General features: G+C 44.3%; 3 protein-coding genes and 1 long non-coding RNA gene across 7 annotated transcripts; 1 reads left to right on the top strand and 3 right to left on the bottom strand.

The window, feature by feature from the left end:
• Window positions 1-77947: 77947 nt before the first annotated feature.
• Window positions 77948-213890, bottom strand: LOC115090815 (uncharacterized protein C16orf45 homolog). 2 transcript variants are annotated; one of them, XM_029600337.1, is made up of 7 exons: window positions 213557-213890; window positions 149918-150038; window positions 94137-94210; window positions 83980-84094; window positions 82887-82960; window positions 82557-82715; window positions 77948-79406 (listed from the first exon to the last, which is right to left on the bottom strand). In XM_029600337.1, exons 1-6 carry the CDS (start codon window positions 213633-213635, stop codon window positions 82597-82599), a joined length of 582 nt encoding a protein of 193 aa, XP_029456197.1. In that variant the 5' UTR covers window positions 213636-213890; the 3' UTR covers window positions 77948-79406; window positions 82557-82596. The 2 variants fall into 2 exon arrangements, with proteins under 2 accessions (XP_029456197.1, XP_029456199.1); XM_029600339.1 differs by having other exon boundaries at window positions 77948-79403.
• Window positions 213891-243262: 29372 nt separating this feature from the next.
• Window positions 243263-264510, bottom strand: MFSD6L (major facilitator superfamily domain containing 6 like). 3 transcript variants are annotated; one of them, XM_029600336.1, is made up of 2 exons: window positions 264385-264510; window positions 243263-248103 (listed from the first exon to the last, which is right to left on the bottom strand). In XM_029600336.1, exon 2 carries the CDS (start codon window positions 248077-248079, stop codon window positions 246148-246150), a length of 1932 nt encoding a protein of 643 aa, XP_029456196.1. In that variant the 5' UTR covers window positions 248080-248103; window positions 264385-264510; the 3' UTR covers window positions 243263-246147. The 3 variants fall into 3 exon arrangements, with proteins under 3 accessions (XP_029456196.1, XP_029456195.1, XP_029456194.1); XM_029600335.1 differs by lacking the exon at window positions 264385-264510 and adding an exon at window positions 264104-264374 and having other exon boundaries at window positions 243263-248100; XM_029600334.1 differs by lacking the exon at window positions 264385-264510 and adding an exon at window positions 264104-264373.
• A 34977-nt stretch (window positions 264511-299487) lies between these two features.
• Window positions 299488-575562, bottom strand: PIK3R6 (phosphoinositide-3-kinase regulatory subunit 6). The gene is given in 22 exon segments (XM_029600333.1): window positions 299488-303059; window positions 305431-305549; window positions 309358-309428; window positions 315260-315350; window positions 341251-341321; window positions 342577-342667; window positions 346924-347034; window positions 363441-363563; window positions 378120-378219; window positions 387336-387738; window positions 394011-394097; window positions 409223-409370; window positions 413559-413742; window positions 436001-436073; window positions 436225-436246; window positions 436248-436358; window positions 448206-448274; window positions 468024-468115; window positions 470317-470400; window positions 472840-472966; window positions 539376-539452; window positions 575418-575562. Coding segments are annotated over 20 exon segments (2220 nt in total). The 5' UTR covers window positions 472853-472966; window positions 539376-539452; window positions 575418-575562; the 3' UTR covers window positions 299488-302902.
• LOC115090812 lies at window positions 381623-382784 on the top strand. The gene is made up of 3 exons (XR_003856514.1): window positions 381623-381783; window positions 382172-382373; window positions 382467-382784. It is a non-coding gene; the product is annotated as an uncharacterized LOC115090812 (long non-coding RNA).
• Window positions 575563-576716: the final 1154 nt, after the last annotated feature.

Raw genomic sequence — 576716 nt, 5'->3', positions numbered from 1 at the left:
GGAGGCCTAACCTGGCAGCTTTTAGATATATGGCAGAATAAGTTGCAAATGATGTGGCCTGGTGTGGCAGCCTCTATGTCAAGTGTGCAGGATATGTTTTACACAGAGAAGAGTAAGAAGATCACTGTCTCGAAAAAGGGATCCTCTAATAGTGCTGGCAGGCCTCAGGCCCCCACACATCCCAAAACAACTAACCCTCCCTGGCAGATGTAGCTTTTGGAACCATCCATACGCCCAACAACAGCATAATTAGGTCCACTCCAGGTACTAGGTAGAAGGCCTCAGGGTTGGGGGTGGTTGTGGAAGATGTACACTACAGGCAGATATTTAGTCATTCATGTGACATACCATATCTGAGGTCTGATGCTGGCAAGATTCACAAACGCCCCCTCTCGACACAAGGAATAAATTGTGTGAGCTCTAGGTGGAAGGTTATTTGACTATGTGTCAGGCCATTTTCTCCTCATCCGATACAATAATACCTTTGAGGCACCCCTTGTAAAGAGTGGGAGCACAGGATCGCTGGTGTTCAAAGGCAGTGTGTGTAAAATGGATGCACACACACTGCGTGCGCTGGGGTATGCTTAGGTGTGGTAATGGAGGAGTAATGAGGCCAACATCACCCCCAGACACAGATCTAACAGAGGTTAACTCAGCACATCACTCACACACATATCTGTTGGCCCATAGTTGGGTACAGACTACCTCCTACACTTTGTGCACCTACACAAGGCTAATGTGTAGCTTCCTGCCCTGTTCCTAATCAACCATCCTTGATGTCTGTTGCAGCGTGGTCTATAACTGCTAATGAGGAAGTCAGAGCCCTAACTACGCACAGAAGATTATCTACACCTGCCAGCATGACACACATCTGTGAGAAGCATATATGATAAGCACTTTGTCAGAGGTACTGACATGGGCCTCTCAAGCCCTCAGGTGCCACTAAATGCTTTTCTTGAAAGAGACCAATACAGAAAGCGCCTAAGCCATCATGCCAAAGACATGAGACCTCTGGGAGCAGTTGTCCTATACAATCAGCACAGTGACAGGTTTCAGTATGAGGCAGCATGTAGGCTCCTCAGGTCATTAGCTAACAACACCTTCTGTAGCCTTTATGCTATACACAGAGCTGATGATTAAGAGTCTCTCAGCACACCAGCTATGGGATAAGGCTGTAAAATGGGAACTCTGTGATTGATACTTTAAACTGTCAACCTGTAGCTTTAGGCTGTGCCTTTAAGCTTCAGAGCTACTTGCGATTTATAGGATTTCTAGAGCTGTTGTTCTCCATGTTCAAGGTCCATCTGGAGTCCCATCACACCTATGGCATTATTTCACCCACATGTGATGACTAGGACAGGATCCTAGGGGTAGGCCTGACAATCAAAATGTTGCAAGCTAGGCCAAACTATGTACACTGTATTGGCAGTCCTACACAAACACTATTGTGACACATGCCTCTCTTATACTCACTATCAGTCAGAAAACAGAAAACATTAGGTCAGCCACATGTATTTGGTGTTACCTTTAATTTAACTACAATTTTTCAACTATAGACTACTGCTCCATTGTCAAGATGAAACGAAACTAAGCATACGTGGTTTCTGTTACACACTGACACAGGCAGAGGAGTAGTGAGTCAAACAAAGATGACAGAGAGAAGAGCAGCTGCAAACACTCTACTGGCCTCCCTTTCATGGAAGGGGAAGGGGTAGTTGAGGCCTAACAGGCAAAGTAGCATTCTATGAGGCTTTGCCGAAGCTGGCTGCTACTCAACGTGGTGTCCTTGGCTTGTGCGGGTGCACATGGGGGATCTGGGGGTAAATCCGGATGTATATCCATGGGTATCCTATGGCGCAGAGTGAAATTATGGAAAATACAGCAGATGAACACTATATCTGCTACTCTGGGTGGGGCACACATTAAAGCTCCACCCATTTTGTACAAACAGCAAAATCTACTTTTGAGAATCTGAAGGTGCGTTCTATGACACAGCGGCTACAACATAAGGCCTTATTGTACCTTGTCTCTACCAGCGTGTTGGGAATAGCAATGGGGTTGAGAAGCCAGGTTCTGCAACCATATCCTGAATCTCCTGCAGCAAAGACAGAATGGGGGCATCATTCACACCACCGTCACTTTGAGATATGGATGCCAACCCACAGCATGCTATAAGACAGTAGCTTTGCATGAGCCTTAAAAGCCTATTTCCCTACCCTAAGTCCATGCCACTTTTTTCTGTGACACTATGTGAACACTATAGCACTAGTTGAATCTGGGTCAGATCTTCCAGATGTGGAAACTGCATCTGGGGATTCCACCAAATGTTAAGGCTACTCATTCGTAGCAGTCATCAAACCCTGAAGCAGTACATCAGAACTGCCATACCTGTCCTAGCACAAAAACCTCTACCTCGTGATCTGAATGTGCAAATTCCTGGCTGCTCTGCAGTATGTCCTCCAGAGGTACAAATTTGTCTGCCCTGACAGAGAGAATATGCTAGGCCAAAAATGCACCGGTCACTGCTTCTGGTTTACCTGTGTGATGGGCAAGACAAACCGTGTCTGACATCTTGGCTGACCCATCACTAACAAGGCACACTTGATCTGCGAGTACCAGCAGTGTGGACACTTAAAGGATGTGATTAACCAGTGAGATTTCAACTGCCCCAAATGGGAGGATTGGAAAAGGCCAATGTTTAAAGTGAACCTGTAAAAAGTGTGTAGTATCTGCTCACACGCAAAGCTTTATGGCAAATGCATTGTTTGCCCTCACAAGATTAGTAGGCCTCACGAGCATGGGGAAAGAAAGCAAGGCCCTGGCGCAATGGCGTGCACTTGTCATGTCAGCAATACTTTTACATCCCCACGGCCCCTCCCCCATATCTGTGTTTTTTGCTGCAAACACATAGCCACAGAGGGAAGAGAGAAAGAAGCACCTCTCTTACCTACAAGCCAACCATTACCGTAGAGGCCATCCAAATTTTTAAAGAGGGCTGATTGCCTAAGTATAAAGGAATCATGTGTGTCTCCCGGGTACCTGGCCATCATGTCGAGGATGCGCAGTTGAGCGGCACAGACCACTTGTACATTGAGGGAGTGGAAGAGCTTTCTGTTGCAGAAGATCTCCTCCCTGTCACGGGGTGGGATGATGGCTACAAGAGTTCAGTCGATAGCTCCCAGAACATTGGGAAAGTGAGTTATGGCATAAAAGCCTCTCTTCAATTGCATCAAGTACTGCCTGTCCTGAGTAAATGCTATGTAGCAGTTCATGCGGTCAGATACAGCTGTACAGCTGTTATGACCTGTTGCGTTCGTGCCTATTCTCGCCCTCACTCCACCCTCTCTACCTCGTGGCGACTCCCTTCGGCTCTGAGGGACAGATGTGGCCGCAGCTTCTCTTTGCCATTTTCTTCCAGGAATCCCCTGACTGGCATGACGCTATGGATCCGCCATGTTCCTGATGACGTAAGGGCGCGCGCGCGCTCCAGACTGTACCAGCAAGGGCATGAACCTTGGGGGTGTCCCCCTGTAGTGATGTCATCCGCTTCCAACATAAAAGGTCTTTGATTGCTAATTCAAATTGAGTTAGCAAGGACAAGGGTAGGAACCCCTTCCTCGCAACTCTCGTGGAATCCTTTCTCCACTGCTCTGCCTTTACAGACTCACCTAGGGGTACCCGCTCCTCGGGGGCCCCACTCTCTCTCTTCGTGATTTCAGATTGTTGGAAGGGATCCGGTACTCACTCCTCAAGGGCCTATGTTCCCGAATACTCAGAAGACTCCTATTGCCTGGAGGTGATCGCAGACGTGAACACAGTGAGTTCTATTTCAGACAGGAACCGGTACTCGCTCCACGAAGGCCCATGTTCCTAATCTCTAAGACTCCCTTCAGTCTAAGACTTTATCGCAGGTACAGAGATCGTGAGTTACCATTGTAGATTGCAGATAGGAACCGGTACTCGCTCCATGAGGGCCTATGTTCCTAATACCTTTCTCAGACTCTCTTCTTCCTCAGAAGATATCGCATACCTATATCTTATGGATTACTATTACAGATTTACAGATAGGAACCGGCACCCGCTCCACAAGAGCCTATGTTCCTAAATCTCTCCTAGCCTCTCTTTCATTCCAAAAGCCATCCCATAAACAGTTATTGTGAGTTCTATTTCAGACTGCCTCCAGGAACCAGTATTCGCCTGCGGCTCATGTTCCTGAATACTGAAGACTCTCTGTTGCATAAGAAGACATTACAGATATCTACAAGTGTGAGTGTATCATCTACCACTGGTTATATGTTCAGTATACCCTGTCTACTCACTACCTATAGTCTCTCCTTACAGCTCAGCAACTCAGAATTCGTAATTCCAGTATCTGAGGGACTTCAGCCCTGCTGGGCACATCAGCTCACTTCTGCCACCTCTGGTGGTTCTACTTCCAGTCTAATAAAGAACTATCTGTGTTTGTCTCAATACTCCAGCCTAGCTGGTGGTCCCTCTCAGGATCTCCACTTGAGGGTGCTGTCATCTGCCATCGGCCCAGGGATTCACTATTTCTACTAAGTGTTACTCCTTACACTAATAGAGCAGTATCATCATCTGCCACTCTGTGGGAGCCAACCCACATCAGACCATATCAGATAGCCTACTCCCTGTGAGGATCATACAGGTTGCTGGCTCCTCTTTCTACAGGAACAAAGCATAACACTTTGCCAACTCCTCCCTTCTGGGGGAGCAGAGCACTAACAGATTGCTAACCTCTCCTCCTACAGGAGCCCAGCCTATCAGATTGCCAACTCCTCCCCTTGGGAGGAGCTGATCGCTATCAGATCGCTCACTCCGCCCTTCTGGCGGGGTGAGCGCTAACAGATTGCTAACTCCGCCCCCCTGGCAGGGTGAACACTAACAGATTGCTAACTCCGCCCTCCTGGCGGGGTGAGTGCTAACATGACCTAGCCCAGACAGTGGGAAAAAGTAATTTGGGACATTCCCCCGATGACCCCTACTGTCATCTGGAAGGAGCCAGATGCCAGGAAATGCAGGGTGGCCAATAGTTTGGTGAGCCCCAGTATAGAATGGGATCTTTCCATGACCGGATCCAGATCCCCTCAGATTTCTTCATATAATTCCAGGATAGTCTGAGAGCTGAGGTGATGCCTGCTAACCACGTATTCTTCTGGCATGCCCAGGAATGAGGCTCGTGGAGGAAAGATGTAGGTATGTATCTCCTCCACCTTGGCCACCTACGTGCCAAGCACTGCCATGGGTCACAACCCTCTCCCTGCGGGGCCAATGGCTCAGCCTCCAGTGCAGGGAATTCCCTAGGAGGGGTTGGAACTTCCCTTGCCTGTTCTTCTGGTTGTTGTTGTTCTTGTTCTTCGTTTTGTCTGCAACGAGCATCCTGAAGCAGCCAGTATCCCCCAACAAGTAAACCTGCCACAAACATAATAGGTTTAGGATGACAGCCCAGGTAAGAAAAGGTGTTTTTATTGGCCCAGGAAGGCATGGTAGGTGTGTCTGATAGAAGGCCTGATTTTATCACATACGATAATAATAGCCACAATCCGCGATAATGACCGCGGGCACCTGAGAATGACCACAGGCGCGCGATAAAAACATTTTTCCTTTGTGCCGCAAAAAAAAAAAAAAGATGTAGTTATTTCTGATGTTAAATTTCATGCGGTAATCTATTGCAGATTGTGGGACACCTTAATCTGCATTAACTCCTCCCACTTGCATACTAAAATTAAAATTTGCATGCTAGCTTGCATTGCACTATTTATCCCATACGCAAAGCATTAGACCCCATTTAACACGTGTTAGGCCCTAACGCATTTTGATGAATGACCCAGCCAGACAGAATTGCTGCCTTGTTCAAACTTTTTATTGTGGAGGATCCCTTTAAATAATTTTCGGGTCTCAGCTCATGGTATATTAGCATTATCAGTAAGTTGTAGATATAATAATATATGCATAAAAAGTGTTATTTTTGAATCTAAAAATAAAGAATGAAATTTACTTCTTTAATGTGAAACCTGTGCTTGTTTGCTGCTGCACAAATAATTAATTCTGTGTTGAACTTAAGCACACACTGATTTCATCTTCACCTGAAATAAGATGCTTTCTGTCCTTATTCTTGATGCTTGTTAAACAAGAAAACACTTTGCTCACACATGTAAGAAGCTGAGAACTGCAGCAATATATTCATTGCTTCTCTGTGAATGGCAGGATGGTGCACAAAGTTAAAAAAACAATGTTTATTTTTTCTCAGTCATAATCTCTCGTGGAACCCCTAGTGACCTCTCGAGGAACCCTGATTGACAAAGGCTGCCCTAGTGGAATATGATACAGTGAGTCTTCATTTTATTCTATTCTATTTTGCACTTCTCAGTTCAAAAGAGCTGCCCAAAGTGGATTTCAAAACACATTTGCATTTACCCAGCATTGCTCCCTCATTTTGAACCTCCTTTGCCATGCAGTCCAGCAATCGCAGCAATAGTCTTCAAACAGGGGCCACAGCTAGTGGCCCCTTCAAAACTTCCTATGCATGCACACTTAGGGGATTATTTTCTAAAGCTAGCGCAGGCGAAAAGGGACGTTTCGCACGCGAAAAGTCCCTTTTCGTGTGCGATAGCTAAAAAGGGGCGGAGTCGGGGCGGCATCTGCCCCGGAAGAGGAGGAGTTGGGGCGGACGCCGCGAAGACAGTGTGGACGGCGAAAAGGTAAGGAGCCTTTTCGCTTCCAATTTCGCGCCCAATAGCGCCACCTTTTACGATGGCGCTATTGGGTGCAAAAGCGGCAGAGATTGCACTGGGAGATGTGATCGCTGCCAGCTATCGCAGGCCCGCCCCCCCCGCTTCGCCCCCCCCCGCCCCCTGTACCGCACGATTCATGACGCCATGGTACGTTAGTAAATCTAGGCCATAGTCTGGTCAATAGGTGCTGCTGTTGAGTAATAGTATGAGCTTCTTCCCCACAGGGGCAGTAGAATAAACACATTTTCATAAGTGCAATGGTTGTAGAGCATTCTGAGATCCTTATTACATGTGCTATAAAAAGGCTAATTATTATTATTGCTTAAAAAAAAAAGCCTGCTTCCATGTAAATAAGTTCTTGCAATGCAAAAAGCTCATTGATGCTTTCTGAGTGTTTTTCTGACTGAGATTCTGCATTAAACACATTTGTCTGGATCACAAATTTAATTACAAATTCAGAACTATTAAAATGGAATTCAAGTGCAGAGGGCTCACGAACACCATTTGTGTATGAAACCAGGCTTATTAACCATGACAGAGAATATTTTAAAAAGGGAATTAAGGCTGACACTTGCAGCACATTGAAAGGCATGAATTGACTGGGTAAATTACAAGGGCCATGTTGCGTCACTACACTAGGAGGTGACCCTCAAGGCCTCAGCTTAATTCATCACCAGTGCTGTATAAGTGCATGGAACCTTTGGTTTTCCTTACCATAAGAGCGTAATAACTGGTTTGGGATAGTTCAGAGAGATTAGAGAGCATGTGGGAGCATCAGATGCTGTACTCTAGCACTATGTAGACCCCACCATCATCATAGGGTATGGATATTGGGTTGGATTTTGGATGTGTTCTTTAAGTTTCTCTGCTGTGGGTCTGCCCTGCTTGTGCAGTCCTCTCTTTTATTTTTCCAGGGAATAAGGACTCTGCAGGATTGTCTTCCCAGAAGCCTGACTGCATTGACCTTATGTTTTTGGTCCCCATTTTCTGAGATTTTAGTTTGTGAGAAGGAAGTTTCTCCACCCTTCCTGTCTCTTATTGTGTTTTTGAGTAATATTTTGTCTGTCTTTGTTGACAGAGAACCCTAGGGCCCAGGGTTTCAGAATTCTTTTGGATCCAGAGGAATATGTTCTTTCACCCATACAGACCCTGAAGAGTATCATCTTATCTTCGAGGAGGAATGGATTCTCATCCATTACATGAGAGAAGAAGAATAGACCATTTTTCTGAGACTTTCTAATATGATCCCATGTGAGACATACTGGGAAAAAAAGGAGTATATCAGTTCCCACTTGGTTCTGCCAGAAGGAGATCTTTGAGGATAGAGAAAACTTGAGAAGAGGTATGAGTATTGGGGCTTTACATTCTGTTAAGTAATTGGGACTATTAATCTGACCATTAATCTGACCATTCTACAATGGGAAGAATTTTTCTTCAGCTGGATTTAGTGAAAAGATAAAGGAACTAAAGTAATAAGGAACTGAATACTGCAAATTCTAAAGATTTTTGCTGCAAGAGTAAGATCACAAATTTATTCATTTTCACTTGTACAGAAATAAGATTTTAACATCAAAGAGCTGTAAACAACATTCTCATTCATTTAATCAACTATCAGTAAATGAAGTTGGAAACCAGTCAATTTTTTCAGCATATTTATTGCAACCTGAGACTTTAGAGATTATCAGTGCTGTGTGTCAAGGGGCTAAAAGGGGTCATGTATATGTCATTGATGCAAAGAGCCTTGAAACTAAGCTTCCCCCAACAGGGAGCCCTGGACCTCCTCAGAAGTAAGAGCTATCTTGGAGAACTGTTACAAGTAGGGTTAAATCTTTGATCTGTGTGCCATTGGGTCTAGTATCTGTGTGCCATTGGGTCTAGTATCTGGGTTAGAGTGTTCAAAATTAGATTGTAAGTCCTATGGGCAGGGCCGGTGCAAGGGGATTTGGCGCCCTAGGCGAGCCTTCTTCCTTGCGCCCCCCCCCCCCGGTCTCGGCCCCGACTCCTACCTCATTCTCAATCACGCCCGCTGACTGGGGTTTTCTGGGTCGCGAGCAGATTGGGCACTGCTTGCGGCCCGCCAAATCTCCACTCCTCTTTGCCACCACTTGCGGCCCCATATGGCTCGCACCCAGTGGCGCACCAAGGGTCTCCAGCGCCCAGGGGCCAATGCATTTGTGTGCCACAGAAAATCAGTGGCATCTTTAGACAGAAGAATTTGTTTTGGGTGGGGGGGGAGCCAAAATGACATTTCTTCATCACACCCACCTCTATAGCATGGATCCTGCTTTAAAATTGGTTATAAAAAAAAGTGTTGTTAAAAAAAGTCCAAAGGGTCCTCTGCATTATTTTAAAAAGCTGGCCAGTTTCACACTTCTAGTAAAACTACTATAAAATTATTTGATAGCCTCATTCAACTAATTCTATATGATTATGAGAATGAAGTCTGGAATATATAGGAAGGGACAGAATGTCAATACAAATCCTGCACCTCCAGTTCTGTATCTCTGTGCATCCACTGAAATTCCCCCAAACAATGGAGCTTGGATGTTTCCCTTACAGCTCATCATACTAAAAGATATTTTCAAATTCTGGTGTCACCTCACAGTAACAGCAGCACAAACACCTTCCACTGCCAGACACATTGTGAACTAACATAAAGCACCGCAAAAGAGACACCCAAAATCTATACTGCAATCCCATCATAACATAACTGTAATAACACCAAGGATTCAAACAATAATAACCCTACCTGTGAAAAAGCAAGGGTAAATATTACACTGGGTCCTGGGATAACAATACACCACCTACTGAGGAAACAAAACAAACCCGATTGCTATAGATCCCTATACAGACACTACATGCTAGCAGAATCTCTCATCGTGGTCACACACACAGAGCAGAGACAGACCCTCACCAAATACAGAATACAAAATAAAGGAGCACAAATTAGACAAAAACTGGAATGGAAACCCCAAGAAGCCAGACTCTGTGTATTAATAATGGAAAAACAGAACCACCATTCCTCATAAAACAAATAAAATCAAGAAACAAAGCATCAGTTATAATAGTAAAACCATACTAATAAAATATTTTAAAACTACTGATAAATAGAATTTCTATTAATTAAAATCATATACATTTTTTACAATTTCCCAAACACCAATAAAATATTTCAAAACAGTACATATATCAAATAACACACAATAATTAAAATTAATAAGGATTTTAAAAAGCCCCTGCTGTCCATACATGGGAGCTCTTGATTTCCAGTCACCCTGATATTGTCGAGGATTAGGAGGCTATCCTCTCTCTCTCACACATACTCACATGTCCATTCTCTCTCACACATACACTGTCACATACATACACATTCATGCTCTTATACCCAACCATAACCTCTCGCTCTCACAGACACTGACACACTCAGGCTCTAAGGCACTCTCTCCCCCTCCACACACACCCCCACACAAACTCTTACTCCCCTGGATTTTCTCATACACACTCATGCTCTCACTCTCACTGGCTCCCTCACATACACACAAACACACACTCCCAGGCAAGCTCCCACTCGTTCTCACACACACACACACACAGGCAAGCTCCTAGTCATTCTCACACTGAACCCCAGGCAGGCTCCCATTCATTTTCACACCACTCCCTCCCCATCCCCCAGGCATGCACACATTCATTCTCACACACACAGACCCCCAGGCAGGCACCAATTTATTCTCACACACACCCATACACCACAAACAGGCAGGCACCTATTCTCACACATACAAACCCCAGGAAGACACCCATACATTCTCATTCACAGACACACCCTCAGGCAGGCACCCATGCATTCACACACATACACCCCCAGGCAGACTCCCATTCATACACATGCACACACTAAAGGCAGAGACCCCCTCTCTTTCTTTTGCCAGCAACCTCAGAGCCTCTCTCATTCTTCTGCTGCCACTGTCACTGCCGCTGTATGGCTATTGCGGAGGTGCTGATTGCTGCTATTGGCACTGAAGCCCATTCTGCTGCCTCCTCTGTGCAGGCCCCATGGGCTTCCAGTTCCTCTATGCTGATCTCGTACATTGTGAGATCCGCATAGAGAAAGTGCTACTCTTGCACATTCCCAAAGATTACATGTTCCAATCAGTAAAAAGTAATTTATTTCTTTTTACATTTGCTGTCTGATCTTAGTTTTCTAATCGGTTGGTCACAGGCTTTTTTTTTCCACCTTCCCTTTCTTATTTTTTTGCCAATTCCTTTTATAACATATTTATTTTCTCTCCATCTGTCTGCTTCCCTCAAACACACGGTCAGGTTCTCATTCTCACATGCTTTCTCTCTCTCACATACACAGGCACTCATTCTCACATGCTGTCCCTCATACAATCATTTATACACAGTCTCTCTCTTGCACATGCTGTCTAACTCTCACTCCCACATGCTGTCTTGCTCAAGCACAGGTTCTCACTGTCACATGCTCTCTCTCATACAATCATTCCTACACACAGGCTCTCACTGTCACATGCTGACTCACACACACAGGCTCTCTCTCACTCCCACATGCTGTCCTGCTCAAGCACAGGCTCTCACTGTCACATGCTCTCTCTCATACAATCATTCCTACACACGGGCTCTCACTGTCACATGCTGACTCACACACACACACACACACACACAGGCTCTCTCTCACTCCCACATGCTGTCTTGCTCAAGCACAGGCTCTCACTACCACATGCTGTCTCTCACACACACAAAGGCTCTCCCATGCTGTCTCTGCAAACATTCAGGTCTTCACTCCCACACACACACACAGTCTCTCAACTCATCTCATACACGCACACATACACACTGTACAAACCCTCAGTCTCTCTCTCTCACCTCTGGGCCTCCTCTTCACGGGCCACTGCAGGATGGGCTCTGCAGCGGCCCCGGTCTTCTCGAGCCGCGCTGATCCTCTTCTGAACGTGGCAGATGCTCCTCCTCCTTCCGGCACGCGGCTGATGCTCCTCCTCTTTCCTGCCCGCGCGGCTCCGGCAACATTTTTCTTCCGGGGCCGCGCGGGCAGGAAGGAGGAGAAGTTCCTGCATTGGCTGATGCTCCTCCTCCTCCTTCCTGCCCGCGCGGCTCCGGCAACATTTTTCTTCCGGGGCCGCGCGGGCAGGAAGGAGGAGGAGCACCAGCATGTTTAGACGCGACTACCCGGCCCTGCGATCTTCTTGCTGTGTGTATCTGCCATTGGGATGACGTCCACCGGCGGCCATTGGCCGTCAGCGGCTGGCGCCCCCTAATGCTCAGCGCCCTAGGCGATCGCCTAGTTCGCCTAGTGCTTCCGCCGGCCCTGCCTATGGGGATAAGGAAATACCTATAGTACCTGAACGTAATCCGCTCTGATGTACACTTTGAAGTGCCGAAAAGCAGAATATAAAAGTCTAAATGAATACTTAGAGTGCCTCAGGGCAGACATAGAACTTAGAGAAAAATCCTCCATTCTCTGCTTGCCTCAGATACTGACCATTAAATGATATACATACCTAATGCCATCCATATACAGCACCTGTGCTTCTTACTGGTTCAGCCACCCTCATCAATGCATTGTCAGTGCTTTCATCTGCTGATTCTGACATAGGGTACCACATGGGTTGAATAAAAATCTGTTTTTGCACATATGCCTTCATTTTGACTTGATTTGGTGTGTGGAGTTCACTGAACTTGTATACAGCAGGAAGAAGAAGAGAATACAAGAGAAGAACAGAGAAACAGTGATGATTGGAAGATGGGGACTCAGAAGTGTTGGAGATGATGCAGTGTAGTAGCTACAACCATATTGTAAGTGTCCCAGCAAACTGGTCACCTTCATTTTGAGGCATGCATGACACACTGTTACAGTAAGCAAGACCATTCAGGTCATCAGAGGCAGTAAGTATATTGTTTATTGATGTGGTACTCTTATATATTAATACACAATCTTAAAGAAGGTAACCATTAGTTGCAGATAATCTGCAAACATTTTTGTTTAATTCTTTATGTATATTTCTTTTTAGATTTATTTCAAATTTTATTGCAAATATGTAAAAGCAGATACTTAATGTTTTGTTTGAAAAACTTCCTCCTGCCTAGTCACTCCCATCGTATAAATCCCAGTAAATCAGTCTGCTGCTAGGCTGACCTTTCTCTAGCGATGAACTGATCCTGGTTTGGTGATTCATAAAGATCTGGCCCAGTTTGGATCGCTGATCCAGGCACGGTTCACAATCACGGCAAAAATCATGGAGGGTAAAACTGACCAGCAAAGTGACCTGGTGATCAGTTTTAATGCAATTGTACCAGATTCCAGGATGATAGGAGGGTCGGAATTTTTTAAAAATTGGGCTCATCTTTGATCTGTCTGAACTCCATGCAGGTATCGGCACACAGATGCATGGAAAACCGAAATATAACATGAAACTCTGATGAGTGGAGGTTAGGAGGAAAAAGAGAGGGATGTCCTGCAGAGAATAAAAAGTTGCATGCTTTTGAGGTCAAAATAAAAGTACAAATATATTTTTAAAAAAGGTATATTAGTGTGAAAAAAAGGGATTCCAACTGTGATTATTGGTGAAACCCCACATAAAATACAGATAGAGAAAACACTGTTTTAAAAACATTTGGCTATTCTTCAACCATTTTGCAGAGAGACAATATGAATATATCTCCATTTCTCTAAAATGCCTTGTTAGCTCTTGTTTTTGGCATTGCCTAGAAAGGGGAAACATTCAATAAATGCATCTAGACCTAGGTCCAATACAGCTCTTGGTTAGTTCTTCTGAATTCCCACAGAGCTAATCGAACCAGACAGAACCAAACCCAAATTACAGCTTCTGACATCAAATTTAAGGAAAAAAATGTGAAATCTTAGGCCTAGATTTACTAAGCCGCGACAAGGCTATATCATGAGTCAAACAGTATGTAACGCTCATTAAACGCTGTTCATCACGTGATTATGGTGATATTGTGGCATTATTGTGTGATATCGCATGATATAACAAAATATTTCCTCCCTCTATAAAAATAAGCTGCTTTACATGCATTTGCATACATAAAATTGCCTAATACATTCAAAGCAGCTTATGCATAGGCAATACAATGCTATTAAAATAATGTGCCTGACTTTGACAAAGTAAACCCCATTATCGCATTTGAGGGAGGTGTAGTTATTTTCCAGGGGGAGCATTGGAGTGCTAATGCATGTCCCCGATGCTTCTGCAGGAAATTTAAAGAGCCAAGGTGCCTGATACACCAAAGGCAAAAAAAAAAAAATCACCCCAGGGGTTAATGTTGACTCCCCTCCTCCACTGCGTACCAAGGTGACACTGGCTCCCTCCTCCCTAAATGACAAATAAAGAAATGCCACGCATGCAGCAACAGCCCTTTCCTTCCCCCCTCCCCTTCAAGGCCCAAAAGCCCCATTGACACAAGATAGTCCCCCCCCTCACTAATCCCTACTCCTCCTCGCAAATATAATACAATCCCTGGTGTCTAGTGTATCTCACCTCAAAAAAAAGTACCCTAGAAATGTTGGGGGCGGGGGGGTGGGGGGGAGATCCCCTAATCCCCACTACCTTGAATAAGTATCTTTGATAGCCAGCTGGTTGGCGCCATTTTTCAAAATAACTCCCCTATCATGTGACAAGGGCAAGGTCCAGGGATTGGATCTAGGCCATGTGGGGAAGGGAAAGGGCTGTTGTCCTGCATGTGGCATTTCTTTATTTTTCATTTCGGGGCGAAGGAGGAAGATTATTTATTTATATTCCGTTTTTTGGCACTTTAAAGCGGATTACATTCAGATACTATAAACATTTCTCGATCTCCAGAGGGTTTACAATCTAAGGGTCTGATTCACTAAGATTGCTTTTCAAGAATGAGAAAAAAAGCCTTACGGGCGGATTTTAAATGCCCTGCTCGCGTAAATCTGCCCAGATTACGCGAGCAGGGCCCTCGCACGCCGGCGCGCCTATTTTGCATAGGCCGCCGGCGCGCGCAGAGCCCCGGGATGCGCGTAAGTCCCGGGTTTTTTTAAGGGGGCGTGTCGGGGGTTGGGCCGAATGACGCGGCGTTTCGGGGGCGGGACGCGGCGTTTCGGGGGCAGGACTGAGGGCATGGCGCCGGCCCGGGGGCGTGGTCGAGGCCTCCGGACCACGCCCCCGGGCCGGCGCCTGCTTCTAGCAGGCATAAATCGAGGGACAAAGGTAAGGGGGGGGGGGGTTTTAGATAGGGCCGGGGGGGTGGGTTAGGTAGGGGAAGGGAGGGGAAGGTGAGGGGAGGGCGAAAGAAAGTTCCCTCCGAGGCCGCTCTGATTTCAGAGCGGCCTCAGAGGGAATGGAGGCAGGCTGTGCGGCTCGGCGTGCGCAGGCTGCCCAAAATCGGCAGCCTTGCACGCGCCGATCCAGGATTTTATAAGATACGCGTGGCTATGCGCGTATCTTATAAAATCCAGCGTACTTTTGTTTGCGCCTGCTGCGCGAACAAAAGTACGCGATCGCGCTCTTTTTTAAAATCTACCCCTTAATGAATCAGGCCCTAAGTTTGTACCTGAGGCAACAGAGGGTAAAGTGACTTGCCCAAGGTGACAAGGAGCAGCACTGGGATTTGAGCCCTGGTTTGTAGACTGCTGTTCTAACTACTAAACTGTTCCTTCACTCCAGTGCTGCCTCAGGAGGTGGTGGTGGGGGGTCTACATTGACCTCTGGGGTGATTTTATTTTGCCTTTGGGGGAGGGCCTTTTTTCGGGCTGCTGGCCTTTTAAGCCAGTAGCGTAGCCACAGGTGGCCTGAATGGGCTATGGCCCATCCAACCGGAAGAGGCCTGCTGGAGCAATGCCGTCTTGGGATCCCATCTATGTAATGGCGAAGAGGAGCCCTCAGAAGAAGTAAAGCCACTGCGGGATCCCATTCCTGCGACAGTGAACTGAGTGAAAAGAAGGGCCGGAGCTGCAAAGCTGTTTTGGGATCCCATCCCCGAGACGGCGAAGAGGAGGGCCAGAGCTGCAGTGCCTCTACGGGATCCTTTCTCATCCCCGCAGGTGTGGAAGTAAGACTTTGGCTGTGCCTAATGCAAAGGCCTTGAGTGTGTGTGGGTGAGAATGGGAGTTTGAATGTGTATATGTGGATGAGAGAATGAGAGCTTGAATGTGTGTATCTGGGTGAGAATAGGAGCCTGAATGTGTGTTTGTGAATCAAAATGGGAGCCTGGATGTGCGTCTGTATGTGCATAAGAATGGGAGCCTTTGGGGGGGGGGGGGTGAGAGAATGAGAGCTTGTGTGTGTGTGTGAATGATAGCTTGTATGTGTGTGTGTGTTTGTGTGTAGAGAATGTGAGCTTGTGGGGTGGATAGCATATGAGAGTGAGAGCTTGTGTGTGTGAAGGAGTCTGTGAGAGAAAGTGTGTGTGTGTGAGGGAGGAAGGGAAGAAGACAGTAGGAGAAGAGAGAGGCACCGAAGAGTAATTAGGAAATGAGCAACAACGGAAAAATGGGACAAAAGAGACCATGACCAATGATTAGAAAAATTCAAAGATCAGACAACAGAAGTGGGTTAGAAATAATAGAAATATAATCCTCCTTCTCTTGTAAACTTTTCCTGATTGATTATTGTTTAAGGTAGCTCCCTTTATTGGATAAGTTGTGCTAAATTTAATTTATCATTATGTTTTATTTTGGTTTTGGATTCATTATGATGTGCACAATTTATTTACTTTATTTAAAGTTTGGAAAAATTTAGCACTTGATGTGTGATTTGAAAATTAATAAAGTCTAAATTATAAAAAAAAGATCAGACAACAAAGGAAAAAAAATTATTTTGAGATTTTAGCAATTGGAATATGCATTTCTTGTATTTTTCTTTTTGTTCTTTCAGAGTCTAGTTTCTCAGGCTTTCTATTTCGGTATTGTTTGCATGTTTCTTTTTCTAATTTGTAGTCTCTTATTTCTATATTAGGTAAGGGTCGGTCTCTGTTTTGCCTGTGTGTGTGTGTGACTGAAGTGCAGTTTCTCTATAGCAGTCCAGCTTGTCTGTTACTCCAGTAGGTGATATATTAATGTTCTAGGGCCTGGTGTAGTATGTGCATTGCTGCTTTTTCGTAAGGTTGCTGGAACTTGAGTCCTAAGAGTCAGTGCTCTGACTATATGGTATGGCAAGGTTCTAGATGCCTCTTTCTTTGTAGGATTTTGTGTTATTTCACAAAATAGCAGTGGAGGGATATTTTTTGTTGAGGTAACACCAGAATTTGAATTTTTTTTTTTTCATGTTGGTTGTAATGTGAATTGTCCTAGCTCTGCTCTGCACTTGTTCTGATGATTAATGCTATTTTATTTTAGTTATGATGATTTCTGGCTTTCTGCAAAGAAGATTCATGAAATAATATATAGATTTTTGTTTTATTACATGATGGATTGCATCTGCTTGTTTTCTTTGCTTTTTACATGATGTACTTGTGCATTTATAAACTTCAAAAATATATAATAAATTAATAAATTAATCATTCTGGTAAGTGCTTGAAATAATTGAGGTAAAATGTTTTAAAGTTTCACGTGTGATGTATAATGGCTGTTGCAAATTACTTAGAAAGCCATTGTAGGGTGCAGTATATGGCATTGTTTATCAATAAGAATACAACTAGTAGGTCTCAGACCTGCATGCCTACAGCCCACCTATGTTAAACTTGTGCCAAAAGATCAGTTCTGGCTATGCCACTGCTTTAAGCAATGGCAGCCCAAGCAAGGTGTGTCGCCATCACGCGGAAAGGACCTGTACCGCAGTGTGAATTTTTGTTGTAATAAGAATTTGTGGATCCAAGATGGCGAGCTAGAGGCAGGATGCACGCCGACTCTCTCCTCTTACCTTATAATTTTTCCTTACCATGCCGCACTCTGGTAGGAAGCGGAGGGCCCGCGAGAGGCTGAATTTGGAAGCCTCAACGCCGGGTCCATATTGAGGGCCGATGGACGCCCATGTTCTCAGAGGGACAGTTGAACCGGGAGTGGAGTCGCTGGAAGCTGGTCGAGGAGACGCGCTAACATCCGACAGCTTCCCTGACTCGTTGACATCTTTGTCCCCGGTGGAACGGACGGCCCCCGAAAACCCGGCAATTGGAAGGACAACGACCGTGGCCCTGACGGAGAGGACCCCGGAAGGTGCCTGGGACGAGCCTGCACGGCATACTGAGGGAATCCCGGATGTAGCGCGGAGCATGGGAGTTGTCGGGTCAGAAGGGGAAGGAGTCCTGCGAGGAGAAGAACAAATGCTAGACCAACTTTTGGAATAGCAATCCGAAGAAGAACTATCTATCCAGGAGAAGCTGTGTGAATTACAGCAGCTGGTAAGACCGGAGCAGTTTACTTTAGAAGCTATTTGGACTGCAATAGAAATTCTTAATAAAAATTTGACTATTCAGCTGGATGATGTTGCTAGTAAAATGGGTCAAATGAATGTTCAGATTAAGAAAATAAAAGGAAAGCAAATGGAAACAAAAAAGGAAATGAAATCTGTTAAGAATGATGTAGATTGTTTGAAAAATCAATACCAAGAAATGGTGAAAGATCATCTATATCTTGTTAGAAAAATAGAAAACCTGGAAAACCAACAGAGGGGGAAAAATCTTAGATTAATTAACTTTCCTAAAAAATTGACACCTCCGACTGAATTATGAAATCAGTATGCAGTGGAAAATTTGAAGATTGTAAAAGAAATTTTACAGCCTATTTCATGAATATATTATTTACCTGTAAGAAAGAAAACATCTAGTGAAAATGTTGGAATGCAACAGCTTTCTCCAGTAAATTTGAATTTAACAGAGTTTCTTGAGACATCTTCAGAGGAAAAACCACAATCTGCAACCTTGATCATAACTTTTCTCTTGGATTCGGACAGAGACTGGGTTTTAAAAGCATTTTTTCGTAGTCAGCGGGAACCCTTTTTAGGGTTCAGAGTTCAGGTCTTCCCGGATTTGGCGAGGGAAACACAATTGAAAAGAAAGGAGTTTCTAGATTTGAAGCCCAGAGTTCTGAAAATGGGAGCACAATTTTTTTATTAAATTTCCTTGCAAGTGTATTATAAAAATTAGAGATGTTACATATACTTTCTTTTTGCCCTCTCAATTAAGGCAATTTCTAAATGATAAGGAAGTAGAAAATGCAGTTGTTAAAGTTTAATCTGGTTTTTGTTTGGACCTCATATTAGGAATTAGTCCGTCTTAAGTAGTGAGAATGTCCCTCTTTAAGCGAATTACGTTTAATTTTATTGCCTTTATATAAGAAAGTCGTCTTCTTTGTTGGATCTCCCCCACTAGTAGAGGGCTAGTAATGAGCATATATAATGTTAAAGTTATAACTTAACATGTGTGACATTTTCTGTAATATGCTATATTTTTTCCATTCAATGTATGTAATTATCATTGAAAAATTAATAAATAGTAAATTGAAAAAAAAAAAATTTGTGCCATGGTAGTAATGCCATGATAATTTGTCAGGGAGAGGCCACATATCATGGGAATGCCCTCTGCATTCCAAATATACCAGAGGCAAGACTTCTAACTTAATCCTAAATAAGCAGACGTTTACACAGAAATTATTTACACTAATAATCTACAATGTCGACAAGATGCATGTTAAGGGGGCAATAAATATGAATTAACAGCCCCTTGATTCTTGAAGTGAATATACATTTTAGATATTCAATACATAGAAACATATATGCATATGTGGGGGGACCCCTGATTGTGCCCTGTTTTCAATTAGTAGAATAAGTATTTTGGATGGGGGAGACCCCAGTATTTGTCATTGTTTGAAATGTTATGAAACATATTTGAGCCTGCAGTCTTGCTAAGTGTTCTCTGAATGGCATTTGGGTTGATATGGGATCAGTGGGATATGGTTTCTGGCAACGTAGGTTAAGGGTTTTTGATGAGGTTGTCTCCTTAAGAATAATGGGAGGACAAGATAGGTGGGGACATAGCCCAAGAAGCTATAAATTCTGGGTAAAATTGATGGGAGTTTCCCTTTCTAGGCTAAAGCATGGAAAGAGAGGGACCTCTAGGTGGTAGAGTCATGGAGTAGCCAGCCTGTGGGCTGGTGGGGCCTGGACACCCCTCCAGTATGGAGTGAGATCTACAGGGGCTTTTCCCCACAAGGGAAAAATCCCAAGGTCAAGGAATGGAAAGTGGGCAATCCCCCCCCCCCCCCCCCCGAGGAAAACAGCCTGAAGAAGAAAGTGCATGAGTAACCCACAAGGAGGAGGACCGGCATGTGGAGGAAACCTGCTCATTGCTGGAGGGAGAGGCCCAGGACGGAGAGAGAGAGAGAGAGAGATGCATGAGGTTGTAAGTAGCTCATGAGATCAGGTATGAGTGGCCTCAGGAGGTAATTGGGGATCTGAGTTTCATGTGCCCCCAGAAAGCAAGATACTTGGAGGGTGGAAAGGGGGTGTCTGTGATAAGGAGGGTGGATTGACAGATCTATTGTAAATTCTGTTCAAGCATGGACTGGGAGTTTGGCATTCCGAATCTTGGAAATACTAAATAGTTTGATATAGGTATGGTTTACTGTCTCCGACTGCATATCCCATGAACTCTGAGTATTCAGTACTGACCGTTTAGTTTACCCTTTGCTAAAATGTACCTAGTTGCTGGCTAGAAAATCCGGAAGAATAAAGTTAGGAGTTTGGTTAAGTCTGTGAGTGGTGTGATTTTGTTTGTGAAACTCCATGTCAGTCAGATGCCAGAAGGAGCGCAGTATGTGGCCCCTGGCCAAAGTCTGTCACTGCGATGGCGGGGCTAAGTTTTGGGGGGAAGGAGGGGATATAAAACAGGGGGGGGGGTAACAAATTATGAACAAACACTCCTGGTGCTGGATCTCAACAGAGACTGTTTCCAGTGGAGCTGGAAGCCTGGAGGAGCAGGAGGAAACTGCTGGGCCAGTCAACCCTTCTCCCCCATTCTTCATATTTACACCATGATATCGGAGCACGATGTATGTTAATTAGGGAAGTGCACTGATTTCTTTGTGTGTGTCATTTTCATTTCAGGTTGTTATCTGTTCAATTTCGTTTTTAAAACAGTTCGGGAGGTGTTTATTTCGGGTTTCCCCTAATTTCGGAGTTAGTACGCACTAACTGAAAATGTTACCAATCAAAGTGTCAGTTTGGTAGCACCTTGCTGGCTAGAGCTATGGTTCTGCATTCCTTAGTTTTGTGTTGCTCTGATTGCAAGGTGGGGTTTGTGGGAGTTACAAGCGATGTAATTTTATAGCATCAAGTTCTAGTCAGCAAAAACATGTAATGCAAATGCATATTTAGAATTCACCAATCCTTTTGTATTTTAGGAAAGGTGCCCTGGCTTTTTGGGATATGCATACTTTGAATTCCCCTGGTGTGAGTCTGTGCGTTTGGGTGGGGGGTGACTGGTAAGAGGGGGAGTGACTTGGATGAATGTATGGGGTGACAAGTGGGAGAGAGTCTGGTTGGGATGGTGACTGGAGAGAGAGAGAGGCAGCCTGGTGTGTGTGTGGAGGTAACCTGTCATGCCATACAGTTACCGCAGTCACCTTCCCCCCCCCCCCCCCCCCCCCACATTCACACCAGGCTGCCTCTCTTTCCCACATGTCAACCCATACAGTCACTCCAGTCACTTCCCCTCTCACTAGTCCCACCCCAATACACAACAGGCTGTCTCTCTCTCTCACCAGTCACTACCCCAAAAAGTCTCTCTCTCACCTATCACCCCCATATAGTCACCCCAGTTACTCCCCCTCTCGCTAGTCATCCCCCACATACCAGGTTGCATCTCTCGCAACAGTCACCATCTCAACCAGTTTCTCTCCCCCACCTATCACCCCAGTCACCCCAGTTACTCCCCCTCTCACTAGTCCATACCAGGCTGCCTCTCTCTCACCGGTCACCACCTCAACCAGTCTTTCTCCCCACCTGACTCACCATACAGTCACCCCCAGTCACTCTTCTTCTCTCTCCAGTCATACCCCACATACCAGGCTATCTCTCTCTCACCAGTCACCATCCCAACCATTTTCTCTCTCCATCTGTCACCCCATTCACCCCCTCTCACCACTCACCTCTCCAATCAGTCTCTCTCCCACATGTCACCCCCCCAGTCATTCCCCCTCTAACCAGTCACCTCCACCCACACCAGGCTGCCTCTCTCTCACCAGTCACCACCCCAACCATTCTCTCTCCCCATCTGTCACCCCATTCACTCCCTCTCACCACTCACTTCTCCAGTCTCTCTCCCACATGTCACCCCCCCAGTCACTCCCCCTCTAACCAGTAACCTCCACCCACACCAGGCTGCCTCTCTCTCACCAGTCACCATCCCAACCAGACTCTCCCACCTGCCACCCCATACATTCAACCTATTCACTTCCACTCTCACCAGTTGCCACCCCTCCACCCAAACAAACAGACATATACTAGGGGAATTAAGTATGCATGTACCAAAATGCCAGGGCCCCTTTCCTAAAATACAAAGGGATAAGCAAATTCAAAATATGCATTTGCATTACATGCTTTTGCATTTGCTGACTAGAACTTAATGATATTAAATATATATTATATCAATTGTTTGTTTCCGTTTGCTACCAGGCACTGGCCATCCCCCCACAAATACCACCTTGCAACCTTGGCAACACAAATAAGTAACTATGGGAATGCATAACCATAACTAGCTAACAAACTGCTCCCCCAATTGACACTTTTTATCTGATTGCTTACTGATTGCTAACATCCGGTCAGTGCTCACTAACAGGCCGATTCAGTAAAGTCCGCGGGAGAGTGGGCGAATGCCCGCTCTCCCGGCGCGCACACAGGCCACTAGCGCGTCCCTAGCGCCTCTTTTTTGACAGGAGCGGCGGCTGTCAGCGGGTTTGACAGCCGAAGCTCAATTTTGCTGGCGTCGGTTCTCGAGCCCGCTGACAGCCACAGGCTCGGAAACTGGACGCCGGCAAAATTGAGCGTCCGGTTTTCGACCCGACAGCCGCCGGCCGACTTCAAATTTTTTTTCTTTTTTTTACTCTTCGGGACCTCCGACTTAATATCGCCATGATATTAAGTCGGAGGGTGCACAGAAAAGCAGTTTTTACTGCTTTTCTGTGCACTTTCCCGGTGCCCAAAGAAATTAGCACCTACCTCTGGGTAGGTGCTAATTTCTGAAAGTAAAATGTGCGGCTTGGCTGTACATTTTACTTTCTGAATCGCGCGCAAATACCTAATAGGGCCATCAACATGCATTTGCATGTTGAGGGCGCTACTAGGTTCGGCGGGTTGGACGCGCATTTTCCGCCCCTTACTGAATAAGGGGTAAGGGAAAACGCGCGTCCAGTGGCAGGTTAACAGTGCGCTCCATACTGTATCGGCCCGTAAGTCCCATTAGTGTGCACTAACACGAAATACTAATTTTTACAAAATTTTGTCTTTTTTTTTCATTTCGTGGTGCTTCCGAAAAGAGGCAAAATAGACACTTTCGTTCCATTATCTGTTTCATCTAAAACAAATGCACATCTCTAATGTTAATATCTTATGGATTGATATCTTACTTTGATATTGTTCTGCTTCTTTCAGTCTTATGTTTAGACATCAGTCATATGATCCAAGCATGAAAAAGAAAATTCTCTATGTGATTCCTAGAAGTAAAGGTCAGTGAACAAGGTGTAAGTAAGACCTTTATATTGGATTAACTTAATGCACTTATAACCAGCACTTCAATGTAATAAGGTAATCCAATAGAAAAGTCTCACCTATAACTTGCCTGTTGACCTTTATTTCTGCATATTCAAGTGGACTAACACCGTGACCACACTATCTTACTTCAGTGATTCTGAAATAACTACTCACGGGAGAATTTTGTGCAACAGTGCAATGCAGAATTTGTTCAGAGCTGCTTGATTTTTGTGCTGAATTCACCACTGCAGGTCAATGGGAGGGCCACAAAGAAAGGAGAGCTGCCTTCTACCATGCACTTAGCGCGAAGGAATGCAGTGTCAACATCAGTTTTAAGTCATGCAGGCCAGAAAGAGGAAGTTCAATGTTGGCACAAGCGGGCAAGAAGGAAGTGCCATCAGTATCTAACCCTGAAGCAGGAAGGAGAGAAGCTGCATGAGCATCTGCTAGAAAGAAGCAGACAGCTTTAGCCCACATTAGCATGAAGGAGACTGGTGTGGTTTAGTTGGGGAGAAGAGAAGAGAAAGGAGGAGCAGAGGGGTCAAGCTGGGGGAAGGGAGAGACAGGGAGAGGAGGAGTTCGGGAGAGAAGAGAGAATGGAGGAAAGTCTGAAGGGGAGATTAAGAAAGAAAGCATGAGTTGAAGGGACCTGGGGAGATCAAGTATGAGAGTAGAAGGGCCCATGAGAGAGAGAGTGAGAGGAGAGGGTCTAGAAAAAGAATGAGGGGGTTTGAGAAGGCGAGAGAAAGAGAGAGAGGGCGTGAGTTGAGGGGATCAGAGAGAGAGAGTGGGTGAGTATGGAGGTCTAAGAAAGAGCAGGTGGAAGGGTCTGGGAGAGAGAGAGTGAGAAAGTAGTGGGTTTGGGAGTAAGAAAGAGTAAGTGGATGGGGTCTGGGAAAGAGAGTGAGTGAGTGAGTGAGTGGAGGCGACATGGAGAAAGAGAGAATGAGTGGAGGAATCTGGGAGAAATAGAGTAAGTGAAGGGGATCTGGGGGATAAAGTGTGAGTGGAAAACATCTGCAAGAGAGTGACTGTACAAGGTCTGGGAGAGGGTGAGTGGATGAAAGGGGTATGGGAGAGACAGTGTCAGAGAGAATGAGCGAGTGAGTGGAGACAGTCTGGAGGACAGATAGAATGAGTTTTGGAGAGTATGAGTGGAGGGATTCAGGTGGGGAGAGAGAGTGTGAGTGGAGGAGTTCTGGGGAGAAAGAAAGTGGAAATGGAGGAAGTCTGTGGGGGAGAGAGAGAAGAAAAGTGGTCAGGCCTGTGGTGCAATGGGAAACTGGGGAGTGGGATGGTCTTGGAAGAGAGTGGAGGGATTTAGGCCTAGTGAATGGGAAGAGAGTTGAAGGGGCATCCCTATGATCTGCTCTTAGAGTGTACTAGGGGAATTCTGCACAACAATATTACAAATTCTGCATCTCTATATAAAAATCATTTTCTGTATTGCAATTTAAATTAATTGTTCAGACAGTTTCTAATATTGTGTTATTGTACAAATACAAAGCATGCAGAATTTAGAAGAATTGTAATATACTGTGTGCGGAATTTTAATTTTTTGCTCAGAAGTCCTTCAGGAGTAAATAATGACTCTTCTCTAGAGCAGCTACTTGGATATTTTATTAACCATATACATCATGGTGGGAAGTGAGAGATATAATATATAGGTTTTACCCTCTCTACTTCACAAGTTGCCTCTGCCTTCAGTGGTGAGCAGTTAGGATAAAAGACACGCTCCATGGTCTGTGAGGACTTTAGTGCTCATTGTAGCTTTCCACAATATCTATAGTTATAAAACGCTTGTGTTGGTCACACTATCGCGTTTGTCAGGTGGCACCCTGAACATAGGAAGGTGCACTGTGCAAAGACATTATGCTCTGTCTGTTAAGCCATATCCCTAAGGCTCTCTCACACAAATCCCCATTTACATACACACAATAACATACACATATACATGCAGGCTCCCAATCATATACACAAACACACATACTCCCACTCATACACACACCACCCACACAGGCTTCCACTGACACACCCACTCACTTCCATACACAAACACACACTGGCTTCCACTCACTGGCACATACATACATATGCAAAAATGAGACACACATAGACACATACACATTCAGACTCCCACACTCTCTCTCTCTCTCTCTCTCACACACACACACATACAATCACACATACATATGATACACAGGCACACAGACACACACAGGTTCCCATTCACAAATGTACACACACACACACATACACACACAGGATCCCACTCCCACATGCATGCACATGCACTAGCACACACACAATATCTGTAGCTATAAAAGGCACAGACAGGCTCCCATTGACCCACATACAGGTTACAACTTATACACACACATGCACACATCCATAGGCTCCCATTCATGCACACACACACATACAAGCTCTCATTCACACACATAGACATAGACACACATGCCTCCCACTCCCACACATATGCACATGTACACACACAGGGCCTCTTCTCCAGCAACCTCCAGACCATACGGGATGGGGTCTGTGATGTCCTCTCCTTCTTTGACTGCCATGGCATAGGATCCGAGGTAGCCATATTGCAAATCTCTTCAGCAGCTGCAGGGTAGAGTCCCATGGTGACCAGCAACAGGAGATGCCTAATATACTGTCAATTTATTTTATACAGAGGTTCTCTAGTTGTCTATATGCTTTCTGTTAATTACTTAATAAAAAAAACCAATATATATTCTTTTCACTTTTCTTTGATTTTAAATGTGCATCTGTTACCAACCAGACAGCCTGAGCAATGCCAGGCAGTTTTCACTAGTTTCTTAGGAGCATAAGAGGTGCCACGCTGGGACAGACCAATGGTCCATTGAGCTCAGCATCCTGTCTCTGATAGGGGCCAATCTGAGTCACTTAGAAGAATCTGGCAGATCCTAATATGAAAGTCCATTCCCCATTGCTTCTAAAGAGACCCCTTAGGTTTCCACTAGGTGGCCATAGCTCCCAGCCCTTAGATTAGCTAGCAGTAGAGGGATGAACCATTCTAAACAGCACCTCCCCAGAGGCTTGTGGAATGAAGAGCTTCTGGTGCCCAAGGAGAAGAGGGGGGGGGGAGTATGTGGTAGTCTGGAGTTTGAGTTCTGAGGTTGAGGGGTGTCTTGGTGTGCTCTCCCAGTTTTAGGTCCCAGCCTAGAGCAGGAGGGAGAAATACTGCCTTGCCAGCTACCTGTTAGGGCTGGAAGGGAAGCTGATAGAGGATGAGGTCTTTTCCCTTGAGTTTGTAAATCTTTTTTCATTTGAAGACCTGTGTCTTTCTGGAAGGTTGTTTCCCCTGTCCAGGGAGGCAAGGAGGAAGCTGTATACTTTTCATCCCATCCAAGAGGGGGCTGCAGTGACCATCAAGATGAAGAGAGAGGTTTTTCCTGTTTTGTCTGCCTGAGTTTGGGAAGGAAGTTTTTTTTTCTGCCACCCTTCCTTACCCTACATCCGGGAAGCACTAAGAACTTTTCCCGTAGTAAAGGTGTTTCACTCAGGAAGGTCTGAGGAGATTGGGTTGAAGAAGAATGTGGACATCTGGAGACCCCCACAATGGACCCTATCAGGTGTGATGATCAGGTGTACCCTTGGACTTCAGGTACTCTGGAGAGGGGATCTATACACATCTAAGACACCAAAGACACTTTGGGACCCTTATTCCATCCCATGGAGCATAAGCCAGTCTCAGGACTCTACGTTGAGGGATTCCTCCACAAAAGTATAGAGACCTTAACTCTGTACTCCCAGGCAACAGAAAACCCTGGATGTAACTGGACATCATTTTCTTTATGCATCTTAATTGTTTGGCAATCAATCACATTAAACGTTTATTTGAACATCCATCCAATGAGTCCAGCTTGTTTTGACAGTGTACCTGCCCCAAAGAGCCACATGGAAGAGATTTCACCCATACCCTGGGCCTTGAAGGATATACTTCCCCCAAACACTTTTTTTTTTATAGAACTCTTAATTTATTGATTAATTTTTCCAGGCATACAACAATTAAGGTGGGAGGATTCTCCCATCAACATTTTTAGCTCCAGTAAGCCCCTAACAGAAAAACATATAAAAGAAGAAAAATACAATAGACCACAAAAGAATAATAACATTGGTTGTCAAAGAGTACAAAGGATTACAAAGCATAAAGGCATCACCACAATATCGTCAAATATTCAAGGTAGGGGGCTCTAAATACGAACATATTTAGCATGTTCATTTTTGAGGTCGTGACGCAGGTTCAAAAATATTTTTTGAAAAATCCTTTTGAAAAAAGTATAGGACCTTCAAAGAGCGGCACCTGTTTTACACCACTTATTGTCACTTATTATCATGCCGCTAACAACTCTCATCATCAGTCCAATGTCCTTTTTTTTTTTAAACTAATTCTGTGCATTTAAAATCACTGCTTATTAAATCCCCAAATCCCAAAGTCACCAGAGGTGTAGCCAGGGTCTCCGGTGCCTCTACTGTGCGTCACCTCCCCTCCACCCTCCCCCATCTCTGTAAAAATCCTTAAGGCAAAATAGTCACACTAACACAAAGCCCAGAAAAGAAATGAACTGACAGACTGTTGGGAGCAGTCTATGGGGCAAACGCTTCCCTGCCTGCAGACAGGCTGCCAACATCGTCCCGTTCCATCCGTGACAGTGCAAGCAAGCAAAAACATTCTCTGGCAAAGAATAAGACCAAGAGTAAAGGACTGTGATGCAAAATTTTCAATTTTTCCACTTCTGGCCATCAGGAGAAGAAAACAGAAAAATAATTCTCAATTTGTCCTTTTTTTCCAGACCTGCTTATATCACTGCAGCCTCCTTAGAGCACACTGCCTGTCCCTCACCAGATGCAGAAAGAGAAACACGGAGGCAAAAGCTGAACTGGAACCCCCGAAAGCCAGACGCGGCCTGCAATATAACACCAGAGAAATAAAAACAAATGCATTATCCCTGTATTGTAAAAATATAGAAATTAGGGAATTCCCATGAGTAGAAAGTTGTTTGAAAGAAAAGAAATATTTCATCAACTTTTTAAAAAAAACAACAAGATAAGTATGTATTGAACTCTTATTTTTTTCGGTTGCTGGAACGTTACAGATTCTATTTGGGAAGACACAAGTGAAAAGTTTGGCACCTAGTATATTTTGGATCAAGATTATTATGAAAGCTGAAAAAAATTGTGGGACATTGAGGGCACACGATGATGGTCAGGAGGCTAAGTCAAACATTTGAAGGGGGTTCTCTTGACTGGTCCGTTTGTTACCCTTTCATTTCATTTTCTGAAAAATTCTAAGTGCAAAACAGAGAAATATTCTGATGCAGATTTCCCAAAAATGACACAGAGAAAATCAAATGTTTCCCACTTCCTATCTGAGAGAAAAAGAAACAATAGCAGCCTCACTCTCCTACCTTCCCAAGCCGCAGTAGTGTTGCTCCCCAGCCCCCATCCAAGACCTCCCAGTACCTAGCAGTCATTCTCCCCAGCCTCTCTCCCTTCCCAGACCTCTCAGCCAGACTCATATGCAGTAGAATAATGCATAAACTGAAACACTACCATTTCTCATAAAATAAAATCAAGAAATATAAATCCATCATAGTAGTAAACCATACTAATAAAAAAACAATATTTCAAAACAGATGATGAATAGACCAGTTAATAAATTATAAGGATAAAATCAACTTTAAACATTTCTCACAAATATTTCAAAACAGCAGACATATCAAATAACACCCAATAATTAAAATTAATAAGGATCACAATGTTTCCCTCTCTTTAGCTGGAACTTTTATTTTCCATTCACCCTGAGCTTGTCCTGGATTGGTGGAGAGGAGATGGGGGTTGGGCCACGAGAGGAGGGAACACACAAACTTTCTCCTCATTCTCTCTCTCATACAGTATAAACACACTTTCATTCACACACACACTCTCTTCTACACTGTCCTTCTCACTCACCTCTTCCACTTCCTTACTCCCTCTTCATCCCCTTCCCCCTTCTCCCCCTTCCCCCCTTCGCCCTTCCCCTCATTCCTTCCCTTTCACTCACCTCTCGGTCATGGTCCCCGCCTCTTCCTTCTAAGTCACTCAACACCCTTTCCCTCACTCTTCCCTCCCCTCTCTCTCATATCCCTTCTTATCCCTCTCCGTCACAACCCACCAGCAGGACATCATTTGTCCTCTCATACATACAGGCTCTCACATACACACAAGCTTTCATACACATAGGCTCTTGCACACATACACAAGCTCCCTCTCTCTCATACACACATCACAGGCTCCCTTCTCTCATATATATATGCTTAAACAAACACTCCCTCTCTCTCATACGCACAGACTTTCACACACATATATACAAGCTCCCTTCCTCTCATACACATGCTTTCTCTCTCCCATACACATACACTCCTCCCTCTCACCCAGTCCTCTGCCTCTCTTGGAATCTGAGGGGGAAGAGGGAGGCAGCCTCCTTCTCCTAACTCAGGCCACCGGTAGATTGGTGTGTGCCAGTGGTCGTGCGGCCTCTTAATTTCAGCAATGGCTGCCGGCGAGATGTGTGGACTGCAGCATTCTTTTATTTCAGCCAACTGGTGGGTGGCTTAGAGTGCACTGATGGCTCAACAGACCTCTTCTTCAGCCGCCAAGAGATAGGGTCTGCAGCAGCCTCAATGGACTTTTCTTCTTCATGGACCCATAGTCACCTGAGGCCCCATGCACACAGAGCTAAGGACGCCCCTATTCTGCTTCCATAATCATGCGGCCCCGTGACGCTTTCATTGGACCTGCTTCTGCAGCAGGGCCTGTAGTTTTCAGGAAAGCTTCCAGTATACGTTAAAAAAAATACAAAAAAAGGTTCCCAGGCAATGTTCCCTCTAAGGATTGGGCTGTTGAGTGCAAAACGTTTTGCTAGTGAGGAAAAGTTTTTGGTTTTATTATTCTGTGAGTACTACTTTCTATGATGCAAAAAGTCTATCAATTTATATTCACAGCAACCCAGTCCTTAGAGGGAACATTGATTATACATATTCCAAAAGATAGCATATGCCAATCACTAAAAGTTCAAAATAATGTTATTTTTACCTTTGATCTTATTTTTCTAATCAGTTGGTCCCAGCCTTTTCCATGTTCCCTTTCTTAGTCTTTTCCAGATTCCTTTTACAGGGACTCTTTTTTTCTGTTTTTTTTCTTCACCTGTCTTCTTCCCTTCCTCCTTCAAACACTTGGGCTCTCATTCTCACTCTCTGTCTCTCTGTCTCACACACACACACACACACACACATTCTCACATGCTCTCTCAAACACGCACAGGCCCTCAGTCTAGCACAAACACACATGCTCTCACACACATAGCTCTCACTTTCTCATGCTGCCTCTCTCTCTTTCATACCAGCTCTCTATCACATGCTGTCTCACTCTCATAAAACACACATGGTCTCACACATGCTGTCACAAACACATAGGCTCTCACTCTTACATTCTTTCTCTCGCACACACACACACACACACACACACACACACACATGCTCTCACATGCTGTCTGTCTCTCAAACACACAGGTTCTTACTGTCACATGCTCTCTCTCAAACACACACACACACACAGGCTCTCACTCTCACATGCTGTCTGTCACACACAGTCTCTCAACTCACTCTCACACTCACATACATGCACACGCATTCTACATGGCTTCAACTTCCCTCTTGCCTCTGGGCCTCCTCTTCTTGAGCTGCCATGAGATGGGATCTGTGGTGGCCTTGCCACAGGTAGGCATCAGCTGCTCCTCTTCTGCACATGGGCCAATGCTGCTCCTCCTTCCTTCCCACATGGTTACAGCAACTTTTTTCTTCCAGGCAGGAAGGAGGAGGAGCACCCGGAGTTTTGGGAGGTTGGCCCAGTGAGTTTCTAGGTATGCCACCACCGCCAGTCTCTTCCTGCTTCGGACCACGGTGGGATGAGTTCCACCACAGCCCCATCGGTCTTGCTGTGGGGGGTATGCACAGCTTGGAGGGATTCCCCTGGGTGCCTTCTATAGCCTGGCATCCATGGGCTTTGCCCCCCTCCCCCCCGCTCCCCTCACAATGCCACTGAAAGTCACTCATCTTATTAATCTTCTCTTGCAGCCCCAGAGAGCTTTTCATAAAACCCTTTTCTTGAAGTCTCAAATAGCTTTTCATAAATCCCAACACTGGCTATGTTTCGGAGAGAGCCCTGCTTCAGGTAGGAGTGATTCCCAGTTACTCCTGCCCTGCCAGGTTCCATTTTTAAAAATGGCTCTGGCAAGCTCCAAGGCCGGTGCCATTTTGTTGTACAGGATCACTCCTACCTCAGTCTGACTTTGGAGACCCCCAAAGAAGATGTAAGAGGAATCTCAGGATATAAAGATAGGGGAAAGCATGGTGGGGGGGAGGAGGAATTCAGTTTTTTACTGGTAGCGGAGTGGACAGTGCTTCCTTTCCTGTTGTTTTTTTTTTTTTTTCTAACAAAACAAAATGAAACAAAATTTTTCATTTCATTAGAAAATGAATGCATATCCCTAGCTGTTGTCCTTAAAGTGTGTAACACTACCAGGTATTTTGGTAGCCAACATGTAGGATATTATGTATTCTTCTACTTAGCTCTGTTGCTTTTAAAGATAGGCACAACAGTTGTTGCCCATTCAATCTAACACCTAATTTTAAATATAACAAATCATAAACAGATCATAAAAAAAATCTAAAATTCATATTTTATTTTGTATCTCTTAAGTTGGTGGTAAGGCATGGGGATGGGATATGGGTTAGTTGGATTATGATTGGGATCTTGTATGCTCATCTAACCTGGACAGACAAAAACCAAGGAGGAAGCTGACTTAGATAAGGAGTAATATCCCACAACTGCTCAAGTTTCTGTGGCTGACAGCTGAGACATATCCTTACCAGTTTGATCAAGAATAACTGGGCAGACTGGATGGGTCAATTGGTCTTTATCTGCCTCCATCCACTGTGTTTCTATGTTACTCCTGTTGTGACCCCCTTGAGACCATCACAGACCACAAAGGGCAGTACTGAAGGAAGCTTTTCATATAACTACAGAGTCCGAGAAAACGTAATTAAAAAAAACAACCCTTCCCTTTTCCAAGTCTTAGCAGTTGCCAGAGCTGCTCTGTTACATTATCGCTGTGGCATATCCATTTATCACTTGGAAGATGAAAAAAAGCCAATCTCCTTCGGCACCAGTGCCATTGACCTGTAGTTGCATGAGTCATCGCTGGGAAATTTAATGCCCTGCATCTGTGCCTCTTATCAGACCAGTCCCGAGTCCTGTCAAGCCAGCGACATTTCTGAGGGGAGACATGGGCATTTGCATTCAGAGAGCAGGCGAGTCTGGCTCAGATCCTCTGACTCATAGCTTCCCAATTGCACAGTGGTCGATTGCAAGTAATAATAGAGGAGAAAAGGCTTCACGCAAATTTAACTTCCAGACAGCAGCAGTGCAGAATTGTACAGCTAAATAACCCTGAAATAAGTTAATGCTTCTGGATGGGTCATCTTTAGTGTGAGGGTTATTGAAATGATTTCTTAAAGCCATACAGTGAGTAGAATTTGACGTTGCGTTCTGGGGACAGGAGGAAAGGAATGGGAACATGATGCATACACACCAGTATTTGAAAGTTTTGAAGAGGGGATGGGGAGAAGGGCAGGAGAAATCTCATGCTCCCTCTAAAAGGGCTGCAGGAAAATACGTCCTCTAATGGAGAAAAATGAAAAGATGCCAAAAACGCGCCGGTTTAAGTCGGAGGTGGTCTCCCAACTGAAACAGGAAAGTTGGTTCGACGGAAAACTTAAAATGTGCAACATGCAGGCAGGCGATAGCAAATTTGGAAGGCCTTATCCATGTCAGCCTATATGTAAAACAGATGAAAATGTATTAAACTTTTAAAGCTTATTTGCATTTAATTTCTGAAAGCTTGTGTTAAAAGCTGAGGCATTTTGGAAAACAGAAGGAAGTGTTAATTAAAATGTGCAACGGGGACTGCTTTCGGCAATTGATTCCACAACTGACCTGGATAAGGAACAATGCTAGAGCCTGCAATAGCTGCACAAGTTTATATACAGATGCTGAACTCTGGACTGGGTCATGGGGTTCCCCACCCCCAACCCCAGGCCTGGAAGGAGTCAAGTTAGAGGAATAGTCTCCAAGAGAACATCCACTTAAGGATGTTTTGGGAGGTAGAGATTCTCAGCAGAAACCTCAGGATTATGAAAGTAAAGATAAAAGGCCAAGAAGCCCTCTCAGCATGTGCCCTGCCCTGCATGCTTCTTGGTGACCATTACTGTCAGTGGGCAAATCAATGAAGTATTTGGATTAAACGCCCATTAAATGTACTGCATGTAAAATTATTTCAGTTGAAGGAGTTTATTTTCAGTAAAGCCTGCTCTCTGGAACAACACATTCTGTGTGGCGTATGTTGTTTGGATGAGGAATGATCGGGATTCTGGATCCAGAGCTCTAAGCCCTGGAGGCAGAGTAGAGCTATGTTCCAGAGCTGGAGCAGAATTGAAGGCAGAACTGTTGGAGCCGGAGCCAGGCTGGAATCAGGATGGAGCTTGGAGCTGGAGCTGAGGTTCTGGAGCTGCTCCACTCTCTGCTACTTTAAAATACGGCTTAAAATTTACCGAAAGCAACAAAACGCAGTTTGCATGCAGTTCATTTCATAAGAGTAAAACAATCAAGCCTGATTCCAACTGTTTGGGAGAGAACATTTTTATTAATGTAAAATAATAACATGCATCTGCAAGGATCTCTGACCCCTCTGCTTGCAGTCCTACATACGACAGCATAGAAGGTTTCTCTTCCCTCTCTGAACAATCAGCTGAAGGTGCATCGTGCAAAGAAGCGGGAGCCTCTTCATTCCTGCCCTTTAGCTTTTTGGAAAACAGGCAAAGATTCACTGCCATTGTTGGCACAACTGTCTCATTGTTTTGTTTGTGTGCCAGCAACATCTGCAGAAAGTGAAAGACTTCCTAATCACAGATCAAAACTGAGTTCTGCCAATATTGAGAAAATCATTTTGATAAACCATAACCTATCCATGAGTATGGGATAATGGAAAAAAAAGCAGTTTAACGAGGGACAAAAAAAACTTGGCAACAAATCTTTGTTTAGGAAGTTTAGTTCAGTAGACAATTAATGTCATCCAAATGTAGTTTCTGTGCCAGTTAATTGTTTGTTTACAAGAGAAATATTTCACTTTCTCAGCCCTATTCATTATGTCATAATTGCTGACTTCTTAATATACAAATAAAATAATCCAAATTTATTAAACAGCTTTTTAAGTATCATCATTTTTCACTCAAATTTATAATTATCTTGGAATATTTATCATCCAGTAGCATCAGTGTTGCATGTGTGTGGACCCCTGAGCCGAGACGAGGTTGACGCTGCCACCAGGGAAAGGCTCCTAGTGGTCCTCATCGTTGGGAGGCGGTGCAGGTTGAAAAGACCCAACTGGAGCTTCACCTTTACCAGCCCACGTTCCCTGCAGGTTGAGCCCTTGGGTGCCGGGGTCGGCAGGACTTAGGTGCGGGTCTCTCATGTCGAGGAATCCAAAGGAGAAGGCTAAGCGGCGTTGGGCAGGCAGAAGTCAAGGCAGGCTGACAGACATAACCAGGAGCAGGCCAAAGGTCAGGACGGGCAGCAGACAGGCAAAGACGAGGAAGCAGGCTGGAGGTCAGGGTAGGTGGAGGTCAAGCGAAGTCAGAGTACCAGGCATGGGTCACGCAGTGTTGTTATTTGTGGTAGTTGTGGGTGGATCCTTGGGCTGGTGGCAGATGACCACGCCCCAGGGGAAGATCCCGAGAGGGACCACCGGTTAGGCTCAGAATATGGAGACAGACACACACTACTTCTTTTATTAAACAGTACATTGAACCACCAGAGGTGGCAGTAGTGAGTTGGAAGTGCCCGGCAGGCTGAGGGGACTCTTCAAGTCTTCCACTAGTCGTCTGAGAAGGAAGTTGCCTCCTGCCCTAAGTTCACCATGGCAGGAGTCTGAACCGTGACCGGTCTGTAGGTCAGGGAGTCTAGCAGAGAGAGCGGAGGAGAAGTTACAGTATGGTCTAAGAACAGTCCTCTTGCAGGACTTAGGCCCATCTGTTTTCCAGACGAATAGAGCACGTAGAGACATCATGGCCGGGCTGACCACAGTATATGCAAAGGCTGCGCTTCTTCCGAAATCTCCTCTCTTTGGAGGTCAAACGTCCATGACCAAGTTGCATTGGTTCATCTTTATCAGCAGCAGGGCTTACTGGAACCATCCGAGGTGCAAAGGTAGCACTGGCCTGTTTCAACCCAAGTAACACCTTAGGCCGGAGTTCCTTCACCTTGTCCCAGAGCAGGTGATCAATCTGAGTGGCCAAGGCTATTAATTCGTCCAGCAAGTCAGGTGTTTGATGAGTAGCCATTTCATCCTTTAAACGGTTATCCAGGCCTCTGCAAAAGAGGGTCTTGAGACATTTGGGGTCCCAGTGGAGTTCTGCCGCCAGAGTTTTGAACTCTATGGCAAATTCAGCCAGTGATCTGTTGCCTTGCTTCAATTCAACCAAAGCACAACCGGCTACAGAAGTTTGAGCAGGGTCATCGAAAATGGATTTAAACAAGACCATAAATCCTTCTATGTCCTGCAAAATAGGGTTCATGTGTTCCCACAAGGTGGATGCCCAAGACAAGGCTCTACCATCCAGATAGGAAAGGATGTAGGTAGTCTTGGAGAGACCCATAGGAAATAAAGATGGCTGTAAGGCAGTGGTTCTCAATAGGGATGTGAATCGTTTTAGGACGATTAAAATTATCGTCCGATAATTTTAATATCGTCTTAAACCGTTATGGAACACAATACAATACAGATTCTAACGATTTATCGTTATAAATCGTTAGAATCGTGAGCCGGCACACTAAAACCCCCTAAAACCCACCCCCGACCCTTTAAATTAAATCCCCCACCCTCCCGAACCCCCCCCAAATAACTTAAATAACCTGCGGGTCCAGCGGCGGTCCGGAACGGCAGCGGTCCGGAACGGGCTCCTGCTCTGAATCTTGTCGTCTTCAGCCGGCGCCATTTTCCAAAATGGCGCCGAAAAATGGCGGCGGCCATAGACGAAAAAGATTGGACGGCAGGAGGTCCTTCCGGACCCCCGCTGGACTTTTGGCAAGTCTCGTGGGGGTCAGGAGGCCCCCCACAAGCTGGCCAAAAGTTCCTGGAGGTCCAGCGGGGGTCAGGGAGCGATTTCCCGCCGCGAATCGTTTTCGTACGGAAAATGGCGCCGGCAGGAGATCGACTGCAGGAGGTCGTTCAGCGAGGGTTCCGGCGCCTCGCTGAACGACCTCCTGCAGTCGATCTCCTGCCGGCGCCATTTTCCGTACGAAAACGATTCGCGGCGGGAAATCGCTCCCTGACCCCCGCTGGACCTCCAGGAACTTTTGGCCAGCTTGTGGGGGGCCTCCTGACCCCCACGAGACTTGCCAAAAGTCCAGCGGGGGTCCGGAAGGACCTCCTGCCGTCCAATCTTTTTCGTCTATGGCCGCCGCCATTTTTCGGCGCCATTTTGGAAAATGGCGCCGGCTGAAGACGACAAGATTCAGAGCAGGAGCCCGTTCCGGACCGCTGCCGTTCCGGACCGCCGCTGGACCCGCAGGTTATTTAAGTTATTTGGGGGGGGGTTCGGGAGGGTGGGGGATTTAATTTAAAGGGTCGGGGGTGGGTTTTAGGGGGTTTTAATGTGCCGGTTTTTCGATTTTTCGATTTTTAACGATTTTTAACGATTTTTCACGATATTTTACCCCCCCAAACGGCAACAATACGATTCCCTCCCCCTCTCAGCCGAAATCGATCGTTAAGACGATCGAGGACACGATTCACATCCCTAGTTCTCAACCCTGTCCTGGGGACCACCCCCCCCCAGCCAGTCGGGTTTTCAGGATATCCACAATGAATATGCATGAGAGAAAATTTGCATACACTGCCTCCATAACATGCAAATTCTCTCTCATGCATATTCATTGTGGATATCCTGAAAACTCGACTGGCTGGGGGGGTGTCCCCAGGACATGGTTGAGAACCACTGCTGTAAGGCAAAATGCATGCAGCACTGGTTTAAAAAGCCCCAGGTCTTCTGGATTTCTCCGGAGAAGTGGATAGGAGCCGCCAGTGGTACAGCAGTCTTTAAGGTTACCTCCTGTAACTGACCTTCATGGTTGGAAGCTGTGCCTTGAACTTTCTGTGTGTATAGTTGATTAAATGCTTAAGTAAGTTTCTCCAAGGTGTCTTGCTGCTCCATAATGCGCTGGGCCAGGCCCGGTATGGCCTGCAAGGCATTAAGTTGTGCTGAATCTATGGAGTTAGCAATCTGTGGTAGTTGTGGGTGGATCCTTGGGCCGGTGGCAGATGACCACGCCCCCGGGAGAAGAACCCAAGAGGGACCACCAGTTAGGCTCAGAGTATGGAGACAGACACACACTACTTCTTTTATTAAACAGTACATTGAACCACCAGAGGTGGCAGTAGTGAGTTGGAAGTGCCCGGCAGGGCTGTAGTCCCTCAGGTACTGGATCAGTGATCCTGGATAACTGAGCTGTAGAGAAACTGAATATAGTGAGTAGGCAGGGTATACAGAGTTCAGGAACAGACCCTTGATGGTAACCCTCACACAATAGTCTCTAGAAGTAGTCCAGGTGTTGGAATGAGTTAGGCCCTTGAGGAGAGAGTACCTGGTTCCAGGGAAAGCTCTGAGAGAGAGATGGTAACTCACTGGTGTAGTAGGCAGCGATGACTTCCAGGCAGAATAAGTATTCAGCAACAAGTCCAGGAACATAGGCCCTCGAGGAGCGAGTACCAGTTCCAGACCGACCTGAAAAACAAAGAGAGGAGGCAGAGTAGCGTAGTAACTCGATTAGTTAGTGATTACTGAGACCTTAAATATCTGGAGCGGATGACGTCATCTCAGGTGGACACCCCTGAGGCTCGCGCCACTGCTGGTACTTCAGTCAGGGCCACGCTACACGTGCGCCCTTAGGCTCTTAAGAATCATGGTGGAATGCAAGGTCGAGCCATTCCTGGGACGCCAGAGGGAGACGGCAGAATGACACTGCGGCAGCCAACCTTCCACTTGAGCAAGAGGGAGTCACTGAGGAGGTAAGGAAGGCGGAGTGGAGAATTCGGGCAGCGACGGTCGCAACACGCAGGCAGAGAACAAGCTGAGACGAAATACCAGGCAGAGGTCCAAAACCGGGGAGTCAGTCCAAGGGCAGGAGCAGGAACAGGGACCGGAACGCAGGATCAGGAGTCAGGGCTGTAACACAGGATCAGAAGGCAAAGCTGGAATACAGGATCAGGAACAAAGCAGACTACGCACTCTAGATCAGAGCAGGACCCGTTGCTGAAGCAAAGTGCTCAAGTCAGGGCCGGGTTTAAATATCCGGCCTGGGTGACATCATCTCCCGGGACTGCTACGAAGTTTCCCACCTCTGGCCCTTTAAATGAGCGAGGACGGCACCGCGCGTGCACGCCTAGAGGGATGGGCACCGAGGCCAAGCCTGCGGCATGTCACGCAGCGTGGCCTCAGCAGGGTTCGGGGTCTGGCCACCTTGTGCGGCGGAGGAGAGAGCCGGGACTGGCCGCCTCCGGAGCAGGTAAGGGGGCCGAATCCTAACAATCAATAAGGAAATGTTAAGCAGACTGGAGCTGGAGCTGAGGGTCGCCTGGCTCTGGAGCCAGTCTGGAGCGGGAACTCGTCTACTGGAGTCACTCTGGAGCAGGAGCTGGCAAAATCAGATTATTGCCAGCCCTAGTTTGGACACTGGAAACCAAGAAGCCAAAAGGCCCCTAAATTGTACTTTCTCTGTTTCAGTTCCAAAGCCCCTTCCCAACTCTCTGTTGGTTTTGCTAATAATGATTTGCTATTGCACCATCCCTGCCCCCATAGGTAGATTTGTGTTGCTTTCTGAAAGGGTTTTAAAAAGCAGATTGTAGTCTGAATAATGAGACCTATTAACAAACAGGACTCATGCATTCATGGGTAAAGGCAGTGAGAGCTGAAATACTTGATTTTATATTCAGGCTATGCTTTTCTTATCTAATGAATAATTATGTGTTTTAATGATTTCCCTTTCTCCTCCTTAAGCAGCTTTAGTGCTTTTCAGTAGAATTAAAGGTTTGTTAAGTCATCAGAATAAATCTCCAGCTTGTTTGGTTCCTCTGATGCTAAAGAAAAAAAAGCATTAATGCCGTATAAAACTTTGTTGCATAAGTGTGCAGTTACTTAAACATAAAAATTATTCAGCAAATATAAGTTTAGCTTTTGAAAGTTCTAATTACCGTAAATGTAACTATCATAAATCTGCTTCCTGCAGCAATAATGCAGGCCATTGAGAATATTCAGTAAACCGTAATCCCCAATAAATCAGACATGTACTAGCAATTCATGTCACATTTTTGGAGAATTTGAAAACCTGAGATGAAGCTAAAGACTTTTAAGCTAGACAAGGCATTAAATTAGCTGGCAATTATTTTATTTTCTCCCTTTCAGGGGGGTTTTGCTACTGGATCTAGTGCACCTGACTACTCTCCATCCCCTGCCGAGCCTGTCAGAAAACCACTACAGAAGCATGCAGCTCTCTGGCAGGCTCCAGAGAGGCTTTACAGCATCACCGAAGTTGGGAAGAGTGGTAGGCCTTATGATGGAGACAAATACTTTTTTTTTTTCATCTGGTCATTTTCTCTTGCTTCTTTGGGCTTCCAGTTTATTCAAAGCTGACCTCTGCTGGGCTAGAGCACCATGGGCCTTCATTTGAAACTACTCGGGCACCTTGAATCCAGCCACTAGGTGTCATTGTTGTACGAAGGCCCGGACTCCTACGAGGAGTTGTGAGCTCTGCTTCCACAGCATCCCCAGCTAAGTCAGGAAGTAAGATCCAGGCCCAAGAATCAAACCTGGGTTTCCCACAGAAAATCATTTCTAATGAACAAGGTTTTTGGTTTTTTTTTTCCTTTTGGGATTTATTGCACAGCATTTTACCACTGTCCACACATTGGCCTATTTTAACCAATCTGACTTTATGAGTAAAGCTATAATGAAATGCCCACCCCCATCCCAACTGATGAGAGTCCAACAATCCTATTAGAGCCTTTTCCTGTGCATCAGACCTTTCTTTTCATTACTCTATCCTACAAGAGAAAAAATATTTCTGTACACTATTGGGCGACATTCTTTCTGTGGAGAAATCATTGTGATGGCATCATTTGGAGCCTTTCATTTTTTCCATTAGATAATGCCATTCTGCTGAAATTTGGCAACAAATGTGTGCACGTCATATTTCTTTAAATTTAAATTTACCCTGACAGATCGGACTCTTTGTCATCCAGCTTTCAACAGACAGTCATCCCAGATGCCCCCCCCCCCCCTGTGCTATTCCTTTTAATTCCATCACACCCACTTCCATGTGCTTTGCTGGCCAAGACCTCTTGTGCTCAGTAGAGATGGTTTATGTTTTTCCTAACATCACTTTCAGTACAGTTTTGGATATCAAGATCTTGGTGCAACACCTTTTCTTGCTTCTGCCTCTCTCCCCGAGGCTAGCTTTAGAACAGCTTTGTAATTAAAGGAGCATTAAAACGTATGATATACCATGTTGGGTCAGAGCAAAGGACCATCGAGCCCAGTGTCCTGTCTCTGACAGTGGCCCATCTGAGTCATTAGGAAGTAACTGGCAAATCCCAAAGAGTAAATATAAATCCTGGTTGCTCATTCCAAAGATAATAAGTGGTTTTCCCCAGATCAACCTAGCTAATAGCAGTTTATGGACATTTCCTCCAGGAACTTGTCCAAACCCTTTTAAACCTAGCTAAGTTAGATGCCTTGACCACATCCTCCGGCAACAAGTTCCATAGCTTAATTGTGTGTTGAGTGAAACAAATACTTTCTCTAGTTTGTTTTTGTTGTAAACCGTTACAATGGGTCCTTAGTAACAGTATATAAAAACCTAATAAATCTAAATCTATTACCTGCTAGTATCAGAGTGTCTCCTAGTCCTAGTACTATTTTAAAGTGTAAATAACCATTCCCTACTCACTTGTCCCACCCTTCTCATGATTTTATAAACCTCTATCAAAGCCCCTCTCAAATCAGTTTTTCTCCAAGATGGAAAGCCCTAAACTGTTTAGCCTTTCTTCATAAGGGAGCCATTCCATCTCCTTTACCTTTTTTTTGCCCTTCTTCATATCTTTTCTAGTTCCACTATATCTTTCTTGAGATGATCCAATGGTTGACCCTTAAAGTTTATCCTGTTGAAAAGCATTTCCAAGCATGCACAGCATTGAAAATGAGTGCTGTACATTCTTCCAATGAGAAAATAATTCCAGAAAAAGGATATGTTTGCTGTTATTTTTTTAGGCTAAAGTGCACCTACAATTCCCTATGATTTCCCTGATGGCACACTCTCCCCTGCTGGGCCTACCAAATACCACACTCTTCCTGAGCAGCTCTCCAATAGATCATAGCCAAAATAGGACTATCAGCTGCTTCTATTATTTTGCCCCATTGCATTTTCATTGAGTCAACCTGTCCTGAAAAAAAATGGAGAACTCTAAGCCAAGGGCAAAAGTTTAGCTGGACAAAGAAATCTAGAATTGATTCTATAAATTATGCTATAATGAACTTTTCTTTAAAGATGGGTTATGTGAAGTTTGAGTGGATTCCCAGGGTATCTCTCTTGCTGGCTGACATATATCACAAATGCCTACTTATCCCAGATCTATTTTTACTCCTAACTGTCAGGCCAATACAGTAAAGTGCGACCGCAGTTACCCTGCTTCTAACCCGCTTTCTACTCACAATTTGGCCGCGTTAGTCCAACCCGCGATTCACTATCCCCTTTAACCCATCCTTACCGCCTCTTTAAATCAACGGGTAACCCTTTCCGCCCGCGGCATGTATATGAGATGTAAACGATCGGATTAGCTATTCCCTCCCATACAGTAACGCGCGCCCCGATTATCGCTTTTTAAACCTGCAGTTTTGCCGCGCGTTTAACCTGCTAAATTACCACCTACCCCTACCCCTGCGTTAGTGTGGAGCGTCAGGCAAGCCGAGATGAAATTTCACGGGCCACGGAGCAGCCCCAGCCAGCCCCGCTTCACTGCCTGACCCCCTAACTCCCCAGGACAAGACCAAAGTGAATCGGGCAAACTTTCCGCCAGCCCCCGCTCACCTGCCCTGGCCGCGTCCATGGGTGCTGATCTCCCGCACTGACAGCTCCGGAGCAGCCCCAGGGGCTGACTGACCCCCTAATTCTTCCCCCTCCAGGACTCCTTCCTCTCAACAGGCCAGGCCATCCTCTCCCTGAGCCCCAGCCACCCCCTGACTCCCCCCCTAACTCCCCCCAAATTTTCCGCCTGCCCCCGCTCACCTGCCCTGGCCACATCCATGGTGCCGATCTCCCGCGCTGACAGCTCCGGAGCAGCCCCAGTCCTCTCTCCCCTCCTCCCGGGGGCAGCCGGCGGCAAGAGCGGCTTCAGCAGCCCGGGGCCGATCGGGCGCTCCCCATGGCTCCCAGGATTCCTATTCTCTAAAACAGGGGTCAGGAACCTATGGCTCGGGAGCCAGATATGGCTCTTTTGATGGCTGCATCTGGCTCTCAGACAAATCTTTAATAAAAAAGTAAAAATCTAACAAAATCCCCCACCCTCCTGACACCCCTCAAGACCTGCCAAAAGTCCCTGGTGGTCCAGCGGGGGTCCAGGAGCGATCTCCTGGACTTGGGCTGTCGGCTGCCAGTAGTCAAAATGGCGCCGACGGCCCTTTGCCCTCACTATGTCACTGGGGTCGACCAATGGCGGTGGTAGCCCCTGTGACATAGTAAGGGCAAAGGGCCGTCGGCTGCCAGTAATCAAAATGCATCGACGGCCCTTTGCCCTTACTATATCACAGGGGCTACCGCCGCCATTGGTCGACCACAGTGACATAGTGAGGGCAAAGGGCCGTCGGCGCCATTTTGACTACTGGCAGCCGACAGCCCAAGTCCAGGAGATCGCTCCCGGACCCCCACTGGACCACCAGGGACTTTTGGCAGGTCTTGGGGGGGGGTTGTAGTAAATTAATTTTGGAGGTCTTGAGGGGCATCAGGAGGGTGGGGGGTTTTGTTAGATTTTTTACTTTTTTATTAAAGATTTGTCTGCGAGCCCTGGACCCCCGCTGGATCACCAGGGACGTTTGGCAGGTCTTGGGGGGGAGGGGGGTTAGGAGGATGGGGGGTTGTAGTAAATTAATTTGGCAGGTCTTGGGGGCATCAGGAGAGTAGGGGGTTGTAGTAAATTAATTTGGTAGGTCTTGGGAGAGTCAGGAGGGTGGGGGGTTGTAGTTAGTATGGCTCTCACACAATTACATTTTAAAATATGTGGCGTTCATGGTTCTCTCAGCCAAAAAGGTTCCCGACCCCTGCTCTAAAAGATAATGAGCGCACGCCATGACCTCGGACGTCCAGCTGGGCGCTCAGGTCACGGCGTGCGACGTCCGAAGTCACGGCGTGCGCTCATTACCTTTTAGAGAATAGGGAGCCATGGGGAGCGTCCGATCCGCCCCGGGCTGCCGAAGCCGCTGTGGCCGCCGCCGGCTGCCCCCGGGAGGAGGGGGGAGAGAGGACTGGGGCTGCTCCGGAGCTGTCAGCGCGGGAGATGGACGCAGCCAGGGCAGGTGAGCGGGGGCTGGTGGAAAGTTTGGGGGGAGTTAAGGGGGGAGTCAGGGGGTGGCTGGGGCTCAGGGGGAGGATGGCCTGGCCTGTTGAGAGGAAGGAGTCCTGGAGGGGGAGGAGTTAGGGGGTCAGTCAGCCCTTCTCCTGTATCCACTTCCTGGTACCTGTCATTTCAAATGTAATTTGAAATGACAGGTACCAGCGCACCCAGGATACTGTACAGGCGTATAGCGCCTATACAGTAAAATGGATTGCGCTTCATGGATGCGCATTGGACGCGCGTTGGACACGGCTAGTATTTGCATGCAATTTTAATACAGTATCGAGCGGTAGGTGATCCTGACTGTGCGTGCGGCAAACGTGGGTGCGCCCGGCACTAACACACCTCTTTCTACCGCTCCTTACTGTATCGGCCTGTGTGAATGAAGCTTTGCTTTTTTTTATGTGGCACCCTTATGTGTTGGCCACTAGATGTCACTAGGTTCCTATAGATGATAACCAGCTAGAGGAAATACCATTTGGAGCTCCTCCTCTAGAGGCAGTTAAGTGGCAGGACTCTGCTTATAACTAGGGATTAGGGCTAGATTCAGTGTGGCATTTGAGTTAAGAGTTTTGAGGAGAGAGGAGAGAGGAGCTCTTTCTTTTGAGTGGGTTCTTTTGGGTGAGGCCCACTGCCCTCACTCAGTATATTTTGGGGGATACTCCTTCCTGTGTACTCCCTACTAGGTTGAATATTCCTCTAGTTGTAGAAAGGAACTTGTTAGGATTTTTGACTATTTTAAAGATAACTAAACTGGGTTACAGCCTGGTGTTCCTGGTAAAGGTCACCGCCTGGATCCAGAGGCCAGGTCACTGAAGATTTATCATTATCCTTCAGAGCCAGAGAAGAGCTGCAATGACAGTGACATCCCAGATGGTTTTGGACATCTTAATGAAGTATTCTCTTTTGGTTGAGAGGAGGTCTTTTTGTCAACCCTCTTCTCATTTGGAGATTGGGCAGTGTAGTTAGTCTTTGTCCTTCACGACCCTTCCTTCAGAGAGGTCCAATAAAGTAACTAAGGAGAAAGAGCAGAAGTGAAGATCCCCCACGGGATCTTCCCCCAGGGACACAGGTGCAGGCTGGGTAACTGTTCAAAATTGCTGGAACTCAGGTAGGACTGTGAAAACCTTTAAGGGGATTCCCTTCCCTGGACAGGATCCCTCTAGAGTAGGGGACCATGAAGCTCTTGTACCCAGAGAGTTAGGAATCCCCAGGAACCTGAGACACCAGCACTTACACAGAGAGGGAAAGGACACTGATCTGTAACATTATTTATTTCACCTGGACATTGATTATCTTTTTTGATGAAATCAGTAAACTTTATTGTTTTGAACACCCAGACCTGTGTCCTACATCTTTTATCCCCTCCAAGAATGAACACCACCCTCCACAGCTGCACACAGAAAAGAGATTCACCTCACCACCTGGGCCACAAGCACTTGCTTTCCCCCATAAACAGGACTTACCCCTGGGGTCATAGTATCAGAGAGGCAGAGGAAGATGGCCTGAGAAACAGAAATTCTTTTGTGCACCCTTGGAGATAATGCCCCTCTGAAGAAAAGGGTTATATTACAATAGGTAGTATTGTTTATGTTTTTTTCTTTCTGAGAGACAATATAGCACTGCTAGCATGTTCAATATTTTTTAACTTAGCAGCAATATCTAGAGCAGGGGTCCCCAAACTTGGTCCTCAAGGGCCACAACCCAGTCGGGTTTTCACAATGAATATGGATGAGATCTATTTGCATGCATTGCCGCCATTGTATGCAAATAGGCCTCAAAAATATTCATTGTGGAATATTAATTTTCCTTGTTTATCTCTAACAACCCACCTCCTCTTTTTTTTCCCTCCCCTACATTTCCTTCATACGTACAACCGGCTAACTTTAGGACAGCCCTTTGGCCTGACCAGAGTTGGCTGGATAAATCAGCAGGCCAACACTGAATATCGAGTTAGTCGGTTCATTTATCCGGCCAACTTGACTCCTCTTTGATCCACCCAATCCTTGCTCTTGTCTTGTCCAGCTAAAAATTTAGCCAGCTAAGTCACGTAGTCGGCTAATTGGTGCCTGCTGATTGTAGCCACTCAGTGGCGCTAATCTGGCTAAGTGCCATTTTTAATATCAGGCTCATAAATACTTCAAATTTTATAATATTTGGTCATTTCAATGTACATATAGATGATAAACATTTGCAATATGCTAAAGATTTTATTGATTTAATGAATGATAGCAGATAATACATCAATTGACACATAAGATTGGACATGATTTAGATTTAGTTTTTTGTTAGGAATCTTGTTAGCAACAACATGTTTTAACAGTAGAGGATATTTTTTAATTTATTTTTCTGACCATTTAGTTATTATTTATTTTTATTTATTTATCGAGTTTTATATACCGTCGTTCGGTTTCGCCATCACAACTGTTTACAAAGTTTCGATGTTTAAGATAACTATGTTAACAAGCATAAATTCGATGTTTAAGATAACTATGTTAACAAGCATAAATTCTTATGCTTGTTAACATAGTTATCTTAGTCGTTCTAAACATAGTTTGGTTGTTAAATTGTACAGGTTAACTTACGTGCTTTGGGTTGGTTCTGTATGTTTATATGGGCCGGTAGGGAGGGAAGTTGTAGCATAGATTCTTAGGGTGTTTTGGTAGGCTTTGGTAGTTCTTTTTTGAAGGTATTTAAATTTTGTTGTGTTCTCAGTTTGGTTGGGAGGGAGTTCCATAGTTCGGGGCTTCCTAGGGATATGGCTCTCTTCTGAGTTGAGTTAAGTTTGTGACGAGCAGGTGGAATTTTTAATAGACCTTTGTTAGCTGAACGGAGATTTCGATTTGGTGAGAGGAGTTTTATGAATGCACTTAGCCAATTTATTTGTTTTTCATATATTATTTTGTGTATTATAGATAGTATTTTGTATTCTATCCTGTATTTTATTGGGAGCCAGTGTAGTGAGATGAAAGTTGGAGTAATGTGATCGTATTTTTTCGTTCCTATGAGTATTCTGGCAGCTGTATTTTGAAGGATTTGGAGAGGTCGGATGGTGGTGAGAGGTAAGTTGAATAGCAGGGCGTTGCAGTAATCCAGGTTGGAGAAAATGAATAGTTGAAGGACTGTTCTGAAGTCGTTGGGGGAAAGGAAAGGTTTTAGGTGTTGTAGGGTTAGGAGTTTGTGATATCCGCCTTTGATTTTTGTGGAAATGTGGTTCTTGAATGATAGTTCCTTGTCAATTATGATTCCTAGGTTGCGGGCATGGGTGACAGGGGAGATTGCCATCTTTTGATTTATTATGTTGAGTGGTGGTATGTGCGTAGGGTTGTTCTTCCTATCCAGCATGATTATTTCTGTCTTATCAATGTTTAGGATAAGTCTCATGTTGGTTAGTAGTTGCTTTATTTTGGTGAGGTAGTTGGCTGTTTTTTTGTAGGTATCTTCTAGAGAGTTGTGTATTGGGATAAGTATTTGGATGTCATCAGCATATATGAAGTGAGTCAGTTTAAGGTTTGAGAGGAAGTGGCATATCGAGAGAAGATAAATGTTGAAGAGTGTTGCCAATAGTCCTTTCAGAAACCTAATTTTATTGATACTGTTGGTAAGAAAAATAGAGTAATATGAAATAAACTTGACCCTGAGAAAGTTTATGAGAAGTGGCTAGTAGAGGTAGGAACAATTGATACCAGCTCTGCAAGTTGTTCCAAATTAATAGATGTTGACATAATTCTTTAAGTAAAGTTTATGATTATGTAGCATCTGAAAAGGTGATTTAAGTACAAAAAAAAGGAACAAGGTTATCCCCTGGTTCACAAAATACGTTAATTGATGTTTGAGCAGAGGTTTGGAGGGAAGAAAGAAGATGGAGATTAAAAACTGATGAGGCAAAGGGGATGTATGCAGAATGCTTGGCTATGTACAGGCAAAATGTTTTTGAACTCCAGAGAGATTATTACACCCGGAGATTAAATTTTTCTTTGAGTAAGTCTAAATTATTTTTACTACAGTGCATAAGCTTTTGGAGGATCCAAAGAAAGTACATGATAAGATGCCCAAGGCAGAGAATTTGGCCTCATATTTGTAAGAAGATAATTTTAGGCAAGCTAGCTTGATCCCCGGAAGACTTTGTACTGCGAATAGAGAGCTATGGATCAGAACAGGTTCTAATGATTGATGTGGATCAATATATTGTATATAATTTAAGTACAAAGATTGTATAAAGGCATGACACTATCACCATTTGTTCCCTTCATTCCTGCGACATTCTGGCAAAAATGAGCTGGTAAAGAGCTGGGATGGCCCCAAGGAACATCCGGTATCTCTGGGGAGATCAAAGGCTAAGACATTTGGTATCTTTTAACACCTGGAAAGATCAAATGCTAAAGACTAGTACTGATACCAATAAGCTGATAATGAGTTAAAACATTTGGTTTCTTTTACCAAATGGGAGATCAAAAGACTAGTACTGATATACCTTCCTGGATAAAGTGCAAATTGAAACTCCTAACTTGCAGAGGGATTATATAAGGCATAGCATTTGCTTATTTTAGTGGGATGAGCTGATAGGACCAGAAAGTGTATCTTTTCAGGACCCCCAAGCTCATAAAAGTCTCCCCGGTTTCTATGAACACTGGCTTATATACAAGGAGGATGTATAAGGGAGGTGTTCTTTTTTGTTCTTTGATGTCCTTTGATTAATGTTCTATCTTTATTTCTGTCTGTCTCCTCTTTACCTGTATTGATTTATGTACAGTATACTGTGATAGTGTATTCAGTGTTGATTTTACTTTGCTGATTTATTATCTATATGTTTAGAACATTTAGGGCCTCATTCACTAAGACATTTCTCCCATTCTGTGTCTATGGGAATAAAGCTTAGCGAATCAGGCTCTTAGTAAACTAAGTTTTGCTTTACCAGATTGTGGGTAGAGTGTTCTATGACATAATATAAAATATATCCCCACACAGCCACTGCACACAATATTATATTCAAAAGATTTCTGATTTTCATTCCTCATTAGGAACACTAACACCTATGGTTACAAATCGGGTATCTATTGAGATGGTGGAAGAATGATCTGAAGTTTCTCTCCTCATACTTGCTAAATTGGGAGAAGCTGTCTCACAACTGAGAGAAAAACTTCCATTTCTGTTGTTCCTTGCCCCTTTTCAATAATACAAAAGTATCAAAAAGAAGAAATGTGCAATATGCTGTCACATATGGAAAATGACTCATTAAGTGAAGGGTGATTTCCAAATGCAGTGAAGAGGGCAATTATTTATCCTGTCAAAAAGAATTTGTTGTTATCATCTTTGGAAATCACCAACTATTGTCCAAGTTTAAGTCTTTCAATTGTGGCTACAAATTATAGAGAAATGGGTATCAAACCAATTGTTTGATTTCCTTGAAGAGAAAGATATATTGAAAGTCTGCCAGTTCAATGTTTCAGAACTGAAACTTGCTTACGGTCCCTTTTAGATTTGATATTTAAAGAGATTGATGGGGGTGAGCCAGTTTTATTGGTTCAGCTTGACATTAGTTCAACATTTGAGACTGTCGATCATAAAATTGTATGAAGACGCTTAGTGTTTATAGGTATAGGATCTACAGTACTGAGCTGGTTTGAGTCATTTTTTAGAGCACAGCAGGTGAGATTTGAGGAAGATGCATCCTCCTGGAGAGTTTTGTCTGCAGGGGTACCACAGGGTTCTGATTTATCAGCAGTTTTATTTAATATCTATTTACAATTTTTAACTACAGTTTTAAGATTTCTAGGTATTAAATTTTATATTTATACTATTGACATTCAGCTTTTATTTCTCTGAGGTACAGATGTAAAATTGCCTGAAGATACTTCCTGAAATACGTTTTATTCATGGATGATGATGAATAGATCAGTGTTAAACACATCAAAGACAAAAATTCTTTGGCTGGAGGAAAAAGGTATTTCCCTGGCTGCCTTGTTCCTTCAACTTGAAAATGTTAATAATACCTATTGAGAGGGAGGCTCATAATCTGGGTATTACATTAGACTCTCCCCTTACTTTACAGACTCAGATAAAGCAAGTTAAAAAAAGTTCATTTTTTCATTGGAAAATGGTTAGATTGTTAAAAATTATATTGACAAGAATGTTCTGCAGAATGTTATTATACCTTGGTATACCAAAGAAGTGGTTAAGGAGCTTTAGATATAGTGCCAAATGCTGGCTACAGGGAATACAAGCCTTATTTGCAGCAGTTACATTGGCTCCCCATTCAGCAACAAATTCATTTTAAAGTGTTGAAGTTAGTCCATAAAGTGCTGTATGGTGAAGCCCCAGATGGACTTACTGATCTTTAAGTTTCTTACAGTATGTCACATATATTACGATCTGCTAATTGCAATGTTCATGCAGTTCCATATTTTAATATTTTCAAATTACAGACTACTCAAAACATGCTTTTTGCTTTTGCTGGTCCATAGCTGTGGAACTTATTGCCTGATGTTCCAAGGAGGAAAAGAGATTATTTAGCTTTTCAAAAGAAATTGAAGGCATTTTTATTCAAGAAAGTGTATTGTTAAATGATTGTATTATTGTTTTTATTTGTTTTATTAATAACTTTATGTAGTTTGTTTCAATAGTGGATGTGTTTATTGTACTCTGCATTGGACAGGATTCTCTTGGAAAGCAGGGACAATACATTTTTAAAAATAAAATCAATTAAATAAATAAGGCCTAGATTCATCATTTTGCTATAAATTTCGCATAAATAACACCCGTGATAAAAAAAAAAAGCAGCATGGTAATTTTTGAGTTACCACACCACATGCTATGAGAGAGAGAAAAAGATATACCGTATATATATATAGAGAGGAGAGACCATAAGGCTCTCATATTAGTCATCTATTTATACCACTACAGGAGGGTCATCTAGTAACTCAAGGTGAGGTTTGGGACCTATTGGTGGTGGTCTAGTGTTTGGGGGGCAGTTTTGCATGCACAGTCAGACTTATGAACAGCACAGTACACATCAGCAACGATTTGAAGTGATTTGGAAAGAGGAAAGATGCACAAAGATGAGATTTCTACAACGTACTTTCGCCCTAGCTTGATGCACTCTCTACCTGGGCGATTTGGGGATATGTGGAAGGCAGTGGTAGATAAATGGTTAAAAGGTCAGGTAGAAGAAATGACTGGAGAAAGAAGGTGGTATTGGGTTGTAAATGGGAATTTCTATGCTTATCTACCTAAAGCAGAAGACTCTGAAGTGGCCAGACTGGATGGGCCATTTTGATCTTTATCTGCTGTCATTCATCATGTTACTTTTGCACGTGGTTCTGAATAGGATCAGCACACACATTGCCACCTTCCCAGTTTGTATTTTTATTTATATTCCACTTTTTTCAGGCACTTCAAAGCAAATTACATTCAGGTACTTTAGGTATTTCCCTAACCCCAGTGAGTTCACAATTTAAGGGCTTCATTCACAAAGCATTTTTCCCATAGACACTGAACGGGAGAAAAGCCTTTAGTAAACCAGGCTCTAAGTTTTTACCAGATGAAATGGAGAGGGGAAGTGACTTGCCCAAGGGCTCAAGGCGCAGCAGCAGGTGTTGAATCCTGGTTCGCAGGTCCACTGCTTTAACCAATAGGCTACTCCTCCAGTGAGACTGGATATATGGAAGTTTTTCAAAATCTTTACTCATTCCTTTTTAAGTGAGAAACAAAAATCTGAATGAGATGGGTCATTTTGGTGATTATTTAGTGTTCATGCAAGATACTAGTTTTGCAGCACTGTAAACCAAAGTTCTCTTACAGATTTAAGATTATGGTGCCCGTAGGCAGTATACTGGGGGTAAGGGGGTTTCCCTCCTAATGTTACGCCCGTTGGTCGCAGATGGCTGCGACCACTAATGCTCACCTTCTTTGCTGCACTAACAACATTGGGGAAAGTGGCGGCCTCCGCCAGCTAGCACCGACCTGCCTGGTGTCCCCGGGATGGCGTGGGCGCTGCCGACCACCATCTTGCCTTTGGGATCACTTAGGAGCGCGCATGCGCGCACGGGCCAGTCTTAAGCACGTCATGGCGGGAACCTCGGGTGCGTCCCCTCCGGATGACGTCTTCACTCCACGATACTTAAGCCGGCTGGCCCTGCCTATTGACGACTTGGCAATGAGTTCCCTACGGACTTCCCGTTCCTGCACATTGGGCGTGAGACGCTCTGGGTACCCACTGCTCGGGGGCTCTTCCTCCTCTCTGGCTATCCGTTCTTCGGAGGGCCTTCTCGCCTTGGACTACTGCCTATCCCCGTTCCCCGGGGCTTCTGCTGGATTATTCATTACTGTGAGTATCTTGACTCTTCGGACCACTAATGTACCATCTCTAGTGTGGAATTCTCTCCAGTGTACCCCGTGCTGCAGGCCACTACCGTACCATCTTGAGTAGGAGACCCCTTCGGTGTACCTTGCGCTGTGGACCTCTACTGTACCATCTCTAGTGGGAAAGCCTCTCCAGTGTACCCCATGCTGTGGGCCACTACCATATCATTTTCAACTGAGGAATCCCTTCGATGTACTCTGTGCTGCAGGCCATTACCGAATTATTACTACAGAGGAACCTCATCGGTGTACCCCGCTATGCGGACCGTTGCCGATCTCCTCTACTGAGGTATTCTTTCTGGGTATACCCCACCACACAGACTTTGTGACTTTTCCTGCACTCCCTGCTCCTCAGGCAGTGCCTTTCTATCTCTCTAATAAAGACTCTATTCCACAGCTGTGTCTAATGTCCGCTGAGACCTCGCCTCCCAACGGTGAGGCTCACAGGGCTGCTCCCTGTGGGCGGAACCATCGCTCACCTCGGCCCAGGGCCCACATACCTACAAATCCTAGCACCTGAAAATCAAAGAGCAGCAAGTGGATTCCCAGTTTCAGGGTGCCATCAGAATTTGACACCCTAGATGCATGTTTATGTTGCCTATGCCTAAATTTGATTCCTGAGAACAGGCATATCATGAGTAGCAGCAGTGCAAGCTTCCCCCACATTGCCCTGGGATCCTGTCACACTGTCACTGCCCTTGCTCCGGAGGGACCAGCTCCATGGGTGCAAAGATAGCTTAATCACCATGCCCATGCAATCTTTGGCCTCTCTGAACCAGTTAACAAGGTGCCCAGTTGTGATTTAGTAACCTGCGATGATGGTTTTAGTGATTATGGATACCTGCCCTCTGGGTAATGAATAGAGACCATGAGGTCAATATTCAGCCACTCTCCTGCTGATCAAGTTAATTGAGTAAACTTATCCAGATAACTTGGCTGAGGTATTGAGTGGCATGGCCACTGAACTCTGTTATCTTATAGTCAGCTGGATAAGTTTTCCAGCTAACTATAGGACAGCCAAAGAGATGTCCTAGACTTATCCTGCTAACTTACCCCCTAGATTGATCAAAATGCATGGATAATGCTGACAGAAAGAGCCAGTGAGACAGAGAGAGACCAACTATCTACAAAGCCTTCATAGTAGTGAAGTATTTATATCTCTATAAGAGGGCCATCTAATAGGTCAAAGTGAGGTGTTGGTGGTGCTTTAAGGTTTGGGGCAAGTTTCTCATGTAGACGTACAAACAGCACAGTACACCCTGGTGAAGATTTAACGTCATTTGAAGTGAGGAAAGTCTTACAAAGATGCCATTTCTACTATGTTCTCTAACCCTAGCTTGATGGACTGGTACCATCAAGCTAGGGCGAAATAGCATAGTACAAAATTTCATCTTTGTGAGATTTTCCTCACTCCAAATGACTTCAAATCTTCACCAAGGTGTACTGTGCTGTTCATAGGTCTCACCCTACATGAGAAACTTGCCCCAAACCCTAAAGCACCACCAACACCTCACTTTGACCTATTAGATGGCCCTCTTATAGAGATATAGTTGCACACTGTGAGGGCCTTCCCAGAGAGAGTCTCTCTCTCTCTCTCTCTCACACCTCCCCTTCCCAAGCCCAGAAATGGCCAAAATACAATTCTAAAAATTTAGCGTGAATTGCATTATGGGCATATCGCACCGCTCAACCCTAGGAAAAAAGGTATAGTTAAAACTGTGCGATAGTATGCATTATGCTATCGCACGGTGTGATATTGCCCCTCATTTTCATAAATCCTGCCCAAACTCCTCCCTGATCCCACCCCTTCCAAAAATTAGCATTCACACCATGCGCTAGCATTATTATCACATGCATTAACACATTAACACGTAACGCATTTTGATGAATGACCCGGTAAGCTGGATATGGCTGAAAATCAACACTTACCTGGCTAAATTAGCCTGATAAGTCTTTCTTCTCTGGAATGCCCCCATCCTACCCCTCACTTATCCGGCTAACAGCTAAGTCAAAATTTAGCCAGCTAAGCAGCTCTGAATATCAAGCTCCATGAACTTGTATCACATACAATATCTTTGTAAGCCTCTATTGAACTGATTGTGGCTTTGAACTGGCAAACAAATAGTGACAGGTTCTATTGCACTGTGCTAATCCCCTGAGCCATCCAGCTTATGACTTTGTTTGTTTTAATTGCCAAAAAATATTTTCTGACATTGCTGCTGTTCAATTTGTGCTGTTCAATTCACTATGCTGTAATGGCACCGTTCTGCAAATCTTCTGTCTGAATGGGATAAGATATATGTAAGAATTCTATACCATTTGCACCCAAAAAGAAAGGCTGGAAATACCTTGGTATTCACAGTTTACATTTATTATTGAATCACTGCACATAATAGACCACGCTTCTGCTGTAAGCATGTTATAAAGACATAAAAAGGTCACATCAGTAAGCCACAATGAGAAGACAGCAGTCATAATATAGCAGCATGGTGACATCTGATCTATCCTTATCAGGAGCTACAGCTACTGATCAGAACTAAAAGACAGCCCCATAATTACTTTTTCATCAGCAGGCAGCTGGTTCATATGCTAAATCCTGACTTTTCAATCAGCACTCATTTCCTTTCTTGGGAGTGTCATGGGTGGGGGGATGTTGGGACCCTACACTGTCCTTCATTCTAAATCTGCCGGTATATTCTTTGCCAGCTTCATATTATCCAGGTCACTCTTTTTTGTTTCCAGTTGTGCATTGAAGTATGAAATTAAGGCTACGAAAAGCATTATTTCTTTCTCTGACAGAAATTTCTTTCATACATTTTTGTTTCTTTTATTAGTTTATTTGACCAATAATAGCTACATGATTAGCTCACAGTGCATCCCTTCAGTGGTTAAAAAACAAAACAAAACACTGTGATGTTAAAAATGCAATCTTTGGTTTGCCTTTGTATGTCTGCTCTAGGGTTTGCTCTTGGCTCCCTTGCTCATCTTTCACTTTTTCAGGAAATTCCGTGTCCAGCTTTTGACATTTGTGGCCTCAGGAGTATAAGTTGTATTGTCCCCTCCACTTGACAGCTTGGCAGAATTGGCAAAAAACAGCTGTCAAGCTAACAGAAAAGAAGAGGCACTCCCCAGAAATTTGAAAGGCACAAGCCATCACTTAGAGCATGAAAAGAAGCAGCAGGAAACTATTTTCTAGGAAAAATTTCAGCATGATATTTATTACCTTTCTGGTCTCATGTAGATAAATCTGTTGGCTATGGTGGACAGCTGTTCCACCGCAATGGTAGCAAATTCAGCCACTGGCCAGCTTGCAAAGTGACTGAATTTTGAGTTATCCGGCTAACTTTGGTGGGACATTCAGTGGCAGCCCCAGGATTTAATATACCCACTTATCTTAAAGATGGCCAAATAACTTTATTTGGCAAACTTTAGGACTATTCTGTGGCATGAACAGCTAGCTGGATAAGTTAGCTGGCAAACGCTGAATATCAAAATTAGCTGGTTTACCTATCTGGCTAACTTAACACCACCCTGGAATGCCCCTATGTTGCCTGGCTAATTTTTAGCCAGATAATGAGTTATTTGGCTAAAATGTAGCTGGTTAAGTGCCCAAAATATTCAAAGGTCTGACATTTAGCTGAATAACTCACAAGTTGTCCAGCTCGGTGTCTTTGAATATGGACCCCCGTGTGTTCTCCTCCCCAGCATGAAGTTTTGTCATGATGTCAAGAGCAGGAAGTGTAGCATCCTCACTTGAGAGGCCTACGCAGAAAGCATTTTAACCATAGACATGACTCGGGAAGACCTTTTGAGTATATTTGGCCTTTAACACCTAATGATGCTCACGAGCAAGAGACGTAATACCTTTGTAAAACACTTGACAGTATTCTGAGCAGAAGCTGTAACATCCCCACACACTGCAGTCTGATGATGTTGTAAGGATTATTGCATCATCACACACTCCAGGATGACGCTGAGAACAAAAGAGGACAGTTGGTGCGGTTGTAATAAGTGCAAGAAGCAAACAATATTTTTTGTACATTTAAACGTGCATGTCAGTGATATAATAAGATGGAAAGAAACCAAGCAATGGTTACCCATAACTGTACTTACAAAAAGATTTGGTAGTTTGTCACACTCGGTCTAGTCTGCTTTGGGTGGAAAAGGGTCCCAGAGGAAGTTCATGGTGGCTTCCCTAGACTGAGCACAATTGCACTGGATAAGCCCCGAGTAGTCAAATGTCATTTCTGCTTTGCTTAGCTTTCGAATAGTAAACTCTCAACGAGGGGCCCCCAGGTTCCAGAAGGGTCTCTCCAGTTCTCTCACGTGGCCCTACTTTTATTTATTTATTTATTTTTTGAAGATATGGGGGAAATGGCAGCGAGAGTTCTTCCCTCAAAAAGAAAAAAAAGGAGATTTATGAGATTTAGCCCGAAAAGAAAGGTTCTGGACACTGTAAATGGGGCGAGGAGCTGTTACTCGGTAAGCGAGTCCTGGAGGAAAGTGGATCCTGTGACGGTTGTGCTCCGTTCTGCCAGCCCAACCTAAGAATTATCCAACAGATGTTTCTTCTGCTTGAGTCCTTTGGCACCGCAGTGTGTGGACGTGCTGTCATTTGCAAACACCAGTGAAACTTCCTGCGTTGTTTTGCGCCATTTTCCTCCCCTGAACTAAACGTGCCCTTCCTCCCTCCAAGAATGCTTCCTCTCAAGGCAGCTCAAAGTAGAAACAACACTCTGCGGGGGGGGATGGGACGATTATTCGGACAACTGATTTACGCGGATAAAACACTTTTTACCCACTGAAATTGCTTTGAAAATTGCCCCCATGACTTGGGGAAAATTAAAAACAAATAAGTGCAATATATTTAAAGCAAGCCTAAAGACTGATTAACAGCTTCAGAAAAGAGAGCGCAGCAATTGTTCCCTAAACGTGACCTGTCAGCTTGCTCCTCACGGACTACCTTTCCTTGTTTCAGTCATTGCTATAGTAACCAGACACCATTAGCAGGAAACGGTATTGGAAACAAATCTGAAAAATGATCTTTAAATATGTTTTCATTCATTTTATTAAATATGCTAAGATCTAGGGCTGGGAGAGAGAGAATTGGAAGGATAAAATATTAATTTCTCTCTCTGTAAATTAATAACAGATTAACACCATGTTTGCCCTAACCTACCCATACCATAGTACTGATTATGAGAGATGGTATACAGAGTTGGGTTAATAGTGGTGGAGATTTTGTTTGCTCTCCCTCTTGAGCAAAACTCCTGCCTGGAGACAACTGCCAGACAGAAGAAGTGGCAAAATAGGAGGCCAGAGGAAGAAAATATCGAAGATTTTACACATCATACCAGGGATGTAGCCAGAACTGATTTCACAAGGGGGCCCAAGCAGGGCCAGTGCGTCCCGTTAGGCGAACTAGGCAGTCATCTTGGGCACCAACCATTAGGGGGTGCTGAAGGGCAGCCGTGTAGGGCTGCGAGCGGAGCCTATCCCACTTGCGGCAAAGAGGAGCAAAGCACGGGGCAAAATGATAAAAGGAGATAGGAGACTGCTACTGCAAGTCCCACACAGCCCAAGACAGGAGGCCGCCACCTCTGCAGGGCCCTCTCAACTCAAGACAGGAAGCTGCTGCATCTGCACAGCTGAAGATAGCAGGCTGCTGCTGTTGCCTGCATGGCTCAAGAGAGGAGGCTGCTGCTGTCTGCACTCTGCAGTTCTTAGAAAGAGAAAGAGACAGTGTATATATGTTTGAGAGCATAGAGAGCGATAAAGAGATAGAGCATGTGTGTGTGTATGTGTGTGTGTGTGTGTGTGTGTGAGCATGTGTGGAAGATGCTGTGCAGTCCCAAGGAGGATGATTCTACTTCCTGCATATTCTGTGGAGAAAGAGAGGGGAGGGGGGAGGGGAGAGAGTGAGCATATGTGTGTGAGCATGTAAAAGAGTATGTGTATTTGTGAGAGATAGAGCGAACATCTGTGTGTGAGAGATGCTGTGTGGGCCCAAGGATAGAGTATGTGTGAGAGAAAGAGAGCATGGATGTGTGTATATGAGAGAAGAGAAAGTTTGTGTGTCCCCCTCCACTAATCCATGATAATCTCAGGGTGACTGGAGCTCAAACTTTCCCAGATATGGAGAGCAGGGAATTTTTAATCCTTTTTTTTTTGTTTTAATTATTGTGTGTTATTTGATTTGTCTGTTGTTTTGAAATATTTTATTGGTGTTTGGGAAATTTAAAAAAATTGTATGGTTTTTAAATTATTGGATAGTATCTTTATTCTGACTCTTAAGGATTAACATTAGCTAACTGTGTCTTAGGCCCAGCTGCTTTGGAAGTTGTATCAAGCCTATCTTGAGTGCTGATATCCTGCTGAGTAACATAGTAATGATGGCAGAAAAAGCCCAAAATGGTCCATCTAGTCTGCCCAGGAAGCTTCCCAAGGTAGTAATTGCCGCTCCGTGCAGGTTACCCCCATGTTTCTCTTAAGGGTAGTAACTGCCGCTCCGTGCAGGTTACCCCCATGTTTCTCTTAAGGGTAGTAACTGCCGCTCCGTGCAGGTTACCCCCATGTTTCTCCTAAGGGTAGTAACTGCCGCTCCGTGCAGGTTACCCCCATGTTTCTCTTATACTGCTGCTGACCCCCAGTAATGGTGTAACCTTGCCAACGTTTGAATCAACTAGTTCAAAATGCTGCATTAACATAGAGAACACAGGAGAAGCTGGAGGTAAAACAAATACAAGGCATTTACAAGCAGGTAAAAAGAAATAGACAAGGCATCAAAACATTTTTAAAAATATAAAGTTCAAAGGAGTAAAATGGACAAAAGGTGGACCTTCACCTACACAATGCAAGCAATAGGCAGTCATTAATGACATAGACAGTACCCCTTTTTACAATACAGAACATTGTATCAAAATAAATAATTAATTTTACATAAACAAGAGCATGCACAAGGCCAGCTCTAGGGCAAATGGCACCCTGCTACAGCAATGCCAGAAACCTGTTTTGGCCGCGGTGGGATGGGATCTGCTGTAGCCATGTTGCCATGGAATGGGTGATGCTCATACCTGGGAACTCTGCATCTCACCCAGAGATTCTGTTACTCTAATGAAACTGCTAGGGATCCGGGCCAACACCTGAATTTGAAGCAGCCTGTATGCCTGCAGTAACCAATCGGAAGCCTCCTCCCTGCCTCCACGGCCCATTCGGAAACCTCTTCCCTTTTACCTGCTCCGTGGGCCAATACAAAGCCTCCTGCCTTCTACCTGCCCCCATGGACCAATCAGAAGCCTCCTTCCAATTTCCTGCCCCCCCCGCGGGCCAATCGGAACCTCCTTCCTTCTTCCTGCCAGTAGGCATTCCATAGCCCACAGCAGAAGTAGAAGAGGAAGAGGGCACGGCCTGAAGAAGATGGGAGGAGGAGTTTCATGGCTTTGGGGGTGCCCAAAGGAGATTGCTGCCACTGGTAGGGAGAGGGTGTGCATGTATGGAAGAATGAAAGGAATGTGAACAAGCAGGTCTGTGAAAATGAGCACGAAAGTGAACATGCAAGTGTGTTAACAGTGAGTGTGCATGAAAGGAGAAAGCTTGTGTGCATACCTCATAGCTTATTTCCCCCCCCCCCCCCCTCAACTAATGGATGAAATCTCAGGGTGACTGTAAATCAAAAGTTCCCAAGTATGGTGATGCGTCTGCCCAGTTCTCCCTTCCCAAACGCTGGCTCTGAGCATGTATAATGCATTAAGGTTCTATAATAAAACATCTTTATTCAATAAGCATCCATTTTAGGGTGATCTGTTATTTAATGGACACTTTCCAGGGTGCTGTACAGTACATATTCATTTTAACAGCTCTGTAGTTTTCCTCTAACAGTTCAGTTTTTTATAGGGGTGTGCATGAAAAAAAATATTTCGTTTTTGTTTTCTCCTTTTATCATGTTAGCACAAATTAAAAACAATTATATGCACTAAATCATTAAATTGCTTTACTACATGCTAAATCACTTTAACAGACACTAAAATGTATTTTGTGCTTTGGACTGGAACTGACAGTATGAGCCTACACATTTTGTTGATGTCTTTGTGCCATACAAAAGTAACGGCACATCCCTACATTTCCTTTGGCTTATCTTGTAATGCACTGACAGTGTCTGTCATTCATGGGTTAATTACTTTAACATATATGTGAATACAGCTAGTTAGTGTGTACAAATCAGAAAGTACATTTTGTTTTTGCTTCAAATATTAATTTAGCAGTTTTCGTGAACTCTTTTACCATGGGGTTGAACAACAAATGTCTCAAAGTGAAGAGTCAAAGCCTGGCGAAAAGCTTCACACAAAGCTGAAAGGGAAAGAATTCTAGGAGAAATAATGTGAAATTGATGATGAATTCTTGCCAAAAAAAACATAACCCCCCCCCCCCCAAGAAAATGTGAAACCAGTAAAAGTAACTGGTAATATCCAAAGAAGGTTTCTTCAAGCTTCACATCCTGAAGAAACTCAGACCCCTCCTCCACTATCATGACTTCCGCACCGTCATCCAAGCCACCCTTTCCTCAAAGCTGGACTACTGTAATGCCCTCTTCCTTGGCCTACCCTCCTCCACCACCAAGCCCTTACAAATGCTCCAGAATGCCATCGCCAGGGTCATCACCAACTCAAGGAAAGCTGATCACATTACCCCAATACTCAAAGAACTCCACTGGCTCCTCATCGCATCCCGAATTCTCTTCAAAATTCTAACCATAGTGCACAAGTCCATCCACTCGCACAATTCCAATTGGTTGGATGAACCCTTTCGTCCTATACGCACTGAACGACCCACTCGCACTGTCAACAAAGGCACCCTCTCCATTCCCCCTTTGAAAAAAGCCCACCTCTCCTCTACTAGGGACCGTGCACTATCCATTGCAGGCCCTAAACAATGGAACGCCCTCCCTACCACTCTCAGGCTAGAGCCATGTTACGCCAAGTTCAGAAAAAAACTTAAAACATGGCTCTTCCGACAAGCCTACCCTGATTAAGTACACCGACTTCTGCAAGTATCTTGCCTACGCCTTGTATATTCCTGTAAATAGTCCGTTGCAGTTTTTATTTATTGCTTTAATTCCTCCACCTCCTGCTCTTTGTATACTCCTCCTTGTTCGCCCTCCCTGTTCATTGTAATTTCTACCTTTAAAGTTACATTGTAAACCGGTATGATGTATGCATACTAATACCGGTATATAAAAGTTTTTAAATAAATAAATAAAAATAAATAAATATTCTCTTGTGAATTTTGTGGCACAGAAACAAAGCAAAAAGTTGCATTTTTCATAAATAATTGCAATGGTGTGAACTCCACTTTTTGTAGTTGCTGCTTCGAGTGCAAACATTTTTCAACATCTCTGCGCAGGGCACAATGCAAACGTAAAGCAGCCATGGCATTCAGATTAAAAATAATGACACTAATCTCGGTAGTTGCCTTGTTTTTGAACTGGGTCCCAATGTACTTTACTTAAATAACAGCTCAGAAAGAGGCAAATTCACTGTGGGGGTGAATAACATGGAATGCATGACAACCTCAAAGCAGAGAGAAGAGGAAAGGAACATTATTACCAATCTTGAAGACAAATTTCAAAGCCATTACAATGGCTTGGCTAAAAATTGCTTTCAGTGCCCACTGCCCAGCTATATGTCTGTGCTGACTTCCTGACAGCGTTTAGCCAGGCTATAAAGAGGTTAGATTGGGGAAGGAAAACTGCACATGCGCTTAGCATTTTCATAAGTTTGTATTATTTAGAGGACAGCTTTCAAACAACTGTGCACGGTGGCATCTACACATGTACCCATCCGCACACAGATCTTTGATAGTATTTTATAAAATGGGCATATCTCTTCCTTGCAACGTACAGGCGTATGTATGCTTATGTGCAAAGACATGCAATGCATTAAAAGCGAGTATTTCAATGAAAGCGAGCACACACACGTTCCTACCTATTTTCAAAAAATATACGCATGAAAATAAAGTAGGATTCACTCACGCAAAACCCGATTTACACAAATGAAGTCAGCGTATTTTAAAACATGTGCGCGTAAATAAAATTAATCAGTTTTACCAATTCCTCCACCAGTTCGCCCAGTCCTCCAAGTCATCAAGACCCTCCTGGTTCTTCAGCCTGAACCCCCCCTCCCAGTTCACCCAGACCTCCCACCCAACCCTCACTACACAATAAACACATTGGCTATCACTTACATCAGATAATTAACAGGAATAAAATTATGCAAGTAAGTTGCCAAAGTTACATGCATAAGTTTCTTTAATATTGTAACCTACATGCACAACTGTAGGCCCCATCCCAGAATACATCTAAACCGTCCCTTTTTAATGCATATACATTTGCACATGAAACATAATGTGCATGCATACGTTTGATGTTTATAAAATATGGAGTATATAAGTACATGCTAATTATGTGTGTGCATGCTAATTTTTACATTACATTTTAAAAATTCACCCCTTTGCCTCTGCTCCACTGTCCACAAAATGGCACACACAAAGGATGCAGACGCTTTTAGTTGGAAGGTGACAGAGCACAGCAGGCAAAGAATTGGTTTCTATAGCCCCTTGATCTAATTGGCATGCCAAGGGTTGATGCGGAAGTAATAACGAACAGAAATTAAACAGTACGAGACAAAGTGGGAACGATCTGCAATAGGACCTGGTGGCAAAAATGGAGTTTTCAGAACTTGTGCTAAATATTTTTTGCATGCATGTATTAAAGATTTAGCATGTATGAGACTTGCTAAATCTACTTAATGGGCAATGCACTGAATATTTGCATGTTTCCGCAAAAATATTTTCCCGCAGCACACACAGACTATTAGTGTGCATGCTAACCAAGAGTGTAGTGCTCACTTGCTAGATCTGGTCCAAAGAAAAAGGGCCCATGGTGAATTTCACCCATCCCCCTGATGATAGTTCCCCTTCCCATCTCCTGGGCACTGCCATCTAGGGGCTGGAATGCCCTGATATAACCTCACCAAAATTACGATTAAGAGGTCGGCATGCCCTGATGTAGTACTTCTGAAATAAAAACAAGGTGGCCACAGTGATAATCCCTCCCACACCACTCACACATATCACCCCCCTAGGACTGGAAGGAATGTTGGGGGCAGGAAATAGTACCACAGCCTCTTGCCCTTCTACTGATGACTTCTAAAATAGCATTAGTTAATCTCACAGAGTTTAGCCCCACACATAAAATGCATGGCTCTTCATTTTTGTATTCAATTTTAATTGGCAAACTATTAATCACACTCAAGTGCTTAGAACACACTTCATTTTTTCTACTCTATTTGAAGTGTTCATCCTGTAGCAGGTCTTTGTATAATCTTCAAAAAGACACACCTTCCCTACCAGGTCTTCTGCAATATCACTTATAAAAATATAGATCAGAAGTTGACCCCGGACTGATTCCTGAGGCACTCCATTGATAACCCCCTTTCTTTGGAATAAGTTCCATGCATCGCTACCCTCTGTTGCCTGTCACTCAACCAGTTTCTACCCCATTTTAGCACCTTGGGACTATCCCTCCTGCTGTTGAACCTATTTATGAACCCTTGTATGGAAGAGCATCAAAAGCCTTACTGCCAACCTTTTAAATAGCAGAACTGGAAATGATATTGTTTTAATGTATGCCAGACTAGACCTTTCAAATATCGCTGCTATATTGATAACATTTTTATGATTTGGACTAAAAGACTCAGTTTTACAATTCTTTTCATTCATCCCATCCTTAAATCAGCTTCAAAACAGACTATGCCATGGAAAGGTCTTACTTTTTTTGATATCACAATCTCAATCAACAATGAGCATCTACGAACATCTGCACACAGAAAACCAGCTGATAGATGCAGCTGTTTTCACAGTCACTGCTTCTGGAGGATGAATCACACTGAAAGAAATATTCCTTGTTTCTCTGACAGTCTTCCAGCGGCCATCAATCTTGACACAAAAATTAAAAAGAAGCAAGCTTCAAATACAAACTCTGAAAGAAGAAAATGAAACAAAACCGTGCAAGTCACCACATTGCAAACCTATCTGGCAGATTTTAAAAGCGCTACATGCGCCAAAGCCTGGAGGTACGCGTGTGACTTGGCCTAGTGTGCGCCACGCAGATTTTAAAAACCACACCATTATGCACTTATTTCCGCGTACGCGCACAAATCAAAAGGTTCAAAAAAAGGGGTAAGGCGAGGGCAAGTATGGGAGGGGCATGGGTGTGGTGTGGGCAGGCCGAGTCTGTAAGGTGCACAAGAACGCGCCGGGGTCCACTACCACGTAACTTTACTTCTGCTATCGTTGGCATGAAAGTAATAAAATAACAAAAACTAGGTTAGTCTGCGGGGTTTTAAGGGTTGGGGCCAACAGAGTAAAAGGGAAGCAATTTAGCTAGGGGGTTTAGGAAGTCCTCTGGGAAAGAAGTGGGAAAACAGGTAATTGTGTCAGTGCACATATCGAGGCGGCAATTGCGTGCACATTCGTGTGTCAATATAAAGTCGCACATGTACACGCGTATAGCCGACTTTATAACAGATGCACGTATGTTATAAAATAGCCGTGTCCAGGTGCACGAGTCGGAAAACGTGAGCACGTGTGCACACGTGCGGGGGTGTTAAAATTCACCTCTATGTGAGCACCTATTTAAAGGGCACCACCATTACCCACATGGGAAAGTCATTCAGCATAAGGGGACCCTATTCATGCTCCTTCTCTAATGTAGTCTACTGTATATTATTCAATGCAGAAAATGACGAGGGATGCAAAAGATGAGAATAAGCTTACAGAGAGACAAAATTAAATCCTAACAGAGAAATGCAAGGCAACACCTCCATGGGGGAGCTTTTTGCTGTCATTTATATTGTTTCAATTTAGTGCACTTTTGTACAATATTCAATGATATACAATGATTCAACGGCAGGGGAGAAGAAAAACCGATACTTCACACATCCAGCAGAGCTCTCTGCTTCAACGGCAGGGGAGAAAATGAGGGTTCGCACTCACAAAACGGGGAGTAGCTGGCTTGTTACGGCGGTTACTACCCCAAACCAAATGTGCCTGATACTTCACTTTCGATGCACATCCAGCATGGCTCTCTGCTTCAACAGCATGGGAGAAGACTGATACTTCACGCGTATCCAGCATAGCTCCCTGCTTCAACGGCAGGGGAGAAGAAAAACAACCAATAAGGGCTGTATAACATAGGCTGGGTAAAACAAATAAGCATGGGTGTAGCTTGCTTATTGCGGCGGCTACTACCCTGAACTAATCAAGCTAGATATTTCACTTGGATGCAGCTCCATCACTGCTCTCTACATTAAAACTGGGGGTGGAAGGGAAATAGAACCAAGAGCTAAGAGAAACAGATAAGTATGAGAGAAAAAATGTGTGAAGCTTGCTGGGCAGACTGGATGGGCCATTTGGTCTTCTTCTGCCGTCATTTCTAAGTTTCTATGTTTCTATGTAAAACAAAAGTGTAACTAAAATCCAATGGCATGATGACATGAATTAAAAAAAACAAAACATTTTTTTGCGCTGCACACCCCCTAGACCAAACTATTGCATCAATGACCTTATGATCAGGATACTAAAAGGGGAATTCAAAACTATCCAGGAACGTAAGATATTTGAAATTAAAATGAAAAAAACCACTTTAAAGCTAAGGTAAAAGGACTCGATAGAGACTTGGATTTTTAAAGGAAACTACAAGAAATAGTACCGTAATCTGTCATTTTCTGATAATACATCAAACCCCCATTCCTTCCTTCGTCCCACTTCTCCCTTCTTATTCACACCACAAAAGTAACATAATTGATTATTCACTTGTATGTTCAGGCAATGTCATCTATGGCTCTGGCCTGATGATATACGAATATATTGTTTATGTATTAATTATGATTTATTAACTGCTTTTTGAAGAGATTTATCCAAGGCAGTGTAGAACAATGTGAGCAGGTTTGCTTACCATTAATGGTATTTTCTGGAGAGAGCAGGATGAATTAGCCATTATATGTTGGTGATGTCAGCCAGCAGCACCAAACGAACTTCTCTCTCCAAGCTAGTAGAACTTTGAGTTCTATTAAGCTTGTGCAGGAATTCCCATGTGGGCATTGTCTCATGAGCCTCCTCAGTCTATACCAGAGCTAATCTAGTTATGTAATTGGCTCTCTAAAGAGTTGGGCAGTTATTCCATGGCTAATTCATCCTGATATCCATGGAAAACACCATTTACAGTAAGCAAACTTGTTTTTTCTGTTGATAAGCAGGCTGAATTAGCCATTAAATGTGGGGAGTCTCAAGTTGAGGGCTGCAGCAGAGTGTTTACTTAATAAGCAACCCACCCACACATGGAGAGCGAACTACAATGAGAACAGATTTCACAAAACTGCTTGTTCAAATTTACTGTTAAGTCTACGAGAGGTTATCAAGACAGTAGTGGGATGTAAAGATATGAATGGAAGACCAAGTTTCAGCTTTGTACATATCTTCAATAGGTATTTCTTGAAGATGAACAATGGAAGCAGCCATGGCTCTCACTTGATGAGCTTTCACAAAGTCTGAGACATGCAGTACGGCTAAGGCATAGCAGTGGAGAATGTACTCAGTCAGTTAGACAAGGTTTACTTGACTGCCAGCATTTCCTTTCAGCTACATGTGTGCATGCCCTTGCACAACTTTTCCTACTGACATGCACAGCTTTTCTCTCTCAGTGCAGGAAGGCCAGTGGGGTCACAGTTTAGCCCAACCTGCTGTGGCCCAAAGATAACTGGAAGCTCATCCCACTTCAGCTCGTAAATAACTGGAAGGCTAGTGGGGTTGCAGTGAAGCCCATCCCACCAAAGCCCGAAAATGACTGGAAGTCCTGGTGGGGCCACAGAGAAGCTCATACTGCTGCAGCACAAAGATAATAGGAAGGCCCGTAGGACCACGGTGGAACTCATCCTGCCACAGACGAAGATGACTGGAAGACTGGTTGGGCCACTGTGAAGCCCATCTCACTGAGGCCTGAAGATGATGAGGGCCTGGTGTGGTCACGGTGGAGCTCATCTTGCCACAGCACGAGGATAACAGGAAGGCCAGCAGGGCTGTGATGGAGCTCATCCCATCCTATCAAAGATGACTGGAAGGCCAGCAGGGCCACAGTAGAGCACATCCCACTGCAGCCCAAAGATGCCGAGAATGCTAAGTGGGGCCATGGTGGAGCCCATCCCACCACGGCCTGAAGATGATGAGAAGGCCTGCCGGGGCACAGTGGAGCCCATCCTGCCATGCCTGAAGAAAGGATGAGGCCCTGAGAGAGAGTGTGTATGTGTGTGTGGGTAAGACAGCCTGTGTGCATGTGTGTGTGTGTGTGTGTGTGTGTGTGTGTGTGTGTGTGCACATAAGAGAGCACCTGCATATATGTGTGTGTATGTGTGAGCCTGGGAGAGTTTAAATGTGACTCATAGGCTCTCTCTCTCTCACACACACACACACATACACACACAAAAACGCCCACAATGTGGTAACAGTGGAAAAGTGTATATGAGGTTTTGTCTTCAGTCAAGGAGAAAAACATTTTGAGCTAGTCTGTGATTGTTTGGCAGAACTGAGAAAAACTGATTTAGTTTTGTGTTCTGTAATGATGCAAATAGGTCCATTGATGGTAGATCCCATAAGCTGAAGAATTTGTCAGTCACTGATTGCTGTAGAGACTACTTATGTGGTTGAAACACTCTGCTGGGATGATCTGCCAGCGTTTTGGAGATGCCCATATTTTTAGGGCTTTTTGGCAGAGAGGCCATGATCCCATTTCTTTTTGCTTATTTATGTAAAACATGGCAATCTGGCTGTCAGTATGAATCAGAATTCTCTTTCCCTGAAGAAGATGTGCAAAAGTTGATAGAGCATATTTGATTGCTCTCAGTTCTAGAAGATTGATTTGATAGCAGCTCTCTTGAAGAGTCCAGATGCTTGTGTTCAAACAGTTCCAGTGTGTGCTCCCCTCTCATTGGTGAAGGCATCCATCACTAGTTCCACTTGATAAGGGAGCTGATGAAAAGAGGCTCCTTCCTTCAGAATTCAGGGGCCCAGCCACCACTGCAACTCCCATTTCATAGCTACTATGATTTGCACTGGAAATGAAAGCAGTTGACTTATTTGATCCCACTGGGTACATAGACCCCATTGGAGATAGCGGATATAGAAACATAGAAACATAGAAATGACGGCAGAAGAAGACCAAACGGCCCATCCAGTCTGCCCAGCAAGCTTCACATATTTTTTCTCTCATACTTATCTGTTTCTCTTAGCTCTTGGTTCTATTTCCCTTCCACCCCCACCATTGAAATATCTAGCTTGATTAGTTAGGGGTAGTAGGGGTAGTAACCGCCGCAATAAGCAAGCTACACCCATGCTTATTTGTTTTACCCAGACTATGTTATACAGTCCTTATTGGTTGTTTTTCTTCTCCCCTGCTGTTGAAGCAGGGAGCTATGCTGGAAATGCGTGATGTATCAGTCTTCTCCCATGCCGTTGAAGCAGAGAGCCATGCTGGATATGCATCGAAAGTGAAGTATCAGACACATTTGGTTTGGGGTAGTAACCGCCGTAACAAGCCAGCTACTCCCCGCTTTGTGAGTGCGAACCCTTTTTTCTTCTCCCCTGCCGTTGAAGCAGAGAACTATGCTGTATATGCATTGAAGGTGAAGTATCAGGATTATTTGGTTTGGGGTAGTAACCGCCGTAACAAGCCAGTTACTCCCCTCTTTGCGAGTGTAAATCCATTTTTCCACATTTCCTCTTGCTGTTGAAGCTTAGAGCGATGTTGGAGTCACAGTAAGCATGTGTATGTTTATTGAATAAGGGTATTATCTCCAGGCAGTAGCTGTCATTCTGGCGAGTCACCCACTCTTCATTGGCGGCCTCTTGACTTTATGGATCCACAGTGTTTATCCCACGCCCCTTTGAAGTCCTTCACAGTTCTGGTCTTCACCACATCCTCCGGAAGGGCATTCCAGGCGTCCACCACCCTCTCCGTGAAGAAATACTTCCTGACATTGGTTCTGAATCTTCCTCCCTGGAGCTTCAAATCTTGACCCCTGGTTCTGCTGATTTTTTTCCTACGGAACAGGTTTGTCGTTGTCTTTGGATCATTAAAACCTTTCAAGTATCTGAAAGTCTGTATCATATCACCTCTGCTCCTCCTTTCCTCCAGGGTGTACATATTTAGATTCTTCAATCTCTCCTCGTACGTCATGCGATGAAGATCCTCCACCTTCCTGGTCGCCCTTCTCTGTACCGCTTCCATCTTGTCTTTGTCTTTTTGTAGATACGGTCTCCAGAACTGAACACAGTACTCCAGGTGAGGCCTCACCAAGGACCTGTACAAGGGAATAATCACTTCCCTTTTCTTACTCGATATTCTTCTCTCTATGCAGCCCAGCATTCTTCTGGCTTTTGCTATCGCCTTGTCGCTTTGTTTCGCAGACATGAAGGCAAACATGGAAAATAGAGAAATCTGTAGATGAATGACATCATAGAGGCCAATATTCAAAAGCCATTTAGATGTCTGGGGGAAGGTCAAGTTGGCGGTATTTTGGAAAATGGTGCCAACCAGGCTGGATGTGAGGGTGCACCTGGCTTTGACGCGGGATCCATTTGAAGGTTTGGAAAGGTGCGGTAAGGGGATGGTGGGTGGAGGCCTGCCTCCTAATTGTTGTATTTTCTGGCTTCCAGAGGGGAGAAGGGAAGGGGGGATGGGTAGATGGGGCTGGGAAACTATCTTTGACATGGGGGTGGGGCAGAGAGGGAGGGGGCTGGGACACTCTTGGTCTCTTGGGGGGGCCTGAGATGGGGGAGCCAGAACCCAAAGCGTATTTTTTTTTTGCATGGATGGGGAGGCGGGGTCATCACCGTGCGGGCTTTTTTTATCGATTTTTTAATACTTTTTGGGGGTGTTGGAGCCTCCTCGACTGGCCACCGCTGGTTGAGAGGGGGGTCAGAACTGATCCCTGCTGAACCACGACTTTGATTTTTCAAGCCAGCGGCCCTTTAAGGCAATGGCAGTCCCGTGAGGTTGGGGGTCACCATTGTGTTAAAGGGCCACTTGCCGCGAGACAAATGAACGCGCCATACAGCTGCAATGCTTTATTCAGTGGATGATCCCCACTCAGTGACATCTCCCCCCGCAATAGTGAGACCCCCTCCTGCGATAAACATCACGGCTTAGTGCATCCAAGGGTTAGCCGGAATTAAACTATAACCAGCTAAGTTAGCTGAATAACTTTAGACCTGCTTCAGAGCAAGCCTAAAGTTAACCATCCTTATGTGGCTGGATCACTGTTTTCTTACAAGAAATTAAGAAAAAGGCCTCTTCCCCTAAATGCACAACTATGGTCCTGGGGCTTATAGTGCAGTCCCTCCCCCACACGTCCCCTGTTCCTTTCCAAAAATAATAATCTTGCTGCCCCCCCTCCACAACAACCTGCCAACCCTATATACAATTTGGCCTCCCCAGACCCCTCCCCAATACCTTATGAGTCTCTGCCAGGAGTGAGGTACACAGTTCCCTGGTCCCGGCATTTCCAGCTCTGCTCTCCTGGAAGCTTAAGTTACCCTATAGCTGACACTTCCAACACAGCTTCTGCTCTGTAAGAAGCCCTGACTAATTTGTCTCTGAATGGGCTCTATTCTTGATTTCTCGAAGTTGACCAGAAAACCTAAGCGGTATAGAAGACCTATCCTCAAGCTCAGGAAGGGGAGCACTTTCTCTCGTAATTTGCTGTGATGAGCCAATCATCCAGGTGCAGAAAGACCTGTACTCCCTGGTGAGTTGCCACTACTGCAAAGCCTTTTGAAAAGACCTGTGGGGAAGATGAGAGGCCAAATGGGAATACATTATACTGGTAGTGGGAAGTATTCATCTGGACACAGTGGTAGCACCAGTTCAAAGAGTAGATGGGTATGTGAGCATAGGCATCCTTCAGATCCAAGGCACACATCCATTCGTCCTTCTATATTTAAGGAAGGATCATATTGAGGGAGTTCATTTTGAATTTTTTTTGGAGCATATGTTTGTTCAGGTGTCTCAAGTCCAGAATGGGCCACAATCCCCCCATTTTCTTGAGGATAAGAAAATATTAGGAACAGAAACTTCCTGTATGTTGAATCACTGGGATTAGCTCTATCACTTGTTGTTGGAGAAGTGAGTAGACTTCCAGACGGAGCTCCAAACAATGTGGAAGGGATTGTGGCCAGGAGAAATGCAACTAGCACCCAGACTGCACAATTTGGAGGGCTCAGGGGTCCTTGGTGATCTGACGCATTCTAAAAAAAGCTAGATTCTTCTCCCTACTGGGAGAGTTGGGAATGGATTGTTCAAAGGGATCAAAAACTAGGCTCTGGTTTGGTCCGGGCGTGTTATGTGGTTTTTGGCTGATCGCATTCTCTTTGTTGAGGCCTGGCTGGAAGTGGCTGTTAACACTGGAATGGAAGGGGCAGCAGACGGTACTGTTGAAAAGACCAGAAAGACCTCTTGTAGAAGTATGATTGTTTGTAAAGGGAGAAGTGATATAGCACAATGGAGGGCTGTTCAGGAACCGTTAAGAGCAATTGCACTGCCACATTTTGGTCCTTTATCTGAGCAACTGTCTTCAGAGCTTTTTACCAAAAAGATTGTTCCCCAAGCAGGGGAGATCCTCTAGTTTTTCATGGACATCCTCGCAGATGCTACTTGCTCAAAGTCATGCCACACATATAGCCCCCATGGAGGCTGAAGAGGTACATGAAACCAAATCAAAAGGATTTATAGACTCATCAAAGTAGGTGGTGAATGCCCTCTTCCGCATCTGGGAGTGGTTGTGGATAGTAGTTGCCTTGCTCAGTAGCAGGTAGGAAAGGTTCAATTTTTTAATGCACTCATGAATATACTGCATCATATAGAATTGGTGGCTAATAATGCAAGCAGATAGCATTGCATTTTGAAAAAGTTTCTTACAAAAATTATCTAGAAGTTTGTGGTATTTCTATAGAGGAAAATTTGAGTGAATCCATGTCTTCTTCGTTTTCATGGCAGACTCAACCACTACAGACTGGTGAGGCAGCTGGGCAATACCAAAGTCCAGTGATTGCTAAACTCCTTATTTAATTTCCAGTTTTCTGGCTGTAGGAGTGACCAAATGGGATTTTTCCATATTCTCATCTGTAGAACACTGAGGATGTTGTGGACTAGAAAGGCTGCTGGTTCAGCTGGAATATCCAGTATTTAAAGAAGGCCAAGGAGATCAGAACAGGGGTCTTTGTCTTTGTGGACATAGAGGCCCAGTGCTCTCCCCATCTTTTCCACAAACAGAATAGGAAAGAATCCTCTAGAGGTGAGGTATGGTCTGGAGGATCCAGAAGTGGGTTGGAGAGTATGCCGGTAGAGTCTTCATTTGAGCCTAGAGGTACTGGCTAACTTATCCAGGACTCTGATGAAGAGGGCAAACTGGGAGAGGCTTCTAGTTCACTCTGAGGAGGAGTGGCCAGGTCTAGAACCTCTGACCACTGGAATCCACTGTGATAGATGATAAAGAACCCCTAATTAAAGTTTCTGATGATGAGTTCACCCCTATAGGCAAGATTGGGACTCCAGTCTGTGGTATTGCCATAATGATAGTGGAAAGGAGAGGCTGGAACATTCCTTCTGTCTCCTTGGTCAGAGAGGTAAAGAAACTCTTCCGTGAATCTGTGATTTAGTTTCATGATGATGTGTCTTCTACCTGGCATAGGTGGTAGGAAGTCCTCTTCCAAGACCAGAATAAGCTCCTGCATGAGAAGAAAGTGTACTATAGAGGATATCAGTTCTGCAATCTTCAGGCAAAGTCCTAGTTATTGGAGGGGGTATGGTCAACCTTACTTCTTCGCCTGCAAATCTTCTCCTGCAAATCTAAGATGGGCTGTGTAGAGCTGTGTTGGCAAAGCAGCCTGATAAGTTGATGTATTGGTAGGTTTGATGGGTAGAGTGTTTGGATGCCTTGGATGTCTTGGAATTTTTTTACCGTCTTTGGAGACGCACGTTGAGGAATCCAGTGCAAATTGGCAATATTACGTCAGTTGCCTCGGAAATGCACTATGCATCCTTGCGCTGTACACCGCAGGATATTGTTGTATAGGATCCTGGGTGCCATGTAAGTGAAGAGTAACTGCATCAGTGTGCATCAGTGAATCAAGTGCATTGGAGCATCTGTGTGTCATGCATCAAGTGCTTTGATAACCATGTGGAAGATGCGTCAGGCAAGTTAATGCATCATGCATTAGGGATGTGCATTCATTTCATTTGTTTAATTCGTTTCATACGTTTCCCATTACATGTCAATTAGATGTGCATTCGTTTCATCCGTTTCATATTACATGCTTGTATAGGAAACATATGAAATGGATGAAACGAATGCACATCCCTATCATGCATTAGGAATGCCAATACTGCTTGCACTCACAGTGCCAATGCACCTTGCTTAAAGTGTTTATGCTTCTTTGATACAGGCAGTGATTGATATTGCTTTGTCTGCGATACAGGGTGGCTAGTGGAACTCAACCCATGGCTTCAGCCTGAGCAGATGGGGAAGTTTTAGAGGAGCTTCTGCTCAACTCCTTTCCTGATAAAACAGATGAGGCTACACTGCCAAACGAGGATCTACTGAGACTCTGAAGAGATTTGCACAGCTCCTCGATGTGACGAGCCCTAGAATATTGTACATGTGGGGACATCCATCCTCAGGCATAGCAATTATTCTGGTAATGTTCTAGACTAAGGCACACTTTTTGCCTGTCAGTGAGGGACATAATATTTCCACAGATACAACTTTTAAAACTGCTCACCATTATTGACTTCTTCTGGCTGGGCATGATGGAAAAGAAAGTCATGTTTGTTTTGGGGTTTTTGGGGGGGGTTTTTTAGCACTGAAAAGTGCTCTTGTGGGGCTGCAGAGGCAGTGAGGCAACGTAATAAGAACAGAATGTAGAAAAAATATGAAATTTAAAAGGTTTTAAGGATATTTAGAGAAAAATTATTAGGAGAGACTGAATTTGCATCTATGCTATGCATGGACAAAAAATGACTGAGGACGCTCATGAAGCAACACCTGCGCGGGAACTCCGACACATGCTCAGTAGAGCTCAAAGCTCTACTAGTTTGGAATGAGGAGTCTATTCAGTGCCACAGGATGACAACACCCACATGTAATGGCTATTTCAGCCTAACGATGGAAAAAATTTGAAACAGGCATATTAAAAAGGTATCACCCTATAATGTTTTATTTTTTAAAACCTTACTGAAATCTAAGGGGTACATTTTAAAATAAAACGCGAGCACGTACTTTTGTTCGCGCACCAGGCGCGAACAAAAGTACGTCGGATTTCAATAGATACGCGCGTAGTCACGCGTATCTTTTAAAATCCGGGGTCAGCGCCACGAAGGGGGTGCACATTTGTGCACCTTGCGTGCGCCGAGCCCTGCGCGTGCTGCCCGTTCCCCCCTCAGCCCTATCTAACCCCCCTACCCTTATCGCAAAAGTTACGCCTGCCCGACGCAGGTGTAACTCGTGCGCGCCTGTGGCACGCCATCACCCGACCCAGGGGCTGGTCCGGAGGCCTCGGCCATGCCCCCGGAACGCTCCCCGGAACTCCCCAAACGTCGCACTGCCGCCGACACGTCCCCCTAGCAAAGCCCCGGGACTTATGCGTGGCCTGGGGCTTGCGCGCGCCGCCGAGCCTATGCAAAATAGGCTCAGCGCGCGCGGGGGGTTTTTTAAGGGTTATGCGCGTAACTTATGCGTGTAACCCTTTTAAAATCTGCCCCTAAGTATATTAGATCCAAGCACTTGCCCCAATCTAATACATTGATCACCCAATCCAAGAAATGGATAGGATTTGTTTGAAATGATCTTTCTCTGGTAAAACCACACTACCTTGGATTCTGTAACCTCATGGATTCAAAATATTCCATCATTGCTTCGTTTGGTGGTGGCTCTGATTTCTGTGTTGGGTAAATTAGCAGAGCCACCACTTATAGTTACCAGCTTACTCCTTATATCCACTTCCATGAAGACGGATAATGTCTGCCCAGCTCGAGATCTCTAGAACCATTGTCAAGAAATTGTTGAATAGGACTATCACTTCCAAGAAACTCTTCAAGCTCCTTTAATATTCTGGGCTGTATCTTTTCTAGCCTTATCACTTAGTCTTCTTTCAGTTTTGCTAGTTTTATGAAAACCCTCCATTCTATAAATGGAGTGGTACATTATCTCCCCTCTACCATTTGTACTTCTGCCGTCTATCTGTGAGTCTTCTCCAACCTCTTCTTTGGTATACACTGAACAAAAATGTTTTCTTTTTTTTTTTCTTTGTCACCCTCTGTACATCTCTTCTTTTCACCTATAAATCTTGCCATCTCACCTGTGTTTCTTCCTTTTACTAACATCTCTAAAAAAAAAAAAAAGTAGTCATCTTTCTTTATTGCTTTAGCTATTTTTAATTCTGTTTATGCCTTTGCTACTCTACCTTCCCTGCTTCTCTCAGCTTTTTCAGCTATTCTTTCCATCCTTCTCTTTCTGAGATCCCTTATACCTTTTTAATATTATATGTATATGTAATCTTTTAGCCGTATCTTTTCAGCTACCTGTTCTACCGACACAGTGCATGTATAGGTTTCTTTCTTACACTGCTACCCTGTGTCATTTTATGATATTGCTTAGCTTAGAGCCTTCAGGGTGTAGCGCTCCTTTACCTGATTGGTTATTGTTTGAATGTTTCTGAGTTTCCTACTGGGTTTGTTCCTATTTGTGCTCTCTCTCTCTCTCTCTCTCTTTCTTTCTCTACCTTTTTCCTCTTCCTATTGGTCCCTTGACCCTAGGAATGCCTGGGATAGTTTACTTCCTGTTGAGACTTTCAGTTGGAAGAAAGTTCTGGGTAGGCTTGTTTTCATTCTCTTTTGAGCTCCGAGAAGCATCATTCATTCACCTCGCATTCATTACCACATAATTACTGTCAGCTTTCAGCGAAAACTTATTACAGCTGTATCAGTCTCTCCTATCTGTGCAACTACTCTTGGGACCTTCTTATCCACAAGGAGTATTGAATTGTTCTTCATTCAAATACATGTTTTTGGTAATCAAGAACTGAGTTTATTTAATATCTGCAGCTGGAGAAGAGGTTTAACAGACTGGGAGCTCAATCTAGAAGTCGAGTGCCGAGGGCAGTACACACCAGTAGGGATGTGAATCGTGTCCTCAATCGTCTTAACGATCGATTTCGGCTGGGAGGGGGAGGGAATCGTATTGTTGCCGTTTGGGGGGGTAAAATATCGTGAAAAATCGTGAAAAATCATGAAAAATCAAAAAAACGTAAAATTGCAAAACCGGCACATTAAAACCCCCTAAAACCCACCCCCGACCCTTTAAATTAAATCCCCCACCCTCCCGAACCCCCCCCCCCAAATGACTTAAATAACCTGCGGGTCCAGCGGCGGTCCGGAACGGCAGCGGTCCGGAACGGGCTCCTGCTACTGAATCTTGTTGTCTTCAGCCGGCGCCATTTTCCAAAATGGCGCCGAAAAATGGCGGCGGCCATAGACGAACACGATTGGACGGCAGGAGGTCCTTCCGGACCCCCGCTGGACTTTTGGCAAGTCTTGTGGGGGTCAGGAGGCCCCCCCCAAGCTGGCCAAAAGTTCCTGGAGGTCCAGCGGGGGTCAGGGAGCGATTTCCCGCCGCGAATCGTTTTCGTACGGAAAATGGCGCCGGCAGGAGATCGACTGCAGGAGGTCGTTCAGCGAGGCGCCGGAACCCTCGCTGAACGACCTCCTGCAGTCGATCTCCTGCCGGCGCCATTTTCCGTACGAAAACGATTCGCGGCGGGAAATCGCTCCCTGACCCCCGCTGGACCTCCAGGAACTTTTGGCCAGCTTGGGGGGGGCCTACTGACCCCCACAAGACTTGCCAAAAGTCCAGCGGGGGTCCGGAAGGACCTCCTGCCGTCCAATCGTGTTCGTCTATGGCCGCCGCCATTTTTCGGCGCCATTTTGGAAAATGGCGCCGGCTGAAGACAACAAGATTCAGTAGCAGGAGCCCGTTCCGGACCGCTGCCGTTCCAGACCGCCGCTGGACCCGCAGGTTATTTAAGTCATTGGGGGGGGGGGTTCGGGAGGGGGGGGGGAGTTAATTTAAAGGGTCGGGGGTGGGTTTTAGGGGGTTTTAGTGTGCCGGCTCACGATTCTAACGATTTATAACGATAAATCATTAGAATCTCTATTGTATTGTGTTCCATAACGGTTTAAGACGATATTAAAATTATCGGACGATAATTTTAATCGTCCTAAAACGATTCACATCCCTACACACCAGTACTCCCTTCTTTGGTGTTGGCTTTGGCACAGCGCCCTTCTGGGCCTTGTGCTGGCAAGACTTGGCTGTCCCCAAAATGTTGGGCCTCTAAGCGACTGTTAGTTTGCCTAATGGAAGCACCAGCCCTGGTTCCCCTCTCAGTCAATTGGAAGCCATCACTATTACATAATCTTCAGTTTCCCCAAGGAATTCCCGACCCTCATCTTTACAGCACCTCTTTGGCTAAGTAATGAACGTTTTCCCACACATATAAAGTTACATTGGCCCTTCCAGTGAAAGCAATCATTGTGACATAAAGCAAAATTGTAGAAATCATTTCAGAAGCTAGCGTCAGGCACAGCATGTTATCATCTAATGACATCAACTCATGCAATAAACATCCGACTTTCTAATACATCAAATACGCTGTAACTAAATGTATGTAAAAAAGTGAATTTTAACTACCAAACTAAGTAATAATGTCATAAAAATCATTGAACAGCCACACGCAGGCAACCCAAAGGTCTCGCTGCTTATTTTTTAATAGAGTGACATATACAGAGGGAAATCATTATTTTAAAGAGGGATAGACTGATATTCAGACACTTAGCAGATGAGAAGGAATTACTGTGTACGGGGTAAAATCCGCATTGATTGAGGTGACAGAAGCCATTGAGAGCTGACAGTTTGCTCTCCTCTGTGCACAAACATTAACAGACAGGCTGTCTGGCTGCTCTGCTTTTATTCCCAGTTTACCTGTGGCCATCTCCACAATAGCCACCGTTTTGGGAGTGTTTCTGGCAATACCCAAGTCTCATGATAGCAAGTAGAAGTGCACTAAGAACAACTTAAAGTGCTTTCCCTCCCACTCCCAGCTAACAAATGAATTGTAAAATCCATCTCCACTAGCATTTTAACCATGTTCCTTTTCTCAAGTAAATATTCTTCCGTCCATTGGGAACTAATGACATGACATGCACACATAGAAGCAAGTATGAAGAGGATGAAATGAAATATCCATGGCGGCAGAATCTGAGCACAGCAAGAAGGTCGATACATGCAGAAATGTGGTTGACTTAATTTGCAAAGTCTTTGTGCTGCAGGTTTTGACAGATCAAAAAAAGCAAAGCAAGCGAACCTTGGAGACTTTGAACTGTTCTGAAACGGTGAGCTGCTGTTGTAAGACTACAAGTCCCTTGGAGGAAGCTAGGGCTGGTGCAGGTGAAAGGAGATGCTGTGAAGGTTACCATTCCAGGTTGTGCTAGGGAGACAAAAGATAGGATCCCGGTTTTCCATGGACACCTGCGAAGTCATGTAGTTTTGTTGTTGTTGTTGTTGTTTGCACTGGGTAAAACACGAGCGTGATTGAAGTCAGAACTATCCGAAAACCTGGGCCCCTGCCTGACGTGGAGATCTGCTGGGGGTGGGGGGGGGGGGCAGGGGGGAAATAAAGACAAAAACAGACAGAGGGAATAAAAAGTCAGCTGAGAGGCACATAAAGAAATATATGGATTATGACCCACAAGGGAGTTTTGCAAAATGTAAAACTATAGTCCTAATCTCGATAAGCCAACCAGCAACATTTCCAAGCTCTAGTCTAGAAAGATCAAGAGACTCATAGGCAAATTTCTAGAGGCCATGCTTGGGAATGATACACCCACTGCAGCCTCTCGTTTTAAAAAGATTACTACTTCACATATTGCTGATGCATGGTTCATGATTTTCTCCACTAATCATAGGAAGGTCCATATTCAAATGGTTTGTCCGCCTAAGCTCTGGACTAAGTTTCTGGACCAACCACGAGTTTTAAAAATCCTTCCGGTTTCACCACCACAACTCCAGAGAAGAAATTAGCTGGCTAACTACTTAGCTGGATAAATCATTGGCATTCTGGAGAGGAGCAAAGTTAGCCGGCTAACATTAGGGCTGCCTCAGAACAGTCAGATTAGCTGCATAAACTTATCTGACTTTCAGAGAGCCAGGTACATTCAGTGGTATTAGTTAGCTGGATACGTTTATTTGGCTAACTTAGTCAGATGTCCCATGGCTGATTATTGCCCCCATGATATTTTACACACATCTTAAATTGTATTGGAGAGTTATAGTAACTATGGAGGTAATTTTCAAAGGAGTGACGTGCGTAAATGTAACATACTATTGTAGAAATTTTCAAAAGTCATTTACTCAAGTAGCATGCACTTACATGAGTAAATCCTATGGACAATTCAATGGCATACAGTATATTGTAGCAATTTTCAAAAGCCCAAGTACTTGAGTAAAGTGCATTTACACGTATAAAATCCCATTTTAAGCAAGTAAATGCTTTCACAAAATCAGGCCCATAGTGAATAATGGAAGAAAAAAGTCCATTGAGGCTATCCAGTCTGCCCAGTTATCCTGTCCCTACTGCTAAGGATAAATCCCAGCTGCCAGCCACAGTGTGAAGGACTTCAAAGGGGCGTGGGATAAATACTGTGGATCCATAAAGTCTAAAGGAGGTGAATGATGAGAAGAGGCATGGGGGTAGTTTGCGGGAATTACGGCTACTACCTGGAGATTAATACCCTTATTCAATAAACATACTCACTGTCAATGCAACTCCAGCATTGCTCTATGCTTCAACGGCAAAAGGAAATGTGGAAAAAAAGGATTTGCATTCACAAAAAAACCAGGGAGAAGCTTGCTTGTTGTGGCGGTTACTACCCCAAACCAAATAAGTCTGATACTTCACCTTCAGTGCATATCCAGCATAGCTCTCAACAGCAGGGGGAAAGAGGAAAAGAGGATTTTATTCAGGCAACAACCAACAAGGAATGAATTACATAGTCTGGGTAAACAAATAATTATGGGAGAAGCTTGCTTGTTACGGCGTTTACTACCCTGAATCAATTAAGCCTGATACTTCACTGGGAATACATATCCAGCGCAACGCACTGCTTCAATGGCGGGGGGAATAAAGAAAAGAGGAATTATATTCAGACAACAACTAACAAGGACTGAGTGGCACAGGCTGGGTAAACAAACAAGCGTGGGAGTAACTTGCTTATTGCAGCAGTTGCTACCCCTGACCAATTGAGCTGGATGCTTTGCTTGGATGCAGCTCCAGCGCCGCTCTCTACATCGTTGGTGGGGGTGGAGGGAAACTGGAACCAGGGGGTTGCTGATGGGGGCCAAGAGTAACAGATAAGTATGAGGGGAAAAAAAAATGTGAAAGCTTGCTGGGCAGACTGGAATGGCCGTTTGGTCTTCTTCTGCCGTCATTTCTATGTTTCTATGTGTGACTATCTGCAAGATTTCTCCTATTCCAAGACAGTCTTATTTTTTTTTTTGTTGGTCTTCCTCTTTGTATTCCTCCATCTTGGGTAAGGAGCATACAAGATCCCCACTTGCACCCCAACTTTCCCATGCCTAACCCCAAGGCTCTGTGACAATCTAACTAGCTCACAGTTCTAGCCATGATCACTGCCCAAACATGTGGTCTCCCTGGTCCCTTGTGTAGCCTGCCAGACAGACCCAGTTACATGAGCGCCTACATTTCTGCTAGAACTCCTAGTTATTTCCGGCACTGGCAGCCTGCCAGACACACCCAACAGCTAACTGAATTCTGTCATCACAAAAATACGGCTACCATTACTTGCAAGCCTCCCAGGACCTTTGTGTGCTGCCTGCCATACAGACCTGGACAGGTGAGCGCTTGGATTTCCACCAGACTCAGCCGCTGGCCAAGTCTTCCATCATGCTCTGTCAGACAACCCAGCCTTATAGATCCTGTGTCACTACCAGGACCGCTAGCATTTCATATTGACCTGCCTTAAATCTAATCTGTTAGATTTCGGCCAGCTAGATTTATATTTACATTCTCAAAGGTGTAAATAGCACTCGAGAAGCAAATCTTTCTCAGAGGAAAGAATGTTTTAGAAGAAGCGATCATGGTAGGTAGACTCCAAGGAGGCAGACTCAAGAATCAACATCAGAAAATGTTTCTTTATGGAAGGGCAGTGGGTGCATGGAACGGCCTCCCAAGGGCGGCTGGTGGAAACAGAAATGGTAACTGAGTTCAGGAAAAAACCAGGGATAAGTGCAGAAGGAAAGGGAAGGGAAAGCGAGAAATCAGTTGGGGTCTACGGCACTGCATCAGGAATGAAATTGGGCAGACTAGATGTGGTTTGACGGCCCTCATGTGCTGTCATTTTCTAGGTTTCTGTGTAAGCCAGCCAGCTAAGCTGCGGCTTAAAACGAGCTTAATTTAGCCCGGGTAAGTTGGGTGTGCAGCGCCCTTTGGTGAAGGTAGCCTTTACGTCTCCAAACAGACTTTCTCTTCTTAACCATGCTCGCCATGCAGCCTCCTTGCCGCTTTTTCCGTTTGAAGATACACGTGGAGAGCAATTTTCAAAGTCATTTACCCAGGTAAAACAGTGATTTACCTGGGTAAATGAGCCTGAATGAAAATTTCCCTCCTTTGCCCAGCCAGGAGTACCTACGGGGCTTTCACAGCGCGCGTACTTTTGGCCTGCTTATAACGATGCATTTCTGGGGAGGGGGGGGGCAGGGGTAGGGGGGGAATTACCCGGAAGCTGGCTGTGCGCAGAGAAGGGCTGAGCCTCCCTCTACATGATGGAGCAGGTGAATCCACAGCATTCCTTTAGCAGGGTGAGGCCCGTTTTTGTCACAAACGGGGTGGAGGTTTGCTGCCCTCTGGAAGTCATCTTCCTGTCTTTGGTGGACGCTAGGAAAGAAGACGTTTGTTATTTGTCTTTAAAACGGTGACAAGCTGGAACAGAGATGAAAGAGGCCTGTAAGTCAGCCATTCCCATCAGAAACAAAGAAGATGTGATTTAAAAAACAAAAAAACCAAAAACACCATATATGCACTAAACAATCATCCGGAGACACATACTTGTTTTCTTGCGGCTGCTTTTAGACAGTTTGGTCTGTAGGAACGCGGCCATTTCTTTGTCTTCTTCTTTCTCCCTGTTAGAGAATGGAATTATTCATCAGTGTTTCTCCGGTCATTTCTGCCGTGCCTTGCAAATGTACTCTGAAGGGCAAACATGGGCCCTTAGCATGGAATGATGTTTACCTAATTATTTTAATAAGCAACTAAAACATTATCTTAGAGAACTCTACAATGCAGTGGCATGCATGGGAAAAAATTTGTTTTGTTCCTCATTTCATTTTCTATTTCTTTCTTTCCTTCCTGCCATTTTAGTATGCGCTAACTTCGTTTTAGTGCACGCTCATTCGTTTTAGTGTGCATTCAATCATTTTATCATACACAGAAATCATTAAGCCCATACTGAAACGACGGAAATGAAATAAAATGAAAATGAAAAAACAAAACCTCACATAAATAGAAAACAAAATGAGAAATGAAAGTTTTTCCCATGCACACCCCTATATTTTAGGGTGCACGGGCACTTTCACCTTGAGAAATGGTGCAAAGTCTGTGGGTAAAAGATACGAGTGGTCTTTGTTCCAATGTAGTTTGAAAATTTCACCGAAAATTAAAAAAAACAAAAAAAAACCAATGCTGTAAATATTTTTTCTAAATTTTAATTTTGCATATTTAAAGTGAATTTGGTATATGTTTTGAAAATGAGACTTACCAATTACTTGGAGTTCTAGGTTACAAGAAAGACCACAAATTGTTAGCACTGAGGAGCACGTGAGATGGCAGCACATTTAAACAGTCACAATACCAAAGGAAACAGAAGCGAGAGCATGCAGCCGGTACTCCCAAAAGCAAACATTAAAAGCAATCATTTGCACAATAGCCATTTCATTTCTAAATGTCAGAGGAGAGTTTTTGGTGTGCAAAAAATTATTATGGCATGATTTTTTATCAAGTTCAGTCAAGACTTCTGCAGAATATACTGTAAAGTTTAATAAATTCAAATTCAAGACGTACAGAACTAGTGAATGATACTGCTGAACGCTCTAGTCTGTGAAATTTTAAAAGACGCTTGCATTGCGGCTTTACTTTTCTTTACCTCAGTCTTTCAAATTCAACATCATCCACCAGAAAGTCCCGGGTCTCCACCAGCTTGTGGATCTGTTGCAATAATTCCTCCTCCTTCTGCGTGTCTTCCTTGGATTTGTCTTTCTCTGCATTTTGGAGGGTAGAAGACTTTGATGGGTTATTTAATATTTTCCACAAGGGCCTGCATTAGTACTGGGATGGAGAAACAAAAGAGAGATTGGCCTAATGCCTCCTGCTCTCAATTACTATAGTCTGGGAAGCCACTCACTTTGCATGTTTGATGTCTAAAATCTGCTCGGGGGCACTCTGTAAGCACCAGGGCCAGCCTTATAGCTAGAATGGGGAGATGGCTTGACATTCGGGGGAGGGGAGAGAGTCCCCTCCAGGCTTTGCTCTTTGGATCTATGGAGAGGGCCCCCTCCCTGCCACACAGTGTACCACCAGGGCCAAATAAGCACTGCGATAACACTGCTGATGTGCTGCCAATTTCTTTCCCATAGGATCTCTAGAGCTCTGCTCTGTGCAGCGAGACACTTTTTTGTGTCAGGAAACAGTTTAACAGGAGCCTCTTCCGACCCATCAGTGATTGACACACTTTTACGTGTCTGGGGTTAATTTGATTTTTGAACATCAAAATTCTTGCTGGGGATCTCAAAAGAGAGTTACGACATACAGATACAGAACATCTTGCCTAATGCAACTTCTGTTCACTAAGGATGCCTGATTATAAAGGAGGTGAATGCTGGACCTAGTGATATGGCCATTTGCATGTGTCATTATGACATCTCTGTGTTTGTGGAATGTGTAGAATGTATCAAAATAATAGAAAAAACATCTTTGTTACAAAAGTAACTATTCGGCCGCAAACGGCACGCCGGGCCTTAATCTTCGCCGCAAACAGAACGCATCCCGTGTGCCGTGGGACGCGCTCCGTTCACGGCATGCTGGGTTCTCCTCTGCTATTTTCTGTGCAGAATTTGGCAATTCTGCGCAAATTCTGCGTTCCGCAGTAGCGCAGAATTCCCCCAGGAGTAATATATTCTTATACAACTGCACCACAAGTATTAAACCTTGCCCTTCCCCACCTCCCAGCCATTCTGCCCACAATGTATCCACTTTACTGTGCATGACGGTCATTGATTACATTTTTACCTATTCTAAACCAGCAGTGGCACGGAAAGACCAGGCAGTAGCTAGAGAATAGCAGTCAGTCCTAGGACTCTAATTAATGACCGGCAGACTGGGGACTGCAGTGTGACCGGGTTTCCAGTGGGCTCACTGGCATCCAGTTTGCAGACTTGCCCTAGGAAAAGTTCCCGTCTTGGAACTGTTTACTGTGTGGATCTGATTGCATGCTCCTTAAGCAAGTTCTCTGAACCAAAGAACGTAGCTTGCCAAAGGCATCTGACATCCTCGGGATAAAGAGCCCTCTCTCGTTTTGCATGGTACTACATGTATCATATTGCACGACTGTGACGATTTGAGAGATTGCAGTAAGCATTGCAATGACATATGACAATCTGACTTTGTATTACTGAATATACTAGATGCTTTATGCATACGAAGTAAAATCATTTAGATATTATCAGGTCTCAAACTGAGGGCCTAGCTGTCTAGGAGAATGATATTTTGCCATCTGAGCCAGTGGAACTCATTGTGCAGAGTAAGCTAATACATAGGCAGAAACCTTGTAGTGACTGTTATGGGAGAACCAGTGATCCTGCCCCAGGAAACCGTGTTGGTCCTCAGGACTAGAAAATGGGGTTACCAGAAATAGAGAAGATGTGGCAGTTTAGCTGAGCTTCTGGGCCCAGAGACTGAGCTCCTTGATGCATGATGCAACGTATGGGATACTTGGATTTGTTTGAGAGTACTGGAATTGAACTTGTTTGTCATTGCCTGAAATTGTAATCCTTGGAGCTGGACCTAGTTGTGAGCACTGACTTGCTGATGTGAATTACCTAAGACTAGAACTGAAGATACCTGGAACTTGTCCGTATTATAACCTATGCTCGAGGAGAGCTTGCATTTGAGTTGCTGAAAACTTGAGGTGAGGTGAACCTGTGTATTTGAGTTATTTCTGTGTTTAAATAAAGTTTTGCTTACAATTTGAAGGAGACTGGGGTTTCAATATACTTAGGCTGAGAACCTGACATACTCTATTTATGGACCTAGTTTCACATGACTAGAGTCATGACACTGGTCGATTCATTGCCATTTCATGTCATCAGAAGATGGTCTTAAGTGTCTTGGCAGCATTTTGTAGAAATGTCATGCAAAATAAAAATCTATAGTATCACATACTCTTTTCTGAAAAAGAGGTAACTGTTCAAGACCCTACTGCAGTCTATATAAGAATCCAAATCCAAAACTGGGTTGAGTACTTTGCTATATACAATACTTGATGATTTCCTTCTGGAGAGTGACATTAAAATTTTGTGGCTGTAGTTCTTGATTTTCTCTGTTATTTGTTTCACACTCATTGGGCCCGATATTCAGCCATATCTAGCTAAGTAACTTTGCCAGATATAATATATTTGGCTAAGTTACAAGGGGTATTCAGTGGCATGGCTAGGCCACTAAATATCTGTTCACAAATCACTACTTAGCTGGATAAGTGATATCCAGATAAATTAGACCAGCTCTATGTTTGGTCTAACTTATCCAATTAACTTAACCGAATAATAGTGAATTTCACTACTTATCCAGTTAAATTAACTGGATAAGTAGCATCTCCCTGATCCGCCCACTGCCCGCCTACTTTTTATGTGGCTGAAAGATAGCCGGTTAAGTCACTTATCCGGCTATCTAATAGCTGCTGAATATACCCGGATATTCGGTGGCCTGCTAGATAGTCAGATAAGTTCTAATTAACCAGCTATTGATTGCTGAACATGCTTTGAAATACCACCTATCATTTATATAATTGTGATTGTCCCCCCAAAATTGGAATATACACTGAAAGAGACTTTGGATGAGGGAGTTCTAAAGGTGTCCAAAATTAGGGATGTGCAGAAGAAAAAAAATTATTTTGGTTCGTTCATTCGCTTCATTGGGATCCATATTTGTTTCATTAGATTCAATACAAAAAAAATGTGTTTATTCATTAGTTTTATTTGTTTTCCATTAAAACTTATAGGGCAGAGCTTTCCAAGATTGCCAGCGACTGAGCAAATTTGTTGTAGGTTCGCCTGGCCTATTCTTAAGGAAAAAAAAGTACTTCACTGCAGATCCCGTGGTGACACGGCTCTGGCACAGGACCAGCCCTCCTTCTTTGTTAATGAATGAAGGTGAGGGCCGGTCTTGCGCCAGAGCCGCGGCTCCACAAGGTCTGCACAGTCTCACGGGGGGGACCACAGGAGCGGTCATGGTGTCTGCTTTCCAGTTTTGCACCACGCTCGCCCCCTGCCTAATTGTGGAAATCGCCAGGGCCGGTGGAAGCACTAGGGCGGCGAACTAGGCCTGGGCCTAGGCCACCGAGCATTAGGGGGCGCTGAGCAGTGGTATACTGAGGGGAGGTCAGGGGGAGCCAATGCGGCCACCGGTGGACCTCATCCCACTGGCGGCTGAGCAGTAAACTACCGCTGTGCTGTGCTGCGTGCCGGACACACACAGCAGGAAGATTGGCAGGGCCGTGGTGGAGCTCATGTCACCACGGCCCGAAGAAAAAGGTCGTGTCCAAACCTGCAGGTGCTCCTCGTCCTTCCTGCCCGCGCGGCCCCGGAAGAAAACGTTGCCGGAGCCGCGCGGGCAAGAAGGAGGAGGAGCATCAGCCGCATGCAGAAGAGGAGCAGCGTTTATAGTGATCCGCGAATCTCAAGTCGCAGCGGGCTGAGAAGAAGAGGAGGCCCGGTAGCAGGGCCGCCGCCATGGATCCCACATTGCGGGCGGCCTGAGAAGATCAGGGCTGCTGCAGAGCCCATCCTGTGGCGACCCGTGACGAGGAGGCCCAGAGGCAAGAGAGAGGCTGAGGGCCTGTAGAGTGTGTGTGTGTGTGTGTGTGAATGAGATGAATTGAGAGATTGTGTGTGTGTGTGTGTGTGTGTGTGTGTGTGTGTGTGAGAATGAGTTGAGAGACTGTGTGTGAATGTTTGCAGAGACACCATATGAGAGCCTCTGTGTGTGTGAGAGAGACAGCATGTGACAGTGAGAGCCTGTGCTTGAGCAAGACAGCATGTGGGAGTGAGAGAGAGCCTGTGTGTGTGAGAGTCAGAAAGCATGTGCCAGTGAGACTGTGTGTATGAATGATTGTATGAGAGAGAGCATGTGACAGTGAGAGCCTGTGTGTGTGTGTGAGAGAGAGAAAGCATGTGAGAATGAGAACCTGACTGTGTGTTTGAGGGAAGAAGATAGATGGAGAGAAAAGAAATAGAAAAAAAGACAATATAAAAGGAATTGGCAGCAGGATTGGTCAAACCCCAGTGTTGTTGTTGGGGACGTGACAGGAGGCAGCAGGATGTGAAAGGACCCAGTTTTGTTAAAGGGGAGAAGTCAGGGGACAGCAGAGTGCGACAGACCCTAATTTTGTTGATGGGGACATCATGAGACAGCAGAGTGTAACTGTTGCGTTCGTGCCTCGTCTCGCCCCTCGCTCCACCCTCTTTACTTTGGAAGCGACTCCCTTCGGCTCTGACGAACAGTTGCAGCCGCGGCTTCTCCCTGCCTCTTGGTCCCGGTGTCCCCGGGCTGGCTTGACGCTACGGATCCACCATGTTCCTGATGACGTAAGGGTGTGTGTGCGTGCTCCAGACTTGTACCAGCAAGGGCACGAACCTCGGGGGCGTCCCCCCCATAGTGACGTCATCCATTTCCACTTTAAAAGATCTTTGTTTGCTAACCTCTAACGAGTTAGCAAGGAACTCCAATGGGACTTGCTTCGGCAGTCCATGATACTTGCAACAACGAGCCGAGTCAGCCGGGGAATCCATCCCCACTGTTCGGCCTTTTCAAATTTACCAGGAGTACCCGCTCCACTGGGGCTAAGAACATAAGAACATAAGAACATGCCATACTGGGTCAGATCAAGGGTCCATCAAGCCCAGCATCCTGTTTCCAACAGTGGCCAATCCAGGCCATAAAAACCTGGCAAGTACCCAAAAACTCAGTCTATTTCATGTTATCGTTGCTAGTAATAGCAGTGGCTATTTTCTAAGTCAACTTAATTAATAGCAGGTAATGGACTTCTCCTCCAAGAACTTATCCAATCCTTTTTTAAACACAGCTATACTAACTGCACTAACCACATCCTCTGGCAACAAATTCCAGAGTTTAATTGTGTGTCGAGTAAAAAAGAACTTTCTCCGATTAGTTTTAAATGTGCCACATGCTAACTTCATGGAGTGCCCCCTAGTCTTTCTATTATCCGAAAGAGTAAACAACTGATTCACATCTACCCGTTCTAGACCTCTCATGGGGCTCCGCTCTCTATTCTTGATTTCAGATTGCCAGAATACTCAGAAGACTCCTCATTGCCTGGAAGCGATCGCGGACGTGAACACAGTGAGTTCTATTGTACATAGGAATCGGTACTCGCTCCATGAGGGCCTACATTCCTATAGCTCTGAAAACTCCTTTCCTCCAAGACGCTATCGCAGGTACGGAGATCGAGAGTTAGATTGGCAAGATTGAAGATAGGAACTGGTACTCGCTCCACGAGGGCCCATGTTCCAAGAATCTTTTACAGACTCTCTTCTACTCTAGAAGCCATTTCATATACAGCTATTGTGAGTTCTTATTACAGACTGTTTAGAGGAACCAGTGCTCGCCTACGGCTCCTGTTCCTGAATATACTGAAGACTCTGTGGCATAGAGACCATTACAGACATCTATTATTGTGAGTGTACCATCTTGTATCCAGTATACCTTGTCTACTCACTCCTTCTAGTCTCTCTCTATAGCTCAGCGACCCAGAGATTATATTCCAGTATCAGAAGGACTTCAGCCCTACCAGACACCTCAACTCACTACTGCCACCTCTGGTGGTCCAGCTTCCAGCTTAATAAAGAACTATTGTGTTTACTTCATATTCTAGCCTAGCCGGTGGTTCCTCTCAGGATCTCCTCCTGAGGGTGCTGTCATCTGCCACCGGCCCAGGTTTTCACCATTTCCTCCTAGTGGTCATTCCTTACACTACTATCACTCTGTGGGAGCCAACCACACAGACCACTAACACCGCTCACGGAAGTATTATATAGATAGCTACCTTCTCTTTCTATGGGACTTGCAAGCAGCCTATATATATAACAGATTGCTACTCTGTAGTGGAGGCATGATAGATTGCTATCTCAGTAGCGAAGTACAATATCCTATTGTTAGCTCCTCTCCTCTGAAGAGTATCATAGAACAGATTGCCAACTCCTCTTCCCTGGAGAGTTGGCCCATAACAGCTTGCAACCTCCTTTCCTTACAGGAGCATCTAACAACAGTTCGCTACAGATTACTAACTCTGCCTTCCTGGCAGGGTCAGCACCACAGATAGCTAACTCCTCCCTTCTGGAGGAGCAGATCGTGACAGATTGCTACTCCTCCTCCTTTCAAGAGAAAAGCAGAACAGTTTGCTAACTCCGCCCTCCTGGCAGGGTGAGTGACAGCAGATTGCTGACTCCTCCCCTCTGGAGGAGGAGAGCATAACAGTAACTGGTCAAAGTTGTCTTGATGGGGACAAGTCAGGAGGTGGCAAGATTAGTCAGACCACTGTGTTTTCATTGGGGATATGACAGGAGACAGCAGGATTGGTCAGACCCTCATGTTGTTGTTGGGGATGTGACAGAGCCGGTAGGTGTTGCAAACGAAGTGACCCCCTCTTGCCATGGCACAATTGGTGCAACCTCGTTGGCCAGGCCCTAGGGTTTACATCAACAGTGGTTGAGAAAGTCATAGCATGGGCCAGGCCATTTCATGACAGAGTTCAACAGGCTATGGTAGAAACTGAAGACTGAAGCAGGCTGAAGACTTGGAGGGGAACGGAGCTGAAGACTGAAGGCTTGAAGCAGAGTGGAGCTGAAGACTGATGCAGGTTGAAGGCTTAGAGGAGTGGAGCTGAAGTCAGAAGCAGGCTGAAGGCTAGGAGTGGAGCAAAGCTGAGCTGCAGACTGAAACAGGCTGCAGGCTTGGAATGGAGCAGAACTGAAAACTGGAGCATGCTGACAGTTTAAACAAGACTGCAGACTGGATTCAGACTGAGGACAAAGAACCAGGCGACTTTGCTGAGGCAACACTGTGTTGCTTGGCCAGGGTTTAAATACCCAGCCATGTGACATCATCGGGGAGTGCAATGACTGAGGATTCCTGCAGCAGGGGCCTCATAAGTCGGCATGTGTGCCTAGAGGCAGAAGAGGAGGAGCGGTGGCTTTCCCCTGTTGTGAAGAGTGGCAGTGACTGGCCAGCGTTGAGGTGAATGAAGCATGTGAGCGTAACAGCAGGAAGTGATAGGCCCGAGTTGTCTTGATGGGGGCAAGTTATGAGGTAGCTGGGTGTGACATGCTCCAGGTATTTTTATGGGGACATGTGAGGCGGAAGCAGGCTAAGTCAGACCTCAGTGTTGTCGTTGGAGTCATGACAGAAGGCAGCAGGATTGGTCAAACCCCAGTGTTGTTGTTCTAGATGTGGCATGAGGCAGCAGGATGTGACAGGCCCCAGTTTTGTTGACAGGTTCAAGCCAGGATGCAGCAGGGTATAACAGGCCCCAGTGTTGTCTTTGGGGACATAATAGAAGGAAGCAGGATTGGTCAGACCCCAGTGTTGTCATTGGGGACGTGACAGGAGGCAGCAGGATGTGACATGCCCCAGTGTTGGTAAACACAGCAAGGCAGACAGAAAGTTCAAGGCCCCAGTGAAGTTGCTAAGGGCTAGGCAGACAGAAGGTGTCAGTTCATGTTGGCCCCAGTGATGTTACTAAGGACTAGGCAGGCAGAGAGTGTCAGTGCATGTTGGCCCCATTGATGTTGCTAAGGGCTAGGCAAGCAGAAGGTGTCAGTGAATGCTGGCCCAGTGATGCTTTTGGAGACATGTCAGGAGGTAGCAGGATGTGTGTGACCCAACTGACGGTGTTGGGGACACAGCAGGATTCAGTTTTAAGTTTGGTGCGGTCCTCGATCTGGCATCTCGGGCTTGGGCGGCAGTAGCAGTGTGATTGCAGATGTGTGGCCCCACTGTCGGTGTTGGAGATGCAACAGGACTCAGTATTGCATGTGTTCCAGCCCTGGCACCTTCCCAAACCCTTTATTATCACTCCTGGCAGCTTCCAGTGTTGATTTGATAGAAACTTGGAAACCATAAGCTAACAGTGTTACTGTCAGAATGCTACTCTGACTGCAATACTGGTAGCTTATGCTTCCAACACTGCTGTCAGAGCAATGCCAGAAGCCACTAGGAGCAGCAGTAAGGGATTTGGGAGGATTAGAGTTGGTCTTGGGGGAGGGGGGATGAGGAGGAGCTGTAGGTATTTTATCGAATAAGTATGGCAGGGAAGGGGGACCAAGGGAGGCTTGATGATCAGTTCCATAGCCCTTTACCTTTCTGGCAATGTTTGGAGGAGGGGGGGGGGGGGGGTGGTGTCAGATTGGCAGGCCCCATTTGTATGACATTGAAGTGGTGGTTGGGGAATCAGGCCACCAGGCCTGTAAGGCAGATTTTTTTTTTTTTAATACCAAATTGCCACTTAACTGGCTATATTCGTTTGAACATATCCAGTTAAACTTAAAGTTATCTGGAAACATGCTTCTGGATAACTTTAGACCTGCTGATGGCAATGTCTAGAGTTAGATGAAAAACTTATTTGGTTAACTTCAAATATCTGAGTTAGTTGGATAAATTACCCAACTAACTCATTCCTGCGCTGGAACATCTCCAAAATGCACCTTAGTTATCTGGCTAAATGTTTTCTAAACAATGACTTAGCTGGATAAACTTTAGCCAGATAAATGCCAGTGATATTCAAAAGTCGATATTTATCCAGATAAATGCCTTTGAATATTGACCTCTTAGTCTCTAGATTTTTCCTGTTACACCAAGAAATGAATGGCAAGTGATAACATTTCTTTTTAACTATTTCTTTGTAGCTTATATTAGAACTCAATGTGAGAGAAAACAATGGGTTTTTTATAAAAAAATTCCCATTTCGCCTCATTATGTCTCCGTCTACTGCTTTGCTATATTAAGGTTGCATGTGGAAATGTTTTGTTTTCTTTCATTTTTTCATTTCATTTGGGGGTTTTTTTCTATTTGTTTTTTGTTTTGTTTGCTATTTATTTTCATTCTGTTTGTTTATTTGAAATAAACAACAAAGGAAATATACAAAAAAAAAAAAAAGGAAAAAAAGGAGCTGGGTTCCTTGTTTTTCCATTGTTAAGTCACCTGATCCAGCACCACTGGAATAAAACAATTCCCCCCAACCTCGGGCCTTCCCCTATTACTCCACCCTTTTCGGACCCTTCTGGGTTGCCAGAAGTAGAAATGGGGCAGGAGTGATCCCTAGCTGCTCCTACTCCTCTGGATCCCATTTTCAAAATCGTTGCCCGATACTATTTTGAAAATGGCACCCGAAGGGGGGCAGGCGAGACTGGGGATCACTGCTGCCCCTTTTTCAACTTTATGTGACCCACAGATGGGGTAAGATGGATCAGGGACGGGAGGGGAGTTGGATGGGGAAAGGCCTGAAGAGGGGGGTGAACTTTTTTTTTTTATTTTGGCAGCACTGGGAGGGGGGTTTGGTGGCTGTGGCAGTGGAGACAGGGCCCAAGCTGCATTTCAAAATGAAAATGGGCTTTTCTTTTTGTTCTGTTTAGAAGAGACGGGTAACAAAATAGGGTTTCATTGCATTTTTCATATTGTTTCAAAACAAATATACATCCTGTGCTGAATTATATAAACAAAACTGATTCGTAGATGAAGAGGTCAGGTATCAATTATAGGCTCCCGAGATGAACTGAGTTTCCACTGAACTCTTACAATAGGGGATCCGCTGGTTCTTGCTAGAATATTGCACTCTACTGTAGGTAAAAGGCAACAGAAATTGGGAACATTTTCAAAGTATTCTTTCATGATCTTTTCACCAAAGCTATTTGAGTGCTATTTGAGCTTTCTACAGCAAAAGCAACCTTAAGCTTTTGATTGAACTGAACAAGACTAGCCTGAAACCTTTGGACAACATCATTATCTCTGAATTACCTGGAATGGAAACAAGTTTCTGCAGCTCCTTCTTCAGTCTTGTGATTTCTTTACAGAGCTGGATATCATCCATCCTGTGTAAACATATATAGAACAAGGTTGTTAATGGGGTCTTGTATGAAATGAATTGATGGTTTGGATCCACTTTCCAATGAACTGGTTTGTGGTGTTCATAACAGGGAATTACTAGAGATATGCACAAAAAAAACAACAACCCTGCTTTGTAGTTTCTATTCTAATATGTGGGTGTTTTGATTTTTATTTTATTTTATTTTATTTTATTTTGTGTGATAATTCTGTTCATTTCATTTATTTGACATGAAATAGACATCAAAAGGAATAGGAAAGAAATGGGGAAAAAAAATCAAACAACAAAAGGATCTCCCCCTCCTAACACCACACCAAAACTGAGCGGTGCTGAAATTTAAAAACTGAACCTCTCCCCAGGCTTTCCCTTGTGTCCCCCACCCCCAGATGTCTCATATCCCTGTCACAGGGTCTCTGAGGTCCAAACAAGACAGGAGCAATCTCAGTTGCTCCAGCTCCTCTGGGTCCTCATTTGAAAATGGCACCAGCCACCCTCAGGCTGACTCCATTATGTTGTACTACTGTATGGCACCGACTCAGGGTTGTCAGGTCCATTTTCAAATTGAGACCTGACTGGGGACTGCTCCTGATCCATTTGGTCTTTGGAGATTCTACGGAAGGGGTAAGAAGCATCGGGGGGGGGGGGGGGGGGGGGGAGGGGCATAAGGGAAGGCCTAAGGGATAGGAAAATGATGTTTCAACTTTCAGTGGTGCTGAGATTTCACAGACCAGGCTGGCTACGGGTGCCAGCTATTTTTTTTAATTAAATGGAAAAAAAAAACAGCAATTTTTGTTGGGGTTTTGGTTTCAGTTTGTTTTGAAACTACCTTTAATGTCGTTTCAACATGAATACACATCCCTAGAAACTACCAGAACAACTGACAGCAATCACCTAAGGGGAGAGAGATAGGCTTCTTGTATTCTTCACCAATGGCAAAAATCTTTAACTTTCAAAACTGCTCTCATGTGCCATATACGCGTGATTATGGGCGCAGGTTATAAAATACAAGTACATATGCGCACACATATGCTGACGTATCTAAAGTCAAGTTCACAAGCTCATAAACGCTGATTTATTCAATTTAAGTAGTGATATGTAGCTGGATAAGTCCGAAAAGAGCTATTAGATGGTCAAGTAACACTTTTCAGACTTAACTGGCTATGTAGGCCTCTGCTACTTAACCGGATAAAAATTGGAATGTAGCCTGATAAATGCTGCTACCTATATGAATAAATTCAAATTTGTCCATCTAATTAGCAGGAAAGGTGCTACTGTTAGGGAATGTCAGTTTAGTGGACCCTTGGGCCGACCTGCAGGAGACTGGGAAAGGTATTCAAAGGTCTCTAGTATACCACAGGCCGGGAGGCAGATGTTCAGGCAGGACGTAGAGGTGCTCTTCACCCTGGAAGCTGGTACTCCCCCGGGAGGAGCCCGTAGGAGCCCAACCGCTGGGACTTAGCTGGCTTCACCCTTGGAAGCCAAAGCCCACCCGGGAGGAGCCCGTAGGGGCCCGGCCGCTGGGACTTAGGCGGTAGTGGATCAAGACTGGGAACTGGATCCAGACTAGGACAGTAGATCAGTACTGTAGCAAGACTCGGGTACTGGAACCAGGCAGGAACTGTAGCAAGACTCGGGTACTGGAACCAGGCGGGAACTGTAGCAGGACTCGGGTACTGGAACCAGGCAGGAACTGTAGCAAGTAAACAGGAACCAGGCAGGTACTGTAGCAAGACTCGGGTACTGGAACCAGGCAGGAACTGTAGCAAGTAAACAGGAACCAGGCAGGTACTGTAGCAAGACTCGGGTACTGGAACCAGGCAGGAACTGTAGCAGGTACCGTAGCAGGCAGGCAGGAACGGAGAGAATAGCAAGCAGGACGCTCCGGGGCACAGTGCAAAAGGGATCCGGTAGGTAAGCCCGTTGCAAAGCAAAGACTGGGTGGCCGCGACCGGCTTATCAAGGCCGCGGCGTCTGACGTCAGAATTTGGGCGGAGTCACCACTGGCAGGAAACGACCTAGAAAAGCGCCCAAGTGGCGCGCGCCTAGAGACAGGGCGTCCATAGAAGGCTTCCCGGCAGCGCGGCCCTGTCCGGGGCGCGGCCGAACAAGACAGGAACTAGGCCGGTGAAAGCGAGAACAGGTCCAGAAACACGGAGGTAAGGGTCTGGTCGCGGGGCTCGCGGCCAGAACCGCAACAGCTACTTAGCTGAGTCAGTTGGAAATTAGCCAGATTAGTGTGTAAAACTCATATATCTGTGTGTTTGTTTTCCAAGGATATCCGTGTAGGTTTTAATCACATTAATTTGATGCTTTTTCCCCTCGTAAGTCGGCTTTTACACACGTTAAGTCAGGGTATTTCACAACATGCTCGTGGCAATGAAATAACCAGTTTTACCAATTAGTCTATCAGTTCACCCAGTCCATCTCCAGCCAGATCCTCTAGCCTGTCATTTTTTTCACTTTTATGACGTTTACGATCACTTACACCTGATTTTGAACAGAAGTAAATACACGCAAGTAAAAGACGCATGTCATTTTGTCTGGTTTTAAAATATCAATTTATACACAGACATGGTGGCCCCTCCCCAGAATGCCCCTGGCCCGCCCTTTTTTTGTATGTGCAATTTTACTCACAGTCTCTGATGTACATGTGTATGTTGCTGGGTTTTTTTATAATAGCGTATACTCATGTGCGTGCTATTTTACATGCACACGGCATTTTTGCAGACGCATCTCTTGAAAATTTACTTCTGCTCTTAGTTGCTAGTTTCAGTACTGGCGAAGCAGTGAAGGGCTTAGATGCCAGCTAGTTGAATGTTATGAAAGTAATACTTTTTGGGGGGAGGGAGTTATTTATTTTTCCCTCCAGAAGGCAAATTATACAGCGCAGTTCAACCAAATCAGGACATTTCGACAGCCGCCGTTTGATTGGCCATGTGGAAATGTTGATTTAGATGGATGCATACAGATGGGCCTTGATTGCTATACATGCATTAATTCATAACATTAAAGCAAAATAAAATGTCGGCATTGTTTTTGATATTTTGATCACTCAGTTGCTTGCCAGGAGATAAGGATTAGAGTTTAGGCCATTTCAGAGCAGGAAGCAATGCAGTCCATCATGTAGGAGAGCAGATGGGATTTTCAGTAGTTGCCTTGCTTTATTACTTGTTTGCAGTGAGAAAGAAGGCTTTAATACAAACATATATCATAGTGACACTGCATGCCACTTGATCTTGAAGAATGTGTATTTATGTGGACAGTGCACTTTTTCTGGTTTGCTTCCCAGTGTCATTTTTTGGGAACAAAGTGAGTTTACTGTTGCTGATACGGTGTGAATCAGTCAGCCATTGCTGTGCACAGATTTGCAGGGCCGGTGCAAGGGCGCCTATCAACCTTGCGTTCCCCAACTCTTCCCCGGCCTTGCCCTCCCCACAGACAATTAAAAATCATGCATTTATAACGTTTCCTAGCCAGTATGCCTTCCAACCTGATCGGGCGTATCATGGAAAAGTCCACACAGTCTGATTCTCAGGTCCAAGCAAGGATCTGGGCGCTGCTCTTAGTGTTGCGTCCGTCGATGCTAGACAGCTTTGCCCCGTTTGCCTCACCTTATTCACGGCTCCTCCCGCTTACTTAGGAAAGATGGCTACCGCAGCGTCTACTAGGGGTGTGCATTCGTATTGAACATAAATGTAAAACGCTACTTTTTTTTTTTTAACTTAAAAAAGTGATGAGACATAAACGATCGGATTTCCAACTTATTCAACATAGCTATGTTGAATAAGTTGGAAATCGCGATTGTTGATCCAAAATAAAAATTTAAACCCCTCACCTTCCTTAATCCCCCCCAAAGACTTACCACAACTCCCTGGTGATCCAGCGAGGAGTGAGGACGCCATTTCTGAAAGCCTTTCCGAGGAGCACGTGACGTCGGCGCCACGTCGGAGTGACGCGGCGTCACGTGATTCCCCGCAGGTTCGCGCCGGAACGCTCGTTCGGCCCAAAAGGAACTTTTGGCCAGCTTGGGGGGGTCAGGAGGCCCCCCCAAGCTGGCCAAAAGTTCCTTTTGGGCCGAACGAGGGTGCCGGAGGGAACTCGCGGGGAATCACGTGACGCGGCGTCACGCCGACGTCACGTGATTCCCCGCGGGGTCGCTTCCGGGATCCTCGTTTGGCCCAAAAGGAACGAGGATCCCGGAAGCGACCCCGCGGGGAATCACGTGACGTCGGCGCCACGTCGCAGTGACGCGGCGTCACGTGATTCCCCGCGAGTTCCCTCCGGCACCCTCGTTCGGCCCAAAAGGAACTTTTGGCCAGCTTGGGGGTGTCAGGAGGCCCCCCCAAGCTGGCCAAAAGTTCCTTTTGGGCCGAACGAGCGTTCCGGCGCGAACCCGCGGGGAATCACGTGACGCCGCGTCACTCCGACGTGACGCCGACGTCACGTGCTCCTTGCAAAGTTGGTCAGAAATGGCGTCCTGACCCCGCTGGACCACCAGGGAGTTGTGGTAAGTCTTGGGGGGGGGGGGGGGATTAAGGAGGGTGAGGGGTTTACATTTTATTTGCACATATGGACATATACTCAACTCATTGAATTCTGTTTATGTCCATATTGACCGCAAATGGGACCCCCTTTGGACATATGGACATATGAACTTAAACTTTTGCTCTGCACATCCCTAGTGTCTACAAGCCGACCTCTCCAGCGTCCCCGGAATGGCTATGGTGCAGCCTCCTGCCATTGCTCCTCCCAGGTATCTACTAGGGTGCACGTGCGTGCGCAACCCATGTCTTTATACCACCCTTGGTGCGAACCTCGAGGGCATTCCCTCATGCTGACATCACGCCATCCGGGTATATTACCTTCACTAGTTTGCTAGCTCATTGAGTTAGCAAGGACTCGAATTCGTTCTTGTTTACGCTACTCTGCCGCTTCCGTGCTGCCGCTGGAAGCTCTCTCTCTGCCCTTCGGGGTAACTGCTAACCTGGGTACCTGCTCCTCGGGGGCCCTCTGCTTTATTTCAGGTGCCTTACAGGGAACAGGTATTCGCTGCTCGAGGGCCTGCTCTCCCTGCCTCGGTGCCTGTACTTTCTTCAACATACCTGGTGGAATCGAATACCAACAGCAAACACCTAGTGAGTACTCTAACTCTCAGTCTATCTCATCCACAGTATCTCCTAGCTGGGAAACCTGCTGTGGAACCTCCTGATGTCACTAAGGAGAGAAGGGCTCCCTCTGCCGAGGTCCCTGAGACTGCAACCACTAGACTGCCTCACTCCTGCCACCTCTGGTGGCTCTCTTCAAGCTGTTCAATAAAGAACTAACTGTGTTTTGTGCATTACGAGTCTAGCCCAGTGCTGTGGCTCCTCACGGGGCACCTCCCCATGGGAGTGGGCATCTCCCACAGCATCCAAGGATCCACCAAAACACACTTAACCATAACACTTAGCACCTCTCAGCAATACGAGATGCCAGCAGAGGGTCTTAAATGTATAGGAGCTCCTTTTTAAGAACATGTGTAATCATGCATGTCTTTTCTTCCTAGCTACTGCATAAGCCTCCAGAGTGTGGGAATTAACGACATAGTATGGATAGCCAGAACCCCCTTTGCACAGCACACACGGTAACATAGTAATATAGTAAATGACGGCAGGTAAGACCAAATGGTCCATCCAGTCTGCCCAGCAAGTTGCTCTTGATAGGACCTAATGCTCCGTGCAGCATACCCCCATGCCTACTGTTAAAGGTGGTAGTGACTGCACACAGCACCTCCTCATCTCCCCCCTCCTGAAGTTCCTTTTTTGAGTACTTTCATCCTCTAACTTATCACCAGGCTGAATGAGACAGGAAATGCATGCACTGATCACTAGATAAAGCTCATTCTGATTGTTGGGAGCAGCAGTAGTGGAGGAGCTCTAGCAGCCACAGATAAAATAACTAATCAAGCTGGCTGCCCACATCACACTGACTTCTGAGCTTGTATAGAGAGGGAATTGCTGTGATGGGTTCATGTGTGTCACCACCCCCTCTCTTCCTTTGTTTAAATTTGGAATAGAGATTGGTAAGGCTTTAGGTGCTTCTTTTGACCATATGAGACCTCTCCATGGGGGTCATTTATCAAAATGCAATAAGGTGTTTTTGCATGCGAAACACCCTGTTAATGCATGAGATAGCACCATATTGTATGGTGTGACGCAAATTCAGAAAATAGGAGGAGTGGAGAGTGGGCTGGGTTAGCCTGTCTGCAAAGAGCTATTGCACAGCTGATTTTAATAACACCTTTTTGGGTTGTGTTAGCTGCTGTGACTGTGCAGTAAGGTATCATTGCCTTTTGTGATGTCTCCTGTGGGGCCTATTTGGGGGGGAGAGGGAGGGAGGGAGAGAGGGAGGGAGGGAGGGAGAGAGAGAGAGAGAGAGAGAGACTGGCCATAATGTCATCCCCTTAGGTAGGTATTTGTATCCCTATGGTAGGCCCACCAAGTAACTCGAGGTGGGGTTTAGGTATGAATGTAGGGGGTTAGGGGCCACTTTGACATTCAAAGTGAGACGTACGAACAGAACAGTGGTCTCTTGTGAAGATTTGATGGCCTTCAGAGTGAGGATAGCATTTGGGGGGGGGGGGGATTCTTTTGGGGAGCGATCCCTATCCAGCTCAGCCATTCTACACATGCATCTTGCCTCCTGGTCCAGTATCACTACCCCATCTACTTGATCCAACTCTTTTTGAACCCTACCAAGAGAATAGCACTTGGCTCATCCAGGTGCCAGACCATCTCACATTTTGTATGCCCCATTCAAATGGAGTTACACATGAAAAAGAACATTCAAAGTACAGTTTTATGAGGTAAAAATACCACTTATAGCAACAACATGCATATATTATATTTATGTGCACTGCTGTGGTGCCAACCAGAAAATCCTGCAAAAAAGCAAAAAAAAAGACAAATGGAACCCAAATGGTAGTTGGCCTATTGTATCACATGTTGGGTGTGAGCTTGAATTCAGAAAGCCATGAGTAAACTGAATTATTACAATTATAATATAGTAAATCTCCCATACCAAAACTGTTGCGCTCCCGACCACCTCCCCCTCGGTCAGGCTCGGGGCCGCTTACCTTCTTCCAGACCGCGGTAAGGAACGCAGCTGCCCTGGCTCGGTAGGCCGCATGGTCTCGGCGTCTCCTCGTGAGGACGCCGCCGAAAGCCCCGCTAAACTTCGCCCACCACATCTGCCACGCGCGCGCGTAAGCAGGGCAGTTAAGGTCCCACACCCGGAAGTCCCGGACCGTCCTCGGAGTGACGTCAGACGCCAGCAGAGTATATTACCTGGCGTCTGGCTCCTTTGATTCACCTTGCAACGAGGTTCCTTCTGCGAATTAGTTGCGTTCCTGTTCTGCTGCTGCCGATACCTGGTTCCTGACTCCGGTTTGTTCCTGATACTCTTGATCGCTGCCTGCCACGACCTCGGACCTGCTCTTGACTTCTCTTGCCTCAGCCCTCCAGTCCTGCTGCTGATACCTGGTTCCTGACTCCGGGTTGTTCCTAAGACTCTTGAACTCTGTCTGCCCCAGCTCCAGTAGCCACCGGCGCCCCGGCCTCTGGTAGTAGTCCCCGCGGCCCAGTCCCTACGGGCTCCTCTTGGGGGGACCCTGGGTCCGCGAGGGTGAAGACCTCGCCTCTCCAGCTCCAGCTCCTCCTCCCGGCCTTCCTAGTAAAGATTCTCTCCTTCCAGGCCGGCCCAAGGGTCCACTGCTCTCCCGAGTACAACAAAAACAGCACTATCAATCAGCAGTCACAGTAACAACCCTACCTATGAAAAGGCAACACTGCAATGCATATATTATACCAAGCCCTAAAATACCAATACACCTACTATTAGAAAAACAGAACAAGCCAAGCTGCTACAGATTCCTACACAAACACTAGCAGAATAACTAACCTTGGTCACACATGCAGAACACAGACAGATCCTTACCAAATACAAAATAAAGAGACCATAAAGTATAAAAGAAATTAGCACACAAAAACTGAACTGCAAACCGCAACAAGCCAGACTTTGTATGCAGTGCAACAATGGAAAAACAGAACCATCACCATTCCTCATAAAATATAAAATCAAGAAAGATAAAACATCAATCATAATAATATAACCATACTAAAAAAATGAATATTTCAAATAAGTTGATGAATAGAATAACATCAAATAATTAAAAACTCATATAAACATTTTCTAAACTCCAATAAAATCTTTCAAAACAGCAAACACATCAAACATGTTGCAGATGTGGACCCTTGGCCTGAGGTGGGTTAGTGCTACCTGTGAGGGAAGACCCTCCACAGGTCCCCACCATCGGGAGGCGAGGTCGGATGGGAAGCAGAGGCAAACAGGAACTTCGCCAATACCAGCCAATACCACAGGTTGAGCCCTTGGGTGCCGAGGCCACCTGGTCTTAGGTTGGCCTTTGCGTGGATAATCCCGGGGATGGCCAGGCATGCAGCGAGACAAGGAACAGCGAGGACCCAGTCCAGGGGCTACAGCAGGCAACAAGAGAAGTCAGGTCCGGTCCAGGGATCAGAGGGAGGTGGCAAACCTGTAGTTGGGTCCGGTCCAAGGGTCAGAGGTGGATGGCAAACTCATAGTCGGGTCTGGTCCAGGGGTCAAACCAAAGTCAGTCCAATGAGCAGGGCGAAGGAACAAAGGCAGAGCAGGAACGGAGACTGGAACAGGATCAGGAACACGACAACTCAGGAACTACACTAAGGCAAGCTCTGACTGGCAGAACTTGCCTTAAATACTCTGAGCCACTCATGTCATCAGTAGGAGCTTTTCCCGCCACAGCCCCTTTAAATCTTGGCGTGCGGTGCGCTTGCTTGCACCTAGAAGGACGCTGAGGAAGGCGGTGGCATGGGCCACGTGGCAGCAGGCGCTGCCAGAGGAGAGAAAATGTGGGCCAGCGGAGGGAGACCCCTTGCCACGCCGGAGGGACCGGGACGCACGGCAGCAGTACGGCCGTGAAGAGGGCTGCCTACCACCACAACAGCAGGAGGGACTGAGCTCGGGGCCCGGCATCAGAAGGTAGGAGGTCCTGGCCTAAGGCCTCCTTGGCCTGAAATTGTAACAAAACAACACCCAATAATTAAAACCAATAAGGATTGAAAAAAAACCCTGCTCTCTATACCTGAGAACATTTGATTTCCAGATGTCCTGAGATTATCATGGATTAGCAAAGGGAGGAGTTGTGCAAAACTGTCTCCTCTTTCTCTCTCTCACACAGACACACACACACACACACACACACACACTCTCTCTCTCTCTCTCTCTCACACACACACACACATATCCTTATTCACACACTCCCTCATGATCACTCATTTGGATCTCACACATATACTCCCCTCTCACTCTCACATACACTCCTTCACTCACACATGTTTTCTCTCTCTCTCTCACACACACACACACACACACAAATCCTTATTCACACCCTCCCTCATGATCACTCATTTGGATCTCACACATACACTCCCCCTCTCACTCTCACACACCCTCCTTCACTCACACATGCTTTCTCTCTTACTCACACACATGCTCAGTCACACACACATGCTTTCTCTCTCACTCTCACACACACTCCTTCACTCACACATGCTTTCTCTCTCATTCACACACATGCTCAATCACACACAACTGCTCTTTCTCTTGTGCACAGTTCTTCCACTCTAGCAACTCCAGAGGGGAAGTGTCATACAGCTGAGCCCAAGATATACAATCCAGTTTATCGCAGCTCCTGCAAACTCCCTCTTCCCCTGCAGCCTGACACTGCTACTACCAAATTTCCTCTTCCCCTCCAAGGACCTGCCACTGCTGAGTTCTCTCCCCCCCTTGTGGCCCCACTGTTGCCACTGAAATTCCTCTTCCCCTGGCCCAATGCTATTGTTCCTGGACCCCTTCCCCCCACAGCCTATCGCAGTGGCTGCTGCCACTGAGCTTCGGTCCACTGCCGCTGCCACTGCACTCTCTCTTGCTGGTGGTCTTTCTGTCTGGGCCCTGTGGCCCACCACCACTGCAGGCATGCTTCCTCTTCCTGTTATGAGCCACCAGATTTGGTCAACTCACAGCATGAGACTGGCCCTGTGCGGGAAGGAAGCAGACACACTATATTAAGTGCTGCTTCTCCTGCCAGCTGATGAGGATCGAAAGAGTTGGCTTCCTGCACAGGGGATAGGAGGAGAAAGTAAAAGATTGTGAGGGAAGCAGAGTGAGAACTTTGGATGGAGGAGAAGGGGCTCAGGCTGAGAGTTTTGGGGAGAGTGAGGCTTTTTTTAGAAGGGGGGAGAGGAATAAGGTGAGAGCTTTGAGTGTAGGAAGAGGGAACAGGTTAAGAGTGTTCGGAAGAGGGGAGAAGAGGGAACAGGATAAGAGTGTTTGGGAGGAAGAGGGAATAGGGTTAGAGCATTTGGGGGAACATGGAACAGGTGAGTGTTTGGGGGAAAGAGTGAACAAGGTGAGTGTTCTGGGGGAAGGGAGGAAAGAGGGGAAAACAGTGAGAGTGTTTGAAGACAGGATAGGGTAAGGGTGTGGGATGTATGGGAAAACTTTCTGGGGCTCAGGTAGAGGGAAGACCAAACGGGATGGGAGGACCTATTTTTTTTTTTTTTACTTCTTATCTTTTTAATCTTTTAACTTTGTACTATTTTTATTGATTCTACTGATTTTTTGAAATCTTTGTCTGGCATCTATTTGATTATTGTTTGTTTATGTTTTGAATTATGTATGATGTGTTCTGTACATCGCTTAGTGCATTTGCATTTAAGTGATTAAGAAATCTTAATAAACGTAAAAGATAAAGGACCTGGGAAGGGAAAGAGATGCAAGGAGGAGATACAGAGGATAAAAAACTAAGGAATAGTGAACTGGGGTCAGGGGACAGAGAGATCAGGGGATGGGGTGGGGGCCAGGGCAGAGGGTTGACCTGGAAATATGGGGGGGGGGGGGGGGACGACAGGTGGCAACATGGCAGGGATGATCAGGGAAGGGGAGGCCAGACTATACCAGTGATCCATTGTCAGGTTCAACTTTCAAGGGAATGATGGAGATAGGGGAGAGCTTTTCAGGGCTGGGAAATTTAAGAAGAGGGAGTCAAGGAAGGGAGGCCTCACCTAGGATGGGAGACAGAGTTAGAGAGAGGTCAGGGGAGGCAGAAGGACAGAGGACCCAGGATGAGGCGGTAGAAAGGAAGGAAGGGGTGCAAGAAGGAGGAGATAGAGGACAAGAGATTGAGAGAGGGAGAGTGCACTGGGGCTGGGGGAGTGAGAGAGAAGACTAGGGACTGAGGAAGGGAGAGATTAGAGGACATGTTACAGGCTGGAGGGAGAGGGTGAGGGAGGAAAAAAACCGATGGGGAGGGAAATCGGAAGAGAAACAAGCCCGAGGATAGATGGGGAGGGAGAGAGACAAATTCAAGAAAATAATGTGAGAAGAAGGGGATGAGTCATGGAAGAGAAAGAGAAAAGAAAGGAGGAGGAATGGGGAAAGAGGAGATGAAGAAAAGAAGTGAGAAGGAAGAGAGTATTAAAATATTCATTCTGAAGGAAAGAGACAAGAGGGAGAAAGAATTAAAACAGAAAAGAAAAAAGACCACCAGAGCGAGAGAGAGAAGACAACAACAAACAAAAAGAAACACAGACAAAACCAGGGAATGCGAAAAAATTTAATGTGGTGCCACAATGGCACCCAATGTGGCCAATTTGTACATGGGCTGTTTTGAAGAGAAATGGCTTCTTGTGAATCCTTTTCGTCATCACATTCAATTATGGAAACGCTACATTGATGATATTTTGTTCATATGGGATGGGTGTGAAGATGATTTCTTGTCCTTTATGCAATGGTTGGGAAATTGTGATTGCAATTTGAGCTTCTCTTCTGCGTTTAGTTCTCATGGATTACCATATTAGATATTTTTATTTCGACTAATACAAATGGTTTTCAGTTTACGATTCATCGTAAATCAACAGGAATACTCTTTTGTGATATGACAACTGTCATCCTCAATATTTTAGATCTAATCTGCCTTTTGGACAACTTTTGTGCCTACGTAGATTATATTCTAACATCTATAACTATAAAGCTAAGGAAATGATCCGTCTTTTTTCACAGCATGGCTATCCCTTATCAATTTTTAAAAAAGCTTATAAGAGGGCGAGTTGGGTGAATCGCGATTTGTTGTTTATACTTTCTAAAAACAATGAGGACTCTAGAGTAGTCTGTGTTTTACCTTACTCTTCAGTTATCCATCATGTTCAACATAGCATTAAAAAACATTGGTATGTTTTGGGTTTACATAAGGGTTTTTCAACAAGTCCTATATTAGCATTAAGACATGGCAGAAATATTAGAGATGTTTTGGTCCACTCCAATTTCGATGATCAGTGTTGTGGCTCTTTTAGGGCTCCTGCTTTTTGAGATGGGCATTATCCATGTAATAGGTGTTCGGTATGTCCACAATCTTTTTCAGGAGATGTGTTTCCTTTTTCTAAAAAGGGTAATTTTCAGCTTGGTACTCTGACCGATTGTTCATCCATGGGGGTGGTGTATAGTCTTTGGTGCCCTTGCCCATTGTTGTATATACGAAAAACTAAATGTGTTCTGCGCACGTGATTAATCGAACATCGCAATGCAATCACAAGTTTACATGTAGAGGCACCTATAGTCCAACGCTGCTTGTTAAATGGATACAACTTTTTTTTTTTACTCTTTATTTCTTGATTTTCTCATTTCAAATATACAGAAACTTTCAAACTTCAGAAATAAATTTGAAAACCAGTTATATCATACATTGTATATCATACATTGTATATCTGAAAATAAAAAATAGGATAATTATCCAAAACAGGAATAACATTAGAGGCTAAAAAGGAAATACAATTTTTATAGGAGATCACTAAACAGGAAAATTAATTATACTTGTATGGCTTTACATAGTTTCAAACTGGTTTCTTTTAACAATAGCCTTATGTCACTGGATCATTACTCTGTAACATCTCTTCAGATGGTATATTATTAAGCAAAGGTGTAGATGTAATGGGGAGTTGAGCCTCTACAAACTGTTTAAGTTGTTCAATTTGGAAAAATACATACTCATAATCCCCTTTTTTTATCTCGCATCTACAAGGGTAGCGCAAAAAAAAAGAAAAACCCATTGAAATAATTTTTTGTCTAAACATAAGAAACTCTTTGCGCTTTACTCTTGTTATGGGAGCCAAATCCGGGTATAATTTAACAATTTGACCATGAAAGGAAGTAGGAAATTTTTGAAAATACTTTTTCATTAGGTTACTTATATCTTTAGGTGTGATAAAAGAAACAAGTAAGGTGTTTCTATGGATCACATCAAGAGACGAATCTTCCAGGAAATTTGTCAAGTTAGATGGTATTGGAGACTTTTTAAGGAAAAAATGGCATGTATTAATAGAGGGAATATCCTCTTCGGAAAAAGACAATACCTCTTTAAGAAATCTTTTAAAGGATATATATGGCAACTCACCTAAAACCTGGGGAAAATTTATAACTCTAATATTTAAGTGACGAGCTCTATTTTCAAGTAGTTCTAATCGATGAGATAAGGATAATTGGTCTTTAATGACCATTAAGTTAAGCTTTTGCATAGAGGATATAGATTTCTCATTTTCATTAACCTTTCTAGAAATCTCATCATATTTAATCTGGTTAGAACTTACATTCCCTTGATAGTCAGACGACATTAAGTCCACTTTCTTTTCCAGTCTTTTTACTAGGGATGTGAATCGTTTTAGGACGATTAAAATTATCGTCCGATAATTTTAATATCGTCTTAAACCGTTATGGAACACAATACAATAGAGATTCTAACGATTTATCGTTATAAATCGTTAGAATCGTGAGCCGGCACACTAAAACCCCCTAAAACCCACCCCCGACACTTTAAATTAAATCCCCCACCCTCCCGAACCCCCCCAAATGAGTTAAATAACCTGCGGGTCCAGCGGCGGTCCGGAACGGCAGCGGTCCGGAACGGGCTCCTGCTCCTCAATCTTGTTGTCTTCAGCCGGCGCCATTTTCCAAAATGGCGGCGAAAAATGGCGGCGGCCATAGACGAACACGATTGGACGGCAGGAGGTCCTTCCGGACCCCCGCTGGACTTTTGGCAAGTCTCGTGGGGGTCAGGAGGCCCCCCACAAGCTGGCCAAAAGTTCCTGGAGGTCCAGCGGGGGTCAGGGAGCGATTTCCCGCTGCGAATCGTTTTCGTACGGAAAATGGCGCCGGCAGGAGATCGACTGCAGGAGGTCGTTCAGCGAGGCGCCGGAACCCTCGCTGAACGACCTCCTGCAGTCGATCTCCTGCCGGCGCCATTTTCCGTACGAAAACGATTCGCGGCGGGAAATCGCTCCCTGACCCCCGCTGGACCTCCAGGAACTTTTGGCCAGCTTGTGGGGGGCCTCCTGACCCCCACGAGACTTGCCAAAAGTCCAGCGGGGGTCCGGAAGGACCTCCTGCCGTCCAATCGTGTTCGTCTATGGCCGCCGCCATTTTTCGCCGCCATTTTGGAAAATGGCGCCGGCTGAAGACAACAAGATTGAGGAGCAGGAGCCCGTTCCGGACTGCTGCCGTTCCGGACCGCCGCTGGACCCGCAGGTTATTTAAGTCATTTGGGGGGGGTTCGGGAGGGTGGGGGATTTAATTTAAAGGGTCAGGGGTGGGTTTTAGGGGGTTTTAATGTGCCGATTTTTTGATTTTTCGATTTTTCACGATTTTTCACGATATTTTACCCCCCCAAACGGCAACAATACGATTCCCTCCCCCTCCCAGCCGAAATCGATCGTTAAGACGATCGAGGACACGATTCACATCCCTACTTTTTACAGCATTACTCATGCTCTTCACCGCATCCCAAATTGCTTCGAGAGTTACCTTTTCAGGTCTTGTTGTCATTTGCTCCAGCTCTTCTAAATTCAAGGATAAGGCACCCTCCTGTTCAGCTTTCTGTTCCTTGTTAAGGATAGATAGTTGAACTGCCTGTTCCTCGTTGGTGCTTTGGACCGGGGGAGATCTAGTGTCAGGGCTAAGGGATACCTCTTCCGGGGGGCTTCTTGTATCTCCTACCAAGATAGCTCCATCGGTTTCATCAGTTCCCTTTTTTCCCAGTTGAGTCAAAAATTTTTGAATTTCCAACTGCGTTGAGGTAGAGGGCACAGGCTCTGGAGGGAAAACCCGAATTTTCCCCTTCCTCTTTGCAGGCATGTTGGTCTAGGGAAATTCAACCAAATTCTTGCACTATGTCGCTTATTCCTTTATTTCCGAATTAAAAGAGAAACAATACTCACTTCCGTCGACCGGTCGAAACCTTCAAACTTTCGAACTCTTCCGAACTCGGGTGAAGTCGGGCAAAGCCGCGTGCGCCCAAGGGGCGCGCGCGGCTTCAGCGACGCGCCAGTTCGGCGACATGCCGTAAGGAAAGCGCTATTTATGCAAAGTTCTTCCGGCGCCTCCTTATGACGTCGGGTGGAGCCCGGCGTCCGACTCTCCCAGGGCAAGAAAATACAGGAAAAACACGACTTCTCAGCGGGTGCAAGAAGCTTCTCACCAACTGCAGGTAAATTTCAAATAGCCTCTGAGGGTCTCAAAGGGAAAGCGCTATTTATGCAAAGTTCTTCCGGCACCTCCTTATGACGTCGGGTGGAGCCCGGCGTCCGACTCTCCCAGGGCAAGAAAATACAGGAAAAACACGACTTCTCAGTGGGTGCAAGAAGCTTCTCACCAACTGCAGGTAAATTTCAGATAGCCTCTTAAATGGATACAACTTTAATGATCTTACTTTTTCAGTCATTGAATAGCCCAAGCGTTCATCATGTGGTGGCGACTTTGACAGATATCTGACTCAGCAGGAACAGAGGTGGATTTACATTTTTGACACTGTTGCACCAAAAGGTTTGAATAAGGAAATAGATTGGTCTGTTTTTAGGATTTTGGTGAACTTGCGTGTGATTGACATTTCTACTCTTTGTATTAGCGACACTTCCATTTGACCATTTAAATAGAGGAAGAGGTTTTGGGCTCATTTGAATTGGCGGTTACATTGATGTGGTTGTTACGTTCAGTAGAGGTACTGAGTGTCTGTAGTCTTTGTGGAGTTTGTGGTGTGTGAGTTCTTTTAATGGTGTTTTAGTTGTGATTTTTTATTTTAGGATTTTCTCCTTCATCATATGAGAGGCATCTGTTCGAAAAAGATTTTTTGAAGTTCAACCCCTGATGATGGCAGTAGTGCCGAAACATGATCCATGTCGGGTGGACAATGAATGCCATGTGGACAGTGAATACCAATAGAACGTATGGCGGAGTTGAAAGCCCTTGAGATGGATCGTTGTTTGAGTAAAGATTGATCGCTGTTTGAGTTAAGTATTTCTTACTGTAATGTGATAACAATAATTTTTTTATTAAAAAGTTTATTTGTTAGGAAATTAATAAAAAAAAAATATATATATATATATATATATTCTTTCAGGTTAGGAACTGTTGAGTGTGATGGTAAATGATTGATTTAAGAATGCTATGAATGCTGATTCTGCCTGAGGCCCATTGAGGGCGAGAGATAGTGGATTACATTTTTGGCACAATTATTTCTGATACTGTCCCTCTCTCAGATTTTGTTATTGAATATATAAATGTGGTTTTGTGTATAAGTTTGTTCCTTCTCTTTTTTTTTTTTTGTGCTTTTTGGAGAGGTGGTGCTCTGTTTTTTGTAAAGCACATAGGAAAAAATAATCCCAGCTACAGGTACATGATGCTGGATTCTGTATTGGGAGTTACTACCCAGAAAAAGGACCTTGGAGTCCTTGTGGACAATATGTTGAGATGGCGTCAAACAAGCAAAGAGAATATTAGGAATGATCCAATAAAAAGAGGAGAATAAAACCAAAATATATTGTATTGTTTCTGTATCAAGTCATTATGCGACTGCACTTGAGTATCGTATGCAATTCTGGTTACCCCATCTCAAGAAAGATATTGCGGAATTAGAAAAGGTGCAGAGGAGGGGAACAAAAATGATGAAGGGGATGTAATATCTCTCATGTGATGAGAGGCTACACAGCCTAGGGCTCTTCAGCTTGAAAAAGAGACTGCTAAGAGGGGACAAGATAAAAGTTTATAAAATCATGTATGGGGTGGAACAGGTAAATAAAGGGCAATTATTTACCCTTACAAATAATACTAAAACAAGGGGACCCCTCCATGAAACTAAACACCAGTAGATTCAAAACAAATTGTAGAAAGTACTTTTTCACTCAAGCTGTGGAATCAGTTGCCAGAAGACGTGATCAAGGTTTGAATAGCATAGCAGGATTTAAAAGAGGTTCGAACAAGTTCCTGGATGAAAAATCCATAACACACTATTATCCAAATAGACTAAAGAAAGCTATTGATATCCATGGGAGCAAATATTAGGAATTAGATCTACTTTATGGGTTCTGCCAGATACTTCCAACCTGGATTGGCCACTATCAGAGACAGGATGTTGGGCTCGAAGGACATTGGTCTAACTCAGCATGGAAATTCTTATGTTCTTTCTTATATGTGAAAGGTCAAGAAGCAGGAAATACTTATGTATAGATAAAGATACAACTTAGCAACACAGAAAAAGAGGAACTGGAATCTTAAGCTAAACTTGTATGCCACCATTGTCACAAGGGGATCAGTCTTGCATTTATATATCAAAATAAAAATGTTCTATGTACCCCCAGACTGTACTTTCGGCTATCTATACAGCTCCATCTGTTTTTCGACTGGCAGGACCTGGGAATTTCACCAGCATTGCTGCTCTCTTTGCCGATGACTCCTGTGTTTCTGTTTTCTTCATGTCCACCTGCCCACTAGTTCCATCTTCGACATTAGTTCCACAGACAGATGGACAAATACATAGATAAACCTATAACATATGCAATTTTTAAATAAAATGCGCTGAAAAATCAGCAGCATGAGAGCACCTGGATAAGAAATTGATAGACTGATGAAGCAGGAGGGTAGGTTGTCTAAGAACGCCGTTGGGGCAATAATATAGATTAGACACCGAAATAGTCCAAAATGTAAACTTTTATTTGAGTGGAGACATATATTCATACAGGTGCCCGACTCTGGCCGAGTTTCGCCCCTCTTGGGGCTGCCTCAGGGGCTGTATGGAGAGGTTCTCTTTTTCTATGTCACAACAATGCGCTTACGATTCTAATTTTGGTTTAAACTAGAGCGGAGACTATGCGTGTCAGTACTTCTATCGAAATTATTAGATAATTGAAGTATTAATCGTAAGCGCATTGTTGTGACATAGAAAAAGAGAACCTCTCCATACAGCCCCTGAAGCAGCCCCAAGAGGGGCGAAACTCGGCCAGTCGGGCACCTGTATGAATATATGTCTCCACTCAAATAAAAGTTTACATTTTGGACTATTTCGGTGTCTAATCTATATTATTGCCCTAAGAAATTGATAGCACATATATCTGAAATGCAAATGGAAGGCATCTCAGGCTCATTTCAGGAAATGGAAAATAAAGCCTTACAGTATATTGTTGCTTAAGCCTTTTTATTGCATACATAATAGCAATAATTTTTATAGTCCAATGGGGATATTTAAGATAATCCCTGAAAAACAGAAGTCTTATATTTCAGCAGAGTAATCTATTCCTAGTAGTCATATAGGGGTAAATTTCATATTTTTAATGTATTTTTTTAAATGTATATTCTGCCTTTCGTGACTGGTCAGCCACCTCAAAGCAGATTAAATTCAGGTACTGTAGTATTCCTCTGTTCCAGAGGGTTCAGAATCTAAGGGGGTCATTTACCAAGTTGTGGTTTTCACCCCTGAGTGGGAAAATAGAATGGGATTTACTAAACTGTAGGACCAAGTATCGCAAGTTAGTAAACTCTACCGTATTTTCCCCCACAGGAAAATATCGAGGGGAAAAATACCACAGGTTAGTAGGCCCAAAAATTGCCCTGTAGCCCATCTTCTTAACGGGCCCCAGTGGCCTGAATATCTCTTCCTAGTATTACCAAAACACCCAGGGGTCTCTCCAGACCCCCTGCCCTTCCCCCTCGTAATGAAATAAGTAAAAACAGATTTATTTCTTTATTATTATTTCTTTATTTGTTTTTATATACCAAAGTTCATGGAAGACATCACATCGGTTAAAGTTAGGCCCTGGATGCAAGCCTCACCCAAAACCTATTTGTTTATTTAAAATTATTTGTATACCGCTTATACAATGGGTGTTAGGTCTAAGCAGTTTACATATTAAAAAACATACATAACTGATTACCTACCCAAAACCCTCCACTTTTGTTTAACTCCCTCCCAGAATTCTTCTGCCCAACTCTTGACACCCCCCCCCCCCCCTGTCCTTACCAAAATCTCTCTGGTGACCCAGGAGGGCCCAGAGTGCTCCCATGACTCTGGGCCTAGCACTGCCATTTTACAAAATAGTGCCGACCAGCCAAGGTCCTACCATTGCCCTTATCACTTACCAAAACCTGGAGGCCCAGTGGGTGCCCAGAGCACCCCCTATGCTCCTAGCCTGGTGCCATCATTTTTCAAGATGGCACTGAACAGTTGAAATCCTACCATTGCCCCAATCACATGATAGGGTGGGCTGGGGTGGAATCATGTGGGTGGGCTAGGGTGGGGGCCAGGGATACAAGCTTTGGGAGGGTTGAAACAAAAGGGAGGGGGTTGGAGGAGGGGGGTCAGTTCTGCACCCAGTGCCTTACTTTGTTTTAAAACTGTTTTTGCTTACTTCAGCCTCCTCATGGGCGTCTCAAAAGATCCTTGGAGGTTTGGCCAATGCTGGGGGGGGGGAGGGGGGGTGTTATTTAAGTCATTAGGGACCTTTAAATGACTGTCCCAGGAGCATGAGGATATGCATTAGTATCCTGTTGCTCCCAGTGAGCATTAACCACAACTTCAAAGTTGTAGCCAACTTTCTAGAAAATAACATGGCTTGTGATTTTTCAGGCAAGCTGCATTATTTTATTTACATGATATTGCTTGCCTTTCCTCATTACAACACTTGAGTTATTGAGAGATGGCGCAAATATGTTTAACACATTTACCTTGTGGTAAATGCCTAACACTGCCAAGCAAATGAACCCCTAAGTTTGTACCTGAGGAAATGGAGGGTGAAGTGATGCTCCTAAGATGACAAGGAGCATCAGCAGAATTTGAATCCTGGCTTCCCTGATGTAATGTTTGGCTGCCTGCAGGACACCCTCGCTTTCCAATGCCACAAGCCTGCCAGAGTCAAGGATGCCGCCTTGCTGCTTTTCCCCAGTGCTTCTCCCAGGCCCCGCAGCGGGAAACCTGCTGCGTCGTGCTGTGATGATGACAGTGCCAGCTGCCTATTTAAACCCTAGCCCTGCTTCCAGCCGGCACCTCAACAATAGGTCCTCCTGCATTGCAATACATGTTGCTAGTGTTCTCTGTGCTTTTCTTTATCTTGTCTTGCCTCCTTGCTCTGCCTTGTCCTGCTAGTCCTTACCGTGCCTTGGTTCCCTCACTTTGTCCTTGTCTTGTCTGTCTGTCTCTGACTGATTCCTGGTTTTGACCCTGGCCTCTGAACATGACCTTAGCTTGGATCTCGACACTGCCTGCTCTGACCTCAGCCTGGACCGATTACTGCCTGTTTGCCACCTGCCCCAACCTTGGCCTGGACCTTGACACCATTTGCTCGCCACCTGCCCTGACCTCTACCTGCTATTTGACTTCCTCTGACCTCCTTACAGGACTCCTTACAGGACTCTCGCCTAAGCCCTGCCAGCCCCCCGGAACCCAAGGCCTCAACCTGCGGGAAACAGGGCTGGTATATGTGAAGCCCTAGAACCAGTCCTAGAAAGGGCAAGTCCACCTGCTGTCAACATGGGCTTAGTAGGTTTGCCTGCTAGGCTACATCAACCACGCCACGGCCCAAGGGCTCACATCCATGACACCTGGTTTGCAGCCTACTGCTCTAACCACTAAACTTTTCTCCCATTCCTACTCTGTCAGGGCAAGATTAGCAAGCCAGAGAGTGAACGCAATGCCCTCAGCTATTTTCTGCCTCTGTGCACTCACTTTTTGAGGTATAGTCAATGCTGTAGATAAAAAAATGACCTTGTTTTTTGGAAAGCTTAATTTTTTTTCCACGCTCTACTTCTTGAATACTTTCATGTCCAAGCTGAAAACAAGATCTGCAAATTACTGAAGAGCCCCAATTGAAATATTCCTAAAAGGGAATGGGAGCAAACTCTTTCCCACTGAAAAGCAGTTCCCATATATGTGCACTAACACCATAAGCACCATGGCGGAAAGACAAGTTGTGAATCAAACACAACTAACAATAAACATGTCTGCTACTATCAGAGATTTTAGAAGCCCGTGCGTCACATAAGCAGCACTAAAGGCTGTTGACATTTTAGGCTCATTGAAGCTATAATAATATAAATGACAAACGAGGCCTGTATATAAACCATTTTAATAGGTTAATTGTGTGCTGCAGCATTTCCCTGTCTTTAGCTCACTTTAGAGCATGGGTTGCTAAGCTCCTTTCTATCGCTCAGAAGAAGCATCTGCCGTCACGGGGCTGAGTCATCCTTTGCCCCCTTCTAGCTGACTCACATCTGAATGGAACTGCCCAGTGCTGCTATCTCATTTCATAAACTGAAGGCAAGAAAACATTAATTGAAAAGCAAATCGCACACTAGAAGAGAGATTAATCGGTATTGCATGTCAAGGAGGAGAGAAAGAGTTTGCACCAGCAGAAGAAAAGAACGTTTTGTTTCCTGGCCCCCAAAAAAATATCGAAAATGAAGATGTTATAATCCACTTAAAGTTCTAAATAGTTCCTCTGAGAATCTTTAGTACTGTGCTAGTGAGGCATGCTTCATAAACCTAGTAGAAATGGTTTTATTTTTTTAATCTATGACAAGATTGCATAAAAAGTTTGATGTGTTAATAACAGAGGTAAAAAAAATATGCATTTGTTTATTTATTTATTTATTTAAAATTCTTAGATTCTGCACTTAAAAAGCAGTGTTATTTGCAGTGGTTTATGATTATTTGTGATCCACTGTTCAAGGCGGATCACAAATAACACTCATAAAATAATAGAACATTCACCTCATGCACAATCTAAAATACCTAAAAATTTAAAATATTCCAAATTGTAAAAATAATTTAAAAACAGACATTACATAATACAATAAGCAGCTCTAAAATACAATGCCTTTAATCTTTTCCTGAAGCATTTCAGATCTCGTTACCCCCTTAACTTCACAGGGACAGCATTCCACAGTACAGAGCCTACATGCCCTTGCAAGTGGTGCATCGCATCTTGTACCCACAAAGTGAAGCCATGACAAGCAAATTTATAGCCGATGATCTAAGCAAATGAACTGAATTATACAGCTGTACTTTGCTACCAACAGTATCAGTTAAATCTGAATATAGGTTCTTATGTATAATGGTCAACACCTTAAACTTGAATGCGCCATGCTATAGGCAACCAATGTAACTTAATCAAAGTAGGTGTAATATGATCACTTAGTGCCAGTCCATCAATAAGTCTATCTGTCGCAGTCACAGTAATACTCATAATAAAGAAAATAAACAGTGAGACAATATCCTCCTCTACTACTCTACTCTACAATATCCTCCTCTACTACTCTATTCTTGCTGCTAATGCATGTATGCAGCACAGGATAGATACACAGAAGAGAGAGCCCCTGCTCCGGGGAGCTTACGGCAGTAGAAGAGGATCAGAAGGCTCATCTGCACACTGCTCCCAGCATCCCCCAGGAGAGGAGTCTAGAGGTCACCGCAAGTGATCCAGGGATTGAATTCCACAGCCCCAGCTTCCAGAGGCCCCGCACCCTTTGCAGTAGAAGAGGACTGGAAGGCTCATCTGCATACTGCTCCCAGCATCCCCCAGGAGAGGAGTCCAGAGGTCACCACAAACGATCAAGGGATTGAATTCCACAGCCCCAGCTTCAATTAATTGAGTGAAGATCAATTTAATGGTGGTTAAAGAGGATTGGTAAGTATAGCTTTGGGAAACCTTTGGCCTTTTAAAAGTTTGGTGAAAGGTAAAGTAGACGGATATATTCTTTAGAGTTTGTGTATGTGTGAGATAATAAACAAGCCAGAGATAGTTAATTCTAGTGTCTGTCTTTCCCACCCACTCAACCCTTGATTTTTAGGTAAGAGATACTTTCTCATTAAAAATCAATCAGGGTCTTATCTAAATCAAACTATTGTACCAGCCCTTATTGAAAGTTTAATCATCCCCTTGTAGGATACTAGCTGATTAATTAGTAAATTCACCTGTAAATTTAAAGTATCTAATTCCAATTCCCTTAATATCCTAAACTTAAATAGCAGATTAATTAGTAAATACTCCTGTAAATTTAAAGTACTCTAATTCCAACTCCCTTAGTATCCTAAACTTAACTAGGAACACAATAAAACTAAGATGAAGGCAGCAGTCCAGCAGCAAGAGGGGGTCTTTCCAGTCTTTTGCAATGAGTGTCACACGTATGATTTTTTACCCGCCGGTGAGAGATTATATGTGTACACTCGGTGCAAAGAGCTCTTGGCTCTCAGGGAATGATCTCTGGAGGCTAGAGTAGCAGATTTGGAGGAGCTGAGGCAGACAGAGAGGTACATTGGTGAGACCTTCAGGGACATAGTAGCCAAGTCCCAAATCCAGTCTGGCAGCCCCAGTGCTGCCTTGGATCAGAAAGGTCTCCCAGTAGGAGAACATCACCCTGGTGTAGCAGGAAGTGATCCTGTAACAAGGACCTGCTCTCCAGGTGATGTATTGTCCTCTCGTACTGAGGACAACTCTCCCAGGGCTACTGCCCAGGAGGGAAGGGTTAGGCCGGCCATCATAGTTGGTGATTCAATTATTAGAAATGTAGATAGCAGGGTGGCTGGTGGATGTGAGGACCGCCTAATAACTTGCCTGCCTGGTGCGAAGGTGGCAGACCTCACGCGTCACCTAGATAGGATTATAGACAGTGCTGGGGAGGAGCCGGCTGTCATGGTACTTGTGGTCACAAACGACATAGGTTCTGGAAGCCAAATTTAGGATTTTAGGTAGAAAGTCGAAATCCAGAACCTCCACGGTGGCATTCTCTGAAATGCTTCCTGTTCCACGTGCAGGTCCCCAGAGGCAGGCAAAGCTCCAGAGTTTCAATGCGTGGATGAGACGATGGTGCAGGGAAGAGGGATTCAGTTTTGTAAGGAACTGGGGAATCTTTTGGGGAAGGGGAGACTTTTCTGAAAGGATGGGCTCCACCTTAACCAGAGTGGAACCAAGCTGCTGGCGCAAACTTTCAAAAAGGAGATACAGCAGCTTTTAAACTAGAACAAGGGAGAAAGCCAACAGTCAGTCAGCAGTGCATGGTTTGGAGAAATGTATCCTTGAAGGATACTAATGAAACAGGAGAGTTAGGGCATCCCAACAGAGAGGTTCCAATAAAAGCAAATGTACCTATATGCCTATATGTACATGTGCCTATATGTAAAAAATCACTGAAGCTAATGATTTCCAAATTATCCCTAACAACTGAAAAGCAGGTTGTTAATACAAACAAATAACACACTTTGAAATGTCTGTATGCCAATGCCAGAAGTTTAAGAAGTAAGATGGGAGAGTTAGAGTGTATAGCAGTAAATGATGAGATTGACATAATTGGCATCACAGAGACTTGGTGGAAGGAGGATAACCAATGGGACAGTGTACAAATTATATCAAAATGATAGGGAGAATCAACTTGGTGGGGGTGTGACACTTTATGTCCAGGAGGGTAGAAATCCCATGTGTGTTGGGTAAGAGTATAGTAATAGGAGTATACTACGTTCACCTGGACAAAATGGTCAGACAGATGAGGAAATGCTAAGGGAAATCAGGAAAGCTAACCAATTTGGCAGTGTAATAATAATGGGAGATTTCAATTACCATAATATTGACTGGGTAAATGTAACATCAGAACTTGCTAGAGACATGTAGTTCCTGGATATAATAAATGACTGCTTCATGGAACTCAAAAATGAAATTTCTGATCTATTAGTTAAAATTTGTAACCTAACATTAAAATCATCCATTGTACCTGAAGACTGGAGGGTGGCCAATATAACCCCAATATTTAAAAAGGGCTCCAGGGGTGATCCGGGTAACTATAGACCAGTAAGTCTGACTTCAGTGCTGGGAAAAATAGTGGAAGCTATTCTAAAGATCAAAATCGTAGAGCATATAGAAAGACATGGTTTAATGGAACATTGTCAACATGGATTTACCCAAGGGAAGTCTTGCCTAACAAATCTGCTTCATTTTTTTTGAAGGGGTTAATAAACATATGGATAAAGGTGAACCAGTAGATGTAGTGTATTTGGATTTTCAGAAGGCGTTTGACAAAGTCCCTCATGAGAGGCTTCTAAGAAAACTAAAAAGTCATGGGATAGGAGGCGATGTCTTTTCGTGGACTACAAATTAGTTAAAAGACAGGAAACAGAGAGTAGGATTACATGGTTAATTTTCTCAGTGGAAAGGGGTAAATAGTGAAGTGCTTCAGGGATCTGTACTTGGACCGGTGCTTTTCAATATATATATAAATGATCTGGAAAGGAATACGACGAGTGAGGTTATCAAATTTGCAGATGATACAAAATTATTCAGAGTAGTTAAATCAGAAGCGGATTGTGATACATTACAGCAGGATCTTGCAAGACTGGAAGATTGGGCATCGAAATGGCAGATGAAATTTAATGTGGACAAGTACAAGGTGTTGCATATAGGGAAAAATAACCCTTGCTGTAGTTACATGATGTTAGGTTCCATATTAGGAACTACCACCCAGGAAAAAGATCTAGGCATCATAGTGGGTAATACTTTAAAATCATCGGCTCAGTGTGCTGCAGCAGTCAAAAAAGCAAACAGAATGTTAGGAATTATTAAGAAGGGAATGGTTAATAAAACAGAAAATGTCATAATGCCTCTCTATTGCTCCATGGTGAGACCACACCTTGAATACTGTGTACAATTCTGGTCACCGCAACTCAAAAAAGATATCGTTGCGATGAAGAAGGTACAGAGAAGGGTGACCAAAATGATAAAGGGAATGGAACAGCTCCCCTATGAGAAAAGGCGGAAGAGGTTAGGGCTGTTCAGCTTGGAGAAGAGACGGCTGAGGGGGGATATGATAGAGATCTTTAAGATTATGAGAGGTCTTGAACGAGTAGATGTGAATTGGTTATTTACACTTTCGGATAATAGAAGGACTAGGGGGCATTCCATGAACTTAGCAAGTAGCACATTTAAGACTAATCGGAGAAAGTTCTTTTTCACTCAACACACAATTAAGCTCTGGAATTTGTTGCCAGAGGATGTGGTTAGTGCAGTTAGTATAGCTGGGTTCAAAAAAGGTTTGGATAAGTTCATTAACTGCTATTATTTATTTATTTAGTATTTTTATATACCAACATTTGATCTCAATTGAGATATCACACTGGTTTACATTCAGGTACTGTAGGTATTTCTCTATCCCCAGAGGGCTTACAATCTAAGTTTTTGTACCTAAGGCAATGGAGGGTAAAGTGACTTGCCCAAGGTCACAAGGAGCGACAGCAGGACTTGAACCCCGGTCTCGTGGTTCATAGTCCACTGCTCTAACCATTAGGCTAATTCTCCTCCCTTAATCAAGTTTACTTAGGGAATAGCCACTGCTATTAATTGCATCAGTAGCATGGGATCTTCTTAGTGTTTGGGTAATTGCCAGGTTCTTGTGGCCTGGTTTGGCCTCTGTTGGAAACAGGATGCTGGGCTTGATGGACCCTTGGTCTGACCCATTATGGCATTTTCTTATGTTCTTATGTTGGCGAAGCCAGACAGATGACAAAAAGGTCATTTCAGGAAACGGGTTTGGATTTAATTACTTGTCTTTCCAACCTCCAGGTCAAGGTGAGTACAGTAGGTATTTCCCTGCCCAAGAGGGTTTACAGTCCAAGTTTTGCATTTATGACAGTGAATATTGTTAAAATCAACAAAGCGATGAATATGCAGAGCCAGGCTTTACGATCTAAAATAACCTAAAAAAAAATGTGGTTTTAGGTGGGACTTAAAAATGGCCATGGAGGGTGCATGACGCAGCACCCCAAGAAGGCTGTTCCAGGCATATGTTGCAGCGAGGTGGAAACCAGAAAGTGCCGAGTCGGGAGCTAAGTCTATGGAGATGAAGTTGGTAGACTGGGCAGGAAGATGATTAAAGTTGGAGAGAGTTGGACCCTGTGATGTACTAAAGGAGCTCTAAATTATGTTCTGAAAACTCACAGCCCTACCTTTTGAGAAGAAATTGGTAGCAGGTCACCAGTGTATCATGTCTTAATAAAGCCTTGCTAGGGTAGCGTCCAGCTCCTGAGAAACCCTTGTGACCGGTACCAAAGCCTGAGGACTTTTCAACCTTTTCAGCTCATTCTGAAACTCCTCCTTGAGGGCGTATAGCACTAAAGCACTCATACATTTGAATTCATGAAAAAGGTCATTGAAAAATGATGTCTACTTTTGAAGTAGAATAGCACTATACTGTAACGTTATACACTATTATAAGGGACATTGCAAACCAGCTGATACTTTGGGTTAACCCAATTTGATAACCTGATGAATTCTTCAGGAAGGCTCCAATCGATGCGGGACCTTTCAGAATACAGGACTTTTCAGCATCTCACCGGTCAGTGACAGCAGAACATTTCCACATGCTGACTAGGATTCTATTTGCCCACTCTTATTAATGCAGTGCTAAAGAGTGTCAGTTGTTTCAGTGAGGACAAATTCTATTATCATTTACTGCATTCTCTGACGCTGTGTGAAAGGGCGGAAAGCAAAGGGCTGAGAGCATAATGAGATTAAAAAAAAAACAAAAAACCTTCATCCTTTCCATGGAGATCATAACGGAACCGCTCCCGTGGATATTATAATTGGTAATCTAAAATTCAATTTCTAAAACAGCGAGGAAGATTAAAAAAAAAAAAAAATCTACCTGGTTCATAAATGTCAATCAGGAACGTCCCATTGTATTATTTCAGAAATACGGTACTGTGACTGTTTCATCAGCCATGCATTAGATTTTCTGACATTATCAGATTAGTGGGATTATCGGAGCTTCACTGTTAATTTTAATTGTCATTTGTTATGGGCGGTGTGCTTGCTGTGCTGTGCCACCTTGTAATAAAATGCTTCTTTGCATGACTCTTGCTTCCATAATGCAGAGTAATAGCTTCCTACCTTTTTTTAATCTGCAAGACAGTGAGACTCCAGTGTAGCAAACACAAATGCGTGATGCCGATACCTCGTACACGAGCACCGCATGTAACCGAGCGCCTTGTAGTGGTCATCCCCCCTCCCTTTCTGTTTACCTTCTGCCGTGGAGTGGGGGGGGGGGAGGGTTGGGCAGGGAACTCCCCAGCGGTCTGCTGTGCCTGCAGCCCTAGCGTGTTGGCATCATCTTCCTGGCCGTCGTGGGTGATGTCATCAAACCACAACTGGCAACCTCGCAAGGGTGGAGGCCGATAGGAGTGCTGTGAACAGCAGCCAACATGCCCCCCCCCCCCCCCAGCACTCCATGGGATTGTTCCCCCACCTCTTTCTTCTCTGAGGAGGGGGCATTACTGCTCATTGGTGGGCACACACCTGGGGGCAGGGGTCCAGGAGGGAGGATAAAAGGCACAGCCTGGCCTCTTTCTCCTCGCTCGCGGGGATCAGGCTGAGCTGCTGATCATTTCAGACAAAGACCTGCTCACATGCTTAAAAAAAAAAAAAAGAAGAAGAGATAGAAACTGAATCCATCTTTATTCTGTGTCTGGATTCCTGGCATAACAACAAAGAAAGATCATTTATTTTGTTTTTCAGCAACAGCACCAGCTTCTCAGTGCCCAGCGATGCTCCTCTCTCACTCCACCTGTAGCTCTGCTGTGCATGAGCAGAGAAATCTCACCACCTGACTGTATTAGCCCTAGGGGGCCACAGGGCAGAGAATGCCCCATTGCTCTGACTTGGTAGCTCCAATCTGCTGTGTATTACATAGAAAGATTGTTGTGGCCCAGCTAACCAAGTGGAAGCTGTAGCAGAGGACTGGGAGTACTCTTCAGCACCATGCATGGAATTCAGCATGGTGAGCACGTAGAGTGGGGCTATGGGCATCTGTGAAGAAGGTAGGGCAGGCTCTGGGGTTATCCAACAAGGAGGATGGGGCTCTGGCTAGAGCAGAGCTGGATCCAGGGTTCAGGGCAACTGAGAGGCTGTGGCTCGCCCAGGGAGGAAGGAATAGAGCACCATGGGATGGCTGAAAAAAGAGACAGCGGTAGGGGAATATTGTACAGTTGTGGCACTGTCATCTCCTTGGCTGGCCCATCAGTTGGGCGTCATTTGATGCCTAATGGGCAAGGGCAGTTGTGGAGTCCTTAAGAATATAAGAAGTTGCCATACTGGGTCAGACCAAAGGTTCATCAAGCCCATCATCCTGTTTCCAACAGTGGCCAATCCAGGTTACAAAGAACATAAGAAATTGCCATGCTGGGTCAGACCAAGGGTCCATCAAGCCCAGCATCCTGTTTCCAACAGAGGCCAAACCAGGCCACAAGAACCTGGCAATTATCCAAACACTAAGAAGATCCCAAGCTACTGATGCAATTAATAGCAGTGGCTATTCCCTAAGTCAACTTGATTAATAGCAGTAAATGGACTTCTTCTCCAGGAATTTATCCAAACCATTTTTTAAACCCAGCTACATCCTCTGGCAACAATTCCAGGGCTTAATTGTATGTTGAGTGAAAAAGAATTTTCTCTGATTTGTTTTAAAAATGCTACTTGCTAACTTCACGGAGTGCCCCCTACTTCTTCTATTGTCCAAAAGAGTAAATAACCGATTCACATTTACCTGTTCTAGACCTCTCATGATTTTACAGACTTCTATCATATACCCCATCAGCCATCCCTTCTGCAAGCTGAACAGCCCTAACCTCTTTAGCCTTTCCTCAAAGGGGAGCCATTCCATCCCCTTTATCATTTTGGTCATCTTTCTCTGTATCTTCTCCAGTGCAACTATCTTTTTTTGAGTTGCAGCAACCAGAATTGTACACACTACTCAAGGTGAAGTCTCACCAAGGTCCGATACAGCGGCATTATGACATTTTCCGTATTATTCACCATTCCCTTTCTAATAATTCCTAACATTCTGTTTGCTTTTTTGACTGCCGCAGCACATTGAGCCAACGATTTCAATGTATTATCCACTATGGCACCTAGATCTTTTTCTTGGGTGGTAGCCACTAGCTTGTAATATGGAACCTAACATTCTGTAAGTATTTCATGGGTTATTTTTCCCTATATGCATCACCTTCCACTTGTCCACTTTAAATTTCATCTCCCATTTGGTATGCAATCTTCCAGTCTTGCAAGGTTCTCCTTCAATTTATCACAATCCGCTTGTGATTTAACTACTCAGAAAAATGTTGTGTCACCTGCAAATTTGATCACCTCACTCGTTGTATCCCTTTCCAGATCATTTATAAACATATTGAAAAGCATCAGGCCAAGTGCTTCTGTATGAGGAGGAATCAGAAGCTGGGTCTGATCCCTGGACATCTTGTGTTGCAGTACATTCTTTTTACTAAATGTTCAGGGGGTCTTCAGAGTAATACTTCAGTCACACTTGGCAGGTTTGGTCTAACCCTGACCGGAGCTGTGCCTTTGAAAGAGTAATGGCTGAGTGGGCTAAAGAGATGCACTTAAGCCTGGATACTCATAGACCTGTCATTTACAAGTGCCTGTGTAACAGAGGCAGTCCTCCGGCCACTCTTTGAGCTTTTGAGACTGGTCAGAAGTGGACATGTGAACCCTTGAGACTGGTGCCAGGAGGAGAAGGTCCAGTCTGTGAATAGACTGACCTCAGTCAGCTGCCACGTGATGGGCTATGACCAGGCCAGAGGGGGTGAAATCCTAAGAACAGGCAGGGGATGAGGCAGGAGGCAGTCAATAGGGAAGGCAAGGTCCGATAGCAGTCTGAGGTCAAGGCAGGCGATAAGCCAGGCAACAATCCAAAGTTCAAGAACTCAGGACACACAGGTATAGAACCTGTTGCTCAGGTATCACCCAGCAGAATGCGCCAGCTTATATGCAAGAAGAATGATGACATCATCAGGGAGAGTCACAGGAAGTCCAGGGTATTGGGCCTGTGAAACCAGGAAGCGAAAAGAGCCTAAAGACAACCAGAAAGCAAACAAGGAGCTGATGCCAGAGATTATGGCAGAACTTCCATAGGTTCCAGAAGTCAACACTGGAGCCAGGTGCCCTTCTGGGAGCAGAGGATGTGGCTGAAGGTATGTTACAGCCTGTTGGCCATTTAGCATCTTCAGAATCTGAAACAGCCCTATTTAGAGATACCTTTTCATTAGCATTTTTTGCTGCCATGCAGGTTGGGGACCTGGTGGCAGTATCATGCAGCAGAGATGACAAATGTGGCTTCTTAATGGAAAACATCTCACTGATAAAGGACAAGCTAGCTAGCACTGTTCGTACAATGGTCAAAAATGGACCAGTTGGGCAAGGGGCAAGTCATCAAATTGTCGGAAGTATCAGGCCTAGTCACCTGCCTGGCATCCAAAGTAAGGAACTATCTGTCATGGTTCACCCCAAGCAGATTTTTTCCTTCCCCTGCATAGTTTAGTACCATCTGTTTGAGGGGAGACTCCCCAAATATTAGGCATCTTTCTTGGTTTCTAGAGGCACAAGTTGTTCTAGGTTGGGGAAACATCGTATTATCAGGTTTGACTTGATCGGTAAATGTTGTATATGTTGCTACTGTAGTTCTAACAAATGACCACTAGATGGCATTTTTAGACATGTGAGCATTGCAGTTATGATAATGTGGTTTGTGTAAAAGGGGTGTGTTCCCGTCAGAGTGTGGGGATCTCAAATTGGGTAACAAAGGTTTAGCAGGAGGTATAAATGTGGGAAGCTTTTGGCAAGTTTTGCCCTTTCTGTTCCTGCCCTTATTTATTTTATTTATTTAGAGTTTTTCCATACCAGCATTCATGATAAAATCACATCATGCTGGTTTACAATTAACAAGGGGTGTAGAAGAACATGAACATGGAACGAGTGAAAAGAAACCATGAAGTTACAATAAAACAAGGCTGTTCAAAACTGGGAAAAGAAGAAGAAGAAGCTAGAGAAATTTAACAGAACGAGGAGAAATTATTTACCCTTCTCAGGGTGAGGTTGGTGAGAGGGACCTTCAGGGATATAGCTGCCTGAAGTAGCCAGCCTTGTGGAGTAGTGGGCCCAGGGACCCTCCCAGTGGCTCTCTCCCCCTCAAGGGAAGAGACCTGAGGTCGTGGAGATGTTTCTTCCTTTTCCTGAAGAACTGACCAAAACCGGCATGAAGTGGCAGCTGTTCCTCCCCTTGAGGAATAAGACCAGGATAGGAGTCTGGGGTGATTCTGAAATGAAGAGTGCCCCAAGAGATCTATTGTGTGGGGGATGCCAGGGAAAGCCTACATGCTATGGGTTTGGAGAGGTATGGAATTTGAATAGGAGATCAGAGTCCAAGACGTTTTGTGTAGTTCTGAGAACATAAATTTCACTGTTCCCTTTGGATGTGAAAATTAATAGGAGTTGTCTTAGGTGGTTCAAAGGAGTGAACCCCATTCCTTTATAAGAGTGTTGGGACTGAGGTAACCTTGAAGAGGAATCTTTCAGGATAAAATGAATACCTATGGGATTGATAATGAAAAACTGTAAACTGAGGAATGTAACCATTATGTTCTGAAGAGTTAATAGGCAAGGAGATCTAAAATAATTTCACATGAAAGCTGAGAAGCTGCCCCTGAATGCCTCATAAGTACCATGTTTGTGGGGATAAGATGTGATTCTAACTGTTTATTCCCATGAATTATGATGTATTCATTATAGGCAATTTTTACCCTCTGCAAATCAATATATACAGATGATGGCTGGGACACCCATAAACAAATTTAACAGTTGAAGTTTGAAAGTGGTGTTTGCTGCACTTTATTTTAGCCAGCACTAGTGGGCAGTATGGGGCTGGATTTTATGGAAGGGAGATAAGGTGAGCCCTCCCTTTCCAGTCAGTAAAGAGAGTGTAATTTTCTACCAACCGTGCTGCTGCTATATAGGTCCAATTCATCATCTGCATGACCTAATTTAAGTGCCCATGAAATAAATTTGGGGAAGATGGCTCAATGGGGAAATCTTTTCCATCATTTTATATACCCCAACAAGGGATTACATATAATTGGTACTCGAACAGGGACTACTGAGGCAATGTGGACAGAGGAGTAGTGTGCTAGAGGAAATCTGGAGATATTTGGAGTTTTGAGTTTGGGCGTTATTTTGTGCAATGTGAAAGGGAGGCAAGATGGCGGACCAGGGTTTGGAATGCTGAAGACTTTCACACCAAAAAAGGATTCAAAAGTCTGCGCAGATCCAAAGCTACTGAAAGGAAGTGAAGGAGAAGCTTCCTGGTTGTGTGGCAGAAGACATAAGAAGGGTGCAGCACAATGTAGGTGTTGATGTCCAATCCCATTAATGATTCAGAAGCACAAGAATCGGAATTATAAAAGGAGGGAGTGCTGTCTTGTCCTCATAGAGCTCAGCGTTGGAGAGTGTACAGCGAGCAGTGTCAGTGACTGGAGCAGAGGGTGCCCACTGTGATAGAGGACAGTCAAGTGGAGTTTTTCGCAATGTGACAAGGCAGTAGCTAAAGCCATAAAGATGCTGGGTTGCATTGAGAGAGAGGTATAACCAGCAGGACAAGGAAAGTGATAATACCCTTGTACAGATCCTTGGTGAGGTCTCACCTGGAGTACTGTGTTCAGTTCTGAAGACCGTATCTCAAAAAGGATAGAGACAGGATAGAAGTGGTCCAGAGGAAGGAAACTAAAATTGTGGAGTGTCTCTGTCAGAAAACCTATGAGGAGAGGCTGAAGGATCTGAATATGTATACCCTGGAGGAAAGGAAGTGCAGGGGAGATATGATACAGACCTTCAGATACCTGACAGGTATTAAGGATGCCATTGGAAAGGAATCAGTAGAACTAGGGGTCACAAAATGAAACTCCAGGGGGGACGACTCAGAACCAAAATCAGGAAATATTTCTTCATGGGGAAGGTGGTAGATGCCTGAAATGCCATTCCAGAGGAGCTGGTGAAGACAAAAACAGTCAAAGAATTCAAAGGGGCATGGGATAAACATTGAGGTCCATATTCAAAAGCCATTTGGATAGATAACTCAAAAGTTATCCATCTAAATGGCACAATTGGCATAGTCAGCCACTTATCTGGCTATAATTTACCAGATAAAAAAGGGGCATTTTAGGGGCATTCGGAAGGGATTGAGTTATCCATCTAACTTAGCCGCATATACGGGCTAAGTTAGCTGGATAATGTTAGACCTGCTGCAGAGCAGATCTAAAGTTGTCTGGCATTGTGTGGCTGGATAACTTCACACTTAACCAACTATATTCAAAAGAAAAAGCTGGTTAAGTTACGTTCCCATTGTAAAAAAAAAACCCAAAAAAAACAAACATATCGCGGGCCTACAGGCCCAAACCTGACTCTACCTCCCTCCCACCCGAGTTCCAAAGGCCCTACAGCGGCAAACTTGTTACCTCCAAACCAAAACAGCCCATTTCAATGTTTAAAAAGAATTAATTTGGCTGGAGTCCCTCTCACTCACTCTTTCACAAACGCGCACACAATCTCTCACCTCACTTTCAAAACACATACACTCTACAGGGCCTCCGTGGGTCGCAGCAGGTTGGGCTTTGCGGCGGGCCTCTTCTTATCAGGCTGCCAGGAGGTGAGATCCGCAGCGGCCCTGCCACAGACGCTGCTCCTTTTCTACATGCGGGCAGGTGCTCCTTCTCGCCCACGCGGCTCCGGCAATATTTTTCTTCCAGGACCACGGAGACAGAAAGGAGAAGGAGCACCTGGAGATTTGGAGGTTTCTTCAGGCTTTAAGGGGGCACCCCAACAATCTTCCTGCTGTGTGCTGCACGCATATGCGCAGCTTAGTGGGAAACTGTGGCAGGTACACAGGATAGAAAGGGCACACTTCTTTGCTCTGCCGCCGGTGGGATGAGGTCCACCAGCGGCCGCACGGCTTATCTTCCTGTTGATGGGATCCACCGGCATCCCCTATGGCCCTGCCCTATGGCATTGCCCCCTCCCCACCCGCCCTCCCCCAGGGGTGCATGGTATGCACACCCAGTCACGCCGGGCCTGGTTACGCTACAGCAGAATATAGCCAGTTAAGTGTGAAGTTATCCGACTAATCATAGCCGAATAACTTTGTACATAACTGGCAATATTAAAAAAGTATTTTGTTATGTTTAAAGTTATTCAGCTATGATTATTTGGATAACCTTCATCGAGGATATTCAGTGGGACATTTATCCACTTTAGCCGGATTACTTGCCCACTAAAAGGCCAACTGAATATTGGCCTCTGTGGATCCCTAAAGGCTAGAGGATGGAAATGAAGAAAAGGGTGCATGGGGGTAACTTGCTGGTGCAGCGGTTACTACCCTTAACCAATAAGCCTAGAAGCTTTTGAAACAACTGCAAAATTGCTCTCCGCCTTGACGGAATTGAAAGGGAATTGAATTCAGACGACAACAAAACAGACTCTGACTTTTACGGTCTGGGGTATTGATACGCAGACATAAGGGGAAAAGCACAGGACTGCTTCTAGGGCCAAGTGCAAAAGCAAGCACGTCAAGCAGCACAGTCTGAAATTTCAAGAAAGCTCATCCATCATCCAGTAAAAATGCTGCTAGCAGTACATTTTTATGGGTTATCATAAGGCCTGGGGGTAACCTGCACGGAACGGCAGCAGTTATTACCATAAGAAGCTTGCTGGGCAGACTGGATGGCCCATTTGGTCCTTTTCTGCCATCATTACTATGTTACTGTGTAACACTTGCCGGGGAATATTACCAGTGAGAAGTTATATTCATTAATGCAGAATAAACAAAACTAAAATAAAACTGATACCCCGGTTGTTGGGGTCCCGGTCGCAACCGGGGCCTCTTCCCCCCCGGTCCCGGCGGCGCAAACATCGACGGCGTCCCCGCAGAGGCCGCCGCGGGAACGCCCTTTCTCTAGGCGCGTGCGCACGCGGGAGGGGCACTGAAATAGCCCGCTTCCCGCCGCGCGACGCTCCGCCCCTTCTGCTGACGTCAGATGCCGGGGGGAGGGGGGGGATTTAACCCCGGTGTCTGCACTTACTCAGGGCCTTGCAGCCGGGTCCCTCCTAGGTCCCTAGTTGCTCCTGGCCCCGAGGTGTGCCTGCTACAGAATCTGCCTTCCAGCTTCAGAGTCTCCCTGCTTGCCTGCCACTGTACCTGCCTGCTTGCCTGCTACGTTGCCCGCTTGCTCCAGTGGCCGGGCCCCTACGGGCTCCTCCCAGGGAGGGGCTCCGGTCTCTGCTCCAGTTCCGAGTCTTGCCACAGTTCCTGCCTGGCTCCAGTTCCGAGTCTTGCCTCAGTTCCTGCCTGGCTCCAGTTCTGAGTCTTGCCACAGTTCCTGCCTGGCTCCAGTTCCGAGTCTTGCCTCAGTTCGTGCCTGGTTCCAGTTCCGAGTCTTGCCACAGTTCCTGCCTGGTTCCAGTTCCGAGTCTTGCCACAGTTCTGTCTGGTTCCAGCTCCAGCCCGCTTCAGTTCCTGCCTGAGTCCGGATCCCTGCCTGCCTGCTCCAGTTCCAGCTTCCGTGATCTCCTAAGTCCCAGCGGCTGGGCTCCTACGGGCTCCTCCTGGGGGAGTACCGGCTTCCAGGGTGAAGCTCACGTCCAGCTCCTGCCTGGTATCCACCTCCCGACCTGTCACTCACCAGAGACTGTAGTACACCTCTCCCCAGTCTCTCACAGGTCGGCCCAAGGGTCCACTAAACAGCTCATTCACAACACCGGTTACTCTGGTTTTGCGTTGACACTGGTTTATAGACTATTTATACTTCATAAATACTTGGACTCTAATTCAGATATGCTTTTGTTTTAATTCGGTTTCACTCAGATTGGTCTGAATTTACACAAAAGCATGAAAAAGCATGCAGATCTTGGAATATTTTAAAAGTGCTTGCAAATCTGGGAATATTTCGCATTGAAACCAGATTAAAAAGATCCAGAGAGGATGAATGTGGAGACTGTAATTATCTCCTCTTGCTCAGATTTACAGGAGTCAGTTCTTGGTTTCCTATACTGTGCATAAACTGTGCTATACAATTGTGTTATATAAAAATAACTAAACATTTAGAGGTTGATATTCAAAGGCTTTGTCCTAGTAATATTTCAAATTACCTGGCCTTTTTTGTTTTCCCCTTCTTTTAAAACTGAAATCCCTCCCCCCCTTTTTTTTTTTTATTTAAGCTGAATGGTAGTCACGTCAGATCAGAGGTGCTGTGTAAATGTTGTTTAATCTAGCTCTTTTTTTGGGGGGGGGGGTAAACCTTCATTTATGGATTAGACAGCAGGTGCACAACGAGCTCCTGCAAAACAAATGAAAAAAAAATACCATCTGAAAAAAATTTAAAAAGTATCCAAGTCCTTAATCATCTGTTACCAGTCACTTGCATAGTGTCTGAGGCATCATCTATTCACTTTTTTTAAATCCCATTTTGAGTACTGAGTCAACATGAAGCTTGTTAATTGCAGCAGTTCCTTAGGGTCCAGTTGGCTTGCATACTGAGCTGTTGGGACAGATCTAGGTTTTATTGCCAGATGAGGCTCCTGTTGCCTGCTTGTGGCGGTAGCTAAGGATATTCTGCAGCCTCCAGCATATTCCATATTGTTCCACATCCCTTTAGTGGGTATGGACTGTACTGGGCCGTGAAGTGCTGAGCCAAGTACCACCTGGAGTAACAGCTGCGGGTCAGTCGAAGGAGGCCGCAGCAGCAGCTGTTTGTTAGTTCATACCATCAAATCCCATGTTGTTGACTGTGGTAATGTGTTACCAGTGTCAGTAAACCAAGGGTAGTGCACATGAATTGCCACTGCTAGGGACAAAATTAAAAAAAAAGGAGGATGCATTATTGATTTTGTATTGCAATGAGTCCTTAGATCCAATGACACTGGCAGATGCAATAACCTGCACACAATGCACAGTTCCTTAACGGACAGGTAACATTTTGTTTTAACTCCTTATGCTAATGGTGTGCCGATGCATCGGGAGTTTTTAAAAAAAAAAAACGCGCGCTTACTGGAAAGTGCGTGCATACGCCTGAGTTAGCAAGTGGGCTCAGCACAGACTGAATGCACATTGTGAACACGGGGGGAGTGGGGAAGGCTCTCAGCCTGTGATTTATGCGCACAAAACATGATTTGTGTGCATCAAAAAGGCTTGTGTAACCCCATCCCACTGATGGGGGCCATAAAAAAATGCGTTGTCTCTTTTGAGGCTGAATCTCACAATGTTAGCTCCCTGCACAAGCCTCTGACCCCGGAGATTGTTGGTGGAGGCCTAGAGTGACTGTCGTTTTCCCTCTTTGAGTGCTGGTCAGGGCCCAAGGACCACACCAGAGACTTTTGGCTGAGTGTTCAAAATTAATTCTTTACTGCTGGGTGATCAGGTGGATGAACGGCACAACAAATCCAGTTCCCACCACCACAGATGGTCTTTCTGTTTGTACATTTCTTCCCTCTGTCTGTGTAAGGGCCTCTTACCACCCAGACCGGGGAAGCGCTACCCCCTCAGGGCTTGGCTAGGAAAGGTCCTCAAATGGATAAGGCATCCTTAGGAGGGAGGAGGAATAGCCTAGTGGTTAGTAGAGATGTGAATCGGAACCAGAATCGGTTCGGATTTCAGTTCCGATTCACATCTCTATAGATGTGAATCGGAACCAGAATCGGTTCCGATTTCACTCCCGATTCACATCTCTAGTGGTTAGAGCAGTGGACTATAAACCAGAAGACCAGTGTTCGAGTCCTGCTGTCACTCCTTGTGACCTTGGGCAAGTCACTTTACCCTCCATTGCCTCAGGTACAAAAACTTAGATTGTAAGTCCTCTGGGGATAGGGAAATACCTACAGTACCTGAATGTAAACCAGTGTGATATCTGAATTGAGATCAAATGTTGGTATATAAAAATAATAAATAAATAGGTGGGCAGGAAAACCATTCCAACTCTGGTAAAAGACAAAAAAATAGTTACTCACACTGGGGCAGATTTTAAAAGGGATACGTGCGTAACCCTTTTAAACCCGCTCCTGCACGCACCAAGCCTACTTTGCATAGGCTCGGCGACTCGCACAAGCCCTGGGATGCGCGTATGTCCTGGGGCTTGAAAAAAGGGGCGGGGCGGGGTGATCCGGGGGCAGGGGCGGAACCGAAGCCTCCGGCACAGCGGCCATGCCATGGGATCGTGCGCCGGCACTTGGCCGGTGCGCGCAACCTACGCCTGCCCAAAGGCAGGCGTAAATAAAAAAAATAAAGGTGGGGGGGGATTTAGATAGGGCTGGGGGGTGGGTTAGAAAGGGGAAGGTGAGGGGGGTGGAAGGAAAGTTCCCTCCGAGGTCGCTCCAATTTCGGAGCAGCCTCAGAGGGAACAGGGAAAGCCAATGGGGCTTTATAACATGCGCGTGGCTGCGCGCGCATGTTATAAAATCGGGCGTAGATTTGTGCGCGCCGGGTTGCATGCACAAATCTACGCCCGCTCCTAATTCTTAAAATCCGGCCCACTCTGTGCACAGAGAGTCAAAATCCTCTCCCTTCAAGGCTTGAAGACTCCAATTTGGGGGTCCTCAACTAGGTTTCCTGATGGTTTTACTCACAGTTAGATGTCTCTCTAATTTCTCACACTTCTTCTCTTGTTTTGAATCCCAAGTTTGAAGGGATCCCCTCAGGAACACCCAGCTCGTGATGTTCCTCTACAGGTAGGAAGGGGGCAGCAAAACTCTTCCTCCTGGTCCTTCTAACAAAAATCTGTTTCCTAAAACTTAGTCCAAAAATACCAGAATGTCCTCACATCATGTCACACCATACTTCTGGTCCCTGGATAAGGTTGCAGAGGGGCAGGTCTTCCTCATCCTGGGGCCCCAGGGAAGGATTCCCCATGCCCCTTCCCCAGGCAACATCCAGGAGTCTCGCAAGGCTTCCTAACACGCAAAATTGTCCAAAAACCCAACACAACCCAGATTGCAACCCTAGCAGGCAGTGAGTGGTCTGGTTGAGCAGACCCCTGACTTTGCTCAGGACCACCAGGCAGGATTTCCCAGGCTCCTCCGAGCAGGCCCCAAAAAACAAACAAGAAAAACCTCCTCTCCTCCTCTAATCTCCAAAACTCAGGCTGCTCTGCCCCAGTCTCTTAAGCGGAAAGCTGTTTATAAATCCTCTCAAGGGGACGGCCATCCCAGCTCCTTCAATGGCTGCACAGAATGATGCCTCCCCATTTTCCTAATTTATACTGCACTAGCTAACAAGGGGTTCCCAAGGGCCATAACGCTAATGAGCCCAGAGGGCCATTACATTTATGTGCACAAAAATGTTTCCAGCACAGAAAACGTTTTTGGTGCACAGAAATCATATTTGTGAGAATGTAACCACCACCTTCCAAGGGATCACCTTCCTAACCCTGAGGAGCATTGGGGAAGCTCTGCCAGGATGGGGTATCATACAATATTTCAGGACAATGTGGGCTGGGGTAGAATCATCAAACCAGGCTGAAGACACTCTCAGGCCTAGCGCGACCTGGTGTGCATATTGTACATTTGCGTTGGGCGGCATACCCAAGGGGGCGTCGGGCCAGCGACAACAGGAGAGGCCGCGGAGCCACCAGTGGAGTTCAATCTGTCAGCGGCCTGCGGCTGAAGAATGAGAGAGGCTACCGGCGGAGCTCAACCCACCGGCAGCTGAAGAGCCTATATATGACACACAGGCTCTCACAGGTACACAGCCACCAGTGGAGTTCAATCTGTCAGCTGAAGGAGAGGTCCGTGTTTATGTGCGCATGCACCCATGCATAACTTCCACTCACGCCCCCCAAGCAGGAAGGCTGTTAGGCTGTGGTGAAGCTCATCCAACCAAGGCCCGATGACAATAGGAGGCAAGGTATGTATTTGAGTGAGCTTGTATGTGTGTGTGTGTGAGTGAGAGCCTGTGTGTGTCTGTGAGAGTATGTGTGTATGTGTCTGTGTGAGAGCATCTGTCGTGTGTCTGTGTGAGAGCCTATGTGTGTGTTTGTGTCTGTCTGTGTGAGCACATATGTGTGTGTGTGACAGCCTATGTGTCTGTGTGAGCACATATGTGTGTATGAGAGCCTATGTGTGTGTGTGGCTATATAATAGCCTATGTGTGTATGTGTCTGTGTGAGAGCCTTTGTGTTTCTGTGAGCACATATGTGTGTGAGAGAGCTGCGCGCGTATGTTATAAAATTGGGCGTAGATCTGTGCGTGCCAGGTTGCGCGCACAAATCTACGCCTGTGCGTAGGTTACAAAATCTGGCCCTATGTGTGTACGTGTATCTGTGTGACAGCCTATGTGTCTATGTGAGCACATATGTGTCTGTGAGAGCCGGTGTACTTGTGTGTTTTTATTTGTGAATGACTGTGTACCTGTGAGCGCCTGTGTGTCATATATAGGCTCTCACAGGTACACACACACACAGGTCCTGTGAAGCCTTCCTCAACTCCCTTGATGCCATTGGCTTCACGCAAATCATCTCTTCCCCTACCCACAAAGCAGGGCACACCCTTGATCTCATTTTCATTAACTCCAGTATCCACTCCTCCACCAATCCTTCATGTACACCCGTCCCATGGTCTGACCATTCCATTATCAAAACCTCCCTATCTATAAAGATAAACAGCTCATGCAACCCCCCCCCCCCCCACACACACACACACCCGTACAGCTATTGTCTTTAGAAAATCCTGCCCCAGCGAGGATCTAATCACAGCCTTTACCGGTTTCCCATCCAAACTCGACTGCTCTTCTCCTGTGGCTGCCCTCGACTCTTGGGGCAATGCCACCTTAGACATCGCTAACAAATTGTGCCCTATCACCACACGTGAGGTGAACCCCTCTGCAAAGAATCAAAAACCATGGTACTCAGTCGACAAGACAAATGAAAAATGACCTCAGACAAAAGGAAAGAGCTTGGTGTAAAGACCCCACCCCTAAAAAAGTATCCATCTTCAAATCCTCCCTTCACCTTTACAGAGTATCCACACTTAAGGCTAAGCGTGACTTCTATGCCTCAAGAATACATGACTACAAATTTAATCCAAAAGCCCTCTTCACCTATGTATCCAATCTCACCAAGCCCACCCCTCCTGCTATCCCAGATAATGAAGCCATCAACAAATGTGAAGAGCTGGCTTGTTACTTTCATAATAAAATTGCAAACATCCTCCTTAGACTCCCACCCCCTCCCTGCAGGCACTGGATTGTCCTCTGTCACCCTCAATTCCCTCGACCTTGTATCGTCCACCGAAATCGTTTCCATCCTCAAAAAGATTAAACCTGCAACTCACCCATCAGACACTATACCCACCAAAGCCCTCCTCATGATACCTGACGCTATTGCCAAACCTATTGATGTCATCAATTGCTCCCTCTCCGCTGGCATCGTTCCCGATCCCCTCAAGCATGCAGTGGTTAAACTGCTGCTCATGAAACCATCCTTAGACCTTAACGACCCCTCCAACTTCCGCCCCATCTCCAATCTCCCTTTCATTGCAAAAATTATGGAAAAGGTCATCAACTCCCAGCTAACAGACTACCTTGAAATGAACAACATACTTCATTCCTCCCAATTTGGCTTCCGTAAATATCTCAACACTGAGACCCTTCTCCTCTCCTTAACAGATTACCTCATCAGAGGCATGGACCAAGGACACTGTTACATTCTTGCCCTGCTGGATATTTCGGCTGCTTTTGATACTATAAACCATAATCACCTCCTCTCCCGCCTTTCTGATATTGAATCTCTGGCGCTGCACTTAAGTGGTTCACATCCTATCTCGCCAACAGACAATTCTCAGTTAAGATAGGCAAGGCTGAATCCACTCATTACGCTCTCTCCCAGGGAGTCCCGCAAGGTTCCTCCCTATCCTCCACCCTATTCAATATCTATCTCACCCCCCTATGCCTGCTCTTATCAGACCTTGGCCTCAAATTCTACCTTTATGCTGATGACATGCAAATCGTCATACCTGTTCAAGACTCACTATCTAAAGCCCTTGAATTCTGGGGAAATTGCCTAGTAGCCATCAACACCCTACTCACAAACCTCCATCTGGCTCTAAACACATCCAAAACTGAACTGCTCCTCATCTCACCTCCCTATTAAACCCTCCCTTGCTAATGATCCTGCATACAAAACACTCCACTCACAGCACTGCGCCTGAAACCTTGATGTTGTGAGTGAAGTGTTTAGTGGACCCTATGGCCGACCTGTGAGAGACTGGGGAGAGGTGTACTATAGTCTCTGGAGTGTGACAGGTCGGGAGGCGGATACCAGGCAGGAGCAGAAGGTGAGGTTCACCCTAGAAGCCGGTACTCCCCCGTGAGGAGCCCGTAGGAGCCTGGCCACTGGGACTTAGACGATCACTGAAGCTGGAGCTGAAGCAGGCAGGCAGGGCTCTGGTGACAGGCAGGAACTGAAGCAGGCTTGGACTGAAGCAAGCAGGAACTGGAGCAGAACTGGCTACTGGAACCAGACAGGAGCTGAAGCAGGACTGGCTACTGGAACCAGACAGGAACTGAAGCAGAACTGGCTACTGGAACCAGACAGGAACTGAAGCAGAACTGGCTACTGGAACCTGGAACCAAGCTGGAACTGAAGCAGAACAGGTTACTGCAGGCAAGCCAGACAAAAGCAAGACTTGAGCACGGAGAGAACACAAGTCTCAGGCAGGAACGGAGTCGCTAATGCAATAGCGCACTCCGGGGCACGGAGCAACTGAGAACCGCAAGGAACCCCATTGCAAGGCCAAGTCCTGGGATCCGTGGTGGCCTTACATAGGCCGCGGCGTCTGACATCATCGGTGGGGCGGAACTTCCAGTGGCGGGAAACGGACTTCATATGCGCGGACTGCGCGCGTGCGACTAGGGAGAAGGCGTCCAGGCAGGGCTTCTTGGCGGCGTCCCCCCCCGCGGGGATGCCGCAAAACAGGCCGCAGACCCTCGGAGACGGACCAGGGCCAAAGGAGGTAAGGGCCCAGTTGTGGCTGCCGTGACTGGGATCGCAACACTTGGGGTTCAGATTGACCAGCAACTGAACCTAAAAAAAACACATCAACTCAATCCTCAAGGATGGTTTCTTCAAACAATATCATGAAAAAATTGAAGCCCCTACTTCATGCCAACGACTTCCGTACAGTCATTCAGGCCACACTCGCATCCAAAATGGATTACTGTAACTCCCTCCTCCTTGGATTACCTCACTCCTCCATTAAACCCCTTCAAATGCTGCAGAATGCAGTGGCCAGAACTCCAATGCACGTAAATACGACCACATCACCCCCATCTTGAAAGACCTTCATTGGCTCCCCATCCCATCCCTTATCCTCTATAAAAACCCTCACCACTATTCACAAAGCCATTTATACACACAGCTCCTACTGGCTTGACGATCCTTTCCGTCTTATGTGCCCCACTCGGCCCACCAGAAACTCCAAAAAAGTGACCCTCCATGTTCCATTTCTAAAAAAGGCGCACCTCACCTCCACGAGAGAGCGGGCCCTCTCCATTGCTGGACCCATGCTCTGGAACTCTCTACCGACCAACATCAGACTAGAGTCTTGCACTTCAAAATTCAGATCCCTATTAAAAACGTGGCTGTTCAAACAAGCCTTTCCCCAAAACCCTTAGCAGTCCCTGCCTAATCGCCTCCTCCTATTTACTCCATTATCTCCCCTACCCTCTACATAGTTATTCTAGCACTGCTAGCACCATATTTAGTTAGGTCAGCATTGTTCATGCTCGTGCGTTACCTGTTACCGTATTTTGCCCGTTGCGATTTCGTCCCTTTCTTTGCTTTCATTGGTTTATGTATCCTCCCTCTCCCCACTACCTGTTTTTTGTAATTTCTATTCTTTAGTTTCGCTGTAAACCGATATGATGTACCCACGAATATTGGTATAAAAGACTCTCTAAACAAATAAACAAACAAATAAATAAATAATGTTGCTGTGAGGGAGAAGGAGCCTGTGTATGTGAGAGAGAGAATGTGTGAAAGAATGAATGTGTTATTGTGCGTGTGTGTGAGGGAAGATAAAATTTGTACAGCCCTACCTCCCACAATCCACGATGATCTCAGGGTGACTGGAAATCAAAAGATCCCAGTATGGAGAGCGGAAGATTTTAAAATCCTTATTAGTTTTAATTATTGGGTGTAATTTGATGTTTCTGCTCTTTTGAAATATTTAATTTTGGGGAGTAAATAGAACATTTTTTAATTATTGGATTTTTTATTCATCAGATGTTTTGAAATATTTTATTGGTGGTTGGGAGATTTTGGATACTCTTAATCATTAACTGGTTTGAAATATTTATTCTTTTTACGAATATGATTTTACTATTATGATTGTTTTATATTTCTTGATTTTTTTATTTAAAGTTTTTATGAAGAATGGTAATGCTCCTGTTTTTCCATTGTTGCTCTGCATGTAGAGACTGGCTTGTTTTGGGTTCCAGGTCAGTTCACGTTTCTGTTTATACTTTCTGATCTCTTCATTCTGTATGTGGTGGGGGTCTGTCTTTGTTCTGCATATGTGACGGAGGTGAGGGGGCGGGGACGTGTCAGTTTTTAAAAATATAGATTGCAGGAGGGAGCTGGGCTTTATTTGACGGGCCTGGGACAGAGGCTGAATGACTTGGGGGGGGGGGGGGGGTACGACAGCACAGTCATTGTTCGCACAGGGCAGCAAAAAACCTAGCATTGGCCTTGGACACTCTCACATACAGTCCAAAAACCCCAATTTCTACTCTCTACTTGTGCTCCAAAAATTAGCACATATACTTGAAAACACACAAAAAAACATCAGCAGGAAAAACACCGGGTTCATATCACAGTCCATCCATGGGGCAGTCTCTTTCACTTCTCCCACCCCAAAGTGTGAGAGAAGTGAGAGAGACTTTTGATTTCTTGTCACCCTGAGATTGTTGTAGATTTTCAGGGAGGGGAAGAGGGGGAGAAGAGATGCAGCAGCAGTAGCACATGAACAATGTTTTCACACACACACACACACACACATTCACCTCATGCTTTTTTATAAAAATACAGTTCATTCTCACTCCTCTTATTCTTCCATACACACACACACTCACGCACACATGACCACTCACTCGCTTCTCTCCCTTTCACACCCATACCATACTCCCCCTCTTCCCACATCCACCCTCACTCACTCGCTTTCATTCTCCTCATCCCAAATCTACCAAAGACAGCAGCTTCCTCTTTCAGATTGCTCAGATCCACAACTTCTTCCCCTACACGAGCCCCAGTGGATCTGCTCCTCTTTCCGTCTGTCAGGGGGGGGCCTTATGCTCTCCCTCTTTGCAGCTGCGGAGCCCATGAATTCCTTCCTTGTTCAGGGATGGGGCACGCTCCTCCTTCTCCTGGATGCGTGTCGGTTCCAAGATGAGATTTGGGCAATGTTCTCTCAACTTAGCTTGATGGACTAGTCTCTACCTGGGTAATATCAAGCTAGGTTGAGAGAACATTGCCCAAATCTCATCTTGGAGTGAGTTTCCTCACTCCGAGGTTCATCAAATGTTCACAAGAGACCACTGTTCTGTTCGTACATCTAACATTGAATGTCAAAGGGGCCTCTAACCCCCTACACGGATACCTAACCCTCACCTGGAGTTACTAGGTGGGCCTACCATAGGGATACAAATACCTTTCTAGGGAGAGGACATTATGGCCAGTCTCTCTCTCTCTCTCACTCACTCTCATCCAAATAGGTCTTGCAGGAGACATCACACAAGGCAATAAAACCCTGCACAATAGCTCTTCACAGACTCTGCTCCTATTTTCCTTGTTTGCATAACACCATACGATATGGTGCTATCGCATGCATTAAACATATTTTTGCATGCGCTAAGCCCTTAATGCATGCAAAAAAGCCTTAGCGCATTTTGATAAATGACCCCCATAGTTTGCTGACCATTTTATTCCTTCCTACTTATGATTTCCTGAATATCAGACCAGTTCTGTAGCTATTATTATTATTAGTTGCTTTCTCTGAGTAAGAATAGCTACAAGCATTTATATTTATGTGGCAGTAGGATTACCAAATGGTTTCAGGTCAACACAATAAAATCAACAGCCAAGAACACTGCAATAGTAAAGGCATGCTCAACTATTTATTGATGCATAAATAGAAAAAAATGTTTAACTCCTAACCTATCCAGGAATTTTGTGTGTGTGTGTGTGTATTTTTAAACATTTTATATTCCGCACATCATAAACTAAGTGGATGACAATTTACATTCATAAAATGAAATATTAAAACATTATCATGACTAAGACCTCATAAAACTCTGCATAAAACAAAACAAAGAACAAATTGATACAAAGAATAGTTTTCTTTTCTACATTTGTGTTTCCAGCTCGCTGAGAACTGGTTTCTTTGTGGGCTACGGCAACAATAGGCTTTCATTTGCTACTACTCGGGAATTTTTAATAGTATCTTATATTTCCCCCCCCCCCTCCCCCCAACCTCACTTAGTCCTGTCATAGCAGTAAGATTTCTCAACCAAGGGCCATGCACCAGAGTTTCTTCTGGAGCCCTCTAATCATGGTCCCCAAATCCAGTCACTAGGTGTGTGATACCCTCTGCAGTATCCCCAGCCCCAATCGACATGAATAGAAGACCTGAACTGGGAATTGAACCCAAGTTTTCTGCATGGCGGTCCACAGTGCTGTATCTGAACCACTAGGTTGGCTTCCTATCCTGGACTCTCAGGGCTGGTGCAAGGGGAATAGGTGCCCTAGGCACCTTCTGCCTCATGCTGCCCCCCTCCCCCACATTGTGCCACCACTCCTCCCCGGTTGCACCGCCACCCCAATTAGGGGGGGTGCCGCAGCTCCACTCCTCTTTGGTGCCGCTGCTCACAGCCCCACATGGCTCGCGTCCCCTAATGATCGGCGCCCTAGGTCCAGACCTAGTTCTCCTACTGGTTCCGCCGGCCCTGAGGACTCTTGGCTACTCTAGAACAGTATTTCACAACCCTCTCCTGGGAGCACCCCTATCTAGTCTGGTATTCAGGATTGCCACAATGAATATGCATGAGATATATTTGCATAGACAGGTGTATGCAAATCGATTTCATGCATATTTATTTATTTTATTTATTTAAAATCTTTTCTATACCGTCGCTAAGTTACATACCATCGCAACGGTTTACATATAGGCACATAAGTAAGTTTGGAGTAAGCGTACTATAGTACATTCTAACAGGTGCCATTACGTTTCGGTTACATTAAATCATAAAAATACGTACAAATGTTTAGTGATGTAGGTTCTACTTCCTAATCTAACCCCCAAATTCCTCAATTTGGGGGTTAGATCAAGAGGTAGGGAAGATTCCAAACGGTGACCTGCTGCAAAGGAGTTCTACTTTTTTGCCCTTTTTGTGAAGATTTTTTCTGAGTTCTCAGGAGGACGTTTGTGGCCATCCTTCCTGCCTGAAGAGAGAACATCTGGAGGGAGCTTCTGTGTTCCCTGCTACTGGACTTTTCCCTAAGAAAAATCCCATTGAGACAACTGAAGAAGAGACCTGTGAGTATGACCTAAAATTCTATTCTGAGAACACCCAATTGGAGTCTTCATCCTGAGAAGGAGATGCACTTTGAGGAGACTGTGAAAAGACTGTAATTCCTTTTGCCATCAGTATTTTTGGAAGGGGTTTTCCGTCCCAGTTAAGAATGACCTACCCATCTCTCAGTATCAGGCAGGGTGAGAGTTTCCCTGCCCGATACTGAGAGACGCTTGCATAGGTAAATTGGAGAACTGTAAATTTCATTTTTTCAAGCCAAGACTATGTGAACACTGCCAAAGTGCTATTTGTTAGGGTTTTGTATGTTTGTTGGCCCCTGGGCCGACGGGAGCGATGGTACTACCCACAGGCAGGAGCCCTGTGAGTCTCTCCACCGGGAGGCGAGGTCTCGGCAGGCTTTCAGACACAGCTGTGGAACAGAGTCTTTATTAGAGAGAGGGACTGCCTGAGAAGCGGGCAGTGCAGAGACAAGCACAATGTTCATGTGATGGGGCATACACAGAGGGAATACCTCCTAGTAGCAATCTGGTAATGGTCCGCAGAGCAGGGTACACTGATAAGGTCCTCTCGTAGAGATGGCTTGGTAGTGGCCTGCAGCGCGGGGTACACCAGCAGGGTTTCTCACGTAGATCAGGAAAGGTGGTGGCGCTGTGGGCCACCACCTTTCCTGATCTACGTGAGGAAGATGCCAGAGGATTCCCACAGATGATGGTATGAAGGAGGTCCACAGAATGAGGTGCTCATAGGAGGTCCTATGCAGGTGAATACAGTAGTGGCCCGCAGCGCGGGGTACACAGAGAAAGGAAGTAATCCAAGGATTAAGAGTACTCACAGCAAAGAGCGTTCCAGCAGTAGTCCTAGGATGCAGGATAGAGCGATAGCTGAAGGCAGAAGGCCCTCCGAGGAGTGGATAGTCAGAGACAAGGAAGGGCCCCCGAGGAGTGGGTACCCAGAGGGTGTCTCGCCAGAGAAGAGCTGGAACGGAAGTCCATAATGTGAGGTGCGGAATCAGCAATGAGGGAACTCGTTGCCAAGTCGTCAGTGGTCAGGATCGGTCGGCTTAAGTATCCAGGAGTGGAGATGCCCCTGAGGTTCCCGCCAAGCAGTGCTTAACCTGACCTGTGCGTGCACGCCTATGGGATCCCGGAGTTAAGATAGCGGTCGGCAGCGCCCACACCATCCTGGGAACGCAAGGTGGGTCGGCGGTAGCTGGCGGAGGCCGCCACTCTCCCCAATGGAGTCACTGAAGAGAAGAGAGAGGTGAGCAGAAGCGGTCGCAGCCGCCTGTGACCGACGGGCGTAACACTATTTAAGAACTCTGACAGTAAAGATTTGTTTTGGGACACTCAACCCGAACTTCCAGAGCCTTCTCTGGCACTCACATCCTTTCAAGTTGCTAGAGACCTATTAGCCTCTCAGGGCAACCAATCGAGAGTCACCCCAGCCATCTTGGGCCTTGGAGGATTTAGTCCTCCCCCTATTGGAAAGTTCCCCTGTCCTGGGGCCCTTGGACTGTGCCGGAGTGGAAGAAAGTTAAAGGATTGGGCCCGGGATCTTTGTGTGCCCCTGCCCTCCTGGCCCCTAAACCAGAGAGGAGGATGCATCACAAAAGGCCTTTCTTTCCTCCCAACCCCCGACTTCTGCCAAATTGAATTGCACAAGACTAAGAGCCTTCAGCTGTTAATGCTCCCAAGATCTGGAATAAGCTTCATTTATCCATCTGCCAGGAACCACTCTACCTCACTTTCTGGGAAAAAAAAAAAAGGCATGGCTATTCAGCCAGGTCTTTTCCCAGCAGGCTCATTAGGAATATTAAAGTGTTTCCCACACTTGGTCCTTATGTTGGCACTCAGTGTTAACTACATTTAACCATGTTATACTTTTCTAAGTCTTAATTTCTGACATCAGTTTTGAGACCAAACCTGGCAAAAAGCGGAATCTCAAATGCTTGCCAATAAATAAAAGTTGTAATTGCTTATTAATAAAACTGTGATCGGGGCCAGCAGTGAAGGAATTTCATTTGGGCATTACTTTAGCAGTTTCAGGTTTATGGGAAGGATGTGGGGGTCTGTCTAGGTATACGCAGCTGCTGAGCCCAAGGAATAAGTTTGCCCAGGTTCATTTTGTTGGGCAAGGGCACCCTTGATACAGAGGTAAACGTAGTGAGGATATGTGAAATATTGTCCTCATCCTTCGATCTGGCCATAGTTATAAATTAACATTACGATGCCTTTCTACTCATTCGTGATATAAACATTTTCAACACTGGCTGAAAGATCTTTCACAGAGATCAAAGAATGCAGCCAGAAGCTGTTATGAGGCCAGCGCTTCAGTACAGAGAAGATTACTAAACACTGTTGGCTTAGCTGAGGGCAGAAGGAAGAAATCAGCAGGTGGTCTTGTTGTAACCAATTGTACTCAAGCCCATAGGCATGCCTGCTATTAACTTACCACTGTTGGATGGTTTCCAATAAACCTCTGTTTTTCCTTCAGTTGGGTCTGTAGGACATCTCTCTTTTCAGATTATCGGTTAGCTTTCACTGCACCCTTGGTACTTTATGCTAAGCGAATGAGTTGGTCTGACAGTAATGGGCTATCTCGTAAAATTGTCAATTGACAGCTTGAAACCTCTTTTTTTTTTTCAGCAACGTCAAAGATCCCTTGTGCTGTTTTAAAAAAATTCTGACTTGAATTGCAACCATTTTGCTAGTATTAACTTTGGATTGCTCTCCAGTATGACCAACAATGAGGCCTCCACTGGTTCATCATTTTGCTTTTAGAAAACAAAGCTCCTTTAATTGTCAGCCCACTCCCATGAATCTATTTGGATCTGAACATTTTGCCGGGAAATAAATGCAGTTGTCTCTATGTGAGAGTGCCAATAATACAACGTACGTATTTAAGATGCTTTACAACCAGCCTGTGAGAATATGCTACTCCTCTGAGCATGAGACTTTAATGCCAGAACACTAATTTAATGAGAAGCTGAGACATCCTACACTAGTCAAAGGGGCTGACATATTTATTACATTGATATAAAACAGCAGCAGTGTTTATTTATACTGATAATGTCAAGCTGACTGGTTCTTGGCTCTTTTACATGCCTATTGCTTTTATTCTTGGCTCTTATGTTTATTCCAAACTGTATTCTTACTCCGTGGCCTGTTGGTTACTGTGAAGGACTGGGTGAGATCCAAGCTCAAAAGTGATCTTGCAGCTCCCAAGGTTTGGACTTGCAAGGTTGTGGAGGTGACACCTAGCTTCAAGCAAAGAGCAGCTTGGACTGCTCATAGAGTACAGTGCAATCTTGGACTGGGTTTTCATTCCTTACAGGTAATTATAGAGGTCTCAGTAGGCCGTAGGTGTGCAACCACAGTGGGAGCAGTGAAATCGCTGCAGATTTCCCAAATTCCTCGCTCTTTCAAGCCAGGGAAAAAAAATGTATTCCTGGAGAGCCAGAGGGTGATCCATATGTGTTTAGGAAACAGGTTAATAACTGTGAAGTATTTTTAGTGCAAAGATACAATGTGCAATAGCTTCAGAAGGGACAAGACAAAAAGGAATAATATTTGCCGTAGAGCAGTATTAGCTTGCAGAGCTAAGAATGAACTATTCAACTTCACAGATTCAGAAAGACGAGGGATTTCCAAACTGTGAGTTTTAAAAAGCACAACATTGTGAATGTTTGATCCATTGCTTTTGCTGGTTTTGTAATGTCAGCTTCCTTGTAGGGCAGTCTGACATGCTCAGAATTCTTCCTATAGTGTGATATCGGGATGTTCTCACTACTGGGTGCCGAAATCAGCACATGCTGTTACATTCAGGCATTTGAGATCAGCTAGTACAAAACCCAAATCTATGTCTTAGACAGAAAAGATCTGATTGTTTCCGAGTCAAATATTTCAAAATCAGGACAAGGAATTGTTGCTTTTTATGGTGACCTCAAACTCTCTCCAGCTTGTGAGACAGAACTAAGCAAAATTATGAACCAGTTTCTGATATCTGTTCGTCTTGTACAGAGATTTGACTCAGAACTTGTATGTTTTGACACTAAACACTGGACTAAACTGAAAAATCAGGATGGTGGGCCTGGGCCAAGAGAGAAGACATGAATTGAAAATGTTGTATTGCAGATCTACAACAATACTTCAGATCCACACTCAAAGGAACAGTAAGCAAACAAGAACAGATGGAACACAGAATACTGAAGTGCCCAACGTGTCAAGGTGGTGCAGTGTGCAAGAATATGAAACTAAAGAATAAAAGCAAGACATCTTTTGTGCTGGAGAAAACAGACATGCTAGTTTTCTCAGAGTAATTGATTTCATATATCTAGTGGCTTGGTTTGAACAATTCAGTGGAGTGTGTCAATGTCAATATCATCCTGCATTACTGTCTTTGCGACTCATAGTTATGACATTTTAACCTAAAGCACTTAAAACTGCATTAAAAAAAAACAAAACTCAGCCAGGACCACCCAGAGGCTCAGAAGCAAGTACTGCTTAGTGCCATATGCAGGACCTGTGTTTGATTCCTGAGTGAAATCTTCTGCTTTCCTAGCCATCCTGGGCTGGGAATGCTGCAAAAGCAGCATTTGCAGCCCTTGCCGGGGAGGGAGTCCTAGCCCTTATGCAATGATGACACCTAGTGGCTGAATTTAGGTGCTATTGTTACCGTGTCTGACGGACAAGCTATTAGCAGAGGGCACTCGGTCAGCAGCTGAGTACTCTTGCTGCAATGACTGGACTAATTGAGTTGGGAGGAAATATAAAACAATGGAGAAGCTCCAGGAAATTGCAAATGAAGACTTGTGGCATTGTAGCTGAACAGATTCCAATTCTGGTTGAGCTGGAACATCAAAGCAGCAGGAGGAAACTGCTGGGCCTTTAAAAAGTCAACCCCTAGCATTCAGCCTTCACAAACAGCTGGAGATTGGCTGGAAACATATCATTGGTCAGCTTCAGTCCGATTCATTTCTTCATTCAGCGTGCAGTGATCTTTTCTTGGCTGATGATATAAGGCTTCTTACTCCTGCACTAATAATCTGTTACTCTTTGATAGGATTGTATGGATATAGTCAATGGAGAGGGAGCAATTGACTCAAGATATTTATGGTCAGTTCTGTTTTTTAGCAACCTCCTCTGAAAGCCCTAGGAAATTTGAAATCCTGCCTTCTCCAGTAAGACAACACAGAAAAGTGGATGCATGGGAACAAGAGCTGAAATTTTGATAAGACCCTTACTATTAACAATGTTCAAACGTGTGCTACGGTAATTCAACCAACTTTCTACAGAAACACTCTTGCAACTTCCAAATTCTACAGGACAAGAGATAAATTAAGAGAATTTGGGGAAAAAAAGTATCTCGTTGATGGAGTCAGCAGGTCGTTTGCCATTGCCCATCCTCACCCTGCCCATGACCTGTCCATGCTTATGAATTGAACATTTCAATGTCTTTCTACTCTTTCATGATATAAACATCTTGAATACTGGATGCAACATTTATTTATTTAACATATTTACATTCCATAAATATCAATATTATGTACTCAGCATATTACAAAGATAAAAATTAAATATTAGCATAAAAAAACTCATAAATTATTAAAAACACAATTTTAAAATACAATGCATAATTTTAACCCCAATAAGCAATGTACACATTTAATCTATCAAACCTGATAAAAAGCCTGCTGAAACACAAAAGCTTTTAGTTGCTTTTTGAATACCTTAATATCATCTAGGAGATGCAGGCATTCATGCAGACTATTCCACAGAACGTGGCCTATAGCAAAGAATGCACAATGCTGAGTGCATTGTAAATGAGCAGGTTTTGTTGAAGGGACATTAAGAAACAATGTATCCTGAGACCTTAATGTATGGGCTAGGTTATATATATATAGAAATTCAGCTAGATAATTTGGACCACTTTGATTTAATATTTTAAATATTAAAACGAACATTTTACATTCAATACACTGACGTCCTGGCGAGCAGTGAAGAGGCTGCAACAAAGGTATTTTGCAAAGATGAAAGGATGCAGCAGGGTCAGGCTTTCACTGAGGGTCTGTGTTACAGTGGAAACCAGACCTCGCTATCATACCTTCAGGGCATCTACGGGAAACAGCCATGAACATCTCTGGATGTCACTTTTTCCTCATACCTTAATGTCATGAGACTGGGCAGACTAAATGGGTCAACTAGTCTTCATCATCCCTCATCTACTATGAAACAATAAGCCAAAACTGGGTTCTTCTGGAAGCCAACAGGAAATATGCCAACTGGGTGCCATGAAGTCACCCCTCTAATACAGAATTTTGGATTGTTCATGGTTTTTCTGAAGCAGTATATTGTGGTCTCTGCACAATTAATCTTTGATGGGTGCCGGATGGCAAAGAGAAGAAGGAGAATGGTCTGGTAGGGAAGGATAACCTGAAAAAAAAAAGTCAAGGCAGCTGCAAATCCTTCTTTTTAATAGTGAGGCCATTGGACTGCACAGTATTATTTGATTTTCAGAGAGTGACATAGTGCTGCTTGCACAAGTACTGCACATCGGCATCGGCAGTGGGGAAATTGTACACATATCGTAAACCCCCCCTCCACCATGCAACGTTTATTATATTATAGAATGCGAAGGAGGCTATTGCAGCACCAATTATGAATATGTAGATAGAAGGCCTCAGGATGCAACTGAGCATAAGTTTGACACTCCCTGTATGAATCCAAAGACAATGTGATGCAAGAGAGAGAGAGAGAAAGGAAGGAAACATGACAGTAGTCTGCAATATGTCCATAAAGTACTGACCAGGCCTAAATGATGTCCTCAGGAATATGCAGTTACTTACATATATCTCAGTTCTGATTCCCGCCTCACCAGGGCTTCCCTTATCCTCTCAATTTTGAAAAGTTCATCTTCAATATCATCTACTGTGGTTGTAGAATCAGCCATTGAAACAATTTCATCATCTGCAAATTAAGATTTAAAAAGAACTTGGTTTATGAAGTAATAAGAAAAAGTAAGATATAGTCACAGTCATTGTGCCTGGAGAATAAAGATCTAAAGCTCATACTACCCCGAAGTCATCAGCAGTAATGGAAGCTGTGCAGTCTTATTAACAGCCTACATGTCTGTAGTTGGAAAGATTTAGGCTCCATGGTACTATCTAAAAATTCTTACCATGTGTGAAGAATTTTGTCTTTTTTTGTCTTTTTACCTTTTCTCACACTATCTTCAAAACCACTCCCCCACACCCAGCTTTTCAGACATCATGCCCTGCCGAATCTGGGGCACCCTCACTGGCTCCCCTCCGTGGCGCAGCCTCAGAGCCACTTGGCTGGCAGGGGCTGCCGTAATAGTTGTAGCCATCTTCCCCGCCTCCCTGGGCCTGAGTGCACCTCCTACAGTACACCTCGGACCAACCAGCCTTGACGGACACGGTTTTTGAGATCCAGATCCCCCACCCCCCCCCCACACACACACACCCATGCTGCACAGGGCTATAGCCTTACACCCAAAATGTGAGTTTCTTAATGCTGGTTCTTAAAAAGTACTGTGAGCTGTGAACTTGTTAATTTTCATTTCGTTTATGGTTAATGTGTCGAATTCTATGTCCTTAAAAGTAGCTGAATTACTATTGTAAAAATGGAGGTACGGCTGTAATTACCAACATAGCTGTAATACAGTGGTACTAGCATGGCTGTAACATAGTAGCAACCAGCTAAGTATTGCAACAGCAGATGCCTTATCTACAGCAGAGGTCATTGAGTGCTGGCTTAATCAGACCACTTTGGAGTAGGTATAAACTGTTTGCGCTGATGATCATGTGGCTTTTTGCTGATGGCTACAGAAAAAAAAATAAATCCTGCTCTGGAGAGATGCCGAATAAGACAGAGGATGTTATAAAACGCAGTGCAAGCCCCCAGCTGAGTTTCAGCAGGTAATCCCCTTGTTCTAGTCATCTATTTCATCATTTTGCTATGTATTGCCAATCTCCTAGTGCCTGATTCGCTAGGGTTTCCCCTCTGCGTCGCCTACCCCTCTCCCCCCCCCACCCATTCTGTTACCATGAGGAAAAAAAGCTAAGTGAATCAGGCCTTTAGTGTCTTCAGAAGGTCAATTATTCTGAAATGATCTGAGATCTTGGGACATCCAGCAAAGATGGAGAGTAGTAGTTGGCATCGGTTTCCTCTAAAATGCCAGAATTTCTGCAGCTGTTCATGTGTGATACTCTCCCTCTGGGTTTGGTTTTTTTTAAAGCCAGATATAGAGAAAGTACTGTTTGAAGCCATAAAAGATGGAGGCTGGCATGGGATCTGGGTTAAATGATTAATACTTATGAAGGAACCTCAGTGCCCATGGCACTGTCCACAAGGAAGAGTTTCAGTAAGAAAGAAGTGATGCAAAATAAACAAAACAAAAAAATAAAAGATTAGGAATAACATTTTTAAAATTGTCATCTGGCATCTGCACTGACCTGGCCTGCTCCTAAATCTTGTATTTATTATCTAATTTGCAAAAGTATCCTTATAGTGATTTATAAAGAAAAATAGGTATGCATATTGACAGGGGCGACTCAAGGCAATCTGCTGCCTGAGGTGAAGGATAAAATGCCCCCCCATGGCCCAGTACAGGTGAAATCACTGAGAGCCAGGGCAGGGGGAAGGCAATGGAGGGTGAAGTGACTTGTCCAAGGTCACAAGGAATGACAATAGGATTTGAAGCCTGGCTTCCCTTGTTTGCAGCCCACTGCTCTAGCCACTCAGTTTTTGGGCCTATTATTTTTTTGTTTGCAGTCTTCGGTGTCTGCACTAGGGAGAAATGTTTACTGGGGCAGGGTGGCCTTTGGCCGCCCCATCTCCTGGGTCTAGAAATAGAACTCCTCCATTCCCTATTGCCTGCCTCCCACCCTTCTCCATGAGGGTGTGAGAAGTTGGTGAATGGTGGGAGTCTGTGTGTGTGTGAGACACATTCATCTCTTAGGGCTGATACAAGGGTATTAGATGCACTAGACCAGTGGTTCTCAACTTTTTCCCCATCAGTACACACCTGACAGGCCACGCTCACATGTGTGACACACTGCTCATTACAATTCACGGCAGAAATAAAAAGTAAAGGTCCGGTAATTATTTTTATTGTTTAAAATGACACAAGGAAAAGATACGTATTCTGTCTGAACAGAAATTGCATAAATAGTAAACATCCCACACCAAAACAGTACCAATTTCCAGCACTTAAACAGTAACCACCTTACCTAAGAAAAGGCAACACTGAAAATATTATACCAGGCCTTAAGACACCAATACATCTCCTATTAGGAAAATGGACCAAGTCAGGCTGCTATAGAGCCCTACACAGAAACTACACACCAGCAGAAAACCTCACCTAAATCACATGTGCTGACCCTCACCTAACAAAGAATAAAGAGACCAAAACGCATAACTAGAAGCATGCAGACAGAAACTGAATTGGAAACTGCAACAAGCCGAGTCTCTGTATGCAGTGTAATAAAGGAAAAAAGAAACATCACCCATCCTTATAAAACAAATCAAGAAATATAAAATCAGTAGCAGTAAAACCATACTAACAAAAAGAACAGATTATTTCAAAACAGCTGATGAGTCGAATATCCAATAATTAAAAACTCATATAAAAACTTTCTAGATACCAATAAAATATTTCAAAATAGCAGACACAAAGACCCAGTAATGAAAAATAAGGATTCAAAATTTTTTTCGCTCCGCATACCTGGGAACATTTGATATCCAGGTGCCCTGAGATTGTTTTGAATTAGCAGGAGGAGGGGTGGTTTGCTTGGAACTTTCTCCTCTCTCTCAGTCACATACCAGTGCTCTCTCTCACACTGGCTCTCAATTACACACCTATACACACATGCTCTCAGTCACTCACATATACACATGCTTTTTCTCTCACTTATATAGGCTCTTAATTACACATTTACACACATGCTGTCTATCTTTTCACGCTTACACACACAGGCTTTCAATCACACACATACATGCTGTCTTTTTCTCTCACACACAGACTCTCGTTCACAGGCTTACAAACATGCTCTCTCTCTTTCTCTCATTTACACACAGGCTCTCAATCACATACTCACATGCTCCCTCATCTAAACCAGTTCTCAATCACACACAGACACACATGCTCTCTCTTTCTCACATTTACATACAGGCTCTCAATCACATACTCAGATGCTCCCTCACCTAAACCAGCTTTCAATCACAGACACACATGCTCTCTCTTTCTCTCATTTACACACAGGCTCTCAATCACATACTCAGATGCTCCCTCACCTAAACCAGCTTTCAATCAGACACAGACACACATGCTCTGTCTCTTACTTATACACACAGGCTCTTAATCATACATACACATGATCTCTCTCACACACAAATACTCTTTCACACAAACATGTTTTCAATCACAAACTTACACATACAGGTTCCCAATCGTAAACTTACATTCATGCTCTCTCTCTCTCACAGGCAGGCTTTCAATCACAGACATATACTTTCTTTCACATATACAGGCTCTCAATCATTCACATACATGCTATCTCACTCACTCACACACACAGGATCTCAAACACACATGCTTGTTTGCTCATTCACTCTCTCTCCCCCCCCCCACCCTCCCCAGAACTAGCGGCAGCAACAGCAGCCTCCTCTCAACCCTAACCTCCTTCATTTTCAGCCCTCGCGGAGAAAGGAGGCCCATCAGCCGTGGGGGGTGACGTTGTTCTTCATTTTTCTGCGAGCCGCGCTGCTCATTCCTCAGGCCGCGCCTCTCTTCTGTTCTTCAGGTCGACGCTGACCACACTAGCATGGTCTCTTCCTCCCGCGCCAGAACTGCAAAAGCAGGTTTTTAAGAAAAATAAAAAGGGGCTGCAGTCTTGCACAAAATAAATATGTGTGAAAGACGAACTCTGATATCTCACAAAAGAGACAGGATGGTGAGGAATCTATGAAACAGGCTAAAAACTCACCCGTGCTGAGAGCACCATGCAAAATTCTCAAGCTCAGGTCCCCGGTGGGGCTTAGAATATGCTGGGACTAGAAGAATGCCCACCAGGGCTTCTTGCCCTCAGTTGACAGAAGAACATCCCAACAGATTGTGTCTGGATGGGAGATGAGGGCAATAAAGTGCATGATGTTCAGCACGAGTGAGTAGATCTTACACCTCGGCATGGTGCAGAAACATGCCGGGATGAAGGCAGACAACTTGGATGGGTTGTCTGGGTGGGGAGGCTGGGGGGGTTGTGGGGCATGGAACTGATAAGCAGATCCAGACACATGGGGCTCTAAGTCTGGTGGGGATGTCCAATCTGCAGAACCCCTTCGAGGAAGGAGTGCTGGTCGGGTGTTATTGTGTTCCTGATCTCCTAGAGCAGGCTATGGACTACCCAAAGAGTTGCAAGACCCATGAAATGTGCTAGGGTCTCTGGGTTACCCTCTCATGTCTATCATAGTCCAGGAAATCTCCAACCTTTGTGATCCTGGCCAGCATTAGCTGATGGAGAACCACAGGGGACTCAAGCATGCTCGCTCCCAGGCATAGGTTGAAGAGCAGAGCCTTGGCCAGAAACTCCACATCCACAGCCGCCAGGGCTTCTCTGGTCACTGAGATCAAGTTGTGGGCTTCAATCAGATCTTGACAGAAGACTGGGAGCCTCGAGAGGTTCCTACTAAAACATCTCAGATGAGTTCAAAAAAGCTGCCAGTCATATTGTAGGTTGCACAATTGGCGAAGATAGAAACAGGCCAACAATCGCCACTGTGGAAGTGGGTCTGCATAAAGGAGCCTCTGCAGGGTCTGGAGGTGGAAAGTTCAGACCTGGCTTTGGATACATACCAGGCCCTGCCTGACCTCTCCTAGTGAAAGGCTCAGAATACCTGCATGGACCAAGTGCTTCCCAGCCCAGAAGGAATCTAGCAACCTCCTCTGGGTCCGGGCCAGGAACTCAGGGGTCAGAGCCAGGGCAATCAATCAGTGCCAGATCATGCTTGCCACTAGCTGGTTGATTACCAAGGCCCTTCCCCTGAGGGATAGCAACTTCAGCAGATCCATCTATGACTTCAGGCGAACGATTACTTTGTCTTCCAGCTCGCACCAGTTGACAGGGGCCGTGGTCTCCTTAGTCGACAGGTGGACTCCTAGGTATTGCAACATCTCCCCACTCCAAGCTAGATGATGAAAACCTTCAGGAAGTGTATCCACCTGTCATCCTACTAAAAGCCCAGAACATTTGGCCCAGTTGATCTACGCTGAGGATGTGGCAGAGTACACTTGATGACACTCCTGCGTCCTCACTAGATCAACCAGGTCTCAGGCCACGAGGAGTACATTGTTGGCATATGCCAAAAGAGTCACCCATATCGCGAGTTCCTGCAGCACCAGCCTGGTGAGCCTCCTGCATAGGAGGTGCAGGAAAGGCTCGATGACCAGTGCATACACCCCTGGCGCACTTCTCGCCTGAATGCCAGAGGTGCAGTTAAAGACCAATTGACTTTCACAAGGCACTCTGCAGAGTTGTACAGGAGTTGAAGAAGACCCACGAAGAGTGGGCCAAAACCAAATGCCTGCAGAGTTTCTCTGAGGTATCCATGATCCACCCTGTCAAACGCCTTCTCTTGGTCTAGAGCGAGAAGGGCAATCAGCAGACCAGTCCCGTCAGCGAGATGGATCAGATCCCGGACCAAATAGATTTTATCAAATATGGTCCAGCCCAGGATCATGTAGGACTGATTAGGGTGAATCACATCAGCTAGCAAAGACTTAAGCCACAGCAAGATGGCTTTGGCTATGATTTTATAGTCTGTGCTGAGCAGCAAGACCAGGCGCCAGTTCTTCACGCTACATAGGTCCCCCTTCTTAGGTATCAGAGTTAACTCTATGTGGTGGCATGACAGTGGTAACTGCTCAGTCTCGAGGGCTTCATCTAGGACCCGCAGGAGGTTGGGCCCTAGCTCACTCAAGAAGGGATGATAGAACTCCACGGTCAGCCCATCGATGTCCAGAGATTTATTGTAGGGCATCAGATCTAGGGCTTCAGAGAGCTCGGCAAGACCAAGAGGTGTGTCCAGCATCCCTGTCACCATGACTGACAGTGGAAAGTCCCTCCCATAAAACCCTGCAGGCGTCTGGGTCAGTAGGATCTAGAGAGAAGAGCATCAAGTAGAATTCTCTAGCTCTGGATTGAATACTCTCCGGATTGTTAAGGAGAGACCTGTCCATAGACAGCAGACCTGCTATTTGCTTCTTGGTCCCCCTTCTTTTCTCCAATCCATAGAAGAAGTGTGAGCCATGATCCATATCCCAAAGGATTTGGATGTGTGACCTGATATAAGCCCCCCTGGTTCCAATGCTTGACTAGGTCCCAGAGGGTTCGCTTCTTCTCAATGTACAGGCTCTGCAAACCTTGGTCCCCAAGTACAAACAGGCACTTCTCAAGATCAAGCACTTCCCCCTCTATCTGCTCAGTCCCAGCATCATGCCTCCTGCTGGCGCCTCTAGCATACTCCTGACAGAAGATCTTGAGAAGGACCTTCCCCATGTCCCACCACCGACTCATAGGCTGATGCAATACAATGCACTCAGCCGAACGCACTGTTTAACCCGTGGTTAGATGCGCATTCACAACTCCTTATGTTATAAGGGGTTTAGTGTGTCTACAATGCTTGTCCAACACCCCTCAAAGCTAATAACGCTTATAACATGCAAATGCATGTTGATGAGGTATTAGCATTCTCCCCCAATTAAAAAAAAATGTGCATCTGATGCACCCATTTTAACCTACAAAAATTAATGTCTGCGGAGCAGGGGTAGTTGCCTCATTCTCATCTGAGGCAATCCCCTGCAAGTTAGAATTTGCAGGGATGACTGCCACAAACTCATAGGGGGCAGTCCCTTTTGAGGTGGATTCTGCAGGGGTGGCTGCCTCATTCTCATCCATCGAGGCTTGATGTTCCTAGGCACTGGCCCTTAGATTGTAAGCCCTCTGGGGATAGGGAAATACCTACAGTACCTGAATGTATATCTCAGATCGAATGTCGGTATATAAAATAATAATAATAATAATAAACCAAAAGATAATAATAATAATAATAATAATAAACCAAAAGATAATAAACCAAAAGTGGAAAAGTACTGCAATCGATCTTTAGCAACTTTGACTAATAACCACATCAATTTAGTTGACCCCTGGAAAAAAAGCACAGGACATCACGGAGGAGCACTAGAATGTAAGGCGGGCAATGCCAGTGCACAAGGAGCAGAAGACAAGATGGAAGCACTGGGAAAGCACATACTGGGAACAGCACAGAGGAGTGCTGAACTGGAGGGCAAGCAGTGCAAGCACAGAGAAGAACCTTTCGGAGGCAAGCATAAGAACACATGAGTGATTCTGGCACTATTGGCACACAAGGAAGAGAAGACAGAGAAACTGGGAAAGCACTTACCAGGAACAGCATGGAGGAGTGCTGGGATGGAGGGTGGATGGGCAGCGTGAGCCAATCATTTGGAGTACCAAGGTATAATAGTACTTTTCAGGACATTAGTTAGTTCTATAATTGAGCTGGTCAGAATGGTCTGCAGGATGGCCACGTTTTGCCTATGGCAAATATAGTCTCCTTTTGAATCTTTTGCAGTTCCTTCTGCACATTGTGTTAGTGAAATGTGTTTGTTTTGAATGACTGAAAAAAATGCAAAGAATGAGGCCATTTTGGTTCATACAAATGATACAAAAGGAAAATAGGCCTCAGACGAAATGGCACAAACATTTTCATGTATATTTAGATTCATTTGCTAAAAAAATAAAAAATAAAAAAATACGGGTCTCAGCCTAGTCTCAAAGCCGGGGCCGAGCAGGGCTGTATGCCTAGGCGCAGAGCGCAGGCCAAGGACAGAACCCAATTACCAAGACCTAGGCCTAAGTTACTGAAGCATTCCCTTAGAGTAAAGGATGTCATTTTAAATCACCAGATCAAGAAAAGAAGACATCAAAAGGCCTATTCCTGGGCCTCTGAGCCTAGGTTTCAGTGAACAGGACCCGGCCTTGGGCCGAGCGCTGTTGTTGGACCCAGACCTAGGAGTTAAGCCTAGGCCACGATGACAGGGACCAGCCTTGACCAGGCCCTGGCACTGGACCAAGGCCTAGGCCTCCGCTCTAGGTGACCAGGACCTGGCTTCAGCAACTAGGTTGTGCTCTGGGGTCAAAATGGGCCTCTGTGATGGGATCTGGCCTGTTCCCTGGCCCGTTTTTTGTTTTACAATGAAGTCAATGGGGGCCTTTCCCCATTGACTTTAATGTAAAATAAAAAAAAAATGGAACAAATAACACTTTTTTTTCATTCAAAACTAATTAAACAAACTGAGGGTCCTAAGAAATGAACCAATACAAATTTTTGGAAGCTGCACATCCCTGTGCCATGCCATACCTCGGCCACAGGCTTGTCATGATGATCCTGCCTGATTGATCGCTGAGATCTTCCAGACCAGTCGAATAAATGTCCAGCTCTGCTTCAACAGGCCCAATGTCTGGATAATCTTTAGGCATTTCCAGAACTGGTACAATCTGAGTCATCTGCTCAGTTCTCTCACCAGTGACACATGTGACCAGCAATTGTGGTTCTTCTTGCAATGTAATGGTGAGGTCAACTGGCTGGCTGTCCCTACCATCCATGGGCTTGTCACTGGGAAGCTGTTGACCATTTGAAGGGAAGACAAAATTGTGCATGGAAAGAGTTTCTTTGCTTTCTTTCATGACTTCAGGGTCCATTTCTGCAGCCATCTCCTCCCAAGGCACATTTTTTTGATGATTCAGAAATACACAAAAGTTGCTGGCCCACAGTTCCTAGCCTTTAATTTGCCATCTCTTCCATTCCCCACCCCAGGGAAATATTCAACCTTTATTCCTTTATTGCACTCACCTGGGTTCTCTGCACAATTAAAGATCCCTTGCATGTCTCCAATTGCCTCAAGACGAATCGTGGCCTCTATCAGCTACTCCAAGGGGGTCAACTCAAAGGTGAATGGTGGACTGCCCCCTGTCTTTTACTTTGCCATTGCTATTTTGCAGTCAATGATGCTGTATCTGCTTTATGGTCTAGGTTAGTGGTTTCCAAACCTGTCCTGGACGACTCCCAGCCAGATGAGTTTTCAGGATATCCACAATGAATATACATGAGATAAATTTGCATGCACTGTTTTCAGAGCATGCAAATTTTATCTCATACATATTCATTGTCTCCAGAACTGAACACAGTACTCCAGGTGAAGCCTCAGGAAAGAACTGTACAAGGGCATTATCACCTCCTTTTTTCCTTCTAGTTTTTCCTCTCTCTATGCAGCCCAGTATCTCTCTGGCTTTAGCCACCACCTTGTCACATTGCTTCATTGCCTTCAGATTATCAGACACTATCACCCCAAGGTCCCGTTTCTTGCACATTAGTCTTTCACCCTCCATCGCATACAGGTCTTTTAGATTACTGTGCCCCAAATCCACGACTCTTCACTTCTTGGGTTGAATCTCAACTGCCAAACCTTCAACTAGCTTTCTTAAATCACCTTTCATTCTCTCTAGTCCTTCAGGTGTGTCCACTCTGTTGCAGATCTTAGTATCATCCACAAAAAGACAAATTTTTCCTTCTATTCCTTCTGCAATATCGCTCACGAAGATATCGAAGAGAATGATCTTAAAACTAATCCATGAGCAACTCCACTTAACACCGTTCTCTCTTCACAGTAGTTCTATTTACTATAACATGCAAGCTCCCATCAGTCAACCAATTTGTAATCCATTCCACCACGTTGGCACCCACTCCCAGGCATTTCATTTTATTCATGAGCTTCCTATGTAGGACCATATTAAAAGCTTTGCTGAAATCCAAGTAAATCACATTATGTGTTCTTTCTTGATCTAATTCTCTGTTCTTTCGCCTTTATTTTTTCAGCCACCATCTTAGAGATCAGTTTATTTTTCCTCTTTCTTTTGTTTAATTTTTTTTACAAGAAGATTTGTTGCCTTTGCAATAGCCCCTTTCAATTTGGCCTACTGTTGTTCACCCATCTTTTCTCATTCTTTTAGTTCCTCTTCAAGGTATGTCACTATTTGAAATCCAAAACTTGGATCTTAGTGTGACTTCTCTCCATCTCAGCTGCTCTATCAAACCATACCGTCTAATGATCACTGCTGATCAGATGAGCACCTACCCAGACATTAGAGACATTACCCCCATTTGTGAGTGTAGAGAATCTAAAGGATCTCTACATAAAGGATTGTTCCATTGTTCTCAGGGAAACAGGACAAGTAATATTGTGGTTTGTAGCTCCCCCATATGGTTGAGTCCCAAAAGTGTATAAACCCATGCCAGCATTTTAGGATATGGACTTTTTAGTTATCCCTTGTAGGGGCAACCTGTCACCATACTTGCTCCTGTTTTGTTTAGTTTTCTTTTTTTTAGGAAAAGACTCCTAGGCCTCTGGGTATGGAAAAGTAGACAGGGTGCTTTTGCCTAACTTTAACATGTCTTTTGAGAACCTTCTGTTTTCCGGAGAGAGAAGTTTTTCCACCCGTCCTTTCTCTAGTTATGGTTTCCTTTTTAGCTAAGGTTTATTCTTACTACTTGCCCTGGGGCTCAGTGTGGTTCAGCTAAGTGGATTATCGTAAGTCCTGATCGAGGAATGGATCTGGGTTCGTTGCTGATGAGAAAAGAGAGGTTGAATAAGATCCATGGTACCTATTTATTTATTTATTTGCTTTTATATACTGACATTCGATCGAGCTATCACATCGGTTTACATATAACTTGAGAGAATAGGGCAAGGTTTGCCTATTTTACATTGAAACATGGTAATTTGTCTAAGATCTAACGAGATGAATATATATTGTAACATTTATCATATATTAATGCGGTAACATTTATAATAACATTTAAGGTAACATTTAAAATAACATTTATAATAACATTTATAATATATTAGTATAATAAGATATTACATTGTAATGAGGCAGTTTGTAAAATTATAACTTTTTATATTGTAACGAGGTAATTTATATTAGGGCTGGAGAGAAGCATTTCTAGTATGATATTACAACATTGCTTGGGAAGGTAGGATTGGCTGAGGAATTAGGTAGGGGCTTAGGGGGTTAGCTGGGGGGGATTCTGGAGGGTGGTGGTGGTGTTAACCACATCCACACCATCAAGATGTTGAAGAGAGGAATATGGAGGTACTCTCCAGGTACCAACAAGGGAAGTAAGGAGACTGAAAGACTGAACAAACGAGATAAAGGTATGTGAAATGGGACTTTGAATAAGTACATTTAAATTGGGATACCATCTTGTCCACCAAGCTGGTGGACAAGATGGTATCCCAATTTGCCAAGATGGCAGGAAGCTTAAAAACCACCCCATTAATTAGGATGGAATAGAGTGAAGAAAACTATTTGACATCAATAACAGAATTCAGTAACTGGAAGCTGAAAGTCACAAATGTATTAGAAGATGTGAAGTTGTAAAATGGATTGTAAATAACCTTGGAATTTAAAGTTTTCATCAACTTTTCTGTCTTTAATCAGTAAAAGTTAAGTTGGAAACCATCAATTGCTCCCAGAATGATTTATTAGGGCAGTAGCACAGGCGACATATAAATAAACTTAAACCTAAACCTAGTGCTGTTTATAAGAGACTGTAATGTTGGATTGACTATTGATCAATACTTGGGGCCTGGAAGATAATTTCCCCCCTGATAGAGATTCTGTTACACCCGTCGGTCACAGAAGGCTGCAACTGCTGTTGCTCACCTCTTGCCTCACTGCACTGACTCCGTGGGGTAGACTTGCGGCCTCCGCCAGCTATCGCCGGCCTGCCTGCCCCTGTTCCCTGGAAGGCATGGATGCTGCCGACCTCCATCTTGCCCTCGGCCCAGTCTTAAGCACGTCATGGCGGGAACCTCAGGGGCATCTCCCCAGATGGTGTCATTCATTGTGGACTCTTAAGCCGGCTGGCCCTGTCTAGTTACGACTTGGCAACGAGTTCCCTCATTGCTGAATCCGCTTTGCTCACCTCGGACTTCCCATTCCAGCTCCTGCTTCCTCGGCATGAGACATCTCGGGTACCCGCTCCTTTGTGGCCCTTTCCTCGTCTCTGGCTATCTGCTCCTCGGAGGGCCTTGCGCCTAGGACCGCTGCCTGCCCCGTTCCCTGGGGCTTCCTCTGGAACCATCACTACTTCTACAGTGAGTTCTCTGCTTGCGGACCTCTCCCTTACATCTCTACTGAGGAACCCTCATCGATGTACCCCGCTCTGTGGACCACTGCCGTATCATCTCTACTGAGGAATCCTCATCAGTGTACCCCGCTCTACGGACCATTGCCGTATCATCTCTACTGAGGAACCCTCATTGGTGTACCCCACTCTATGGACCATTGCCATATCATCTCTACAGAAGAATCCTCTTTGGGTGTACCCCACTTCACAGACCCATGTCACCTCTGTGTCTGTTTTACTTTCCTGATACACTCCCAGCTCCACGGGCAGTGTTGCTCTACTTCTCACTGCTCTCTCTCCAGTACCTGCTGTTCTACACACCCAGCAGCTGAGACCTCGCCTCCCGACGGTGAGGCTCAGGGGGCTCCTCCCCGTGGGCGGTACCATCTCTCACCTCTGCCCAGGGCCCACAAACCTAACAGATTCTTAGACTTTCAGAGAGGCTTAACATCAGGAAGAGAAAATTATACATGTAAGCCCTTATTGAGGTGTGGTCTTTGTGGTCCTGTGAAGGGATGATAGCCCAGGGGTTACATGAGCACTAGGTCGAGTATCACTTCCTTCGTGGGTTCCATCACCATTTGTTTGAGTAGAGCCCTGTCAAAAGGCATCCACTATCTCTACTTACAGATTCTCCAGTAGGGATGCTCCAGTCTACATCCAGCAGATTAAAATTTCCAACGAGCAACAATTTTCACTTCTTTCCCACCGTTTGGATGTCTAAAACCAGATCTCTATTCAGTTCTTCTGTTTGAGTTGGAGGCTTGTAGACCTCTCCAGTGTAAACAGAAGCACCATCTTCTGTTTTTAGAACAGCCCATAGCACTTCTTCCATACCCATGTCCCTTTCATTTCAGTTGCTTGGATATTGCTTTTGATATAGCTACTCTTCTCCCTTTTCTGTCTGTGATTGAAGTCCCTTCTAGTTATTTGTTTATTCCTTCCCCTGAATATCCAGTGTGCCCAGAAGAAGCACTCCTGATCACAGATATTTTCTGCATATACAGCAATGCACCCGCAGTGACTGGCTAAACAAGCTTTATTATTTCTATCTTTTTTGATGCATTGACATGCTCTGCATGCTGATCAATCTTCAAATTCTATACAATTCCAGAACTGCAGTAGTAAATGAATTAAACAAAGCTAAGAGAATAAAAAAGAGCATTTATTATTTGAAAGATTGTGAAAGCAATTTGGAGTTTCTTACTGTGAAAAGACAGGTAAATGGGCAAGATTTTGGCATTAATAAATGCTATATTTTAAGACCCTTCTAGATGTCGGTTCATTCACCCATTACCTGCTCCTTGTTGTTGTACCATGATATAATGCAGATGGGAGTTATGCTGTTCTGTGTTTATTTATTAATATTTTTTCTATATCACTTTTACAATCAAAAATGAAAATTCAAAGTGGTATACAAAGTAAAACACAAATAAAATAATGCAAAAATAAAAATAACATACACAACTAAAATCAATTAAAACAATCGCACAAATGCCAGTAAGAATTACCAACAGCATAGCAGGAGCTACAATAAATCAACAGAATACTCATAGTATAATATCCCCAGCATAGCAGAAGCCCCAAATAAATCAGCACCAGGGATAAAATGCCATCTTTGCAAATACATCATTTACAGTTTACACAGGTCTAGTCCTAACTTATATAAAGGTGAAATTTAAAAGCCCGGCTCGGGCATCAGTCGGGGATGTGAGAATAATTCGGGCTTATGCCCGAATTATTCTCACATCCCCGACTGATGCCTGGGGGGGGGGGAGTCATGGTCATCACTCAAGAGGTGACATCTAATGGCCATGACTACACATGACTACAGGGTCCTGGAAGAAGACCTGGTGCATGGTCCCTGGCCTAAAAAGTGCCCACATACATGCCTAAATGCAGTGGCGTGCTCATCCCCGACATGCCTGGGGGGGGAGTCATGGTCATCACTCAAGAGGTGACATCTAATGGCCATGACTACACATGACTACAGGGTCCTGGAAGAAGACCTGGTGCATGGTCCCTGGCCTAAAAAGTGCCCACATACATGCCTAAATGCAGTGGCGTGCTCAAACATTTTCAAAAAGGCATGGGGCATGGGCATGGTCTGGGTGGGGTGTGGACATTGGGCCTGACCAAGAGATGTACTCGTAAATACTTATGTGCCCTGGCGAATGCCAAGATCCCTTACTGTGTAACTTTACTTCTGCTATGGATGAAGTTTCAGTTAAAGTATAAAAGGACTGAGCCATTTCTGAGAGGTTTAAAGCGTCTGGGCAGAGTGTAGGCTATAAAACCAGGGGGGTTGGAGAACCTAGCTGTTAACTGGGTGAACTGGTAGATGAACTGGTAAACTGGGTTTGGCATGGGCCAGTGCCCTTTTTGAAATTCTCTGACTTACGCGGTAGAAGTGGGATTTATGAGCCCATACATGCTCCCAATTAAAATTTGGCGCACCTGTGTGCCCAGCCAGCCTATTTTATAACATGTGCTCCTATACTTGCACAAGTTATAAAATAGCCATGTTCCTGGATGCGGACCAATGCAAGCGCAAAAATGTGCACCTGGCATCTGGTTTGAAAGTTACTGTCTAAAGGCCAAATTTTAAAAGCCTGGTGCGTGCACAAAATCGGGAGATATGCGTGTGGCCGGGCCGTGCGAGCACTGAGCGCATTTTAAAAATGGCCCAGACACGCGCGTATCTCCTGATACGCGCAGAAGTACCGGGCTCTGTCAAAGGGGCGGGCCAGGGGTAGGGTCTGGGAGAGGCCCGGGCGGGGCGGGGGCCAACTGGGCCAGTGGCCATTAGGCCCTGTCCCAGGGAAGCCTGCACTGGCAGCTGGCCGGCACGCAGAACCTACTGCTGCTCGAAGGGGCAGGCAAGTTTGAAAATAAAACAAAAGAGGTTAGTTAGGGTAGGTTTAGGAGCTGGGGAGGAGAGGAGGAAAAGGAGGAAGGTAAGGTAGGGGGATAGGAAAGTTCCCTCCCAGTCTGCTCCTTAACTGGAGCAGACTGGGAGGGAACTGGTGTAGGCCCGATCGCATCTGCGCGCGGGAATCGTATTTTATAATATGCGGGCGTGTTATAAAATCGCTGCGCCCATGTGCGTGTGCCGGGAACTGCATGCACGTGGACGCAGATGCACGGCTTTTAAAATCTACCTCTTAGTGTGTAATTACACCACAGCATGACCTCCCAGCACAACATGTAGTGTACAATATTTTAAATAAATAATAAATAAATTATTAAAATACCAGCAGATTCTAACCACAATCAATAAAAGCATGACTTGGGGCTGGCCTGGTGCCTCAGTGGCAGTGATAAGCAATGCCATATGAAAGGATCCCAGATCAGATGGTAGTGTCAGTGTTCATTGCCTGGGGGGGGGGGGGAGTCATGGTCATCACTCAAGAGGTGACATCTAATGGCCATGACTACACATGACTACAGGGTCCTGGAAGAAGACCTGGTGCATGGTCCCTGGCCTAGCACCATTATTGCAATGACCAGATTAGGACCATGAGCTGCCGAGCTGGAAGTAATATAATAGGGGGGAAAATCTCTGAGCAGTTGTGAATGAATGCTGAGGGAAGCCCAAGAGGGAGCAGGAGGAAATTACAAGGCCGAAAAACCATGGCATAAAGATGATTGAAACAAAGACTTTTGTGTTGTGTCTACCACATTAGTCCACTTGGATATGCACATACAAAGGTATCACCTACAGCTTGTTTCCTGACCTTTAACTTTACATGGGTGGAAAGCATGGGTTTACACATGCTTAGCACAAAGGACCCAGTGTCTTTCTAATGTCAGGCAAGGTAACTTGTTCAGCCTACTAGAGATTTAGGAAGACAGCATTCTGAGCTGAAACATTAACCATACAAGACCAATCTACTGTATATATTATTTTAAGAGGCCTCTAAATTGGTTTTAGTTACCTATTTGGAGCAAAGGCTAAGGGAACAGTGGAAATCCATTAAGAACATTCCCCTTTAAATCACATTTTTTTTATATCAGAGTGTAGGATCAGAAAAAAATGTGAATCAATATTTCATTAAACCTCATCTTATGCAATATAAGAATTGGTTCTCTTAAGTAACTGGGACACCCACCATAATTCCACCTTCTGTGTACAGCTAAAAGCATTCATGTAAAAAAGAAGAATCAAATGGAAAACCAAGGTCAGGCTCATTATGGCAAAGCTTCTAATTCCACTTCATCAAGATCACAATAAAATACTTGTAGGCAGGTAGTATATAGTACACATCTCATTCTAAATATATGAAGTTGATCTCTTAAATAAATGAATATCCACAGAGTTCTTTTAGTCTCACATAAATCCATTTTTAGTTCATAACTAAGGACCTTCGTTTTTAGTTATTTTATTTTTTCCTAGGAATTTCAATGTTATAACAAAAAAAAAAATCAGTGGAAAATGACTTTGTTATAACACACAGGAGAAAAATCTGTGGCAAAATCATTTTTCCACAGATTTTTGTTATAACATTGAAATTCCCAGGAAAAATAAAATAAAAACTGAAAAACAAAGATCCCTACAAATAGCTCAAAACAGTTGTGTAAAAAGGAATAGTATATAATGGAAACCCAAAGCTAAATCTCAGAACATGTGAATCTCATGGCAGTTTCGTATCTAAATGCACTTGAACAAAAGCGTGACACTAATAGGCAGGAGGAATGTGGTGCATCATTTAAAAAAAAAATAAATTCACATAAACGCATGTTCACTTCTACCATCTTAACAAGCTTCAGGTATAATCAGCTCTAGGCCAGGTAGGGCGTCAAATTTCCCATGGACCACACCAGTGTCAGGGTTCCCAACTGTAAGCTTGGCTTCCTCTAATATGAGATGGGTGCAGCAGTTCTTGCCCATTGAGAGGAAGGAGGGAGAGAATATTCCCCAAGACCACCCAGTGGGAGAACACACACACACACCAGGAGTCTTCAGCGAGCTTAGCCTCCAGGCTTGCCAAGATCATCATTACTGCTTGTACCACACCCAAGTTCCAGCCCTATGTCACCCAGCCCTGCCATTGTATCCTTGCCTTCTCATGGAGTCACCCTTGGCTCTTTGACCTGGCCGCTATTCTTTGCCTTGCCTTGCCTTGTGGCTTCCATGCCTTCTTGCTCCTTGCCTTGCCTTTTGTGGCCTCTGGCCCTTCTTGTTCCTTGCCTTGTAGCCTATCCAGTCCTTGACTTGCATTGTAGCCTCTGGACCTCCTTGCTCTCTGCTCCTTGCCTTGTGGTCCTCGGAGCTTCTGCTACCTTTCACTTTGCCCTGTGACCTGCTGCCCTGCTTTCACTTCTTACCCTGCTTTGTGGTCTAACATAGGCCTTGCCTTGCCCTGTGGCCTTCGTCCTGATTTTACCTTGCGTCTCACTCTGTGCCCTCCCTAGCCCTCTCCTTGCTTACTGGCCTCTGGGCCTTATACCTAGTGGCCTATGGTCCTTCTGTGTCACTGCCTTGGAGCCTCTGTGTTCTTTGTTCTGTCATGTCTTGTCTAGAATTTGAATGGTCCTGTCTTTTTCTGCCTTTTCTAGTCTTGCCCTGCCCTGTCAGTCCTATCCTTAGTATCCCTGCCCTGTCTTGTTTTACATACCTTCCTCCGAGTATCTGGAATTCTCTTCCTTTAAGCTTACGGCTTGAAATTGATTATTTGAAGTTTAGGAAATCCCTTAAAAGCTTTTTATTTGCACATGAATTTCAAGGGTCTCTTTAATATTGTACTTAGTTTCTTTATTTTATGTTAAGATTTATTTACTTTTTTTGCTCCATTTAATATTATGGTTTTATTATCTATAACATACTGCTAATTCATGTTTTATTATATATGACATGCTGTTTATGTTTTATTGACTATTATTGACTATTATTATGTTTTAATTTAAGGTTTATTGTAAATTGCCTTGATTTACTGTAGTAAGAAATAGCGATCAATCAAATCTAATAAATAATAATAATAGAGAGAGAGGGAGACAGATAAAGGGAAGTGGATGGGTGATATGAAGTGATGAGAGCCTGGGAATGAAAAATGGTAGAAAAGATGGAGAGGTAAGGAGAGAAGATAAAGAGACATAGAGAGATGGAGGATTGGGGGAGACAGAGAAAGAGATAGGTGGAAAAGGGGGATATGGAAGGGTGAAAGACCAGTAGGGAAAGAGTCATAGAAAAATGGAAACTAAGACAGTGAAGGAGAGATGAAGGTAACAGAGGTGGATGGTCAGAAAGGAAGTTGAGACGAGACAGACAAGCTTGGAAAAAGGAAAGGATTGGAGGAGGGGATAGAAGAGGCAAAAGGACATGGAAGGGTGGGAGATGAAGATAGCAAAAATCTTACTCCATGGCAATTCAATCCCTTGAAAACTCTAGGATTCTACTTTTCATCCCAGAGAACAGGTGGCCATTGGAAAGAGGTCTGGTTTTGTGGATAGAGCAAAGCACTGGCAATTACTATTCCTGAAAAATAATTTTAGATTTGTCCCTGTGATCTTGAGCAAGTTACTTTACTATCAACTGTATGTAAAGAGGGCTTTGCCTCTTTACTAAATATTATTCCCTCTGACCTGCTTTGGGAGGACTTTTGCATTTTTTCACTCCCCCGCTGCTATGCCTACGCCCCTTTTTGGGATGGGTCTTGCTCCCTATCTATTCTTAGGTGAGCATGCTCAGATTCAGAGGTAAGGCGAGGTTACAGAAGCCTAGAGGATAGGAAGACCTTTTTTAGGTTGGAGAAGATTGAGATGGAGATTTGTTTATGAGAGGAGATTTTTGGTGGATCTCTGCTCCCCTGCGGAGTGTTATTGAGAGTTTTTTTGAGAGTTTGGAGTTTTTCTACAGTTATGATCAGTTCCTGACATAAGGGCCAGTCTTCCCCCTTGTTGGAAGAGCTGGAGGTTGCTGATGTTTGCTTGCCTACAGCCAGTCATCAGTAGGTGGAAACTGCTGGAAGTTCCTATTTTGGAAAGAGACTTTGTGCCATCTGATGAGAAAGGGATTTTTTTTTAAAATTTTGTTCCCTTCTAGCAAATGCTAGAGGAAGAAGAACATTTTCCCACTCTTCTTGGGGAGGATTTTTGCCTGGACACTGGTTCAGAGGAAGGTAGGGGAGTTATTAGACCATGCACCATGGATAAAGAGACTGTGACTTTTGTGATCATGATTTTTCTGATGTTGTTTTTTTATTTTTTCGTACTGAAATCAAATCATGTTTGTATTACGGTTCTGGCTGCTGTGCGGAACCATAAACAAACATGATTCCAACATACTTTGCAAGCAGAGGGCCTCATTTACTAAGCATTTTTCCCATGGACACAGAAAGATAGAAAATCAGATTGCCATAAAAATTGACATTTGGGTCAGATGACCAGAAAGTGGAGTTCATCTTTTCCAGAATAACTCATAAAATGCAGAGATGGGAAAAGAAACATTGGTATTATTAATTACATGTAACCCCCCTCTTGGTTTGGGGCCACACTCGACAGGCTGGCCGAGCTCTTCCCCCCTGCCTGCACCATATTCAGACTCCAGCCCTACTTAATCCTGTCTGTCCCTTACTTCAATGCTTCTGCATTGAGTCTCCTTTGGCTCCCTACTCTAGCCACTATTGCCTTGCGGCCTTCTCAGGCCTATCCTTGCTTTGCCTCCAGGCCTTCTAATCCCAGCTCTGCTTTGCCCTTTCTTTGTGGCCTCTGGGCCTTCTGACCACAGCCTTGACTTGCCTTGAGGCCATTTGGCCTTCTGTTCCCAGCCTTGTCTTGCCTTGCAGCCTAAGGGCCTTCATGTGCTTATCTTGTTCTGTGGCCTACCTAGGCCTTCCACTGTCTTGCTCCTCAGGGCCTTCCTTACCTATGCTGCCTTCAGACTTTCATGTTCAATGTTCTCTGTTGTCTTTGTCTTGCCCTGTCTTGGCCTGTCCTAGTTTGTGTTCCAGTGTTCCTGAGTTCCTCTCTTACCTGCACTCTGTTCCAGGGCTCCAGTCTTACCTGCACTCAGTTCCAGAGTTCCTCAGTTCCAGCCTTGCCTGCACACTGTTCCAAACTTCCAGCCTTACCTCCACGCCACTCCAGTCCAAGTCCTGGTTCCAGCATTACCCGCACTCTGCTCCGGTCCAAGCCTTGACTCCAGCTTTACCTCCAGACACATTCCAGCACCAGCCTTGCTCCAGCCTCGCCCGCTGCACCACTCTGGAGGTGGTGTCCCCCACGCTCTGCCTGGACCAGAGCCACAACAGTTTGTATTTGTGTCGCTGTGTAAATTATCGTTCTTCTGCCAGACAATTTCACCACTTGTTCATGTGATTACGTGATCTTTTTTTCTCCTTCTCTCTGTCTTTCATGCTCCCACTGTTCCGGCCTCTCGTTTCTGTTGCCCTAGATTCTACCACCTTTCTCTGTGTAAACAGATACTACAATGCACAAAAGAAGACAGGCGCCAAATATATCAAAACCTTTCCGTTTGTTTCTTCCTCAGTTTAACAAAGACATTTTATTTCTTTATTTACAATTTTATTTGGTGCCCTATCCCAGGGCAATTTACAAAAAGAGATATAAAATACTTCTAGTATAAGCACTGTGGGGTCTATTTGTGCTATTTATAAATAATTATCTCAGCAGTATTTGGGTGCAAATGGTGAAACTGGTCCATCAGCTTGGCACTTTTGACTGTTTCTGGTGAATAGTGCTGGAAAGGAGAACAAGGCAAATACCAAGACCTCTTTAGGAACAGGTGAATACTTCGTACTCTATTCTTATCTGTGTTGATAACTTTACATTTGACAAATCAACAAGAAGTTACAGATCATAGCCTGAGAAAACATTTTTTTTTCCAATCTAGAATTTGAAAGTGGTTTGAAAGGAAACCATCTCCACGCCAAAGGCAGCCTGGGCTTTCAGAAGACTAAGTTCTGCAATATATACCTGAACTCTGCTATGGCGTTTAAAGTTACTATTCTGTTCTTGACAAAAATGTGTTTTTTTAAAGTTCAGAAAACAGGGGTTAGAACTGATTAACACCAGACACAGTTCAAGCAGGCACTGAGAAAATTGTGCCATTTGACTCTATTAATGCACCTGAGTCACGACTGAAATGATCTCTGTATGTCTGGACAGGTGGCTCTGTGGCAGTGTTGTTAGGTGGAGGGACCTGGGTTCGATTCCTGGCTCACATTTTCCATTCTCTAGGTCAGCCAGGGCTGTGGATGCTGTGGAGGCAGCACTCACAGCCATCTGGGGGAGGGGATTTAACCATTGCTCACTGGCAATATCTAGTGGCCAGATTTAGGGCTCACTATTGCATTACTAGAGCTCAGTAGCATGGGCTGATCCTGTTCTTTATAAGATTTTGTGTGCTGTATCACAAAGAAAGATTAAAAAAAAAAAAAGTTACAAAAGTGATCCAATCCCTGTAAAAACCTGTGAATTACACATTAAATGAGTGTGCCTTTTCTGAGAGAGAAAAAGGAGCTTATACCATGTGTAACAGATACTCAGTTCTGTCACCAGTTAAGTCCTGGATTTTTCTGTTTTAGTAAAGATCAGGGCAGGTTAGTGACTGAGGGGAGGATCCATTCTGATGCAGCCCCTGCCTTTGAGGGATCTGGGATGGCCATTCCCTTTGCAAGGTTGCACTGCTGCTCTCCACCGCTTGTTTTTTGAAGGTTTAGGTGTCTAGAGGTTTTTCCTAAGTCTGGATTTTCGGGCCTGCTCTAAGAGCTCTAGCAAACCCTGCTGGCAGTGTGAGTTGGGTCCGCGATCTGCTTTTTCCTGTCTACTCCCTGTGGGGAACAGCGACTTCCTGGGAATATTTTGGGATTAAAGCCATTTTACTTGGTAGGAAGCCTGGAGAGACCCTGGACACCACCTGGACTCAGGGGTCTGGGGAACCCTGTTTTTTTTTTGGGGGGGGGGGTGCGCTGTGTAGGTCAGGGAAGACCTGCTCCTCTACACCCTCCATAAGGACGGAAGAGGTGGTGACCCGAGGCCAGAACCTCCTGTTGTCTGCATCATTTTTGGGAAAAGGCTTTCTGTTTTGGAAAGGGGAGGAAGGTTCGGCTTCCCCTCTTCCTACCCATCCAAAGGATGTTTTGAGCTGTTAAGCCAGCCTGGATCCTTCAAATCAGGGAGCCTGAGATCAAGGAAAACTTGAGGGAACCGTGAGTAAAATATTATTCAAGATTACTGAGGACACCACACAGGAGTCCTCATGCTCTGGGGGGAGAGAGGGCAATTGGGCTGTCTGTGCCGAGACAGGGATTTCTTTTACCTTTTTTTACCAGTTTGGAAGGGGTTTCCCGTCCAACTCAGGGATTCCTTGCCCACCTGGGAACTCTAGTTTTCTCCAAGCCCTGGAGGCTAGAAATTTCCTTGTCCTGGTTATAAGAAATTCCCGCACAGATAAGGGAAAGAGACTGTGAAATAATTTAAGCTGAGAAAGTACTGAGGTGTTCGGGAATGAGTTCTGTGCCATATTCCAATGGATATTGAAACAGTAGAAATAATTGCATTTTGGCCACTAACAACTCATCTCCAGTGTGGTTTTGGCGCCTGCAACACACGTTTAACAAAAAGATTATAGAGAAAGGCACTCCTAGCACTCTGGGCTCTGAAAAGATCCCCCCCCAGCCAACCGAGAATCTAAACCTTGGGGGAAAGAGACTGTGTTTTAAGAGATAGCCAGGGTTCCAGCCCCAAAGTGGTATTAAATATCTTTTATGGCCTGCTCCCAGAGGTCGGGGTTACACATACACACATCTTTGCTTGAATCTCTTGCTTTACTGGTCCATTTTGTCAGACCAGTTCCTGATCAGCTGCCATGGAGCCTTTAGTTCCTTCCATTTGTCTGCCTTTGCTGCTTCACTGTGATAGGAAAAAAAGAACAGTCTGTCTCAATTTTACCAGCACCAATTGAACTCCTTTAAGGTATAAAAATAAAAAAAAGTGAGAGCCATATAATGGAACACCGCTATCAAAGGTGCCCGGTGTCTACAAGGATTGGTGTCATAAAAGGTGCTGATGGCTTCCTAACTGTAAAGCTTGCCAAACTGGAAGATGGGTAACATTTTAAACCTGCTATGCTCTAGCTTTAATCATATACCAAGTCAATATGTCTTTTTTTATACTAAGATTTTCTTTGCTATTAAAATGCCAGTCTAGAGTGAAAATCATTCAGTGTGGAGGTAAATGTGACGGGGGCTATACCCATCACTCTTTCAGTCCCCACCAGTTTTTTCCAGCTATGGGCAGTGGGTACGGGGTTTGCATTTTTGGACCGTCCCTTGCACTAATCCCATATTTTTCTGGGAGGCTTGTGTGGGATACAGATATCTCCAGGAGCATGCTCAGAGTCAGAGAGCAGGCGATATTGGGTGTGGAGCTCATAGAGATCCCTGTTCCGGTCCCTCAGGCCTGGAGAAGAGAGGGAGAGGAATTTTGTGGTCATAGCCTCACTCCCTTGGGGTTTTGATCGTAAGAGAAGGAGTCTGCGTTAGATTTGAAGAAGATTTTTGGGCTTTCAGTTGACTAGTCTGGAAGGTAGGGTTCCCCCCCCCCCCCTGTATCTGGAAAGGCTGAGTCGCTGATCTTTAAGCCCACGCTGTAATGCAAAAGCAAGGGCAAGGAGATTCATAGAGATTCTAATAATTGTGGATTCTAATCTTGGATTTGGTACTTCCTATTTTCCTAGTTTATGCTAGACCTGCCCAGTACCCTACTCTCCAGTGGGAAGGGATCTTAAAGCCTGGATGGTGGTGCAACTGGGACAAATAAACCAAAGCTGTGACTATTATGATTTCTATGCAGTTTGAGGGTTCCATACTGGTTGGGACTTTATTTTTCTGCAAGTAAACTTTTTCTTTGAATGCCAGCCTTTTTATTTTTGCTTCTGGCTCCTGCTTTTGATCAGTGGTTATTGTGGTTATCCCTGCATCTGTTACCCCACATATACACTCTCATTCTGATTGGTTGCCTACTTTACAAAACTACCTAATACTGAGATGCTGTAAACAATTGATAGGTAAGTTTGCCTTTTTCTTCCCTCTATAAAATAGTGATCCCCATATAACTTGTTTAAAGGTACTGAGACCACAGTCCATTTTAACTGAGTATGCCTTAGCTAATGTCCATGTTAAGACTACATATAAGTTGTATTAATCACATTTGTAATATATTTTTATTCATTTGTAGTTTCTTCAAATGTAAGGTCCCTGAAGTAGGCACAGACTGTGCTAAACCACTGTGAGTGGTGATCTCCACAGTGTGAAGCTCGCTTTCAACAGTTTCGGGTTGATCTCTGGATGAAGCTGGTCCTTGTTAGCATCTATTGATGTTATATCAATGCTGCTTTTTTTGAGAGCCAGGTTGTGATGAGTGAGGTGGAAGTGAGTCCTTGATGCTGTGGCATAGTCGATGCTGCCTCATAGGCAAACCTACAAGGCCTATGCTGACAGTTGGTGAATGTGCCCTAAAACGGGACAGGCTGGAGCTTGACCTATACCAGCCGCTTCCCCTGCAGGTTGAGCCCTTGAGTTCTGGTGGCCAGCAGGGCTTAGGTGGGTACCTAGGGCGGTCAATAGAACAAAAGTCTGAGGGAAAGCCGGGGTCAAGACAGGCAACAGTCTGCAGAAGCCAGAGAGGCCAAACCGGGGCCAAACCGGGGATAGGCAGCAGGTAAGTATGGTCAAGCCTAAGGCAAGTGGTCAGGTCCAGGGCAAGAGGTCAGTGCCAGAAGGTCAGGCCAGAGAGGGATGAAGACATGCAGGGGACACTGGACGAGACTGGGACAAGCAACAAGCCGGACGAGATAGACTGGGCAAAGCAAGGTTGCACAAGATAGGTTAGGCAAAGCAGGCTGGGCAAGGCAAGGCTGGAACAGAAACATAGGAGCAAGCTGGAAGCTGGAACGCAGGACAATCAGGAACACAGGAGCAACATGCACTGCTCGTAGCAGGAGACCCATTGCTGAGGCATCTGTAGCTCCTCAGAGGGAGCCTTTTTTATTGGAGGGTCCATGATGTTATCAAAGGGTGCCTGGGCTGAGTCCCTGCTTGGGCCCTTTAAGTGGATGATCGCTGGGCACGCATGCCTAGGAGGGGGCAAGAGGAGAGGCAATGTGGCGGTTTCCTAGAAGCTGGCAGAGTTCCAGCCACGAAGACCCACTGGCAGCCTTGGTTTGAGTGAGGTGGCTTGCCGCTCTGTCTTGTGAGCCACCGAATGTAACACAAGTTTTATATAGCTTCACTTCAATATTTCTGTTCTTATACACCTCCACTAGCCACACTGTGAAGTAGATATTCAGAGAATAACCAGCTAAGTAAGCTGGATAAATATATCCAGCTAATTTAGCCAGGATATTCAGTGGCATGGTCACACTGCTGAATCTACCCAGATAAGTTTGAGTTATTTTTATTTGCTTTTTGTATACCGACATTCGATCGAGATATCACATCGGTTCACATATAAACTGAACAGAAAATAAGGCATGGGCAGCTTATTTTTACAGTATAACTTACAGTATGACTTAGAATGGATAACATTTTACAATATGATTTGGAACATTTAACTATTTACAGTTTAATCTGGAACATATAGAACAGTTAACAGGGAACTAAATGTTACACGTGTGCCAAGGAAGACGGGTGGCTTGCGTGTAGGGAACAAGGCTTAGATGGGAGAAACGTTCATGGAGTGGGGCTGTTGTGGAAAGGGCAGCTTGGAAGAAAGAGGGTTCACTTACAGGCAATGGGCGGGCCTGGGCAAGGATTCTTGGAATAGAAGGGGAGAGGGGGTTAAGCTAGATAAGTTTATCCAGCTAACTTTAGATGTTCTCAATAGCAGGTTTAACTTATCCAACTAACTTGGCTGGATAAGTTTGACTATGCCCACTAGAAGATTCTCTCCAGAATGTCCTGCCTTGCCTAAACACTTAGGCGGATAAATAGTTATCTAAGTGGTGGTTACTGAACACAGCCAGATATTAAAATGCTGCCAATTAGACAGCTAAGTCCCAACTTCTCCAGCTAAGTGGTGCTGAATGATTATCACTTATTGGTATTTTAATTGCAAAGAAAACTTGAACTAAAAAAGATATATTGACTTGGTATATAATTATAACTAGTGCATAGTGGGTTCTAATTGTTTTGTGTCCCAATTTGGCGAGCTTTATAGTTTGTACATCATCAGCAACTTTTATGATACTAACCTTTATGGACATCATGTACCTTTGATAGAGGTGTTTTTTCCGATTAAATAATAGCATTTAGAGTGAGTGCTTGTTCAGCTTCCCATTTTCGATTAGTAGGCACTTCTTTAAGGTTGTCATGTACTGCATGTAGCACTAGAGATGGGCTAGCCAAAATATTCAGTGTTAGAGTCCTTACAACATGCATCGCTTGTGTAACATTTTTACCAGCTACAGAATGTCTCGCAACCAGCCGCACCCACCCCAGAACGTCACCAATGCAACAGGCACGCCGCCATGCTGCCTCTCCCTCAGTTCCCCATAGGTGTGCGCACATGCAGCGCGAAGCTCTTGAGAGACCCATGGCGAGAAACTGGCCTGCCGGCATCCGGTGATGATGTTATTTAAACCCCAGTCGCATTCCATACCTTGCCTCTGCAACAAGTCCTCCTGCATTGCAAAGTGTGTTGCCACTTGTCTCTGTGCCTTTTGCCTTGTCTTGCCTCCTTGTTGTCCTGGCTTGCTGTTAATAGTCCTGCCTCACTGTTACCTTGCCTGCCTCATCCTGCTGGTCCCTGCCGTGCCTTGGTCCCCCCCCAGTGTGTTGTCCTTGTCTTGTCTGTCCATCTTTGACTGATCCCTGGTTTTGACCCTGGCCTCGGACCTTGACTATTCTGCTGGATTGCCACCTGCCTTGACCTTAGCCTGGACCTCGATACCTCATGATCGCTGCCTGCCCCAATCTCAGTCTGGACCTCCATACTGCCTGATCACCGCCTGCACCGACCGAGACCTCACTGCCTGCTCTGACTTCTGCCTGCTATTCAACTTCCTCTGACTCTCTCCGAAGCCCTGCCAGTCCCTGGAACCCAAAGACTCAACCTGTGGGGAATGCGGCTGGAATAGGTGAAGCCCTATTCCAGCCCCATTCTAGTAAGAGCAAGTCCACCTGCTGTCAGTGTGGGCCTGATGGGTTTGCCTGCTACGTTGCGTCAGCCATGCCACAGCCCAAGGGCTCACAACAGTGATTTGGTTCTAAAAGCGAAAAGTAAACTGAGTCAGAGGGACATTTTGATGCTCACAGTTCTGTCAGATGGCCAAACTGCAATACCACAGGCCTCATTGCAGCTTTCCCATGCCTTTCAAAAGTGTTTGACAGCTGTGTTGTGTCACAAGAGCTAAATTTTAGCCAGTAGCAAATACTTCAATATATTTATAAATGATCTGGAAGAAATACGACAAGTGAGGTAATCAAATTTGCAGATGATACAAAATTGTTCAGATTAGTTAAATCACAAGCAGATTGTGATAAATTGCAGGAAGACCTTGTGAGGCTGGAAAATTGGGCATCAAAATGGCAGATGAAATTTTATGTGGACAAGTGCAAGGTGATGCATATAGGAAAAAATAACCCATGCTATAGTTACACAATGTTAGGTTCCATATTAGGTGCTACTACCCAAGAAAGAGATCTAGGCATCATACTGGATAACACATTGAAATCGTCGGTTCAGTGTGCTGCAGCAGTCAAAAAAGCAAACAGAATGTTGGGAATTATTAGAAAGGGAATGGTGAATAAAACAGAAAATGTCATAATGCCTCTGTATGGCTCCATGGTAAGAACGCACCTTGAATACTGTGTACAATTCTGGTCGCCGCATCTCAAAAAAGATATAATTGCGATGGAGAAGGTACAGAGAAGGGCTACCAAAATGATAAGGGGAATGGAACAGCTCCCCTATGAGGAAAGACTAAAGAGGTTAGGACTTTTCAGCTTGGAGAAGAGACGGCTGAGGGGGGATATGATAGAGGTGTTTAAAATCATGAGGTCTAGAACGGTAGATGTGAATCAATTTTTTACTCTTTCGGATAATAGAAAGACTAGGGGGCACTCCATGAAGTTAGCATGTGGCACATTTAAAACTAAATCGGAGAAAGTTCTTTTTCACTCAACGCACAATTAAACTCTGGAATTTGTTGCCAGAAGATGTGGTTAGTGCAGTTAGTATAGCTGTGTTTAAAAAAGGATTGGATAAGTTCTTGGAGGAGAAGTCCATTGCCTGCTATTAATTAAGTTGACTTAGTTTTTGGGTTCTTGCCAGGTTCTTATAGCCTGGATTGGCCACTGTTGGAAACAGGATGCTGGGCTTGATGGACCCTTGGTCTGACCCAGTATGGCATGTTCTTATGTTCTTATGTTCTATAAGGGTTCAATTTTGTTTCAGCTTGACTTTCACTTTATGGACAAAGACCAAAACTAGAACAAAGGTCTGACTTGTCTACCTCTGTTATTAGTGTTGCCAGAAGGAAGGAAAGGCATGGAAGTTGTCTGCTTAATTAAATTACTTATAATTCATCATGCAGTGCGATCAAGTGATCTAGGTCATAAGGACAAGCTGAACATGTTCTTTTTATAAATCACTATTTGAATCCATTGTGAGACTTTACAAGTCAATTTTTTAATAAGGAAAACAGGAACTGAAAATGCTAAAATGTAATGGGGTGGGAATCAAAACACTTAACAGCACATTTTTTTATATATTCCATTAAAAATTAGATATGCTGATGGTCTCAGTCTAGAATCAAAAACAGGGCAGTCCCCATTACTAAACCCATAAAAACTTGCATGAACTGATTTTTTTTTTATCAGATTCTTCAAAGGAACAACGACCCATTGACCACCTAAAGCTAATGTCTTCCCTCTTCTTGTACCTCCCCCCCTCAGGTCACATTGAATTCCCTGAACATGTTTCCTCCTGTACATATCCTCATTATACCCCTTCTACATGGTTAATGTTCCCCTGTTTTTTTTTTACTTGACTTTTATCCTGTTGCCTCATTCTGTTACTTGTTCATTGTAAAGCCTTTTGCTGCCTTAAGTTACCTGTAAACTGAGGTGATGTTCCCAACGTAACTCGGTATATAAAAATGCTTAAATAAATAAATATTGTCAGATCAGTTCAGTGCAAACTTGCACTGTTTGTGCCTTGTATGTTCCAGGGGTAAAGAAAAGATTTGCAATTCTAGTATTTAGCAAAATAAAATGATATATACATATCTAAATTTCTAGAAAATGTAAACAATATTGAACAAATGATCTCCTTCCAAAGTGGATTATTTCATCAGAATCCATACAGTCTTTAGACCAAATGTGCTGTTTTGTGCCTCTCCTGACAGTATCTTAAGCTGTCACCATGGGGACAGGATCAGAAAAGTTCACCCAATGCACAAAAGAATCTTTGCTTAATTTGACTTGTGAATTGGCATAGGGATTAATAGCTTAGTATGAAATGTTAGCCACATTCTGTTGATCCCAGCTATGGAAAGGACATTTTTTTAATTCACTTGGTATATGCAAATTTTTCCATATTTTCCCAAAACTCATCAATTGATTTTAGCTTGAAACAGATGGCTATAGGGCTTCCACATGGTAAAGGTATGGTTGTCGACTTTTAAAAAACAGAAGCACTGCCCAGGGTTCTGAAACTATCTCATGTCTTCCACCTCACCCTCCTCTTCCGCCCTGAGACCTCTTATGACAAAGAAACCAGTCCTGAGCCAAACAGTAGCAGCAACATAGGTCCCATGGGGGCTCCATCCCCCTCCAAGCTTCCATATAGGCCTGTCTGGGCTCCCTCACTAAATTTATTTATTTATTTATTTAAGGCTTTTTTATACTGATAACCGTTTGCTCATCGTATCGGTTTACATGGAACATTAAGATAGGAACATTTACATGGAACGGTGTGTAACAAGGACCAGGCCTGGCTTTATGAAAGGGTGGCCCACGGGGGAGGGCCATATCTGTGCTTGGGAGACCAGTGACTGGTAGAATACTGACAATTACATTAAAGGTCCTGCTGGCTCTGACCTCCTCGAATAAGAAAAAAAATGGTCAGGCTGGCCACATACCAGCCGGCTGGCAACCTTAGATAAAGGTGGGACGGCAATGGAAGTTTGAGAATCTAACATAAGAGTTGCCAGCCACAACTCTGGCCTTCTTCTTGTTTGAACCAATACTGTTAATCTCAGCAACAGGGAGAGCGTAGAAAGTGACGTGAATTTCTCTGAGCAGCAGAAGCAAACACTATTCATGTGAGCTGTAGAAATGAAACAGTGCCTCGTGCATACAAAAGGCACAATCAACAGTCAACCCTCTGCATTCCATACAGAGAAAAGGAGTAAGGGCTTCTGGTTACATAACAATGGTCAGACCGACATGCAAATGTAGTGGTTCCACTGCTCTAGCTAGAAGACTTGCCAACATCCTAATTTTGGCCTGTAAGAGTTACTAACATTTGAGAACCAGTGAAAATAAGGCTACCACCAGGCCACTAGGACAGGGTAAGTCAGTCCTGGATTTGCTTCAAGGAATGCCAGGACTTGCACTGATTCCCCCAGGAAAACAAAACTAAAAGTCCCAGCATGCATCAGAGCAAAACCAGAATTGACTCAGCCTGTCTGGATGACCTGGAATCTCCTGATAAATGGCTTGTCTCATCCCATTCTATCCGTCTCTCACTCATTATACCACGTGACACCCTCTTTCACTCATTTTTTTTCCATACAAGGAAATACAAGAGCAACACATCACAAAATTCAATAGTGGTACCAAGACAAACGTACTCCTACAGATATTTTCTATCCCATTTCCTGTCATTTTTTTTTTTTACCATCCTGCCCTCTCTTCCTTCTCTGCTACAGAGAGTTCTCCCTGCCCATAACACTACACTACCATAATGAACATCTTAGCTGGAGGCTACAGCAGAGCAAGGATCCAGTATCCAGACACTTGGATGTCAATATTCAGCTGTGGGCTGTCCAGGTGTATTATCTGGATTGCTTAAACTGGATATTTAGTGGCACAGCAGAGCTACAATGCTGAATATAGCCTGTTAAGACCAAATTATCCAGAAAAACGTTAGGAACTGCTCTGAGGCAAAATGAGACTTATCTGGATAACTAAACGCTGAATACGTGTGTTGTCCAGCTAAGCTGTCCAGATAAGTGGGCCCCAACCCAGAATGCCTCTGATTTATCCAGTTAAGTTTTATCCAGCTAAAAGCACATTCAGATAAATTGCTGGAAGCAGAAGGTCACATAATTATTAAGAACTCTGAATGTAAATCAATTATACCATAAACATCAATTAGCTGTAAACAACTTTTCATTCTATCTTAACAACCATCATTAAAATTAAATTGGAAACCATCTAGCTTTGTGATTATTGCTGCTGTTTACTGCTATGAGATTATCTATACTGTTTACACAAGACTAAAGGGGCAGTTTAAGATCTAAGCAATGCAAAAGGGCCTAGAAGTTTATCTTCCCTCCCCCACCCACCCACATGGAATCCAGGACTACCAGAGTTGACACTTTTGAGAACTGAACTCAGGGGTAGATTTTAAGACCTGCGCGCGCTACCCGGTGTGCACACACATGTATCCGTGATTTTATAACTTGCATGCCTGGAAGGGCCTGGAAGGGAACTTCCCTTCCTCCTGAGCTAACCTTCCCACCCCTTTCCCCTAACCTTCCCCCCCCCCCCCCCAAATTGTTATCAAACCTTTTGCTCCTGCCTGGAGGCAGACACAGGTTGCGCGCATCGGCAACCTGCCGGCACGCGATCCTCCGACACAGCGGCAAATGGCCGTTCTGTCGGAGGCCCCTGGCCCCGCCCCTTCCCTACCCCACCCCCAGACAGCCCCTTTTTGCAAGCCCCGGGATTTAGACGCATCCCGGGGCTTTGCACGCGCCGCCAGGTCTTTATAAAATAGGCCCGGTGCACGTAAGGCACTCTACGCGCGTAAATCCACTGGATTTACGCGCGTAGAGCTTTTAAAATCCGGCCCTTAATATCTGAACTGAGATGTGAGCCCTTGGGTCCATGATCCATATTTTCCCACCCAGGGGTTAAACATGCATCAGCAGAAGGGGGGGGGGGGAGAATATGATGGAGGCCATGAGGCTGAACACAGTTTGCTTTTAGCTGCCATTGGCGGCTCAGATTTTCCTTATTGCAGTGCCGTGGCTGGCAGGCGTTCTCCGGCAACAATGCATAACATTTTTTTATAGTTGCCATGCCCTGGAAATCCTAGGAGCTCTGCTAGGAATCTGAAGTTCAAGTTCAAACTGAGAGAATTCCCAGCGGTGGAGAGGCTTACTGACTCCATGCTATATGTATGACTTGAGACAGTTCAGGTTTTTAACTCTTCTCACATCTTCCTGGGAATTATAGTCCTGCTTTTCCTATTGTGACAGCATGGCTACGAATCACATTATAGCTTGGGAGAGAAGCTGAAATACAGAACCAGGTCAAGCTATGATATGTGAAGGTAACTAGAGTGATGCTGTCATCTGTCAATTTGAAGGAAATTGATAGGCCATTTGACCTCAGGTTGTATCCCTCTGTCCAATTCAGCTTACAATAGCAGATCAATACTTTCTAAAGTCACTCACTACCAGACTGATTGTAAAAATGTTTATGAGAACAGAGACTAGAAGGCCATAAGAAGGAGCCTAAGTCAAGGTTTTCAAGATTAGTCAAGAATGTGTGTTCTTATCAGTAACAAGATGTGCTGTGCCACTTTGCAGAAATAACCGAAATCAAGGTTTGAGGCATATTTGCATACCCACACCTCTGGCATACTGCCTCCTTTGTGTAGAAACAGTATTTAATTCTTGCTGAATGTAATGGATTTCAGAATGCTATTCAGAGCCTTCTCTCTTTGATACGATTGGTAATAAAGAAGGTGGCATTGTACTGAAATGGAGGCTGATATATTTTGTTAGAGGGAATAGCCCCAGCCACCACAATCTCCTGTTAAAATCTATGGAATAAGCTAAGTGTTGCACTGGAGGTGGACCCTTGGCCTGGTGCAGGATTGGTATGGCCCTGCGGTCGGACCCAGAGAGCGCCTGTCACCAGGAGGCGGAGCACACGAGGAGACAGAGGATAGCTGGAGCTTCACCAATAGCAACCCAGGGTTCCCTCAGGTTGAGCCCTTGATTACCCGGGCCGCCTGGTCTTAGGTGGGCCTTGCAGGGTCTCCTAGAGAGAAAGCGTAGAGGAGAGCCCACCATGAACAAGGGTGCGTGGTCGAAGTCAGAGCAAGAATGTCCAGAGGTCGCAGGAGGACAGAAGAGAGTTCCGAGTGGATAGTGAGGACCAAGGCCAGAGTAACAGTTCAGAGTAGTCAGCCAAAGCAGGGGTCGGTACCTGTAGCCAATCCGGAGGTAGTCAGATCAGGCAGAGGTCAAGTTCCAGGCAGCAATCAGGAGTAGTCAGTGAACAGGCAAAGGTCAGTACCGTGAGATCAGTCTGAAGGGTACTACCAGGGATGGAGAGACAAAGGAACAGAAGACGCTGGAACAGGAGACACTGGAACAGGAAACATAGGAGACACTGGAACAGGAGATGCTGGAACAGGAAACATAGGAGACACTGGAACAGGAGATGCTGGAACAGGAGACACAGGAGACACTGGAACAGGAGACACTGGCACAGAAGATGCTGGAACAAGAGACTCAGGAACAGGCAAACTAGAGACACCGGAGTGTACGACCCGATTGCCAAGGCAATGTTTAGGGGAACAGGCCTTGCCTTATATACCAGGGTAGTGTGATGTCATCAGGGAGTGTCGGGATCGGGTTTCCCGTGCTTGGCCCTTTAAATAGGGTGACATTGGCCGCGTGTGCGCCTAGGGGTGGGGCCAAGGAGCAGGAAGACACGGAACCCCTACGGGAGCTCCGCTGTGAGGCCAGCATTGGAGACGGTGAGCGGGGGAGCCAGGGACGCCACGAACTAGCTGCGGCAGAGGAAAGCCCGGAGCTTGTGGACGGGACAGAGAGGTGAGCAGGCCCGGCCGTGGAGCGAACGCGGCCGGGAAGCGCAACACTAAGGTATGGAGGACAAGTTTCATAAACGTTTATGTGGTTGCTCTCCCTCAATATGGCCAACTGGATGCCCATCGCTCCACAACACAAGTCATTTTATCTGCATTTAGGGAAGGTGTTCCCAGGAACATGGTTTGGGTGGGCTGGAAAATAACATAAGTAGATTGTATTTTCAAGTCCACGTGCTTTCATTTTCATGGAAAATCTACCCACAGAAAAAACAGGTGCAAAAGTCCTCAGTGCTTGCTTTTTACCCATGACAAGGTTGAAAGGGAAAATACGGTACATGCATATTTGCCCTTTAAAACTCGGTGCAAGTCCACAGGTTAAAAGTAAGGATATGCGTTCGTTTCAAACAACTTAGGAAATATCAACTATATTTATTGTCATTTTTGTGTCATTTCTAAATTGAAATGACACAAACAGAAAACAAAACTTCAAGGTTTGTTCCCCCATTTGTTTCATAACAGTGTCTGTTATTTGCAACCACACATACTAAAATTAATCTAGCATATTACTGTTCCCTACCAAATAACCTCATCACTCAATTTCATTTAAAAACCTTCTAGTGTTGCCTCTCATCCCTCTACCCTTTAGTACAAACACACCCCCACCAAAGGGGGCAGAGAAGCAATTCCAGTTCCACCAGCTGACTCAAGACCAGTTCCATTTTGAAGTACGGCACCAATGGGACAGGAGCAACTGGGGATTGCTCCTGCCCTCTTTGAATCGGGTAAGCTTTTAGAAGGGTTGGGGGGGGGAATTAAAAAGTTTGGGTGGCAGGGTTATTCATCAGGGGGCAGGAGTGCACCGCAACCCCTTAGTGTGTGCTATTTGCAGATGGTGCACACTACATGCATTCAGTGTGTGCTAATGACTAAAAACACTAAATGCATTTATTGCCCCCTATTTGAAAATAGCGTGCAATATAAATGGAAATAAATGAAATGAAACAAAATCAATTTTCTAAACAAAACAAAAAACTCCAAATGAAATACAATTTTTTAGCATGCATACTCTTCGTAAAAAGTATTGGCAACTTTGACCGAAAGTGCACAGTCTAAAAATCCCCCCCCCCCCCCCCCCCCCCCCCCACATACACACACAATTAGCAATTCTAGGAGCTGTGAGCTGGAGTCCGAAATGGAAAAAATGGAAGCACATTCTGTCTGTGGAGCTCCATGTATTCAAAACAAAATTGCATAGAATTTGTACATGCAAATGATAATCATCCAATAGCAAGCGTTATTGTTCAGTCTTGTGGACTTGTTTTCCAGGTTACATGGAAGTAAAAACTGAAGCGAAGAAAACGGAAGGAACAAACTGCAATAGGTAGAAATGTTAAAGAAAAGACAAAAGCATGGACTACTGGATGTAATCAGGTACAAGCCAAAATCAGAGCCACCCTTTATTAAATTCAAGGTTTTCCTGTGTATATTTTTTTATACTGTTTGATTTGCCATTTGCTTAACTTCAGATGACCAGGTCCCAATAGCATTCATTTTATATTCCCTTGAAAAATCCTTGGCATTTTTGAGCTGGTTCTATGATCTATACTTCCATTTGCCAGAAAAGGAAAAGCAAAAAGATTAAAAAAGACACAAGCAATAAAAACCCTGCACACAATTACCAAAAAACACTTCTTCAGACCATGTCTTTTCGCCATGAAGTGCCATCCATTTCTTCTGTTGTTTGCTATGGCCACTTGCTTTTTAGGTTCATTTCTCAACATGAATGTGAAACAGCATCTGTTTTCAATGCTTAGTCCATGCTCATCTATCAAGAGTCCTCTCTGTGGATGGAATGGGCTGAAATTTGGTAGAAGTGTCTCTTTTGGAGGTGCCCACACTTCTGCCTAATTTCAGCCTCATCTGTCTAATGGGAAACCCCCTGATTTGCCAGAAGATTTGGGGCTATGGAAAACCAGAGCCTAAAACACATGATGACTATGAAACTTGCCCTTTTTGTATTACACTATAAGATGGTAATTTTCAAACAGGCACATGGGCGCGCATATACATGTGTGAGTTGGCGAGCTCCAGATACGCGGCCTATTTTATAACATGCACGCACACTGTAGGTGTGTGCCCAGTTTTTGCAAATGGGTGCGCACAGCCTCGTAAAGTCAGGTTCGAGCCATGTAAGTGGGGGAATTTTATAACAGTCATGCGTCCATGCCATGAACATTTTCCCCATTTCATCCACCATTCTGTCCAGTGTACATCTAAATCCTCTTAATCCTCCAGGTTCGTTAACCTGCATCCCCCCAGTAAACCCAGACCCCCCTCAACCAGCTCAGAGATGCCTGGAAACAATTTTATTTAGATGTACACCTCCTTACTAGCAGAAGTAAAGTTACATGGTACTAGACCTGTGCGTGCGCCTAGGCGCGTACCTACTTATGGCTCCGCCCTGGAATGCCCACACCAGAGTCAAACCATGCCCCTTTTTGGTTTGGAGTGAGATATTCACGCATTGGCATTCACATGTGTGACTGGGTGAACCCAAGCATCTCAAAAATAACCACATGATACAGCCCAAAAAAATGATCATATGAGTCTGTGTGATACCTATTCCATAGTGCTTCTGCTGAGAACTCGGGATGTGCCAGGTTGCAGCATTGCAATGACTGGCTACAGTAAAAATAAATCACCATGATTCACTGTGACAATCAGCCCCAATGCACTGTAACTGAGGACTGTATCTGATGTAAGGTTCCTATTAGTGTTACATAATCTATTCCAGCATATTTCACTTATCTACTTGCCTGTAGATAATGAACTATGAACTAAGCATCTTTGCCATGGACACAAAAAGGGAGAAAACCTCTAGTACGTAAGGCTACTGTGTCTTAATGTGACCAATGTCTGTACCACAAGCTTCATGGACAGCCACAATCTATTTAATATTTGATCTTTTATTATTATTATTATTTATAAAATACCTTTCATGACTGGTCAGCCACTTCAAAGCAGATTAGATTTAGATACCATATAGATTTCTCTGCCCCAGAGGACTTACAATTAGGGGGTAATTTTCAAACGATTTACACATGTAAATGTAACTACTATTGTAGCAATTTTCAAAAGTCATTTACCCGCATAAAATGCACTTATGTGGGTAAACCCTATGGACTATTTATTGTAGCAATTTTCAAAAGCCCACTTACATGGGTAACGTGAAATTACACATGTAAATCCCATTTTTAAACACTTAAATGCTTTTTAAAATCAGACCTTAAGGGCATTATTTACTAAGGGGCGGATTTTCAGAGCCCTGCTCGCCGGTAAGCCTATTTTACATAGGCCTACCGGCGCGCACAGAGCCCCGGGACTCGCGTAAGTCCCGGGGTTTTCGGAGGGGGCGTGTCGGGGGGCATGTCAGGGGCGGTCCCGGTCGTCGCGGCGTTTTCGGGGGGCGTCGGCAGCGTTTTGGGGGCGGGTACGGGGGCGTGGCTACGGCCCGGGGCGGTCCGGGGGCGTGCCCGCGCCCTCCGTACCCGCCCCCAGGTCGCGGCCCGGCGCACAGGAGGCCCGCTGGCGCGCGGGGATTTATGCCTCCCTCCGGGAGGCGTAAATCCCCCAACAAAGGTAAGGGGGGGTGTAGACAGGGCCGGGCGGGTGGGTTAGGTAGAGGAAGGGAGGGGAAGGTGAGGGGAGGGCGTTAGAGGATTCCCTCCGAGGCCGCTCCGATTTCGGAGCAGCCTTGGAGGGAATGGGGGTAGGCTGCGCGGCTCGGCGCGCGCCGGCTATACAAAATCCATAGCCTTGCGCGCGCCGATCCAGGTTTTTTAGTAGATACGCGCGGCTCCGCGCGTATCTACTAAAATCCAGCGTACTTTTGTTTGCGCCTGAGCGCAAACAAAAGTAGGCCTATTCGCGCTCCTTTTAAAATCCGCCCCATAGGCTTTTTCCCCAATCTACCTCTATTGGTGAAAAAAAGAAAGCAGACCCTATGGGGCGGATTTTCAGAGCCCTGCTCGCGTAAATCCGCCCAAAACCGGGCGGATTTACGCGAGCAGGGCCCTGCGCGCCGGTAAGCCTATTTTACATAGGCCTACCGGCGCGCGCAGAGCCCCGGGACTCGCGTAAGTCCCGGGGTTTTCGGAGGGGGCGTGTCGGGGGGCGTGTCGGGGGCGGGCCCGAACCGCGCGGCGTTTTCGGGGCTTGTCGGGAGCGTTCCGGGGGCGGGCCCAGGGGCGTGGCTACGGCCCGGGGCAACCCGGGGGCGTGGCCGCGCCCTCCGGACCCGCCCCCAGGTCGCATCCCGGCGCACAGGAGGCCCGCTGACGCGCTGGGATTTACGCCTCCCAGAGGGAGGCGTAAATCCCCCGACAAAGGTAAGGGGGGGTTTAGACAGGGCCGGGCGGGTGGGTTAGGTAGGGGAAGGGAGGGGAAGGTGAGGGGAGGGCAAAGGAAAGTTCCCTCCGAGGCCGCTCCGATTTCGGAGCGGCCTTGGAGGGAATGGGGGTAGGCTGCGCGGCTCGGCGCGCGCCGGCTATACAAAATCCATAGCCTTGCGTGCGCCGATTCAGGTTTTTAGCAGATACGCGCGGCTCCGTGCGTATCTACTAAAATCCAGCGTACTTTTGTTTGCGCCTGGAGCGCAAACAAAAGTAGGCTATTTGCGCTCCTTTTAAAATCCGCCCCTATGTTTGTATCTGAGGCAACAGAGAGTGGAGTGATTTGCCCAATGTCACAAGGAGCATTAGCAGGATCTGAACGCTGGTTTCTCTGACTTGCAGCCTGCCGCTTTAACCACTAGACTGCTCCTCTACTCTGCTTCCAGCTAGCCACAATAACTTATTTCACTTAATTATTTTCGTTTTATTCTTTCAGTTTTCAAAATAGAAAGGCTGACATTTTACATTGCTGATTTTCTGTTTTAAGTTCTGTGATGAAGCACTATACATTTTAAATGTATTTCTGTATTAAAGCAAGCCACAAGCATGGGTTGCATCAGAGGATCAAATGTTTGTGTGAGATATGGTACAAATACATTCTTCCGCATCCCTTCCTATTTTCCATTCCATTCGTGACTGCACACTACAGTTCAGAATGTGTTCAATTACAGCTATGTATGAAACAAAGAGAGACCTAGAATACCTAGAGTATGCCCAAAAAAGGATGACGAGAGGCCTAACTCATTGGCCAATAGAACTGTGAGCTAAGTGCTTAGAGAAAAAAAAAGACAAAGAGGATGACGTCCCAGAAAAGTCGGGATTTCACACTCAAAACATTTCCAACAGGCCTCCCATGCAAATGAGCCCACTAGAAAAGATACCTGACTACTTTTCTAACAGGCATCTTCTCAAAAAGAGATAGCTAGCTACACCCCACTGAGATGTAGTTATCTTTTGTGCAAAAACCAGTCTGTGAAGGCCTTTTCCTGCACATTTCAGCACTGCGAATATAAGAACATAAGAAAATGTCATACTGGGTCAGACCAAGGGTCCATCAAGCCCAGCATCCTGTTTCCAACAGTGACCAATCCAGGTCATAAGAACCTGGCAAGTACCCAAAAACTAAGTCTATTCCATGTAACCATTGCTAATGGCAGTGGCTATTCTCTAAGTGAACTTAATAGCAGGTAATGGACTTCTCCTCCAAGAACTTATCCAATCCTTTTTTAAAACACAGCTATACTAACTGCACTGACCACATCCTCTGGCAACAAATTCCAGAGTTTAATTGTGCGTTGAGTAAAAAAGAACTTTCTCCGATTAGTTTTAAATGTGCCCCATGCTAACTTCATAGAGTGCCCCCTAGTCTTTCTATTATCCGAAAGAGTAAATAACCGATTCACATCTACCCGTTCTAGACCTCTCATGATTTTAAACACCTCTATCATATCCCCCCTCAGCCATCTCTTCTCCAAGCTGAAAAGTCCTAACCTCTTTAGTCTTTCCTCATAGGGGAGTTGTTCCATTCCCCTTATCATTTTGGTAGCCCTTCTCTGTATGTTAATGAGTTCCCTTGTGTGATTTTGCACTGCAGAAGCTCACCAACTCTGGGTTTGTGTGAGATTTTGCGAGAGTAAAACTTACGCACATAAGTTTACCGCAAAGAAGGGGGGGCATTTGGTGAATGTTTTCGAGGGCAGGCCAGAACTTTGCACGTAGCCCCCATCTGCGAATACATTCACACCGCAGTACGTTGGCCTCATAGCTTGGGTTCTGCATAGTTTCCTCGCGCTACTTGCCAGGACATCCGCTGTAGATGTCGCAATTCAAGCAGTCCCTCTTTTCCTGTGCATTATTCCATCCCTCTCCCTCTCCCCAGAGAACGCTTCAGGAAAGCTTGCTTTTATTTTCAATTCCATTTATTTCTCTTCAAGTAAAAATTCTCTCTGCTTTTTAGGGCTCCTTCTTTTACATTCTGCCAATATGCAAAACTATGACTGGAGAACAGTCTGCCAAATTATATCAGAAGTCCAATTACTACAGGAGCTCAGGATAGCCTCGACCTCCAGCAAATTAATTCCTTCCACCACCATCTTAGCATTGTCTTTCCTCTCCCTTTGTCTCTCCTTCCCCACTCTGGTTGTGCCTTCCCATGAAACTGTCAGTCTCTGCTCCAGTAAAGTATAGAAAAGAGTCAACATACAAACTGAATCCTCTCTTTTCTTTGGATTGCTTCCTCGCAATCACAGCTGAGACCTTCTGGCAAAGCACTACTGTTTGGTTTACACAGCTGCCAAGAACCATGAGCCAAGAGCAATCATTATTTGGGGATTTCAGTCCACAAATTAAAATTACAGTCAATGAATTCCAATTTTTTTTCAGTGACTCTCCATCATCATTTATAGGTCAGTGCTATAAGTGTTAGACGAGGAGCAAGTCGCAGTCAATGAGACCATGCTGTAGGTACAGTAAAGCCATATATGACCAACTGAGTGCACTATATTGACCTGATCTGACAGAACACTGGGGGAAAAAAACCCAACCACAAACAAAGCCAGGGAGTGTTTAAGTTTGGTCTTGCACATGAAGACCTTGAAAATATAATGAAATACCAAAAACAGGTACGGTGATGAATTCTCAGGGACACACCATAATACCGTATAAATGCTGTGGTCTCTAAATATGGAAGTGGTAAAAAGGAAAAAAAAAAAAAAAGCTCACAAAGTAGGTATTGTATTAACATTTTATGATGTTGAGATATTGCTGCCTTTAGTTGGCCAACCTCTCTGTAGCGCCTTGGTGAGCTCACTAACTGGCACAACCAGCTCGCCAGCAGAGTATTTATGGGTTTTCTTACATTTAGCACAGTGAATTATGGTGCCTTCTTCCCCATCCTCTTAAGATCTGGTAGTATAGATAGCAATACGAGTTAGAATGAGCCAGTTTTTAAGAGCATGGCAATGTAAATGGCCGTGGAATGATTTACATATTTGCCTGCTCCCCCTCCTCTTCTGAATCACAGTTCACAATTCTTTTTTTCTGTTTGAACAAATGTGGAGTTTATGGGTTCCTCAGAAACTATGAGGCTTAAGTGCTAATTGCACATTATGCATTAAGGCTCTGGCTTGCACACTAAACCAAGTGGCATGGAGGAATAACCTAGTGGCTAGTGCAGCAGGCTGTAAGGCAGGATTCAAATCCCACTGTCTCTCCTTATGAACTTAGGAAAGACACTTCACCCTCTATTGTCTAAAGGGCAAACATACAGGTGAATTTTCAAAGGAGTTACATGAATAAATGTAACATGCTATTGTAGCAATATTCAAAAGCCACTTACACAAGTAAATCCTATAGATAATTTAAGGGCATGTTATTATAGCAATTTTCAAAAGCTCCCTTACAAGGGTAAAGTGCATTTGCACATGTAAAACCCAGTTTTACATGTGTAAATGCTTTTGAAAATCAGGCTCTTAGATTGTGAAGCCCTCTGGGGACAGAGAAATACCTCCAGTATCTGAATGTAATCTGTTGTGAAGTGCCTGAAAAGGCAGAATATAAATCAAATAAATAAATCCTAGACAACATTAGGCCTGGATTTATCAAATCCACTAAATATTGCATGCGATAGGAAAAGGGGTGTGTTTTATGGTAATAGGCAGTTTATTGCAATTTGCACTAATACTTATGTGAAGCACTATCTTAGTGCAAATTGCTATAACTTTTTCACACTTTGCAATAAGTGGGAGACCAGGATTTATGCTCCTGGGGAGCCAGCCAGCCAAGCTATACAGGGCCCTACCTACAACCACTAGGGGGGGGAGAGAGAGAGCCTAGCCATAATGTTCTCCCACTAGATAGGTATTTATATCTCTATGAGAGGCCCACCTAGTAACTCGAGGCGAGGTTTAGGTATTAGTGTAGGGGTTAGGGGCCACTTTGACATTCAAAGTGAGACGTACGACTCTCTACCTGGGTAACATCAAGCTAGGTTGAGAGAACATTGCATAAATCTCATCTTTGGGTGATTTTTCTCACTCCGAAGGTCATCAAATCTTCATAAGAGAGCACTGTTCTGTTCGTACTTCTCACAATGAATGTCAAAGTGGCCCCTAACCCCTACACTAATACCTAAACCTCACCACAAGTTACTAGGTGGGCCTCCCATAGAGATTTAAATACCTATCTAGTGTACAGGTACTACAGTTCTCTCTCCCTCCCTCTCTCCCCAGTGGTTGTAGGAGGACCCTTGCTAGCTAGGCTACAAAACATCACACCATGCAATAAAGCTCTATCACACAGCAATAGGGCCTTGCAAAACTATGAGCTCAGCCCACTTGGCTAAAATTCCTACCCCAATATCCTTCCCTTTTTCTCAAGCATTATGGTGCTTTCGCATGCGTTAAAGGCATTTTTTTGCATGCGAAAACGCCATATAGCACTTTGATAAATGACCCTCTTAGTATGTACATGCTAAAAGTAGTATATACAGATATGTTAATGAAGGAATGTCAGAAATAGTGTGGCATGCTTTCCTCCACACATTATTTAGTTTGCACTCACTAAGGTCTAAAATGCACTCACTAAGGTCTAAAATGCAATACCTGCTTTGGACCAAGTGTTAACTTTTTTTTTTTTTTTAGCTCACACGCCATTTCAAGGGCTCAGATAATAGGATGTATTGTGGGTTAATGATGGAGGGCATGGGGTTGCTATAGCAGAATATGTTGTGAGAGGTCTGGAATAGAGGGCAAGAGAGAGACAGAGTCCAGGGAAAGAGCGAGAGAGAAGATGGCAAGAGAGGAGTGACACCAACACACACTTGAGCACTTCCACAAAAATTCTACATGCATTTAGATGGAAAACATTTTCATACCAAAGATGTGTTTCTGACAACTGTGAATAAGACACAATAAGAACATAAGGCTTGCCATACTGGATCAGACCAGAGGTCCATCAAGCCCAGTATCCTGTTTCCTACAGTAGCCAAGCCAGGTCACAAGTAACTGGCAGGATCTCAAGGGGTAGACAGATTCCAACTGCTTATCCCAAGAATAAGCAGTGGATACCTGCAACTCTACCTCAATAATTGTAATGGACTTTTCCTCCAGCAATGAATTCCAGAGCTTAATTATGCATTGAGTAAAAAATATTTTCTCTTATAAGTTTTAAATGTATTACCCAGTTACTTCATTGTATGTCCCCTAGTCTTTGTACTTTTTTTTATTATCTCATTATTTAAAGACACAAAAAATACAAAAACAATAGAGAAAATGATAACAACAAAGCAAATAATATGTAAGTTCTCTAGCAACTTCAGCAGCCAATTATTTGTCACAAAAAAACTTGTCTCTAGTTCCAATAAAGTTTCCAAACTGACTCATATTGATGAATGGTATTGTGAAGAGAATGGGACATACGCTCCATGATGGCAACATCTGCCACAACTCGTTTCCAATGTTCAAATTGTGGTTTTGATTTCCAAAAATATGGTTATCCTGGCAGTGTGCAATAAATGTTCGATAAGTCTTCGGATCCATTTATTTGGAGGATCATCTTCCCAGATTCCCAACAAACAGACCGCATCATTCTTCAAAATGCGTTATGGTGTTAATGCATGCATTAAGGCGTGTTCGCATGCATAAAATGCCGTAACACATGCGATAAGCATCATAACACATGACACGATGCAAATTTTTCAAAGGGGAGGAGTCGAAGCAGGATTTCTGAAAAAGTGGGCTGGCTTTGTTTTAATTTTGGGCATTTGAAAGGGGGGGAGGGGGAGAGAGAGAGAGCCTTTGGGGGTAGCACCATAGTTAGGCAGCTATTTATGCTATATTGGAGGCCTACCTAGTAACTCGAGGTGAGGATTAGGTAGTAGTGTAGGGGTTAGAGGCCACTTTTACACACAAAGGTGAGATTTGTAAATGTTCTCTCAACCTAGCTTGATGGATCCTCTGCCTGGGTAAAATCAAGCTAGGTTGAGAGAACATAGTACAAATCTCATCGTTGTGTGAGTTTCCTCACTCCAAAGGACATCAAATCTTCAAAAGAGTGTACTATTCTGTTCATACGTCTCACTCTGCAAGTAAAAGTGGCCCCTAACCCCTACACTACTACCAAAACCTCACCTCGAGCTCTTAGGTGGGCTTCCTATAGAGATATAAATAGCTAACTACTAGAAGGACCTTGTAAATAGTTTCTCTCTCTCTCTCTCTCTCATTCTCATTCATGTGAAAAGTAGGGTTTATTGCACCAGTATGGTTGATGAACCTAGGGGAGAGGGAGGCTGTAAGCTGGACTGCAAAATGAGTTATATGCATAATAGTAGTTTGCACCTGCAACCAAAAGTCCATGACTATCTGGCAGTCCCAGAAGCTGTCAAACCACTAGATATATGAACCGATTCACATGTGGGTTTTTTTCCATCGGGCCCGATCGCGGTTTTGTTTATCAGTTGCGCCTGAGCCGATAAACAAAAAATCCACCCCAACCCTTTAAAGCTAAACCCTTTGCTTCCCCCACCCTCCCGACCCCCCCAAAAAACTTTTTACAGGTACCTGGTGGTCCAGTGGGGGTCCCGGGAGCGATCTCCCGCTCCCGGGCCCAATCTCCCGCTCCGTCGACTGCCACTAATCAAAATGGCGCCGATGGCCTTTGCCCTTACCATGTGACAGGGTATCCGTGCCAATGGCCGGCCCCTGTCACATGGAGGGAGCACTGGATGGCCGGCACCATCTTTAAAAATACTCAAGATGAGGTTGCACCATGGAGCAATACAGAGGCATTAATATTCTCTATTTTATTAATAATATTCTCTATTTTATTCTCCATTCCTTTCCTAATTATCCCTAGCATTCTATTTGCTTTCTTGGCTGCTACTGTAAACTGAGCAGAAGATTTCAATGTATTTTCAAAGATGACACCTAGATCCTTTTCCAGTGGTGACTCCTAATGTGGAACCTTACATTTTGTAGCTATAATTTGGGTTACTTTTCCCTAAGTGCATCACTTTGCAATTATCTACATTAAATTTCATTTGCCATTTGCATGTCCAGTCTTCCAGTTTTGCAATGTCCTCTTGCAATTTCTCACAATCATCTTGTGATTTGACAACTTTGAATAATTTTGTGTCATTGGCAAATATGATCACCTCACTTGTTGTTCCCATTTCCAGGTCAATTATAAATTTATTAAAAAGCATTGGGCCGGATTTTAAAAAGGTCTGGCGACGCAAGTAAAGCCCCGGGGCTTTACTAAAGGGACGGTCCAGGGGCGGGGTGGGGGCGGGGCCAGAGGCCTGCAACACAGTGACCATTGCCACTGTGTTGAAGGATGATGTGTTGGCAGCCTGCCGGCAGGCGCAAAAGGTAAAAAAAAATTTTGGGGGGTTAAAGTAGGGCTAGGGGGAGGAAAAGTTAGAGGAAGAGGTGGGAAGGTCAGGTTAGGGGGGAGGCAGTGCGGCTCGGCGCATGCAAGCTGCACAATTGTGCACCCCTTGCACACGCCAACCCCTGATTTTATAACTTGCGTGCGCTTGCAAGTTATAAAATCGGGTGTACATGTGCACGCACCAGGTAGTGCGCGCACATGTACGCCCACGTGCACCTTTTTAAAATCTATCCCCTTGGTCCCAGTCCCTGGGGCACTCCACTATTCACCTTTTTCCATTGGGAAAATTTACCATTTAGCCCTACTCTCTTTTAATCAGTTGTCAATACACAATAGGACTCTGCCACCTATCCCATGACTTTCTAATTTCCTAAAAAGTCTCTCATGAGGGACTTTGTCAAATGTTTTCTGGAAAACCAGATACACTATGGGGCAGATTTTGAAAGCAGTGCGCGCGAGGTACATTTGTGCGCGCTACCCGGTGTGCACAAATGTACACCCGATTTTATAACAGGTGCGCGCTGCCGAGCGTATGTTATAAAATCCAGGGTCAGCGCGTGCAAGCACGTGCCGAGCCCTAGGGGAGCCCCGATGGCTTTTTCCGTTCCCTCCAAGGCCGCTCTGAAATCAGAGCGGCCTTGGAGTGAACTTTTCATCTACTCCCCCCCACCTTCCCCTCCCTTCCCCTATCTAACCCTCCCCCCAGCCCTACCTAAATCCCCCCTAGCTTGTTTTATTTTTTACACCTGCCTGTCAGGTGTATCTTGTGCTGCTGGCGCGCCATGCCCCGGAGGCCGCCCCGCCCCTGGCCCCGCCCCTTTTCCAAAGCCACGGGGTTTGCGCACGCCACTGAGCCTATGCAAAAATAGGCTCGGCGCATGCAGGGGCAGGTTTTCAGGGTTACGCGCATAAGTTGCGTAACCCTTTGAAAATCTACCCCTATATGAACTGGCTCATCTTTATTCACATGTTTATTTATGCCCTCAAAAAAATGTAGCAAATATGTGAGGAAAGACTTCCCTTGGCTAAATCCATGTTGGCTTTGGCCCATTAAACTATGCTTATCTATATGTTCAGCAATTTTGTTTTGTATGATAGTTTCTACCATTTTGCCTGGCACAGATGTCAGACTCACTGGTCTGTAATTTTCTGGATCACCCCTTGATCCCTTTTTAAAAATTTGCATTACACTGGCAAACCTCCAGTCTTCAGGAAGCATAGATGATGCTATTGATAGCATACAAATTTCCAATGGCAGGTCCACAATTTCATTTTCCAGTTCTTTCAGCACTCTGGGATATATACCATCTGGTCCAGGTGATTTGCTACTCTTTAGTTTGTCAATGATGTAACTATTGCAAATAAAGGCCCATCCTACAAGATCCAATTGGACATGATGAGTGTGCTGAAACTTTGCACTGCATGTGTTCTGTGTACTGCATTGTCTCATACAGTATGAAGAGTCTAGAAGCCCTGCCTTGCAGCAGAGACAAGGCTGCAGCAATTGAGCTGTAAGTCCCTCACAGAAAACTTCAAGTGGGAACTAGAAGGGACATTCATAAAGCATCCTCTTTTCCCTCAATGTTAGATGACCCTCTCCAGCCTTTCCATCTGCAGTCCATAGCCCTTAGGCATGACGTGGATGGAGTGGTCGTTGTGAAAGGGTGACAATAGTTTCAGGGCACATGGTGGTGCTATCAGTCACCTGAACTTGCTTTGCTGGCCTATGGTGATAACCACTGTATTCACTCACATCTGTGGTTACTCTTTACAAAGACTACTGCAGGCATTCTGAGGCTTCAGCATGAACAGCTGCCAGGGCATCTATTGCTTTGTTAATGTCCATCATTTCTTTTTTAAAAATCTAGAACATTTAAAAATAGCTCTGAGGCCATCAGGGAATGTGTCATTGTGCTAATGCTGTCCAAAAACTATAGGGTGCATTTAGAGGGAAGATGTTCACATGCCAGTGCACTCCTGAACTAGGCAGTCCGATTTCTTCCAGGGGTCATAGGGATGCTGCTGCTGGAGCTGGCCAAAACTCCATCTGAGGTCAGTCCTCCTCCTTTCTAGGTTGTATGTCATGCAAAGGTGGAGTTTGACTGCTTAATTGGGGAGCAGGCAAGGAGTAGGGAAGTCAGATTGAATAGGGGGCTGGTGATTTCAAAATTTCTCTCTTCCATCTCTCCTACTCAAATTGGCATTGATTAGCAGGGAAACAGCCTCCCTCTCTCTTTCACACACACATGTACTCTTTCACATTCTCTGCCCCCTTCCTTCTCCTCAACCCCAGTGCTCCCTTCCTCTTTCTCTGATGCCAGTACTTTTTCTCTTCTCTGCCCTCTAATCTGAACCCAACAAACCTCTAATCCTCCCAGCAAGCACAGCCTCTTTTTTCTGGCCTTCACGCACCAATGCCAACTCCTCCTCCTTCAGGCCCATGCAGAACAATGAAAGTACAGCCTCCTCTCTGATTTTCAGCCAGAGCAAGCACAGCCTCTTATGTTCAGGGGGGGGGGAGGGGGACAATAGTCCTCCCTCCTCCAGGTTCACTCAAATTCCATCCATGATGTCATATGAGGGTAATGGGTCAACACAACCTCCAGGATGGAACTGTCATCAGCCTACTCAATTCCTGTAATTCAGCAGTGGTGGTCCTTTGGCATAAGTCCTGTTTGTCTGAGTTTGACTTGCTCTCTGCAAAACTGTTGGACCTGGAAAAGTTACAGAAGATGAGTAAGTTGTATTGTTGGAGCGCATGCGTCCCTTTTGCTTCCATCTGAAAAGTCAAGCTCCTCTACTGCAACTTCCCCTGTCCTGAAATATGTTTAGTGCTCTACCACATCCCCAACCTTCCTAAAAGAACATGGCTCTGGTGTGCCTCAACCCTCCCAAATGGTTGCACACTTGTAACTTCCTACAGGCTTCCTAGGTAGGTTGGGGCCTGTAGGATAACACTATAAAGAAATGTTAGTGAACACTAATTGCTGTGTATTCCCAATTAGTGTTCTTGTAATGCCAGTAACTCACCAGCTTACCCCTGCTGTATCACTGATGCTCTCCATTCATGGATTCTGGGAGCCTGACACTGATGTCCAGGCTCAGCCTTTCAGTGAGGCATGGCCCCAGTGGTATGAAGCAAACAGAACAGACATGTTCACCTCCCACCACCTTCTGATGGTCACAGATCTGGGCAGACTTTTCTTAGAAGCCCCATTTAATGTTCTGATAGTGAGAGTTCCACCTATGCGGTTGTCCTGGGAGTGAGGCTGCTAATGTCCAAAGCTATTGGCTTTGCTGCCAGGGATTTCCTTGTGAAGTCTCTTCTACCGAGCATGCTGTAGTTCTCCAGCATCAGCTACAGAATGCAGTCATTTTCTTCTTACATGGAGTGCCAAATCTGTTGTCATGATCATGCCACTAGAGTTTGTGGTCCAATCTCATTCTCCTCTTTCTTCTTAACATGTTCTAGCTTCTCAACCGACATAGGAGGGGGTGCTTGGGATTGTCCCTTCCCCCTTTACATCTCTTCTGCTTCCCTTCTTCCATCCCTACCTCCCTCCTGCTGTACTGCGATTCACCCAGTATCCATTTGACCTGATCTGTACTATGTAGGGTTCCTCCTCCATCCCTCTGGCCAGACTGCTCTGCCTGCACCCTGCCCCACCATTACTTCCTCCTGCTCCGCTTCTCCCTGCCTTGGAGTAGACCTCCTTCCTGTAGTCTTGACTCTCCTCCTGACACACCAAGCTCCCTCTCCTTCCCCATTAAACCTACCCACCCTTTCACGTCCTGTCAATTCCCCCTGCCTACGCACAGTCACGTCACCCCCTCCATGCTCTATTCTCTCACCAAACACAGCCTCTTGCTTCTCTCTTTCAAAAGCCTTCCTGACACAAAAGACTTGCAGACAGAAACACGCACTCACTCATCCTCTCACCTACTGAGCTGGAACAATGGACAAACAGTGAAAAGATATTACACAAATCACAACATAAGCCACATAGACTACTGTTTTGTTTTCCTCTCTGTAACCTTTCAGTTCGCCTTCAGACTCCTCTGCTGGGTCCACTTGCTCTCCCACTTCTCCTGTCAGCACTGACAACCCGCTCCATATGCTAGGTTTTCTATTATACAGTTTTCATACAAGGAGGAGATGCGTTAAGGGAAAAAGGAATGAGGATGCGGAGCTTGGTGCATGTACCCTGTTTTGTATAGCGTTTACACATTAGTGAGCAGGCATATGTAGCATGGAAACACATCCATGTGCATGCTAACAATGCATGTGCTTTGTTAAGGCTGTTTTTAGCACATGTGCTAAAAATGTTAGTGCCTCACACAGGTGACAGTTTAGCATGCACACTGAAATGTTACTGAGCACATGCAAAAAAATCATTAGCATGAGTTCTAATGCATAGGTCCCTATACTCATGCTGGAATTAAAACAGTTTCTCTCCATGATATGAGCGTATGACAATCTCTTTTACTTTTACTGGTAAAGAAATGCATGGCAAGCTAAACAACTCCAGTGCCACAATGACTACTGGCAATTCTCGCACTAATAGACTTTCCTTTTCTTGCACCAGGACAGTACAAGCTAATTGTCATAAGGATCACAATCTGCCTCCTATGTTTTTACATCTCAAAATATTCCATATGTAGCACACTTTTTTTTTTTTTAATTTTGAATTGCTGACAAAAGGGGCTTAACCATTTACAGCAATATTCATAACAAGCCATCCATTAAAAAAAAAAACTCAAATAAAATGATGCCAGTTTTGTTTTTCAATCCATTTAATAAACCACATGAGCTTAGCTACCTTCCCACAATGTGACAGCAGCAGTTTATACATTCTTTGTGGCAGGAGGCCTTGTTCTACAACTATTTTCTGTGCATTAAGATTGTGGCAGTGAATCAAGTGCTGAAGGGCTGTAAGCTGCAATTCCTAACTGTCCATAAATTGTTGCCAACAACCTCTATCAATTTCTTAGCAAGGAGCTCTCACCAGCTCTGTTCCATTTGGTGAGAAGCTTTTTTGCTATCATGAAATAAGTTAACCAGGAGCTCCCCAAGAAGCCCTAGGAGCCCCCTCCAGTAGATCACGGTTCATTGTTAACCAACTGGGTCATTTTTCAAATCGCATTAGGGCGTTATCGCACGTGTTAGGGCCCTAATGCCATAAAGCATGCATTATTTTTTGCCTCACGCGATTGCGTATGCAAATTTTGAAAATGTAGTCAAAGGGGAGGAGTTTGGGCAGGGTTTATAAAAATGAGGGGTGTTTAACGGTGTGTGTGATAGCGTAACACATGTTATAACACTGGAAATAACTAAGTACATCTTTTTTCCTGGTGTTAAGTTGTGAGCTATATTACAAATCCCGGTTTTGGAGAGGTGAGAAAGTGGGGAAAGAGGGAGGGAGAGAGAGAGAGAGAGACTCTGGGGTTGGCACACATATTAGTTAACTATTTATATCACTGTAGGGGGGTCAACTAGTAACTCGAGGTGAGGTTTTGGTGGTGGTCTAGGGTTTGGGGGCCAGTTTTACATGCACAATCAGAGGTATGGACAGCACAGTACACATCAGCAAATATTTGATGTGATTTGGAACGAGGAAAGGTACAAAAAGACGAGATTTCTACAATGTACTCTCACCCTAGTTTGAGGGACCAAGTCCATGCCTCGTTCCAAATCACATCACGTGTACTGTGCTGTCCGTACGTCTGACTGTGCATGTAAAACTGGCCTCCAAACCCTAGACCACCACCTCAATCTCACCTCGAGTTACTAGTTGACCCCCCCTATAGTGGTATAAATAGTTGACTACTATGATACCCTTATAAAGACTCACTCTCTCTCTCTCTCTCTCTCTCTCTCTCTCTCTCTCTCTCTCTCTCTCTCTCTCTCTCTCTCTCTCTCTCTCTCTCATATGCCTGTGTGCACAAATGCTGCTTTTACCGTGCCAATGCCATTACCAGTTCGCCCAGGGAAGGGATAGGACTTCCAAACCTTCCTAGTTCAATAACCTCCCTTCTGCCCTGTTAGTCCCGACTTTTAAAACCCCACTGATCTGCCTAGAATTTTTTTTTTACAACTTACATGCCATCCATAGTAGAAGTGAAGTTATATGGCAGGGGATCCTGGCACACGCCAGTGTGCATAAGTATTTACATGCAAATTTCAAGTTTGAATCCAGACCACACCCACATGCTGCCCCCTTTTTTGGAAGTTTTCATTTATACGCACAGTGGCATGTATGCGCGTATCCCGGCAGCTTTTAAAATCTGCTTGGCGTGCGCAAGCCCAACTTGTGCATGTATCTCCCAGTTTTGGTACATGCCGGGCTTTTAAAATTCACCTTAAATGTTTTCTGTAGGTCCATGTGTACACATAGCCATATGTAGTCTCCTTCTACTTTGTAATCTTCGGACTTTGTAGAAATGAAAAATACTGTGAGAGATTTTTAAATTACACTGGGTTTCCTTAAAGTTTGAAGTAACTACCCATAAGAATCCAAGATGTACCATGCTGGGTCAAACCAAGGACCATCAAGCCCAGCCAGTCCAGGTCATAATTACCCGGCAGATCCCAAAATATACATAGATCTATTTCTTGTTACTTGCTCCCAGAGACAGCGATGGGCTTTCCCTTGTTTACCTGGCTAATAATGTTCTATGGAATTTTTTTCCAGGAACTTATCCAACTTTTTGTAAACCCCACTATGCTAGTCAACTTGAGCACGTCTTCTGGCACCAGATTCAACAGCTTGATTGTGCATTGAGTGACAAAGTACTGTCTACAATTTGTTTTAAATCTGATTATTGATAGTTTCATGGAGTGTCCCCAGGTTGAGTATTATTTGAAAGGATAAATACTCAGAGAATTTCTTTTCCCCTTACTTTATATTCTGTCATTGCTGCGATAGCCCTCAGGTAGGGGCCATACACTAGGGCTTCTTTTGGAACCCTGAAATCACGGGTCCTAAATCTAGCCACAAGGTATTCTACGCCCCAGAATTCTCTCATACTACTCCCATTTTTGGGAAATGGAAAGCAGATGCAAAAGAGGAAAATGGGAAAATGGCAAGTTAAATGTAAAGCATTAATAAGGCAGGTTAAGAAAGAATTTGAGAAAAAGCAAAAACTAGTAATCAAATCTTTTTTCAAAAACATTCAAAGCAAGAAGCCTGTGAGGGAGTCAGTTGGTCCATTAGAAGACTAAGGGGTAAAAGGAGTACTCAGCAAGGACAAGGCCATAGCAGAAAAACTAGATGAATGTCTTGCTTTGGTCTTTTCTGAAGAGGATGCTGAGTATACACACATACTGGAAATATTCTTTGATGATTGAGAGGAAGTGAATTAAATTACTGTGAAAATGGAAGGTATAATAGAGCAAATTGACAAACTAAAGAGTAAAATCCAAAATGAACCACTATAGTTGAGCACATGAATAAAGTTTAAAAGGAGATCATCTTCCCCGAATGGAGTAGGGAAATATGTCAACTTTTAATTCACAACTCTTTATTTTAATCATCAGGTAGATGTAAAAAAAATGCCATTACAAGGATACCCCTGAGGCAGATCACAAAACAGTGGCTCATGTTGGTTGTTGAAACTGAAAGATTATTAAGAAGATAAATAATATGTTTTACGTGCAGTATTAAAACTTTGGTGATGGAATTGCATTGTTAAAAATTATAAAAAATTCATATTGATGTTATTAATTGAGACTGACAATTAAAAAGAAGAGTTATCCACTAAAAGTTGCTGTGTTTTCCTACACAATTTGGGAATGATGATCTCCTTTAAAATTTTATTCATGCATTCAATTATAGTGGTTAATTTTTTATTTTACTATTGTGCTTTTACCACTACTGGTTTCCTGTGTTGGGAGTATCACATTTTAAACTAAAGAGTAACAAACCACTAGGACCAGATGGTATTCATATCAGCATTCTGAAAGAACTAAAAAATGAAATGCCATACTTGTTACTGGTCATCTGTAACCTAGCATCTGTAACCTAGCATTAAAAATTCCTCAAAACTGGCAGATTGTCAGTGTAATGCTAATTTATAAAAAGAGAAAGTTATTGGCCATATGGATATATAGCTTAATGGGGAAGGGCAAACATAGATTTGGCAAAGGGAGGTCTTGCCTTAGATTTTTTTGAAAGTGTTAATAAACATGGGGATAAGTATGAGCCAGTCAATATAGTGTATCTGGATTTTCAGAAGGCATTTGACAAGTCCCTCCCCAGGAAATTAAAAAGTTATGGGATAGGAGGCAATATCCTATTGTGGATTGGTAACTGGTTAAAAAACAAGAAGCAGAAAATACAATTAAATAATTTTCCAAATGGAGAAGGGTAAATAGTGGAGTGCCCCAGGGATTTAAACTAGGATCAGTGCTATTTTATTTCTTCATAAATGATCTGGAAAAAGAAGCAATGAGTGAGGTGATCAAATTTGCAGATGGCACAAAATTATTGAAAGTGGTTAAAACATGAGGGGGGACTGGGCATCTAAATGGCAGATGAAAGTTAATATGGACAAGTGCAAAGTGATGACCATAGGGAAAATAATCCTAAATATAGGTACACAATTCTGGGTTTCATCATATTTATTTATGTCTTTTTATATTCTGCCACCTCCAACACAACGTGATCTGAGTGGATGACAATAACAATCATAGTTTAAATCGAAGTCATCATCCAGGAAAAAGAATCAATGTGGACAATACATTGAAATCCTCAGCTCAGTGTGCATCAGCACGAAAAAAAAAAAAAATACTCATTGTACTTTTCCCTTAATTATGAAACGATTTAATTAGAATGTTAAATTATCCTTCTGCAATACACGTCACACTGCATGTCCCCTCTGCCCTGTCAAGATATCTCAAAAGCTGTGAAATATGAAACTTGCAGACTTTTGTGTTTAATAAGGTTGTTTCCTCCTGCTCCTTTGGGCTTCCAGCCCAACTGGAACCAAGGCTGGGTTCTGACACCATGAGCCATCATTTGCAACTACCTGGGGCATGTTTCCCTTGTTTTATTTTCCCTCCCACCTTGCTTAGTGAAGTCACAGGCCGATACAGTACAGTGCGCTCCGACGGAGCGCACTGTTAACCTGTCACTGGACGTGCGTTTTCCCTTACCCCTTATTCAGTAAGGGGCGGAAAACGCGCGTCCAACCTGCCAAACCTAATAGCGCCCTCAACATGCAAATGCATGTTGACGGCCCTATTAGGTATGCCCGCGCGATTCAGTAAGTAAAATGTGCAGCCAAGCCACACATTTTACTTTCAGAAATTAGTGCCTTCCCAAAGGTAGGCGCTAATTTCTTCGGGCACCGGGAAAGTGCACAGAAAAACAGTAAAAACTGCTTTTCTGTGCACCCTCAGACTTAATATCATGGCGATATTAAGTCGAAGCTCCTGAAGGGTAAAAAAAAAAAAAAAATTTGAAGTCAGCCGGCGGCTGTCTGGTCGAAAACCGGATGCTCAATTTTGCCGGCGTCCGGTTTCCGAGCCCATAGCTGTCAGCGGGCTCAAGAACCAATGCCGGCAAAATTGAGCGTCGGCTGTCAAACCCGCTGACAGCCACCGCTCCAGGCCAAAAGGAGGCACTAGGGACGCGCTAGTGTCTCTAGCGCCTCCTTTTGCCCGTTTCTATCGCCAGGCCTAATTAAATACTGCATCACGCGCACAGGCGAGTGGCCTGTGCGCACGCCGGGAGAGCGGGCTTTACTGAATCGGCCTGTCACTGCAGAAACAGTTCTCAGTAGGGGCCCAGGCTTGGAACCCTGAAAATAAATCATGGGCCCTAAATTCAGTCACTGGGAGTCACTACTGTTCAATGACTATGGCGACATCCCCAGTCCACCAGGGAGTAGAAGACCTAAGCCAGAAACTGAACCCAGGTCCCTCTGCCTGGCGGTACACAGTGTTGTCACCGAGATCCCGGGTTGGTTCTGAATTACACAGACTTTGATTCATGCGAGAAAGAACGTTGATTTTTAACCAGTAACCAGCAGGCCTGAGTCAAATGAACCAGAGCAATCACAAACCTGATGGTGACATTTTTACACAGTGACGATCACCAGCCAGAGACATTTGAAAACTAAAAGTACAGCCTGTGCTATTTACAGGGATGGTAATTTTCAATAAGACAGCACACAGATATGTAAGGAGGTGCATCTAAAGTTACAGCAGTAATTTATACACTGTGTGGTGGGAGCTGCATGGTTTATAAAATAGCGTATATCTCTGCATGTGTGCATGGTTCTGTCCAGTGCATGTTTGTAATGCAGGAAAATGGATACTTTCCATACCTCTTTCATAAAAGTAAGTGCATAGATTTCATGCATGTAATATTTGCAACACATACGCGTGACAACCGTCACTTATACGCAGAAGCAGGTATCTGAGAAAGTATATGTGTGCTCCACTTCTGAAAATACTTGCCTGTGCATATACCTGGAACCACCAATTCCAAGACATCTCCGCTAGTTCACCCAGACCTTCATCAGTTCACCCTTAATCCCCCACCAAGCCACCCGGACCTCCCATCCTAAAAAAACTACAGACAAAAGGCAAGTGCAATTTAATTTCTGGGACTCAATTAGCAGGAGCAAAGGCATGATGAGTACAAACTCAGTAATGTATGTGCATTAGGGATGTGAATCGTTTTTTGACGATTTAAAATATCGTCCGATATATTTTAAATCGTCAAAAATCGTTAGAGCCGCGATACAATAACAATTCCCCCAATTTATCGTCAAAAAATCGTAAATCGGGGGAAGGGGGAGGGGAAGGGGGAGGGTGGGAAAACCGGCACACTAAAACAACCCTAAAACCCACCCCGACCCTTTAAAATAAATCCACCCTCCCGAACCCCCCCAAAATGCCTTAAATTACCTGGGGTCCAGAGGAAGGGTCCCGGTGTGATCTTTTACTCTCGGACCTCCGGTGCGTTGTAGAAATGGCGCCGGCGCTACCTTTGCCTTGTCATATGACAGGTCAAAGGTAGCGCCGGCGCCATTTTGTTTTTTGTCCCCCGACGTCAGGAGCATAGGAGATCGCTCCCGGACCCCCGCTCGACCCCCAGGGACTTTTGGCCAGCTTGGGGGGGCCTCCTGACCCCCACAAGACTTGCCAAAAGTCCAGCGGGGGTCCGGAACAACCTCCTGCAGTCGAATCGTGTTGCCGTACGCAGGCGCCATTTCTACAACTCACCCGAGGTCCGAGAGTAAAAGATCACACCGGGACCCTTCCTCTGGACCCCAGGTAATTTAAGGCATTTTGGGGGGGTTTGGGAGGGTGGGGGATTTATTTTAAAGGGTCGGGGTGGGTTTTAGGGTTGTTTTAGTGTGCCGGTTTCCCCCCCTCCCCCCCCACTGGACCTCAGGTAATTTAAGGCATTTTGGGGGGGTTCGGGAGGGTGGGGGATTTATTTTAAAGGGTCGGGGTGGGTTTTAGGGATGTTTTAGTGTGCCGGTTTTCGATTTACACAATTTACACGATATTTAAAAAACCCAAACTGCGACGATCCGATTCCCTCCCCCTCCCAGCCGAAATTGATCGTTAAGACGATTGATCACACGATTCACATCTCTAATGTGCATATACTGCTTTCAAAATTCCAATTCTGAACCCCGTCCTGTGAATCACTCTTTTTTTTTTTTTTCTTTAACATTTGCGCATTACACCATAGTGCATGCACTCCTCGGGGTTTTTGAAAAATCCTAATGTATGCATGCACATGCTACTTACATGCGTAACTTCCGATTTTACACATAGAAGCCTTTCGAAAATTCATCCCAGAATGTTTAACTGTTTCAGTGGGAGGGTTGTGAGTTCATGCAGAATTTTTGTCTTGCTGTGTGATAGTCTGGAAGCAGGTGTGCAAGTGCTGAATATGCAACCAGAATGCATGCAAATGCAATTTTAACTGTTTAAGTTTGTCCTCAGTTACCATTTTCATAGCGGTGGGCTGCTAAAAAAAAATTATATATTTACCTTGTAAATTATTCTTTTAACTGGATCACTTTCTTTTGCACTGTAATTTCTGTGTCATTTTATGTAGAATTTTTATCACCAGTTTTGAAACAGCTTTTCTATTCACTGCTAAACAAAAATATATGAAGGTCTGCTCTAATATGGGCTGTACAGTATTAACATTGCCAAAACACCTTTCTAGATTAAAATCCATATTTACTGCTGAAAAGGAAAACTTCATGCAGCCAGAGAGCAGCTAGTTCATGAAATTAGCATCTGAAGAAAATCATTCAATAAAAGAAGCAACACTGATTGGCTACAGAGGAGGTGTCAGAAGAAGGGAGAGGCTGCAGTTTGTCGGGAAGTGCATTGTCCATGGTAAGCTGGCTTCAAGATCAGCAAAGTGCCTGCCTATCGGTTCTGCTGTTCATTATTCCATTGCAAAGGCGACTAGCAGCCGAAAGTTAAGATTTTGCCTCAGCATTTATTTTCTAAGGAATCTTTTGCCTCATCATTTCGTATTCTGGCAGGAGGCCATTATCCTGCCACAACATGCCATTCCATTTAGTCTCGCCCTCGTGCGTAGTGGTGCCCACATCAAGTGAAAGGAACATTTTAAGATGCTGTCTTTGTACCACCATACACCTGGATCCCAAAGATTAACCACAAGGTGGGGGTTTCTCCCCCCCCCCCTCCTCCCCATCCAGCTTCTGCAGTCCCAAGATGCAGACTACCAGTAAACAAACAGTAAGGTGGTGCCTGGGGTACTTATTCCAGCAAACTGCTACTAAACCATCATTGGGGTCATTGGGCAGCATTGGCAGGCATGAACTAGAGCACTGTAAGGTGATTGGGTTTGAGGAGTGGGGAAGAAAGAAGTAAATAAATGATAGGCCTTGGATACACGAAAAACCAAAGAGAGACATATAGGGAAACAGTAATTAGAAGCAAAATGTTTTGGCAGTTCTCAATCAGGTCTGCGGAAGGGGAAAAAAGGGTCTGTGGGCATAAAAGGAAGAGCAGTAGGGCATCCGAACCGGTCTGGGGTCAGCTGCACCTGGGAATTTGAGACTCGCCCATCCGCCCAGCAATCAGGAGATGGATAATCTACATTAGTAGCTCTCAATCCAGTCAGGTTTTCAGGATACCCACAATGAGTCTATATCATGCATATTCACTGTGGATATCCTGAAAACTTGACTGCCTCAATGTGTCTCAAAGACTGGGTGCAGAACCTCTGAGCTACATGCATCACTGACACAGCAGAGTCTCACAAGTGGTATAAGACCCCAGTATAAGAAGAGAATGCAGTAGGGTTGCCACTGGCTCAGTGTCATAAGGATACAGGCTAATCCACTCCTAGTTTTACCCTATTGCATGCAGGGATATATTTCTGATTGTCCCAGGTAAATCAATACCTGCATGCAATAGGGTAAAACCAGGATGTGGAGCCAGGTGGCAATCCCAGAATTCAGGAATCTGTCAAACCAATGGCAATAATCTGGGGTAGGCCTAGCTTCACAGAGTGGCAGTAAGCACAATCGGGCCGATACAGTAAAGTGCGCTCAGGCTGAGCGCACTGTTAGCCCCCGATTGGACGCGCGTTTTCCACGCGCTATTTTTACCCCTTATACAGTAAGGAGTAATAGCGCGTGGAAAACGTGTGGCCAACCCCCCTGAAACTAATAGCGCCCGCAACATGCAAATGCATGTTGATGGGCCTATTATTTATTCCCACGCGATTCAGAAAGTAAAATGTGCAGCAACGCCGCACATTTTACTTTCAGAAATTAACGCCTGCCAAAGGCGTTAATTTCGGCCGGCACCAGGAAAGTGTACAGAAAACCAGTACAAACTGCTTTTCTGTACACCCTCCGACTTAATATCATGGCGATATTAAGTCGGAGGCCCCAAAAATAAAAAAATAAAAAAATCCTTAAAAAAAAAAAAAATCTGCCCACGGGTTGGAAGATGGACACTCAATTTTGCCGGCGTCCATTTTCCGAACCTGTGGCTGTCAGTGGGTTTGACAACTGACGCTGGTAAAATTAAGCATCGGCTGTCAAACCCGCTGACAGCCGCCGCTTCTGTCAATAAGGAGGCGCTAGGGATGCGCTAGTGTCCTAGTACCTCCTTTTTACCACGGGCCCTCATTTGCATGCTCTTGCTTAATGAATCGCACGCCCAGGAGAGTGGCCTGGGTGCCCATCAGGAGAATGGGCGCTCGCCGGCTCTCCCGCGTGTTTTACTGTATGAGTGTAGAGTAGCCAGACTTGCATGACCCTCACTAATAACTTTCCTTTCCAGTGACCTGAAATTTTCAGGATGTCAAGCGGGCCAAGAGGAGTTGGCCATGGGTATTTTTCTCGAGATCTACGTATTCTACAAAGATCTACATGCAAAGACCCATGTGCATTCATTCTATATCCCATCCAAACCAAATTTCTATGACATCATGGGGTCCACATGTTCCAGGAATCCACACACACACAAACATGCCACTGAATAACTTTTTTGCAATTAAGCCACCTAATAGCTGTTTTGCTTTCCATCTGATCTATACCAAATTTTCAGGACATATCGAGAGTATATGAAGATCCTGAATGGGAAAGTTGCTTTGATCCAGGTATTTATGAATGCATGTGTTCAATTGTTGCCTCCTAATATCTTTTTGGCTTTGCATTTGATCCATACCAAATTTTCAGAACATGTCAGGGAATCTACCAGGATCATGATAGGGATATATTTGGGAAATCCACATATTCCACAAATACACACAATCCTGCCACCTAATTTTTGGGGGGGTAATATCCAATCTGCACCAAATACTGAGCAGATGTGATAGGTCTACAGGGATCACGAGTTCACAATAAGGAAATTTCTTGCAGAGCCACGTATTCCACGAATACACCTGATAACATTTTGGTTTGGCTCCTAATCCACACTAGGACCCTTGATGGTTCATGAGAGGTATTTTTTGGGGGGTGAATCCGCATATCCCACAAACGGGCAATAATGCCAGTTAATAACTGTTTGAATATGCATTTGATCCACACCAAATTTTCAGATTTCAGGAGTGCCAAGTGGATGTGGACACCTGCACCATTTTCCCACTTTCACATAGGCATTGCATGCACATTCTTGATAGCTGGCACTAGTAGTTCTATGGAGCTTCTCGTTAACATAGTTGTGGTCTATCTGTCTCATCTGAATGTGGTGTAGAGCAGGGTGGTCAGGTGTCCTGCTTTCTGCCAATAAGTCCTCCTTCCTCCAGCCCTGTCCAGGAGTCTGGCTCCCCCCGCTCTTCTGCCCACACACATATCTCACCAAGGCACAGCAGGCGGCTGCAGTGAGTGGGAAGAGGGGACCAGTCAGCAGAACTGTGTGGGAATGGGACACCGACAGTCAACGGGAAAGCACTGTGGAGGTGAAGGCGAAAGCATTATTTAGCCACAGGAAGGGATGGGGAGAGAGTCAGGGGAAACTTTTGTGCCAGTTTCTGTAACTGAGGTGGGGAGGGGTAGCCACTTGCTGCAACACAATTTACAAGCAGTGGTGTCCATGTGCCTGAAGCCAGTCTGAGCTCATAGGAGAGGAATAGCCAAAGCCAGTGAGTGTGTGGAAGGGGGGGGGGGGTATGGAGAGGGGGCAGGGTGGCTGCTGCGGGGGGTGGAGAAGGGCCGGCAGCTAGTGCAAGAACTGCTGCATGCCTGCTGGAGGTAGCACTTGCTGATTGAGTACATGAGCAACAGTGTGACAGAAGAGTGCATGTGCCTGTGTGTCAGAGAGAGGGAGAGAGAGAGTACAGGTATTAGGTAGAGGGAAGTAGAGGCAAGGGAGAAGGATTGGGAGGAGGACAACTGCTAGGCAGGGGTAAAGGGAAAGACAGGTGGGAGAACGGTGCTGGGGTGAGGGGAACCTGTTGTAGGCGAGGGGCAGAGGCTCAGGGATCTGCTGTTGGATATTGTGTTGAGGGACCTGGGGAGAGGAAGAAAGAGTGAGGGGGGGGTCTGGATACAGGGGGAAGAGAGGGAGGGGAAAGAGGAGAGGGAGAGGGAAGTAGAGGCAGAGTACCTCCATAGATAGAAGGTAGTGGGAGTAGGGCGCTAGAACCAAAAATGGGGCAAGGAACCCACATAGATGGTAAACTCATTGGGGGCAGGGAATTATGTTCCCTAAAGCATAAATATGCAATGATCTGCATTACTTGGTTAGAATCTTCTCTGAATATGATGCTTTATTTCTAATTTAAATTATAATAATAATTTGTAATGTTGCATTACGTAAACATATTTGCATACAGAAATCCATTTCCGCTAATCGCATGTAAAAATGCAATGCTAATTTGTGTCTGGTGCATATCAGCAGCATCTACAGCTGCGTTTTCTTTCCTTGCTCTCCGAGTAATTCCAACCCTGGGTGTACCCCCCTTCCAAAAATGAGCAGCGGGGTGTCCCATTTCCAAAATGTTCTCTCCCACCGTCTTGCTTCCGAGGGAACACTCTCCGGTCCTTAGCAGGCTATCGGTAGAAACGTATGGAGAAAGAAAGTTGCCATGCACGGTTGTATTCATGGAAGCAATCCCGGGCTGGGGAATGACGGTATTTCTTGCACTCAGCTAGGGAGAGCAACGTCAAAGGCGGATTTTCTGCTATGGCAATGAAACCTTCCTTCTCAAGGAAGCACGGGGTGGGAGCTTGTTCCACGGCGATAACAGCCCAGCACGATACAGTTAAACTCCTTGATGGTGCCTGCCTGCTGGGCTGGGGAGGAGCAGAGTCTGAGCTTCTCAATGAATGAATGCATCATTTCCATCCATCTTTTCCCGGCTGGGCAGATCATCCGCCCAGCAGCACTACCTCCACAGGTTCCAAAAATGTCAGAGCCCCTCTAGGTTTACTAGGAAACGTCAGCAGGTGCCCTGATACACATCAAAGGCGGAGGTAAATCAAAGAGCAGCACCTGCTACAAAGATCTGCGGCTTTGCAGAGTCAAAACGCAGCGTCCCACAAATAAACCAAAGTAACTTTCATAGGAGGAAAGAGCATTTCTGCACGTTCCTGCTTCACTGCCAGGCTGATAATATACCTAACAATTTGATTTTTTTTTTTTATATAGTTTATTGCCAAGATTTTGCTTGAAACAGCCACTTCCTATTCATCAGAAGGGTGGCAGGGAATAACAAACAAGTTGCTGGACCAGCGAACAATCCACACTGATCATCCTGCTCCCCTCCCTTGCCACTGTGTCGGCTTCGTGTTCCATTTTTAAATAATCTACACGGGCAAATGTAAAAAAACAATATCTTATGCAAACCTGCTCACCTCTGGCTGGATCTGTTGAACTCCACTTCGTGGCCTCCAGCGATCCATATTGTTTGGAGAGTCTTTTCTCATTTTCCATTCTCCGGCTCCAGCTTTGATTACATCTACAATGCCTTGCGGTTGGGTTTGTTTTTTTTTTTTTGTTTGGTTTTTTTTTTTTTTTTTTAGCTCACAACTGGAATGCAGAATCTACCTAGGGCTGCAACTCCTACTGTGTCTCTAAGATCACCGACTTTCAAGAGGAGCCAGGGGCCATAACGTGCAAAAGGAAAATAAGTAAGAAAAAGAATGAAAAACAACAGCAAGAGAATCCCGACACCTGCCTGGCAGCTGCTTGCCGATTTAATGCTGAGCTGCGCTGAAACAAGCGCTACAGATGTGAACAGACCAGGCTCAGGAGAAAGCGAAATGTCTATCCGGGAGAACATCGGGCGCCCTCTGGCGGAAACTGGGTGAACCATTGTAATTTATACCGAGTTGTCAGGCATGCAGACTTATTGAAAAACCGAACACTTTTCTTTCCAATTGTGAAGAAAGGAGCTTGGATGTCTTCTTAGTTCATTTGAATACATAGAAATGAAGGTCAATAAATAAGGTGTGTAGGTGATACTTTTTTTTAATTGGAATACTTAATAAAGTTCAGATTTGTTGTTTGTGGAAGGAATACTTCGCTTTAAGAAGACATGAAAAAACTGTTATTTTTGCAGGCTTTTAAATTGCAAAATTTGAATAAAACATTTTCCGCATTTTATTCTACTGTTTAATTGGAGATTTTATGTATTTCCATTAAACACGTTGTTTTCTGTGGCATTTGTAATTTTATGTTTTTTTAATTTTTGTTTTATTGTATTGTATATAATATTGCATTTATTTTGTTCATTGTCCCTTGCCTTGAGCACTTCCTGCAGAAAAGCAGGTTAACAATCTAAAACAATAAACTTGCTGCATTTACACAGCTCTGGAAAACTAGTCATAAATGTATTAAGTTAATCCAGCCACCTCCAATAAACTCTCATATAACAGTGAGAACATACAAGTTAAAAAAAATTATAAATACGAGCTAACATGTGATATACAATCATTTATCTTAAGAACATAAGAAATTGCCATGCTGGGTCAGACCAAGGGTCCATCAAGCCCAGCATCCTGTTTCCAACAGAGGCCAAAACCAGGCCAGAAGAACCTGGCAATTACCCAAACACTAAGAAGAACCCATGCTACTGATGCAATTAATAGCAGTGGCTATTCCCTAAGTATAATTGATTAATAGCCATTAATGGACTTCTCCTCCAAGAACTTATCCAAACCTTTTTTGAACCCAGCTACACTAACTGCACTAACCACATCCTCTGGCAACAAATGCCAGAGCTTTATTGTGCATTGAGTGAAAAAGATTTTTCTCCAATTAGTCTTAAATGTGCTACTTGCTAACTTCATGGAATGCCCCCTAGTCCTTCTATTATTCGAAAGTGTAAATAACCGAGTCACATCTACTCGTGCAAGACCTCTATCATATCCCCCATCAGCTGTCTCCTCTCCAAGCTGAACAGCCCTAACCTCTTCAGCCTTTCCTCATAGGGTAGCTGTTCCATCCCCTTTATCATTTTGATTGCCCTTCTCTGTACCTTCTCCATCGCAACCACATCTTTTTTGAGATGCGGCGACCAGAATTGTACACAGTATTCAAGGTGCGGTCTCACTATGGAGCGATACAGAGGCATTATGACATTTTCCGTTCTATTAACCATTCCCTTCCTAATAATTCTTAACATTCTATTTGCTTTTTTGACTGCTGTAGCACAATGAGCCGACGATTTTAAAGTATTATGCACAATGATGCCTAGATCTTTTTCCTGAGTGGTAGCTCCTAATATGGAACCTAACACCGTGCAACTACAGCAAGGGTTATTTTTCCCTATATGAAACACCTTGCACTTGTCCACATTACATTTCATCTGCCATTTGGTTGCCCAATCTTCCAGTCTTGCAAGGTCCTCCTGTAAAGTATCACAGTCTGCTTGTGATTTAACTACTCTGAATAGTTTTGTATCATCCGCAAATTTGATAACCTCACTTGTCGTATTCCCTTCCAGATCATTTATATATATATTGAAAAGCACAGGTCCAAGTACAGATCCCTGAGGCACTCCACTATTTACCCTTTTCCACTGAGAAAATTGACTATTTAATCCTACTCTCTGTTTCCTGTCTTTTAACTAGTTTGTAATCCATGAAAGGACATCGCCTCCTATCCCATTACTTTTTAGTTTTTGTAGAAGCCTCTCATGAGGGACCTTGTCAAACGCCTTCTGAAAATCCAAATACACTACATCTACCGGTTCACCTTTATCCACATGTTTATTAACCCCTTCAAAAAAATGAAGCAGATTTGTTAAGCAAGACTTCCCTTGGGTAAATCCATGTTGACTGTGTCCCATTAAATCATGTCTTTCTATATGCTCTACGATTTTGATCTTGAGAATAGTTTCCACTATTTTTCCCGGCACTGAAGTCAGGCTCACTGGTCTATAGTTACCCGGATCGCCCCTGGAGCCTTTTTAAATATTGGGGTTACATTGGCCACCCTCCAGTCTTCAGGTACAATGGATGATTTTAATGATAGGTTACAAATTTTAACTAATAGATCAGAAATTTCATTTTTTAGTTCCTTCAGAACCCTTGGATGCATTCCATCCGGTCCAGGTGATTTGCTACTCTTTAGTTTGTCAACCCTACTACATCTTCCAGGTTCACAGTGATTTTGTTCAGTTCATCTGACTCATCACCCCTGAAAACCATCTCCGGAACTGGTATCTCCCCAACATCCTCATTAGTAAACACGGAGGCAAAGAATTCATTTAGTCTTTCTGCAATGGCCTTTTCTTCCCTAAGAGCCCCTTTAACCCCTCTGTCATCTAATGGTCCAACCGACTCCCTCACAGGTTTCTTGCTTTGGATATATTTAAAAAAAGTTTTTATTATGAGTTTTTGCCTCTATGGCCAACTTCATTTCAAATTCTCTCTTCGCCTGTCTTATCAATGTTTTACACTTACCTTGACAATGCTTATGTTTTATCCTATTTTCTTCAGATGGATCCTTCTTCCAATATTAAGTCTCATGGTATCTCCACCCCAACATGGAGAGATATGTTCCTCTCGTTTACCTCCTTTTTCTCTGTCTTATTTAAGAATTAATAGGGATATGATTTAGAGTAATTTTGATCATGGCGTTCACTCATATTTGGTGGCAGCATAAATTAGTGATTTCACGTTTACGTAAGATAGGCATTATTTATTTATTTTAGTAATTTAATATGTGGTCTGATGCTTTAGCAAGATTCTGGTCACAGTATTTTTAAGAACTGGAGGTGTTTCATATGGCACTGGGAAATGCCGTTCAGCAGAGAGGTACACTAGTCAATTCGACTGGTGATTGGAGCATGAATTACAGTGACTAGGTTGTGCTAATCGAGATAGTTGCATACTTGGTAGATCTGGCTTATATACTGAAAGAACTATGCCTCCATAAAACACACTAAGAAAGACTAAACACCAGATTGAAGAATGGAAAACAATCTGAGGAAGGAGGAGTGCGAAATAAAGATGGGAAATCAGAGTTTTAAAATAGCATTGATTTTGCAAAAGGATTTAGTTTTCTACTTTTTTTTTTTTAGATTTAGTGGCTGGCTTTTTCATGGATAGCTCAAGGAGACTTATAGTCATCTACAGTAGGTAGGTCCCTGCTCCAGCGAGGGCTTCCAATCTAAGGGCATGATTGAGGAAGGTTTTTTTCCCCCATTCTGTGTCTATGGGGAAAAAAGCTTTGTAAATCAAGCCCTAAATTTGAGCCTGAGGCAATGGAAGGTAAAGTGACTTGCCCGAGATCATAAGGAGCATCAGCAGGATTTTAACACTGGCTTTCAGCCTGCTGCTCTAACCATTAGGCTACTACTCCATTACCCTTCTTGCAGTGGACAAAAGAATCCACAAAAGAAAACAAGAGAAAAAGCACTGCAGGCATTTTTGCACTGCGGAAATTAAATATAGTCCTTTGTATCTAAAAGAAAGGCAGGCACTCTGTAGTATCTCTTCACCCTTCTCTGCTCCTTCTCAGTGATTTGTCATGGGCAAATCCATCCAAGGAGAAGATAACTTCTAAACAATTGTGCACAGTGGCATATACATGTGTATATAGCCTCATGTAGATTTACTATAGTATTTTTATAACCCGTGTACATCAGATATGTGCACATTATATAATACACATATATTTACCCTGAAACATACACATGCGTGTATGCTTAATCGCAAATATATTCAATCATTGAAAGTGAACATTTCAATATGTATTGAACACACGTACCTTTTCTACCTTTTTAAAAAATATTCACATATATTTTACACATGAAAATAAAGCAGGATTTACACACCTAAGTTGGTAAATGTTAAAACATGTGTGCATAATTGAACTTACCAGTTTTACCTCATCAAGACCCTTCTGGCTCTTCAGCCTGACCTCTCCATAGTTCACCCAGACTTCCCACCAGACCAATAGTGCACAATAAACACATTTAATCTCACTTGTGCAAGATAATTAGCAAGTGAAAAATTACATAAATTGGCAAATCTACATGCATGCCTTTTAAAAAAGCAACTTACATGCATAAATGTTGGCACTACCCTGGCACACACCCCCTTTTTACACATGTATATGTATGCATGAAAGCATATATATTTGATGCTTATGAAATAGCATGTATGTGCATAAATGCTACTTACACACATATGCTGATTTTTTTCACGCATACAAACATAGGGGGTCATTCTCTAATGCTATCACACGCGAAAAGGGACTTTTCGCGTGCGATAGCTAGCTCGGGGCAGAGTCGGTCCCGGAAGAGGAGGAGTCGGGGCAGTACCGGGACCGACGCTGCAGACACATCGCTGGAGGTGAAAGGTAAGATTCCTTTTCGCCGCCAGTTTCGTGCCGAATAACCACACCTTTTATGGTGTAGTTATTTGGCACGAAAGCCGGCAGCGATCGCACCGCCCCCCATTACTGCTGGATTCTCTAAGGTCACAGACCTTAGAGAATCCAGACCATAGAACATGATGGTAGAAAAAGACCGTATGGCCCATCCAGGCTGCCCATCCGTCCAATTAATTTAGCATCACTTCCTTAGCAATCCCTTGTATTTATGACATGCTTTCTTGAATTCAGATACTGTTTTTGTCTCCACCACCTCCACTGTGAGGCTCTTTCATGCATCTATAAAGAAATATTTCTTAAGAGTACTCCTGAATCTACCCCCCACTCACCCTCATCTCATTACCCCCTCATTCTAGATTCTCCTTTCCATTGAAAAAGGCTCACCTCCTGTGCATGGAAACCTTGGAGATACTTGAATGTCTTCTTCATATCTCCCCTATCTTGCCTTTCCTCTAGATCTTTAAGTCTATTCCCATATGATTTAGAACAAAGACCAGTGATCATTTTAATAACTACCCTCTGGACCGACTCCATCCTATTTATATCCTTTAGAAGGTGTGGTCTCCAGAATTGTTCACAGTATTCCAAGTGAGGGCTCACCAGGGACTTATACAGACCATTCCTCTCCCTATGCAGCCAAGCATCTTTCTGTCTTTTTCCATTGCTTTATCCACTTGTTTGTTCACCTTAAGATCATCAGATGCAATCACCCCCAGATCCCGCTTTCCTTTATGCTTAGAAGAATTTCACCTCCAATCTTTCCCTCGAGTGTTTTGCATCCTAAATGCATTACTCTGCATTTTTTTTAGTTCTAAATCTTAGCTGCCAGACCTTAGACCATTCCCCGAGCTTTGCTAGATCCCTCCTCATGTTTTGAACTCCTTCCTGGCTGTCCACCCTGTTATAGATTTTGGTATCAGCAGCAAAAAGAACAAACCTTTTCCCAACATCTCTTCTGTTAAGTCACTCACAAAAATGTTGAAAAGAACCCAGAATGTTTTGCAGCAGTAAATCATTGGGGCAGGAGCTACAAGCACCCAAGAAAATGTTCTATAATCACACTACACTTTCTCCAAGCTATAAAATGTGGCTACTATATAGTGGTTTCTCCCTAACTTTGCTGTGTCTGTCTGTCGGTTTTCAAACAGATCCACATCATTGTTTTCCCCTTGAACTTCTAAAAGAAGCATTATTGCTTTTACACGGATGGAGCTGTCATGGTTCATGAATGTCTACTGCAATAGCAATGACTGGATCTTTTGTGATTCTGAATAGATTTTTTTTTTCAGGACTTGCTCTGCATTTACAGCAAAGAAATCAAGAAGAACTACAAAATTAAGACAAATTGTCTCAGGGCCAGGCTGATCAAAAGCATTGCTTACAATTGCATAGTTGGCAGGTAATTAAAAGTGAAAAGCAAGATGAATTAGTTTGTTAAAATGTTATTTCTTAGTGAGTAAAACGTATGCTGTTGAAAGTACAAGTAGAATGGCATTTTTATTAATCCAACAAATATCCTCTCTTTATTCATAGCAATCTTTTCAAAACGGTTTTTGTTGAAATAGTATGTAAAACAACTTTGAATGTACATGTAAATATTGTTACATTTTAAGTGCAGCAGTGATGCCCATGCTGTTGTAAAAATCTGATCTGCAAATTTTCAAGACTATCCCTTGTTGAAAGCATGTTGGTCCAGGGGCTCAGCCAGAACTATTTTTTTTTGGGGGGGGGGGAGGGACATGACAGGGGGGAGGCCCAAGGTTAACATAACAGGGTCTTCATGGTACTGGCTAGCTACAAAACCTTTTAATTTCTGGCAGCACTCTGTATTGTCTGTCTTTTCACTCTCTCCATTCCCTTGGTGACTCTCACTCCCTCTCTGTGGTTATGACAGCCACTTTATGCAAGTGTTAATGGCTCAGGCTTCAATAGAGCAATTATGTAAATAGGCATTCCAGAATTTATAAGGTGCTAGGAGGAGAGGCAATAATTAATTGCCAAAAGTAAACAGAAAGACTTTGATGGCTTCAAATCTTTACAGGACTAACCCAAGGGGAGTGTTGTTTCCATGTTCAAGTTATCCTTTTTAAAGGCTCAGGGCTGGCAGTGATTCCAGTGCCTTCGGGCCCTCTAGCTGCTGCATCTTTAAGGGTTGACTCCGATATGATTCTGCTACTAGGGGAGGGGGACTGAGTCACATGTTAGGGGGCACAGAGCATCCTGCCCCCCCACCCCAATAACATGCCCCTTGTTAGTCCTTTAATATCTATACGCAACAAAGTCCTGTTCAGGATAAAATTAATGTACATTAAAATATAAGAGATGCTCCTTCCACCATCAAGCATGGACCAACCACGACAGAATCAAAGATTTCAACTTACAAAACATTACAAACTCAAAAAAAGGGAAATGTTCAAAAGTGATGCACCCAGGTAAACTGGCTGTCTGGCAACCAAACTCCCTTCAACCAGCAGAAGTCTTCCATAGTGCATGCACTCAGGGTCGGCATGACCCACTGCGCAAGCCGTGCACTTCCACAGGGTGGCAGCCTCAGGGCCACGACCAAAGATGAGCGAGCTGCTGTCGCCACCGTGCAGTGTTTCCCAACCTGCTGCATGGCGAAGAAGAGGAGGAGCCATAGGCCTGCCGCACAGCGAAGATGAGGAGGAGGAGCTGCGGGGTCCATGCGGTTCTGAACCCGCTAGGCAGCCAGAAGGAAAATAAATTAAAGAGTCAGCTCCCACCCTCCCCCACGGCAGAAGCGGAGCGCCGGGGCTGCTGGGAGAGGCCTTAGTGATTATATGAGCAGGAGGGAACCTGTGTGTGTCTAAGCATGTATGTGTATGTGTGTGTGTGTGTGTGTGTTTCTCAGCAGAAGCAGAGCATGTGTGGGTATCTGAGCACGTGCGTGTGAAAGGAGGTGTGTGTGTGTCTGAGCATTTGTGTGAAAGAGGGTGTGTGTGTGTGTGAGGAAAGGATGAGGTGTGTGAGTCTGAGCATGTACATGTGTTTGTGAGCATGTATTATGTCTAAATATGTATATGTGAGAGAGGGATCTTGTGTGCATGTATCTGTAAGAGGGAACATGCGTGAGTGTGAACATGTGTATGTAGGAGGAAGCATGTGAGTCATAATGTGTGTGAGAGGGAACATGTACATGTGAGAATGCAGATGTAAGAGGGAGCATATAAGGGTATGAGGGAGAGAGCATATGTTATGTATGTGTACGTATATAGATATATATCTATGAGAAAGATGAGACAGTTTATGTATCCCTCTCTCACTCCACGACAATCTCAGAGTAACTGGAAATCAAAGGTTTCCAGGTATGGAGAGTATGAAATATTTTATCCTTATTAGTTTTATTTTATGTAGTTTTAATTTTTTGTGTCTGCTGTTTTAAGAACATAAGAAAATGCCATACTGGGTCAGACCAAGGGTCCATCAAGCCCAGCATCCTGCCCCCAACAGTGGCCAATCCAGGCCACAAGAACTTGGCAAGTACCCAAAAACTAAGTCTATTCCATGTTACCATTGCTAATGTCAGTGGCTATTCTCTAGGACAGGTGAACTTAATAGCAGGTAATGGACTTCTCCTCCAAGAACTTATCCAATCCTTTTTTAAACACAGCTATACTAACTGCACTAACCACATCCTCTGGCAACAAATTCCAGAGTTTAATTGTGCGTAGAGTAAAAAAGAACTTTCTCCGATTAGTTTTAAATGTACCCCATGCTAACTTCATGGAGTGCCCCCTAGTCTTTCTACTATCCGAAATAGTAAATAACCGATTCACATCTACCCGTTCTAGACCTCTCATGATTTTAAACATCTCTATCATATCCCCCCTCAGTCGTCTCTTCTCCAAGCTGAAAAGTCCTAACCTCTTTAGTCTTTCCTCAAAAGGGAGTTGTTCCATTCCCCTTATCATTTTGGTAGCCCTTCTCTGTACCTTCTCCATCGCAATTATATCTTTTTTGAGATGCGGTGACCAGAATTGTACACAGTATTCAAGGTGCGGTCTCACCATGGAGCGATACAGAGGCATTATGACATTTTCCGTTTTATTCACCATTCCCTTTCTAATAATTCCAAACATTCTGTTTGCTTTTTTGACTGCCGCAGCACACTGAACCGATGATTTCAATGTGTTATCCACTATGACACCTAGATCTCTTTCTTGGGTTGTAGCACCTAATATGGAACCCAACATTGTGTAATTATAGCATGGGTTATTTTTCCCTATATGCATCACCTTGCACTTATCCACATTAAATTTCATCTGCCATTTGGATGCCCAATTTTCCAGTCTCACAAGGTCTTCCTGCAATTTATCACAATCTGCTTGTGATTTAACTACTCTGAACAATTTTGTGTCATCTGCAAATTTGATTATCTCACTCGTCGTATTTCTTTCCAGATCATTTATAAATATATTGAAAAGTAAGGGTCCCAATACAGATCCCTGAGGCACTCCACTGTCCAGGTTCATCAACTCTCACCGGCATCTAATTTGAAGCAACTATTGGTTCATTCTGATTTCTATAATTCTTCATTGCCGGACAATGACATAAAGGGGTCTCACCAACCCTGCAACAATTGCTCTGTGTGTGCAGTATCGATGTCAATAAAAGAAAAAATTGTTCTAAACACAGTATATACGATTTATCTAAAATACATAGCATCTTGTCTGTCTACGATGATTATTTATTTAATTCGGTGTTCTTGTGATTTACTGTACATCGGAAAGACAAAACACCTGTTGAAGACATGAATGATTGACCATCGATCAAACATTAAGAACTCCAGAGTTGATGAACCGCTGGTAGCTCATTGCATTTCTTGCAAACACCAGTTTGAGGATTTGTCTTTTTGTGCGATTGACCACGTACCAGAACACTGGTGTGGTGGTGATTGCGAACAACAGCTTTTAAAATCTGAACAATGTTGGATCTACAGATTGGACACTGTCAGTCCAAGGGGTCTTAACACAGATCTTGATCTACATGTTTTCCTTAAATGATGTTTTTCTGACAATAATGCTTTGTTAACTTTGGCGATATTACCTGAAAAATAATTTGCTTTTTAGTGACATAATCATGTGACATCATACCCTTTGGTATTTAACAAGACACTCACGTCAGCCTTGTTTCCTCTTCCCGATGAAGAAGACTGTTGAGACGCTGTGTCCACCTTGAATCGGTAGCCTTCGGTGTCTAAGATAAGTGATATTTTCTCTGTTTTTCCAGCTTATAAAATTTTATCAAATATATTTGTTTGATATTTTTAGGCAAGGACTCTTGAGATAACAATCTCATATGCCCCTGAGGAAGCATGTTTTGTGAAACACCAGCCATGTAGTGCTGCGTTTATCATTCTACAGAGAGATTGCTGGTCATACTTCTCCTAAGGATTAGAGTTGATTTTTATAAAAAAGACTAAAACGAAAAATATAAAAAATAATATTTCTGAGTTAAATAAAAGTTTTTCCTTTTTGACAATGATGGTGAATGATTAGAAGACCGGTTGGGTTCTTTTTTAAAAAATCACGTCAGGCTTGCTGACACCGTCACTTAGGCTTTGCTATAGATGTATATTTTTGGTTTCCCTCATTGTTTATAGTAATTGAAATCTCCCATTACTGCACTACCAATTTGTTTAGCTTTCCTAATTTCTCTTAGCATTTCACCCTCCGTCTCACCATCTTGGCCAGGTAGACAGTAGTATACTCCTATCAGTATACTCTTCCTCAACATGCAAGGGATTTCTACTCATAAAGATTTGATTGAGCATTTAGTCTCATGCAGGATTACCCTTTTGGACTCTATGCCATCCTGGGTATAAAGCACCACCCCACCATTAAAATGCTCCTCTGTCATTGTGATATAATTTGTACCCTGATATAGCACTATCCCATTGGTTATCCTCTTTCCACCATGTCTTTGAGATGGCAATTAAGTCTGTGTCATCATTCACTTCTATACACTCTGGGCCAGACTTTAATACTTACGCGCGGGCATAGATTTGTGCGCGCAACCCGGTGCACACAAATCTACGCCCAATTTTATAACATGCACGCGCAGCTGCACGCATGTTATAAAATCCGGCGTCAGTGCACGCAAGGGGGTGCACACTTGTGCACGCTGAGCCCTAGGGAAGCCCCCGATGGCTTTCCCTGTTCCCTCTGAGGCCGCTCTGAAATCAGAGCGGCCTCAGAGGAAACTTTCCTTCCGCCCCGCCCACCATCCCTGCCCCCCCAGCTCTACCTAAAATCCCTCAACCTTTATTTTACAAGTTGCGCCTGCCTCTGGGCAGGCATAGGTTGCACGATCCCCCGGCCTAGAAGCCCTACGAAGACCTCTGGCCACGCCTCCACCCGGACCGCCCACACCCTGCCCCCTTTTTCAAGCCCCAGGACATGCGCGCGTAACCCCCCTGCGCGCATACATCCAGCTGGATTTACACACGTAGGGCTTTTAAAATCTGCCCCTCTAATTCTTCCATCTTACTTCTTAAGACTTCTGCCATTAGCGTTCAAACATTTCAAAGTGGGTTTTTTGTTTGTATTAACATTCTGTTTTTAGGTTGACAGCGATAAACTGGAATCTTTTAGCTCAGGTGAGTTTTTAATTATAGGCACTTGGATTACTTTTCTTATTATTGGAACCTCTCTTAGGATGTCCTACCTCTAATGCTTCATTAATATCCTTTGAAAATACCTCTCTCCTAACCATGGGCTGCTGAGCGACATTTGGCTTTCCCCTTTGATTTAGTTTAAAAGCTGCTCTATCTCCTTTTTAAAGGTTAGCTCCAGCAGCCTGGTTCCACCCTGGTTAAGGTGGAGTCCATTCCTTTGGAAAAGTCTCCCTCTTCCCCAAAAGGTTCCCCATTAACTTACAAAATTGAATCCCTCTTCCTTAAGAACATAAGAACATGCCATACTGGGTCAGACCAAGGGTCCATCAAGCCCAGCATCCTGTTTCCAACAGTGGCCAATCCAGGCCATAAGAACCTGGCAAGTACCCAAAAACTAAGTCTATTCCATGTTACCATTGCTAGTAATAACGGTGGTTATTATCTAAGTCAACTTAATTAATAGCAGGTAATGGACTTCTTGTCCAAGAACTTATCCAATCCTTTTTTAAACACAGCTATACTAACTGCACTAACCACATCCTCTGGCAACAAATTCCAGAGTTTAATTGTGCGTTGAGAGAAAAAGAACTTTCTCCAATTAGTTTTAAATGTGCCACATGCTAACTTCATGGAGTGCCCCCTAGTCTTTCTATTATCCGAAAGAGTAAAAAAACGATTCACATCTACCCATTCTAGACCTCTCATGATTTTAAACACCTCTATCATATCCCCCCCCCAAGCTGAAACGTCCTAAACTTTTTAGTCTTTCCTCACAGGGGAGCTGTTCCATTCCCTTTATCATTTTGGTAGCCCTTCTCTGTACCTTCTCCATCGCAATTATATCTTTTTTTTAGATGTGGCAATCAGAATTGTACACAATATTCAAGGTGCGGTCTCACCATGGGGCGATACAGAGGCATTATGACATTTTCCGTTTTATTCACCATTCCCTTTCTAATAATTCCCAACATTCTGTTTGCTTTTTTGACTGCTGCAGTACACTGAACCGATGATTTCAATGTGTTATCCACTATGATGCCTAGATCTCTTTCTTGGGTAGTAGAACCTAATATGGAACCTAACATTGTGTAACTATAGCATGGGTTATTTTTCCCTATATGCATCACCTTGCACTTGTCCACATTAAATTTCATCTGCCATTTAGATGCCCAATTTTCCATCCTCACAATGTCTTCCTGCAATTTATCACAATCTGCTTGTGATTTAACTACTCTGAACAATTTTGTATCATCTGCAAATTTGATTACCTCACTCGTCGTATTTCTTTCCAGATCATTTATAAATATATTGAAAAGTAAGGGTCCCAGTACAGATCCCTGAGGCACTCCACTGCCCACTCCCTTCCACTGAGAAAATTGTCCATTTAATCCTACTCTGTTTCCTGTCTTTTAGCCAGTTTGTAATCCACGAAAGGACATCGCCACCTATCCCATGACTTTTTACTTTTCCTAGAAGCCTCTCATGAGGAACTTTGTCAAATGCCTTCTGAAAATCCAAGTACACTACATCTACCGTTTCACCTTTATCCACATGTTTATTAAGTCCTTCAAAAAAGTGAAGCAGATTTGTGAGGCAAGACTTGTCTTGGGTAAAGCCATGCTGACTTTGTTCCATCAAACCATGTCTTTCTATATGTTCTGTGATTTTGATGTTTAGAACACTTTCCACTATTTTTCCTGGCACTGAAGTCAGGCTAACCGGACTGTAATTTCCCGGATCTCCCCTGGAGCCCTTTTTAAATATGGGGGTTACATTAGCTATCCTCCAGTCTTCAGGTACAATGGATGATTTTAATGATAGGTTACAAATTTTTACTAATAGGTCTGAAATTTCATTTTTTAGTTCCTTCAGAACTCTGAGGTGTATACTATCTGGTCCAGGTGATTTACTACTCTTCAGTTTATCAATCAGGTCTACCACATCTTCTAGGTTCACAGTGATTTCGTTCAGTCCATCTGAATCATTACCCATGAAAACCTTCTCCAGTACGGGTACTTCCCCAACATCCTCTTCAGTAAACACCAAAGAAAAGAAATCATTTAATCTTTCCACGATGGCCTTATCTTCTCTAAGTGCCCCTTTAACTCCTCGATCATCTAACGGTCCAACTGACTCCCTCACAGGCCTTCGGCTTCGGATATATTTTAAAAAGTTTTTACTGTGAGTTTTTGCCTCTATGGCCAACTTCTTTTCAAATTCTCTCTTAGCCTGTCTTATCAATGTCTTACATTTAACTTGCCAACGTTTATGCATTTTCCTATTTTCCTCTGTTGGATCCTTCTTCCAATTTTTGAATGAAGATCTTTTGGCTAAAATAGCTTCTTTCACCTCCCCTTTTAACCATGCCGGTAATCGTTTTGCCTGCTTTCCACCTTTCTTAATGTGTGGAATACATCTGGATTGTGCTTCTAGGATGGTATCTTGCACACATTTTACTTTTGTAGCTGCTCCTTTCAGTTTTTTTCTAACTATTTTTCTCATTTTATCAAAGTTTCCCTTTTGAATGTTTAGCACGAGAGCCATGGATTTGCTTACTGTCCCCCTTCCAGTCGTTAATTCAAATTTGATCATATTATGATAACTATTGCCAAGCAGCCCCACCACCGTTACCTCTCTCACCAAATCTTGTGCTCCACTGAGAATTAGATCTAAAATTGCTCCCTCTCTCGTCGGTTCCTGAACCAATTGCTCCATAAAGCTATCATTTATTCCATCCAGGAACTTTATCTCTCTAGTGTGTCCTGATGATACATTTACCCAGTCAATATTGGGGTAATTGAAGTCTCCCATTATTACTGCACTACCAATTTGGTTAGCTTCCCTGATTTCTCTTAGCATTTCACTGTCCGTCTCACCATCTTGACAGGTGGACGGTAGTATACTCCTATCACTATAGTCTTCCCCGACACACAGGGGATTTCTACCCATAAAGATTCAATTTTGCATTTAGTCTCATGCAGGATGTTTATCCTGTTAACTCTATGCCATCCCGGACATAAAGGGCCACACCGCCTCCCGGGTGCTCCTCTCTGTCATTGTGATATAATTTGTAGCCCGTTATGGCACTGTCCTATTGGTTGTCCTCCTTCCACCATGTCTCTGAGATGCCAATTAAGTCTATGTCATCATTCACTGCTATACATTCTAATTCTCCCATCTTACTTCTTAGACTTCTGGCATTAGCATACAAACATTTCAGTTTGTTTTTTGTTTGTATTTTCATTCTGCTTTTTAATTGATAGGGATAAGTTAGAATTTTTTTAGCTCAGGTGAGTTTTTAGTTACAGGCACTTGGACTACTTTTCTTATTATTGGAACCTCACTGTCAGGATGCCCTAATTCTAATGCATCATTAGTATCCTTTGAAGATACCTCTCTCCGAACCATGCGCTGCTGAGCGACTGTCGGCTTTCCCCTTTGTTCTAGTTTAAAAGCTGCTCTCTCTCCTTTTTAAAGATTAGCGCCAGCAGTCTGGTTCCACCCTGGTTAAGGTGGAGCTCATCCCTTCGGAAGAGACTCCCCCTTCCCCAAAAGGTTCCCCAGTTCCTAACAAAACTGAATCCCTCTTCCTTGCACCATAGTCTCATTCACACATTGAGACTCCAGAGCTCTGCCTGCCTCTGGTGACCTGAGCGTGGAACAGGGAGCATTTCAGAGAATGCTACCCTGGAAATTCTGGATTTAAGCTTTCTACCTAAGAGTCTAAATTTGGCTTCCAGAACCTCCCTCCCACATTTTCCTATGTCGTTGGTGCCCACATGTACCTCGACAGCTGGCTCCTCCCCAGCACTGTCTAAAATCCTATCTAGGTGACGCGTGAGGTCCGCCACCTTCGCACCAGGTAGGCATGTTACCAGGCGATCCTCATGCCCACCAGCCGTCACATTCCTAATAATCGAATCACCTACTATGACGGCCCACCTAACCCTTCCCTCCTGGGCAGTAGGCCTTGGGGAGATATCCTCGGTACGAAAGGATAGTGCATCACCTGGAGAGCAGGTCCTTGCTACAGGATCCTTTCCTGCTACACCATTTTGATGCTCTCCAATCATGAGACCTTCTTCCTCCAAGGCAGCACCAGGGCTGCCAGCCTGAAGTTGGGACTTGACTACTATGTCCCTGAAGGTCTCATCTATATACTTCTCTGTCTGCCTCAGCTCCTCCAGGTCTGCCACTCTAGCCTCCAGAGATCGGACTCGTTCTCTGAGAGCCAGGAGCTCTTTGCATCGCATGCACATGTACAACTTTTCACCGGTGGGTAAAAATTCATACATGTGACACTCGATGCAAAAGACTGGGAAGCCCCCCTTCCTTGCAGCGTCTCATCCATGCATTGAGGCTCCGAAGCTCTGCCTGCCTTTGGGAACCTGCACGTGGAACAGGGAGCATTTCAGAGAATTCTACAAACACAAAACTTCTGGTTTTTGCCTGCCTTTCTACCTATTTAATAAAACACACATACCTATTTTTTGCCTGCCTTTTTGACTACCTATTTAATACAAAACACACAAACTCCTGGTTTTTGCCTGCCTTTTTGACTACCTATTTAATACAGACACACAAACACACTAAATAATATACCCCAATAGTTTTATTTCTTCCCAATACTTTTAAGTTTTAAAAATTTCCTTAGGCAGTGCTTACTGATTCTTTTCAGCCACCAGCAAGGTGATCCTCTCCTCTCAGTGCTCCCACTGGATTGTGGGAGTAATTCCATTTAACTTGCTGGCCAACACGTTCATGAAATTTAAAACAGATGCACACATTTTCAGTCATAAAAATTCTCTTTCTGCAACAGCTACTATGTCAAATGAGGGCAAGCTGGACACAATTTGAATGAGGTCTTTCTTAGGTCATAAGAGAGAATCAAGAATGGAATAAATTTAATGCAAAAATGTGGCCTCTATCACTGATCATAAGAACAGCAATATGATAGCATTCATCATAACCTATAGTAAATGCTTTGTAAACCATAGGAGATCTTCAGCCAGTATTCTCTCTCTTGCATCTGATGGGAGCAATTGTTTTCTGCCAACGTCAAGGCAAATGTCAGAAAACCCAGTCTGAAAACTAGGGAGCTTTATGACCTCTGCTGCTAACACAAACAGATAATTTATCCTGAAAGGGGGTGTTTATTATTGCTGTTTAACAACCTGTATGGATCGAAAACTCATTGTTCAGCTAGTGGTGGGAGTTTTAGCTTCCATGAATTGTGAGCACAGAATTCTGCTCCATGTACTGGTTTCATTCATATATTAATTACGTGTAAATATTCTATAAAATCAGCTAGGACAATCTCATTCATTCAAGTACTTGATGGATGCTGCTCTCATGCTATAACTATCATTTTGGCCATCAGATATAGCTGTAACCACTAAACCCTGAGCAATGGCACTCTTCATACTGCATAATAAAAAAATATAGATAGGCACTAAGTCTACCTACATTGTTTGATTTGTCCACTAATAATCAGCAGAGTTGTAATTCTGAATAAAGAATTGTGAACCACTTCAGGCAGACATGGTAACAAAAAAATGAAAGAAGTGAGGGGGCGGGGTAGATTTTTCATCTACTACCAGCTGCTTCTCCAGTAGCTGTGTCTTCAGATGGGTTTGTTTTGCATATACCCTAACAGGAATGAACCTTATTCCTAAAATAGGGTATACTAGGAATGATCTCAATTTCTTAAATTGACTGTATGTGCTGTTCTCAATACTTGCATTGTGCCAAACACAGCCTCCTTCTGGAAATCTTAGGATGTAATATGAACGTGGAGCATATCAAGGTGCTGTCAATTCTGCTGTGCATCTCCCTCTGCAAACGCATCACCCTCCTTCAGCCATTCTTTTACGTTACAACTCTTCACCGCTTAGAAAACAAACCTGGATTTACCAAACATAGCAGCCGATTCAATACAGTGTGTTCAGCAAATGCATGTGATTGAGGCTATTAGGTATTCACTCTTTCTAAAAAGAGTAAAAAAAAAAGCGCCGGCAGTCGGGTGCAGGAAATGGACGCTCAGTTGACAAGTATCCGTTTTCTGAACCTGACGCAGATAAATTCAGCATCGGTTTTCTGCCCCCCCGGTTCCGGGCCCCCACCCCCAGGGACCTTCGGTAAGTCTTGGGGGGCGGGGGGCGGGGGGGGGGGGGTTGGGCAAGTCTTGGGGTGGAACCGCTCGTCCTCTTACAAGCTAGGGCTTATTTTTGGAGTACAGCTTATATTTCAAGCCCTACTCCAAAAATCCTGAAAATCAAGCTAGGGCTTATTTTCAGAATAGGGTTTATTATTGGAGAAACACAGTATGCACTATTTTCTCTTAAATAAGAGAGAATTTATTTTCTCATTTTCAAGTTCCTGTGAAATGTGACTGAAAAATATCAGAACATTTTAATGATGGGCAGAGTACATTAAAACCTAAAGCATGCACTCTAGAGGAAGTGGCAGTTATCTCTTTCACTACTTACAGTGCTGATCGTATATGCCACAGAAAGCAAACATGAACTCATAATGTAGTTTGCCCTGAAACATTAACATGCTGTTTTATTAAACTCTTTTGGTTCTACGGACAGTAATTAATGCTGTCACAGGTTCAAGGCACAGCTGGATTCTGAGGCACTGAAGTTCCCAAAATCACTTCCATGTTCCAAAGATCACAGTTTAAATCTAGTTTTAGAACTAGACTGAGGCAGAAATAAAAAAGATCAACAATGCCATATATGATACCTTTTAACAAGACTAACAATCTATTTGTGACTAGCTTTTGAGAGCAGCACACCATTCATCAGATGGGTGCGGAATAAGCCACAGACGATGTTGACCAGACATACAAGTAATCTGTAGCCCGACTCACAACTGATTGTATATTGAGGCAATAGTGCAATGCCACATTTCATGGTTTAACATCCGTTCAAACAAAGAGATTGCAAACTGTTCAAAATCCAGCTGTAAAACTAATTTTTGGCAAAAGGAAGTTTGAACACATCACTCCTTTACTGTAGGAACTGCACTGGCTTCCGATATCTCTTAGAATTCAATTTAAAATAGGATGTTTGACCTTTAAAGCTTAATTGCGCTCTTCACAACAGGAATTGCTAGTTTTAACTTCTCCTAAAGATATTAGATTAGAAACAACTAGGGAAGTCAGTTTTTTTGTACCTTGCTCCAAATCTTTGGAATTTGTTTCTTTTAGATTTGTGTTTAGAAAAAGATTAAATTCAGGAAAACTTTAGACTTTTTCTGCAAGCCTTTCCTTCTAGCTAACTAGTGTTCTTCCTTCTTTGAGCCACTGTTTACTTTAGATCTTATGCTTGTTGACAAATGGGTTTATATTTTTTCTGAAAATAAAATAAAGTGCACTTTTGTGTCTCATTTTGTAAGCACCTGAATTTTATATTTTTTCTTACTTTGTTCTTTTACAGTATTACCATAATTTCTTCTCCTCTTTCCATTTTGATTTGTATTGCCATTTACTAATGGTTTATAATGATTTATTCTGTTTAATTTACTGCTGTTTATATTTGATAATGCTTGTTTCATTTATTAATTTGCTTTGTTTATATTGATGTATGCATTTATTTGCTATTTGTTTTCTATTAATCCTTTATGAAATTTGGATTTTGCAGCTGTTTTTTCTTGCAATTAGGTTACAATATGTAAGATATGCGATCAATCAAGTCTGTAGAAATAAATAAATAAATACAATCTATCACCCTTCGATCATTCTACCCTGATTAGAAAAAAGCACAGTTTTCAAAAGCTAGTCACAAATGTACTTAGGCCAATAACAAGTAGAAGAAGGATCATTATATCTAGCCTCAATACATTTCTTATGGAAAAATATGCAACTTTGCTACCCCCTTACGCTCCCCAAAAGTACTTCCAAAGTTTGAAAACTAAAACCGTGTAATGTCTTCCAAATGGCCTACCTTCACACCAACTTTAAGTTAAGCTAGGTCCAGCCCTTGCCCTTTAAAAGTTATTGGGGGGGGGGGGTGGGGGGGGACTGACACACCAAAGCAGAAACCACAACACACAGATATCAGTATGGTCTGACAAGCTTGTCTTCCTATCAAACGAAGGCTGAAAAGGTTATCACCTCCAACTCTAAGTATTCCGGATAGGGGAGCACAAGTAATAAATCCTATTAATAAACAAACATTATATAACCTTTATTTCTATGCATTCAAACTGTGTAAGGTGGCAACTATCCTACTTTATTTAGGACAAGGATGACAAACTCTTACGCTGAAGTACCAGAAACAGGTTGGATTTTCAGAATACCCATGATATTCATGACAATTAAAGGTATGTGACAAAGGAAAATTGGTTCTTACCTGCTAATTTTCGTTCCTGTAATACCAAAGATCAGTCCAGACCAGTGGGTTATGCACTCCCAACAGCAGATGGAGGCAGAGAAAAAAAACTTCGAGGCACTACTATATAGGGATGTGAATTGGGTGCTGGAATCGGTTCCGGTTTTGGTATCTTGGACCTACAGGAAATTCCATTTCCCACGGTCCGGATAGTTTTATTTTTTGGCTTACCCGAGCCGAAAAAAAAATAATCCACCCTGACCTTTTAGATCTAATTATTTACAATCCCTCACCCTCCCAACCCCCCCCCCCCCAAAAAAAAACAACTTTCCTAAAGTACCTGGTGGTCCAGTGGGGGTCCCGGGAGCGATCTCCCGCTCTCGGGCCGTCGGCTGCCAGGGCCATCCATTGCTCCTACCATGTGACAGGGGCCGACCAATGGCACCGATAGCTCCTGTCAATGGTAAGGGCAAAAGGCCATCAGCGCCATTTTGTTTACTGGCAGCAAATTGCCCGAGAGCGGGAGATTGCTCCCGGGACCCCGCTGGACCACCAGGTACTTTAGGAAAGTTTTGGGGAGATTGGGAGGGTGGGGGAATGTAAATAATTAGATTTAAAGGGTTGGGTGGGTTTGGGGGTTTTTTTGTGTGCCCTTTCTCCCCCCCCAAAGAAAACCACATGAAAATTTCGTGGTGTTTTCCTATCATTTTCGGGGACCCCCAATACTTGATGGATTAGAAAATATCGTACAATATTTTCATCCATCAAACAAAACGATGCACATCCCTACTACTATATACCAATAGTGCCACCTGCCGCTCCTCAGTATTGGTCGATCGCCAAGCAAAAAACCACTGGAACCAACTTTAAATAACCTTAAACCACTATTCACTCCGAACAAGGCGAACATCAAACAACAGGAGGGTTGGATTCCCCTAAAGTTGGAAACCCTAACCCGGATCTTCGTTACCAACAGAATAAAGATTACTTCCTTCAGAATTCTTTAAAACAGTAGCTAACCCAAGGATCAGTCAATCTTTTGGCAGTCACGTCTGGGCGGGCCTCTGGACTGATCTGTGGTATTACAGGAACGAAAATTAGCAGGTAAGAACCAATTTTCCTTTCCTGAACATACCCAGATCAGTCCAGACCAGTGGGATGTACCAAAGCCACACTACTCTGGGAGGGATCCCAAAAGACTCGCTCTTAGAACCCGCTCCCTGAAATTGGCATCCTCCGGCGCTTTCACGTCCAAGCGGTAATGCTTGGAAAAGGTATGCAGAGAGGACCAGACCGCGGCCCTACATATCTCTTGTGGTGACAACAGCTGGCACTCCACCCAAGAGGCCGCTTGTGCCCGCGTAGAATGAGCTTTCAAGCCGTCCAGGATGGAGTGGCCGTTGCTAATGTATGCCGAACTAATGGTCTCCATCAGCCACCTAGACAGAGTGGCCTTGGACGCCTTGTCCCCTCGCTTAGGACTACCAAACAGAACCAACAAATGATCCGATTTCCGAAAGGGATTGTGACCTTCAAATAGCACAAGAGAATTCGGCGAACATCCAATAAATGTAGGTCTCTACCTGCCGCTGAATCGAGGGACCAGTCCGGGAAGCCAGGGAGCTCTACCGACTGATGAACATGAAATGCTGACACCACCTTAGGCAGAAAGGACGGCACCGTGTGCAAAGACACCCTATCCGCCGAAATACACAAAAACGGGTCCCGGCAGGACAGAGCTTGCAATTCAGAAATGTGCCTCGCCAAACAAATAGCCACTATGAAGACCGTCTTTAGGGTCAGGTCCTTTGGCTCAAAGGGCGGTACACATAAGGCCCGCAGGACAAGGTTCAGCTTCCACTCCAGGCACAGTTTCCAAACAGGCGGCTTCAAATGCTTTACCCCTTTGAGAAAGTGAACCACATCCGAGTGGCAAGCCAGGGATCTGCCGTCTATTCATCCCCTGAAACCTGAACTCAGATGGAGTCGTACACTAGGCTCTTGGAAAGGCCTTGCTGCAGAAAAGCCAGAATGTGAGGGATGGATGCCAACCCTGGCCCAATGCCCTGTTGCACACACCAGGACTCAAACACTGTCCATACTCGCACGTATGCCATGGAAGCGGAAGGATGCCTGGCCTGCAGCTGAGTGGAAATTACTGGTGCTCCCTCTCAAAAGCCAAGCCACGAGAGAGAAGCTATCCTCCCGATCCAAAAGAATGGGTCCCTGATGCAACAGGCCCGGTAAGTGCACCAGCCATAAGGGCCCGTCCGTGGCTAGCTGTATCAGATCCGCAAACCAAGGGCGACGAGGCCACTCCGGAGCCACCAGCACCACCTGACCCCGTGCTGTTCCACCAGTCTGAGGACTCGACCGATGACAGGCCATGGAGGAAAGGCATACAACAGAATCCCTGTAGGCCATTTGGACACCAGGTCGTCGAGACCTATCGACCCCATCTCCTTTCATCGACTGAAAAAGCGTGTCGTTTTAGCATTGATTCAGGTTGCCATGAGCTTCCCGGGCTACAGCTGGGCTCCTGGTTCCTCCCTGGCGGTTGAGGTATGCCACCGTAGTGGTGTTGTCCAAAAACACGCGAACCATCCGCCACTGCACCAGATCCAGGAAGGCTTCCAATGCCCTGCACACTGCCCTGGTCTCCAGGCGGTTGATGGACCAAGCACGCTCCAACTCTAACCACACGCCTTGTGCTGCTCTGCCCAAGCACACCGCACCCCAGTCTCAGAGGCTGGCATCTGTGGACACTACCACCCAGTCTGAGGTTTCGAGGGGCATTCCTCTCTGCAGACTGGAATCCACTAACCACTCCAGGCTGGATCTGGACTGCGATGTCAGGGGCAGCCGCACCTGATATTGCTCCGACATTGGACTCCACTGGGAGAGAAGAGCCTCCTGCAACGGTCTCAATTGAGCAAAGGCTCACGGGATGAGCTCCAGCGTCGAGGCCATGGATCCCAGAACCTGCAGATAATCCCAGGCAGTAGGAGACTGCATCCTCTGCAAGCAATTCACCTGCTGTTGCAGTTTGCGCATGCGGTCCTCCATCAGAAACACCCGGCACAGTCAAATGTCGAAGTGAGCCCCCAGGTATTCCAGGACCTGTTAAGGAATCAGGTGACTCTTTGCAAGGTTGATCACCCACCCCAATCACTGCAGCATGTGGGTCACATGAAGAATAGTTCTCCGACAATCTTCCTCCGACTTCGCCCGGAGGAGCCAGTCGTTGAGGTACGGGTGTACCAACATCCCTTCCCGCCGGAGGGCTGCCGCCACGACCACCATAACCTTGGTGAAGGTGTGGGGTGCTGATGCCAGACCGAAGGGGAGCGCACAAAATTGGAAATGTTGGCCCAGGATCGAGAACCGCAGAAACCGCTGATGATCGTTCCAGATCGAGATATGGAGGTAAGCCTCTGTGAGGTCCAAGGAGGCGAGAAACTCTCCCTTGCAAACCGCTGCAATCACCATACGCAGGGTTTCCATTCGAAAACGTGGGACTTTCAGACTCTGGTTCACTTGCTGGAGGTCCAGGATGGGGCGAAAAGTTCCCTCTTTTTTTTTGGCACTACAAAGTACACGGAGTACTTGAACTGGAACAATGGCCTGTAAGCTTAGCAGACGGCGTAGTGTGGCCTCCACCACGGTTCACTTGTTTAGGGAAGAACAGCACGACACCAGGAAGGCGTCCCTGGGAGGGTGTGAAAATTCTAAGGCATAACCGACGCGGATCACCTGGAGTACCCACTGGTCGGCCGTAATTCTTGCCCAGTCCTCGTAGAACTGGGACAGCCGTCCTCCTACAGCTGCTTCTGGGGAGTGGGTGGTCCTGATTTCATTGGGAAGATTTGCGGGTTCCAGGGCCCTGGCCGGAACCTCCCCTCACTGCTCAGTTGGGTCCCCGAAAGGACTGCTGCCGTCCCCTGGAAGGTCTAAGATCCATAGGAAGAGGAGAAACCACCCCTTCCCAACTTAAATCTTCTGGAATCTCTAATCCAGCTCCTTGGGGCAAACCTCTTCTGAAAGGGCTTTCTATCCTCCGGTAGTCTATTCCCTTTGGACTCTCCCAGTGACTTCACCAGCTGGTCCAGGTCCTCACCAAATAGGAGCTTCCCATGGAAAGGGAGATTGCACAAACAAGTTTTAGAAGAAGAGTCAGCCGACCAAGTCCAGAGCTACAGCAAGCGTCGGGCTGCCACCGAAGAAACCATGGAACGCGCTGATGTTCATACCAGGTCATACAGGGCATCCGCCGTGTAAGCCACTCCCGCCTCTAGGCAAGCCGCCTGAGCCTGGGACATGACCCCTGACGAGGCCGGGTCCTGTGGTTTCTGAATCCAACACAGGCAAGCGCGCTGCATCATACTGGCACAGACCACTGCTCTGAGGTTCAAAGCTGACTTCAAAAAGGCATTTCAGGTGGACTTCCAACTTTCGATCCTGGGCGTCCTTCAGAGCAGCCGATCCTGCCACAGGAATGGTAGGGTTTTTTTTGTAACAGCGGACCACCGCCACATCCACCTTGGGCATCCGCAAGGCTTCCAAATGTTCTTCTAACAGCGGATACAGTTTGGCCATGGCCCGCCCCACCTTGAGGCCAAACTCTGGAGCATCCCATTCCCTGCTGATGAGCTTCTGAATCTTCTTCGGAATTGGGAAAGCCAAGGGAGGCCCGTGCAACCCGTCCAGCACTGGGTTGACCCCTTCGCTGTCAGAATCCTCCTGTGACAGTTTGAGCCCCAGTTCCCTCCAGCACCTGGGGAATAAGGGGACGCAACTCCTCCTGCTTAAACAGACGGAACACCTGGGGATCATCACCCCCCCACCAGAGGCGTCCATTAACAACTGATCATCCCCGCTGGCATCTGGGTCCGGATCGGGGTCTGTGTAACCCTGGGGCGTGGAAAGATCACTCCGATAGGGTGTCCCCCACATTCACTGCATTTCCACGGCCCCCCTGTGCCCAAGGGACCGGCGGAGGAATATCCTGCGTCTTCAGGCATTTGGCAGGGCCACCAGCGCTGTCCATCAGCCTCTTCTTTGCAGCCTTCCTGGCCAGAAAGGCTTTGTGCATTAACAGCACAGATTCTGGGGAAAACCCTCCGGGTCCCAAATCATCGCTGCTGGAATCCGAAGTCGCATCCTTCGGCTCGCTGTGGCCCAACTCTACCACCGCCGGGGAAAGCGGGGTGGGTGTGTGTGTGTGTGTCTTCCTGAGATCCCTTTCCTGAGGTGTCCACCGACCCCAGAGGTTTACCTTTCGTCCCAGACCGTCCCCCAGTCAGGTGCTTGGGCTTTCTGGGCTTCTGACTCTTGGAAGATGACACCCCCCCCCCCCCCCCCCGCAGCACAGGAGGCACACAAGGACAGAGCATCCAACTCAGAAACAAGGCCACAGGCCTTACAAACCTTCACCAGGGCCCTTTCAGGCATGGTCAGCACTCCCCCTGCTCCCCTGGAGTCCCAGAAGCAGGAAATTTGCAGGACTGAACACTTGCGCGGGACCTGCGAAAAAAAAACAAAATGGCGCCCGCACCAAAAATAACCCAGGCTCAGCGCTCCACAGAAGAGGAAGGAAAGCAGTCTAAAAACACTGCAAGCCTCCAAAATGATTGCCCTGCACCTAAGGACGCCTGGGTTGAGGAGAAAATTGGTCAGGAGCTGCTTTCCCTGACCCGAGGAGGCTCCGGGCACCAGGAGGCTCCCAGCCGAGCACTGCCTGAAACGGCAGAGCCTCAGGAAAACCACTGCAGCGAAGAAAACAGGCAAAGATATATATATATTTTTTTTTTACAAAAACAGAAAATCTCCACAGGGGTACTTCCCTTCAAGAGGCGCTGGAAGGGGGCTTCGGGGTGTCGAGGGAGCCAGTCCCCTGGCTATCAAACTCCCCGGAATCTGTGGGCTCCACTGCCAGGGGTATCCAATCCCCCTTTCGCCCTGCTCCACCCAAGGGATTGCCCACGATCAGAATCTCACACCTCGGGGAGCCCTGCTAACACTCTGTCCAGAGCTGCAGGATGCACGACCACCATCTGCTGGAGACAGAGAAATACTGAGGAGCTGCAGGTGGCACTATTGGTATATAGCAGTGCCTCAAAGTTTTTTTCTCTGCCTCCATCTGCTGGTGGGAGTGCATAACCCACTGGTCTGGACTGATCTGGGTATGTTCAGGAACTTTAGTTTATAGTTAATTAAAATTTACATATTGTGGTTTACCTGACCACTAGACCAATTTGTGGCTTTCATGGATCAAATCTGACCTCTCCCCTGTGCTTTCCCCCCTCCCAATTCCATATCAATGTTATTTCTTTTCCAGGGACAGTAATCATGCCATGATTCACAGGGTCATTATGCTCCTGAGTTCTTCAGCATCACGTTAACCGATTTGCTGGAAGGGAGGAGAAAGGAAGTATGAACCAAGAAAATCAGCATTAAGCAATGCCACTTAACTTTTTGTTACTGAACCAGAAAGCTAGAACAAAAACTTAGATGTAGTTCATCTGCCATATTTGTTTTATTTACCAATTTCATAAGAATATGATGGTAGCAATATTATGGTACCTTTGTCATCAAATTGGAAAAACCAATACAATTGTCTGTCATACTATACAGGAAACTGTATAAAAAGAGCCAGTAATAACATACATAGGAAAGTAACACTGGCTTTAGCACATACTGGGGTCCATTTTCACCCATCAGCCAGTTAGCTGGACAGCAGTCCTCAAGTTATCCACACAGGGGTAGATTTTAAAAGGTGCGCGCGGGCGTACATGTGTGCGTGCTACCCGGCGCGCACAATGTACACCCGATTTTATAACATGGGTGCGCAGGGAACTTCCCTACCCCCCAATCCCACCTTCCCTTACCTCTCTCCCCCTTTCCCCCTACCTTTTTTTGTTTTCGTTTTTGTTGTAAAACTTACTCAGCCCTGGGACTGAAGTAAGTTGCGCGCGCCGGTAGACTGCCCCGGCACAGCAACAAATGGCCGCTGTGCCGGGAGCCTCTGACCCCACCCCTGCCCTGCTCCCGGACTGCCCCTTTAGTAAAGCCCCGGGACTTACACGCGTCCCGGGGTTTTTTGTGCGTCCCCGCGCCTTTTGAAAATAGGCCCAGCGTGCGTTACCTTTTGAAAATCCGGCCCATGAAATGTAACCAGCTAACTTTGCTGGGATACTCGGCAGCACTGTTGTGCCACTGACTATACCCAGCTATGTCAAAGTTAGTTGGATAAGCTTATCCTGCTAACGCTGACAATCAGCCCCGGCGCACCCCTACCCTGCCCTGTCTAGCATTTTAGCCAGATAAAAAGTTAGCCGGCTAAGTCTGGGATAGTCAGAATGGAAGGATTTTAAATCCCCCGGTTTGTCTGGCTAAATCTGGGACTTAGCCAGCAAACTGCTTTCAGTTTTTGACCTCACTGTGTTCAATTACCTCCTTTACCAGCAGTGGAATCAAAGGAGATAGGGGCACCAGAAAATAATTGCATCCCTCAATTCATTCAAAACACAGAATCTATCAGTTACCTTCTGTCCAGCATGGAAAAAAAAAAGACAATTTGCTGTGTACTGTATAATTTACCAGAAATAAAACACATACATGAAGGACATTTAAGAGCTGCATGAAAAAAAATGCTTGTACAGAAATGAGTGATAATGCAATCTGAACAGTAAAATGCAGCACCAAGAGAAGAAAAATATCAAATGTCATAGCTCTCAACTCTGTAGATATAACAACACTGCTTCTGCAACACCAAGGAAGCTCCTGGCTTAAAGGGAGAAGCAGACATTATTCTCATCATGAACATTTATCTGAGCAAGCCATGAATGAAAGGTCCTCTCCTGTCCGGGTCTTAGCCAAGAGATACTATCAAGTGCCGCTAGTAAGAACCTTTAGTTTGTCACTTTCAGGCTACCTATGCATAGCAGTTTAGTGGTTAAAATCATTTGTTCACTGTAGCATAAAAAGAGAGCTAAGGATAGGTTCTCTCAGTCAGTTGGGGACATTAGATGATGGCCATTTGGGGTCAGATCAAACACATCCTGAGCTTTGCAAGGAGCTCGCAGGGCCCGATTTAAGATTTTGGAGATTTTAGGAGAGCTGGGAGTGGAAGACCATGGGAGAATGGAAAATGGGGGAATCCCTCCTGCCCAGGGTCTCATAGCAGCATACCTTAGACTTGAACGGTGGGAGCAGGCTCCTCCTTGGCACAGATGCACTTCTTTGGCCTGGGTGCCTTCAACATGTAGCTCCTTGGACAACTGCCTAGGGCTAAATCTGGGCCTGGGAGCAAGAGGCTTGCACTGGGCCTATGGGAGTTAACATCACATAATGCTCTTCTGTCGTTATCGTAAGCACATTTTTAATGAATTATACTTTTAAATTGACTGTAAATATATTCATGGCATGAAATCAAGTTTCATTTGTGAGTGAATCAGTAAATAGGAGGGGAAAGAGAGAGAAGAAAGACATAAGAAAACAGACAAAATGGGAGATATTAAGGTAGAAAGGAGTAAGGATACGGTGACAGATGGAATAAGAGTATACAGAAAATTGGAGGAAAGCAAGTTGTCCTGTAGGTCTGTACACTGGTTACTCTCCCTATCCCCATAACCATTTCTCTCTTTTGGGGCTGATTTTTATTTTATTTTTTGGCTAGAGAGAAATAAGGTTTCTTCTTGGGACCAGTGAAGCAGACGGCAGAGGGTGGAGTAAAGGAGAAACAGACCCAGCAAGTGCCAGTGTATCCATCCTGGTGGTAGGCAAGAGGAGATGGCAACAGACATGGCAAGTGCCGCGCCTGGTTTCTATTACCCTCGCTTTTTGGTTTCTATCATTGTTGACATTGCTGTGTTTCAACAGGATCAGACCCAAGTTCCTGGTTATGTTTCAGGAGTAGGATATTTTTAAGATGAGCATAGGATTTAAAAAAAAAAAAAAAAAAAAAAGAAACCAACAACAAAAACCTTTAGCTAGGTGTCACAGGCAATTGGTTTTTTTTTTAAGTCAGGTCTTCCTACTTTAGGACAATAGCAGCGGGAGGAATCATTTTTAAAAACAGCTGACACTTGAGGGAGCTATGGTCAAAGTTGCCAAAAATTTGAGGGAGAGCAGTCTGGGCAAAAGCGGATGGAGCTGGGAAAACAGCAACAGGGATTCACCCTAGCCTCTCATTTTTGTGGCTTGAGGAGCTGTAAACAAACATTCCCTGTACGTACCAGGATCATTCCAGACGGTGGGTTATGTCCCCTGTCCAGCAGATGGCGTCAGAACAAAAAACTCTCAGGGGGGTGCCTTATAGCCATGCCTCCCCTGCTTCAGCTTTCAGTATAGTTCTGACTCCAGCAGATGCGAGCAGGGGACACTGAGGTCCCCAGCATTTAGCCTTAGGCTTTTCTATTTTGTGAAAATAATCTTTTTATTTGATTGAGGGATCAAGTTTTTGTTAGGGGAAAGTTTTATTAAATTAAATTTCTCTTTAAATAATTTAGCCAGGTTTCTGGCTCTTGGGACTTGCTGACAGACTTGTTTGTCACTGTCTCTCTTTCTTATTTCTACCTCTTCCTGTTGGTTTTTCTTCTTCAGGGTTAGAGGTAAGTCCTTCTTATTTTTCAGGTACAGAGGGACTCGTTATTTTAGGGTCCAAGGGGCATATCGGTGGTGCCGGTCACTCCCCTCCTGCCCGTGTCTATCCGCCCCCCCTCCCCCCTCCCCCCTTCCCGGTGGCGTGAGGAAGTACTTTAACCCGTGGCCCCGCAAAGTTACATTCCCCGGGGCCGCCAACCGTTGGGAAGTCCCATTCCCTGACGGTTCTTGCGGGTCGTTGGGGGTAGAACCGGGCTGGACCCTCAGCCTTCTTATTTAGGCTGCCTGTTCTCACTCTGCACGCTCGAGCAGCCTCCGTTTTCGCGCCGAAATGCAGCGGCAGTCAGTGGCTGAAGGAGACGGGGTACAGGGGGAATCCCTGTCCCGTGAAAGTCGGCGTTTCAGCGTTTCTTCGGGAGAGGAGGATAGCCCTTCCCCAGACGAAGTCGACCTACCTCAGGACCGAGCGCGCAGAAAGCGTCAGGCTCTGTTCCCGTCGAGCGCGGGGAATGGCGGCCATTCTGAATCAGGAGACAAACACCGGCATTTCGGCAGACGACACAGGGGCTCAGTTTTCTTCTTCCCTGCCGTTTCCTACTAGCGGAATTCAGCTCTTGTGATCCTGCGCCCACTGCGAGTCAGCACTCATTCATAACTGCTCTGCCTATAAATAATCTTTAGATCTCTAGCAACCAAAAAAATGCTGGTTTCTAGAGTTCAGTCCAGTCATGAAGCCTCCTGTGGTTCAGAAAGTCACCTTGCTGGCAACGGAGACAATTTTCAAACTGCATTTCTTGTAATACAAATTTCTTGCTGAAGGGAGGGGGGTCAGCCCTAGGAGTGTGTGGGTGAAAGAATACAAGTTCTCCATTTTGGAAAAGCGATATTCCATCAGTCCCTCTCTTTCTTCCAACTTCTCCCCTCAGATTGCAGACTGGCTACAAAAGAAACTTGCACAGCTCTGCCTTTTCATCAGAAAACAGGGCAAGCAGGAGCTCCTGAGACAATAAACAGACACAGCCAGTCTGAAGCGCTTTTACTAATTTGTCAGCAAATGGACATTTTAGTTATTATCAAATAAGAAATGGATTTTGCACATTGAATTGTCCTAATTACTTTTTAAAGGAGTAAAATACAACTAGTAAATCATATAGTCAAGTGTTTACAGATGTGCATGCATCCATCACCTTTGTTTTACAGTTAAATTCTCACTAATTATCTCTCTGCTTCACTGTGGTCAATAATACTGGCTAATTAGACAGGTTATCAAAATATATATACTCATAAGCATTCCCTTAATTATTAACTAGAACAGCTTACTATATTTATAACAGTTATTCATTCAAAGATTCTTGGAAGACCAAAACGCATGCAAATGCATCTAACACCAGATTTGCAAATGTCTTTCTTTCATCAGTGCCTAAAATCTTGGCATTCACTCTAAGAATTTTCACACTGAAAATTAACACTAATAACAATAATTGCCAGCCACTGCAATACATTATGCGGCACACAGCTGGTACGCAAATTATTACTGGCAGTAAAACTAATAGAGACTCTTTTTGTTGTTTGAAATTCATCTGCTGCTGATGGGCGATATTATCCTGTCTGTCAAAAGTATTTAAGCCTAGGTACCACACTCTCGTGGAAAGAATTCTCACAATTTTAGTAGATATACTATTTTGCAAAATGAATAGTTGCCACTAAGGGAAAGATATCCAGTGTGATACTTTTGTTTACTGGATAATATGTAATTTGTTAAAGTGGATGAATAAACAGAAAGGTAAGTGCTTCTCTTTCACAGAAAGAGTCATCATAACCCTGCTTACTAGTTCAGAAAATTGCTATTTAAGTTCATCTAGGCAAAGGCAAGTACTGTAATCTAGTGAGCAATACTCTGAGACCTATTTGAACTGAAATTTTATTTCAGCAGGTGCAGCTACCCACTGTAAAGCAATAAACATCAGCAGGTGTTAAATCATTTAATCAGTATTTGGGAAAGATCACAGTGATACATAACCCAACACCTTACAAAATTGGCACTTCATTTTGCCGTGGGTACCACCTTGGTCAAATTGGAGCCGTCCATGACTCAGACAAGGACAGGAAAGTTCAAGTGAAAACTCCACAGAAGAGGGAACAGAAATGTTGCACCTCTTCTTACAGCAAGGATGCAGAAATAATTTGTGATAGGGGAAAAAAAAAAAAGACAAGCAAGCAAACAAAAAAAAAGTCTTCTTAAATTACAAAAAAATAAAATCCATTTAAAACAACAAAACATGACTTGTGACCAAAATTCACTGCAATTTACTGACAAAATTCAGATCCCTAATATTCTAATTGATAGCCCCTTTCATATTGGCCACAATATAGAAGACTTTGAAAACTTGTTAATGGCCACACAATTCTTGTGCAGATTCTGTAATATATTTTAGAAAATCAGTTAAAAAAAAAAAAAGATGTTTTAATTCATTGGTCCATCTTCTACATAAGTGGGTATAACCCTGGCTTTGGTGACAAATGAAATGTTTGCTTTGGAGACAAATGAAATGTTTGTGTTTTCGGTGCTAGCCTCCATGGACAAGGTCACCATTATCTCAAAACCATGATACACATTAGTACATTTGGAAACACAACTCAGGAGGAACAGAGACTGAAATAGCAGGTGCCCCTGATCCACGAATGGCAGAGTTTCATAAGGAAATTTCACAGCACCAGATTATGCCACACAGAAATATTAACAATATTTTATCATAGTACTCTTTTTGGAAATAAAATCATTTTGAACAAGTAAATCTTGCAACACATTTACAATAAATAGTAAGAAAATAAAAATTAGGTATAAAATATAATATTACACATTATTTCCTAGCAACATATACAATGCACAGTACAAAGCCGCACTTCAGAATTATCAACAGTCTTGTAGCCCAAGGATGTTTTGTATTTTCATCTGGGTAACTGCAGTGAATTCACCTTCATCGTATGCTGTTCTGCTACTGCTTAGCTGATCAAATCTAAGAAGTTACCAGCTTCTTTGAGAGCTTTCATCTTTCATGGCTTTCACAAGCCAGTCCTTCTCTTGCTCATCGTCGGAATCACTCAAGTCGCTGTTGTCTGCTGCCAGCAGTCGGGAATAATTGATTCTTTTCTGTCGAGGCAGTCTGGACTGGACAATCAAGAACAAGACAAGCCAAAGTATTAAGGTGAGAGAGCATGCTCTATACAACACCACCAAGTTAAAACTGCTGATGATAAATCCACTTGCAAAACTTCCCAAGCTTGCCCCGCAACCACGGGAGAGTCCATGGAGGACCAGCTGTAAAGATCTTTCTGTTCCAGGAGTGGCAACATCATCTGCCGAAGCATCTACTGCCCACCACAGTGCACCATTGCTGAAGGCACTCAAAATCTGAATTGGCAACACTGCCCAGGATGTCCACAGAAAAGAGTAATACAGAAGCTGTAGTGCGAGACAACTCAAACTCAATGCTACAATCCAGTTGTTGGAGACAATTTTCAGTATCTTGTTTTTAAAAACATAAAGCAGAATTTCTGCAGTCAATGCGACAGCTACTGAAGCTCCCATATACAATTCACTGCTGCCTTTGTCCTGCATTTGCCAGAAGAGGAAATTGTCTGCTGTAGATCCAACTGCCCCTGTCAGGAAGACTGTGACTGCAAACAATATTATTCTCCCATCACTTCCAAGGAGCCCCATAGCTTTGACAGTTTTGTTGGCATGCTCATTTTTCTTAGAAATGTGAATGGGATAGAAGATACTCACTAATAGCGTTAGAGTTATAAACGCAGCATAGCCATAGAAATGCACAGCCATGCGAGGGATTTTAACACTGAGAAAACAGTTTAGTTGATCTACTAACAGGGCAATGCCGCAAGCTCCTCCAGATGCCCCCAAATACGCCCAAATCCAAAGCCTGCCATGTCTGTCAGCGGCATCAACAAAGTCGAGATACTCATAAAGACTATCATCCGCTGTCCATTCCAGGGGAGAGGCTAATAGTTCCCACAATGCAACAGCACCCAGCACCATAAGAAATATTTTGTGTTCACCATCCAGAAAACTTGTATCTTCCAAGACCTCAAAGGTCGTATCCCGGGCAATCTTTCTGTGCTTAGATGCATTTTTTGAAACATGAGCACTTACAAAGGGCTGAAACTGGGATTCTATTTCATCAACTTCACCACTAAATTCCTCTTCTGCAGATTTATTTTTCCTGCTGATCACTGAAAGAAAGGGGCTGTTATTCTTTAGATCAAGTACATTGGATTCTACCTCATTTACTAGGGATGGCTCAAGATCTTGCTCTTTGGTGTACTGCTGTGTCATTTTGGTACCTGCTCCCACAGGAGTTGCTGTCCAAGTAACGTGATCATATTGAGTTGTCCCTTTAATAGTGTTGTTCCTGTCTTTTGTAAGATCTGCTGGCTCTTGCCAAGCCGGATTTACCATCTTCCTGGAAGAAAAAACTGAAGCAGGAGAAACAGGTTCTTTGTTTGCCATTTGTGTGGAATGAAGTTCAGTTATCTTCGGGCTGACATCAGTCAAGTTGTTCAGGTCCATTATCCCAGTTGCGATCACTCTGTCACTCTGACTCAGATTTATGTTACAGTACCTGTTGACCAAGCCATTGCTTAAAGGTGGGATAAGGGTGAGCAACAATCCTGCACCCATGGAAGACAGCAGTGAGCCGGCAATGAGAACTCTCCTTTTACTGTGCGTCTTGGCAAAATAGGAGCACAGTGGTGCCCAAATAACACCAATTAAATGTTTAATTCCGATTATAATACCTACAAAAGGTGCCGTCAGCCCAAGCTGCCGGAAGTAAATAGTCAAAAATGGAATCACACAGGATTTCCCTGCATTGTGAAAGAAATGGAAGATGCTGGCAATGACCAGGGCTTTGCTAATGTCCCACTGTTTGTTTCCACTCATGGCACTGGCTATTTATTGTACCTGCTAATGAAAAAACAAAAATCTTGAATACATCAACAATCAAAAATCAAAATTAAACTTACAGTATGCATTGTACTGCCTTACTTTTCACTTCAAAATGTAACATTTTGGCCCCTTGCATTAAGCACTTTCCCAAGGCACAAACTGGGAGAACACCTTTTCAGGTAGGCCACATTCATTTATAAAGTAAATGTGCTTTGTTTAAAGGGAAAAGGAAGGGGTATCCAGTGAACATTGTCAAAGCTCTTGAATCCCCTGTTGGTGATCATGTAGGTTTTTCTGGTAGGCTGCAAGTTTTGTAATAACTGGAAGTCCTAACGGAGATGAAGGTGCTGTCTGGCAGGCTATGTAGGGGACTTAGGACTCCAGATTTGTTATTTATTACGATTAATTTGATTATGTTTAGGGACCTTCATTTTCAGTTTTTATTTTTCCAGGGATTTTTCATCAGTGTCTATTAAAACAAGAAGAAAAATATTTACCTACAAAAATGTTGAGTGAGTTTTTTTCCACTGATGTCTTCCATTTTTGTTATAATAAACACTGCTAAATTCCCAGGAAAAATAAAATAACTGCAAACAAAGGGGGTTATTTTCCAAGCTGCGTTATGGGCTTTTTGCAATGCAAAATGGGGTGGAGCTTGGGGTGGGATTTCTGGCCAAGTGGGCTGGCTTCGCAAGTTGCGAAGCCATATCGCACAGTTTTAACACTAATAACTACACCCTTTTCATTTGCATTAAGCTGTGCAATGTTTCCGCACATAGCAGAGAGAGAGAGAGAGACTAGCTATAAGGCCCTTCTAGTAGTTAGGTATTTATACCTCTATATGAGGCCCACTTAGTTACTCGAGGTGAGGTTTAGGTATTAGTGTAGGGGTTAGGGCTAGGTTGAGAGAACATTGCACAAATCTCATCTTTGGGTGAGTTTCCTCACTCCGAACGGCATCAAATCTTCACAAGAGAGTACTGTCCTGTTCGTACGTCTCACTCTTCACAACAGTACACTCTTGTGAAGATTTGATGCCGTTCGGAGTGAGGAAACTCACCCAAAGATGAGATTTGTGCAATGTTCTCTCAACCTAGCCCTAACCCCTACACTAATACCTAAACCTCACCTCGAGTAACTAAGTGGGCCTCATATAGAGGTATAAATACCTAACTACTAGAAGGGCCTTATAGCTAGTCTCTCTCTCTCCCCCCCCCCCCCCCCAGTGGCTATAAGTAGGAATTACAACAATTGACACACCCCAAAATGTGAAAAGTTATTGCACTCTGTGGTAATACCTCTGCAAAGTGCTAAGATAGCTTATTTATCACAAAGTGCACTATTACCATAAAACACGCCCCTCTTCCTATCGCATGTGATAGTTTGATTAATCTAGGCCAAAAGTCCATGATTATGTTTTGTAATTTGAATATTTATTTGCTGTACACCACTAAGCGGTCTATAAATATTTTTAAATAAATAAATGATTGGGCAACAGCCACACTAGTTTTACTGGTAACTTAGATTATTACAGAGCTTTGTGGTTATGCATGGAGGGAACAAGATGGGGATGTTGTATGCTCTTCTATCCAAGATGGTGACATATAAAGACAGACAACAAAAAAAGACTGTCTTGGATAAGGAGAAATCTTGCAAGCGGACAAACACTGAGGCTGGGAGCTGGGATGTATGTTTAGCAGTGTGAACAGAATAATTGGGCAGAGAAAAGAGTACTCACTCTTTTTCTGTCATTTAGCTACAATGTTAACTCAGCGAAAGGAAACAGGATAGCTGCAGTAATGATGGCTCCAGTGTAACAGAAGGCGATTACTATGGATTTGGAATATTAAAGCTTTAGGGCAGTAGTATTCAATCCCACAAACAGGTCACTATTTCAGGATATCCCCAATGAATATGTGCAAGAAACATTTGCATACAGAGGAGGTGTGTATGAAAATCTCTCTCATACATATGCATCAAGGATATCCAGAAATCTGACCTTTTCATGGCTGGGACTGAATACTACTGCTTTGGTAACTTTTGATTTTTGGTCATCCTGAGATTGGGGGGGGGGGGGGGGGCGGGGGAGAGAGAGAAGGGGGCACCTGCATGGGCATATGTGCACAGACACTCTCATATACACAGATACATTCACTCTTACATTTTCACACACACATATATGCTCAATCTTCCACCCCCCTCCCCCACACTCACTTTTGCTCACATACTCATCCTCATTCATACAATGCTCACTTAATTCTCTCATTCTCCCACACACTTCTCTCCCTTTTCTACACACACAATTATTCTTCACCCCTCCCTCTCCTCCCCCTATATGGACCCACCAACAATAGCAGCCTTCCCCCACCTTGTACGGGACACCACACAGACTGCACACTGAATTTCACCTCCTTCCTTTTTATCGGCTGGCGAGAAGCTATGTGTGTGCATCCGATGCAAAGACCTCCTTTCTCTCAGAGTACAGTTCTGATCTCTGGAGACTAGAGTGGCAGAGCTGGAGGAGCTGAGGCGGACAGAGAGGTATATAGATAAGACCTTCAGAGACATAGTAGCCAAGTCCCAACTTCACACTGGAAGCCCTGGCGCTGCCTTGGAGGAAGAAGGTCTCATGATCGGACAGCATCAACTTGGTGCAGCTGGAAAGGATCCTGTAGCAAGGACCTGTTCTCCAGGTGGGTGCCTTGTCCTCTCACACTGAGAATGTGTCTCCCAGGGCTACTACCTAGGAGGGAAGGGTTAGGTCGGCAGTCTTAGTTGGTGATTCAATTAGGAATGTAGACAGCTGGGTGGCTGGTGGGGGTAAGGATCGCCTGATAATATGGCTCCTGGTGCAAAGGTGGTGGACCTCACGCGTCACCTAGATCAGACATTGGCATTCAAGGAGTGGCATTTAACTGGTTTAAATCGTTCCTAGACAATAGGTTTTACAAGGTTAGGCTCAACAACAAGGAATCACACCCCATCAAATCAAACCTAGGAGTCCCACAAGGATCATCTCTCTCTCCTACCCTTTTTAACATTTATATGCTCCCACTTTGCCAACTTCTTTCTAATCTAAAATTAACCTATTATTTATACGCGGATGATGTCCAGATTCTTCTTCCAATCACTGAGTCCCTTCAAAAAACCTGGGCTTACTGGGAGAGTTGTCTGCAAGCGATCAATAATCTTCTCGCTAGCATCAACCTGATCCTCAATAAAAATAAAACCGAGTTCCTCATCATCTCACCGGGTGGAAACCAAGTCCTCCTCAACTCCCCAAGCGCTTCTCAATTCGCTAAAACAGTAATCAACCTCACCCCGTCTGTCAGAGATTTAGGGGTTCGGCTCGACAACCAATTTAACTTTAAATCTTTTGTCCACAACACTACCAAAGAATGCTTCTTTAAACTACAAGTACTCAATAAACTAAAACCTCTCCTGCATGTTAGAGACTTCCGTCTGGTGCTTCAAGCTATTATCCTTTCTAAATTAGACTACTGCAATTCACTACTACTCGGCCTCCCAGCCATAACCATCAAACCCCTGCAGATGGTCCAGAATGCTGCCGCCAGGATTCTCACCAACTCCAATAAAAGAGACCATATCACTCCCATACTTCAGTCACTTCACTGGCTACCCGTCAAATTCAGGATCTCCTTCAAAGTTCTCATTATGATCCACAAGGACATCCACAATATCGCCCCTCTCAAGCTCAGTAATCAATTCCGTCCACACACTTCAGACAGACCAGTCAGGAGTGCTTACAAAGGCTCCCTGTATGCCCCCCCGGCCAAATCATCGCTTAGAAAACGTGCACTATCAACCGCAGGGCCTACTCTTTGGAATACTCTTCCGCCAGATCTACGGCAAGAACCTAGTCACCAAACCTTCAAGAAATACCTAAAGACGTGGCTCTTCATGCAAGCTTTCCCCGAAGCTCAAGCTCACCTTGACGCCTCTCGAATGACATGGTCCAAGGAGCGAGGATAAAGTGATCACACCTCACTCTCGACACAGCCCACTAGCCCTCATCAGGGCACCTTTTTCTTCTGCTACTGCCACCCGTTCATTCCCACCTTTTGATCCTTGTCGCCCGACATCCCTCCCGCTACTTTCTCTTCCCTTCTCTCCCCCCCCCCCCCCTCACTCCCCTGTATCCAATCATTAATCCTGATGTCTTATACAATATTTTACGGCATGGACGTCTTATAGTTTTTCTCGCATTCAGGTTATAACGTTTTTCAACTGTTCCAAAATGTCCTAATGTTCTGATTTGCTAAAGTTTTATGTTCCTTGTAATCGCCCCGCCAGTTCTGTTACACTGTAAACCGGTATGATCTGTATACTTTACAGGAATGTCGGTATATAAGAATTCAAAATAAATAAATAAATAGATAGATAGGATTTTAGACAATGCTGGGGAGGAGCCGACTATCATGGTACATGTGGATATCAACGGCATAGGAAAATGTGGGAATGAGATTCTGGAAGCCAAATTTAGGCTCTTAGGTAGAAAGCTGAAATCCAGAACCTCATTATTATGCGTACAGCACAGGGTAGCATTCTCTGAAATGCTCACTGTTCCATGCGCAAGTCCCCAGAGGCAGGTAGAGCTCCAGAATTTCAATGCATGGATGAGACAATGGTGCAAGGAAGAGGGATTCAGTTTTGTAAGGAACTGGGGAATCTTTTGGGGAAGGGGGAAGTCTTTTCCGAAGGGTTGGGCTCCACCTTAACCAGGGTGGAACCAGTCAGTGGCGCTAATTGTTAAAAAAAGAGATAGAGTAGCTTTTAAACTACAACAAAGGGGAAAGCTTGACAGTCGCTCAGCTGCGCATGGTTCAGAAGGAGGTATCTTCAAAGGATACTAATGATGCATTAGAATTAGGGCATCCAGACAGTGAGGTTCCAATAATAAGAAAAGTAGTCCAAGTGCCTGTAATTAAAAACTCACCTGAGCTAAAAGATTCTAATTTATCCCTATCAATTAAAAAGCAGAATGAAAATACAAACAAAAAACATACTTTGAAATATTTGTATGCTAATGCCAGAAGACTAAAAAGTAAAATGGGAGAATTAGAATCTATAGCAGTGAATGATGACAGACTTAATTGGCATCTCAGAGACATGGTAGGAGGATGATAACCAATGGGACAGAGCAATGACAGAAAGGAGTATCTGGGAGGCGGGGTGGCGCTTTAAGTCCAGGATGGTATAGAGTCCAACAGGATAAAGATCCTGCATGAGACTAAATGCATAACCAAATTTTTATGGGTAGAAATCCCTTGTGTGTTGGGGAAGACTATAGTGAAAGGAGTATACTACCGTTCACCTGGCCAAGATGGTGAGAAGACAGTGAAATGCTAAGAGAACTTAGGAAGCTAACCAAATTGGTAGTGCGGTAATAATGGGAGATTTCAATTACCCCAATATTGACTGGGTAAATGTGACATCATGACATGCTAGAGAGATAAAGTTCCTGGATGGAATAAATGACAGTTTTATGGAGCAACTGGTTCGGGAACAGACAAGAGAGGGAGCAATTTTAGATCTAATTCTCAGTGGAGCACAGGATTTGATGAGAGAGGTAAAGGTGGTGGGGCCATTTGGCAATAGTGATATTACAATCAAATTTGAATTAATGACTGGAAGGGGGACAGTAAGTAAATCCACTGCTCTAGCGCTAAACTTTCAAAGTGGAAACTTTGATAAAATGAGAAAAATAGTTCGAAAAAAACTGAAGGAGCAGCTACAAAGGTAAAAAGTGTACAAGAGGCATGGACATTGTTAAATAGCTCCTAGAATCACAGTCCAAATGTATTTCACACCTTAGGAAAGGTGGAAGGAAGGCAAAACCATTACCGGCATGGTTAAAAGGTGAGGTGAAAGAATATTTTAGCCGAAAGATCTTCATTCAAAAATTGGAAAAAGGATCCAACAGAAGAAAATAGAATACAGCATAAGCATTGGCAAGTTAAATGTAAGACTTTGATAAGACAGGCTATGAGAGAATTTGAAAAGAAGGTGGCCGTAGAGGCAAAAACTCAAAGTAAAACTTTTAAAAATATATCTGAAGCAGAAAGCCTGCAAGGGAGTAAAGTTGGACCGTTAGATGATCGAGGGGTTAAAGGGGCACTTAGAGAAGATAAAGCCATCACAGAAAGATTAAACAATTTCTTTGCTTCAGTGTTTACTAAGAGGATGTTGGGGAGATACCCGTTCCAGAGAAGGTTTTCATGGGTAATGATTTAGATGAACTGAATCAAATCACTGTGAACCTAGAAGATGTGGTAGGCCTGATTGCCAAACTGAAAACTAGTAAATCACCTGGACTGGATGGTATACACCCCAGGGTTCTGAAGGAAGTAAAAAATGAAATTTCAGATCTATTAGTTAAAATTTATAGTCTATCATTAAAAATTATCCATTATACCTGAAGACTGGAGCATGGCTAATGTAACCCCAATATTTAAAAAGGGCTCCAGGGGCGATCCGGGAAACTACATACCAGTTAACCTGACGTCAGTGCCAGGAAAAATAGAGGAAAGTGTTCTAAAGATCAAAATCACAGAACATATAGAAAGACATGGTTTAATGGAACAAAGTCAGCTTGACTTTACCCAAGGAAAGTCTTGTCTCACAAATCTGCATCGCTTTTTTTGAAGGGGGTAATAAACATGTAGATAAAGTTGAACCGGCAGATGTAGTGTATTTGGATTTTCAGAAGGCATTTCACAAAGTTCCTCATGAGAGGTTTTTAAGAAAAGTAAAAAGTCATGGGATAGGTGGCGATGTCCTTTCATGGATTAATGACAGGCGGTTAAAAGACAGGAAACAGAGAGTAGGATTAAATGGACAATTTTCTCAGTGGAAGGGGGTGGGCAATGGAGTGCCTCAAGGATTTGTACTGGGACCTGTGCTTTTCAATATATTTATAAATAATCTGGAAAGGAATACAACGAGTGAGGTAATCAAATTTGCAGATAATACAAAATTATTCAGAGTAGTTAAATCACAAGCAAATTGTGATAAATTGCAGAAGGAACTTGTGAGACAGGAAAATTGGGCATTTAAATGGCAGATGAAATTTAATGTGGACAAGTGCAAGGTGATGCATATAGTTAAAAATAACCCATGCTGTAGTTACATGATGTTAGGTTCCATATTAGGAGCTACCACCCATGAAAAAGATCTAGATAATACATTTAAATCAGCGGCTCAGTGTGCTGTGGCAGTCAAAAAAGCAAACAATGTTAGGAATTATTAGGAAGGAAATGGTCAATAAAACGGAAAATGTCATAATGCCTCTGTATCGCTTCATGGTGAGACTGCACGTTGAATACAGTGTAAAATTCTGGTCGTCGCATCTCACAAAAGATAATAGTTGTGATGGACAAGGTACAGAGAAGGGCGACCAAAATGATAAAGGGAATGGAACAGCTCCCCTATGAGGAAAGGCTAAAGAGGTTAGGGTTGTTCAGCCTGGAGAAGAGACGGCTGAGGGGGGATATGATAAGAGGTCTTTAAAATCATGAGAGGTCTAGAAAAGGTAAATGTGAATCGGTTATTTACTCTTTTGGATAATAGAAGGACTAGGGGGCACTCTAGCATGTAGCACATTTAAAACTAATCAGAGAAAATTCTTTTTCACTCAACGCACAATTAAACTCTGGAATTTGTTGCCAAGGGGTGTGGTTAGTGTAGTTGGGTTTAAAAAAGGTTTGGATAAGTTCTTGGAGGAGAAGTCCATTACCTATTAATCAAGTTGACTTAGAAAATAGCCACTGATATTACTAACATCAATAGCATGGGATATACTTAGTTTTTGGGTACTTGCCAGGTACTTGTAAGCCTGGGTTGGCCACTGTTGGAAACAGGATGCTGGGCTTGATGGACCCTTGGTCTGACAATTTCTTTTTTTTTTTTTTTATTAAATTCTCAAATTTACACAAGCATATACTTGTTCCAGAAAATGAGATACTTTCCAAATTGTAAATCACAAAAGAAAACATATCAACCAAAAGAAATAAAGTAATATTATCTCAATTATAATAAAGAAGAAAAAGGGAGACCAAGATGCAATAGAGCGATTATAATAAAGAAACAATCAGGCAAAGGAATTGCTATCTAGCTATCCCCTACATAATTCAAAATGCCAAACGCCCCACAGCAGCAGATTTTAGGGGTGTGAGTCCAAGAAGGTACCCACTCAGAAATTTCAAAAAACAAGTATTTAGAATTTTGGAAATTGAGTAAACATTTACACTGATATCTCAAGCTAAACTTTACTCCGAGAGATAGCTTCTTATTTCATTGATAGAAATTTCTTCCTTCGTTCTTCGGTACTCCTTGTGATGTCTGGATAAATCCAGACTTTCTGGCCATGAAATAACTGCGACTGGTTCCAAAAGTAGAGCTTTAATATAGAGTCCTTTTCTGATATAAAAGCAAAGGTAACAAGTAATGTCCCTCTTATCGGGATCTCTGTATCTTGAGAAAGTTCCAGAACATCAGAAATATTTAAATAAAGATCTTGTGATTGAGCTTGTGGTTGACTTGGATTTCCATCTCTAAATAAAGGAAGATAATATAGTTTTGTTTAGCTGGAATTGCATCATTAGGAAGTTTGAGAATCCACTTAAGATAATTCCAAAATAAATATGCTGTCTATTTATAAAGGAGGGCTATTGTGTCTGGTAGTAGAGGAAGTCTGCATTGCTGTTATTGAGATAACTCATCATACAAAATAAGATATTTTGGTGTTGTCAGGGAATGTTCTTGTTCTGCTTTAAATACATTGCTGAGGAGCAAGGCGGTGGGGGTAGGGTCCCTGTGGATGCAAAGTGTACATAAACATTTAGTCTTGTGACTGTCACGTTTCAGTGTGTCACGCATGTGAGAACTATCTATCAGGTGTGTCCCGACAGACAAAAGGTTGACAACCACTGTTCTAGGGTGATGAGTCAGATGAGCTGAACTAAAAATCACTGGGGCGGATTTTCAGACTCCGCGAATAGGCCTACTTTTGTTTGCGCTCCAGGCGCAAACAAAAGTACGCTGGATTTTAGTAGATACGCGCGGAGCCCCGCGTATCTGCTAAAAACCTGGATCGGCGCGCGCAAGGCTATCGATTTTGTATAGCTGGCGCGCGCCGAGCCGCGCAGCCTACCCCTGTTCCCTCCAAGGCCGCTCCGAAATCGGAGCGGCCTTGGAGGGAATCCTCTAACGCCCTCCCCTCACCTTCCCCTCCCTTCCTCTACCTAACCCACCAGCCCGGCCCTGTCTACACCCCCCCCCCCTTACCTTTCTCCGGGGATTTACGCCTCCCGGAGGGAGAAGTAAATCCCCGCGAGCGAGCGAGCGGGCGGGCCGGCCTCCTGCGCGCCGGGCCGCGACCTGGGGGCGGGTACGGAGGGCGCGGCCATGCCCCCGGACCGCCCCGGGCCGTAGCCACGCCCACGTACCCGCCCCCAAAACGCTGCCGACACGCCCCCGAAACGCCGCGACGACCGGGCCTGCCCCCCGACACGCCCCCCTCGGAGAACCCCGGGACTTACGCGAGTCCCGGGGCTCTGCGCGCGCCGGTAGGCCTATGTAAAATAGGCTCACCGGCGCGCAGGGCCCTGCTCGCCTAAATCCGCCCGGTTTTGGGCGGATTTAGGCGAGCAGGGCTCTGAAAATCCGCCCCACTGTGAACCTGGAAGCTGTAGTTGGCCAGACTGTCAAACTAAAGAGTAGCAAATCACCTGGACCAGATAGGATGCAGCCGAGGGTTCTGAAGGAACTCAAATATGAAATTTCAGATCTACTAGTTAAAATTTGTAACCTATCATTAAAATCATTCATTGTACCTGAAGACTGGAGGTGGCCAATGTAACCCCAATATTTAAAAAGAGCTCCACGTGCGATCCAGGAAACTATAGACCAGTGAGCCTGACTTAGTTGCCGGGAAAAATAGTGAAAACTATTCTAAAGATCAAAATCACAGAGCATATAGAAAGACATAGTTTAATGGCACACAGTCAGCATGGATTTTCCCAAGGGAACTCTTGCCTCACAAATCTGTTTCAACTCTCCTATGAGGAAAGGCTAAAGAGGTTAGGGCTGTTCAGCCTGGAGAAGAGACAGCTGAGGGGGGATATGATAGAGGTCTTTAAAATCATGAGAGGGCTGGAACTGGTAAAAGTGAATGGATTATTTACTCTTTCGGATAATAGGAGGACTAGGGGGCACTCCATGAAGTTAGCAAGTAGCACATTTAAAACTAAGTGGAGAAAATTCGTTTTCACTCAATGCACAATTAAGCACTGGAATTTGTTGCCAGAGGATGTGGTTAGTGCAGTTAGTGTAGCTGGGTTTAAAAAAGGTTTGCATTTATTCTTGGAGAAGAAGTCCATTAACTGCTAATAATCAAGATGACTTAGAGAACAGCCACTGCTATTACTGGCATCAGTAGCATGGGATTTTAGTGTCTGGGTACTTGCCAGGTACTTGTAGCCTGGATTGGCCATAGTTGAAAACAGGATGCTGGGCTTGATGGACCCTTGGTCTGACCCAGTATGGCAATTTCTTTTGTTCTTATGTTCTTAAGAAACAAATAGAATGCTAGGGATTATTAGGAAAGGAATGGAGAATAAAACAGAGAATATCATAATAAGAACATAAGAACATGCCATCCTGGGTCAGACCAAGTGTCCATCAAGCCCAGCATCCTGTTTCCAACAGTGGCCAATCCAGGCCATAAGAACCTGGCAAGTACCCAAAAACTAAGCGTATTCCATGTTACCATTGCTAGTAATAGCGGTGGTTATTATCTAAGTCAACTTAATTAATAGCAGGTAATGGACTTCTCCTCCAAGAACTTATCCAATCCTTTTTTTTTAAACACAGCTATACTAACTGCATTAACCACATCTTCTGGCAACAAATTCCAGAGTTTAATTAAGTGAAAAAGAACTCAGATTAGTTTTAAATGTGCCATATGCTAACTTCATGGAGTGCCCCCTAGTCTTTCTATTATCTGAAAGAGTAAATAACCGATTAATTTACCCGTTCTAGACCTCTCATGATTTTAAACACCTCTATCATATCCCCTCCTCAGCCGTCTCTTCTCCAAGCTGAAAAGTCCTAACCTCTTTAGTCTTTCATCATAGGGGAGCTGTTCCATTCCCTTTAACATTTTGGTCGCCCTTCTCTGTACCTTCTCCATCGCAATTATATCTTTTTTGAGATGCGGCGACCAGAATTGTACACAGTATTCAAGGTGCGGTCTCACCATGGAGCGATACAGAGGCATTATGACATTTTCCGTTTTATTCACCATTCCCTCTCTAATAATTCCCAACATTCTGCTTGCTTTTTTGACAGCCGCAGCACACTGAACTGACAATTTCAATGTGTTATCCACTATGACGCATAGATCTCTTTCTTGGGTATTAGCATCTAAGATGGAACCTAACATTGTGTAACTATAGCATGGGTTATTTTTCCCTATATGCATCACCTTGCACTTGTCCACATTAAATTTCATCTGCCATTTTGATGCCCAATTTTCCAGCCTCACAAGGTCTTCCTGCAATTTATCACAATCTGCTTGTGTTTCAACTACACTGAACAATTTTGTATCATCTGCAAATATGATTTCCTCACTTATATTTCTTTCCAGATCATTTATAAATATATTGAAAAGTAAGGGTCCCAATACAGATCCCTGAGGCACTCCACTGCCCACTCCCTTCCACTGAGAAAATTGTCCATTTAATCCTACTCTCTGTTTCCTGTCTTTTAGCCAGTTTGTAATCCACGAAAGGACATCGCCACCTATCCCATGACTTTTTATTTTTCCTAGAAGCCTCTCATGAGGAACTTTGTCAAATGCCTTCTGAAAATCCAAGTACACTACATCTACAGGTTCACCTTTATCCACATGTTTATTAACTCCTTCAAAAAAGTGAAGCAGATTTGTGAGGCAAGACTTGCCTTGGGTAAAGCCATGCTGACTTTGTTCCATTAAACCGTCTTTCTATATGTTCTGTGTGTTTGATATTTAGAACACTTTCCACTATTTTTCCTGGCACTGAAGTCAGGCTAACCGGTCTGTAGTTTCCCAGATCGCCCCTGGAGCCCTTTTTAAATATTGGGGTTACATTTGCTATCCTCCAGTCATCAGGTACAATGGATGATTTTAATGATAGGTTACAAATTTTTACTAATAGGTCTGAAATTTCATTTTTTAGTTCCTTCAGAACTCTGGGGTGTATACCATCCGGTCCAGGTGATTTACTACTCTTAAGTTTGTCAATCAGGTCTACCACATCTTCTAAGTTCACCGTGATTTGGTTCAGTCCATCTGAATCATTACCCATGAAAACCTTCTCCAGTACGGGTACCTCCCCAACATCCTCTTTTCTTCAGTAAACACCGAAGAAAAGAAATCATTTAATCTTTCTGCGATGGCCTTATCTTCTCTAAGTGCCCCTTTAACCCCTCGATCATCTAACGGTCCAACTGACTCCCTCACAGACTTTCTGCTTCGGATATATTTTAAAAAGTTTTTACTGTGAGTTTTTGCCTCTACGGCCAACTTCTTTTCAAATTCTCTCTTAGCCTGTCTTACCAATGTCTTACATTTAACTTGCCAACGTTTATTCATTATCCTATTTTCTTCTGTTGGATCCTTCTTCCAATTTTTGAATGAAGATTTTTTGGCTAAAATAGCTTTTCACCTCCCCTTTTAACCATGCCGGTAATCGTTTTGCCTTCTTTCCACCTTTCTTAATGTGTGGAATACATCTGGATTGTGCTTCTAGGATGGTGCGACATCAACTTGAAAACTGTGAGCAGCTCTGGTCCCATTTCAAAAAAGATATAGTAAAATTAGAAAGGTACAGAGAAGGGTGACCAAAATGATAAAGGGGATGGAACTATTCTCTTAAAAGGAAAGGCTAAAGAGTTTAGAACTCTTCAGCTTGAAGAAGAGACAGCTGAGGGGAGTTATGATGGAGTTCTATAAAATAACAAGTGGAGTGGGACAAGTAAACGTAAATCGATTGTTTACTCTTTCAAAAAGTACAAAGACTAGGGGACATACACTGATACTGCTAAGTTGTAGATTTCAAACTTATAAGAGAAAAATATTTAATTTACTCAATGATTATTAAGCTCTGGAATTCATTACCAGAGGATTTGGTGAAAGCCAGTGCGCCTCTGTGTCAGCACCACTACCACCAGCCACACTGGAGACTTCCACACCACGGTTACTGCTGCGCCTGCCACAACATCACTGCCTCCCAAAAGTAATGGCACTTCCCATGTGGCGTGCTGAGACACTTGCAGTCACGCAGGTGCAGTGCTAAGCATGTGCCATACAGAAGCAGTACAGGGAACAAAGCGGGTTCTATGGCTGCAGTTGGCTGCTGTCTCGAAGGAGAACCTCGGTCCCAGCCAATCCAGCAGTGAACGCTGAAACGTAGCAAGTAAAAGGGGAAGCTCTACTGCAGCAACAGCTTTGGAGGAGACTGGCTTAGAGAGATTTGCAGTGCAGGCTACCCTGTAGGAAAAGGCTTCGGGAGGGAGGGTAACTTGAGCCTGGGACGTTGATTGTTTTGGAAGGAGGAGAGGGCAGCGAGAAAGAAAGTGTCCTGGGGACAGGGAGGGGAGGGATGTTAGTGCTGTCCTATGTTTCTGGGGGAGAGAGCCGAAATTTCCTGGTAGTGTGAAGAAAAGTGGCAGCAAGAACAGATGGGGGGATGGGGGATACTGCTGGTGCTGGCTTGAAAGAGAATGGGGACACAGAGAGGTATACTGGTACTGCTTGGGGGAGGCAGGAACAGAGAAGGGGACATTGGTGGACTGGGGTCAGGGGATGATGATGTAAAAGCATGTGTGAGTACACAGGTGTGAGGGAGAGAAAAAGCATGTGTGTGTGTATGGGGAGAGAGCGAGCGCATGTGGGTATGAGAGAGAGATGAGAAAGTTTGTCCATGTCCCAACACACCTACACCTCACACCACACACTAATCTACAACATTCTTAGGGTCAGGGTGACTGGAAATCACAAGTTCCCTGGTGTGGAAAGCAAGACAGTTTTTTAAATCCTTATTAGTTTTACTTATTGTATATTTGATGTGTATTGAAATATTTTCTTGGTGTTTGGGAAATTTTTAAAAATTATGTAAATGAGTTTTTAATTATTGGATATGCTATTGGTCAGCTGCTTTGAAATATGCACTTTTTTAAAGGTTTTAAATGCATTTTATTTATGTAACAGAGTTCTTTCTCATCAGCTGTATTTCAAGTCAACACATGACAAATCTTGTGCATTAACATATCAGTTATGGTGCCAAACACTGAACAGGAAATTTACTATTATAATGATTATTTCTTGATTTTATTGTTTTATGCTTTCTGAGGAATGGTGATTATTCTGTATTTTCATTATTGCATTACATACATAGACTGGCTTCTTGTGGTTTCCAGTTCAGCTGTTGTCTGCACTTTTTTCTTTATATGTTATGTTCTTTATTCTCTATTTGACGAGGGTCTACCCGCATTATGCATTTATTTATTTCGAGGTTTTATATACCGTCGTTCCAAATGAGAATCCCTAGATTATGTATTGAGGTGAGGTTTTCTGCTAGCGTGTAGGTTCTGTGTAGGGATCAATAGCAGCCTGGCTTTTTCTGCTTTCCTAATAAGAGGTGTATTAGTGTTTTAGGGCCTGGTGTAATATTTGTGATGTTGCCTTTTCATGAGTAAGGTTGTTACTGTTTAAGTACTAGCAGTTAGTACTTTTTATTACTTTATTTGTATTTATTCCTTATTTTCTCAGTTTTATTTTTTTTCGCATGTTACATTTATTTATATTTCATGTAGCAAGACTTAATGGTCAGTCCTTGTAGAAGATAAGTTTCACATCCTTACAGACCTGAAGGTCATAATTTTGGGACCAAGGGCACACCTGTGTTTATTTATAGATTATAATAGTAATAGTATTATGCTTTAAATAAAAAACGTTTAAGAGTCTTCCAGCTCGTGATGTAGTGTTGTGCACAGGGTGAGGGCACACTTTTTCACATGGCCACAGGCACCAAATTGTTTGGCTACCAGAGCCGTTAGTGTAGCTGCATTTAAAAAAGGTTTGGACAAGTTCCTGGAGGTACAGAAATCCACTGCGGATAAGCAGCTAGGAATCCTGCCAGGTTCTTGTGACCTAGATTGGCTACTGTTGGAAACAGGATACTGGGCTTGATGAACCTTTGGTTTGACCCAGTAATGCAATCGTATGTTACGTTTTCATGGTCCCTCTCTCACACCAGGCAGCAAAAGAGTGAGTGAAAGCCTATGCTGGTCTCCACAACTACTCTTCCTAAGCCTCCAGCGTGTTTCCCTTTGTCTGCCTTTGAACTCAAGTCTGGCCATTTCTCTTTTCTCTGTTGCTTTCATTAGGCAAACTAGGCAATCGCCTAGAGCACTAAAATCGATGTGAGAACAAAATCCGATCCGCGCGAGGCCCAACTAGGCTCCCTGCCACAGCCTATACTGTCAAAGAAAGGAGTGCTGTGCTGGAACTACTGCCGGCTGGGAGAGAGGGTATGCATGACCGAAGACTACTATAGGTTGCCAAATGCTCTTGCACCGGCGCTGCTGCTGCCTCCCTCCACTCCTCACCCTTCTAACACCCCATTTTTAATGTCCCTCCTGCCCGTCATCCTCCCTGGACTCCCTCACTCCACTGGCGACGGCAGCCCAAGCACTGCACGTGCTGCTCCCGTGACCACTCCTCCCCTCCCACACCCCACCGGGCGCGAGCTGTCCCTGCGCCAGCCCCTCGCCCGTGCAGGCAGACGCTCCCGTTCGGAGAGAATCCGAGAGACCTTGCTTGGGCTGTCACAGCCTCCCCGAGCAGCGTCGAAAACTCCCCAGTTTCTCCTTCTCTCCCCCCCCCCCAAAAAAAAGATGTTTCGGGGGCACGTCCTCCAGGCCGGCCTTTCAGCGACCCTTCCCCCCGGCATACCTGAGCCGTAGGCAAGCTCCGTGCGAGCGGCGGCGACTGCACCTGTCGCAGGCCCAGCCCTTGCTGCTCCACCTGCGCAGAGGAGACACGTCACCTGCCCGGGCCACCGCCCCTCTCTCTCTCTGCCGCAGGGCCCAGCCTGCAGCTCGGCACGCCGGCCGCCTTACAAGCCCCAGAGAGCAGCCAGCAGCTTGGAACGCCGCCGCCGCCGCACGCCTTGCAGGCCCCCCGAGGCCGAGGGATGCAGTGTTGCTAGGTTACGCACTGCCATAGAGACTGACCCTTGCTGCAGGTGGAGGCCGAACCTAGGCCACGGTAGCACCGGAGGGCGCGAGGAAACCGGCGACCGGAAGTGCGCGCCCCGCCCCCTGCGGGCCAGGAGGTCTCGGCACACCTGCGGTTGGTGGCATAAGGTGGGGGCGATGCCCGTGCTTTGCCAGTTTCACTTCAGCACCATATTACATCGATGGAGGTTGTTTTCTTTGCTAGAGATCTGCTGAGATGAATAACGAGTGGCTGAAAATATCAGAGAGGCGGATAAAAGAAGCAGAATACATGTATAGAAGAACTGACGTATTCATCCCAGTACCCGACACTTTCTGCGGGCGTTAGACTTACCACATCAACCTGCAGTGAAAATGGACGGATGAAAATGTTTTTCTTCTTTTGTAGATTTTCAGACTGTGATGTGATGTGATGTTCATTGTTAGGAACTCTGTTGTGGCCACTCTCATAGGCGCCAACTCTGTGGGTGCTTGAAATACCTGGGCACTTTTGATTTTTACTCACCCCGCTGATTGTCAGGTGGTTGGAAGAAACAGCATGAACACAAACTTCCTCTTTCACATACACGCTCACATTTAAATGTACACTCCTACTCTTACACACATACATGCTATAGTGTTACGTGAGTCGCATTAAACATGTTTTCCAAAGAGCCATTTCTGTGGGTAAAGCGCGACAGTATCCACGGCAGTCCCTTTGAAAATTACTCCATGAAAATGTGCAGAATCATTTTTTTGGGAAAATAACTTTTTTTTTTTTCGGCACAGTTTGGCGTCATTGGGGGGAGGAGCAAGGGGGATGTAGAACTGGTTTTCCCATTCCCTGTCTTCTAGAAAAGATGTCAGCAGCGATCTGCTGTAGACCTTATGAGATGCCGAATCCTGCGGATCGAAGTGCTATTGTATGTATATACTTTCTCATAACAAATGTTTGTATCCCTTGTTTACTGTTGACATGGATTTGCCATTTTGACCACACTTGATGATTCACTTGTTTTTCACTAATCTTATCGTCCCAATGACTTTGCATAGGCAATGCTATTCTAGGCAGCTATAATTAAGAATCTTGTACCTCTGACATAATGTTTACTGTAAGTACATCAAGGTATAGAATTATAGGTTTATGATATTTCTGCCTGTTTTTACTGCTTTAGGGAGTTCCTTAGCGTTTTGTGTTTATATATATATATATATATATATATATATATATATATATATATATATATATATTTATTTATTTGTTTGTTTGGTTTTGGGGGGTTTTTGTTTTTTTTGCTTTCTTTGTCAATTTTTAATGACACTTGTGATGTGATTCCAGGTGCTGGGGGGGTATTTTTCCTGGAAGTATTCTGCTTGTGAGGGCATAATAATTTAATATTAAATTCACCTGACATGGTGGGAACCATTTTGTTTAATATCAGTACAGGGCTGGTTCAAGGTTTCTGGCTGCCCTGTGCAAATTGTGGCTCCCCACCATGCACTGCTGATGATGCGTCCTTCCCAGTTAGCCCCTACTGATGCTGTCCAATATATCCTCTTTCTCCATCTGCTGCTGATGCCTCCCACCCAATCACCACAGCTAGCATACCTGCTGAACTATTTAGATGTTTACTAGGCAGTTGGGTTCACAGTCCCTGTGGCAATGTGTTTGTTCCTCTTCCCCTTACTTTAAACACATCACAGATTGGGAGCATGCCATAGCCAACAGAAGGTGATTTTACCACTCTTTGCTGATTGCCACTTGGGTCAAGCCAGCTCTGAGAAGTAAATCTACAATGCACATTCAGACAGCCCAAGTTTGGATTATGGAATTCAGAAAGACAGGGGCTGGGTGTGCAGAGAAGAGCAGCAAGATATAGTGTGCACAATATCTCATCCTCACACATCCCCTGCCCTCCCAAAAAAGCAAATATAGCAGTATACAAATAGTAACAAACAAATGTAGAGGAAATAGAGGTCATGAATAGAACACCAACCATAGTTGGGTGTTACAGTTAGAATTTAAGAAAATATATATGAGATTTAAAAAAAACTTTCCAAAGTTACATACTATAATAAGATATTTAAATTGAAAAATTAAAACATTTTTAACTTGTGCTTTTTTCTCCACATTGTACTGTTCTCTGTCCTTTTGCTTTCATCTTTTGACTTCTGTCTATTTCCCTTCCTTTTCTTTCCCCAACTCACCTTCCATATCACTTCTCGCCATCTCTACTCCTCCCTCAGCATATCATACCTCTCATTCTTTTCCATCTCATCTCTTTTAACCCTTTACCTCTTATACCCAGTTTATTCTTCCATTATGCCATGCCAACTTTCAATTTCTGGAATCTCATTCTCCTTCAGTAAGCCTGCAGGTAGGGGGAGGAATAAGTCTGGAGCATATATGCTGCAGGCAGAGTGTGGGGAGAAACTACAGCTGTGATTCCAGCACTTGAGACTCAGCTGAGGGTACAGAAGTCTGTGAGCTGTGAATTTTAGTGGGGTGGGAGCAAAGAGAGTGCTGGAATCATCCCTGGGGGGGGGGGGGCAGGAAGTGGTGGTAGCGGAGAGAAATAGCATAGGTTAGCAGGGAGGGGAAGGTAAAGAGAAAGCTGATGGATTGAGGGTGAAGAGAAATAGTTTAAGGAGAAATCTAAGGAAATGTTTTTTGTTTTTTTTTACAGAGCGGGTGGTGAATGTATGGAACAGCCCCCCCAGTGGTAGAGACAAGGACAATATCTAAATTGAAGAAAAAATGACAAGTAACGTGATTAACTAACCATGAGGCATGAGCTTTCGAGGACCAGAGTCCACTTTGTCAGATGCATGAAGTGTACTACAGAATAGGGCAGGGTGTGGAAAGGAACTCAGGTGCTGAAACTATCCCCATATTAACCCAAACAACACCATCACAGGACGCAGCAACATCAACTGCAACATCCGGGACTCATTCCCCTGCTCTTCCAATGTAATATATGCCATCACCTGCGAGCAATGTCCCTCTGCTGTCTACATAGGACAAACAGATCACTTTCTAAGGCTTCATGACACACTACAGGACTTAACTATTCTCAATTCATCCTATCTTTTCTCACAGGATGAAGTGTGTTCAGCAAAATGCACGGTTTTATCCACACTTGAATATGGCTGATGCAATATAGTGTGCTCAGCCTAGCGCGCAGCTTGACGCGCGGTTGGACACACATTTTTGACGCACTAGAATAACTTCCGATGCAGTAATGAGATTAGTGTGGCCAAAACGAGTTCAAAACAGCACATAGCTAATAGTGCTCATCACATGTAAATTGCATGTTTATGAGAATATTAGCTAGTACCCTTGATGCTAAAAATCACCATGCTTTTGACACTCATGTTTTAACCTGCAAAACTTAATGCCGGCCCCATAGCTGATATTAAGTCCTGACACGCCCCAAAACTCAACAAAACAGCAAACAATACTGCTTTTCTGTGCTTCCTCCGACTTAATATCGTCGCGATACTAACAGGCCGATACACTGTTAACCCGCATTTGGACATGCGTTTGACGTGCTAGCTTTACCCCTTATTCAGTAAGAGGTAATAGCGCGTCGAAAAGGCGCGTCCAACCCCCCCTGAGACTAATAGCGCCCGCAACATGCAAATGCATGTTGATGGCTCTATTAGTCATTCCCGCACGATACAGAAAGTAAAATGTGCAGCCAAGCCGCACATTTTACTTTCAGAAATTAGCACCTACCCAAAGGTAGGCGCTAATTTCTGCCGGCACCGAGAAAGTGCACAGAAAAGCAGTAAAAACTGCTTTTCTGTGCACCCTCCGACTTAATATCATGGCGATATTAAGTCAGAGGTCAAAAAAATAAAAAATTTAAAATGGGCCCGCTGCTCACAGGTTAAAACCTGGACGCTCAATTTTGCCGGCGTCCGGTTTCCTAACCCGTGGCTGTCAGAGGGTTTGAGAACCGAAGCCAGCAAAATTGAGCGTCGGCTGTCAAACCCGCCTACAGCCGCCGATCCTGTCCAAAAAGAGGCGCTAGGGATGCGCTAGTGTCCCTAGCACCTCTTTTTACCGTGGGCCCTAATTTGCATAGGCCACCCTCCTGAATCGCGCGCCCAGGAGAGTGGTCTGTGCACACGCCGGGAGAGCAGGCGACTCCCGCAACTTTTTCTGTATCGGCCTGCATGTAGGAAGAACCACAAAAAACATCTTAAAAAAAAAAAAGTCTTGACGGCGGTCAAGTTAGGAAAACGCTCAATTTACCTTTGTCTGTTTTCCTAACCCGCGCTGTGCACGGGTTAGGAAAACAGACGCTCTACACATCTCAAACCCACCACAAAAATCATCCAAGACATCACTTCCACTTAACCAAACATCAATTTCGCCAACGAAGTAAAAGACCTTGGTATCACCCTGGACTCTGAACTCAACATGAAAAAACATCAACTTAACAATCAAAGAGGCTATTACAAACTTCAAATCCTCAAAAAGCTCAAACCTCTACTATTCAACCACGATTACCGCACAGTACTACAATCCCTCATACTCTCCAAGCTGGACTACTGTAATTCCCTCCTCCTCGGACTCCCTGCTTCCTCCACCAAACCTCTCCAGCTTCTGCAAAACGCAACAGCCAGATCTCTCACAAACAGCAATCACTCCTCACACATCACCCCCATACTAAAAGAACTCCACTGGCTCCTCATAATGTACAGGTCACAGTACAAAATCCTCACCCTCCTGCTCAAAACCATCAACAACGAAAAAATCAAATGGCTAAAGGACTCTCCCCACCCTCATGACTACCAGAGAAACCTGCGGTCCCAAAAACACAGGCCTGCTTGCCATCCCTCACACCAAACTAGCTCACCTTACCTCCACCAGACAACTCACCTTTTAGTGGCAGGCCCCTTCCTCTGGAACAAGCTGCCCACCCAACTAAGACTGGAACCCTCCACCCAATCATTCAAAAAATACTTAAAAACATGGCTATTCCAAAAAGCCTACCAACACACAGACTAATTTCCCCCCCCCCCCCCCAATTCTCTCTCTATTTTTTTCTCTGTTTACTATTTCTGTCTCAATGTTACCATGTTCCTCCTCCTTCAATATTACCATGTATCAATAATAAGACACCTTAATCTCAAGTTATAATGGTTATATGCTATAATGTACTAGTTATAAGGCTCCTTAGCCCAAGTTCTAATGTTCAATGTTCATTGTTTAATGTTTTAATGTTCAATGTATCAATAATAAGACCCCCCCCCAGTCTTACTATTCCAATAGTTATAATGTGAACCGATGTGATTTACGCCAATGAATCTCGGAATACAAAAACAAATAAATAAAATTTAGCGCCCGATTTCCTAACCTGCAAAGCTAGGACTTCTGGGTGCTCGATGCCAAGGACATGCTAGGGACGCACAATTTATCCTTAGCACATCCTTTTTAGTGCGGCACCTCATTAACAAATCATATTGGATGCCCAGGAGAGGTGGATGGGCATGCGTTAGGGAAACAGGCACTCAATGTGAGCGCCCATTTTTTCTACGTGCTTTATTGCTTCGGCCCCAATATAAGCGTAAACCTTACTGTCTGCAGCGAGTTTTACGCTCATAAAATGTGTGGGTAAAACTGTGTTTTCCTTAATATCCTCGCATGGAAATCCCATAATAATGAGGGCATTAAACATCTCACTCCCCCCCCCCCCCCCCCCCACACCTCCTCCGAATGCAGAGAGGTAAAAAGGCTTAGCTCAGGGTTTCCTAACACTGGAAATTTTACTTCTGGTGAGAGATGGAATAAGTTTCCAGAGCTCTTGGCTTTTCCACTGGTTTGCATGACCTGAAAGGATCAGAGAAAAGGCATTTGAGTATTCTTTGTAATTATTTACACCTTTTTTTTTTTAATAATTTGTATTTTATTAAACTTTTTCACAACCAAGTACAAATTAGCCAGCCATGACTTGATAGCCTATATTGCCATAACAGTAAAGTGTAAGAATACAACTGCAGCAAACGTGCAAACATGCGCACAAAGTGCAGTTCCCAAATCATAGAGTTCTCCTATGTAACATGTTATATATATAAACAAATATTAATACTACAAGTCATGAACAGAGCCTATCTGGTACATACTGTATATAAAATACCCTCACTTCCCATTCCCCCTCACCTCCCACTCCTCCCCCCACTAAGCCCTGGAACTTGCTCTCTAAAATCTATAGCTAGGTCCTTAGTATGGTACGAGTATACACAGAAACAGCAGTATACCAGTTGCCGCCTGCTATCCCAACTAATTAAAGTGCTATTGCACCATTGGAGCCCACACCTGCTCATATTTCTACAGCCTGTCCTATCTAATAGCAGTAAGTCTTTCCATAACGCTTATTTTTTTTCAATTCGGGAACAAAACTGAGCTGCCTGAGGTAACGAACTTCACGCTTGGTAGCAATAATAATGTGTCCATCCAATATGAGAAAGTAAACAAGAGTCTGCCTCTACCTCAGGAACATTTAACAATATTACCTTAGGATCCCTGGGAACTCTTATCCCCATAATCTGCAATATTAATTTCAACATCATACTCCCAATATGAGATGACCAGTGGACATTTCCACCAGATATGAAAAAAAGTGCCAGTCTAGCCACAACCCCACCAGCAACTCTTATTCACAGTTGAGTGGATCTTGTGTAGTCAGGTGTTAAGTACCATCTGTATAGTACTTTGTAACCATTCTTAACAATAGCAGATGATATCCTGCTCTTTCCTGTATGCAAGAAGCAAAATATCCCACACTTCCTCTTCCAGTTGCTCATCCAGATCCTTTTCCCATGATATAATGTGAGACAGCTTCTGTGGTAATTCCCTATTCAAAATAACACATATCCTAATATAACTCTGGGTAGTTTATCTGCCTGATCACAATGCCCCTCAAATATTGTTTTTTCCCTTGGTTAAATCACCCCGTATCTCTTTACGGTCTATGAAATGGGTTAGCTATGAATAAAGATACATATCGCCTGAGTGTAATAGAAAATCTTGCTGTGAGTCCACAAAAGCAAGTATCCCCTTGCCATCCCACACTTGCTCCAGTCTAGTTAACCCAGCTGCCCTCCATCTTTAGAAACATAGAAATGACGGCAAAAGAAGACCAAACGGCCCATCCAGTCTGCCCAGCAAGTTTCGCACTTTTTTTTTTTCATCATATTTATCTGTTACTCTTGGCTCTTAGTAACCTTTTGGTTCTATTTCCCTTCCACCCCCACCATTAATGTAAAGAGCAGTATTGGAACTGCATCTAAGTGAAATATCTAGCTTAATTAGTTAGGGGTAGTAACCACCGCAATAAGCAAGCTACAGCCATGCTTATTTGTTTACCCAGACTATGTAATTCAGTCCTTGTTGGTTGTTCTTCATTCCCCCTGCCGTTGAAGCAGAGAGCTATGCTGGATATGCGTGAAGTATCAGTCTTTCTCCCCTGCCGTTGAAGCAGAGAGCTATGCTGGATATGCATTGAAAGTGAAGTATCAGGCTTATTTGGTTTGGAGTAGTAACCGCCGTAACAAGCAAGCTACTCCCTGCTTTTTTGTGAATGCAAATCCTTTTTTCCACAATTCCTCTTGCCGTTGAAGCTTAGAGCAATGTTGGAGTCGCATTAACCGTGTGTATGTTTATTGAATAAGGGTATTATCTCCAGGTAGTAGCCATCATTCCCACGAGCCACCCACTCTTCATTCACGTCCTCTTGACTTTATGGATCCACAGTGTTTATCCCACACCCCTTTGAAGTCCTTCACAGTTCTGGTCTTCACCACTTCCTCCGGAAGGGCATTCCAGGCATTCACCACCCTCTCCATGAAGAAATACTTCCTGACATTGGTTCTGAGCCTTCCTCCCTGGAGCTTCAAATCGAGACCCCTGGTTCTGCTGATTTTTTTCTGACGGAAAAGGTTTGTCGTTGTCTTTAGATCATTAAAACCTTTCAAGTATCTGAAAGTCTGTATCATATCACCTCTGCTCCTACTTTCCTCCAGGGTGTACATATTTAGATTTTTCAATCTCTCCTCATAAGTCATTCGATGAAGACCTTCCACCTTTTTGGTCGCCCTTCTCTGGACCTCCTCCATCTTGTCTCTGTCTCTTTGGAGATACGGTCTCCAGAACTGAACACAGTACTCCAGGTGAGGCCTCACCAAGGACCTGTACAAGGGGATAATCACTTCCCTTTTCCTACTCGATATTCCCCTCTCTATGCAGCTCAGCATTCTTCTGGCTTTAGCTATCGCTTTGTCACATTGTTTCGCCGACTTCAGATCATTAGACACTATCACCCCAAGGTCTCTCTCCTGCTCCGTGCACATCAGCCTTTCTCCCCCTATCGAATAAAGTTCATTCGGATTTCCACTCCCCATATGCATGACTCTGCACTTCTTGGCATTGAATCTCAGCTGCGATATCTTCGACCACTCTTCCAGCTTCCTTAAATCCCAGATAAACCTAGCATAAAATCTTTATTATAATGAAAGGAAGATTTATAGAAATAATCTCTATCCCCCACTAAATAGCTTTTCTATTTATCCCACTCTGCTATGATACATTTAGAAACAGGAGAAAGCTTTGTCATATTAGTTCTTGCTTTAGGGGGAGTCCATATTAACCTCTGGAGAGATATCCCTCTCTGCAAAGTACCTTCTAGTGTTATCCATCTTTTTGTCACCTGATGTCTAGGCCAGTCTATCACTGCCCAGAACTGGGAGGTGACATAATACCACTGTATATTTGGAACACACATACCTCCCCAAAATGTAGGTTGATATTACACCTTTTTGGACATCCTCGGGAGCCTCTGTTTCCAGATGAATCAAAACAGTTTCCTCTGCCACTGATCAATCATGCCATCGGGGATTAAAATGGGCAAACTTTGAAAAAAAATGAAAACAGGGTAAAAGATTTGTTTTAATCACTGTCATGCAACCCAGCAGGGAGAGATTAAATCTATCCCAGCAATTCAAATTTTGAGTGATTGTGCTTACTAATGGATCATAGTTCATTTTAACCAGTTGTTCCAAAGATGCCCCAATTCTAACCCCCAAATAACCCACATTCTCCCTTGCTCATTTAAAAGCAGATAGCTGCTTATGTTGTCAATAGATTCAGTGGGAATAGTTAAAATTCAGTATTTTGGATTTATCTTCATTCATTTTAAAACTAGATACCTTTCCAAAACTCTCCATCTCCGGCACTAATTTTCTTAATGTGTGTAGTGGCTCTGCTAATGTAAATAAAATGTCATCAGCGAATAATGACAATTTATATTTGTCGTCCCCAACTCTATCCCTTTTATCACAAGATCCTTTCTAATACGCTCTACAAGAGGCTCCAATGTTATCACAAAGAGAAGTGGTGGCAAGGGGGACCCCCTCCCCATTGGGAAATGCACAGAATATTCCCCATTCATTTTTATATATGTTGAGGGTTTCTTATATAATTTAGTGACCCAGGTTAGGAAATGACCCCTCCCCCACCCATCTTTTCCAGTGTCCGAAATAAAAATGACTAGTATACTCTATCAAATGCTTTTTCAGCATCCATGGCTAGTAAAATAGAGGGGATATGATTATGCTGAGCCCACAATATGAAATTCAGAACCTTTTGTACATTATCTGATGCCAACCTCCCAAGCACAAAGCCTGACTGGTTTGTATGTATGAAATATGGAGCTACCTTCCCCAATCTTAAAGCCAATATTTTTGCTAATATTTTCAGATCTACATTTATGAGGGATATGGGGGTGATAAGAGCCACAAAGAGTGGCATCTTTTCTCCCCTTGGCCAGTACTGTAAATCCCGCTCTATCAGAATCCGGATGTAGTGTCCTTCCAGCAGTAAAGCATTAAACATAGCATCCAGGGGATACACAATCACTGGTCGTAACATTTTATAAAATTTAGCAATCTAATCCGGGTGCTTTACCTGATTTAAGATCTTTTATAACCGATTCTACTTCTAATACAATAATTTCTCTATTTAGGAGATCTTACCCTTCTGTGGGCAACACTGGAAGGGTCACCTTTTCCAAATAAGCAGCAATTTACTCCTCCATAATGTTCCCAGCAGTCTTATAGAGCTCTTCATAAAACTGAGTAAAGCGCTCAATAATACTTTGAGTATCCTACACCCTCTCCGTGAAGAAATATGTTTATGTGGCTTTCAGGACCGGTTGTTTTACTGTGAGCTGCGCTTTGCCCACCCTCAGATGCCAGGGCTCTGTGCAAATGTACAGTATGCCCAGTCCCTCACACCAGGTTTGTACCTATGCCATTGGTGATTTATACATCATGTCTCAATTACCATTGACATATCAGGATTTTACTTAATTTTTCCATTCAGTGGAAGCCATATGAGTAAGGAGTGGATAATAAAACATCAATTGTGACCTATACTATCTGGCTCAGTGACCTGGCACAGGGCTATATAGCTGTCTACTAGCTCAAATCTGGTGAAGTTTGTAATAACCAAAAATTATATAGGACCGACAAGCGCCTGCGTGGAGGGCCCCCCTAATATGGTGCTTGCCGGGAGGGTCGCCCACCCCCTCCTTACCCGCTGCCGTATCTTGCGGCCTCGGAGCAGGCCGACCCGACGCACGCGATGTGGTGACGCCATCAGGCCAGCCCGGCGGAGCGTAGTGACGTCGGCGCGCGGGGGACGCAATGAAGCTGCCCTCGCGATATCGCAAGATTTGGGGGCTTAAGTCGGCCGTGAGCACCAGGCCAAGGCCTCTTTGCAAGGCCGGCGCTCACGCTTTCCACCCACCCACCCAACAAAAGGGGAAGAATGAACGGAAGAGAGAGGTAACTAAGGACAATAGGGATGGTTAGTCAGCAATCAATGTTCGTAAGAGAAGTGTAAGAATGTATAAGATGTCGCAGCACAGCGCGGGTACCGATAAATTTGTTTCATGTTAATAATTAATAAAAAGCTGTGGCCTGTTTTTCACCAAACTTGGAGTATGTGTGTTAATGTACGGCTTTCATTGAGGGACCGGGGGGAGAGGGGACACGAGGGAGCAAGCTGCCAATGTTATTACCGCCTGAAAGTCTTTTGGTGGCCTATGTGAAGTGAGATAATGTCTTCTATCCATTTCTGAGTGAATAAGTATCTACATCACTAAAACGATCAGCATTGTTGACAGTATTACTAATTTCCAACCTTACAGACAGCATAAAAAGGAGAGCAAGGGTTGAATGGGCATGGGGAGATGAAATACATTCAAACCCACAGTGTTCCTGAAGAGCAAGGGTGAGGCTTATTGACAGGTCAGAGTAAAGAAGCTGACATTCCAAATGTCTGGGCCCTGTTCTGTGGATCAACGGATAAGCTTGATTTCCAGTTTTGTCACTCCCAACACATTTCACAAGTCTGAAATTTTCTAAAAAATGTAAACACTGTTAGGACATAGGATATGTAATGTATGCAAATGCTGCCATCTCTCTTTATTAAACAAAACAGCTTGTTTCATATCAGTTGTCTTGGATATTAAAATCTTAAAGCTGCAAACGGTTGTTATGTGATTATACTGTCAAGCTGCTTCAGCTTTAAAAGCCATGCATAATCAGTGCCAAGAGATAAATCAAAGAAAATCTGAATCCCCCTTCTTATTTTGTCCTGCAACATGCACAGACTGCTCAAACATCATCACAGATTTTTCAAAGTTTACTACAAACACAAAGCATCCAAAACTCAATAGCTTGTTGAGGAGGATCTTTGGCTTTTCATGAGCTAAAGTTATTCCATCAGTCAAGACAGCAAGACTAACGCAGGTAAGAGAAAGGGCATTATCCTTAGCAGGACCCATATTATGGAACTCCATGCCATTGGAATTAAGACTACAAAGAGAAAACAAAACTTTCAGAAAAAATCTTAAAACTTGGCTATTCAAACAAGCCTTTCAAAAAGAGAAGGGAGAAATGAATCCAGGGAAATGCAAGGTTTAAACCAGGTAAGTGCAAGGGACAAAACACCCACGCAAACAGAAATCACTAAGGGGCGGATTTTCAGAGCCCTGCTCGCGTAAATCCGCCCAAAACCGGGCGGATTTACGCGAGCAGGGCCCTGCGCGCCGGGAAGCCTATTTTACATAGGCCTCCCGGCGCGCGCAGAGCCCCGGGACTCGCGTACGTCCCGGGGTTCTCGGAGGGGGGCGTGTCGGGGGGCGGGGCCGGAGCGCGCGGCGTTGCGGGGGCGTGTCGGCAGCGTTTTGGGGGCGGGTACGGGGCGTGGCTACGGCCCGGGGGCGTGGCCGCGCCCTCCGTACCCGCCCCCAGGTCGCGGCCCGGCGCGCAGCAGGCCCGCTGGCGCGCGGGGATTTACGTCTCCCTCCGGGAGGCGTAAATCCCCCGACAAAGGTAAGGGGGGGGTGTAGACAGGGCCGGGTGGGTGGGTTAGGTAGGGGAAGGGAGGGTAAGGTGAGGGGAGGGCAAAGGAAAGTTCCCTCCGAGGCCGCTCCGATTTCGGAGCGGCCTTGGAGGGAACGGGGGGAGGCAGCGCTGCTCGGCGCGCGCAGGCTATACAAAATCGATAGCCTTGCGCGCGCCGATCCAGGATTTTAGTGGATACGCGCGGCTCCGCGCGTATCTACTAAAATCCAGCGTACTTTTGCTTGAGTCTGATGCGCAAGCAAAAGTAGGCTGATCGCGCTTCTTTTAAAATCTACCCCATAGGGTGTATGTTTTTGTTTTAATAAAATTCATCAGTAAAGGACAAGTTACTTATAGAATGAGTCCTTGACTCAAAACTGCTATAGAATCGACCGGGACATGATAGTGTTCACACTCATTTAACAACTAACATTGATTAAAACTATGTTACCGAACATTATGGCACCTGTGTAAACTGATAGAGGTTAATAGCATTACTTTTGTGCCTTACTGTAAACCGTTGTGACGGTACCCACCTTAACGACGGTATAGAAAAAGTTTTAAATAAATAGATCTCTCACCCAGCCTCATGGTGCAAGCCAAAGTGTTGTGTGCTGTAACCTGGGGATCCGGGTTCAGATCCCCTATCCATCAGAACCATTTGGGCCTTGGCAAGCAGTGCTGGTAGTGTGCTCAGGTCCTGTGAGGGAAGACGGCCGATTCCTGCTGAGCCAGTCCTTGCCAGCTAATTATGTCACTGAAGGTACACCTCAGAGACAGATCCTCTCTAGCCCTTGGACTGTCATTTGAGGAGAGGAGTTCGAAAAGGGATGGGTAGAAAAGAAAAAAAAGTTATCTCCTCACTCTGAGTTCCTGTAATTTTTTCTTTACTTGTAAAGCCTGACAACTTTACAATGGGATACCTGATGCCTATGAACAATTTCTAATGATATCCCTAGTAAAAAAAAAACCCAAAAAAACAATTCAGAAACTTAGGGTAATTTCTGATGATCCTATAGGACTGGTCTAAATCAAAACTAAATAACTTGAAAATAAACAATAGAGGAGCTGAATCAGTGTGTGGAATAAGAGAAGAGCACTCTGAGCCTCAGTTTAAAAGTAGAAAAAAAATCAATTTTTATAACGTTGATAAATGAAAACAGGGGACAGGACAGAGGAGGAAGACAGGAGCATGTGTTCCTGCAATGATAACTGAAAGCTCCATTTCCTACAGAGACACAGGCTAAAAAGAGGTGAATTTGGTCATTACAGCACAGGACCATGGAATACGCACAAGATGGTTCAAACTTCACAGCAGGTGCTGTAGCACAGAACTGGAGTCATGCTGCTGTCTGAAGTGCTGTACACAGAAAGTAACAAAAAGACAACACGGCTCAACCAATGGAAGATTTATAAGCACAGTAACATTACAGTACCAGAAAAAAACATTGCAATCATGACTCAGTCAGAATTGCAGAAAATGAAAAAACTGTGATCACGTGGGACATTCCCATTCCAACTGATAAAATACTTAATGCTCAGGGGCAGCTCAAGGCAATCTGCTGCATGAGGCGAAGGATGAGATTACGCTTCCTCCTCCCTAAGGCGCGGCACAGGCTAAATCACCAAGACAGCCCAGTGTGTGTGTGTGTGTGTGTGTGTGGGGGGGGGGGTTCCCATGGAACCTGGCTTTTGCGGTGATTTGAAATGCTGGGGAAGTAGAGAGGCAGGGGACAGGGTTCCCAGAGGAGTGGCAGATAGAGTGTCAGTGATTAATATTTCTAGGAACCCTACCACCTGCTTCCCACCCTTTCCCAGCATCTGCCCTCAGGGGATGTGGGAAATGGGTGAATGCTGGGGTCTGCGTGTGACATACTCTCTGAGTGCCAGCGCAAAAGGTATTAAGTGCCCTAGGCAAATCTTGCAGCCTTGCACTACTCCTTCTCCCCTGGCCAGCTGGTCTTCCTCATGCACAATTAAACATTATGCTTTTATTTATTTTTAAATTTCTTATTACAACTACTACTTACCATTTCTATAGCACTACTTGATGAACGCAGAATATTTAGTAAAGTGCTAAAACTCCACATTTGACTTGCTGCATCCAATTTATGTGTAGTAGAAGTATTTTTCTATCTGCATTTTCTGAGGAGTCTGCAATTGTTTGTCCAGTGCTGCAAATACCTTGTTAGGGTCAGGTATGGGGCACCGATAAGGCATTTTCTCTCAGTGTATAGGCAAGACAGAGAGATAGGCCTCTCCTTCAGGCAGCCTGCAGGAAACAGGAGGAGAGGGGCTAGTGAAGGAGCAGAGCAATTGTTCTTTTCTTTGTTGTGTGTTCTCTGGTTGTATTCCTTCCCCTTAGCACCATGTCTGTAAGACACTGTTATGGATATTCCGGTATTTGGGAAGAAAAGCGAGCTGAAGGATAAGGACTGATCGAACACCCATTCCCTTTGGAGAATTCAGCTTTCCAGGAAGCAGCTACTTACAATATGAAGGCAGTAGGTCAAAGCTCTGAAAGGGGCTATGTGCATAATTCAAACTGAGCTGGCAACTGCTCCAAGAACAAACTAAGCCCTTTCACACTATATGGTTATATGAAGTTATACTATACGAACTGAGTTCTCGTTATAACTTATCTTGTGTGGAAACTAGGGATGTGAATCGTTTTTGAACGATTAAAATTATCGTCAGATAATTTTAAAATCGTCCAAAATCGTTAGAGTGCACGATACAATACAAATGCCCCCGATTTATCATCAGGGGCATTTGTATTGTATCGTTAAATAGGGCGCGGGAAAACCGGCACACCAAAAAAACCCTAAAACCCACCCCGAACCTTTAAAACAAATCCCCCACCCTCCCGAACCCCCCCAAAATGTTTTAAATTACCTGGGGTCCAGTGGGGGGTCCGGCGCGATCTCCCTCTCTCTGGCCACGGCTGCATTAAGAGAAATGGCGCCGGTGGCCCTTTGCCCTTATCATGTGACAGGGCAAAGGTAGCGCCGGCACCATTTTGGTTCCTGGCTCCCGACGTCACTCATGCAGGAGATCGCCCCCGGACCCCTGCTGGACTCCCAGGGACTTTTGGCCAGCTTGGGGGGGCCTCCTGACCCCCACAAGACTTGCCAAAAGTCCAGCGGGGGTCCGGGAGCGACCTCCTGCACGCGGGCAGTATTGCCAATCTTCAAAATGGCGCCGGCGCTACCTTTGCCCTCACTATGTCATACGGGCGACTCGCCCGTATGACATAGTGGTAGCGCCGGCGCTACCACTATGTCATAGGGGGTCCGGGGGCGATCTCCTGCACGCGTGACGTCGGGAGCCAGGAACCAAAATGGCGCCGGCGCTACCTTTGCCCTGTCACATGATAAGGTCAAAGGGCCACCGGCGCCATTTCTCTTAACGCAGCCGTGGCCAGAGAGAGGGAGATCGCGCCGGGACCCCCCACTGGACCCCAGGTAATTTAAAACATTTTGGGGGGGTTCGGGAGGGTGGGGGATTTGTTTTAAAGGTTCGGGGTGGGTTTTAGGGTTTTTTTGGTGTGCCGGTTTTCCCGCCCTCCCCCGATATACGATTTTTAATGATTTAAAAAAAAAAAAAAAAAACGACGATCAGATTTCCCTCCCCCCCCCCCAGCCAAAATCGATCGTTAAGACGATCGATCACACGATTCACGCCCCTAGTGGAAACTGTCATTGCTGATTCATGTCTCTTAACGTTTGTAACAAGGTTTGCTATATTGCTTCAGTAAAATTTATCTGTTGCACTTGCAACCCTGAGTAATGTAATTTGTGCTTTATTGTTGCTGAGTACCAGAATTATTGCAAACTTAAAATCAGCATTTGCACAGGAGTGATTGGAAAATTGTACAACTGCATCTTAGTACAGAAATTGCAGCCAAATCTCATCTTAAAGAACCCTGACTCTTTTATCTGTAGCCAGGGGATGTAATAATATTTTTACCTTTACCATTTGTTGCTGTTTGTTGCTCAACAGAAATAAGACACATACACAATTATATATATATATATATAACAACAAAAACAATAGATAACAATAGACACAGTTAATTATCAATATTGCCTGAACTTGTGTTTTCTATGTTTTATATATATGTATATATATATGTATGTATTCTAGCAAAAGCAAGGGTTATAATAAACGCAATATGTGCAAAAGCAATTCTCTGATAAGCATATTGACTATATATGACCACTTATGAGAATGTCACAAAGAGAGAACCCCGGGCCGAGATGAAAGATGTCTCCGCCCACGGGACTCCTCCCTATGAGCCTCACCATTGGTGGGCATGGTCTCAGCTGTGAGAGAGACTTTACTAGAGAGAAAAGATAAGGCATAACCAAGGAGCAGGAAATGCAGTAAACACAGTTCTTGAGCAATAAGATATATCCAGGGTGGTACTGTAGAGGAGAAGGTCCAGTAGTGGCCCGCAGCACGGGGTATGCTGAGGATGACTACACTGTAAGTGAAGAGGTGGATGAGGTCTTGAGATACAGGAACCAAGCAGAGGATCTTGAGTAGGTGCAATACCCTGAAGTTCAGGATATGTAGAAGCGATGATGCTGAAGAATGGTAGTGATGATGCTGAAGAACGGTAGTGGCCCGAGGCACGGGGTACACCGTGGAGGCTTCAGCAATGCTGGTATCGTGGAAACTGAAGAAGGTACTAACACAAGGAAGTTCCAGGAGAGAGACCCGAGGAGCGGGTCAGGGAAGTCCAAGGCAGGAAGGCCCTCGAAGGAGCGGATAGCCAAGACGCGGAAGGGCCCCCGTGGAGCAGTTACCCAGAGCGTCCAAATGCCTCGAGGAGATACTGAAACAGCATATCCAAGAGTGGAGCGGATTTAACAATGAGAGAACTCCTTGCTAACTCGTCTTAGCAGTGGGCCAGTCAGCTTAAGTATATCAGCGGGTTGATGTTTTCGGGAGGGGACGCCCCCAAAGTTCCCGCCATGATGTATACAAAAGGAGGCCCTGCACGCACACGCCTAGGTGATTCCAGAAGTAAGATGGCGGTCGGCAGTGCCTATGCCATCTCGGGGACGCTGGGGAGGTCGGCGTTGGTTGGCAGAGGCCACCATTCTTCCCATGATTGACGGTGCAGGGAAAAAAGAGGTGAGCATGAGAGGTTGCAGCCATCTGCGACAGACGAGTGCAACAGTATTTATAAGGAAATGTATTTGGTGATTGCTCTGCAAGCGATCAGATCAGGTGAGTTCAAGTAAGATGAGCCCAAGTCTCCTGAAAGGTCCCCTTCAATCAGGTAGAACAATTCGAAGGGTCTCATTGAGAAGAGGAACTTAGTCTCTCTCATGGTTCTTGAGAGCGGTTTTAAGTGGTGTACCGCAAGGATCGGTGTTGGGACCGGTCCTGTTCAATATCTTTGTGAGCGACATTGCGGACGGGATAGAAGGTAAGGTTTGTCTTTTTGCGGATGACACAAAGATCAGCAACAGAGTGGACACGCCGGAAGGAGTGGAGAGAATGAGACGGGATCTAAGGAAACTGGAAGAGTGGTCGAAGATATGGCAGCTCAGATTCAATGCCAAGAAGTGCAAAGTCATGCATATGGGGAGTGGAAATCCGAATGAACTGTATTCGATGGGGGGGGAAAAGCTGATGTGCACGGAGCAGGAGAGGGACCTTGGGGTGATAGTGTCTAATGATATGAAGTCTGCGAAACAATGCGACAAGGCGATAGCAAAAGCCAGACGAATGCTGGGCTGCATAGAGAGAGGAATATCGAGTAAGAAAAGGGAAGTGATTATTCCCTTGTACAGGTCCTTGGTGAGGCCTCACCTGGAGTACTGTGTTCAGTTCTGGAGACCGTATCTACAAAAAGACAAAGACAAGATGGAAGCGGTACAGAGAAGGGCGACCAAGAAGGTGGAGGATCTTCATCGCATGACGTACGAGGAGAGATTGAAGAATCTAAATATGTACACCCTGGAGGAAAGGAGGAGCAGAGGTGATATGATACAGACTTTCAGATACTTGAAAGGTTTTAATGATCCAAAGACAACGACAAACCTGTTCCATAGGAAAAAAATCAGCAGAACCAGGGGTCACGATTTGAAGCTCCAGGGAGGAAGATTCAGAACCAATGTCAGGAAGTATTTCTTCACGGAGAGGGTGGTGGACGCCTGGAATGCCCTTCCGGAGGATGTGGTGAAGACCAGAACTGTGAAGGACTTCAAAGGGGCGTGGGATAAACACTGTGGATCCATAAAGTCAAGAGGCCGCCAATGAAGGGTGGGAGACTCGCCAGAATGACGGCTACTGCCTGGAGACAATACCCTTATTCAATAAACATACACATGCTTACTGTGACTCCAACATCGCTCTAAGCTTCAACAGCAAGAGGAAATGTGGAAAAATGGATTTACACTCACAAAGAGGGGAGTAGCTGGCTTGTTACGGCGGTTACTACCCCAAACCAAATAAGCCTGATGCTTCACCTTCAATGCATATACAGCATAGTTCTCTGCTTCAACGGCAGGGGAGAAGAAAAAAGGGTTCGCACTCACAAAGTGGGGAGTAGCTGGCTTGTTACGGCGGTTACTACCCCAAACCAATTGTGTCCGATACTTCACTTTCGATGCATATCCAGCATGGCTCTCTGCTTCAACAGCATGGGAGAAGACTGATACATCACGCATTTCCAGCATAGCTCCCTGCTTCAACAGCAGGGGAGAAGAAAAACAACCAATAAGGACTGTATAACATAGTCTGGGTAAAACAAATAAGCATGGGTGTAGCTTGCTTATTGCGGCGGTTACTACCCCTACTACCCCTAACTAATCAAGCTAGATATTTCAATGGTGGGGGTGGAAGGGAAATAGAACCAAGAGCTAAGAGAAACAGATAAGTATGAGAGAAAAAAACGTGTGAAGCTTGCTGGGCAGACTGGATGGGCCGTTTGGTCTTCTTCTGCCGTCATTTCTATGTTTCTATATATGTTTCTATGTTTCTATATGGAGAACAAATCGGTTCAGGTCTCATTTCATCTGTTCAGTCTTCCTATCTTGTCTTCTTTTTACAATGTGTAAAAGGGATCTTATTGGTACAGGCGCAGTCTTGTTTTCTGCTGTCCTTTCAACTCAGCCACACCCCAATAAGAAGATACAGCATCTCAGTTACATGCTAAGAGTTCCTGTTTCTACTAAGGCAAAATGTAGTTATTTCTAAGCTACAGTGGTTAGTTTTCATTTTCTGATCCTTCAAACTAAAACATAAGTATTTCAAAATAATATTTCAAAGTAGTTTTCTATTAAAAGCAGTTTTCTGTTAAAAGCATTTTCGTATCTCTAAACTGCAGGGGCTATGTAAACGGGCCTGATAGCTGTATGTAAGAAAGCATTTGCATATATTTGTAACTTTGCTGCTTGCTAGTAGGGTTTTGTTATCTGTCCCCAATAATGTCTCTTCAGCTTATCTAGGCAAAAAAATAGCTTCACATACTGCAACTGTGTTTCTAAAAACAACAATATTCAGCACTTCAACCATCATATTGCTTAATCAATTAATTAACTGACTCTCTGCTATGTATCTAGGCAAAAGCAGTTTTTTTATATGCAACTATAATTATATTTATTTTACTGTATGTCTAAGCTTTATTATGGCTAGTATTTTCTTCACTATGTACAAAGAAATGTTATCTCATGAATGCAATTATACTGTTTGCTATTCATTTAAGCAGAACAGATTCATATATATCACTTGACAACATCCATTTTACGTGAGGGCTAGATATCCCTAATGCATTACACCAGAATGACTTCATATCCTCTGTCCATTCTAACACAGGGGATAAGCTAAGATGGAAGGGTTATCTAAAGTGTCAACAACTTCCATTTATTCCATTTTTTTTATTTCACCCCCCATTTTATTTTAATCATTCAATGTATTACTTATATATTATTTTGGCAACATGTACAATTGTCATGCCAATAAAAAAAAGTCTGAATCTGATGAGGGAGGAAAGAGGAGAGCTGCTGACGAAGGCAGCCCATGGGGGAAGGGGCTGCAGTACTCTATGATCCCAGGACTGGAGACTTGGCTGAGGGTAGAATAGTGGAGGAGGAAGGAACAGTGGTACAAGTAAGCCAGTAGGGTCAGGAAGATTTATAGTCAGTGTAGGAATCCCACTGCAGCTGGGTAGAGGATGAAAAGCATAGAAATCTTCTGCACTGTTGCTGACACAGCTCAAACTCCATCCTGTTAGAACATGAACATAAGAACATAAGAAATTGCCATTCTGGGTCAGACCAAGGGTCCATCAAGCCCAGCATCTTGTTTCCAACAGAGGCCAAACCAGGCCACCAGAACTTGGCAATTACCCAAACACTAAGACGATCCCATGCTACTGATGCAATTAATAGCAGTGGCTATTCCCTAAGTAAACTTGATTAATAGCCGTTAATGGACTTCTCCTCCAAGAACTTATCCAAACCTTTTTTGAACCCAGCTACACTAATTGCACTAACCACATCCTCTGGCAACAAATTCCAGAGCTTAATTGTGCATTGAGTGAAAAAGAATTTTCTCCGATTAGTCTTAAATGTGCAACTTGCTAACTTCATGGAATGCCACCTAGTCCTGCTATTATTCGAAAGTGTAAATAACCGATTCACATCTACTCGTTCAAGACCTCTCATGATCTTAAAGACCTCTATCATATCCCCCCTCAGCTGTCTCTTCTCCAAGCTGAACAGCCCTAACCTCTTCAGCCTTTCCTCATAGGGGAGCTGTTCCATCCCCTTTATCATTTTGGTTGCCCTTCTCTGTACCTTCTCCATTGCAACTATATCTTTTTGAGATGCGGCGACCAGAATTGTACACAGTATTCAAGGTGCGGTCTCACCATGGAGCGATATAGAGGCATTATGACATTTTCCGTTTTATTAACCATTCCCTTCCTAATAATTCCTAACATTCTGTTTGCTTTTTTGACTGCTGCAGCACACTGAGCCGACAATTTTAAAGTATTATCCACGATGATGCCTAGATCTTTTTCCTGGGTGGTAGCTCCTAATATGGAACTTAACATCGTGTAACTACAGCAAGGGTTATTTTTCCCTATATGCAACGCCTTTCACTTGTCCACATTAAATTTCATCTGCCATTTGGATGCCCAATCTTTCAGTCTTGCAAGGTCCTCCTGTAATGTATCACAATCAGCTTGTGATTTAACTACTCTGAATAATTTTGTATCACCCACAAATTTGATAACCTCGCTCATCATATTCCTTTCCAGATCATTTATATATATATATATATATATATATATATATATACTGAAAAGCACTGGTCCAAGTACAGATCCCTGAGGCACGCCACTGTTTACCCTTTTCCACTGAGAAAATGGACCATTTAATCCTACTCTCTGTTTCCTGTCTTTTAACCAGTTTGTAATCCACGAAAGGACATCACCTCCTATCCCATGACTTTTTAGTTTTCTTAGAAGCCTCCCATGAGGGACTTTGTCAAACGCCTTCTGAAAATCAAAATATACTACATCTACTTGTTCACCTTTATGCACATGGATAAAGCAAGTGGAGTAACTTCCCTGCCACAGAGAACCTGCCCCTTTTTGCATGCTCCTTCATCTCCCATGATTTGCTAAAGCCAGCATGTGCTTAAGTTTGTAGTTGAAGAAGATCAAGAACAACTAGACAGCAGCAAGTGCACTGGAAGCAGTACTAATGCAACTGCCCTGCTGACCCAACTAGTGATGTAGCCAGAGGTGGACCTGTGGGCCTCTGCCCCCCTCACTTTTGGCCCCAAGTCTCCATCCCTAACATCAGGATCATGTCCCATCTAAGTCAGTCCCTTAAAGATGCAGGAGTTAGAGGGCCTGGAATCAATGCCACTCAATAGTTACCTGCAACTTTAAGAGGGATAACTTGAGTGGGGAAATACTGCTACCTTTGGGTTAGACTTGCAAAAGCTTGAGGCTATCAAAGATTTTGTTTACGTTTGGCAGGTGATTATCCCCCCCTCCTCTCAGCCCCTTACAAGTTCATGAATACTTGGATTGGGTGAAAGACTGGAAATCTGTTCACATAATTGCTATTCAGCAGCTTTATACCCTAGTATGAAGTGGCTGCATTAACTACAGAGGAAGAGTAAGAAACAGCAGAGATAGGGCAGGGACAGGGTGAAGAGACAGAAGATACAGTGTTGTCTGAAATTAAAAGGATTTTGTAGCCACTAGCCACTGCCATGAAGACCCCCCACAGAATGGGGTAAAAAGCAGGGTGGGGCAGAGGATTGGCCACAGCGTCCACCCATGTTAACCTTGGGTCCCCAAAAAATTCAGTTCTAGCTACATTCCAGGTCCCAACCCCCACCCCAATTAACCGGGACTGCTTTTTGCTGCCAGCTTCCCTATCTCCAATGACATTGTATCCTAGTCAATAGCCACCACCTCTCAAGACACAGGCTGCTGCCCAGGGCATCAAGTCCTCTGCCGGTCCAGATAAGAAAAGATCATCTGTGGCCACAGGTAAGTATCAGGATGGAGTTTGTCTTTCTAGGAATTAGGTTTCTTGGCAACTTTGAACATTATATTTCTGTGCATACATTATCGAACTATAAATAGATATAATAATTATAATGCTGCTAAGTAATCCTATTTGAATGACAGGTACTATGTAAATGAACAATTTTTGTCTATAGTTACATAGTAAATGAAGGCTGATTGTTCCCAGTCTTCTCAGGGGATGAGGTTAGGGGCACAGGCAGGGCCAATACAATACTGGTAAGAATTTAAATCTACTTGTACCCCTGAGCGTATCCACTCCTATGAAAGGAGAGGAGAGCCATCCTGAAAAGCAGCACAGATTATAGGTGTCAAGGGAGATCTGTAAAAGTAACTGTAGAATCTACATTTGCTTCTGAGAAGTCTTGGAGGAAAGGGAGGACACAGGGACACTTGGAACATTCACTCGTGGTTGTTTTTATGTATTTTGCTGGACTGTATTCTTGAGTTCACTAATTCTGGACAATGATTTATGTTATCTCATACTTGCTTCAGTAAAACTTCTATTTATTGGAACAACAGTAAAGATGGAGACATTTACTGAGTAACTGTGGTACTGATCCTTTTGGGTCTAGAAGCAATTTCTTTCTCCTGAGCTGAAAGAACCATCAGGACTATAACAAGTTTGCTTGGCCTCAGCGTTTCCCCAAAGGTGTGCCCCTTGCTCAAGAGTAATGTTACATTTGGCAGCTTGTGGGATGAACCCGCAAGCAGCCATACTCACCCAATGCTGACTGTGCCGGGACCCCTCTCTCGTGTCAGCTGCCACCTCTGCCGGCATGACGGGATGCCACTCAACCACCACCCCTCAGCCTTCCTTAGGCATGTGCATGCGCCCAACCTAGCAACATTTAAAGGGCCTGCAGCAGGAAAAGTCTGCAGAGTCCTTGGATGATGTCAGCTATAGCTGCCCTATAAAAGGACTCCTTGAACACTTCCTCTTTGCTTCAGCAATGAGTCTTCTACACAGTTGGTGTAGTGTGGGTTGCTGCTTCGTTCCTAGTTCTTATACTTCTGGTCTTTGCCTCATCTGTCCTGCCCAGCCTTGCCTCATCTCCTCAGCCCTTCTTGCCTCGTCTCCTTGCCTCCCCTCAGACTGACTTCTGCCTCTGCCTCTGACCCTTGCCGATTCGTAGTCCTTGCTAACTCAATCTGTTAGTGAAAGTATGAGACCTTTTATATTGGAAGCGGATGACGTCATCTCAGGGGGTGCCACTGAGGTTCGTGCCCTTGCTGATACATACATCGGAGCGAGCGTGCGTCCTATGTCATCAGGAACATGGTGGATCCGCAGTGTCGAGCCGGTCCGGGTACGCCGGAGAGAGGCGGCAAGGAGACGCCGCAGCAGCAAGCTGTCCATCAGACCCGGAGGGAGTCGCCACAGAGGTAGAGAGGGTGGAGTGAGGGTGTAGAGCAGCCACGAATGCAACAGTACCCCCCTTCAAAGGGCAATCTCCTCTTCGGGTACCAGGCTTCGGTTTCAAAGGATGCGCGAGGTGAAACTGATGAAGCATCTCTTTATCCAAGATATTGGTCTGAGGCTCCAAAGTGATCAAATTGGGGCTGAAGCCTTCCCAAATCAGAAGGTATTCAAAATTCTTGCCTCTGTTACGAACATCCAGAATCTCTTTGATCTTGATTTCGACTTCGTCTTCAGCAAAGATGACAGGTGGATCTTGAGATGTGGAAGAATCTTGCAGAGTGTTATTGATGGTATCAGCAGCAATGGGTGGAGCTGCTGTGGACGTCACTGAGGAATTCAGTGGAAGTGGTGACGTTGAAGAATGTCCAAAAATCCACTTCTAAAGATGACTCTCCAGGAAATGTAGCTGGATGAGAGTTGATAGTATTTAGCAGGAACAGCTAACTGCTATATATGCCACTGACTACAATGGAAGTGGCAAAGTTAGGGTACGTCCAACCCCACGTCTAAAGGTATTTCTTCAGTATGCCACTGAGACTTCAATGAAAGTGGCGATGTTAGGGTATGTCTAACCCCACTTCTAAAGGTAACTCTTCAGTATGCCACTGAACCTTCAGCAAAAGTGGCGATGTTGGGGTACGTCCACCCCACTTCACAAGGAATTTCTTCAATGCTGGATGAGTAGAGAAATTCGGCAGCAATGGCTAGCTGCTATGGATGTCAATGAACTTCAACAGATGGTAACAATGTAGAGCACCATCTAGCCATAGCAAGCATAGCAACCGCTATGAATATCCGCAGCCAGTAATAGAACTGCTGTGGACGTCATAAGATCTTCAAGAGAAGTGGCGATGTAAAGGAACGTCCAAGGCCCACTTCAAATTTTAATACAATAATGGATCTTCTAATTTGACAAAGGGACTCCTCAGGTTTTCCACAAAACGTCTGTGAGTAAAGTTGCCTCCTGCCCCTGAGTCCTCCAGGGCAGGGGTCTGAACCGTCGCTGGTTCAGAGATCAGACTGGGAGAGAGCGCGGAGGAGATAATGCCGTATGGCCCAAGAACAGTACTCCCGCGGGACTTATGCCCGTCCATTTCCCGTACATATGGAGCATGTAGAGACATCATGGCCGGGGTGACCACAGTACATGCACAGGCTGCGTTTCTTCCGGAATCTTTTGAGGTCAAGTGACCATGACCAAGTTTCATCGGTTCCTCTTTATCAACAGCAGGAATTGCTGGACCCATCCGAGGTGCTGGGGTACTGGCCTGTTTCAACCCGGTTAACACCTTAGGCCAGAGTTCCTTCACCTTGTCTCAGAGCTGACAATCAATCTGAGTAGCTAAGGCTATAAATTCTTCCAGCGAGTCAGGTGTCTGACGAACAGCCAGCTCGTCTTTCAAGCGGGTATCCAGGCCTCTGCATAAGAGAGTCTTGAGACATCTGGGGTCCCAGCGAAGTTCCGCTGCAAGAGTCTTGAATTCTATGGCAAATTCAGCCAATGATGTGTTGCCTTGCTGCAAGTCCACTAAAGCAAATCCGGCAACAGTATTACGAGCAGGGTCATCAAAAACGGATTTAAACAAGTCCATAAATCCTTCTATGTCCTGCAAAATAGGGTCCTTGCGTTCCCACAAGGTAGATGCCCATGATAAGGCTCTCCCATACAAGTATGACAGGATGTAGCTGGTCTTAGAGAGGCCCTTCGGAAACAATGAAGGTTGTAAGGTGAAATGTAAGCTGCACTGGTTCAAAAAGCCCCGCGTCTCTTCTTGGAGTTCTCCGGAGAAGCGAATAGGAGCCGCCAGTGGAACAGCTGTCTTTAAAGTTACCTCCAGTAACTGACCTTCTTGGGTAGAAGCTGTGCCTTGTATCTTCTGTTTATGAAGCTGATGGAATGCTGCAGTAAGTTTCTCCAAGGTTTCTTGCTGTTCTGAGATGGGTTGAGCCAGGCCCGGTATTGCCTGCAAAGCAGAAAGGTGGGCCGGGTCCATGGGTTACTGACATTCCATACCTTAAGCTGGATTCCCAGGAGTACTGCTTCTCCAATTTTAAAGCTGGATCCACTGGCATTAGCAATCTGTTATAATCTGCTATGCTGATGGGAGGAGCAAGCAGATGGGAGTTAGCAATCTATTATGAACTGGCTGCTGGATACTCCCGTTGAAGGAGGAGTTAACAATCTTGTTATGGATCTGCTAGAGAGTTAGCAATCTGTTATGGTCTGCTCCTGTAGAGGGAGGAGTTAACAATCTTGTTATGCTCCGTAGGCAGAGTTAGTAACCTAGTTAGGATATAGACTGCAGAATTAGCAATCTGTATCAGCGGAGTGTTAGAGAGGGCACTCAGCTGTAGAGGAATGTAAATAGGTGGATCCTTGGGCCGATGGCAGATGATAGCGCCCCCAGGTGGATATCCTGAGAGGGATCACCGGCTAGGCTTGGTTATGGAGGCAGACACAGATAGTTCTTTTATTAGACAGGTTAGTAGAACCACCAGAGGTGGCAGTAGTGAGCTGTTGTGCCCGGCAGGGCTGAAGTCCCTCAGATACTGGAACAGCGCTCCCAGGGTTGCTGAGCTGTAGAAAGACTATAAATAGTGAGTAGACAGGGTATGCTGAATTCATAGCCAGAACTAGATGACAAATCTCACATAAGGTCTTAAGGATGTTCAGTAGCTGGAAAGAGTTAGGCCCTTGAGGAGCGAGTACCTGGTTCCAGGGAAAGCTCTGAGAGAGCGATGGTAACTCACAAATATCTGTATCTGCGATAGCTTCCAGGTAGTAGAGAATCTTCAGTGTCCAGGAACAGGGGCCCTCGAAGAGCGAGTACCGGTTCCTATCTGCAATCTGAAATAGAGAAAAAAGAGCAAGGCCCCCGAGGAGCAGGTACCCCTGGTAAGTCCAAGGAGGCAGAATAGCTTGGACGAATCCGTAGCGAGTCTGAATCAAAGTCCGAATTCATGTCCGATTCGTAGTCCTTGCTAACTTAATCTGTTAGCAAAAGTATGAGACCTTTTATATTGGAAGCGGATGACATCATCTCAGGGGACACCCCTGAGGTTCGCGCCCTTGCTGGTACATACATCGGAGCGTGCGCATCCTACGTCATCAGGTACATGGTGGATCCGCAGCGTCGAGCTGGTCCGGGTACGCTGGAGAGAGGCGGCAAGGAGACGCCGCGGCAGCAAGCTGTCCATCAGACCCGGAAGGAGTCGCCACAGAGGTAGAGAGGGTGGAGTGAGGGTGTAGAGCAGCCACGAACGCAACATTAAGACAACTAACTGATGTTAAGTTTTATAAAAAACTTGATGGAGATCCAACATTAGCATTGAAGACTCAAATTGATCAGCTCTTAGATGAAGCATTATTAAAAGAGTGGGTTACATCTAGGTAATATCGCTTCTTGAAAGTTGATTGTCCTAAAGTCCCAGTTTTTTACCATCTGCCCAAAGTCCACAAAAGTCTCACTAAGCCCCCCAGATGTCCGATTATATCAGCCTTGCTTGAACCCCTATCTCAATTTGTAGATACTTTTTTGAGACCTTTAGTTCCAAATCTTTCCTCTTATGTAAGGGACTCAGGAGATTTAATCAAAACTTTGGAAGACATACACATACCTTCGGAAGGAGTATCTTTGGCTACCATTGACATTGTATCACCATACACCAATATACCTCAAGATGCAGTATTGAAGGTATTAAGTGATATTCTTATGAAACAGGGAATTAGATCACGCACCCCCGTTTCGTTTGTAACACAGTTAGCCACACTGGCTTTGAAACAAAACTTTTTTGTCTTTGACGGAGATTTTTACCAGCAGGCTCGGCAATGGGGGCCACCATGGCCCCTAGTGTAGCCAGCTTATATGTGGGGTGGTTTGAAGAGCAATGGTTGAAAGTCTCTCCATACAAAACCCATGTGCTTTTTTGGCGTTGTTTTATAGACGGCATCATCATTATGTGGTCTGGTGGCCAAGAACTGTTTGTTCAATTTATAAGCTGGTTAAATACCCGTGATCCATCGCTTCTATTTACATACACGTTTGGTGAAAAGACAGTATCATTTTTGGATATTCAGATCTCCATTACAGCTAATCAGTTTTTCTTTACTATTTATAAAAAAAAACATGGATAGGAATACTTTATTAAATTATTCTAGTCACCACCCCCAGCAATTAACAGTATACCTTTTGGACAGTTCTTGAGGTTGAGAAGGTTGTGCTCGACCACGGAAGAGTTTAAAGAGCACTCCAAAGAAATGAGTGAGAGGTTTTTGAACAGAGGTTACCCGATTAAAGTAGTACGACAAGCCCTGAAGAGGGCAAGATGGAACAATAGGGAGTTATTGCTTACTCCCCAACAAATAGTCAAGACAAATAAACTAACTTATGTTTTGCCATATTCAGCGGGTATAGAAGATGTGGTGGTAAGCATTAAAAAACATTGGCACATCTTGCAATTATATCCGCTGTTTAAAGATAGACCTTTGATGGCCTTTAAAAGAGGAAATAACATCAAGGATAAAGTAGTACACTCATTTTTCAAAACACCACAACCAAAATTTATTGATGAGGTGGGTCATTACCCATGTAAATCCTGTGCAATGTGTGCCAATGCGCACTATAATATCAATATTCCAATTGCAAAATTAAAGTTTTACACATCTATGACAAGAACGACATGTACCTCTGACACATTAGTATACATGATTTGGTGCCCGTGTGAGTTATTATACATTGGAAAAACCGAGGAGATTAAAAACTCGTTTAATCGAACATAAAAGTGCTTTGAAATGCATGAAATTGGAAGCTCCGCTGGTACAACACTGTATAGAGAAGGGCCATGTGTTTGCTAACTTGAAATGTATGGTGTTAGAGGTCCTTAATAGAGATGAGCGAGGTGGCAATCTGAATTTGAGGTTGCTACAAAAAGAACAAAAGTGGATCTTTAAATTACAAACGGTGCATCCGGCAGGATTAAACAAGGAAGTTGATTGGTCGGTGTCCATACAATGAGAAATCTGATTGGTGTAAAGTTAAAGCAAGCGGGCTGTTTAAATAAAGGCACTTCCGTTAGAGAAAGTTTGAGCGAGGAGCGCCATTTGTTTGTGTGCTGCAGGGCTGAGCCAGGACCGGCCGAGAAAATAAGTCCCATAGTTCATGACACCTGAAAAGTAAAACTTAATAATAAAGGGGCGGATTTTCAGAGCCCTGCTCGCCTAAATCCGCCTAAATCCGGGCGGATTTAGGCGAGCAGGGCCCTGCGCGCCGGTGCGCCTATGTTCAATAGGCCTACCGGCGCGCGCAGACCCCGGGACTCGCGTAAGTCCCGGGGTTTTCCAAGGGGGGCGTGTCGGGGGCGGGCCCGAGCCGTGCGGTGTTTTGGGGGCGTGTCGGCAGCGTTTTGGGGGCGGGCCCGGGGGCGTGGTTACGGCCCGGGGCGGTCCGGGGGCGTGGCCGCGCCCTCCGGACCCACCCCCAGGTCGCGTCCCGGCGCGCTAGCGGCCCGCTGGCGCGCGGGGATTTACGTCTCCCTCCAGGGCCAGGCGGGTGGGTTAGGTAGAGGAAGGGAGGGGAAGGTGAGGGGAGGGCGTTAGAGGATTCCCTCCGAGGCCGCTCCGATTTCGGAGCGGCCTCGGAGGGAACGCAGGTAGGCTGCGCGGCTCGGTGCGCGCCGGCTATACGGAATTGATAGCCTTGCGCGCGCCGATCCCGGATTTTAGCGGATACGCACGGCTAAGCGCGTATCTACTAAAATCCAGCGTACTTTTGTTTGCGCCTGATGCGCCTACAAAAGTACGCGAGGGCGCCCTGTATGAAAATCTACCCCAAATTGTATTGGTAGAAGTATATTATGGAAGGTATTGTGCTCTTTGTTAGGTTGAATCCCTTGAAGCAGGCAATACTAGTCGCCGAAACATTGCAATATTGGGAGGTCGGCAAGTTTTTTAATGTCGCAAGAAAAAAAAAAAAAGGCATGAAAATGTCTCTTGATTGAGTGTGAGAACACCGAGGTGCAAGTTGGAGTCATGGCAAGACAAACATTGGGGTGCTGGTGATTTCACGGAACAAATAAAGTTTTTGTTATGCTTACTACTAATCTTTTACCAAATAACCCTCTCTCAAACATTATGTAATTCACCATGTTACAATGTAAATCACCTAGCTACCTAGTAAGTTACCTAGTCTCCATATAAGTTGCCATGTTACAATGTAAGTTACCTAGTTTCAATGTAAAATAAGCAGTTTTCCTGCCTTATTGGTTTCTTGTTCCATGTGAACGGATGTGATATCTCGATCGAATGTCGGTATATAAAAACAGTTAAATAAAATAAAATAAATAAATACTAAGATAAGTTTAAATATATGCATTTTTCAAAAAAATTTAAAAAAATAAGCAAAAAAACTGGGAAATAGTAAATGAGGTAAAAATAAATGCTATTCCACACGAAGTTGGTTGTAGCCCTTTGTGGGCAAGAGGCAAACGACTGAGCACAGTAAAATCTGATACTAATTCCCTTGTGAAAAGAAAATATTAACAAAAGATTTTTAAGTGGTTGGAGATTCCTCCTTTTTGTTGTTAAATTACAGTTTCGCCATCTGACACCCTCGCAGGAATCTAGCTTTTATTTTTTATGCTATTTTAATTTCCACTGACTATTTGGTTCCTCCTTTTTACCTGTACCTTTATTTTAATTAACTTTTATTATCTTTTCTTTCACTATATATTTATTTTTGTAACTCCTAACTAACCTTAACCTCGCCCTAAACACTACAAAAACTGAGCTACTTCTCATCTCCCCAGGACACCACAACCTCCTTCCCTCTGATCAGCCATCTCCCTTTCCCCAGCACATCAGAGATTTAGGTGTCACCTTGGACAGCCATCTGAATTTTAAAAAATGTATCAACACCACCACCAAAGACTGCTTTTATAAACTGCAGGTCCTTAAGAAACTAAGACCTCTCCTCCATCACTATGACTTCCGAACTGTTCTCCAAACCACCCTATTTAGCAAGATTGACTACTGCAACACCCTACTCCTAGGCCTTCCCGCAATTTCCATCAAACCTCTCCAAATGCTACAAAATGCAGCTGCTAGAATCCTCACCAACTCCAGTAGAATAGATCATATTACACCAATCCTCAGAGATCTCCATTGGCTTCCAATCCCCTCCAGAATTCTTCATAAGACCCTCACTATTATCCACAAAATGCTACACAACCAGAATATTCAATGGCTTAATGACTCCCTGCACTATCACACTCCCAACAGACCAACCAGAGCGGCCTATAAGGGATCCATGTCTATTCCCTCCCACAAACTCACTCACCACATCTCCACTAAAGATCGCGCCTTTTCCATAGCGGGTCCTACATAATGGAACTCAATGCCCCCCAAACTACGCCAAGAACACTGTACAATAACCTTCAAAAGAAAACTAAAACCTTGGCTATTTAAACTGGCATATACATAACACCCCTCGCCTCCCTTTCCCAAAAAGCATCTACCTTTCTCCCCCCCTTCCAATGAAACCCTCGCCTCCCTTTCCCAAAAAGCATCTACCTTTCTCCCCCCCCTTCCAATGAAACCCTGGACCCTACTCTAAGTTCAAAAAGAAACTAAAGACTTGGCTCTTCCAACAGGCCTACCCAGAATAACTGACTCCACCTTCTTCCTCTCCTTTAATCCTGTAAGTAGTACTTAAACTGTATGTAGACTCTCGTTTAGCTTTCCTGTCACCGTTCAAAGCTGATGTTTTTTCTCTCTTCCTCCTTACTGTCTGCACTTGTATTTATGTGCCCTGTTTTTACCCTGCCCTGTTAATTGTATTTTCAGTCTGTTAGTTACGATGTAAACCGGCATGATGTTTGCATACTAATGCCGGTATATAAAAGTTCTAAATAAAATATAAATAAATAACTTTCAGTTAATTTTTTTTAGAATATAGTTTCTTTTAAATCTTGTAAATAGTTATTTATTCAATCGTTTATCTAATCGCCCTACTTAAGGTCTATGGACTCTTTCTCTTCCTCTATTCTCCCATCTTGTTCCTTCACCTCCCTGTTACATGTAACTTTAATTTCCACTTTCTAAATTATGTTTATTAACCCCATTATCTGTAAACCGATGTGATATGCAAATGAATGTCGGTATATAAAAGGTTTTAAATAAATAAAATAAATAAATAAATATATTGTCTTTTTATTATGTATGTATGCCCTTGTAAACCGTTTTGACTACTTCCTAGTAAAAAAAAAAAAAAAGTATATAAAAATAGTTTAAATAAATAAAAAATTGTTTAAATAAAAATTTGACAGCCCAGTCACTCCTTTTGGCCCTCAGTGAGGGATCTGAGAGCACTGACCAGCTCTGGAAGCAATGTCTCCTGAAGTTTAGTCCCAAGGGGAATCCAGAAATGCCGGCTAAGGCATAGAGTGGTTTCCTCCCAGAAGAGAAATACCAATTCAGATGGTGGTTAAGAGAGAGGATATAGGCATATAGCTCTGACCAGCTGCTGCAGTCCTGATTCCACCCAGGGGCGGATTGGCCTATTGGTGGGCCGGTCGCTCCAGTCACGTGGTCTGCCGTGTGCGGCCATGACAGAGTCGCGCTCGGCAGACCACGTGATGTGTCCTGGGCGGCGAATACCCGGGCCGGTCGTCCTCGGGAATCCGCTGCTGATTCCACCTTGGAGCACAATAGCAGCATCTTTTCATTAGCTTTACCCAGTAAAGCTAATGAAAAGGCAGTTTACCTGGAGAACCAGGAGAATGGATGGCAAAGGGCAAACTGATCTGCAAATAGGCATGGGGGTTACATGTATTTAATTCTGTCACCTGTAAAGGGTAATTTAAATGACAAAGACTTAAAGGGGTTGGACTTTTTAATGTTAATCTGTAAAATATGTACAACTAATTTATATACATCTATACAATGCATTTAACTGATAAAATTCCTATGTACACAATTTCACACAAATTCAAACTTTTTTTGATTCCTAAACATTTGCTAGTGTACTACAGGATATAAAATAAGTATTAAAGTACAATGGAATTGGTTGATATCTGAACCAGGTAAATCTGGAATACTGATCCAGTCCTGGTTTTACATTGCATCTATGGTCTTGTAATCACACATTTGTAATTGTATAGGCCAAAATGTTTCCCCCTCCTGCACACACACAGTCTTTTATTCCCCATCAAAACAAAAAGTAATAAGGAGATCCAGGGAGCATTTTTAAAATCCTTTGGTTCTTAAAGCTTTTTAACATTCATTAGCTCCCACCTCGAGGTTCATCTTTATGCCACTGGGGGAAGGTTAATGCATTACACAAAGCAGCCACCCTCTGCGCCATCCTGCAAATATCTGGTGACGATGCCACTGGAATGACTGTTTTCATGTGTAGACCTCCTGCCCCCAGCATGCAAAGAAAATTTACTGATGGAAAAGCAAAGAAATCTTATAAAAAAAAAATAGTTTAAAATATTTGTTTAAAGATGTGAAATGTTTAAATACTCATTGAGGGGGTAACATTTTCATTGTAAGAAACAGAAAAGGCATTTTTTGGCACAGAAAACAATACTTTAATCAGACAATACCCAGGACACCACAAAATCAGACTTTCAAAAACACAGTAAATTATGTAAAAGTAGCACCATACTGCACAAAATCCCCAGAGACAGAGGAGAGATGAAGCTCTAAGGCCCATCAGCCTGTCTTCTCTCATGCAGACCCTCTTGAGCTCTAATCTATCTTCACTGTCCCACTATCTAATCTATCTTCACTGTCCCACCAAAAACTAACCACAGTGCAGTCCTCATTTCAGTTCCTTGGAAGTTTGTTTCAAATCATTTAAAAGTGAACAATAAAGTACTGATATACCAAAAGAAAAAAAAGAAAAAAAACCCATGGTCAAAAACTTCATCCATCATCTGAGCATTTCACAGCTGGCACTGTTTATCGGATTCTGATCACAGATTGTGGTAAACCAAGAAATTTGTTGTGGTGATGGTGGAGGTGGTGTTGCTGATGTCAAAGTCCTCAATATGATTCCTGGTTCTCTGGCCTTTCCCAATTTTGCTCACAGCTAGAGAAAGCAGATGCATCCAGTTCCCAAAATGTAACAAACCAGCATCTTACTTTAAATCTTAATAACCCAAGATCATCATATAGCTCCAAGTCATAAGGAAGAGAATCCTGGTTTTACTCCATCCCGTCTATAGGCTTGTAATTCCAGTTTATCTATAGTACTAGCCGTTAAGCCTGAAACAACGGGCTACATTTAAAAAAAAAAATTTCGGTCCATTTCCTTCCCACTCCCTCCCTCCCTCTATTCTCCCTCCCTCTCACTTCCCCCCTCCCCCTCTATTCTCCCTCCCCTCTCACCTTCCCCCTCTATTCTCCCTCCCTCTCCCTCTATTCTCCCTCCCTCTCACCTACTTCCCCCCTCCCCCTCTATTCTCCCTCCCTCTCACCTGCTTCCCCCCTCCCCCTCTATTCTTCCTCCCTCTCACCTGCCCCCTCCCCCTCTATTCTCCCTCCCCTCCCAGTGCCCTCCACTTTCAGCTCATCCGCAGACGGAAGATCTTCGGGGGGGAGGGGGGTGTCCCTTCCGCGCGCGCGGTGCCGCTCCTGCAGCCCTAGCGCCATTTTTTTTTTCCGGGCACACTCGGCTCTGACCGACGTGCTCGCCCACGCATGCGCGGTAGAGCTGCTCTCTACTGCGCATTTGCGGGCCGTCGGTCAGAGCCCATTTATAAGGTAGATGGACAGACAACCAATGCTTTTTTTTTTTTTTGGACAAGCTTTTTTCTTCCTCGTTGAAGCTCCATCGATGCCACAGGTGGCCGTGGCATTCAGATTATCTACAGGTGTGACCTCACTTCTTTGCTGTGAGAACATTTTAAGCTCTGCAAAACAGAGATTGTAACATTTTCCATTTATGATGACTTGTGTCGCGATAGTGCTTCTGGAGTTACAGAAAGAAAAGCTTGAGCATGAAGGAGCCAGCTCCTGCCAGGTTTTGCAGTGAAAGCCTTGCCATACAGCCTGAGGTGCTGAAGCAGACCTGATCATTATGGGGCCAGTTTTCAAATGTCCACGGGTACTCCCCCCCTGCCCACTGGATTTTGCAGCAATTTGCAAAAGGAAAGTGCGCACGTATTTTCAGAGATTTACCCCTGCTTTTTCCTGTGGATACTTTTTCAAGGCAAAACCATGCATGTTTGTTGCATTCCCTGCCCTATCCCCAACCCTGGTAACGCCACTGCTCAATCATTGGGTAGAGTGGGCAATTCTCAAAAAGTCCTTTTTACCCATGAAAATGGCTTTTTGAGAATTGCCTGCCCCATCCGTTCTCAAACGGATTGAACCGGGTAACTACAGAGTTACCCAGCTAGATTCCCTGGATGGCAGTTGTCCTCCCTCCGCATCGCTAAAACTATGTATGGGTTTTCACAGCGCACGTGCTTGGAGCCGGGTTTTAAAAGAGAAGTTCCTGTGTTTAAGCTAGAGAGTAAACTGCACACGCATATTTGCATTTTTCAAACGTAGGTGTGCTATTTTTCCCTCTTCTGCTGTCTGCACAAGTAGATGCCAAAGTACACAGGTGCTTTGTACACGCATACCGATAGAAATTTTTCAAACATTTGCAAAATTAGCTACCAGATGCAGATGTGGACTACTGAGAAATGTCCCTTAATGTACTAAGCCCCCTTCAACTGAACTGTTCAATCTCTGAAGATTGACACTATTTGTGTATCATGTTGATCTACCCTTAATTAATAAGTGAAAATAATGAATGTTAGATATGTATAGTAAATATACATTGAAGTGTCCTTCAATTACAGAGCACAGAACTTGTGGTCAAGAAGACTCCTAGAGGTCAATAATCAATAAACTGGTGAGCAGCAGTTATCCAAGTAAAGTTACACGGATAACTTAAGCCGAACATATATTTCATTGAATATACTCAGATGAGGTTGCCTGAATAAAATTATTCAGGTAATTTTGCTGGTCACCGACATTAAATATTTGAAATATTGTATTGTATTGAAATATTGTAGCAGCCCAACCCCCTCACCTCCCCCATCCCATAAGTTAAAATAAAAGTTGTGGGCTATAACGGCCTGATCCATTCCCCCACCCCCAAGTTTAAAAAAATAGTCATTGCTGTTTTGGACCAATCTCCCCCTTCATCTTCTTCATCTTAAGAAAGAGGGGGGGCCCACCCTCCCCCTCAAACCCTCCTATTACCCCAGAAGGGAGGAGGAGGAGAATCTCTTACCTCATCCCATGAGGTAAATATCTTAAGTGCCATAACAACTAACTGTGACACTGGCCAACCCCTGCTCAGAACCGAGTTTCCAAGCTTAGTCAGACAAACCCTTGTAGAATATCGATCCCTTGGTTTCCAGTTCTATGTCTGGTATTCACTGTGTGACTGTGAAAAAAGTCTTGTCCTCAGCCTTTCCAAGAGCACTTGGGTAATAATGGGGTTAATGTCGTGTCTTCTTTTCTTTGAACATAATGCAGTACACATTGCTCAGTGACTGTATGTACATTTCTGAAGTGCTGTAACTGTAAAACATGTTTGTCTGCTATTTGATGGTAAGCACAATATGAAATAAAATTATTATTATTATTCATTAACAGACGTGAGATGATTTTTGGAGCGCAGTGATTCTGATACAAAAGGGGAGGAAGCTCCATCTGAGTATTTTCCAGCAGGCAGACTTCATTTTTGGATAAAGGGTGGGAATTTTTCTGGCTCAGGGTGGGAATTTTTCTGGCTCAATCAAGTTCGGTTGTAGTTCACAACTAAACGTAAACCCAGCCCCAGGAAAATTCCCAAATGGAGCTCCACCTTTCATGAATATGCTCCAAAGGTCAACCGACCGTGACTACAGACTTTCACTTCTGGGAAAGAGAAATACAATAGCACAGACTGCCAAGTTTGAACTTGCTTAAAAGGAGAGGTGACAGCTGTACTCGCATAGTGTTTGTGGTTGAGCTTATCAAAAGCAGATGAGACTTCAGCTGAAGGAGAACACTGTTTGAAATGGAAAGGTTGTGGTGAACTTGTCACTCATTGAACAGTTAGGGTCTGATTCACTAAGGCTTTTCTTCCATTCTTTTATTTATTTATTTATTTATTTGACCTGGGCATTTGTTTCCTGCTCCTTTCTATTTCCAGCTCAGTTGAAACCAGAGCTGGGATCTGACCATTAGCATTAATTTGCAACTACCTGGGGATTTCCCCCTGTTTTATATCCTGTCTTAGTCCAATTGTCATGGTGATGATCATGGACTGGGAGCTGTGCATCAGGGCTGCTTGTGGAACCCTGCATTCACGAACCCTGAAATGGCCACTAGGTGTCACCCTTGGGCAATGGTCATGCCTCCATTTCTGCACTCCCCAGGGGGGCTGTGAATACTGCCATCACAGCATCCCCAGCCTTGGTCAGCTGACTCCCACCTAAGGGTTGAACTTCCACAAAGCAGTGCACAGCACTTACCAACTGACCCACCGGCCTGGACCTGCTTTTTTCCCATTTTGTATAAATGGGAGAACATCTTGATGAATCAGGCCCCTTAGAGAGAAAGAGATTATTCCATGAAGACAACAGAATCATTTCTGCCAGAAAAAACAGCTGAAAAGAAAGGCACTGGGCAGTACATTACCTCTACTTTTCCTATCTTGCATTTGAATCAAACAGGAGGAAAACGAGCAGGCTCTGTAGCCAAGAAAGATGAGTGATTTGACTATGCTTGACGGAATATGTAGGGATTATAAACTACCCTAATAAGGAAATCATTTATAATTTGACTTGTCAAATGCATGCAAACATATGCATATATGTATGTCCACTCAGCAGTCAGGCGATATAGCAACAATTCAAGGATAAAGTTTAGACTGCTCCTTTCAATTTCAGTTGAACAGTCTCTTAGCCTGCCTGGCAGGAACAGTGCTAATACACAATATTGCACATTGGGAACTGCAATGCAAACCCAAGCTGAAATTTTTCAGCATGTTCTTAGTGTGTTGTATCTTCAGTCTGCAGGGACCCCAGGCAGGATTTCTGGAAGATTTTCTTCTTGTCAGTTTTCTGCTCTTGTGTCACTGAACAATGCCTGCAAATGTGTTGATTGGTAAAAGCAAAGACTTGGACATGTATTTAGTCAGCCCAACATCTTCCTGCACATCTGGGTTAAGCTGCCTGACCTTCAACTTCTGCAAGCAGTAGCCGGGTTCCAGGCAAGGCGACACCTCCAGGCTGAAAGAGAGCAGAAAACCCTTTTACCCCCTAGTTCTACGGATCACACTATGGCCAAAATTCCAAAGGGTTTGTCTGGCCAGCGTGAACGTCATCCAGACAACGTACCCCAAGTTGGGAATTTCCAGACTGTCTCAGTAAGCAGTCAAATTTTAACCAGATAAAAAGGCAGCAGCCTAAGAGTGTTCCGAGGCAGGGCTCGTTTATCTCACTAGCACTGATATTAATTGCTGGTCAGAAAAACTTACTTGGCTAACTATGGGGCCGATGCAATAATTGAGGGAGGAAAGCGGGCACTCAGTATTGAGCGCCCGCTTTCCTAACATGTGCCCAGGCACCTCTCCAGGGTGCGTAATGAAATATTTAAATGAGGGGTTGCGCTGCCAAGGAGGCACTAGGGAGATACGTGCGCCCCTAGCGCCTCCTTGGCAGTGGGTGCCCAGGAGAGGTGGCTGTTAACAGGTTAGGAAAACAGACGCTCAATTTTACGAGTGTCCGTTTTCCTAACTGGTGTATAACCATGGGTAAAGAAAATGGATGCTTGTTAATTGAGCGTCCGTTTCTCTAACCTGACCACCAGTACTTTTTTTTTTTTTAAACCTTTTGGTTCCTCCGACTTAATATCGCTCAGAAATTAACTCCTGCTCAGAGTTTTCTGTATAACCCAAAAAGTTGTACAGAAAAGCAGAAAATACTGCTTTGCTGAGCATCCTCCGACTTAATATCGCCAGGATATTAAGTCGGAGGATGCTCAGCAAAGCAGTATTTTCTGCTTTTCTGTACAACTTTTTGGGTTATACAGAAAACTCTGAGCAGGAGTTAATTTCTGAGCATAAAAATGAGTGGGGCGGGCGCACATTTTTTTAGATCAGGGGTGAATAACAGCCTCATCAACATGCAATGGTACGTAATGAGTGCTATTAGTTTCGCTGGGGGGAGGGGGGGGGTTGGACGCGCGTTTTGGACACGCCAATCCCCCTAAAGCATAAGGGGCTGTGGATGAGCGTCCAAATCTCGCGTCCAACCACGGGTTAAACGATGCAGTCGGCTGAGAGCGCAGTTTTGCATCGGCCCCAAAGGTTAAAGAAATCTCAGGCCTAAAGTTAGCCAGGTAACAGCTCTCCACCTGCCTACATTTAAACAAATTAAGACAGCGCCCTGCTGGATCCCTCTCCCTACCACTGACTTTACATATAATGTGGGGCGGGAGGAGGGTGTCCAACAGCCCCCCCCATAGGATCCCCTTTGCAGCCAAAATATAAATCAAAATATGGGGTGGTGGGACCCCCCTCCCCTCCTGCCCACTCCTCTGATACTACATAAAGTCTGCCCCATTCCCCCCTCCGCCAGTTATTTAAATAAAAAGCCGTATTGCCAGGCCCCTTCCTCCCCCTTCCCCCAGAACTCTTCTAAACTCTGAAGACAAGAAGCGGTAGTGTCTTGCCGTGCAAACTCTGCTTTGGCAGCAATGTCAGAGTAACGCTGGATGCTGCCAGGAGCCCGAAAAGACTCTACCACCTCCAGCAGCACAAGGAAAAACACCTGAAGCTATTATCCGGTGCCCGAAGTCAGGAAGTTTATTTATTTAATTTATTGGATTTCTATTCCGCCTTTCAGCCACTTCAAAGCGGATAACATTCAGGTGCCATAGGCATTGCCAAAGCCCACGGAGGTGTATGCATGGGGGCCAGCTCTATTTTCAGAAGCAGATATATATAAAAGGAGAGCAGGAGTGTGACATGCAGTGATTCAGCTCCACTTCCATCAAATCGCAAAGGTGCGCACCTGCTCCATATCGTGAACTGAAGCAATGGATAGGAAAGTGACCTTTGGAGGGCAATTTTCAATGCGCTTACTTGGCTGTCTGAAAACCGCCTTCCCTCAAACTCCACGGACACTAATCTCCAAATGCATTAATAAGCAAACTTGCCATTGAACTACAAATGACTTCTCACAGCGAAATTCATTATTTTGTAAATAGTAAAACTAAATAAATAAATAAATAAACTAATGCTATTTAAAATCAGGAGTCAATGAAAACATCAGATGTCAGCAGCAGGGAATGTAATTTTGTACGGTTAACAAACCAATCCAGCAGAAATGCAAGAACTAGAATATGGAAAACACAATAAGCGGGGACTCTGAAGTGACTGGCTAAGGAAGCAATTACATCTGTCATCCTCTGATCACTGTGCTCTGGCTGAGCTATATATATACATATAGCATTCTACAATGGTAAGTATCGCATGTTGTCACATCAAATTATCCATGAAATGGCTACTAAAATAAGAAAACTACTGCATCAACAGTACCGTCTATGATCCAAACGAGACTGTTTGTTCTATTAAGGGCTCATGAAACACATTCTCACCCGACGACATTGTTATACACTCTTCTGGAATCCTTATCCAGGCAGACAGTGAAGGCTTTATATTCCAGGTTTCTGATTTGGATTTTGATGCTGGACGTTCTGATCGTGTTGGTGTCCATCTGGATCGAGTAAATAATTCAGGGTTACTTATCAAGGCTGCATGAAAAGTTTGTGCACTAGTTAAGAAGAATCTTTTTTTTTTTAATTTTATCTGCTTAAACAAAATGGTTGGTGAAACAAATGTTCTGCGATCGGTTCTGGAACAAAACATTTATAATCTCTTAATTCATATCAACAGTTTAGTCTTGTATGGTACTACAGGTCAAGAGGAGGAGTGGCTTGTCTGGTGCTGCTATAGTGTAGCCTAGTCAGTGCGAGGCGAGGGCGGCGTGTGAGCTGGCATGGTTCCTATATGGAAAAAAAAAATGCATTTTTGTTATTTTCTAAAACTGTTTTTAAAACTCCAGGTTCAGCAAAAAAGTTGTATTCACAGGTGAGATGCAGCATCTTGTATACGCTGACTGCATATGGAAACAGAGCTGCAAACCAATAGGTTGATTTTAAAAGCATTGCTCGTGGAAAAAAACAGCCACATACGCGCATTTGCGGGCCTTGTGCGAGCAACGCAGATTTTAAGAAGCCGCAAAGTATGCAAGTACATGCCCGTGCGTGTGACGCGAATAAGGGGGCGGGGAAGGGGTGGGGCCTGGGCATTCTGGGGTGGAGCCAAGATTTACACGCATTAAGTCCGCATTTTAAAAAAGGTGACCATGTGGCACACGTCGGCTTGTTATCCGCGTAACTTTACTTCTGCTCCTGATGAGAAGCAAGTCTGGAGATCTCGAATTTTAGGGCGTTCAGCATGGCGTGAGGGTTTGGGGTCGGGGGGGGGGGGGGAGGGCTTGCGGGATGAAGAACCTCTTCTACTGTCCTGTGGAACTTGTAATTTCAAGCAAGCTAAACATGTCAGAAAAATATAGAGGCTCCACTGGGAACACACTAGTGTGTCATTCATGGTCACTGGACGGTGAGAGAGGCAGCAGCAGGCCCAGTGATGGATTTAGATTTGTGCAAGCCCTGGGTGCTATTGGTGCAGCTATTCTTCTTGCCCTCCCCCCACTCCCTGCCCAGTCAATAGGGGAAGAGGCTGAATTAGGGAGCAAAGCAGCTTTTCTTTGCTCTGATCTGTATGCTTCAGCCTAAACCCTGGTACCCCCCCCCCCCCCCCCATCCAGTTCTCTGAAGGCTGTCTGGGATGGGAGAGAGTGGAGCATGAAGCAGAATGCTGTTCTATGCTAGGTGAGGTTCAGGTTTTGCAGCCCCCCAGGTGCCGTTGGTACTATTATTGCCTGTCTCCCCTCCCTGCAGAAGGGGAGAGGCTGAATTAGGAAGCAGCTTTTCTTTGCTCTGCTCCAGCCTCCCCCTTCCCCGTTCTCTCTGCATGCTGGGAGAGGAGGGGCAGGAAAAGGAAACAGGGCTGTTTTCTGCTGAGTGAGACTCAGTGCGGCGGGAGGCAATAAATCTTCAGGTGGCCTGCTGCCCCCAGACTGTTGCCCCTCTAGCCACAGGCCTAGTATGTCTGTCGGCAAATCCAGACCTGCAGCAGTGGAAGAGGCAGTGGTGGGATCTAGGCGGTGGCAGCAGGAGGTCCAAAGTGCCGACTGGTGCATACAGAGAAGAGGATACGTGAGACGGCTGAGGACAGTGGTCACTGAGGTTCAAGCAAGGCAGGTGATGCTGGACAGGTACTGGACTTATCCGACCTCAGCACTTCTTACAGTAACAGACCTGTTATATTTTTTTTAATAAAACTGTTGGTGTGACAAGAAATACTGTAATTAACTGTAATTAAAAACAGGTTTGACTGAAAATGTCCCTGAGGGCATGGCGGCAATTTCCAGGACTGTATTAAGCAGTAAAAGCATACATATGCACCATATGCACCAATAGCATACATATGCACCAATAGCAGTCAATCACGATGTCCTACTCAACATTCTCAGAAATATTGGGATCACAGGCAAGGCCATTGATTGGATTCAATCTTATCTCCAAAATCGATCTTTCACTGTCTCAATGGACAACAATGAATCTGATCCCATCAGTCTTCCCCAAGGTGTACCCCAAGGTTCCTCACTTTCATCCACGCTTTTTAATATATACATGCTTCCCCTGACCACGCTTCTCACTAACCTGCATATCAAACATTTTATTTATGCTGACGACGTGCAGCTCATTTTCCCTTTCTCTGACTCCATCCAAACTGCTTTACATAGCTGGGAATCCTGTCTTTCCTCAATCAACCAACTCCTAAAGGACATGCACCTTGCTCTCAACTCTAACAAGACTGAGCTCTTAATCATATCGAATAGACAACCACTCCCAGACATCCCTCTTACTTACTCAGCTACCAACTTCCCTTCGCACACTCGCAACTTAGGAGCTATTATTGATAATCACCTCTCATTCAAACCATTCATCAAATCCATCATAAAGGATTGCTATTTTAAACTCCAAACAATAAAGAAACTCAGACCCCTACTACACTTCAACGATTTCCGTACAGTCCTACAGGCTATTATTTTATCCAAGCTCGACTACTGTAATGCGCTCTTACTCAGCATTCCTGCATCACACACCAAGCCTCTTCAACTCCTACAAAATGCCTCCGCTCGGATATTGTCAAACACAAAAAAAAGAGATCACATCACCCCCACACTTATTCAACTACACTGGCTCCCCATACAGTCACGAATTCTTTACAAAACACTCTCGATCATACATAAGAGTCTAGTAAATTCTAACCTGAACTGGATTAACCCCCCCATCTCACCCCGTACATCCAATAGACCCACCCGCCCAGCACTCCAAGGAACACTCCGTGCCCATTCTATCAAATCTTTTAAACTCTCCTCTACTATTAACAGAGCCTTCTCTCTTGCCGCCCCCACCTTATGGAACTCACTGCCCCATGATATTCGAATAGAGACTTACACCCCCATTTTCAAAAAGAAACTTAAAACCTGGCTCTTTCGGCAAGCCTACTCCATCTCACCCCCTATTACATAAACCCCCATGTGAATTGTTAGATTGATATCCTGGTATGAACGCCTTTATGTCTGCTGATTCTGTACTGTGCACTTTCATGTATTTAGTTCTAGTTATAATTATTATAATCAGCATCTCCCCATTGATGCTTGTTATATCTAAGGGCTCCTCCCAAAGATTATTTATATGTTACTGAGTTCACCATGTTTATCTGTTATTTGTAAGGGCAATGCCCAAAGTTTTGTGTTCACTGTGAACCGATACGATGTGCGAACGGATATCGGTATATAAGAAATGTTAAATAAATAAAAATAAATAAATAAATAAATATGTATATCATAAACGTGGAAACTGCCCTCCTCCCCACATTTCCCACTCCACAGATTACAAAGAATACATCACACTTCATCAGCACCAAAACAACCATACGCGTGACTGTGTCCCCTTGAGGTTTTCCAGATAACTCAAGAATAGAAACCAGATCCTTGCAGAAATAAAAGTTCCTTGCAAGTCTTCCCTTCCATTTCCTACATGATATCCATCAGGCACTGGCACAGGTTTGTAATCACTTGCGCACATTCAGCCCAATTCTCTTGCATCCACATTGGCTGGAAGTAGCCAAATAGGAGGATTTGAAAACTGTGCAAATACCGCTGGTAAAAAAAAAAAAAATGTACCTGTGGACTTTGCAACAATGTGGGCAGTTTGAAAACTGCTTCCATATTGAGCATGTACTTAAAGGCCTGGAATTATCCCATGCACAGGTATCGCTCTCTCTATATACATGCATACAGCCTTACTTCACGCCCCGAGTAACAAAACGTCTCAGGCGCTTGCAGGGGGACTTTATTCCAAAACATCAGCAACGCAAGCACTTACGGAAAACGATCTTCCGGACAGGTTGGTTGTTCTTGTAACTTCTGTAATGTTTACATTCAGGCACACGAGGTCTGCAACAAGTAGCATAGAACAGGATACAGTCACAACCAGCCAGTGGCACCGAGGGAGGGGCAGGCAAGCTGCCCAACTGAGGGCTGGGCGCTGTTCAACTGATACACAGCAGATAGCAAAGGAGGTAAAAAGGTCTTGCTGTTTATACATTTGCTCAACTGAGCAAACTTCAGAGTCATCTCTGCTGAAATGGTAGCCATGGATGTGGTGCAATTTGCACCCTCCGGAAGGAAAAAAATAATCTTAAAATAGAAGTTATACTATATTTCTTCCATAGCTGGGAAACCACTTATGAGAGCTGCATTCTGCTTTGAATATCTCACCTGAGAGTGCTGATGAAAGGGATCAAACATGCCAAGAAAACTTTTAAGTCTCAGCAAGCAATGCCCTCAAATACACTGCTAAATAACTTCTACTTAAGAGTTATTTTCCTCTCTGTAGCACGCACAGCAATTTATAGCAGTGTTGTATATGCCACAGGGGGCACTTCAATGTATCCAGTTTTCACGTGTTGCTCAACCTGACACTCTTACACAATAAAAGATAGCCCACATTACACCAGACGTTTCATGTGCATGGACCGTAAGAACTGTGAAACATAGCTGTGTGCACTCCTGATACTTTCAGAACACAGTAACACTTTTATGCACACAATATCATATTTTATTTCATGCTTTTCTAAAAATTGAGGTTAAGGCATGTAACAGCAGATCAACATTTATACACATGATATTTCAATAAATAAAATAATAGGTACATATTAAAGCAGGCTATAGCAACCATGCTAACATCTCAAATAAATATAAAAAAAAACGGAAGTCAACAGTAGGTTAAAGTATACCAAAAATAAATAGGATAGGGAAGAACATGTCAGGCATATTGTGGAGATACTAAGACACTGCAAGTTATAACAAAAGAAATAAGGCACTTGTGAGGCAGAGCAAATTAAGGAAATAATATTTTTTCAATTTATGGGTTTTTTTTTATACCGATATTCGAGGGTGCATCATATCAGTTTACAGAGAACTTAACAGAAATTACAAAGAAAAAGGGAGGGGAGAACAAGGGAGGTCATGGGACACAGAACGTTGTGTCCCAATAGAACAATGATCGATAACTATCTACAGTGGAAATAGAATAATATACAAATTAGATTGAAATATATACAATTGGAATGCTATACAATTGGAATGAGTAATGTACAATTGGAATGTACGAATAAGGTAAATAATGAATGTTACTGTACAAAGGGTGTACGGGAGGTAGAAGGGTAGCATGATCTACAATTAGATTGAATAATATACAATTGGAATGATATAAAATTGAAGGGAGGGATATACACTTGGAAAGTATGAATGAGGTAATAGCTATTACTGTACAAAGGGTGCACGGGGGTAGAGGGGGAGGGTATGGGGGAGGGGGGAAGGTATGGGGAGGAAGGATATAATAGTAAAGGGGAAGGGGGAGGGAGAGGACAGTCTATTCTGGGAAAGTACGAATGAGGTAAATAATGGCTATTACTGTATTAAGGGTGCATGGGGGAGGAAGGATATAATAGTAAAGGGGAAGGGGATGAGGGAGAGGACAGAGTCTATTCTGGGAAAGTACGAATGAGGTAAATAATGGCTATTACTGTACAAAGGGTGCATGGGGGAGGAAGGATATAATAGTAAAGGGGAAGGGGGTGAGGGAGAGGACAGAGTCTATTCTGGGAAAGTACGAATGAGGTACATAATGGCTATTACTGTACAAAGGGTGCATGGGGGAGGAAGGATATAATAGTAAAGGGGAAGGGGGTGAGGGAAAGGACAGAGTCTATTCTCAATGGATGCTCAATTAACCAGCATCAGTTTTCCTAACCCGTGGCTGTGTGCAAAGCCACGTCTCCTGGGCACCCGCACAATTTCCCCTAGCGCGTCCTTTTTAATGTGGCTGCTCGTTTGCATATTGCAACGTGTGCCAACGAGCCTGTCTTATCAATGTCTTACATTTAACTTGCCAGTGCTTATGCTTTATTCTATTTTCTTCTGTTGGATCCTTCTTCCAATTTTTGATTGAAAATCTTTTGGCCAAAATATCCTCTTTCACCTCACTTTTTACCCATGCCAGTAATCATTTTGCCTTCCTTCCACCTTTCTTAATGTGTGGAATACATCTGGACTGTGCTGCTAGGATGGTTTTTTTTTTTTTTTAACAATGTCCATGCCTCTTGCACACTTTTTACCTTTTTAGCTGCTCCTTTCAGTTTTTTTTCTATTTTTCTCATTTTATCAAAGTTTCCCTTTTGAAAGTTTAGCACTACACATGTGTAGTGAATCAGCAGGGCGTAAAAAATGTATACTTTGAACCTGATCAACTGCGTACTTTTTTAGACTCAAGAACCTTGGAGAAACCAAGTTAAGGTACATCTTGGTTACGGTATGAGTAAGAGATAAAGTAACATGAGTTCCTCTAGTTGTAGTATTTTTGTTTCTTAAAGATTCGCTCAAGTTTGGAATTGCCTTTTGTTTTATTAATAATACATAGGGAAGATATTGCAGTTAAATTTGTAATAGATTAATATGTTTTTGTGTCATTATTGAGATACAATTTGAAATGTTAAAACTGCAAAACCTATTTGTATTTTGCCTTAAAATTACCTGTAATTATGGTTAAAAAAAATCCTATAAATAAAAAATTAAAAAAAAAAAAAGTTTAGCACTAGAGCTGTGGATTTGCTTACTGTCTCCCTTCCAGTCATTAATTCAAATTTGATCATTTTCGGGCCGATTCAGTATGGTGCGCTCGGCTGAGCGCACCTTTAGCCCCAGTTTGGCTGTGCATTTTCGACACGCTATTTTTACCCCTTATACAGTAAGGGGTGATAGTGCGTCAAAAACGCGTGGCCAACCCCCCCCCCCCTGAAACTAATAGCACCCGCAACATGCAAATGCATGTTGATGGGCCTATTAGTTATTCCCACGCGATACAGAAAGTAAAATGTGCAGCGAAGCCGCACATTTTACTTTCAGAAATTAACACCTGCCCAAAGGCAGAAGTTAATTTTGGCCGGCACAGGGAAAGTGTACAGAAAAGCAGAAAAAACTGCTTTTCTACACACCCTCCGACTTAATATCATAGTGATATTAAGTCGGAGGCCCCAAAATTAAAAAAAAATTAAAAACAATTTGTTTTTAATCTGCCCACGGCCCACGGGTTGGAAGATGGACGCTCAATTTAGCGAGAGTCCGTTTTCCGAACCCGTGGCTGTCAGCAGGTTTGAGAACCAACGCCGGTAAAATTGAGCGTCGGCTGTCAAACCCGCTGATAGCCGTTAGGGGCTCGATAGTGTCCCTAGCGCCTCCTTTTACTGAGGGCCCTCATTTAAATACTCAATTGCGTGCCCAGGAGAGTGGCCTGGGCGCACGTTGGGAGAGCAGGGCGCTCACCTCGGAGCTCTGGCTCTCCCGCGGTTTTTACTGTATCGTCCCGATTATGATCACTATTGCCAAGCAGCCCTATGACGGTTACCTCTCTCACCAAATCCTGTGCTCCACTGAGAATTAGATCTAAAACTGCTCCCTCTCTCGTCGGTTCCTGAACCAATTGCTCCATAAAACTGTCATTTATTCCATCCAGGAACTTTACCTCTCTAAAATGTCCTAATGTTACATTTACCCAGTCAATACTGGGATAATTGAAATCTCCCATTATTACTGCACTACCAATTTGGATAGCTTCCCTAATTTCTCTTAGCATTTCACTGTCTGTCTCTCTATCTTGGCCAGGTGGATGGTAGTATACTCCTATCACTATTCTCTTCCCCAACACACAAGGGATTTCTGTCCATAAAGATTTGGTTGTGCATTTAGTCTCATGCAGGATCTTTATCCTGTTGGACTCTATGCCATTCTGGACATAAAGTGCTACACCGCCTTCCAGATGCTCCTCTCTGTCATTGCGATATAATTTGTACCCTGATATAGCACTGTCCCATTGGTTATCCTCCTATTATCATGTCTCTGAGATGCCAATTAAGTCTATGGCATCATTCACTGCTATAAATTCTAATTCTCCCATCTTACTACTTAGACTTCTGGCATTAGCATACAAACATTTCAAAGTGTGTTTTTTGTTTGTATTTTCATTCTGATTTTTCATTGATAGGGAGAAATTGGAATTTTTTAGCTCAGGTAAGTTTTTAATTACAGGGAATTGGGCTACTTTTCTTATTATTGGAACCTCCCTGTTGGGATGCCTTAATTCTAATGCACCATTAGTATCCTTTGAAGATACCTCCCTCTGAACCATGTGCTGCTGAGTGACTGCCGGCTGTCCCCTTTGTTCTAGTTTAAAAGCTGCTCTATCTCCTTTTTAAAGGTTAGCACCAGCAGTCTGGTTCCACCCTGGTTAAGGTGGAGCCCATCCCTTCGGAAAAGACTCCCCCTTCCCCAAAAGGTTCCCTGGATTTTTACAAAACTGAATCCCTCTTCCTTGCACCTTCGTCTCATCCATGTATTGAGACTCCGGAGCTCTGCATGCCTCTGGGGACCTGCGCATGGAACAGGGAGCATTTCAGAGAATGCTACCCTGGAGGTTATGGATTTAAGCTTTCTAGCGTAAATTTGGCTTCCAGAATCTCGTTCCCACATTTTCCTATGTCGTTAGTGCCCTCATGTACCACGACAGCTGGCTCCGCCCCAGCACTGTCTAAAATCCTATCTAGGTGACGCATGAGGTCCGCCACCTTCGCACCAGGTAGACATGTTACCAGGAGGTCCTCATGCCCACCAGCCACCCGGCTGTCTACATTCCTAATAATCGAATCACCAGCTGTCCATATACACACAAGTAATTTCTTTTGCATTATATCCATGGTAGTTTGAGTTTATTTATCATGATGCTATTTTATTTATTGATGAAGATATTTGTAAAGATGTATGATTTGTATATCATCTTGAGTTTTATGAATAGGGAGGCTGATAAATAAAATAAATAAGTTAAATTTGCAGAAGATCCTCATCAAATTGAAAAATCCTCATACATCCTGAAGTCTTCATTGGGGTGGTGGGGGGGGTGGGGGGGTGGGGAGATACATAATCTGAAACACAAACAGTTTCTTCTGCTTTGGTATCTGCTGTGGCGTCCATGGAACAAACCAAAGATATTTGTTCATAGCAAGTAGAATTGAAAAAATATATTATCAGAAGAAAAAGGGCTAAGAATCCCCTGCTCATTCCAGTTCTAGAGCAGTGGATCTGAAACCTGGTCCCTGAGGACCTCAAACAAGTCTGATTTTCAGGATGGCTAAAATAAAAATTGGCCCAATTTTTAGACTAAAAGGGTAATTTTATAACAGCCCGCATTTACAAAGTACATGCAGACTTCAGCCCTAATTTTCAAAATGGACTTATGCGCATAATTCCACTTAGACAATTAGCTGGTGTCTGCAGAACCCTGTGTGGCATACACATATTTACACTTGTTTGAAAGCAGCTATAAATGTGCGTGTGTACATATATGTGCATAATTTTGAAAATCCAAAGTATGTGCATTAAATGGTTTCACCGCTCCCAGCTCCACCACTTTCGAGTATGCGTAAAAGCACGTGCTAAAATACTTCCGCACATACGTTTACGCATACAACCCCGGGGTAATTTTAAGAAAGCTCATTTACACGCGTAAATGCTTTTGAAAATTACCCCTTAAATGTATCTCTTGAACATACCACAAATCGGACCTGTGTGGGGGGACATGAAGACCTTATTTGAGAACCCCGGCATTAGCAAATCTTGCACAAAGGGGAAAGTAAAGGACAGGCCCGTTCCCCAGACCGAAGAGGATCTCTTACCCTCAGTTTCATCAGCAGGAATAGCTTTCATCACCAGGCTTGAGCAATGCAGCAATGTGTTCATGTCCTTCTCTCTGCTGCTCAAAAAAGTCTGTGGAAACGGATTTTTACTCTATTACAGGTCACGGTGACAAATGAAAAGGAAAAACAGCTCTGAAGAATGGTAACATGGTGCTTCCTAATTGATTTTAGAAAGCTACTTCTGGATAATAATTTATTTGATGCGCTGATCTAGGGATAACATATACGGATCCAAACTTCCAGAGGGATAGCCATATTAATTTGGCTGGTAGCCCTTTATGCTCCAACCAATTTTTTGAAGCATGAGCTTTTGAGGACACGAGTACACTTTACTATACATGGTTTAATGGAAGAAGTATATTATACTCCCCTACAACATGTTGACCTTTACTGTTACAATATAGCTACTTGTTCCTCTCTGCTTTTGGTCTCTTATGTTCCTACCTCCTTTGCGATCTTCGAACTACATAGTTGTTCAAATTGTTAAGGCACAGTTACTCAAATTGTTAAGATGTAATTTCCTTTCATATTTCCTGTGTTCCACTGTAAACCGATGTGATGTGCAAACGAATGTTGGTATATAAAAGCGTTAAATAAATAAACAAATATATATATATATATATATATATATATATATATATATATATATATATATAATATATATACTTACTCATATATCCACCTCCTCCACTACACCATGCAGCTGACAAAATGGACTGTACTCAAAAGCTTATTCCTCAATAGATCTGCTGGTCATAATGTGCTAGCCACCTCTGTGCCATACATGGATACATGTTTTACACTACAGGGTTTTGAGGCTCGTTCTGTTTCTTGCATGGCATATTTTGTAGTACATTGTTTTTTGTTTTTGCATTTCCTTGTCATTGAATTTTAGTGTTCATGAAAGATGTCTGCACTAAGGGCTGGACTCTACCGTTCTTCTGCAGAAGGGATACAGTAGAGGCGAGGACTTTATTCCTGTTCTAAGAAAGTGAGCCATTTCATCCATGGCAATTGTGCTGAGCCCCCCAATTGTGGAGGTACTGTCTAGCATTCTGGACACTGGCCCACTACAGCCCACTAGGAAATGGAGTCTGACCACTCACTCAGTACATTTTATTTTAGTCTGAGATACTGCAGAGCCACCAGAATAACCAAAACTAGGTTGCACCCTTACTCCTCCATAAATTATCAAACAGAAAGAATCTTTCCGATGCTGGTGGGGGCAAGGTCGGTTTCCTGCTGATAACAGGCAGTGAAGTGTGAAGAAAATACATACCTTAAATTTCCCTAGCTAGGCTAACTTAGGGGCATTGCTAGGTACCTAAAAGATCTAGGGCATGGGCCCATAAGCCCTCCCCTTCCCAAGATGTTGATAAACAACTCAGTCATGATCAGTGGCTTCCCCTCCCCCCCCCCAGATCATATAAAAACACATAATTGGACATCACACTTTTAAATATTAAATGATCTTTGTTCTACGTTCCCATGTAGCTATCAGGAAGTGCTATGCAAGAGGCATATATCGAGTGAAATGTTAGTGACACAATAGGACAAAACTGATCCCTTGGTAATTTCAAGTGGAAGTGGTATGAATATATTATAATAAATAATTGTTAATGAGTAAATAAAGACCATCCAAATTGTGCCTCAGACAGCATACATAACTTCCTATGCTATTATGTTTGGTTCTTGGTATGTGTATTACCTTAACATATTTTTTGAGAATTTTCTGCTATTGCACATAAAAACTTAAAAGAATCCTCGGAGAGACACAATTGTTGGACTTGAAAAATATAAATGAACTTTATTGGCACCTGTTAGAATGTACAATATCCTAGATTTACTAACCTTAGTCTATGTGCCTATTTGTAAACCATTGCGATGGTATATAACTTAACGACGGTATAGAAAAGTTTTTAAATAACTAAATAAATAAATAAATAAATACTTAACTTATATCAAACCAGTCATAAGAGCATAGGAAGTTATGTATGCTGTCTGCAGCATAATTTGGATGGTCTTTATTTACTCATTAACAATTATTTATTATGATATAATCATACCTTTTAAGGCCCTTTAAATTCACCCTTCCCCACAGCGGGCTCCCCCGCCGATCGCGAGGCTCTACCCTCCGGCCCTCCGCTCCAACAGGCCCTTCCTTACCTGCGGCAACGTGGGCAGCCAGCCAATCGCAGCACCGGCGCTCCTGTGACCTCACTCGTCGGCGACTCGCTGGGGATTCATAACTAGAACCCCTCCCCTGGCGTCGCGCGCCAGGCGTCGCGCGCACGAAGGAGCGCGACAAAGGGGCCTGCCCCTTTGTTCGCCCCTTCGTGCGCCCTAACTACTTGGCTAATGTGTTTTACCCTCTTATATCCATGTTCACTTTGTGATTGCTCCCCCCTCGTCCCCCTGATAGCACCTCCATACAATTAACACCTGTCAGTCCCCTACCCTCCCCCCCTCTGCCCTCCCTCCCCCAATAATAGTAAAACAAACCTAAAAAAAAAAAAAAAAAAAAAAAAAAAAAAAATGCCCCCCTACACATGCTGCTGTCCTTTTCCATACCAACAGAGATACCCCTCATATATCTCCCCTTTCAAACCCTACCCTCCTATACACATTCAAAGGAGACTCACACCCATCTTGATTTCCCCCCTTACTCAACTTCTTGGCCTTTCTTTGATATCTATACTCCTCCTCAATGCCCAATCCCTCCAGAAGAAAACACATTTACTCAACGACCTCCTTACTGATCACAACCCCGAAATCTGCGCCATAACAGAAACATGGTTTAAGCTCCATGACACCCCCCTCATTAACCAGCTCCCTACCGAAACATACGACTTTTTCTCTATACCCCGGAAAAAGAAGAGAGGTGGGGGTCTACTCCTGGCTGTAAAGAAAGAATATAAACTCTCCTCCATAAAATGTAACCTCCCCAAACAATATGAAATTGGATTTCTCAGATCCAGCGTCCTCCAAATCTGTCTCATTTACACCCCCCCAGGACTGCTAGAAAATGACTCCTCCCCTCTCATCGAATTCTTTGCAGACTCTCTCTCCCCAGACCTTCCTACCATAATTCTTGGTGATTTTAATCTTCATGTCGATGCCACTCCTCTTTCCCCTGCCTGTGATGCTTTCCTCTCCTCCCTTGAAGCCATGGGTTTTAAACAACTCATACACTCCCCTACTCATAAGGCCGGCCACACTCTAGACCTTATCTTCGTCAATAGCCCCCTCACTGTCATCAACTCACCATACTGCACCCCCATCCCATGGTCCGACCACTCTATCATCCAAACCACCCTGGCTGTCCAACAGTCCTCCCCCCCTGCCCCCACCCAGGCGCAATCCTTCAAATACCGTAAATCATGCTCCCTCGACACCCTCACTATGGCCTGCTCGGACGTTTCCAACCAACTTGATATTTCCTCAGCCGACAAGGCCTTCACCTCATGGCACGACATCACCCTCAACATAGCAAACAAGCTCTGCCCCATTACTACAAAAACCATTAAACCTGCCCATCCAAACAGGAAACCATGGTATTCCGCAAAGCTCAAGAACCTCAAAACTCGTCTCAGAACCTTAGAAAGGCAATGGCGCAAACACCCCTCTGCAACATCCAAAACTGCCTATTACCAGCTTATGCACCAATACAGGAATACTACTCTCTCAACTAAACGTGAATACTATGCCAAAAAGATTCACAGTTTCCAATACAATCCGAAAGCACTCTTCACCATGATCTCCAATCTGACCAGCTCAAACCCCACTCAACCTCCTACTCCCACCACAAAAAAACATTGCAATGAACTTGCTCACTTCTTCCAAACCAAAGTGTCCTCTCTCACTGCACGCTTTGCAGCCAACCCTAACACCGTGAAACTGCCTTCTTTCAACCTTACCTCTACCCTCTCATCTTTCGACCTATCCTCTTCCCTTGAAATTGAAAACATCTTAAAAAAAATGAGACCCTCCTCTCACCCCTCTGAAACCATTCCTACTAAACTTCTCCTATCTATTCCCAAAGCTATTGCCAAACCTCTCTCATCCATCTGCAACTGTTCCCTGGAGCAAGGTATAGTCCCTACACTCCTAAAACAGGCAGTGGTGAAACCAATCCTTAAAAAACCCAGCCTTGACCCTTCTACTCTAGCTAACTTCAGACCTATCTCTAATCTCCCTTTCCTATCTAAAATCTTGGAAAAATTAGTCAACTCTCGCCTATCTGATCACCTAGAACAACACAACATCCTTCCTCCCACACAATACGGCTTCCGGAAAAACCTGAGCACTGAAAAACTGCTGCTATCCCTGACGGATACCATCACTAAAGGATTCGACACTGGGAACTCATTTCTCCTTGCTATGTTAGACATATCTGCAGTTTTTGATACTGTTAACCACATCATATTAATCAACATTCTCAGTAACATAGGAATCTCCGGCACTGCCCTCTCTTGGATCAAATCATACTTACAAGATCGTCATTATACAGTATCCACTGGCAACAATGAATCCGACCCAGTTAGCCTTAACCAAGGCGTCCCCCAGGGTTCCTCTCTCTCCTCTACTCTATTTAACATTTATATGCTCCCCCTCACCACCCTCCTTACTAATCTTGGCATCAAACACTTTATCTACGCAGATGATGTCCAAATCCTTTTCCCCTTCACTGACTCCCTCCAAACTGCTCTTCAAAAATGGGAATCCTGCCTGACGGTTATCAACCAGCTACTCACTGACATGCACCTTGCCATTAACCCGCAAAAAACTGAACTCCTCATCATCTCCAACAAACATTCCTCTCTCTCCATTCCCACTGCGTACTCCTCCACGCTCTTCCCCTCCCACACCCGTAGCCTGGGCGTCCTCATTGACAACCAGCTCTCTTTCAAACCATTCATTAAATCTATCCTAACTGACTGCTACTTCAAACTTCAAACTATCAAAAAACTCCGGCCCCTCTTATTCTTCACTGACTTTCGCACAGTACTACAGTCTATTATCTTTTCCAAAATAGACTACTGTAATGCACTCTTCCTTGGTCTCCCTGCAACACATACTAAGCCATTACAACTCCTACAGAACGCCTCAGCACGCATCCTCACCAATTCCAGGAAACGTGACCACATTACTCCTACCCTTATCGATCTCCACTGGCTCCCAATACAGTCTCGCATCCTGTTCAAAGTTCTCTCCCTCATTCATAAAAGCATCACCAATGAAAATACTGACTGGATCAACCCCCCACTGCTTTCTCGCACATCCACTAGACCGACTCGCACTGCCCTCCAAGGGACACTCCGTACCCCCTCTATCAAATCCACCAATCTTATTTCCACAATGAACAGAGCCTTTTCCCTTGCCGGCCCCACCCTGTGGAACTCTATGCCCCCCAGACTTGCGCACTGAAACATCCACACCCAAATTCAAAAAAAACCTAAAGACCTGGCTATTCTTACAGGCCTACCCCTCCCTCAGCAATCATCCTCCTGATAACCCCCTAAGCTGTGTATAATGCATTCCCTGTATCACCTTTTACAATGTGCTTCTGCTGTCTTTATCTCTCAATTACCTTCTCCCCTATGACCTCTTGATTTGATTACAATGCTTTCCACGTACTACCGTCACTATGTGCTCTTGTTAATTTTCCCTCATCTGCTTCCAATTGAGGAACCTTCGTTCCCTGTAAATAGTTACCCAGTTACTGTTTGTTGATGTTTATTTCTTGTATGCAAAGTTTACTGTTCTATGTAATGGCAGTGCCAAAAGTTCTGTATAATGACACTGTCAAAAAGTTTTAGTTATCTGTAAACCGATACGATGTGCAAACGGCTATCGGTATATAAAAACCTATAAATAAATAAATAAATAAATACCGCTTGAAATTACCGAGTGATCAGGATGTGGTTAGTGCAGTTAGTGTAGCTGTGTTTAAAAAAGGACTGGATAAGTTCTTGGAGGAGAAGTCCATTACCTGCTATTAATTAAGTTGACTTAGAAATTAGCCACTGCTATTACTAGCAACGGTAACATGGAATAGACTTTAGTTTTTGGGTACTTGCCAGGTTCTTATGGCCTGGATTGGCCACTGTTGGAAACAGGATGCTGGGCTTGATGGACCCTTGGTCTGACCCAGTATGGCATGTTCTTCTGTCCTAATGTGTCACTAACATTTCACTCCGCATTTGCCTCTTGCATAGCACTTCCTGAATAAGCTGGAGTCGTCCTAAATGACCTGTGACATCCACCTCTTATCAAAACTCCATCCATGCGGAGATAGGACACCATTGCTCATAAAGCGGGAAGCACTGCTACCAACAGTTTACACCATTGTCACAAGGCGCGGGGCATGTATGTCAGTGGCATGTCTAAACAGAAGGACCGTCCATGTAACAAAGAAATCCCTGGCCATTTTCAACCATCTAGTAAAACTACAACTAAAATTATTCAATAGCATCAATCAATAAAATTCTTATATATGGGAATGAAGTCTGGGGTCTATTCAGGATAGGACAGAATCCCAATATGAACGCTGTACTTCAAGTTCTACAATACCATGCATTCACAAAAACTCCCCCGACAGAGGGTGCAGAACTAGAACATTTCCCCTTACCACTCACCTTAAAAAAAAAAAATGTTCAAATTCTGATGTCACCTCACTAACAGCCACAAAAACTACCTCCACTACTAGGAAGTGTGTAATACTTCAAAACCCTGCAAAAAAAATGTACTTAGAACCTATAGCAAACCTGCCATACCATAACACCTTAACTGCCAGACTCAAACAGTTAACAACCCTACCTACAAAAAGGCAACGCTGCAAATATTAACCCAGGCTATAGACCCCTACACAAAAAGTACACACTAGCAGAATACCTCATCTTCATCACACATGCAGAACCCAGATGGAAAGCCCCCTTCCACATACAGAATAAAGAGACCATAAAGTATAAATAGAAATGTGCAAACTACAACTCAACTGAAAGCTGCAAGGAGTCGGATTCTGTATGTCAACCATGGAAAAACAGAATCATCACCATTTCTCATCAAACAATAAAACCGAGAAATGGAAAACATCAGCTGTGCTAAGAATAAATGTTTCAAAACAACTGAGGAATAGAACACAAATAAATTTTAAAAAGTCATATTAAATTTTTTTTTTATTTGCCAAACATCAGTGAAGTATTTCAAAACAGATACATCAAATGCCCAATAATTAAAACCAACTAGGATAAAAAAAAAAAAATCCTCTGATTTCCATACCTAGGAACTTTTGATTTCCAGTCAACCTGAGATTGTTGTGGATTAGTGGGGGAGGGGAAGTGCACAAATATCCTCTATCACACACACATGTTCATTCTCTCACATACACAACTCATGTTCATTCTCTCATGCACACTCTCACATCCACACATGCTCAATCACATGCACTTACACAAGATCTCTCTCGCTCATACATACATACTGGCTTTCTCTCATTCACATACACACTGGCTCACATACATATTCACAGACACATTGACTCTCTCACAAACACATACAGGTTCTTTCTCGCTCACGCAGACACTGGCTTTCACACAGACACAAGGCCACGCACACTCACACACACACACAAACAAAGGCTCTCTGTCTCATTTTGGGCCTCTTCTTCAGCTGCTGGCGGGAGACAATGTGCTGGTGGCCCTGCTGAGCCTCTGGCAGGAGATCCATTGGCAGACCCACTGGGCCTCTATTTCAGCTGCTGGTGGGATGGGATCTGCACAGGGGTGGACTGGGCTATTGGGCATTTGGACATGGCCTGATGGGCCAGTCAAGCCAGTCACAAGACTGTGGGGTCAAAATGCTGCAGGCTTCTTGCAACAGAAAAAAAAAGAGAGGAATCACCACTTCACAGAGACAGGAAGATCAGCCACTGCGGCAACACATGCGAGAATTAGCAATGGGGTATTCCACTGAGGAGGGAAGGTTGCTGGCAGCAGGAAGATTAGGACCCAGACAGAATCATTGAAGAACAGGGCCTTGGCTGGTGGTGTCGAAAAAGATAGGGGCCCAGCCTGCTGCTGCGAGAGGGATCAGAACCAGGCCAGTGGCAGGAAGGAGAATCAGCTGCATGTGCCAGGACTGAGGGACTCCTGCAGTGTTGGTGAGGAGGAAAGAAAACCGAATCTGAAGGAGACTGGGTAAGCTGCACATTTGTGCCCCTGCTCTATTTTGCAAGGGGACCTCACCAGGCACGGCCAGCAGAGGATCAAAGTGGACAGTGTTGGACCCGACTGACAGTAAAAGCAAGTTTGTGAAACCGGACTGTTGGGGAGGAGAGGGTGAAGCTGCTGAGACCACGGGGAGGGGGGGGGGGGGGAGTCTGGGGGCTAAGGGGGAGGCTGCTGGGATGGGAGTGTCTTGTGGCTAGGGTGACGTTGGTGAGAGACAGGGGACGAGTTTACGGGCTAAGGGTGAGGCTGAATGGACTGGGGCGGGCTGGGGGCTATGGGTGAAGATACTGGCACAGGGAGGGTGAGAATGAGACTGCTGGGACAGGGATCCGGGGTCTCTGGGTAAGGCTATTGGGGTGGGGAAGATGGTGGGGGTGAATATGATGGATGTGGGAGGAGGTGGGTGAGACCGCTGAGGAAGGGAGTGAGGGGGTCTGAGAGGTGAGAGTGGGAATGTAAGGGACAGAGATGGAAGTCTAGTGGTTGGGAGTAAGACTGCTGGAAATGGGGTAAGGGGGCTGAGTGTGAGATTACGGGGAATGGGAGAGGGTGGTGAGAGTGACAGTGTTTGGGACAGGTTGGAGGGTCAGTAATAGGAGATAAGGTTCTCTTCCCTATGCCTCTACCTGTCTCCAGCAGTCTCTCAAGTCTCAACCCTCGTCCTCCCCACCAAGTTCGCTCTCTCTCTCAGTCTCTCATCATGGAGAGGAGGGGCATTGAGAGAGAGACTGCTGGGGACAGGGGTTGAGAGTGGAGAGAGATTCTGATTCAGGAAGGCCGACTGGCATGACAATTCGTACATACATTGCCAATGTAATACATAAAGTGTGTTCTAAATAAAAGGAATATTTGTGAAAAAAAATACATGATAGTGATAACAGTACAACAAAATTACAGGTTCATGAAAGGACAATAACAATTCCCAGGTTCTGGTGCTGGTCCATATTGCACCATCAGATTACGTTTCTGCTCTAGTGGCAGGAAACAGCATATTTTGTTGCTACATCTACTGTTTCTCCTGGAGGGGGAGGGGGGTTGTTGCAAAGGATGAATGCACTTCAGGAATAAAGAAGGTACTTTGTTAAATTATTATTGTGTTAATTCTTTTGTAAACCGCCTTAGGTCTCCTTTTGGAGTGAGGAAGGCAGTTCATAAAAGTGAATATTACATTCCAGGAGTTTTTCCTACTCATTCTTTTCTGGGAAGCATTTCATTTTCCTTTCTCAGTTTTGGGAAACGGGCCTCTCTGGCGTTTTGGGGTTTCCAGTTCAGTTTTTGTCTGCATACTTCTATTCTGTATTTGGTGAAGATTTATCTGCGTTTTACATGCGTAACCAAGATTAGGTAATCTGCTAGCATGTTTCTGTGTAAGGGTCTGTAGCAGCCCAGTTTGTTCTGTTTTCCAATCTGCACTTCCAGGTAAATGGGTATAATGTGTTCTAAGGCAGTGAGTCTCAAACTTTTATGATTAATGTACCGTTTTCAAGAGTTTTTGGATGCTGTATGTACTTCTAGTCAAAAAATTTTAAAATACACAGCAAAATAACATACAAAAATGTTCAATAGGGCATTTATTTGTCATTAAAGGAAGCTGAAGGATATGGGTTGAATTATGGTAAATATTTTGTCATACAAAGAGGGCGGAGTAAACGGCAAACACATATAGGGGAATCCAACAAAAGTAAATGTGTGGCAAATAGCAACACTGGTCAATACATGTCAACAAAACCAATCTTTAATTATAATTGCACTTACATGTGAAACACGGCCGTGTCGGGGTTCCTGTTTTCAGAATATATGTGGCGGTTTTGTTTTTGAACATGTACCACTTATGTAAGTGCAATTATAATTAAAGATTGGTTTTGTTGACATGTATTGACCAGTGTTACTATTTGCCACATATTTACTTTTGTTGAAATATTTTGTCATAACATCCCACATGGTTTTAAAACACCTCAAAGGACAATGTGCTGTATGTTGACATATTTGTCTTTATATTAGACAAGTATCTGGTTATGTTTAAGCTATGGGATACTGCTGCCTCTTGATATATCATTAAATATAATTGAAATGTTTCCATAAATGTATTCGTGGCTTAACAAGTGCATGAAGTCAGTAAGTTTAAAATATTAAAAGTATTACAGCTTTAGCAAACTATTTAGAAATCTGTTGTCAGGTGCACTCTAAAGTATTATTTATCAATAAGAGTATAACTCTCATGGTGCAGACCTGTGTGCCTAGTGCTCATCCATGTTATCCTTGGGCCCAGCCAAAAAAATCAGTTCTTGCTATGCCACTGGGTTACACTGACTCCAAGTGGGAAAGTAGGATATCATTTCAGTGCCAGTGGCTCTCTCCCGGCTCGGCTGCAGTGCAACTGCAGCAATGCAGTCTAAGCAAAGATTTAATTTTCTTTTTTTCAAGCCTTGTGGGAAAAGGAGCAGAACTGGCAGCATGGAACACTTCTGGTTCCCTCTCCCCCAGAGCAGGTAAGCAGGTAAAGAGCTATAAAAACAGCAAGTTCTATGCAGCACACAGCCAATGGGAAAGTGTGGACAGGGGGGAAGAGGGGCCAGGAGCGGTGGAGGTAGGTTACATTCATTAGAAGGAAAGGCGTAAGCCAGAAGGAAGTCCCTATGCTTTATTTTATTTTTATTTATTTAGATTTATATTCTGCTTTTTGCACTTTTTTTCAGCACTTCAAAGTTGATTACATTCAGGTACTGTAGGTGTGGTAGTTGGTCTGAGAGGGGCAGCTGGCTGAGGAGCCAGTAAGTCTCCAGGAGAGTGGGGGGTGCTGAGAAAGGGTTAGGAATGGGAAAGAGAGGCTAGCAGCAAACAAGAACTTTAAATGATGATGTAGCTGGGGTGGGAGACCTTTGCTGAGTGAGCACATGAGCAGCAACTCAACAGCAAAATGAGTGTGTATATTAGAGAGAGTTTGTCAGAGAGAACAAGAGCATGTGTATACCAATATGCCCTCAATTTGAAAATCTGTTTCTGAGTGTCTGTGTGTATCTCTGTCTGTATATGCCTTTACATTTTCTCAGTCTGAAAATCTGTCTGTGTGACTGAACATCTTGTGTCCGAGAGATAGAGTGTGTGTCTGTGTGCATGTGTCAATAAAGTTTCCTTAATCTGAAAATCTGTGTGTACGTCTGAGAAATTGTCAGGCCGATGCAATATCAGCACGGGGAAAATGGGAGCTCACGAGTGAGCGCCCGCTCTCCTAACGCGCGCTGATCAACCTCTCCAGACCCGGATTTAATATTTAATTCGGCTGCCATGGTAAAAAGGAGGCACTAGGGGAAATTGTGTGCCCCTAGTACCTCCTTGGCAGTGGGTACCCAGAGAGGGAGCTGTCAGCAGGTTAGGAAAACGGACGCTCAATTAATGAGCGTCTGTTTTCCTAATCTGTGGCTGTGCACAGGTTAGAAAAATAGAGACTTGTAAAATTGAGCGTCCGTTTTCCTAACCTGAATGCTAGTACACTTTTTTTTAACGTTTTCCTCCTTTTTCTGCTTTCCTGTATACTTTATGGACTGCTCAAAAATTAACACCTGCTCTAGGCAGGCGTTAATTTCCGAGGGTAAAAATGTGCTTGTCAGGCACAAATTTTTTGTTTGCAGCGGGAGAGAATAGCTAATAACTTCATTAACATGAATTTGCATGTGATGAGTGCTATTAGCTTCGCGGGGGGATTGGACATGCGTTTTGGATGCGCTAATCCTCTTATAGCATAAGGGGTTGTGGATGCATGTACAAAATGCACATCCAACCACGGGTAAACTAGTGTGCTTGGCTGAGCACACTGTATTGCATCGGCCTGTCAGTGTCTAAGCCAGTGGTTCTCAACCTTTTGTCTGTCAGGACACACCTGACAGATGGTTCTCACATGCGTGACACACTGACCCATGATCGTCACGGGGCTAGATGTAAAAGTACAGTTTGCATCCACGGGAAACCCCTGACCCACAATAATGGATGTAAAGCAGAATTATGACATTCCCCATACAACTCACCCTACAAAAAAGATATTCTGGTTCTGATGTCATCTCAGTAACAGCAACTCAAACTCCTTCTACTTCCAGGCTCAATAGCCCTACTTATGAAAAGACAGCAGTTTACCACCAATGCATGTCCTCTTGAGAAAACACAACAAATAAGACTGATAAAACTCTTATATGCTAGTAAAATATCTCATCTCGGTAACAGACACATAACCGACCTAACATACTCCCAGGATCTGTAGTAATGCACATAAACTAATCCGCACACAGTTACACCTGTATTATGGAATACACTCAAACAGGAGCAACCCTATCTATGAAAAGGCAACACTATAAATATTAAATCCGGCCCTAAAAACCAATACACCTCTTATTAGGAAAACAGAACTAGCAAGCAGCTATAGATCCCCACACAGAAATAATTGTAAAACTATACTAATAAGCAGAATAAATGTTTCTAAACAGCTATGAACAGAATAACATCCAACAATTAAAAACTCATAAAAACTATTAAAAATTCTCCAAACACCAATAAAATATTTCAAAAAAAGCAGACACATCACATAATATTAAATAATTAAAATGGCAGTCAATCAAGAAAAATAAACCTACAAAGCCACCTTTACTTACCCCCTCCAGCAGCTCTCCTACTCCTCTTCCATGCAGGCGGTAGCACACAGCAGAAGCAGCAGTAATGGCTAAGCTCTATACTCATGGTCCTCTTCCTTAATGCCCATGTCTCTCACACACACACACCATACCAGTCATGCCCCCATGACCAGTTTCTGTCTCTCACACACCAATCATCTCCCAAACAGTCTTTGACACACACACCAGTCACCTTCCTGAACAGTTTCTCTCATGCCATACACACACACAGGCTTCCCACTCCCGTGTTCTACTTACATATACGGGCTTCTCACTCTCATAATCACTTTCTCTGTCTCACACACACTCACCAGTCTCTCACTCCCATGCTTGTTCTCTCCACATGCACAGGCTTCTCATTCCCATAATCACTTTTTTTCTCTCTCTCTCTCTCACACACACACACACACACACACACCAGTCACCTGATCTCTCTCATGCATACACACACACAGGCTTCCCACTCCCATGTTCTCTTTCAGATATACAGGCTTCTCACTCCCATGCTGTGTCTCACACACACCCAGGTTTCTCAATCCATGCTCACTCTTCACATGCACAGGTTTCTCATTCCCATAATCACTTTCTTTCTCACACACACACACACACACACACACACCAGTCACCTGATCTCTCTCATGCATACACACACAGGCTTCCCACTTCCATATCCTGTCTTACATATACAGGCTTCTCCCTCCCATGCTGTGTCTCACACACCCCCAGGTTTCTCACTCCCATGCTCACTCTCTTCACATGCACAGGCTTCTCATTCCCATAATCACTTTCTCTCTGTTACACACACATACATACACACACACACACCAGTCTCTCTCTCATTTCCATGCTCACTCTCCACTGCACAGGCTTCTCATTCCCTGAATCACATTCTTTCTCTCATATTCACACACACCAGTCTCTTTCTCTCATACACACCGTCACCTTACCAACCAGTCTCTCGCTCTCATGCATGCACACACACACAGGCTTCCTACTCCCGTGCTCTCTCTCTCACATAATCAGGCTTCTCACTCCCATGCTTTCTTTCACACACATCCACACCCCCACACCCCCAACAGCAGGCTTCTTACGCCCATGCTTTCTTTCACACACATCCACCCCCCACCCCCCCAACAGCAGGCTTCTTACGCCCATGCTTTCTCACATACCCAGATTTCTCACTTCAATGCTTTTTCTCTCTCTCACACACACATCAGTCACCTCCCTGACTAATGTCTCACACTCTCACATACACATCAGTCATCTCCTTGAGCAGTCACTTTCATTGTCTCTCACATATCAGCTCTCTGACCAGTTTCTCTCACTCACACACATGCTCTCAATCACACGCAGGCTGGCTGCTTCTTTCTCTCACTCACTTCCTCTCTCCCCCCCCCCCAGCACAAATGGTAGCTGCAGCAGCCTCCTCCTCCAGCCCCCGCAGGCCAAGAAAGTAGAATCCCATCGGCCGCGGGAGGCTCATGCTGCTCTCTCCTTTCCCGATTACCGTCTGCTTCAATTGCTCGGGGGCCGATGCTGCCGCCGCCTCTGCTACTTTACCACGCGGCACTGCTCTTTCTCCTTCCCGCGCACCACGTATCACTTCCTGTTCCGGGTCACGGGGGGGCAGGCGTGGGAAGAAGAAAAGGCCAGCCACGGGTGCCACACCTTTTTTTTTTAGCACTGCTGCCGTTCCCACTGGGTTTGAACGTGTTGATAGCCCGGTGGCAACGGCAGCAGGGAAGAAAGAGCAGCGGGAGAGACCGGGAGCACGCGACACAGCAGCCGGTGCTTGGCGACACACTAGTGTGTCGCGACACACCGGTTGAGAACCGCTGGTCTAAGCCACTGGCTGGCAATGTAGTTGCCTGATTGCTTGGCAACTGGTTCAAGAGCTGATTGCCTGGCAATAGACTAACACCAGGCCAGGAATCCAGGCTATAACTATATGAGAGATGTAACCAGACTTAGGGATGCAGGTGCAGTCCCAGTCAATTGCATGGAAGCAATGGAGACTGTGGCTCAATTTTCTCACCCCTGATCTAAGGTGTACTTCTTGCTTATTTAAGTAAAATGTGAAATTTGTGTTGGAGATTTTTGGCTCCATTCTTTCAGTAGAGGCGTATTGTACTTCAGCTCACATGATGTACCTCTCAAGGATTGGCTTGGTAGGCTTTTGGGAGCTGTAGCTCATGCTGCACAGAAACAGGCTGATGTAATATCAGTTCGCGTAAAACGAGTGTTCATGATTGAGTGCCCGCTCTCCTAATGCACGCCCAGCCACCTCTCCTGGGCATGCAACGCATTATTTAAATGAGGGGGTCGCACTAAAAAGGATGCACTAGGGATAAATTGTATGTCCCTAGCGCGTTCATGGCATCGGGTGCCCAGGAGAAGTGGCTGTACATTGGTATCGGGACGATACTAAGTAGGAGGACCCACAGTAAAGCAGTATTTGGGGTTTTTCGTGGCTTTGTGTGTGTGTGTGTGGGGGGGGGGGGGCTGGCATTAAGTTTTCTATGTTAAAACTTGCACATCGGCCACACAGTGATTTTTTTGCATTGGGAGTAATTGCTAATAGCCTCATCTACATGTATTTACATGTGATGAGCGCTATTAGCTACACGCTGGTTTGGAAGCACGTTTTGGCGTGCTAATCCCCTTGTTGCATTGGGTGTTAGCCTAGCGTATCCAAAATGCACGTCCAAGAGCTCGTTAGCCTGTGCGCTAGGCTCAGCATACAATACAGCATTGGCCTGAATATGCAGGAGGGAACCAGATAGATACTGCGTGGGCTGGTTTTGAAAAATCCTCTGGGCTGATATTTTCCTGCAATCTGCCCCGGATCTGCCAGCAACTTTTCGGGCCTGTTTTATCAACCTCTAGATCTCTTCTTCGGCCACCAGTGGGATAGGATCCACTGGCGACTTGCTGGGCCTCTTATCAGCTGCTGGCCCCACAGAGCTTCTTCTTTAGCTGACAGCAGGAGGCAATCTGCAGTGACCAAAGAAGCGAAGACTCAGGACACCAAGAAAGAGACCTGAGGCATTGGCCCCATGTGCCCATAGCTAATGAAGCCCCTGGCTAGCTGAACAGCAATAAAACATGGTATGGCTAGCTCACTGAGGGCTTGATTTACTAAACTTTTTCTCCATAGACACAGAATGAGAAACAAACAAACACAGAAATGATGCAGAAAAATACTAAACCGCCCATCCAGCAAGCTCCCAAACTTCAGTTTCGTATACTTATCAGTTTCTCAGACCACCAAGATTAGGGACCTTATTGATTTACTGTTTGAGCCCAATTTCCCGCCACCCCCTGACGTTGAAGCAGAGAATAATGTTGGAGTTGCATCAGAAATGAAGTATCAGGTTTATTGGTTAAGGGTAGTAACCGCCACATCAAGCAAGTTCTCCCCATGCTTATTTCTTTTCCCAGACTGTACAGTTCAATGTCCTTTTTGGTTGTTGTCTGAATGTAAATCCTCTTTTCCTCATTTCCCCTTGCCGTTGAAGCAGAGAGCAATGTTGGAGTTGCATTAACCGTATGAAGGCTTATTGGATAAGGGTAGTAACCACCATTCCAGCAAGCTACCCCCATGCCTCTTTTCATTCATTCCCATCCTCTAGCCTTAGGGATCCACAATGTTAATACCATGCCCCTTTGAAATCCTTCACAGTTTTAGTCTTCACCACTTCCTCTGGAAGGGCATTCCAGGCATCCACCACCCTCTCAGTGAAGAAATATTTCCTGACATTGGTTCTAAGTCTTCCTCCCTGGAGTTTCACTGAGTTCTACTGATTTCTTTCCAATGGAAAAGGTTTGTTGTTGAACATGGATCATTAAAACCTTTCAAGAATCTGAAGGTCTGTATCATATCACCCCTGCTCCTCCTCCTCTCCTCCAGGTATAGATATTTAGGTTCTTCAACCTAGCCTCATAAGTCATTTGATGGAGAACCCCACAATTTTGGTCGCCCTTCTCTGGGCCACCTCCATCCTGTCTCTGAACCTTTTGAGATATGGTCTCCAGAACTGAACACAGTACTCCAGGTGAGGCCACACCAAGGACCTGTACAAGGGGATTATTACTTCATTTTTCTTACTAGATATTCCTCTCTCTATGCAGCCCAGCATTCTTCTGGCTTTAGCTATCATCTTGTCACACTGCTTCGCCGACTTCAGATTGTTACACACTATCACCCAAGGTCTCTCTCCTGCTCCATGCACATCAGCACTTCATCCCCCAACACATACAGTTCTTTCGGATTGCCACACCCCAGATGAAAGACTCTGCACTTTTTGACATTCAATCCCAGCTGCCATATCTTCGACCACTCTTCCAGCTTCCTTAAATCCCATCTCATTCTCTCCACTCCTTCTGGTGTGTCCACTCTGTTGCAGATCTTAGTATCATCTGCAAATAGACAAACTTTACCTTCTATCCCTTCTGCAATGTCGCTCACAAAGACGTTGAACAGAACTGGTCCCAACACCGATCCCTGTGGCACTCCACTTAACACCATTCTCTCTTCAGAATAGGTTCCATTTACCATCACATGTTGTCTTCTATCTGTCAACCAGTTTGTAATCCACACCACCACCTTGGCGCTCACTCCCAAGCTTCTCATTTTGTTCATGAGTCTTCTATGTGGGATCATATCAAAAGCTTTACTAAAATCCAAGTATATCACATCAAGCACTCTTCCCTGATCCAATTCTCTAGTCACCCAGTCAAAGAAATCAATCAGATTCGTCTGACAGGACCTTCCCCTAGTGAATCCATGCTGCCTCTGATCAAGCAACCCACTGGATTGTAGATAGTTCACTATCCTTTCCTTCAGCAGTCTCCATTAATTTTCCCACCACCGAGGTGATGCTAACAGGCCTGTAATTTCCAGCCTCTTCTCTGCTCCCACTCTCATGAAGCAGAACCATCATTACTCTTCTCCAGTCACTCGGCACCATACCCTTTTCCAGGGTTCTACTGAATAGGTCATACAGCGACCCGCCAGCACATTTCTGAGCCCTTAGTATCCTGGGATGAACCTCATCAGGCCCCATGGCTTTGTCCACTTTCAGTTTTCCTAGCTCTTCCCATACATTCTCTTCCATAAATGGAGTTTCGTCTACTCCACCCCCTTCCAGTTGTTAACTAATGACAGTCCTTCTCCAGGGTCTTCCTTAGTGAACATTGAACTGAAGTATTTGTTTAATAATTCTGCCATTTCTTCATCTCTCTCCATACATTGATCTTTTTCACCTTTCAATTTCACTATACCACTTTGGACCTTTCTCATTTCTTTGATGTATTTGAAAAATGTTTTGTCATCTCGCTTTACCTCCTTGGCAATCCTTTCCTCTGCCTGACTTTTTGCTTTCTTGATTACTTTTTTCATCTCCCTCAGTTTTGCCAGATAATCTTCCCTGTGTTCCACTTTTTGTGATCCTTTATATTTCTTGAATGCTGTTTCCTTTGCATTTATTACATCAGCCACCTCCTTTGTGAACCAGATCGGTTTCTAATTTCTCTTACTTTTGTTTACTTTTCTAACATATAGATTTGTTGCTTTTGTAACTGACTCCTTTTAGTTTGGCCCACTGTTGTTCCACCTCTCCCATTTTCTCCCAGTCTTCAAGTTCCACCTCCAGGTACATATCCATTTTTGCAAAGTCTATATTTTTGAACTGCAAAACTCGGGTCTTCATGTGACTTCTCCATATCCTATTTGCGATATCAAACCATACTATTTGATAATCACTGAGGTAGGCACCCATCTGGACATTAGAGACATTATCCCCATTAGTGAGCACTAGATTGAGTATAACTCCCTCCCTCGTGGGTTCCATTACCATTTGTTTGAACAGAGCCCCTTGCAGAGCATCCACTATCTCGCTTCTTCTGGTAGATTCTGCAGAAGGGATTATCCAGTCTACGTCCAGCAGATTAAAGTCACCAATCATCAACACTTCCCCCTTCTTTCCGACTCGTTGATCAGATCTCTATCTAGTTTTTCCGTTTGAGTCGGAGGCCTGTACACCACTCCAGTAAAAATGGATGCACCATCATATTTTTTTAGGATGGCCCATAATGCTTCTTCTCTACCCCACTTTCCTTGTAGTTCAGTTGCTTGGATATTATTTTTTACATAAAACGCAACTCCTCCCCTTTTTTTGTCCTTTCTGTCTTTCCTTAACAAGTTATAGCCCAGTATGTCCATATCCCAATCATGAGAGTCCGTGAACCATGTCTCCATAACAGCAACAATGTCCAAGTCCGCCTCCATCATTAAGGCCTGCAGGTCTGGGATTTTATTGCCCAAACTATGAGCATTTGTAGTCATAGCTTTCCAATTTTTCTTCCTTGCTATGTTGCACTTCCTAGGAAACCTTTCTGTTTTTTTGGAGCTGAATGATTTTGTTATTTTTCTCCTCCCATGTCCTGTAGTGTTTGTATTGCTTGGGGGTGACAAAACAATTTCAAAGGCCATCTCCTGCCACCCCCATTCTTTAGTTTAAATGTCTGTTAATGTAAAATCTGAATTTCTCACTTAGTATCCTTCTTCCCGCTACAGACAAATGTAGGCCATCCTTTCCATATAGCCTTTTATTGCACCATACACGACCCAAGCTTCCAATGTATCCAAAACCATTTTCTGTACACCAGGTTTTGAGCCAGGTATTGAACATCTCCTTTTCCATGAACAGGTAATACTTATGAAAATGCAATAGCCTTTGCAGTGTTTCTTATCTTCATGCCTAATTTATGGAAATCTTTTTGAACTTCATGGATACCATTTCCATTGAGGTCATTGGTTCCCAAATGGATGATAACACTGATACAAAGTTCCTACTTTCTTCTTCAATGCCTTAGTAAATTAGGCCTTGAGCAAGCATAATCTAAAACTGTCAGGGAGCACATGCAATACTATCAATTATGCATAACATATTACATGGATACTTAAAGTAAAGGTTTTAATTCGGCCTTCTGATTGCTTAAATGCCAACTTTTTATATGAAATACAAGGTGGCATTCAGTGGAAAGTCATACATCATTAAAGTGTTATGATATAACCAAAGCAAAAGTAAAACTATTGCATCATTGTTGTGTGTGTGGACCCTTGGACCAAGATGGAGTTGGTGTAATCTGCAGGGAGGAGCCCTGCAGGTCCCCACTTTCGACTGGCAGAGTTGGCTGTGGCAGATGCCCAACTGGAGCTTCACCTATACCAGCCCTCATTCCTCTTATGTTGAGCCCTCAGGCACAGATCTCTGTTGAGGAGGTGGAAATCTGTGGAGATGGGCGAGTCACAGGCCAGGGTCCGGGGCAGGCTAGGTACAGGCATAAGCAGAGGCAGGCACTGGTCAAGGTGGGCATTGTTCAGGCATGGTCAAGAGTCAGGCAGTGGTCATTGGCAGGCGGAGTTCAATTGTGGTGAAGAAACAGGCAGTGGTCAGTGGCAGGCAGAGTTCAGTCATAATCGAGTGTCAAGCAGGCCAAAATCAAAACCAGAGATCAGTCTGAGGGGAGAAGGGGCAGATAGGCAGGCAGGGAGGTGAGGAACAGCATAGGCAAGCAGACAATGACACAGAACCACAAACTGAAGAGAAAGTCTGGGACCACAGCAACAAAGACTAGGAACACAGGAACGAACACAGGAACGAAAACAGGAATACACTGAGGCAACTTGCTCTACCGAGGTAGTGGACCTATAGTGCTCTACCAAGGTAGTGGACCTATAGTGGACCTATAGGTTGCAGGAAGGAAGGGCCTTTTAAAGGCCAAGTCTGTGAGGTCATCCTGAGGGGCTGTGGCCTTTCCCACTGCGATCCCTTTAAATTTAGCAAGGAGACACATGTGCGGACCTAAGAAGGTTGCTTCTTGCAGGGATGGGTGGCAGTGTCCTGCCTTGAGAGGGTTCCTCAACTGTATTCATGCCAACCCCCTTGTATTTCTCAAAATCCCAGGGTACAAAACTTCTGTGCAAAAACAGTCTAACAACCAAAAACAAAAATTATAGAGGGAAAGTGGTAGTTTCATATTTTGACCACTTGGTGATACACCAAATTCATGGTTCTGCTCCTGGTCTGGTTATTTTGCATAATCATTAACATACCACCTCCCTCCCTTCTAAAAAGCCAGAAACCCCACTAATAACTTTGCTTTTTTTTAAAATATATATAAAATGTTATATTCCTCTTGGGCAAAAATCAGTTCATTTCAACTTGTTTTTATTTATCCCGAAAACACCACACAATCTATTACCCAATCTTAAACATGTAGAAAATCTTCCATCCCACATGAAGAACCTCCCAACACGGCCATGTTTCGAAATCTTCAATTCCTTCATCAGGGGAAATGGTGATATCCTTCTTCCTTCCAGTTTTCTATCAATTTAATAACTTCTTTAGTATGGACGGGAACAAACCAGTCTTAATTAAACAGTCTTTTATAATACACCTTTGAATTCAAAAGCAACCAATGGAAAGGAGTTCTTACCCACTCATTAATAATGACTAATCCAATTCTTCATTAAGACCATTAGGCATCACTGTGTTTAATTTATAAATCCAAAACTGTTCACGAAAGTTAAGCCACGCTGCATAATCCCCTCCCCTAATAGTCCTTTGAACTTGATCAATCATAGTCCACCGTAATTCGTCAAAGACTTGCTGCTTCTCCATGCAGTGCTGAACAATAGGAGCGGACACATTCTGCGAGTATAACTGGGATCTATGTTCCAGCAGCTGTGTTCTAATAGCCCGACTTGTCCGATCCACATACATCTTCGGGCAGGGGCATACCAAAAGATATATTTCATATATTTCTGTTACATATCTACGTTTTATCCTAAATCCAGATATAGGCTCATTCCACTCCTCTCCTTCGATTGACAAGTCACACATATCACATTGTTGACATCTATTATATGAGCCCCTTAATAAGGCTACCTAGCCCTCCAAATGAGTGTGTACTAGATGATCCCGAATATTCGGACCTTGGGAAGTAGCTATCAGTGGATACTCTTTAAATATCTCATGTAGGGCTAGCACATACCAGTGTTTCCATATTGAAGCTGCTATAGTCGCCATAGATGTGCTATACTGTAGCACACATATCAATCTATCTTGATCTTTCTTATGTTGATATTCCAACAATTGATCCCTGACTGACTATTTAGCTCGTTTAACGCCCTTTTAATCACCGTACGGGGGTAACTCCGAGATTGAAATCGATCAGACAGGATTTGTGCTTGCACTTCAAACTCTTCCAAAGTTGAGCAGATACGTCTAATCCTGAAAAACTGGCTCACCGGTAACCCCCTCGTAAAGGAGGTCGGATGATGACTGTGATATCTTAATAAATTGTTCCGATTTGTCGGTTTACGATTCAATATAGTGGTAAGTCTGCTGCCATCACTGCCAACCCGCACATCCAAATAGGCAATCGAATCCCTGCTAGAATTATGTGCAAAATGCAAAAAAGGGTTTCAGTTGTTCATCCAGTTCACAAATGACAATAATTCATTTTCTGAAGATGGCCAAACAAAAAATATGTCATCTATATAGCAACACCAACATAAGATAGAGCTCCACCATCGAGACGGATAAATAAATTTAGATTCAAAATCAGCCGCATACAAGTTTGCCACCGATGGAGCTAAGGAAGATCCCATGGCTATCCCATGGATCTGGTGGTAAAATGTATCTTTAAACAGAAAAAAATTATTGAATAACACTAGTTCCATCAATTGTATCAAAAATGCCACAGGAATCCGTTGTGACTCAGTCATCAATCAATCTCTTTGATACAATATCAAAGGCATCCTTTTGAGGAATATGAGTATACAATGCCTGAATATCTATGGTCACCAACACATGCGACGAATCCCCCATTGGTATATCCTGCAGCTTTTTTAAAAATTGGCTCGCATCTTTTAAATATGATGGAGCCTATACCACCAACGGTTGCAAAAATGTATCCACAAGAGGGTCGCTGGCAGCGTCTTGCTGCGGGCAGCATCTTGGTATATTGGGGAGGCCTCTCTGTGCTGGATCGCAGTGCTCCTGGCTAGATTGGGGTAAAGGTGAGAGCAGCGGTCTGTGGGGCTAGCCCGTGAACTGCCAATCATAGCAGTACCCCGCCTCTTAAGTCCCCCCTCCAAAAGCCTTGGGGGGACTTAAGAGAGAGGGTACATGAAGAAACCTTCGGATCCCTATGGATTTCTTGGCTCAGGAGGTAGCTTCCACAACCAAGCAATGGGCTGGATTTTAATACCTACGTGCGGGAGTAGATTTGTGTGCGCAACCCTGCACGCACAAATCTACGCCCAATTTTATAACATGTACATGTAGCTGCGTGCATGTTATAAAATCTGGGGTCGGCGCTTGCAAGGGGGTGCACACTTGTGTACCTTGCATGCGCTGAGCCCTAGGGGATCCCCGATGGCTTTCCCTGTTCCCCCTGAGGCCGCTCCGATTTCGGAGCGGCCTCAGGGGGAACTTTCCTTCCGCCCGGCCCCCCCCCACCTTCCCCTACCTAACCCGCCCCCCAGACCTACCTAAAAACCCCCTCCCTGATCTTTATTTTTCAAGTTGCGCCTGTCTCTGGGCAGGAGTAGGTTGTGCGCATCGGCACTAGCCCAACTCTTCGACCCAGCCAGAAAGTATGGTTAAGTATGCAATTTATCCGCCTGAAACTACCATCTATGCGCCTCATTCCCCACTTCATCAGCCCATTTTCAATACTCCGCCGCGTAGGCTCGGTGTCTTACCAGCTTCAACTTCCATCCTCCCTTAAAATTCACAACACTTTCCATGTGTCGCTCTTAAAACCAGTGGTGCTGACATGGCCATCCTGGACTCCACCCGAACATTGGAGGACGGCTCCATCTACCAAGTCCAGGAAGTTCTCAATGTCTGGAAACACGGGAGGAAGTAGGAATACCTGCTAGCCTGGGAGGGCTTCGGCCCGGAAGAAAATAGTTGGGAACCTATCGCCAATATCTTGGACAAGGACCTTCTCGCTCAGTTACACCGGGCCCATCCCTCCAAACCAAAACCCCCGGGGAGGTGCCCTAAAAAGGGGGGGTACTGTTAGATGCTGCGGGTGGCCGCTGCGCCCCTCTTACCTCCTCTCCGGGTGTTGGCAGTCACGCGGCGGCAGAGAGTCGCTCCTGCCGCAAGCCTCGAGCCTCCTCCACTCCCATGGGTCCTGCCGCGGGATCTATGCCGCACTCCGCGGCGTCCAGGACGATTCCTGATCCCCTCTTCACAGCACCAGGCCGCAGGCCTACGTTCCCTGTAGCCAACATTGGGGCCGCGCCTCCAGAGCTGTCTTAAAGGGCCAGCACCCATTGATGCAGCCCAGCCTCCTGGATGATGCCAGGAGCTGGAAACTATTTATTGGAGCCTCCTCTTCCTGTTCCTCGACTTGGCAACGAGTCTGCTTCACTCTGGTGGAGTCTTCTGAGCTGCGTTGGTGTCCTGCTTCTTGTTCCTGCCTTCCGAGTCCTGTTCCTGCTCCAGCTTCCATCCTTTGGTTCTGACGGACGGATCTTCTGGCTTCTGACCTCAGACTGGCTATTGGCAACTCTCTGGCTTCTGACTTCGGACTGTCTTCTGTGATCCTTCTGGCTTCAACCTCGGACTGGCTATCGGCGACTCCCTGGCTTCTGACCTTGGACTGGCTTTCGGTGATTCTTCTGGCTTCGACCTCAGACTGGCTATCGGCGACTCTCTGGCTTCTGATCCTGGACTGACTTCGGACTCTCCCGGCTGTGAATCCACTGTCTTCGCAGGGGTCCACCTAAGCCCAGCTGGCCCTAAGCACCCAAAGGCTCAACTCATGGGGAATGGGGCTGGTACTGGTGAAGCTCCAGCCAGCCCCTGCGCCAGCTAAGCCTCGCCTCCCAACGGTGGGGACCTGCGGGGGTTCACCCTCTCAGGTAGCGCCAACTCCTCGGGCAAGGGGTCCACACCCTCCTTCGTCTTTACAACAAACACGTGTTTGGACACGCATTTTGGACACGCTAAACTTACACCCAATGCAATATTGAGATCAGCGCATCCAAAACGTGCGTCCAAACCAGCGAGTAGCTAATAGTGCTCATCCCATGTAAATTCCACGTAGATGAGTCTATTGGCTATTACCCTGCGATTCCAAAAATTGCCACGTAGCCAAGGTGCCCATTTTAAAGTGGAAAATTTAAAGCATGCCGCTCTCAAGGGCTCACTGAAATTTTTAAAATACTACTTTCTGTGATTTCTCCTATTAATACTGTTGTGATACTAAGTAGGAGGAGGCACAGAAAGCAGAATCATGCCGTGCTCAATGGCTAAAAAAAAAATCCTGCTTTCTGTGGTTCCTCATAGGGGGAACCACAGAAAGCAGCATCCCCAAGGGCTGGCTCAATTGGAACCCCTGCCGGCAGTAAGTGAAGGAGTGAAAAAATGAATATTATATTGCACGTAAATTAATATTATTATTATTAATATTAATTTATTCACTCCTTCACTTACTGCCGATTGGTCCATTCACTGTCACATGTCAGTGAAAGGACCAATCTCCTTTCAGAAGGCTGTCCTGAAAGGGGATTGGTCCTTTCACTGACAAGCATCAGTGAAAAAGACCAATCGGGAACAGCTCTGTTGGGGGTGGCAAGTGAGCGCTGGCCAGGCTGCTGTGGGTGCACAGCCACTCTCCTGAGCGCCTGATTGCAGAGTGCTAGGGATGCACAAATTACCCATTGCACGTCCCTTTTAGCGTAGCAGTTCATTTGCCTATTGCATCAAGCGCCCAGGAAGTGGGTATGTGCACATTCAAAAAAGTGCGCCCAGATTAGACGCATGTTTTTTACACGATGATATTGCATCTGCCTGTATGTATAGCCATCATCTGCACCCCCTGCCCACCCCCTGTTCAAAAAAAACATGACCTATGCACCCAAACTTTAGCAGACAGGAGGCTCAGGTTCACAAGGCTACCGCTAAGCCACAAGGCCGACTAGACAATTTTGGGAGACCTTAATCTATTTGACTTTTATGGCCCAGATTTTCTTTGCTTGTTTCTTGCTTACCTTTTTATAGTTTATTAAGATGTCTGTCCCTGGACTTTCCACATTCATTTTCTTTCTTGTCAGTGTGGCCTCTGAAAGAGAAGCACAGCCCCCCCCCCCCCAACCTGCTGTTTATTGAAGAAGTTCCAGTGCCACTGATGCGGTTCCTGGGCATCACTTTGGGTCTGATTTACTAAGCATTTTCTTCCCTCCTGTGTCTATGGGGAATCCAGCTCATTGTATTTTCTCTGGTTACAAGTAAGCCAAATGCTGTGCACACTAGAGATGATGCATCGGCCTTCCAGTTCCCACTATTAGTGCAAAGATTTTGAGTGCTATATAGGTGGAGGGGGTTCAGGGAATGGTAATGGGTTAAGGGGGTTAATCTAGAGGGGGATCACCGAATGTCAATTTGAAATGTTTTGTGGGATACCACTGCATCTTTTTCAGGAATGTGCAGCAGAGGTAGGGAAGAGCGGCAGAAGCTTTGGGGTAAGTTTCTGTCTAGAATCCTGAAATAATGAAGATAATCTGAGATAGGAGACCAAGGTAACAGTCTCCGAAGCAAGCCATAGATGACTTAAAAGAGTCTGTCAGCCTGAGGAATCTGTGATGGCCTATGCTTTACTCAATTGGTAGGGATATGCAGGGCAACCTTTCTCTGAATATTTGTGTCTTCATAAAGCAAACATCATTTCCTGTTTGAAAAGTTGTCATTATGGGTCAGTGGAAGATTTCCAGTTCAATTCCTATGTCGAGTTTTGCTCACCCCAGGTCAACTGGGGCTAGGGATGCCGTGGAGGCAGACAGAGACTGTTGGGAGGAGGGTGGGGTAGAATCATGATCATCATTAAGCAGGGCCAGTGCAAGCCTGTTTGGCACCCTATAACTAAAGCTTAACCTAGGATGTCAAATAGGCTTGCACTGGCCTTACTTAATGCCAAATAGGCTTGCACTAGAACTGTGTTTTACCCCTACAATTAGGCTTTTATATAATTGTGCACCCGATATGCAGACAAATTTAAATGCATATGTCTTATTCACACGGAAGTTTACCCAGACTGAGCAGAGGCATTCCCAGGGCGGAGTTAGGGAGAGGTTTACAATTATGCACGCATATGTTTGAAAACTCAATCATAGGTGCATAAATTTTCCATGCACCAAATAACAGGCTTAAGTATGTGTGTGAGTAGTTTTGGTGGGATATCTTGTACATATGCGTGAAAAGTGGTATAACTTATGTGTGTATTTGCCAGCTAATTTATGTGTGATGATACAAAATTTCACCCAAAATGTCCTTTATGCTATTGTTTGAACTTTGGAAAGTTTTTTATCTAATGTGCTTACCTTTGGGAAGCACGTGATCTTGTATATTTGCCTTCAGCTCAATTAGAAACACATCTTCCACTGGATCTTGAGTAAAGCCACCAATGTGAATCTGAAAAATAAATAAGCATATTATTTACATATCATTTATTTAGTTTATTGCTTGCTAATATAATTTTATACTAAAATATTATTTTGTACTAAAATAAATATACAATTGCAATGAATATACAATACCAAAACAAACAAATATGATAAAAAGCAAAGCAAAGCAAAGCAAAAAATCATGACAAATCTAAAAGGCCAGATCAGGCCATGTTCATGTTTTGCTGATTTCTGCTGGGGAGCAACCATGGGTTGCTTTATTTCCCAGAGGAAGTAGAGTAGGTTTAGTCGCAGATCACACTATGAACCTGTTTGGGTAACACCTATTAGTGCAGAAGTATTTTCAGGAAAAGCAGAAATTATCACTGTTTTCTTCTGTACATTTGTTTGCAAAAAGAATTGTCTCAACCTAGACATAAGCCAATGATGTTGTAGTGGGAGCCCAGAGCACTCCCTAGCCTCTGGGTCCAATTGTGGCCATATTTCAAAATGGCACCAGCTGGCTGTGTCCAGCTTTTGCCCCATCATGTGGTGGGGTGGCAGGTGCCATTTTGAAAAATGGCCACCACCAGGCCTAGAGCCTAGGAGGCGGTCCAGGCTCCCAGTGAACCACCAGGACTGGAATTGTGAGTAAGGAGGGGGATCCAGGCAGTGGGCTAGAGTAAGGGGTCATGGTCCCAGCTTTTGGTCATTGGATTTTTTTTATTGAAGGGGAGGAGTTGGGAATTGGGGGAGGGGCTTGCACCAGACTAAAATTTCTATGGCTTCCTCCAGGTGCAATAGGGTAGGGATGGGACAGGGGTCTATGCAGACACCCAGGGTTTTTTCTTTATTTTGGGGGGTTGACTGAGGACTGTTGGCCTCTTTAAGTGATGGCAGTCCCTCCTTGTTGAAGGTGTGCTGCAGGGTTGAAACGGTTGCGGCCGAGAAAAACTAGTTGAATCCCCTGAAGCAGGCGATAATAGCCGCTGAAACACTGCAATGTTGGGAGTTGATTAATGTGAGCAACGCGGAGGGCAGCATAAAAGGAAAAACAGAAAAAAAGAATTGGTTTTTGATTAAGCTTTGGAACACTGAGGTGTCGGTCAAGTTACGGCAAGAAGACTGCACGAAGAACACTGGGGTGTCGGTTAAGTCACGGCAAGAAGTTAAGATAAGTTGAATAGCGTGCACTTTTAAAAGTTTTTTTATATTAAAAAAAAGTGCGCAAACATAATAATATTGGGAAATAGTAAATGAGGTGAAACCAAGTGTTATATACACGGGCAAGAGCCAAACGACTGCATACATGAGAGCACATTAAAATCTGTTACTAATTCCCTTGTTATTACAAAAAGAAAAATTGTTATAATATAAATAATTTTGAAGTTCCTCATCTATGATGGTTATTGGTTGTATGACTGTACAGTGAGGATTTGTTAGCCTAAATTGAGAGATTAATAGAGTTTCATTACGAAGGACATATCCTGAAAGGCCATAAAAGAATTTATAACTGGGGCTGTCCTCACATTTCTCATTCCCTTTTCCTGAGTCCCCAGGGTGTGGACTCTTTCTTGGAGGTGAAGGCTAACCTTCTGGGCCCAGGAAGTAGTGTTCTCCCATGTGTCTGTGCTACCACAGCTCTTTGGGGCAGGTACATTTACCAACCAACTCACTGGATATGTGTTCAAATTAAAGTTTATTGAAATTCCTCTTAAAAGAATCAATAGATGCAAAACATAAAGTGTCCAGATACTTCAGTGTTCCCAGATTTACATGAAGCAGGATTTGAATGCTCTCTAATTCTGTGGAAATGTCCCTTCAAGCAAGGGCTGAGAACATGGGTATCCACTATGGTAAGGAAAGAGAATTATCCCAAGGTGGCTGGGAAATCCTAACAGTAACTGGATCCCTTCCCATAGTTTCTGAGGTTCACATTGAATCCCGAACTTCACCTGGCAGTGGCCTGTGTCCCAGTGTGGAAACTTTGGTTGTGGGGGTCCTGATGCTTCCTCTTCAAAAGACAGCAACTTTCCTCCCAGGAGAGAAGGCCTGTACTGGAAACGGTTATTAAAAGTCTCCAGTTCAGGGGAAAAGAAGGAGGCAGAAAAAAAATCTCCCTTTCCCCAGACGGTGGAAAAATAAAACTTAAAACAACTTAAAACAATCTCTTCTCACACTGGGTGCTTCAACCTCCTCTTATACACGTTGAAAAGGTGTACAGTCCCTCCTGACCACCCTAAGCAGGGGAAACAGGCTGCCAGGAATGGACCAGATCAAAAATGAAGAAAACCAGAAAAAAATGTAAAAGCTTCTTAAATATCCCTCATCCTTCCAGCCCTTTTATAGGAACTGGCAAGGCCTGTGTCTCTAAGAGAGACACAGTATCTAAGAGAGACACAGGCCCCCAGTCTAACTCTCTGAGTTAGGCCCCCAGTCTAAGTTAGACTGGGGGCCTAACTCAGAGAGCACACATCAAACATAACCTTCCCTTCTGAAAGCAAACTACATCTTCCCTACTCTCTCCTAAACTAGCCCCCCTGTGTGCTTAAGGGACCTCCTATTCCAGCCAAACTCTGGGGGAGATGCTGTATTGAATGGGTTGTCCCTCTGCAGCTGGCAACCAAAGGGCTGAAACTAAGGACATTCTAGTGGAGATCCCATATTTGCTACCAGTTAGTTTCATGGAGTATCCTCTAGTCCTAGCAATATTTAAAAGGCTAAATAACCATTGTCTGTTAACTTGTCCCACACCACTCTTTTTTTTTTTTTTTTTTTTGCAAACCTCTTCTGCAAACTGAAGAGCCCTAACCTCTTTAGCATTGCAGTTTAAAATTCATCAGTTCTCACCTCAACATGTAGGAAATGGCAGCTGAGCATCAAGAGACCTCATATCTACCTAGACATTTTGGGGGTAATTTTCAAAGAGTTGCATGATAGTTATCTGTATAGTATCAGCATATGCACATCAAAAGCAGTGTACACATGTCCATAATAATTTAAGATTATTATGTGCACAATTGTTATGCATATAAAATATAGGCACACAAGCCGTTAAGCCCGTTAAAACGGGCTACATTTAAAAAAATTTTCAGTCCGTTTTCGGACACTGCACTCGTCTACACTTCTTTTCCCTCACTCCCCCTTCCCCTCGCTCATTCACCTCAGTCACTCATCCTCCTCCCCCTCAGTCATTCACCCCCCTTCCCTCCCCTGCCCCCACTCAAACTCCCTTCCCTCACTCTCACCTCCCCCCCTCCCCCCCTTCCCTCATTCTCACCTCCCCCATCATTCTCTCTCCCACTCCCTCCCCTTCCCTCACTCTCACCTCCCATTCTCCCTCTCCTTCCCTCCCTCCCACCTCCCCCCATCACCCTCACCTCCCCCCAGTCTCATTCTCACCTCCCCCTCCCACTCCTTCCTCTCACTCACACCCTCCCTCCCTCCTCATTCTTCCTCCCTCCCCTCATTCTCCCTCCCTCCCCTCATTCTCCCTCCCACTCCCTCAGTCATTCCCCACCTACTCTCAATCCCCTCCCCCTTCCCTCTCCCTCTTATGCTCTTCAGCGTGGCCTGCTCATGGAGATGGGAGATCTCCGGGGATCCCTCCCCAGCGCGCACCTCAGCTGCTCCATGCCACCGCCGCCACATTGCCTCCCGATATCGCTGCCGCCGCTCCTCCCACCTAGTGTAGCTCGGCCCGCCTGACACTCGCATACCGCCGCTGCTCTGCCCGATATCGTCGCTGCCAATCTGCTGCTGCTGCTCCTCCCAGAGCCATCTTAGTTCCACTCTGACTGACGTACTCTCCTGCCCGCGCATGCGCAGTAGAGCTGCTCTCTACTGCGCATTTGTGGGCCATCAGTCAGAGCCCATTTATAAGGTAGATAATTTTTTTAAATGGGTAGAGACAGTGTGCATGTTCCTGTTTTACAAATATGTGCATATACTTTTGGAGCAGAAATAAGCGGTATTTTATAAACTGCAGTTTCCACCACACTGTTTATAAAATACTAGCACAAATCTCTGCAAGCCCACTTACGCATTCATTTGGTGACTTATGCAGGCTATTGAAAATTGGGCTCATGAGGTCTTCAGCTGATATTATGACTCTGTTGCTGCATAATTTTTCTTGACTGCCCTAAAAGATGTAAACATTCTGAGCTCCAAAGAACCTGTCCCAGTTGAAAGGATCAGTTATCTTGATCCCATCTGTGGAATTCAAAAAGGTGAGAACTGAATGGCTCAGGACTGCGATGGAATGCAAAAGGCTAAAATTCTGACCTTGACAGAGTATATCTGGAAGCAGACAGGCTGCACGCCCATGCGCACATAATAAGACGTAACATCTGTGATGAAAGGATCTGAGGCCAGTTGTTTGCTTGGAGAAGAGGGCTGCAAGAAACAATAGATGCGACTAGTTAAACGTTGGGTTCTCCAAAATACCAGGATCTTTTTTAATTTTACTCTAGTTTCCATCTGTTTTCAAGGTTGCCTACTGTCAGTAAATTTACTGGCAATCAGTAAAAAAAAAAACCAAAAAACCTCCTCCACAAAAATAAATTTCATGTTAGTAAAAAATGATGCAATGTCTAAAGTATCTATAAGGCTGGATTATCCAGGAGTTGGACTGAATATGGGCATGCAGAGGGCAATTTTCAAACCTCACCACGGCTACTTTTACCCAGGGGCGGATTGTGGGAAAATAGTGGCCCGGGGGATTTTTCTCCATACTGGCCCATGGGTAACCAATTACATATACAATATAATTTACATATATAATTTACATATAATTTACATATATATGTACACACCCCTATATTTCGGTATGGTCCTCCCATATCAACACAGTACTATTTGCCAACACTCAAAGAATAACAACCCCACCTATGAAAAAGAATACCACAAATATTACACCAGAATCTAAAATATCAATACACCTCCTATCAGGAAAACAGAACAGGCCAAGCTACTACAGATCCCTACAGAGAAACCACATGCTAAAATAATGCTTCATCTCAGTCTTTGCATGCAGAACACAAACTCTCACCAAATACAGAATACAAAATGAACGAGCACAAATGACAAAAACTGAAATGGAAACTCCAAGAAGCCAGACTCCATGTATTAACAATAGAAAAATAGAACCACCATTCCTCATAAAACACATAAAATCAAGAAACATAAAGCATCAGTTATAATAGTAAAACCATAATAAAAGAATATTTTAAAACTACTGATAAATAGAATTTCTATTAATTAAAATCATATACATTTTTTTACAATGTCCCAAACACTAATAAAATATTTCAAAACAGCACATATATCAAATAACATTCAATAATTAAAACTAATAAGGATTTAAAAAAGCCCCTGCTGTTCCCTTCTGTGGGAGCTCTTTATTTCCAGTCACCCTGATATTGTCGAGGATTAGGAGGTTATCCTCTCTCTCTCACACATACTCACATGTCCATTCTCTCGCACACATACACTGTCACAAACATACACATTCATGCTCTTATACCCACCATAACCTCTCGCTCTCACTGACACTGACACACTCTCAGGCTCTAAGACACTCCCCCTCCACACACACACCCACAAACTCTTACTCCCTTGGATTTTCTCATACACACTCATGATCTCACACTCACACACACACACACGCACCCACTGACCCCCAGGCAGGCTCCCATTCATTTTCACACCACTCCCTCCCCATCCCCCAGGCATGCACACATTCATTCTCACACACACAGACCCCCAGGCAGGCACCTATGCATTCACACACATACACCCCCAGGCAGAGTCCCTTTCATACACATGCACACACTAAAGGCAGACACCCCTTCTCTTTCTTTTGCCAACAACCTCGGAACCTCTCTCATTCCTCTGCTGCCACTGTCACTGCTGCCGCATGGCTATTGGGGAGGCGCCGATTGCTGCTACTGACATTGAAGCCCATTCTGCTGCCTCCTCTGTGCAGGCCCCGTGGGCTTCCACTTTCTCCATGCTGATCTCGTACATTGTGAGATCTGCATAGAGAAAGTGCTATTCTTGCACATTCCCAAAGATTACATGTGCCAATCACTAAAAAGTAATTTATTTTTTTTTTACCTTTGTTGGCTGATCTTAGTTTTCTAATCGGTTGGTCACAGGCTTTTTTTTTCCACCTTCCCTTTCTTATTTTTTTGCCAATTCCTTTTATATCATCTTTTTTTCTATTTCTTTTCTCTCCATCTTCTTCCCACACACTCAGGTTCTCATTCTCACATGCTTTCTCTCTCTTCTCACTCACACACACACACACACACACACACACAGCCTCTCACTGTCACATGCTGTGTCTCATACAATTATTCATACACACAGGCTCTCACTCTCACATGCTGACTATCATACAATCATTCATACACACAGGCTCTCACTGTCTCATGCTCTCTCTCATACAATCATTCATACACACAGTCTCTCACTGGCACATGCTGTCTGACTCACACACACAGCCTCTCACTGTCACATGCTGTGTCTCATACAATCATTCATACACACAGGCTCTCACTGTCTCATGCTCTCTCTCATACAATCATTCATACACACAGTCTCTCACTGGCACATGCTGTCTGACTCTCACACACACAGGCTCTCTCTCACTCCCACATGCTTTCTTACTCAAGCACAGGCTCTCACTGGCACGTGCTGTCGCTCTCACACACACATAGGCTCTCACATGCTGTCTCTGCAAACATTCAGTCCTCACTCTCACACACAATCTCTCAACTCATCTCATACACGCACACACACACTCTACAGACCCTCAGCCTCTCTCTCACCTCTGGGCCTCCTCTTCGCGGGTCGCCGCAGGATGGGCTCTGCAGCGGCCCTGATCTTCTCGGGTCGCGGCGGCCCTGCTACCGGGCCTCTTCCTCTTCTCGGGCCGCGGCGGCCCTGTTATCGGGCCTCTTCCTCTTCTCGGGCTGTTGCGATGATTCGCGGGCCGCTGTGATGATTCGCGGCGGCCCGTAAGCACTGCTCCTCTTCTGCACGCGCTGATGCTCCTCCTCCTTCCTGCCCGTGCGGCTCCGGCAATGTTTACTTCCGGGGCCGCACAGGCAGGAAGGAGGAGGAGCATCAGCGCGTTTCAACGCGATCTTTTTCTTCAGGCCGTGGTGACGTGAGTCTCACCACGGCCCTGCCGATCTGCCTGCTATATACGTGTCGCTGCTCAGCGGCAGCATGAGCATCCTTGCGCCCGGGGGCATTGGCTCCCCTCGGGATACCACTGCTCGCGGCACCCCCTAATACTTTGGTTGGAAATTTTATAATACAAAAAAAAAAAATCACGTGACAGGAGTGACCGGCCCACCGGGGGAAGCCCGATCCCCCGATAGGTCAATCCGCCCCTGCTTTTACCCATAGCCTAAAGGAGGTTGGGTTAGGTTGGATGAAGAGAAAAAATGCACAGGGCTTTCATTTTGATATCCCAGTACATATTTTTCATATAAACATTCGCACACGCTTCAAAGCGGGTGCAAATGAATGTAGGTAATAAGTATCTGCTACACACACACTCAGGGGGATTTGCCCCTTGAAAATTAGCCTGTAGGCCCACAAATACAATGTGTCCACTGGCCTGCACCCCCTGCAGCCATGCTGAAAACTTCCCTGTATAAGACCAGCCACGTACAAAATGATAATATTAAAATCTGTGTCCGTAAAAAAAGTTAGTTCATCGGTAAAAATCTGGAAGACCGTCAATAAAGAATACTTTTGATCAGTTGGCAACCCTGGCTGCTTTAGATGTACACAACACATTCACTGAAGTGATATATCAACAGAATTGCTATAGGAAAGGCTTTACCCTGTCACTGCTTTACCCTGACAAAAAAGCACAGCTTGGACCTTTGCACCAGTGCAGAACTGTGCAGGCCTGCACCATCTTTATTTGCTTCAGCCATCAGTGCCACCTCACTTCTTTGAAACCCTACTATTGCTGGCAAGCCAATTTCATGAGCATGCTTAATGCCAGAGGAAATTAATCCTCCTTACTTTGCCCAGTATCTTGTTTTTAAATGTAAGTCTTCTTTTACTTCCTTTAAAAATATCTGCTGTGTTTCTTGCCCATGCTTTAACTGTGCCTGACCTATTCATTAGCAGGCTTGTGAATATCATGAACAACCTTACAACAGTTTTATCATTGCCGTCCTTGCATCAACAGAGCTATAGAAATAAACATCTGAGTGTCAAACACATGGGCCTGCAAGCTATTTTTAGCCTGCCTGGTTAATTCTACCAGCCCACAGAAACTCACCCAGCCACTGTCACTTCCTGAGGTGCTGACAGGCTGTCCCTTGGTCTCCCAACTGAGCTTTGATATGCCTCCACAAATGAGAGCCTTCCATCCCAGTCTGCCTTCTTTCACTCCACCCTTCTCCTGCGGCTGCTGAACAAGTGGCAGCAGGAGCACAGACAGCTGATTTGTTGATGCCATCCTGCCGTCACTGGAGGTGATGTGCATGATGGACTGTCGCAGACCAGAGCTCCCATGAGGTCTGCCTGCCAACAATCTCTCCCATTAGCTGCAACATGGGAGGGATAGCCTTCAAAGCACCCTCTCCCATCAGCCACCTCCCACCTCCTTCCCAATAGATGCAACACTGGAGAGGGACCACCACCTCCCTCTAACCCAGCTGATTGGCCCACTTTAACTATATTTTCAGCCAGTCTGGCTCTTTGTAGAAATACCTTTTACATCCTTGAAATAACACACATTGGATGCAATTCTCAAACTGTCCATAGTGAGACAATGACCGCACAAACTTCTTACTTGTAGGTTTTGCAGCAATTTTCAAAGCAAAAGCATACACACATTTTTGCTAGGCATGCACAGCCTAGGCTGTCCATATATCTCTACCTATGTCTGGCCCCCTTGTTCCCCTGCCAGGGGCATTGCTTGGTACTTCAAACATCCGGGGCAAGGGCCCATAGGTCCATTCTTTCTCAAAAACCCCGCCCCCCTCCCTGAGAGTGGGGGAACAGGGTATGGGGAGGGGAAGGTGGCTACTGCAAGCTGGGTAAGGGCTAGCAGCCAGCACAAGAAATTTATGTGATAGTGCTGCAATACCTGCTTGAGGGGGGCAGGGATAGAAGCACTTGCTGATTGAGTACATGAGCAGCAGAACAACAGCAGAAGATTATATGTGGTGTGTGTGTACATGCATGCCCATGTAACGGAGAGAGAATGTATGTGCATTTGTGTCAGAGAGAGAGACCTGGTGCTATAGAAGAGAGAGGGGCAAGGGAGAAAGTTGGGGGGGGGGGGGGCTGTCTGCTGCGGGACAGGGGGATGGAGAGGAGGGAAAGACAGGTGGGAGAGCGAGACCTGGTGCTGGGAAAGGGGACCTGAGCCTGCTGCTGACCAAAGAAAAGGGTTCAGAGATCTGCGGCTGGACATGAAGAGAGAGAGAGAGGGGTTGAGGGACTGGGTAGGGGAACAGGCGGTTTGTGTACAAGGAGAAGAGAGAGAGAGAGAAAGAGAGGGGACATGGGGTAGATGGAAAAGGAGGTAGGAGCAGAGTACTACCATAGATAGTAAGAAAGTTGTCGGGATAGGGAGCAAGAGATGAGGCAAGGAACCCACATAGATGGTAAGCTCTCTGAAGCAGGGAATTATTATACCTGAATTCTCAATATGCTGAAATCTGCATTATTTGGTCAGAGTTTTCTACAATAGGGTGAACTGTATTTCTATGTAATGTCACATCTATGTAACCATATTTGCATATTCAAATTAATTCCAGCTAATTATATATGCAAATTCAATGCAATGTTTTGTCCTGCATTTTGTTCTCCTTTTTAGAAGAGAGTGTCCTTTTTGGGTACTTAGAGTTGGCCACCCTAGAACAGTCACTTGCTGGAAAAGTATATATCTGAAGATTTTAAAATGCCATTTACACATGTACTTTCCCTTCCACCATCCTATCTTAAACACCCATCCCTGGGAATGTCTCCTCTCATTATGGCTAAAAGTATGCAGCAGGGATGTAAAATATTAAATGGTTAAACAATTAACTAACTTGAATAGTCTTTTTTTTTAGGCTCAAGCTTTGTTGTTTAACAGTTTAAGAAATCATTTTCAAAGCCAGTAATGTGCATAAAACCTATTTGGTAAATGGCTGTACTAAAATGAGTGCATTTAAAAATATATGCGTGACCCGGTTATGCACATACTTTAACGGAAACTGAGCAAAGGTATTTTGGGGCGGGAGTGGAGAGTTGGGACCATGTCACTACTTGCGCGCAGGGAGCTCAGTTTTATAACTGTGCTTAAAAAGGTACATTTTCAAAATGTTACTGTTATGACTCCTCTCGTAGCTGTGCCACAAGAGGCCTTTCACCTTTTCTCTGGAGGCCGCACCGAAGCCGGGACCTTGCCTGGACAGTCTATCCTGGTTTTGTTCCATGGCCTGGGAGGCCTCCGTTGCCATCTGGGCCTACCTGAGGCCTCCTCTGCTTCCTCCTTGACTTTCTGGTTTGGCCCTCGCCCTTCTTCCTAAGGGATCGGCCCGCAGTTCTTCTCTTTAGTTATAGGGCCAGCTGGGTGTGGCCCATCTAAACTCCTCCTAGGGAGTTGCCTGCTTCCTGCTCTTCCTGTTTTGCCTTGCATTGGAGTTACATGCTCATGGATGTCTCGCCTTCCAGTTCTCCATCAGGCCTTTGTTCTTCGTTGGCGCTCCATGTCTCATCTTGATATATTTCCATGTTCCTGATGTCTGATGTCCTTGGTTCCTGATGTTGCTTCCTGATGCCTTGTCTTCGCCTCTGCTTCCAGAACCCCTGGTTCCTCAATGTCACTCTTTCCTGGCATGCTCTTGGTACATTGCCTGTCTTCTCATCCGCAGCTCAAGTCTCCAGAGGGTCATCCTTGCCCGAAGCCAAGTCCCATCTTGGTCCTGTTTCCTGTTTGAAGCCAAGTTCCGTCTTGGTCCTCCGTCCTGACTCTCGTTCCGGCCCTTGGATGTTCTTGGGGCTGCTCCATCCATGCCTAAGACTCTTTCTGAACCTGTGCCATTCCAGCGTGGTCCGCGACCAGCCTAGGATGGGCTGTGTAGGGCACGCCTTGGTACAGGCTTCTACCGAATCTTCCCGATGTTCCAGCTTCATCAATTCCACACCTCGTCTAGAGCCTGCTTTGCATTCTAGCGTGGTCCGTGACCAGCCCATAGGGACCGCCCGTTTACGGTGGGCTGTGTAGGGCGCGCTGTGTGGCAGCCTCAACCCAGTACTTGACTTTGTTCCTGAACCTTGATCCTGAGTCTTCGAAGTTCCTTGTCTACGTCTAGAGTCTCTATGTTCCAGAACCTTTGTCTGCTCTCGTCCATAGTCCGGCCTGCTGCTTCTTGTCATTCCTTGTGGCAGGTCTGAAAGGGCTGGGAATGGTCGGAGGACTGTTCAATAACCAACACTGTGTTGGCTCCAGAAGCATGCAGGTTTGGCAGAGGGTCAGACCATCCGTCACCACCCATGCTGGACACTCCTCGCCAACCCTCAGTGCTGCCTTGGAGTCCTCTGGGGTCATGCCGAGGCCCAAGGGCACACAATCCCCTCAAGATGGGATCGCTCTCCTAGCGCTCCCTTTCTGTAACAGTTACATATGTAAAAATTAGCATATACGTGCATAAGTAATCTCTACATGCATATTTAATAATTTATAAAAGTCCAAAATCTGCATGTATTTTCACTTTCATACACTCATACATACATGTAAAAAAGGTGTGGTATAGGGGCTTTCCAGAGTAGAGAATAGTTATGCACGAAAGTTGCTATTTTAAAAGATGCGTATGTACATTTTCCAATTAACTCATGTAGTATTACACTTGATAATTATCTGTCATAAGTAATACTAAACGTGTTTAATGTGTAGTACTGACTTGGTTGGAGGTCTGGGTGAACCAAGCTGAAGAACCAGGAGGGTCTCGATGACCTGGAGAAAGACTGGATAAACTGGTAATTTCATTGCCTCGTGCATGTTATAAATGTTGCGAGCGTGGGAGAGTGGTCGCTTGCTCGCGAGAGAGTGTGCCCTTAGGCCATAGCACGACCCCAGAAGAAGATACCAGGTTGTGCGCCGTGACAGGTGAGAAATATCCGAGCACAGGATTTTGTTTAAATATTTCACTATCTTTACAGACCAATCTAGAAAATTGTTGACCACTCCTTGGACTGACCTCGGATTCTGACCTCTGCCTGATTGACCATGTCTCCTGATTCTGGCTCTGTCCCTTGCCTTGTCATCGCCTACGTTATTCTGGTCCTCCTTGCTCCATCTGACCTACAGTCTCGAGTCTGACCGTGCTCCCTTGCTGTCCGTGGGCACACCTGTCCACTACCTCTCCAGGAGACCCTGCGAGGCCCACCTAAGTCCAAGCGGCCCAAGTCGCTACTGGCACCACCCGGGGGGACCACGGGCTTCCAGTGGTGAAGCTCATCCAAGCCTCTGTCTCCTCCAGTGCTCCGCCCTCTGAGGGCAGGTGCTTCCTGGTCCCTACCAGGGAGCCACTGCTCCAGACAAGGGTCCACCCCTGAGCGCAACAATATCTTCCTGTAGTATTGAATAGGGCTATGAAATAAGCTCGTTGGAATGGCCATGAATTGTTGTTTTACACCGTGCAGAATAAAAAGGTGCAAAAACTGACGCATGTGTTGTCTTTTTCACCATCAAAAGTATTAGAAAATATTGGCATGTATTACACCTTCATAAGATCTTTACGGAAAAACCCTTGATTACCTTTCAGAGGGGGAGAAGTTTGAAAGATCAAATAGTTCATTCTTCATTTAATGAGGAGAGGGGTAATCAAGTTGGTGTCGTGGGACACTTTGCTTGTGGAGAGTTCTCGGTCTGTGCGAGGTTGCATTCTAATATAGAGTTGCCCTTGTCTAAAATGCATAGGTTTAAACCTAGAATAAGAACTACTTGTGCTTCAAGTAAATTAGTCTATATAATATGGTGTCCTTGCAATTTGATTTATGTGGGCAAAATGATGTGACAATTAGACACGTATGATAGAGCATCGTAGCACGATCATATATAAAAAAGTGGAAGCTCCGCTAGTGCAACATTGTTTAGATTTTGGACATAATTTTGATGACTTGTTCTTTACAACGATTGAACATTCAAGGGTCAATAATAGGGGGAGACCATAATAGTAGACTTCTTCAGATTGAACAGCATTGGATTTTCACTTTGAAGACAGTATATCCGGAAAGTCTTAACAGAGAAGTGGATCGGTCAGTGTAGTGTAATTGAAGGGCTGTGGTTGGTTTAAAAGGGAGGAGAAGTTAGCGTGGAGTGAGCATTTGTCGCCATTTGTATTGAATGTGCTAAGGAACCTGGTGGTCTGAACAGAGGGTTTGTATTGTGGGTAGCCTTTTTATATTGGTAGAGGTGGTACTGTTTAAGAAATAATATTAATGAATGTTGTTTTGTGTTCTTTTGTAGAGAGTTTTTGTTTCCCCATCGGGAGGCGAGGCCAAACCGGAAGCAGAGGCCAACTGGAGCTTCACCAATATCAGCCCTCGTTCCCTGTAGGTTGAGCCCTTGGGTACCAGAGCCGACTGGAGTTAGGTGGGCCACTGCGTGGTTGATCCCGGAGAGAGTGTCCAAGGCAGGGTACTAGGAAGCAGTGTAGGATTCAAAGGGAGAAGCTGGATCCAAATTCCGGACAGTCTGGAGCAGAGGCAATGTGGTTGGAGACAGGATCAGGTCCGGACTGCAAGTCAGGCAGAGCTGAAGACGAGGCTGGGTTCCAAAGTCCTGACAGACTAAAGCAGGCAGCACAGTTGGGAACAAAGTTAAGTCCGGATTATAAGTTAGGTAGAAGCCTAAGACAAGACCAGGTCCAAGCAAGAGTCAGGGCAGGCGGCTGAAGACAAGGTCAGGTTCAAGCAGAAGTCAGGGCAGGCGGCTGAAGACAAGGTCAGGTCTAAGGGAGGGTCAAAGCCAGGGAGATCCATCTGAAGGGTAGAAGGAACAGAAAGCTGGAACAGGTACTGGAGCAGGAACCAGCACTGGAACAGGAACCGGAACAAACAGTAACGAAGCACACAACAGGAAGCGTGGAGACCTGTTGCCAAGGTGAAGTCTGAGTGGCAGGGACTGCCTTATATACGGAAGCTGAATGACGTCAACATCCGGCGCTTCACCAGCCGCACTGAGTTCCCTCCAGACTACAACTCCGCCCACTAGCTGACATCATCGGGCGCATAGGGAACAAAATGCTCCAGCAGCACATGGAGGCCAGCAACATTCTGCCTGACTGCCTGCTTCGCATTACCATCTGAAGCTTTCCTCGGTGCTCTCTGCCATCTCTTCGCCTCAATGGATCACTGGCCATGCTGAGTTCCTTCTGGACTACAACTCCGCCCACTAGCTGACATCATCATCAGGCGCAAGGGAACAAAAAGCTCCAGTGGCATGCCGGGGGTGCCACGCACCGAAGGAACGCACACAAGGGGCAGACCCCTTTGTGTGCCCCTTCGTGTTGCCCCTGACATTTGGATTTTGAGGCAATATTGGCAAACTCCTCATTAATGGACTCTACAAGGTTACTAAATGTTAAGATGATCTAGGGGTTAAAGGGGCACTTAGAGAAGATAAGGCCATTGCGGAAAGATTAAATGATTTCTTTGCTTCAGTGTTTACTGAAGAGGATGTTAGGGAGATACCTGTTCCGGAGAAGGTTTTCATAGGTAATGATTCAGATGGACTGAATCAAATCACAGTAAACCTAAAAGATGTGGTAGGCCTGATTGACAAACTGAAGAGTAGTAAATCACCTGGACCAGATGGTATACACCCCAGGTTCTGAAGGAACTCAAAAATGAAATTTCAGATCTATTAGTAAAAATTTGTAACCTATCATTAAAACCATCCATTGTACCTGAAGACTGGAGGGTGGCTAATGTAACCCCAATATTTAAAAACGGTTCCAGGGGCGATCCGGGAAACTACAGACCAGTTAGCCTGACCTCAGTGCCAGGAAAAATAGTGGAAAGTGTAGGATTTTAGTATTTATTGTGTATTTTAGATTATTAATGATGTTTTATGTTTTTAGATTTCTTTTATAAATTTGACATTTGTTTTTTATTTTTAAGTAATTATTTGATATATTTTATTTTATTATTAATATTTATTGTTATTATGTTACATTGTTTACAATGTAAACCGTTGTGATGGTACTACATAACGACGGTATATAAAAGCTGTTAAATAAATAAATAAAAATTGCGGAACATATAGAAAGACATGCTTTAATGGAACAAATCTACTTTACTTTTTTGAAGGAGTTAATAAACATGTAGATAAAGGAGAACTGGTACATGTAGTGTGTTTGGATTTTCAGAAGGCATTTGACAAAGTCCCTCCTGAGAAGCTTCTAGGAAAAGTAAAACGTCATGGGATAGGTGGTGATGTCCTTTCGTGGATTACAAACTGGCTTAAAGACAGGAAACACAGAGTAGGAATAAATGGACATTTTCCACAGTGGAGGGGAGTAGGCAGTACTCAGGGATCTGTACTAGGACCCATGCTTTTCAATATATTTATAAATGATCTGGAAAGGAATACGATAAGTGAGGTAATCAAATTTGCAGATGATACAAAATTATTTAGAGTAGTTAAATCACAAGTGGATTGTAATAAATTGCAAGACCTTGTGAGACTGGAAAATTGGGCATCCAAATGGCAGATGAAATTTAATGTGGATAAGTGCAAGGTGATGCATATAGGGAAAAATAACCCATGCTATTGTTACACAAAGTTAGATTCCATATTAGGAGATCTACGCGACATAGTGAATAACACATTGAAATCGTCGGTTCAGTGTGCTGCGGCAGTCAAAAAAGTAAACAGAATGTTGGGAATTATTAGAAAGGGAATGATGAATAAAACGGAAAATGTCATAATGCCTCTGTATCACTCCATGATGAGACAGCACCTTGAATACTGTGTACAATTCTGGTCGCCGCATCTCAAAAAAGATATAGTTGCGATGGAGAAGGTACAGAGAAGGGTGACCAAAATCATAAATGGGATGGAACAACTCCCCTATAAGGAAAGACTAAAGAGGTTAGGACTGTTCAGCTTGGAGAAGAGACGGCTGAGGAGGGATATGATAGAGGTGTTTAAAATCATGAGAGATCTAGAATGGGTAAATGTGAATCGGTTATTTACCCTTTCAGAAAATAGAAGGACTAGGGGGCACGCCATGAAGTTAGCATGTGACACATTTAAAACTAATCGGAGAAAGATCTTTTTCACTCAACACACAATTAAACTCTGGAATTTGTTTGCAGGGGATGTGGTTAGTACAGTTAGAGGTAGATCTTAAAAACATACGTATTCGCGTACTTTTGTTCGCGCCACCGGCGTGAACAAAAGTACACCGGATATTATAAGATATGTGCGTAGCCGCGCGTATCTTATAAAATCCGGGGTCGGCGCGCTCAAGGCTGCGCAAATTCGGCAGCCTGCGTGCGCCGAGCCTTGCAGCCTGCCTCCGTTCCCTCCACATCCCCCCACCTTCCCCTCCCTTCCCCTATCTACCCCACCCCCACCTAAATCCCCCCTACCTTTGTTGGGCAAGTTACGCCTGCTTCAAGCAGGTGTAATTTGCATGCGCCACCTCCGCATCCCCCGGCACAAGCCGCAGTGCCGGGGGACTCGGGACTGCCCTCCCGGCCCGCCCCCGAACCATCGCCACGCCCCCAGATGCCCCCTGACCCCCGGACATGCCCCCGGACACTCCCCCTCCCGCCCCTTTTACGAAGCCCCGGGACTTACGCTCGTCCCGGGGCTTTGCGTGCGCCGGTAGCCTATGCAAAATAGGCGTGCCGGCGTGCAGGGCTTTTAAAATCTAGCCCTTAGTGTAGCTGGGTTAAAAAAAGATTGGATAAGTTCTTGGAGGAGAAGTCCATTACCTGCTATTAATTAAGATGACTTAGAAAATAGCCACTGCTATTACTAGCAACAGTAATATGGGATAGTTTTTGGTTACTTGCCAGGTTCTTATGGCCTGGATTGGCCATTGCTGGAAACAGGATTCTGGGCTTGATTGACCCTTGGTCTGACCCAGTATGACATGTTCTTATGTTTTCTTTAAATCCCATATCTACTGTTCAAAATAGAGGAAAATATCAACATGGCTATCAAAACCCAACTCCTAAAGTACTACTCTCAAAAAAAGAAAAAAGTCAGAGACATAGAACATTGTACCCAATTCAAAAAAACACTGACCCTTTCATGCCTGCGTGTTTGGTAATATATTTTTAATTAATGCTCAATCAATCACAAAAAAAAATCCCAGTCATTAATGACATTTTATATGACCTCAATCCTTGCATTTTTGCCATCACCGAAACATGGCTAAAAGAAGGTGACACAGAATCAATCAAATTGATAATGCTCATCATGATGTTTTTACAACTGCCAGAAAGAATCAAAGGGGAGGCGGGTTAATGCTGTTAGCAAAAATAACTTTGAATTTGAAACAAATACCCATTTCAATTGATTCACTGTACGAAGTTGCTCTATTTAAATCGAAAAATGTTTGTGCTATTGCCCCCCAGGTTTGTTAGACCATAACTCCTCACCTATCAGAGTTAATAGCTAATAATTTAGATAAACACGTTCCTTTCATAATTCTTGGCGACTTCAGTCTGTATATTGATACCTTTTTCCCTGCTCAACAGTTTATGAAACCTTCCTTGAAACCTTGTTAGCAATGGGTTGGCAAAAAATAGTAAATCAACCCACCCATAAACTTGGACATTCTTTAGATTTAATGTTTATAAATAAAGAGACTATCACTTATGATCCTGTTAATTATACACCGGTTCCTTGGTCAGACCATAATCTGATTGAGGCGACAATATCCTTCTCTAGCAATGTACAAACTAATTACAACAATGACGAGACGTTTACATTTCGCAAACCATTGAAATCTGTTGATGTAATGGAAAACTTACCAGATATTTAAAAAAACATTAATTTTTCAAATGTAGATAATGCCATTACAATTGATTAATACTACAAAAAAAGAATTTTATGCTAAAAAATATTTAATTTCAAACATAATCCCATAATCCTTGGTCAAAATTTGACCAAGAGTTCATCAGGAGATGTCTCAACCTTACCCACTGATAAATGTAATCAGATAGCTAATTTCTTTAAGGAAAAGATACAGAAAATTCTTACCAATATTTCACCAGTGAAAGACCAAACAATTACATTAAATCCAAAAACTAATTTGACCTGGTTTGAAACCATCTCCACTGAAGAAGTTGAAACAATGCTAAAAAAATGAAATCCCACTACTCACCCAACAGATATCATTCCTATTGCAGCAATGAAAGCCATTGCAGAAATAATTGCACCACCCATAACAAAATTATAAATCTCTCACTCTCTGAGGGCAAGATACCATCATCCCTTAAAAATGCAGTGATTACACCCATACTAAAGAAATAAAACACTGATCCTACAGTTTTCGAAAATTATAGACCAATCTCAAACCTTCCATTTATATAAAAAATATTGGGAAAAGTAGTTCAGCGTCAATTAACAGAACATCCAAAAAACCAATGATATTCTTTTTCCTCGCAATTTGGATTTAGAAAGTACTTTAACATAGAATCGTTGCTACTGGCACTATCAGATACAATTCTAAGAGGGCTCGATGCAGGGCAGTCGTATGTCTTAATACTGCTCGATTTATCAGCTGCATTTGATACAGTAAATCATCAAATTTTATTGACAAGACTCACAGAAATTGGTCTACAAGAAACAACAATTCAAAGGTTTAAATCATACTTGAAAAATCAAACTTTTCAAGTACAAATAAACTCAACGATTTCAAAAAACAATTTGTCTTGAATCAGGAGTACCCCAAGGATCCTCTGTCAGCAACTTTTCAACATCTATATGTTGCCATTATGCCAATTACTAGCTGGACTTGGAATCACACATTACCTATATGCAGAAGACATCCAGCTTCTGATTCCAATAAGAGACACAATACAAGATACATTAAAATTTGTGAACATTTACATTACAACAATCAAACATTTACTCATATGAAACTTTCATTAAACTTGAAAAAAAACAGAAATTATATTATTAAACAGAAAATTGCAAATAAATAATCCTCTAACCCTGACAATTGAAAAAATGAAAATTGAATTGGTTACCCATGCGCATGATCTTGGGATTATAATTGATAATGACCTAGACATGCAAAAACATATTAGTCAGATAATAAGAAATGGTTACAACAAACTCTTGACACTCAGACATCTAAAGCCACTCCTTAATGCAGATGACTTTCACACAGTTCTCCAAATATTGATATTTTCCAATTTAGATTATTGTAATTCATTATTTCTCAAACTACCAGCCAACACATTATGACCATTACACCTGCTGCAGAACACAACTGCAAGGGTATTGACAGGCGGTAAAAAATTTGATCACATTTCACCAACACTGGTCTCTTTACATTGGTTACCAATAAAATGTAGAAAAGAATTGAAAGTTCTTTGTCTTTTACACAAATTCATTAATAATGAGAACACTGAATGGCTGAATGCATCTTTTCACCTTTATATACCACAAAGAAATCTGCACTCCTCAAAGGTTTATTAGTTGTGCCATCTATTCACACAGTCCGCCTTAGTGAAGTGAGATCAAGAGCAATCTCAGTAGCAGGCCCAGTATTATGGTATAGCTTGCCAGACAGCCTAAAACAACAAACTGAAATCAAGACCTTTAAATGAGAACTAAAGACATGGCTTTTTAAAAGAGCTTATGATGATAGCAAAAGTTAATCTTGCTTACTGTAGCTGAGAGCATATATATATATATATATATATATATATATATATATATATATATATATATATATATATATATTTATAGTAACCTGATGCTCAATTCTTTTATTGAAATTGTAATTTACTATTCAATTTTAATACTTAATGTTACCTTATTTAAAGTTATTTAGATGTATTCATTTTGTACTTATTTTATTAATTTTCTTATTTTTCTGTTAAATTTTTATCTATATTGTATTTTATGATATGTTTATATGATTTATTCTTTTAATTGATTGAAAATCATTCATGATATACTAATTGAATGACGGTATATAAAAATAAATAAATAAATGAATGAATAAACAAACCTATCCACTTTTCAGAGAAAACCAATATGTGTAACTTTTGGTGTGGAGTACTGAAGTAGCATCTGATTCAGAGACCTGACACAGTGCTGCTGATGTTAAGTGTGCATCTGTGTATCAGGGGACAGAAGTGAACAAGTTGTGTGTGTGTGTGTGTGTGTGTGTGTGTGTTTCTGGGATTATGGGAAACATGAGGACTTCTTTGTGAATTAGACACCAGTTTTGGGTGCCAAAATAGAAATATTAAAATAAAATTGCATTAAATCAAATCATCATCATTGTGCTGCTTCTCCTCCTTGGCTGCCTCACAACTTGTGCCTCACCTCTGAGCTCCATTTCGACAGTGCACTCTCATGTGTCCTGCTCAATGCCTATTAATGGTTAACTCTTATAATTTTATTTGTTTAAATGTCTACTTGGAAAAAAGCTTTTTACCCAATAAATTGCTTTGAAAAGTTTCCCTCAGTATGAAGATTTTCCTAAAGTCCCACTGCGTACACACCCACTGAACAATGAAAAAAAAAAAAAAAGAATGATAGTAATGTAACAACTTATTCAGTCTCATACCATTGTAGCAAGCTTGGGGATCATGTGACAAAGAGTATTGATGTTGCTTTCATACCATGGATCTACTTTGCCCAGGTACATAGAGACCTCACAGTGCTCCATTCTTCTGGGTGTAGTGTGTTCCTAGGGGGGAAAAAAAAGGAGTTCGTTCTACATCAAACTGTATTAAAATCTATGGCAAAAGATGATTATCCTTCAAAATGTTTCTTCTGGCATTTTGTTTGTCTGTTCGCTCGACAATATTGCTGGAGCTGTATGTAGCCAATCCTTCCCCACAAGAGTCTGTGACTGTGGCTTCAACAACACTCGCAAGTTAAACAGGCCGGAGCCAGGAATCAATCCAACTGGCACCAGAGAATTCTAACCCCAGTGAGGTCCATATGCTAAGCTGGGCAAAAGTTGCGTGTTAAATATTGCTTCCATCTGATTTGATAAGTTTTAGTCGGGAGAAGTAATTTACCTGGATAAAAAAAAAAGGCATTCTGGGCCAGGGCTTAGGCGGATAGACCAGATGAATTTACCCGGGTAAGTCTGGTCGTGGTCCAGAATAGTTATCCGGGTATACTTATCTAGATAACTTTCGACCTAACCAGCTATATTTCACATATAGCCAATTAAGACACACACACAAAAAGTAAAGTAGACGCAATTCCCCAATACCCATATCCAAAATAATTTACAAAAATGATGACGCCTAGCACCCAATCTCTCCCAACCCCCAAAATAACACCACCAATTTTGCAGCCAGAGCTGACCTGAGGTGCCTTGCCTGCCCCCCGTTCCCACCAAACAAAAAAATTTAACAGATGATTCCAGGCCCCTTCCTTCCTTCTGCCCCAGCTAAAAGCCCCACAGACCCTCAAGTCCCAGTCAGGAGGCTACCAGTGTTGCTGTCAGACCAATACTGGACATGTACAGAGGTGGTAAGAGTCTACCACCTCCCAACTGGGACTTAGGCACTGCGGGGGAGGGGGGGGTGGCTGTGGCAGGGGGTGGGGTGGTGGGCAGGAGGTGGGGGTGAGAGCCAGCTTATTAATTTTCTTATCTGGCTGGGAGAGTGGTCCCTTGGTCTGCTGTGGCAGAAAAATTGGTGTTATTATTTTGGGAATTGTGGGAGGGGAATCAGTGCCATTGGTCAGCCCCTGTCACATGGTAGGAGCACAAGATGGCACCGGCCATGCTCCTACCATGTGACAGGGGCTGACCAATGGCACCGGTAGCCCCTGTGACATAGTATGGGCAAAGGCTATCAGCGCCATTTTTATTACTGGCAGCCGACGGCCCAAGGACAGCCAAGGGCAGCCAACGGCCCTTGGGCCCCAAGGGCAGGAGATCGCTCCGGGACCCCTGCTGGACCCCCAGGGACTTTTGGCCAGCTCCTGACATCCCCCAAGACTTGCCAAAAGTCCCTGGGGGTCCAGCGGGGGTCCGGGAGCGATCTGTCGGCTGCCAGTAATCAAAATGGCGCCGATAGCCTTTGCCCATACTATGTCACAGAGGCTACCGGTGCCATTGGTCAGCCCCTGTCACATGGTAGGGGCACAAGATGGCGCCGATGGCCATGTTACAGGGGCTGACCAATGGCACCGGTAGCCCCTGTGACATAGTAGGTCAGAGGCTATCAGCACCATTTTGAGCGAGGCAAGCCAGACAGCCTGATAGCAGGGAGGGAGAAATTCCTCGTGGGTCCCCGCTGGACCCCCCATACAAACCCGAAAAACAAATTTTTCTCGGAGTTCGGGGAAAATCTGTTTCAGTGGGCGGGGCCCCCGAACCACGATGAATTAGGCAATCTCTTTGAAATTGCCTAATTCATCATAAACGAATGCACATCTCTACTATATAAAGCAATAACCTATTGTTCTAAAACAAATTTAAGTAGCTCACGAAAATAAAAGGAAAAAACCATAGAAAAGGGGATGTAATCTATTAAATTTGTTGGGGGAAAGCTTTGATAAAAAGCCATGTTTTAAGGTTTTTTCTAAAGGAAAGTGTAGACGGGTCGGTCCTTAGTGGTGACGGTAGGGAGTTCCATAGTGTAGGACCAATTATAGAAGCAGCCCGGTTCATAGTAGCTGTTTTGTGAATTTTTTTGCTGGGGGGAATAGTGAGTAACCCTGTGTCTGTTGAACGAAGATTTCTAGTGAAAATACATTGATATAGGGGTTTTTGTAACCAAGATGAGTAATCATTGTATAACGCTTTATGAATAAGCATAATTATCTTATACTGTGATCTAAAAGTGATGGGAAGCCAATGTAATTGGTTCAAGATTGGAGTAATATGTTCAAATTTTCTACAATTTGTTAAGGATCTAGCGACAGCGTTTTGAGGCAGTTGAAGAGGTTTAATTGTGGAAGCAGGCAAACCTATTAAGATGGAGTTGAAATAGTTTCATTTTGCAAAAATTAAGGCTTGTAGAACTGTTCTAAAGTCTGGGGGGTGCAGTAAAGGTTTCAGTTTTCTCAGAATTTGAAGTTTATAAAAACCTTCTTCAATTAGATTTTTTATGTGAATTTTAAAATTAAGCTCTTTATCTAAGGTAATTCCAAGGTCCCGAACTGATGTGGATATTTTACATTTAGGGAATACTGATGGATCTATGGGTGGTGGTGATAACTTTTTGGAGAGAAGAAGAAACTCTGTTTTGTTATGATTGAGTGATAGTGCCATTTGAGATAAGATGTTGCTAATAACAAATAGATATAGTTCCCATTGTGACAACATATTGTTAATGTTATCTTTAATAGGTAATAAAATTTGAACATCATCCACATAAAGAAATATGAGAGGCCTAATTTATTCAGATAGTGACATAATGGAAGCATGTAAATGTTGAAAAGGGTAGGAGAAAGGGCTGAACCTTAAGGGACACCTAGTGGGAGAGGTGTGAGATCCGAAGTATTGTCATTGTAAGATACCTTGAAGGAACTATTAGAAAGAAAAGACTGAAACCATTGCAGAACATTACCATTTATACCAATCTCTTCTAATCTATGGAGTAGTATCTTGTGGTCGACTGAGTCAAATGCAGCAGAGATGTCCAAGAGAATCAAGATAAAAGAGGTTCCGTTGTTGAAACCATGATGGATTGTGTCAACCAGAGTAGCTAAAAGTGTTTCAGTGCTATGTCCTTTCTTGAAGCCATGTTGAGCCGGTAGTAGAATATTATTGTTTTCTAAGAATTCCATAAGTTGTACATTAACTATTTTTTCTATAATTTTAGTAAGGAAAGGTAAAATGGAAATGGGTCTGTAAATAGATAAAATTGATGTATCTAGATGTGGCTTTTTTAGAATTGGTTTAACAACTGCACATTTAAGTGAATTTGGGAGGAAACTTTATACAAGAGAAAGGTTAACGATATCTGTGATAGGCCTAAAACTCCAAAGTTACCCGTACAAACCCCTTTGAATATTGACTTGAAAAAGTTTTAGTTGACCATACAAAAATTGTAGGGTTTTTTGCCATCAATAAACTAAGAAAGTCTATCTAATCTAATCTTACACTTACATTCCTGCCTTTTCAGTCACATAGGACTGCCCACAGCAGCTTTCAACATATTAAAATACAATGCATAAATATAAAATTACATACAGCATATTCAATTACAATTCATCAAATCTTAATAAGGCAGGCCAAGAGAGAATTTGAGGAGAAACTTGCCAAATTTAAACAGACAAATGCAAGAAGCCTGTGAGGGAGTAAGGACGGATCAGGCCATAGCAAAAAAAAAGACAGATCAGGCCATAGCAAAAAAAACCAAAACAAAACACGAATTATTTGCTTTGGTCTTCACTGCAGAGAATACTGGGGGAATACCCATAACAAAACTAATCTTTATAGGTGATAATTCAGATGAACTGAAGGAAATCACTGAATATGGAAGAGGTACTAGAATAAACTGAAAAACTAAGTAGTAGCAAATGACTAGAACCTAACAGTATTCATCCCAGAGTTCTGAAGGAACTCCAATATGACACAGCAGACCTGCTAGTACTAATCTGTACCCCATCATTAAAATCTGCCACTGTTCCTGATAAAACCCATTGTAAATACAGGAAACACATAAAGGCATGGCTTTTTCCCTAATTCTTTTGAATATAATTTATTTCAATTTGATTGTTTTAAGAAATCTTATTTTAAATTATTTTTATTTTATTACTTATAGTATAATTGTTAACCTATATTGTTATCTTTGAAATGTATTTCTGTTTGTTGTTGTTTATTTGTTATAACTGTGTATTTTTCTCATTTTAAGGTGTATGTTTTTTTTAGCTATCCTTATTTGTTATACATCACTTTGATTCCCTGTTTTAAAAAAGCGATTAAGATAACATGTACATTTACATAATTCTGCCCCTAAAACCACCTGTACTGCTGTATCTGTATATTCTCCCACTCAAGCCTTAAGATTTCAATGGACAAGGCAGTTGAAGACACTGTCTGTTAAGACTGTTCAATTAATGGAAACTCATTTGATAACCTCTGCAGCAGCTGCACCCCGTGCTATGGAACACACTTCCTATAGCCATTCGCCTATTAGAATATTATCCAACTTTCAGGAAAAAAAAAATAAAAGCAGTTTTGCTTGAACAAGCCTATATAATAGAATTTCATGAATATTTTTATGGGCTGCATTGATTGGATTACTGTACATTGTCTTTTAAATTTTATACTATATTGTTTATTGTGATATTTGTTTTGTTGTATCCCACTGAGAACAAGTTTTCAGATCTTTGGAAAATAAATAAATACTTTTAAATAAATAAATAAAAAGCAGTTCAAAACAATTCATAATATAACACATAGTTAATAAAACAAAACAAAACAAAAAAAGCTATAGTTTTGTGCCTCCCTACAGTTTTGCAATTGGAGAATGTTACAGGTAAGCAACTCTGCTTTCTCCAAGGACAAGCACATGGGTGAATCCCAAGCTATAGGCTGTCCGAGCAGAACAAAACGGGAAACCGCACCATGCTGAAAGCAGCTCCTCTCTCCCTTTTGCCTATGAGGCAGCCAACCCACAAAGGGGTCTAGGCGGGAAAAGAGTTGGGTTCTACAAAGAGAAAACTATAGAAAAGACTGAGACACAAAACCCAGATGTGTAGCAGAGGCGCCTAAGGCAGGGGAGTGATGCCAGTGCCAACAAAAAACATATGCCATATCACGGAAAACATTTCATGCAGGGATTCGAATCAGTAAACCCTGACAATGACAGTAGGCCTAGAATCTCCTGGATATAGGAAAAGGTCTAGAGATGGAACAAGAGACGGACTCTTGGATAAAGACTGCAAAGATTTCTTCAGTGTTACAAGACATCTGAACAACCAACTGGGTTCAAGAACTCCCCAGAAAGAAACTACAGTCCACTGACATCTGAAGGACAGAATGTCTCTGAAGAAGCGTACCCATGTTTGGCTAATAGGCATAACGGGCAGAAAACTCAAGCAATGCTTGCAAAAATAATCAGCAACAACAGCAGGTTCTGTGACAGACCCTACGTGCCAAAGCACCAGACATAGCTGATCAGCAGGACAGCATCAAGAGTTTCAGGGAATGAAAGGCAATCCCTGAATGGTATCGCTAGCCCAAACCCCTGAGCAGAGAGATACATTAGGCCTGAAGCTCCCCCATACTACACCCTGTCAAGGGCAGGACTATCCATCCTGTCTACAGGAAAGTTCAGGTGAGCAGGAAAACACTTAGGGCAACTTAGTGAAGTGAGAAAAGCTAAAGGCAGTATTGGCCAGAGCTTGGTGAAAATATAGGGAAAAATGGTGTATCTTTCCCTGCAGGTATACACTAAGATGCCTTAGCTTTCCCCCCTCCCCTGAAATTCCAACTGGAAGTCATATGGAGCGAAGAACACAAGGAGGTAGTCTGCTGGACTGCTGGGATAAGCACAAGTTGCTAGGTTGTATAACTCAACCCCAAGCGAATAACTCACTGCCATTTCCATTAGGGAGTCACCCACTGAGACTCCCTAATGCTCTCAGTTTCAGCCTGCTTGAAACTGAGAACAAATTCCACAGTGAAGAAATCCAGAAACCACTAAGAAACAGGAAGCCAGGGAGCCGCAAGTGCAAACTCCTGTTGAACAGGATTTCTTCACCGGCCTGGAAACTCTAAGGGTACCAGGGCAGGGCAAGGACAATCTCGGAACAGACTGCCCCAAACCTGGCATAAGTATTAATACCTCAGCCGTGATAGCATATACTTCCCCAAGGAAGCACATGATCCAGTAAATGAAACAATCGTTGCTTGAACCAAGGCTCTCCTATCCGCAGATAGGGTTATCCCTAAAATGGGGAAGTACAGCTTGCAAACCATTGCAACCAAAGAGCAGCACCCCTGTTGCGGGATCCCTCGTCCCCAACTCCCTCAGTCATGGATATGGTGATTCATTGAAAGGCATACTTGCCAATTAGATGGATTAGAACCCTCCTCACTGAGGTAAGGTCCCACAGGAGAGAATGGCAATAGTGGTCCTATTCAAAAAACACCCATTGAGCTCAGCAGGTATCAAAGGTGACTCCTGGACAAGAGAAACCCCTAATCTTCATTAAGGAGCTACTCTGAAAAGGCTCCTTCATGAAATAGACCTATTGTGCCTTAGGACGACCTAAGGAGAGCGCTACAGCTTGACCAGCTCTCAGATCCCACGAGAAACCGAGAGCGACCACCAATCAGAAGCAGTGGCATGCTTTTCCTGGGAAATGGAGAATAAGGGACACCCTTTGCAGGGATGACAACCAGGTGTCCAGTGGGGACCCTTAAGAATTGCCCTGGAACCCAGTCGAATCCCCCTTTCCTGAAGGGACAGGAAAGCAATGGGAATTGTGGCCTTCCAATCCCGAAAAACCTGTCAACTCTCCACTTCAGAGTTGAGACACAATCACTGATTGCTGAGGCTCAAAAGCAACCAATCTGCCACTGGCAGCCACCCTCAGATAGGGAAGGCCACCATGGTAATCAACGAAGGGACTCCAGCAAAAATGGTCAGATGACCACCACTGTCATGGCCTACAAGGAGATGCACTGATTCAAAGAATCAAGGCTTCGGTATAGCAATAAACCTGCCAGGGACAGAGCCCCAGAGGCTTTCCCCACAAAAGGGATTGGGGATTTGGAAGGGTTCAAGAGACTTATTCCTCTTTTGAGGGAGGAGAAGATTCCTGACACTACCCTCCTGGTGCCTACTCCCCTTAGGGTTCGACCAGGAACGCAGACCTAGGTCAATCTTGTGGCTGCAGCCAACAACTTGTTGTGCTCGCCATGAGGAAAAACACACACACACACACATCCAAACTGTAGAGGGCAACTGGAGAATAGAGCCCTTTGCTGTAAAAGCACGCTAACCAGTACTCATACAATGGTATCCCATTCTATGGCTGGCGGCACACCTATGACCCTACTCGCCACAAGGACCAAGCACCACTTGCTAGAGTCGGTGGCTGCACGCTGCCAAAAGGCAAATCACAGAGTGTGTGATGATGCCTTCCTCGCCAGTGCTCCCCAGTACTTTGTGGTGCAGAACTGAAGAGGAAGCTGAGACTTTGATGCAACGATGGCAGAACCCTGGCATGGCTGAGAACTGCACAGACAGGGAGAATGCTGCCTGTCATTGCCTGAGGCACTTGGAGTCAATGCGTTGCTGTACCCGACCGCGCATGTGCGCTCCACTGTTACAATAACTCCCAGTGTAGTGCACTGGAACAGTGGAACAACGGCGTCCCCAGTACCACTAGGGCTCTGGGTATGGTATGGTGGTGGATGGCATTGTATGGTGTCACCTCCCAGTACCTGATAACGCTCCAAAGGGCTGGACACAGCCCTTGGAACTCCATCAGGAATGGCTCACTGCAGTTTCCCTCTGGAACAACAGCAGCGAAGTCCATGGCAACCGACGGTGCCCATGGTGCTCTGTGGTCGTGTCCTGCGGCATCTGACCATGTCCCCTGTGCCCACAGTGGTGACTGTGCCCGTAGAGCTCATAGCACTTAATTTTATTTATTTAGTTATTTAAAATCTTTTCTATACCGTTGTTGAGCTAGATGCCGTCACAACGGTTCACAATAAGGCACATAAATTAATGTTGCTAAATGTATTAAATTATATCAACTAAACAGGTGCCATCAATATATGGTAACATAGTTTCATAATAAATACTAATTGGTGGTTGTGATAAATCACGTCTTTCTTATCCATATCAGCTGTAAGAATGAATTAATAATTATATCTTATCCTTTGGTATTGAAACTAAAATATAAATTAAAATACACACATATTGAATAAGGTGATGTGTGTGGGTGTTCTACTGACTGCATCCTACATTTCCCTTGATTCTACTCTCCATTCTCTTTGTGATATGCTTGCTTAAATAGCCATGTTTTAAAACTTTTTCTGAATGTTTTGATGTCCCTTTGCAATCTGATTTCTAAAGGCATGGTGTTCCTGCTAAGGATAGAGCCCTTTCCCTTACTTGGGTTAGTCTTGCTGTTTTGACTGAAGGGATGTGAATCGTTTTTTGACGATTTAAAAAAATTGTCAGATAGTTTTTAAATTGTCAAAAATCGTTAGAGTCGCAATACAATAGAAATTCCCCCAATTTATCGATTTATCGTGAAAAATCGTAAATCGGGGGAGGGCGGGAAAACTGGCACACCAAAACAATCCCTAAACCCACCCCGACCCTTTAAAACGAATCCCCCACCCTCCCGAACCCCCCCAAAATGTTTTAAATTACCTGGTGGTCCAGTGGGGGGGTCCCGGCGCAATCTCCCGCTCTCGGGCCATCGGCGCCATTTTGGCTGCCACTAAAAAAATGGCGCCGATGGCCCGATTAAAAAAAAATCCCACCCGACCCTTTAAATTGACCCCCTTAGCCTCCCCCACCCTCCCGACCCCCCCCCCAAAAACCTTTTAAAATTACCTGGTGGTCCAGTGGGGGCACGGGGAGTGATCTCCCACTCTTGGGCCATCGGCTGCCACTAATAAAAATGGCGCCGATGGCCCTTTGCCCTTACCATGTGACAGGGTATCCGTGCCATTGGCCGGCCCCTGTCACAGTTTTAAAATGGTTTTTGGGGGTTCGGGAGGGTGGGGGAGGGTTTTTTTGTTATTGGATTGGGCGCAGCCGATAACAAAAAAAAAATCGAGCCGGACGATAAAAATTTTAAGATTTTGAATCGGAACCGGAACCGATCAGATTCCGGTTCTGATTCACATCTCTAGTTAGTAGTGCTTAGTTTGCTGGTCTCAGGTTCCTGTGAGGGATGTGTACGCGAAGGGCTGTGTTCAGCCATTCTGCTTTTTCATTATGTATTAATTTATGTATGGTGCATATTGTTTTTTATTGTATTCTTTGCTCAATGGATAGCCAGTGTAGTTCAGCTAGGATTTCGGTGATATGGTCTCTTTTACTTTTACCAGTCAGAATTCTTGCAGCCGTGTTTTGCAGTATCTGGAGTGGTCTTATCGTGGTGTATGGTAAACCCAGTAGAAGGGTATTACAATAGTCAGTGCTTGCAAAAATTAAAGCTTGTAACACTGATCGGAAGTTGGTAGGCGATGGTAGTGGTTTTAGTCTTCTAAGAGTCATAAGTTTGGTGCATCCTTCCCTTACTTTTAAAGATATATGTTGTTTCATACTTAGTTTCGTATCAATTATCACTCCAAGGTTTCATACTTTCTCAGCTAATTCTATTTTTTGGTTGTTTTTGAGTGTGATTGGGTTTTGAATGCTCTCTATGTTTTTACGTTCTAAATGTAGGAATTCTGTTTTTTCTATATTAATAACTAATTCAATTTGGTTTAGTAGCTGTTTGATGATATCTAGATACATGTTGGCTATGTTTAATGTTTTTTTCAATTGTGTCATCGATGGGAAGTATTAATTGAATATCATCAGCGTATATGAAATGTGAGATGCCCAGACCAGCTAGCAGGTGACAATGGCAGCACGTATATGTTGAATAGTGTGGCACTCACCAACAATGGATCACATCAAGGGTACCATACGATGCTGCACCAAAGGCTTAGATGGTGCTTGACTGAATTTTGATTGGTTCGACGGTATATAGCACCATTCCTAGTGCCACAGGGACCCGTGGACCTCAAAGGCCTGGTGGCATCGACCGAGACCCTGGTGCCTGAAGGTATCGATGAACTGGCGGTACCAAGGATGCTAGGGGTGCCTGCAGGCAGAGGCTCTGCAGCCTTGACATGCCCTGACATGTCCAGAAGAACCAATGACTGCCAGCACCATCAACTGTTTCCCTCAGCTCACCTATCCATCTGAGCTCGATGGTGTCCCTCGCTAATGGCTATAGCTGACAATAGCCTCTCTAGTGCTCATTAACACCAATGGGGCACGAATCCAGGCAGGGCCTTCGATGCCCCTGATCCCAGTGACTCTGGGCCCCCGAGATCATCAGCATCCATGGTGCCTGATAGCCATAGGCCAGTGATGGGACAGCAAAATACCCCTTGGTGCCGTTGGGACACTGCCAAGAAGCTTTGAGGGTACCAGACCACTGCACCTGGATGCCTCGGCGTACCAAAGTACTTTGAGTATATGACGACCCTGGTGCTTGATCCATTCAAGGCCAAAATCCCTGTAGCTTGAGGGCTTCAGTGGCACTCGAGGGCTCTGAAGAGCCCCAGTGGTCGACATCCTCAGGGCCAACCAGGGCACTCAATGGTGATCCTAGAACCTCATTGGACTTGCTCGACATTGTTAAGAGCAGCAATGAAAGGCACTGGTGGCCAAAAAGCCTGATGGCTTCCATGTTAACCCCGCACCTTGATAGCTTCGAGGGCATCGATGGTATAGGGGCATCTCCACACTACAATGGCATCAAGGTCATGCACCACGATGGACCCGACGGCGGCCGCAGCATCGAGGCCACGCATCAAGGGCTGCCGAGGCAGAGGCCACCACCTCGATGGCTTTGAGGGTTGCCCCAACATCAAAGCCACATATCTTGATGGCATCAAGGGTGGCCACTCAAGCACTGAGGGCATCGATGGTACCAAGAGCATCGATGGCACCGATAGCATTGACATCGAGGGCAGCTCCAATGGCTTCGAGGGGGACCATGGCGTTTGATGGCAGACCTGGTCCCCGACATTAAAGGTTGTTGTCGTTACTCTGCCACATTGAGGCCTAAGGCACTCGATGACTCCAGTGCATAGAGACACCACATTACGGCATAGAGGGCGGTCACACACCCTGATGGCATCGAGGGCACCCGGCAACTCAACGACGTGGTCCTGACATCGATGCGTCAGATCAATGGTGCGCTGGTCATAAATGCACACGTGCAACCGTTACTGGGCATGGCACCCTCTCTCACAAGGAGACTGCTCTGCCATCACCGGCAAGCAGGAGGGGAGATTACATCATCCAGGGCTCCTGTCTGTGGAGACTAGTTCCTTTGAATGTGGGGAGGATGAGCTCTCACCACCACAGGAACAGTGTGGTCCTTGATCTCTGCACTGTCTGAACCTCCATTGATGCTGATTAATCGGTGAAACAACATTGAATCATGCCCGGGTAGAACTCAGGTGAGTCTCCAAGTTCAGCGGCCTACATGGATCACCCACGGACTGCATTCAGTCCATGGGTGATCCTACCAGCACTTGACAAAAGTACAAAAACAGACAGAGCAAGGAGAGGACACAGTATTTTTTTTTTTTTAAATAAGGGATAGAAATAGGCTCTGCCAGACTGCACAGCAATTAAGGCCCATCATGCAGCTGGCAGACAGAGGAATGAAGAAAAAAAGGAAAAGATATAAAACTATCATAAGGTAGAGGGGAAAAAACCCAGCTGCAGCTCTAGAAAAAAATCACTTACAAAAACTGTGAGGAGAGAGCAAAGCTGAATACCATGAGACACACGGCTTCTGCGACCACACGGCTCCACGGAAAAAAAAGAGACTGAGGGACTCTGCCTAGGGGGCAGGGTGATGACTACAGCTGCCCATGCTCAGTAGGGCATGTTTGAAAGTTCTAGATTCTTTGAGATCAAAGTTCCGTGCCAGGCTCTATCAGATGATGTCACCCCCATGTGCGAGGACCATCCTGCTTGTCCTCGGAAAACCAGCGTTCTCCCTAAATATTTACAGCCCTATCACAACTGATGACAAACAATATCCTCCTCCTCCTCCTTCATTTATCCATACTATCCTCTTAATTGTTTTTTCATTGTGTGTCTTGTCTGTCTGTCTTGATTAGAATGTAAGCTCTAAAGCAGGGGTTGGGAACCTATGGCTCACGAGCCAGATGTGGCTCTTTTGATGGCTGCATCTGGCTCGCAGACAAATCTTTAATAAAAATGTAAAAATCTAACAAAACCCCCCACGACCTCCAAAATTAATTTACTACAACACCCCACCCTCCTGAACCCCCAAGACCTGCCAAAAGTCCCTGGTGGTCCAGCGGGGGTCCAGGAGCGGTCCGGGAGCGATCTCCTGGACTTGGGCTGTCGACTGCCAGTAGTCAAAATGGCGCCGACGGCCCTTTGCCCTCACTATGTCACTGGGGTCGACCAATGGCGGCGGTAGCCCCTGTGACATAGTAAGGGCAAAGGGCCGTCAGCTGCCAGTAATCAAAATGGCGGATGGCCCCTTGCCCTTACTATGTCACAGGGGCTACCGCCGCCATTGGTTGACCCCAGTGACATAGTGAGGGCAAAGGGCCGTTGGCGCCATTTTGACTACTGGCAGCCGACAGCCCAAGTCCAAGAGATCACTCCCGGACCCCCACTGGACCACCAGGGACTTTTGGCAGGTCTTGGGGGGTCAGGAGGGTGGGGGGGTTTGTAGTAAATTAATATTGGAGGTCTTGGGGGGGGCATAAGGAGGGTGGGGGGTTTTGTTAGATTTTTACTTTTTTATTAAAGATTTGTCTGCGAGCCCTGGACCCCCGCTGGACCACCAGGGACTTTTGGCAGGTCTTGGGGGAGGTCAGGAGGGTGGGGGGTTGTAGTAAATTAATTTGGCAGGTCTTGGGGGGGCATCAGGAGAGTAGAGGGTTGTAGTAAATTAATTTGGCAGGTCTTGGGGGGCGTCAGGAGAGTAGGGGGTTGTAGTAAATTAATTTGGTAGGTCTTGAGGGTTTCAGGAGGGTGGGGGGTTGTAGTTTGTATGGCTCTCACAGAATTACATTTTAAAATATGTGGCATTCATGGCTCTCTCAGCCAAAAAGGTTCCCGACCCCTGCTCTAAAGAGTAGGGATTGTCCAGTATATGCCACTGAAAAGCACTGCATGCATCAGGTTTATATAAACAAATCATAATAATAATTTTAAAAACCCTAACCCTCAGCTGATCCAATCCTAATGAGAGGAGGGAGTGAGATTTAGTTCAGTCACGATTATAAAAACTCAACCAAATTTACAGGCCTATCCTGTAAAGTGCGGCCGCGTTTACCCTGCTCCTAAGCCGCTTCTAACTCACGTTCCGGCCGCGTTAGCCCTTCCTGCGATCCCGAATCCCCTTTAACCTACTCCTACCGCGTCCTAAATTCCCCGGGCAACCCCTTCCGCCTGCGGCATGTATATTGCATGCAAACGAGCGAATTAGCTCGATATTGCATGCAAACGAGCCAATTAGCTATTCCCCTAGCATCCCGTAACCCGCGCCCCGACTATCGCTACCTTTCCCTGCCGTTTTGTCGCGCGTTTAACCTGCAAATTTACCGCCTACCCTGACCCAGGCGGTAGAGGCATGGGTAAGGGTAGGTGGCAAGCTTTCCCCCAGCCCCCGCTCACCTGCCCCGGCCGCGATCATGGGTGCCGGTCTCCGTGGCAGCCCCAGTCCTCTCCCCTACTCCCGAAGCCAAAAAAAAAGCAAAAAAAACGTTGCAGCCCCCCTCCGATGTCCGGACTGGGCTGCCACGGAGACTGCAACGGCGAAACGACTTTTCAGTGTCCCCCCTCCTCTCGGAGCAGGGCGCGAAAAGCCGCCTTGCTCTGGGAGGAGGGGGGACACTGAAAAGTCGTTTCGCCGTTTTCTTCCCTTCCGCCGCTGTCTTCTGGCTTCGCCGGTGTCCGGGCTGGGGGGAAAGCTTCGCCGCTGTCAGTGTCCCCCCTCCTCCCAGAGCAAGGCGGCTTTTCGCGCCCTGCTCCGAGTGGAGGGGGGACACTGAAAAGTCGTTTCGCCGTTGCTTCTGCGCTGTCGCCGCCGTTGCTTCCTGGTATCTGTCATTTCAAATGACATTTGAAATGACAGATACCAGCGTGGCGTGAAGCCTTAGGCCCGCGCACCCAGGATCCTGTATAGGCGCTCTATCCAGTATCCTGGGTTGCGCGGGCCTAAGGCTTTTCGGACGCGGCTTACATTTACATATAATTAGGCTTCAGGATCGAGCGGTAGGTGAGCTGCACTGTGCGGGCGGTAACCGCGGGTGCCGTAGGCACTAACGCAGCTCTTCCTACCGCTCGGTACTGGATAGGCCTGTAAATAAATTGCAATAAGACAATATCTAAACTTGGTAAGAACAAACAAGCACAGTCAGCAAGTCGCCCTGACCTACAGGACACTTCACCCACAGAAAGTTGCCTCCTTAAAGGGGCAGCATAAATAGAATAGCCGTGTAGACAGCCTGACTACCTTGCTGTTTGCAACCTGCCTCTTATCATTGAAGGCCCTGTTTAATGCAGATACTCACGTTGGTGGGTAAGGAGTGCAGCTGCATGTCCAGGACAGGTATGCAGTAGAACTGTAAGTTTGCCTTTAGTGTTAGCAGTGGCCGCCTTGCTTCACTTTTCCTATGACCAAACACAAACAAAAGGCCTGATTCTCAAAGGCTTTCCTCACATTGTGTCTCTATGGGAAAAAAGTTTAGTGAATCAGGACAAAACTGAACAGATTTGAATTCCTGGTTTACAATGAGATGTGTATCATTTTTATATATCGTATCAGTTCGTATTTTGTTTTTCCCAGGGTTAACTTCGTTTTTTCCATGTTTCAGGGTTTGTTTGTTTTTTTCGTATTTCACTAATTTTGTGTTAGTGTGCACTAACATGAAATTCAAATTTTTCCCGCGTTTTGGTGAATTATTATTCGCTTCGGGGCACTTCCGAAACAGGACGAATTAGACAATTTTGTTGAAATTATCTAATTCATCTAAAACGAATGGACATCTCTAGTAATAATCCTCCTGGAATCTTTACTTTTTTTTTTCAGATGGACTAGTTCTTTACATTTCAGCATGGAAACCAAGATTTGCTAAATCCTGGGAAGTTTCAGGTTGGTTTCTATTCCCAGTGGCTTCAGGAAGCCCACCTCACAAGTGTGCCATTTCTGGCCACTGAAGCTATGGCCAGCAATTGACAAACTGGTAAAATGTGTCTTAAATTCTAACGATGCAAACATAGGGGGCAATTTTAATACTGCCCCCGCATATCTGCAGTTTACAAATACTTTTTACCTGTGGATGTTGCACTAATTTCCAAAGTGAAAGTACACATATGCTTTCATAAGAACATAAGAAAATGCCATACTGGGTCAGACCAAGGGTCCATCAAGCCCAGCATCCTGTTTCCAAAAGTGGCCAATCCAGGCCATATGAACCTGGCAAGTACCCAAAAACTAAGTCTATTCCATGTTACCATTGCTAATGTCAGTGGCTATTCTCTAAGTGGACTTAATAGCAGGTAATGGACTTCTCCTCCAAGAACTTATCCAAACCTTTTTTAAACACAGCTATACTAACTGCACTGACCACATCCTCTGGTAAAAAATTCCAGAGTGCATTGAGTAAAAAAGAACTTTCTCCGATTAGTTTTAAATGTGCCCCATGCTAACTTTATGGAGTGCCCCCTAGTCTTTCTACTATCCGAAAGAGTAAATAACCGATTCACATCTACCTGTTCTAGACCTCTCATGATTTTAAACACCTCTATCATATCCCCCCTCAGTTGTCTCTTCTCCAAGCGTGCCCAAGGAAAATTACACGCACTTATCTACACTTTCTAATGTGTTTGGGTAATTTTTCTGACTAAAAGTCTAAACATTATGTACATAGCTCCAAAACCTACTGCGAGTATGTGCTTGGTGGCACTACATGCATAATTTTATCCACAAAAAGGGTGGATAATTTTTTTAGAAGGCCATTTCTTTAGGTAAAGCACTGTTTTACATGTGGAAATTGCTTTGAAAATTATTCTCAAAGAGGTCAATATTCAAAAGAGTTTTGTCCTACTAACTTTTGAATTTAGCCAGACAAACCCCAGGTTTGAATTTCCCGTTCCACCAAGTGGTTAAAATTCAGCCAGGTAAGAAATAGTTGGTGCAGAGTGTTCAGGGGGCATGGCTTTAGTTTAGTCCTTTCATTGACAATGCTAGCTGAATAATCATTGCCCAAGTGCAGTGAATAGACACAAATGGCCTGTTAAAAAGCATTTACATGCTTAAAAATGTTTTACACGAGTAAATGCAATTTACCTGTGCAAGTCAGCTTTTGACAATTGCTACAAGATATGCTATTGAAATGCACTTTGGGGCAGATTTTAAGAGCCCTGCTCGCGTAAATCCGCCTGGATTTACGCGAGCAGGGCCTTGCGCGCCGGTGCGCGCAGAGCCCTGGGACTCACATAAGTCCCGGGGTTTTCGAGGGGGGCGTGTCGGGGCGGGGCCGAGCGGTGTGGCGTTTTGGGGGCGGGACGCGGTGTTTCGTGGGCGGGCCCGGGGAGTGGTTACGGCCCGGGGCAGTCCAGGGGCGTGGCCGCGCCCTCCAGAACCGCCCCCAGGTCGCGTCTCGGCGCGCTAGCGGCCCGCTGGCGTGCGGGGATTTACTTCTCCCCTCGGGGAGGCGTAAATCCCCCGACAAAGGTAGGGGGGGTTTAGATAGGGCCGGGGGGGTGGGTTAGATAGAGGAAGGGAGGGGAAGGTGAGGGGAGGGCGAAAGCGAGTTCCCTCCGAGGCCGCTCCGATTTCGGAGCGGCCTTGGAGGGAACGGAGGCAGGCTGTGCGGCTTGGCGCGCGCCGGCTACACGAAATCGGCAGCCTTGCACGCGCCGATCCAGGATTTTAGCGGCTACGCGCGTATCTACTAAAATCCAGCGTATTTTTGTTTGCGCCTGGAGCGTCAACAAAAGTACGCGAAGGCGCACTTTTTTAAAATCTACCCCTTTATGTGAAAATTGGTACAATAGTATGTTACATTTACACGAGTAACTCCTTTGAAAATTCACCTGTATGGAAGTAATTTCTGAAGTGCGTTTACATTGGTAAATCCCAATTTTAAGCATGTAAATGCTTTTGAAAATCAGGCTCGCAGGAGGTAATTTTCAAAGGAGTTACATGTGTAAATGTAACATATCATAGCAATTTTCAAAAGTCATTTAGGCATGTAAAATGCACTTACAATTAAATAACATATGGACAATTAAATGGCATATATTGCAGTAATTTTCAAAAGCCCTTTTACACAGGTAAAATGCATTTACACATGTAAAACCCTTTTTAAAATTATCCCCTAAGTGCTGGTAGCTGGTAGAGCTTTTGGCAGTTGGTATTCAGCAGAGTGGGAACAATCAACATCTACTCCTGCTCCTGCTCTGCTTTCCGGACATCTTTGGGGGTGAGGCAGTCAGGTTGAGGAGTGGGTGGGGAATATTGCTAACATTTTTTAAAGATACAAGATCACTGACGCTACTGCAAGAAAATTTAAAATTATATTGGGGGAAGGGTGGTAAGTGGAAGGAGGGTTTCTTGTCCATGTAACATTTTTTATTCACATTGGGGGGGGGGGGGGGGGGGGAGAGAACTGGATGCCACTAGTCTTTTGAAAATGTTCAGGAAAGCCAGCAAGCAGCAAAGCTACCCAGATAATTTTGTCCAAGTAACTTCAGTCAAGTATATTCTGACGGCTCCATTACTAGCTGAGCATCGGGGTCAAGTTAGCTGGGAAAACTTCAGAAGTTAATCTCCCTGTGTTAAATAAAGTTAAGCTTGGAACCTGACAGTGACTGTGAAGAGGAAGGACAGATAACACTTAATCCCCACTCAAGTGACAAGTACGAGGAAAGAGACCCTAAAGCCTGGCAGAAGCTCAGGAAACCCAGAATTAAAGAATCTCCCTAGAAACTACATTTCCCAGGTTCTCCAGTGCTAGCAAGGATGTCTGGGAGGCTCCGGGGGCGGGACTGATGGTGGGACCAACCCCATTAAGCCAGCAGTAGTCTAGGAGAGGGGAGGAAGGAAGGAGGATGGTTCCCCAAGTAGGAGGCAGCAGATCCAAAAGGCACTGAACCCATGCGGATGGAGGGGATAGAAAGCCTTGGAGATACTTCTGAATTAATGGCTACCTCAGCGTGACAAGCGAGAAGGTAAAAGGATTTCAGTGGGAGGTGAGGTAGTTGAAATCCTAGGCACTCGTTGTGCCTTGCTGCAGTGTGCTACTACAAGCTACTTGCAGTTATCAGATAACGGTTAATTGTTTGCCAAGAGATGCTTTGTGCCTTGCTCAAGTGAGTTACTGTAGGATAATTACAGCTGCAAGAGAACTGTGAATTACCGTAAGTGCTTTACTGAAAGAAGCTTTGTGCCTTACTCCAGTGTGCTATAAGGTGATTGCAGCTAACAGGGAACTGTTAATTTAAGGGATGGCCCAGAGAAGCTTGGTACCTCGCTCATGTGTACTGCACTAGGGGACTTAGAGTGAACAGAAAACTAACTTGTGATGGTACTAACGGAAACTTGTGCTCTATTCAACAGTTTACTTATAGAATTAAGAGTTTCCCGAGGAGAATGGAGTAGGATTGGACCTGCCAAATAACAAACCCCAAGGACATTTGTGGGATCCAGACTGCCAGCAGAGGGCATGTTTCCTGACAAGTGGTGTCAAGTTCGATCGGAGGTCCACACGACAGAAGCAAGCCTGGTACCTTTGTAACATGAAATTCATCATCAACTGAAGGTAAATGGTACCCATGCAAGAAGGTGGCAGGTGCAAAAGGGTTGCCAGACTGATGGGAATCCACAGAGGTGTTCTGTTTTGTCATTCTTCCAGGTAACAGGATGGCATCGGAAGAATCCCTCAAGTCAATGGCTAATCGGCTCCAGCAGCAGCAGGAGGACATGCATTGCCTGATACATCAAACCATTGCCCAGCACGTTCAACAGCAGCAACCCCTGTTACACCTGCTTGAAGAGCAGATCTATGTAACTGGACATATCATTAAATAATGCACAGATCAAGAGGGAAGTACTGCGCCGGCATGGGTAGAAGCCTTGGGGGCTGTGCACTTGGGCTCATTAAGATGAATGAGGGAAATGACCCTGAGAACTTCTTGGCAATATTTGTGGAGTGGAGGAGTAGCCAAGTGGTTAGAGTCCTGCTGTTGCTCCTTGTGACCTTGGGCAAGTCACTTTACCCTCCATTGCCTCAGGTATGAACTTAGACTGTAAGCCCTCTGGGGATAGGGAAATACCTACAGTACCTGAATGTAAACGGATGTGATATGTCAGGATATAAAATAAATATTTAAATAAAAATGTTTGTGTGGTAGTGATGCAATAGTCCATGCTGTTGTCCTCATGCCTCACAGAAGAGGCCCAGATGGCTAACAGGCCTCTAATTATGAATTTTCCATACTGGGTTAGAACAAGGGCCCATTAAACCCAGTATCCTGTTTGCAACAGCGGCCAAGCCAGGTCACAAGTACCTAGCAAGATCCCAAACAGTAAATACATCCCATGCTGCTATCACACAGTAATAAATAGTGGCTTTCTTAAGTCTACTTGGTTAATAACAGTTTATTGCTTCTCTACCAGGAATTTGTCCAAACCTTTTTTAAACCTAGCTACGCTAACTGCCTTAACCACATCCTGAATACCAGAGCTTAATTGTGCATTGAGTGAAAAAGAATGTTCTCTGATTTGTTTTGAATGTGCTACCCCACTAATTTCATGGAGGGCCCCCTAGACTTTGTATTTTCTGAAAGAGTAAACTGATTTACATTTACCCATTCTATTCCAATTATGATTTTATAAAGCTCTATTATATCCCACTAAGTCTCTTCTCGAAGCTGAACAGACCCAACCACTTTAGCCTTTCCTCGTAGGGGAGCTGTTCCATCCCCTTTATCATTTTGGTCGCCCTTCTCTATACCTTTTCCATATCTGTAACTTTATCTTTTTTGAGATGCGGTGACTAGAACTGCACACTGTACTCTAAGTGCAGCCTCACCATGGAGCAATACAGCAGCATTATGGCATTCACTATTGTATTCTCCAGTCCTTTCCTAATAATATCTAAAATCTTGTTTGCTTTTTTGATCACCATCGCACACTGAACCAAGGATTTCAAACTATTGTCCACTATGTCGCCCAGGTCCTTTTCCTGGGCGATAAAGTCTAATATGGAACCTAATATCGTGTAACTACAGTGTGGTTTACTTTTCCTCTTGTGCATCACTTTGCACTTGTCCACAATAAATTTCACGTGCCATTAAAATACTCTGTCTTCCAGTCTCACAAAATTCTCTTGCAATTTTTCACAATTCGTTTGTGATTTAACAACTCAGAATAATTTTGTATTGTCTGTAAATTTGATCACTTCACTCATTATTCCCCTGTTCCAGATCATTTATAAATATATTAAAAAGCACCGGTCCCAGTATAGATCCCTGAGGTACTCCACTGTTTACCCTTCTCCACTGAGAAAACTGACCATTTAGTCCTACTGTCTGCTTCCTATCTTTTAACTAGTTTGCAATCCACAATAGGACATTGCCTCCTATCCCATTACTTTAATTTTCTCAGGACTCTCTCATGGAGCACTTTGTCAAACACCTAAAAATCCAAATACAAAACATTCACTGGCTCACCATTATTCACATTTATTAACTCCCTTTAAAAAGTATAGCAGATTGGTGAGGCAAGATTTCTCATGTGTAAATCCATGCTGTCCTTGTCTCATTAAATCATATCTTTCTATATGTTCTGTGATTTTGCTCTTTAGAATAGTTTCCATGACTTTTTTATGGCACAGAAAACAGACTCACCGGTCTATAGTTTCCCGAATCACCCCTGGAGGCCTTTTTAAAGTTCGGGGTTACATTGGCCATCCTCCAGTATTCAGGCACTGCAGATGATCCCAATAATAGGTTACAAATTGCCAGTATCAGATTTGCAATTTCATTTTTTAGTTCTTTTACATCTGGTCCAGGTGATTTGCTAATCTTTAATTTGTCAATCCACCGATTCTTCCAGCTTCATAGTGATTTGTATCAGTTCTTGTGAATCATCACCATTGAAAATAGTTTCCGGTACAGATATAAAGTGTTGAAGCCATCTAGGACCATTTAGACCAAGAAGATATATAGACAGAGGTTTATGACTATAAGAATGGTGCCAGATGATAGGCCCAGAACGCTGGCACACCAGTTAAGAGACCTCGCCTATAGGTGGATGGAATCCGAAGGGATAACTGCAATAGATGTAGTGAAGATGGTGGTACACTTGTGCCCTGAGTTAGGAAGTGAGTGGCCCCTAGGGACTGTGGTTGCCCTCATGCAGCAATTTCTAGATGCAGAGAATACTTTAAAGGTGGAAAAAGGCAGTTATCAGGAAGTCAAGAGGCAGTGTTTGGCAGCCATTACAACACAGGAGAGTTACCTAGATCAGCGGCACCCTACCTCCCGTTTCCAGCAGACCATGCTCAAACCCAGAACTCCTGTTAGAGTCAGGAGAGAAAGTGTGGTGGGACACCCCATGAGGTGTTTTAGTTGTGAGTGGGTGGGCCATTTACAGAGAGAATGCCTGGAAAGTAACTTTCCTGTCGTGAGAGAGAGAGTGGAGAGTAGGAGGGGAAAGAAACGGGTAGAATAGGCCTGTATTTGGAGTCAGTCAGGATAAAGGGAGTCCTGGCTGTCTCTCTATTAGATACTGGGGCCAACCAGTCAATGATGTCTCTGGAGTACTAACAGGCACATAGACCAGGAACGAGAAAGCAGGAACAGGCTTCAACCCAGGAAAGACAGCCTTGGTAACATGTAGCCATGGCCACCTTAGATATTATTCTACAGAAGGGATAGAAGCTGAAATGGGGGCTGGAGCACTTCCCTTCAGGTGGCCCTAGTGCTAAGATTCCCTGTGAGGTAATATTAGGGCAGAACTGGCCAGATCTGGAACACTGTTTAGAGGTTGGGAACCTATGTCATATGAAACTCCAAGAAGCACGGGATCCCGTTTGAAGGAAATCCTTTCCTTCGAGGACGAGGATTTGTTCTTGGGGCAAGGTAGGGGGGCGAAAATCCTGAGCTAGGAGAAAGGAGGAAAAGAGGCAGAGAGAACAGGAAGGCACAGAAGCATGGTAGGTGTGAAGAGAGCTAATACAAGCCAATATGATAAGATATCCCAAGGTATGGGCAAGAGCAGGAGAAGAAAGACGCTATGAGAGGCCAGGGAACAATTCATAAAGAAAGATGGGCAGCTGATAAAGATGCTCCAGTGACGTCCCCCTTATTCAAGGCCAAGCCTGGCAGAAGCTCAGGAAACCCAGAATTAAAGAATCTCCCTAGAAACTACATTTCCCAGGTTCTCCAGTGCTAGCAAGGATTTCTGGGAGGCTCCTGGGGGTGGGACTGATGGTGGGACCAGCCCTATTAAACCAGCAGTAATCTAGGAGAGGGGAGGAAGGAAGGGGATGGTTCCCTGAGCAGGAGGCCAAAGACCCAGCAGACAATGAACCCATGGAAGCGGAGGGGTAGAAAGCCTTGGAGATACTCCTGACCTAATGAATATCTTAGATTGACAAGGATTAAAAGAATTTCAGTGGGAGGTGAGGGTGGTTGAAATCTTAGGCACTTATTTGTGCCTTGCTGTAGTGTGCTACTATAAGTTAATTGCAGCTACCAGAGAATTGTTAATTAATTGTTTGCCAAGAAAAGCTCTGTGCCTTGCCCTGTTACTGCAGGATAATTACAGCTGCAAGAGAACTGTTAATTAAGTGCTTTACTGAGAGAAGCTTTCAGGCAGGAGAGCCGGCGCTCTGTGTTGAGCTCCAGCTCTCGCGACGTGCATCCAGGCTCTTCTCCTGGGCGTGCGATTCTCAATTTAAATGAGGCCTTGAGCTAATAAGGAGGCGCTAGGGTCAATAACGCGTCCCTAGCGCCTCCTTATTAACGTTAGGGATGGCTGTCAGTGGGCTGAAAAACCGATGCTCAATTTTACTGGCGTCGGTTTTCGAACCCGCTGACAGCCATGAGTTCGGAAAACGGACACTGGCATAATTGAGCGTCCATTTTTTAACCCCCTGACTGGCAGGCAGATTTTATATTTATTTATTTATGTTTAATCTTTTTTTTTTTTATTATTATTATTTTTGGTTCCTCCGACATAACATCGCTAGGATATTAAGTCGGAGGGTGTACAGAAAAGCAGTATTTTCTGCTTTTCTGTACACTTTTTAGGGTAGCTTAGAACTTAACACCTGCCCTTGGGCAGGCCTTAATTTCTGAGAGTAAAATGTGTGGCTCGGCCGCACATTTTACTTTCAGTATTCCGGGCGACTTTTACTATAAGGGGTAATAGCCCTTTGCTACAAGGGGTAATAGCGCGTGGAAAACACGTGGCCAATCGTTCTGTAGCGGCCTGTTTGGGCCTTGCTCAAGTGTGCTACAACAGGGGACTTAGAGTGACCAGCAGACTAGTAACTTGTGATGGTACTAACGGAAACTTGTGATCCATTCAAGAAAGAGGATACCCATAGCTTTCCCATGTAGACTGGCGTGGGACTGGACCTGCCCGCTGACAAACCCCCATGGCCAGCAGTGGGCTTTAAACTTCCCGCAGAGGGCATGTTTCCGACATCTACTCAGGCTGAGAACTGGACATCCACACCACCATTTTTAATGTTATAATGCCTCACTGTTACCTCAAGGAATAGTATGCTTTGGCCAGTCTTCCTAAAACTCTATCATCCCCCAGAACAACCACTCTGGCAGTGTAGAGTTTTTTCTGATTTGAGGCATTCTTAGTGACGAGGCCAAACTTCCTGTGCAGCGCCCCAGAATTCTTTGCTGTGGATGCCTCGCAGGTGTTTGGCGCCAAAGCAGCTGAACTTATAGCTGGAAACTTTTTCTTAATGCAAGGCTTCCTCTGCAGCTTGGGACCCTGTTTCTCGCTACCACTACTTGGGAGTTCTTCAGAGCCTGGAGGCAGGTCTCCTTCAATCCCGCTGTCTGTTGACACCACAGATATCCTTGTCTGGTCGTTGAAGCTGTCAGACTCTTCACTGGACTGTGATGCTGGTCTCGTGAAGAGAAAAAGTTCCTTCCCTTTGGACAGAAATAAAATAAACCCTGTAATTTAAGTAGGTTCAATGCTTACATTATTTTCTATTTTAAAGCATAATTTTCATACCTGAGAACTTATGAGTTCTGCTCACCCTGAGATTAGCAGGGATGGGGGAAGGGGAATGTGGCTGGATTTTTTCTCTTCCCCTGTTCCTCCATCCCAGGGAACTACTTTCTTCTTAAGTAATATTCTGTATCAGATAATAAAATAATTTCCAACCTTTGGTGTCTCTGACTTGATTTTCTGACTTAGTGTCTTTTTTTTTCATTCTCTATCCTTAGCTCTATTCCTTTCTTTGTCTTCTCTGTCTCTCTGGTGTCCTCATTCCTTTTTCTTCTCTGTTTCAGTTCTATCTCTTTCTTCATCAGCAGATCCTTTAATATTGCCTCTTCCTTCTTTTTCTGTCACCTCACTTTTTTTCCTACTTTCTCCTCTTCCTATTCATCATTCTTCCTCCTCTTTCCCTTGCACTTTCTCCTCCATTAATCAAATCTTTCCTTCTACATTATCACCCTGATTCCTCCCGCACTCCCAGAGCCTAGATCCTCTCCTCCATCTCCTGCCATCCCTTGTCCTCACTCTCTCACCTCTTCATCTTTCTCTTCCCACGGTTTACCCCTCCCCCTTGCTCTCACCTTCTCCTAATTTAACCCTTTCTCTTCCTTGATATCGCCTTCTCCCTCCCTATCTTGTTCTCCCCTCTATACTCCACCTCTTACTTTCTCCTCTCCCCTCTCTCTCAGTTCCCATTAAACTCTCTTTCTTCCCACCACTCTTGTTCTTCCCTTTCTCTCCCCCATGCCCCCCACATACTCTTCCTCTCTCGTTCTCCCCCCCCCTCCCCAACTCTTGCTCTCTTCTCTGGCTGTCCCCTCTCATCCCCCTCCCCCCCCTCCACATGCTTGTCCTCCCCTTGCTTGCCTTTTTCTTTTCCCATCCTTACTCTCCCCTCTGGCTCCCCTCACTCTCCCCTCTCACTTTCACTCCCTCCCACACACCCACACATTTTTAATCTCTCCTCTCACTGTTCCTTCCCTCCCTTTCTCCTACACACACACACTCTTGCTCTCTCTTCTCATTGCCCCTCCGGCACTTCTTCTCTCTCCTCTCATTGCCTTCCACACACTTCCTCTCTCTTCTCACTGACCTTCCCCCCAACACTTGTTCTCTGGCTCTCTTCTCAACATACATTCAGTTTTTCTCTCTTCTTCCCTTTGATCTCTCACTAACACTTTCTTTTGCCCTCTCCTCATTTATACTTTTGTCTACTCCTCTTCCTCTCCTTAACCCTACTCCATGCAAGACACTAGGAATTCTCCCCCAGGCTCATACACTATCTCCCTATCTCCATGTGGAGAAAGCCGAAGCAAGATGGTGGGAGGCAGCGTGAGCTATGGTCTGGCCTGAGGGAGGCACCACAGGTGAGGTGAGGAGGGGGAGGGGGGGACCAGGTTACCGCACGGCTGGTGAGCTGTCAGTGACTGCGAGGGAGAGAGAAGTGCTGGGTCAGGTGAGGATGGACAGGTCGCTTGTCAGTTGTCGCTGCTGTGGCTGCTGCCCCTGGGACCCTGAGTTCGCCTAGTGTTTCCACCAGCCCTTCTTACACATGCTGCCTCTCTACAAGATTTCCTTATCCAGACAAAGTAACTACTGTCCTCTGGCACAGTCATCCTTGAAAGTGAAAGCATAGTTTGACTTCCAATCTGTATTTCAAAGCCTTTTCCAATTATAATCCAATACGATAATAGTCTTATCTATTCATTTATTAAGAGGTCAATATTCAAAAAACTTTGAAACAGCTCAGTTATCCCGGATATTCAGCAGGATAAACATCTTGGTGAGCATCCCTGAATAAAGTTATCCTGCTACCTTTAGCCAGATAACTTTACATCTGACCAACTATCTTTAGTTAAAGTTATTCAGGTAAGTGTTTCCAGATAACTTGAGGCTTAACCATCTATATTCCCTGTTTGGCGAAAATATTTCAAAGCCCTCTCCTCTCCCTCTCTTCTTCTCCCCCCCCCCACAATACGAACCCTTCCACCTCTTGTAACCTCTTCAAGCCAACAGAATCATAGTATGCTATTACCGCTCCTGAACTTATCCATCACTGCTCTGACACCAACACTAGAAGCGTAAACTACCAGCATTGCTGTGGGAGGATTAGGATTGGGGTGGAGAGAAAGAGTGAGAGAAAGTAAGGTTATCAGCAGCTCAAAAAGGTCTTGTAATGTCTTTTTCACCAGCTGAGGAAGGGACAGAGGAAAGGCCATGACTGGACCCTGAGATTAGCAGAGTTGCTTACCTTTAACAGGTGTTCTCCAAGGACAGCAGGATGTTAGTCCTCACAAATGGGTGACATCATCAGAAGGAGCCCCGATGTGGAAAACTAATGTCAAAGTTTCTAGAACTTTGACTAGGCACACTGAGCATGCCCAGCATAACCTGTACCATGCGGCCACGCAAGGACCCTCTTCAGTCTCGTAACATAGAATTAAGATTAAAATAAAAAATAAAAATAGGAGAAACCCAACTCTGCAGGGTGGCGGGCAGGTTTCATGAGGACTATCATCCTGCTGTCCTTGGAGAACACCTGTATTCTCTGAGGACAAGTAGGATGGTAGTCCTCTCACATGGGTGAATACTTAGCTACAGGCTGCTCCCCAACACAAAAGGGGACCAACAAACACCTAACCAGGTGCCAATGGGCACAACACCACCAATGCTGTTGGTAACAAAGGGGGAGACAGCCTGAACCCAAACAGGCCCTAGGTTGGGAGAGTTGGGTTCTACACCTCAAACAGGTTCTGAAGAAAAGACTGCCCAAACCTGTCGCATTGACCATCCCTATCCAGACAGTAATGAGATGTGAATGTGTGGAGAGAACTTGCAGATCTCCTCCATGGGAATTACTTGCAAGTGGGCGGACGCTGCCATGGGTCTCACTGAGTAAGCCTTGACATGGCCCCCAAGATGCAGTCTCGCCTGGGCATAACAGAAGGCGATGCAATCTGCTAGCCAATTGGATATTGTCTGTTTGGCAAAGGCAACACCCAACCTATTCTTATCAAAAAAAACAAAGTTGGGCGGACTGTCTATGGGCTTCTACCGGCTCCAGATAGAAGGTTAAGGCTTGCTTGCATTCTAAACTGTGCAGTGCTTGTTTGCCTGGGAAAGAATATTGGCAGGATGATTGACTGGTTAAGATGGAAATCTGTCACCACTTCAGGCAGGAACTTAGAGTGTGTGCGCAAGCCCGCTCTGTGTGATAAAATTTAGTATAAGGTGGATAAATCACTAAGGCCTGGAGCTCGCTGACATGACTGCCACCAAAAATATGATCTTACAGGTCAGGTATTTCAGGTTACAGGTGCTCAGCAGCTCAAAAAGAGCTTTGATCAGCTAAGCTAACAGCACATTAAGGTCCTAAGACACAGCGGGAGGCCTTAGGAGAGGTTTCAACTGAAGCAGGTCCCGCAAGAAACTTACAACTATAGGCTGTACAGAGATAGGTGTACCATCTACACCATGGTGGTATGTGCCAATTGCACTCAGATGAATTCTAACAGAGTTGGTTTTCAAGCCAGTCTCTGATAGGTGTAGAAGGTAAGCAAGCAGTTTTTGTGTGGGGCAGGAGAATGGATCTAAGGCTTCTGCTCACACTACATGGAAAACCTCCTCCAGTCTGTAGGATCTTCTAGTGAAAGGCTTTCTAGAAGCCACCAGGACCCAAGACACATCTTAAAGATCAAGTTCTGCAGAATCACTCTCAACATCCAGGCTGCGAGCATCAGGGTCTGGAGGTTGGGATGGTGCAGCCTGCTCCAATCTTGTGTGATGAAATCTGGGGAAGTCCCCAGACTAATCGGTTTCTGAATGGACAACTCCTGCAGGAGTGGAAGGAAACCAGACCTGTCTCGGCCAATGAAGGGCTATGAGGATCATAATACCCCTGTCCTTGTGAAACTTCAATAGAGTCTTCGCCACTAAGGGAATCAAAAGATATGTGTACAGAAAACCCTTGCCCATGTGTTGTAGAGTGAATAACTCTCCCCTCCTCCTAGATGTGGGCTGGAATACAATTATTTTTCTTTAAAATGTTGTGATTAGTAAAGCTATGTAATACTTGATTATACCATTTCATTTGTAAATGTTATAACTTGAAAAATATAAAGAAAAAAAACAAAACAGAAAACCCTTGCCCAAATGACGGGCAAGGGCATCCATGGATGGTTTGCTGTCTGACCTGTACAGGGAGCAGAACAGAGATATCTTTTTGCTTCAGTGGGACGTGAACAGTTCTATGTTTGGGCTGCCACCATGGTCAGGCATTTTGTGAAGACCTGTGGGGTAGACGTGATCCCAAACAGCAACACCTGGTACTGGAAGTGCTGTCTTCCCACTACAAATTGGAGATACTTCCTGTGACTGGACAAGATCTCAATGTGAGTGTATGCATCCTTTAGGTCGAAGGAGCAAAGCCAGTCCACCTTTTGCAAAAGTGAGATCTAGGTGCCCAGGGAAACCATCTTGAACTTTTCCTTTTTTAGAAACTTGTTCAAGGTTCTTAGGTCTAGGATGGGATGGAATCCTCTTTGGAATCAAGAAGTACCTGGAGTAGAATCCCCATCCTCTTTGCCCTAGTGGTACGGGCTCAACCACTCTGGTCATTAAGAGGGAAGAGAGCTCCACTTGTAGTACCCCCTGATGCACTACTGGCCTCCAATGTGGGCAGGGAGGGCAATTTGACGGGAGGTCCAATAGATTCAATTGGTACCCCTGATAGACGATGACAGAACCCAATGGTCTGAGATTACACTGGGCCACTGGTTCACAAAGAACCACAGCCTGCCCTCAACTGGTCCATCATCCCGGGTACAGGCAACTGGCTTATGCTCCTTATGGCCCAGTCAAAACCCAGTCCCCAGAGTTGACTGAGGAGCTGGTTGGGGTTTGGGAGCTCTCTGCTGCCTGGAATGGCCACGGGAGCTCTGATGGTGTTGACAGGAACAGGAAGGCGAAAGAAAGACTTTATTGGCCCCAGTCTCAACAGCTTCCTGTATGAGGAGGGCAGGTCCGAAGTACTAGCGGAGAGTTGTTGGAGGGTTTCATGGTGGTCCCAAAGCTGGGCCACAGCATCCCTCAACCTATCTCTGAAGAGTTTCTCTCCAGTGCAGAACACATTAGCGAGTCTTTCCTGTACCTCTGGTTGGAGATCAGAGGCATGATGTCAGCATGTGTGAAAAAAAAGTATCCAGCTTTGCTATTCTGCGGGCACCGATTCCTGCTGCAAAGACTCTCAATACCACAAAAGGAAACTTACCCGAAATGCCGAAAACCCTGACTAGGGACACTATGGGAAGGCACTGAGAGGGACCTGGTGATAGATCGAGGAAAAAGCCCGTGAAAAACCGTGAAAAGCAAAAAGTATTCCACGAGGCAAAAAACAGCCAAAGTGAGCTCAATCACACTGTAAGGCTTACAGCTCTGCAGAAAAGAGACTGAAGAAGGACCCTACTTGGACGTGTGGTACACAGCATGCTGGGCATGCTCAGCATGCCTAGTGAAAGTTCTAGAAACTCTGACATGTTTTCTGCATCGGGGCTCCATCTAATTATGACACCCATGTGCGAGGACTATCATCCTGCTTGTCCTCGGAGAATGCAATTGTTTACATTTATTAGGAGGGGATTGAGTAGTGGGGGGGGGGGGGGGGTGGCCCAGCAGGGCCCCTTTCACATATATTGGGTAGGGGTCAGGGAATTGGGCCATCAGACCTGTGCTGCACTTTATTTTGTTTGCATTATTGCCACTTAACCTCTGAATATAGCCGGTTAAGCCTCTAGTTGTCCGGCCACATGTGGCCAGATAACCTTCGGGCTGCCTCAGAGCAAGCCTAAAGTTATTTGGCTAATTAGCCGAATATAGCTGAAAATAAGTTAGCTGGATAACTTTCCTCTGCCTTGGAACACCCCCTAAGTACCTCTTTTTATCCTGCTAAATTCTAGCCAGCTATATGATCCAAATATTCAAAAATCAGCTTTTAGCCATGTAACTCACAAAGTATTCTGCTAAATGGTTTTGAATATGGGCCCCCAACTTTTACATAGATGTGCCTCAGAGTACTTCATTTAAGAAAACATACCTGGTCAAATGATAATGTTTCATATCAGGCAATTACATTTTCAATTTTAAATTCAGAAGAAACTCTTGAAAAAAATCTACACATATTTACTGCCATTTTAACACTTACGAATCAAGTCGTCATCTGTCCACAAATAAAAATTTATGCGTGGGTTGGGCAATGGAATGCTCTGAAGTCCATTAAGTGATGTTGCACCTGAAGAAAATAGTTTAATTTATTAAACCCAAAAGGCTTGACTGGTCGAGATCAGCTCACATGGCCCGTTTTTGATCCAATCCTGCACACTATTAATATTGGCTGAGAGTATGTAACTGTCACAACATTTATAGTGAACTTCATAAGCGAGTCACAGGTGACACTGTAAATCTCAGTGGGGTACATGGTCAAAGCATTTTATATGGGTAAACGCATATTTACCTGCATAAAAATGTGTTCAAATTATTGCACGCACATACACACACACAGTGTGGGTAAAGTAGAGTTGCTTACCTATAACAGGTGTTCTCTAAGGACAGCTGGATACTTTTTTCTCACACATGCTGACATCATCGGACAGAGCCTGGGTCAGAGCCGATAATCTACAGCTTTCCAGCATGCTCTGCTTGAACATGTGTGGGACTTCCTGCATCACAGTGTCCACATGGGGTCCCTCCCAATTCAGTTTTTAGCTATTAAAATAAGAGATCCAACTCCAAGGGAAACTGGGTGAGTTTTGTGGGGACTAATTATTCTGTTGTCCTCAGAGAATATGTGTCATAGGTAAGCAACTCTACTTTCTCTGAGGACAAGCAGAATGCTCTGTTCTCACACATGTGAATGAATCCCTAGCTATAGGAATTTAAACAAGAAACAGGAACACAGCATGCCAAAAGGCCAACACTGTATTTATAGGCAACAAGCCATTTTGATAATTGTATCTCCTTTTTTAAACCCAGAACACAACCTGGAAATAATTTAAGAAACAGGCCCTGGGGGATTATGTATACCATCTCAGGATGGGGTCCCTCACACTTGGGGGTCCTAGGCCGAGGGCAGGGTTGTGATGCTACAGACTCACAATGTTCCCTTCAGGGGGCGCCTCTGAAAAGCCCTTTTTCCTGCTGGGCTTTGTGTGGCCACGTGTGACCCACCCCCAATCTGTCTCCCAAGGGTAAGGAGAAAAAGCAGGGATAAAAGTGTTATGCTAATGTCCTGTGAGGGAATGATGGTTCAAGAAGAAACCTCTGCAGTAATTAAATCTTACGATAAAAATGTTAGTAGTTTTATTTTACTAGGGTAAACAAAGAAAAAATATTTTTAAACCAGTCTGGGAATAAACAGCATAACAGATACTTGAACTCTTTCAACAAATATTTTCTCTTTAAACATGGATCTTCTAGGTGTTTGGGTAATTGCCAGGTTCTTGTGGCCTGGTTTGGCCTCTGTTGGAAACAGGATGCTGGGCTTGATGGACCCTTGGTCTGACCCAGCATGGCAATTTCTTATGTTCTTATGTTCTTATGTTCTTAACAATACTTCCAGAGAAGGCCTTTTATATACGGTATATTTAAACCAGTTATAGATTTCAAACAATTCAAACGTGTTTGGTGTAGTGCAAGTTACCTTGAAACACTTAATTATATTATTTTTCTCAAAGATATACCATGTCGAACTAAGCACCAGAAAAGTATTGTACTTGCATATCTCTTTGTTTTATTCTGTGTATATACTCAAAACTAGTATTTTTTTTTAAAAATGATTCTTTGTATTTTTTTTTCCCTTTGCAGGCTCTTCACACACAGAGTACCTTGATGTATCTTTATGCTTTTTTTTCTTTTGTGCTGCTTTACTACTGAGCTCAATAAATGGTTCTAGACTTGCCAGATCTAGTGTGCATATCCTGATTCTCGGTATGCACACAACTTTGGTGGTCCATTCAGTGGTTTTTGTGGTAGCAGGAACTTCTAGATGGAAGGTCAGATGGCAGTGGGTGTTGATCTTCCTTCCTTCTCTGACAGCCTATTCTCTGACTATACAAAATTAATAAGAGAAACTAGCTACCTGGCACCAAAAATCTTCTGCAAGCTAATTGAACTGATTTACTAACTAAGCAAAATAAAAGATAAGCAAAAATCCCTTGTCTTGAATTTCCTTAAGGGGGACAGCACACATTCAGTTTTACAAATGTCCACCTTCCCTCTACTAAGGACAGGTATAATAGCATCGCATTCCTATCCAAGACTTTATCATTAACTATCCTACCCCCTTACCTTGCAACAGGAAACCAGGATTAATTTCCAATCAAAAATCTGTTGTGCACCCTTCAGTTTTCTCATGAACACACTAACACTGATATTACAGTACTTTCCCTAACTGTCCCACTTTAAATTGGTGTCTGGATGCTCTAAGCTTTTTTTTTTTTCTTGTGGTTAGGCAAAGCCAGTGTTGCGTCTATTTTATTTCTTTTGAGCTCAACAAATCTGGAATTGCTGTAGCCAAAAGTACACTATGTGATTGCATAACAGACTGCATATCTTTCTGTTATGCCCAGACAATAACCTACCTGAGATCACACTCCAGAGAAGAAATCTGCAAAGCTGTGATGTGGAGTTCAGTCCACACATTCACATCTCATTACTATTTGGATAGGGACTCTTGATACAACAGTAGGTTGTATCAATTTGTCTTGCAAGGTCTATTTGAGGTTTAAAAATAATAAAAGAGAAAAAACAATGAAATATTTTTTTACCTGTAGCTGGTGGGGCACACATGCCCCTGAAGTGTCTGCTGACACAGGCACAGGCTGTTTGGCACATATTTACTGTATGGTTTAGGACTGGCTTGTGAAGGGCTGTCTAAGCCCTAGCACAGCTCAATTAGGAGCAAGGCTGAGAAAGCCTGACTTCTTTATTAAAAAAACCATAGTTGTTTGGTTTGTTTTTCTTCTGTAGCCATTGCTTGGGTTTAACATGAGCTATGGGAGAACCCTGCACTAGTATGCTTGGGATAAAATAAAAATCTGGAAGGCAGCCCCCTGGAAAAATTTTTGGCAGGATTGGAGCATGCTCCTTTCACCTGTGCAAGGGAGTATGGGCACATTTTTGTGAGTAGGGCATGCCCCTGTACAAAGGCTTCCAGTGTACTCAGGAGTTTGGTTCAGGCTTTACCTGTAGCTCATTGTTCTTCCTCCCTCAGCTCTCTGGATGGAGGGTGAGATAATCCTATCAATTACAGTATCCCAATGAGATGGTCTTGTGCTCTCATGAGAGTGAAATGCCCAGTGAAATGCCCAGCGTAGGAATACCAGGGGTGTAAGGTGACTTGCCCCTAGGGATTTTTGAGATACCATAGCTGTTATAAAAAATGTCACAGATTAATTAGAAGTGATTTGCACCTGTGCCATGGAACGATGAAGGTTAGTGAGCACAAAAACATTTATGAGGACTCTTAAAAAGAGCACTACTTTTGTGATATCACCAGAGCAGGGATCTTCTCTCTGGGGGTCAAAGAGATTTTTGAAAATGGTGTGACTGAATTAGGACGGATGTGCTGTACTGGCTGTTAGGGTTTTGAGGTGTTTGGGTGGATTCATAGGTACTGTGGCAGATGACCAGGCCCACAGGGAGGAGCACCGTGGGGAGCCACAGTACTGGGCTAAACTCAGGGCGCACAAACACTGAATTGTCTTTTATTAAACAGCAGATGTAAGCCACCAGAGGTGGCAGTAGTGACCAGGTTCTGAAGTAGCAGTCCAGGGACCCTCGGCAGAGGGACCCTTCTCCCCAAGTTGGTATAGGGAGGTTCCGGTGTAGGGTTCCCAGCACGGCAAAGCTGTAGATGGGATAGACTGAGAATTAGATTACTCACTAGATGGTAGCTGTGATGTAGAAGGTTTCCACCAAGCAGAAGTAGATGGTTCCAGGCATCGAGGCAGGGAGAGCAGGCCCTCGAGGAGCGAGTACCTGATCCCAGTAAGGCACTTGATAGAAGAAGAAGGGGCCCCCGAGGAGCGTTTACCCAGGTTAGTAGTTACCCTGAAGGGCAGAGGGAAAGCTTCCAGTGGCTGCATGGAAGCGGCAGAGCAACATAGACCGGAGGAGTCCAATCCGAACCCAGTCCTTGCTAACTCGATTAGCTAGCAAATGCGGGCAAGCTAAATACCTAGATGTTGTGACATCACTTGAGGGGGATGCCCCCGAAGTTCGTTCCAATGCTCGAATAAAGATGTGGGTAGTGCGCATGCACGCACCCTAGTAGGACCTTGGGAGGAACATGGCAGGAGGCAACGCCATAGCCGTTCTGGGGACGCTGGAGAGGGCAGCTTGCAGATGCGGCGGTAGCCATTTTCCCAAGGTAAGCGGGAGGAGCCGAGAACAAGGTGAGGCATACGGGGCGAAGCCATCTTAGAACGACGGACACAACAGTACCCCCCTTCAAAGGGCGCCCTCCAGGCTTCCTACCTGGTCTTGGTTTCTGACGATGCATTCTGTGGAATTGTTGAAGCATTTCTTTATCCATGCTATTTGCTTGAGGTTCCCAAGAGTTATTTTCCGGTCCAGAACCCTCCCATGACAGGAGATATTCCTATACTCTGCCTCACTTCCTGACATCAAGGATAGCGTCTACCTTGTATTCGATGTCTTCTTCTGCATCAGGTGTCTTAGTTGAAAACTCACTAAGAATTAATGGTTTCAATAGTGAGACATGGAACGCATTATGAATCTTCAATGCTGGTGGTAGTTTTAGACTATAGGTAAGAGTACCAAGTCGTCATAGAATGGGGAAGGGTCCGACGAAGTGAGGAGCAAAATGAGCTGAAGGTAGCTTGAGTCTTAGGTATTTAGTAGACAGGCATACTTTGTCACCAGGCTGAAATTCTGGAGCCTTGACGTAATGAATATCGTAGCTTTTCTTTGCTCTTTGTCCTGCTTTGTGAAGTATCTCTTGAGTTTTAGTCCAAAGTTGTTTAATCTTTGTGGCAGTGGATAGAGCTGCCGGGGAAGACACTGAAAGTGGAAGAGGTAAGGGTGGAGCTGGTAGTCGTCCGTAGACCACTTCAAATGGTGTTGATCCAGTAGATGTTGCTGGATGAGAGTTGATGGCGAATTCAGCCCAGGACAACAGTTCAGCCCAGTCATTTTGACGTGAGCCAACATAGGCCCGAATGAACTGTTTGAGGGTTCTATTCATTCTCTCTATTTGCCCGTTTGACTGAGGATGGTATTCAGAGGTGAAGTCGAGAGAGATATCAAACTTCTTGCACAATGCCTTCTAGAACTTGGCTGTGAATTGAGTTCCTCTGTCTGAGATGATGTGCTTAGGCATCTCATGTAGGCGAAAGATGTGAGCTATAAAAAGTATTGCTAGTTCTATAGCTGAGGGCAAGCCAGGGAGAGCCACGAAGTGAGCCATCTTTTAGAAACGATCCACTGTTACCCAGATGGTGTTGTTTCCTCCTGAAAGTGGTAAGTCTACTACAAAGTCTGTAGCAATGTGGGTCCAGGGCTCGTCTGGCACTGGCAGAGGTTGGAGAAGGCCTCAAGGATGGCCGGTTGGCAGTTTATGTCTAGCACAATTGGTACATGAGGCAATGTAGGAGAACGTGTCTTCCTTCATGGTGGGCCACCAGTAGTACCTCTGTAATTTTGCTAGGGTTCTGCATTGACCAGGGTGTCCAGCCAGTTTAGAGTCGTGAGCCCAAGCTAATAGCTTTTTCCTTTGATTCTTGGGTACAATGGTCTTACCTGCGGGTACAGGGTGAGTAGCTGACAAGATAACTTTCTTCGGGTCAATGATGTGTTGAGGTTCCTCTGGTACGTCCTCGGAGAGGAATGAGCGAGATAGGGCATCTGCTCTGACGTTCTTATCTCCAGGGCGGTATTTCAGCACAAAGTCAAACCTGTTAAAGAACAGGGACCATCTCGCTTGCCTATGGTTTAGGCGTTGAGCGTGGCGGAGGTACTCCAGATTCTTGTGATCTATGAAGACTGTGATCTGATGTTGCGTACCTTCAAGCCAGTGTCGCCATTCTTTGAATGCCATCTTTATTGCCAGTAATTCCTAATCCCCTATGCCATAGTTCTTCGCTGGCGAGAAGCGACGGGAGAAAAATTAGCATGGGTGTAGAGTCTTGGAATCACCGGACTGGCTTAACACGACCCCTATGCCCACATCAGAGGCATCTACGATGAAAGGCCAGTTCGGATCCAGATGTCAAAGACATGGCTTGCTTGAAAAGGCATCTTTCAATTTCAGGAATGCTGTTACTGCCTCCGGAGACCAATTGGCGACATTGGCACCTTTCTTGGTTATTGCTGTCAACGGGACAGTTAGTGAGGGGTAGTTCTTGATGAAAGTTCTGTAATAATTCATAAATCCCAGGAAACGTCTGAGAGCCTTGAGACCTTGCTCTCCAGCTTCTGTGGGTCCATTTGAAAGCCTTGATTGGAAACAATGTACCCTAAGAAAGGCACTGATTCCTTGTGGAACTTGCATTTTGACAGCTTGACGTATAAGCGGTTCTCGCAGAGTCTTTACAATACCCTTTTTACATCTTCTAGATGAGTGTTCATGTCTTGGGAAAAGATCAAGATGTCATCCAAGTACACGACGACACATTTATAGAGTAGATCTACGCGGATGTCGTTCATTAAGTTTTGGAAGACAGCCGGGACATTGCACAGTTCGAAGGGCATCACTAGATATTCGGTGCTCATCCCAGGTATTGAAGGCTGTCTTCTATTTATCGCCAGAGCGAATGCAAACTAGATTGTAGGCTCCCTTGAGATCAAGCTTGGATAATATCTTGCCTCCCTGTAGTCTGTCAAATAGCTCTGAGATGAGTGGTAAGGGATAGCGATCTTTCACAGTGATCTTGTTTAGACCTCTGTAGTCAATGCATGGACGCAATGTTCCGTCCTTCTTCCCCACAAAGAAGAAGCCTGCGCTGGCAGGAGACTTGGAGGATCGTATGAAACCTTTCTGGAGATTCTCCTGTATGTATTCATAGCCTTGTTCTCTGCCACGGAGAGAGGGTAAACTCTTCCTTTGGGTGGTTCAGTGTTAGGCTTCAAATTGATGGCACAGTCGTAGGCTCTGTGTAGAGGAAGTATGTCTGCAGCTTCTTTGGAAAACACATCTTGAAAAGATGCATACTGAGGCGGCAACCCAGGCATCAGTGGGGTAGTAGGCATGCAGGGTATAGGAGAGACCTCCATTAGACATCTACCCTGGCACTCTGGACCCCAACGTGAAAGCTCCAGAGTAGCCCAATTGAATTGAGGCATATGCTGCTGCAGCCATGGTAGCTCCAGTACTATAGGGTGCATAGCCTTCTCTAGTACAAAGAAGGAGATAGTTTCTGAGTGAAGAGCACTGGTCTGTAAGCTCACTGGTTCGGTGAGCTGAGTTACTTCGCCTGGTAACGGCGGCTCCCCATGAATTGAAGCTAGGAGTAGTGGAGTCGTCATGGTGGTAGTGGAAATCCGCAAGTGCTCCACTAATCGTTTCAAAATGAAGTTGCCTCCTGCCCCTGAATTCACTAGGGCAAGAGTCTGGTATTCTAAAGGTCCGCAGATTAAGGATACAGGAAGAGAGAGTGAAGGAGAGGGTGCAGTTAGACCTAAGAAGAGTCCTCCCGCAGGACTTAGGTGTGCTAGTTTCCCGGACATATAGGGCATGTTTGTACAGCATAGCCAGCCTGGCCACAATACATGCATAGTCCCAACCTATAGACCGTCACTTCAGGCAGTGTAACTTCTTTACCTGTGGTGGTAGATGCATTCATCTGTGCGTGCAACTGATTAAATGCAGCAGTCAAAGTCAAAGGGCTCCAGCATGTTCTCCGTGAAGCCTACAATCTGGTCCGCATTAAACCTGGGGAAGAATGGAAGACCGCCTTTAACACGCGTGATGGCCACTATGAATACTTAGTGATGCCATTTGGCCTATGTAATGCACTCATTGCCTGGAGGTTTGCCACGTCCTGCAACACCTGCAAGAACATTGCCTTTTCGCCAAATTGGAAAAATGCCTTTTTGAACCGGAGTCTCTCCCTTTCCTGAGCTTCATTGTCTCCACTACAGGATTCCATATGGACCCCAAGATGGTTGCAAGTATCCGGGACTGGCCATGGCCCGTGGGGGTCCGCACCCTCCAGCGTTTCCTTGGCTTCGCCAATTTCTATCGACATTTCATTCCCCACTACTTGCACATCGTAGCACCCCTTACCGCCCTCACAAAGAAGCGGACCAACGCCAGACATTGGCCTCCCAAGGCGCTCCAAGCAATTGAGAAACTAAAACAGGCCTTTCTCTGCGAGCCCTGCCTCCATCACCCCAACCTCTCATGTCAATTTGTGGTGGAGATAGACTCCTCTGATACTGCGGTAGGGGCTGTTCTCAGCCAGCATTCCAACAACGAGGCCTTGTTGCTGTGTTCCTATTTTTCGCTCAAGTTCACGGCAGCAGAGAAGAACTACAACAAGGAGACAAGGAGCTCTTGGCGATCAAGATGGCGTTCAAGGAGTGGCGGCAATGGCTTGAGGAAGCACAGCACCCCATCACAAGTTATACTGATCATAAGAACCTGGAGTACCTCAGCCAAGCTCAACGCCTGAACCCCCGCCAGGCCCACTGGTCACTGTTCTTCAGCTGTTTCAATTTCTCTCTGTGGTACCGACCAGCCTCTAAGAATGCCAGAGCTAACACCCTCTCCAGGCTCTATGAAACAGAGGATGTGCCCGTCGAACCCCAATACATTTTGGATCCTGCCAAAGGTCTTCTAACCGCCACCTATATGGTGCCCCTGGGGAAAACAGTAGTTCCTCTTCACCTTTGTCGGAAGGTCCTGGACTGGGCGCATGACTCCCTAACTGCCAGTCATCCCGGCAGGGCTCACATCCTGGAGCTTCTATCCCGCTACTACTGGTGGCCACAGATGGAACGTGACGTCCAGGCTTACGTCGACTCCTGCCCAACCTGCGCCCTGCAGAAACCTCTGCCTGGACACCACTGGGGTCACTTGCAACCGTTGCTGGTGCCCAAAGAAATGTGTGCCCAAGCTTGCTCAGCTGTTCACTCAGCACATCTTCCGCCTCCGTGGTCTCCCACAACACATAGCTTCTGACCGCAGGCCCCAGTTTACGGCAAAGTATTGGCACTCCCTGTGTAAAACATTCGGGATATAGCTGAAGTTCACATTGGCATTTCACCCTCAGGGGAATGGGCAGGCCGAATGAATTAACCAGACCCTGAAAACCTTTCTCCGCTTTTTTATCTGGAGCAGACAGGACGATTGGGCCGCCCTGTTACCCTGGGCAGAATTCTCCCATAACCTGCACATCCATTCTGCAATGGGAGCTTCTCCATTCCAACAGTGCCCTCTCCTGTGGCCTAGCTCACTGCCCAGCAACTCCACTCACTGTGGGACTCCACCCAGATTAATCTCCAGTGAGCTGCTGATGCAGCCAAGAGAGGGTCTGACAAACACCTCTGCCCAGCTCCCCTCTTTAAGCCGGGAGATTGAGTATGGGTGAGCACTCACCATATCCATCTTCGAGTGCCCTCTATGAGGTTGGCACCTAAATACATTGGTCCATTTACAGTAAGTGAACGCCTGGGCCCGGTCTCCTACTGTCTATGCATGCCCTCTAGTTTGAAAATACACAACGTATTCCATGTCTCCTTGTTGAAGCCACTGGTGCTCTCTTCGCTCCACCATAAGCCACCAGATCCCCTAGACATTGCCGCAGAAGAAGACCAGGTCCACCAGGTCAAGGATGTATTGGATGTGAGACGCATCCACAGTCACTGGGAATACCTGATTTCTTGGGAGGGATTTGGACCAGAGGAGAACACCTGGGAGCCCGCCTCGAATATCCTGGACAAATCCCTCCTCCAACAGTTCCACCAGGCACACCCCAGCAAACCTGGTCCTTCTGTGAGGGGGCGTAAAAGGGGGTCTGTCCACGGCTTCCTCTGACTTCCGCCTGCCTCGACCCGGACCTCCTGACGCCGCCTCTTTGCCTCTTCGACTCTCGGTGAGAAGACCCACACCTAAATCCTGCCAGCTGTCCCTCAGTGGTGGCTCCACGCCTCGTCCCGGTTCAAGGGTCCACACCGCCAACATAGACGTTTGTAGGGTACATTTTCATTTGTTGTCTGGCCAACAAAGTAAGCCATATAAACTTATCTTTTAGCAGGATATTCAGTGACACAGTCATAGCACTGAATATACCCAACAATATTAAAGTTAGTTGGTTAAGTTTATCTGGATAACTTCAGGACTGTTCTATGGTACCAGAATTAGCTGGATAAGTTATCCATCTAACTCTGTATATTGGAGTTAGCCAAATAATTTTTCTGACTAACTTAACTTCACCCTAGAATACTTCTATGTTATCTGGCTAAATTTTAGCCAGATAATGAGTTGTTTTGCTAAAATGTTGCCAGATAAATGTACAAAATATTAAAAAAACAGCATTTAGCTGGATAGCATGAGGGGAGACCTATTGACTCCTGATCAGAGTAGTTCTCAGATTCATAATTATATCCCCAGGAAAGCTTAGACTCCCTCTCAGGATATGATGAGGGAACAGTCTGAGTCTGAGTCTGCACTTGACTAACAGCCAAGACAGTCATGATTCACCATCTTGTCTAGAGCACAACCATCCATCTCTGCAGGATGCTTGGAAGAATCTATGCTACAGCCAATATGTCCATGCTCTCAACACTGCGCATCAATGGTAAATAATGCTGATGCATCTTGGCCTTTGCTTGATGTATTTATCCCCAATGCCAGTACCAATTGTGATGTAGTGCAGCACTGCCGAGAGCAGGAACTGACAAGACACCATAAGGCGGCGGGTAATACCAGAGCCAGTCAGCAGGGGGCCCAGGTGAAGATGAGAAAGACTACACTTCCCAGGTTCCCTGAACCAGCACCTGACCCCTGGCTGGAAAGTGAGCAGGAACAGGTGGAGGAAATAGGGACTGATCCCTATGACTCAGCAGAGTCCATGGAAGCTGAGGAAGAGGGCGTGCCGCCGTGGTGGAGCTGGCCACAAAAGCCCGGTGCCTCAGAGTCAGGGGGGAGGAGATGGAAGTAAGCTGGGGAGAGGAAAGCTCCAGCTGTTCCTCTATGGAGGTGGAATAACCATGAGGTTGGGGGATGGTAAATCCTGTGTTGGAAAATGGATGTATGAGAAAGGTTGGAAGGGAATTGTGGTTTTAAAGTGTTTAACTCTGGGCTTGTTAAGTAGAACCTAAGCGGTTAGGCTTGGGGCTTGTAAGGACAACCAGGCATTATTACAGGACTGCAGCCAGTGAGGCTACAGGACCACATTAAACCCTTTTTTGATAAAGACCCTTTTTCTGTGTACTGTTTGGGAGTGCCAGGACTAGGCCTGGCACTCTGACTAGAGACTTTGAGGAGTCCATAGCAGCGGCGTGCAGAAGCTGTACGAGGGGACAGACATGGGTGTATGAGCAGAGAGGGATTCCTGAAGCCCAGCAAGGCCCACACAAGAGTGCTGAGCGGAAGGGCGTGATCGTGACACAATGAAGCAGAGGATACTCAGTTTCCCTGGCCCTTACTTGATTTCGATGAAGCTTGAAGCTTTCAATGCACCATCAGTGTCCAGTGCAACTACTGGGCCTTTTGATACCAATATCCCTGATACCGATGGATCAGACTTATCTGACCTAAAAAGCTTTTCCACAAGTTCCAAGTGGGTCCATCGTCCTCTGGAGTCATATGTTTGCAGGTGCTACAACCAAAGATGTTGTTCTCATCCACCAAGCATACCAGACATACACTATGTGGTCTGTAATGTACCAGGGGCACTTTTGATGAAAAATTGCTGAAGCAAAATCAAATGACTGAATTTTGTCAAAAACAAAAGACCACCTGATGCTCTTGATGCACTGGGCTGTGCAGAGAGCTGATGCACAAAAAGATGGTAACTTTAAAATGAGCACAAATGCGCCCACGTACATGTTTATGTGGTCGTGAACACACATATGCTGTAATTTTAAATCGACCGCACAAGTGCTCACGTATAATATAAAATACGCCTAGCATGTGTATGTGTGCTCCACATTTTAGGCAGTCACACAAGGAAACATTTTTACATATCTTTTCTTAGTATATGTTGGCTTTTGCACATGCAAATGAGCATATTTTAAAACATGCATGTGTGAAGGAAATAACCAGTTTGCCCATTTAGCCAACCAGTTTGCCCAATCAGTCTCTAGGTTATCAAGACCTAGGTTCTTCAGCCTACACTGCCCTCAGTTACCCCAGACCTTTCACCCAGTCAGTTTTTGGCTACAATGAGTTTTTTTCAGACTTACCCCTGAAAGTAAATAAGCACAGGTAACAGCCTGATGCACACTGCATTTGCCGGTTTTAAAATCAGGATTTATGTACGAAAATGTTGGCCCTGCCCCAGAATGGCCCTGACCCGCCCTTAACATGTCCCTTTTTTACAAGCATTTTGTAGCTCGCGCACATACACATATGTGCACATCATTTGCCAGTTTTAAGATAACAGTTGCTTGCCCTTGGCCCATCAGATTATCTTTAAGCATATTCCTGGTTCCTGCATAAAAAACTATGAAGTAAATCAGGTGACTTCAATGTGCGGAGATCTTTTTCCTCTCATGTCTTTTTACTAAAGTTGTATTTCCTTTTCTTGTTTTTTGAAATAATTTTTTATGATGTAACTGTGTATGGTTTTACTGTAAGCCATCTCGGGCATCTCCTGTAGAGAGCAAGATAAAAGGGTTCTTAAATAAATAAAATAAATACACCTGTGTATATTGGTCTTTTCACGTCAAGCAACTCTTAAAATTTACCCCAAAGCGAGTAAACTTCAAAACACTTGAAAACCTAAGGGACTCTTACCTAGAGGAAAAGAAATACTCAAACTGGGAGGGGGCCAGAAAGAAACAGCTTTCTGAAGCAATTTATTTCATAAGAGGAAAAAAAGTGAGGAAAGCTCAACAAAAAGTAACCATTCGGCTCTGCAGAAAAAAACACGACTGGGAGGGGCCCCGAGAGGACGCCATGACATGGAAGTCCTACAGATGCTCAAGTAAAGCATGCTACAGAGCCTTAGAGCTGTACATTATCGGCTTCATCCGATGACATCATCATGTGTGAAGACCATGCATCCTGCCTGTCCTGGGAAGAAAATTATGTGTGCTGTTCACTGCACTGTACTTTCACCTGCACCAAGAAAGGGGTGAGGACAAATTGAGGGGGGGGGGGGAGGGGGGGGAAGGGACACAAAGTCAGTGTAGTGAATCCCTTTTCATATCACTCTGCATACTTTCTCAGCATGCACTTTGTGCCTGGTTCAATGCAGGTGCAAAGTACACTGAAACTTTGCGCCCTCGTTGTGCACATTGGTGAGATTTTTAATGTGAAGCTCTGCAAGGAATTTCCCTTTGAGCTTGGCTTCTCAATCCGCTATCATTATTGCCCAGACGGTTAAGCAAGCAGTACTTAGCTATGGTGGTGGCCTGTACACTTGACCATTCAGGGCCTGATTTACTAAGTTGTTTTTCCTATGGACACCCAGTGGGTGAAAAGCTTTAGTAAACTGGACCTTATCGAGTCTGCTCGTCTCCTTGGCCAATGATACTTTGAATCTGTTTTTCAGGCTGCTCTGATGCCGGCTCTCTGTTTAACTGCTCCATGCTTGGTTTGTGCTTGTAAGAATGCATATACCAGTATTCTTCCCATGCTCTAAGCCAGTGTAAAAACTGGAAAATGTGTGGTGCACAGAAACTTTACTGTGATCTGCTGATGGCGCATGATAGGCAGCTCAGCATGTTTCCTTCACACTCTTTTGGAGCCCATTTACACAGTCAAGATGAAGGCACAGAATACACTGCCTGGTTATTCCTCTGACTTCATCCCAGACACTTAATACACTCTAGGACAGAACCTGGGTCCACAATGCCTGTTGTAAATAAAGTACTCAACTTACAAATATTATTCCAAGGCACATTTTGGATCGTATGTTTTGGGAATGAGGGATCATGTTATAAAGCTCTACTTAAATACACTGGAGTGCTTTTTCTTTTGCTGTGCTAAAAATGGTCTTTTTTTTTTTAACCCACCAGGTTCCTATTGAACTTACAGCTCAGTTGGAAATTGGATCTTGACTGGGATCTGGTGCTATAAGCATTTACAACTATCTTCCCTATTTTATATCTTCCTCCCCACTCTCCCGCCCCCCCCCCCCCCCCCCCCCCCCCATACATAGATCTGGTCACTGCAGTGAGAATCCTGGGCTATGGGCCATTCAAGCCCAGATTTAGGCATAGGCACTATAGGCAAATGCCTCTGGTGCCAAATTTATAAGGACACCAGAGCATTACTGTTATTTTCATATTGATGTCTAATTCTGCTCTACTGGGCTGTTAATGGTGTAGAAGACCTGGCTCCAGCCCGCCAGCTCTTGAAAAAAAATCAGTGTGGGACCTTCTTGCCAGCCCTGCCTTTCTTATGGGTTTCCATGGTAACAGGAAGTCCTGTGGGACGGAGGGGCAGGCCACCACAGGAACCGTGACCATACAAAACCTGGTAGGCCCCATGCTAAATTCTTTTTTCTGGAGTTGTAGCTGCTGCGGATCCAGATCACGCTACAGGACAAATTGGGCAGTGACTTGAGTGTGAGGAGGTGATGTCTGAGAGGGGAAGATATTGGTAGGTGATCTGTATCTTGTGACTTTTTGGGTGTGGGGGATATTCCCTACTCACCCTTTGATTATTTTGGAGGGGGTCAAAGGTTCTGTGTAAGGACATCCCCCCTCACCTTTGGAGGTCATTCTCTCCACACCCCGATTGCCTATGGGCGTCCACCATTTTAACTCTGGGCCATGCCCCAGGGTTCCTTCTAGAATCCTGCAATCATGGGTCCTGAATCTGGTCACTAGGTGTTGCCCTTAAGCAAGGACTATGACTGCTCCCCTCCCAGAAGCATTCTCAGCCCAGCCGATCCAAGAAATGGAAAACGCGACCATGCCAGCCCATTCATCTTCTTTCCATGGGGAAGGAGGGGAAGGGGGGGGGGGCTCCATTTTTATACCTCTTATCCTCTTCATTGTCATTACTGTAGCCAGAGTTATTTTGGCTAGGGGTTACAGTCCATGACTCCCTTTGGAACCCAGTCTGTAATCATCCTGAAACTAGCAAGGAAGTGTCAAAGTTGTGCAAAATGAAAATTCTTTTAACCCAGCTGAGGAAATAAACTCCAAATGCAATGCAAGAAAGTTAGTCACCCTAATTCTAAGAGACCTGTGTTGAATTGTCAAATATAGCCTCTTTACCTTGTGCTGAGGGACAGATTAACTGGTCATAGATCTTCTTCAGTCTTTCGGCATGTATGCTCCTTTCTGCATTTGGTTCTTCTCCTGTAAACTCAACTGCAGCTACTACTTCTTGAAAACAGTTCTCGAGTACATCGATGGGTTTGTCCTATCATAGAGATAAGTTGTTAATAGCCTGAGAGTGTTGAGATAACAATCAGTGGGGCCGATGCAATACAGTGTGCTCAGCCAAGCACACTGTATAACCAGCAGTGGGACGCGGATTGAATAGGCGCTAATGAATCCCCTAATGCAATAAGGGGATTATCGCATATTCAACGCGTGTCCAACGCAGAGTGAGTCTAATAGCGCTAATCCCATGCAAATGCACTGGAGCAGGCATTAATTGCTGAGCGCTCCTTAAACCAGTACAGTTAAGTAGGAGGAAAAACAAACTTAAATAAAGTTAAAGAACAAAAAAAAAACAAAATCACTGGCAGTTGGGTGCAGGAAACAGAAGCTTGAATGACAAGCGTCTGTTTCTGAACCCCCTGGCTGTGCGGTGTTTAGGAAAACCGACGCCGATAAACTCGGTGTCGGTTTTCTTAACTGTTGGTCTGCCGACGCCAAACAGGTTCGCGTTAGCAAGCAACCCTAGCGCCTCCTTACTAACGTGACCCCCTAATTTAAATATTGCATGATGCCCCTCCTCGGGGGAGCTTGGGGCGCATTAAGAAAGCGGGCGCTGACTGTACAGCGCCCCCTTTCTACGCAAATTGCATCAGTCCCAATAATAGCAGAGCGTGTCATCCATTGCTCCTACCATGTGACAGGGGCCGACCAATGGCACCGATAGCCCGTCACACAGTAAGAGCAAAGGGCCATTGGTGCCATTTTGATTAGTGGCAGCCGACAGCCCGAGAGTGGGAGATCACTCCCGGGACCTCGCTGGACCACCAGGGACTTTTGGTAAGTCTTGGGGGGTGGGGGGTCAGGCAAGTCTTGGGGAGTCGGGAAGGTGGGGGTTGCAATTAATAAAATTTGAAGGGTTGGGGTGGGTATAGGGTTGTTTTTTTAATGTGCCCTTTCTCCCCCCCTCCCCGAAATACAATTAAGAAAACCACATGAAATTTCGTTGGTTTTGTTATCGTTTTCTCGCCTTCCCGAAACGCGACGAAATAGGAAATATTGTCTATTTCCTATTTCATCGCAAACGAATGCATATCCCTATTTTCTACCCAGAAGGTTTTATAGAGCTGTAACTTAAGCATTTTAAATTCTCTGACTTCTAAGCTGTGTTGAAACTGCAAACTGAGTAATGTCCAAATGGTTCATAGAAGCTCAGGCCATAGCATTGTGTATTGCAGCATGGGGGATCCAGGTTTGGATTTCTTAATCCATTTGAGCTGCTCAAGTCTGGGAGTGAAAGCGGCCTCTGTTGCCCAATAAGTGAGGCTAAGGGTATGCCTAGGAGGAACTAGTGAGAGTCTCCAGCGTCAACTAGGCACACTATCTGGGAAAGGTGGAGTCACAGGAACAAAATGACTGAACAAAGGGTTATGGGATGAGGATATAATGGGGTAGACTAAGGAGTAATCTCTGGAAGGTTTTTTTTGTATAATACTTTTATAGTTTTTTTCAGAAACATAACATTTAAACATCCCCAGATTACAATAGTCAGAAAACTATCAATTCCACCCTTATTATCCCTTCCACCACCCTTCCCTCCCCACCCCTTTTGACCTTGATCACCAGCTTGTTAGTGCAGTTACTCCCAGCAGAGTTAGTACATTCACAAACAGTACATAACATGAACATGGACAGGACCCTAGCACCTCAGTCTATGCCCAATCTTCCAGAACCGAGGTCCTTTGCTAATTTCCTCACCCCATCACTTTAAATAAATCTGCACGACTCTTAGGTATTAAATGGAACATGGGAGACCAGATGTCTAAACATTTTTGCTTAGACTTTGCAACCAGGGGGTCCACTGATTTAGCTTCCAATAGCAGTAAGTTTAACATATTGCCTTTCCACATTCCCAGTGTGGGCGCAGTGTCCGCCAGCCATTGGATGAATATACATCTTTTTGCCATAAGAGCCGCCTTTAACAAAAGAGGCTTATGGGTTTTTGGGCATATGGTCTTCTCTCCTGGTACTCCCAGCAGACAGAAGCCGGCTGACCACTTTACTTCGTTTGTCAAGTATGTCTCTGGAGGGAATTTTTAATCTTTGCTCAAACTTGCAGTATGTGGGTACATTCCCAAAAACAATGCAGGAATATGGCCTTTGGATTTTTACATTTCAAGCAGCAATCCATATGATGTTACCCAGGTAGAGAGTCCATCAAGCTAGGTTGAGAGAACCTTGCCCAAATCTCATCTTGGAGTGAGTTTCCTCACTCCGAAGGCCATCAAATCTTCACAAGAGACCACTGTTCTGTTTGTAGGTGTCACGTAGAATGTCAAAGTGGCCCGTAACCCCCTACACTCTTACCTAAACCCCACCTCGAGTTACTAGGTGGGCCTACCATAGGGATACAAATACCTACCTATGGGCCATGATATTATGACTAGTCAGTCTCTCTCTCTCTCTCTCTCTCTCTCTCTCTCTCTCTCATGGTCCCCCAGTGGTTGAATGTAGGAAATACAACAGATCTGGCACTTATTGCAGAATCTGAAAATGGTATCACAATTTGCGCTAACTTAGCTCTTCACACAGGTAATTAGTGCAAATTGTGATAAATGCTATATTAGCATAAAACACACCCCTTTTGCTATTACATGCGGTACTTACCGCATTTTGATAAATCCAGGCCTATATGCTCTACGATTTTGATCTTGAGAGTAGTTTCCACTATTTTTTCCGGCACTGACGTGAGGCTCACTGGTCTATAGTTACTCGGATCGCCCCTGGAACCTTTTTTAAATATTGGGGTTACATTGGCCACACTCCAGTCTTCAGGTACAATGGATGATTTTAATGATAGGTTACAAATTTTAACTAATGGATCAGAAATTTCATTTTGAGTTCCTTTAGTACCCTAGGATGCATACCATCTGGTCCAGGTGATTTGATACTCTTTAGTTTGTCAATCTGGCCTACTACATCTTCCAGGTTCACAGTGATTTCGTTCAGTTTGTCTCCTGAAAACCATCTCCGGAAGTGGTATCTCTCCAACATCCTCATTAGTAAACACGGAAGCAAAGAATTAATTTAGTCTTTCTGCAATGGCCTTATCTTCCCTAAGAGCCCCTTTAACCCCTCGGTCATCTAATGGTCCAACCGACTCCCTCACAGGGACTCTGGAATTCCAACAGCTCTCAGGTTATTCCGCCGAGAGCGGTTTTCTAAATCGATCTTCATCGCTTGATCTTCCACCATTTTTTCCAGTTTTTGTATTGTCTGTGTGCTAGTGTTTGCGTCATCCTCCAAGATTCCAATTTGGCCTTCTACCATCTCTATGCGCGAGTTGAATTCGTCAATCAAGTTTTGCACTCCTGTGATTTGTGTCAAAATCTCGAACCATCCACTCAGCGCCTTCACCACCGCTTCAGTTAGCGTTTCAATATTTGCTTCTTTGAGCGGTGTCGCACATAGATTTTCCTTGGCGGCAGCCATTTTAGGTTGAAGAAGTCGCGGAATTTCCCTCACTTTTTTCACAGCTCTGGTGCTCATTAACTTTCTTGATCTTGTTATAAAACTGTCCATATAATGTCAGGCGGGCTTATCAGTAAGCATTCGAGGGTAGCAATTCATAAACTGAAGTTATTGCTGAAAATTGCTGAGGCAGCACCTGGAACCCAAGCTCAAGCGGCCATCCAGGTTCACTGCACCATGTGACCCCTTTTTTTTTTTTTTTTTAAGAAAGGGTGGTGGATACATAGAGCAACAAAATATGAGTGGAGAGTCAAATAAGCTCACAACAACAAAGAAATTTTAAATGTAAATTTTAAAAAAAGGCATCAAAATGTGAGACCTCAGCTAAATTTCACTCCTAAGGAAACCACAACAAAATCATCATTTGTCAGTCCTTCAAAATTATTAATTTTAAATGTACTTGTTCAAAAGACTTTCACCCTCAAAAAAAATGATCATACCACCAAAATTATTTTCTGGACATGATACCATACATCAGTATATTCACCTATACAATAAACATACTTAACAGAACTACTTAGCTTCATGCAACTTTTTTTGAGGGCAATTTTTTCTATAGTGATTTGATATTGCCATGGCAGGAAGGGTGATTACGCAATTTTTCTCTTTCTTGGAAGCCAACATGTGCATGGAACCCCCCCCAAAAAAAAACTTCAGTCTTGCCAAAAGTGCAGCCAACGGCCTTTGATTTAATTACCTGCAGCGTCTTTTGCAGTCTCTGAATGTCACAGTTTTCTCTCAGCGCTGCCTGTATGCTGTGTGCTATCACGTAGCTCAAGCATGCTGCAGGAGTCTGCTGTGCCAGGGCAGAGTGTGCCTCGTAGAGAAGGGCATTAGAGACAGACTCCGATATCAAATCAGGATCTAAGAAGACGAACACCCTGTGGAAATCAAGTGCAAAGGACTCTTATTCTCATTATTACATTTCTACTTTATTTTGTTTAAGACAATGGAGACAGTATCATATAATGTGTGAACCGTGCTATTTTTCACTGCATACTGCAGCAATCACACTCCAGTATAATCATATGGAGTACAATTTTCAAAGGTTTTAGGCTCCTAACTTTAGAAGTGAGGCCTCTAAATGAATCCTTTTGAAAATGTACCAGGGCTGAGTTCCTTCATTTACGGTCCTAGTTAAGAGCCTTAAAAGTGGGTAGCTACAGGAGTGCAGTTTGGGTATGGAAAATAAAATTATGAATTTAGCACTGATTTTCAGCACTTGGCACCTAATTTAGGGGCATAAATCCAGGCCAGGGTGGCTCAAGGCGATCTGCTGCCTGAGGCGAGGGATGAGATGGCGCTCCCCCCAAAAGCATGGCACAGGTCAAATCACCAAGATGGCCAAGTTGGGGAGTGGGGGCAGGGTCCCCTGAGAGTCTGCCCTTTCAATGATTTGAAATGCTGGGGAAGTGGTGAGGTAGAGGTCAGAGTTCTTGGAGGCGTGGTAGATAAGAATGTCAGCGATAATATTTTTAGGAAGCTGGCAACCCTACCATCTGCTTTTCAACTTTGCCCAGCATTTGCACCCTGGGGATGTGGGAGATGAGTGAATGGCAAGAGTCTGTGCATAGCGCACTCTCTGAGGGATAGTACAAGGGTATTACAGCTTTGCGCCCCTCCCCCCAGCTCTCACCACATGCAACTAAAAATTATGAATTTATAACAGATTTTATATTTTAAAAAAACATTCAAAGTACAGTTCTGTGATGTAAAAATATCACTTATAACAACATGGATATTATATTTACATGCAGTGCTGTGGTGACAATGAAGAAGCCCTGCAAAAAGACATTTGGAGCTCATATGGTATTAGGCCTACTGTACAGTGCATTGGGTTTGGGCTTCGCCCTTGGAAAGCCATAAATAAACTGAACTACAATTACAATATAGGAAACATCCCATACCAAAATGGCACTAAATGCCAGCACTCAAACAGTAAGAACCCTACCCATGAAATGCAATACTGCCAAGTGCTGAAAATCAGTGCTAAATTCATAATTTGTTTTTAGAGAAGATAAGGCCATCGCGGAAATATTAAATGATTTCTTTTCTTCAGTGTTTACTGAAGAGGATGTTGGGGAGGTACCCGTACTGGAGAAGGTTTTCATGGGTAATGATTCAGATGGACTGAACCAAATCACGGTGAACCTAGAAGATGTGGTAGACCTGATTGACAAACTGAAGAGTAGTAAATCACCTGGACTGGATGATATACACCCCAGAGTTCTGAAGGAACTAAAAAATGAAATTTCAGACCTATTAGTAAAATTTTGTAACCTGTCATTAAAATCATCCATTGAACCTGAAGACTAGAGGATCGCAAATGTAACCCCCATATTTAAAAAGGGCTCCAGGGGCGATCCGGGAAACTACAGACCGGTTAGCCTGACTTCAGTGCCAGGAAAAATAGTGGAAAGTATTCTAAATATCAAACACACAGAACATATAGAAAGACATGGTTTAATGGAACAAAGTCAGCATGGCAAGTCTTGCCTCACAAATCTGCTTCACTTTTTTGAAGGAGTTAATCAACATGTGGATAAAGGTGAACCTGTAGATGTAGTGTACTTGGATTTTCAGAAGGCATTTGACAAAGTTCCTCATGAGAGGCTTCTAGAAAAAATAAAAAGTCATGGGATAGGTGGTGATGTCCTTTCGTGGATTACAAACTGGCTAAAAGACAGGAAACAGAGTAGAATTAAATGGACAATTTTCTCAGTGGAAGGGAGTCAGCAGTGGAGTGCCTCAGGGATCTGTATTGGGACCCCTACTTTTCAATATATTTATAAATGATCTGGAAAGAAATACGACGAGTGAGGTAATCAAATTTGCAGATGATACAAAATTATTCAGAGTAGTTAAATCACAAGCAGATTGTGATAAATTGCAGGAAGACCTTGTGAGGCTGGAAAATTGGGCATCAAAATGGCAGATGAAATTTAATGTGGACAAGTGCAAGGTGATGCATACAGGGAAAAATAACCCATGCTATAGTTACACAATGTTAGGTTCCATATTAGGTACTACTACCCAAGAAAGAGATCTAGGCATCATAGTGGGTAACACATTTAAATCGTCGGTTCAGTGTGCTGCGGCAGTCAAAAAAGCAAACATTCCCTTTATCATTTTGGTCGCCCTTCTCTGTACCTTCTCCATCGCAATTATATCTTTTTTGAGATGCAGCGACCAGAATTGTGCACAGTATTCAAGGTGCGGTCTCACCATGGAGCGATACAGAGGCATTATGACATTTTCCGTTTTATTCACCATTCCCTTTCTAATAATTCCCAACATTCTGTTTACTTTTTTGACTGCCGCAGCACACTGAACCGACGATTTCAATGTGTTATCCACTATGACGCCTAGATCTCTTTCTTGGGTGGTAGCACCTAATATGGAACCTAACATTGTGTAAATATAGCATGGGTTATTTTTCCCTATATGCATCACCTTGCACTTATCCACATTAAATTTCATCTGCCATTTGGATGCCCAATTTTCCAGCCTCACAAGATCTTCCTGCAATTTATCACAATCTGCTTGTGATTTAACTACTCTGAACAATTTTGTATCATCTGCAAATTTGATTACCTCACTCGTCGTATTTCTTTCCAGATCATTTATAAATATATTGAAAAGGGTCCCAATACAGATCCCTGAGGCACTCCACTCCCATTCCCTTCCACTGAGAAAATTGTCCATTTAATCCTACTCTTTGTTTCCTGTCTTTTAGCCAGTTTGTAATCCACGAAAGGACATTGCCACCTATCCCATGACTTTTTACATGTAAGTAGGCTTTTGAAAGTTGCTACTTTTATGCATGTAACTCCTTTGAAAATTCACTCTATAGGGCTGAATTATCAAAAGATTTTACATGCACAAATGGACTGTGTATGTAAATAGACTTTTGAAATTTGCTACGCTATATGCTATTTTTACACATGTAAATCCTTTTGAAAATTACTTCTAGCTTGAATTAAAAATGTCTTACATTTGAAGTAAAAAAAAACAGAGAAACTAGAATTTTGAGAATCCAGGGAGCCAAGGTTCAAATCCCACTTCTCCCACTGATGCTCCTTGTGACATTGGGCAAACCCCATCACCCTCCATTGACTCAGGTACAAACTTAGGAGTGAATTTTCAAAGGGGATTTATCCTTAAAAATAGTATATCTGTGTGCAACATGTACACGCGTATATGCTATTCTATAAACTTTGAAAGTATGTGCATATTTTTCATTGCGCATTTGCATTTTACCAGGGGAAAAAAGGGGTGGGTGAGGGGTGGGCTGCGGAAATTGCTATTTTGTAAGAGATATACATAACCAAAGTTAATCATACACTTTTCCACCTAATTGATTCGCACAAGTGAAACTGGATTTGTCTGCAGTTTTTAGGTGGGAGGTCTGGGTGAAGTGGTAGAGATTCAGGGTAAAGTGCTAGAAGGTCTAGGTGAATTGGATAAGGAATGGGTGAATTGGTAAAGGTATCAGTGAACTGGTAATTTCAAGTATGCACACAAGTAAGTATTTTCAAAACAGCATGCACAAATTCTTTATAAAATACCTGCCTCCACATATAAATTTGGGTTATTATGTGTACATGTAATATTTTTTTATGCACATAAAATATACACATGGAGGTAGATACTGAGCCACTGTGTGGCTTAGTAGGATAAAAATTATCCAGCTGTCTTAACCCAAATATTCAGTCACACAGCTGTGCTGCTGAATATATCTGGCTATCTTAAAATTAACCGGATAAGTGTACCTGGCTAACTTTAGGACAGCCTTATGGGCCAACCAGACTTAAACGGTTAAATTATAATGAGTTATCTAGCTAAGTGGCAGCTGTTCAACAGGGCCGGATATTCTGCCACCCCTATTTAGCCGGATAAGTCCTAACTACTTAGCGCTACTTAGCCAGGTAAGTAATGCTGAATATCACGCTCGTTAAATTTATAGAAGTTGCTAGTAGTAAAAGCCCATCCAAGAACGGTAGAATGTGTAGGAAGTGCATAATTGAGATGTGTTGTAGTGGAGATGTGTTGTAGTGGAGAGTCACGCTGAGGTCGAGAGTAGTGTGTGATAATATTCAGAGACAATGAGGGGCAGAGCTGGAGAGTACAGCTAGAGAGAGAGGCGGAGCTCAGTTTCTGTCTGGCAGTAGAGAATAGATTGGACAATACAGACGGGCCGATTCAGTAAAGTCTGCGGGAGAGCGGGCGAACGCCCACTCGCCTGTGCGCGCGATTCAGTATTTAAATGAGGCCTGGCGGTAGAAACGGGCGAAAGGAGGCGCTAGGGACACTATCGCATCCCTAGCGCCTCCTTTTGGCCCGGAGCAGCAGCTGTCAGCGGGTTTGACAGCCGCCACTCAATTTTGCCGGCGTCGGTTCTCGAGCCTGCTGACAGTCACGGGCTCGGAAACCGGACGCCAGCAAAATTGAGCATCCGGTTTTCGACCCGACAGCCGCCGGCCGACTTCAAAATTTTTTTAAATTTTTTTTTACTTTTTGTACCCTTCGGGACCTCCGACTTAATATCGCCATGATATTAATTCGGAGGGTGCACAGAAAAGCAGTTTTTACTGCTTTTCTGTGCACTTTCCTGGTGCCCGAAGAAATTAGCGCCTACCCAAAGGTAGGCGCTAATTTCTGAAAGTAAAATGTGCGGCTTGGCTGCACATTTTACTTACTGAATCGCACGGGAATAATTAATAGGGCCATCAACATGCATTTGCATGTTGAGGGCGCTATTAGGTGCTGCGGGTTGGACGCGCTTTTTCGGCCCCTTACTGAATAAGAGGTAAGGGAAAACGCACGTCCAATCAGCCCGAGAGAGAGGGATGGAGCTAGAAATTGGAACAAAGCTGAAGAGTACAGGGAAAGAGAAAGGCAGAATTTAATTCCCATACAGAGAGAGGGGCAGAGCTGAAGAGTGGGGCGAAGCTGGAGAGTACAGATAGGGAGATGGTCAGAGTTCAGTTTACGTACTGGCTATGCAGATGCAAGACAGCTTTCCTCTTTATTATAGTTAGATAGGCATATAAATTACCACATTTATTTATATAATTTTAAACCTGCTAATTGACCAGTGCAACTGAAATTAGAGCTATTTGTTTGCAATTTTTGGGTAAGAACCCTGGGTAAACTGATGGGGGTTCAATATGAAGTGTCAGAGGGTCTAGGTCAACTGGAGACAGACTGGGTGAACTGGCAGAGATATCTGTGAACTGGTGATTTCAAGTACCCAATCAAAAAAGTATTTTCCAAACTTGCGTGCACAAGTTATAAAATCGGGTGTACATGTGCACACGCCGGGTAGCGCACGCATGTTATAAAATCTACCCCTATATGCGCATACTGCTTCAATGTATAAATCAGGATTACTACATGTACATGTGATCTTTTTTTTTTTGCATCTAAAAGATACGCACATAAGTTTATAAAGTAGATAGTGAAAGTAAGCATTTTCATTCCAATGAGCATATTTGCGTGGAATGAACCAAGGACACATACTTTCCACAGCAGAACTATGTGATATTTTAGAAATTGTGCAGCTCCTTCTGCACAGGTTAAAAAATACCAAGATAAATCTCTGTGCATCCACTTAGGTGTTTAAATGCTGTACCATGATAAGTTTGAAAGTTAGGGTCCCCGATTGTAAGCCTTTGCCTTGAGTTTGGGTTTGGAAAGGCATGCAATCAACTCTAAAATCCAAATCAAACACGTTGGATAGGTGATCTGGGCTCGGGTCTGGAGAGGTAAGATTTCAAGCAGAGATTTGTATAATCTCAAAGGATGATGCAAATCTGTGTTTGTAAACAGTGCACATATATTTTTTAAATCAAATGAATATGTGTGTAGTTGTCACCCTCCCGCTCCTCCCCCCCCCCTCCCCCAACCTAACCCTATTGGAATCCGGCAAAATGGTAGAAGTTGTTCTTAAAAACAAAATCACTCTTCATATAGACTAGTAGGGGTAGGGTCAATATGGTTTTAGCAAAGGGAAATCTTGTCTTAACAATCTTTTTTAGAATTTTTTGAAGGTGTAAACAAACATGTAGATAAAGGTGAGCCAGGGTGATATAGGCCTGGATTTATCAAAATGCGATAAGTATCTCTCTCTCTATCTCTCTCTAATCTACTAAAACAGGCCTTTCAGGGGACATCGGGAAATGCAATAAAACTTTACCGCCCTGTAACGCAAGCTATCGCACAGGCTTAACGCTAATGAAAAAGGTGTTAAAATGGGCGTTAAGTCTGTGCGATAGCACTTCACAGACTGGCAAACCCAGCCCACCCCAACTCCTCCTCTTTTTCAAATTTGCATCGCACCATACTATATGGTGCTATCGCATGCGTTAAAGACATTTTCACATGCGTTAAGGGCCTATCGCATGCGTTAACGGGGCTTTTCGCATGCGATAAGCCCTTAACGCATGCGAAAACACCATTTTGATAAATGACCCCCATAGTGTTTTAGGATTTTCAGAAGGCATTTGATAAAATCCCCTGTATGAGATTCTCCTCAGGAAATTACAAAGTCATGGGATAGGAGGCAGTGTTCTATTGTGGATTGGTAACTGGTTAAAAGGCCTGAAAGAGGGAGACCATGAGAAAGAGAAGCACACCAGCAGTCCCGATGCTACCATTTGCCAGGCAGAGATTGGAGGATCCTGTGGAGGAGAGGATCTGCTGTGACTTCATCTCGAGGCACCGGGACTTTAAATTCCAGTACGGTGTGGTGCGCAGCTGCTAGCGTGCAGCCGAAACAATGCGCCAAAGGGACGTGCCCCTGGGTTAGCTTTTTCTTCAGAACTCGCCCATGGGGAAGAAGAGAAAAGGAAAGTCTGCAGGGCCCATGCATGCATCGACACTGGTAAAAGGTCCTATGGACTTATTAGTACAGTGACGCGGTGCCTCAGGTGGGGATTTTCCTAGCCCAGAGATACTAGAAGTTTTGGATCCAGATCTCCCCTTCACCACTTCAGTCTGCTTTATAGGGTTCCTTAATTCTGTTCACGATCAAAATGTTTGTTATTGTCAGCAAACACAAGAAAGGATATGAAGTCAATAGGGATTATTGGATCCCCGAAAGTGGACTCAGAGGTGCTAAACAAGCTCCCAAATATCCATGTGGAAAATCAACTGGTCGCAGTGTCCCGGGTCCCCTGCTAAAGCAACAGAGGTGATGGCCTTAATTCTTCTCTACCTCAGTGGATAGGGGGTCTCTGGAAGAAGTATTGCCAGGATCCCGGTACCTACGGCAGTTCCTCCCATATAAGATTCGGGAGGAACCATAATAGGAGAGAATTTATCTGAACCTGTAACTATCGCCCTCAGAGATATCTGGAAATTTGTCTCTCTAAATCAGCGGTTCTCAACCTGTGGGTCGCGACCCCGGCGGGGGTCGAACGACCAAAACACAGGGGTCGCCTAAAACAGGTCCCCAACCACCGGTCCGCGGACCAGTACCGGGCCGTTGGGGTTTTTTGCCGGTCCGTGGCGCCACGGCTGCTGCGGGGAGGCGGGGCGAAGCTGGAGACCTGCCTCCTCCAACCCCAAAAGGGAAGAGACCAGTGGCGTAGCCACGGGTGGGCAGGTGCCCACCCAACTGGCACCGAAACTGCAAGGCTGTCGCGGGATCCCATCCCCGCGACAGCGAACAAGAGAACCCACGCCTCGCGCGCCATCAGGGCACACATGGGGAAGCGCTGCTGCGGCCGTATGGCCAACCGGTCTTCCTGTTCGGGGGGGGGAAGCGGAAGTGCCGCGCGCATCTTCCGCTTCCTCCCCCCAATGCAGGAAGATCAGCTGCCTCTCCTGCTGCCACCCGTTCTCCTGCTATCTTCGGGCCAAACAGCCGCCGATTTTCCTGTTTGGGGGAGCGGAAGCGCCGCGCACAGCTTCCGCTTTCTCCCCCAGAGCAGGAAGATCAGCTGCCTCTCCTGCTGCCACCAGACTCCTGCTATCTTCGGGCGTCGGGCCGTACTGCCCGCCGATCTTCCTGCTGGGGGGGGGGGGGGGGAGGGAGGAAGCGTACGTTGTGCGCTGCGCTTCCGCTCCCCCCCCCCAACAGGAAGTTCGGCAGGCAGTACGACCCGACGCCCGAAGATAGCAGGAGTCCGGTGGCAGCAGGAGAGGCAGCTGATCTTCCTGCTCTGGGGGAGAAAGCGGAAGCTGTGCACGTGCTTGAATGTGTATGTGTGGATGAGAATGGGAGTGTGTGTGGGTGAAAACTGGAGCCTGGGTGTGTATGTGGGTGAGAATGGAAGCTTGAATATGTGGGTGAATGGGAGCTCGAATGTGTGTATGTGTGGTTGAGAATGGGAGCCTGGGTTTGTGGGTGGGTGAGAATGGGAGCTTGAATGTGTGTATATATGGGTGAGAATGAGAGCCTGGGTTTGTGTGGGTGGGTGAGAATGGAAGCTTGAATATGTGGATAAGAATGGGTGCTTGAATGTGTGTATGTGTGGGTGAGAATAGGACCTTAAATGTGTATATGTATGGATGAGAATGGGAGCTTGAATATGTGTGGGTGAGACTGGGAGCATGGGTTTGTGGGTGAGAATGGGAGTCTGGGTTTATGTGTGTGGGTGAGAATGGGTGCCTGGATGTGCGTCTGTGTGTGCATAAGAATATAAGCCTGGGGAGGGGTGAGAAAGTGAGAACTTGTATGTGTGTCTGCAGAGAATGTGAGCTTGTGGGGGGGGGGGGGGGGGGAGAGCATATGAGAGTGAGAGCTTGAGTGTGTGAGAGGGAGTCTGTGAGAGAAAGCGTGTATGGGTGTGTGTGTGTGTGTGTGGAAGGGAAGAAGAGAGTAATAGAAGAAAGACACTGAAAAGGATTAGGAAATGAGCTATAAGGGAAAAAATGGGAAAAAGAGACCAGGACCAACTGATTAGAAAAATACAAAGATCAGACAACAAAGGTAAAAATATATATCTATATTTTGAGATGTTTAGCAATTTAAATATAAGCAACACAACCTCTCTCTCTCAAAATTTATGGACAGGTAGGAGCCGTGGATAAAATCGTAATAATAAGAAGGCTAAAAGTACCACAATCACCGTGAATTATGTTTGTATCATTAAGTAAACCTCATACTTAGGCGTAGATGTGAATGCTATGCTGCATAATTTGGCATTATTTATCAGTAAAAAAAACAACTAGTAGACCTGCATGCCTACAGCCCACCCATGTTAACCTTGTGCCCACCCAAAAAATCAATTTTGGCTACGCCACTGGAAGAGACATGGCCCAAAAAGCTAGCGTGTCGCAGTAAAGTATGTGGCTGGAGCCGCGCAGGCAGGAAGGAGGTGTATCAGCCACTGCAGGTGCTCCTCCTACTTCCTTCCTGCCCGCCCTGCCCCGGAAGACAAATGTTGCCGGAGCCACACGGGCAGGAAGGAGGAAGCGCGTCAGCCGCGTGGGTAGAAGAGGTGCTTCAGCCGCGTGCAGAAGAGGAGCAGCGGGGCCGGGAAGACTAGGGCCGCTGCAGAGCCCATCCTGTGGCAACCCGTAAAGAAGAGGCCCAGAGGTGAGAGAGAGGTGTGTGCGAGTATGAGATGAGTTGAGAGATTGTGTGTGAGAGTGAGTTGAGAGACTGTGTGTGTTTGCAGAGACAGCATGTGAGAGCCTCTGTGTGTGTGAAAGAGACAGCATGTTAGAGTGAGAGCCTGTGCTTGAGCAAGGCAGCATGTGGGGGTGTGAGAGAGCTTGTGTGTGAGACTCAGACAGCCTGTGCCAGTGAGAGACTGTGTGTATGAATGATTGCATGAGAGAGAGAGCATGTGACAGTGAGAGCCTGTGTGTGTATGTGTGTGTGAGAGAGAAATGCACGTGAGAATGAGAACCTGACTGTGTGTTTGAGGGAAGAAGACAGGTGGAGAGAAAAGAAATAGAAAAAAAGGCAATATTAAAGGAAATGGCAAAAAAATAAGAAAGGGAAGCAGATGTAAAAAAAAAATAAATTACTTTTTACTGATTGGTACATGTAATCTTTGGGAATGTGCAAGAGTAGCACTTTCTCTATGGCGGATCTCACAATGTACGAGATCAACATGGAGGAAGTGGAAACCCACGGGGCCTGCACAAAGGAGGCAGCAGAATGGGCTTCAGTGCCAATAGCACCAATCAGCGCCTCCCCAATAGCCACGTGGCAGTAATTAGATTAATTGTTTGACTCAGCTGGAGGTGACAAAGTATGAAGTGGGATGTGAAATCAGCTTGATTTGGTGGAGAATTAGGATTGCTGTTACACATGAACTGTATTTGGCAAACATTAAGGGAGCCAGGATAATCAATTGAAGCCTGCAGCTGAGGACTGATTCATTATGACTCATGTAGAAATTAGTGCATTTTCCAGATTAGTCTGCATAACACAATTCTCAACATTCAGCATTATTTCTGCTGCATAGAGTTTTATCTGAGAGGCTCTGAGGTTGTGAGGGAGCCAGTAAGAGTGAGAGCATGAGTGTGTATGAGAAAATCCAGGGGAGTAAGAGTGTGTGTGAGTGGGGGGGGGGGAGAGAGAGAGTGTCTTACACCCTGAGAGTGTATCAGTGTCTGTGAGAGTGAGAGGTTATGGTGGGTATAAGAGCATGAATGTGTATGTATGTGACAGTGTATGTGTGAGAGAGAATGGACATGTGAGTATGTGTGAGAGAGAGAGGATAACCTCCTAATCCTCGACAATATCATGGTGACTGGAAATCAAGAGCTCCCATGTATGGACAGCAGGGGCTTTTTAAAATCCTTATTAGTTTTAATTATTGTGTGTTATTTGATATATGTGCTGTTTTGAAATATTTTATAGGTGTTTGGGAAATTATAAAATGTATATGATTTTAATTAATAGAAATTCTATTATCAGTAATTTTAAAATATTCTTTTATTAGTATGGTTTTACTATTATAACTGATGCTTTATGTTTAATTTTATTGTTTTATGAGGAATGGTGGTTCTGTTTATAAATGTCATAATAAATAAGTATGCACTAAAATCCAACCCCATCCATAACCCCGCCCCCATATGACCAAAGCCCCACCCTCGCTCCGCCCTCACCCCGCCCTCGTGGGGCGAGGGCAGGGCGAGGGGTCACCGCAACATAAGGAACTGTATTGCGGGGTGACGGCATTAGAAAGGTTGAGAACCACTGCTCTAAATGAATCATCGTTGGCTCAGACTATATCTCAGCTTTGTCTTTTTTTCCTCGGAGACCTCATTAAAGTTGTCTGAGTTAGAAAATAGAATGGAGTCTGTTGTATCATAAATATCTGCTCTAGCTAATACTGTAACTACTTTGCAATCTACTGCAGTTGCTAAAATCAAGGATAATTTGTCATCATATAAATGTGAATTGTTGGAAAATACGATTAGAGCTAGAAATCTAAGGTTGTTAAATTTTCCCAAAACAGGATTACTAGTACCTAGGAAGTAATTTAAGAAATATGCTGTTGAAGTGCTGCAGTTTGCACCTGACAAGGAACTTGTACTTTCTAAATGTTATTACTTGCCAGTTATGAAGAAGGATATTGTTAGTAGTGATGTTCTAGCCTCATTTGAGAGTGTAGATGTCTGATTTTCTTCAAAGTTCTAATGATAATACATCAACACAATCCATTTTTATTGTATCTTTTGCCTTAATGTAGACAAAAATGTGGTCCTCAAACAATAATTTAATTATAGGAATGAGAAATTCTGTGGCCAGAAAATTCAAATTTTCTTGATTTTGCTAGAGAAACCCAAATGAGGAGAAAAACCTTTTTCGTAGTATAAACAACATGTGCTAGATTTGGGAGTGTCTTTATTTTTTAAATTCCCATGTAAATGTATTATTACATTTCAAGGAAAGAAATGTATTTTTACCCACCCAGCTCAATTAGATACATTTAATGTAGATAAATGTTACGAACCGAGGGCTTGGAGGCCTTTGGCTACTGTTACAAGCGCGGAGGTGCAGTCGTTCCTGAAACGGGTGTTGTGAGCCCTTGGGCCATGGCATGACTCAGGGAGGTGTCCCAAGACATACCGCGGGAGGTGAGCTGGTGCGAGCACGGGTAACGAGGAGCAGGACAAGGCTGAAGCGAAGTCAAGGAGATGGAGGTCTGACCCTCTACCGGACCTGCATGCCCCAGGATGACCAACAACGCAATGTTGACCAATGAACAGTCCTCCGACCGTTCCACGCACTTTCGGACCTGCCGCTGGGTAACGGCAAAAGGCGGCAGGCCGGACGGAGGATGAGGGCAGACGGAGTCCTTGGAACATGAAAGACTTTGGACGAAGATTCAGGCGAGGACACTGTGGATGAAGACCCAGGCGAGGGCACTATACACGAAGACTCAGGCGAGGACACTGTAGACGAAGGCAAGGATCAAGGCACTGTAGACGTAGGTAAAGGGTCAAAGCGCTGGGTTGAGACTGCAACGCAGCACACTCTATACAGTCCACCCATAGGACTGGTCGCAGACCACGCTGGGCTCGAAGCAGATTCTAGGAGAGATAATGGAAGCTGATACTGAAACATGGCGAAGACAGTGAAGAGGCCTACACCGGGGGGCACCCTACACAGTCCACCCGCGGGACTGGTTGCGGACCACACTGGTGTGGAGCAGGTTCGAACAGAGTCTTTGGCATGGATGGACGCAAATGCAAGGAGCTCCGAAGACCAGGACAAGGTTCAAGCACAGAATTCAAGATTCTCTAGGATTCAAAGACAACTCAGGATTCAAGACTTAGGACTGAAGCAGAAGTCTTCTGGAGGCTTGCACTGCGGAGGAAAGATGGCCATTGTACCGTGAGGCACCCTACACAGCCCGCCCGTGGGCTGGTCGCGGACCACGACAACGGCATGCCAGGAAAGTGGACATCAAGGAACCAAGGCATGGAGGCAGAGGCGAAGGCAAAGGCATCAGGATGGACATTGGACATCAGCAGGTACAAGCGAAGGACATCAGGAACATGAAGACATCTGGAGACACGGACGAAGAACATCAAGAACATGAAGACAACTGGAGGCACGAACAAAGGACATCAGGATCATGAAGACGAAGCCGTCAAAGCAGGAGAAGACCATGGGGAACCTGGACCGAAGAGAAGATACAGACTGTGGAACCTGATCCAAAGGCCTGGAGTGACGGAAGAGGAGCCCTCTTATAGGGCCGACACAGGAAATGAAGACCAGCTGGATTCCGGTGGGGCCAGGAGCACTTCTTGCTACTGGCCCTTTATATACATTGAAGAGGTGCGCGCCGGCACCTAGAGGAAGGCAGGAAACAGAAAGCAGAAGCAGCACCACGGATAGTGGCACCCTGCTGCGCAGGCTTCGGGGCGGCCTCCAGGCCGCGAGAAAGAAGTAAGGACGTGCAGGCTGGCTGCAGGCACCGGCAGGGACAGCCTCCCTGCCGGTCGAAGACCCCGGCAGCAGCGAGGACAGCTCCCTGCCATTTGAGGACCTCAGGAAGGAATGTCAGGGAGCAGGAGTGGCATCGGCTGTGAGGGAAGGCTCCCGGCTGCTCAGCCCTGCAGAGCAGGGTGGAGGACGTCCGTGGAGGAGCCCGGAGGCAGCAGCAGGCTTGCCGCGAAGAGAAAGCGTCGGCGGCCTGAATGGCCGCTGGAGGTAGAGGACCTGCCCGCGTTCCTCGCGGGCAGGTTCACAACACTTTCTTTTTCCTTCTTTTTGTTTTTTTACGTTATCTTTGGTACCCCTCCCTTGATTGAGGACTTTATTGTGCACAATGTGATTCTATTGTTATATTTGTCTTCATGCATGTAAATTATGATTCAAAACTTTCTTTGATTATGTCATGTAAAATTATTAAATTTCAATATAATATACATTTAAAAAAAGCCCAGAAACAGAGGGAGAAAGGTCATTAGAGGAGTATCACAGGGATAGGTACTGGGATCTGTGCTGTTTAACATATTCATAAATGATCCGGGAAAGGGATGACGAATGATTTCATCAAATTTGCAGATGACACAAAATTACTCACATTTGTTAAAACGGCAGTAGACTGCAAGGAATTGCAAGAAACTAGAAGACTGGGCAACTGAATGGCAGATGAAATTTAGCATAGAAAAGTGCAAAGTGATGCACATAGGGAAAAATGCAAAGGACGGAAGGTAGGGAAGAAGCATTACAGACTGTCCTAAAAAAAAAAAAAAAAAAGAAGATAGTGCTTCCATTTACACTGATTTGGTCTACAGGCCTCTGTCTGAAACTGAAGAACTGCACAGAGATCTGGTTGAAGACATCCAAAAGATGGGATAGAAGGGAGAAGTGTTGCTCATTGGAGATATCAGTCTGCCAGATGTGGATTAGAGTATCCCTACTGCAGAAATTGTAAGAAAGAGTGGATGCCCTTCAAAGAGCTCTGCTCAAACAAATGGTGATAGAACCCATGAGGGAGAGAGTGATACTTGACCTAGTACTCATGGGGATGTCTCTAATGTCTGAGCAGATTCTCGAGTACAGGTGATCATCAGAGCAGTATGGTTCGATATTGCAACCAGGATAGAGAGAAATCATATAAAGATCGCAAGTTTTTGAATTTTAAGAATAAAGACTTTGATAAAATGGGGAAGTATCTTGAGGAATTAGAAACCTGGGAGACGATGGGTGAAAAGAAAAACAGTGGGCCATATTAAAAGGAGCTATTACTAACAACTCTCTATGAAAGAAAAGAGGAGTAAGAGGAAAAAGAAACAGATTTAGTTCTCAAAGGAGTTGGCTAATAAAACAAAGGCAAAAAGAACAGTGTTCAAGAAGTACAAGGTTCTCAAAAAGAGAAGAATAGGGAAGAATATCTGATGAAGATGAGGGAGACTAGGAAGAAATCAGGAAGGCAAAAGATCAAGCAGAAGAAAGGACTGCCAAAGAGTTAAAACGAATGGCAAACATTTTTCAGATATATTAGTGATAGGAGAAAGATCCAAAGTGGTATAGTAAAATTGAAAGGCGACAAGGATCAATATGTGTTACGCTCTGCGGCTGCAGACGGCTTCGACTGCTGCTGCTCACCTCTTTTTTTACTGCTTTGGCCACGTTGGGCAAACTCGCGTCCTCTGCCAGCTACCACCGGCCTTCCGGCCTCCATTCCCGGGCCTACCTGAGCAGCATGGATGCTGCCGACGGCCATCTTACTCTCGGGGTTCCCTAGGCACGCGCACGCGTTCTCCAACCTGCTTTAACCACGTCATGGTGGGAACCTTGGGGCGTTCCCATCAGATGACGTCACTCATACTCGATATTAAAGCTCGCCAGCCCAGAAAGCTGGCGACTTGGCAACGAGTTCACTTTGCTGTATCTATCTACTCTCACTTCAGCGTTGTTCTGGTTCCTACTTCCGTGATGTGAGACTATCGGGTACCCACTCCTCGGGGGCCCTTCCTCGTCTCTTGGCTATCCGCTCCTCGGAGGGCCTTCACCCAGACTCTGCCTGCCTCGCTTCCCGAGGCTTTCTATGGAACTTCTACTTATTTATTTATTTTATTTATTTCGAATTTCTTCTATACCGATAGCCGTTTGCACATCGTATCAGTTTACATACAACTAAGAACTTTTGGGCAAGGCCCTTACATAGAACAATAGCAAAATAGGAAACAAACTATCTATAGGTGAATAAGAGGAGCAATATAAAACTGGGTATCTTAGGGCAGTACAAGTAGAAAACACTAAATGTTAAAACGAGGAATTATAATTACAGGGTCTCATGCTAGAGTACTTGCATTACAATATACAAAATACAGGAAACTATAATACAAGGTATAGAAAGGGTTGAAAGTGGGACAAAAAAAAAGGGGAGGTATAGATGACAGAGGAGGGGGAGAGAGCGAGTTTCTGGTGTTCATATAAAAGAATACCGGCTGTTAGGTATTATACGTGGAGGGGGAAGAGAGTTTGGGGTAGGCCTGAAGGAACAACCATGTTTGTTCCTTCAGGCCTTGTTCCTTCAGGCCTTGTCTTCAATCACTGTGAGTAACCACGCTGTGGACCCCTGCTGTGATATCTATGTGGGAATCCTCTCCGGTGTACCCCGCTCTGCGGACCATTGCTGTGAGATCATTAGAGGAGCCATCTCTGTGTCTACTGTGCTCTGTGGACCCGTGCCGAGATATCGCCAGAGGAACCCTCGCCGGTGTACCCCGCTCTGCGGACCACTACCGTGATCTCCCACCGAGGAACCCTCTTGTGGACCAGCTCTATGGACCCAGTGTAAATTCAGTGACTGTAATTATTTCCTGGCACCCCCGCTCTTCGGGTAGTGCCGCACCTATTGCCTGACTCCAGTCATCCGAGCTGAATCTGACGTCAGCATCTGTGCTATCGCTCCATGGCCCGCCTCCAGGGGTCACCTTCTCTTTCTCCTTCTCTACCTCTGCTGTATATCATCCCGCAGCTGAGACTCCGCCTCCCAATGGTGAGGGCTCAGCAGGGGCTCCTCCCCTGGGTAGTACCATCTCTCACCTCGGCCAAAGGGCCCACATACTTACAAATCCTAACAATATGTGGAGAAAATGAAGAAATAGCAGAAATATTACATAAATACTTCAGTTCAGTGTTCAGTAAGAAGATCCTGGAGAAGGACTGTTGCTGGTGTCTCTACCATCATTACTATGTTACTATGACAAGAGCAGTGGGATAGATGCAATCCTGTTTACAGAAGAGAATATATAAGAAGAGCTGTAAAAACAAAGTAGACAAGGTCATGGGGCCTGATAGGGTACATCCCAGGATACTAAGGGAGGTCAGCTGGTAGGTCTGCTGAAAGACCTGTTCAATAGATCACTAGAGATGGGAGTGGCTACAAGATTGGAGAAGAGTGGTTGTGGCTCTGCTTCACAAGAGGGGTAGCAGAGATGAGGCTGGTGGCAGGAATTTTAATGGTGGCAGGAAGTTTAATGGAGACTCTGCTGAAGGAAAGAATAATAAACTATCTACAATCCAGTGAATTGCTAGATCCAAGGGATTCACCAGGGGAAAATCCTGTTAGAGCACTCAATGTGATTTACTTGGATTTCATCAAGGCTTTTGATACAGTCCCAAATAGAAGGCTTATGAATAAGATGAGAAGTTTGGGTGTGGGCTCCAAGGTGGTGGAGTGGATTACAAACTGGTTGACTGACAGGAGACAATAAATAATGGTAAATGGAACCTGCTCTGAAGAAAGAAATGTGTTAAGTGGAGTGCCTCAAGGGTTGGTTTGGGGCCGGTTTTGGTTCAATATCTTTGTCAGTGACTTTGCAGAGGGGTTAGAAGAAAAAGTTTGTCTTTTTGCGGATGAATCTAAGATCTGCAACAGAGTGGTCATGCTTGAAAGAATAGAGAGAATGAAAAAACAATTTAAGTAAACTTGAAAAGTGGTCAAAGATGTGCAGCTTAGATTCAATGCCAAGAGAGCAAAGTCTTTGCACCTAGAGTGCAGTAATCCAAAGGAGCTGCATGTGATAGGGGACGAAAGATGGACCACAGGAAAAGGATCTTGGAATGATTGTGTCTGGTGATCAGAAGACAGCAAACATTGTGATAAGGCGGTAGCGAAAGCCAGAAGGATGCTGTGGCTGCATAGAATGAGGAATAACCAGCAGAAAAAAGGAGGTGATATGCCCTTGTACAGGTCCTTGGTGAGGCCTCTCTTGACATTCAGTTCTGGCAACCATATCTCAAAGGGGATAGAGATAGGATGGAAAGGGTCCAGAGGAAAGTGACCAAAATGGTGTGGGGTCTGTTTCGGAAGACCTATGAAGAGAGGTGGAAGGATCTAAATATGTATATCTTGGAGCAGGGAAGATAATAATACAGACCTTCAGATAACTGAAAAGTATTAATGATGCACAAACATCAAACATTTTCCATTGGAAAAGAAACTTTGAAGTCAATATTCACAAGCCATTTAGATGGAGAACTAGAATATTTAACTTCAACTAAGACAAAATGAGGCTAAATGGCGCAAAAACCCAGGAACCAATACTCTTTTGATTTACAAATCAACTCTTCATCAATACAAATCAATCACCTTAAGATCCAAGAGGGACTACTATGCCTCCAAGATACACGACCTTGTCATTCGATGCCAAAAGCCCTCTTCAGTTATGTAGCCAACCTCATTCAAACAAAACAATCAGAGATAGCACACGACCAAGCTCAATCTAAAGCGGAAGAATTAGCACTTTTCTTCAGCAACAAAATTAGCAGTCTATTATCGCAGCTCCCAGCTAACGCCATGATACCACTAACATCTCCACAATACCCAATCAACATACTCGATTAGAAGAAATGGATCTAACTTCATCTATTGAGATCCAAGGAATTCTAGGAGAATGAAACCTTCATCTCACCCCTTGGATCACATCCCAACAAAACTTCTATTGTCAATTCCAGATACTATCTCCAAAATCCTGGCAGACATCATAAATTGCTCTATCACTCAAGGATTCTACCCAGACAGCCTCAAATTGGCCTCTCTTAAACCTCTCCTCAAAAACCAAATCTAGATCCCAATGACTCCAACAACTATCGCCCGATCGCTAACCTCCCCTTCATAGCCAAGATTATGGAAAAACTGGTAAACACACGGCTCTCAAATTACATTGAAGAAAACAACCTACTTTTCCCATCACAGTACGGATTCCGCAAAGCTTTAAGTACGGAAGCCCTTCTCATCTCCATGACAGACTACATCATCTTGGGCCTCGACAAAGGACAAGCCTTCCTTCTGATCCTACTGGACCTTTCGTCAGCTTTTGACACAGTCAACCACTCCCTTCTCATCAACCAGCTAGGCACCTTAGGTATCACAGGCACTGCTCTGTCATGGTTCAGAACCTTCCTCAGCAATAGAGGATACAAGGTTAAGATCCAGAATAAAGAATCCTCACTCTACCCCGCGTCAGTAGGAGTCCCTCAGGGCTCTTCCCTGTCTCCTACCCTATTTAACATATACCTGCTACCCTTATGCCAACTTCTCACTGACCTCAATCTCAAACACTTCCTCTACGCTGACGACATCCAGGTCCTGATCCCCATCAAGGAGTCCCTCGAGAAAACACTGTCTCATTGGGAAACATGCCTCCAAAATATCATAAACTCCAGCTTCTCTCAAGTCTCAACCTGGTACTAAACTCATGCAAAACGGAACTCCTGCTCATCACACCAGAGAATAGCTCTATCATTGCCTCGCATACAGCCACTCCAAAAACCACCCAAGTGAGAGATCTAGGAGTACTAATTGACAATCGCCTGAACTTGAAGCTAACATCAGCAAAACCACAAAAGATTGCTTTTATAAACTCCAAGTGCTGAAAAGAATAAGACCTCTTTTCCACGCTCACGATTTCAGAACGATTTTACAATCTATTATCTTCGCAAAGCTGGACTATTGTAACTCCATCTTGCTTGGTCTCCCCTCATCACATACCAAACCACTTTCAGATGGTTCAAAATGCCTCTGCCCGAGTACTCACTAACACCAGGAAAGAGACCACATAACCCCTATACTAATGGGACTCCACTGGCTACCCATACACTTCAGAATAATTTACAAGACAATTCTCACCATATACAAAATCATCCATCAACTAGTACCAATTGACCTACGTTTCCCCCTCCAATTACACACTTCAACAAGACCGACAAGAGACACATTCAAAGGACTACTTCAAGTTCCCCCAGCCATAACCACCAAACACATTACGTTAAGAGACCGGGCCCTCTCTACTGCTGGTCCCAACCTTATGGAACTCTATCCCCCCAGATCTAAGAATGGAACCCAGCCTCTCAACCTTCAAGAAAAGACTCAAGACCTGGCTGTTCAATCAGGCATTTCCTAACACCAACACGATCTTCTAACTCCTAACAATCAAAACCCATCATCTCTATATCACTGTTATCTATGTTCTTTTCTTTTTCCTACGCCAAGTTCAATATCCCTGTTTTATGTAACTGCTGTTTTCTGCACAATGGTTTAAGTTTTAGTTTAATTTGCACTCCTGTTCTATGTGAACCAGCATGATGGGACTACTAGTCTTGAATGCCGGTATATAAAAAACTTAGATAAATAAATAAAATAAATAAAAATTTAATGACATATCCGGATAATTATAGCGGATAATAGTGGCGGAAGGCGTTCGGGAAGGAACTGTGGTTAGTTGCATAATTTTAACCGGCTAATTCCGATATTCGGAGTTAACAGGTTAACTTATGTGGTTAACTTTGGTCGTGCTGCTGATCTGTCCTAAAGTTAGCCTGAAAAACATATCCGGCTAACTTTAAGATAGCAGGATAATTCAGTGGCGCAACTGTGCCACTGAATATATCTTGCTAGTTAGTCTGATAAGTTATTCCAGAGTAAATAGCCAAGCCTCTCAGCAACCGAATATGCCTTCTGTATGAATGGGTCATGATATGAAACTCCACAGGGGACAACTCAGAACCAACATCAAGAAATGTTTCTTCACAGAGAGGGTGCTGAATGCTTGGAATGCCCTCCGAAAGAAGTGGTAAGGACGAAAATAGTGGATGAATTTAAAAAGGCTCGAGATAAACAATTGCAGATTCCTAAAGGTTTGAGGCTGGTAATGAAGAAAAGGGGTAACCTATATCAATTGGTGAGTAACCTGCAGAGCATGGTAGCTACTACTCTTAACAGAACGTATGAGTGGTAGTTACTACCCTTAGCAGAATATATGAGGGTGACCTACATGGCGCAACAATTGCTACTTTTAACAGAATTCATGGAAGTAACCTGTACGATGAGGCAGCTACTACCAAAGCCGCTTTCTGGGCAGACTGGATGGACCATTTGGTCTTTGCCATCACTGCTATATTACTATGTTAGAAAAGGTGCAAAGGAGGGCAACAAAAATAATAAAGGGGATAAACATCTCTCCTATGATGAGAGGCTAGGCAGGTTAAGGGCTACTCAGCTTGGTAAAGAGAAGGCTGAAAGGGGACATGATAGAAATTTATAAAATCTTGAGTGGGGTGGAATGGATAAATAAAAAATCATTGTTTAACCTTTCAAAATGAAAAACAAGGGTACATGAGGCTAGCAACCAGCAAATTCAAAACTGATCACAGAAAGTACTTTTACACTCAGTACACTATCAAGCTGTGGAATCCGTTGTCAGAGGACATGATGAAGGTGACTAACATAGCAGGGTTTAAAAGAGGTTTGGACAAATTCCTGGAAGAAAAGTCCATAACACATTATTAGCCAGGTAGACTACAGAAAGCTATTGCTATCCCTCGGTGTGAGTAACAGGAGTTATATCCACTTTATGGAATATTCCAGGTATTTGCCACCTTGATTGGTCACCTTCGGAGACCGGATACTGTGATCAATGGACCTTGGTCTGACCCATCCCAGCATGGCAATTCTTATGTTCTTACTGTATGTCCAGAAGATTGCCCAGTATTGAGAGGCTGAATATAGCCACCTAGTTTTACTTAGTAACTATATTCAGTCACTCAGTGGAGGAGAATTTTAAGACCAGCTGATCTAACTGAGTAACCATTTAGTTACCTGGCTAGATCCTTCTGAAGACTGTTCTCATAATAATCAAGTTTTAGAAGTTATTCTGCCCTTGCTGAACGTGGACACAGTTTTATCTTACTGTCAGGCCGATACAGTACAGTGCGCTCCAACGGAGTGCACTGTTAGCCGGCATTTGGACACGCGTTTTCGACGCACTAGCTTTACCCCTTATTAGCACGTCCGGGACATCCGATATTAAGTCGGAGGTCCCGAAAGTTTAAAAAAGTAAAAAAAAAAAAAAAAAATTTGAAATAGGCCCGTGGCTCGTGGGTTGAAAACCGGATGCTCAATTTTGCCGGCGTCCGGTTTCCGAACCCGTGGCTGTCAGCGGGTTCGAGAACCGACGCCGGCAAAATTGAGTGTCGGCTGTCAAACCCGCTGACAGCCGTCGCGCCTGTCAAAAAAGAGGCGCTAGGGACGCGCTAGTGTCCCTAGCGCCTCTTTTTACCGCGGGCCTAATTTAAATAAATTTATTTACTCTATCGCGCGCACAGGAGAGCGGGCCCGCTCTCCCACGTTTTTACTGTATTGGCCCATATGTAACTGCAGCTCCCACAAACCTCAGTTTTTAAAACAAAAGAAACCATGGTACTTACTTTCCTGGTAAGGATACATTTTGCTCGTGAGACTTTGTTCAGAAATAACCATTCTTTGGTATAATACCCCTAAAAGGATATATAATAAAATTACATTGTAATGTGAATGTTAATGTTGCAAAAAAGTTTGATTTACCAGATATATGGAAAACTGTGATTATGTTATTCACCAAGGCACAGATTCAGTTAAAGAAAAAGAAATAATAATTGCACTATATACCTGGTACCATTCTTTCATTTTTTTAACTTCATAGCATAGTCGAAGCCAATGATGCAGTAGGGCTTGGGTAGAGTCAGCAGCTTTTTACAGAAATCATACACTCTCTCATACAGATCATCTGATATGTATGGTGCCTGGATCAGAAAACAGACTATGTAAGAGAGAAAGTCTGAGGCAACAATATGGTATGAGACAGGCAGAATAAACAGATGAGGGTAGAGAACGGAGATTTTTCCATTCCATCCTATTTTATTTTATTACTTGACATTGGGTAACTGACATAATAATGAAATGCTGGGAAAATGGGCATGCTCTCAGGTTGAGTAGGGGTGCTCGCCCCAACAGTTTTAAGCTGAGGGGGAGTGTAGGTAAAGGAGTGGCCCTACAACCCCTCTTTAACCTGTGTGGGGCTTTTGATCACATTTGGGCTTGCCTCTTATTCTGCCCCACAAGTTCTCTTTTTTCCCTCTATGGGATTTTAAGGTGGACCAGGCCTCTAGTCTGGTACCAAACAGATTAAGTAAGGCCACTCCTTTAAATAGAAAGAGAGCTCTGTGGGCAGGACCCTGCTGAGCAGAATAAGAGTGTGGGCTCAGCTGGGAGAAGATAGGGCCCATATCTCCAGGAGAAGGCAGATCCTGAAATATCTCTGACCCGAGGTGAAGCTGGGAGTACACTGCTAGAGTTAAGCAGTCTACAGGTTTGTATGGTAATTGATGTAAATAAAGCTGGAATTTGTAAGAAAGGAAGGCTGGAATCTTCTGTGGCTATGTCTCCAGCTTAAAAGTTACTTGGCTATCCCACATGAGTGTACTTCGTGGTTTGGTACTATTCAAAGTGTATCCACAAAATACCAATACCGATAATCCCTTGTCCAATAATATTTACTTATCAAAAAAACAAGAGAACATAAGTGTTCTGCTCACCTATTTATCTATCTATCCTTGTACACTGTATCATGAATGAATCTTTTATTTCAAAATATATGTATAAAATTTCAGCTATATCAAACTTTTCTTCTGTTTAGATTGACATACCTATACCTCACTCGTACTATTAAATATCCCTTGCTTACACTATCCCACCCCACTGAATATATTGATTTATTCAAAATCAAACTACACCCCTTATTCATACAATCCCGCCCCAGTAAAAATGTACTCATCTATTGAAAACTCACTTTAAAGACTTATCAAAGAAACGGTATTAAAGTAATAAAGGATAGCAAGCTGTTAACTACTGGAAGGGTGTGAAGAGAAGACACTATTCCCAATATGCAAGGATGGGGCCGATTTGTACAGTCTTTGGGGCCGATGCAATATGGTGCGCTGAGCCGAGCGCACTGTTAACGTGCAGTTAGATGTGGGTAAAATAGGCGCTAATCAATCCCCTAATGCAATAAGGGGATTAGCACTTATTCAACGCACGTCTAACACAGAGTGAATGCAATAGCGTTCTTCACATGCAAATGCATGTGAATGAGGCTATTAGGCATTCATTCCTGATGCAAAAAGAAAAATGTGTGTCTCTGACGCACATTTAACTGTCATCTATTAACGCCTGCGAGGAGCAGGCGTTAATAGATGTGCGCATCGAAAAAAGAAGAAAAAGAAAAGAAAAAAAAATGTCGTTACTGGTGGACAGCCATGAAAACCGACGCCGATAAACCCGGCGTCGGTTTTCATGACCGCCGTACGGTCACCCATCTCTGCTTCTTCCCCCGCTTTTCTTTTTTCTCTCTATCACTTCCTCCTACCTTGTGCCTGCCCTCCCCGTCTTCTCTTGACAGTTTTGGCGATTTCCTGCTGTCCGAGGCTTCCTGTTTAAAAGAATGGCTGCAAGCTCTCCCTCCCTTATCATGCACTGCTTATAAGACAAAGAATTCAGAAATTGGATGTTTTCCTTTCCTGGACGATTGGTGCTCTTCCACAAGGATGCAATTTCCTGCAGCGGCTGCCTTGCCCCTTCTCCTGGGCCCCTGCTAAGCGGGCATTTTGCTGCCTTTTCTCCCGGGGACCGCCCACCACAGCCCGGAAACTCCACTCCCGCCACCGCGGGTCTCCCTGGCACCGTCTCTGTTTCTTCCCCCGCCTTTTACTTCACTCGCTCTCTCTTCCCTTCCCCGCCCCATTGACAGACTCGAGCCTGACCTGTCACGTGGGATGCCATGCAATAGGGGGTTTCAAAGGGAAACCGACGCCAATAAACCCGGCTGGTTTTAAACCAACACAGAGTTTATCGGCGTCTGTTTCCCTGACTGTCGTACGCCGGTCATGAAAAACGACGCCGGGTTTATCAGCGTCTGTTTTCGTGACCGGCATACGGCAGCACGAAAACCGTTTGGGTTTTGGAAGTGACAGAGAGGAAAAAAAGAAAGGTGGGGGAGGAAGCAGAGATGGGTGACCGTACTGCGGTCATGACAACAGACACCGGGTTTATCGGCATCGGTTTTCATGGCTGTCCACCGGTAACGAAAAATTTTTTTCTTTTCTTTTTTCTTTTTCTTTCGAACCCAAATGGTTTTCGTGACTGCCATATGCCGGTGACAAAAACCGACGCGACGCGACCCCATAATTTGAATATTGCATGGTGCCTCCCTTTGGGGGATCATGCGCACATTAAGAGAGCGGGCTCTGACTGTTCAGCGCCCTCTTTCTACGCGCCTTTATTGCATCGTCCCCTAAGTTTAAAGAAGAGTGACGCTGCCATAGGATTAACTTGATTGATCTGGAGAGAGAGAGATGAGAGAAGGGCATTTGTCATTTTCCCCATATGAACTAGGAGGCTCCCAACTTCAAAATGAAGGTTTGCAGACTTTCTCTGCTGAAACAAGGAAGACCCAAGCTTTTATAATGGGGAGGAGGAGATGGAGAGAACTAGTAGGCTTTCATAGGAGGGCAATTTTCAAAGTCCATGGATACTTTTGCACATCTCTACTTTGTAACTCTTTTCTCTGCAAACAAAATCAGGGGGAAAAAAAATATATGTGCAGATTTGACATTGCCATTTTGAGTGCATACTTTTACTCACTGAATCTAAATAAGCCCAAAGAATGCCCATTTTTAATACAGCGTAAAGTACATGCATTGTGAACCTCATGCATGCTTTTTAAATGCTCTGGGGTGTGTGTGTGGGGGGGGGGGGGGGGGGGGGCAATTTGTAGCCAGCCCAAAGCAAAATGGCCTTGAAAATTGTCTTCATAATGGAGCAGAAACGAGTGTGCCTTCAGTCCCTGAAAATGAATGAAGGGGAGTGCCAGAATCTTCAACTCTTCTTTTTTTTTTTATCTTTCCAGCTGAGACCTTCTCCCCCCCACCCATTCCATGTAATCTTGCTAATCATGGAATGCAAAATCTCAATGTCACACTGACCAGCAACCTTTTTTTTTCTTTTTTTAAGACTTTGCACCATCTCTGTTGCTGAAATCAGATATCATCAGGGTGCATCAGTTGTGAGTGTTAATTCCTGAAGCTTGTTCTTGTTTCAAATATGCAAACCTGACTGTTGGGATGGCTTTCTGACAGGGTCATTTATCAAATTGCTATAAGGTGTTTTCGCTTGCGTTAATGCCATTGATAACATCAGATAAGTTGGGATGTTGAAGGAGCTTAGAATTTAAGCCTGTTTCATGCTTCCTTGTGCCGGAGAGGTCCTACATAAGCGAGTTAAGCACTCATAAATACCTTTTGGGATTATTATAATTCTACCGGGACATTCATATTCATCGTTTTTATGATTGATGGAGTGAATTTTCACCGTTGTTAATAATGAAGATTTTATTAAAAAAAAACACTAGAGAGGTTCACACTTGGTGTTTCATATCTTTTTCAAGAAAAACATCGGATGGGGGAGGCTCGTTTATGATTATAACTATAATCATATTACCCTTTCGGGGATTTATGATAGCAATATATGAAACGTTCCTCTCTTTTCCTAAAAAAAATTTTTCATCATAAAATATTGCTCACACGCCATTTGAAATGCGTCACCTGGTATTGGGGTCCATGAAGATTATATACCTGTTATAAAATTGATTTGGAGGGTTCAAATTGTTCAACCCATGTAGAGAGTTCATCAAGCTAGTGCTGATGCAACTACCATTATTATTGGAGTGATTTTGACACGTTTAAAATGTATTACACTTGGGGAAAAATAGGCAAACTAACTGCAACATACTCTCTTCATTTACCCTATCAGATACCATCTCTACATTTTTAACAACCTTCCCTGATTTATTTAAATGCTGGATAAAAAATGTCCCATGCAAAAGCAACATTTAAAGAATCAGAGGCATTTTTCCCACTAAAATCTACTAGTACCTCATGCAATACTCTCTTATCCCATTATAAGCCTCTTTTTTTTCTTTCAATCACATCCTCTCTCATACCCCAACTTTTTCACAAATCTATCTTTCATCTTATATAATACACATTACACATCCTTGGAATCCAGGATCCCCAGACTGCAGTGAAATCTGGAAATCTAGATGCTATGAGGTTAAAATTCAGTAGTCTAGTGAGAGGAGCTTTAGATGGGCAGCTCACTGGCTAAAATTTAACCATACCCACTGGACACTTCCATCACTGCCTATTTTTATCTAGCTAAATTGTGTGCAGATAATGAATTACCTGGATAAAATATAGCCAGAAAGTGGGGTGGGTGGGGGCAGGGCAAATGTTGAAATCTCGGGTTTTGTCCAAGTAACTCAAAAAGTTACCTGGATAAACCCTTTGAATATTGACTTCAATAGTCATCCAGTACGGCTACATTAGCAATCATGAATCATTCACACTACTACTTTTAGAGCTATTAGACACATCAGTTATTTGTCATACAAATGTCATGGTTGTGAGCCCTTATGCTGTGGCGTGCTTGACATACCAAAACAACAAAAAAACTCCACTATGTGGGTTAGTCATACAACCACATCAAACGAACAAAAGAAACCCATCTCAATAATCTTTTATACTTATGTGAAACAAAATTGCTTTATACATTAAAATATTAAACCATTTAAATATTTAATGGGTAAGCAGTGGTAGTTTCATATATTCACTATTTTTAGGTACCATCCAGTTTACCAAATAGTGTACCAAATTATAATCATAAACAAACCACCAGCCACCCTATATTATATATTTGTAGTGCCACAAAATTATTTTTTTAATTTTACATTTTTTTCAGTATTAAAGTCTTGTATGCAACTTCTTATGTCACCATTAGCTGCAATTAAATGAGTCCATACAGCATCTTCTTACTTAGCTTTTTTATTGTCCCTTAAATTACTCAAAAGAACAGTACGATTGAATATCGTGAACTTCTGGCAGTGAAGTTAGCATTGGAGGAGTGGCGCAATCTATTAGAAGGGACTAGTTACCCGATCGCCATTTATCCGATGCCCATCGCCCTGGGCATCGGATAGGCACCTTCGATGCCTATCCGATGCCCAGGGTATTTATCCAATGCCCGATCGCCATTTATCCGATGCCATTTATCCGATGCCCATCTACCCTGGGCATCGGATAGGCACCTTCGATGCCTATCCGATGCTCAGGGTAGATGAGCTGGTGGAGAAAATTGGAGAAAGAAAAAAAAAAAAAGGCGCTGTTTAAAAGGAATATTCGGTAAGAGGCCAAACCCCTCCAGTGGGTATGGCAAAACCGGAGATACCGAATTAGGAGGGAGAAGGGTTGTTGTGTGATACAACCGCACTTGGGTTCCTTTTTGTGTTTCTGTTTTTTACAGACATGGCTTCAGAGGAGATCCTAACATGGCTGGCAAGCCAAATGCAAAAGCAGCAAGAAGGCATGCAGCAGATGCTTCATCAATTCATGGACCTTCAGCAGCAGCAACAGCGACCCTTATTGCAGTTATTGGAGGAGCAACAGAAAGCTTTGCACCTTCTAAAGGGACCGGCTACTATGGACGCCACAGGTACCACAGACAGGAGTGTACATACGGCAGGACAAAGCCGGATTGACTGGGGTCCGAATCTGCATTTGGAAAAGATGGGACCAGGGGACGATCCAGAGGCCTTCTTGGTAACTTTTGAAAGGGTAGCTAGTTTGGCCAGCTGGCCGCGGGAACAATGGACTGCGCGTTTAGCTCCATGTTTGACAGGTGAAGCACAAGCTGCTTATAGAGCCCTGACCCCAGAACAGGCATTGAACTATGCAGCTGTTAAAGCAGCCATCTTAGATAGATTAGGAATAACGCAAGACTCCTATAGACGGCGCTTTAGAGAAACTTGCCTTAAACCTAATGAGCGTCCTAGGGCAGTAGCCCAACGGCTAAAAGATTTAGCTCATCGCTGGCTAGAACCAGAGGGCAAATCTGTTTCCAAGATAATAGAAATGGAAATAAAAGAACTTGCAATATCTGCAACAGGCCCAACGCTTGAATCCTAGACAGGCCTGATGGGTCATTCTTCTTCAACCGTTGTAACCTGTAAGGTGTTTCTCCATTTGTAAGGTTATATTTAAGGAGCTGCTTACATCGCTATTAGAAGAAAGAATTTTTCTTTACGTTGCTGCCCCTGATGAATGGTTTATTCCAAAACTTGGCCATGTTGGGACAACGAAAAAGCTACGTTCATGATCTCCAAAGGTACAGTTCTTTTCAGCAGGGATGAATTTTTTGGAGAAGTAAAAGCACAGTGAGAGTCCCTCGGTCATTATGTTGAGTGAGTATTCCAATGGCTGAGGCATCTATCTCCAAGACGAAGGGCTTTGATAGGTCCGGGTGATGGAGACAGGGCTCCTGTAGGAACTCTTGTTTAAGACATTTAAAGGCCTGGATGGCGTCTTCTAGCCAGTGCCTGGTTTCAGCACCCATTTTATTAAAGGTGGTGGGGGGAGCCGCCAAGGAGGAGTATGTGTATACAAACTGTCTGTAGTAATTTGCAAAGCTCAAGAAGCATTGTAAGGCCTTGAGTCCAACAGACTGAGGCCAATCTTGAATGGCTTTTAACTTCTCTGGGTCCATCCAGAGCCCATACTGGGAAATGATGTACCCAAAAATGGCAGTTCTTGCTCAAATATGCACATTTCAAGTTTGGCGTGTAAGTGGTGCTCCCGATGACTCTGTAGAACTTGCTTTAAGTGTTCACGGCATGGCCCAGGGATCGTGAAAAGATGAGAATATCATCTAGATATACTACCATGTGCGAGTACAAAAGGTCTTGAAATATCTCATTGATCATATGTTGGAAAATGGCAGGGCATTACAAAGGCCAAATGGCATGGCCAAGTATTCATAATGGCCATCCCTAGTGTTTAAGGCCATCTTCCATTCATCACCCTCGCATATATGTATCAAGTTATAGGCCCCATTGAAATTGAGTTTCGTGAAGATTTGTGCTCCTCAGAAGCAATCAAATAACTTACTGATGAGAGGCAAAGGGCAACAAATTTTCTGTGTGATTGCATTGAGACCCCTATGCAGGGTCTGAGTAAGCTGTCCTTTTTCCCTATAAAGAAAAAGGCCAGATGCACCCTCTCTCCAGGTTCTCTTGAATGTACTTGGACATAGCATTTGTCTCTGGTGCTGATAGGGGATAGAATCAGCCTCTAGGGGGCATCTTCCCAAATAAGAAGTCTAGTGGGTAATTGAATTATAAGATCAGTGAGTTGGTAGGGATTCAGCCTCCTGCTTGCTGAAGATGTCCTTGAAAGTGGTGCAGCGGCAGCAAGCCTGGTAGGTCAGGGACAGTGGCCAGTGCCACGGTAACTGGTGGTAAGACCCAAGCAAGGCAGTTCTCAGTGCAGGAGTAACCCCACCAAGTAATTTACAGTGTCTTGCAGTCTATAGTCTGTTTTTGAAGTCTGAGTCAGGGAAGATTGAGAATGACAGGATTAACTTCTTAGGTAAAACATAGAAGTCCATGCTTTGTTGTGAATATCGCTGCAGAACAGGCCCGCGAGCGGCCTCATTCACTTCCCTTGCGGGCCATGCCACCTTGCCAATGCAAGTGCTGCTGACATCCGGCCCCCGTGCTGCTGCTTTCTGTGGCAGGAGAGTCCCTGCTGCTAATCTCTGCAGCTGCTCCGTGGCAGGAGAAGCACCGTCTCTCCACCCAACACAAGACTGGTTGGCCTTCCTGCTTCTGGTGCAGTCTGAAATGCCACCAACATTCTCCATCGTAGCGCACGCCACTGCTAGGAATTTAAAGGGCCTGCAATAAGAAGAGCTCCACGGCCCTTCCTGATGATATCATCTAGACAGCCCTATAAAAGGGCTCTTCTGTCAGTTCCTTGCCTTTGCAAAGAGTTGCTTCGGCCCTGGACTTCCTGTTCCAGCTCTTGTTCCAGGAGTCATCGGACTTCTTAATCTTCGCTTCTTCAAAGTCTTCATGTTCTTCATGGGAGCTCCTCTATGTTTCTTTGTTTCATGATCCTAGTCTCTCATCGGTTCCTGTCTTCAGTGTCATCCAGGTCTTTAGTCAAATCCCTGATGTTCCAGTCTTCGTCTCCACGTCTCACCTTTTAGGTCTTCTTGTTCGTCTTCTTCCAGGTGTGCCAACATTGTGGTCCGCGACCTGCCCAGGGGTTGTTTAGGGTGCCTCGTGGCACAAAACCTGTCTCCAGGTCCGTCTCCGCTGGTCAAACACTGGGGTCCCTGGTTCCAAGATCCTGAATGTTGGGGTCCCATGTCTGTTATGAGTCCCTGAATCCTGTTCCTGGTCTTTGGAGTTCCTTGTTCCAGTTTCCATCCATGCCGAAGTCTTTGTCATATTGCAAGCCCAGAGTCTGCTCCATTTTCAGCATGTCTGTGACCAGCCCATGGGCTATGTGGGGCATTTCCTTCTGAACCTGAACTTGAACCTGAGTCTTCATCTATGCTCCAAGTCTTCAGTGCCTTTGAAGTTTCAAGTCTTCTGTGTCTTTGCATGTCCTCAACCCCCGTCTGCGTGACACTCAAGCTGTTCAAGTGGCAAGTCTGAAAGGGCTCTCGGAATGGCTGGAGGGCTACCCCAGAGACCAACATTATGTTGCTAGGTCTCATTCATATTGTGCAGGATCAGCAGAGGCTTGAGTGTTCCAAGTATCCAAGCTTCTGTCTAGCCCATGCCCTGATATGCTTATCTACAAGGCATGTACCTTGGAGCCTTGCCCTGGGGTTGTTTCATGGCCCAAGGGCTCACTCTCACATCCACTCCCGAGCACCATCTGAGCTTGCAACATGCTTTAAGTACAGAGAAGGCCTGTCTGCATGATGATGGAGGCAGTGACCATGGTCAGGCAACCAGGATGAGGCTCACTGTAGAAAGAGGAGATGGTGAGGGAATTGGCCAAAGTAGTCATGGACAGGTTATGTTGGTGGACCAATGACTCCTCGATAAAATTACCACCTGCCCCAGAGTCCAATGCCTCCGTGTGGACTGTGGTCTCCCCTATGGTGAGGCAGACAGGTACCGGTAGTTGTGGAGAGGAAGAAGTTCGGCATAGGGTAACCTCTCTGACCAACCCTAGCTCTGCAAGTTTCTCAACTTCTTGGGGCAGTGGTTGATGAAATGCCCATGGCTAGCGCAGTATTGACAGAAGTTAAATTGCCGACGTCTTCTTTTCTCTTCCTCCATAAGCTTAGAATGATTCAGCTGCATGGGTTCATCAGGAGGGCCTGGCAATGCAGGAACAGATGAGAGTGTCAGGGGGTGCTGGAACCTGGGAGCTAGATGTATGGAATGGAGGGAAGTCCTGCTTTCTTGTGCACATTCTTGGAACCTCAGGTCCACCCAAATGGCCAGGGCATTCAAGCCTTCCAGTGTGGGTGGAATATCTCAACCTGCCAATTCATCTTCTATTTGCCCTGATAACCCCTGCCAAAAAATGGTTATCAGGATATCCTCACCACAGAGGAATTCTGAGGCCAAAGTGCAGAACTGAATAGCATACTCACCCTCAGTGTGAGTACCTTGGCGGATTTGCAGTAAGTCCATGGCTTTGGAAGTGGCACAGCCAGGATCATCGAGCACGAGATGAAACTGTTGTAAGAAATTGTCCAGGTTCTAGAGAATTGGGTAATCTTGTTCCCACAAAGGAGAGGCCCAGGCGAGAGCAGGGCAACCTATCAAGGAGAGTATGTTGGTGACCTTAGTGCGGTCTGATGGAAAGAGGGCCACCTGGAGTTCAAAATGCATTCTGCATTTATTAATAAAACCCCTGCACTCCTTAGAGTCTCTGAGATACCTGGGAGGAGACGGAAGGTGGGGCATGGGCCCTGAAACATGGGCAGACATGGCTGGAGGTGGAACCACCGGGGCTGTGGTAGTGCTGATAGTTCGGCCTGCATAGCATCCATATGTACCGCAAGACCCTCCAGTAAGCCAGTTACTTGATTAAGCAGCTTCTGCTGCTGATGCATGTGCTGGGTCAGTCCGGGAATGGCCTGGACTGAGGGTGGGTCTGCTGGGTTCATGGCCTCAATTAAACTGTCATGGTTGTGAGCTCTTGTGCTGTGGCATGGTTGATGCAGCTAACATGCAAATACACTAGACCCACACCAACAACTGGGGGACATGCTTGGCAGAGACTGAGTTGAATCTTCACCTATACCAGACATGTTCCCCACAGGTTGAGACCTTGGGTTCCAGGGGCCGGCAGGATTTAAGCGATTGTCCCAAGGAGGAGTCAGAATGAGAGAGTCCATAGTCAGGCAAGGGTCAGGGCAGGCAGCAATCAGTTACCAGGTTCAGGCTGAGGGTCTGGGCATACAGAGATCAAGGCATAGTCAGGGTCCATAGCAGTATTCAATGGCAGGCAGTAGGCAAGAGAGAGATGTCCAGATCTGTAGCACTGGTCAGTGGCAGGTGACAAGGAAGAGAGAGAGCCATGTGCATAGTCGTGGTGAGACATGGAGCTGAAAGGAGGCAAGGCAGGAGGTAGGAGTAAGGCAAGGATGAAGCTGGGGCAGGGCAGGCTGGATGAGGCAAGGCTGGCTGGAACCAGGAACAAGACTGAAACGAGAACTGGATTATGATGGGATCCTGAACAGCAACACGTACTGCAAGGCTGCAGGTAACCTGTTGCTGAGGCACTGGGCTTGAGCGCAGCTGGGTTTTAAATTCCCAGTCATGCTGACATCATTAGGGAGCGCTGACTTGAGGTTTCCTACTGCAGAGCCTTCGTGCATGCACGCCTAGGGAAACCAACATCGAGGGAACCAGAATAGGGGCATTCATAATGCCAGAGGAGACTGAGCAGCATGCCAGGGTCAAAGTAAATGAGGCTGCTCGCATGGCCATCCCATGAATGGCCAAATGTTACAACAAAGTAATGTATACATTTATCACTCATAGGATGTGATTGATTTTATTTGCTTAAGTCAATAAATATCCTTTTGCCACTAATTTTTCTAAGTCTCAGTTTGGGGTGAAGAGAGTTCTTGCAGATGAGACTTGAGATAGAATCTAGCAGTCCAGTATTTTGTAGCCGAGCAGACAGCAATGATATTGAGCTTGATATTATAATCTCCCTCTAATATGCTATATATAAATTATATTACAAACACCACTCATTTCAATGTTACATATCTGTGTATGTTTGCATAAGCATGCAGTCTATGTATCTGTCTTCTGAGGAGTTGGACATGAGTTGTTACATACAGTAGCAGAATGGATTATAACATTTATCATCATTGATAAACATCGCACTGCACAAGATAATTAACAGAGTTGCACTATCCAGTATGAACAACCTTAAAATCTAAATGTGAGCAGAGGGATTAAGTGACTTGCTCACGTTTACCGGATGCTGAATAAGGGAAATGAACTGTGGTTTCCAGGATTGTAGCTCTGCTCTGCAAAGAAGTGAAACTGCGGGTCATTATTCTTTGATTCATAATCTGACATATTGGTTTTAAGAAAAGAAGCACACTTTTCTTCTGCGGTGAATCAGTCCACCTCCATTGAGTAAATATTCTAACAATGCATGTAGGTAGAGGCACATCACCAAGTTATGACTTTTTTTTTAGTCACTACTTACCTTGATAAGGGTATACATTAAAGTATGAAGAAGGGGAATAATGTAATGCTTGTTATCTCCCCTCTCAGCCTGCAGAGAAAAGATAAGACAATGTGGTTTTGTTAGTTCTGTTTTACTCAAGAGAACTATACTGTTCAAACTCAGCATCATACATGAATGAATTTTTTTAAGCACTTTCTGTATTTCTATGGTATCTGATAGGCAAAGTGCTGGTGAAAAACCTCCACTGAAAAGAAAATGCACATGTAGTCTTTCCAAGCCCAGCAGACTAAGTGACGGATGTAGTAAAAGTTTGTTCCAGTTTTGCCAGAGTAAACATCCTGGAATACTGTCAGCAATAAATTTGGAGCACTATTTGAACTGCAGCAAATCTTTGACACATCTGCCCCAAAGGGTCTATAAAGAAAACAAAATGAGGGCAATTTTCAAAGCTATTTATCCAACAAGTAAACTGGCTAAAATGTAGCTCTACGTGTGTGTGTGGGGGGTGTGGGGGGAGGAGGACGAGTTCACAATGCATACACTTTCACACAAATTAAAAGAAGCATTCCTTTGGATACATTTAGGTCAGGGGAGGAAAGCAGTGCACATGATGATATTTCCAAACATGCATGTGCTATTTTCCCCCTCTCTTGGCAGCCTGCATAAAAGAGCCTATGCAAAATACGTGGGCTGTTATTAAAGCATGCGCTATACTAGAATTTTCAGAGGGAAAAATCATTCATGGCTTCCCCCTTGAAATTCTCGGTGAAATGTGCACAAACAGGTAAATTTTAAAAGAGTTGCTTGCCTAAAGTATATGGGCCACTTGTGCACAACTATTATTTTTAAAAGCAGCAAAATACTTGTGTATATGTACATGTGTGAGCAACATAATGCGTGTAAAAAAAGGGACGTGCTAGGGGTGTTCGGGGACGGGGCCAATATTTATGCAAATAAGTTGCTTTTTCAAAAACCAGCCAAAGTGTCACGCGTAAGTCTTTTACTTGTGTATATTTACAGTGCTGCTCAATATCTGGTGTAAGTGATCATAAACATCATAAAAGTGGAAAGATGGGTAGAAGATTTGGTGCAATGGGAGGACTTCAGACTGTAGAGCCTGGAGGGTCTTCAATAAGTGCAAATGGACTGGGCAGACTGGTAGACTAATTGGTAAAACTGGTTATGTCATTGCTGCGCACATGTTACAAAATCCCCGACTTGCATGTTTAAAAGCAGATTTACAGAGTAAACGTGTCAAATTAATATGAGTAAAATCTGCACGAGTAGCCTTTTAAAACTGGAAGTTAAAATATGCAGGTATATCATTTGCTCACACTTATTTGGCTAATTTCCAACTGATTTGGATAAGTAGCGCCTTTCTCGCTGCATTGACAGACAAATTTGAACTTATCCGGATAAGTAGCAGCACTTATCTGGCTATATTCTGATTTAACCGGCTAAGTAGCAGCAGGCCTACAAAGCTGGATACGTCTAAAAAGTGCTACTTGTCTGTCTAAGCAGTGCTTTTCAGACTTAACTGGCTCCGTGCAGTTACTCAGCCGGATAAATCGGCATTTATCTGGATAAGTCCAAACTTGCGCAGTTTATGGTTTTTACATACACAAGCATTTGTGTGGGCATCTGTACTCGTATTTTATAAACTGTGCATATTGTTTCTGGCAGGTTATAAAATATATTAGTAGATTACCAGGTGCCCATATACATGTGTAAACAGGCGCACGCAAGCAGTTTTGAAAGTTACTCTCATATTTTGCGGACTGTTTGAAAATAATATGTATGATTTTTGTTTTTTCCAAATTAATATTTTCTCTGCCTGAAAACAATAAACAAATATTACATGCTCTAGACCAGCGGTTCTCAACCTATGGGTTGCGACCCCGGCGGGGGTCGAACGCCCAAAACACAGGGGTCGCGCGCTCCCGGTCTCTCCCGCTGCCGTTGCCGCCGGGCTGTCAGCACGTTCAAGCCCAGCGGGAACGGCAGCGGCGCTAGAAGAAGCTCTGCACCCGCGGCTGGGCCTTTTCTTCTTCCTGCGCCTGCCCCCCCCTCCCGTGACCCGGAACAGGAAGTGAATCGTGGTGCGCGGGAAGGAGAGAGAGCCGCGCTGCGCCGCGCGAAAAAGTAGCAGCAGCGGCTGCAGCATCGGTCCCCGAGCAATAGAAGCAGCCGGTAATGGAGAAAGGAGACAGCAGCATGAGCCTCCCGCGGCCGATGGGATTCTTCTTTCTTGGCCAGCGGAGGCTGCTGCAGCTCCCATTTGTGCTCGGGGGAGAAGAGGAAGTGAGTGAGAGAAAGAGAGAGAAGCAGGCAGCCAGCCTGTGTGTGATTGACTGGTCAGAGAGCTGATGTGTGTGTGTGTATGTGAGAGACAATGAAAGTGATTGCTCAGGGAGATGACTGATGTGTATGTGAGAGTGTGAGACATTAGTCAGGGAGGTGACTGATGTGTGTGTGTGAGAGAGAGAAAAAGCATGGAAGTGAGAAGTCTGGGTATGTGAGAAAGCATGGGCGTAAGAAGCCTGGTGTTGTGGGGGTGAAAGAAAGCATGGGAGTGAGAAACCAGGGTGAGTGTGCATGCATGAGAGAGAGAGACTGCTTGGTAAGGTGATGGTGTGTGTGAGAGAAAAAGACTGGTGTGTGTGTGTGAATATGAGAGAATGTGATTCAGGGAATGAGAAGCCTGTGCACGTGGAGAATGAGCATGGAAATGAGAGAGACTGGTGTGTGTGTAACAGAGAGAAAGTGATTATGGGAATGAGAAGCCTGTGCATGTGGAGAGAACAAGCATGGGAGTGAGAGACTGGTGAGTGAGTGAGTGTGTGTGGGTGTGTGTGTGTGTGTGTGTGTGAGAGAGAGAGACAGAGAAAGTGATTATGAGAGTGAGAAGCCCATATATGTAAGTAGAACACGGGAGTGGGAAGCCTGTGTGTGTGTGTGTGTGTATGGCATGAGAGAAACTGTTCAGGAAGGTGACTGGTGTGTGTGAGAAAGTGATTATGAGAGTGAGAAGCCCGTATATGTAAGTAGAACACGGGAGTGGGGAGCCTGTGTGTGTGTGTGTGTGTGTGTGTGTGTGTGTGTGTATGGCATGAGAGAAACTGTTCAGGAAGGTGACTGGTGTGTGTGTGCCAAAGACTGTTTGGGAGATGATTGGTGTGTGAGAGACAGAAACTGGTCATGGGGGCATGACTGGTATGGTGTGTGTGTGTGTGAGAGACATGGGCACTAAGGAAGAGGACCATAAGTATAGAGCTTAGCTTCTACTGCTGCTTCTGGTGAGTGCCACGGCCTGCAGGGAAGGGGAGTAGGAGAGCTGCTGGAGGGGGTAAGTAAAGGTGGCTTTTTAAGTTTATTTTTCTTGACTGCCATTTTAATTGTGTGATGTCTGCTTTTTGAAATATTTTATTGGTGTTGGAGAATGTTTAATAGTTTTTATGCGTTTTTAATTGTTGGATGTTCATAGCTGTTTTGAAACATTTATTCTGCTTATTAGTATAGTTTTACAATTATTTCTGTGTGGGGATCTATAGCTGCTTGCTAGTTCTGTTTTCCTAATAAGAGGTGTATTGGTTTTTAGGACCTGATTTAATATTGTAGTGTTGCCTTTTCATAGATAGGGTTGCTCCTGTTTGAGTGTATTCCATAATACAGGTGTAACTGTGTGCGGATTAGTTTATGTGCATTACTACAGATCCTGGGAGTATGTTAGGTCGGTTCTGTGTCTGTTACCGAGATGAGATATTTTGCTAGCATGTAAGCGTTTGTATCGGTCTTATTTGTTGTGTTTTCTCAGAGGACATGCATTGGTGGTAAACTGCTGTCTTTTCATAAGTAGGGCTATTGAGCCTGGAAATAGAAGGAGTTTGAGTTGCTGTTACTGAGATGTCACTAGAACCAGAATATCTTTTTTGTAGGGTGAGTTGTATGGGGAATGTCATAATTCTGCTTTACATCCATTATTGTGGGTCAGGGGGGTTCCTGTGGATACAACTGTACTTTTACATCTAGCCCCGTGACGATCATGGGTCAGTGTGCCATGCATGTGAGAACCTATGGTGAGTTGAGTTACATTCACATTATAAATGTCATAATTAAATGATAAGTGTGCACTAAAATCCAACCCCATCCATAACCCCGCCCCCTTATGACCAAAGCCCCGCCCTCACCCCACCCTCACGGGGCGAGGGCGGGGCGAGGGGTCACCGCAACATGAGGAACTGTATTGCGGGGTCACGGCATTAGAAAGGTTGAGAACCACTGCTCTAGACTTATCTTCCAAATTCTACTGACAGTAAGGCTAATAGTCATACTGAAACTAACAAGACCTGCCAGAAGGGAGACTATAAATGATCTAGCAAGGTTCTGCCATGCTGGAAATGTGCCAGAGTGAATTTAAAAAGTAATTCTTTATATATAAACCATTCAAAATGCCCTGGTTATTGTACACTCTGATAGGGATCAGGGTTTCATTAAGTATCAATTTGCCAGTTTACCTCTTCCAGAAAATGTGCTCAAACCTCCAAAAATAAAAGGGTGGACGTACCTTCCCACCCTGTTTACAATCAAATGGTCTTTCCTTGCCGGAGTTAATGTCATTTTATTCCTGTGATTTTTACAAATATGTGAACTGTACCAAATTAATGAACTTGGCATACCTTTGACTTTCATAACACCAGATTTTATTAAATTCCTTCCAGAAATTAGTATAATTTGGAATTTATTAATTTAGAATTGAGATTCTATCGTATTCCCTAAGAAACAGTGAGGTCAATATTCAAAAGGGTTTATCAGGGAAATTTTAGATTTACTCAGAAAAAGCCCGAGATCTGAATCTCCCGCCCCTTTCACTGTAAATAGTTACCCAGGCAAGTCATTACCTGGCTAAAATTTAGCTGGTTAAAAAGAGGTAGGGCAGGAGGGTATTTCGGAAGCATGGCTGAAGTTTTTCTGGCTTTGTGCCGATACTGGGCACCAGCTGGATAAACCTAGCCAGGCAAGCGTGATCTGAGAAAACGATGCCCTGAAGCTATCTGGCTCAGTGCTGTTGAATATCCAGATGAAGTTCCCTGATCACCAGCAAACTGACTATAAACCTTTGCACTCCGATTTCTAACAGATGAGAAATTGATAACCTTGCAACACTTAGAAGAACACACAACTTTTGTTGATCTGGATGGGTTTCATTTTGGTATTCCTATGTGCTGCATATCCGTGGTTCTACCCTTTTACCTGGTCAGAAGGAAACCACAAAGCAAAGCTGCATGGTTTGATTCTCTTAGGAACAACCACTCATATTCATAATAAGGGCAATTTTGAAAAGCATGGAAATGCCTTACCCTATCTGCAGGTAATGTTGCTTCGTGTCCGGGTAACTTTTCCTGCAGGGAGGCTAGGTGCTCCCGGGGGTGGGTGGGCAGGCTGAGGAGGAGTTCGCACTTAGGCATGAATGCTTGTACTTCCAAACATATGCACACAAATTTACCCAGAAAAAAGAAACCTCACAAAAAAGCAGGTGCAGATTTGAACACAAACTTTTTGTTAGTCAATTTTCAAAGGGAATATTCCCAGATATAGGGGGTTATTTTCCAAAGCGATCGCACGCGAAAAGGGACTTTTCGCGTGCGATCACTAAATGGGGGCGGCGTCAAGACCGGAACAGGAGGAGTCGGGGCGGCACCGGGGCGGACGTCGCGAGGACATCGCGGACAGCGAAAAGGTAAGAGCCCTTTTCGCTGCCTATTTCGTATCCAATAGCGCCATCTTTTATGATGGCACTATTGGGTGCGAAATCCAGCAGCGATCGCAGGCCTTCCCCCCGCTTCGCCCCCGCCCGCCATTAGCACGCGATTCAGGGAGCCTTGCGACATAGGAAAATCTAGCCCAAAGTTTGTGCACAAGGATTTTATCTGCAGTAAAGAATTTGTATCTGTAAGTGGATGTGCGAAGATTAATGCTGGTATGTTATAAACTGTGTGACGGGAGCGACACAGTTGATAAAATACCGCATATTTCTGCTCTAAAAGTATGTGCAAATGTTTCAGTATGTGCAAATATTTTCAATGCAAGAAAACACATACTTTTTCTATCCATTGTATAAACAAACATATGTGCATCCATTTTATCCACAAAATAATCATGATACTGCGTGAATAAACATCCAAAATTAAATGTGGAGGCAGGTATATTTTAAAGTATTCGCGAATATGTGGAATCACCAGTTCGCCGATTCCTCCACCAGTTATCCCATTTCTTCTCCAGTTCACATAGACTCTCTAGCATTTCACCTTAAATCCACACTGCTTCACCTAAGCCTCCTAACCAAAACTGCAGATAATAGACAAGTCTGGTTTCGCTTGCGTCAATTAGCAGATGTAAATGTGTACGAACAAGTTCGGTAAGGTATATGGGCCGGATTTTAAAAGGGTTATGAGCGTAAATCCGGAGGATTTATGTGCGTAACCGGCCTTACGCGCACCGGGCCTATTTTAAAAAGGCCTGGCGACGCGCATAAAGCCCCAGACGTGTGTAAGTCCCGGGGCTTTACTAAAGGAGCGGTCTGGGGGCAGGGAGGGGCGGGGCCAGAGGCCTCTGACAGAGCGGCCATTGCCACTGTGTCGGAGGATCGCGTGCCGGCAAGCACCAGAGGCAGGCGCAAAAGTTAAGATAATAATTTGGGGGGGGGGGGGGGGGATGGGACTTCCGGGATGACGTCACCTCGGTTGGCAGGGTAACGAGCCAGCTCCAGGCCCTCTTCCCCCTAATCGGCTGCCATCCCCCTCCAATTTTTTTCAGTCGCCTCTCCAAATGACAAGGGGATGTGGAGATTTGAGGGCTATCAGATCGCCATAATTTGCGGCGCCGAGCGTTCCAGGGCCTGTAATGCTCACAAGATCGGCGCGACCTACCCAGCAGCAAAAGTGAGTCAGCTTCGGGCCTTCTCCCTGCTAATCGGCAGTCATCCTCACTACCCTTTTTTCCCCCCGTTTTTTTTCTGCTCAGGGGTGATAGAGGACGTTTGGGGCTACAGATTCGCCACAGTTTGTGGTGAAATTGAGGACTCAGAGGCCCGTTATGCGCCAAAGATCAGCGTGACTATCCCAGCCTAATAAACATAGTGTGGCCAAGATGGCGGCCGCAACCGCGGGAGCCAGCCTAACTCCAGTAGCAGAGGACTCAGAGGAGGCCCTGCTAAAAATATCTGCCCGGGTCGCTGAAGCTCTGGATGCCAGGCTCCTAAAACGTCAATCTTCTATGGAGGATATCAGAAACGCTGTCAAGGGGCAGGCTAAAAGGCTGGATAGAGCACAGATTGTCCAACCAGGAAGACCGGCTGCACGTGGTGGAAAGGCAAGTACAAGCGTTATCAGCACAAAATTCCTCTCTGCTGGACCGGATAGATGATCAAGAGAATAGAAACCGGCGCAACACTATTAAAATAATAGGCCTCCCTGAATCTGTCCTAGAACAAGAACTGTATGGTCTTATTGAAACCTGGCTGTCCAGTCATTTGGGTCTGAATTTAACCTCTGGTTGCTTGCGCTGCGAAAGGGTGCACAGAATGGGGCCACCCAGGGAAGCTGCTAGTAAACCACGGCCCGTGATGGCCAGAATTTTAAACTGGTCACAAAAAATTCAGCTTATGCGAGCCTTTCAGCAGCACTCTGGTGTAGAGTACCAGGGACACAAGATCATGCTGTTCCACGATTTCTCCACAGCAGTTTCAACACAACGTAAAGCCCTGTCTCCTGAATGTACGGAGTTACACAAAAGGGGGATACCATTTGCGCTACTCTTTCCTGCTAAGCTGAGAGTTCAACATAACGGTACTGTCCTCTTCTTCTGCAAAAAGGAGGAAGCCAATTCCTTCATATCCTCGCTGGAGCCAGGAAACGTTACTTGAAGGGCAACGGCATGCCGGATTTGAATTTGCCAGAGCTTCAGTTTTCATTCCAACAACACTACTAAATGGCTGATCTCGGTCCCCTACAGAGGGGTGAACCCTCATCTCTTCATTGCTTTTATTACCTTAGTTATTCTTGTTGACTGAGGGATGGTTCAGCTGCTCCTTAAGTTTACCAAGTTCTGTTTAGTTTACTGTCAGCAACAGCAGATATATGCTCTACGGAGGGGAGGTGGATAGGGGGCAGAGGGAAGCCCATGGACCTGTGGGGAAGATGGGTACTTCGTGCCTCTTAAGGAGCAAGGAGTTCTGGGTTTGGATGTATTCAGTATGCGTGGGGTATGTATGGGTGTGGATGCAGATTGTGTTTGTATGTGAGAAGCAGGCTGGGGGGGGGGGGGGGGGGGGCTCAGGAAAATGCCCAGGAGCCCTTATGTTTTCCAAACATGCATGTAATGATTATGAAATGTGTTCTGGGGTAGGGGACAGAACGCTCAGGCTGGGGGGCGTTTGGTCTGACCACTATCAGTGCTTCTTCTTTGATACAATCTGTGCTTTTTGTTCCTTTAGCCAGCTGTCATGGTATCGGTTAAGGAAACATCCCTGAACGTGGATGGTATCCATTCTCCAATTAAACGCAAAAAACTGCTCTCTTTATTCCAGCCTTTAAAAGCACAGGTGGTCTTTTTACAGGAGACTCACTTGATAGAGGTGGAACATACCAAACTGAAGCAGGAGTGGGTGGGGAGCTGTTACTCATCGTCTTATTCTTTGCGGCAGAGAGGTGTAGCAATACTTATACACAAACAGGTACCATTTCAGCTGGATAGAGTTCTGCAGGACGTGGAAGGTCGCTATGTTGTGGTGGTGGGGACACTCTACCAACAGCGAATAGCTTTCTGCAATGCATATGCTCCAAATGTCTATTCTCATGACTATTTTTGTTGCGCTTGGAGGTGGACCCTTGTCCTGGAGCAGTGGAGAACGGCTCCCTGGTAGGGACCAGGAAGCACCTGCCTCCAGGGGGTGGAGCACAGGAGTAGACAGAGGCTAGGGTGAGCTTCACCACTGAAAGCCCACGGTCCCCCCGGGTAGAGCCGTAGAGACCCAGACCGCATGGACTTAGGTGGGCCTCACAGGGTCTCCCAGAGAGGTAGTAGAGAGGCGTGCCCACGAACAGCAAGGGAGCGCAGTCGGACACTAGGCTGTAGGTCTGGAGGAGCAAGGAAGGCCAGAACAGCGTAAGCGATGACAAGGTAAGGGACAGAGCCAGAATCAGGAGATGTGGTCAATGGCAGCCGGGGTCAGAATCTGAGGATCAGTCTGAGGAGTAGTCAACAAAGCAGGGGTCAGGTTTCAGAGGTCAGACGAGGTCGCAAGGCAGGCAGAGGTCAGGATCCAGGCAGCGAACAGAATGGTCAAGGAGCAGGCCGAGGTCAGTACCAGAGAGACAGTCCGAGGGTACTACCTGGGGAGACAGGACAGACAGGTGCTGGAACAGAAGAACACTGGAACAGAAGGACGCTGGAACAAGGCTGGAACAAGACTGTGAACGCAGAGGCAAACTAGTACACTTACAGTGCTGAACCGATTGCCAAGGCAAGGAAGTGCAGGCAGGGACTTCCTTATATCATACGTTCAATCAGGGCGCGCCGTGGAGCTAGGATACGCCCCTGGCCCTACAAGAGGCCGGGCGGTCCAGGCGCGTGTAAGGGCGTGGCCAACGCCACTGGGGATGCCAAACTCCGGTGTGAGGCCTGGTGCGCAGTGGAAGGCCCGTGGGACGCTGAGGCCTGGAGGAGCTCACGGCTGCCACTGGAGAGGCCGACCCGATTTGCAGAGGATCTAGCGAGGTGAGCAGGCCCGGGGCGCGCAACAATTTTGTCAACCTGGTGGGTATTTTAGCTAAATTGCCAGATTGTGACCTCATCATGGGAGGTGACTTTAATACTGTTATGGACAAGCAAACTGACTGTAAGCCCCCGAGGCCCGTGAGCAGTAATGACCTGCACTTAGGCGTCAACTTCCTTTGACACGAGTTAAATTTAATAGATATTTGGGGAATATTACACCCCGGGGACCGAGATTTCACCTTTTTTTCTCACCCTCATAGTTCTCACTCTCGGCTGGATTATATTTTGGTACCGGAAACCTTTTTCCCCCGAGTCACTGAAGCCACTATAGGGCCTATTTCAATTTCGGATCACGCTCCTGTATCTGTCACTTTGCAAATCGGTAAGTTCCCTCCTTCGGCTTTTTCCTGGTGAATGCCTCCAGATCTGGATTCTGATATATGCTTTCAGGAGTACATTAAAAGAGGGGTGGGAAGAATATATCAAATTTAATAATACACCCAACCTTGCCCCACATACGCTCTGGCTAGCTGGAAAAGCAATAATGAGGGATAAAATTACAGCTTACGTTGCCACACGAAATAAACAGCGGACTGCAGAAATTCTGCGTCTAACCGCAGAGTTAAAAAAAAGCACAGGTTAAATTTGTAAGGGACTCCACCGCGGCAAACAAGCAGAAGGCAGACCGTATATGTCAAGCCCTAAATACTGCTTTGCATCAAAGAGCATCGAAATCATTAAGATATTTTAAATACAACCTGTTCAAACAAGGGAATGTACCAGGTAAACTCCTTGCAAATTTAGTTAGACCTAGAAGACCAAAATCCTTTATCACCGGGGTTAAGGGTAGCGATGGCGTCTATCATACTCATCAGAAAGATACCAAAGCCAGTTTTGTAGCTTATTATAAGAAATTATACGATTCCAAATCTCACCTTCGGCCAGTGTCGGAGGAGTTTTTTCAAAACTTTAATTGGCCTCAACCGCTTGGCGACAAGCTCCAGGTACTAAACGCCCGCATCGTGGACTCTGAAATTTTTGCCATCATACAGAAATTGAAAAAGGGTAAGGCGACTGGTCCTGATGGGCTTAGCAATGAGTTTTATAAAGCCCTAAAATTTCCCTTATTGCCGACTCTCGTATCTTATTATAATTCTTTAAGCCAAAATAAACACCTCCCGCCGGAAGAAAATTGTTCGACTATCATTCTGTTGCCAAAGAAGGGGAGGGATCCACAAGATGTGGGATCTTACAGGCCCATCTCCTTCATTAATGTTGACATAAAAATCCTTGTGGCAGTCCTGGCAGCCCGGCTCAACAATATCCTGCCTACTTTGGTACACTCAGACCAGACCGGCTTTGTCCAACATCGACAGGGAGTACAAAATGTGAGACGCCTCATTGCAGCCCTTAAGTTACCACTCGCAGGAGGAGGCCCTAATTCTCAGTTTAGATGCTGAAAAGGCTTTTGATTCCCTGTCCTTGGATTATATGTTTTTGGGAACTCCAAATCTGATCAAATTACTGCCCCAATACCGTAAAGTGATTTCCTCTCCATGGAAAGTACGATAAGACAAAATACATAACATCATTATTTAATTTACTCTGCCATCTATCCAGGGAAACTTCAAAAGCATTCTAGAGCAGCCTTGTGCTCCCAGTTCAGTATCTGGCATTCTGCCTTTTCAGTTTGCCTTTTCCATTCTCGCATCTATTGAGCTTCTGATTTCTCTAACTATACATAATTATTTTGTCTAGAATCTCTTGTGTTAGGGATGGAAAATGTTGTGTTTGATTTTGTGAGATACTTTGCCAGATTTTGATTTTTTTCATCTTTTTTTTTTGTTTTTGTTTTGTTTTGTTATTTTCATCAACTTCAAGTCACCTTACATTGAGTCAATGCAAACAATAAAATGATACAAAGTTAAATGAGAAAACATGGAAACAACACAGAACAAAGTTGAATACTTAAAGGTGAGCATTGGCAAGCTGTAATAGATTTATTTTTTTAGCCTGGGCCAGAAGAGAATTACCAACAGATTGTCTTGGACATGGGAACGGAGTTCATGCCAGTCAAAAAGTGCTGGAAGAGAGAAGGCACCAAAACAAGAGGTAGCTTTGCTTGGTGCAAGGGATGCTGCACAGTTGCATGACTGGGAGTAAACAGGACGCTAAACAGAACAAAACTGAATAGATCTGCATTTTAATCTAACGACTCACCTTTCCAAAATCAAGCTCAAGGCTACATACAGATTCAAGTACAGTGTTAGGTCCCTGTCCCCGGAGACTTATAATACCTGAGGCAATGGAGGATGAAATAACTTGCCCAAGGTCGTAAGGAGCAGCAGCGGGAGAAACAGGATTCACACCCTGTCTTCCCTGATTCTCGGCACACTTCTCTCACCTTTAGGTTACTCTTCCACGAACGAGAGTGGAAAGATCATGAACACGTCGGTAAGACTAGAAATCTGCAGACCAGCGATAGAAGCTGTGCTGAGAGTTCTGTAGTAGTTGGGAGTAGATGAAGGGAAGATTCTGGGAGAGCAGCTAGGCAAGGCACGCAAGAACGGCAGCAGTAGAGACAGGCCTCCTAGTCTCCAACTTATACTTCCAGTTATCACAGAGTGAATGAGCTTTCTCTCTTAGACCAAACATGGAAGGAAGTGAAAACTTATGCATGAATTTTCTAGTGCTTGTTAAAAAATGATCTAATCCTTACCAGACTGAGGTCAATTTTAATAGGGTAGATGCTAGGCCCATGTTCCACTTTCTGCTCAAGTATGAACTCAATCAGTGAATTTTCATGGAAGTTATTGTGGTGATGGATAAAAAAAATTAAATCAGCTTATTAGTATTTTTTTCCATGAGTTGAAATGTGCTAATAAGCATGGGAGGTGGTTACTTTAGAATCAATGATGTTGTGTGCATCACTGTCAAAACCATGCTGGATGCCAAGCAGAAGTAGGTAAGATTGTATTCTCCTTCTCACACAGCTGGGGAGGTTTGGAGGGTCTTCTGAGAGGTGTACGGAGGGGTCAGGAACACTGTTCCCTCTAAGCTGTGTGTACCCACACACAAGTTGTGAAACCTGTGCACATAGCAAAACTAGCACATACACAAGAAATCCTGATATTATTTGCATTATACTGGCTCATAATGCCAGGGAACATTGGTCAGGAGGGCTGAGACCGAAGGAATCACTTTTTAAGCTTGGACAGGGAAAAAGTCACTAAAGTTTTTAAACTCTGGTTAGGGTCAGTGGGGGTGAGGGGTGATTAGGTAACATTAGGCTTGCAATTCAGGTAGGAGAGAGATCAGCCCACAATACCAGGGAAGATGCTGGCTTAGAGGGGATAAATCAATGACAGGACTTAGCCAGCTAATACAGATTTTCAACAGTAGCCAGCTAAGTTTAGATGCCAAGATTTGATCATCCTAGATCTAACTGGCTCGATTTACGATGATTGCCAGCTAAGTTAAGTGCTCCTTTTTTTGAAAACTGATCCCTCCATGCTGATCCTTCACAAATAGTGCTAGATGTGGGATTCTCAACCTGAGTCTGGATAAAGATTTAGAAAGGGGTTATTGGGGGAAAAAAATCTTTTTTCTCTTGAGCGCAGAATTGAATTTATTAAAACTTATTATTCACAGTGGCGTAGCGAGGAGTGGGCGGGGTGGGTGGCCGCCCCGGGCGCCGGGTCTAAGGGGTCGCCAAAAAGCTATTTAAATAAAAAAAGAAATTAGTATTTTAAGCCCAGATGTAAGTGTTGTTGAATACTGGCAGATCATCTTTTTTTTTGTTTTGTTTTGTTATGAGAGATTTATAGTAATGGTAATTCAATTTACTAGGGTGCCTGTGCTCTAGCCCAGGGGTCCCCAACCACCGGTCCGCGGACCGGGACCGGGCCGTGGGAGATTTTTGCCGGTCCGCGGCGCCACCAAGCACAGGCAGGTGTGTCGCGCGCTCCCAGTCTCTCCCGCTGCCGTTGACGCTGGGCTGTCAGCACGTTCAAGCCCAGTGGGAACAGCAGTGGTGCAAAAAGAAGCTGTGGCACCTGCGGCTGGCCTTTTCTTCTTCCCGCCCCCCCCGTGACCTGGAACAGGAAGTGATACACGGAGCGGTGTGCGGGAAGGAGAAAGAGCCGTGCCGCGTGATAAAGTAGCAGCGGCGGCTGCAGCAACGGTCCCCGAGCAATTGAAGCAGCCGGTAATCGAGAAAGGAGTCAGCAGCATGAGCCTCCCGCGGCCGATGGGATTCTTCTTTCTTGGCCTGCGGGTGCTGCTGCAGCTCCCATTTGTGCTCTGGGGCGGGGAGAAGAGGAAGTGAATGAGAGAAAGAGAGAGAAGCAGCCAGCCAGCTTGTGTGTGATTGACTGGTCAGAGAGCTGATGTGTGTGTATGTGAGAGACAATGAAAGTAATTGCTCAGGGAGATGACTGATGTGTATGTGAGAGTGTGAGACATTAGTCAGGGAGGTGACTGATGTGTGTGTGTGTGTGAGAGAGAGAAAAAGCATGGAAGTGAGAAGCATGGGTATGTGGGAAAGCATGGGCGTAAGAAACCTGGTGTTATGGGGGTGAAAGAAAGCATGGGAGTGAGAAACCTGGGTGAGTGTGCATGCATGAGAGAGAGAGACTGCTTGGTAAGGTGACGGTGTGTGTGAGAGAAAAAGACTGGTGTGTGGGAATGAGAAGCCTGTGCACGTGGAGAGTGAGCATGGAAATGAGAGAGACTGGTGTGTGTGTGTAACAGAGAGAAAGTGATTATGGGAATGAGAAGCCTGTGCATGTGAAGAGTGAGCATGGGAGTGAGAAACCTGGGTGTGTGTGAGAGACACATCATGGGAGGGAGAAGCCTGTATATCTGAAAGAGAACATGGGAGTGAGAGACTGGTGAGTGTGTGTGTGTGAGAGAGAGAGAGAGAGAGAGACAGAGAAAGTGATTATGAGAGTGAGAAGCCCATATATGTAAGTAGAACACAGGAGTGGGAAGCCTGTGTGTGTGTGTGTATGGCATGAGAGAAACTGTTCAGGAAGGTGACTGGTGTGTGTGTGCCAAAGACTGTTTGGGAGATGATTGGTGTGTGAGAGACAGAAACTGGTCATGGGGGCATGACTGGTATGGTGTGTGTGTGTGAGAGACATGGGCACTAAGGAAGAGGGCCATAAGTATAAAGCTTAGCTTCTACTGCTGCTTCTGGTGTGTGCCACGGCCTGCAGGGAAGGGGAGTAGGAGAGCTGCTGGAGGGGGTAAGTAAAGGTGGCTTTTTAAGTTTATTTTTCTTGACTGCCATTTTAATTGTGTGATGTCTGCTTTTTTGAAATATTTTATTGGTGTTGGAGAATGTTTAATAGTTTTTATGAGTTTTTAATTGTTGGATGTTATTCTGTTCATAGCTGTTTTTAAACATTTATTCTGCTTATTAGTATAGTTTTACAATTATTTCTGTGTGGGGATCTATAGCTGCTTGCTAGTTCTGTTTTCCTAATAAGAGGTGTATTGGTTTTTAGGACCTGATTTAATATTTGTAGTATTGCCTTTTCATAGATAGGGTTGCTCCTGTTTGAGTGTATTCCATAATACAGGTGTAACTGTGTGTGGATTAGTTTATGTGCATTACTACAGATCCTGGGAGTATGTTAGGTCGGTTCTGTGTCTGTTACAGAGATATTTTACTAGCATGTAAGTGTTTTATCAGTCTTATTTGTTGCATTTTCTCAAGAGGACATGCATTGGTGGTAAACTGCTGTCTTTTCATAAGTAGGGCTACTGAGCCTGGAAGTAGAAGGAGTTTGAGTTGCTGTTACTGAGATGTCACCAGAACCAGAATATCTTTTTTGTAGGGTGAGTTGTATGGGGAATGTCATAATTCTGCTTTACATCCATTATTGTGGGTCAGGGGGGTTCCCGTGGATACAAACTGTACTTTTACATCTAGCCCCATGATGATCATGGGTCAGTGTGCCTTGCATGTGAGAACCTATGGTGAGTTGAGTCACATTCACATTATAAATGTCATAATTAAATAAGTGTGCACTAAAATCCAACCCCCTCCATAACCCCGCCCCCATATGACCAAAGCCCCGCCCCTGCCCCACCCCCACCCCGCCCTGCCGGGCCATGGAAAAATGGTCTTGCTTGAAGCCGGTCCCTGGTGCAAAAAAGGTTGGGGACCACTGCTCTAGCCCACGCCCAATCCATGTTCCACTTGGCAAGCATGAAACTTAGGAAAACGAGGGGTAGGAGCAGCCCTGACCCTATTTCAGGTTGCAGGGTGGTCGGTAGAAAAATCGGTTTTCTGTTACTTAAGCCTCAGCCGACCCAAAACCAGGGATCCATCGCACCCGGTCCGCCAGTTTTACAAAGGAATATAAAAAGGAGAGCGGATCGGTTCCCTAAATGAGGCATCACATACTAGAAGGCGGACCAGAGCGGCATTTCTGGCGGTTCAAGGCTGACGATGAGTGTGGGCGAAAGCGGTTGAAGGATGGAGCCTGCCGCAAGCAAGCTTCCATTATCTTAGCTGTATAGCTTTTGTTTCTGTACAGCTGCTAAGTGAAAGACCTGATTAGCGCATTAAGGGCAGAGTTGGATGTTATGGTGAGCCTCACCCCGCCCTCCAGGGGTGCAGGATGAACCAACGTGATGAGAAGCCGCCCGCAAGGTGCAGCCCTCTCTAGGCTGCAGTCTACTTTTTTCCTAGCACCGAGGGTCGCAGCCTTTTCTTCTGTTTTCATGTATGCAGAGAGCTATCCCCTCAACCCTCATCGCGCTTGATTTTGGTTTGTTTCATACACTTCGCAACTTTTAATTCTCTAGTACCGCAAACAGGAAAGCGCTTTTAGCCTCCGGCTTCTCCACTCCCTATCCTCCCCTGTGGCGCGTGCTTCAGCGCTCTCCCGCACAAAATCTTGTGCATGCGGCGTCAGCTCCCCTTCCCCATTCTCACCCTTCAGGCTCCCGGACGTGATCCTCTAGCACCACGCAGGCAAGGGAGGTACAGCTCCAGGCGTCAACGTCGCCCGGGTCCTCACTTGAGCCCCGCGAATGCGCGTGCTGCCTGACATGGCGGCACTGTGGCGGTGCGGATAAAGTAGGTAAGATAAAGTAGGTAAGACTGTAGCGGGTGTTCGCTCCACGCAAATCATTGATGGAGGGAGGGGGCGCCGAAGAAGTCTCTTGCCCCGGGCGCCAAATTGTCTAGCTACGCCACTGATTATTCACACTCATCACAATATAGTTCGAGGTGAATTACATCATGTGTTCATAAAAAATACAATGATCAATACAAACTCTATACGGGGTGAGGGGGTGGAATAACAGGGGAGTGAATATGAGCAGTTTGGCACATGTAGATAGCGTTTCTCTTACTAGCTCAGCTTGGGAAGCTGCTCCTAAAAGTTACACTGAGGTTCTCAAGATCTGAAGCTGCATGGGCAAAAAATGCTCTGGCTGCCCTTGAAACAGCAATCTACCACCTTCTGGTCTGCTATCAGACTTGCCATGCAAGATTATTATGTCCGTCTGACAAAACACACTCGACTCCAAAACTTGCCGTCTCTTAACCATTCTCACCTCCCTCCTCAAACTTCCTTTGCCTCCCATACCTGCTTCGTCCTCTGCTCAGACTAATGGCTGATTTCTTCCATGAAAAGACTAATAAGACCTGGGCTGCTGCTAGTTTTTTGCTGCCCTGTGTGAACAATTATTATGCTGACCCCTCCACCTCCCCCCCCCCCCCCCCTTCTCATTCCTTTCTTTAACTCTTAATTTTTTATTGATTTTCCAGTTAGGGCCAATGCAATCCAAGGCAAACCTTACATCCTTGTGGAGCCCCCCCTCCCCCACCTCAGACTTTCACACAAATAATTAAAATATGCATTTATAGTAATAGATTTTACATGAAAAAGAACATTCAAAATAGTCTTCTGAGGTAAAAACATCACCAACATCCATATTATATGCTGTGGTGCCAACCAGAAAACCCTGGCAAAAAAGGCACCTGAAACCCATATGGTATTAGGCCTATTGTAATGCATATTGGGTGTGGTCCTGGCCCTCAGAAAGCCATGAGTCAACTGAATTGCAATTACAATATAGTAATCCTCCTATACTAAAACAGCACTAACTACCGCTACTCACACTGATAACCCTACCTCTGAAAAGGCAACACTGGAAATATTCAGGCGAATTTTAAATCCCCTGCGCGCGTAAAAAAATGGGCGTTACATGTATGGCCGGGCCTTGCACGTGCTGCACGCATTTTCAAAGGAGCCCAGCCATGCGCTGAAGTGCCGGGCCCAGAGAAAGGGGCGGTCTGGGGGGGGCAGGGAGGGGCGGGGCTGGAGTTGGCTGCTGTCCCGGGGAAGCGCATGCCGGCAGCCAGCCGGCGCGCATAAATTACTTCTGCTCCAGAGAAGCAGCAACTAACACAATAAAAAAAAAGAAGTAAGGTAGGTTAGGTTTAGTGGGTGGGAAAGAGAGGGGAAGGGGAAGGAAAGTTAGGTAGGGGGTTAGAGAAATTCCTTCCCAGTCTGCTCCTTAATTGGAGCGGACGGAGGGAACTGGGGAAGTGCCGATTGCATCGCCACGCGGACTTGCAAAAGTACACTCCCCCCCCTTGCACGCGCATGTTATAAAATTGGCGCATCCATATTAAAATCTACCCCATTATACCAAGCCCTAAAACACCAATACACCTCCTACTGGGAAAACAGAACAAGGCAGGTTGCTACAGATCCCTACACAGAAACTACCTGCCAGCAAAATACCTCACCTTAGTCACACATGTAAAATACAGATAAACTCTCCCCACATGCAGAAAAAAAGAAACCATAAACAGAACTAGAAATGCACAGACAAAAACTAAACTGGAAACCACAACAAGCTAAACTCAATATGCAGTGAAACAATGGAAAACCAGAAATAATGCCATACCTCAGAAAACATCAAATGAAATCAAGAAATAAAAAACATCATAAAAATAAATAAAAGCACAGTTACGTGGACAGATAGGCTGAATCTGCCCTGGTAGATTTTTAGCTGGCTTAACGTATGCTACTGGTTTCATAGCGAATATACTTTTAGCTGCAGTAAATAAAGGCATTCCTGGGGGTGTTACTTGGTGGGAGGAGAGAACTACACCTGTAACTTTCCAAAGGAGCGCATGGGTGCACACTGACATGTGTGGGTTGGCATTCGCCTAACGATGTGGCTGTTTTATAACATACACGCACATACGCGTGTATGCTATAAAATAGCCTGGGCACATGTATGTGTATGCCCTATTTAGCAACTGGGTGTGCACAGCCGCACACATCTGGGTATGAGCTGCGTAATGGGAGAATTTTATAACCGGGGCGTTTCCATGCCATTACCAGTTTCACCAGTTCATCCACCAGTTTGCCCAGTATAGAGCTAAATCCTCCAATCCCCTCTGGTTTAATAGCCTGCATTCTCCCCAGGTAAGACAAGCCCTTTAAACACCTGAGAAATTACTTTTTTTTTTTTTTTTTAAAGTTACATCTCCTCTATAGCAGAAGAAAAGTAACGCAGCACTGGACCTGGGCATGTGCCCAGGCGTGTAAGTAATTGCGTGTACATATCCTGGCCCTGCCCTGAAATGCCCACATCATGCCCCTTTTTGAATTGGAGATATTCATACCACGAAGGATGCACAGGCATGTAGGCGGCTTTTAAAATCTGCTTGGCACGCGCCATGTCCTACATGTGCGCGCACCTCCTGATTTTGACATGCGCCGTGTTTTTAAATTTTACCTCTTAGAAGGAAATTCTCAAGCAGCCTGCACAGACTACTCTGTGGGCACTTTTTACTCACAGACTTTAGCCAGAATTTTCAAAGTGGATTTAAGCTTTGAAAATTCGTGGGCATGCACAGAACCTCCGGCATCATGCATGCATTTTGTAATCTGTAGTGCATATATTACTAGCTCTAATGTAATTCAGTGTGTGTACAATATGCACTAGTTGTGTGTAATGTACTCTGTCCCATATGTGCACTACGATGCTTCCAGCCTCTTTTTTTTCTCTGCTTGTTCTTACCTTTTCCAGCTCTTTGACAAGGATTTTAATCAGAATGTCGCAGCTAATGGGATTCCGATCAATTTTCTTATGCAGCGTCCATCGTCGCATCCCTGTGAAATGAGAAAGTCTGTCCAGTGACCAGCATGACTAAACTGTGCAGAACTGATGTTCAAGTAAGCCAGCGAGCAGAAAAGATATCCGGATAAAATTATCCAGATAGCTTTAGCTAAATATTCCACAGCACTTATCTGGGTAAAAATGCCACTGAACATACTTGGCCTAAAGTTACCTTGATCACTTTGCTGCTTACGAGGCGACTGAATATATTGTAAAAAAAAAAAAAGTGGTCCAACCGAAGCTCAATCCCCTTTCTCTCCACTCCCCACACCCCCACCCACGTTAAATATAAACGTAGCAAGCGAGCGGCATCCTGATAGCTCCCTCTCTCTCTCTCTCACCCTCCCCCTCCCCAAGAGAAAAAAAAATGTAAAGGGACGAACAGCCCAATCCCCCCACAACCCCTAACTCAAAAATCATGGGGCACCAAATTCCTACCCTCCATGCCTACCCCCGAACCTCCAAAAGAGCTGAGAAACCCCAGTGGGAGAAGGAGAGGCTCTTAACTCCTCCTGCTGAGCTGCGATCAAAATGCCGGTACAGCTCTCAGCTGTACCGGCATTTAATAATCATTTATGCACTGGGACCCATCAATGGGCGAGTGAAATGAATAAGTGAATATTAAGTGCCGGTACAACTGGTAGCTGTGCCAGCATTTAGACTGCAGACCAATGGGAGGAGGTAAGAGAGCCCCTCCTCCTCCTCCTCCCACAAGGATTTCTCAGCACTTTCTGAGGTCTGGAGGTAGGGGGGGGGGCGGGGGTGGAGGAAAGCATTTAGTACCTCACAACTTTTGAGTTAGGGGATGCGGGGAGATTGGGAGGCTTGGCACGTTACATTTTTTTGACTCTTGGGGATGGGAGGGAGAGGCATCGCTGCTTGCTTGCTTGCCATATTTATGTTTAGTTTGGATGGCGGAGGGATAGGTGGGAGAAGGGGTGGATCAGGCCCCACTTGGCATACCAGGTTTGTTTGTTTTGGGGGGGGGGGATGGTGTTATTATTATTATCTGGCTAACTTTAGGCCTATAATTTTTCCAACCAGCGTTAAATGAATAAATTTAAGCCATGCTCCTGGGACATCCTGTGCCATCTCTTTCTTATCCAGCTAAATTTTAAACCAGGTAATAACTTGCCTGGTTAAAATGCTGCCACTCAGTGGGGCAGGAAATTTAAACCTCAGGGTCTGTCTGGTTAACTTCATTAAGTTCAGTTGTGGACACAAGATGACAAGCACTTAGAAGCATCTAAAAGGATATTTATTACAGGGACACCGTGAAGGTTTTTAGACTGGGAATTTGAAAATCTAAAAGATAAATCTGGTTGTACCTTCAGTCTGCTACTGGATAAACTGATCTAGTTAATTTAATTCAGCAGTATACTCAGTGGCACTGTTTTACTTGGATTAATCTGAAATTATCTGGTTAAGTTTATCTGGTATAGTCAGAACAGCTCTTCAGCATGACTAGAGTTGGGATAACTTCGCCCCTCTCTGGAGCACCTCTGATTTATCCATTTAAGTTAAAGCTGTGTAAACAAACACTTTACCTGGATGAAGCAGAGGTGGTTAGTGTGGGCGGATTTTTAAATCCCGCAGTTTGTCCGGCTACCATCCAAACTTAGGCAGACAAAACTTTTCAATATAGACCTCCAAGTTTTTAAACTCTAATGAAAACCTGCTAACAGTGGCCAAATTCAACAGTGACATGAGAATTAAATAAAGCCTTTACATCCTCTGGTACCTTGTATATGGCTCAGGCCAAAAAAACTGACTGCCCGTTTATTGACTCCTCAATAAAAAGTTTAATACCCAAGTTACAGCTGCAGTAAAAAACTATTATGGGCCTTGGATTTTCAAACAAACTTCTGCCACAGACAAAAAATAGAGAAAACAACTTTAAAAGTGGGAAATCACATGATATATTTATCTATTTTTGGTAAAGGTTGGCTTTATCTTTTCTATCTCAGTTACTGGCCTGAACCAACTGAGAAATCTCAAGATGAATCATAAACTTCTGTACCAAAGAAATGAGAGGGTGTAACTATCCATAGAGTTTTATGAAGTCCTCCCTGACAAGGGATGCTGAACTTAACAAGCAACCAATACTCTCCACACTAACCATACATCCTGCCCCACACCATCTCCACAACAGGCAAATGTCTACTGGGAAAGAATATACTGCTTATGTCCCCACCTCGATCACATTGTGAGCCTGGGTGATGGCCGTCCAGTTCTCTGAGAATCGCCTGTACACTGCGGAGAACGTCCAGCTCAATCTCTACATGACGGGATTGGGAGAAAGGGAGAAAGGGAGAAAGGGGCAGGAACAAAGTTGCAGAAGAGAATAAGAAAACAGAGTTTGGTTCATTTTTTTTTTAGCTAATATAAGTTTTATGTAAGCTAATATGTAAGAATGAGCCAGATACTGTACATGAGATCTCGAGATCAGAGGTCCCTCCTTCCGATGGATGACATACATTTCCGTAGTTATTTATTTGAATAATTTACTCAAAAAAAAAAAAGTCAATTGTTTTCAGTTTTTAACCTTTGCATGCAGTACAACATCAGTCCCTCACTGACCAAGACTATTCTGGAGAAATTAAAACCTTGCATTACAGACAAGACCCTTCAGTTTTGCTCTTTATTTATTTGTATCACTAAAGTTTCTTGCATTTTCTAGATTTTGTTATTGGACTCAGTGTATGTTTATACTTGGAAGGTCCTTTCTTTAGTGGCTGAACTGCATTTTCGAATGGATGAAGGTGAAGTCGCTTGAGCTGTCTACAGCATTTCTGCACTTTGATCTTTTCAGTGGATCCAATAAATTAAGAACCAGTAGGGACAAAATTAAGTTTTGGCCAAAAATAGGGGAAAGAGTACAAAAAGTCTCAAAATCAGTTTGCATGCACAATATTGAAATAATACATTTTTTTTCCCAAGGGTTTAATTTTCTTCCTTGGAAAATCCTTTACTTGCTCATTTTGTTTTGACCTGATGAAGGGAGACTAACACTTAAAAGCTAGTCAAAAAATGTATTTAAATTAGTTCAATAAAAAGGTATCACTTTATATATATATTTTGTTTTAATTTTTATTTGATTAATGACCCACCTTTGCAATGTTTAAGCAAGGTGACATTTCTTTTCTCACAAAAAAAAAAAAAAATCATACAAGCAAAATTTTCTGCAAAAAAGCAGTTTGGGATTTTTGCTCAAGTACTAAATTTAAAAAACAGATAAGTTTCACAGTGCCAATAGGCTTTTATTGATTTTTTTCCCTAAACATTTCAACTACAGTGTATAAACAAAAAAGTACAAAAAAACCAGAAATGGGTTAGATATATATACAAATAGCGATATATCTATACCTATGAAAAAATAGATTGGTTACAGCCAATTATTGAACCAGCTATGCATCCAGCAAATTTACTCTGATCACCTAAATAAGAATTTGTAAGAAAAACCAATACATTTCTAGAATCTTTATCCAAGCCCCAAGCCACTACATACCGTATTTTTCGCTCCATAAGACGCACTTTTTTTCCCCCAAAGGTGGGGGGAAAATGTATGTGCGTCTTATGGAGCGAATATAAAAAAAAAACCAAACAAAAATCTAACAAACACCCCCCCCCCGACTCCCCCAAGACCTGCCGACTTAATTTCCTACAACCCCCCCCCCCCCCAAGACCTGACAAATTAATTTCCTGCAACCCCCCACCCTCCTGACCCCCCCAAGACCTGCCAAACGTCCCTGGTGGTCCAGCGGGGGTCCGGGAATGATCTCCTGGGCGTGGGCCGTCGGCTGCCAGTAAACAAAATGGCGCCGACGGCCCTATGCCCTCACTATGTCACTGAGACCGATCGCTGCTATTGGTCGGTCTCAGTGACATAGTGAGGGCATAGGGCCGTCGGCGCCATTTTGTTTACTGGCAGCCGACGGCCCTATGCCCTCACTATGTCACTGAGACCGATCGCTGCTATTGGTCGGTCTCAGTGACATAGTGAGGGCATAGGGCCGTCGGCTGCCAGTAAACAAAATGGCGCCGACGGCCCTATGCCCTCACTATGTCACTGAGACCGACCAATAGCAGCGGTCGGTCTCAGTGACATAGTGAGGGCATAGGGCCGTCGGCGCCATTTTGTTTACTGGCAGCCGACGGCTCACGCCCAGGAGATCGTTCCCGGACCGCTCCTGGACCCCCGCTGGACCACCAGGGATGTTTGGCAGGTCTTGGGGGGGTCAGGAGGGTGGGGGGTTGCAGGAAATTAATTGGGCAGGTCTTGGGGGGGTCAGGAGGGTGGGGGGTTGCAGGAAATTAATTTGGCAGGTCTTGGGGGGGTCAGGGGGGTGGAGGTTGTTAATTTAAAGGGTTGGGATGGGGGGGGGGGGTTTTGGGGGTTCCCACAGAAAGAAAAATTTTCTGATCTGGGGAGTGGACCGAAATGGCCCTCCCCAGACCCGAAAACAAAATGGGGAGAAAAAAAAAAAAACTATGCACTCCCCTAATTTGCTCCATAAGACGCCCAGACGCAGAGCCGGTTTAGCACAATTTATTTTTTTTTAATTTTCCCCCTCTGAATCCTAAGTGCGTCTTATGGTCAGGTGCGTCTTATGGAGCGAAAAATACGGTACTTCAACTGTTATTGACTATATTGACTGCAAAAAAGAGTTGAATATTCCGGTTTATAATTTGCAGTGAGTGAATGTGAACCACAGACCTTTGCTATCCATGAATGACGCGGGGCTAAGGAAGTTCCTATGCTGAGATGACACGGCCTGTCGTTGTCAGGTGGGAGATCACACAGGGTCTCAGTAACTCTCACATGGCTTTGTCCTTTGTTCAGTCTAAAATAAGGAAATAGTGAATTAAGTCTTAAGAAATAAGTAAAATGTTTTCTCACAAAACTGAATGTTACAGAGATAACAGCAATAAGAAAATATGCCCAATGCATTGTTTGATGTTTGGCATAACTTCAATGCTTCGGCAAAAAGGCTTATAAATGTGAAATGTAAACATGATCACCAAAGCATTAGCCCAACTAGACAAATATGGTAGGTTAGATTTATGAAATATGTTAGGTAGGCTTCCAGTGGTTTGGCTACTCTTGAAAGAACGTGAATGTTTAACGTTTAAGACGGACTTCAGTTTCAAGGTCAGTAGGCCTGCACTCATCGGGCACGCTGCAGACCTGAGCTCCATGGAAGAAGATGACCGCCAGGTAAGTCTGAGCAGTTCACAGGAGCAACAGCACTCACTGGCAATAAAAGTTGCGCCACACAGGAGCTCCTGTGTTCTTAAGCATTCCAGTATTTACAAAGGTGAAAACAAGGAGGCACTTTAAATAAACTCTCCTTCCTTATCACGTCTGCTTATTTCCATTTCCCCAATAAATACTGGAATGCACGAGAGCACTGCAGCTCCTGTGCAACTTCAGCTTTTTGCTGTTGGATGCAGTTACTCCCAAGATACTTTCCTCCTATCGTTGCTAATAGCAGGATCAGTAAAGATGCATCAGGCTTGTGTAGCATTAATCACAGATTTAGTCTGGTGTTTTGAGGCCAGCCCACACTGCTTACACAGACAGACAGACAAAAGTCAGAGAGAGTCCCTGAAGTCACGGACAAATACAATGTGTTCTTAACCAGAATAAATATGGCTGCCATCTAACACCTGGAGCTGACAGCCACTGGCTAGGCTGAACACAGTGCAATAATGAAATCCATTTCCATGGGCAAAATACTGTTTTATCCACAGCCATGGACGATTTGATTACTGCTTACCATCTACATGGGTTAAAGTATATATGTATGTCAACAACACAGGCTTTTATCTATATATTTTTGTAGGTGTTTTCAAGTGGAGTTTGGTCAGGAGAGGCAACTATGCACATAGTTTTGGGTATTCAAAACTATGCATGTTATTTTGTCTAAAAAAAGTGCTGCACAAAATCAAGCGCAAATTTGTGAGGTTACTTTGAAGGGGGGAAATAATAAAAGCAAACCTACACATGAACTTTTACTTTGATTATTTCATTAACCCATGGATAAAAACTACTCATGAGGGTTATGGGTAAATTAGCTTGATTATCTACCCCATAAATCCCTGTAAGAAAATATGTTGACAAATTCTGCAGTTAACCTGGGAAACTCCTATAGAAACAACTTACTCCAGAGCCAATCAATGCAATGTTCCCTTCTTATTGTCAAAATGCAGTCTGGATTTTAACAAGGCAGAAATGTGCTAGTGTACTAGAAAGACTGTTTCATTAGAATACACAAAATTATTTTCCTTACTATGCATCCATATTTCTTAACCATGAAAGCAAGAGTTAGACTAACACTTTGTTTTCAATTGGGTCCCAGAAGCACGAGGAGTTAAATGGGGAAATTTTCAAAACTTTTACCTGCAGATTTTGCACCAATGAAAAAGTAATTTACACCTGCTTTTATATGGATACTTTTCTTGGCAAAGCTAAATATATTCGTTATTGCCTTCCGTGGCAGAACTCTGCCACAGGAACGCCTACACAAACATGCAGGTAAACTTCTACAGTGCACCTACTTATACCCATGGGCAATTTTCAAATAGTCCATTTACCTGGGTAAATGCTGGCATGCATGCATAAATGGCATGTATTTGCACATATGTATGAGTAGGATTTACAAAAGTAATAATTACACATACAATTTTTAAACTGATAATAAATGTATACAAATTGGTTATATTTCATGCCTATACCCACATATAGCCACTGTAATGTGGAGGTATACGCATATTTTTTCCATTTGGGACTGTGCAGAGAAGGTTTTAAATGGAAGAGCTGAGGGAGACAGAGAGGTACATTGACGATACCTTCAGGGACATAGTAGCCAAGTCCCAAATCCATTCTGGCAGCCCCAGTGCTGCCTTGGATCAGAAAGGTCTCCCAGTAGGAGAACATCACCCTGGTGTAGCAGGAAGTGATCCTGTAGCAAGGACCTGCTCTCCAGGTGATGTATTGTCCTCTCGCACTGAGGACAAATCTCCCAGGGCTACTGCCCAGGAGGGAAGGGTTAGGCCGGCCATCATAGTTAGTGATTCAATTATTAGAAATGTAGATAGCAGGGTGGCTGGTGGACGTGAGGACCGCCTGGTAACTTGCCTGCCTGGTGCGAAGGTGGCAGACCTCACGCGTCACCTAGATAGGATTATAGACAGTGCTGGGGAGGAGCCGGCTGTCGTGGTACATGTGGGCACCAACGACATAGGAAAATGTGGGAGAGAGGTTCTGGAAGCCAAATTTAGGATTTTAGGTAGGAAGCTGAAATCCAGAACCTCCAGGGTGGCATTCTCTGAAATGCTTCCTGTTCCACGTGCAGGTCCCCAAATGCAGGCAGAGCTCCAGAGTTTCAATGCGTGGATGAGACGATGGTGCAGGGAAGAGGGATTCAGCTTTGTAAGGAACTGGGGAAACTTTTGGGGAAAGGGGAGACTTTTCCGAAAGGACGGGCTCCACCTTAACCAGAGTGGAACCAAGCTGCTGGCACTAACTTTCAAAAAGGAGATAGAGCAGCTTTTAAACTAGAACAAGGGGGAAAGCCGACAGTCACTCAGCAGTGCATGGTTCGGAGAAATGTATCCTTGAAGGATACTAATGAAACAGGAGAGTTAGGGCATCCCAACAGAGAGGTTCCATCAAAAGCAAACATAGTTCATATGCCTATATGTAAAAAATCACCAAAGCTAATGATTACCGAATTATCCCAAACAACTGAAAAGCAGGATGTTAAAACAAGCAAAAAACACACTTTGAAATGTCTGTATGCCAATGCCAGAAGTCTAAGAAGTAAGATGGGAGAGTTAGAGTGTTTAGCAGCAAATGATGAGATTGACATAATTGGCATCACAGAGACTTGGTGGAAGGAGGATAACCAATGGGACAGTGCTATATCAGGGTACAAATTATATCGCAATGATAGGGAGGATCAACTTGGTGGGGGTGTGGCACTTTATGTCCGGGAGGGTATAGAGTCCAACAGGATAAAGATCATACAAGAGAGTAAATGCTCAGTAGAATCTATATGGGTAGAAATCCCATGTGTGTTGGGTAAGAGTATAGTGATAGGAGTATACTACCGTCCACCTGGACAAAATGGTCAGACAGATGATGAAATGCTAAGAGAAATCAGGGAAGCAAACCAATTTGGCAGTGCAATAATAATGGGAGATTTCAATTACCCCAATATTGACTGGGTAAATGTAACATCAGGACTTGCTAGAGACATAAAGTTCCTGGATGTAATAAATGACTGCTTCATGGAGCAATTGGTTCAGGAACCTACAAGAGAGGGAGCTATTTTAGATTTAATTCTTAGTGGAACGCAAGATTTGGTGAAAGAAGTAACGGTGGTGGGGCCACTTGACAACAGTGATCATAACATGATCAAATTTAAACTAATAACTGGAAGGGGGACAATAAGTAAATCTGCAGCTCTAACACTAAATTTTAAAAAGGGAAACTTTGATAAAATGAGGAAAATAGTTAGAAAAAAACTTAAAGGTGCAGCTGCAAAGGTTAAAAGTGTTCAACAGGCTTGGACATTGTTTAAAAATACAATCCTAGAGGCGCAGTCCATATGTATTCCGCGCATTAAGAAAGGTGGAAGGAAGGCAAAACGATTACCGTCATGGTTAAAAGGTGAGGTGAAAGAGGCTATTTTAGCCAAAAAAACATCCTTCAAAAATTGGAAGAAGGATCCATCTGAAGAAAATAGGATAAAACATAAGCATTGTCAAGGTAAGTGTAAAACATTGATAAGACAGGCGAAGAGAGAATTTGAAATGAAGTTGGCCATAGAGGCAAAAACTCATAAAAACTTTTTTAAATATATCCAAAGCAAGAAACCTGTGAGGGAGTCGGTTGGACCATTAGATGACAGAGGGGTTAAAGGGGCTCTTAGGGAAGATAAGGTCATTGCAGAAAGACTAAATGAATTCTTTGCCTCCATGTTTACTAATGAGGATGTTGGGGAGATACCAGTTCCGGAGATGGTTTTCAGGGGTGATGACTCAGACGAACTGAACGAAATCACTGTGAACCTGGAAGATGTAGTAGGCCAGATTGACAAACTAAAGAGTAGCAAATCACCTGGACCGGATGGTATGCATCCTAGGGTTCTGAAGGAACTCAAAAATGAGATTTCTGATCTATTAGTTAAAATTTGTAACCTATCATTAAAATCATCCATTGTACCTGAAGACTGGAGGGTGGCCAATGTAACCCCAATATTTAAAAAAGGCTCCAGGGGCGATCCGGGTAATTATAGACCAGTGAGCCTGACTGCAGTGCCGGGAAAAATAGTGGAAACTATTCTCAAGATCAAAATTGTAGAGCATATAGAAAGACATGATTTAATGGGACACAGTCAACATGGATTTACCCAAGGGAAGTCTTGCCTAACAAATCTGCTTCATTTTTTTGAAGGGGTTAATAAACATGTGGATAAAGGTGAACCGGTAGATGTAGTGTATTTGGATTTTCAGAAGGCGTTTGACAAAGTCCCTCATGAGAGACTTCTACAAAAACTAAAAAGTCATGGGATAGGAGGCGATGTCCTTTCGTGGATTACAAACTGGTTAAAATACAGGAAACAGAGAGTAGGATTAAATGGTCAATATTCTCAGTGGAAAAGGGTAAACAGTGGAGTACCTCAGGGATCTGTATTGGGACTTTTCAATATATATATATATAAATGATCTGGAAAGGAATACGACGAGTGAGGTTATCAAATTTGCGGATGATACAAAATTATTCAGAGTAGTTAAATCACAGGCAGACTGTGATACATTACAGGAGGACCTTGCAAGACTGGAAGATTGGGCATCCAAATGGCAGATGAAATTTAATGTGGACAAGTGCAAGGTGATGCACATAGGGAAAAATAACCCTTGGTGTAGTTGCACGATGTTAGGTTCCGTGTTAGGAGCTACCACCCAGGAAAAAGATCTAGGCATCATAGTGGATAATACTTTAAAATCGTTGGCTCAGTGTGCTGCAGCAGTCAAAAAAGCAAATAGAATGTTAGGAATTATTAGGAAGGGAATGGTTAATAGAACGGAAAATGTCATAATGCCTCTGTATCGCTCCATGGTGAGACCGCACCTTGAATACTGTGTACAATTCTGGTCGCCGCATCTCAAAAAAGATATAGTTGCGATGGAGAAGGTACAGAGAAGGGCAACCAAAATGATAAAGGGGATGGACCAGCTCCCCTATGAGGAAAGACTAAAGAGGTTAAGACTTTTCAGCTTGGAGAAGAGACGGCTGAGGGGGGATATGATAGAGGTGTTTAAAATCATGAGAGGTTTAGAACGGGTAGATGTGAATTGTTTTTTTCTCTTTCGGATAATAGAAAGACTAGGGGGCACTCCATGAAGTTAGCATGTGGCACATTTAAAACTAATCGGAGAAAGTTCTTTTTCACTCAACGCACAATTAAACTCTGGAATTTGTTGCCAGAAGATGTGCTAGTGCAGTTAGTATAGCTGTGTTTAAAAAAGGATTGGATAAGTTCTTGGAGGAGAAGTTCACTACCTGCTATTAATTAAGTTGACTTAGATAATAACCACCGCTATTACTAGCAACGGTAACATGGAATAGACTTAGTTTTTGAGTACTTGCCAGGTTCTTACAGCCTGGATTGGCCACTGTTGGAAACAGGATGCTGGGCTTGATGGACCCTTGGTTTGACCCAGTATAGCATGTTCTTATGTTCTTATGAAGAACTCCCAGCTGAAACCGCTGTCAGGCTTTTGGGGTTAGTTCTGCTCACTCGAGAATGGAGGCCTTGACTTTGTGTTAGATGGCCCTCCCTTCTGGATTTGCTATTTGGTAGGTATCTTGACTAACCCTGGTGAGTAGATTTCCCAAAAATGTAGCCCACCTGTCCTCTGGCCAGCCTGCCAGTCATGCTGTGCACTCAAAGTTTTGCAAGAACTCATCTGGATCTTCTCCAGGGGTCACCTTAAGGAGTGTCAGTGGACTAGTTATGGCTGCATTAGCATCATTTCCTGCTGTACCACCTGTTCTTGCAATGCTTGCTGTTGATCAATTTGCATTTGCAGGGAATTTTGTAATTGTTGCTGCCCTGTAGCAAGGACCTGGATCACTTACTCCATCTCTCCTACTTAGCAAGCTGCCTCCACAATATGTACCTCTCTGGGGATAGGAGATCATGTAAAAAAAAAAAAAAAAACAAACAAACCTGCAGGCCTGTCCGACCCTTGCTCAATGCTTGAACCCTGACTATGCAGGCCACAAAGGCTAGGTGAGTGGAACTGGGAGGCTCCAAGAAAAAGAAAAAAAAACTTTGCTCTTGTCTGTGCTTCCCACTTAGGTAAGATGTTCCAATTCTGCCACCATATGTGGTAACTCAAGTGGAAGCAGCTTGGGAACAGCCGGAGGAAAACAGGAGGCAGAGTCTGGCTGTGCCTCAAGTGCAGTTTATTTACAGTGAAAGCAAAGGAAAGTGCAGTGCACAGCCAAACAAAACAATTTAGGAAGCTCACCTTGGCTTCAGGTATCATACAAATAAAGGATAGTGCAAAGCAAAACAATCACTGGTAGACAGCTCACCTTGACTTCAGGCAAGTTCCAAACTTAAAGCTAGCAGGTCTTAACAACTGTCACTCTCAAACTTCATATGGTGGGACTCTCTTCTCTGGGGCCTACTGTAATACGATGGGATAAAAATTGCTCTCAGGACAAACACTGTGTTGAACTTTGAAAAACTTGTTTATCAAGCAAAGAACAGTATCAGCAGGACTTAAGCAGGTGGTTGTGAGGGAGAATAGCTTGTCTGTGCCTGGGATCTGACTCAAACAGGAGGAGGGATGCCTGGCCAGCAGCCCTACACTGGGCAGGAAGGTTCTCAGACTCAAGCAGTAGCTTGTCTTCAAGTACACTTGTTTACAAAACCCTATAAAAGTTCAGGGTTCTCCAGTGGGAGGCCGGAGCCTCACCTGTGCACTGACGAGTGGCGCAGGATCTTTCCCACTGAAGCTGTGTGCTCCTGGTTTTCGGTCACACCAGGGTTCCCCGCCCTGATGAGTAGTAGGATGCTGATTTGGTATGTATTATAGTCATGGGAAATGAAGTATTTGTGCTGGAAATAAAGCTGTATTTTGTTACTGTATACCTTGTATATTATATTATAGTGTGAATGTGTGTGTGTGTGTGTGTGTGTTGGGCACTGTGTGTGTTAGGCGCTGTGTGTGTGGTCTATATCTCTCACTCGGGCATCCTGTTACATTTGGCGCTGTGAGCAGGATGTCCTTGATTAAGAGGAAAAATGAAAAAAAGGACAGTAAAGAATCTAAGGGGGAAAAGGAGAAACCCGAGGTAGAAATTCCTAGTTGGGAAGATGTAACCTACTCACTGCTGGCCAATGAGTGGGGGTGTAAAATGGGGTTATGTGAGAATTAGGATAGGAAGGCAGGGATAGAATCTTGTGAGCTGGTAGATATTTTACAAAAGGTCCCTATAGTTGCAGGGAAAGAAATGGCATGCATTGCCCGGCAGGGATGGATACTTCTTACTGGGTAAAGGAAAGCTCACTTAAGGGTTAATAAGTTGCAGTAGCGACTAGCTGCAGCCCAAAAAGAATTAGAGAAGTTAAGGCAGGATAGAGTGGTGTTGCAATGTCAGTTGCAGCTTTGTAAAGATAAAGCGGACAAATATCAAGTGGTGGCAGAGAGGGTAGCTGTATGGGTAGCGCGATACAAATACAACGTGGTGCAGTGAGCCGGGCTACGCAGAAAGTGAAAGGAAATTAGTGTGGTGTAACATGTAAATAAGCAATATAAAATGTATTTATCTTATTAAAAAAAAAAAGGTGAAGCTAGTGGGGTAAAAGACTTCCTGGATGTCCCAGGATGGGAGAATATAAAATGCTATATAAAAACTGGGAATCAAAGGTGAAAGTTTTATATGAGTCTTTAATTTGTGTCTGTGTATCCCTTGATCTTTTAGTATGAAGGGCTGATTTGTTTACGATGGGGTCGTCTAGCTTGTGTTAAGAATTTTTCTTGTAATCTGCAGAAAGCAGGATAGTACATAAGAAAATCTATTGAATACAGAATATTCCGTGTGTATTTAACTTTAGCATTATGTGGTAACAGAAGGTGTCATTTGTTAAGAATCACAAGGACACTAAACTAGAGTTAAAAGCAGAAACAAAGAGAAAGCACTTTTGGAGATTGAAGCAGCAGTATATGGGAAGAACCCATGGGATTCTAATGTCTTAGCAGACTTAAAATATTTTGATAATGTAGAAAATAAGATTTCTAAGTATATCCATGCCACAATGCTCAAAAATAAGATTACCAAGGTAATACAAACACAGAGGGCAAATATTCAAATAGGTTCTCTAATATTCAATAATATTGACCCCACAAGACAGAGAACCAAATATATCACACCAAACACTTAAATATCAACATGCAAAAATTTTTATTAAGAATAAAAGATCCTATCTATAGTCAATCAATACTATCTAGCCATTCAAACAATCACTCCATTCACTCATTAAAACTCCATTCACTCATTAAAACAAAATCAGTACATCAATCAATGGACCTAACGTTTGCAACTTTAAATTCTTAAGCAACTTGTAAAAACAAAAAGTGTACAGGTCTCATATGTTTTAACAAACCGCAGCAGTAATCATGATATTATACATGAATGCATCGAACACATTAAAGCATCCTCCGTAATTTTTCTCAAATGGACCTATTATAACTATATACTGCCTTAATGCCGTTAACTGAGTTCCTCTCCACCGTACACTTGACTAGCCGTGTGAACGGTGGAGAGGAATAGAGTGAACGGCATTAAGGCAGTGCCTAGTAACAACTATATTCAATGGACTGGTGAAGAGTAGGGGTAATAGTCAACTGTACGGTGGAGAGGAACTCAATTAACGGCATTAAGGCAGTATATAGTTATAATTATTTCTAATGGACCGGTGAAGTGGATTAGGTCCATTTGAGAAAAATTATGGAGGATGCTTTAATGTGTTCGATGCATTCATGTATAATATCATGATTACTGCTGTGGTTTGTTAAAACATACGAGACCTGTACACTTTTTGTTTTTATAAGTTGCTTAAAAATTTAAAGTTGCAAACGTTAGGTCCATTGATTGATGTACTGATTTTGTTTTAATGAGTGAATGGAGTGATTGTTTGAATGGCTAGATAGTATTGATTGTCTTATGTATTATTCTTAATAAACATTTTTGCATGTTGATATTTAAGTATTTGGTGTGATGATATATTTGGTTCTCTGTCTGTGGGGTCAAAAATAAGATTAAGCAGAGCACAGCCTTAATATGGCTATTTTTAAATATTACAAGTGCTTGGTCACAATGCCTTAAGATATTGACAGATAAGTTGAGACAAGAAAACTGGGATTGGTTAAACAGAAGAATTTATTTTCTGCCTAGTTGCAGAAGATAGACAACGCTATGAGCAGTGTGAAACTAATTTAATTGAGAAGCTAAAAATTGCTAGTACTCAGAATTAAACTTTAAAGTCTGAAATTACCCATCTAAATAGTTACTTGATAAAGAAGAAGAGTTAGAAATCCTTTGGGAACACCATAAACCCAAATCTTTCTCTGATTATAAGAATGAAAAAGAAGGTAATATAAAGACCACTGTGAACAGGGGAGCAAATGATCCAGAAGAGGGGGGAGTGAGAATGTCACCACTGCAAGTACATGTGACAGGACATTAAAGGGAAGGCCTGTATTTAGTTAGAAGTTTTGTGACATTTGTTATCGATGCAGGAGAAAAGGACGTACAGCAAAAAATTGTCACAAACATGGATTTTACATTTAGTATTTACCTTCCCCTCCCCGCAGGCCCACAGATTAAGTTGGGGGTTGCTGACCCCATTCCTTCTACTCTCTATGTGGCACACCCAATACTTACTTAAACAGTGGGGTGCCTGGCCTCAGCTGATAACCTAATTTAAAGTTTTCAATATTTTAATTGTGCAGCTATAGGTTTAGCAAAAAGATTTTATAGAAGCAGGGAGAGATCTGTCTAGTAAACCTTTTTTTTTCTATCTCGCATGACCAAGTTTGAAGGAATGTACACAAATTCTGATTTATGTGATTAAGCAGTCAAAATCTTGTAATTAGAAAGGAGTGACATTTTTGGTGTGTTAAAGATTAAAATTAACCTCTCTTTGTATGTGAGATTGTTCTTTTACAGATTTACAAGAATAAAAGCTGCTGTACAGGACAAAGAGTAAAACCTGAGTTTTTTTTTCTCTCTCCTAGATTTTGTTTTGTTTTTTTTGAACAGATCTGTTTTAAAAATTCTGATTTTTGCTTAATTCTGGATCCAAAGATTTTTGTTTTTTGCTTTTAAAAGGCCTACTTGTTGAGCTCTAATGTTTGATGGTTATTTACTGTCTGTGGTTCTCTGTCATTATGTGTTCTGTTTGTGTGTCATTATGTGTTGTACATGTTACATTGTGTATAGATGAAGACAGTTTACTGGCTATAGAAAAGTGCAGTGAATAAACAATAGCTTCTGACCTCATTTAAGTGAAGCAGTCACTGCTGAAGTTTTACGGGCAAAATGTTTTAAATAATGTTTGAGTATAATATGCCAAGGGATGATAATTGAATTTTTTCTTTTTTCTTCCCTCTTCTCTTCCTTCTTTTTTCCCTGTTAACTTTTGTTTACTTGCAAGTAAGGAGGTACTGTGGGGTGGTTTTTTGTTTTCTTTTTCTTCCATTTTTCTTCCTTCCGCCTTTTGGGATTTATGTTCAGTTTGAGTGAATGGATGACTAAGCATCTGGGTTACTTTTATCTGAATATTGTGTGTTACTTTATAGGAAAGTGGGGAAACAAAGAAGGGATTAGACATTATGTAGTTGTTTCTTTGAACTATGTCAAAACAATATTGGATATCCATATGAATAGTGTATATAGGGATTATTACATACAAGAAATTATCGATGTTTATTGTAGCGTTTCTTATTTGCTTAATTTTGGTTTTTATTCATCTCATATCAGGTATGAATCCCATAAACACAAACATCTGAATTAGTGATGAGAGTGCAGAGGCTGTACTTCGAGACAGCTTCCAGAGTGCTGTGCCGTGAGAACTGTACACATCATTTGTCATTGACCTCATAACGTGAAATCATCCCACCCTCTGCCACAGGAGACATCTTGCATTTTATGGACTGAAGTGCTCAGAAGTTCCTTATTCCATGGGGGTGGCATTATTTAGACACTGTTTTTAAGCAACATGTATATCTCTGTGAAATTTAATAACTGATTATCATGATGAAATATGATGATGATACACTCAGCTAATACCTAGTCACACTGTTACTTGCAGATGCTACTATTTTGATTCTCACATTAATGATGCAGTCTGAATTGATGCAGTTTTATTGCTCCATAGTTGCTCTTCTCTGTGTTAATGGTTCAGATAGTAATTTTTCTTTTTGTAGAAAGAACTAGAATATATTTCTGAAACAGGAATTTTTTGTTGTTGTTGTTATTGGTTTTTGTTTTTTGTTTTTCTGCACCACCAGGGGGTGGGGGAATATGTACTACACCTGAGTTTAACTGTTCCAGATACCTAAAAGATAATGAGATTAGCAGACTGTATGCTGCCAGTGGGAGAGGCCGTTGAGCAAATATCTGAAATAATACTTCATCGAGGGGTGGAGAGGTACCCAAATAAGTGCACATGTGGACGCAGGCTATACTGAGCGCAATAAGCCTGATACTGGATAATCAATGAACGTTGGCCTATATATAAATATCCTGAAGAGCTGGGTGTCCCCCAGAAGTCAGAGAGGCCAACCATATACAACAAGCAGCATGGGGATCGCAATGGATGACAGAAGATACTGAGACCAAGTCCCCATGGACACTCCTGGCATGCCAGAGGCACGCCTTGCTACTGTTTTAAATTGGGAAGATTCCTGTGGCAGTTAAACTCCAGGGCCATGCAGCTTAGATGGGGCTTAGGTATTCTTGATAAGGGTGTTCTGACCAACTGCACAGAGGGAACAATGAGTTAATGGATTTAGCTTTTGCTGCAAATATGGTAGTAGCCCTGGTCTTTTATATTTGTTAGTCCTAAGAGGACCCATGTTTAATGCATGTATATATCCAACAATTAATACACATTGTTCTGACCAGTATAAATATAGATTAGGAAACTTTTCATCCAGCAGGTGTTGGTGTGAAAACTCTGAATCCAGGGGTGGAATATATTGGAGAGGCCGAATGGATTCAGAGTTTTCAGCCAGACACAGACTAGTTTGAAGGCCGCACAACTGTTTCTGAAAACTGATAAGAACTCAAAGGGAGGGAAGCTGTTGTTTTCACAAGCATTTGTAGTGTATAGGGGAGACAGTGATAAAGAGGGGAGAGCGCGAGCAATAGACTAATAGACTGTGATTTTCCTCTTTAGTTAAGGTACTTTGTACATTGCAGACAAACATTATTAGATCTGCTTCTCTGTAATGAGAATGCTTCATTTGATTGCTTTAGCATAATGTTCCAACATCATGTTAGCTTGATTAATCAGTCCATATTAGCACACGAAGCTCAAGTCATTAACTGCCCATAGTTGGTGGGACATTTTCACTGGCACTTCACCAAAAGCTACTAACTTCTTAAACTGGGTGATCCATCTCATTTTAATAGTTTTAGTACTAATATTAATACTATTTGTGTGTATATGTTATCTCTTATAGAATTAAAATATGTATTCTGCTTTAGTAACACGAGTATGGGTTAGAAAAATACATTAAGAAGAAGCAGTATGTGATTTATCCTGAGAGCAAGAGGTGGAATGTAATAAGATGGGATAAAAAAATGCTCTCAGGACAAACACTGTGTTGAACTTTGAAAAACTAACAGTATCGGCACGGCTTAAGCAGGTGGTTGTGGGGGAGAGTAGCTTGTCTGTGCCTGGGACCTGACTCAACAGGAGGAGGAATGACTGGCCAGCAGCCCTACACTAGACAGGAAGGATCCCAGGCTCAAGCAGTAGCTTGTCTGCAAGTACACGTTTACAAAGCTCTATAAAAGTTTGGGGTTCTCCAGTGGGAGGCCGGAGCCTCACCTGTGCACTCACGAGTAGCGCAGGATCTTTCTCGTTGAAGTTGTGTGCTCCTGTTTTTCGGTCGCACTGGGGTTCCCTGACCTGATGAGTGTCAAGATGCTGATTTGGTATGTATTATAGTCACAGGAAATGAAGTATGTGTGCTGTAAATAAAGGTGTATTTTATTACTGTATACCTTGTATATTATATTATAGTGTGTTTGAGTGTGTGTTGGGCGCCGTGTGTGTGGTCTGTATATCTCTCACTCGGGCATCCTGTTACACCCACTTAACTCTTCTAGACCCTGAGGTCTTATGCTCTAGTGAAGGGTTTAGTGGGCCCCGGGGAAGAGAGCCAGAATTCCTTATGGGTCTCAATCTTAAGGAGGACCAAGTGAGACTGGTGTCCCCAGGGCTGAAGTAAGTTTAAAAACAAAAAACAAGGAAAAAGTAAGGGAGAAAGGGCTGGGGAGGTAGGGGAAGGGAAGCGAAAGTGGGGTGGGGGGGTACGGAAGTTCCCTCCAAGGCCTGAGAGGGAACGGGAAAGGCAGCGCGGCTCGGCACTCACAAGATGCACAATTTTGCACCCCTTTGCGCGCGCCAACCCCCAATTTTATAACATGCACGCGCCTGCGCGTGCATGTTATAAATTCTTGTGTCCATGTGTGCGCGCCAGGTAGCAATCTATACATAAGTGGTTGGTTGATTTTTTTTTTTTAAACAAGGAAATAGAAACGTTAAAAATATATCACCGCAAGTTGATAATTTTATTGTATTAACTTAATACATTTCTTGACAAAGTTTCAGAAGTTAACACCCCCTTCCTCAGGACCAAACAGGATAAGCAGGTCAGAGCAACAGATAACATTGCCAAAAAATACAAGTGAATCATAAACTACCTTACAAGATAGTAAGAAATGGAAGTGGGAATGTCTGATATCTTAGAGTGATAAGGTGACCAAGAGGCTTGTCACCTTCTTATCACTCCAACACATCAACCTTCCACCCCCTCCCCTTCTCTTTCACACTACCACTTTAGTATATTAAAAAAAATTAAAATAAATGATCAACCATTTCCCCACATTTGGTCAAATCAAAGATCCATCAAACCCAGTACCCTGACTCCAACAATGGCCATTCTGGGTCATAAGTACCTAGCAGGTGATGCGCCGGGAGGTGGATCCTTGGCCTGGTGCAGGATTGATAGGCTCCCTGGTCGGACCCAGAGAGCGCCTGCCACCAGGAGGCGGAGCACAGGTGGAGACAGAGGCTAGCTGGAGCTTCGCCAATAGCAACCCGGGGTTCCCTCAGGTTGAGCCCTTGGTTACCCGGGCCGCCTGGTCTTAGGTGGGCCTCGCAAGTTCTCCAAGAAATAAAGGTCAGGGGTGTGCCCACCACGAACAAGGGCGCGCGGTCGATGTTCAGATCAGGGTGATCAGGAGCCAGAGAAGGCCAGAACAGAATTTTTGAATGGAGAGCAAGGATCAAGGCCAGAATCAAGGACAGCGTAGTCAGCCAAAGCAGGGGTCAATACCAGTGGTCAGTCCTTGGCTAGTCAGTCAGGCCAAGGTTATGTTCCAGGCGGTGGTCAGATGTGGTCAATGTTCAGGCAGAGGTCAGTTCCAGGTAGCATTCAGATGTGGTCGAGAAACAGGCAAAGGTCAAATCCAGGCAGCGGTCAAATGTAGTCGAAGAAACAGGCAGAGGTCAGTACCGAGAAGACAGTCTGAATGGTACTACCTGGGGAGACAAAGGAACAGGAACAGGAGGACGCTGGAACAAGACACTGGAACAAGGCACTGGAACAGGAAGGCAAACTCGCTATCTGCTGAGAGGCCTGTGACTCTGCCAGAGCCATCGCGGGCAGTGGAAAGCAACGAGGACGGCCGGGACCTGCAGCTGAAGGGAGGCCTGTGCTTGTGGATGGTCGAAAGAGGTGAGCAGGCCTGGCTGCGGAGCATACGCGGCCGGGAAGCGCAACAGCAGGATCCCAAAGAATAGACCCAATCCTTCTTGCTCATAACTAGGAATAAGCAGTGGCTTTCCCAAGTCTACATGGCTAATAATGCTTTATGGATTTGCTCTCCAGGAATTTGCCTAAATGTTTTTTAAACCCAGCTATGCTGCTTCACTAGATCCTCTGGTAGCAAATTCCATGGTTTAATCTGTGCTAAGTGAAAAACTGTTTTCTCTGATGTGTTTTAAACATGCTACCTATTGGCTTCATGGAATGTTCCCTAGTCCTAATACTAATCGAAGGTATAAATAACTGTTCCCTGTTACCCATTTCACTCCACTCTAGATTTTCTAGATCTCTATCATATATGTTCTCAGCCATCTTTTCTCCAGGTTGAAGAGCCCTAACCTGTTTTGGCTCCCCTATGAGGTGAAGCTTTCTATCCTCTTTTTTTATTAATGCAACTATATCTTTTTTGCGATACAGTGACCAGAACTGCACACAGTATTCAAGGTGTAGTCGCACCATGGATCGATACAGAGACATTATGATATCCTCTGTTTATTTTCTATTAATTTTCTAATACCACCTAACATTCTAGTTGCTTTTTTAACCGCCACTGCACACTGGCAAAAAGATTTTCAAATATTGTCCACAATGATTCATTCATTCATATACCACCTCCCATCCTTCAAAAGGTTGTTCAAGATACTTTTCCTGGGTGGCGATGCCTAATATGAAACCCAGCATCATGTTCATATACAGGCAGATTCAGTAAAGATTGCGGGAAAACGGGCACTCCGTGTTGAGTGCCACTCTCCAGACGCACACACAGCCACCTCTCCTGGGCGCACAATCCTATATTTAAATGAGGGGTCGCACAAAAAGGAGGCGCTAGGGACGATTACACGCCCTTAGTGCCTCCTTGACTCTGTCAGCAGTTTCAGGAAACAGACGCTCAATTTTACAAGCATCGGTTTTCCAAACCTGCTGACAGCTATCGTTAGGGAAACGGATGTTGGGAAAATTGAGCTTCCATTCTCCTAACTGGACCAGCCAGCACATTTTGTTTTTTACATTTTTGATTCCTCCAACTTAATATCGCTAGGATATTAAGTTGGAGGGTGTACAGAGAAGCAGTATTTTCTGCTTTTCTGTACACTTTTCTGGGCTGCTCATAAATTAACGCCTGCCCTTGGGCAGAGGTTAATTTGTCAGCGTAAAATGTGTGGATTGGCCGCAGATTTTACTTTCTGAACCCTGGATGAGTGCTATAAGTTTTCAGGGGGTTTGGCCATGCATTTTCAAGGTGTTAAACCCCTTACAGTATAAGGGGGTAACAGACGCCCCTCGAAAACACGCGGCCAAACACGTGTTGAACAGTGCGAAGGCCAAGTGCCACTTTACAGAATCGGCCCAATAGTTTGGATTATTCTTCCCTATATGCATGACTTCTCACTCATTCTCATTACATTTAATTTACCATTTAGACACACCCAGTTCCCCAGTCTTGCAAGTTTCTCTTACAATTTCTCAGTTAGCCCGTGATCTAACAACTTTGAACACATTTCAGTCATTTGCAAATTTGATCACCTCACTTTCCACTCCATTTTCCAGTTTATTTGTAAATATATTAAAAATATAGATCCCGGAGGCACTCCACTATTCACCTTTCTCCATTGAGAGAAATGGTCATTCAGCCCTATCCTCTGTTTCCCCTTCCTTTAGCCAATTATCAATCCACAAGAGGGCAATGCCTCTTATGCCATGACTTTTTAATTTCCTGACGAGAAAAACAGGACAATGCAATATACTGGATAACAAAACAAATAATACCAAAAAACTCTGACAGACAACAGTAATAATAAAAGTAACCGAAAAAGGCCTAAACAAAATATATTGGGGGAGTCGTCTAATCTCTACAGTGAAGCTAAACCAGATCCCAATTTAAATGTTTTTTGGAATGTTTTCAATAGTTCCAGCAAACAAGTTTATTTATATACTCTCATATCTTGGTGCACTTTTGGGCGATTGAAAATCAAAGAAGAGGAAAAATGGAATAATTTTGTTGTTGATATTTTTTACAGTAGTCCTTTTCTTTTCTTTTCTATTTATCTTTACCCTTGAGTTTTTTTCACCCTCCCTTTTCAGGATAATTACTTGGATAGTTCCAATTCCTTTGCTGGCTGACAGCTGGAAGAGAAGCTTTCACCCAGTGATGGATTTAGGATTTTTCTGGCCCCAGGCACTGTTGGTGTTATCCTCCTCCCCGCCTCCCCAGTAAGGACAGAAAACAGGCAGCAGAAGGTCTAATGCACAGCCCTACAGTTTCCAGCGGCAGCTCAGAGGTAGATTCTGTGACAAAATTTAGAAAATTCTGAAGTACATTGACAAACATTTCCATCTTTTATTTTACATCATAAAAATAAAGTAGTTTTCTGTCCTTGCTTATGACTGTATGATTTATTTGGTGAGGAAATGGGATCTCAAGTATCAGTACAGGGAGGACATCTCAGGAATAGGAACAGGAGGAGAGGGTGAGAGAACCAGGGATGGGTAGAGGAAGGATGGAGGACTAGGAATGGGTGAAGAAGAAGGTGAGAGAACAGGAGATGCGGGGGAGAAGCATTAAAAGGAAAGAGGACTGGGGATGGAGGAGGCAAGGGAGAGAGAACTGGGGATGGAGAGGATGGAAGACGGGGAACATCAAGGATGTGAGGTGGGGGGAGGTGTCCAAGATCTGGGGAGAAGGAAGGAAAGGAAGTTCCAGGATATGGGAATAGAAACCAAGATCTAGGGAGAGAGGATCTGAATTGTAGTGGAGATAGGGGAAGGTTTGGAGGAAGGAGGCAGTTGTCCCTACCATACTCCCCCTTGCATACCTTCTCTAACTTCCCACCCAATCTGGCATACATACACTTGACACCAATCCCTTCTCCCCCAGCTGATCCCTCTAATCTCTCACTTAATCCCGCCTAAACTCTCCAAAATTATCCACCTTTGATCTGTCTGCTCCAGGCTCACCCCTTCCCCTCTTTCCCCTGAATGACAGGAGGAAAGAGGCTGGATTAGGGAGCAGTAGCTCTTCTTTGATTTGTTATGTCTTCTCTAGGTTTACCCCCTTACCACCTGATCCATACATGCTCCATGGAAGAAAAGGGGCTGGATCAGGAAGCAGAGGGCTGCTCTTTGATGAGTGAGATTCAGCACATTTGGAAGGCGGCAATTTTCATCCAGTTTGCTGCCCCTAGATTTTTTTTAGCCCTAGGCACAGGCCAAGTGAGCCTATTGGCAAATCCTGGACCTGGACTGTCTCATTTAGCAAGGATTCTAAAATTCCTTCAGGACAGGAATAAAATGTAATCATCATCTACTGCAGTCATCCCCCTCACACTCTAAATTATCTATGTTGGGAGTGAGGGGAGGGCATCAGAAATACATGGCAAGTGTGAGTATTCCTTCCCTGGTGAGGGCCTATCTTGCCAACCCCCATTGGTGCAGCTTCATGCTACACTCCACCACGCCAAAGTGCATTCCTCTCTCCGCCAGCCCTCCCATTCTCCACTGCAGCCCTCTACTCTCCTATCTTCCTCCCCTCACTCTTCCCTAATGCTCTCTCCTCCTACCACCCTTCAGCCATTTGATTCTTTTCCTGAAGATGCTTCCGACCCACCCACTAAGATGCAGTCCTATCTCTCCTTGTACAGTCATCCCCACAGATCTCTTCTCCTCCTCTTACCCCCAACTTTCTCTTCCTCTTGCCTCACCATCCTCAGCAGTATTGCCCTCCTCGCAAGGCCCAGATAGGGATCAGAGATGCCTCCTACCTCTTTGGAGCATCTGTTGAGGCCAAAATCATTGCTTTCTGCTCATGATGACAGCATTTCTTTCTTTTGGGCCCTGACTGGGAAGTAAAGATGCTTCTGTCACAGCTGTCTTTCCAGGTTATACCGATTACTCTTAGTAAACACTGCCACCATAGCTTCCAATGCCAACACCTCCCTGCCTGCTAGCTGAGAAAATCCGATTGCTCCAGGTGATCAGGAAGTGGATTTTCAAAACACTGCTCATTAGCAACACCACATGTACCAGCTAGGGTCAGCTCTGTAAAGGAAATTGTGCTATTAAAACTATTTCCTTTACCGAGTTGATCCCCAGTTGACCTCGGCACCTCAAGTGTCATACAGTACCAATACACACATTACATACATATACATACACACACACACACAAAGGAATTCCTTAATTTAAACAGAGCTCAATTTCATACCATATTACATTTTAGTATAAACGTACAAAGCTAGTATACAAAGCATAACATTCCATAAAGGTCTGTGCTGTGCTTACGTTTCAAATTAACCTTACATAATCATGATTATAAAAACAATTGTTGCATTTATTACATCACTATTATACGCTCACACTCATGCACACCATTCACATACAACGGCAGTTAAAATAACCATCAAAATTCCAATTTGATGGAAATGGCTAACAATACAAATTGGGAGCCACAAAATATAACACTTAGGAAAGACACTGATATAACCCCGACACCAGGCCCAAAGGCTTCTTCAGGGGGAACTCATTTTATTGTCATCCATCAAAAAAATTCTTTCATCAATTGTATCAGTTGTTAATCTTTAGATACTGCTGAAATGCACTCTACTTCTGAGTTTCATTATACCGAGCACCTTCTTTCACTCCTTCGTTAGACCAAGTGCTTTCTCTAGCCTTCTTTATAGCAGACACTACTATACAGTCTATCAGATCCCGTGCGTCTAAAAATATAAATCAAAAGAATATAACTTGAAAATTATCCACCTTATCAAAAGCACCTACCTAATGCCTTATGAAACATTATATGAAACTTCCATACCACAGTCGAAATGGCACTTCTCAATATATAAACCTACGATGTAAAAACCACTCATTATGGGGTAGATTTTCAAAGATTTACGTACGTAGAGGAGTTACGTGTGCCGGGCTCATTTAAAAAAGGCCCAGCAACAAGCGTAAAGCTCCGGGGCTTTACAAAAGGTGTTGTCCCCGGGGCAGGGCGTGGGGTGGGGTGGGGCCAGAGTCCTCCGATATAGCGGGTGCAAAAGGTAAGACAAGAGTGGGGGGGGGGTTAGAGTAGGGCTGGGGGAGGAAAGGTTAGGGGAAGGGGTGGGAAGATTAGATTAGTGGGAAGGGAATGGAGGAAGGTAGCGCAGCTCGGCGAGCACAAGGTGCACAATTGTGCACCCCCTTGCACACACCGACCCTGGATTTTATAACATGCGTGCGCCTGCACGCGCATGTTATAAAATTGGGTGTACATGGCGCGCGCCAGGTAGCGCACGCATATGTACGCCCGTGCGCACCTTTTTAAAATCTACCCCTATATGTCAGCAAAATCTATATTTTATCTCCTGTATTAAGCAACTTAAATGAATATTGTACCAGCCTTACATGGTACAGTGTTACATAATTTTTCACTACGCAGATCTTAACACTTATAAAGTGCAATCGGGTAGATGGCGCATGGCTGGGCCCTTTTGAAAATATGTGCGGTGCTCACAAGCCCGACCACACACGTAAAGCCCAATTTTTGCACCACGGGCTTTTTAAATTCTGGCCTTAAGTGCGCAAATGCTTTGAAAATCAGGCCCCGAGTACCTAAATTTAGAATCTTAATTCACAAAGTTCCTAAATGTAGGCACCTGTAAAGGAGGCAGGGCATTGGGAGGGGTCAAGAAGTGAAGGACTCAGCAGAAATTGTCCACATTGGACACCTAAAGCTAGACGAATCTAGAGATGTGCTTTCGTTTTTGCCAAATTGGAAAATTTCAACGAAATTGTCCAATTTGGCATGGATTGGAGGACCCGAAAAACGAACAGGTTTTCCCCGAAATTTCGGGGAAAATTGTTTTTCGGGTTAATGTGGGGGGAGGGGCACATATATTAAAAAAAAACAAAAAAAACACCCAACCCTTCAAATTTACTTAATTACAACCCTCCCACCACCATCCCAATCCCCCCCCCCCCAAGACTTACTAAAAGCCCTGGTGGTCCAGCGGGGGTCCCAGGAGCGATCTTCCGCTCTCGGGCCATCAGCTGCCAGGAATCAAAATGGCACCGGTGGCCCTTTGCCCTTACCATGTGACAGTGCCATTGGTCAGCCCCTGTCACATGGTAGGAGAAATGGATGGCCGGCGCCCAAACCGCAGCCCGACCCAAAAACCTTAAACGCACATCTCTAGATGAATCAATGGCAACCCTAAATTTAAGGAGCTCATTGAGGTGCTGTTATTCAGCCCAAGTTAAGGTGTCTGAAGTCAGCTGAATATAGATGCCTCTCAGACACATTGTCTCATCACAAGACAGATATAGTACAGGCAACGGTAGCTGCCCAATGTGCCTCAACCCTCTGGAGGGACCTACGCTAATGGCTATCAAATGGAAATACAAATAATTAGTGATCCAGCAGCTGAGAATGGCTGGTACATGTAGTGGTGACTATATGTAAATTTTTAAAGGTATAAAGACCTATGAAACTGGATTAACATGCGGAAGGGCAGCAGAAAACAAATAATTCTGAGATTAAGCTCCCTGGCCCTGATTTAATAAGGTGCAAACAGTTGTGTGCACATTTTTATACATACAACTTTATTTTCAATGTAACAAGGAATTTAACACACAAATGTGATTCTAATTCATGTTTTGTATTCCTAATTATAGGTGCACAACTTTTATGTGCACGTCATGTTTTCTGCATATAATGCCCAGCACACGTGCACAAATCATGTTTTGTGCACATAAATCATGTGCTATGCACACAAACAAAATATGATCTGTGTGCATAACACGTTTTCCATGCAGGAAACATGGTTTATATGCATAATTCATGTTTTATGCATGCTAAACATGTCTTGTTGCACAAAGTATTTTAGGTTAGTGTATTTTTTAAATTCCTGATGTATTAGCACAGTGGTTCTCAACCGGTGTGTCGTGACATACCAGTGTGTCGCCAAGAACACGCAGGTGTGTCGCTACACTTCCCTATTCCCCCGCTGACCCAGCTGCTCCCCCTCCCGAGCAAAATAGGTTCTCCACCCGGGCTTAAAATGCTGATAGCCCGGGCGCAACACGGCAGGACAGCTGGAGTCAGCAGCACCGGCATGCTCTCTTCTTCCCCCCCCCCCCCCACCCCCTGCGGCCCGGAAAAGGAAGTGGTTAGCAGCGGGTGCGGGAAGAAGAGACCATGCTAGTGCAGACAGCGTTGGCCCGAAGAAAAGAAGAGAGGCGCAGCCTGAGGAATGAGCTGCGCGGCTCGGAGAAAAACAAAGAACGTCGTCAACCACCGCGGCCGATGGGACTCCTTTCTCCGCGAGGGCTAAAAATGAAGTAGGTTGCTGCTGCCTTTAGGGTTAGAAGTGGAAGAGGCTGCTGCTGCCGCTAGTTCAGGGGGGGGGGGGGAAGAGTGAGTGAATGAGCAAGCATGTGTGGGTCTTTGTGTCTGCTATTTTGAAATATTTTATTGGTATCTAGAAATTTTTTATATGAGTTTTTAATTATTGGATATTTCATCCATCTGCTGTTTTGAAATAATCTGTTCTTTTTGTTAGTATGGTTTTACTGCTACTGATTTTATATTTCTTGATTTGTTTTATAAGGATGGGTGATGTTTCTTTTTTTCCTTTGTTGCACTGCATACAGAGACTCTGGCTTGTTGCAGTTTCCAATTCAATTTTTGTCTGCATGCTTCTGGTTTTGCGTTTTTGTCTCTTTATTCTTCGTTAGGTGAGGATCAGCACATATGATTCAGGTGAGGTTTTCTGCTGGTGTGTAGTTTCTGTGTAGGGCTCTTAAGCAGCCTGACTTGGTCTGTTTTCCTAATAGGAGATGTATTGATGTCTTAAAGCCTGGTATAATATTTTCAGTGTTGCCTTTTCTTAGGTAAGGTGGTTACTATTAAGTGCTGGAAATTGGTGCTGTTTTGGTGTGGGATGTTTACTGTTTATGCAATTTCTGTTCAGAAAGAATATGTATCTTTTTCTTATGTCATTATTAACAATAAAAATAATACTGGACCTTTATTTTTTATTTCCATCGTAAATTGTAATGAGTAGTGTGTCACACAAGTGAGCGTGGTCTGTCAGGTGTGTCACGATGGGAAAAAGGTTGAGAACCACTGCATTAGCATACCATTAGCTTACTGCATTGGGAATTAAATCTTATTAGCATGTAAATAAACAGGAAGCATGATGAAATGCAGTGAACATTTTTACTCACATTTTATTATACTGGGGTTTCAGAGAGGGAAGTGGAAAATTTCTGCAAGAGTTAGATGACCTCTTTGTGCTTAGTTCTGCTTTAGACCGGATATGGCAAACTAAGCACAGTCTAGCAATCTAGTGACATCAGTAGATTGACAAAGTGTTAAACACTGTCATGAAACATGTGCAATGCCAGTAAGAAACTATGGGGACAATTCTGAATATCCTGTGTTTGCAATCTGCGTGGGTGCTTTGAGTCAGTGTACACTGTAGACAATATTCAAAAAGAAACTACCCTAGTAGTTCCCCCTTTGAAAATTAACACACACAAGGTATGTGTTATAAGTGTTATAAGCTTCCATACACTTTGCACCTGGTATTTAAATGAACAGAAGGACAAGTGGGAACAAAATAACATGTACACATTTGAAAATGCCATGTACGTGTGCTGTTTTCCTCCCAGACCTAAATGCACCCAAAGAAATGCCTCTTTTTAACCCAGTTAAAAGTACACGCACTGTGGAAACCCATGCAGCCTTTTAGCTGAACAGAAGAAGGCAATTTTCAACCGAGCTATTTAGCTATATAAATGGTTTTGAAAAACTGCTCTCCCTATGGGGACAGGAGAGATCATGTTTACCTCTTAATAGGTTAAAAAGATTTCCATTGTTTTCTAGTGAGATGTTTTACCTATTCTTTTTATGTAAATAAGTATTTCCATTACACACCAGGTTCAGATTTCTCTTATCAGTAACAGCTCTCGGACTCCTGTAGATTTCTTCCAGTTACTCTATGTTTGTAAAGCAGAGTTGCTTACCTGTAACAGGTGTTCTCACAGGACAGCAGGATGTTAGTCCTCACATATGGGTGACATCATCAGGATGGAGCCCAATGATGGAACACTTTTGTCAAAGTTTCCAGAACTTTGACTGGCACCTACTGGGCATGCCCAGCATAGCATCAACCCTGCAGCCAGCAGGGCTCCCCCCTCAGTCTAGTCTTATAGTAAAAAGTACATGCAAAATTAAAATAAGAAAACGCAAACTAACCCAACACCGCGGTGTGGCGGGCAGGTTTCGTGAGGACTAAGATCCTGCTGTCCTTTGAGAACACCTGTTACAGGTAAGCAACTGCTTTCTCACAGGACAAGCAGGATGGTAGTCCTCACATATGGGTGAGTACCGAGCTAAGGATGCCCGAGCAATGCACCAAATGTACCCCAAGACATGTAACAGGCACAAGAACTGGGGTGGAATTTGGAAGAGGGCATCCTGAACCCTACCGGGTTGGCGGAAGGATGTTGGTACCTCAGTTTGCAAATAAGTTGCATAGCACAGACTGGCCGAAGATGGAATCTTGTCTGCCAGCCTTGTCTAAACAATAATCGGCTGCAAAGGTGTGGAGAGAGCTCCAGGTAGCAGCCTTACAGATGTCAGCAAGCGGCACCGAGCATAGGTGCGCTACTGATGTTGCCATGGCCCTGACAGAGTGTGCTTTAACACGGTCTTGAAGCGGAATGCCTGCCTGTTGGTAACAAAAGGAAATACAGTCCGCTAACCAGGAGGAGAGAGTCTGCTTTACCCACAGGTTTGCCCAATTTAATGGGATCGAAGGAAACAAACAATTGAGTGCCCTTCCTGTGAACAGCTGTATGTTCTAGATAAAAAGCTAGAGCACGTTTACAGTCAAGGGTATGCAGAGCCCGTTCTCCTGGGTTTGAGTGGGGCCTGGGAAAGAAAGTGGGTAGTAAAATGGATTGATTGATATGAAACTCTGATACTACCTTAGGCAAAAATTTAGGGTGAGTGTGGAGTACTACCCTGTCATGCAGAAGTTTAGTGTAAGGTGGGTTGGTGACTAAGGCCTGTAACTCACTAACTCTGCGAGCCAATGTGATCGCCAACAGAAATATCATTTTCCAAGTGAGATAGCAGAGATCACAGGTTTGGAGAGGCTCAAACGGCGGTTTCATGAGCCTTCCCAAAACCATGTTGAGGTCCCAAGAAGGGGCCGGAGGGCGCAGTGGGGGTTTAATGTGTGCGCGTACCTTATAAAATCTGCCCCTAAGAGTTCAAAATAGGTCAAAGAGTTCTGTCACTATAGAACTCCATTTAGAAAGGGTTGAGGGGGATTGCAAAGGAGTATAGCTAGTATAAAGGAATACAGGAGGATGTGTCATTCCCCCAAAGGAGAATGAGAGAGAGGAGATAAAGGGTTCTTCCACAGGTACTGCAAGTTCAGATATGAGCTGAGAAGATAGAAAGAGTAGTGACAGTCCAAGCTGACTATCAAAGAGAGAAAGATGGTGTAGTGTAAGACTTTACTAATCAAAATTACCAACAGCTAGCCAGAAGGAATTCAGCCCTAGAGTTCAGGGATTTGGTTCCTTGCAAGGGAAGACCATGGTACAGATCTTAAGAAGAGTTTGTTCTATTTGAGAAGATGCTAGCCTGAAGACCTTGGGGTAAAACACTGTTCTTGGAGGTCATGTGATGTGGTGAGAGCATGAGGACATGGTTCCTTGCAGCTCCAGTGCCCCACTCCCTATATCCCTTCACATTGGACTTTTAAATAGCAGCTCTGAAATCTCTGGAGATTTGAGTGGAAAAATAACTAAGAGGGCTCTATGTGGATCAGCTCAGGAGGCATTTGGAAGAGTTAATGGCCACAAAAACATAAAGATAAATGTAAGCTGGAGCCACCACAAGATGGCAGATGACAGCATTCCTCCATCCACAATGAAGTGTATTGTTTTTACAGTTGCCTCTGTAGCCATGCCACCCTTTCTTTGGTCCTAACAATTGTTCAATCCATTTTGTTTTCGCAGACACATTTCTCAAGAATGTAATGCCACTTTATTTTACCACATGTAATTGGTCCCTCCCGATGCAGCCCTTGCGAAACACGGTCTGTGTTGGGGGACTGACATTTCAATAAAGATTTGGCATTTTGGAATTATTGAACTTTTCCTGTTTAAATTGTTTTTTTCTGGTTTGTTTTTCATGGACCTTTGCAATTGATTTAGTATTCCTCCATCGCCATCTCCGGTTACAAGAGAACTAGAAAAAAAATACATCTGCGTTTTGATGAGCTGCAAAGTCTGACTGATAATTCAAAACACATAACTGAAGTTGAGACTTATCTTACCGATGTAGATGAGAGAGTGCAGGTCTTAGAACGAGAAATGATGGTGGTTAAAGCGGATGTGGCAAAAAGAGACCAAAACCTGGAAGATATAGAAAACCACTCTAGCAGGAATAACCTGTGAATAATAGGCCTGCCCGAAACTATTGGCGAGCGAGATTTGAGAGAAATTATTGAGAAATGGTTACTGGCAGCAGTAGGCCTTAGTGACGCACATGGCGCTATGCAGGGGGAGCATGCATATTGGCTGGGAGCACGTGCCTAGAGTAAAGGCAGACCTAGGCCGGTGACTGCCAGATTGTTAAATTTCCATCACAAAGAAAAAATACTATGACTGTATCACCAGACAAGATCTCTGGAATATGTGGGACAAGCTGTCTTGATATTCGTGGATTATTCCTTGGCAGTATCTCCACTGAGAAGAGCCTTTGCCTTAGAATGCACTACATTGATACAACACCAAGTGACATTTGTGTTGCAATTTCCTGACCAACTAAAAGTTAATTATCTGAATGCCACACACTTCTTTAATCTGCTGAAAAAGTGCAGGAGTATTTTAAAAATAAGCTAAGAGAGAAGGAAGGTTGATGGGCAATTCTTGCTGAAGCCATGGTGCTAAGGGGAAAAAAAATGAACCAGCTTATTGTTAATAGTTTTGTTATCCTGAAAGGGAGAAGTTATTGAAACAAATGGTTCTCCCATTTTTGAAGTCCAGGAAATCTGCATGGGCGAGTTGCCTGATATGAGAACTGACAATTCAGATGAACTTTGATTGTGGACTTTAAATATCTTAAAAGGTTTGAGAGAGTTTTGAAGTACTTGGTTTATGTGGGGAATGGGGCCCCAATACTCGTTACCTCGAGCACATGTTTGAGCAGGTTGATAAGCTAAATGTTTTGGTGCCTGGGGAAGGGGAGGGAGTAAGGGTGGGAGGGAAGGGAAGGGACAACTGGTAAATAAGGGATGTCGGGGGACCATAGGGGGTTATCACCTACAAGAGGTAAACAAGAGCAAATATTTATAGTGTAGTAAGCTGATTTGTCAAAGTGAAAAGTTGGAGCCTAAGCTGGGGGGCCCCAACTGGTTACTGGAAAAAAGAAATATGGCAGATTGTGATAGTAGTCCAGGATCAAATGACCTTGAGGAAAATTAGATGCATGACTTGGAATGTAGGGAGAATAGGATGAGTAACAAAAATATGTAAAGTTCTACAGGCACTACAAAGATGGGGAGCAAATGTGGCAATGATTTAAGAGATGCACTTAGATGCAGGAGAACACCAGAAACTTTGAAGGCAATGGGTGAGAAAGCACAAACAGACACAAGGAAAGCGGGGGTGGCGCTTCTCATTGGAAAAACATTGCCTTTTCAGGAAACAAAGGTGGTTTCTGATAATGAGGGGTGATATTTGGTGGTGGAAGGTATGTTTGGGAAACCCATTGTCTTTTGCAATATTTATGCCCCAAATAGTCATGAGCATGTATTTTTTGCATGTTTGATAACTTATTACTTTCTTATACTCATAGTTCAGTAATACTGGGAGGGGATTTTAATTATGTCCTTAATATTCAGTTGGATCATTCATCTGCCACTGGGGACGCCTTTAATCCTAAAAGGGAAAAGAATAGATTTATGTCAGAATTTGGATTTAGTAGATGCCTGGAGGACCCTCCACCCTTTAGGTAGGGAGTATAAGCACATATCCAGAGCACATGATACACACTCGAGACTTGACTATATTCTGGTGAAGAGAGAAGCCTTTACAACAATTTTAGACTCCAAAATAGAACCTCTGATTATTTCTGATCATGCACCGGTGTGGGTAGACCTGGAAGGGTTTAGATCCTGAGAAGTGAGCCAAACTTGGAGATTTCAGAGATATCTATATAATGATGCGGCATTTAGGGTGTACCTAGTAAAGCAATGGGATACTTTCTTGGCCCATAATGCGGAACATCAAGATTCACCTATATTGTTTTGGGAGACTGTCAAGGCGGTACTTAGAGGGGATATAATATTTTATATGGTGGCAAAAAGGAAAGCAATGACATCAGCCATATTAGCGCTAGAGAAACAACTTTATTCTGATAAACAATGCTATAAGAGAGACCCTTGTCAAAGGACTAAGGAGAAATGTATTGCTACTCAATTGGCTCTTAACACAATGCTCCATGAAAGGGCAAAAAATTATTAGCTAAAAGACTTGGATGCAAGTTAGGTATGTGGCAGAACAATGAAATGAATTGGGTGCTTTAGTGAATTCAGACAAGGGCATTAGCATAACATTTAAGGAATATTATCAATCCTTATATAAGACAGTTCCAGGTAATCCTCAAATGGTTATGAAGTACTTGAAATCCGCAAATTTTCCACAATCATGGACAATCAATTACAGGCTTTAAATAAACCAGTACAGTTGCAGGAAATAGTACAAGGGATTAAAGAAGCTAAACTATTAAAAACCTCAGAGCCTGATGGTTTCTCTGCCAAATTTTATGTTATTGGCACTAAAAGTAACTACCGATTGGGAAAAATGTTTGAATGCCTAATTGAATTAGAACATTTCCCATTGGCGCTTGTAAGAGCAGTTATTAGGGATGTGAATCGTTTTTTTGACGATTTAAAATATCGTCCGATATATTTTAAATCGTCAAAAATCGTTAGAGGCGCGATAAATCGGGGGAATTCCTATTGTATCGTCAAAAATCGTAAATCGGGGGAGGGGGAGGGCGGGAAAACCGGCACACTAAAACAACCCTAAAACCCACCCATACCCTTTAAAATAAATCCCCCACCCTCCCGAACCCCCCCAAAATGTTTTAAATTACCTGGGGTCCAGTGGGGGGGGTCCCAGTATGATCTTCCACTCTCGGCCCATGGCTGCGTTAATAGAAATGGCACCGGCGCCATTTTGCAATACGGCAATACGGCCGGCGCCATTTTGCAATACGGCCCTAGTGCATGAAGTCGCTCCCGGACCCCCGCTGGACTTTTGGCAAGTCTTGTGGGGGTCAGGAGGCCCCCCCAAGCTGGCCAAAAGTCCCTGGGGGTCCAGTGGGGGTCCGGGAGCGATCTCCTGCGCTCATGACGTCGGGGGACAGGAACCAAAATGGCGCCGGCGCTACCTTTGCCCTGTCATATGACAAGGCAAAGGTAGCCCAAAGGGTCCATCAAGCCCAGTGTCCTGTCTCCAACAGTGGCTAATCTAAGACACAAGTTCCTGGCAAGTACCCAATATTAAAAAGAACCAATCCTACTAATGCTGGCCACATACAATGGCTATTTCTTATTGATTAATAGCCCGAGAGTGGAAGATCACACCGGGACCCCCCCACTGGACCCCAGGTAATTTAAAACATTTTGGGGGGGTTCGGGAGGGTGGGGGATTTATTTTAAAAGGTCGAGTGGGTTTTAGGGTTATTTTAGTGTGCCGGTTTTCCCGCCCTCCCCCGATTTACGATTTAAACGATTTAAAAAAAACAAAAAACAAAACCGCGACGATCAGATTCCCTCCCCCCCAGCCAAAATCGATCGTTAAGACGATCGATCACACGATTCACATCTCTAGCAGCTATTACTGTTTTGCTGAAGCCAGGGAGGGAACCCAGTTCTCCTGGCTTCATATTGTCCAATTTTGTTATTGAATTTTGACACCAAATTATTAGCAAAGATTATGGCAAATAGGTTAGTAAAATCATGCCCACAATAATAGGGAAAGATCAAGCAAGCTTTGTGTAGTGTCATTCAGCAACAGTAAATATTCATAGAATTCTTGCTTCTATAGAGGCGAGTAAAGGGCAGATACCATCTATGCTTTTAAACTGAAAAGGCATTTTATAGACTACACTGGGACTTTATGTTTTAAACTTACAGGCATTTGGAATATCGGGGTACTTTGTGCAAGTAGTGAGAACGGTATACAGCAATCCACAAGCATATATTTCAGTGAATGGATGTAGTTTGGCAGAGATTCAGTTAGGCAGGGGTACAAAACAAGGGTGTCTGCTGTTCCCGTTATTGTTCATTCTATCTTTAGAATCACGTCTTTTAAAAATTTGATGTAATGCATCAATTAAAGGTATACCTATAGGAGTCGCAGTAGTTCATTGTTTTAAATTGGCAGTTTTTGCAGGTGACCTCCTTCTACATATAATGGATCCAGAAGCCTCCTTGAAAGCTTTGTTGGGGGAAATAGATGAATATGACAAAATAATAGCAATTCTCAAAATAAATATAGATATGGGGTCAGGAAAAACAGAATTGAAAGGGAATTTCCTGATGAGATGGGTAGAGGACTCATTTATTTATTTGTGAATAGTCAGTCCTCCATAGGGACCTGGCCCAACTTTATAAAGTTAACTTTCAGAAACAAATTCGAGCAACAAAATTACTGGTGCGACATTGGAAGGACTTCCCATTATCTCTAGCCGGGAAAGTAAATCTCTTTCAAATGGTTATAATACCTAAATGGCTTTATATGCTTCAAATAAGTGGCTTGTATAAGACATGTAGCTAACTGGTTGAAGCATTCTTACAAATTGGAAAAAAGCTCTCTTCTCCAAATAATTTAAGATATATGTTGCATTCTCCAGCCTCCACACTGCCCCATAGTATTAACGGTAGCCCTTTGGTATAGCCTCTAATTCGTTCATAGAGATATTTGTGTTCACTATTACATTTGAAAAGTTCTATGTCACAATTCCTGCCTATAATTGGTAGAGATGTGAATCGTGTGCCAGATCGTCTTAACGATCAGATTTGGCTGGGGGGGGGGGGGGGGAGAAATCTGATTGTTAAGAAATGGCGCTGATGCCCCTTTGCCCTTACCATGTGACAGGGTATCCGTGCCATTGGCCGGCCCCTGTCACATGGTAGGAGCACTGGATGGCCGGCGCCATCTTTAAAGATGGCGCCGGCCATCTTTACTCATCAGCCCCTATTATACTATAATACCCTTACCATTATACTATAATGCCCTTACCATGTGACAGGGGCCGGCCAATGGCACGGATACCCTGTCACATGGTAAGGGCAAAGGGGCATCGGCGCCATTTTTTTTTTTTTAGAACAGCTGATGCCTGGGAACAGGAAATCTCTCCCCAAGGCCCCCCTGGATCTCTCCTCTCCCCGAGGCCCCCCTGGATCTCTCCCCGAGGCCCCCCTGGACCACCAGGTAATTTTAAAAGGTTTTGGGGGGGTCAGGGGGGGTCTATTTAAAGGGTCGGGTGGGGGGTTTTTTTAGCGGCGCGGGCCTCCCTAAAAAAAAAGGGTCGGGAGGGTGAGGGAGGGTAAGGAATTGGTTTTAAAGGGTTGGGGTGGGTTTAGGGGTTGTTTTGGTGCGCCGGTTTTCCCGCCCTCCCCAAATAATTCCTGTGCCCTATTTAACGATACAATACAAATGCCCCTGAAGATAAATCGGGGGCATTTGTATTGTATCGTGCACTCTAACGATTTAGAACGATTTTATAATTATCTGACGATAATTTTAATCATTCAAAAACGATTCACATCCCTAATAATTGGTAATAATTCCCATCAGGAACTCAAAAACACATTTGTAGCTTGGGACACACACGGCTTAAAAGGTGATTGCTCAGCTCTTAACAAAAGAAGGGAATTTAAAAACTTTTGAAGAACTGAAAGCAGAGCTTGAATTAGATCAGAAACATTATTTTGCACATGTACAACTTCGACATTATATTAAATCACTGAATGTGAGTGACTGGACTCAGGAAAATAGAGATATGTCAGATATGTTAGATGTAGAAGACCTGAATCACCATTCAAGATCTTCTTGGTATTGCAATCTGTTGGAGAAGAAACTAGGTATAGATTTTGGAAAGATTTTGAGAAGTTTGAGCACTGAGCTTGAACCTGTGTTATCAGAGATTCAATATGCACAATGTTTAAGAGAATACAATCTCTTTCTTGTAACACAGGAGTACGAGAAATTCAGTAAGTTTTTTAATGCGATGCTACTTTCCCCAAAAGTTAGCATATGCGATGGGAATCGCTACACATAAAGTCCTGGTCTTGGCTAAAAAAAACTAATACTTCAATGCTGGTTAGAGGAGATTTCACCAAAACACGATTGCAGTAGTAGAGAATCAAGTCCATCATATGTGTATTTGTGAAAAATATGTGGAGCAGACGGTATTAAATAAAAAGAAAAAAAAGTTCTTTCTGCAGAATTGGAACCCATATTTACAATCTTTGCCGCATAAGGGCGAGAATCCTAGTTCTTAATGATTATGGATGTTAAAATGAGGTTGAATTTTGATACCTCTCATATAGAGACAGTAATTGGGAAATGGTGTTAGGGGAAAAAGGCACTAAGAGGAAGCTTTTATGATGGGCGAAACCTCAATGGGGAGGGGGAGGGAGAGAGGGACTGTAGGGTACAGGAACGTTAATTGTTATGCATACAGGTCCCTGGGAAGTTCCAACCAGGAGATCTGATCCTATGTATTTATTTTACTAATTGCACTGGACTGTATGTAATAAAAGAAATTTAAACATAAAAAAATCTGTTCTTGTATATCATTGCCTAAGAAGATTCCTATTGTGAGATTTTAAACTGCTTGCGAGTTTTTTCTACTTGGACTGAATCCAGAGATTACAATTTTGTTCCAGAGACTTGAAGATTTTGTTTTGAATTTGGGAAATAAATTTGTTCCCCTTTTTGGACCCATCCATTGGGTGCAGACATTGAATTATTTGGTAAATATCCCCTTGGGTCTCCCAGAAGATTTTTAGTCCCTTATTTTCATTGAAATTTCTTCTTCCACTTACTCAAATTCCTCAGATTATATAGACTGAATTTAGTTCAATCCTCCTTCACATTCCAATTTAATTCTTAAATCTTTACACTGAAAGTGGTTAGAGGGTATACAGATCCAATATTTAAATCAGAACTTAGTCCCAGATTTAATATCCTCCAAAAAATCGTTTAGACATCCTTTAACTCCTCAGACAGCACCAAAAGGGTACTTCACTCTCCTTCTTGATTCTGTTAACAGCTTAGGTAGTGCCTGGTGGGCACTTCTCACCCCTTCATGTAAGACTTCCCTCAATAGCAACAAAGTTCTTGTTATCTTTATTTTATACAGTATCTTCTTTGTTTCTCCTGGTAGTGCACTTTACTGGGATCCCTTGCTTTAGATGGAATTTGTAATACCTCTGTATCTTTCTGGATGAAAGACTTCTCTTGTCCAAAGATTTAGTATATCCACTCCCAGGTATCATGGGTTATCAACTTCAAGTGGACAAAAATATTAGTTGAACCAAAAAAGAGAAAAGTCAAGCAAGAAGCAAGAAGGATGGAATAAAACTTCCATACCTCCAAACAAAATGCCTGTGCATCCTCTGGAGGAGAGACAAAAGTCTGCCGGAGTCTTCCCTTACACATGATCTACCCTTACACAGCAGATGCTCCAACCCAATTCAAAGAGGTGCAAAGGCTCTCACAGGGAATTCTAAAAAATTGGCTTAAGAGTCCTAAAACAAGCTTAAAGGCTTTGACAGTAGAGACAGCGGAGGCTGGCTCCTACATAGGAAAACTTACTTACTCCTTTCCCATAAATTAGGAAAAATTAAAGCAGCAAGAAGCGGCAAGCTCCTAGCTGCTTGAAAGTCTAACTAAAAATTCACATCTTGTTATCTCAAGTTCCAAAATAAAAATCCACAAGGATAGCAGGTGCTTTTGGATGCTAAACAGCAAGATCACACCAACTGCATGTTCCCACACAGGGGAGCAAAACCCAAACCTCTCTCACTTATTTCCTCAGTGAATCTCAACAGCTGAATGGTAGACTCCTTTAGAATGGAGAAACCAAAGGTCCCATACAACAGTGGAGGCAGACTTGGACATTATTGTTGTTATGGAAATATGGTTCGCTGAGGCTCCTGATTGGGATACAGCTATCCCAGGATATAACTTGTTAAAGAAGGACAGAAAGGTCAGAAAAGGGGGAGGAGTAGCTCTTCATGTGAAAAACAATATCCAAGCAACTGAAATGGCAAGGGATGTGGGGTAGGGAAGAAACCTCAGGGGCTATCCTAAAAAAGAAGATGGTGCTTCCATTTACACTGGTGTGGTCTACAGGCTCCCAACTCAAACAAAAGAACTGGATAGAGATCTGATCAAAAACATCCAAAAGGGGAAAGATGGCTGAAGTTTTAATCTGCATGGATTGCAGTATCCCTTCTGCATAATCTACAAGAAGTAGAGAGAATGTGGACGTTCAAGGGGCTCTGCTCAAAAACAAATGGTATTGGAACCCACGAGGGAGGGTGTAATATTCAACCTAGTGCTCACTAATGGGGATATAATGTCTCTAATGTCTGGGAAGGTGCTCACTTGGGCACCAGTGATTATCAGACAGTATGGTTTGATATAGCAAATAGGATACAGAGAAGACACACAAAGATCCAAGTTTTGAATTTCAAAAATACGGACTTTGTCAAAATGAGGACATACTTGAAGGAAGAATTGGAAGGCTTGGAGAAAAAGGGTTAGGTGGAACAATAGTGGGCCAAATTAAAAGGAGCTATTACAAAGGCAACAAATCTATATGTTAAAAAAGTAAAACAAAAGCAAGAGGAAAAAGAAACCGATTTGGTTCTCAAAGTAGGTGACTGAAAAAGTAAAGGCAAAAAGAAAGGCATTCAAGAAGTATAAAGGAGCCCAAAAAGAGAAACACAGGGAAGAATACCTGGTGAAACTGAGGGAAATAAAGAAAGAAAACAGGAAAACAAAAGGTCAGGCGGAAGAACGTATTTCCAAGGAGGTAAAGCGAGGTGGTATAATGAAATTGAAAAGTGACCAGGAGTAATATGTGGAGAAAGATAAAGAAATAACAGAAATATTAAACAAATACTTCAGTTCGGTGTTAGGATTTGTAAGTGTGTGGGCCCTTTGGCCGAGATGAGAGGTGGTACCGCCCAGGGGGAGGAGCCTCGTTGAGCCTCACCGTCGGGAGGCAGAGTCTCAGCTGCGGGATGATATACAGCAGATGTGTAGATGGAGAAAGAGAGAGTGACCCCAGGAGGCGAGCCACGGAGCGGCAGCGCCAAAACTGCCATCAGACTCAGCTCGGAAGACTGGAGTCAGGCAATAGTTGCGGCACTACCCGAGGAGCGGGGGTGCCAGAGGAAGTTACAGTTACTGTAATTACACTGGGTCCGTAGGGCTGATACTCAAGCGGGTTCCTCGGTGGGAGATCATGGTAGTGGTCCGCAGAGCGGGGTACACCAGCAAGGGTTCCTCTAGTAGTCATGGCAATGGTCCGCAAAGCGGGGTACACCGGAGAGATGTCCCACGTAGATGATACAAGAGGGGTTCCACAGTGTGGTACTCACAGCAGCTGAAGATGAGTAGAAGTTCTGAAGAAAGCCTCGGGAAGCGAGGCAGGCAGGATTCTGGGTGAAAGGCCCTCCGAGGAGCAGATAGTCAAGAGATGAGGAAGGCCCCCGAGGAGCGGGTTCCTAAAAGTCTCACACCAAGGAAGAAGGAACCGGAACAACGCTGAAAGTGAGAGTAGGTAAATGCAACAAGTGAACTCGTTGCCAAGTCGCTGGCTGTCTGGGCTGGCAAGCTTAAATACCGGAGTAGAGTGATGTCATCTGATGGGGACGCCCCCGAGGTTCCCGCCATGACATGGCTAAAGCTGGTCGGGATGCGAGCGCGTGCCTAGGGAACCCTGAGGGTAAGATGGTGGTTGGCAGCGTCCATGCTGCTCAGGTAGGCCTGGGAACGGAGGCCGGAAGGCCGGTGGTGGCTGGCAGAGGCCGTGAGTTTGCCCAATGGAGCCAATGCAGCAAAAAGGGAGGTGAGCAGCAGCGGTCACGGAGCGTAACATTCGGTGGTCACTAAAGAATGCCCTGGAAGAGATGGACCATTGCTGATTGACAAGACTATGGATGAAAGTCGGATAGACAACCCCGTTTACATAAAAGAATATATGGGAAGAGTTAAGAAAACTGAAAGTGGACAAAGCCATGGGCTAGATGAGGTAATCCCAAGATACTAAGGGAACTCAGAGATGTGCTGGCAGGTCCACTGAAAGACCTGTTTAATAGATCCCTGGAAATGGGAGTGGTGCTGCAAGATTGGAGAAGAGTAATGGTGGTCCCGCTTCACAAGTGTGGTAGCAGAGAGGAGGCTGAAAATTACAGGCTGGTTAGCCTCAACTTGGTGCTGGAAAAAATAATGGAGACTCTACTCAAGGAAAAGATAGTGAACTATCTATAATCTGGTGGATTGCTGGACCCAAGACAGCATGGATTCACTGAGGAAAATCCTATCAGACAAATTTGATTGATTTTTTTGAATGGGTGACTAGAGAATTAGATCAGAGAAGAGCACGCAATGTCATCTATTTGGATTTCAGCAAAGCTTTTGATACGGTTCCGCATAGAAGGCTCATGAATAAAATGAGAAGTTTGGGAGTGGGTGCCAAGGTAGTGGAATGGATTACAAAGTGGTTGACTGACAACAGACAGCGTGTAATGGTAAATGGAACCTATTCTGAAGAGAGAACAGTGTTAAGTGGAATACCACAAGGATTGGTTTTGGATCAGTTCTGTTCAATATTTTTGTAAAGGGATATAAGATAAAGTTTGTCTATTTATGGCAGAGTGGACACACCTGAAGGAGTAGATAGAATGAAAAGTGATTTAAAAAACCTTAAGAGAGGTTGAAGATTTGGCATCTGGGATTCACTGCCAAGTGCAGAGTCATGCATGTAGGGTGCAGTAATCCAAAAGAGCGGTATGTGATGGAGAGTGAAAGACTAATGATTATGGACTGGGAAAGGAAATTTGGGGTAATAGTGTCTGGCAATCTGAAAGTGGCAAAGTAATGTGGCAAAGCAATAGCTAAAATCAGAAGAATGCTGGGCTGCATAAAGAAAGGAATAACCACCAGGAAAAAAAAAAGAGGTGATAATGCCCTTTTAGGCCCTTGGTGATTCCTCACCTAGAGTACTGTGTTCATTTCTGGAGCCTGTATCTCAAAAAGGATAAGGTCAGGAAGGAGGTGGTCCAGAAAAGGGCAACCAACATGGTGTCAAGTTTGTATCGGAAGACTTATGAGGAGAGGCTGAAGGATCTAGGAGGTGCAGGGGACATATGATACAGACCTTCAAATACCTGAAAGGTTTTAATGATGCACAAACGTCGACCCTTTTCCATTGGAAAGGAAACTGTGGAACTAGGGGGTCAGAAAATGAAATTCAAGGGGGACAATTCAGAGCCAACATCAGGAAATATTTCTTCATGGAAAGGGTGGTGGATGCCTGGAATGCCTTTCTGGAAGAGGTGGGGGAGGACAAAATCAGTAAACAAATTCAAAAGAGCATGGGATAAATACTGCGGATCCCAAAAACTAGAGGAAAGAAGAGAAGAAAAAGATGCATGGGGGTAACCTGCATGGAGAGGGTGGGGAGGAATTGAGAGAGAAAGAGACTGGTCTGAATGAGAGGGAGGTTGAGAGTTTGCTTTTGTTGTGGGTGGGGGGAGGAGAGGGATATACCCTTCACCCCAGCTCCTCAAAGGTAAGACTCTCTACTACTGTGTGCAGTACATTTTTGTTTCATGATTCTTGTTGTGTGAAAGATTAGCCACCCTTGCCTTAGACTGAAGCTGGAAGCATTAATTCTTTATAAGATTAACTACTCTTTGGTGAACAGCAGTTCCTCCTAATTACTTTTACAGAAGGAAAATGTTTAGGAAGAAAGAACAATCCTTTAAATTTAGAATCCTGACTTAAGATTCCTGTTTTAAACATGAGAAAAACAAATCTAAAAACAGTCTCTTCCCTCTCACACAATCCCCCCTCCCCCAAAACGAAGCCAAAACAAATAAAAAAAAAAGAGAGAAATTTCAAAGTTCTTACTCTGCAGATACCAATATGGGGGGGGGGGGGGGGGGGGGGAAGAAGTGCAACTGGAATCTAATGAGAAACACGGATGAAATTTCAAGTACAGCTGAAGAGAATTCTGGGATCTAGTAGTATAGAAATTAAAGTGCCGATATTCAGCAACGGAGTAGTTAGTTAAGTTAGCCAGCTTTAGCTAATTTCTTTTGTTTTTCAACAGAATTATTATCAACAAATATCCGGTACAGCAATGGGGGTAACAATGGCTCCGACCATTGCAAATTTATTTATGACATAATTTGAAACCGAGTGGATAGACAATTCTCCCTTTTTGTTTAAAATTTTTTTCTATAAACGGTACATTGATGATATTTTCATTCTTTGGAGTGGTAATGAAGCAGAGCTACTATCTTTTGAAAAATGGGTTAACACTTGCGATGATAAGATCCAATTCGTCATGCATTATAATTTTGGGGAAATATCATTTTTGGATGTACTGTTAAAGAAAACAGTCAGGAGAATTGGTGACCAGTGTGTATAAAAAAAACCTACCAATCGAAACACCATGCTTCATTACAAAAGTGCACATCCATTGCCACTTAAAAACAGCTTACCCTTTTCGCAGTTTTTTAAGATACAAAAGGAATTGCTCCAATATTCATACTTTCAGACAACAATCTGAACAATTAATTCAAGACTTCAAACAGAGAGGCTACCCTAATAAGTGTATTAAAAATGCTTTTAAGAGCGCTCTATACTATTACGGAGAAGCCTTATTGACTCCTCATCGAAAACAAGAAGAAACATCGGCAGTCACTTGTGTAACCAAATATTTTCCAACATCACGTAAAATAACAAATTGCATGCATAACTATTTGTTTCTCATCAAAATGATCCCCAGATTGGAGAACCTAGAATTTAGAGCGGCCTTTTCTAGGAGTAAAAATTTAAAGAAAATTTTAATTCCATCAACTTTATATGAAAAGACTGACAGAATGAGAACCATTGATGGGACAACATTAATGGATCACTATAAATGTGGCCATTGCAAGATTTGCAACCAAACATTAGAGTTTAAAGAATATATTTGTCCATAATACACATATAAATTGAACTACTTTACAACATGTCAAACAAATTTTGTGATCTACATTATTAAATGTCCCTGCAATAAGATCTATGTGGGTCAGACCACTAGATCGTTAAAATTATGCATCGGTGAACACAAAAGCTGTTTAAAAAACAAAAAAGAATCAGCTCCTCTAGTTGAGCATTGTATCAGAGAAAACCACAAAATACAAGATCTATGTTGGTTTGCAATAGATCATATCAAGCCTGACTCAAGAGGAGGTAATCGCGAGAAATAGTTATATCGGAAGGAACAAGAATGGATCTTCAAATTGTTTTCCGAAGAACCTAATGGTCTTAACAGCAAAACTGAATGGAACAATTTAATTCACTAGAGATTGATGGATCAGTAACGACAGATTTGACACATTCCAAGCGCAAGAAAGGTGAAGTAGGAGACATTTAAACCTATACGTCACAAGGCACCATACGTCAGCACGTGAGCTATGATTGGGTACTTTTCAAGTAAGTTTAGTGTTTAAAACAGGCAGCCATGTTTTTAGAATTCTGACTAAGCCTGACAGACAAGACTGAAAGTTGAGAGAGCAACAGTGAGTATAACCAGCTACAGCATCAATGAAAGGTTAAATTCATAATTTACATTGAAAATAAGAATGAGCATAATGTATTTGTTTCTCGTATTGCAGAGTCCGTGCCCTGATGCAGCGTTAAGTGAAATGTTAGCGTTGGCGGCGGCTGAATGAGATTCAGTGGTGTTTGCAGGCACATACTTGTTATCAGAAAAGTGAAAAACAAGTAACAAGTTGTGGGATAAGTGCCCTATTGCTGTTCACAATGTCAGGATATGATTTACATTAAACTGAACTTATGAAGTTTTCTCCGTTCCAAAATAACAGAACACATGAAGTTTGCTTCATTCTGAGGATTCTCATTAATTGGGCTACATCGTCAAACTTAAGTTGCTGTTATGAAGATTTGAGTTTCAAATCAAATATATCGAAAACATCAGTCATTGTAAATCACGGGCAATTAAAATATCTAGAAGGAATATTTATCTAAGTAAAAACAAAAAAAAAGAGGTAATAAGACCGGTGACTGAAACAACTGGCTATAAAGTTTCTGCGTAAAATCAGATTCTTTGCAAGTACTGAGGTCTTTCCCTCTTATTAAATATTTTAAAAAGTACAATAAAAATTAGAAAATATATATTTAAAAGAATAAAGGAATTAATTTTTAACAGTTAGAGATGATATGAGAAATTGGCAGCATATGTTTGATTCTACTAGCTAGTTATTTTTGTGTACTTCTTTTAGAGTAAGTAAGGGCTCGATTACAGTCCATGAGTATGCAGTATTTCCACGGTCATGCTTATGCAGCCATGGAAAGAATGTCTGAAGGGAGATGCTTTGATTCAAATGAAAAAATGATACCACATTTGGTAAGAATCTAGGGTCAGGTCGGAGCACTACTTTGTCGTGGAAGAACTGGAGATAAAGTGCAAAGTGAACTAATGCTTGAAGTTTGCTCACCCTCCTTGCTGAAGTAACTGTTACTAGAAAAAGTACTTTCCATCAGGTATATCCAGTAAAGTGCGGCCGCGTTTACCCCGCTCCTAACCCGCATTCTACTCACTTTCCGGCCGCGTTAGCCCTTCCTGCGATCCCGAATCCCCTTTAACCTACTCCTACCGCGTCCTAAAATCCCCGGGCAACCCCTTCCGCACGCGGCATGTATATTGCATGCAAACGAGCGAATTAGCTATTCCCTAGCATCCCGTAACCCGTGCCCCGACTATCGCTATCTTTCCCTGCCGTTTTGTCGCGCGTTTAACCTGCTAACTTACCGCCTACCCTTACCCCTGCAGTAGAGGCAGGGGTAAGGGTAGGCGGCAAGCTTTCCCCCAGCCCCCGCTCACCTGCCCCGGCCGCGATCATGGGTGCCGGTCTCCGGGGCAGCCCCAGTCCTCTCCCCTGCTCCCGAAGCAAAACAAAAACGTTGCAGCCCCCTCCGATGTCCGGAGGGGGCTGCAAGAAGTAAGTCGCTTCGCCGCTTCGTACTGCCAGCCCCTTCTTCCCTCCTCCCGGAGCAAGGCTGCTTTTCGTGCCCTGCTTCGGGAGGAGGGAAGAAGAGACACTGACAGTGTGAAGCGGCGATGCAACTTACTTTTTGCAGCCCCCATTGGACCTCTCCTGCCTCCCGCTGCGTGACTTACTTTTTTTTGCAGCCCTCCGGCCATCAGTAGGAACGGATCGTGGCTCCCCTGCCTCCCGGCGAAGATGGACGCCTGCACGGGGGAAGCGGCCCCTGTGCGTGCAATTGGCCGCTCAAGACGTGACGTCACATGCCGTGACGCCAAACGTCGTGACGTCACGTCTTGAGCGGCCAATTGCACGCACAGGGGCCGCTTTCCCCCGTGCAGGCGTCCATCTTCGCCGGGAGGCAGGGGAGCCACGATCCGTTCCTGCTGATGGCCGGAGGGCTGCAAAAAAAAGTAAGTCACGCAGCGGGAGGCAGGAGAGGTCCAATGGGGGCTGCAAAAAGTAAGTTGCATCGCCGCTTCACACTGTCAGTGTCTCTTCTTCCCTCCTCCCGAAGCAGGGCGCGAAAAGCAGCCTTGCTCCGGGAGGAGGGAAGAAGAGACACTGACAGTGTGAAGCGGCGAAGCGACTTACTTTTTGCAGGCGTCCATCTTCGCGAGCAGCTGGAGGCAGGAGAAGTCGTCCAATGTCCGGAGGGGGCTGCAAAAAGTAAGTCGCTTCGCCGCTTCGTACTGCCAGTCCCTTCTCCCCTCCTCCCGGAGCAAGGCTGCTTTTCGCGCCCTGCTTCGGGAGGAGGGGAGGGGGGACTGGAAGTCCCGACTTCCTGGTATCTGTCATTTCAAATGACATTTGAAATGACAGATACCAGCGTGGCGTGAAGCGTTAGGTCCGCGCACCCAGGATACTGTATAGGCGCTCTATCCAGTAAAATGGGTTGCGCAGGCCTAACGCTTGACGGACCCTTCTTAGACACGGTTTACATTTGCATGAAATTATAGTTCAGGATCGAGCGGTAGGTGAGCTGCACTGTGCATGCGGCAACCGCGGGTGCGCCGGGCACTGACTCAGCTCTTCCTACCGCACGGTACTGGATAGACGTTAGGAACTTTAGTGTGAATGATTCAAGTGGTTCAAATGGAGGTTTCATTAATGTGGTAAGAACGACATTGACATCCAATGGAGCTGGTGGTTTCTTCACGAGAGGGTATAGGTGAATAAGATCATGAAGCGAGATATGAAGTGGGTGTGTAGAAATTGGTGTTTCCTTGTCTTGTTGGTGGGAAGCTGCTATTGCACTTAGGTGCACTCGGATTGAGGCAGTTGCTAGGCCCGATTGCGAAAGGTGAGGAAAATAGGCTAGCAAGCTTTCAGGCTCACACAAGAATGAGTCAGTATAACATTGTGTGCACCACTGGAAGTAACGTTGCCACTTGAATGCATAATTCTTTCATGTGGAGGTTTTCCTTACTGACTGCAGTACTTCTTGAATGTGGTTCAGCAGCTCCCAATGGGCTATAGCCTCGCATTCGACTTCATGCCATTAGATAAGTAACTGTTGCATCCGTCAGTGCTAGACGGCTTCACCCCGTTTGCCTCACCTTATTCACGGCTCCTCCCGCTTACCTAGGAAAGATGGCTACCGCCGCGTCTACAAGCCGACCTCTCTGACGTCCCCGGAACTGCTATGATGCTGCCTCCCACCATGCTCCTCCCAGGTACCTACTAGGTTGCGTGCGTGTCACCCACGTCTTTATGCAACCCTTGGCGCGAACCTCTGGGGCATTCCCCCATACTGACGTCACGCCATCCGGGTATATAACATCTTCTCTTTTGCTAGCTCGTTGAGTTAGCAAGGATTTGACTCTGAATTCTTTCCATTCCTGTCTACGCTACTCTGCTGCTTCCATGCTGCCGCTGGAAGCTCTCTCTCTGCCCTTCGGGGTAACTGCTAACCTGGGTACCCGCTCCTCGGGGACCCTCTGCTTTATTTCAGGTGCCTTACAGGGAATGGGTACTCACTCCTCGAGGGCCAGCTCTCCCTGCCTCGGTGTTTGCACTTACTTCTACAACCTGGTGGAATCGCCTATCTACAGCAAACACCAACGGGCGGATTTTAAAAGCCCTGCTCGCGTAAATCCGCCCAGATTTACGCGAGCAGGGCCTTGCGCACCGGCGCGCCTATTTTCCATAGGCCGCCGGCGCGCGCAGAGCCCCGGGACGCACGTAGGTCCCGGGGTTTTTCGAAGGGGGCGTGTCAGGGGCGTGACGGAGCGGGACCGGATGACACAGCGTTTCGGGGCGGGACGCCGGCCCTGGGGTGTGGTCCAGGCATCCGGACAAGCCCCCGGGTCGGAAGACGGCGCGTGTAGATTTACGCCTGCTTCTCGCAGGCGTAAATCTAGGGACAAAGGTAAGGGGGGGTTTAGATAGGGCCGGGGGGGGGGGGTGGGTTAGGTAGAGGAAGGGAGGGGAAGGTGAGGGGAGGGCGAAAGGAAGTTCCCTCCGAGGCCGTTCCGATTTCGGAGCGGCCTCGGAGGGAACGGAGGCAGGCTGCGCGGCTCGGCGCGCACAGGCTGCCCAAAATCGGCAGCCTTGCGCGCGCCGATCCAGGATTTTAGAGGATATGCTCGGCTATGCGCGTATCTTATAAAATCCAGCGTACTTTTGTTTGCGCCTGCTGCGCAAACAAAAGTACGCGATCGCGCTTTTTTTTAAAAATCTACCCCCTAGTGAGTACACTAACTCTCAGTCTATCTCATCCACAGTACTTCCTTGCTGGGAAACCTGCTTCAGAACCTCCCAATACCAACGGGGTGAGAAGGGCTCCCTCTGCCGAGGTCCCTGAGACTGCACCTACCAGACTGCCTCACTACTGCCACCTCTGGTGGCACTCTTCAAAGCTGTCTAATAAAGAACTAACTGTATTTGTGCGTTCTGAGTCTAGCCTCGTACTGTGGCTCCTCATGGGGCTCCTCCCCGTGGGCATGGTCATCTGCCACAGTACCCAAGGATCCACCCAAACACCGCTCATTCATAACAGTAACGTATAGAGCAGAAATCCTTCCTCTTGAGTTAACAGATCTGGATCGCAGCCCAGAGTTACTGGGGGGCGTGTCGAGAACTGTACGAGATATGCATACCATGGTTGCCATGGCCACGCAGGAGCTATTAAGAGCCTCCTAGCTAGGTCTCATATTCATTTCTGTATCATCTTGGACAGTAGTGGTAGCGGAGGAAAAGTGTAAAGCAGATCCTTTGTCCACGACATTAGGAAGGCATCTGCTCTTTTCTACTGCAGACTGGGACGTATGGAGCAGAACTGTCGTAATTTTCTGTTTTGTTCTGTGGGGAAGAGGTCTATCCATTGTCAGCTCCATCGATGGAAGAGGTTGTGCAGTTGGAAAATCCTGCTGAGTTGGTCAGCCTTTGTGTTCATGATGCCCGGTAGGGAAGCAGCCTGCAGCACTGCACTGGCACGTTGTGCCCAGTCCCAAATTTGTAAAGCTTCTGTGCAGAGGGTCCACAACCCAGTGCCCACTTGTTTGTTCACATAGAATATAGCTACAGGTCCGTGTGAATTATGATATCTGCTTGCTGAAGCAGGTTGAATGATTGGAGGGTGTACTTCATGACCCTGAGCTCCATAGACTTTGTGTTTTGTAGTGGTGTAGATGTGCCACCCATCCCACCATGGAGGCGTCAGTAATTAGGATGAACATATATGTGACTACATGTAGCAGCAAGCCCATTTCTAGCATTCTTGGTTGTAGCCACCATCGAATGTCCTGCAATATAGTCTGGGTAAGTTTGATTTTTGTTGATAAAGGTTGTAAAAAATTGGCACCACTGGTTTTTGAGCTCCCACTGCAGACGATGCACATGGAGCCAAGTGAGAAGCACCACATGAATTCCTGTTGTCATGTGCCCCATCATTATCGGAATTTGGCAAACTTTTGTTCTTTTTTGCTGTAAAAATTTCCTGGCCAGAGTACGAAGCACAAGCGCCCTGCAGTCTGGAAGGAAGGCTCCTATGAATTGTAGCTGGGTTGAACTTGGTTGAGCACAGACTTATCGTAATTTATTAGAAATCCGAGGGATGCTAGGCAACGTATGGTCACTTCAGTATTGGAGAGGAGCGTTTTTCTGTCCGGTACTACAATCAACCAATTGTCGAGATAGGGAAACAGTTGAATTCCCTTTTTGCAGAGATGAGCCACGGTGAAGCCTCTGTGGGCAGATGAGAGTCTAAAAGGGAGCATATTGTATCAGTAGTGCGCTTGACCCACCTTGATGTAAAGGAGGTGCCAGTATGAAGGGTATATTGGGATATGCATATATGGATCCTTTAGGGTGAAAGAACACATCCAGTCGTTGGGTTGGATGAATGGTAGAAAAGTGCTGAGGAATGCCATTTTGAATATTTCCCTTCATAGATGGTTGTTGAGGGATCTGAGATCTAAAATTAGGTGGAGATTCCTCATCTTTTTGGGTATAAAGAAGTAATGTGAATAGTATTCCTTTCTGAGGTCTAGTGGGAGCATTCTTTGAATTGCATTCTGGTGCAATAGTTTCTAAACTTTCTATTCCAAGATAGAAAGGCAATCTGGATTTGGAGGGGGAAGATCCAGATGGGGAAATTTTGGGTGGATGGAAAAGTTGAGATGGTGACCAGCCTGGAATATCTTCAGTATCCACTGATCTGTTATCTCCCTCCAGCTGTTGAAAATTTGCTGGACCCTGCCCCCTGCTACTCTGCCCCCTATACCTGTGGTTGTGCTTTTGGTTTATCAAAAAATCTAATGCTGCTTTGTAGGAAGTTAAGATTATGACATTTGCATCCATCAGTCTCCTCTTTGCGTCTGTCAGCACGCTCTTTGCTGTGGTGCCTTCTGCTGCATACAGTTTTGCTGGAAGTTAGGCATAGAGTATGGCTGTATGACCTGTACTGCCTTCATGGGTAGAATGGGCATTTGTATTGCAGGTAATACAGTTTATTGTTGCCAGCTTGATCTCCATAGGTTGTTAGGGATTGTACCGCTACATTTTGTTCTTTTATTTTTCCCCAAATAAGTTGTCTCCTAGCCATAGGAGGTCTGCCATATTTTTGTGCATGTCCTCCCAAATTCTGCTGGCACGGATTCCTATTGAGGCTGCTGCGTGAGTCCTGGTGTCGAATACCTAGTATACAGAGTATAACAGATGGCATAAGCCCTTCTCCAAATCATGAAGAGTTTATGGTGCAATCTGCTCCCCTGTTTTGGAATGGATATGTAGCTTCAGATTTTGTATATATTCATAAAGATATTGGATCATATAGAATTGATACTGTTTAATCTGAGATGCCAGCATTGTTCCCTGGAATACTTTCTTACCAAAGTCATTGAGGAGTCTCTGCCTTGTGGTCTCTGCCTGGTGGCATGTTTGAATGGAGCCTGGTCTTTTTGGCCCTTTTCACTGCCGATTCAACAACTGACATGTGGGGTAATTGCACTAGACCAGAGCTTTCCAAACTTTTCATGTTGGTGACACACTTTTTAGACAAACATAATTTCGGGACACAGTAATTCTAGCAAACCAGAGGTTAAAGGTTAAATGAACAAAATGTATTTTGACAATTTACGTATGTTTCCTTAAATATATACATAATAAAATGTTTCACGACACAACCTATCTTGTGAAAACCTTTCATTTATATTAAAAATATATAATATTCCAAGATTAATGTTATTGTTATAATTTATGAGTAACAATAATAAAACAAAGTTATTGTGTTATTCAATTTACCTCTTTAATGAGATATATGAGCTTGATGGACACAGCTTTTGAATATTTGATGTTAATAAAAAAGTCCAAAAGGTCTTCTGCGTAATTTTAAAAAGCTGGCCAGTTTCACACTATAAAATTATTGATAGCCTCATTCAACTAATTCTATATGGCTATGAGAGTGAAGTCTGGAATTTATAGGAAGGGACAGAATGTCAATATAAATCCTGCACCTCCAGTTCTGTAACTCTCTGCATCCACTGAAATTCCCCCAAACAATGGAGCTTGGATGTTTCCCTTACAGCTCATCATACTAAAAGATATTTTCAAATTCTGGTGTCACCTCACAGTAACAGCAGCACAAACACCTTCCACTGCCAGGCACATTGTGAACTAACACAAAACCCCGCAAAAAAGACACTCAAAATCTATACTGCAATCCCATCATAACGTAACAGTAATAACACCAAGGACTCAAACAACAATAACCCTACCTGTGAAAAAGCAAGGGTAAATATTAACTGGGTCCTAGAATACCAATATACCACCTACTGAGGAAACAAAACAAACCAGATTGCTATAGATCCCTATGCTAGCAGAATCTCTCATCATGGTCACACACACAGAGCAGAGACAGACCCTCACCAAATACAGACTACAAAATAAAGGAGCACAAATTAGACAAAAACTGAAATGGAAATCCCAAGAAGCCAGACTCTCTGTATTAACAATGGAAAAACAGAACCACCATTCCTCATAAAACATAAAATCAAGAAACATAAAGCATCAGTTATAATAGTAAAACCATACTAATAAAAGAATATTTTAAAACTATTGATAAATAGAATTTCTATTAATTAAAATCATATACATTTTTTACAATTTCCCAAACACCAATAAAATATTTCAAAACAGCACATTTATCAAATAACACCCAATAATTAAAAAGGATTTTAAAAAGCCCCTGCTGTCCATTCTTTGGAGCTCTTGATTTCCAGTCACCCTGATATTGTCAAGGATTAGGAGGTTATCCCCTCTCTCTCTCACACACATACTCACATGTCCATTCTCTCTCACACATACACTGTCACATACATACACATTCATGCTCTTATATCCACCATAACCTGTCGCTCTCACAAACACTGACACACTCTCAGGCTCTAAGACACTCTCTTCCCCTCCACACACCCCCCCCCCCCCCCCACACAAACTCTTACTCCCCTGGATTTTCTCATACACACTCATGCTCTCACTCTCTCTGGCTCCCTCACATACACACACACATACCCAGGAAAGTTCCCAATCATTCTCATACAAACATACACACCCAGGCAAGCTCCCAGTCATTCTCACACACTGAAACTGACCCCCAGGCAGGCTCCCATTCATTTTCATACCACTCCCTCACCATCCCCCAGGCAGGCACACATTCATTCTCACACAGACCCCTAGGCAGGCACCAATTCATTCTCACACATACACCCATACACCACACACAGGCAGGCACCTCTTCTCACACATACAAACCCCAGGAAGACACCCATACATTCTCATACACAGATACACCCTCAGGCAGGCACCCATGCATTCACACGCACTCTGCGGGCCCTCAGCTTCTCTCTTACCTCTGGGCCTCCTCTTCACGGGTCGCTGCAGGATGGGCTCTGCAGCGGCCGCCCTGCTCTTCTCGGGCCGATCCGCGGCAGCGGCGGCCCTGCTCTTCTCTGGCCGATCCGCGGTGGGGACCCTGCTACCGGGCCTTCTCCTCCTCTTCTTAGCTGGCAGCCCTGCTCTTCTCGGGCCGATCCGCGGCAGCGGCGGCCCTGCTCTTCTCTGGCCGATCCACGGTGGGGACCCTGCTACCGGGCCTCCTCCTCCTCTTCTTAGCTGGCAGCAACAACGCTGCTCCTCTTCTGCACGTGGCCGACGCTCCTCCCCCTTCCTGCCCGTGCGGCTCCTTCAATATTTTTCTTCCGTGGCCGCATGGGCAGGAAGGAGAAGGAGCACCTGCACGTTTAGACGTCACCTTTTTCTTCTGGCCGTGGTGACGTGAGCTCCACCACGGCCTTGCCGATCTTCCTGCCGGCACGGAGCACAGCGATTCTTCAGTACTAAGCCGCCAGTGGGATGAGGTCCACCGGCGGCCACATTGGCTCCCACTTGCCGGTGTGTCACGTGCACCGGGCTTGCGCGACACACCGGCACACTGCAGGCGACACAGTAAAGTGTCGCGACACACACTTTGGAAAGCTCTGCACTAGACCATAGGCAGGAGTCTTCTTTAGTTGGAATTTTAAGTCTATCTTCCTTGCCACTATGATGTCCGTACTGACTGAGGTTAGAATGCTACGTTTCTGAGCTTGAGGAACTTGAGCGAGATCTGGAATGCTCTGAATGAGTTGAGCCAGAAGAATGGCTTCTTGATGTCTGCAGTGTCTGAGCCCTCTCAGTGTGTGTACAATCCCATGGTGACCAGGGGGCTATTAAAGATCTTTGTGGCCTTTCATTTTTTTGGCATGCGGTGGTTTCTCCGAAGAGATATGCGCTGGACGTTTTTGCGCCAATGATTTCTGATGACTCTTAGACTTATGAGTATATCCATGCATCACATTTTTATGAGCCCTGTGTCGAAGTCAAGCCCTTAGGCTGGTGCATCGTCTTGTGCATCATGCCCATGTTTTGCACTGACGTGGTGAAACGGCTGGAATTGTGCACCATAGTATGCACTGAGCTTGCATCATGCGTCATAGTGGTTTTGGGCATCACACCATGGGTGGAGCGCATTTCGTCACCAGTCCAACAGATGTGTCATGCTTTGCCAGTGCACTATGCACCGTGGTTGACGCACCATATTGTGTCATGCACTTCTTTTTATGCATTTCAATGGTCTGTGATTTCCGGTGTGCGACACCTTAGGCTGTGCATTTGGCACATTCCCAGCTCCCTAACCCCAAAGGCGGTCAAAGAGCTTGGAGACCAAGGGAAGAGAGTAGCAGTTCTTTTTTATAATAGCGGTAAGACCACAATAGTCAATACAGGGATGTAACGACCCATCCTTCTTCCCAACAAAAAGAATCCAACCTCAGCAGGTAATGAAGAGGGGCGAATGAAACTTCTGTCCAAATGTTCTTTAATATATTTGGTCACAGCCTCTGTTTTGGGGCAGAGAATGGGTATACTCTCCCTCTGGGTGGAACCTTGCCAGGGACTAAGTCAATGGCACAATCGTAGGAGCAATAAGGCAGCAAGACCTCAGACTGCTGTTTGCTGAACACATTGTGAATGCTGTGTATTGTGATGGCAGACCTCGGGAACTCCGAGGTAGTTGTCCGAACCAAGGGATCCACAGGCAAAACTTTGGTAAGGCATTGCTCCCAACATCTAGGGTTCCACTGGGCAATCTGTAAGGTAGCCGAATTGATATGGGGCTGATGTAACCTACACTATGGTAAGTTCAAGATGACTGCATTGACTGCTTTGGGCAAGACATAAAGACTGATTTGTTCTTTATGCAGAATCCCTGTGTGCATAGTGAGGGGTACAATGGCTCTTGCAACATGTCCAGGCAAAGGTTCTCCGTATACGAAGGAGATTGAGAATGGAGTATCCAAAGGGACTATCGGTATCTGGCATGGATAAAGCTGCCACCAATGCTAGATCCAAGAAGGCAAGAGCTTCCTCAAGAACGTCCCCCAAGAAAGAGATGTATTGGTACTAGCAGTTGTGGAGATGTGCAGGGGTGACCTAGAGTGGCCTCTCCCACCAGGCCTAGATCCTTGAGTTTCCAGCTTATTCAGACAGTAACTGATGAAGTGCTCAGATACAGGCACAGGTTGAGATTGTAGTGCCCTTGCTTCTCCTCCGCAGATAGCTTGAAGCGGTCAACCCGCATGGACTCTACTGGAGCTGGTCCTGGCTCAGATGGTGAGCAAGAGGTCAGTAATTGCTGGAAATTTGGGATGAGGTGGACAGGGCAGTGAGCTGAACCTCTCTTACTGGCCCTCTCCTGGAACCTCAGGTCTAGCCATATGGCTAGACTAATTAAGCCTTTCAATGTATCTGGCAGGTTCAGGGCTGCCAGCTCATCTTTAATGCACTCAGAGTCTCTTTTCCTGAAAATTGCAATCAGGTTGTCACTACCCTACTAGAGTTTGGAGACCAGGGTGTGGAAGTTCACTGCTACTCCCCAACAGACAGAGAGCCTTGTCTAATTTGTAGTTCAGATGCCTTGGAATCCGTGCATCCGGACTCATAAAAAATGTACCAGAATTCTTGCAGAAAATGAGCCAGGTCCCCCAAGAGTGGATCATCCCTTTCACAAAAGGATGAGGCCCAGGCCAGGGCAGAGCACCCAACAGAGAAAGAAATTGTCACCTTTATTCAGGCTGTTGAAAACAAAAGTGCCTGCAATTCAGATTGCATCTGACATTGGTTCAGGAAGCCTCGCATTTCACTGAATCTCTATCGTACCTCAGGGGCAGAGACAGGTGAAGCATGAGAATAATAGGCTGCGTCACAGGTGCCAGAGCAGAAGCCATGTACTTAAGTTATCTAGCCATAGCGTTCAGCTGATCCTGCTGCTACTGGAGCTGGTGTGCTTGCCCAGCGACAGCAGAAGCCTGAGGCAAGTCCGCCAAGCTCATAGTCTCAGCAGACTTTGATGGGTAGCATGAGCGTGAGCCCTTGTTGCTGTGGCATAGTTGACGCAATCTCGTAGGCAAGCCTATGAGGCCTATGCCATCAGCTGGTGAATGCACCCTGTAGCGGAACAGGCTAGAGTTTAACCTCTAGCCACTGCCACCCCCACAGATTGAGTCCATGGGTTCTGGCATCCAGCAGGACTTAGATGAGTCCCTAAGGCAGTCTGGTAAGCAAGAGTCTGAGGGCACACTGGGGTCGGGGCAGACATCAGACTGATGGAGTTGGAGACAGACCAAGGTCGGGGTAGGCGACAGATTGGGCTGGTCAGATCCAGGCAAGAGATCAAGTTCAGACAGCAGGTGATCGGGATCAGATCCAAGCAAGAGGTCAGGTTCAAGCAGTAAGAAATCCTAGTCAGGTCCATGTGGCAGGCAATCATGGTCAGGTCCAAGCAAGAGGTCAGAATCCAGAAGTCGGGTCAAGGGTGGATGAAGACACACACAAAAAACACTGGAAGAGATGAATAAGACAAGGCAAGGCTGGACAAGGCAGGCTGAGCAAGGCAAGGCTGGGCAAGGAAAGCTGAATGAGGCAAGGCTGGAGAGATGAGGCAGAGAGAGGCAAGGCTGAAAGAATCAGGAATAGAGGACAACAGGAACCAGGAACTTGAAGTAACACACACTGCTACAGCAGGACACCCATTGCTGCAGCATTGAGGGAGTATTCTGGGGAGCCTTATATACTGAGAGCCTGTGATGTCATCAAAGGGCACCGTGGGGACTTTTCCCACCACTGCCCCTTTAAATGCCAGCATGCAGAACGTACACACACACACCTATGGGGCCTCAGAGGTGAGCTAGATGATGATGTACTAGCAGCGTTTAATCCACATCAGAGGCTGGGGCTTGCATGGTCATGGTGGCATCAGGGGTAAGTGCAGCGGTTCACGGGACCAACCTGCAAGCCACAAATCTTAACAGGTATATAGAGACTGGAGGTGTTAAGCAGAAAGGATCCGTCTCTAATTCTTTCTGTGTGGCCCTGGGTGCCAGTTAAAGAATCCATCCCGCCCAGGGGTTACACTAGTTTGCTGATACCTTCACCACTTAACCCCGTCCTTTTCTAGGTCATTAAGACCCTCCTTGTTCTTCACCCTGAACTCCCCCCCATACCTTCGACCCAACCAGTATTAGGTAACAGATGAGTCTGATATCAATTGCGCTAGATAATCAGCAGGTGTAAAACTGCACAAATAAGTTACCTAATGTATTCAAGTAAATGTCTTATAAAATAGCAACTTAGGTGCAATTCCTCTTGGCACTGTGCCAGAACATGCCTAAACCACTCCTTTTTGCACAGTTAAATGTATGTGCAAAATAAAAAATTAAGCATATTGTTAATGTTTAGTAAACAAACAACTTTCAGAATACCTGGAGGAGAACAATATTCTTTCCCCATACCAATTTGGATTTCGAAAAACAAAGTACTGAAGCCCTTCTAACCTCGCTATCGGACTCCATCCTCCTAAACTTGGAAAAAAAAAGTCTTACCTCCTTGCACTACTCGACCTATCCACTACGTTTGACACCGTGAATCATTCCATTCTTCTAGAGCGTCTATCAGACATTGGTATTCAAGGAGTGGCATTCAGCTGGTTTAAATCGTTCCTAGACAATAGATTCTACAAGGTCAAGATCAACAACAAGGAATCACACCCCATCAAATCTAACCTGGGAGTCCCACAAGGATCATCTCTTTCTCCTACCCTCTTTAATATCTACATGCTCCCACTTTGCCAACTACTTTCCAATCTAAAATTAACATATTACCTATATGCTGATGATGTCCAAATTCTTCTCCCAATCACAGACTCCCTGCAAAAAACTTGGTCTTACTGGAATAGCTGTCTGCAATCGATCAATAATCTCCTCGCTAGCCTCAACCTGATCCTCAATACAAACAAGACCGAGTTACTCATCATTTCACCGGATGAAAACCAAGTTCTCCTCAACTCCCCAAGTGCTTCTCAATTCGCTAAAACAGCTATCAACCTCTCCCCTTCTGTCAGAGATTTAGGGTTTCGGCTCGACAACAAATTCAATTTTAAATCTTTTGTCCATAACACCACCAAAGAATGCTTCTTTACATTACAAGTTCTCAAAAAACTAAAACCTCTCCTGCATTTTCGAGACTTCCGTCTAGTGCTTCAATCTTATCATCCTTTCTAAATTAGACTACTGCAATTCCCTCTTGCTAGGTCTCCCTGCAATAACTATCAAACCCCTGCAGATGGTACAAAATGCCGCCGCCAGGATACTCACTAACTCAAATAAAAGAGACCATATCTCTCCCATACTTCAGTCACTTCACTGGCTACGCGTCAAATTCAGGATTTCCTTCAAAGTCCTCATGATGATCCACAAGGACATCCACAACATCGCCCCTCTCAAGCTCAGTATTCAATTCCGTCCACACACTTCAGACAGACCAGTCAGGAGAGCATACAAAGGCTCCCTGTATGCCCCCCCCCCCCCCGGCCAAATCCTTGCTAAGAAAACGAGCATTTTCAACAGCAGGGCCTACTCTATGGAATTCTCTTCCACCAGATCTATGGCAAGAACCTAGTCACCAAACCTTCAAGAAAAATCTAAAGACGTGGCTCTTCATGCAAGCCTTCCCGGAAACTCAAGCTCACTCAGACGCTTCTCGAAGGACATGGACTAAGACACGAGGATAAATTGTTCACACTCCACTCTCGACACAGTCCCCGAGGCCTCATCGGGGAGCCCCTTTTTCCTCTGTTTCTTCCACCCACTCAATCCCACCTTTTTGATCCTTTCTGCCCGACCTACCCCGCCCTCCAATTCTACCTCCCTTTTACTCCCCCCCTTACTCCCCTGAAATCTAGCCTCAAGGCTTGCCTTTTACAATATTACGGCATTAACATCTTATAGTTACCTCGCACTCAGTTTATAAGGTTTCCATTTGTTCCTTGCATTCTCCCAATGTTCCCAATGTTCTGATGCTCTAATATTTTATGTACAAAATGTTCCGATGTTCTAACGTTTTATGTTCTATGTAATCGCCACTCGCGACAGTTCTGTTACACTGTAAACCGGTATGATCTGTATACTTTACAGGAATGTCGGTATATAAGAATTCAAAATAAATAAATAAATGTTTATAAAATATGTATGTGATTATAAGCTACTAACACACATATATGCTATTTTATGCACTTAACTCCTTTGAAAATGTACTCCATGGGCATGATTTAAAAAAAAAAAAAAATGTGGCTAGTTTCTCTTTAATATTTTGTCTTTTTTTTTTTTTTTTTGCATCAGCCTGGTAGATTCTGTATGTCGATCTCATTCATTCATAATGAATGAGATCAGAATGCATGAAGTGCCAGCATGACCTTTAGACATACTAGTGAGGCTATAGAGCTGTAGCCAGACAATTTGGCGCCTATGGCCACATGAAAACTTACGCTCTCACCCATTACAGAACACATGACACCAGAGTTGGGAGACTGTTAGATTTTTGTGCAGGAATGCTGAAGGCTGGTATTAGGGTATTAGGCACCTCAGGCAAACCTTACAGCCTTGCTCCTGTCTTCCATCGTCACACCCTCCATATACACAATTAAAAAGTATGCATTTATAATAGATTTTACATGAAAGGATATTCCAAGTACAGTCTTCTGAGGTAAAAATATCACTTACAATATGTATATTATATTTATATGCACCGCTGTGGTGCCAGTCAGAAAACTGCGAAAAAGCAAAACACCCACTTGGAACCCATATGGTATTAGTCATACTATAAAGCATCATGGGCATGGGCTTGGCCTTCAGAAAACAAGGAGAAAATAGAATTGCAATACTATAAACTTTCTATAACAAAACAGCACTAACTGCCAGCATTCAAACAGCAAGAACTCCCCATGAAAAGGCAATACTGCAAATATTACAGCAGGCCCTAAAGCACCAATACACCCCTATTAGGGAAAACAGAAAAAATCAAGCTACTATAGATCCCTACACAGAAACTACACTCTAGCAACCTCAGTCACACATGTGGAACTGAAACAGACCTTCAAAAACAGAAGACACCATAAAATATAAATAGACATGTATGTACAGGCAAAAATTGTACAGGAAAGTGAAACAAGCCAAATTCTTCATAAAACAAAATCAAGAAACAAATTTCATCAATAGTAGTAAAACCACACCAATAATAGGTATAATTCAAAACAGCTAACAAATAGAATAATTAAAAACGCATATAAACATTTTTCAAAACACCAATAAAATAATTCAAAATAAACACATTAATTAACACCCTTATTAGTTAAAACTAATAAGGGTTTTTAAAAAATCTGTTTTCCATACCTAGGAACTTTTGATTTTCAGATGTCCAGAGACTGTCATGGATTAACAGGCCGATTGGAAGGGGGCTTGTTACATACAAACTTTCTCCACACACACACATACGTGCTCTTGGTCTCTCTCAAACACACATTCACATGCTTACTCTCAGTCTCACACATATATATGCTCTCTGTCACACACACACACACACACACACACACACACACACACACGTGTTTCTCTTCCATACACATATGCTTTCTGTCACACACATATTCTCTGTCACTCACTCACACACATGCTCTCTCTTCCAAACACATATGCTTTCCATCACACATGCACACATGCTTTCAGTCTCTCACACACACACTCACACGCTCTCTTTAATTTATAGGCGCACACATACACCAGTGGCGTAGCCAGAATTGATTTTTTTGGGTGGGCACAAGGTTAACATGGGTGGGCTGTAGACATGCAAGTCTACTAGTTGTTTTTTTTACTGATAAATAATGCCATATACTGCACCCTAGAATGGCTTTCTAAGTAAGTTGCAACAGCCATTATGCATCATGTTGAAACTTTAAAATAATTTACTTCAATTATTTCTAGCACTTACCAGCATTAAAAATTCCTTATTAATCAGAATTTATTTTATATTTATTGCAGTTTATAAATGCACAAGTATAGAAAACAATCAGATCCAATCATGTAATAAAACAAATATTAATGTATTCTTTCATTAACCATTAACCAGAAATCTTCATAAATACAATAAAATATAATTAATCTTCAGAACAGGTGCAGCACAGAGCTAGGGCAATTCACATTACAACTAACATGAAAAAAAATTCAAATTCTGGTGTCACCTCAGCAAAAAATAACCCTCCACTGCTATTTTGTGAAGTAACACAAACTCTTGCAAAGAAAGAGGCATCTAGAACCTTGCCATACAGTCACAGCACTGACTCTCAGGATTCAAATAACAGCAAACTTGTGAAAAAGCAGCAATGCAAATACTACACCAGGCCCTAGAACAGTAATACATCACCTACGGGAATAACAGAACAAGCTGGATTACTACTACAGAGAAACTACACACTAGCAGAAATACTGCATTTTTGTCACACACAGGCAAAACTGAGACCGACCCTTACCTAATATAGAAATAAGAGACTATAAATTAGAAACAGAAACATGCAGATAAAACCAAAATAGAAAGCCTGAGAAACTAAAATTTCTGAACAGTGGAATACTTAAGAAAGAACAAAATACAAAAATATAAGAAATACACATTCCCAAAGATGACATATTTAAATTGCTCATAATAAGGCTAAAGTACAACAAATTATCAACAAAACAAATCACAGTGAATTACGTTTTTTTGTATCTTTAAGTAGACCTCATACATAGGCGTAGATGTGAATGCTATTCAGCATAACGTTTTACACCAGTAGTATAATCATGGGTCAGAAATTAATTTTATATGCTTAGTGAGTCCAAAGTGAAAAGAATTCAAAGTTGATGTGGCATGACATTTCTCATTGTATTCATTGTTGCAGAATTTCTTAATGCATCATTGTAATGACAACATTCAATTTCTTAAGATAAGGTACGAATGTGAGGAAATGCATTACTTCCTTGTTGGTGAAAATGCCACGAAAATCATCTCACATACATTCGGCTCCTTGATGAAGGCAGACGCCGAAACACGGTCCGTGTCGCGCTAGTACACCTCGAGCCTTGTAACATCTTTAACTCAGGCGTTTCTTCACATGCAAAAAAAGCTAAGTAGCTACATTATCTTAAGAGGTGGGGATGGGACCGCAGCATTCCTCCTCCACTTCCTAAGACCCTACCGGTGATTCCAGCAAGGCGTCTTCTCCTCAGGCCCCGCTGGTGATTTTGGTGGTGCTCCTCTTCCTACTCAAGCTATGCTGACAATTCTGGTGAGACTGCGGTGCTCTTCCTCCTTAGGGCAGGAGGACCTTGTGAGATGGAAGACTGGACATCCAAATGGCAGATGAAATTTAATGTGGACAAGTGCAAGGTGATGCATATAGGGAAAAATAATCAATGCTGTAGTTACACCATGTTAGGTTCCATATTAGGAGCTACCACCCAGGAAAAAGATCTAGGCATCATGGTGGATAATACTTTAAAATTGCTTTTTAGACTGCTGCAGCACACTGAGCAGACAAACAGAATGTTAGGAATTATTAGGAATGGAATGGTTAATAAAACGGAAAATGTCATAATGCTCTCTGGACGTGGTTAGTGCAGTGTAGCTGGGTTTAAAAAAGATTTGAATAAGTTCATGGAAGAGTAGCACATTTAAGACTAATCAGAGAAAATTATTTTTCACTCAACGCACAATAAAGCTCTGGAATTTGTTGCCAGAGGATGTGGTTAGTGCAGTTAGTGTAGCTGGGTTCAAAAAAGGTTTGGATAAGTTCTTGGAGGAGAAGTCCATTAACGGCTATTAATCAAGTTTACTTAGGGAATAGCCACTATTAATTGCATCAGTAGCATGGGATCTTCTTAGTGTTTGGGTAATTGCCAGGTTCCTGTGGCCTGGTTTGGCCTCTGTTGGAAACAGGATGCTGGGCTTGATGGACCCTTGGTCTGACCCAGCATAGTAATTTCTTATGTGGCGCTGAACCACTGACTGCGTATATGATTCCAAAAACACGCATATTTTTCCAATCCATTTTAAAATTACAAGCATGCATAACGTACATGCAAAAATGAAATGAAGTAGGACTTTACCTGCATAAGTCCCAATTTATGTGTGTAAGTCAAAAATTAACCCATTTTTTTTTATTCTTCCACCAATTCACTCAGTCCATCTCCAGGTTTGAGACCTTCCTGCTTCTTCAGCCTGAACTCCCCACCCCCACCTTACCCTGATCTTCCATCCAGCCAATAATACAGTATAAACACATTTGATATCATTTACACAAGATAATTAGCAGATGTAAAATTACACAAGTAAGTTGCCAAATCTACACGCATCTCTTTTAAAATAGCAACTTACACGTGCATGGGTTGGCCCTGCCCTGGAATGCCCCAGACTACCCCCTTTTTTTTTTAAACGTGTAGATTTACTTGCGAACCCTTATTTACGCGCATATTTATGATGTTTATAAAATAGTTTATGCATGTGTACATGTTTTTTACGTGCATATATGCTAATTTTTCTGCATGCAACCTTTTGAAGATTCACCCCTTAATATTGAAATCTGGCGTCCCATCGCCCCTTCCTGTTCTCTATATCACCCATTTTTCTGACTTCAAAACTTCAGGGCAGCTTCTATAGTAAGTTGACACAATCGAGGAATAAAATTTCTAAGCGTACCTGCAATTTGAGATACAATCTTCCAAATCTCTTCCAAGGTTATACTTTTTTTTTGGGGGGGGGGGGGAAGATGGGGGATAAGATAAATCTTTTACCAGAATGGGGAGCAACTGTCAGAGCTAGAACGTCTTCCACCCCAAACAGAACACACAACATTTTAAAAGCAACTACACATCTGCAGACCTCTATGGAAATCTGCCACTAAAGCCCAATTTTGAACTTTGCAACAAAGGAACTTCTGTAATGGAAAAGGAAATTGCAATACCTAAGATAATGCAGTGGTAAAAAAACACTACTGTAACACTTACTTAGAACATTAGCCTGTGGAACTCACATCGGCTTAACATCAGCCTTGGACATACGACACAAAGATGCAAATATTGCCAGTTGTTTAACTTAACAGGTTTTGTTTTTATTTTTTTAATGATATTCAATGTAGCATGCTGCATTTTCCATCCCAAGGTCCACAGCAAATCTTGGCAACATGTTGTGATATCTAGGCACAGAACATGAGTATAGGACTTACTAAGTTAGAATATGTATACCAGAATTTTTACTCCGATATCTGCAGAAGACTGCATTCTGAACTACAAACAAACAAAAAAGCTGCCAAATCAGAAAAAATAATGGTTCTTACAAAAAGCTCCTTGCCTGCCTGGACTGTTCTGTAAATCAACTGGTAGCAATCAAACCATTTCTGTGTTTGCATAAATCACGCTGATGTCTTCACAGCATGTCTAGGATTTCAATGGGCACTTTTTTTTTTTAGCTTACAATATACCTTGCTGAAAAAGGGAAAGTCCCTCTATTACTTCAGGACTACTTCCTCTTTCAGGTAACTTTTCAACTGAGAAAAATACCTCTTATGTTTAGCAATAAGCAGCACACAGAACGGACACAACCAAATCACTGACTGAACAACTTTCCCATGGACCATAACTGGACATCCCACTAAACTTCATGCTTTGGGAGGGGAGGCGGGAGGGGGGGGTGTTTTACAGACTACCCTCAGTTATAGATCCATTCATTACTTGGCTTTCAAGCACCCCTCTCAATATACTTGGTTTTATAAAATGTTATTTCAACTATCCTCAAACACATCAGCCTCTCTCATGCAGTTTTGCTCTCAATCACAACTAAAGCCTTTCTAATACACACCCACCTCCACACTTCCCAATAAACACAAGGTCTCCTCTCTCATAGACACACATACACACAGCCTCCTCTCTCACACAAGTGGTTTGCTCTCCCTTTCCTTAAAACCTTCCCAGTCTTTCATCTGTCTCCCTTGTGCCACCTGTCTCTCAATATGCCTTCCCCCTCTGTGCATGCCTCTCTTATGCTGCTCTCCTGTCTCTAGTCCCCTCCCTCCCTATGCTCTTGTTTTTCTCTCCCTCCTCCTTTCCTGCTGTCTCCCCCTCCTCCCCAGTGCCTTCCTTGTTCTCTATCTCCTTTCCTCCTGTGTCCCCCTCTCTCCTTTGTACCTCTTCTGTCTCTTCCTTCCCTTCCCCCCCCCCCCCCCCCCCGTCTCCCTCCTTCCCTTATGCTTGCTTTCTGCCTCTCCCCTTCCCTGTGACCTTCTTCCTTCCACACCCCCTCTGTGTCTCTTTCCTACTTTGCTCCCCATGTGTCTATCTTCCTTTTTCTCTCCCCTTTTCTGTGTCCCTCTCTGTCTCTCCTATTTCATCCTGTGACTCTCTCTTCCTGTATCCCTCGGCTGGCTCACTGCAGCTGTCTTGGCCCAGCACTCAGTGAGAGAAGGGGGGACCCAGAGGGCATTACTACAGAGATCTGTGGAGCCACTGGGAATTGAGGGCTGTGATGTGCCCCTCTTCCTCTCCCCATCCCATCCCAACACAGGAAAGGAAGCCTGTGTTGGGACGGGGACACAGCTCAGCTCTCGGCTCTGTCTTTCCCTGTAACCAGGAGGCTGTGGGAAAGAGGAGCCTCTTGCAAAAAACAAATTTTCAATGGCCAGTCATTACTTCTTACCAGACACTGTACAGCACAGCTGAAAACCTGGCTGTCTGGTCCAAAACTGGGCAGTTGGCAACCCTGTTGGTGGACCCATGTCTGCTGGTGGCAGAAGCCAATAACAGCTTGGTCATGCTATATCAAACTTCCTTCCTAAGTTTAGCCAACACAGAGAGAATGAGGAGCTCTACTTCAACAGTGCTACCAACTGGCCCTAAGCTATTTGTAGGCCTTTTTTCACAAGGGGCCAAACTTCAGAGACTGCAGAACATTTCACAACTCAGTACGGTGTCTAGAATCTGGATTTCCACTAACAGGGGACAGGCTAACCTGTAAGACCCAAGAGGATCACACAATCTTTTCAGGGGAAAAAAAGTCCACATACCATGAACTGTGTTCCAGAACAAAAGATATTTTTACTGAAAATAGAAACAGAATTTCAGCAGTACAAACATATAAAAAACATACAACCAAGAATTTTTCTGATGTTATCAGACTAAAAAATAAATCAGACACAGTCCTTACACAGTCCACAAGAGGAATGGTCAGCGTAAAAAGAAGGTGATATTGCCACTGTATAAATTCCCTCAATTGGAATACTCTGTACAATTCTGGAGACTACACCTTCAAAAGGATATAAACTGGATGGCGTCAGTCCAGAGGAAGGGTACTAAAAGGATCCATGGTCTTTGTTGTAAAGCACATGGGGACAGACTTAAAGATATAAACAAGTATATCCTAGAGGAAAGGTGGGCTTGGGGAGATTATGATACATTTAAATGCACAAGAAGTGGGCCTTATTCAATGGAAAGGAGGCTCTGGAATAATGGGTTATGGAATGAGAGTGAAAAGCGATAGACTCACGAGTAATCTAAGAAAATACCTCTTTACATAAAAGGTGATGGATGCATGGAACAGCCTCCCAGTGGAGGTGATGGATACAGTACCTGAATTCAAGAAAGCATGGAACAAGCGCAGGGTATCTCTGAGGAAGTGATAGAGATTGTAGAACTGAGCACTTGATGTGGATGACAGACTAGATAGGCCATATAGGCTTTTCCTACCATCATGTTTCTATGTTTCACAAGAATACACCTTCTCTTTCACCTTGAGTACAGCAATGACAAAAGAAAGACTTTCCTTGATCTCCCAAAAGATCTTCCCCCAGATACCTCCCAGAACTCAATAATCTCCTTCTCAATAGGAATGGTATAAAATGTCTGGTGGCGCCCTCAGTCTTTGAGACAATCTCCTTCTCCCTTGGAATGACAAGGAGAAAAAAAGAAACTCTCCAGAGTCCTTGTAGCAGAACTTAGTATTCTTCACCCACTAGATGAGAAAGAAAGGCATACTCCCAAAAGGACTCTCAAAAGGACAGAAGACATGGTGTTGAACCGGAGGTGGACCCTTGGGCTGAGGTGAGGTTGACGCTACCCATAGGAGGGATCCTACATGTCCCCACCATCGGCAGGCAGAGAGGGCTGATGGACGGCAGCTGGCTGCTGCTTCACCAATACCAGCCCTCGTTCCCTGCGAGTTGAGCCTTTGGGTGCCAGGGCCAGCTGGACTTAGGTGGCCTCCATCAGTGGTTGTCGATGGGTGGATCAAGGTCAGCCCAGAGGCAGCAACTAGTATAGGTATCAGTCTATACTGGACAAGGCGGAGTCCCAGAGACCCGGACACCAATAGGAACAGTCTGACAGAGGGCCCCCGAGCAAAAGTAGGCCAAAGCCTGAATGAACCACGTCCAGGACAAGAGGCATCTCTAAGCAAGCTGGGATCAGGGCTGGCTGCAATCTGGGAGCAGTGGCAAGCAAGGCTGAGGTCTAGATGAGGAGAGAGTCAAAGGATGGTCAGATGAAGCAGAAGTCCAGAGCTGGAGAGAAGCAACGGCGTAGTCAAGCAATGTAGAGGTCCGGGGCTGGAGAGAGGCAAAGGAGGAGTCAAGCAATGCAGAGGTCAAACCAGGTCAGCAATCCGAAGGAGAGACGAAGGAACAGAAACACAGGAACAAGGAAACAGGAACGAAGACAATCAGGATTGGGAACCAGGAACTGAAGAGGCAACGAGTACTCGACTAGCGAGGGGACCTGTTGCAAAGGCGATTTGAGAGAGCGGAGCCCGGGCTTATATACCAGAGCTCCGCCGACGTCATCATCCGGGGCTGCGGCCAGGTTCCCTCCTCGGGCCCTATTTAAAAAGACTAGCTGTGCGGCGCGCCTAGGGAGGGGCGCAGCACTGGTCGGGACGACGTCTCTCCATGGGCCATGCGGAGAGGCCCAACGTGGAGCATCAGAAGCTGTAGTGGAGTCGGAGGTACCAGGGGCGGCCCCAGGATGGAGCCGACAGCCCACAGCCGCCAGAGACGAGGGACCAGATGCTGGATTACTTTGAAAGAGGTGGGGGGGGCCAAGCCGCGGGACTGCTGCGGCCGGCACGGGTAACACATGGTTACTTGCTGTTCTCTATCCTGGAGCCCAGAGAGACACAGCCTCTAGCTGTCTCTCCTTTGCTCCTTCGTCAACAACTCCCCAAAGGACTCCAGGAATCTTCCTTTTATTACTTATTTCTGACCCACCCATACACCTCTCTTGAAACCCCTATTGCTGGAAAGTTCTTCAGTATATCTACAGAAAGGTACAACCAGCTCTACACATCCAAAAACACTCTCAGTTAGGCCTAGTTTTTCTATGTCTTCTTTAAGACTTCCAGAATGTGTGATCCTACTTTAATCAATGCAGAATGCAGAACTACAAATCAAATAATGCTTTGACAGAGATTGCTCAAAATATCATCTTTTCTGTTTCTTGGTTTCATTCCTCAGTTTTCTTAACTTTTTGCCCTAACATTTTACTTCTTGTAAGGTTACCAACAGGCATTGTTCAAGGAGCCAGTGAGGGGCAGCCAAAGGGCCGTGACTCATTGACGAGATAGGGTTGTTTGCTTGCTTCTCCATCTTTCAGTGTCTGACATGAAGGATTCCATGGGAGTTGAAAGATGTTATATCCAAGATGGGTTCCTAGGAATGTCTGACAAAAGGAGCTGATACAGCCATCAGGTAGAATACTATCAATTCTTTAAAATGAAAATGAGAATATTGCTGGAATCCAAGGTTTTCCACTGGAGAAGAGGCCTTTTGGAAAATTAGAAGGGATCCCTGATTCCTATCCAAGTGGTTTGAGGATTTTGAATCTATTTTTTTGGATAGTGCTGACATTTCTCTATTTTTGATTTCTGGACTGTTTCTATCTGGCTAACTTTGGAGGCACATTCAATAGCCGGCAATCTTAATAGTTAGCCGGCTACCTATAGCTGGCTAACTTTAGAACAGCTCTTTGACCCGACCAGATTTAGCCAGCTAAATAATCCAGTTAACTGAATATCGAAGTTAGCCGGTTAACTTAGCCGGCCAGCAAAATCCCTCCAGGTTATGCCCCTGATTTATTCGACTACATTCTAGCTGGGTAACTAGTTACTGGTTTATCCTATTCCCATCACAGAATACATGTCTCCAGCACTGCACAAAGTGGGTCAGTGTTCAGCAGTATCTGGAAGGTGATCCCCTTGTTAAAGGGGTGGGGAAAAGTTCTAATAAGATGGGCTCAGGGGTTCTTGTCCATTGTGGGATGGGGGAGAGAAGAAGAGAGGAGGGAATCATCACCAGGGCCCACCATTTTGGGAATCACTCTTAATTTTAGTTGATATCACAAAGAAACACCACACACTCTGTTGATGTTCCCATAGACTCCTCCTTTTATTCTGGAGGTAGACATTTACAACAGAATTTACAGTTCTTCTGCTTTTATATGTTAAGAGGTAAGATTTCCACAAAATACCTCTTTATATATGCAGGGAAGATCCTACTTGCATACAAGAAGTCCTTTCTTTCCTCCAAAATAATCTCCATTGGTTTCTTGTCCAGTCTACTTCTGCTGGAATACTTCTGGGTCTTACTTCTTTCCCTTATACAAATTCTGGGTTCCAGGAGATTTGGTTTCTCACATGACATTTACTTGCAGGTCCTGAACTAGACAATTCAAGGTGTTTGGTGACCTCAGTCCAAAGGCTTATATTTGAAGTCCTCAGGCATGCTGATTCAGAGCTAAGCTACTCCCCTCTCTTTCAATATTCTATGGCAAAAATCCTCTCATACTTCCAGCGGAAAAATAAAGATTTGGGACTTTTCCTATAAGAGTCTATGCATATTCTCTTTTGGCAGAAACCACCTACTGCACCCTCAGTTGGGTGCAAAGGACTGTACAACTCTCTTCTGAGTTAAATAATGTCTTTACCCTTTGATTAAGACCAAGAATCTTTACATATGATTTTTTTGAGGGGATGGGGATGGTGTGGGAGGAGGAGGGTGATTAGATGCAAGCAGCTTTTATAGTGGTCATACCCCATGTTTTTAACATTCTAAATGTCCTAAGTTCATTATTCAGTTGTTTGTACTGTATTTGGAATTTGCATCTATTAATATATTGCCTGCAGAATTCTGATTAATTTTGACCCACAATGATAGTATTGGCTAGGTAAAGGAGCTTTCAAAATCTTAACATACTTATTTCTCTTCAGAAATTGCAGTACAAATTAGAATGATAAAGAGTAAGTGTTATGACTGTTTCTACCTTACTTTTGATTATTCACTTACCATTTGAAAAACAGACCTGAAAGCGGGATACAATTCAAATTTTAATCCTACACATGGGAAATCTTCACAGCCATGCCCTGCAAAAAAACAAAACAGTGCTTGGGTGTTTGCTTTATCTGCTATATAAATTAGCATTAAAACATTCTGGTTAAAAAAAAATCTGTCATACTGTGATCCAACACAAGATATGATATAAAATGTTGGCACTATATGATCGATCATAGTATAATGCAAGATAATACATGAGGTAACACTGCAGGATCCATCTGAAGAAAATAGGATAAAACATAAGCATTGTCAAGTTAAGTGTAAAACATTGATAAGACAGGCGAAGAAAGAATTTGAAATGGCCATAGAGGTAAAAACTCATAATAAAAATTTTTAAAAATATATCCGAAGAAAGAAACCTGTGAGGGAGTCTGTTGGACCATTAGATGACCGAGGGGTTAAAGGGTCTCTTAGGGAAGATAACACCATTGCAGAAAGACTAAATGAATTCTTTGCTTCCGTGTTTACTAATGAGGATATTGGGGAGATTCCAGTTCCGGAAATGGTTTTCAAGGGTGATGAGTCAGACGAACTGAACCAAATCACTGTAAACCTGGAAGATTTAGTAGGTCAGATTGACAAACTAAAGAGTAGCAAATCACCTGGACCGAATGGTATGCATCCTAGGGTACTGAAGGAACTAAAAAATGAAATTTCTGATCTATTAGTTAAAATTTCTAACCTATCATTAAAATAATCCATTGTACCTGAAGACTGGAGGGTGGCCAATGTAACCCCAATATTTTAAAAGGGCTCGAGGGGAAATCCGGGTTATAGACCAGTGAGCCTGACTTCAGTGCCAGGAAAAATAGTAGAAACTATACTAAAGATCAAAATCACAGAGCATATAGAAAGACATGGTTTAATGGTACACAGTCAATATGGATTTACTCAAGGGAAGTCTTGCCTAACAAATCTGCTTCATTTTTTTGAAAGGATTAATAAATATGTGGATAAAGGTGAACCGGTAGATATAGTGTATTTGGATTTTCAGAAGGCATTTGACAAAGTCCCTCATGAGAGGCTTCTAAGAAAACTAAAAAGTCATGGGATAGGAGGCGATGTCCTTTCATGGATTACAAACTGGTTAAAAGACAGTGAAAAAGGGTAAACAGTGGAGTGCCTCAGGGATCAGTACATGGACCGGTGCTTTTCACTATATATGTGATCTGGAAAGGAATATGACGCGTGATCTGGAAAGGAATATGACGCGTGAGGTTATCAAATTTGCGGATGATACAAAATTATTCAGAGTAGTTAAATCACAAGCGGATTGTGATACACTACAGGTGGACCTTGCAAGGCTGGAAGATTGGGCATCCATATGGCAGATGAAATTTAATGTGGACAGTGCATGGTGTTGCATATAGGGAAAAAAAACCCTTGTTGTAGCTACACGATGTTAGGTTAGGGCTGTTCAGCTTTGAGAAGAGACGGCTGAGGAGGGATATGATAGAGGTCTTTAAGATCATGAAAGGTCTTGAACGAGTAGATGTGAATCGGTTATTTACACTTCCGAATAATAGAAGGACTCAGAGGCATTCCATGAAGTTAGCAAGTAGCACATTTAAGACTATTCAGAGAAAATTATTTTTCACTCAATGCACAATAAAGCTCTGGAATTTGTTGCCAGAGGATGTGGTTAGTGCAGTTAGTGTAGCTGGGTTCAAAAAAGGTTTGGATAAGTTCTTGGAGGAGAAGTCCATTAACGGCTATTAATCAAGTTTACTTAGGGAATAGCCACTGCTATTAATTGCATCAGTAGCATGGGATCTTCTTGGTGTTTGGGTAATTGCCAGGTTCTTGTGGCCTGGTTTGGCCTCTGTTGAAATCAGGATGCTGGGCTTGATGGACCCTTGGTCTGACCCAGCATGGCAATTTCTTATGTTCTTAAAATGCCCAGTTATCTTCTTGCACCACAATGTTTCTGTTGAGCTGGTTCAGTGGAGGAGGGAGCACAAAACGCACCAAAGATCCACAATGCCTTGTTCTGACTGGTGGGAATGAGCACATTGCCTTGATGCATTAACGGTGGCGGGAGATAGAAGTAAGGACGGGAAAAGAGGAAAATTCATTTTTGGTCATGAAATCCCCAGTAGCTGCTGTAACTTTCCATCAATGAAATGGAGTACTTGGAAACCTTAGAAAGAAACATTAATAAAAGGGTCTGGATATGGTTGATTGTATTGGATCTAGACATGAGTGTTGCACTGGAAGTGGTCCCTTGGGCCGAGGTGGGGATGACGCTACCCGTGGGAGGGATCCTATGGGTCCCCACCGTCAGCAGGCAGAGAGGGCTGATGGACGGAGGCCGGCTGGCACTTCAGCAATACCAGCCCTCGTTCCCAGCGGGTTGAGCTTTTGGGTGGCAGGGCAGGCTGGACTTAGGTGGCCTCTGCCGATGGATGGATTGAGGTCAGCCCAGAGGCAGCAACATGCGAGGGTATCAGTCCATACTGGATTAAGCGGAGTCCTGGAGACCCGGGCACCAATAGGACCACAGTCAGACAGGGGGCGCCCAAGCAAGAGCAGGCCGAAGCCTGAGTAAGCCACGTCCAGGACAAGGGCTGAAGAGGCATGGTTGAGCAAGCTGGGTTCAAGGCTGGTGGCAATCTGGAAGCAGTGGCAAGCAAGGCTGAGGTCTGGATGAGGAGAGAAACAAGTGGATGGTCAGACAAAGCAGAAGTCCAGGGCTGGAGAGAGGCAACAGAGTAGTCAGGCAATGCAGAGGTCTGGGGTTGGAGAGAGGCAATGGGGTAGTCAGTCAATGCAGAGGTCAAACCAGGTCAGCAGTCCGAAGGAACAGGAACTCAGGAATGAGGAAACAGGAACAAGGATACTCAGGATCAGGAACCAGGAATGGTAGAAGCAATGAGCACTTGACAAGCGAGGGGACCTGATGCAAAGGCAATCTGAGGTAACAGGGCCTGGCCTTATATACCGGAGCTCTGCTGATGTCATTATCTGGGGCCTGTGGCTAGGTTCTGGGCCATGGGCCCTACTTAAGGTCTGGTTGTGCGCGTGCGCCTAGGGAGGGGTGCGGCGCTGGTCGGAATGGCGTCTCTCCGCGGGCCACGCAGAGAGGCCTGGCTTGGAGCGCCGGGAGCAGTAGCAGAGCCGGAGGCACCAGGGATGGCCCGAGGACGGAGCCAGTGGCCCACAGCCGCCAGAGATGAGGGACCAGGCACTGGATTACTTTGAAAGAGGTGAGGGGGCTGAGCCGCGGGTCTGCTGTGGCCAGCGCGCATAACAATGAGTTGCTCCATGTGGAAGGAATGAGGGAAGTGCAGCAATATACTGAGTGAAAGCATGAGAGCATTAAGACCAGACTGGACTTCAGTTTGCAGAAACCCATAGTGGAAGCATTAGACTGTGGAAATTCATAGTGGAAGTCATCACAAAAACATTATCCAAATGCTAATAAATTGGGGGGTTTTTTTGTTTTTTTTAAAGATGTTTTGCCTATTTTGCAGTTGTGAATCAAAAAGTAGTTTCCCAGACATAACTTTATTATTGATCAGTTGACATTTAAAATACTTACTTACTGTACTTGTTTTTAATTTCTGTTCAAGTTTTTAAACGTAATTTGCCAATTTCTTTTATCTTTACGTCACCCTAATTTTTTATGTTATTGATTATACAGTATATTGTATTTTTATTCATACTTTATTGTAATTTTGTTTTTATTATTTTATTTAGTTGACATATTCAAATTCAATTTTTGGTTTTGTTTTATAACTATATTATTGTAAACCGCTTTGGTCAGTGTCTATACTGGTAAAACGGTATATAAATATGCTAAATAAATAAATAAATAAGTGGAGAAACTCATTCATGCTAGAAGGAGTCCCACAAGATCCCTGTAGGGTCCACTGATATCTCTGTATAATGTAATTAATTCTTCCCTTAAAACTTCTCTTTTCTAAATATTAATAGCCCCAGTTTGGACAATCTTGCATGAGGAAGCCAGCCCCCCCCCGCGCTAATGATGCAGTCTTGCAAACGAAAAAAAAAAAAGCACCAGAGCTTACTTCTGCTGCAGCCATTACAGCGGGGAAGCTCGAGCTGGGCAGAAGTAAGCTGTGGTGCCAGGATGGGATGGGATGGGAAGGGCAAATGAGCTGGCACCTGCCCTTCTGATGGCTCTGTCTTTACCCTTCCCACACTCTTGAAACAAACACAGGGCACGGTATAAGTTTGCACTGAATTAGGTGTTACTATTGCAGATGGCTAGGAGGCTCTGTCATAAAAGGACAAGAGCACTGGCTCCATTGTTGGACCAAAGCGTTGGATTATGGATACAGTTAAATGAATTAAGTACACAGGAGTACTTGGGTTTTCTATATATCCAGAGGGCTCCAAAACATGGTTAAACTGAAAAGCGGGAACCAGGCAGGAAAATGAACCAGAGTCCCCAGATTAGCAAATTCCAATTGCTTAGAGGATAATTAGAAGGTAATTTTCAAAAAGGCAGTTCTCCCAGTAGAACAGTTCTTTACCCAGAGAAATATCTTTTTATAAAACTGCCCACCCAATATGCAGGTAAGCTTGCGCATGTCTTGTATGCATGTAAGATTACCTGGACTGAGAGGAGGAGGTGTTCTTAGGGGCAGAAGGAATTTGCTTTTAGGCACATGCTTGGATTTTCATAAGTATGTGAGTTAATTTTCTTGAAAAATTTCTGTGTACATTTTAACAGGTTTAATTTTGTGTGGGTATTTTTAGTGGGATAGTTTTCAAAGCAAACATATGTTTAAGTTCCCTTTATAAAATGGTGTAACTTATGCACATTTTTGTAGACTTTCTTATGTGGAACTGATACAAAATTACCCCCAAATAATTTCTAATATGCATTTGAAGTTTTACTTTAATAAGGAAATTCTGAAACCTATTGAAAATCAACTTACAATCAATTTCTGTTAAATCTTATTATAAGAAAAAGCTATTTATGCTATAGAGATAACTAGCACAAAATCAAAATTTTAATTGGTGTGGTTTTCCCAGTGGGCTCAGTGGCGGTGCTGTATACTTGCATGCAGGAAATCCAGGCTCAATTTTGAGCCCATTTTATGAGCCTCAGGGTTGTTAGAACTGGGGATGCTACAAACGCAACTTTCACCTCTAGGGTTGAGGAGTCCCAGCCATTGCACAAAAGCGACACCTACTGGGCAGATTCAGGGTGCATGCATATTAGGCTCTTGATGGGGTTGTGGTCTGCAGACACTAATCAAGAACTGTCATTACAATGGCTTCGATAGATGGGAGAGAGCTAAAAACAGGGGCAGAAACCCCTTAGCAGTTGCAAATGAAGGCTCATGGTGCTGTAGCTCCAGCAGAAGTTGACTCCCATTGAGGTGAAGCCAGAAGGAGCAGGAGGAAACTACTGGCTAAAAAAAGTTCTCATGTACATTAAATCAGCAGTTTAATTTAGAGGAGATTAAAATCTGAAAGGGAATTTTGAGTTTACACAATAGTATCAGGTTCTTCCGCCTCTTAAGACTATCAGACCATGAACAAGTACCTTACTGGTGCAATTAATGTTCTTTTTCTTGACAGCCTGGATCCATCAATAAACAGATCATATGGGCAGCCTTAGAAAAGATAAATCACAAACTGGCAAAATAGATTAACTAATAAATACAGACATAAATTAGCCTGCCAAATTTTTTTGTTGCTGAATCAAGTCCTTACAAGCCAGTCGGCCAAGATTTAAGCATAAGTAACATATTTGTTTTTCAATCACTAAATATGTGAAGTGCTAAGTTAACGCAAATTGCCATAACTTTTCTTTGAGAGAGAGAGAGACTAGCCTTAATGCCCAACACTAGATAGGTATTTATATCTCTATGGGAGTCCCACCTAGTAACTCGAGGTGAAGTTTAGGTATTAGTGTAGGGGTTTGGGGCCACTTTGACATTCAAAGTGAGATGTACGAACAGAACAGTGCTCTCTTGTGAAGATTTGATGACCCTCGGAGTGAGGAAACTCATTCAAAGATGAGATTTGTGCAATGTTCTCTCAACCTAGCTTGATGGACTCTCTACTGGGAACAAGCTAGGTTGAGAGAACATTGCACAAAAGAGTGAGTTTCCTCACTCCGAGGGTCATCAAATCTTCACAAGAGAGCACTGTTCTGTTCGTACGTCTCACTTTGAATGTCAAAGTGGCCCCTAACCCCTACATTAATACCTAAACCTCACCTCGAGTTATTAGGTGGGCCTCCCATACAGATATAAATACCTATCTAGTGTTAGGTCATTATTGCTTTTCTCTCTCTCTCTCTCTCTCTCTCTCTCCCCCCCCTCTGGGAGCTTCACAACTGCCCACTCCTCTTCTTTTTCAGATTTGCATCACACCATAGGTTATGGTGCTATCGCATGCGTTAAAGGTATATCTTTTGATAAATGACCCTATTAGTTAGCCAAATTGTCCTAGATTTATCTGGCTGTCATACTTAGCCAGATAAACAAATCCGGCTAACTATAAAATAGCCCAGTATATTCAGTGCTGCTGAATATCAAGTTAGCTGAGTAAGTTTATCTGACTAACTTACTCAGCTGGATAGTGGTGAATATTGGCCTCAGTGTGTTTATCACATGTACAAACAGCTGATGTTAAATGACATGTAAATGAGAAGGCTGGTAAAGTATTGCATATGAATGGTATCGCAAAAGCTTAACCTCCTCAAGGTGTAAAGTTCTTTGTGTTGTGCATCTGTGAAGCAGTTTGCATGCATACTATTTTGCTGCACTAACAAATAATGAGCTGTTTTGCACAGTTTTACATCTCATTTCCTCATCAGTACAGGCTTCACGTTAAACACAGTCACAAGCTAGCTTACACACATTACCATTGCTGTTAGCATGCGTAAACTAGCTTGCGTTCTGAGCAGTGCTTTTAATGCACATTGTTTTCTGTTTTGTGGTGACCCAAACCCCTTCTGTCTCATTTACCCATCTCTTTTCCTTCTGCTTTCTTCTCTTCACAGTGCATGATCTTTTAAAGACCACAATAAAAGATATCACATCCTGAAAAGAATACAGGGTTTTTTTTCTTTTTTTTTTTTCATGTCTGGCCCTTTTTTGGATCCAGTCTTAGTATTTTAATCCTATAACATTAGGGGACAATCTTCATGAAGCTGCAAACTGGCTCCATTTTTTTTTTTTCAGGACAGGCTGATGCAGTCTTGGTTTCTTCCCACTGTATTAAATGAACCACTCAAGGTAGATCTACATGATCACTTAAAGAAGTTATCCACCTATGTTAAATGACCCTTATAGTTTAAAAATTTATAATTTTGGGGACCTTCATACATGGCTACCACACACTGCGATACGAGTGCCTTCATATAATCAGTCGGTCACCCTAGGTCCCTTCTTGTCCAAGACTTCTATTTTATAAATTTCTGTTTAAATGCAAATGCTGACTTGCTCTGTTAATTTATTAATAAACTCTATAATCAACAATAAATCCAATGAGCATTTTTTTATATAGCCATACACATTGATGAATTCCTGATTGTCTAAAAATAACTTAGGTTCTTTGTTTATTTTAAGACCCCAAGGTACCATTTGCTGCTTCACATATTCCATCAGCATTACATCGTGTAATTCGGCTCACACTAACCTTACAGAGTTTCATGTGGTCAGACCACAGCTCAGAGCTCCCACTTGCATGTCTTGAAACAAAGACAGTTGCTTATGCATATCTGCCACGTGTTCTTCAGAATTACTAAATCTATTTCCACTGTGTAGAATCCATTCTATTAAAATGTGATTGACTGTGACACCACTATATTAACCGAAAAATGAGATGGTCTGTGTAAAATCCTTTGTTCAAGATACTGCACACATGTTGAGAAATCTACAACAGATTGGAATAGGTATCGAATATATATATTTTTTTTAACTTTCAATGGATATTTAAGAATTAAATACTAACATTCCTTAAGATGCAGCTTTGTTAACAGTTTCATCTGTACTGGAGAAGAGACCTGGTCCACAATGGATGCCATTTGATTTTGTTATAGCACTAGCAAAAGCTGTTTTGTTTTTTTTACAATTATTTTGCTTTTCAGAAACATTTATCTTCAGACGCACAGTATAGCCCTTGGTTCTCCTATGGCTCCAGATTTAGAGAATTTATATGTGCAGGATTTGAAGAACATCATGAAGATTAGAATTTGGTCCAGATATACAGATGAAATATTTTTTTGTATGGACTGCATCCCTTTATGAGTTACAAGAGTTGACTTCATGGATTAACACAAGTGATAGTAATTTGAAATTCACCATGATTTGGGACAAACAACTTCCTTTTTTTTGACAAGGAGATGTATTACAACCATGGTAACAAGAAGCCTGTTGAGAGAAATAATTTTCTGAAATTTGATAGTTACTATCTGAAATCATTGAAATAGGGTCTTCCAGTTAGTCAATTTGTGCTCTAACATACAGGATTTTAGACATCAGGCTAAATTATTGGCAGAAAGGATTTTAGAAAAGCCTATCATAGGCTGTCTATTCCGACCATGACAGCCTGTCACATTCCAAGGCCATTAATAGTATTCAAAAACAGATGTGTGCTTCAGTATACCAACAAATCATAAGCCATAACAGCCTCAATTCATAGGCAGTGGCATGTTCTTGCTATGCATAAGCATCTAGCAACTGCTTTTTTTTTAGTTATTTCTTTATTAATTTTTTAAACCATCACAGATTTAAAAAAAAAAAAAGGACTGGGATAATTGCTTATTCTAAAGGACCTAACATTAAAAATTGTGTGACACAAGCAGCATTACCTGATGTGATACGCTAGGTATGTGGAGTTTGGAACCTACAGCCTGTCACTATTGTGATGTATGTGCCCTAATCAAATCAGGAAAAGTCTGGGAACATACCAGGAACAAATTTAAAAATATTTCAGAAGGGAGATGCCATCAAGATGGCCGACTGAGAGGACGTGCCAGCAAGAGCACCAGATTATTGCCTTCCGTTTTCTTGATTTCCATGCCGCATACAAAGCGAAAAGCGAGGGTACGGGGCAGCAAAAGCACCTCTACCCCGCTGGAAGCTGTTCAGCCACGAATATGGTGCTTTCCCTGATTTAGTCAAGATCACTCAAGATAGAAGAAAGATATTTTTGAATATGAGAGCTGAAATATTACAACTAGGAGCACGTTTCAAGTTACAATTTCCTTGTAAATGTCAAATTTTTTTCCAGGAACAGAATTATGTTTTCTTCGATCCATCCCAGCTCAGGGTTTTCATTGACTCTCATTCTTAGACTTCCTAATACAAACCATCTATTCATGATAGGTATAATAAATAATGTGATGGTTCCTCTCATATTGGCCTATATGTTACATTGTTAAATGTTAAAATTTCCAATTTAACTAGCGCTCCCTAGTTAGGGCTCTCCCGTTTTTCCTTTATTTTCTAAAGTACAGTTATAATTACAAAGAATGTATCCTTTTCTTATTTTCTTCTTTATGAGAATTTCTATCTGTACTTTATATATTACTTATCAAGTGTATACTTGTTAATGTATCTAAAAATGCATAAATAAATAATTAAAAAAAAATATTTCGGAAACTGAATACCAATTGTTTAACATTTTTTGCCGTTTATGTGATATAATGTCTATGTCCAACATCGTTGCTGTTTGAAAACTGTAAAAATGCAAGCACCCATTATATAGAACTGTAGGGAGTTTTCCCACTCTCTCTCCCAACTTAAGGGCATCGTTAAAGATTATGTACAAGAAACCTGAAGGGGAGGGGATTGTGAATGATCACTTGATTACAAAGAACAGTATTGTATTTTTACATTGAATACATTGGTGACTCAGGGATTTACTGAGAAGACTAAATGATTCATATAAATGTGGTGAAATGCAGGATTTCTGATATTTTCTTTTGAGTGGATGAGTATTAGGTAGTGATTGGGCCAATCAGCAATTGCAATGAGTTTTTTGCCCATTGGTAGGTTTGGTAACCTGAATACAGTATACGTCTACGACTGTAATTTTTTGTGCAGGATCACTAATGGTGACCCATAAAGGCAGAAAGTAACCCCAAAGCAGATTATTTCGAAACTGTCAAGCTGAAGACATGTGCAGCACATGCACATAGGATTCATGTTGTAACAGAGGTTTAGTTAGGAATGCAAACACAGAACACTTCCTAACTTGTGCACTGCAGGAAACCTTAAAGGGATAATTCATAATGAATCTAAGACCCAAGTGAGATAAGGCTTACTTCCAGTCCAGATATCAGTCCGGGTCTTTGCATGGTAGATTCTTTCCAATAAGAGCTCACCCATGATTAGAGACAAGACTTCCAAACTTCACAGTACAGTATGATATTAACATGCAACAGCAGCAAGAAATCACAGGTCTCTTCCAGGATCCCATACCTTTCTTTGGCCTCCACATCATCTAAACAGCTGGGAACATTTGAGTGGTGTCTTAGCACTCCTTTTGAGTCCGTGAGGGCCATATAGCAGGCTACTTTTAGATTGAAGTTGGCTTTCTCTGGGCCATCCCCTGGCTCCGTGCACAGCACACCAGCCCCAGACCCAGCAGACCTCGATTCGAGACTGGGAAACACACTTATTTCCCTGATAGAATTCCCCCCCCCCCCACCAGGAGGGGTCCTCTGAGCACCCTAAAGCTTCATTGGAATCTGGCATCAGGCAGATCCCTTTCCCCATCGGCAATGGGTTTGCCAAGAGATATCACAAGAAGTTCTGAAATGGGTGCATTATTTCTGGCTGCAAATACATCCCCTATGAATAGAGTCTTTTCAGGAGCCACACCCTCAGGATCTGCCAGCACAGGGATAGGTTCTCGATCAGTGGCTTCTGAAACATGGACAGAATGGTTAGTTAAGACTGTACATTAGGAGACATTCCTAAAGATATCAGAGTTGTCTGCTTCCCCAGATCCTGAAGCCACAGTAACGAGAATCAGACCTAGACCTGGCAACAGATCATAGTCCGGTGTGGAATTAGAATTGGTAAAGGCAAGTACAAGGGTCAAAATCCAATTCTGTAGCCAGTGCTTTCCTTCAGGATCGAAATGTATCTGGAGCCCTGGGTGAAGCGTCCCCTTCAGGAACAGTGTGTGTCTCATCAGGAGTTCCAGCTGGAGTACTCTCTTCAGGCATAGGGTCCAGCACGACAGGAAGAGTCCCTCCCAGTAACCGCAAGTTCCAGAAAATGAGCAGGGGTACTGATCCTGCTCAAAAGCTTTTGGACTTGCTGCGTGCTCCACGTTACTTGCTCAGGTCAGGGATTGCCTCTCTTAGAATGGCCCTAGCACTTTGCTGGCAGGTCACGCAGAACAGGCACAGGATTTGGCATTGGGCTTGCAGCAAGGTCCAGCCTGGAATCAGAATCCAGCTGGGCAATCGGCATAACATTTGACCCAGAAGCTGGGGTCTCAGCAGGCTACTAGAAGTGAGAGTCAGAGGTTGGTACTGTAACCTCTTCTGGATTTACAAACTTCCAAACTAGGGCGGTAAAACACCCCTTAAGGTTTGTAGAGCAGGGCAGTCTTTCAGCTACCACCATCATTTTAGGGCTTCCCCTGTGAGCAAAAAGCTCACTGACTTCACTTTGAGGGTCTCATTCCTAAAGTGGGGGTGTATCCAGGCATGGCACTGGTTCAGGTAACTTTCAGGATGCCTTTGGCATCAAAAGGATCTAGTCATGGAGGTACAAGCTCAATAAAGGCAACGGTATGAATATCACTTGTAACTGGTGCCAGTTCCTTTGTAGGGGCTGAAGTAAAAGCTGGTTTGGGTGAGATTGCAGATTCTCCAAATCTCTGGCTCCCATGCTTTCAGGAAGTCTTTAGAGTCCACTTGGGCAAACACCTTGGAACCAGTCTGGGGCAAACTCCTCTGCTACTCCCAGGAGCTCCTGACAAATAAGGGACTTTCTAGTTGCCTCAGTATAACACTCAGCAGTTCAGCTTTTGTAAAACCAGAAGTGGCACCCAAAGATAAAGTTTCAAGATTCCTTTGGGTTGAACCAAAAAACTTTGTTGGGGGTGCAGGAAAGTTACAAGCCTCAAATCCCATGGGTTCAATTCAGGGCACAGCACAAGGAAGTCTTGAGAGAGTAAATTGTATGTCACAGGCTGTATTAGCTTGAAGTCACAGTTCTTTTTCTCCATCTAAATCAAGACTGGATTACAGTCAGGACTGCTGCACAATTTACAAGCAGAACAGCTTGCAGGGTGAGGCAGGTTGCTTGGGCAGCGTTTGGAATGAACTCTGGCTACAGCCTAATGGCTGAGGTAGCTCACATCTGTGAAGTGTTTCTCTCTCCAGCAAAACATACAAAAAAAACAAAACAAAAACCTAGTTCTAACCGAGTACTGATTACACTTAATGTCATTTTTTTAAACTAGCCTCAGACCAGGGCTAGATCTCTTTTGGTCTGAAAACAAACAAAAAAACCCCAGAACAACAAAAAGCAGGGCTTGCAGCTTACAGATGCAAAAACCATTTAAAGATGTTTGCCACACTTTTCCTCTGGCCAGCTAGCTGCAAAAGCTGGAGGCAGAATAAAGGGTCCCCAGTAAGTTCTCAGGCTGAGGACATCTGCAGCACACACTCACACACACACACAGGATTCACGTTGCAGTAGATTTCATTAGGAATGCAAACACTTGTGCACTTCAGGTAAACAAAGTGATAATTCATAAATTAAGGTAAATCTGAAGTGGGATAAATCTTACTTCCAGTCCAGATATCAGTCCGGGTCTTTGATTGGTTGGTTCTTGCCAATAACAGCTCACACATGATTAGAGACAAGACTTCCAAACTTCACAGTACAGTATAGCATTAACACATAACAGCAGCAAGAACTCACGAGTCTCCTCTGGGAAACCACACCTTTCTTTGGCCTCCATGCTATCAAAATGCTGGGAACACCTGTGAGGTATCCCAGCATTCCCAGGAGTTCTGCGGCCAGCTCTACTCACCCCTCACCGAGGCCGTTTACCTCGCCCCTGCGGATGTGGCCCAAGGAAGCCGCTGTCGCCGCAGCCCTCCTCCACAGCAACCTGACACCATTGGCACACCTTACCCCATGGGGTTCCTTAGGCGCATGCACGTGGCTCGTCCCGATCTTTAAGGGGGCCGTGGCAGGAAACTAACCCGCAACCCCATCTGTTGACATCAGCAGGAAGGCAACTCTGCCCTCCCAGAATTGCTCCAGCTCCCGCTCCCTGGACTGCTCTTCTGGCCTTGACCCTGTTACATCTCTTGAATTCCTCTGCTCGCTGCCTGCCCTGACCTCGGCTAGTCTCCTGGATTCCCCTGCTCGCTACCTGCCCCGACTTCGACTTGTCTCCTGGATTTGTCTGCTCACTGCCTGCCCTGACTCTGGTCCATCTGACTCTACCTTCACCCAACATCCACCTGCAACCTTCGTACAGAGACCCGCACCTAAGTCCAGCCGGCCCCCGCACACCCAAGGGCTCAACCTGCGGGGAATGAGGGCTGGTAGTGGTGAAGGTCCAGTAGGATCTGCTCTGCGGGGAAGGGGATATCCACTATTCCTCCCAGAGATGGAAGCCATGGCCCAGTAAATCCGGGAGAATCTGGACAGGGGATTTATTCGTCCCTCCTCATCACCCATGGGCACAGGGTTCTTTTTTGTCACTAAAAAGGATGGCTCACTTCGGCCCTGCATTGACTACCGTGGCCTCAATGCTATTACAAAGAAGGATCGGTACCTGTTACCCCTTATTACCGAGCTCTTGGCGGGGACCTACAGTGGGGTTTGCCCCCTGTAGGTAGCGTCAACTCCCACCTTGGCCTAAGGGTCAACATCGCAACACCAGTTCTGTGCACATCACACCAGCCGAAGACCCTGGTTCAAGCACACCTTTTTTCCTGCCAAAAGCATGGATCTGTATTAGGACAAGCATGGACTTTGTATGAATCATGTTTAATTTTTCCAACAGTTACATCAAACTATGGTAAGGATTGGGAATTTTCTTTGCATTTAAACAAAAAAATAATAAAAGAAATAAGTATTGGATAAGAACAGACTTAGGCACTCATATCACATTGTATAGTGTAATAGCTGTGTATTAAGGTCCCCAAAACTATCATTTGATGAATTATAAGGGTCTTTTAACACAGGTTGGAAAATATCTTTAAGTGGTTTTCTCCACTGTATACATGGGCCTGTAGTGTTGGTTTTTCTTAGGGAACTCAGAGCTACAAGGCCATGCATGCAATGGGGAAAAAACAGGACTGGATCAACCTGAAAACAAATGGAGCCAATAAGCAATCCTAAGCGACAATGACTAAGTATAAGTAAAAGTGGACAAAATGAAATTATATAACATAAATATATTCTTCTTCACTGAGAATCCATAGTACTTTAAAATGGCAATAAAAGGCCTCTGTGCTACTTGATTAGCTTACTTGCAAGGTGCTTGATTTTCTGCAGCAGCTGAGAGGTAGATTTAAGAGATGAGAGTTAGAAAATTCTGCAGCATGGTTTTTTTGAGATTTTGTGGATATTCTTTGCTCCACTTGCAAATATTTACATAGTTTTGCATCCCTCAACATGCACAAAGAAAGCCCCAAAATGTTTTGTGTTCCAGATTTGTTAAGAAATACCCACACATTGTTTTGGTTCTGCTTTTTGGTGAATGCATAAAAGTAACATCTTCACGATAAAAGGGAAACATTGCAGAGGCAACAAATCTTTGTGTAAGGCAGGTTAACAAAGGTAAGAGGAGTAAAAGATTGATATGGCTCTCTCAGAAGATAGCAGAAATGATAAGATCTAAGAGGTTAAACATTTAAAAAAAAAAAAAAAAAAAAGCAAAGAAATATGGGCACAATCAGGAAAAACCATAAGAGAGGACAGTTAGAAGAGCAAAGGTTCAAATGAAGGAGAAACTTTTTTAGATACTTTATGAAGAGGCAAAAAACAAAGAAGGAATAAGTAATATGAAGGGCGAGAGTGAGGTTTCTGAAGAGAAAAAACAGCAAAAGACCGAAAACATCTAAGATCTTATGTTCAGTATTTATGAAAGATGCTGAAGGTGATTGATCTAAGGTAGAAAACTGCATTGATAAATATGAAGTGATTACAAGCCAAATTTCAGAAGTGATACCATAAGAACATAAGACTTGCTATACTGGGTCAGACCAAGGATCCATCCAGCTCAGTACCCTAGGGGTGTGCATTCGTTTTCGCCGTATTGGCGAGCCGCAACGTATATTGCACTATTCGTAGTATTCGTGGGGAAGCGAAACGTATCGCGATTCCCCACGAATACACGAATCTTCCCCCGAATTATAAGGCCACCTAAATAAAAATTTAAACAACCCCCTCCACCCTCCTGAACCCCCCCAAGACTTACCAAAACTCCCTGGTGGTCCAGCGGGGGGTCTGGGAACCATCCCCTGCACTCACACCCTCGGTGCCGGTTTCATCATGGTGCCAATAGCCTTTGTCACAGGGTCTACCGGTGCCATTGGTCAGCCCCTGTCACATGGCCATAGGCGCCATCTTGTGCTCTTACCATGTGACGGGGCTGACCAATGGCACCGGTAGCCCCTGTGACATAGTATGGGCAAAGGCTATCGGCGCCATTTTGAGTACTGGCATCGGACGGCCGGCGTGCAGGAAGTCGCTCCGGGACCCCTGTTGGACCCCCAAGGACTTTTGGCCAGCTTGGGGGGGCCTCCTGACCCCCACAAGACTTGCCAAAAGTCCAGCGGGGGTCCGGGAGCGACCTCCTGCACGCCAGCCGTCTGATGCCAGTACTCAAAATGGCGCCGATCGCCTTTGCCCTCACTATGTCACAGGTACCGACGGTCGGCCCCTGTGACATAGTGAGGGCAAAGGCGATCGGCGCCATTTTGAATTCTGGCAGAAGATCGCCTTTGCCCTCACTATGTCACAGAGGCCGACCGTCGGTACCTGTGACATAGTGAGGGCAAAGGCGATCGGCGCCATTTTGAGTACTGGCATCGGACGGCCGGCGTGCAGGAGGTCGCTCCAGGACCCCGCTGGACTTTTGGCAAGTCTTGTGGGGGTCAGGAGGTCCCCCCAAGCTGGCCAAAAGTCCCTGTGGGTCTCGGAGCGACCTCTTGCACGCCGGCCGTCTGATGCCACTACTCAAAATGGCGCCGATAGCCTTTGCCCATACTATGTCACAGGGGCTACCAGTGCCATTGGTCAGCCCCTGTCACATGGTAGGAGCACAAGATGGCGCCGATGGCCATGTGACAGGGGCTGACCAATGGCACCGGTAGCCCCTGTGACAAAGGCTATCGGCGCCATGATGAAACCGGCACCGAGGGTGTGAGTGCAGGGGATGGTTCCCGGACCCCCCGCTGGACCACCAGGGAGTTTTGGTAAGTCTTGGGGGGGTCAGGAGGGTGGGGGCTGTAGTTAATTTGAATTTTAGCTGGCACACGAATAGAAATCACCGTATTAACGCATCGGGGCGCCATACGGCCGAATGCAACGTATCTGCTCCCCGACGAATCCGAATCACGAATGCAACGTATGGCATCCCTCTGCACATCCCTACAGTACCCTGTTTCCAACAGTGGCCAATCCAGGTCACAAGTACCTGGCAGAATCCCAAGGGGTAGATAGATTCCAAGCTGTTTATCCCAAGAATAAGCAGTGGATTTCTGCAACTCTACCTTAATAATGGTTAAAGGACTTTTCCTCCAAAAACTTATCATGTGTACAGGAAACCAGGAATTAAAGATCAGGAATACAATAGTATGCATTAGTAATGTTCTGTGTTTACTTATTGTAATGCATGTTATGTACAACAGAAAGAGAATTAGATTAAAATCTTAGAAAACTCATATTTTCAAGGTAAACAACAAGTGTGTACAGGACAGACACTGTATTCAGCAGCTTATTAAATATATCTGGCACTGAATGGAAGATATCCATGATCTGGCATCTATTCCAGTACCGATTTTGTAGGCATCTTAATTCATTCAGATTATCACCAACTTGACAAATAAAGGAAACTATTGCGAAGCCACCGCGGGACAAGCCTGTGAGCAGCCTCTTACCTCTCTGCCAGCTGGACGCTGGCCCCATGCTCTCCCTGCAGCATGTAGTCTCAATGCCACTACTGAAGCCGCGCTCGAGTGCTGCTGTCACTTGCCTCTTTGTGGCCTGAGTGTCAGAAACGCCGATCCTTCCGGCACTTTGCGGCTCGAGCTGCTGTCGCTCTCTTTTGATCTTCGTGGCCCCGAGCCTCCAGCCATGATTTAAAGGGCCCGCGGAGGGAAAAGCCCCACGGCCCCATTTGATGACATCACTGCCTTGTCGTCTTCAGCCCTATAAAAGGGCTTCCCTGCCAGTTCACCGTCGCCTTTGCAAAGATCTATACTATACTTAGTATAGGACCTATACTAAATGATCTGCTTACAGACAACAATCCCGACCTATGTGCCATTACCGAATCCTGGTTAAAAAACACCAACCTAAATCAGCTCCCACAAAGACATACGACCTCCTCTCCATCCCAAGACCTAAAAAGAGAGGTGGGGGTTTACTCTTGGCAGCCAAAAAAAGCCTTAGCCTCAAACTCCAAACCACTCAACCCCCACCCAAACTAGAAATCGCGCTATTTACATCCAAATCCCTGCAAATCTGCCTAGTCTACGCCCCTCCAGGCCTAATCGAACAAGATCCCTCACCCATCACAGAATATTTTACAGTCAACATCAAAACAGACCTCCCCACCATCATACTAGGAGACTTCAATCTCCATGTAGATGCCCACCCTGCCTCCCCCGCCTGCGAAATCCTACTGGACACCCTCAAAGCCCAGGGTTTCAATCAAATCATCACCGAACCCACACACAAAGCGGGCCACACACTCGACCTAATCTTTGTGAATTCCAAAATAACTAGTAATACCCCCCCTGTAGTCACCCCAGTACCGTGGTCCGACCATTTCCTCATTAATGCAAGCCTCACAACCAAATTCCCCACTCCCACCACACAAAAACACCGTAAAACCATCTTCTTCCGTAAACACTGTAGTACGGAAGAGCTTACCCTTGCTTTCGACAAAATAACTAATAACATCGATCTCACCAACCCAGACACTGCACTACACTCCTGGAACAATCTTACAACGACCATTGCCAACGAACTATGCCCCATCCATCCACAAAGAAATACCCCTAGCACAACTTGAAAAAAGAAAACCGTGGTTCTCCACTAACTTAAAAACAATTAAACAAGACCTAAGAGCTAAAGAACGCGCCTGGCGCAAACAACCATCCGCAACACTTAAAGCTACATACAACAATACCTTACACGCATACCGTCATGCGATTACCCAAGCCAAACGAGATTTCCACGCGGCAAAAATCCATGACTACCAATTTAATGCGAACGCCTTATTCACATACGTCTCAGAACTCACAAACTCCAATACACCTACCCTCAACGATACAAGCTCCAACAAAAGATGCGAAGAACTAGCTCTCTACTTCAAGAACAAAATCGATAACATTCTACTGTGCTTCCCTGCCAACCCCACCCCCCTCGCCCCACTTCCCAATGACAAAAAAATCACCCTTGGAACATTTGACCTCACTACCAACATGGAAGTAGAGGCTATTCTAAAAAAGATGAAACCTGCCACCCACTCCTCAGACACCATTCCCTCAAAAACCCTCCTCTCTATTACCCCCGCCATCACCAAACCCATCACGGACATAATCAACTGTTCTATCACCGCAGGCAGCGTCCCAGACCCTCTCAAACTGGCCATAGTCAAGCCCCTCCTAAAAAAACCCACCCTCGACCCCACAGACCCTGCCAACTACCGACCGATTTCCAATCTCCCTTTTTTATCCAAAGTCCTAGAGAGGGTAATCAACAAACAACTGACTGACTTTTTAGAAGACCACAATATCCTCCACCCTCTACAGTTCGGCTTCCGTAAAGCCCGAAGTACTGAAACCCTATTACTGGCCATGACAGACACCATACTTAAAGGTATAGACCATGGAAACTCGTACCTATTCGCCCTACTAGACATTTCAGCAGCCTATGATACAGTCAACCATCAAATACTAATGACCCGCTTGGCAGAAATAGGTATTGCCGGCACAGCCCTCTCATGGCTCTCCTCCTACCTCACACACAGAGAATATCTAGTAAAAATCGACAAATACGAATCCCCACACATACCTATCACGCAAGGTGTCCCCCAAGGCTCATCCCTTTCCTCCACCCTCTTTAATATTTATCTCTTACCTCTATGCCACCTCCTCGCTGACCTAGGCCTGAAATTTTTCCTATATGCAGATGACGTGCAGATTCTCATCCCATTTCAAAAATCCATAAGCGAACCTTTGCAACGATGGGAATCTTGCCTCACCACTATAAGCGCCTTGCTATCTGAGCTACACCTAGCTCTAAATACATCAAAAACAGAAATACTCGTCATCTCTAATCAGCCTGAACATTTCACCCTCCCCATGCAACAGAACACTCCTCAGAATACAACCACAACCCTCTCTCAGCCTCAGTTTGTAAGAGACCTAGGCGTCTTCATAGATCAACACCTAAACTTTAAACCACACATCAAAGCTCCCTTTAGGAGCTTTGATGTGTGAGCTCTCCTAAAGGGAGGTTTCTATAAACTAAACATCCTGAAAAAACTCAAACCCCTCCTCCACACACACGATTTCCGCACTGTCCTACAGACCACTATGCTCACGAAACTAGATTATTGTAACTCCCTGCTACTAGGACTCCCTGCCACCACCATCAAACCCCTTCAGATTCTTCAAAATTCCATGGCTAGAATCATAACCGGCACTCATAAAAGGGACCACATCACCCCTATCCTAAAGGACTTACATTGGCTGCCCATCTCCTTCCGCACACAATACAAAACTCTTACCATCCTTCACAGCTCCCTACATAAACACAATCACACCTGGCTCGATGAAATGCCTCATTACTGCTCCTCTGACCGCCCCACAAGAACAACCCTTACAGGCACTCTCCACACCCCATCCCTCAAATCAGCATATTCATCTCAAACCAGAGGGAGAGCTTTCACCATCGCTGGCCCCACCCTCTGGAACTCCCTCCCCACCCCCCTACGCCAAGAGACATCACTTCACAACTTCAAGAAAGGAGTCAAGACATGGCTCTTCCGACAGACCTACCCCGATACTAACCAAACTTAAATTTCACCCCCTAACCAAATTTTTAAGTTTTCCCCCTTCAGCCCCTCCCTGCTCGACCACCTACCCCCCTGCTCCCCCCTCCCCGCCCGACCCTTCCCTACCCCCTCTACCCTCCTAGTGACCCAACGTTCCCACTGCCTCCCGGCCGCCCCTAAATCCCTCCAGTATACCCCTTACCTCCAGTACACCTTCCAGTATACCCCGTAAACAAGCTATATCTTAGTGAATACCGTCGCCCAGTTAATACTGCCGGTTTTCAATACTTCCTTAGTTCCACTTAAGTTATGGTACCTGCACATATTGTCAATTGTACATAGTTCCCTTTATTTTGTTTCTTTATTTCAGCTTTCTTTCTGCCTTCTTCCCCTCCCCCTACTCCCCCCTACCTCCTTCCCTCCCTCCCCCCCTAGTCTCGCCTCCCCTGGTTCCCCTCTCCTTCCTTATATTATTGCTCCCCTAGTTTTTATTGTTATTATTGTTTTATTGTATTATCATATTGTATTATTGTTTTATTGTATTTTCCTCCTTTCATTGTAAACCGGCATGATGTGCTTCACGAATGTCGGTAAATAAAAGTTAATAAATAAATAAATAAATAAATCTTCATGATGGTCCATGGTGTCTTCGTCCTTCAAGGACTTCCATGGTCATGTTTCTGTCTTGATGGTCTTCATGTTCTTCGCTGGATGTTCCTATTCCATGTTTCTGGTCTCTTGTCAGTTCCTTGTCCAAAGTCTTTGGTGTCTCTGCCTCATCCAGGTCTTCTGTGTCTTTGCTTGTTCCTGATGTTTCGTTGTCTGAGTCTTCAGTCAAGATTCCTGATGTTCCAGTGACGTGGTCCACAACCAGCCCACAATTTTGTGTAGGGCACTCCTGGCACAGGGCCGGTTTCCACGTCCATCTTCGCTGGTTCAAGTCCTCAGAGTCCATTCTCGATTTTAGAATTCCAAGTTTCATGTTTCAAGTTCCAAGTGCCAAGTTCCTAGTCATGTTCTTAGTTCCGGTCTTGTGGAGCTTGTCCAGCCAGCGGATCCCAATGTTCCTCATTCCAAGTCATGTTCCTCATCTCAAGTCATATTCTAAGTGATGTCTGGCTTCTGTCCATGTCTGAGTTTCAGTCCAGAGCCTATCTCACTCCCGGAGAGGTCCGCGACCAATCCGTGGCGGGTTGTGTAGGGTGCAGAGCAGGACAGCGTGGTCTGCGTCCAGCCCTCGGGCTGTGTAGGGCGTGCTGCGATGCAGTTCCCGTTGAAGCTGAACTCTAACCTGAACATAAGTCTTCGTCCAAGTTCCTCTTCTCCAGAGCTTGTGTCCAAGTTCCAAGTCTTCATCCAAGTTCCTAGCTTTCAGTGTCTTTGTCCACATTCCTTGTCATGCCATGTTTTGTCCTCAGCCTTTGCCTGTCCTGATGCACTTACCGTTCCAAGCAGCAGGTCTGAAAGGGCTTTCAAGTGGCCAGAAGGCTACCCCAGAGACAGCATTGCATTGTTGGGTCTCATTCTGTGCGTACAGGTTCAGCAGAGGTCTGAGTGAGCTACACTCCAAGTCCAAGCTATGATCCAAGTCCAGCCTGTGCCTGCATATGCTCGGCTCCCACAGTACCTACCTTGGAGCCTCGCCCTGAGGTTGTGCTGTGATCCAAGGGCTCACTCACTCTCAAGCAAGCGACCACACCCCACGCTCTCAACAGAAACTGTTCTAATCCTAGTATTACTGAAGTTACTTTTAGTGTTTGATTATTAAGAAAGACAGAAAAGGCAAATCATGGTGTGCCCGATATTCAGCCAAAAGATAGCTAGATAAGTAGGACTTATCCGGCTATCTAGCGGCCGCGGATAAGTCACTTTTCTGTCTATCTACTTAGCCATATAAACAATGAGTGGGCAATGGGCGATACTAGTTAGCCAGATAAGTTATGTGGATAAGTCTAAATTAAAGTAGCACTTTTTATGCAGATATTCAGCAGCAAAACCATGCCTCTGAATATCCTTGTAACATAGGCCTGGATTTATCAAAATACACTAAATATCGCATGCGATAGAAAAAGGGGTGTGTTTTATGGTAATAGGCAGTTTATCACAATTTGCACTAATACCTATGCAAAGTGCTACGTTACTGCAAATTATGATAACTTTTTCACACTTTGAGATAAGTGCCAGAATTGTGATATTTCCTACATACAACCACGGGGGGGGACCATGTTTACTATATGAGCAAGAGAGCGAGCGAGAGAGACTAGCCATAATACCTTCACACTAGATAAGTATTTATATATGGGAGGCCCACCTAGTAACTCGAAGTGAGGTTTAGGTATTCGTGTAGGGGTTAAGGGCCACTTTGACATTCAAAGTGAGACGTACGAACAGAACAGTGCTCTTTTGTGAAGATTTGATGACATTCGGAGTGAGGAAACTCACTCAAAGATGAGATTTGTGCAATGTTCTCTCAACCTAGCTTGATGGACCTCTACCTGGGTAACATCAATCTAGGTTGAGAGAACATTACACAAATCTTATCTTTGAGTGAGTGTCCTCACTCCAAAGGTAATCAAATCATCACAAGAGAGCACTGTTCTGTTCGTACGTCTCACTTTGAATGTCAAAGTGGCCCCTAACCCCTACACTAATACCTAAACCTCACCTTGAGTTACTAGGTGGGCCTCCCATAGAGATAAAAATATCTATCTTGTGTGAGGGCATTATGGCTAGTCTTTCTCTCTCTCTCTCAAAATAGGGCTTTCCAAAACAGTGAACCCAGCCCTAACTCATCCTCTTTTTCTGATTTACATTGCACTATACATTATAGTGCTATAGCATGCGTTAAAGGCATTTTCACATGCGTTAAGGGGTTTTCGCATGCATTAAAGGTGCTTAATGAATGTGAAAACACCTTAATGCTTTTTAATAAATGACCCTGTGAGCCGGATAAGTGTTATCTGACTAAGGGCTGGATATCTCAAAACGCACTAAATATCGCATGCGATAGGAAAAGGAGTCTGTTTTATGGTTATAGCTTATTTATTGCAAAGTGCACTATCTTAGCACTTTGCATAGGTATTACTGCAGAGTGCAATATCTTTGAGAGAGAGAGAGAGAGAGAGACAGCACTTAGCTATAAGGGCCTTATAGTATGTAGGTATTTATACCTCTATATGAGGCCTACCTAGTATCTCGAGGTGAGGTTTAGGTAGTAGTGTAGGGGTTAGGGGCCACTTTGACATTCAGAGTGAGACAAACAAACAGAACAGTACACTCTTGTGAAGATTTGATGTCCTTCGGAGTGAGGTTCAGTAGTGTAGCCACCACTGAACCTCATCCAACAGCGGCTGAGCAGAAGACACCATTCCCCTTGTCTATACAGGCCTGCGGTATTAGAATTTGCGAAAATAGCATGTTCTCTATGCTGATCTCGCAATGGATACAATCAGCTAACCATGCACATTTTTTATATCACAGGGCCTGCACAGAGCAGGCAGCAGCTAATGGTGATCGGTTCCTTTCCAATAGGCACATGATGGCGATCATGGTGACAACAATAACAGTGACAGTAGAGGAGAGCGCAAGGGGGATTGGCCTATCAGGGAATCGGGCATACCCCGGTTGGCCGGTCGCGGCCGCATCAGAGCCTCGCTCGGCAGACCACGGGGTATTTTCTGGCCGGTTTTGGGGAAAATCCCCAGGCCGATCTTTACCCGGAATCCGCCCCTGGGAGAGAGAGAGAGAGGCTCTGAGACTGCTGCAAGACAAAGAGAGGGGGCCTGCCTTCAGCATGGGCAAGTGTACAAATGGGGGCTTGAGTGTGAAAGAACTGGTGCCTGCCTGGGGATCTGTATGTCTGAGAGAATAAATGGATGCCTGCCGAGGGGGGTGTCTGACTTTGTGTGTGTGTGTGTGAATAAATGGGTGATTGTGTGAATGTGAGAGCATGAATAGGTGCCTGTGTGCAATATGTGTCTGTGTGTGTGTGTGTGTGTGTGTGAGAATGAATGGGAGCCTGCATGTATGTATATTTGTGTGTGTCTGTGAGACAGAATGAATGGGTGCCTGCGTATGTGTGTGAGAGAGAGAGAATGAATGGGTGCCTGCGATTGTGTGTGTGTATATGTGTGAGAGAGATTGAATGCATGACTGTGTGTGTGTGTGCATGTGTGTGAGAGAATGAATGGGTGCCAGTGTGTGTGTGTGTGTGTGTGTGTGTGTGTATGTGTGTGAGAATGAATGGTTTCCTGCCTGTATGTGTGTGTGTGTGAGAGAATGAATATGTGCAGCCTGGGGATCTGTGTCTGTGTGTGAGAGAGTGAGTGTGTGATTATGAATGAGTGCCTGCCTGAGGGATCTGTCTGTGTGTAAGAATGGGTACCTGCCTGGGGTAGGTCTGTGTGTGTGTGTGTGTGTGTGTGTGTGTGTATGCTTATGAATGGGTGCCTGTCTGGGGGTCTATGTGTGATACTGAATGGGTGTCTGCCTGGGAGTTTGTGTGAGTGAGAGCCTGCATGTGTATGAAGGAATCTGGGGGAGTAAGAGCTTTTGTGTGCGTGGGGGGGGGGGGGGGGGGGAGAGCATCTTAGAGCCTGTGTATGAGAGTGTGTAGGTGTGTGTAGGTGTGTATAAGAGCATGTCTGTATATGTGACAGTGTTTGTGTGAGAGAGAATGAACATGTGAGCGAGTGCTAGAGAGGGTAAAGTTTGTGTGTCCCCCCCTAGCCCCCTAATCCTTGATAATATCAGGTGACTAGAAATCAGAAGTTCCCATGTATGGAAAGCAGGGGCTTTTTTTAATCCTTAATATTTTTAATTATTGGGTGTTATTTGATATGTGTGCTGTTTTGAAATATTTTATTAGTGCTTGGGAAATTTTTTTTAAAAATGTATATTTTATTTATGGACATTCAATCTCAATTGAGATATCACACCGGTTTACATTCAGATACTGTAGGTTTTTTTCTATCCCCAGAGGGCTTACAATCTAAGGCCTAGATTTATCAAAATGCGGTAAGTACCGCATGTGATAGCAAAAGGGGTGTGGTTTATGCTAATGTAGTATTTATCACATTTTGTGGACCTGTTTTTCAATGCTCCCAGATGAGAGAGAGAGGGAGAGAGACACTGGCCATAATAGCATGTCCCATACATAGGTATTTGTATCCCTAGGATAGGCCCACCTAGTAACTAGAGGTGGGGATTAGGTAAGAGTGTAGGGGGTTAGGGGCCGCTTTCACATTGTACATGAGATGTACGAACAGAACAGTGGTCTCTTGTGAAGATTAGCTGGCCTTCGGAGTGAGGAAACTCACTCCAAGATGAGATTTGGGCAAGGGTCTCTCAACCTATAGGGTCTCTCAACCTAGCTTGATGCTAGGTTGAGAGACCCTTGCCCAAATCTCATCTTGGAGTGAGTTTCCTCACTCCAAAGGCCAGCTAATCTTCACAAGAGACAACTGTTCTGTTCGTACGTCTCATGTACAATGTGAAAGCGGCCCCTAACCCCCTACACTCTTACCTAATCCCCACCTCTAGTTACTAGGTGGGCCTATCCTAGGGATACAAATACCTATGTATGGGACATGCTATTATGGCCAGTGTCTCTCTCTCTCTCTCACCCCCCCCCCCTCTCCCGGAGCCTTCAAATCCTCTGAAATAAGCCGTACAGGACACATCGCAAATGGAGATAAACCCTTTCCGCATTGTGAACACATTTTCGCATGCGTTAAAGGCCTATCGCATGCGAAAACACCTTACCGCATTTTGAAAAATGACCCCCTAAGTTTGTACCTGAGGCAATGGAGGGTAAAGTGACTTGCACAAGGAGCAACAGCTGGTCTCCAGGTTCATAGTCCACTGCTCTAACCACCAGGTTATTCCTCTAAGATGGACACTCTACAGCTAAGTTGAGAGAAATCAGCAGGCAGTTCCATGACATCATCTGGGCTCAGCACCTCATGTGGGAAGGACAGTATAACGTACTGGTTATATTACCGTGTAACAGATGGTATTGACTTGTTCAGGTGATTCTCTCTAATAAACATGAAACAAAATTTTTATATAATTTTAATGAATATTAGTTATTCTATTTGTCAGTAGTTTTACAATATTTTTTATTGGTAGGTTTACTATTATAATTTATGTTTCTTGATTTTATTTGTTTTATGAGGAATGGTGGCTGTTTTTCCATTGTTACACAGAGGGGTAGATTTTCAAATAGCGCGAATTGGCCTACTTTTGCTGGCGCATCAGGCGCAAGCAAAAGTAAGCTGGATTTTAGTAGATACGCGCGGAGCCGCGCGTATCTGCTAAAAACCTGGATCGGCGCGCGCAAGGCTATTGATTTTGTATAGCCGGCGCGCACCGAGCCGCGCAGCCTACCCCCGTTCCCTCCGAGGCCGCTCCGAAATCGGAGCGGCCTCGGAGGGAACTTCCTTTTGCCCTCCCCTCACCTTCCCCTCCCTTCCCCTACCTAACCCACCCACCCGGCCCTGTCTAAGCCCCCCCCCCTTACCTTTGTTGGGGGATTTACGCCTCCCTCTGGGAGGCGTAAAACCCCGCGGGCCTCTTGCGCGCGGGGGCGGGTACGGGGGCGGGTACGGAGGGCGCGGCCACGCCCCCGGACCGCCCCAGGCCGTAGCCACGCCCCGTACCCGCCCCCAAAATGCTGCCGACACGCCCCCTAAACGCCGCGACGACCGGGCCCGCCCCCCGACACGCCCCCCTCGGAGAACCCCGGGACTTACGCGAGTCCTGGGGCTCTGCGCGCACCGGTAGGCCTATGTAAAATAGGCTCACCGGCGCACAGGGCCCTGCTCGCCTAAATCCGCCCGGATTTGGGCGGATTTAGGCGAGCAGGGCTCTGAAAATCCGCCCCAGAGTCTTGTTTCTTGGGGTTTCCATTTCAGTTTTTGCCTGCATATATCTAAATCTATATATCTATATCTATATATACACACACACACACACACACACACAATGTAACCAACTTTGGTGGGTGGGGGGCCAGCAAATTGTGTGGATGGAAGGGGAGGCCTTGGCTCAAAAATTTTGCTCATCCCTGCCCTAAGCCATCTCTTTTTTCCTGGATAAAATGTACACGCGAAACTGAAAATACGGAGTAATTTCAATGTTTTTAAAATAGCATAGGTGCGCATACATGCTACTTACACACAGAACCCCTTTAAAAATTCCCTCCATAAAATTTGATAAATGTGGTAGGAACAGCAGGAGACTATAACTAGATAGTGGTTGGTCTGGATTTTCTGCTATAAATAATATAGAAAATTTGTGGTATCACCAAACCTTACTTATATTTATGGCTTGCAAATCCAATAGCTGGCTAGATTAACCCAAGCTAGAAATTAATCCCCCCCCCCAACCTACCCCAAACCCCCACTCCAGGTTAAATGTGCCCCCTCTTACAGTGGCATAAATAGTAAAGTGACATATTGGTTTCTCTCGCTCTCCACGGCATGTGTGATTAAAAACACACGCCTTATATGGATTTGCAGAAAATGTTGATGCTAGTTATATGCCATAGCATAATGCAAATTTAATGTTTTCTACTTTGCATTGTTTGTTTTTTCATACTTATTAATGAAAGCACAGACTTTGCAATAATAATGATGATAATAATAAGTAAATACTTGTCTAATTGTGTAAACTTGGTAATTTTATATAATATTGTGTCTATCTAATCACATGACAATGCAACACTTAAAGCATCACTAATCTTGTCTAAATGGTTCATAATGGTATACTTGTATGTATTGACTAACAGACCGGTACAGTACACCGGAGCACACTGTTAACCGGCATTTGGACGCGCGTTTTCGACGCACTAGCTTTACCCCTTATTGAGTAAGGGGTAATAGCGCGTCGAAAACACGCATCCAACCCCTCCGAGACTAATAGCGCCCACAACATGCAAATGCATGTTGATGGCCCTATTAGTCATTCCCGCGTGATACATAAGTAAAATGTGCAGCCAAGCCGCACATTTTACTTTAAGAAATTATCGCCTAACCAAAGGTAGGCATTAATTTCCGGCACCGGGGAAGTGCACAGAAAAGCAGTAAAAACTGCTTTTCTGTGCACCCTCCGACTTAATATCATGGCAATATTAAGTCGAAGGTCCCAAAAGTTAAAAAAAAAAAGAATTTGAAATGGGCCCGCAGCTCGCGGGTTGAAAACCAAACGCTCAATTTTGCCGGCATCCGGTTTCCAAACCCGTGGCTATCAGCGGGTTTGAGAACAGATGCCGGCAAAATTGAGCGTTGGCTGTCAAACCTGCTGACAGCTGCCTCTCCTGTCAAAAAAGAGGCGCTAGGGACGCGCTAGTGTCCCTAGCGCCTCTTTTTACCGCGGACCCTAATTTAAATAAATTAAGTTACTGAATCACGTGCACAGGAGAGTGGCCTCTGCGCTCTCCCGCGATTTTACTGTATCGGCCTGAATGTCCAAAATTCCTTCTCTTGAAAGTTTGCCTGTTCATTAGCAACAATATGACAACCTTAGGTTTGTGTTTCCATTTTTTAAAGAGGCTGCTGAATACAAGAATATGAATTGTTTAGGAGCTGTCATAATAGCCTCTGTGGGGGGCTTCATTATTCATCTGCACACAGGAACCTGAATACAGGAATGGAACTTGGGGACACTTTTGTGTAAAGTTATGTGGAGTACGGAGAGTTGCCAAAAAGATGTGTTCAATCTTTCAGGAAGGTTGCACACTGTCATTACCAAGAATTGTAACAGATAATGGAATGGAAGTTCATTCTCAGAGAGAGGAAAAGAAGTGCAAGAATTTGTGCTCTCTTCGAGAATCTCAACCTACTCCCACCCTCCCCATCCCTTAAAGTCCACATGTATATGCACACACATACTATCCAGTCTCAAACAAGCTAAGTAAAGAGTGCAGCAAACTAGGTAGAGAGTGCACTGTACAAATCAACTCCTCTTGTACCTTTGATCGATTCAAACAGCAGAAAATGTTCAGTGATGTCAACTCTGCTGTTCGTACCTCCTACTGTGTCTGTGGAAGCTGCCTCCCCCCCCCCCCCCCCCAATCTACTCAAACCCCCATTCTGAATTAAAAGTGCCCCTTCTTACAGTGGTATAAATAGTAAAGTGACATATTGGTCTCTCTCTCTCTCTCTGCAAAAAGGTTTTTATTGAGAAATGTGCCTGTGGTGGATTAATCAGCGGAAGTGCGATTAATTTATCACACCTTGCGGAAATTACCTATGCAATGCGAGAGCAGGGAAATTAGCCTAGCCACACCCCTTTTCTGCTATAAATATAGCATTTTGATAAATCTAGGAGTTCGATTGTAAGCCCTCTGGGGATAGCTTTTAAGTACCTGAAAATGTGGAATATAAATCAAATAAATAAATAATAATAAATGTACGTATGCAGTATTTTGAAAACTCCTTATTTATACTATACCATGATGATATATAATAAGCAAACATTCTGCAGTGGAAAGGAAATTCTAGAACAAGGCTTAAAGAGAATTGACTAAGGAGTATCATTAGAAAATATTTATTTACACAACACGAGATGGATGCAAATAACAACGGCCCAAATGGAAGTGGTGGGGGCAAAAATAGTAACAGAATTCAAAAAGCATGGGATAAACACAGAAGGTCTTTAGTTGCAAAGAAGCGACGGGAAAGCCAGAGATCAACTGGGATCTTTGGCATTAAAACAGTAAGTAAACTGGATGGGCCCTAGGGGTCCTTACCTGCATCATATTCTGTTTCTGTCTCGAGAAGCCTCGGTATTAGGCGTGTGCAAGGACTCTGGTAGTCTGTTTCTTATGCTTTATTTATATCTTGTAGGTATTTGAATGTCTCTATGATATTTCTTTTCTCTTTTCTGTAAGTTATACAATTAGGTCCTTAAGTCTTATTTCATATGATTTTTGGTATGGCCTCTATAATTGGGCACAATACTCCAGATGAAATCTCACCAATGACTTGTACAGAGCCTCTATCATCTCCTTTTTTTTTTCTGGTTATACCTTTCCCTATACATTCTAGCATTCCTTCAGCTCTGGCCACTGTCTTTTTGTATAAAACTTTAGGATAAACATATTCAGTCACCCCAAGATCCATCTCCCATCAGTATCTCAACCTCCACTGTGTCCTGCTTCCTGGGATTTCTGTTCTGCAAATGCATGATGCTACACTTTTCTGCATTGGACCTTAGCTGCCCAGCACCTGACCAATCCTCATGCACTGTTAGGTTGCTCCTAATGTTGTTTATGTCATAAAGAATGTCCACTTTGTTAGAATCATCTATAAAATGATAGACTTTTCTTACTAACTCCTCTGCAATGTCACTCAAGCACTCCACTGAAAACTCCTCTTTCCTTGGTGTGACTTCCATTTACCACTACCCTCTTTTGTCTGTAACTCGACTAATTTCCAACCCATTTATTGACTAAGGCCTGGATTCACCATTCTATCGCAGAATGGTGAATCTAGCAAAAACAGGGGGCAGGCCTGCAAAAGCCGGCAGCCATCGCACCACCGCGATGTTTTCGCTGCCGGCTTTCGCACCCAATAGCGCCACCGTGAAAGGTGGTGATACTGGGTGCGCTACTAGCGATGATAACGTGGCTTACCTTATCGCCGCTAGCAAAGACATTGCGGAGTCCGCCTCCTCACCACCCTGACTCTGCCCCTAGCAAGCTATTGCACGCAAAAAGGGACTTTTCGCGTGCAATAGCGGCTTATTCACACGATAAGCGTTACAAAATGACCCCCTAAGAGAGCAAGCGGTGGTAAAGTAGAAAACATTCAACATTTAAAAATTAGCTCTGTATTATGATTTCTTTTTTGAGTCACACATTCAGAAAACTAGCATTGGGGATATGAAAACATTTTCATCCCAAGTTTGCAGATTTGATTCTTTTTTTTTTCCCCCTAACATTGCTTTTGAAACAAAATCAGTCTGAAATACATCTGACCCCAAAATGTAAGAAAGCACAGTGTGGCCACATCCTTGACCTATTAATAGGTAACCATTTCACTAAGGGCTCAATTCTGTGAAATTTGGAGGTATAGAAAAGGAATAGGTACAAAGATATTCAGAGTGACTAGTAAATCTAAAATTTGTCATTTTAAGATAAAACTATAAGGCCAAAGTGGTTGTGAATATATCAGTAGCATGCACCAGGGTTTCTATAGCTAACAAGTTAGGACCTTCTTTATAATCAAAGAACAATTGTGCCTCATTTTAATTCCTCTCCAATCTCCACCTTAGTTTCAATTTTGGATATGCATACCCATCTCCTCCCTCACCTTAGATGACATCATGAACTTGTGCAACATAGGGATGTGCTAGCATTTTAAAATAACATGAAACATTAATGATATTTGTTATATCATTGTGTGGTTTGCCATTCAAAACAGAAAAAAAACAAAGTTAATACTATTTGCTTTCATTCATGTCATTTTAGTGTGCATTAAAATGTTTTAGTGCATGATGTAATTATTATTGTTCATTGTAAAAAGAAAATAGTAGACACTAAAAACAAACAAAACACCATTCAAAACAAAATTTAAAAAAATGGAAAATAAATGGAAAACAAAATGATATTTCATGTCCAATGCACATTCTTAGTGCAACAGAGGGGTGGAAAGAGCCCACTGAGCATGCCCCAGCTGCAGATGCCAATCCCTACAGGGCATGAAGCTGAAAGTGGGGATGTGCTGTCATTTGTTTTGTTTAGTTATCGTTTGTGCTGTACGGATGAGCTGTCATTTAATTGTCATCTGTTTTGTTTCATCCACATTAAAATGAAACAAAAAAATGAACAACATGAAAACAAAAAAACAAAATGAAAAATTTAAAATATTTTGGCCGCACACCCCTAGCTGAAAGCAGCTGTCCATACTGGAAAGAAACGCAGAGCATGCACATAAGTCACAGCAACAAGGCTGAAAGAGAGGCTTTTCTGTGTCTTATTTATTTATTTAACATTTTTATATACCGATAGCCGTTTGCACATCGTACCGGTTTACATGGAACCATATGGAATGCCGCCAAAGGGGCGTATCCTTTACATAGAACACAAAACAGTGATAAACAGAGATAAACAGTGATAAACAAAATAAACGTCAGATGCTAACTTTGGTTCAGCATATAAACCAGGAAGAAAATAAATATATATACAGCTTATATAAGTAAAAATAGCATATATACACTGGGAATAGTTAACAAGAGGTACTAAAGGGAGAGAAATAATTTGACAAGAGATTTAAAGGGTAAGGTATAAGAGCTGGAGGAGGGAAGAAAACTAAAAGGGTGCACAACTAAACAAGTTGGGAAGGGGCAATTGGGAAGCTGAGGGTGAGCAGAGGTAAGTCTATTGTAATAGCCGAGGCGATGAGGGATTTAGGTGAAGGCCTGCTGAAACAGCTAGGTTTTTTTTTTTTTTTTATCTTGGGTGTAAAGGTTTCAGTGCGGAGTTCGTGTGGCATAGAGTTCCAGAGGGTAGGGCCGGCCAGAGTTAACGCTCTTTTAGTAGTGGAGGTAAGTTTGATGAGTTTCAGGGAGGGTAGGTGCAAAGTTCCTTGAAGGATAGTCCGAACTGGTCTCGTTGAGACGTGAGGAAGGAAGGGGGGATTGAGCCAGTGCATATTTTCATTTATTATGGATTTGTGAATGAGGGAGAGAACTTTGAATTGTATTCTTGAAATGATTGGTAGCCAGTGCAACTCTTTCAGAGTTGCACTGGCTACCAATCTTAGAAACAAACATCACCTCCTTTGCTTGTAAAGTTATTCTAGAAGACACAAACAAAAATCTCTCTTAAAACTTCTGCAACAAATCTAGAAAACAGGTTTCATTAAAAACAAATAATGACACCTGTTAGATTCTATTCCAGCCATAGTATGAATATATGCAATTTAGGGACATGCAGCTTTCTCATACAGCTCCACTCCTCATCCAGAACTCTCCCTGGCACCTTGTATCTTGCCAAAACATTTTTTTTCCTTTAAAAATTTCAAAATAACTGAATTTCTTAGTGTCATTGTTTGCTTCTCGCTTCATGCGCACAGCGTGAGTAGACTGTGCGAAAGTGTAAGAACTCCATTCATTTAATAGATTTGGCTCATGCCTTTTCATTGGCAGTTCATGGTGAGTTAAATTCAGGTACTGTAGGCATTTCCCTCTCCCCGGACACCTTATAATCTAAGTATGTTACCTGGGGCAATGGAGGGTGACGTGACTTGACCACATACTCAATGTATACCCTGTTTGTTGCTTGCTCACAGTTTATTGATTATTATTTTATTAGTATTATTATTATTATCATCATTATTACTATTATTATATAATTTATAATTGTATTATTTGTTTAATGTTAATTGTTCCATGTACACCATGCCCATGGTATTTCTAATTCTGGTTATCTGTAAACCGAAGCGATATGTAATTGTACATGATCTTCGGTATATAAAAGCTTTTAAATAAATAAATAAATAAAGGTCACAAGGAGTGCAGCATGTATGTGTATATAGACATGCGAGGGCTGTTTCTTAGAAAGGAGATAAAATGGCAGTTTAGGGAAGTGTAGCAGAAAAGATGGATCATAAGGGAGAAGATTTAATGATAAGGAAATAAGAAGCAGCGTTATATAATGTTTATATAATAGGAAGGGCAAAAAGAAACAGGAGGCGATAGCGAGTACTGGGAAAGTAAGAGGAGTGTCAGAGGAGACAGCTGAAGGGGACACTATGTGAAACTGAGAATGGAGGGGTGTATCGGAAAAAGTAAAATGAAACGGAAATGAAGGGTCATAAAGGAGATGAAAAGGGAGTTGATCAAAGAGGGACCAATACGTGAATGCACTTGGAAAAGAAAGGGAGGATAATAAGGAAAAAGGGAACAAATACAATGGAGTGAAATGAGGTATGGCTAGAAGTGAGGGAGGACATAACAGTGCGAGGCTAAGCAGGAAGAGCTGGAAGAAGAAATGGGAGCAACAAAACTAGCTGCCTTCCACAGACTTGAAAGGAGCTGCAAGGACCAATGTATTTTCCTAACGAGCCAACCCATATGGGCCAGTGCCTGATGGAAATTTGGTAGGATAAGTCTTTAAATACCAGCCAGGGGAGGAGGGGTATATGGAGTGCTTAAGGAGATCACTTCCATTGTGTGACCCAAAATCATATGCCTCCAAGCAAACTAATTATCTGGAAATCTCTGAACATCTCCTGCTAGTCACCCAGTGGCACACCTCCCAAATTCGGCAAAATCAAGCCATGAATAAGTACACTGAAAAAAAGTGCATCATTTTTGGAATAAAGTGGTTTAATGTTTGATATTGACTGATGTCACTATATATGAAATGTCCACTTATTATTGAAATTTCTGTAGTGCTACCAGAGGGCTACATCAATGGAGGGTTCTCTGAATTCACTACCCAGTATGCACCTTTAAGAACAAAGGATTGCTATAACATAAAAGAAAAAAATATGCCAATTTCATTTGATATAAATGCTAATTTTTAATAACATTTTAATCCTGCGTCTTGGAGATTCTTTTTCATTTTGAATTGTCAAGAGATTTAAGCAAATTAAATTAAATTAAATGCCTGCACAAACCAGTGTATCCTCACATAAGGAACTTTCTTTTCTTATGCAAAATAAGCCATATTAACAGATGTCTGCTGGAACCTCAGTTTATTTTTATTTTCTACTATGCTGTACAGGAAAAGACATGATACAAAGTTACATACATGGGAGTTCCTTTGAGAGAAACTGGGGGGTTGGGTTGTGAAAATATTAAATTATAGGTGGTTTATGCTTCAATTACTTGCTTAATAGTGTGGCTTTTTGTTAAAAGTGGGTTGAGTTGATATATTTTTATACTGATATAATTGTTTATATGTATTAAATGCTTATATACAACATCCAAATGTTTTTGGATGTTGTGGAATACACGAATATTAAATAAATTGTATGTTTCTGTGTTTACTGTTTATACATTATAAATGGCAATAGGTACAGATTTATCCAAAGAAAGGCGCGACACAAACTGAAACTAAACTAAAACAACAGAATGGACTCGTCCTACTGAGTCAGTTTCTGAAGATCTGCTGAGGATTTTCTATTCTTTTCTATCATACCACAGACAAAAACAAATGTGCACAACAGCTCTTTAATCTCTCCACTTGCCTGTTTCTTGGTGTTCTAATTCTCATTGTTGGACTTACACCCAATCTCCTTTTTGGCTTCAAAGACAATTAAACAAAGGCAAGCACCTTTTACTACGGCTGTACTTCCTCATTCAAGCACAACACTCATCTTTTCTAAGATCTGCAGTGGTGGTAGTACCGCAGTAAGAGGTGCATTTAGAAACTTCAAGGTTTATTAACGTTCTCCTTTGAAATGAGCTAAACAACTGAAGTTAAAGCAAATGCCTTAATGAATTGTATATGCTTTTTACTGCTAGCATATTTCAGGCTCTGTGCTATTAATATATGCTTTTAGCATTAGCGCTGGCTGACTTTCAGCTACTTCAGAAAAGTAAGGAAGTCATCTTGCAGCAAGTCATTAACTCTGAGGTTTGCCAAAAAACAAAAATAGGAAAAAACATTTCCGTTAGATTTCCTCTAGTAGAGGAGCGAAATCCGTCAAATGGACTTATTCTTTTAAAAAAAAAAAAGAAAGAAAGAAAAAGATAAAATTCGCGATGCCTCATTTCAACTTTAAGTTGTAAACCCCCTTCCCCTACAAGGAATGCTGAACTTCCTCTTACCTGTCACCTGGGCAGCCGCTCGCGCTCTCTTTCACAACCAGGCAGGCTCGCGCTCTGCAGTTTCTTCCACTAGAGCTGGCGCTGCCCTTTGATCTGCGCTTTCCGGTTACCACGGGCAACGCCGGCTCACGCTCCACCTTGTCCAGCAAAGGCTCTCGCACGCGCCTTTCCAGTTCCCAGCCTGGGAGGCGTGGCCCTCGTGTTAGGATTCCTGGTTACCTCGGGCAACTGCACCCGCCCCCGACCCTTCTTGTTTTTTCGCTCTCATTGGCGTATTTTGCCTAAGAGACCAAATGAGCGACAGGCAGAGGGCGGGATAAAAACCATAGGGGTTGGAGACTCTTGGCGCGTGCAGTGCTCAGGTTTGGATAAAGCCAGAATTTACAGGGACAGGAAGGAATTGTGGAAATTGCAGTTTGAGCCTTTCCTTGAATAATTTGTGCTTAGATTGTGGCAGCGATTTTTTTTTTTGCCTACTATCCAAGCAGGTCCGATGCTAGCTTTTTTGCTGCCCTATGCAAACAATTACTGTGCCGCCCCCCTCCATTCATTCAGTCAGTCTTTGTCCTGGGCCCATCAAAACATAAAAACATAGAAATGATGGCAGAAAAGGACCAAACCATCCATCCAGTGTTCCCAGCAAGATTATAGTATGTATGTATGTATGTATTTATTTATTTAGAGTTTTTCTATACCAGCATTCGTGATTAAAAATCACATCATGCTGGTTTACAGATAACAGGGGGTGTGAATCAAAAAACAGAGCATTAAACAAGTGCAAAGGTCATAAAGTTACATTAAAACAATGTTAATCTAACTATGGGAAAGAATTATAATACAGGCATCCAGGACATCACTCACTCGCATCCGTCCTTTCACAATATAAATAACACACTGAACAATAAGTTTGGGTTAACAAGGCCGCAGCTTTAATAACCTGGAGGCCCGAGCCCCCCATTATCAACAATACAATTTAAACCAACAACTCCCAAACAACATCCGCCGCTGTGCCAGCAAGATGATTCCTTCCAGCCTCGCGGCTCGCCACATGGCCCCCGCACCAGGTTCAGACTCCCACCACCTGCCAGCAAAGGAGCCAACCCAGTGGGCCTCCGCCGCCAACCAGCAAGAAACCAGGCCTGCCAGATGACTCCCGCCGCCTGTCAGCAGGGAGCCCGCCACCAACACTTCCAGTTGTCAAACATTTCCATTTGCCAGGTACAACACTCTTAACAGGTAACCAGAGCATTAAGCTGAACCGGCTCGGGCCATCCGCTGCGACAGAGAACGCGCACACAT

Source organism: Rhinatrema bivittatum, chromosome 4, assembly GCF_901001135.1.
Source record: "Rhinatrema bivittatum chromosome 4, aRhiBiv1.1, whole genome shotgun sequence".
Lineage (NCBI taxonomy): Eukaryota > Metazoa > Chordata > Amphibia > Gymnophiona > Rhinatrematidae > Rhinatrema > Rhinatrema bivittatum.
This window is presented reverse-complemented; position numbering and strand designations above follow the sequence as displayed.

Excerpts from the sequence above, each read along its gene's own strand:
- LOC115090815 (XM_029600337.1), bottom strand. The coding sequence starts at position 213,635 with ATGGAAAATGAGAAAAGACTCTCCAAACAATATGGATCGCTGGAGGCC. Across the intron at positions 84,095-94,136 it reads GAAACTTGTTTCCATTCCAG|AGAAAGACAAATCCAAGGAA; the intron begins GTAATTCAGAGA and ends TCCAAAATGCAG. Across the intron at positions 82,716-82,886 it reads AAGCAGCCGCAAGAAAACAA|CGTCCACCAAAGACAGGAAG; the intron begins GTATGTGTCTCC and ends CTTCTTTCCTAG.
- MFSD6L (XM_029600336.1), bottom strand. The coding sequence starts at position 248,079 with ATGAGTGGAAACAAACAGTGGGACATTAGCAAAGCCCTGGTCATTGCC.